At 37.8% G+C, this 509,874-nt stretch overlaps 15 protein-coding genes, 1 long non-coding RNA gene and 1 other non-coding gene across 27 annotated transcripts; 8 read left to right on the top strand and 9 right to left on the bottom strand.

The window, feature by feature from the left end:
* Positions 1 to 31,456: 31,456 nt before the first annotated feature.
* ptk2bb (protein tyrosine kinase 2 beta, b) lies at positions 31,457 to 56,633 on the top strand. 2 transcript variants are annotated; one of them, XM_036581689.1, is made up of 31 exons: positions 31,457 to 31,573; positions 35,196 to 35,430; positions 36,141 to 36,319; positions 36,482 to 36,569; positions 36,674 to 36,753; positions 37,627 to 37,689; positions 37,858 to 37,912; positions 38,061 to 38,201; positions 38,310 to 38,384; positions 39,423 to 39,524; positions 39,614 to 39,731; positions 40,027 to 40,066; positions 40,264 to 40,307; positions 40,436 to 40,483; positions 40,597 to 40,694; positions 41,307 to 41,388; positions 42,625 to 42,725; positions 44,120 to 44,235; positions 44,345 to 44,445; positions 45,388 to 45,477; positions 49,128 to 49,332; positions 50,088 to 50,193; positions 50,276 to 50,335; positions 50,484 to 50,606; positions 52,304 to 52,453; positions 52,920 to 52,955; positions 53,773 to 53,797; positions 54,102 to 54,148; positions 54,251 to 54,385; positions 54,944 to 55,024; positions 55,571 to 56,628. In XM_036581689.1, exons 2-31 carry the CDS (start codon positions 35,245 to 35,247, stop codon positions 55,808 to 55,810), a joined length of 3,015 nt encoding a protein of 1,004 aa, XP_036437582.1. In that variant the 5' UTR covers positions 31,457 to 31,573; positions 35,196 to 35,244; the 3' UTR covers positions 55,811 to 56,628. The 2 variants fall into 2 exon arrangements, with proteins under 2 accessions (XP_036437582.1, XP_036437583.1); XM_036581690.1 differs by lacking the exon at positions 31,457 to 31,573 and having other exon boundaries at positions 35,233 to 35,430; positions 55,571 to 56,633.
* An 819-nt stretch (positions 56,634 to 57,452) lies between these two features.
* On the bottom strand, positions 57,453 to 77,368 carry chrna2b (cholinergic receptor, nicotinic, alpha 2b (neuronal)). The gene is made up of 6 exons (XM_036581688.1): positions 77,299 to 77,368; positions 68,893 to 69,044; positions 65,721 to 65,765; positions 63,530 to 63,639; positions 60,944 to 62,066; positions 57,453 to 58,385 (listed from the first exon to the last, which is right to left on the bottom strand). The coding sequence occupies exons 1-6, from the start codon at positions 77,366 to 77,368 to the stop codon at positions 58,260 to 58,262; spliced, it is 1,626 nt and encodes a 541-aa protein (XP_036437581.1). The 3' UTR covers positions 57,453 to 58,259.
* Positions 77,369 to 78,083: 715 nt separating this feature from the next.
* On the bottom strand, positions 78,084 to 88,816 carry si:ch211-142k18.1. 2 transcript variants are annotated; one of them, XM_036581686.1, is made up of 4 exons: positions 88,550 to 88,816; positions 86,028 to 86,175; positions 81,572 to 82,092; positions 78,084 to 79,638 (listed from the first exon to the last, which is right to left on the bottom strand). In XM_036581686.1, exons 2-4 carry the CDS (start codon positions 86,085 to 86,087, stop codon positions 79,500 to 79,502), a joined length of 720 nt encoding a protein of 239 aa, XP_036437579.1. In that variant the 5' UTR covers positions 86,088 to 86,175; positions 88,550 to 88,816; the 3' UTR covers positions 78,084 to 79,499. The 2 variants fall into 2 exon arrangements, with proteins under 2 accessions (XP_036437579.1, XP_036437580.1); XM_036581687.1 differs by lacking the exon at positions 86,028 to 86,175 and having other exon boundaries at positions 78,094 to 79,638; positions 88,550 to 88,814.
* Positions 88,817 to 183,740: 94,924 nt separating this feature from the next.
* On the top strand, positions 183,741 to 187,419 carry baalcb (BAALC binder of MAP3K1 and KLF4 b). Its single transcript, XM_036582668.1, has 3 exons — positions 183,741 to 183,924; positions 184,750 to 184,940; positions 186,616 to 187,419. Exons 1-3 carry the CDS (start codon positions 183,741 to 183,743, stop codon positions 186,787 to 186,789), a joined length of 549 nt encoding a protein of 182 aa, XP_036438561.1. The 3' UTR covers positions 186,790 to 187,419.
* Positions 187,420 to 189,826: 2,407 nt separating this feature from the next.
* On the bottom strand, positions 189,827 to 200,224 carry nme6 (NME/NM23 nucleoside diphosphate kinase 6). Its single transcript, XM_036581685.1, has 5 exons — positions 199,819 to 200,224; positions 196,312 to 196,414; positions 194,099 to 194,138; positions 192,571 to 192,731; positions 189,827 to 190,672 (listed from the first exon to the last, which is right to left on the bottom strand). The coding sequence occupies exons 1-5, from the start codon at positions 199,909 to 199,911 to the stop codon at positions 190,521 to 190,523; spliced, it is 549 nt and encodes a 182-aa protein (XP_036437578.1). The 5' UTR covers positions 199,912 to 200,224; the 3' UTR covers positions 189,827 to 190,520.
* Positions 200,225 to 208,429: 8,205 nt separating this feature from the next.
* LOC118816158 lies at positions 208,430 to 210,003 on the top strand. The gene is made up of 2 exons (XR_005007849.1): positions 208,430 to 208,742; positions 209,583 to 210,003. It is a non-coding gene; the product is annotated as an uncharacterized LOC118816158 (long non-coding RNA).
* Positions 210,004 to 212,179: 2,176 nt separating this feature from the next.
* On the top strand, positions 212,180 to 221,183 carry eif2b4 (eukaryotic translation initiation factor 2B, subunit 4 delta). The gene is made up of 13 exons (XM_036581679.1): positions 212,180 to 212,293; positions 212,815 to 212,855; positions 213,827 to 214,001; positions 214,686 to 214,886; positions 215,037 to 215,119; positions 218,157 to 218,248; positions 218,448 to 218,562; positions 219,450 to 219,526; positions 219,691 to 219,793; positions 220,023 to 220,150; positions 220,276 to 220,453; positions 220,580 to 220,760; positions 220,881 to 221,183. Exons 1-13 carry the CDS (start codon positions 212,233 to 212,235, stop codon positions 221,078 to 221,080), a joined length of 1,635 nt encoding a protein of 544 aa, XP_036437572.1. The 5' UTR covers positions 212,180 to 212,232; the 3' UTR covers positions 221,081 to 221,183.
* Positions 221,184 to 221,425: 242 nt separating this feature from the next.
* atraid (all-trans retinoic acid-induced differentiation factor) lies at positions 221,426 to 228,057 on the bottom strand. Of its 2 annotated transcripts, XM_036581682.1 has the most exons (7): positions 227,075 to 228,057; positions 226,709 to 226,836; positions 226,551 to 226,619; positions 225,618 to 225,689; positions 225,059 to 225,180; positions 224,864 to 224,964; positions 221,426 to 224,631 (listed from the first exon to the last, which is right to left on the bottom strand). In XM_036581682.1, the coding sequence occupies exons 1-7, from the start codon at positions 227,192 to 227,194 to the stop codon at positions 224,527 to 224,529; spliced, it is 717 nt and encodes a 238-aa protein (XP_036437575.1). In that variant the 5' UTR covers positions 227,195 to 228,057; the 3' UTR covers positions 221,426 to 224,526. The 2 variants fall into 2 exon arrangements, with proteins under 2 accessions (XP_036437575.1, XP_036437576.1); XM_036581683.1 differs by lacking the exon at positions 225,618 to 225,689.
* Positions 228,058 to 228,070: 13 nt separating this feature from the next.
* snx17 (sorting nexin 17) lies at positions 228,071 to 263,057 on the top strand. Of its 2 annotated transcripts, none has more exons than XM_036581680.1 (15): positions 228,071 to 228,832; positions 234,151 to 234,225; positions 236,002 to 236,119; positions 238,316 to 238,380; positions 240,128 to 240,238; positions 246,075 to 246,165; positions 250,695 to 250,782; positions 253,153 to 253,222; positions 254,665 to 254,757; positions 255,500 to 255,703; positions 257,863 to 257,991; positions 259,081 to 259,158; positions 259,672 to 259,749; positions 259,830 to 259,871; positions 260,014 to 263,057. In XM_036581680.1, exons 1-15 carry the CDS (start codon positions 228,773 to 228,775, stop codon positions 260,131 to 260,133), a joined length of 1,422 nt encoding a protein of 473 aa, XP_036437573.1. In that variant the 5' UTR covers positions 228,071 to 228,772; the 3' UTR covers positions 260,134 to 263,057. The 2 variants fall into 2 exon arrangements, with proteins under 2 accessions (XP_036437573.1, XP_036437574.1); XM_036581681.1 differs by having other exon boundaries at positions 228,072 to 228,832; positions 259,675 to 259,749.
* A 1,458-nt stretch (positions 263,058 to 264,515) lies between these two features.
* znf513a (zinc finger protein 513a) lies at positions 264,516 to 286,673 on the bottom strand. Of its 2 annotated transcripts, XM_036581677.1 has the most exons (5): positions 286,386 to 286,673; positions 285,889 to 285,990; positions 285,070 to 285,207; positions 266,619 to 267,323; positions 264,516 to 266,250 (listed from the first exon to the last, which is right to left on the bottom strand). In XM_036581677.1, the coding sequence occupies exons 2-5, from the start codon at positions 285,926 to 285,928 to the stop codon at positions 265,448 to 265,450; spliced, it is 1,686 nt and encodes a 561-aa protein (XP_036437570.1). In that variant the 5' UTR covers positions 285,929 to 285,990; positions 286,386 to 286,673; the 3' UTR covers positions 264,516 to 265,447. The 2 variants fall into 2 exon arrangements, with proteins under 2 accessions (XP_036437570.1, XP_036437571.1); XM_036581678.1 differs by lacking the exons at positions 285,070 to 285,207; positions 285,889 to 285,990; positions 286,386 to 286,673 and adding an exon at positions 267,584 to 267,804.
* A 741-nt stretch (positions 286,674 to 287,414) lies between these two features.
* si:ch211-278j3.3 (E3 ubiquitin-protein ligase RNF19B) lies at positions 287,415 to 316,967 on the top strand. Of its 3 annotated transcripts, none has more exons than XM_036581676.1 (10): positions 287,415 to 287,511; positions 295,326 to 295,738; positions 299,202 to 299,656; positions 302,633 to 302,838; positions 304,580 to 304,727; positions 307,454 to 307,616; positions 308,662 to 308,776; positions 313,279 to 313,410; positions 313,940 to 314,186; positions 315,598 to 316,967. In XM_036581676.1, exons 2-10 carry the CDS (start codon positions 295,583 to 295,585, stop codon positions 315,791 to 315,793), a joined length of 1,818 nt encoding a protein of 605 aa, XP_036437569.1. In that variant the 5' UTR covers positions 287,415 to 287,511; positions 295,326 to 295,582; the 3' UTR covers positions 315,794 to 316,967. The 3 variants fall into 3 exon arrangements, with proteins under 3 accessions (XP_036437569.1, XP_036437567.1, XP_036437568.1); XM_036581674.1 differs by having other exon boundaries at positions 313,919 to 314,186; XM_036581675.1 differs by lacking the exon at positions 287,415 to 287,511 and adding an exon at positions 287,551 to 287,953 and having other exon boundaries at positions 313,919 to 314,186; positions 315,598 to 315,799.
* A 3,509-nt stretch (positions 316,968 to 320,476) lies between these two features.
* si:dkey-71h2.2 (low density lipoprotein receptor adapter protein 1) lies at positions 320,477 to 384,590 on the top strand. Of its 4 annotated transcripts, none has more exons than XM_036581671.1 (10): positions 320,477 to 320,879; positions 349,123 to 349,265; positions 355,094 to 355,206; positions 368,206 to 368,320; positions 368,781 to 368,853; positions 369,796 to 369,870; positions 370,653 to 370,777; positions 372,964 to 372,998; positions 379,095 to 379,123; positions 380,976 to 384,590. In XM_036581671.1, exons 1-10 carry the CDS (start codon positions 320,795 to 320,797, stop codon positions 381,020 to 381,022), a joined length of 840 nt encoding a protein of 279 aa, XP_036437564.1. In that variant the 5' UTR covers positions 320,477 to 320,794; the 3' UTR covers positions 381,023 to 384,590. The 4 variants fall into 4 exon arrangements, with proteins under 4 accessions (XP_036437564.1, XP_036437562.1, XP_036437565.1 ...); XM_036581672.1 differs by having other exon boundaries at positions 320,479 to 320,879; positions 379,095 to 379,132; XM_036581669.1 differs by lacking the exon at positions 379,095 to 379,123 and having other exon boundaries at positions 320,478 to 320,879.
* A 2,867-nt stretch (positions 384,591 to 387,457) lies between these two features.
* On the bottom strand, positions 387,458 to 424,975 carry fndc4a (fibronectin type III domain containing 4a). The gene is made up of 6 exons (XM_036581668.1): positions 424,184 to 424,975; positions 409,997 to 410,112; positions 404,875 to 405,079; positions 393,737 to 393,826; positions 391,683 to 391,816; positions 387,458 to 389,036 (listed from the first exon to the last, which is right to left on the bottom strand). The coding sequence occupies exons 1-6, from the start codon at positions 424,257 to 424,259 to the stop codon at positions 388,995 to 388,997; spliced, it is 663 nt and encodes a 220-aa protein (XP_036437561.1). The 5' UTR covers positions 424,260 to 424,975; the 3' UTR covers positions 387,458 to 388,994.
* A 22,677-nt stretch (positions 424,976 to 447,652) lies between these two features.
* blk (BLK proto-oncogene, Src family tyrosine kinase) lies at positions 447,653 to 462,558 on the bottom strand. The gene is made up of 15 exons (XM_036581667.1): positions 462,314 to 462,558; positions 461,889 to 462,030; positions 460,725 to 460,823; positions 460,460 to 460,544; positions 460,270 to 460,303; positions 459,767 to 459,860; positions 459,346 to 459,444; positions 459,064 to 459,167; positions 458,316 to 458,465; positions 456,671 to 456,823; positions 455,133 to 455,312; positions 453,613 to 453,689; positions 452,857 to 453,007; positions 450,350 to 450,481; positions 447,653 to 449,218 (listed from the first exon to the last, which is right to left on the bottom strand). The coding sequence occupies exons 4-15, from the start codon at positions 460,541 to 460,543 to the stop codon at positions 449,016 to 449,018; spliced, it is 1,461 nt and encodes a 486-aa protein (XP_036437560.1). The 5' UTR covers position 460,544; positions 460,725 to 460,823; positions 461,889 to 462,030; positions 462,314 to 462,558; the 3' UTR covers positions 447,653 to 449,015.
* A 14,782-nt stretch (positions 462,559 to 477,340) lies between these two features.
* Positions 477,341 to 478,576, top strand: LOC118816102 (endochitinase A-like). Its single transcript, XM_036582612.1, has 2 exons — positions 477,341 to 477,347; positions 477,651 to 478,576. Exons 1-2 carry the CDS (start codon positions 477,341 to 477,343, stop codon positions 478,535 to 478,537), a joined length of 894 nt encoding a protein of 297 aa, XP_036438505.1. The 3' UTR covers positions 478,538 to 478,576.
* Positions 478,545 to 493,810, bottom strand: LOC118816101 (retinitis pigmentosa 1-like 1 protein). Its single transcript, XM_036582611.1, is given in 13 exon segments — positions 478,545 to 478,583; positions 478,681 to 480,771; positions 480,773 to 481,117; positions 481,119 to 482,325; positions 483,229 to 483,281; positions 485,280 to 485,396; positions 486,561 to 486,726; positions 486,934 to 487,036; positions 487,412 to 487,604; positions 487,698 to 487,875; positions 488,090 to 488,480; positions 488,859 to 489,024; positions 493,322 to 493,810. Coding segments are annotated over 13 exon segments (5,538 nt in total).
* A 9,058-nt stretch (positions 493,811 to 502,868) lies between these two features.
* On the bottom strand, positions 502,869 to 502,951 carry trnal-cag. The gene has a single exon. It is a non-coding gene; the product is annotated as a tRNA-Leu (tRNA).
* Between the last annotated feature and the right edge of the window lie 6,923 nt (positions 502,952 to 509,874).

Below are 509,874 nucleotides of genomic sequence, written 5' to 3'. Positions count from 1 at the left end.
TGTTTTTGAGAAAGATACTAAGAAAAAGTCTGTCAGATTCATGACGTGCTCTTAAACCACAGAATCATTTGCACCTTTGTGCTCTTGAGATTCTGTTCTCACCTAAGAACAAACCCCAAATAAGAAAACAGTTATGAACATCAGAATTTTCATAAAAACTGCATAAGTGGGTTTTAAGAAGACATTTCTTCTTAAAAATGGTTCGTGAGTGATGCCCATTGTTGGTTCACTCATTGGATGAGTGAGTGGGTTTAGGATGATCTTGGCAGGCCAAACCAAACGACTTCAAAGGCCAACTTTGCTCCATGAGCCCAACTTTGGTCCATAGCATAAGTCCCGCATCTCCCTACCCATTTTACTCTGACAGGCTGTACCCAGTTGCCTAGTTTCGATCATTAACAGTGGCTTCCTTGAAAGATGGTCGTGGAGAAGAGGGGCTAGTGGACAATGCAGTTTTAAATTTTAATATACTGTTTGACGTTTGATGTTTCAATATCTATTGAAATCATTCCACCCTAACTCATAGTTCACTGGTTTTCTTCTTCAGTTAAAGCAGCTTCTGTAAAATATGAACCATTTCCTTTGATCCAATATATTAAGAGTGATTCAATATTATTCAATAGTATTCTGTAAGAAAGACTGTAATGTATTAAAAGTTTTATGATAGGATTTCTGAGGCATGAAAACAGAATCATAGAAAAATTACTTCAGAAATGAAGTTTATTTCAACAAAGATATTTCAAAAGGAGAATGTTCTACATAGGCTTGTATGGACACAGGCTATTCTTAGAGTATAACAAACTTTTATACTAATGAGTCAGAGATAACAAGGGATTCCTTTGATATTTGGCTATTAAATGTGATTTCTGACCAATGCAAATGATTCAGTAATATTTTGCAGTTGCAGATGCAGTTGCATTGTGAGGAATTATAATCAGTGCATTGGGAAAGCAAATTAATCGTCACTCCAATGACAAAAGTACACTTAGATCCGCTGTTTCTTGCGATATTGCTATGATTCTAAAATACAACATATTGTTATTTCTTTTCATTCTCCATTGTATGTTGGTTTATAGATACCTGCTTATTGTAACATTTCTTCTGAAATCAAGGTTATTAGTAGGAAGTTTGCTTCCGATTTGCTACAGCAAAGGCTTTTACTCTTCTAGGAAGGCTTCACTGTAGATGTTGGAACATTGCTGTGAGGATTTGACTGCATTCAGCCACAAGAGCATAAGTGAGATCAAGTTCTGTATCATGAATGCCACTCCAACTCATCCCAAAGGTATTTAATGGAGCTCTATTACTCCAGAGACCATAGTTATACTGCTCCACAGCCCAATGCTGAGGCTCTTGTTACCCCTTTAACCAACACTTGCCAAATGGACATGGTGTTTTTAGGCTCATGTGCGGCTGCACCACAGCATCCAATTCTATTGGCAGTGCTTTTCTATGGAGATTATACAAGCTGTTTCTGACATTCCTCTGTCAGCACTGGGTGCACCTTAAAGTAGCAGAATTCACTAATTAGAAGATATGTTTGGATACCTCAGGACATATAGTGTACAGTAGAGAATGCTGATACCTACAGCATCCCTCATCAGCTGCCTGTCAGAGAATACATTCATGCGTTGGTGCTCATTTCCATTTGGGAGATGCTGGCTAAGCAGAGTTCCAGCACTGTGAGCTGCTCTTCTGGGACAGAACACAACTAATGATGACAGTTTAAGATCTCCCTGAGTGACACGCCCCATCTTGGCTGTGTGGGAAGATGGGGAAGTGAAAGTTGGAGTTCTGCACTTTCAATAAACTGATACTCTGCCTTAGTTGGGTGAATGTGAATGGAGCTGTTGCTCTGACGTTACAAGTAATTCATTTTTGCAATTTTTATAATGTTTGTCTTCGCTGGTAATCCCAGTGCACTTTGTATGCTCAAACTAGTTTAGATGAAATACTTTATGAAGGAAATGCTTACTCCAGCTCTCTACAGTTTACTTTTTTGTCTCCAGGTTCATGCCTAAGGACAAACTATAACCCACAAAAGAGAAAGTTCTGCTCTAAATATGTGCCTTCTGAACACGCATTCAAATGGTCTGCGCCCTGAACACATGGAGAGCAGTGGTTCCAGGTACAAGATCATCATTTATTCTATCTAGGACAAAAAGATCATGCAGGCAGGAAAGACAGTGTTTGAGTAATCACAGTGTGGACAAGAACTGCAATCTGCCACATTACCACAGAGCTGCTCCATAGCAATTATTTCTGATAGGGCCACTGTGTATCCATGGTTACAGTAGCTGAAGCCCATTCTACCAGCTCTGATCCACCTGAGACACAAAACCTTGTGAGAAGAGAACGAAGCACCCTGGAAAGCCAGCTGTGTCTGGTAGACAAGATTTCAAAACCCCAGTAAATTTCATCAGCTCAAATTCCAAGATATAACATGTTGGACAAGAGAAGAACTGACTGTGCAGATCAATTAACAGTCTCTAGTTTTCTTCAGTGAAGTCAGTACACCTATATTAAAGTATTTATATGTTTAAACTTTCTAAGCTCTCAAAATTAAATTAAAACGCTCAAAATTAAAGGTTCCAAAAAGGTTCTTTGAAGTGATGCTGTAGAAGAAGCACTTTTGGCTCCCTAAAGAACTTTTCAAAGGATGGTTCACTAAAGAACTGTTTTTGAAATTCAGAAATGCAAGGGTGAAGAACCTTTTTACAGATGGTTTAAAGCAAGGGTGCACAGCTCTGGTTCTGGAGAGCCAGTGTCCAGCACAGTTTGGTGATTTACCTGCTCCAACACACCTGATTACACTTATCTGTTATTTGCCAGGTTAAGTGGGTGCATTTAAGTAGGGAAACCTCCAAACTGTGCTGGACACCTGCCCTGCAGGCACCCCTGGTTTAAAGGATCCCTTTTTGTGTTCTGTTTTCTTTTATTTTTCCCCCTTGAAGTCCACTAATAACATTTGTGTAGTTTAATGTATCAAAAATGATCATAATTCATTTTTACATGACCATTTTCCACCTTCTCTTTATATTTTAATATTAAACAGACTGCTTATTTTACTGTATTTTACTATCTTTAAGAATCACTATTTTAAAAATCATTTTTAAATTACTGTAAATTACTATTTGCAGTAATGTACCATAATAACAGTCCAAACAAGATTACTGTGACATAGCTGTATTCTGTTGTACACTTACAGTAATAAGCTGTAATTAAAATACAGTAATCTCCTGTATTTTTATAAAACAACTGTAAAGTAATGCAACTCAGTACACTGTAAATATAATAGTGTAATTTCATAATATCGTAATATTATTGTATTATATATATATATATATATATGTAGGATGTCATGAAAAGCAGCACATGCACATGAAAAGAAAAAAAAGACACTAAGGGTCCTTTAAAAAGCATTGTAAATGTTCTATATCAAGTTTTTTTTTAAATATAAAAACTACACTTTTATACAAGTTTTTTATATGTCGCTGCTGTTGGAACAAAACCTTGTATCTCCATTTTTGTTGATTTTCAGTTTACAAGGTTTATTCTGTATGCATATGCTGGTTTTCATGACATCACAAAAAATAAGTCCCTTAAAAAACATTGTAAAGGTTCTATATCAAGTTTGTTTGTTTTTATCTCAGAACTACATTCAAGCAAACAACCACTTATCTTTATCTTTAATAATGTTCCTGATGAAGCTTGTGTGGAATGTTCATATTTTTTGCCATTCCACCTAAAGATATTCTGAGAATGAAAGCCTAAAATGGGGCTGTAGACCTAGATGAGGACTGTGTTCTGCCCATGGCATTTAAATCTGAAAAATACTGCAGTGTATGTGGCTTCCAATAATCTGGACCTGCTGAAGGTTCTATGTTAGTGGGTTAATGAAAAGTAATGGCCTGGAAAGGAGGAATTAAGAAGATACTTAATGGACAGTGAGACAACACTTAAATCCACATTTATCATTTGAAGCATTTGCCTGAAAGCAAAAGCACATACAGTAACAATGACTGGAAACACAGTATTAGAAGGCGACCTACATAGGTACTTCATAAAACATGCATAATGTATTTAGATTAGGTCAGTATTCCCAAAATGACCTGAGATGTTTTAACTATTGACATCATATGTCATTGGAACTAAAGCCATCTGTCATCATTTTCCTTAGCTAGATCATTGTCTTAATTAACATTACTTGGGAATGATACTTCATAATAGTGATATAATTCATCACTGTTGGCAAAAATGTTTTAACTCTATTTTTGTTCTTTTTCTTTTTTTGGCAGAATTTGAAAAGTCCAGTTATTCTTTACGGTGTGTTAAAACTTCATGATGAACGGACCAATAAAAATGCTCCAAAATCACTTGGAAATAAATCTTGTTACATTACGTTTCATTACAAGTTAAGAATATGTCTCCCTCTCCTTTAAAGTTACCATTTTGGAGATACAAGCTTTTGTTCTGACAGCTGCAAAATTAATGTCAGTGAAACCTGCTTCTTAAAACTTAAATATTAGTTAATCTTGCAAATACTGACATAAGCTGTATATAAATACCCAAGTATTGTTTTTTTTTACATGCATTTCTCAATGCTTATGCATGTGCCCTAAAATCCCAGGTAGGTAGCCTTCAAAAAAGTGCTACCCAGTGATCTTAGTAAGCTGAATGAAGAGCTGCAAGATACAAGCGTCCTTCCTTTTAATCCTTAAAGAATCTCTTTACTTTTGTAGTTTCATGCATTAATTTAAAAGATGTAAATCTCTTTCTGCTCTTCATTACCTTTGGTCTTTTTTAGTCTAATTAAGATTTTCAGTATGTTGCAGTAAGTACTGTACTGGCCATTTACAGGCATTAGTTTTGCTGTTTTTTGAGCTTATTCCAAAAAGTAATAAAGCAAAATGAGCTGAGTGTAATTATGCTTGCACTGTTGCCAGTAATACTGTGTGTGTTTACTGAGAATGTGCACCACTACACACACAGTGTACTACACACTACACACACATGGCCAGAATTTACACCCTTCAGTTTAAGACTGTTTCGTATCTGCTGGTGTGTTGATGTATTCTCAGTAAAAAGAAACAAAGTATTAACATGCTCTCTAAGTACTCAGTATACCAGTTATTCAAAAATAATGTCTTGAACAGCCTTGGTCAGATAGGTTAGCTTTCAGGTATTTCAAATCTAGTGAAATGTTTCCTAAATGTGTCCTATTGAGTTCAGATTTCTCTTTTCCCTCCAGCATTCAGTAACGAGAGTTGAATGCATTTACACTTTTCTGCAATAATGACCACAATACATCCTTGAATACTTTAGGTGATGCACAAGGCCTGGATTTCAAAATTACTCTTTAATCTTTGTATCATGGTAATGCATTAACAATACAGTCATGCCCAGGGGTCAGTCAGTGGCCTAAGTGAGGTTTAATGTACTGGTTTTATGATTTGAAAGGTTAATTTTACAAGATGTAACTTATGAAACTATTTGAATAATAATAATAATAATAATAATAATAATAATAATAATAGTAATAATAATAATAATAAGAAGAAGAAGAAGAAGAAGAAGAAGAAGAAGAAGAGATGAGAGATGAGACAAAAACATTCCTCCCACCCTTTAGGGAAAATCAAATTCATATACCTGAACTGAATGAATATTTTGACTGTCTGAAACAGAACTTGTTAGAAAGGTAGTCTGTTTTGGAACATATGCCAATTGTTCACGTTAGCTGAAGGCTTCTTTTGCACTTGGCCAGGCATCTTACCAAAGCTTTTGGATGGTGCATAATTCCTGCTCAGTAAACCGACTCTTTCTTCCTTCAGGCTTGTTACAAAGCTCACAACCACTGACAACCGCCAAACTGATTTAATATTCTGAAGATAGACCAGTCGACAGCTTCTTTGAACAGACTTTGTCCTTAGTTTGTCCTGAGTCTGTTAACCTCCCTACCGAATTCAGCACACTAGAGTGAAAGCATGGAAACACAATACTCCCATTTGCCATTGCCTTCTTTTCTCTCCACTTGTCCTCTCCACCATCCTTCTCCCCACCTCAGCTCTTCCACAGATGGATACCCAGCATCCTCGGCTGTCAGAGGTGATGCCAGTCTTGAGTATGGCCATCAAGACTCATCCTTGACTCAAAGTGACACTGCCATAACAGTGTATGTGTGTGTGTGTCTTGAGCGGCAGCACAGACTAGTTTTTGTTCAGGAATGATGGCGCATTGAAACTGTTTTGACATTTAATCAGTATAAACAGCACACACTGTCACTGCCCTTCCACTTGCCATGCTACAGCCTAGTTGCCATGGTTGAAGAGACGGGCTATACGTGCAGAATGATACATAGGTCTTTCAGAACAGAAAATAAGAATACACCCTTTTAGCTGCACTCAAGGCAGGTATACAGTCTATTATTGTGTGCTATGAAAATGCTAAAATTAGTGGTATTAGAATGCATGCTTGCAGTCAGTCAATTAGTGTTTCAGTGTCCAAATGCAGCCTACAGCAAACTTCTGACAGACAGTTTAGACCAAAACCAGTGGAGAACCCTCAGGACATTCTAGGTCTTCAGAGAAGGCCATATGATTTCTGTGAAATAATAAAAAAAGATGTCTGTCATTTTACTTCACTGTTATTTAATATAGTCATCATGCTTGTTGTATTTAAACTCTGCAAGTATTGTGGTTACACTTATTTAACTGTTAAGATTTGGTTGGAACATAAATTGTTAAATTCTTGTTAAATTGTTATATTCTTGTTAAAGTCCCATCAAAAAATCATCAGCATTTTCTTTTCTCCACAGTATCTTGGCAGGTACAGCCAAGCAAGCACTCCCAATGGTTATGACTTCAGGCTCTGACCTGAAGGTGTAATGTGTCAGATTAACCACTTACATTATTAAGAATTGACAGTTCCTATAATGTTTTGTGAAACAAATAACGTCACTCTAGGACTTCTGAAAGTCATACATCACTGACTGTTGAGTACGAGTGGTAACCTAACAAAGTTTCAGTCAGATGTTAGAAATGGAAAACGGTGTCAGCAGCCCTATGCCTGGACTTTCTGCTATTAAGATGTGCTAAAACTGCTGTAAGGTAAAATATATGTTAATGTTTATGTTAGAAGCTTTAAATAAAACATGGAATGCTCTTGTCTAGGGGTGCTAGCAGAAATTAGCATAATCCGAACGTTTTTTTTCTCATTTTAACATGTATGTCCAGAATTGAAGGTCTAGTTCTAATAGTCATGGTTCAACACTGACAAAAACAATAATGCAAAAATTGCAACTCATAAAAGAATTCTTTATGTTGTTCGAATTGGTAGCCTTAGAAATCACAACATGACATCTTGACCAGCAGCCAGTTTAATGAGAAAAGCATACAACAAACTTCATCAGAAATTTTGGACCAAAATCTTGAAATGTTACCATTGTATATCTGAAATCAATGAAAGTGTACTATTGGATTATATGCAACTCGCATCAAAAACAAGTGGATAGCACTGATGGATGTCCCAAGCAGAATCTACTTATTTTCCTGCATCATCGCCCAGACATATTTCTTGTTAAGTTGGGCTGAGCATTCACTCTTTTGTTTTATAGTTGTCACTGTAGCCATTGACAACAGTGCATTTAATCTCTTTCCAGAACCCAAATCGGGCCAAATTAAGCCTATCAATCGTAAAACCAGACATGCATTAAAGTTTATTTTATTGAATTGTCTCTATTTTCATACATCAGAATGGGTAGGACAATAAATTCAGGTATAATAGATGTGAATTTTTTACAATTATAGGCCAGTAAAAGATGGCATCGTCTTATACAGTGTAATCACTTTTACTGCACAGCTTGCAACAGGCTTCAGGGACTACAGAACAACTGAGAAGTATTCCCAGTACTGATAGTACTGAGAGTAAAGGCAAGCTTTACCCTGTTCAAATGTATAGGTACTGTCCAGATGACTAAAAACCTTATTTGTGACTTTAAAAGTATAGACGGTATTCCCCCTCAAAGGCTTCTTACAGAGGTTGGTTGTTATCAGTAAACAAACGTTTGAATATATGTTAACAATAAGAAAAAGACTACAAGTGGAAAAACACAGAATCTTTCTAATGACCACAGATATTGTCATTTGGCCCAGCTTAATGTACATCAGAGAAACTGGAATGTACAGATGAATTTGTTCACTGTTTGCCAGAAACTTACTAACCTCAGTGTTTATGCTGGAGGGCAAGACTAAAATGTGTCTGAGCAACAATCCATGGCCTTTAGGCTTTTATGAAGCATTTTTTGCTTTTGGCTAGTACAGTGGTCAAGCAATCACTTCATGCTGCATTACATCTGTCCACAGGCTGAAAAAGACACAGTTTGATGATTTCATTATTGCCACAGTCATACTGCAATGCATACAGATATAGTCATATTGCAAAAGTTTAAACACCCCTGGTCAAAGTATGTTCAAATAGGTTAACACACTCTCTGTGGGGAACAAACTTAAATTTACTCTGGTTTCTGTAAGTTTTAATGAACAATTTCTATTCATTTGCTGAGTTTAACATACTGGGAAAAAAAACCCATAAAATTCAGAAAGGGCCATAAGGTTTGCACAGGCCACATTTTGTTTTATTTTCCCCACAATGTGTTAAATTCAGCAAATAAACAGTAAGTGTGCATTAAAATATGATAAATTGAGTTTGACTTATTTTCACTTTTTGACCACATACACATTTTCTAAGCCGCATATCCTTCTGGGTCAGGGGAAGAGCTGGAGCCTATCCCAGCAGTCATTGGGCAGTAGGCAGGAAACACCCTTGACAGGTCGCCCGTCCCATCACAGGGCAGACAGACATATACATTCACACACACACATCACACCTAGGGCCAATCTAACGTGTCCAGTTGGCCCGACTGCATGTCTTTGAACTGTGGGAAGAAACTGGAGTACCCGGAAGAAACCCACACAGACACGGGGAGAACATGCAAGCTCCACACAGAAACAACGCTGTTCGCCCAGCTGGTAATCGAAACCAGGCCCTTCTTGCTGTGAGGTGACAGCGCTAACCCAGTGCACCCACTTTTTGACCAGGGATGCTCAAACTTCAGCATACGACTGTACAACTGTACACCGCCACCAAAGCACCATCAGATAAACAGAACTTAACCCTTGTGTGGTGTTGATGTTTTTGTTACTCTGTGGTCTGGTGGATTATTGTTTTTTTAAATCATAACCATAACAATTTATGTAAAAATACCAGATGTTTAAAATCACAATCACAAGTCACAAAATCACAAGTGTCCAGCATAGGGTTCTTCTTTAGTAGCTGTAGTCAGTCAGCAGCCTGTCCATGTTGTCCACCTGCACACACAAGAACATATATACAAGCATATACACACACACTAACTGCAGGCCATGTAGGACGAGAACACAGCACCTCCACACTTTTATTCCCTGCGGGTTCACCCCAACACCACATGTGTAATATAAATGTGTAGGGGGTGAACAGTGTGAAGTCATTAAAAATGTGTTATTTTAAATGTCCTTCACAGAAAATGAGCAAAGGCCAATTAATCTGAGGTCGAAATAATAATAAATCCCATCATTTTTTATTTTGGTAAACATGGAAAATGGGTCCCACAGACCCCAACACCACACAAGGGTTAAAATTAACTTAAAGCATTCATGAAAAACCCACAGGTGTTTCTGTTCATCCTTTCACTGTGAGAAGACAACTCAACACTGTGGGTCTGAAAGGATGTGCAGCTGTCAAGAAGCTGTTGCTGAGGAAAGGAAATAGACAAAAGAGTAGAGAATTTGTACTAGAACATCAAAACTGGACATCTGAAATGTGGAATAAGGGTCAATGAACTGATGAGTCTAAATGAAAGTAACAGAAGGCAGTGTGTATGCCACCAAACAATGAAATGTACTTTAAACTATGTCCTCGATCAGTTAAGTATGATGGAGGATCAGTGCAAGTTTGGGAATGCATAATAACATCTGGAGTTTGTGTTTTTATCTTTTCTGGATTGAAAGCATTTATTGTACAGAAATATAATGATGCCAAGCTCACTACTGTGAAGAGCAAGACAATATCAAACAAAGCTACTGGTGTTCTCAGAACAATTAACTGATCACCGCAGAGCCCAGACCTCTTTGGAGGTATATATATATTTGTATATATATATACGCAGTAATTTTCTGTTAAATATATAGATGTTAAATATATGCTTTGCACTCAGTCCCAACAGCATTAGGCACAAATCCACAGCTCACAGCTCCACAGCCCAATACCTTTTTAGAAACACAAAAATATATTCATGGACTCTTCCTCGTTTAGTGTTATGGAAATCTAAAGCCTTTGGGGGTTGTGGTCTGTAGCTATGTGTATTTAGTGCTTTTCCTTTAATGCACAGTTGACCAAATAACCACTGTTCACAGTCATCCTGGCAGCTGAATGTTTTTCACCTGGCTGCTTGACTTAATTGTACCTAATTGGAGGATAAAGTTGTTGCTAAGGACAAACTTTGCAGCTTGACTCTAAGACTTGGAAGGACTTAACTGTCAGGAGTGCAGAGAAGCATGTCTGCTCTTTCAGAAGCCCAACATAAGGGCTCAAAGGGAGAAATACTTTTAAATAGCGTGCTATTATACCTCTATGGGTTGTTCCTGAAATCAGATTTCAGCGCTCTCTCTGTACCAAGGAGATATTGCATTGGGTCCTGATGCTATTTCCAAACTCATGACAGGTGAAGGCAAGACTAATAGGACTGAGAAGCTGATCTGCAGGGACGTATGGACAGTGAGATGGAGGGAGGCTGAACATCTAGACAATATGTGTGCTGGTGAAGCTCGGTGAGTCAAATAGTCTTATACAGTGTATTCTTTCCCTAAGGGCAGCTACAGCCCCTTGCTTTATTACCCTTAGGGCATTAAGGCATACTAACAAGCCCTCTCCCATCACACCCAGAAGCCACTCTCTCTTACTCAGTTTGCAGAGCTGAACCCATTTATGAATTGGTAAAACTATTTTATATAGTATATTCATAGATATTTCTGGAAGATAGGCTTTATACACATTGATGCTGCTGCTGCTGAAGCATTCATGCAGTATGTGCAAACATATTGCATGGCCAAAAGTATATGGACACCTGACCATCGCACCTATTTTGGGCTTGTTGATATAGAGCTGACCTCCCTTTCACAGCTGTAAGAGCCTCCACTCCTCTGAAAAAGCTTGTCACAAGATTATGGAGTGTGTTTGAGGGAATTTGTGCCCATACAGTCAAAAGAGCATTCGTGAGATCAGGCACTGATGAAGACTTGGCTCATAATTGACATTCCAGTTCATCTCCAACATGTTCAGTGGAGTTGAGATCAGGGCTCTGTGCAGGCCACTGGAGGTCCTCCACACCAACCTTGTCAAACTCTGTCTGCTGGAACAGGAAAGGGCTTTCCTGAAGTGTTGCCAAAAAGTTGGAAGTGTAAAATGTCTTTGCATGCTGTAGCATTAACATTACCCTTCACTGGAACTAAGTGTCCAAGCCAAACCCTGAAAAAAATGAAACGATTACGCCCTCTCCACCAAACTTTACTGTTGGCAATATGCAACTCATTAGGTAGCATTTTCCAGGCATCCGTCAAACCCAGATTCGTCCATCAGACTGCCATATGATGAAGCATGGTTCCTCACTCCAGAGAACAGTTTCCACTGCTCCAGAGTCTAATGGCACAGAGCTTTACATGACTTTAGCCAATGCCACACATGATCTTAAGCTTGTGTGCAGCTGCTCGGCCATGGGAACCAATTTCATGAAGCATCAGGCACGCAGTTATTGTGCTGATTTTGCTTCCAGAGGCAGTTTGGAATCCTGTAGTGAGTGGTGCAACAAAGCATATGTGATTTTTATGAACTACATGCTTCAGCATTTGCTGGCCCTGCTTTGTAAATTTGTATGGTCTACTACTTCATAGCTGAGCTGTTCTTTCTCCTAGGTGCTTCCATTTCACAATAATAGCACCTACAGTTGGTCAGGGCAGATCTAGCAGGGCAGAAATTTCACAAATTGACTGGCAAAGGTGGCATCTTATTACAATGCCATATTTAAAGTCACTCAGGTCTTCAGTATGACCCATTCTACTGCCAACATTTGTCTATGGAGTCATGCATAGTCATATGCGTGACTACGACCTTAATTTTATATACCTGTTAGCAATGGGTGTGGCTGAAACACTTGAACTCAATGATTTAGGAGGGATGTCCAAATAATTATTGATGTGAAATGATAAATCATTTCCTACTTTCCTCCAACCTTGAGTTAAATATTCAGTCTATGCAGCATTCTGTGGTTCCTTATAACATTTCTAAAATGATTTGTACCCTACAGCATCATTCATTCATACAATTTGGTAAGCTTTAGATACTGAAGAGACGTTTGCCCTGAAGAAACAAAGCTTAGCTAAACTTAAAAAGCCTCCAAATAGCCCATAAAACAGCTGTGAACAGCTAGTTCTATGAGAGCATACCATCTGTTCCTGACATGTAAAACAACAAGCGTTATTAAAGGCCTTCATGTACTCTGTTGTGTAATTGTTCATCGAGTTGAAAACTTCAAGAGTGCATTATAGGATCACATTTCTCTATGTCTTTAAGTGTAACCATGCACGCTGTGCTTTAGCAGTGTTCAAGTGACTTTGCTTTCAGGACATGAATTCTGAGCTAAATCTTTTACATTCGGGATTATTTGGTAGATGTGTCACTGCGGTTCATTTCTGCTGAAAAAGTCCCTCTGACGCATGAATTTGTTCCCAGATCCACCACCGCAGAGTGCAGAGCTGTCAGAAGGAATCTTTTGCTAGATGTGTGTGTAGTGTACTGTGTATTGAGTGTGCTCATTTGTGTGTGTGTGTCAGCATGAGTGTACTCCACGAGTTTTAGATTTCCTGAAGAGATATTCTCTTTTGCTTATATCATTTTACAGTGTTTTCATATTCTTTTCAGTTTCACATTATTGTTGCAGGTCACATCATAAGATCATAATACTGTAGGAAATAAAGTACATTTTTAGGTTGTAAATACATTCTCAGAAAAAAAGGTAGTAAAATGTCAGTGAAGCAGTACCCCTCTTGTCACTGGGGTGGTACCCTCAAGGGTACATCTCAGTACCTTTAGTCAGGGAACATAATTGTACCATAATCCATTGAAATGATGTTTTCTAAGTTGTATTGACTCCACGTATACCATCTCTTCTTCAGACTTTTTATTTTATTGTTCTGTTTTTAAACATTAGATTATGAAAAGGTACAAATACATACTTTTCACATGGAAAAACTTATTTAAGGTCCACAATTAGACCTTAAAACCACTGTTGTACCTTTGAGGGTACATTTACATTGTTTGTACCTTGATAAATGAATAAGGTACCTGCACAGAACCTTTATTTCTAACAGTGTACCTCCACATCTATTGCCTTCATGAAATATTCGTATGATAATCTTTAAACAGGGCACATTTTACATTTTTCTTTTTTTTCTATTTTGGTCCCCAAGGCCCACCCATGACCTTTATGTGGTTTAAGGTACCAAAAGCAGCTATACTCACTTTTACATACAATTTTTTTCAAGCCTCTCTTTATTTCTTAAAATTAAACAGGTTTTAAACATTTAAAAATGTATATTCATTTATATTTATGTGAGCAGAATTCTTGTGTGGCAATGCTTTACATGACATACTGAGCCAAAGAATTTTAATGAGTGAGACTAAACTGCTGTTGACTGAATAGTTGGATATATGTAAACGTTTTGGCTTTCATGACATCACAATAATGGAGAATTAAATAATTCAAATTATTTTTGCAGCTTAAGTACAGTATTAACTTCTATTAATTTCTATATATTAATGATGTGGTTTGCTTCTATATATTAAGGATGTGTATTTTTTCTTTATTACTTCTTTCTTTTTCTTTACATCCCAGTTTTTGATCAATATGAAACAATTTGCGACTTACTTGTTTTTTAGACCTACGCCACATCACATAAGACCTTAAGATTCACTGTAAAATTCACACACTCAGATGCATCTGTGGCAGCATCAGAATAGTTAAATGAAACTCCTTTTCTGCTGTCTTTGATTTTGCCTGTACTGTAGCTCATGGCGTCACTAAACATAGTTGTAGAGCTGACTAGCTTATGGATCCAAATGGCTACCGAATCAGGCAAAATTAAGAGAAAGTAAATACAACACGAAGTTTCATTTCACCATTCAACTATTAGGCCTGTCTGTCATTAGTGGATTGCTTTAGTAACCTGATGTAAACACTGCCTTACTGAGCTCCAAAATAAAGACATATGTCTATACTAACTGGAATGTATAAATGAATATGCTGTTATCATATATATATATATATGCTATTTTTTTACCTAAATGCTTTTATTCACATACCGAAATATGACACAAATAAGACACACAGACCACTTGTATGCAAAGGGCAGCATGTTTTTGCTAGGTCCTCAAAAAATGGAATTAATTAATTAATTTAAAACATCTTTACAACTTTACAGGAGAAGCAAAAAACATACTTCACCTTTAAGGTAAGTCTATGGAACCAGAATTTTGGGCCATTTCTTTTGGTCTATTTGTCATGAAATTTACACACAGTGTAAAGGGCAACAGGCATTTTCAAATTATATCAAAAACTGAAAATGCCAAAAATTGAGCTATGAGGTAAATATAACAAATATATATAACAGATAACAAAAATCAATGCAAAATCATAATGAATTACAATGAAATTCTCCTTTGACTAAGAGCAGAACTGCATCCCAACTTTTGTGATGATTCTGGAATGTATCAAACCCAAATATAAAGTAAATCTGAAAAAATATCATCAGGTATCTATGGTTGTCAACTATACAAATAAATAAATAAATAAATAAATAAATACATTGCAAGAAAAAACATTTAGGCTGCGCCAACTTCCAGTTCAAATCCGAATATATATATACAGATACTTGTAGCGCTAAAAGATACAGATGCTAGATAACTGATAAGGTTACTGATATAGTGTCACTGCGTTACACTCCTACTATCTAAATGTTTGTAGACACCTTTTCCCCCTATAGAAGTGAGTAATTGGCCCTTTAAAGCTGGACATTATCTAAGTTTCCACTCTTATTAAATGACTTTAAAATTAGTGTGTATTACAGGCACTTTTGAAATATTGCAAACTTACAGTGCCAGTTACCATTAAGGAAAAAATAACCATATTATTGATTGACATTAGTGTTGTAGTCAAGACGAAGGCCGAAGCAAATACAGCAGTGAATACATAGATCTGGGCTTCGCGTGCATGAGAACTGAAAATGAGTAGCTTCTGCTCTGTGCTGTTTGCTCAGGAGTCTTTTCAAATAATGCTTTAAAACCCAACAGCTAGCACCGAATAGATATCTAAACCTGTATAAACTGAGCCAAAACTCCATTCGTGGTTTTATTCTCTTCAGCCTGACATTCTGCTCTCTGTAGCTGACAATAAGGCAATCTGATCACTCAAATTTTAAAACTTAATATTTTGTGTTCATTTGTGTGGGCCGTCAGTTGCAAAGTTTGGTGACCCCTGATGCAGAGAAAGGACTGTTTTATTCTGGTTTTGTTGATATTCAATAATAGTTCAATTTCCAGTTACCTCAAACAGAGGCATTACACTCAGCTGGTCTCACCAACAACTTCTGAGTCCACTTTACCCGAAGATCGAGACAAGACAGAGTCAAAATGAGGTCAAGACCAAGACAAGACCGAGACCAGGCTTGAGTGCTACAACACTAATTGACACAGCAAGTATTATATTTCTGTCTGATCCCAAATGGTCCAAACACAATCAGTTCACCACCACTCAAATGTATGTGCTTTAAGTGACCTCTAACCTGCCACCCTGCCCCCTCGCCTAAAGTGAGTCTTTAACAGCAGTTCCAGGATCACTCTGTAGACAGACCCTCCTATTGTAAGTGGGGGGTGTGTGTGCGTGTTTGGCTGCAGCTAACAGTAGCGGCTGTCTGAGCTCAGGCAGATTGATGAGATCTGACTGTGTGCTTCTCCTCTGTTTACCTGCTTCAGTAAACATGGCTCCATCTTTATAGCTCCATTCACCCAGAGACAGAGAGGGCTACAGCGTTCAGCCCCATTAAATAGACTCATCCCATGAGGCAGAGTTATCTACTGCGGGACAGGAGACACACCAGAGTCAAGCTGACGCATCCAGTAAAATGAAGCCGCATGCCAGTAATGTGTCAGCAGGAATTTGCCATGTATGTACCATATGCTAGCTATTGTAGTTCCCATCAGCTCCATAAGCTGTTCATGTCACTGATTTCAGGAGACTGTGATTTTTAGATAGATTATTTGTCAAAACAGTGGTAAAAATGTTTGAAGAGCTTGGTAAAAGTCCAAATGTCATAGAGCACTGTGCAAAAGTCATAAAACACCCTCCATTTATTTAATTTTCAGTCAAAAGGCCATTGAGTGCAATTAATGCATTTTTCAGCTTTAGTGAAACAAACAGAAAACACACAGAAAATGACATGGAAACTATATATAACATCAGATTTAGTGTATCCACTCTTTGCCTTTACTACGTCTTCACTTCTTTTCAAGCGACTTGCTGTTTTTAAAGAAATCTGCAGGGTTATTTTTCCACACTTTGCTGGTTGCATTTCTGCTTCTCACAATCCAAATCATTTCAAACATATCAATCATTTCAGTGATGTCGAGGTCTGGACTCTGGGGTGGTCGATCCATTGTTCCGTGAACACCAGAGACTTCTTTGTCTGATTTGCAAATATTCTATTTTTTTATTTCTTTTTCTCTTGACAGCTACACATCCTTTCAGACTCCTAGTGCAGAGTTGTCTTCTCACAGTGGAAAGATAGACAGAAACATCTGTGAATTATTTTCAGCTTTGAAGCAAGAATGGAGCTTGATTTTCTCTTATAGATTTCTCTCAGCAGTACTGTTTATCTGATGGTTTTGATATATACATATTATATGAGATTACTTAACAACTCCAGACAAGTGTATGATTATTGAGGCATACAGTTTGCACAATGCTAATTGATGGCCATAAGCTTCCATTTCTTTTTAGCGACATGAGCCTTGTATTTACAGCTTAAAACTGATCTATTTTTGATCAAAATCTGTGTACGTGTGATTTTTCACCAAGCTTTTGAAAAAAGAAAAAGTCAGCAAATTGGCCATTAGCTTCACTCATGCAGCCTACGCTACAAGGCCTTAGAGACAACATATTGGCAATTGACTTTGCTTACATACACCACAAGGCCCCAGAGATAATGTGTGAATTCTGCAGTATTTATTCTGGTTTAACAAGCTCCAAGACGGATGGCCATGCTATCTCCACTTGATGCACTTTTAATGCCACGGAACAATTAACCCACGCTTTCACACCTCATCTCCTTCTAGTCTGATGAAAGTTTGATTTATGCAGTTAGGAGCTGTTAACAAAGGCCTCAATTGACTGTCCTTGCTAAGAGAGATACGTTTCAGTGCGTGTAAGAGATTCTTCAGACTGATGCCACCAAGAAACTGACTTTAAAATAGTGGGAAAGGATAAATTATGCAGGCCAAGCAGTCAGAACTGACGAGCACAGTTGGTAAAGCTAAAACAACGCAAGACTACTGCTGCTCTTGTGTCTGTGAGGTAAACAGGCATGCTGATTCATAGCTAAACACCTCTAGGTTGTAATACACTTTAGGGCGATGCTGAGGAAGTTGTGCAGTTTTTGAGTCAGCAATGTCTTGTCATGCTTTATCCATTTCTATTGTGTAAAGCTGGTCCTAGGGGTAAAACAGTCAGGTCTAGGACTGAGCACAAGCCACAAATTAAATCTGTATTTGGTGCCATGTTTTATTCTCATTTATGTGGTGGTGTGGAGTCTCGTGAGCTGGAGAGCCCGACAGAATGATGTAGCACAAAGCACTGCACAAATGGCTGCAGCCTTGTGATTTGCATTTTCTGCATTTTTATTGCACTGCTAAATTATCCTGTAGAAAGATTTACACAACATACCTTGTTCAGCATCTTGTGTTGTTGTGTGTATAACTGGGCTCTTTAGAGACCTTCAGAATCTCAAAGAAACCAGCAACTTATCTAAATAAAACAAAGAAAGCTCAAAATCCATGATGCTAATCCTAATGGCTTGTCCTTTGTGGCTGCTTCCACAACCATGCCGCATCCAAACCAAAGGCCTTTATTCTTCCATAACCTTTACTTCTTGCTAGCTCTGCAAGGAAACTTGCATGCTGACAGGTTGCCCTGGCAACGGAACACCCAGTGCCAACCAATGATATAGCATTTTTGAAACTTCTCGCTGTAAACTTTCATTTGCCAAGTGAATCAGTGAGGGACCTCGAGCCTGAAGTTCTTCTATTTTAGGATTCTTGGTTGGAAAAAATATGTCATTATTACCGATGGAGGGCAGAAAACACAACCAGGCATTAAATATACAACTGCAATGTATTTTTGACATTCCAACACCAAACTCTGAGAAAATCACACAGCTATATTTAGTTTTGAATGTTGATATATCTAAGAAATTACATAGATATATGTCTACACTTAAAAATATAGGTTCCTAAATGGTTCTTGTCTTTGACATAATGTATGTTATAATGCAGTGCCTTATGTTCAGGTTCTTCTAACTTCAAAACGATTCTTCACACTTGCACATCTCCTTTGCCAAACTTTTTGCATTCCATATTCTACTGAAAGGTTCTTGATATTGCTCCAAAAAGTCTTTTTGGCATCATTATTTTTGAATGTGTAAGGGCACCGAGGTGATTGTGCAAGAGTGATGAAATATTTAGTTGTTAGTTATGTTGTGTATGTTGTGAAATATTTATTTGTCACAACACCTTGGCTTACACATTTAAACAAACCTAAAACATATGGCACTGCACAAAGTCTAAGATCATCCTTCTTTTATTTAATTTCAAAATGGCTGTTAAGTACAAGTTGTTCAAGATATTTTAAGGGGGTTACATATGAGCTAATCTGCTAATAATGAGGTAATAAATAAATAAAAAAAAAAAACAGAGTTTCCAAAGACCTTGTTTTTCTGTCCATCCTTCCACTTAGAGAAGACAACGCAATGCTATGCTGTTACTGAGAAAATAAAATAGACAAAAAAAAAGAAAATGTACAATTAAAACAAAGAAGCTGTTGGTGTTTTTAGAACAATGGACTAAGTCACCTCAATGCTATTAAGTGTATCTGGGATCGTTTGGATTGTGAGATGCAGTAAACGCAGCCAACTTCTAAGACTGAAGCTTGGAAGTGTGAAACGTAAGTCTCTCAAAACCGAGTGGATATCCTACATACTGAAAAATTCAATAGCTGTAATAAAGGCAATAGGTGGACACACTACATACTGAAAAAAAAATATTATACACTACATGGCCAAAAGTATGTGGACCATACCATATACATCACCATATGACCTTCTTGGACATCCCATTCCAAAACCACTGGGATTGATTTGGAGTCCGCAAACTGTTGCCACAAAGTTGGAAATAACTGTCTAAAATGTCTTTGTATGCTGTAGCAATAACATTATTCTTCTCTGGAACTGAAGGGCCCAAACCCTGAAAAACAGCCCCAGACCATTATTCCTCCTCCACCAAACTTCACTGTTTTCACTATGCATTCCTGTAGGGAGCGTTCTCCTGGCATCCATCAAGCCCAGATTCATCCATCAGACTTCCAGATAATGAAGCATGATTCATCACTCCAGAGAACACATTTCCACTGCTACAGAGTCCAGCTGATGCTTGGCATTGTGCATTTTGATCTTAGGCTTGTGTGTAGCTGCTTGGCCATGGAAACCTTTTTCAGGAAGCTACCGACATGATTATCGTGTGCTGATGTTGCTTCTAGAGGCAGTTTGTAACTCTGAAGTAAGTGACGCAACAGAGGATAGACAATTTTTACGCACTACACACTTCAGCACTCAGCAGCCTCGCTCTGTGAGTGTGCGTGGTCTATTGCTTTGTAACTGAAACACTGTTGCTCCTAGACACTTCCATTTTTCAATAACAGCACTTACAGTTGACTGGAGCAGATCTAGCAGGAAACAAATTTCACAAAGTGACCTGTGACAAAGGGGGCATCCTATGACAGTGACACAGTTTAATGTCACTGAGCTCTTCAGTATGGCCCATTCTACTGCCAGTGTTTGTCTATGGAGATGGCATGGACAAGTGCTTGATTTTATTTACCTCTTAGCAATGAGTGTGGCTGAAACACCTGAAATCAATAATTATTTTTATTTACATAGCACCTTTCCAAAGCTCAAGGTTGTGGTCTCTGTCTTTTTCATAGTATTGCACGTTCAGACAGAGTCAATCTGTTTTCTTGGAGCTAAAGATAGTATGAGAGAAAGAGGTGGAGAGAGAGAGAGAGAGAGAGAGAGAGAGAGAGAGAGAGAGAGAGAGAGAGAGAGAGAGAAAGCGAGAGAATGAAAGATATACAACAAATTATCTGGCTGCAGTCTAAACTTACCAAATGCCAAGGCTGCATCAGTCTGAACTACGGCAATTACTATTGTCTACCTTCACTGTGTTCTCCCTGGTGGACAGCTGGTATGCACGTAAACAACCTAATTACATCTTGCCTGTCTACTTCTCAGCACTATTCTAATCTACTAGAATACACCATGCTTAGGAATTCAGTGTTTTTGGCTAGGATGCGCTGCCCTGTATGTTTATCATATCCACTGTTTCTCAAGCTACTCCTGACAGAAATGCTAAGATTGCTAATAATGAGTGAAAGCAAGTAGGATCCAATAACACTGTGCAATTGAGGACAGTAACTGTTGTTAGGATTCTTTTGGAGAAGTATGCATGTTTTCAGCATGATTAGATCTTCTTCGAGTAGTTTATATAATCATATTGTGGCATTCCGCCAAGTGTGGCATGCATAAAAGGACCATAAGAAGAGACTCATGGGAGACATGCACTCTCCTTAAAAAAGGGACTGTTTATGTTGTTGTTTAATGTTGCATACTGCTGTTCTTTAGTTAAAGTGTGTGTATGAGTTTATTGGTCATTCTGTGTGAGTTTTGGTGTTAGAATAGGTTTTAAACATTAGGAGGAAAAGTAGGGCTAGATAGCAGTGTGCGAAATACCCCTTGGTATACAGGGGGTCCCATGTTGGCTGGCTACTCCAGCGCTGACTGGCAGCTAACTCACTCGCCATAGTAGCCTTGATGCTAGCTTCATTGGCAATGAAATGTTTGGTTTAAAAGTTCTTCCGTAAGTGCTCTTTTCTAGTTTGGTGATGTGGTCTTCGACATATTAACTGAGATTTTACACATCTCCTCTTATGTTTTCGGTTTGAGTAATGAATAACAGTTTACCCTTTCCACCACATTCTTGGGAAACTGGGAAAGTTTCAGATTTACAAAGATGCCACAGCATATTGCACATTTTTTCAGAGGTATTTCAGGCATATTTCCAGTTGCTAAGCTATAAAGGAGCAACTCTGTGAACTGATTTGCTACAGCACCACCCTGAGGCAGAGTAGTGCTGATACCCTAATTAGTTAAGAATAACAAAGACAGAAGCTCATCATTCAGGGGGTCCAAGAGGTTAATAAGTTTCCCGGGTCTCCCGGGACCCCCTGTATTTTGCACTTTGGCTAGGAGTGACCTGCCTTTATTTTCAGTTGATTTTCAGTGGCGTCTCTGCCTTGTTTCTTAAATAAAGGGCATTTTCAAGCAGAAATGATGGCATCACATGACTCTTCTTCTGACCGATGCCACAACATTATATTATTTTTACTGCAACCTAGCTATTGAACTAGGAGTGGTCCTTTTATATGTATGACATTTGAACACAGAACCCACAAGCGAACGTCTCACTTCAAATGACCATGACTAAAACTGCAGGACGACGGGAAGACGTGATCAAAGCATGTCACATTTTCCCGGCCACTGAAGAGGGAGTCGTCGCTGGATTAGATTGGATCAATGCTTTTGGCCTCTTTCATTTTTAAACAGGTCAATTCAACTGAAACTTTAATGTGCTTTAATTGGAAAAGCGAGAGAGGGGGGCCAGGCTAGTTCGTAAAAGAGCAATTGCGGCACTTTAACGGCCGCCAGCGCCCACCTCTCAGGGGAAGCAAACAGAGGAACCAGGAAAAGGTCAGGGAGCAGTGCTGAGAGCTGCAGGAGAAACCCTGCTGAGTTTGGGTTGAATGGGAACAGGGATAAAAGAGAGAGAGAGAGAGAAAATAAGTGAATGAGAGGTGGGGTGCTGGGTGATCGGTTTGAATGAGCTCCAAACACTGTCCTGCTGACCGAAAGCCTCCTGTCTGCTCTACTGTCACCAGGAGAAAGGTATAAAGGGCTGGTGGAGAAGAGGACGCGGTGACATGATGAACACAGCAAAGGAGTAAAGGATTAGGAGGAAGGGGTTAAAAAGCAGCAGCAGACATGAGACAGAATATAACTTTGAAAAGAAAATGATACCTTTGAAATGTGAGGCGCTATCAAAGTAAAGTTTAGCCATTAAATGTTACAATAGCTTTTATACAACTTTCATAGATGATAGTTTTGATATCTAATGACATCTAGTGTGGCAAACTGTGACTAGTACTAGGCTGTCAGTTAGCACCATAAATGTCAAAAACAGAGAAAAAAAAACACAGCTACAATAATGCAAAGTTCTGGTAGTCTGTTAGTGCTAAGCTAACAATCATTCAGATTATTTTTTTTTAACCATTTTAGATTAAATACAGACATTTGAAGCTTGAAGACATTTGAAGACATTCCATGTTTTATTTGAGGTGTGTAAAAAATATATTAACTTGTTTTACCTTGTAGCAGTTTTACAGTGACTCTTTCAGTACAGAGCCCTGCAACTGTTTTCCATTTTTAATGGACTGAAACACACTGGTCACACTGGTCCTTGCAGTAATCTTTTTCCTCCAGAAGGCCTAGAGTGATGTTTTTTTCTCACAAACATGGTCCCACCTATTGGAAATCTAAATCTTCTAAATATATTAGTGGTTAATCTGACAGGCCTTCAATTCAACTCCTGAAGGCCTAAACAATGGGAGAGCTCACTTGGTTGTATGTACCTAGATACTATGGAGAAATTAAATCCTGATTGGATAATCTTCTGTTAGCCAGTTCAAGAATTTTACCCTTTTGTTTCCAACCAAAGCAATGAAATAAGAGTTGTAGTATATGATATATATATATATATATATATATATATATATATATATATATATATATATATATATGAAATAATAATGAATTAAAAATTACAGAAAAGTTTTGTTTTTTTTGTTTTTTTTGTCACAGAAAGCGTTAGGCCCTTAAGGTATGTTTAAATAATACATCATAATAATAGATCATACATTATTTTCTTTTACCACTAAAAATAGATTGTTTTCTGTTGCGGTCTCACTCCCTCACTCATCATTTAAGCCACTTATCCTCTTGGGATAAGATAAGATAAGATAAGATAAGATAAGATAAGATAAGATAATCCCTTATTAGTACCACAAACAGGGAAATTCACAGTGCTACAGCAGCAAAAAGATAGCAAGGTACTCAAGAAAAGAAGTAATAAGAGAGAATTAACAAGCAAGTAATTAACCTTATTAATTACCTAATTAGGTTACAATTTGCAGGGGGGGCTAGAGCCCATCCAAGCGCTCACTGGGAAGAAGGCAGGAAACACCTTGGACAGCTAGTCCATCACAGGGCAGACAAACAGACATACACAGTTGCTGTTGTGGTCTCCTTTTTGATGTATTTTTATGGACATATTTTTCTAGAATTTGAAAACACTAGTTGCTATTTATAATGTGTAAACGTTTCAAAATGGACAGACCAATGTCAATGTCAAAGTTTTACATTCCACTGTAAATTAAGAATGCTTTTCTTTTTGCTGTTACTACTTTGGAAATGTGAGGGTTTATTCTGACAGTGACAATATGTTAATTTTTAATGTGAATGAGAGAAATACACAGAACAAAACTGTTTATTCTATGCTTTTACTATTAAACAACAAAATTAGGATTCAGCAAAATGATATTTTGATAATGCATTCATAAAAGCTTCAGTTTTCCCTCCTTGGTACCTACCTAATGTCAGGTAAGATGACTTTGCATAGTGCCAAAACCTGATTATTACAGCGAGAAGTCTTCAGCAGAAATAGCGGAAGAAAGAATTTGTCTGACCTAATTCTGTAAAGTCATGTTATGCTGAAGAAAGCACTGAGTCACTGGGTTTAATTCTGGGCTGCAATGTGCCCTTGGTTTAGAAAGCAGCCCAAGTCTTGATTTTAATTACACACTGTACACTTGGATTAAACATCTCACTTTAATGGCTGTATTGTCGTGGGAAACCATGTTATTCTATGAAACAAAGCCATGGCCTACATTTAGCTCTTAGTTGTGTTCACAATTAGTAATCACTGTCTTTCACAGTCATGAAAACAAGAATGCTTTGTGATTCAAAGCAGAAATAACTTAATTTCTGTCTTTAGGCATTTTCAAGAAAGACTTTGGATGAGATAAATATACACACGTGTCTCTCAATGATTTTCAAATGACCATAATTAAGACAAAATAAGACACTGCAGACAATAGTGTTGTGATTGTTTCTTAAATATAATCCAGTCTTGTGATACTACATTCAGGTTTTCCAGACACAGATTAAGTAATTGTAATAAATTACAGTTTTCAGGTCTTTTATATAGGCATAATACATTGACTGCCCCCAGACATACAGAGCCATTCACTGAATTGACAACTTACTTTGCCTTTAGAAGACACAATAAGAATAATAGCGTATTGTTAGTCAGTGTTTTCCATCAATCATCACTTTTTCACTCAGGTATACCCACTTTCATGCCTGTGTCACTGAACCCTTGATCTCTAAACTCTTTTCTTTTTGATACACAGATGTTAACCATTGCATCGTCATCATACAGATGGACTTCGTTCTAAGAAGATTGCAAGATGCAGTGGAATAACTTCTTAATCCTTATGAACATATACAGACACACGGGTGATTTTAGATGAATACACATGGCTTTATTTACAGTTTTGTTAATACTTGTGTATCTCCTGGAGGGGTGAGGGCTGACCAGAATGCCACACTGGCTAAATCAGAATAGCTACATAACTTTCACACTTTTTTTGCACTGTTAACCAGGCTTGTTTATTTGGGATGCACCGATATGGGAACTGTGGGCCGATGCCGATTTCTATATTTTTCATGCACATATCTGCCAATTCTGATACTGATACAGATATAAATGTAGAAATTGGGACTAAAGCTACTTGGATTAGCACTGCAGAGAAACATACTATTTATTTATATAGAGTTACAAATGCAGTAAAATAAACTAGCTCAGAGTAGCTAAGAGTCATTTAAACATTCTGCTCTTCTGGAGTACAATAAATGCTTTAAATATCGGTTTGAAATATGGATCATATCTAAACATCTGTCCAATGCCAGTAACTCTTTTTAAAGCAAATATCTGCTGACACCAATTTCTAATTATACCCTGATACCTTTCTAGTTATGCCCTCTTTGTAATAAAACATACAGCAGTTCAGCGTTCTTTAAGTACTGACTATATGCTCAATATTGTGACATAATGAGACATAATTTATCATGATGATGATAAATATCATCATTTTGCCCATCCCTACCTATGCTAACACTGGATTTTAATTTGTGGAATGTTCCTCTTTGACGTATTCTACAATTGAATTTACTTCATTCAAATATGTGAATCATTGAATCACTGAATAAAATACATTCTATTGACACAATTTAGCTTTCAGTTTACCTTTTGTCAGTAATGTGTTCATATAATGTATTTTATTCATGTAAAAATGATAAAGGACGGTGCCATAATTCTCATTAACTACCTTGAATACAGTAGACATCATTTGATATATAAATGCAATATATGTCAATGCATTCACTAATTAATGCCATTAATATATGTTTTACTCAGAAGGACAATATAGTAGAATTAAATTAAATGCAAGAGATAGCAGGGCCATTTGTAACACTCATATTAAGTCATATTATGTTATATTAATGCATTGTATTGCAAATAAAAACACATCTCAAAGTAATCAGACTACTGCTGTGGTATTTAGTAGCCTAATGTTACTGACGATTGTTTTTCATGTGTGTGGTAGCCTACTAACCTACTAACTGTTAAATGTCAGACATGATACACTTTTCTGAATCTAGGCGCACTGTAGCCAAAGCAAGAACAAAAACAACTCCTGCTATTTTCTGTGTTCTAATTTTCTAATGTTCAAATGAAAGCAGCTGTGCTTGTGCAGTAATGTGTAGAGACCTATTCATTTTGTTATTGTCAAATAAATCAAACTATGTTTGTAATGTAATGATTTAGGGGGAAAACAGCAATTTTGGGGGGAATGGATCTTGCTGGCAATTGTAACACAGTGTTATAATTGGCCCTGAACTCACAGCCATAATAATCTTCTATACAAGCTGGCAGACGAATTTTCAACTAATAACTGAATGCTATGTTTTAATTCAAAGACACCAAAACTTTGGACAGGAATTTAGTTGCATTGCAATTGCCCCTAGTCTAATCTATACATTGGAATCTAGTAAATGTGTCACTATTAACATTAATGTGAGCATACATGTATCTTTTTCTCAGCCAAACTAATTAATTTAAGGAGCAGCCTTTCTCCTTCTCTTTTTAAGGTTCATAACTCCCACTGTCACACTACTTCTATATACTGAGGTCAGAAGTAGGTTGTATCTCACAGCAGGTAATAAGGTAATATATGTCTTTAACAAAACAGCCTCAGGGGATTGAGAGGAAGTGGGCAAGCTATGGAGAAGACACTGCCAAGCTGTCATATCACCACTATTTTAAGAACATTATGCAAATAATTTCATTACTATTACAGTAGAGTTTCCGATTCACCTTTTCCTGAACCTTAACCCAAGTTTCACCCCATGCTAAAGCAGCATGATGTATATAATCTTTTTCTTTTGTATGTAGGCTTGCAGTCTGTTTTATAATGTATAGATGTGTATGGATGTGTATCTATAAGATGCTGCTTCCCCCATCTGGCGCTGTCTTGCCACTGCAGCTGCTGACGCATGTTAAACAACCAATGAATACTGACATACTGTACTTCTTGGGCAGTTTACAGGAAATTACATCTGACTACGAAAGAGGACCCTAGGTATGTTGTTGTTGTTATTATTATTATTAGTAGTAGTAGTAGTAGTAATAGCAGCAGTGGTAGTAGTACTTTATTAATAGCCCACCAACATCATTACAAGTACTAACAATAATAATAATAATAATAACAAAATGATGATGGTCATTATCAATATTTTAAATGCAGCAAAGTGTTTTTTAAAGAATTTTTTGGCTCTTTGTAAGCTCCACCCTTACTTCATGTCTGAAAAAAATCCACAGGTGTTTCTGTCCATCCTTCCGCTGTTAGAAGACAACCTTATGAGTCCAAAAGGATGTGTTACTGTCAAGAAGCCATTACTGAAAAAAGGAAATAGACAAAAAAAAGAAAATTTGCAAATTAAACTAAGCTGCTAGTGTTTTCTAAGCAATGAACTGACCTCCCCACAGTCCAGACCTCAACATCACTGAATGTGTTTGGGATTACTTGGAAGAGGCAGGAAATACAACCAACTTTTAAGACTGAACTTTGAAGGTGTGAAAAAAATTATAAAAAAAAATAAAGGCAAAAAATAGACACACCAAAATTATTTAAAAAAATGTGACAGGAAATTAAATAAATAATGGGTGGTCTCTGAGTTACACAGTACTGTATGTATGATTATATCGTATGATTATAGTGTGTGTGTGTGTGTGTGTGTGTGTGTGTGTGTGTGTGTGTGTGTGCTTGTGCATGGTAGAACAAATGTAAACAGTGGGCTGAGTGTGTCTGTGAGTGAGTCTCATTAGTCCAGCTGTGTCTAACAGAGGCACGGGGGTTGTGTGTGTGTCAGGTTGTCACTGGTGTAATGTAATCTAATCAAATGATGATGTGGACTAAGTGGCACGGCCCACTCTGTCCAGTCTCCATTAGAGGACAGTAGAGTAGTAATGGCATGCTGTGCCCTGATGGGCGGAGGAGACTGTAATTGGGAATTGTGATGCTACAGGTGTGATCTCCTCCTACAGAGTAGAGTGCGTAATGTGGAGCTGACTCCATTTAAATCTGATTACTGTAAGCAATTAGAGTAACGGTGTGCTGTATTGAGACCAATACATGAATTTTATCATGCTGTATTTGTGTTTGTGTGTGTGTGTGTGTGTGTGTGTGTGTGTGTGTGTGTGTGTGTGTGTGTTCAAGACATGCATGATGCAAGCATCGTGATGCCTCTGTACTTTTGTTAGAGACTCTGCTTTCAGGGCTAAACTAATGAGGTAAATAATGTAAGACTGTGAAATCATTTCATTATTTTATATTTTTAACTGAGGAACATTGCGTCACATTTTGCATGTAATACATGTATGACTCTTGGATGCAACTATTGCACTTAAAAATGCTATTTCCTGTGAATAACATGTCATTCATACAGTTAAATAAATCTTCAGTTCTAATAAGTAATAAACAGATTAAATGGGAAATTTTATCCATTTTTTAATTTTCTACATAATTATATCATTAAGACTAATTAGCCATTAATAACCCTAAAACAGGATATTCTGGAGAAATAACTTGAGGGACTTAAAGGGGAATTCCATCGACTTATGAAAAATATCTACTAACTAAAAAAGTTAACTAAAAGTTAAGATGTAAACAAAGTCATTCAGAGTGGTTTGAGATGAAATGCTCCATTCTAGAGAAAGTTACCAACTTGTTTACAGGGGACGTGACAGAAACCAGACATCAGAGATGTTTAATGCCTCTAAAAGCTCCCTCTAGGAACGTTATTACATGAAATAGTTACATATACACTGTCTGATGTCTTAGACTTCGTTTTAGTCTTAAAAAGGTTTCAGCCTTAAACATATTTTAGAAAGCAAATTATAGTAGAGAGGTACTTGCGGAATGTCTTGGACTTCATGTGTCCAGGTCCCAGTCATTACACAAATACTACGTCTTGATGTCTACAATTCAAATATAGCCATTTTATTTACTATCCACCAGTGAACCTACACATCTTCTGTGTTTTTATGTTGATGATGATAAAATAATGGTAAATAGAAAAAAAAATGTTTTTTTGGGATCCTCAACCAGCAGCAAACACATTTGATTGAAACATGTAGAGAAAGGACTCTTTTAGTCTGTTTGAAGGTGATGTTGATATTCAATAATGACAGAAAAACAGTTCAGTTTCCAGTTACCTCAGATAGAGGTGTCGCACTCAGCTGGTCTTGAGAACAATTTCTGAGCCCTCCTTTTCCTGAGACCAAGACAAGACCAAGTTTAAATGATTATGAGGCCAAGACAGTTAATTTATGGTTCTGAGACCAAGACTGAACTACAGCACTACAGCACTGAGACTGAGAACTACAGCACTATAGCGACCCCAGATCCCCATCACTGTTGGAGAGGTTACTTGAGTTGAATTCACTCCTACAGAGAGTAATTTCATATTAACAGAACTTCCCAAACTAGAGATTTGAATGTAGGCCTATCTGCTTAATCTGTGTCAATTATTCTTCAGTTTACTTCCATATTATTAACAAGCTGCTAGACTGTTAATGGCAGCTGGAACTTACTCAGTGTTAGCAGCTCACACAAAGCTTATTCATGCTTAAACAGACAAGCTGTCAGGAATATGACTAACGTCCACTCAGTAATCTGTGATTGGAAAATCCTGGCTATTGCACAATAACCTTACTTTCTGCTATAACTGATTACTGCTATGGCAGAATCCATATTAGAGCTGAATCTATTAGTGTCAGGGGAGGAAAAGTACAGAAAAACTATACTTTAATATATTATATATAATATAAGTTACAGAAACTGTGTCAAAATCTTACTCAAGTTAATGTAGAAGTACAGAGCCAAAAATATACTTGAGTTAAAGTCAAAATAGTCTACCTTGACAAATATTAAATTACATATATATAATATCAAAGTAAAAAGTCAATATTCAACAGAAAAAAAAGTTTGCAACGTTCAGGTACACTTACTAAACAGTACTGTGCCACATACAAAGATAAATTAGCATAGTTGCGGCAGATTTAATTTACACTGATATAAATTTGTTTGGATGTTGCCCCACTATTAGGGAAAGATACCCCTGTAACTGTTTATGGAAATAGCAATACAAAATTTCTATTTATTTTAGTTTGACAGCAAGCATATATCAGTCCGCTGGCTGGCTGCCGAAACTGGGCCAAAAGCCTTGCCATCAGTGGCTTACTGTCTTCTTGCTATCTAACTTGTTCATGTTTTTTTCAGCATGGTAAATAAAGCAAACAGTAATTGTACATTAAAATGTGCAGAAGTGTGTTTTCTTCAGAGGATGTGTTAACTTACTTTCACTTAGAAGATCAACAAAACATATTTGATGAGAGACACCTGCATTTTTCATAGAGCTGCATGTCAAATCATTTTTAGTCTTTGTATATTATTATTATTATTATTATTATTATTATTATTATTATAAAATAATAATAATAATATTATTATAATATAATAATAATAATTATTATTGTTGTTGTCGTTATTTAAAATACAGAATTACAAATATTAGAATTTAAAATGAAATTAAGGCCTCTATAAATGTAAGTCTTAATTCCTCAATTAAATAAGCTGTGACAAAAGACAATGGTAAAATTGAAACACTCGAAATGTTAATTTTACTAATTAATTATTAGTATATTTGTGACAGTGACAACAATTTCAATAAAGCAATAGCATTTAACACTATGTGAATGCTTTTTGCATTCAGAATTTTTTTAAGACCTAAAACCAAAAAGTCCAATGATGATGTTCCAGTTTCCCCCACTAGATGTCAGTCTTGCCAAACGCTTAATTTGACACATTCATTTAGGCCTAAATTTTAAAGAACTTAAGGTTCTATCTATCTATCTATCTATCTATCTATCTATATCTATCTATCTACACGCAATTAGCTGCTGTTGTTCTTCACAGTCAAAGGTGACAGATTTAAGAAGTGCTGTGTAAAAAAAATGTTGACTTGAATTTTGTTCAATAAAGTGCATTCAGTGCTTATAATTCTACTTTATCATTTTTGCCTTTTAATATTGTGATGGTAAATTACTATAGTTACCAGTTCAGTTGAAACCAGGTCTGAAACTATTTTAAGTCCTACAAATCCATAAATGAGTGTTTGCCAATAGGACCATATTTCTCTTCTCCACCCCATAAAGCTGGAGCAGCTCAGAAACAAGGAACCAGGAAGTACGAAGGGCGGCTGGAGTCAAGGAGTGGCTTACAGCACCTCCATCTACCTGCAGTCCAGAGCAGCTGGGGTGTGGAGCGTCTCAGTGGATATGAACCTGACTGAAGTGGCTACTTTGCAAGGTCAGTGATCGAGCATGCTAATAATAAGCAACAGTTACAACACTGAGCACAACGGTTTTTATGTTTTTATTTTTTAATTGTTATTATTTTTTTTTACAAATATGCGCAACTGAATTCTGCTTCAAACTGCTAAACTCTGAAATGCCCCCACAACGCGAGCTCGTATCGTGGCTGTAAACAAACCTACAAACCGTGCGGAGTGTAGGCGCTTTGTAAATATCCTCTTATAGAAGTGAGTAGAAGTGCATTTACCTGCTTTCTGTAATATTTGGTCGGAGTGCAGGGGGTTCGTGTCTGGACACGTCTGCGCAGGCGAAGTCCTCAGATTGCGCATTCCGCGCGCTCGGTCTGATCATGTTCAGAGCTTCTTCTGGACCCCGCGCCGTTCTTTCTACAGTGACTTCACTGTAATTAACCATTACTTAGCGAGCGTTGGTTTGAATGACACTTTAGAGCAGTTTTAGAACACCTGTTGTTATTAAGCCTGTCTTCTGGCTGGTTAGTAGATCACTGCAGAGTCATTTGGCTCTTTGGAAAACGAGAGAGCCAGATAAAACTGCTGTTTTGCCTGCGTTGAGGCCTTGTTATGATCTATTTATTCAAGGCCTCTGTGCTGGGTGTGCTGAAGGAGATACCTGCCAGCTGCTACAGCTTGATAATGATCTCATTTAGGCTCAGTGTTTCCATAACAGCTCAAGTGCTAGCATGACAGTGTGACATTGTGCTTCTCTTCTTTCTGTATTTCTTTTTTTTTATCTCAGTATTTCCCTCTTGCATAATAAACACTTAAAGCCACAGAGCAGCATATTTCACTCCATATTTGCTTGTTTGTCTTGTTTGGATACTTGTGTCTGTATTTCAATTCTCAGGATTTTCAACATTTCATATAAGTCAGTTTCACATGTCTGTGTAGAACAGTGCAGATGAAGATGTGAGAACTTTAGAACCATGAAAAAGCAATGCCTCAATTCAGAGTCATAATAAAATGTAGGCCTAATTTATCAGTTTTCTTTATATATAGAGAAAATATATCAGGTCCTGTTAAAAAAGACAAGTCCCGATTAGCTGAGCTGCATCACTGTGGTGCTATTTTAAGTTTCACCTAAAGCTGGAGACTCATAGAGCAATAAGGAAATTGCTCATTGTTTCATCATCTCACAGTAGGCAGAAGCTTTAGTCTTCTTGATTGGTGGTTATATAATACTTTTGTGGTTGATATCCAGCTGTTTTGTGGCGTCTTCCCCCTAACCTTACTGTGTCTGTGCCCTCTCACCTGGTGTTCGTGTGTACTTGTAAAAAATGATGACCTCTGGAGGTCAAATCTCACCCACATGTCACCTGCACTGAATTAACCATTTGCACACCTCAAGAAAAGCCAAACTTATGTATTTTTGAAGATCCTTACACACACACACACACACACACACACACACACACCACGTATATATATATATATATATATATATTTATATATATATATATAAAATGCACATACATGTGGATCATTCTACAAAATTGGTCAGTTAGAAACACATTTCAGACCTCTAACTGACTTGAGCTTTAGAGTAAAACCCTTTTGTTGCACTACCCTATGCCTTAATTGTTTATTTTATTAAAATAAAATAAATAAACTTCATGTACTTCAAAACAGTGGGGTCTGTCTGTCTATCTATTTATTTTAAGATCTGAACACTAAAATAGTTTTTACTGTGGTACTGCAGTTTGAGCTAATTCAGTAAAATGGTCCATATATTATGATATATATATCGCTGCTGTCGGAACAAAACCTTGTTTCTCCATTTTTACCATTTTTCAGTTTTTAACATAATTTGAAAATGCCTGTTGCCCTTTACATTGAGTGTATATTTCGTGATGAGTAGACTAAAAGAAATGGCCCAAAATTACTTGGAAAAAAGTCTGGTTCCAGTAACTTACATTGAAAGTAAAGTAGGCTTTTTTCTTTTCCTGTAAAGTTACGAATTTTGAGATACAAGATTTTGTTCCGACAACAGTGATATATATAATGTTATATAACAGAAGTAAAAGAGTAAATTAACTAGGTCCTTAATTTCACATGCAAGCAATTTCACTTATAGATAGATAGATAGATAGATAGATAGACAGATACTTTATTGATCCTGAAGGAAATTTAGCAGCCAGTAGCAGTCACACAACACAGCATTGTTATAATAATAAGGGTGGTATAATATAAAAAGAAGAATATATACAGAAAAACTATCTACAGGCATATATACAACTAGAAATATACAAAAATATGTTATAAGATTATTATATTAGCCATCTAATGTGTAATAATTGAAGATCAACCGTTTGTTTAATTTCAGGACAAAAAAGCCATTAAGTTTGAACAGAAACACCTGGGGATTTTTTCTTTTTTTCAGATCTGAAAAAAATCTCAGAAAAAATTTGAGCTTGATATTCTCAAAGACGGAATGAGCCTTGAGTACTGTTTATCTGATAGAGACTGTTTTAATGTTGGTATGATGTCTTATATCTAATCTCCTCAGAAATTTCTCCTGAAAAAATGAATAACTTCTACTGAGTGGCTGTTTGAACTAGAAATTTAAAAACGATGAAGGGTGGTGACCTTTCACAGAGCTGTAGATGGTGTCAGTTTGAACAGATTCAAAATCAGTCAGTTTAATCAGTCAGTTTAACAGTGAATACTTGAGCTACTACACATTCACTTTTTTCAATCTCATGTGTGGGTTGTATGGCAACATACTATAGTGAGTCATCCAGCACATGTAGCCTCAGTCCTGGTGAGGAATTCACTGCCTCAGGGTAACAAAAACAGCAAGGCGGGACCAGATACGTTTGAAGACACACGCATACACTCCTCGAGCTTCGCAATACTACACTACGCTACATTTCCCAACCTGTGTAAGTCTCACACTGGCACCAAGTAAACATTGACTGTACAAACACTCTCCTTCACAAATCATCTCCTTGGTCAAGACAGGCAGCTCTTGAGGATTGTTTACTGAACTTTAACTTTAGAGCTAGAGTTGTGTCCCATCAAAATATATGTTATAGGATAGATACAACATATGCACACAAATGGTGGGGTCAGAATTTGGTGCCAACAGCACAAATCAGTTGACCCAATCTGCCTCCTGTCAACAGTCCAGGCTGGTGGAGAAGGTATAATGGTGTGGGGTTAGTTTTCTTAGCACACTTTGGGCCCATTAATACCAATCAGTCGCTGCTTGAATGCTACAGCCTATTTGAGTTTTGTTGCTGACCATATGCTACAATTTATCCATCTTCTAATGGCTACTTATTAATGCACCATGTCACAAAGCAGAAGTCGTCTCACTGCTTTCATGAATATGACAGAGTTGGGTGATTTCAGTGGCCTTTCCAGTCACCAAAATCTGCAAGAACTGCGTGATACATCATGTCAACATAGACCAGAATCTCAAATCTCGAATCTCATCTTCTGCCATGAAGAATTTAGGCTGTTTTGAGAGCAAAGGGAGGCCCAACACAGTATAGCGTCTCTAATAAAGTGCTTGGTGAGTGTATCTGCACTGCAAAGGACAACCACACAAAAGCCTGAAAGCAGTTCTTATCAACTTTGACTGAATTTTCTTCACAGGCCCGAGGAAGGTGTGATGGTGTGCTTGTAGCTGTGAGAGGTTTTGACAATGTCAGGTGATACCACCACACTGTCCTGGAAGGTGCCCAGCCCGGGCTCCGATGGACCAAAGAGCCCTGTGTTTTGCTTCTCTGGAGAGGGCGGACCTGTGAAGATCCTCAAAGTCTGCTTCAGCAGCAGCAACCATCTCAAGAACTTCAAACTTGTCAAGTGTGACAGCTCCTGGCAGATAAAGGTGAGAAAGATGAAGTGTATAAGGAACATTACATAAGATCCACTGATACATGTGTGAAATGTAAGATGTAAATTAAGCTTTTTAGAAATGTTACATAATTAGTTTAACCCGTTAAACTGTAGGCTCATTATTCAGTTATTAATCATAAGACTATTATAAGTAACTGTTATAAATTAGTCATTAACTACTGTAAAACTAATGTGTAAATAATTCAGTTACATAAATTATGAAGTCATTCAAATTGTAAGAAGTATCTCCCTCGGCTACTTCCAAACACAAATGTGGTATTGATTAAAAGAATAGAATCCATGCTTTTGACTAAATTTCTTGGCTTGTTTCAGTGAGCTACGAGTGAAATGTAATTAAACCCTTGAACTATTTACTAATTATTCAGACTTATTATTCAATACATATTTTGGTAAATACATCAAAACTAATGTGTAAGGTATGTAGTGGTGAGAGTGAAGAAATTAAGTGTGTGCTACTTGCGGCCCCATGCAGTTTAATATTACAACATGCTTAGTAATAATAATAATAATAATAATAATAATAATAATGCTCTAACATTAATGTACATTTGTCACAGCTTACAAAGTTATGGTATATGTAAAGGAGTTTAATATAGTTTATTCCACTGTAATTTGTATTAAAAATGTATAGTCATCCTAAATTGACACTGACTATTTACTGTTCTAACTGACCATCATCAGGCCATCATCCAGTCCATCTTGATTAGTGGACGTTTGGGCCCTAATGTGCAGAATGCAGACTGCTTTGGGTTGAGGCTCAAACACCTGAAGTCTGAGGAGCACTATTGGCTGCACCCAGACCTGACTATACAAGATGTGGAGCAGCGCTATGAAAGACTTCATGTGGAGGCAGAGTGGAGGTGGGGAATGAAGAATTACTCATATCTATCAATCAGTCATATTGAGAGCATAATATATATTAATACACTAACATATAGAAGAAATATGTTTTACCTTATTATTGCATAATGATGAACTGTATAGTGAGAGAATCTGCTAATACCAACGTCTATATTTTTTAGATACGACTTAAGAATTCGCTACGTACCAGCTAATTACTTGGACAAGTTTAAAGAAGACAGAACGTCACTGTTATATCTGTATCATCAGGTATACTCAGGTCACCCTTATATATTTCTTTTCTAATGCTGATGGTTATAAGTGTCTTTACTTTGGTTTATGTGTTTTATTTGGTTGTGCTTTGCATGGAAAAGGTTCGCTGTGACTACATGCAGCATTATGCTAATAAAGTCAGTGACGGCATGGCGCTGCAGCTGGGCTGTTTGGAGATCAGGTAAGACAAATCATGATTCACTAACCTTTACTGTAGACCAGGGGTTCTTAAACTGGGGGTCGGGACCCCTGTTGGCGACATGGTTTCATAGAGGTTCCAGGAGAGTGGCGCTACAAGACATATATCTTATTAAACTCAGAAAATTATATTGACAAGTATATATAAACTTTGCTGAATGGTTCCATCTACAGGCCATGGAAGACAAGCTACTGTTCATTATGAATTTCTATTGAGTGAGCTCATTACTGAGGAAGGGTCTTAATTGACCACTGATTTTAAAGTATTCTTTCAGCACCAGGCTAAAGATTTGTGGTTTGTGTTAGCTAAGGAGCTAAGGAATGCAGGCCCAGTAAGTGAGTAGACTTAATGTTTGATTATTCTTCGGTAATATTTTTAATGTGTATATTGGTGTGTGTTAGGAGGGAGGATGGGCTGACAAAGAGGGGTGGCGAAGTATTTTAACCAAACAAAAGGGTCACTCGGTGAAAAAGGTTAAGAAATCCTGCTGCAAACCAATAAATACAATATAATATGATACAGTAAGGTTTGTTCATTGGTGTATCCAGGCTAATGACTGTAAAATGTGGAAAAGTCTGGATACACTAATGATACAGTCAAGTTTGCTCATTAGTGTGTCCAGTCTGTTACTAGGGTTAAGAGAAGTCTTTGTAAGAAAAATGTTGCATTTCGTCATCTGGAGTACAGTTTTATGCATTTCAAAGTATTTATTTAACTTGAATAAAACTAGTTAAACTGATTGTCACTACATTTTTTAAGTTTAACTGACTAAACATTTTTACAGTGACATTTTTACATCAAGAACGTGTATTTTTATTTGCTTCATTGTGAAAAGGTGGTGTGTGTTTTGTGCAGGAGGATGTACAAAGACATGGATGCCAAAGGTCTTGAGAAGAAATCCAATTTAGAATTGTTAGAGTAAGTCTTTAATCTTACAGCTATTTTTATTTATGCTGATTACCGAAAGATATCATTAAGGCTCATTAATTATGTATCATGTAACAATTATTTAAGCTGTAAATACATTCCCAAGAATTTCTAAAACAGCTAAAGACCATATTGGGACAATATCATGCTTTCTTCTAGGAAGGAAGTTGGGCTGAACCTTTTCTTTCCACAGAAGCTGATAGACAATAACAAGGTAAGATATCATCTTCATGACCTCCTGATTGTGTGCCCATTATAGATTGGATTAAAACTGATAATTAAATGTGTTATTAGTGTTCAACCACTGAGCTGGATTGAATGGACAGACTTTTTATGCGTTTTTGTGTCTTTTTGCCCCCCAGCCCAAGCAGCTGAGGAAGATGATCCAGCAGACGTTTCAGCAGTATTGCACACTGAAAGAGGAAGACTGCATTATCAAGTTCTTTAAGACCTTTGGTGAATTCATTAACTTTAATGAAGAGGTTTTTCCCTGTGAACTAGTGGTAAGCTCTGAACTGAACTGCACAGCTGGCCATTTTTAATTTTTGAATTTGTGCTTGAGAATTCTGTTTGTAGAGATAATGTAGAGATGCTACTCATTTTCTTAATAGCAAGGCTGGAGTCTAGCAGTGGATTTAGTTATTGGCGCAAGAGGGATTCGCCAGCGCACACAATCAGATTCATCGGTAAGAGCATTTTAGCACGCATGTAAATCGAAAGTGCCTGACATATAGTTACTTTTAGTACTACTTTCTACAAACTGCAATAGAGTTATATAGTTATTTGCCCTAATCAGGAACTGAATCAATAACACAAACTCCACGGAACTATGTGGACCATATCATACCTTAGATCAGTGTTCGTGCAACTACAGGCACTTTCATGTCCCGGCAGTAGGTTTCAGATATATGCTTACATATTTAGCATAATGAATAAATCATAACACATTTTCACAAATAAACGATCAATAAATGTAATGAGCTAATATATTTTAAGATGCATATTTTGGGTGAAAATACCAGATTTATTCATGTCCCTGATCAAGATTTTAGTCTTTAAATGCATAAAAAGTTAATTACATCTGTTGAATTGAAACTGCACTGTATAGATGTTAGCTCAAAACATATTTAAATAAAGATTGTTGTTGATGAGTGATTTTGGCTATTTTGTTCTATAAATATATCCGTCTCACGTATTTATGACCTTACCACGACACTGACCAAACAACCTAAAATAAAGCATTTTTCAAAGCCAAATAAATCTACTTTTGATGAAAACATAAAACAAATGGGAAAACTAGTCTCGATGTTCCTGGATTCACATACACACAAAGTAAATATCATCTTTTCATATTCAATGTTTTCTCAACACTAATATTTTATAACTAATGTTTTTGTGTATTACACTTTTACAACAATTTCATTTTCATGTTAAATTAAAATGTATTAGAACTTGTCTGCCAAATTTAATGTAACAGGCCATACTCTTTGCCATATACTCTTTGGCGTATACTCAAAAACAACAAAAAAAAAAAACTGCGAGCTCTCCTTCTGGCAACATTCTGTAGTGGTGAGGCCATATTACTGTAAAGACATTTTCACTGTTGAGTTTCACTCTTGAATATTGTACGCTTTAATACATGTATTTCAGTTTGAAATGTCTTTTATTATTGCAATTATTCTTGATTAGGGCATTGAATTTGCAAGCTCTTTTTGCTTTTCCAGACAGTCTGTCTGACAGAATTTAAACAGATCCGAAGTATCAAGACCACTGCACAAAGTAATGGCAAAGCGCTGTTGCATGTAGAAATCAAAGGAGCCAAACCGGTGAGCATCACACAGTAGTTCTAAGCTGCTTGTACAATACCACTGTCATCTCTCCTAACAGTCTTATTATGCCTGTTTGCACTCCTCAGCCTCTCTCTGTCAATGTGCCTACTCTGGCAATGGCAGAAAATATGGCCGACTTGATTGATGGCTACTGCCGTTTGGAGAATGGCACAGATTCATCACTGATTTCTTGGCCAAATAAAGGTATGACAGAAGTTACATTTATTTTTTGGACCTCATAATTTACTAATATAATTCACTGATTAGTTTGTCTGATAAGACAAGCATCAGTGATGATCTGCTGTTGGATCTATACAAGCTTTAACCCAAATTAAGTCTTAGAAACCTCTTAAATGTCTCTGGTTTATAGGTACAGTGGCCATTATGCCATGTATCTGTGGTGCTACTGAATGCCTCTATCACTATTTATATAAGAAAGTCAAAAATTAGCAGTTGTAAGAAATAAGTCATGTAAACCGAGACTTAATTGACTGTTTAGGTGCAGAGCTTCGGAACTCTCTTCCTGCAATCCCCTTAGGGTAAGCTGAACTGAATTCTTTCTTCTTTACACATTCTTTTCAGCACATAGTTGTGGTTTGAATTAGACTTGATTTAAGATATGTCTAAAATGGAGTATATTGTAGGGAGAAGATTTGTGCATGCATTGTTCAGATGTGGACACTTTTATTGTTGGTTGTTCTGCTTTTTACTAATTTCTCAGGCTTTCTTTTATTAGACAGCTGTCTGAACCTGTGAAAGACACTGGAAGACACAGCATGAGTGAGTACCTATACAATCTCCTTCTCTGCCTCTCCCCATGACAATGTCAATGTCAAAATTTATTGACCACAAAGATATGTGGTTTCATAACAGCTTCATAATATCAATGTTATTTTTCCGTTTGTCAGACTCTGATATATACTGTGAAATTATGGACGAAAAGCCGCCACCTCCTGGTAAGTGAAGGGATTTATTCTAGTGTGAGTGCCCCAGTCATTTGTTGAAAACTAACCGCTGCAGGATGCTTTACACTTTTAAAGACAGAAGAATTCTCATGTCTTGTGTTTAGCACCAAAATTTGAAATCTCTAGGAAGTCCATCGTCTTGGGCCAGATTTTGGGGGCAGGCTTCTTTGGGGAGGTCTTTGAAGGCGTTTATAAGAAAGAAGTAAGTATTTTACCTGTTCTGTGTCACATAATGTAACTCAAAATAAGAATAACTGTAAACTGTAGAGGCTGCCAGCCTCTACAGTTTACAGTTATTCTTATTTTGAGTTACATTATTGAGATTATTTACAGTATACATAGTTACTTAATAGATTTAATAGAATTACATATTTACATTTGATTTACATTATGTACAGTTACAATGTACAGTTTGAAAAAAGAGAGAAAAGCATGGCAAAAATGTAAGTTATGCTTTGTCTTTCTTCAAAAAGACTACACACAATGATTACTTTTCATAAAATTTAAATCACAGTAATGTGTCCTCTACTACTCAGAAACACAAATATGGTATTGACTGAAATAGAATATGCACAAAGCAGTTGATAGAATTGCTTGGCTTGATTCAATGAGCTACAAGAGAGAAATAACCAAAATGTAAGACATGTTTGAGGCATTTACAGAGGTTTACAGGAGTAATTTTTCAAAATGCAGAATCTTTCTGAAATTTAAAAAATTCATAGATTATTTTTTTTCTAATTATTTTTATCCTATTACAGATTTTGTTAAAGAAAAACGTAACCTTGTTTAACTAGAGGTTGTTTGTCTGAATTAGAATGGGGAGAAGATCAACGTGGCTGTGAAAACCTGCAAAGACTGCTCACCTGATGTCATGGAAAAGTTCATGAGTGAAGCAGGTAACAGAGAGAAGAACGGTAGCAGCATATTAGCCAGATTTGAAGGAAAATAGTGAAAAAATTGCCATGTCTATTCAAAGCCATATGCAGTGGTGTTAGAAAGTTTGTGAGGCCTTTAGAATTCACCTGTGATTAGTTCTTCATCTAAGTCATAACAGTAGATAAATAGAACCCAGTAAAACAAATAACGCAAATAACTATATACTATTTGTTCATTTATTGAACAAAGTGATCCAACATGGAACAGCTTTGTTGGCAAAAGGATGAGATTTTCTATAAATATCAGTTTGGTATAGGGGATAATTAGGGTTAGAAGGTTCAAAGAATTAGATGACAATGAAATGTGATTGTGGGTGACCCTGTCCCGTTTATAAAAGAGTCTTCAACCCTGCCCTGTTTATGAAAGAGTCTTCACTATCAAAGTCTGGTCTTTATCTCACACCTTTGTGAATGCAAACCATTTTCAAATTTGGCCACAGGAAATTTCTGGGGATCTCAGAAAAACAGTTGATGCTCATCAAGCTTGAAGAGGTTACAAAACAATTTCTGAAGAGTTTATACTTTACATCTACTGTTTTGCAGATAAAGTACAAAAAGAGGAAATTCAAGACTGTTGTTGGACAAAAACGTGCGATATCTAAGAGCTGCAGGCCTCTCTTGCACTGACCTACTGACTTTCTTTCACAGAATAGAAGTGCTTATGACTTCACCACCAGGCAAACACTTAGCCAAATAGTATGTATGGAATGATCCTGCTCTCCAGGAAGAACATTGCTGCCTGTTTAAAGTTTCCAAAAGACCACCTGGATGGAAGACTACAAAAAATGTTGTGTGGACTGATAATGCAGAAATAGAACTTACTGGCTTAAATGAGAAATAATATATTTGGCGAAAAACACAAGAACAAAAGAACCTCATCCCTACTGTGAAACATGGTGGTGGCAGTGTCATGGTTTGGGGTTGTTTTGCTGCCATTGGACCAGGACGACTTGTCTTTATTTCATGGTACTATGAATTCTGGATCGCATCAGGAAATTCTACAGAAGAATGTCAGAGCATCTGCCCCTGAACCGAAAAACTGTTTGTATTATTTGTTTTATTGGGTTGTCTTTGTCTGTTATGACTTAGATCTGTTCTGTTGTCTGATCTGATGTCAGCTGTCAACCAGTGCTGACTGCAGAGTCTTTCGGTCTATCCCTAAACATGTGCCATTTCTGCTTCTGCCTGTGCTCCTAGTTATAATGAAAAACCTGGACCACCCTCACATAGTGAGTCTGATTGGAATCATAGAGGAACACCCAGTGTGGATCATTATGGAACTCTACCAGTATGGGGAGGTAAGTGGTAATGTAGAAAAGAAACTAAATAAGCCTACACAAAATGTTTTTTTTGCAATTTTGACCATTAAATGAGAGTTTTATTGAAAAATACGCAAAATCATAAATTAAATTCCACTTGAAATAAGTGTTGCAAGTGCGTTTTGCATTCTTGCTTGCATTTCGAACAAAACCAATGCAATTAAAATACTCAAGAAGCACTACATGCTGATTGTGCAGTTCCATTTTCTATTACAGCTGCAACTGATCTGGAAAACTCAATCAAGAAAGTGGCATGAGAAATGAGTCTATAAACTTTTACACGAGTCATAAAAACAGCCGTGTGGGGGTGGGGAGGTGGATCTGTACAGAGAGAATTGGTAGAATCAGTAAGATTATGACCAACCAAGTTGGAGAAAAACATTGTGAACAGTATGCAGGGGGTGTACAAAATAATGGAAACATCACATATTCATATTCATTGGCCATTTTATCTGATACATATAACACAGAAGTGTACTTTGTAGGTTTATAGTTACAGACTGTAGCACACTCTGTTGCTGGACAATTTGTCAGCCCCCTGTATCCAGTCCATCAATGGAAAAATGTTGCAATGTTTTATGGCATGCAATATTGAGACAAAACAGTCCAAAGTAAATAATAAAAGCATAGCAAGCTTTACATTGATGTAAAGTAGGACTGCACGACCTGAACCAAATAATAATAATACTATTACATTACTTCAAATTGTGATAGTTAAAAGCCCTGCAATGGACTGGCGACCCGTCCAGGGTGTGTCCTGCCTTCTGCCCAATGATTGCTGGGATACGTTCCAGCCCCCCAGTGACCCAGGAGCATAAGCGGCTTAGAAGATGTGTGTGTGTGTGATAGTTATAAACTTTGCTGTATATTAAAAACGCACTGGTGAAGGGAAGATTGGCCTGAAATATTTAGACTAAAATATGGTACTTTTGTTGGATCACATGAAGTGATTCATCTAAACACCCACAGAAACCCTAATCTGTAACTGTGGCTGTTTTTTCATAGAGCTATTTCTTATATGTTACACTAACAGGCCTTTAACAGTAGTCATCCGTTATCATTGGTTAATCTAAGTACCTCTGTCCAATGACGGACTGTTTTCTTTTCTTTTTCTCTATATTCAATATTTTATATGAATTGTAATTAATTGTATTAATATCCTATTCTCTGTTCATATTGCTTTTATTGTATTATTGATTTGCTATCCGGTGTCAACCAGAGGGGGATGGGTTGCGCTTTTGACAGCACCCATTGAAAAATGGCACTATTTAAATAAATCTTGGTTTGATTTTTTTTAAAGTTCTTGTGGGAAAGATCTTTATCTTAATATTTTAGGGACTACATTTTAATATTCTGCATATTTTTACTTTCAGCTCGGGAACTACCTGGCCGAAAACAAGAAAACTTTGACCAATGACAAATTAATCCTGTATAGCTTACAGATTTGCAAAGCTTTGGTCTACTTACAGGGAAAGAACATGGTGCACAGGTATGCACATCAGATGCATTTTATGTCTGTCTGTACTCTGTCTATCTCTGTCTATATGCACATTCAGAATAAATCTGTCTCCATTAAATTCTGTATGTTTGTGCAACAGAGACATCGCGGTGAGAAATGTGCTCGTTGCCACGCCAGAGTGTGTGAAGCTGGGTGACTTTGGCCTGTCCAGATACATTGAGAATGAGGAATATTACAAAGGTGAGCTTCAGCTGTTTCGTAGACATGCAAAGGCAGTAAATGTTCAAAGCCCTGCAGCTATTATATCTTAGTCAGGCAACCACTTGAATATTAACGACAGCAAACTCTATAGGCCATGTGCTGAGGCATCAATAACATGATGGAATAATCATGTTCACTCACTTCTTAGCCCTGCTTCTTATTCTGAACACGCCTTTTCTTTCTTCTGAAGTATTACTCATTACCGGAATAATCAAAAGAGGTTTAATTATGACAAGCGTTCATAAAACCCAGTCTCCCTTTTTGTGCCTGTTTCTGTCTAATATGATTCACATATGAAACTATGAGGGCTCAAAACAGAAAGTATATGATCATGCTAGCTACATATTATTCATATGCAGATTCATTTTGAGTAAAGTAGGTTGCAGTAGAAGTGAAGAAAGTAGGGATGCACTAAAAAAGAAATCCATGGCTGATATCTGATATTTTTCATGTACATATGTTGACATTGATGCCAATACATAAACCTTTATAAAGTGTAGAAATTAGGCTGAATCCGCTTGGATTAGTGCTACAGAGAAATAAAACATTTATTTGTAGATGGTTACAAATGCAGTAAAATAAACAAAATGCAGATATTTAGCACAGTAACTTAGCCTTGTCTAAATGTTCAGCTCTTCCAGGGTATAAAAAATACATCATCAAATATTGGTTTGAAATATTGATTAAATCTACATGTCTGATGCTGATAACAATTTTTTAAACAATTACATATATAACAATTACAAACCAATACTGATATGATTCTAATATCATTGTGCATCCCTTGCAAACTGAAAAATGAAGGATTATGTGCTTTGAACAAGCTTGCTTTCTTAGTAACTATCATTAAAGTGGTAAGAAATGATAAAATTAAGTTTTATTCTGTTACATTTCCATAATCACAGCTATTTAAATTTTCAGCGTCTGTTACTCGATTGCCAATCAAATGGATGGCTCCTGAGTCCATCAACTTCCGCCGCTTCACCACGGCCAGTGACGTGTGGATGTTTGGTGAGTTATCTGAACTTTTTCTCAGTTAGGTGCTCCACTCCTTACAGAGGAACACTGTTATCTAAGTATAAGCTGAAGTATTCAGTGGTTCAGTAGTGTCTTACTATCGCTAATAGGCCAGATAAAGCAGGCATTATTAAGTCTACACTAATTCACCAATCACTGTGTTAGAGCAGAGACATCACTAAACTGACAAAGGCTAGTTCAAAAAAAGTGAGTGTTTTCTGAGGCCCTTTGGTAAAGTGAGTTTTATTTAATAATTTCTAGGATTTAAGCAAGATCTCCTTATCAGCATTATGTTACTGTGATACACACTATGTCATAGACTCAGTGGTTATATGGTACTATGTAATTTGACCCAAAAAGCATCACAACACAACCCAATGTCAGAAAAGTGCCCAAAGTGGCCTTTATGACAGACAACACCTATTGGAACAAGCCCTTAGGAATACTTATATAGGTTCTTGTCAGTTGTCATGCTAAGCTGTAGGTGTAAGTGTCATGTAGCTATACAGTAAAGCAGTACCGGTATGCGTTAACCCTCACCCTCTGGCATCAGCTATTGTGGAACACAATAAGAAGAGCCTGAAGACATCTGAGGGAAAAATAAGGACAGTGAATGCTAATTTATTGAAATGGCCCATCCAATTTAATACTTAGAAAAAGACTTGTTAAAAAGTCAAGGGTAAAGTGATATAGACAGTCTAAAACCAGCACCTTGAAATTAGGAGAAGCGCAGACTAGGCATCCTTCTTTTTAATGCAGACATGCCCTTGAACCTGAGCAGTCAACACATTTGGAAAACACTCATACACTCATGACATATTGACATTATGGACAGTGCTGCTTGTGAGCTTGAAAAACATTAGGCTGGCCTAGCTCAGAGGCCTGCCTCAGAGGGCCTATGCTGTAGGGTTCTCTGAATCATAATCATGGACACTTATCTCTGATGGATTGCTCTATACAGGAGAGCTGCCCTTCCAGGTGCAACATCATCAGATTTGAGAGATGAGTGTAGTAGACAGCAGGGCCATAAACCTATGGCCTTCAGGTCTGTCATAGTGGAGGAGGCTGGAGTGAAGCTTGCAGCTGAACACCTTCTTTTATCATATGTCTACAGTCATGCTGTGTAGATGATGCTCTGCCCTTTAAGCAGATACAACATCCAGCCTTGTACATATTTGTTCAGTAAGTCAGTGCTTTGAGACACTCTAACCTTTCATTCACGTTTTTCATTGGTTAAGTCAGTGATGTGTTGCTGACAATCAGGACAAGCTGTACTAAACCTTTTGGTCCAGGTTTCAGAAAATAAAGAGCAAAAATGATGTACTCTGCCTAGTAAAGCATGCATGTTATGTATGAAACTGACAAATTATTAAGTTAGCATGTGTAAAGCACAAATTATTGGTTTGTTAACTTCTATGAGCTCAAAATGTCTAGTTACCCTGGTTGCTTACTCTTTTTTTTTAGTTTAAAAGCTGCAATTGTTTTAACACTGTAACAGGGCAACTTAAAATTTCACTGCAGCTTTTCTTTTTGTGTTACCTCAACTTGAGGGCACATGAGTTCACCTGACTCAAACGTCTTAATGTAGTCAAAAGTTCATCTAACTCATTTTTTGTACTGAACATTTGAATTTTGACGTGTTTCCTAGTGTGTGAGTTTGTGGCATCGCTCAGGGTCAGGCTTACGACGCTTAGAGAGTTGCACTATGTGGGGTCCTTGGTGTTACATTTTTGAGCCCAAAAATATATATGACACAGTGGGAAAAAAATTGTTGTTTGAACATTAAAAAGAAAGCTTCATGTTTGATATAAATTGAAAGTTTATTGAACATTAGAAAATGTTTTCATAACAGAATGTAAGTGAACTTAACATTTAAGGCCAGACACAAATAAGCTTAATCTAAACTGGAATTAAATTGCAAAACTTAAATAGATGTTTAAATATTGTGTTCCACTGAGGCAGGTTGGGTTGGATTAACTAAAATAAGCATTTTAGCCTAATATTTTTCAAATGATTTATTTAAAAATTCAAGAAGATACAAGATACACAACTTCTTTAACAATTTGATTAAGGCTTTTTCTTATTTTTGGATCCGCCTCTCATTCCTACCTATCAATGCAAAGCACACTCATAGAATCACCCACTGGAGTTAATATAGAGCTTTCTAGCATTCCTAGTCATGATTTCACTTACTAGTTGCTGCTTATTAAGGGTATTGCCTCACTTCATTGTTGTAGATGTAGATGATGAAAATATGGCACTATGTTAACATTGATGGAGTGGAGATCAAAATACTTAATATAGCCAACATCTCAATAAAGCACACTGAGTGCCGATTTGGTTTACAGTATGTTTTGTAGACAACATTTGGTGTTACACAATAAATTGTTTTATTACAGTTCTTTTAGTGAAATGTTTGGATACTAAACTGGAGAGAAGCAAAAAGAATATGAAGCAGCTGGACTCCAAACTCAATTCAGTTCTCCTGCATTTAAACTGTGGTGTTCAGTAATACATAATCCCATCAAAAATGCAAAACATTTGTAGGCATGAAATTAGCCTGTAAAAGATGCTCGATTCTTTAAGCCAATAAACACATTTGGGTCATATCTATTTGCTGCTGCAAGAATAGTTGAGTGTTTTTGCTGTCCTGTTTTCTTTGTAATGAGCTCCCATGACTTTTTCAACTAACCGTCACTACCTGTGTTAGCTAGTTAGCATCGTTATGTGCACAGGAGTGTGATACAGTTTACTAGCATTACATACAGCTCTATGATGGCGGGTCATCCAAAGCATTACTTTACCCGGCTCTCTGAGTAGTAAAGATTTATCTACTATATCCTGTATGTAAAGTCAGCCATTCTAACAGTTCAAAACTTTATACATGTTTTGTTTACATAACTGTTCAAAAGAAATGTCAGTAATTCTGCATCCAACTTCATCTCCTTTGTATGTAGCATGTCTCTATTTTGGAAAAGCACTTGTTGATTCTTGTTTTATCATGTCTACCACATGGCAGCATAGCATGTATTTTTTTTACTAGAACTTAGCAGTACAGGTCAATTACCAGATTTTGCCATGCTTTCTTAGCCATGAAGAAGGAGACTGGGGCAGAGTAATATGGAGTTGGGGAGTGTCTTATAAAATGACTGACAAGAGGTCAGTGTGAACACAGACAAGCCCTCCGGTCCAGAGTTTCTCAGGCACATAATGCAGTTGTGCTGATGCCATTGTCAAAACAATTTTTTTTTTTTTTACCATGTTCTACATATTTTCAAAGTTTTTTGTATGAGCAAGAGAAGAAAAAACAAACAAATTGTCTAATGCATCTTCAACAAAAAATGTCTGAATTTTTACAGTGTAAGTACAAGTACTCTATGCTAAAAACATGCTAATTGGATACTTTTTTCCTTTTAAAATTACACCAGGGAATTGTCTCTTGAAACTAGCCATAAATTACAGGCAGTGTTTTAAATGCATGTTTTTGTGAGACATCCTTCGACAATGGTCGCGATCATAGCAGCTAGTCAGAAACACAGGCTGAAAGAATATTTGCCAATAGAATAACTGAATGTATGTGCATCTGACCCTCACAGTTTGCTCTGTTCAAAATTTCACTGATTTCTTGTATTTTTCCTATACAGCTGTGTGTGTTTGGGAGATCATGAGTCGTGGTCAGCAGCCCTTCTTCTGGCTGGAGAATCGTGATGTGATTAACCAGCTTGAGCAGGGAATCAGGCTGCCAAAGCCAGACCTGTGCCCTCCTGCCTTCTACTCCCTTATGACCCGCTGCTGGAGCTATGACCCCAGCGAGAGACCCAGCTTCACCGAGCTTGTCTGCAAAATCAGGTGAATTACTCTCTCTCTCTCTCTCTCTCTCTCTCTCTCTCTCTCTCTCTCCCCCTCATCCACTCGCTAATAGCCACAGAATGTCTCTCTTAAAAGTGTATTTTTTTATGTCTATGTATAAATGCATCATGATGAAGGTTTATAAAAGGAAGGATTATTTTATTAAAATTTTTGTCCAAAATACAATTTTCTTTTCATATATTTTCAAAAATATGAAAGATTTAATTCCAAAATGCCTTAAAGACCACTTTCAAAAACTTTTTTCCATGATACATTGTTGGGAGTAGACATAATGTATCATGAAAAACTTTCAATGCTGTATTACGATCAATACTACTTTTATAGGAGAAATAAAATGTGTTTTTCATTACTCATCAGCTGCTATTCTTTTCAAAAGCGTTTGCAAAATTGTTACAAATAGACATACAGCATTTTGAAATTAAACTCTTCATATAAAAAAGCTTTCTATATTGTTTTTGTCAGTATTTTGTCAGTGATGTGTACATAGTTTCTCCAGTCATATTTGTGTGGTCGCAAATTTTTAAATGACTCTTAATTGAATCAAATTGAATCAAGCTGGAATCATTTGTGAAAGAATTAGATTTACTTACGGTGAATGTAATTTAATCTTAATGTCAGAAATTGACACCATTTTTTATTTTGCATTACTTCATTTCTTTAGTCAGACTAGTTGTCTTTGTCTTAGTATTGTTTCTGGCAGTAGATGCTGACTAGTGCTTTTTTGAATGATGCAGTGACGTCCAAGAAATGGAAAGAGAGTTGGAGGTGGAGAGGGAGAGAGACAGAATTCGTGCCAAGTTCCCAGAACCCAAGATCAAAATCAGCGAGCCTCCTCCAAAGGTAGCCATAGTCCTTCTTCTGCTGAGTCACTCCCTGTGATTTCTCGCTGCATTAATATCTGTCTGTCTCTTTATGTGTGCAGCCCTCGAGACTGAACTCTGGGCGCTTTGGGAACGCTCTCAGCATTGGCCTTCATATTCAGGTAGTGTGCTCTTCCCTGCATTGCCAGTGGACATTAGCTGAAGTTTAGGCTTTGAGCTTCTTAGGAAATTGAAGAAGGAAATGCTCTGATCTGCATCTGCGTGAATGTGTATTTATCCTCATGCAGTGTTATGTGTCTTCTTCCACAGCTTAATGAAGCATTGTGTGCCAGTTCTCCAGACCTGGCCAGTCCTTGTGATTATCAGTCTCCTATAGACTCCACGAACAGCCTCACAGTTCCTACCATGGCTGCCCGTCGTCTCAGTCTGGGAGTAAGACTATGTCTCACCTTTTTTCCTGATGTTTAGGCTGTAGTTGTACAATCAATCGTCACTGGATTCTTGATATTTTACAACAAAGATTCCCATCCCTGGTCCTGAAGAAGGCTGTCCTGCTTTTTTTTATTGTTTTCCCTGATCTAAGATATTTACAGCACAGACACTCTTGTACAGTCAGGTTTTGACCATTGCTGTCAGGTAGGAAGGGGATGGTCCAGTTTTGGGCTTTGTAGGCAAGCCAAAGCATCAAAATTTTAGATCATATGCAAGCATCTACAGGAAGTCAGTGTTGGTGAACTTTGGATGATCGAAGACAAGTCATGCTACTACATTAGAAATTGGTTGTAAGGGCCCGATACCCCACTGAACAAGCACCTGGGTAGCTTTCCCAGAGATAAAGGGTTGAATCCCTTGGATATTGCAGAGGAGAAACCTGCATGACTGTATCAGAGCCGAGAATGCTAACTGGTCATCCAAGACTAAAACAAGGCTTTGTGCATTTTCACACCAAGGGGTTCATGAAGATGACAAGATCACAGCAAGGACCTGTACTTCCAGGGTTAAATAGCAGCTCTGGCTTGTTAATCCTTAGTGTTATTTCTCCTGTTTTGCTATGTTCAAATGTAATTATGTAATTACATCATTAATTACATAGTTATGTAATGAATTATAATTGATTTTGATTCAGCACCAGTGGTTCCCCATTCTGAATCTGTTTTTAAGTTTTGATTACATGAACATGGCAAAAATATAAAATATGTTTTCTCTTCCTGCAAAACAAGACTACACAGTCATAACCTTTTATAATCTATACTTTTGGCTGTTTTTTCTGTTTAAATGAGCTATGAGTAAGAAATAACTAATATCAAATTACAGCATGCTTTTGTTATAGCTGGCAATAACCATGACTTCTAACCCTCTATTGCACAAACTCATTTTCCTTTTAACATTAACATTTAACATAACATTATACATATTTAAAGACAATGATAGGGTTAACAATAAAGGGAAGAGTTTGGGTAAGTCAATAAAAAGCATGTGCTTGGTCATACTATATCTTAGTGGGCATATTTAAACTTCTTCTTAAACATTCATCATCAATTTTTGTTTTTTTGTTATGAGAATTGCAGAAATATGTTTGTTGCCCAGAAGCAACACTGCGTGACAATGGAATGGATTTAGCCAGTCACACGCCAAGTCTCACCACTTCAGAGAACATGGCTCTATACCATTTCTTCCCATTGTCGCACAAGGTTACCTCAAGGCAACGTATTCTGAAAGGATCCCTGCACACATCATTATTATTATTGTTATTATTATTATTATTATTATTATTATTATTATGTGTTTGAAATGAATAAACAGGTCCGAAAAAATAAATCAAGGACCATTTTGTGCAGAAAAAAAGTGAATTGAATAGCTTTTTTAATTGCTATCATAATGCGTGCAGTAGTGGGTATTAGCTGATTAGTGTGATTGTATTAGAGCAGGAAAAAATATGCAAGGCAGGGGAATTCCAGGACATCACAGCTCTTCAGTAACTGTAAAATGCCTATACACAGTATAACACCACCACACACACCGATGTATATAAACACTGATATTACTTGCATTTTGGAATGTAGTATCCATAAGTGCTGTTCACCAGCAAATATGCAATATTTTTAACTGAACCCCTGTATGTGTGAAAGGAGGGGGAGTTCGTTGTCGGCCCATCTAGCATGGAGGATGCGCAGCGCCTTTGGCAAGCAGAGAAGCAGCGGCTGAAAGAGACCATAGTGAAACAGAAAGAGGAGATGCTGGAGGACCAACACTGGCTGGACAAAGAGGAGAAACTTCTGGTGAGAAGGCAATATTTTACTACTCCTTTACTCTCTAACATACTGAAATGTCTTTACATATTAAAATCACATGCACAGGCTCAAAAAGAAGGTCTGGCTAGGTGTTTAGATCTCAAGTGCAAAATCAACATTATACTGTTGAAGATATGATGACATATTGAAGATATAAGATACAATGACACTTATATCCTCAGAAGACAGGCTTTTCACCAAGTTTTGACTGAGTTCTCTTTGAATACTCTTTCAACATGCTCGCAATCATCAGATTCATCTGCTTAAGGAAGGAGTCCTTTTAATTGCAGTTATACATTTCCACCACAGAGGTCTCAAAAAAATCCCACATCCCCAAATTTTACATATTGTAGCTTTAATGCTTATAATTTGTGTTGAGTTGTGCTACTTTTCTTCAGGAGAGTCTCATGATATGCATTCTTATTGATTTTCATGAGTGTTACTCTTTTTTAAGGACCCCAAGGCTCAGGAGAAGACTGTTGTACAGTTGGTAAGTTGTCTTTAGTCTGTCCATTTTCTGCTGTTATACACTGAGCTGTCAGTTTATTAGGTATACCTTGTAGCTCCTGTTTTGTCAGCTACACCTTCCAAATTTGTGCACTTTGTAGATGTAAAATTACTGTCTGTAGCCCATCTGTTGCTGTAAATTTATCTGCTACCCAGTGGGAAGGGACCACCATGGTACCAACATAGTGGCATGTTATAAATATATATACATATATAACATTATGGGGGAATTATCCAATATTAGCATGATATTAAGTTAAGTGGTGCTGAATAACTGAACTGGCATATTTTTTATTACTGATGATAATTCAGTTAGTCATATTTACTGTGTAGCCCAAATGGTGCATCCATCATCTTGACATTAATTAAAGAGATAATTTGGGTAGCCTGGGACTAGATGTGGTTAAACGTATTTCTGTCTTTCTGCATTCTGGATATGATAAGTAAATGTGTGTTTTGTCAAACACTTCAGCATTTGCAGTGGGGTCCAAAAGTCTGAGACCACATGGAAATTATGTGATTTTTTCTTTTAGACCTGGAAATGCACAAGAATAATTTTTGGAATAAAAAAATAAATAAATAAATAAATAAATAAATAAACAAGGAAAATTAACAAGTAAAATGAAGAAAAGTTCAATATTCTGCATTATTTATAGGTTGCAATTCAAACATTTTCAATAGTAGCCTTTTGACCCCACTGTTTATTTTAAGATAGATACCCAGCTTTGACCATAGTCCTATTGACTTGCATCACTTTATTAAAAATTGTCCTTTCTTGTTTTCTCACTGTCTCCTCTTAGCCACCAGACCCTCCAACTAGTCAGGGTAAGCCTTCTGTTCTGTCCTAGTTGACTCACTAGAGCAGTGTTCTTTGTTGAGTTGCCCAGAGGACAACGTGGCAGCCAATGAATGAAATCCATAACATTAATACCAAAATTGTAAACACTGGAAACATTTCAGTTGTAGCCTGTAGAAAACAGCTAGCTGCATAATTCACATTGAAACCTGAAGATGACAAAATGCAAATATATCCACTAGAGTATTTGGGCTAGTTGCAGTCTATTGTAAAAAAGTGCTTGCTATCCTTTCTTTGACTTGCCTAACTTTGTCTTTTAAAATGCCATTATAGCTGACCCTCAGAAGCCTCCTGCAAAGCCCCCAAGAATTTCAGTGCAGGTAATGAATACACAGATGTACATTTTAAACAGACTTACACACTTCTACATGTTTTTATGACTGCTCAGCATTTTAAATCTGCTGTTGTGCCCTCTCTGTCAGCCTGCCCCGACAGCAGAGTTGGACCGCTCAGAGGACAAGGTGTATCAGTATGTCATGGATCTGGTTAAAGTGATCGTGCAGCTGAAAAACGATGTAAACACACTGCCATCCTCTGAGTACATAACCATAGTCAAGGTAACTCTTCAAGGTTTTAAAACTCCTTAAAATCACAGACTTATTACATTACCACCGCTTATTATTCAGCATGTAGTAAAATTTTGGATCTGGTCCTGGCCATTCAAGGGGTCAATCTAATAGGATTACAGGGTTAAGTGTGCACTGATAAGGTAGATACAGAAAATCTGCTGTACTTGCCAATGTTAGGAAAGACAGAGTGCTAACTTAGCCAGACCTACACTTTGGACAATACAGTTTGTCCAGACACAAACTAGAGACAGAGCTTCATTGTAAGCTAACAGACATGCTGACTCATAAATGTGGCATTCTATATCTGGATAACGTTGAGGGCCAGTTTCCTGGATACTGATTAAGCCTGGTTCTGAAATACATTCCAATCTGTAGAGGTTATTCATTCCGTATCCGTTTTACTCTTGGACACAGATGCCCAGCCGTATCTCTGGAGATGTACACTCCTGCTGAGTTATCCAATATAGTGGTCTTAGTCAGTATTGTAGGCTTGGTCATTTTTTTGTACTGTGGTCTTTCATTTCACATTTTTTCTTTCTTCCTCAGTCCGTTGGATTGTCATTGCGGGATCTGATTCACAGTGTAGATGATATCCTTCCATCTCTGCATGGTTCTGTAAGAACAGAGGTAAAGTCTATACTTAGCCACTGTCTCTCACTTTTGCCTTGGAGACATTTTACCTAGTTTACTTTCCAATTTTCTTGCCCTTATATATTGTGTTCTATGTTCTTATATAATGCACAGTATTTATTATATTTATTCATACATCCTTTTAAACTATCAAAAAGAAGGGATTCCTTTTTTCTTGTATCCATGCCTGGAATGGCATTAGCTTCTTCAGCATTATACAAATGTTTATATTTCTTATTTTACCATTTTTTTCATGCTAGTTAATGTTGGAGTTTATATGTTAATTCCCTTTTGTACCAGCTAATTAAAATATACGCTCATTGAGTGCTTTGTTAGGAACACCTGTACAATGTTGCAATTATACAGTTAGCCAACTATGTGGCAGCAGCACAGTGTATAAAATCATGCAAACACGTTTCCACCATTAACCGTATTCAGGTAGAGCAAGAGAGTGAAGAACTATTCAGCAGCTCATTAGAAGATGACTAGAAGTGAGTCAAAGCATTAATATGAGGGTCTTATGGCATCACTCTCTTTTTTCAGATTGAGGGCACACAGAAGCTGCTGAATAAAGACATGGCAGAGTTGATCAGTAAGATGCGGCTGGCCCAGCAGAACGCCATCACCTCTCTGAAGGAGGACTGCAAGAAGCAGATGCTGGCAGCAGCTCATACTCTGGCCATGGACGCCAAGAACCTGCTGGACGCCGTGGACCAGGCACGGGTGCGTGCCAACCTGGCCAAACCCAAATCTGAGGATGCAGTCTCCACAGATACAAACTAGAGATTGTTTGGTTCATTTTAAGCTAACAAAAATGCTGATTCATAAACTTGGTATTCCACATCTGGATACCTTTGAGAGTCAGTTTCCTGGATACTGATTATGACTGGTCCTGAAGTTATTCATTTGGTATCCATTTTAGTCTTGGACAGAGGTGCCCAGCCGTGCCCCAAAGGTGGACTCTCCTGCAGAATTTAGCTCCAAGAAATCCAGTCAGTGTATAAAGGACTCAAGAAGCATCTTAAAATTAGACTTAGATATGATATTTTAGGGAACTAAACTTTGTAGTTGGGCAGATTTCTTGGAGCAGTGCAGGACTTAATCTACAATACAATGTCTATATGGTGCATTCAAGCATGTTGTAATGTGATCAAAAACCTGCTATAGTAGGTTGCAGTGTAAGGAGTTTTGGGAGTATTTTTAGAATAGTGTCAGCACAGGACCTTACAGTGGCTGTCCAATTTCTACTCTTGTTGGTCTAAATTTGTAAATCAATCGAACATTTCTTGGATAAATTCATAAATCATTTCTAAATTATCAAAAAGAAAGGATTAATTTGTGTTGTATTCATGCATGGAATCGCATGCTTATTTTTAGGAGCTATGAACTTAAGACTTAAATATATGTGTACCTCAGACTCTCACAAATCTCAGTGTTGCTGTGTTCTCAAACACTAAACTAACAGTGTCATTAAAAGGTATTATGTCAAAAGTGAGCGCTGTCTTAGTACCTTAAGCATTACAATTTTTTACCTCCTGCTGTTGGAGTTGAATTAATTTCTGATTTACTTTCTTTGGCAGTGTACCAGATCATCTAGTGAACTCTTCAGTGAACGTGATTTTATAGATAAATTATCCACAAGACTATTCAGACTCATTTCATTTTATTAAAATTTATCAAGGATGTTCTGAACAGACCTCTCTATAAATTTCATGTCCTGTGACAGGATGAAACTAATGGAACCAGTTTTGTCAGCATCTTTGCCTTTCTGAACCCATGAGTATTGATTCCCCAAAGGCCAGTTCTATCTATCCATATCTATCTGTCTGTCTGTCTATCTACACTACAGTACAGCAAAAGTCAGGACCCAGAGATTTATTTAAATTCCAGTCAAAAGGGCCATTAAGTACAAGTTATTCATGTTTCACAAAACATATCTGTGGAGATTAGATATAAAATATTCAACATGCATATAGAAGGTAGAAGTGAAAGAGAAATAAGTGAAAAGGAGGAGTTCTCAAACTGGAGTTTAAAAAATGATTAAAAGACATAGAGAAAATGGAACTTCTAACAACAATGCAAGACCTGGTTGACCACCAAATCTGTCACCATCAGATAAACAGAACTTAAAGCTTTTGTCTTTGAGAGAGAGGAGCAAATCAAGCTACTTCAGATCTGAAAGAACAGACAACTTAGTGCTTTGTGTCTGAAAGGATGTGTAGCTGTCAAGAAGCCATTGCTGAGAAAAGAAAATAGACAGAAATAGGAAAATTTGCAAATTAAAGAAAGAAGCTACTGGTGTTCTGAGAACAATGGACTGACCACCCCAGAGTCCAGAACTCAGTGTCACTGAACGTTTTTGGAATTATTTGGACTTATGAATATAAAATGTAACTGGGATTACTTGGATCACAAGAAGCAGAACATGCAACCAACTTCTAAGACTGAACTTTGGGGGTGTGCAAAATGTGGTTGCAGATTTCTTCAAAAATCTGAAAGCAAGTCTGCTGAATAAAACAGAAGCTGTAGTAACAGGTGTATAATAGGATCGCAACTTAAATGGCTGCTACTTAAACAAAGAAATGATGAGTACAATATTGCCTACATCTTGGTGCAATCATCATATTTAACCCCTTGAAAGGCTAGTTCCTGCCAGTGGGCCCAAAGTTTTATTACAAACTTCTATAACCTAAGAATAGCTCAACCAGTTTGCACTTAAGTCCCTGTAGTTACTGAGTAATAAGCCTTAGTATAAAATAAGCCTGTGATTTCAAGAGGTTCAAAACAAAAGAAATCGATCCTCAGATGCAGGCCAATGTAGGATTATAACTACCCGGCCTACACTTCACTGCTCCCTGAGGTTATGCCAGCACACATCACATCCTCTAAATCTGACTGCCTCAGAACCTGATCCACTGATCCATGAGTGCCAGAGAGAGAGAGACAGAAAGAAAGACACTGAGAGAGAAAGAGACATTACTCACACTTCTTTTTTAAGGTGCCACATTTTATTCAACAGTATTTACTGCAAGGTTGTACATTCAGAGATAAGTTTGCTCTCTGGGCTCGTGCACAGCAGCGACTGTTCACTGCAAGGAATTTCTTACTCTTCAATGGTCTTTTTCTTCTGTTGAAGGAGCACTTTGTTTTGCCATGATTCCTCCACATGTAGCGTTCCTGATGTGTTCTCACAGTGCATTTACGTGTCTATGAGTGTGCGAGTGGCCAAGCTCTAGATCATGCCAGCCAGCCAGGGGGGGAGGAACAGGCCGATGGTGCCCAGTAGGCACACAATGATGAACATCCACAGGAAGATCCGATCTATCACCATGGCAACATACTTCCAGTCCTCTTTAACCTGTTCCAAAAGATCAGGGAGATCAAATTGAGTGGCTGGCTAGACTACAAAAAGTTAGAAAGTCTAAAATTATGAACATTTTAAACTACTAAACTATTATAATAAAAATCAAAGTATGTTCAGCTTGAGATTTTAAGTCAGCCTTCTGCATATAGCTTTTTAAAATTTTCTTAACTTAGTCAAGTTATCCTAACATTCAAGTACTGTTTGTAAGTTAGGTCAACAAAATAAAGTTTAAGTTGAGCTTAATTTGAAAAAGCAGTGACTCCGCAGCCCTTCATGGTCATAAGTCTGAGAGAAAAAAAAACCCTGCAGAAGGTTGACTTTAAATTTCAAGTTGATTTGACAACACAGGCACAAAGCACGCACGGTTTTAAATGAGTGGTCGGGGTGGTCAGTGGCCTCTCATAACAGTTCTGCAAACTATTGACATTCTTTCAAAAAGCTTTCTGTGTCACCTGGGATGCTTTTCCAAAAGAGCTCAGTGTATGCTGAACATTTGTTGACTGGTTTGCATTTTTTTATTTAAAATGTACTACCCCATTTCCAAAAATGTTGGGACGCTGTGCAAAATGTAAATAAAAACAAAATGCAATGATGTGCAATTAATTTAAACTCTATATTCCATTGAAAAGAGTATAAAGACAACAAATCTAATGTTGAAACTGAGAAATTATATTGTTTTTTGAAAAACATATGCCCATTTTGAATTTGATGCCAACAACACATACCAAAAAAGTTAGGACAGGGCAACAAAAGGCTGGTAAAGTTGTGTCACTGCATTAGAAAAAGACATGATTCTCCAATGGAAATCACTGCATGGGCTCAGAAACACTTCTGAAAACCACTGTCTGTGAAAACAGTTCGTCACTGCATCCACAAATGCAAGATAAAATTCTAAAACGCAAAGAAGAAACTACATATAAACATGATCCAGAAATGCTGCCACCTTCTCTGGGCCTGAGCTCATTTAAAATGGACTGAGGGGAAGTGGAAAAGTGTCCTGTGGTCCAACGAATCAACATTTAACATTCTTTTTGGAAATCATGGACACTGGACTCAGCTTGTTATCAGTGCACAGTTCAAAAGCCGGTATTCATGATGGTATAGGGGTGCATTAGTGCACATGGCAGGGGTGATGTGCACATCTGTGAAGGCAACATTAATGCAACGATATATACATGTTTTGTAAACATACGCTGCCATCCAGACAACGTCTTTTTCAGGGAAGGCCTTGCTTATTTCAGCAAGACAGTGTCAAACCACATTCTGCACGTATTACAACAGCATTACTCCATATTAAAAGAGTCCAGGTGCTAAACTGGCCTGCCTGCAGTCCAGACCTGACACCAATGAAAACATTTGCCTACAAAACTACAGCAGTTGGTCTCATCAGTTCCCAAATACATACATAGTGCTGTTAAAAGAAGAGGTGATGAAACACAGTGGTAAACATGCCCCCGTCCCAACTTTTTTGGAACATGTTGTTGGCATCAAATTCAAAATGGGCATATATTTTTCAAAAAGCAATAAAATTCAGTTTCAACATTTCATTTGTTGTCTTTGTAGTATTTTCCTTTAAAAATATGGTTTAAATGACCATTTATGATTTGCATATCATTGCATCCTATTTTTATTTACATTCTACACAGCGTCCCAACTTTTTTGGAAATGGGGTTGTATATTGTAGTAAAGAATCTGTACATCTTATTTTTGTCTTAAAAACAATTTTCCAGCATTTATACTTATAGGAGTGGCTTGATGAAAAGTCTAATTCACACAATTTTTAATTTACCTCAGATGTCGTTGATCAGCCAAAACAAGTCCGGCATGCAAATTTTGCTTCTTTATTTTGGCACTAGACTCTATGTCCAGCTCTTCCAACTACATCCAGCTCTTCCTTGGTTGTGCAGAATTCTCAACGTGGTTTACAAAAGAGTATCTCTCACTATGAACTAAAAAATGAATGAAACTTCCACGTATAGCTGAACACTGCGGGCAATACTATGGAATATGGATGCCACAGATTATGTTCACAATTTCTGTTGTTTCTTTTTATAATAACTGTTAATCTTGTGTTTTTGAATGAAAGGTATTAAGAAATATAAACAATGAAATAATGATTATAAGATAGAATTCGTGCATGCATATAAAAGGGAAATGGCTCTTGCGTGGGGTGGTATAATTTGGCATACCAGTTGTCTACAAATGCTGACCGCTGCGATCAGATACATGGTGAAGTTTTGTTCATCACTATAGTTGCCAGTAAGTGATTCTGTGTTCTAAATCACCATAGGCTCGTCTGCGGGACATGAAGAATGTTTGTTGGCAACATTAGCCTTGTAGCTTCAGATTTAAACCAAAGAACCAAACTTTGGACACCAAATATGTCTTGGCTGACTACATCTGCAGTAAGTGGAAAGTTGTATAAATTAGATTTTTTTCTAGCAATTTCTCAAACTCAATCATCAAAATATCTTTAAAACATTCATTCAGTCAAGTGTGTTCAAGCTTTTGACTGCTATCGCACATCAGCACCCATTCAGCAAAACACTTACACTGAAGTCGGCATCTTCTGCTCTCAAATGGTCTGCTATGTAGTGAACCCCCTCAAGTGCCTGCATGATGCTGGGAGACAGAGGGGACCTCTGGTTGTCTTCAGTGGGCCGCTTGCTGTGGTTTAGTCTAGCTCCTGGATGCCTGGAGTTTGGCAGACATGTCACGCCCCCCTCCTGTCTGGGCAGAGCTCCGTGCTTCTGCAGTGGTGGCGGCGTGGAGCCTGGCGGCCGGGGTGAAGGAGGGCGAAAGGTGAGTGAAAAAGCAGAGGAAAGTGTACCCAGTTCCAGATCTTCATAGCAGCAGGTCCTCGACTCCTCCCTGAACCAGCTGGCTGAAGTGCTCAGGCAGGATGCTCCAGGAGCCCGTGACCTCTGACCTTGCTGCAGGAGCAGCAGCCTCTGCCTACGGCGGCTGTCAGGCGCTGGCCTGCGCATGAAGAGCCAGCGGGGGATGAGCTCCAGGAAGACGGCGTGTACCCAGCGTGGCATCTCATGGGTGCCAGGTGAGCGGTGATGGACGTTCAGCACAAAGACGGTGATGATGATGGAGAGCGTGACAAAGATCATAGTGAAGAGCAAGTACTCGCCAATGAGCGGGATGACCAATGAGGTGGACGGGATGATCTCTGTGATGAGCAGGAGGAAGACAGTCAGTGAGAGAAGCACAGAGATGCAAAGAGTGATCTTCTCGCCACAGTCTGAGGGCAGGTAGAAGACCAGCACGGTCAGGCAGGAGATCAGCAGGCAGGGGATGATGAGGTTGATGGTGTAGAAGAGAGGAAGGCGGCGGATGATGAAGAAGTAGGTGATGTCTGGGTAGATCTCATGGCAGCAATCATACTTCTTGGTGTTGTAGGTGCCTACAGCATTGATGATGGCCCACTCGCCACTCTCCCAGTAGTCCTTTAGGTCCACCGTAGTTTCCAGGCGCTCCAGGTCGATCTTGGCCTTGTCGTATGTCCATGAGCCGAACTTCATCTTGCAGTTCTGCTGGTCGAAGGGGAAGAATGTGACATCGATGCTGCAGGAGCTCTTGTAGATGGCTGGGGGGACCCAGCGCACTTTGCCAGTGTAGAAGAGATGGGCTTTGGTCATGTGAGTCACAGCAAACTCCCCATCAGCACTGAAAAGGGAACACAGCCAAATATGACTTCCCATTTTAAGCTTTAGAAATCACAGTTATCATTGGGCAAAACATGCATGTTGTAATATATTAAACATATAGCTCACTGAAACAAGCTGAGATATTTTGTCAAGCAGGCAGATTCTAATATTTCTATCGATAATTAAAGTGTTTAGAAGCAGAGATGTTTTAAAGTAAAAAACTTTTTTTTATTTTGTAATATTTAACATCAAAAAAGTTGGAATTGCAGACTCCAACTTGTGGATCCCTATGAGTGTAAACTGAATGTAAATGTATTTTTTATGTAAATCATAATTATGTATAGTCCACCTTTTCACTGTCAGAAGACACATTATTGGTCTGAATAAATGTGTAACTGCCAAAAAGCCAATACTGAGAAAAGAAAGGAGGCGGTGTGGAAGAAGTTTGGAGGTGTGGAAAAATATTCCTGCATATTTCTTTGGCAAACTGAAAACAAGTCTCCTGAAAAGAATGAAAGCTTCAATGGCTGTTTTGACTGCAAGTCAAATAAATGAAGAGTGGTCTCTGAAGTTTGCAGTTTTATAATTCCATGAATGTGTAGCAAAAATAATTCTGCATCTCTAAGGGTTAATATTGAAGAGCAAATGAGATATGCCTAAGATTAAATACATAAACACAATCACAACTTCTAATACATTCCTTGCAGTTTGTGTGCTGTTTTATGACCCTGTTTTGAACCACAAGCAATTGCACTTCACCATTTCTTATTCATAAATTAGACATCTTAATGTCACGTATTGTTGATGGTCCCTACTAATGCTTTTGTCTCAGAATTAGACATGACTAATAATTCTGCTGAAGAAATGATGAAGCTCTGTGCTTGTCTTAATGTAGATATACAGACTTGCATGTGGCATAATGACTTTGTTTAATTCAGCACATCATAGCAAAAAACTTCACCTCCAATAATATAATTTTGAGCTAGTTAATGACAATAATTAGGCAGAACTGCAATTACAACAAGCACATAAGTGGCAGCTACAGGGCAAATCATAAAGGATTAATCATCCATCTGGTGCACTCACAGATATAATTAATGCATTTCGGATTTTTTTTCTCCCAAAGACGGGTCCTCCAGTGACAAAAGGGGTACACAAGTTCAAGCGACGCTACACTGCCACTGAAGCTGTAATACCACTGAAGAACAGCAGGTGGTGGTCTTTTGATGTGTTGGGAAAGACTTTGTGTCTGAGAGAGAGTAATAAATGTGGTGTTGTATTACAGCAGTGATAACATAGCAGATAACCTCATCTCACCTCTGGAATGCTCAAGTGGGCCGATTCAGCATTTTGCATGCCCTACACAGCATTTGCAGTCATCATCCATCACCTCAGCCCTGATTTTCTTACAAATAAATGGCTAGATGAAAATATTTTTATGTCGTGAAGTTTTCTGTTTGTGGTTAGTTTAATATTACTCACTTGTTGTACAGCACAATGTCTGGAACCCAAATGAGCTCTGATGGCACCCTGATGGATGTCACATTGTCATAATCAGAAGGCTTCCACCTCAGTTTGTAGTCATTCCATTCCTGGATGAGAAGATCCAAGAGGTTATTACTTTCATCCTCATCCTGAGATCGAGCATTACTGCTTTGATCTTATTGAAGAAGATGAATGTTTGAGTCACTGCATATCATTCTCTCATTGTCATAAACTGTGTAGTCATCATTTTCCACAGGGTAAGCCTATCTGTATGCATATAGGGGAATGCAGGGCACAACCTAACACAAGGTAAAATGGAACAGATTTTTATGTAGATTCAAGTAAATGTGGTGGACACTTTCTTGTACTGTAATTCTGTAGCAACATCATCTGATGCACGTTCCACATTTTGCTTATATTTTATCTTTTTTTCCTTGAGGTTCAGTTATAATGTTGGTGTGACTTATTTAGTAGAAATAGTCATCACTCATTTTTACATGACCATTTTTAAGCCTCTGTTTATACCTCAGAATTAAGAGGGTGATTTTTTACTGTGCTTTTCAGACTGATACATGTAAATGACCTCTGCCCTGATTGGCTGCCCTGCAGTGTGCCTCAGTCAAAAAACAAAACACTGAATTATGTTCACTTAACAGTGTTCATGTCAATCTACCATATTTTTCCAGCAAAATTTACAATTAGCCCCTCAGCTGTTACACCTGTCTATGGGGTAAGTTGTACCATTTACACTCACACTACTTTTGGCTTAATTGTACACAACTATAGGTCCTTACTGTACAACAACAACAACAATAACAATAACAATAACAAGAACAATAACAATAATAATAAACATGTATATAGCACTTTTCATGCCTGTGGCAGCTCAAAGTGCTTTACAGACAGGTGATAAAGCTTAACAGTACTAAAAGAAATTATGAGTTTAATTTAAAATCATATAAGAAAAGGACACAGATTAAATTAAAAGATAAATACCAAGAGATGTAGAGTTTTCATTAAACACTACATTTAAGAGATATGTTTTTTTTTAAATCTTTCTTAAAAGTGAGCTTAACTGTCTAATAAAAGGTGGAATCGAGTTCCACAGGTCAGAATCATAATAACTGAAAGAGGCTTCTCCACGTTTTCTGTATTTTATGGAAGGTGTTTGCAGAAGGCCAGAATCTGCAGATCTAAGATTATGTATTTGAACATAAACAGGTACTTAAGGTTTGGTATATGAAGTTTTAAAAGTGTCTGGAAAAGCACCTGCAGACAGAGAACATTTTACAATAGTTAAAACATCATTTTAAACATAATCATATAAATCAACAGCTCGGCTATTCTTCCGTTCACTGCTATTAAAGAGGACACTGCTTATGTGCAAGACATTGTGCTTTATTAATTAGCTGTAGTTGGCCACAGCCACGTCATACATAAAAGAATTTTGACAAACAATTTGCTCAAAGCTAAGCTACGTCCTGTTTCCCCCTTAGACTCTGCATTAGACTCCCTCAGTACTTCCTAGCCTACATAGAACACAGCCATGATTAGCCTCGCCTTCAGAACCATCCATCCATCCATCATCTAAACCACTTATCCTTCTGGGTCGCAGTGGGGTGCTGGAGCCTATCCCAGCTGTCATTGGGCGGAAGGCAGGATACACCCTGGACAGGTCGCCAGTCCATCGCAGGGCAGACAGACAGACATACACATTCACACACACGCACACCTAGGGGCAATCTAGCATGTCCAATTGGCCTGACTGCATGTCTTTGGACTGTGGGAGGAAACCCACGCAGACACGGGGAGAACATGCAAACTCGACACAGAAATGACCCTGGTCACCCGGCCAGGAATCGAACCCAGGCCCTTCTTGCTGTGAGGCGACAGCACTACCCACTGCGCCGCCGTGCCACCCCCTTCAGAACCAGTATAATATTATTATTAATAATAATATTTTTGGCTAAAAAAAATGTACATGCCTTATGTTCCCCTTCAACACATGGCTTTATCTACACCATAAACCTCATATACCTTAGATTCTCATACTAAACCCTAACTAATGCTAATACTAATTTCACGCTCAACATTTATTCTACAACACAAAACAAACTGAAAAGCAGTGATGGCATTATTTACGAATTTCATCTTCTAAACAAATTAGAAGTCAAAATACTTGACTCGCCTGTTTCAGCCAGACATTGGTTGTCATCATCTGGTTCTTCTCATCCTACAGAGGACAGAAAGTAGACAGAGAGGAAAGGAGAGAGCAGGACAGTATTAGCCAGAATTCTGGTCCTGCTCCAAGAAAATGCTTTTGGTTAGCAGAGGGTTGGAGCTACTTAAAGCGCATCTTCAGCACCATCTTAAGTGTAATATCCTTGATGGACCATCTTCAAGGAACATCTGATTCATCAGGGTTATCAGGTTAAAGGCCTGTTAATGTGGTTTCAGGGGAAGTAGATGTTACTGTCTTTATAAAATTAACATTTCCAGTGTGTCACTGAAGGATTGGGACACTTCAAAGAAGATCTGAACTTTCCTTGCCCTTCGCTTTATCCTTTCTAATTGAATGTGAAAGGAGGCTAAGTGAGAGTACATTTTCAGAACCACAAGGTATTCGGCTTACTGCAGCTGAAGAAGATAAGATCAAAGACTGCTGAGTAGAAATTCATCAGGAGATACACGTCACAGCTTAAAGGGGATACCCACCGATATTTTTAAAATTCTATAAAATAAAATGGCTGAGATGTAAACAATGTCACTCGGTGTGGTTTGGTGTGAAAGGCTCTGTTCTAGAGAAACGTCCTGTATGATAATTATTCACAGAGGTGGTGATAGGAACCAGACGTCTGAAGAGTTTAATGTCTCTGAAAGCTCCCTCATAGAAAGTTATTATATGAAGCTGTTAGATACATGCTGTCTGATGTCTGTGACATTGTTTTATGACAGTTTTGTGATCAGGTTTTGGCTTAAAATGTATTTAATCCACTATTTTAACCCATTCATGTTGAAAGGGTACATGAAGGGTGTTGCAAGGCAAAATAGTCCCCAATGAAAACTTATTTTATCAGATGTATGACTATTTTGCCATCATCAACATTACATGTAAAACTCAGAAGACACATGTAGGCTCACTGGCAGTTTTGGCAATAAATAAAATGGCTATATTTGTGTTGCAGACTTGGTGACCCCTGGATCCCATCACCACCACTATAAAGAAATCAGAGTCTGTAGGTTTCTCTATTATGGACCATTTCACATGCAACCACTTTGAAGAACTCTGTTTACATCTCAAGGATTACATTTTTTTGACGCTTTTGAATAAAAAAAATGATGGTAGATTTTTAGTGTATTAACAAGGTGTAATTCAGATTAAATTAACACATCAGTGTCATTCATAGGTTCCAAAGAGTATAATATGTGAACATACTACAATTTCACAGACTGGAACATCATTGTTTCTGAGTGTAGTAGTAACAGTGTTGCAGAATATTGTCTAATATTACAGTAACAGGTTAAGCAAAAATGCTTTGTATGAAGTATTGAATGCAGAGAAGCATTTAGGAGGAGTTTTTAGCAGGCAAACTTTAATATTTTTTTTGGCTTCAAATGTAACTGAACACCTTTTTGGTATTTGCACATGGAGAGGCTGTTTGTTTACACACATCTAGATTTATTCTTTATTGTTTGTATTACCTAATGCACTACAACTACTATAAACTTCAGAGGGCACTTGCATAAAACATCTTGAGTGAATTTTGGCCTTATATTTTCATTTTTACCTTAACTGAGCTGCATAAAATCTGTTTGTGGAAATGTTTTAGTGAAAAAAGACAAAACCATAAGTTCACAATTTATCACTTACATTTTTGACAGTTGCAGTTTTTACTTTTACTTTAATTTTTTTACATACATATTTAAATTTGTCCCTTAAGCATTTTAACCTAAGTTAAACAATATTGCACTGTACAGTACAGCCCTGATCATCAATGTGACACAGTCCTCTGCATTGTGGCACATCAATGCAAATGATATAGGAAAATTCTGAAGTATGTCATTTGGAAAACATCAATGACAATGACTAATCAATCACTATAGCAAAAAGTTATAACAATTAATTCTAAAGCCAGGGTGTGAAGTCAGTATCAGTGAGGACATTGAGAAACCTAGCTACAGAGGGAGTATTTGACTGTTAGTCAGGTGACTTCTGCACACTGGAGCAGCCTGACTCAGCATGACATACGAGAGGATCAGCATGTAATATGCAGTGGAAAATATTTGTCTGAACACATTCATAGTTACGTTCCAAGAGCATCTTAGGCAGGCACGGGGCCATCAGAACAACAAAATCAAACATTCTTCATCCTGAGTTCCTCACTGTGTCACACACACTAGTGTACAGCCTGTTTGTTGATGACATCGAAAGTAATGCATAACTTACCTTCCTGCCATACTGCCAGTGACAATAAGATATTCAGTATCAAATATAAAACATGGCACGCTTTATAATGAGGGGCATCTTTTGAATGTAGTAGGCATTACCCTTCACAGCTCTTCATGTTTTGTGTCTGTGCATGTTTTGATATTTGCAGAATGGATGAGTTGGGAACCAACCGGTATTAAGCAAGAGTTCTTAGTCAAGTCACCCATAAGGCTGGAGAATATGAGAATATATTATGGTTTGTGTTATAAAATATGTTACAATATGCTTTCCTGAGAATATCATGGATATTGTCAGCACTTTTAAAACACTGAATAACTGTATTTATTGTTAAAAAGACTTGGACCAATTAAGATCCTGTAAACATCAATCAAAGTACAGTAACTACATTAACTGTATCATAATAAGTAGCTGATTTTACCAAGTGTTTGGTCCAGTTCTATCTTAAAACTGCACTATGTAAATATTGGGGATCTTTCTAGTGGAAAAGTGTTATTGTGTGCAACTTGTGGAAGAACATTTTATAACGTTGGGTGCGCTTCAGACCCCTGAGTGGATGATCTGATGATGGCGAGGACATTGAAAGAGAATTCAAAGAGAACAAAACTTGGCAAAGGACTGTCTGAGGATGTTAGTGAATTATCTGCTATTGTCATCATACCTTCATCAGTAGAATGTTGATTTTGCATTTGAGACCTAAACATCAAGTCAGACTTTCTTTTCAAGCTTGTGAAATTAATATGCAAAGGCACATGATGTGCTTCAACAAACTCCCACGGTGTCTGACTTGATACCTCTGACTCAGTAATGCTACTTCTTTCAAGACACTAGTCTTTCTTCTAGTCTGATTTTGCTATTCTCTTCTTAGCTGCTGTTGTTAGTGAGAAAACAATTTAAATGCTGTGATAGTTACCACATCGATGAGCTGGGCAATGGACAAGCCGAATTTAACGATGACGACGTCCGAGGTATTTGGCACAGGCCGGGACCACTTGTTGTAGCCAACAAAAAGCTTTTTGAAGAGTTCGTCCTCTGCATGTGAATGAGTCTTCTCATAACAGGACACTGTCAATGCAAGAAAGATTGAAGAGACATATGCAGTCATATGCAAAAGTTTGTGCACCCCTATTCAAATTCATCAGTTAACACATTCTCTACAGGAAGCACATTTTAATGCACTGTTAGTGATTATTTGCTGAATTTAACATATTGGGAAAACAATTAAATATTAAATGTGCACTGTCAGAAAAAGGGTATTGTACAGGTACATTTTTGCTCATCAAGGTACAAACAACATAAACGTAGGAACAACAATTGTCTTAAGGTTCAATAGAGTATCTTAAATACACTGTGTTTTCAGGGGAAAGGTATGTATTTGTACTTTTTCAAAATCTAATGTTTTAAAACAAATAAAAAAAAATTCTGGCATCAAGGCAAGATTAATCAATTCAACATTAAAGATATAATTGCAAAGAAATATAGTATAATTATGTTCCCTAACTAAAGGTATTAAAGACCTATCCTTGAGGGAACCACCCCAGTGACATAGGGGGAACCACCCCAGTGACAGTTTAGTACCTTTGTTTTTGCCAGTTATAGTGTGTTTAATATGACGTTTTATGTTTTAAGTTAAATTCTGCAAATAAACATAAATTGTGTTTTACATGCATTTTACTAAAAACAGCACAAAATAAGAGATATTTAATATTTTACCTCATCAACTTTGATTTTATTGAATTTTGTAAACATGCACTAATTCCAAACGTGATGCCTGGAACACATTCCAAAAACGTTGGGACAGAGGCAATGCAAGACTAGGGAGTTGACCAAAACATCTATTTTGGAACTTTCCACAGGTAAACAGGTGAAAGTTAACAGATTTGTAAACCACTGCTGTTTCCATTTACTTTTTTTTTACTGTCCCAACTTTTTTAGAATTGAGTTTGTAATTTTAGACTATTTCTTTAAGTCTATCTGTGCTCATACAACGTAAATATTTGCATAATGCAAACATTTGTGAATGTTTAATAATGTAAAGGGCAGCTGGCATTTTAAATTTGTGTGAAAACAGCAGCTAAAATGGTGATACAAGATTTCATAAGGTTATAAGAGGCTCCACAAACCCTAAAAACCTTCCTTTTATCTGGAATAAGAATTTAAAGTCTGAATTACATGCTTTATGTACTTGCTATATGAACATTTCGCACAGACATGCATTGCTGATATCGCAGACACAGGTGGTTAGATCAGCAGTGTGGAGCCTTTGGAATCACACAGAGCAACATGAAGTCAGCTTCAGCTTAACAGATTAATGTCACATGCACATGTCACACTCACCTCATCCTTCAATTAAATGATAAGGGATACTCATTTTCTCTGCAAGCAATGCCCGTAATGTTCAGGCATGATAAAGTATGTGACATGATTCCACTGGTTTTATATGAAGGATTGAGCCCAGTATCAGCAGGGTGATATTTCACCCCATGGAATGGGTATTCTGTCTCTAAGCTTGAGTGGAATAGCTTAATTTAATTTAATATATGGGAGCAAAAGTTCATTGAGATGTTCAGGACATGCTCCATATCTGTATTATTTGCATGTTATAAATATAGGCAACATGTAAAATTCCAGAGAACCTCTACATCTGAGCATTACTCTAATCATTCCCAATTACACATGTCATTGCCTTAAGCTAGTCAGCTATCTGTTTACAAAAGTTGCCTTGAAATGACTCTTACTACATTTTGTTTTACTTTTTATCATAACTCCTTGAAACAAGCAAAAAAACTGTGTCAAAAGTGCAGAGTTTAAGCTTTTCATCAATACCACACTTCTATTGGTAAGTAAAGGACATCATATTTTACTCTGATTGGAATTTGATGAAAAGTTGTTGTTGCGCGTATAGTCTTGTTTTGTGATAATAAAGATATCCTTTGCATTTTTGACATCTTTTTGTCACTGTTTGACATTAAAATGAAGAGCAAAAAAGTGTACAGTGCAGATTCAAATGTATCAATAAAAATCGTAAATCAAATGTTGATGTAATCAATTAGTGGTGATGCACAGTGATATCAGAATAATATTAGTATCAGCAGATTTTGCCTAAAGAATCACATAAGCATCAGACAAAAGTTTACATTTCAGAGACATTTAAAACTGATATTTAATTGTATTTCATTTACTTTAGAAGAGCAGAATGTTTAGGCAATGTTGTCTGCAAAAAATGTCGGTAACACTTTATTTGGAGTGGTCCTTTGTAGATGATTAATAAACTCTTAACAGATTATCAGTAACACATCAACAACATATCAGTGAAGTAGCAGTAATGAAACATCTGGGTACATTGAAGTAAATATTATGTACATGTCCTGTTGATACATTACTTACATTAAGTAGATGTATTCTTAATATGTCACTTTGAACAAACAAAACCCTAACCCAACCTTACCCAAAACCTAACCCTAACCCTGCCCCTAATCCTAATCCTAACCTTAACCTCAACCCAAAACCTAATCCTAACCCTCATATGTTTTTGACGTTACTGAGAGTCAGTTGAGTGTTTGCTTCATCTAAAAGGAACCACTCAAAATAAAGTGTCACCAAAATGTCTGCATTTTATTCATTTGCATCTGTAACCCTGCAAAAAACAAACATTGTATTTCTCTGTAACTGTAATCAAAGAGTATTTAATCTCAGTTTTTTCCTTTGTGACCATTGTATGCAAAAGTTGAAAGAGCCCAGTCAAAATACAAGTTTTGTTATTTTTTTAAGTGAAGATAAGTTAACACATCCTCTACAGTGAACACACTTAAATAGAGCATTTTTCTACAATTTTTAGAACACAGTTTCTATTTAGTAGCTGAGTTTAACATGTTGGGAAAAAAAGATACAACATAAAGTCTAAAATGTACTATTCAGCAATTAACAGTAATTGGACATTAAAGTGTGCAGAGGTGTGTTCTCTGTAGAGGATGTGTTCACTTCAAATCAACAAAATGTCCAGGGGCACCCAAACTTTTGCATACAACTGTATCTGCAGATATCGACATCGGCAGATATGTACAATAATTTCGGTTTCAGCAATGGCCCACAATTTCCTTATCAGTGCATCACTATTAATTATAGAACAAAGAATGTATTGATATAGCTTTGTAATTACTTATCAACATTTAATTAATGTAAACTAAATGTATAACAAAACAACTATAAATGTAGTGCCAATACCTCTGTAATTAGGTAATTACATATTTAAAATAATTATGTAATGTTAATTAAATGTATAGCAAAGAAAGTCAATGATAACTCTAAACTTCTATGAGTTAGTGCCTTCATCTTTAAAGGGGGTTCCATGCTTTGTGATTCTTATGTAGGCTACCTGTGCACCTGCAACATCTGCCCTGCCTTTAGGGCTGACCTCCTTAACTTAGAAGGAAGCTGTCTACCAGCATGCTGGCCAAATTCAGACATCAGCTCTGAGCCCTGTGGACCACGGCTGCCTGCAGGACGAGAAACCTGACCACCTGGGTCCTGGCATGGCAGGAGGGACTCTGGAGGAGTGTAGTGATTTACTGGCTCTGGCACTGCGCTCCCTGGGGACTGACCAGCTACTCGATGACATCTCTATTACTGCACACTAAATCAATCTCTGGCTTAAGAGCAGTATGTCATTAATGAAGTCAGTCTTACTGCACTGCGGGAAGTATCAGGAAAGCCTAGAGTTGTGGCCCTAAGGGATTTTTGTGAACATACAGGTGATCCCAAGATGAGTGACTGTCCAAAGTTCTGTGACAAAGAGGACTGGCAGTTCATGCTGGATGTTTATGTAAAACAATACAAAATACAGCAAATATTTAAATAATATTAAAACTAACAACCCTGCTGATAGTAAGTGTGCTTTTCTTCCCACATGTCATTTGTATGCAGAGCGCTAAAGAGCGTGAGGTCCTAATTAAGTGTGTGAACCATGCTTTAGTTCTGCATGTTTTCCAGACCAGAAAGAAACCTGCAGGTCATGTATAGGGACTCACAGAGCCTTCCCATGGGCTACATCAAAGCCCCACATCCACAACACCCGAGACATGACAGTACCCTGAATACTTTTGTCTCTTTCACAGCTCAGTAAAAGCTCTCCAGCAGACACCAAATGAACAAGTTATTTCAGCCAAAGTAGGGCATTGTTGAAATACCCATAGTCGGTCTCCTTTAGGGTGAGGTACCATGAGCCATTAAATAATGAGGACACTTTAATCAATTCATGTTTATTCCAATTTTAGCTGCTTATTAGTCCATTCATTCTAAAGGAGTGAAAGAAGTGATGTAAATAGGTTCATTCAATTCCAAAAGCCATTTTAGTTCATTGGGAAAAGTTCATTGTTACAGGGATATGTGAGTCCCATGACACCTATATAACAAGTTGTCCCATTTCTGTCCCATTTTACCATAGCACCCTGTCCAATGTCTGCCCTATTTTACTATACAACATACTGTCCCATTTCTGTTTCATTTTACTGCAACATACTGTGCCATTTGACAGCCTGACACACTGTCTGTAATGACCACCATAAACGCTGTCCCTTGTGGACACTCAACACACTGTCATGATTATTTAATATACTGTCCCATATGACCATCTAATATATTGTCCTTTATGACCACATAAGGTTCGTTAAATACACTGTCCAATTTGCCTGCCTAATACACTGTGCCTTATGAATACCTAATGACCATCAAATACACTGTCCTATATGACCACCTAATACATTGTACCTTATAAAAACCTTGTGACCATCAAATACATTGTCCTATATAACCACCTAATACACTGTACTTTATAAACACCTAATGACCATCAAATACAATGTCCCTTATGACCACAGATTGACCATCAGATACACTGTCCCATATGACTACCTAATACATTGTCCCTTATGACCACACAATGACCATCAAATACACTGGTCCTTATGATCACATATTGACCATCAAATACACTGTCCCATATGACTACCTAATACATTGTCCCTTATGACCACATAATGACCATCAAATACACTGGTCCTTATGACCACATATTGACCATCAAATACACTGTCCCATATGACTACCTAATACATTGTCCCTTATGACTGCATAATGACCATCAAATACACTATCCCTTATGACCACCTAATACACTGTCCCTTATGACCACTTAATGACCATCAAATACACTATCCCTTATGACCACCTAATACACTGTCCCTTATGACCACATATTGACCATCAAATACACTGTCCCATATGACCACCTAATACATTATCCCTTTTGGCCACCTAATACACTGTCCTTTATGACCAGCTAATACTCTGTCTAGGGGTGGGAATCTTTAGGCACCTCACGATTCGATTACGATTCAGAGAGCTGCGATGCGATTATGAAACGATTATCGATGCATCTCGATGCATCCTTTTTTCTATACGGGATTTCTATTTTCCTACTGTCTGAGGACTTGGTAGTTTTAAAGCAGAGTATTTGTAATGATTCATAATGAATTTACGTCCAATATCTTTTATTAATAAATCAAATGGAAGTGATGTGGCAATTGAAGTAGAAGACTCTCATTCACTGCTATTGTTTGGAGCACATGAGACGCTGCTGCCACTCATCTGCGATAAAATGCGCAGTTACGGTGAAATAAGATCCTGTGGCCGTGGACGTCCACGCAGCACAAGTTACAGGTATTCTACCCGTTTTCTTTAGTGATTTTATAACTTCGGTTTTGGTCTCGTTGTAGAGACAGGGAGGGGGGGCGATCGCTGTGTCACTAAAATATCCCTGAGACGGGACGTGTGCAACGTAGCGGGAAAGCCCTGTTTCGCAACGACTAAGAACTGCAGGTCACATAGCAACGAAGCGTTATTCGCATTTATAAGCACTGCAGTTGATTCCTGGCAAGTTAAATCTGCAACTATAGACTGTCGAACACTAAACAGTTGCGAAGCTGGAGTCGCTTCTCTTTCGAATTTTCCCGTTCCACCTTAAATGGTGCCGCATTTACATTCGGCGCCTCAGGCAGAATTTAAGGTGGAACGGGAAAATTCGAACATGAAGCTGGAGAATAAGAAGCGACTTAAGCGTCGGAAAACAGTCGAACGCTGAGAGACTTTTTACGAGAAACTGCTCTAGTTTTGAGGAAAAGTTCCTTGAGGGAAAGGGGAGGAAAGCGGCTATAGCTAAAGCTGCATTTTCATTTATATTGTTTAGTCTATACTAGGACATTAACACATACTGAGACATACTGGACATAAATGTTGTGGCTCCCAAGGTGGTTTGACTTTGTTGAAAGGACAAAATGGCTCTTCTTATCATTTGGGTTGTGACTCCTGACCTGACCTGGCTTTAACGCAGAGGGAGCCGGTCGGATTTCTCGCTCATCCAGTTGTGTTTTTGTTATGTGCCGCCACAGACTGTCCGGGCGCTGCACTTACCCACTTCCAAGTTCCGCCCTTTGCGTTCCGTCAACATTACGTTATAAATTAAATATTTAGAAAATCGATTTTTGGCGTTTGTGAATCGATTCAGAATCGTTCGCGTCCGCATCGCGATGCATCTAAGAATCGATTTTTTTCCCGCACCCCTAACTCTGTCCTTTATGACCAACTAATATTCTGTCCCCTATGACCACATAATGACCATTAAATACACTGTCCCTTATGACCAACCAATACACTGTCCCCTATGATGACATAATGACCATCAAATACACTGTCCCTTGTGACTACGTAATGACTACTTCATATACTGTTCCTTTTGACCACCTAATACACTGTCCTTTATGACCAACTAATACTCTGTCCCCTGTGACCACATAATGACCATCAAATACACTGTCCCTTGTGACTACGTAATGACTGCTACATATACTGTCCCACATGATCACCTAATACACTGTCTCTTTTGACCACCTAATACACTGCCCCTTATGAATACCTTATGACCATAAAATACACTGTCCCTTATTACCACCTAATACATTTTATCATATGAATACCTAATGACCATCAATTACATTGTCACATATCACTACCTAATACATCGTAACTTATGAATGCCTAATGATCATCAAGTACACCATCCTATACGACCACCTAAAACAGTGTACCTTATGACCTCATAATGATCATTAAATACACTGTCCCATGCCCTGTCCCATATTGTCAATCCTCATTCTGTGGCTAACGTCTGCTGGAATGTAAAGTAGTAGAGGCAGAAAGTAGTAAAGTATGTGAAGTTGTAAAGGTCCTATATCTTGGAAAACCAATTTCCCTTCACTGACAAAAAACTTGGTGTTGTAAACATAAACAATATACAAGTTTGAACTAAAGAAACTAAAGTGCAAAAAACATGCATTCATTGCTCTTGTAATATCATTTTTGATATATTTACACATTTGCTTTTCAGTTTACAGCAGTTTAATTTGTCTGTTCCCAAGGTTATAAGGGGTGTTTCAGCCCAGATGACTTTTGGAATGAAGCCAATCAGAACATGGATCATTTACATATTGTCACTGTTGCACAAAAACCTTGTGCATTGTCCACTTTTGTCATTTTTTACTTTTTTTGCATGACTGTAAAACTCCAGTTACTTGTACTGCATTAAAATGATCATACCAATAGAAATAGTGAAATAACTTGGAAAAAATCTTTTCACATTAAGACCCGTTATAAGTTAAGAATGTATTTTCCTCCTACTGTAACATTATCATTCTGGAGATATGACATTTTGCTCCAACAGTGACAATATTTTAGTATATAAGAATACAAGAAAGTGTTGACATGGGCCCTTTAAAGACCTGTGGATCTCACTATAGTCTGTCTGTATGAGTTTCAGTCAAATAGTAAAGCCAGGACCCAAAAACTGACTGTAATCTGTAAGAAAGTAGCCTAAACCAAGTAGTCTGACCAGAAATGTTACATTTCATTTTCACATTTTTAATATATTTCGATAATATATGCCAATATTATAGCATATATACTCCCTATCTTTTGAACATAACCACATCAAATATATGAATAAAGGACGTACAGTATTAATAGGCTATGAATATGAATAAGGGTCATAAAGAATATGACATTGGGAATACGTTAAATAAGTATTAGCAGTTTTGGCACATATCATACTCTTCTGTCTGTGCATTTAACCTGAAGATAACAACTAAAATACCAACAGCAGAATGCATAGAGGCTTATAAGTAACACTGTTACTAACTAAACTGTTCATATTTAAGGCAAAGTGAGCAGGAAACAAACAGCGTGAAGAGCAGAGAGTGAGTAACCGTACCGCACTTCCAGAGGATGATGAAGAGCAGAGCGCTCCTCACCCTCAGCGGGCTCTTCCCCGCGCGCTCCATCCCGTGTGCTGCTTCAGCTGTCCGAGGCTGAAATCAGCTGAGCCAGTCCTGCTCCATCCCGCCTGCGCTCCGTCCTCAGCCCTGCACGCGCCTTGCGGAGCGCGCGTGGAGAACCTGCTGTAGCCAGACTAACGCGTGCATTGTGGAGCTTTGGGCAGTCAAACACAGTCTGATCGCACCCAGCAACCTGACACAGCTGCTGATGCTTGTTTAATAAATGCACGTGAGCATCCTTCTGAGTCTGGAAGCACGCGCGCGTTTCAGTTAGCACGCACCGTGAAAGTCCTCGCGTGCTCTTCTGCCCATACTCGCCTCGCTCTCCTCTGTCTGCGCGTAAAGACGCACCGCAGCCTCTGAGCACCTGTTCGCTGGAAGACTGAAGAAGACCTGCTTAGCGGAACTGATGCAGCTGCTTTACAGTTTAGAAGTTTAACACTGAAGCTGCTCCGTGTTCACGCGCCTGTTTTCAGGACGAAGCTCTCCCACCTGCGTGCCTACGCTGCGCTCTCGCGCTAGTGTCTCTCAGCCTCCTGTCTTTTCCATCTGCCCATCCGGAGTGAGGTCAGGAAATGGAGGAGTGGCCAGGACTCGGGGGCCAAAGGAGTTCCCCACTGCCACTGGGTGGAATACCAGAGCTATTATTGAGATAATTTAATGAGATTGCTAAAAAAAAAATAATAATAATAATAAAATAAAAAAATCAATGAACAAAAAATAAAGTAATAAAAATAAATCTCAAAAATGTGTTGTTGTTTCACATTATTATTATTATTATTATTATTATTATTATTATTATTATTATTAAATTTTAGTAGTAGTATCTATGTTTTTCATTCCTTCTTTATTTATTTATTTATTGTTGGTCGGGGAGGAGGGATAAATTACGAACCTCATAAAATAAAATTTATATACATGGCCTTTCTCTTGGCCTGCTATTGCCAGATACCACCGCCAGGGGGCAGGCCAACTGAACTAATATTTGCAAAAATATACCAAAAATATTATTGAATGTTTCAGCTTGAAATTTTAGAACTTTCCCTTTCCCCTGAACTATTGTGACACTGTATGTGATAAGAGGCTACAGTCAGAGAGTTCTGGGTTACATCATCTTCATCATACACTGTGCTTTATGCCTGATCTCAATGCAATAATGTGCAAAGTCATGGTAAAAACAAGCACATTTAAAACTATTTTTAACTTCGTAATTATTGTGCATTCATCGGGAGTATTCATAATTAGTTCATTTGAAAAAGTCTGTAGAAACGGAACTGATTAAATTAGTACTTTATTCATATTCTTCATGAGCTAAATCCCATCCAAAAGCAAGTGAGATTGCCCTGCAAGACATCCGCTTATTAAGACATGCACATACCACAAAAGGCTCATTCCCAGCTGCCCAGCATAACTCATAAATTACACATTGTTCGTTTATAACTCTGTTATGGTTAATAAAAAAAGAATTAAACAATGCTCATTTGCTAATGATGGGCCTCCTTTCAGTTTTGGCCTCCAGGCGAGGCTCCGTTTATTTTTCTATGACATCAAGGCCATTTCCCTTTTCCCTCTCATAAAATGTATGTGTCTGTGCTGAGTGAGGGGCCCTAGCTGTCTGCTCTCCATCTGCACCCTAGCACCAAGACAGCCAGACCAGAACATTGAGCTATCTGTCTGAAATTGGAGAGAAAATGTGCTAAGTGTTACTCTTCTGACAAGAGTTTTCAAACAAAAATGCACGAGAATTCACAAATGCAATACTTGGACAAAAACTAGTGCTTTTAACATAGTGTAAAAATATGCACAGTATTCTCAATATTGCACAGTACTTAAATTAAATTGCCTCTTCATGCCCTTTGTGTCTGAACAAGTACACTCTTCAAAATAAAAGTTCTAAGATGTTCCTGATTTGAATATACAGTTGTAAAAACTTTTAATTGGAATAGAACTTTTACTTTGGAGGTTCTTTTAACTTTAAAAAAACATTCTACACACTCACACATCTGATAGGTTCCATGAAAGGTTCTTCAAGGAACCAGCCCTGGTATCTTTATTTTTAAGAATGTGTGGGGACTTTAAAATAACAGTGATGACTGATTTTTATCCTCTGAAATGGCAGTCCTCCCGTTATATGCTTTCAGTTGGGAGCACTCATGCTCCTTCTGAGCTGCTCCGTTAGCTCCGTGTGCAGGGTCCGTGAGGAAATCTCCAGCCGGCTGGCGATGTCTGCCGTGGCTCGCAGCATCCGTTCAAAGGCAAGAGACTCTTCTTTGATTCTTGGAGACAGACACAAAGAAGAGAAGCAGAATCAGAGTGAGAGAAAAAAATGAAAGGAAAGGAGGGGGTTTGGGCAGAGGGGACCCAAAACAGCTCTGAGCAGCCCTCAATTCAGGGGCCTGCAAGGGGCAAAAAATCCACATTCCTTCCTACTGTCTATGCTGATGATGGAAAACCCAGAGGCCAGACACAATTTGCTGTGGTTGGTGTGCCGCTTTCTGCTACTCGCTTTGTATTTATAGGTCTGTATTTTGCATTTAGTTATTTGTAATTACACACTTCAGTTCCAAAAAATTGAGCATGTGAAATGCAAACAGAAACAGAAAGCAGTGATTTGTAAATCCACTTTAACTTGTATTTAGAAAGACAAGATTTTTAATGATTTCATCTTATCATATTAATTGTAAATATATGCTCATTTAGAAATTCATGCTTGGAACATGTTCCAAAAAAAGTTTTGACGGGAGCCATTCAAGGCTAAGAATGTTGTGAAATGTTCAAAAACATCTTAAACAGGTGGTGCAATCATACTAGGGTATAAAAGGAGCATTCCGGAAAGACCTCATGACAGATCAAGACTGGTCTAAATAAATAAAGGCAGTAAATAATCAGTTTAAAAACAAGGTTTCTCAACAAGCTTTTGCGAGAACATTAGATATTTTACCCTCTACAGTGCATAATGTCATCATAAGATTCAGGGAACTCATAGAAAATAAAGGCATAAAGGGCAAAGCCAGAAAACACAATCGAATGCCTGTGATCTTCGATCCCTCAGACTGCACTGTATTAAAAAAACTGCTGCTCTTTTGTTGTACCACAAAGGTTTGAGAAAACTCTGATAAACCATTATTTACAAACACCATTCATTGCTGCATCCACAAATGCAAGTTAAGACTGCACGCTATGCACAGCAGAAGCCATATGTCAACAACATCCAGAGATGATACTGACATCTCTGGGCTCAAGCTCTTCTGAAATGGACAGTGATGCACAGTGGAAATGTGTACTGTGGACTGAAGTCAACTTTTCAGACTGTTAATGAAAATAATGGACACTGTGTTGTTTAGGCAAAGAAGAAAATGGGCCATCTATGTTAAAAAGTAAAGTTCAGAAGTCAGGGTCTGTCGTGAGACGGGGTGTTTGTGTCCATGGCATGCGTAACTTTCACATTTGTGAAGGCACATATGGGGTCACATATGCTAGAAAACATCTTTTTCTCATTCCAATATGACACCAAGCCACATTTGGCACATTACATCATGTCTGCATGATCAGAGAGTGTGGGTGCTAGACTGGCCTGCCTGCAGTCCAGTCAGTTCTCCCAATAAAAATGTGGGGTGCATTATGAAACGCTAGTACAACAAAGGCCTGTATGGTTGCACAGCTAAAGATGAAAGTATAATGGAAAAATTCCACTTTCAAAATTGGATCAGTTGGTATCTTTAGGCCCCAAAATGATTAAGTACTGTTAAAAGGAAATATGATGTAACATATAGATAAACAAGCTCCTGTTCCAATGTTTTGGGATGTGTTGCCAGCATCTATTTTGGAATAATTTGGAATTTAACACAAATAAATAAATAAATAAATAAATAAAAATTACTAAACATTTCTTTGTTTGTTTGGTTTTTTTTTTGTTAGCATTTCACACACTGTACCAACTTGTTTGAAATTAATGTTGGTATAATGAACTTTCATGCATGCTGTGTAACTGAAATCAGCCCTTTTCTTCTATAACCATACACTCACATCCCTGTGCCTCCTCTACCATCTCACACCAGAAACTTTTTACCTAACAAATTGTTTATGGCTGTATTATATTATGCGACTTTTTCTGCTGGGCTCAGAGCTCTCTTTTGGGAATTCAAGGGTTATCAAGGCTTTAACCATCTAGATCGTGACTGGGAGTGTATTACAGTTACACCTACTTACTTCTGAATTCCAGCCAGAGCTTGTAAGATGTCTCCCTCCAGCTGGTTCTCCAACTCATCTGCTGCTTTCTCCACCACTCCCTCACAGCTAACATGATCCTCCTTTATTCCAGCAATGTTCTCTTGGATAATCTCCTGATAGCGCTGGGTCCCCAACTCTGCTCCGACAAACTGGACCAGATTCTCCACCACTGCCTGGTTCCCATGCTGCAGAGCCTTCAGATAAGCCACTTCGTCCCTGTACGCCCGTAATCGCCTGGACATAGCCTGGCTGGTGTGGAAGTTGACAGAGCAGCCATCTACTTCGATCTCTGGAATGGCCTGAAAAAGCGGCTTGGTCCAGTCAGGCCTGACCGGATCATCCCTGATTGCATGTGGAATAGGAATGGACGCATTGGTGAACATGACCTCTGGCATGCTGCCTGATCCCCAGTCCCCTTCCTCACCGCTCTGACAGTGGGCTGACATCAGTGAGGCTATGAATAGTAATGTACCCAAAGTCCAGTGCTGCCTCATGTTGGCCTAGGAAAGAGAATAGGTTTACCGTGAGTGACCTTTCTAACCTGTTTTGAAAGAGTGCTGAATGAAACCCCAAGAGATGAGAGATGCAAGGCCCTATTCAAGCTTATCAAAGCTGGCCAGCGCCTTCTCCAAATAACCAAAGTGCTATTGCCAAGACCTGACCTCATCTGAGACTGAAGGAATAAACACAAACTCTCAACAAATTACGTTTGGCCTGTGGGTCCACAGAGACCATTCAGTCTCTCTATTTGCCCTGAACAAAGCACAGAGTCGACAACATCCAAACAGTAAGCTTGTCAGAAGCACAATATCCATATAATTAAGGATATAAAATCAAATTAACCAAAGCACCACATTCCCCACCACAGTTATCCATGAAAGCATCACTTTTATTTTAACAGTTGCAGCTCTTCATCATTCTGTCAATGGTAATGAGCATCATGGTGCTGTCGGCACTATCACCTAGTGTCATTTCTGCCTGTCAACACCTGTCTGTTCGATATCTGTGGCTGACCTCTCCCAGCTAATGGTCAAACGAAGGAGCGACTTTGTCTAATTATGCTGTTCTTGGAATAAGTTTCAAGAAGAATGATGTTTTCTAAGAAAAGAAAATATAGCAGCCCACCCAACTGTACAGTACCAACATAACTGTAACGTGAGAGGTCAGAAGATAGACACAAGTTCATCTGAGACAGAAGGAATGAACACAGACCCTCAAAGAATCGCATTTGGCCTGAGACCATTCAGATTCTAAATTTGCCCTGAACAAAGCAAATTGTATGTCCAAACTGTGAGCTTGTCAAAAGCACCATATCGTCACTGTTGGAACAAAATCTTTGTATCTTCATTTTTGTTGTTTTTTATATAGTTTGAACACACCAGCAGCCTTTTATATTGTGTCAAAATTTCATGATGAACGGACCAATAGATTAGAACCAAATCTTGTTACACTTACTTTCATTGTAATTTAAGATGTTTAAATGTTTTTTTCTTTGTCTTGTAAAGTTACTTTTTTTTAGAGATATAAGGTTTTATAAGGACAGTGACAATATACATGTAATTTTGGGTATAAAACTGAATTAGTTGGTAGCACTACATTCCCTACCACATTTACTAGCCATCTATGAAAGCATCCCACCACAATTACTGCACCAATTACTGCTCTCAGCCATTCCATCAATCATAACGAGTGTCAAGGTGCTGTCAGTACTATCAGCTAGTGTCATTCCTGCCTGTCAACAGCTGTCTGTCTAATCTGTGTTTGACCTCTCACCATGCAGCCCTGTGCTAGTGGCCCACTAGTCAAAAAAAAAGGGAGCGACTTACTGTTAGCTCTTTGCTTTTCTTGGAAGAAGTCAAAACTTTCTACGAGAAGAAAACACCCCAGCCAATCGTATTCACACCAAGGCATTTTTACAAGCTTTTCTGGAGCACATGGAGTTTTTGCAGCTGGCATGTGCGCTGAGCACATTTGTATATACGAAGCTGAGGTGTTGTTCATGGGAAGCCTTCAGGAAAAAGGAAATGTTTATGTAGTCCTGCGTATGGATGGATTCAGAAGAGACTGCAATGACAGCATGAGGAACAGATAACTCCTGTTGATCTCTTTGAGAAAAGGTCCATTTCCTTGGTATTACAAGGTGAATCAGGGGGACAGAGGCATCAGGATTTAAGGGTGATGCTTAAAGCTCCTGAGAATCCTGTACACAAAGCCATTATCCGTGTTCTTCCCTCAGATTAGATTTCTTTTCTGCGGTGACATTAAGCAGCCGATGCCAGTAGGAGGATCTTTCAAAATTTGATAATTACATGTCAGTTTGTGCAAGATGCCACAGTAGATATAACTACATATGCCAACTGTGATTAATCCTTTGACATTTATGTTTGATTTATAAAGCAAATGCAGCTTTTGCTGATTTATAGCAAGCACCTCCAATCATAATGTCTTACTGACGCAGCGTACAGCCATGCGGAGCAACAGCACCACCTCATTAAGCCGCTCCTCACAGTCATTTCATCTCCTATATCCCTTCACTTCACACTCTCCTCCATGAGTGTACTGTCTGCTCCAGAGCACCTCACCACTCATCAGTATACACGAGTCGGTCTGAAATGCGATAGCTGTCTGTGAGTGCTCAGCAGCTCTTTCCCACCGCTGGTGCATTTTTCGAGTTTTGTGGTAAAGTCAGCTGGCTCTTTAGAGGAAAAAATGCTGCCTGTTCAAGTTCTCTCCTGTGTTTGTAGTCACAGTCTTAGCCCTAGCCTCATTTGGTCTTAGCCTCTGTCCTCATAAAGGTATAACTTGTTTAAAGCGATGGTTAGGTGAAAATCTTATAGGATTTACTCAATTTTCCCCTTACTCCAAATGTAGTCAATCAACCATGGCCTGTCTCATGAAGCAATTTCAACAGACACAGGGTTCCTGAAGTTTCAGCTTGACAAAACCTAACAAATGGAACGGGAGTTAACTAATTTTACAAAGATGGTTAACAAGTTTCTCATTCAGACACACACTTAATATCCACATGCACACGAAAGTGTGATATTTATGACAAACAGGCAATCGTATGTTACATGAGGAGGAATCAAGCTTTTTTTTTTCAAAGAAGGAAAAAGAGGTCTATGTATATATGTAGAAAGGTAAAGCATTCATATCAGTAAAAAGCAACAGTGCCAATGTTAGTGCTTAGTGGAGTAATAACTACTTTATGTTCTTAATATGCACGTAGCGTAATTTGCTTCTTCTGATAAAAAGCAACATTCTTTATGTGACTGATGGCCCAGACATCACAAAGGGGAAAAAAGGTCGCCATAGGGGTCCATCTCTGTCAGTCACTGATTGGTCAGGAGTTTGGCCTGATTGTTCCAAGGACTGTCTACTGCTGCACTCAAGTGGTGTCGGAAACTGAGAAATGCCATTTTTCCCACCTGTAAATTGCACTTGAAAAGCAGCAAAGTCATATTTAGAACTGGTGAACTTGGGATTCCAGATGATACACGACTTTACAACTTGATGTATTATGCAACCTTTCACATTTTTACAAGTTGAAAACGGTAAACTTGCAGTGAATGTGAAAAAAATATATAAATGATCTGCTTCTATTAGATCTATGTGCTTTTCAATACAGCAAAGAAAAAGCAGGATATATTTGCTTTTTTTCCCTGCAGTGGACGTATCTAGGTACAAGAATTTGAACAGAGAACTAATCAATCATCTGGTATGTACAATCTCTGCATCTGAATGTAGCATCCAAAATTCCGAACTGAACCTGTATAAGTTAGCTGTCCAGTATAAGTTGCCATTTCAATGTATCCCAGTAAAAGGCTTAAAGTTAGCTGGTTAAGCCATAAATTCTGCTTTGTGAGACAGACCTCTGGTGTATAAAATGTCTTTGATTTTGTACTGGAGCTACAAGGTCAATGTAGCTAACAAGTAATGGAAGCTTATAGCACACAATTATTAAATTTTATTAGAACAGTATGTTATACAATGTAAAAACCACATGAGCAAGTTGTTTTGAGACTTTGAGACTTCACAACTCAATGTGGTTTTGAAGATGATTTAGGCATGCAGTTTGCACAATGCTAGCTGCTGTGGTAGAAGCTTGCATTAGCTATGTTAGACTTATAGCTTTGGCACAAATTTAAAGAAGCAAAACCTCAGACACCAAACATGCCTTTTGACTTAATTTGGGGTAACAATAAAAAAAGGTAAAGCAGATTTTTTTTACTTTTACTTTTTGTTGCAGGGGGATCTGATATGTGCGTTGGCTCCCATGCATATTATGAGACAGTTTTCGGTTTTAAAGCCCTGACCCAGTGCTGTACTTGCACATAAAAAACTTTAGAGTTGCCTGCTTTGCCTGTCATCTCTGTTTCTGATTAGAGGGACGAGTGACCTCATACGGGTTATTGAGGCTGTAGTAAACACAAACCTTTGAACTTCCACCATGCGCCACTCGCCCGTCCTGCCACCAGGGCAATTTGTTGCTCATGCTTGTTGATTGATGGTTGCACTGTGGTAGACAGATGATATCAGCAGGCCAGCAGACTGCCTCAGCCTGTAATGAGCTTCTTTTCTGACTGCAAAGATGAGAGCTGTGATTTATTTCTCATTTAGTCAGAGCTAAATAACGAAGAGTGTTGTGGAAACATTCCAATACTTTTTCTTACTGAAATTGGAAACTTTAGGAAGCATCTTAATGAGAAATCCAAATACAGAGTCACGAGAAGTGCATTAAAATGCAATAGTGGAAGCTGTAATTAAGGGGATGTATTCTGTCAGTAAATAGTTCCAGATTGCACTGAAAAAAGTGAAAGTGATACAAATGTGTTCATCATTTCTACATGAATAAAACATGTTACTGCAACACAGTTTTGCCATTCAGATGACTACTTTTGGTAATAACTGTCTTGATACTTATCGTTCATGTAGACATTACGTACACATTTGAATTAAGTAATTTCAATGCATTTTTATGTTCTGTGGAGCTTGAAAGAAGAAAAACAGCATTCAGCATTGACTTCTTGGATTCAGTTGGTATGTTACACATCATCAAAAACACACAGAACTTGGACTTGCTCAGCATGTTGCATATCTTCCAAACCCACATAAAGTGAGCGGAACACATACAGACTGCTCATGTAAGCTGATCAGCATTTTGAAATGAACAATGGCCAAAATGTCTTGATTTCATTAGCCTTTCTTTCTCAGGGCTACACTGCAAATCTCTTTGCCAGGACAGAGATCATAATGTTTAACAATGGAGAAAAATAATTAAGCCATTTGGCCAATTAAATTCCTTAATTGGGGGCACAAAAGAGCAGCCAATGTTTCTGACCTTTAAATTTCCTTTGGCTATATTGCTTTGTGATGTCTAATGAATGCATTGTGCCATTTGATGTAATTAATACCATACCAGTTCAAAGTAGATAAAAAAGTCTTTTTGTCTGATAATACAGCTATCTGGGCTTCCATACAAACGAAAGGCCACTATTAACCTCACTTATTAGCAGGAAGGTTGTACCACATGTTGGTCCACAATGAAAATAACTAGAACACTAAAGAGAACAGCAGCTGCCTGCTACACACTGAGTGCCAAGAATACAGTCATTCTTTGACAAGTGGCACTCTCCTACTTAATGCAGGGTAAAAATAGTACTTTTTCTTTGTTTTGCTCAGCAGCTAGAACACCAACTTCTTTCCCAGAGGAAGCCATTATAATTTTGGCCCCTTTTCTCCAGTGAGCCTTTTAGGTGTGCAGGCCTCAGCAGGTGATGCAATGTCTTGCATCTTATACACCTTATAGCTGTTATAGCAACTCAACCTCTGGCTATGTAACCTGAGGGACCAGGTCTAGGTCTAAAAGGTGGTCACAACTCAGCAACTGTGGGTGAAAACAAGATTTAGGTTTGCTGTAAAGCAAACTTTCAGACTGCCTGTGTTGATAAAAATAAGTTCAGAGACTACCCTTAGTTTATTTAATTTCCAGTCAAAATGGCTGCAGTAAAGTACAAATAATAATTTTTTTAGTGTCAGCAAAAAACAGAAACTTATGTTTAACAGGAAATTAAACAGTAACTCAACAAAATAATATAAAGTTTTTTGTTTGCTTTTTTTATGTAGCTTCCATTCTTTTTGATAAATGTGCTTTCATTTTTCAACGTAATCTGCTGGTATTTAATTCCACACCTTCAATTTTCAGTCTTATAAGTTGGTTATACTTTCTGCTTCTCACAATCCGTGTAATCTCAAACACATTCAGTGATTTTCGAGGTCAGGAGTGGTCAGTCCATTCTTCTGAGAACAACAGCAGCTTCTTTGATTGGCAAATTCTCTTCTTTTGTGTTTCTTTTTCTCAGTAAGGGCTTCTTGACAGCTACACATCCTTTCAGACTCATAGTGTTGAGTTGTCTTCTCACAGTGGAAAGAAGGACAGAAACACCTGTGATTTTTTTCAGATCTGAAGCAACAGTGGAGCTTGATTTTCTCCTCTCTCTCAAAGATTTTAGTGCTGTTTACCTGGTGGTGGTCTGCCAGGTCTTGCGTGGTTGTTAGGAGTCCCGTTTTCTTTATATTTTTGAACCATTTTTTGAACTCTAGTTTTGGAAACAGCTTTTTCACTTACTTTCCTTTTTAATTAACAACTTGTACTTAATAGCTATTTTTGAGTGAAAATGAAATGTCTCTGACTGGTTTCTGACTGACTTAATGTGTATTTGATGTATTTTTTTATTCATTTAATGTTGATTTAATAGGTATAGATAGATCAGCATACAAAATTACAAAGAATAGTCTGATGCCATATATCACAACATTTACAGCTATATGCTAATTTGCAATGATTCTCTTGTTGCAATAATTCTTCTTTTTTTTACATGCCAATCTAGTAAATTCAGTCTTTCTCCCATAGAGACCCACAGGGCAAAACAAGCACAAAAGTTTGAAAGAACTCACCCAAATCCTTCAGCTTCTAAGACAAGGTAAAGCGTCCCGTGTGGTCCAAATTTTTACAAGCTCAAATCCTCAAGTTGCCATTCAAAGGCTGAGAGGTAGAGCACAAACAGTCAGTGCTTCTCCAACTCCATTGCTCTTGCTCCAACAGGGAAGTGTGTGAGGTTGGCTGGGGAAAAGTCTGTGCCTCTGTCTGTTAACTACTGGAAGGGGTGGGAGTGTTTTGAAAAAGAGCAGCAACTCAAAGATTTCTTTCTTTTGCGGTTGAGAGAGTTGAAGAGAGAGAAAAAGCAGGAAAGGGGAGAGAGAGAGAGAGACAGAGAAAGAGAGAGAGAGCAGGGAAGTAGAGGGGGATAATCTAGTTCACATCTGTGCTTTGCTTTCTGATGAAGAATTAGAGTTAGTGGACCAAGGGAAAAAGCCTCTTTATGACCCTTCCGGAGTTTTACTCAGCCACTGATTTTAATAGCATATTAAACTAGTGCCAGTGAATCTGAAACGCTACAAATTAGGTCATCAAACGCAATGAAACCAAGAACCAAATGGTTCTTCAGGAAAACAATTACAGCCAGCATTGTGTGAATATGTGTGTATGGGGAGCTGTAGCGGTGAGACTACGCCTAAGGGATATTCTGTTGGGAGTCTTTCTCTCGACTCATACGCTTTGCAAACAGCTGGAGCTAAAATACTCATGGATGTTTTCAGAAAACCCAACAAGCATGATAAACAACTACAAACATACCACATGAAGTTCTATGCCTTGGACTGTTTAAACTATTAGACCATATATATATATATATATATATATATATATATATATATATATATATATATATATATATATATAAATAAATATAACAGGACACTAGCAGGACTTGCTATAAAAACAATCTGGAGAAAATATGTTTAAAAGGGTGACACAACAAATATGTCAGTAAGTGTTGTATTTGAGACCCTCAGAGACGAGGCATTGAGACACATATTATAGTGTATTACACATTCTATACTATATGTCCAAAAGTATCTGGACATCTCTAATAATTTGTGAATTCAGCTACTTTAAGATGAACCCATTGCTGACACAGGCATACAACTGATTACACAGCTTGTAAAATCTCCAAAGAAAAGCACTGCCAGTGGAATGGGAAGCTATAGTCACTATACCCAATGATAAACATCAGCTGGAGGGGTATAAAGCCCCTCAGTATTGGACTGTTGAGCACAGCAACTGTGTTTTCTGGAGTGATGGAGTTCTTACTAGTGCCCTTGTGGCTGAATACAATGAAATCCTCACAGCAATGTTCCAACATCCAGTGTAAAACCTTCACAGAAGAGTGGAACAAACTCCCTACTAATACTCTTGATTTCAGAAGAAACATTGGATAAGCAGGAACTTTTGGACATACAGTGTATGTAAAGTGCAGTGTGCAGTGGCCAGAATGAGTTTTCATCCTAGCTTTAGCAGAGCTTTCGAAGTATACGCAAGTCTCATTGGTTCTAAGCTACAGCGCCATCTACTGGACAGAGACTCCACTAGGCCCTTTTAACACCCCTCTTGCTAAAAAGTAGTCAGTTTAGGAGGCCTCTACGTAAGCCTGGCATGGAATAAGCACTTCTACATCATATTGAGACCACCCAACATAGCCTGAGCCTGATTCTTTTGCTCTTTGGTCTCATTCAGAGACTCTGTGGTATAATTCCTCTTTATCACCTCAAAGAATGCTGATATTCAGCTACTTAAGGCAAATGCCAAGGTCTAGAGGTTGGATGTAATCTGACATTTGTCAGACTACATTAGAAGCAATTTTCCTTCAACATATTTAGATTCTTGGCATGAAAATTTTCTTCCATGGGTTTCTTCCAACTCAAGACCCTAAAGTGCCAGATCCATTTTCTTTGAGGTGATAAAGTGGAATTATTGCCAGATCAGATCCAGTCATAAAATAACCCCCAAGGATTTAATAGGCTGTGCCATTTCTGTACATGCGTTTGATTGTAAAGCTTAATGTATAGATCACATGCAAGTTGTTCTGTATAAATTTGTATGGTGCAGCTTATGTAGGGTTGCTGTAAATTTCAGTCATATCTGATGCATACATGAAGTATCAGTTCACAGATGAGATATATTCATAAATGATTGATTTAAGATACAGAGGTGGAATGTGTGCAGGGTCTTCAGGCTCTTAGTAATAAATGTCATACATATTACTATTATGCACTTTTAAAATGTCAGCCATTCTCCTTGAGAGAGAAAGGAATCCTCTAACATGAAAATAAGCAAATTATTCATGGATCATTTTTAAAAGATCTTCCAGTCTGGAATGCAAAACAGTTTCTCACTTTTGTGGATTATTATTATTTTTTTTTTGGCAGTGAATAGTTACATACATATTACATACATCAATAAATGTTCTAATTGTATACATTATTCTGTCTCTCAATATGACATCATAGTTGGATTGTATTTGCAGTTTTCTGTAGAAAAACAGAAAGATACTGGTAAATTTTCTTGATTTATTTATGAAATACATCCTCATATTTTCCAAAATTCAGAAAATTCACACATTAATGGCTAGAAACATTTCATTTATTTTTGTTTTTAGTCATTTAGCTCCATTCACTCCATTCATTAAGGACTCACTAACGGGTGCCCTATAGTATTTTGAAGTCATGATTCTGGTATAATGGGAGAAATAAGGAGTAGCCAGACTCCTCTTTAACTGGCTTTCTTGACACCTCTGGCTTTTAAATCTCAGGCTTTACAAGGTGACTTGCAGCAGCGCACAGACACCATAGTGTAGTGTGTTTTTTCTCCTGAATGATGCTGCTTTCAATTTTAACAAAAAAATCTAACATAGTGCAGCTTTAAAGAACCATCCATTGAAAGGTTCTTCAGGGAGCCACTTTGAGTGGTTCTTCTAGGCCAGAATTCCAAAGAAGCTTTTTTTCCCCCCTTTATTTGTAAAAGTGTAAGGGCGAGCTTCAGGATGTAAGACTTTGATCAGGGTTATGTGTATGAATGAACGAAGTCCTTTAATGTCTGGAGTAGCTTTCCCTGAGTACAAATGAGGTTTGGAGTCCAGTCTGAGATGATGCCACAATGACCCCTCAAAGTCCTTTGGCTTCTCTTTCTCTCTCTCTTTCTTATTATTTCTTATTTGACCAATCAATCTTTTGATGTGCACAAGGCCAAATGACCTCAAGATGTGAACTGCTTAAAAATTGGGTTTTTGTTCAGGCTTTTGAGGTCATACACTGTGCTGTATTCTCTTATTCCTTTTAACCATTTTATTCAGCCTCCGCTTGTTCGTGTCAGCACTTATGTGTGTTAAAAGACTACAAACGTAACAGTGGATGTTAAAGGGAGCTATTTGGTCTAATGTAGACGAAGATCACACACTAATTATTTCTGCTTTTGCTGCCTCTGGAGCCAAATGACGGTCAAAGACCTTCATACTTAGGTCGAGTTAAAGACAGCCTTTGATCTTATGCTGAGGTACACACAGCAGAAGTACATTTGTTAGTCATGCTGAGAGGCTACTGTTCACTCACATCATTCCATTAATGAAGCTAAGCTTGCTTAAGGTGCCAAATGTGAGAGAAGTGTGAAAGAATTCAGTCACATGAAAGATGGAAAGAGATTGCATGTATCGAGGGGCGCAAAAGTGCAATATTTCTCATGTTCATGTTTATAACTCAATGGAAACAGCAGTTGTTTGGCTCAGTTGATGCTCAGTCTTCATTATTGGGGTAATTACTTGATAAAAGATATGCAGAGCACATCATTTAGTAAATTGTTGACCTCTCGAGAACCTTGCCTTTTTTTTTGCTTTCAAATTTGTTTTTGGTCTAATGAATGTATACTCTTTTGGAAGGAATGGCAACCCAGCTAATGCTTCTAAATATGATTGTGATAGTGACAATGAGGGCACACTTGATTTTTTGGGACTGATCCAGTCCTCTAATAGTCAGGGCTTGATTTGAAGGGGATGCAGGGGGAATGCCATATTACTCACCAAAATGACAAAAGTCAGCCCCCCTCGTAAAACTGCCTTTACTACTTTGCCACACATTTCATTATAACTACTACAGGTATTTTAATTTCATCCATATTTGAGATTTACAAACTAAGTTGCCCTTGATGTTTGAAATGTACCATCAAAAAAAAGAGAACACACAAAAATGTACACTAAGTCATTGCTAGATTGTCACAAGCTGTTTATATTCATAGTCAGCTGCGTAACTACAAAAAGATGGTATTAAAAACAGTCTGATTACTGCAATTAGACTCTCAGGCAGTTGATTCACAGTATAAGACATACTTAGAAATGCATCTGAAAATGTTTTTATCCTCTTCTAAAAAGTCAAAGCATTCTCTGGTTAAAAATTCTCTGGCATCAGCTGGTCATTTAGTGGGGCAATGCCCCACTAACCGTCATGGTCTACTAAACTCACTATTTTCAACATGCCTCCATACATTGTACATTTTGTACATTGCCAGCAGGCAAGATCATCAACGAACAAAGTAAAAGTAAATTTTGTGCATATTGCTGCACCGATATAACAGACTACTTCAATCAACACAGGGGTTTTGCATGCATCACTTTACATTGGGTTCATTTTAATGCTGGTAAAATTCTCTACAGTTTGATGAGTCACACACCTACCTTCCTATTTGTAAAACTGAAGTTGAATCCAAGATGACGGCATACAAGATGGCCACCATGTTGGTGACAAGACCTAACAGGTTTCCCCCCTCCCCCACAGCTTGTGTCTAAAATTGGATCACCGACTGCCAAACCGTTTTCATTTTAATAGGGTTGCCTTACTTTTGAGACATGCTGTAGTGTGAAGATAAATCAGCTGACAGATATACTAAATGGGTTGACTTTTGGTGATTTGCTGTAAATGTGTCTCTCCTGTTGATTCTGCTGATTCTTTCCTGAATGTGTGGCTCCTTTGGACAGATCTACCACACTTTTCTTGCCCTGTATGTTCCTTGCCTGCTTTTTTTATTATGTGTAAGAGAACCTCTTGAACGCAAGCCCCTCCCTCCTCCTGCTCAGCCTCTCTGTAGTTTTCAGATACCCTAATCATGATTTAGATCTGAGGGATATTCCACAAAGCAGGGTTGCTTAGTTTAGCTAGATAACTTAAGCCCAAAGTCAAGCCTGTTCAATAAGAAAAGAGCAGAGGGACATTCCCACTGGACAGTCCTCATCTTTGGGCTTAAGTTATCTGGCTAACTGAGGAATCCTGCTTTATGGAATACCACCCCTGGTGTCAGGCCTAAGTAAGTATACCAACAGATTATAACCACCACCCTGCCACCCCCTCATAAAAACTTTTACAATTAAACCACTGCTTATTGTGTACAAGACACTGTTAATGACTGGACTATGGATTTTCTGACTAAGCTACCGTTTGCTTCACAGTTATAAACTGATCCGTCCTTAGGGCCGCTTAGGTTCATAAGCCACTTACTGTCTTCCTGCCATGAATGATCTGAATTCAATTTAAAAACTCTCACTGGCAAATTTAATTTTAGATTTACTCACAATTTGCCTTAAAGGAATACAGCAAACAATGGAACATGGATGACATAAACCAGATGTCTGTGATAAAATTAAATAGTGTTTTGTCCCCCAGGATGCAGAGAGCATAACCAGCATCATCATCAATGAACTAACCAAACAAAACCACACATCAGCATTCAGATCACACAGTTCCCAAAACCCTTCAAGGCCATACAGAGAGAAGAGAGCATGTCCTTCAAGCGCTTGACAGTCATCTGAAATGAAAGGGATTTTCACGCTCGGCTTGGAAGTCACCGGTGACATGTAAGTAAGGGATAATGTAGAATGCAATGCTGCACCTCGACAGGGCGATTAGAATGCAGATGGGTGTTAATCACACTGGAGGGAGGGAGTTATTTTGCAATAGTAACACGTTTGCAGGTTTTAGCTGGCTGACTTAATCAAGAGACCCACATTCTCTACTGAGAGAACAACATTGTTTGCCACATTTTAACAAATGGTTCAATAATAATGAAAGATCTATTTGGCTCCAGTTCTTGTACTAATTGGTCATTATCAGAACTTTAAGCAATATAAATTACACTGTGAACAATCCAACTTATTTAATTGTTAAACAAACAAAGAATTGGAAAAACTTTGGTTTGAATTTTCAGTTAATTTCACTTGCTCCAATATAAACTGCGTTGTTATTAGGAAAACAAAAAATACTAGTTAGGAAAAAATTAAATTTCACATATAAATTCAGGGAAAGGTCATTGTTTAGCTGTTTCCCCCGCGGTCAGCGACAGTGGTATTCTTAACTAACTAAAGATGCAGCACTGGTCTACCTCAGGGTGGCGCTGTAGCTGGTTCAGTTGGTTCTTCATAGCCTAGTAACTGTAACTGTGCCTGGGACACCTCTGAAAAGGTTTACAATATACCACAGCATACTTGTTAATCTGAAAACTTGCCCAATTTCCCAGGAATTTGGTGGAAAGAGTGAATTGTTATTTCTCAAACCAAAGACGAAAGAGGAGATGTGTAAAATCTCAATCAGTGTGTGGAAGACCACGTTACCAAACTAGAGAAGAGCATTTTCAGTAGAAGAATTGTTATACCAAACCTGTTATTGCGACTGAAACTAGCATTAGTGCCACCATGGCAAGTGAGTTAGCAGCCAGCCAACACTGGAGTAGCCAGCCAAAATGGGACCCTCTATATACCAGGGGGTATTTCGCACACAGAGGTGCAACCAGCACAGCTGAAACTTTTGCATATATGACGGTAATTTAATATACAAAGCTATATAAAGCTGTGTAAAAGTCTGGCCAGGTCAAAAACCTGAACAGACTCAAATCAAAAAGCTGTTCAAACAGTTACTAAATTATTGACAAACAAAATTATTTTTATACTGTATAGGACTGATGTAATAGCTCAAAACAGTTGTTTTAATTAACATAAATGTTTGTTCCATCATCCTTCTGAACGTTTTACTTATTTTTTGCACTTTGGAATGATATGCTTTTGGCTTGGTTCACTAAACAGCGCAAGCAGGATAATAACGACCTTGGTGGTCTAACTGAAATTTAGTTTCTTCATGTGTTCGGTTGCAGTCTGTTCTGATCTCCCATTGCTCATAGTACTGTGGCCATCCAACACTGATTGGTCTCTCAAGGCTCAATTATAAACAGACAGCTAGCCCCCGGGCAGCACATAGACTCACCTTGGCAGCAGAAAAAAAACGCCATGGGTCAGCATTGTTCCGTGCGCACGTATGGGTGTCGTCCCCCTGGCTATCAAAGTCAAAGGGCGAAAAAGTCAGCATCCTCTCCCCTTGTGCTTAGGTCAGTTAACAGAGGATGTGGACAGCAAACTACAGTCTAACAGCACACCTGATTTAAACAGACTACACTGTGTTCAAAGGTGTATTATATGAAATAACTATTGCTGATCAAACATTACTTCACTACAGGGCTAACACAATTTACCAATCGTCAGTTGATGGATATGCTAGAACACCAATATCTTTGTTATGTAGTGTCTTAAAAACAACTAACAAGCATGGAATTGTGGTCTGACCCAGCTGGAAGCTTGATGAGGTTGCTGATTTAAAGGAAGAGCACAACAAATCATGACATTAGAATCTAAAAGCAAACAGTTGGCCACTTAACTGGAGGCTAATAAGACTTGAGAGCTAATTGGAAGCATGCTAATCGTCTCCCACTCCATTGCACATGGTGCTAAAAACTGAAAACGGTTCATAAAACTGGAGAGATTGAATGGGCTGATTGGCTGCTATTTCACATTTTCATTGCTTCTCTATTCCATCTATTAAGCTTTTATCACTCTTCTTCTTCTTCTGATTCTCTCTCTCCCTCTCTATCTCTCTCTGTTTTCTTATGACTTTGTTCTCATGAAAGTCAGTCTGGTAGTCCTGTACCTCCACGTCTAAAATGGGTCAGATGTTATCTGCCTGTTCTATTTTCTTTAGATGCCTATGCTGCAAGTAAAACTTCAGATAGGGACGATAACTAGGATACATTTTTTGTGAGATTCATTTTGCTGAACAGTGACCAACTTGATGTAATGAGTAAACAAAGTATGAAATATGAGTATTACACCAACTGTCAGTTTCTAATTTCCTTTATGTTGTTTGTAACGGAACAGAACCAAAATCAAAATGAGGCTTACTTATAAAGGGTCGCAATACGCGTAGTAGAGAGACAGGCAGTGGTCAAATCCAAAAAGGCAAAAATACAGAAAAAGACAAACATAACAAACAATATCAGGCAAATAGATCCAAAAGGGCAAAGGCAAAAAGGCAAAGTCAAGCAGTCCAAAAACACAGCCAGGAAACAGAGACAGCACTACATAGAAAGAAACACTCAGCAACTCTAAAGAGAAAACAACACCTCACAAAGATCCTACCCTAAAGCCCGGGCTTATATACTAAACTAAACCTAGTCATATGACATACATCACAGGTGATACAAGTTAGTATTTAGGTAAACTGGAGCGTTGATTGGTGGATTGTGGAAGTTCATGGGTCATGTGACCTCCCAGAGAGTTCTGGGAAAAGGAGTCTTTATCAATGTCAGAGCCAGGAGGATGTGTGACATTGTTAAATTCATTGATATCTTGTTTACTTGCCCATTATTTTCATACTACTACTACTACTGATACTACTGCTATTGCTACAACTACTACTTCTACTACTTCTACTACTACTATTAATAATAATAATAGCATTATTTTTAGAACACTTTTTAGCTCAAAGTAGACAGGTGATAAAGTTTAACATTAGAAGATATTAGAGTTGAGTGATTTCTCCTATTATAGTTGCTGTGCTGTAACACCAATACAGGATCAAAGTAAATAAATAAATGAAAATTGAGTATATGAATTTTAAATCAAGCGAAGCAATGGCATAGAACAAATAAAAAAAAATAAAAACGGAGGTGAAAATTTAATTAAATGCTAAATTATGGATACATTTTCAATTGTTTCTAAAACATGTTCACTGAGCTTGACTGTCTAATAAAAGGTTGGATCGAGTTCCACAGTTTAGAATTCTAGTAACAGAAAGAGGTCTCTCCACATTTTCTGTAGTTTATGGAAACTGTTTGCAGAATCTGCAGATCTAAGATCACATGCTGGAACATAAACAGATATTCTTGAGGTACGCAGGAGCTTTAAGGTCATTTAGAGCTTCTAACATTAGTAAAAGAACTTCTACTCTAAAAGATACGGGGCAGCCAGTGCAGTTCTGTTAAACACGAATGATATGAGCTCACTTTTTTTTGTTGTTGTTTTTAGGATCCTTACTGCTGCATTTTTGCTGAGTTGTAGAGGCTGTATTGTTTTCTGAGGAGGCCCAGTAAAAAGAGCATTACAGTAATCAGCTCTGCTTGTAACAAATGCATAAACAAGGTTCTCTGCATCACTCAGAGACAGAAGAGACTGAACTCTAGCAAGACTTCTCAAATGATAAAAAACCACTGCAGTGACTGTGAGACAAAACAGAGCTCAGAAACTGCAATTATATTCCTTTTCCTTTCATTTGTTAATTCTTACATTAGCGGCTGTTACTGTTCCATAAACTGTTTAATTTTATTTAATTAGTTACTGAACCATTTACCCATTCACTTTCAGCTGAAATGCATGTTGGAGCCTAAATCAACTGATAGTTTCACATTGGTTTTAATGTTAATGACTTTGTTTTAATTTATACCGTAGTGTGGTTTACGTTTACTTCTCTGTCTCTGTGCTTTTCTCTTTTCCTCTCTTACTTCTTGAATGTCATTGATTACTGATAAACCACATTAAAATATGAGAAATAACATACGGTAATCTACCTGTTGCATGTTTGAATTACTTTACATGACACTGTGTTATAAACAGGCTACTTAACAGTGAACTTTCTCATATTTGTAGCAACCTTATGAGTAGGTAGAAAAATATAACAACTCCTGATTTGATTGCTAAAATAGCCAACCACAGAGCTTGTGGCCTATAGTTGGGCTATAGCATGCTAATTTAGCAATGTTAGCCATGTTACAAGTAGTCTAAATAATAACACATATTTCTATCATAGCTGTGTCATATCTAAGCCTTTAGTATGTGTACTGAATACTTGTATGTTGTTTTGTATTGTTTGTGTTTTGATGATTTCCTGCTGGCCGAGGAGTTTGCCATCATATCAGCCATAGACAGTGGCCGAGAGTGACTTTCTCATAGCTCAGAGGCTGCCTGGACAAGCCATTTGAGCGATAGTACACCGCAGCTACATGGGTTCCTGGGATGGCTGCTTGACTGACCCTACGCAGATATGAGGTTGCCTGGACCAGTGGTGTTAGGCTGCACGAGCAACATTACACCCTAGCTACAAAGCAGCTTGAGCAGGCCGCTTAAGCACTGCTTACCCACTCACAGCTGAGGACTTTTTCTGGGCTATGAGGCTTCCTACGCCCCCTGTGTGATGCTGTACCATTACTGGGGGCTTTCCCTTGCAGCCAAGGATGTCTTTAAAGCCAGGTAAGTGACCCTATACTGTGATCTGAGAAAGGGTTTGAGAAAGGTGCTATACAATTTTTTTAAATATACGTATTATTATTATTATTATTATTATTATTATTATTATTATTGTCAAATACTCTAGGTAATATCTCATTCTAAGATAAACATGGTGTAATAATTAAGTCTATGGGCATCTACAGCTGTTCTGAGGTCAGCTCACCAGTCGTGTCACTGCTGATTGGGTCACAAGCTTTCCTGCATGTAGGCTACCGTATTATTAAGACGTTGCTGTTTGCACATTGAATCTCTTGATATTATCTGAAATAAAACTTTCCATAACCACAGAGGCCCCGAGTACTACTAGTCTCTGTCCGCATGCTAGTTACGGCCATGAATACAATACATCAAAGTGGATATGATTTCTGAAACAACTGAATAGTTTGATAATCTTGTCATTCACGTAAACTTAAATGAACAGCAGCGTTTGTCTTTGACTTTTTTGATCTATGTCTAAAGCCAGAGATGATATAAGATGGAAGAGGAACCAATTAGCTGGTATTATATGGAGCCAATCCACTAAATGCACTCTGAGCTCTGATATCTGCCTTACTAAATGACTAATTGTTCTGAAAAGCATTTCTGACAGCATGTGAGCTGTATAATTCATTTTATGAAGCAGCTGCATATGAAAGGGCCACTGGCTGGTGAGGAAAAGAAATGAAACTCCTCATCCAGTCAATGATTTATCTCTTTTCATAGCGCAGAGAGGGAAGATGTGTTCTGTATTTCATGTGGTGAGAACAGTGAGGTATACGTTATTATAGTGGTTACACACTGTCAGTCTTCTCCTCAAGGTTAACGATCCACAGTAAAACAATCTCCAAAGATTGGAAACATTTTATGGAACACTATAGGAACTTCATAGGAACGATATACCTAATTGAATACACAATATATCATTTCAAACTGACGGCGGGCTCAGCGTTACAGCACATATGAATGTGGCAAAGCTGACTTCAACATATGCTGACACTATTGATTGTCTTTCCATGTGAAAAATAGAAAAAAAACAAACACATCATTGATATCACCATTAATTTAATCAGTACATTAAATCCAATAAAGTTACACCTCTTTTAAACTCCAAGAGTGAAAGGCAAGTGAAGACTGCTTTATTAATGTCTTACGAGAAATGTCAAGGCAACTGTTTAGCAGCATTGATTTCTGAAGCACAGGACTGTGGAAATGCCCTCCTGTGTAGCTCTTCAACCATAACAGAATGCCTTTGTGGTTCTGTCTCAGCAGGCTTCAGCTAACATAAGAGCATTTAAAAACCCAGTGGGGCATCTGCACTCCCAGAGCCACAGATGCATAAATTCCCACCACACTGCTGCCTGAACAATTTCAGTCAGAGAAATGAAACTTCAATTTTCTTCAGCATTACGAAAAAATCTTTACGCATGGTTTCTGGGTATATATATGGGTATATATATCTATATACAGAGTACAGTGTATGTTTTAGGCAACTGAAAAAACTAGATGTAAAAAACTATTTGATTGGGAAATAAGATAATAATATTACAACACCAACAATATTAATACAATAAGTAGTGACTGAATGAGTGTCAACGTATTTGTTTAACCATCCCCATCATTTAATACCTGGTTAGGCTTATCAATACTTCATTATGTTCATTAATAATGCTGCTGATGGAATGTAACAAATACATGCGATGGCTGGGGGCTTGGAAATAAACATTGTTTCTCAAACTAGCTCACATAAAAAAAAAATCTTGTTACATTTTACTGTATTTATATGTATTTATATTTGTTCTAATGATACAGTGAATTTACCAGCAAAATTACACTTATTGCCAAGACAGATGGTTTAGTGTGTGTGTACCTTTACATTGTCAGTGTGAAAAATTTGTTTACATGTCATAATGACCAAGAAATAGTGCAGTATCATAAATACTTCTCCTTCATTGTCATATCAAAACTTTATATTGCTTTAAGATTTCAAAATTCTAAAAATTCTTGTTTAGTTTCACATTTCAATAACAGAAATCCTAGATTTTCAATCTCATCTCAGACTTTTGGACCTCACTGCATATAATCCAGTGAAGGGTAAAATGTAACACAGATTTCTATGCAGTTATGTAGTTAAACTGTCTGACTTATATTTGTTGAGATTGCATTAGTACAATATATAGTATTTAAATTTAGGTGAACCATATAATATTTAGTTATAACATAGATGTTATTTTATTGTGCTCCAGCTCCCCCTACAACTCAGAAGGATAAGCGGCTTTGAAAATGTGTGTGTGGTGTGTGTATGTTATTGTGTTATCATAGTGCATGTTACCCTGTTCGTCAGTGGTCAGAAACCCCACAGGAACACCACAGAACAGGTATTACTTGGGTGGTGGATCATTCTCAGCACTGCAGTAACACTGACGTGGTGACGGCATGTCAAAGTTTGTTGCGCTGGTATGAGTGGATCAAACACAGCAGTGCTGCTTTTGGGTTTTTTCAAACACCTCAGTGTCACTGCTGTGTGGTCCACCAACCAAAAACATCCAGCAAACAGTATCCTGTGACCACTGATTAAGGACTTAAGGATGACCAACACAAAATGTGCAGAAACAGATGAGATACTGTTTCTGATTTTACATCTACAAGGTGGAACAAAGTAGGTGTGTCTAATAGAGTGGACAATGAGTGATCTATATATATGCAGTTCAATATTTTTTCTCAGGTCTTACGTCTGTGTTTCTGTTATAAACCCTTGAGTTGACAGCCACTGAATAACTTTAACAGGAACAATGTCCAGACACTCTCTTCAGTACCCTTGGGATCTGTGGTCTTGCTCACTGTCTTGTCGACTGTTATTAGAGTGCACTTGCTCTTAATGGTGTCAAGGACTGAGCAGAACAATGCTACCTTCTGGTGCATCTCAGGTTACTGCACCTGCGTACAAAACTAGCTGATGGTAGAGAGATGTTGTGTCAAAAGCCCATCTCCTATGAACATATCATGTTTAAAGCCGAATAGATATGATCATATGGGCACTTATTATATATCCTTATGTATTGGAACAGGATTTATCTTTGATGGCAGGTTAGTTCAGCTGTAGACTGAGGGAGCACATATTACATAACATCTACACTTCACTATCTTGAAGAATATTTACTTCCCATATAACGTTTGTTTTTTGTTTGTTTTCTTTTTTCCTAAAATTTCAGTTTTGAATATTGATTGTTCATTAATTCCAATAAGATTAAAGAAACTGGGCATATTTACATTATAAATGTCAGTGATGTGTGCTGTTAACTTGTCACAGAGGAGGGATGTGGGAAGAGTCCTTGTTTATGAGTATAAGCTACGAATACTTGATAGTGATGCTAAAAAATATCATAAATGATTTTGCAATCTAAAATAATTTTCATGCTTAACTCTAATGCATGTGTACTCTACCATTTGGAGTAAACTCAAGATATTGTATAATACTGCAGAGATATTCAATTTCAGTCCTGGAGGGTCCTGTTAAGCCCATGTGGTGATTTCCTTGCTCAAACACACCCACTAAATTTTGTAATTAACCAAAGAGTTAAATCAGTTTGTTTGTGCACCATGCTTTACTGGATATCAGCCCTCAGGGAAAGAAGTGAATATTCCTCGTTACAACCCAGTCTAGGGTCAGGCTGTAACAGAAAGGTGTGGTGCGGAATGTATGCTTTGTGAATGTGTGTGTAGTGTGTAATAATGAGACGAAAACAACAAATGGTTCTTAACAGCAAATTCAAAGTGTAATAAGCTGTACAGTGCAATCACCAGTTTGTCTTCTGGTTTGGCCAAGGCCAAAACAACACACAGAATCCACACTAACTCCAAGACAGATACTAACTAGCCTTAACATAAACAATGGAAAAAACAAAAGATAAACAGCTTACCTAACTCCCTGACTGACACAAAACACAGACAAAATCCAAAACCCAAACCAAAATAGCAGACACCAAACCCTACACCTGGTGAAGCTGTTACAAAATGTACAAATAGGGAATCTATATACAAAATATGCAACAAGCTAACAGGTTTAAATAGGCTAGATTAAGTCAATGTCAAAACAAAGCAGTCAAAAGGCCCAACAGAGAAAAATCACACAGGCAAACAAACAAGCAAAAGGAATCAAGTGAGCAAAAGCTGTTGCTGGAGCCGAGGAGGAGGCCTCTTTTGTTATTCACGCCTGATGACACCATAACCTGAACTTAACTGGAGCACAGACTGGAGTATGGATTGGAGACAGTGGTGATGAGTTGATAACAAGGAGTGGATCATGGAATGAGGCAGCAATTGGAAAAAGGGTTAAATTCTTAAAACGTCAAAAGGAAAACTGTCCATTTTTCCCCCATGGTATCTAGGTAGAAATCATGTTTTGATTTCCAATAGGTGGGACCATTTTTGTGAGGAAAAAACTTCACTGTAGGTGTTCTGGAAGTCCTTGATACATCACTGACTTTGAAAACAAGCCTAACCAGTAGGTTTATAAAACAGCAGCCGTATGCCAGGTCTTGTCCTGAAAGAGTCACTGTAAAACTGCTACAAGGTAAAACTTGTATTTTACACGCTTCAAATGTCCATGTTATAATGTAGAAGGGCCAACAGTGTCCATGTACACCGGTGATAACTTAGTGTTAACATACTATTAGAAACCCTATAGAGGCACTAACAGAGATTAGCATTCACAACAGTCACAGTTTGCCTCTGATGCATGCACGCAATACTGCCAACTTTTGTCGTTGTGAATGTAACAAAGTTTGTCGCAGCAGAACTCAGTCTGGAGTGGGTGATGGATCTTGGTGGTTGAAGTTAATGAGTGGCATTTGGGTGAGGACAGAACCCCTCTCAGCCCCCACTTTGTGAGATTGCTAGGCTAATGGCTCAAAGAGGAGGCACTGTGCCTTGGACAGACTCGAGCTCCATTAGGCTGATTGCTGGCCCAGCATTTATGCTGGCAAATGCTCCACATTGCCTTCTCAGTCAGGAAAACTGAAAATTGACCTCACTCTTTGTACCAGTACTGAGATACCATTTGTAGGAATAGGGCTATTTTTATCAGGTTTATCTTCTGGATTCATTCTTTGCCCAATATTACTCAGCATAGATTTGTCTACACTGCATTTTTTTTCTTCCTCTGTTAAGAGGAACTGCTTACCAGTGACTCTGCTTACCTCTGACTTCTTTGAGCATTCAGGATCTTACCTTTAGTGGCCAAATCTCAGAGCATCAAAATAAGCCTAGCAAGAGCAGAGCCAAACTATTCATTCAGAGAAAATTTGTACAATGCAATATAGCAGAAACTCCACTTTGCTTGTATCGATTCTCTAAGTCCCCTGACAAGGTGACTTACATTGAATTGTTTGTTATTTTATTATTCTGCAAAACAAGAACCTCTCCTAAGACCAGCTGTGATAAATCTGACATTTGTCATCAAGTCAAGTCAGTGTTTCATCATCTTTGGTGGACACCAAGCTATAAAGTTCCTTAGATGTTCCTCCAGAGAGGCTAAATGATATGATGGAGCACAAACAAGAATTTATCATTGAGCTCCACGTTCTTCAAATCTGTATTGACTCAGTTTAAAACTGATAAATGGCAAGGATCACCACTTTTTTAACATCAGAGATAGAGAAAGGCAAGCACTGAGAGCTTTAGGCCAATCTGCCAGGCTCAGATATAGATGACATGTATTACTTATGCAAATGGACGAATATGGCAGTTTGTTTGTGAGTGGTGTTTGCACCCTGCTGAGAAAACAGTCACAGTGGTCCCGATCACATCATAAATGTAATGAGTTCAGTTTTCAAGAGGCTGCTCATTTAGGGCAATTAAAGCAATTGCTTTCTGTCTTAAATCTAATCGATTTCTAGCACTACCTGCACATATGAAGCAGCAGTTGAGGACATTTAGACATGTTGCTCTGTGAATAGTTTTGTTGGCTCAGGTCAAGGTTTGAGTGCTTTGCCAGCTGAGAGCCAGAAGCCTCAGGAAATGTTTAACTGTGCCTCGTCCAGTGCCAGAGGCAGCTCAAGGTCTGCTAGTCTATTCTGTTCCTACATTGTACAAAAGGCAAACAGCATGTCATTTAGCTTAGCAACATTAGCTTTTCCAGACAACTTCTAATATATTTGAACATGAATATCATGTTTTAAAGTCTATTAGTTATATACACTATAGAAAGTACATTCCAAAAATTTTGAAGATGAAAAGAAGATATTTACTTTGCTTTTCAGTTAATACCTGTAAATACCAGAGGTATCTAGCTTAGACTTATATGATGTTTTCTATTGATACGTTAGCAGATCTGCCAGGTACAGCACAGTTATGGTGTGTCAAGAGCAGCAAAATGGCATATGTCTTGGCCCTGGGCTTTTATTTTATCATTCTATTGGCTAAGGTGAGGTATTTGAGCACTTCTGTTAATCCGTCCTCATCACCACAAGCTATATGCTGTAGCTTTTTATTGCCTTTGCCAGGAAGATCATTGAAAGCCAACATGATGTAATTTATGTCTTTCATGAGTACATTTCCTGCCTATGTCTTCACATGAATTTTATAACTCTAGATTAATTTTGCGTGTCTTCCTCAATAAGTAAGAGCACCTGCCCCTGCGTCATGTTCTACACGAGCTTAAGAAATACTTATCATACTTTCAAGGACAGTTTCATCACTTTTTAAGTTTTCCTCTTCATTTTTTAATCATTTAAGTACAGATATGGACAAGGTTTTCATGGAAGATCCATCTCCATTTCTGTCCAGGAAACTGTAAAAATCATTAATGAATTATAACGAGTGTGTCACCAAAGGCATAAATCTGCATGAAGCCACTATAACTCCACGTGTCCTTTTTAAGTGGCTGAAGAATGGCATGAGAGAGTGGCCTTGGGCGCTTAGCGTTACGCTAACTTAAGCCCTGATTCACAGTCATTCCTTTTACTGGCCCTGACAAACCTTAAGCAGAGTCCTTTGAGAATCAGCTATTCACTGAAAGTAATGGTCTGGCTCTGTGTCAGTGCACTGGGAATGCCCTTATAATGTCCACCTCAGCCATAATGGCATTTATACATTGCAATTTCTTCAAATTAAGTTTGTCAACAGCGCAGTTTGCGAAGTAGAATCTTTTTCTGTGGTTTAATTCTGTGAATAAAGGCAAACTTAAGGCAGCTTACTCTAAAGGCAGTTCCCTCTAAAAGAAAAAAAGAAATAGAAAACAGTTGCTCCATTGTGTCTGATTAATCAGACAGTATCTGGGGAATGTTTTCTGCCCTAATGTGAAAAATGGCTCTATTAGACACTAATTAAGTCCAGATTTAGGTGATGGAGCTGGGTGGCAGAGTGAAGAATTGCTCCTGCCTTACAGGCGCACAGGAGGCGTAAAAAAATAATGCTGTCAGGAATTGAGGCGGGTTGATAGGTGACAGGCCAATGTGATGATGGAAATCCTCTGGCAGGAAAGCGGTGGGAGGATACAGAGGTGGCAAGTAAGAGCTGTCAGGAAACAAATGTCAACATAACATCATCTGAGTGACAAACTGGAAAACTGCAGCTTTCACTGCCAGATTGTTTTGAATGTGAAGTCATCATTATCAAATCATCTCCTCTCTTGTGCCTACACTGTTCAAAATAAAGGTGTCAAAAAGGGTTATTTGGAGTGATGCCAAGGAGAAACCACTAATAGTTCCCTAAAGAACCAGTGAATGGTTTGTTAAGCAGGCTTTTTTAAATAAGATGGGAAACGGTTATATGTTCAAGCCAAGAACTATTCAAGGATCTTTTTGAAGGTGCCAGCCTAGTAAAGCCATAATTATTTGCTACTTGCCAATTCAGATACTGTAGCTTTGCAAATCATTCATAACCTATGAGTTTTGTAGCAAGGACAAAACCCTTCTCTAGAAATGTAGAGGAGCGTGGCAAACAACCTAAAGCAGGGCACAAATTAACACAGATTTTTATGTTCTTAAAGAAGGTCAAGCAGTGTGTGCTTCTGGCCACATTCCTAGCCACGGCCTCCCACGAAAATTCAGAGCGATTCACCATGTTAAAGAGATCTGTGTCAAAGAGCATTTTCAGGCCGTGTAAGTAATTTTTTCAACACAGTTTTTTTTGGTTACTGAGCTGTTTATGTAAATCACAAAATCCAACCTTATATTACTTTATTCACTACTGTGTGGCCTACAACACAGCACTGTTCTGAAGAAGATGACAAACTTACAGCAAACATTAGTTAGGCTTAAGATTAGCATCTGTACTGCAGGTCTAGTTGTAACACACCGTTACAACTACCACCTTTAGTAAACAAAGACTGATAAAGTAAATTCTGTCTTTTTGTTCCAAGTGTTTACACAGATTTAAAGATTGGAAACAGTGATTTTCTTCTACTTTATTAGTATCCAAGGTTAGTTGTTTAGTTTTAGGTAAGTATATTAATGAAATTGACATTTACAGTTGTTAAAGTTGTAGTTGTTCAACATGTTCCAAAAGGCAATGGTCACATTTTACTGATGTGTGATGGTTTTTTATTTGCTGTCCTACACTGGACAAAAAATAAATTTGTCATTGTTTGATAACAGTGTCATGTTAGTTTTCATATATAATTTGATGTGTGTGTGTGTGTGTATCTATAAGTTGAGATGCCTGTCTGTACTATGGATAGATAATATACAATGCAATATGGTTGAAAAATTTGTTTCTTACAACCTGTAATCATATTGAATTAACTTTGTTTGCACTAATTCATCAGATTTTTCAAGCAAGTGTTACAACTAACCCTCTATTTGTTACAATTAACCCCACCCATTGGGTAAGCTGTAACATTGCACTTCCTGTACATAAGCTGTAGGTGCTACAAACAAGTTCAAGCGTTTGTTTGTTGTGTTGAGAGTTTGTTGTGTTGAGAGATGCATGTGTTGCTTAAATAAAAATATGATTACTCCAACTTGCATATTTTTAAAATTGTTCAACAAAAAACAAAATGGGTCAGATTGTGCCCCGTTCTCCCCTATTAAATTGTATTTTTCAGACTCAGGACATCTTTAATTCCATTGTGGCATCCAGGTGTGACCTGTTCCCTCATTATGTCATAACAAATGAAGGAGATAAGAAGTCTGGGGTTGAAGTCTTGAATATGCATTTGGTCGTTGTTCATAACTGTTGTAGAGAGCTGTAACTCTCAATATGAGGTTCAAAGAGGTTTTGATGCAAGTGAAGGGGGCCATCATTAGGCTAAAAAGTAAAACAAACCAATCAGAGAGAAAGCAGAAACTTCAGGAGTGGCCAAATCAAGAATTTGGTACATACTGAAAAAAGAAGGCATGCACTAGTGAGCTCAGCAACACCAAAATACCATGGAAGACAACTATTATATGTATTATAATTATGTTAGTTTGTCCAATTACTTTTAAGTCTGTGAAATTGGAGGGACTATATAAAAATGGCTGTAATTCCTAAACAGTTAATGCAGTATTTTTGTTAAACCCCTTGAATTAAAGCTGAATGTTTAGACTTCAGTCACATCTTAACTGCCTCATTTCAAACCCATTATGTTTTGGGGCACTGTCCAAATACTTATGGATCTGACTGTATAGTCATTTTTTTTCAAAAATTAGCATTAAACCAACAATTGTCTTCTGAGCTTTTATATGTAATGTTATTCATGTAAAAATAAAGAAATAAATGAAAGAGGTAAAATAGTGGTAATACTTTAAAAAGTGTTTTCTTTGCGGACTATTTTGCTTTACAACATCTTGCATGTACCTCACCATGAGTGTATTAAACATTTCAGGTGAAAAGCTTATCCCAAAACTATTGTGAAGCAATGTCAGACATCAAGCAGCATTTTCATAAGCATTTCAGGTAATAACTTTCTGTAACGGGAGCTTTTTGAGACATGAAGTGCTTCAGACGTCTGGTTCCTACTATCACTACTGTGAATTATTCTGGCTTCATGCGTTTCTCTAGAATTAAGCATTTCAAACCAACCTGAATGACTTTGTTTCGTCTTAATGGCTGAATTATGCCTTTTGAAAAATATGTGAAATTCTCTGTTTATCTGATAGTTACAGTTTTGGTGGTCTACCAGACCTTGTATGGTTGTTGGAGTCCTATGTTGTCTATATCCTTTGATCATATTTGAGCTCCAGTTTTGAATCTCTGTCAGATGCTGAAGGACTACATAGAGGTCAAGTAACACAAATTATCCTAAAGAAATCATAATAAGAACAATTTGTGCATATAATTCTGTCATATGTGTTGCCTTATAAGCTTACTGGCAGCCCTGTAGTGTGAGACATTTAATCAGCTTGCTGTGTTTTGTCACGGAGGTTGTATTATTAAGCTAGATAGACGTATTGCACTTCCCTCTATATCGAACTGAACAAAGACATATCTGAGCTGAAGTTATGGTCCATTGCAGCTGTAGTTCATTCCATTTTCATTTGTAAGTATATTCGAATACATCATTTGTATTGTTTCTTTTACACAAACATCAATACAAAGTCATCAAGCCAAACCCAGCTGCAGACACTTTTAGTACTGCTTTATGACTAATCAAGTGATACATGCATATGCACTCAGCACCTCTCGCCCTCATATATCTCATAAAAGTCTATGGTGGAGAAATATGGGTGATGAAGCATGCAACGACCAGATATTCACTTCCCGTGACCAACTTGCTGATGAGCAAGTTAAAAAAGATAATAAGGGAGCCCAACCTAGAGGTCCACATATAACAAACACTGATGCTGAAGCTGAGGACGTGATGACTATCCACAGAATTCATCACCAAATGAAGACATTAGGCAAATACATGCAGTTTGGCCATAAACAAACAAATAAATAAATATATAAATAAATAAATAAGAAAAAAAAAATAAAGTAGCATAAAAGCAAGTCCAGCCTCAAGCAAAGTAAATGGAGAAGCGCAAGTTTCTCATTAGCTGGGAGCACTGGCTGTGCTGAAGCAATGGAAATAATCATGATCGAAAAAGATTCAATTTAATTATAAATAAGATAATATTGCTCTCTGTCCTTCATATCTCATAGGCTATTTTACAGCAACGGCTTTCACTACTGCACCAATCATGAACTGAAATATTTTAGTTGGAAGCAAGCGTCAAATTCTCATTAACTTTTCAATTATTCTCTTCCTAAATACTGTATTCAATTTGCAAGTGGCAAAATGTAAGAATGCAGATTAAGAAAGACAGTTTTGTTGACAGTCAGAGGCAAAAGTTTTTCAAATCTGAAAGTTTCCGTTTTTGACCCAGTTGACTCAGTAGTGCAGTTGTGCAGCCTTTATTAATAACTTTATTAGTAACTTTGACCCTGTCAATCATTTTTCACATTTTTGGATTAAGTGCATCTGTGATACACCTACATTCATAAAATTTTACATTTTCATTACTTATTCTGAAGGAATGTCATTTTTAGCAAATGTCAAATACCTATATGGAAGAAAGATGTATGTACATATATTTGCTCATATTAAACATATATGTTCAATATATGTGAAATGGATTATATTTTAAAATATAAATGCTAAATATATTTAACTGTACCAGTTTTGAATATTTAAATGTGTCAATTTCAAAAAAATTAAATGTGTAGTTTATACAATATGTATTTATGTGAAATTATGTAATTTTTAGTATTTCCATATATGTCAAACATGTATCACATATCACCAGAGTAGTTTTATACCTATATATAAACTCAAAAACTGTTACAATATGCAAAGGTTCATCCTCTACAAAGAACACACTTAAATATGACATTTTTCTACAAATTAGGCCACATTTTATTTCATTATATTGATATATTTACTTTTTTGTCAATATAATAAATTTAAAGGCTAATATATTTGCCAAAAAGATTTAGTAAATGTTAATCTTATTTTTACTTAGAAAAACAAAAAAGTATTGGTGCTGTCCAAACAAAACCATGCATTTTATATTTTTCACTTTTTACTTTTCTACATTTTTCGAGTGTCCTTTACATTGTGTGAAATTTTCATGATGAATGAACCAACAGAAATGTAACACAATTGCTTGGAATAAAATCTCTTTACATTTACTTACACTGAAAGTGTAGAACATATGCTCTGTCCTGTAAAGTTACTATTTTGAAGATACTTTTTTTTTCACATTTGAAGAAACCCCTTTTTAATGTCAGTAAAATGTCAGTAAATTTAGTATTGTGGCGTCTCTTCATCCAGTACAGCATCTCTCTCTCTCTCCTGTGGATCACGATTTATTTTAGTAGACTTTACCACTAATGAGGCCTTCCTGTAGACTAGTGTCTTTATGCTGGACAGCCAGTTAGGGAGGCGTTCCTGTCAGAGAGACCATCTATCTTGCCTGTGTATGTCCAACATCCTATTGTTACAGGATTGTTCCAGACTAGACTTAGAAACCTGAAACAGATAGAACCAGTCACAATCTGTCAAATGGACAAATGTGCTTTGGTCATGTTTGAAGGACATCACTTTTTACCCAATGCTTTTAATCTCATGAAATAGTACAGCTGGTTGGCACAAACACTGATTGCGGCATTCGCATCAATATCTACAATCAAGATGTTGTCTACCCATCCAAGGTGACCCTGAGTCCATCCTTACACACACTGGGGGCTTGATTATGACAAAGTGGGTCATAGGCGACCCTTTGTTCCAGCTTTGGTGTCCTGGTAATTCCTCCTCATTTACACTTCGAAAGTGTTCAGAAGGAAAGCACAAGACAGCATTCCAATTTAGCATCTATCTCAGCAGTTGGCACCAGCCTTATTTAGCCTGTTTGGTGGCTGTCCAAGGTTTTATTTACTGTAGCAAACAGAGTGTTTTTGTCCCCTGGAGATTCAAATCTAAAGTGTGGCTAACTTCAGACACTAGCCACCGAATCTTAACCCACACCAGCGGCTCTCTGTCTTCATTAGTGACATTAAAAAGCCGGCCTACGATTGATATTCAGAAAATGAGCCTGACTGTCTGTACTCTGCTGGAAGTATTTATTGCATGAGGCCGTCTGTAAGAGTTTGGTGGAATGAGCTGCCAGCATAGGCACGCCATCATCTGCTAAAGGCATAAGGGCTGGAGGAAGTGGCTATAAATCACCATAGACCTGCGTGTCGTAAATTCTTTGATTTAAGGAAAAAGAAAATAAGATGAGCAGCCAAGGCTGTTTATCAGGCCCAGGCTGTATGTCATATATGACATGCCTTTTATATCTCTCATTCTATTTATAGCAACTCATATTCAGTGCCCAAGCCATGCCTCAACTATGTTTTCTGAATTGTCATAAAGAAGAGTGGTCAGCCACATTATCTGACCATATGTAATTTAACTCCTTAGACCCCTAGCTAGTTTAATAGGAGTTACCACATAAATTGTAGTAGTTGCTAAGTTCTAGGATCATTAACTAATTTGCTAGTTCAGACCATAACTTCATCATATGGTCATAGAATAAGCAGAGACTGTAGATTAATGTTGGAGGGTAGAATTTGGATGGAGTTCTGGGCAGTTTCTGCTTTAAGCTAGAAGACCGGACCCCTCTTGATGAACAGAGATGGGACAGACTGATTGAAGATATCAGTTCTTGGCTAAACTCTTAAAATAATGCACTTGCTAGGCTACATGGGTGACGTTTCAACCCTCAGTTTTGTGACCTTAATCAGATTAATAACAAAACTGATAATGGAAAATGTCTCAGATAAGCATATGTAGCTTAGCCATCTCTGACGGGTCTATATCAGGTGGTAAATGATGAAATCCTGTGTGTTTGCCAAGTCAGCAACATACAAGCTAAGCGAATCAGAGCTATGAACGTAGCCGTAAAACTTTACCATTCAGAAACATCCTGCTGCATCCTGGTCAGTGCTTGGCCCTTCACAACGGTCTCTTTGTGTACTCTGACTGCCATTAAAACATACAAAGCCACAGCACACTGGACATGTTGTGCAGCATCGAAAACTCCAAAACCTTTTGATGTGCACCAGCACAGACACTGAGCACTGTTCAATTTCTCAGCACCCCACTCAGCATTTTGCCATTTCTACATTAAATTAAAGCCATATTGATTAGATCATGCGTAGCTTGAAATTTACACAGAGGAAGGCAATCTTTCAGACAAAGGAACAAATGCTAATGGTCTGTTATTTCAGCTAATGTTACTAGCCTAGTCTTATTTTTAACCTTGTACCCTTTAGCTCGGAAACAGCGGGTTTGTGAACAGGTAGTCAACTGATTTCAAGCATCATAATGCTATACGATCTCACAATGCTGTGCTCCACTGCAATCATTTTTGAACTATACACAGTAGTGCAATAATGGAGTTGACCAATGAGAGTGTTCACATTTAAATATAGTCAGCACCCCCAAAAACGAGCCTTTTTTCTACAGATGAGAAAATTCTAGGTTAACACACACCATATAAACGCTGAATTAAAATGCTTTACAGATGTCTTTCAAATGGCCCAAGAAAGTACATTAAACAGAAAAAAAAGTAAAATATGCATCCTTTAAATAATCTTGTTTTGGATATAGAGCTCTACTAAGAATCTTTAACTAGTATAGAATCTTTGCATTACATGGTGGTTCTACATTTTAAGAAGGTTCTTCACGTTTCCACATCTCATTTACAAAAATGGCTCTTTAATAAAACATTCACTGAAAGGTTCTCTCAATGTGGCCATTTAAAGACTTTGCAAATAAAAACATTTAAAGTGCTATTTTCAGTGACTAGGCCCAGGCTTGATCATATCTTCAGACAACCAGACAGATTATGTGGTCATGGATGTGTAGAATTTGTAAGAGGAAATCATTTCCAGATGGAAAGTAAAGAGGCCCAGCAGAACGGCTTTGATCATGTTTTTAGGAAAATACTCTTTTTATCTTTGTATATTTGTATATGCATCAGAGAAAACAAAGAGCTGACTGAATATATCTCAGCTTTCTGCATTTTCTGTGTCTTTTTTGTGGGTAGTCATTTTTGCAAGTTGATTTGGTTTTTGCACTTTAAACTGTATTTATGTAGATGCATGCAAAGTTTGAATAACCTTAGTCAAAGAACATTTTGTTGATTTTCTAAGTGAAATGAAGTTCACATCCTCTACAGAGATCAAATATAAAAATTGCATTGTTGCATATGCAACTTTTGCATATGACTGTATGTATCTATTGGATGACAAGAATGTGACTATAATACCACCATGTTGTGTTCATGCACTGAAGAAGGTCTTGTGTGACTGAAATGTTTGCACCATCTTCTGTATTATTTTTCTCTATTAAAGATCTCAGCTGTATTTAGTAAGGCGTGGTAAGTAACATCACTGCCCTCTATGCAGCAGACTAGGGTTTGATTCCCTGCCTGGGCAGCACACCTCACTATAATAATAAGAGTTCTTGGGCAACACTTCTAGCGCTGCAATCACCTACCTTTGTAACATAATTAAGTGTAAGCCACTCTGAACAAGAGCGTCTGCCGAAGGCGTTTCAGTTTAATCTTGCTTAAATTATTTTTAAGTTTTTTTAAATTAGTGTATGGGCCTTTAAATCCAGATCACGCTAAATCACACTTTTGGCACTTTTATTTAAGAGTGTGTTATCAGAGCATTATGTTTTTCAAGTCATTAGGTTTGCAGGGGCTTGTTCGTCCTCTGCTCGCTGCCAGGGGTCCAGACTCTGAGACAGCTGTGATTTCAATTTGAGCTAATTGGGAATTTTTAAATAGATGCAGGGCACAGCAGTATTGATTAACACATGTTTCATCTCAGGGCAGATCGCAGTCAGGAAGTCAGCTGATAGCATGACAGGTATCAGCCCTCTGCTCTGGAGCTTGTTCAGCGCTTTTTTACTGTTTAATCAAGCACTCAGGTTGAGGTGAGATGTTCGCTGTCAGATAGTCTACAGACTAGAGGAAATAGAGTTCACCCAGATAAAGTTCTCCACACACAGTTTCATGGGCAACACTTTATAATACTGTTTTCTAGTTAACTGATATCTATGCAGGGACTAAGAGCTAATACATGATGCTGTTTTAACTTAAAGGAGAATTCCACCACAATTTCTGCATATTTCAGTAGTTTGATGTGAAGTAGCTCATTGTGGGCAAACTTACTGACTCGAATGTCTTTGCAGTGGTGGTGATAGGAACCAGAGGTGCCAATGTTTACCATCCTAAAGTCTTATTATTGTTTTTAATACCAGCTGATGCTTTCCTTTTGTTCCCAAATACAGGCCAACTAAACACTGCAACACATTTAAAAAGTGCTTCATCAAAGCTTTTAGCTTCTGAACCTGAACATTTGGATTTACAGCATTAAGGTTTTTCTTAGGATTCAGCCTATGGCCTGAGCACAATGTTGATCATTATGCTAGAAGAATTCTCTTTTTTTCCTGTTTGTCACACCACTATTGCTTTTCAGGAGGCACTATTGAGTTACTGTTCCTGTTAGTTGTAAACAAGTTAACATCAGAAAAAAACGTTTTAATGATTTCCTATTACGCCGACAGGTTAGTTTAGACAATGTGGCTGAGATATGACTGACCTTTATATCAGTGTAATTAGGGCGACTATAAATTAATGGGTAAGCCATACAACAGGATGACTAATGGAGTCTGGTCACTCCCACTCTCTGCCTTTCCATTTAGTATATGGCACTGACTGGAACTACTCTGACACAAATTAAAAGGGAAGTAACAAGTAATGTGTCCCACTTTCTATGTATATATATATAGCACTGTGCCAAAGTCAAAAGCCACCCTTCATTTAGTTAACTTTCAGTAAAAACAGACATTAAGCACAAGCTGTTCATTTTCCCAGTTCTGAGGACATAAGATATAAGATAATCCACTCTCCATCATTTGCATAAAGAAGGGGAAATGGAAGGAAAACATTAAAAGTTATGGAGAAAATGGGACAACAACCAGCAAGACTGAGCAGGCCATCAAAACCTTCAGATTAGCCGTACTTACAGCTTAGGCAAAAGAAAACATTGCAAATCAGACAAAGAAGCTTCTGGTGTTCTCAGAACAATCAGAGGCCAGATATCAACATGACTGAATGTGTTTTGTATTACTTGGATTGTAGCAGAAAATGCAACCAACTTCTAAGACCCTTTAGAAGCAAATCCCTTTAGAACAAAAAAAAAGTACTGAAAGCAAGTCCCCAGAAAAGAATTGAAGCTGCAAAAAGGTAAAAGGAGGACACATTTAATATTCAATATTTTGAGATTATATGTAGTTGTTGAGGATCCTGTGTAATGTTCTGTTAAATATATGTTTTCTGTTTTTCCTGAAACTGAGAAATCAGCAAATTGTGCCTAATGGCCATTTTGAAATTCAATAAATGAAGGGTGGTTTCTGACTTTTGATCAGTCTGCATAGACAGAGAAATCAGCAAAGCTTTTTATAAGTCTATTTATAAGTAAAGATAATAATATAATAATAACAATAATTTTTATTTATATAGCACTTTTCATGCCAGTGGCAGCTCAAAGTACTTTACAGACAGGTGATAAAACATAGTTATACAAGAAATCTTGAGTATTTATTTATTATCAGAAAATAATGAAACAGATCAAATTAGAAGATAAATACCACAACACGTAGACTTTTAATTAAATGCTAAGTTTACATTTACATTTACATTTACATCATTTAGCAGACGCTCTTATCCAGAGCGACTTACAAAAAGTGCTTTGTCTATCCAGAGAAAGAATCTTCGCTAGCTACCAATAGGTTAGAGAGAAAGTCAGTCCTAAGCTCAGATACTGGTAGAATCAGAAGGTCATTGACACCTAGTGAAAAAGGGACAGAGTTAAACACAGAACAGTGCAATACAATAAAATACATAAGTGCTGTACAATACATTACAATCAATACTTAATTTAGTGCTCATTTAAGTGCTGAATAAACAGGTGTGTCTTCAGTCTGCGTTTGAAGATAGCGAGAGACTCTGCTGTATGGACAGCCAGTGGGAGTTCGTTCCACCACCTGGGTGCCAGCACAGAGAACAGTCTAGATGCTTGCCTTCCACGCGCCTTGAAGGATGGCAGGTCAAGCCGAGCTGTACTCGAAGCTCGAAGGGCTCGTGGTACAGTTCGAGATTTGACCGTTGCCATCAAGTAGGGAGGGGCTAAGTTAAAGAGATATGTATTTAGATGCTTCTTAAAAGTGAGCACTGAGCTTGACTGTCTAATAAAAGGTGGAATTGAGTTCCACAGTTTAGAAGCATAATAACTGAAAGAGGCCTCTCCATGTTTTTTTGGGGTTTTTTTTGTATTTTACAGAGGGTATTTGTAGAAGGCCACTATCTGCAGATCTTAGATCAGAGCAGGTGCTTTAAGGTCATTTTGAGCTTTAAAAACTAGTAGCAGAACCTTAAAATCTATCTTGAACGATACAGGTAGCCAGTGCAGTTCTTTTAAAACAGGAGTGATCTCTCTTTTTTGCTTTTGTTAGGATGTGTGCTGCCGCATTTTGTATGAGTTGTAAGGGATGTAAAGTTTTCTTAGGAAGTCCAGTAAAAAGAGCATTACAAGATGACTTGTTTAGCAGATTAAAATGACCAAAGTCAACATTATTGTTAATATTGCTGATGAACTGAGCTTTGTGGTTAATGTTATCAGAAGATATGTTTCATTTATCAAACATCCTGATATCTGAAGGTCAATGTGAGCCAGTTTACAGTGAAACATGGGCCATTTCATTCCACTGATTGTGAGAAAACTTACGCTGAAGGGAATAAATGGATAACATGTATAAAATATTGGTTTACAGACCCTGTCAACAAGTCTCATTTTTTTGACCTGTGGTATTGATGTGTGAATGTTATTATTATGAATGAGCTTACACAGTCTGCTGTGTATAAGGTGTATGGTGAGTGTATGGTGAACGATGACTTTCTGTTAGTCATCCTGCTTATCAACATAGAGCCAAAATATGCCGAATCAATAACTTCAGTGGAGAAACTGATATGAGATGTAGGGCATGTTTCTGTGATGTGCTCTCCCTGCATATATTATTCCTGTGTTCGTGTTAAGAATATCATTAATCTTTTTGGCCAGTTGTTCTCCAAAAAAGAGGTCTATGCTGTCATTTCACTCTCTGTGTGAGCAATCTGAGCACTGATATGGACTATGTGCAGCGTTAGCATCCATCACTGTTGAGCATGACACAGGCAGAGACCATTCATATTCCCAGTTGCCTTTTCAAGCTATTCGCACTGAATCTAATTTAATAAATAGACAGCAAGGCAGCTGTAACCTTGCCAAAGGGAAAGAACAGTGTTATTAACCTGGGCAGCAGCTTCTTTAGATCTGTCCCCGGCAATCAAAAGAGATATGGGCCTTTTTATTCTGATCATACAATTCGAAATTGTGAAAGAGAAAAGAGGCAGGAATCAAACCATACTTGTTAGCACAATCACAGACCTTCTCTACATTCCTTTGAACTAAGAATTGAGAGGGTCTGTTGTGTTATCACTGATATATTAGCACATTTGTACTTGTTTTGTTAAAGTGAGAAGCATACAAGAATTTCACTGCAGTGATGTCAAAGACAAATCTGAACACATCCTAATTTCTATTTACAAATGTTTTATACCATTGCAATGTTTACTCAAAGGCTTCTTTGGAGAGATGCCATAGAAGACCCACTTCAGTGTATGGTTCCTTAAAGAACCACTTTTGTAAATAAGATGTGTGATTGTGAAGAGCCTTGAAAACCCTTTCAAATATGGTAAAGTTTATAAACAAATTAGATTTTCTTTTCCTAAAACCATACAATCAAGCCAAGAACAATGTTTTAAGAGTGTATATTGCAAATTATGCCTGCAGTCGAACAATTTAATAGAGAATCTCTCTCTGGCCTTGAAGGCACAATGCAGTTTATGCCTGTTCCTTTAAGTGAAGAAGTTCATGGTCAAACTTCATCACATGATTCTAACAAACAGAGCATATAGGAAAAGCATATGATTCTCTGAAAGCTCTCATATCTGCAGACCATGCTTCACTTATACACAACAAGGACGCAAAGGTTTATATCAGTTAACTATTTTTGTAATAATGTGCATATTTTATATGACTCTTAATTCTTGAAATAAACAATTTGGAAGATGCCAATATTAGAGAACAAGACAGAACTTAGCTTCAGCTAGTCAGTTCCACTAGATAGCTCATTTATTACAATCTCAAATCCTTGTTTATGGATACATAATGCACATTTTTAAAGTGTCTTATCAGCTAATTAACCATTTTTGTCTGCAAATGTTTTTGTTAGGGAAAGTTATATTTTTGTACCTATTTATTCCCCTTAATTTAGTCATGGAGAATGCTCACCCACTAGCTAGGTGTCCCCCATCAGACATTCCTAACAAGCTGGGAGGGTGAGGGCCAGCACATGCTTCATCTGAGACACCTAAAGCCAGCAACTGCATATTTTCAAACTTCTTCACTGGACAGCTCAACATGCTTGGAGAGAACACTTACTGCCAATTCTGTTACATCAGCTGCGGGTTGACAGATCTTACTATAAATATACAGAACAGGCACAAATCCGTCATTGTCGAATGAGAGGGAGCAGAAAATGCCTAAATATATTTATTTATTTATAAAAAACAATTAAGGATTTAGATCTTAGATATTTACAAGGATTATGTAATGATTTATTAAGTCATTAATTGAGATTGTAATAAGCTAAATATACATGGTGAGCAGTCAGATCACATTAATTTGAAGTAAATGTATCCCAAAGTTTAAAAAATCATGTATGTAAAAAAGCATGTAACTTTAAGAATTGTTATTACAGAAACATATCATTTCTGCACTTAATAAAACTTTTTTGTGTTAAAGAGGAATATTATAATTGAATATGTGTACAACTGTTCAAAGCTGTGTTTTGAGTTATGCTCAAAATTGCTTTTTGAAGCAGACATAATACATATCAGCTAATGAGAACTAAGCTCATATATCTAATATCAGTCTTTAAGGTATAGAAACAAACACAGCTTGTTTTATCTATGGGATAAAAAAGATGTGGGAAAATGGTCATAGGAAAATGAATTATGACCATTTTTGGTACATAAAACCACAGCAATTTTATAGGTGGACCTCAAGAAAAGTGTAAGACATGGGCCCTTTAAAATAATAGAACTTTGACATAGTAAATATCGAATAAGTATATTTGGGGGTCTGTGAATGAGGCATAGTACTTGGTGGGATTTCCTTGTCAAAAAAAGGTTCAGTAGTTTTGTTATGTTCAGGGTAGTCCAGGAAAACCACATATTTTGCCATGTGTTGTGATTTTCCCATCACTGATCTCAGTCAGCAATCAGTAATGACCTCACCCTCATGTATCTCAAGCAACCATGCCACTCTTAAAGAAAAAGAGAGCAATCAGACTTCTGAGGAGCCTCATCATCATTGCCTTTTATTGATTTTGTCCTTTCGTCTTTTTTTTCATCTTCTTCTTCGTTCCTCTAGATTGCTGCACATGCACTGCACTCTTGTTAATTGAGCCCTGTTCTGCGGTTAGGCTGGAGCACCATGCCAAGTTATTTTGACCCCACACTTTCTCTGAGTCCATAGGGAAATGTGCAGAGTTTCTAATTTGATGAAAGCGAGGGCGTTTTTGGAGAGCCGAGAGCTTAGTCAACACCTGCTGATGGGCTCTAGATGTGTCCGTGGGCACTTAGGAGAAGGGATGCACTTGATTGGGAAGAAACCTGGTGCAACATGTTCAGTCCAAAGTGTTTTTTATTGAGTAGCGATCTTAATCAAGAAATCAAAATCAGCAGGTTGTCAGGGGCCATGCTGGAACCAAAAGTGTCTAAGAAGCCATTTAGAAAAACCTTCATTTACATTCATAAAAGCAGGGAATTATATTCTGTACACGGTGCTAAAACTGATGGTGAAATGTTCAGAAAAAATGAGGTCTCTGGGGTCAAGGGCCATGTTATCAAGATGATCATTACACATGCAATATGCATGTACATACTCAAGTAGGCCCTCCAGCATCTGTGCCGGAAAACGAGCAGAAATTGCCTGCATGTACTGAAGAGGTGGATCAAATGAGTCAGTTGATGAGAGTCTTGTTTAGAATCATGCACAATACATTTCAGGACAATGCAAATAGCAGAATTTCATGTCATCTAAACGTTATTCTGATTGTTAATTACCAGTTGATTGCTGGTCTGCAACCAATGTGCTAATGTTTTGCATGTCGTTTCACATATGAAACACTCAAGAACAATAATGAGTCATTCTGAAAGAGCTTGCTATACTGCATTACACTGAATCCTGAAGGCTTGTAGCTGTATTTGAGAGCTTCAAATACACTCTGATTACTTTTCATCTGAGACAGGATCCTAAAGCATGTCCTAGCATTGTAATTTTCTGCACAGAAGCTGAACATTTGCTGACCATCTGTAGAAAATTGGGAATTATACCTGCTAATGACTGTCTGCATCATCCATTGTGCCATAAATGTCTAAGCAGTGAGTTTCTGAAGAATGCCGTCAGCTCCTCTGCTGAATGTTTCTGCTGTTGTAACTGTATAATACTTCATTGCAAGTATATTTTTAAGTTGTAGTGACTGTACACATCCTGTCCTGACTCCAGACTTTTTATTTTATTGTTCTGTAAACATTAGGTTATGAAAAGGTACAAATATGTACCTTTCCTATGGGAAAAACTTTAAGATCTTAAAACCATTCTTTTACCTTCAAAGGTATATTTACATTATATGCCTCTTGATGAGTCAAATATGTACCTGCACTGTTTTTATAATGTCTAAAAAGCTGTGTATTACAAACAAGATATAATATCCAGAATGCTTCATTTATTATGTACAACAACTAAGGTTAGGTTACTTATTTTTCAGCATCAGGAAAAAAAGCAGAAAGCATACTTAACAGAAAATTACACAGAAGCCTCAAACACTTTAAATTTAATATACCCACACTTCTTGTTTTTCTTTTTTATTTTCTTTTTCAAGAGACTTGCTTTCAGTTTTTTCAAAGAAATCTGTTGGGGTATTTTTCCATACCTTCAAAGTTCAGTCTTAGAAGTTGGTTGCATTTCTTACAATCCAAGTAATTCCAATTACAAATTCAGACAAATTCAGATTTCAGACAGTTTCAGTGTTCCTGTGCAATTCTTCTTCTTCTTCTTCTTCTTCTTCTTCTTCTTCTTCTTCTTCTTTTGTCTATTTCTTTTCAGTAAGGCCTTCTTGACAGCTACACATCCTTTCAGACTCATAGTGTTGAGTTGTCTTCTCACAGTGGTGGACAGAAACATCTGTGGATTTTTCAGATCTGAAGCAAGAGTGGAGCTTGATTTTCTCTCAAATCTGACAGCTTTAAGTGCTGTTTATCTGAGGGTGTCAGTTTTGGTGGTCTGTCAGGTCTTGCATGGTTATTAATAGTCTCATTTTCTCTCTATCATCTCTATAACTCCAGAACTCCAGTTTTGGAAACTTTTATTTTTGCTTATTTTCCCTTGATTTTCTCCCTCTTTATGCAAGTGGATTATCATAAATCTAATCTCCAAAGAAATATATCCTAAAATGAACTTAAAATTGTACTTTATGGTTTTTTTCACTGGAAATTGAACAAATGAAGGGTGGTCTCTGACTTTTGCCCAGTACTGATAATAACTGATAATAATAAAAAAGTTTGTGTCTATGAAGTTATCACTGTTATAAGTTATTGTTATAAATTATTATAACAAGCGATTGAAATGTCAGATGTATCATAATGGCATATAAATAATATAATAATATAGAGACTCTGTCTACACAGGACGTCCAGCTTCATTTCACTCTGAAAACTGCCTCTGGTCAGTGTTAGCCAGACGGTGGAATACAGAGAGGCAATGTGACTCATAAACGTATGGGGAGTGTGGAGGAGTTCCAGGAATGAGAATAAATAAACATATTCAAGGTGACAACCAGGTGTCATCTCACTGAGTGCGGCGGGCGTGCACGGAATGAATTGTAGAGAGGAACAAATGAGATTGGTGGTGAAAAAAGGGCAGGATCTGTGATTGGATGACAGATGAAGATAGCTTGGTGGTTTCCTGTCTGGCTTTTGGGGTGTGATGGATGGCAAAACCGAGTGTCACCTGGGATTGCCTTTTTCTCCACCCGCACCCCCCCTCCTCTCACTTTCCTCTCTTTCATTTTCTCTCTCGCTCACACTTCACTCTCTCTCCCTTTCTGCTTTCTTTCTTTCTGACTCTGTAACACACAAAATCGAGCCCAGTCTCTCTCCTTCTATTGCCTCGTGCTTCTTTTCTCGCTTCATTGTATTTCACTGTGCAGGTCAGATGAAAATAAAGAGATTATTATCTGAGCAATGAAGTGAGAAGATGTTTTTGTCTGGAACAATTCTGCTTCCCTTTGACACCAAATCATATGAACTAAGTTCGAAGCATGAACTCTATCTGGTACTGTTACGCATTTCGTCTGTACGCCTATTAAAGTTTGAAACTGAGAATCATACAGTGTGTTATTGGAGCACTTTTTCAAAGTTGAAAAACATTAAAATTCTCAAATGAATGCTAATGACAGTCATTTAAGCTCATCAACAAAACATTGAGATGACATGTAGAACTCTGCAATTTAACTAAATGGGAATGCATTCAACTAGTAGACTGATTTATAATTGCATATCATGTTTGGCTGAATTTAAAGTTTATGTCTGGCTGTGGTAAATGATTTTCATCTTTTTTACCAATCATTAAGGTCAATGTGAAATCAAAATTTACCTTTCCATCTTGTTAATTTATGCCTATCAGAATGTGTGAATCAAAATGAATTTTGCTTGCCTGTTTGATTGATTCAGTTTTTAGCTACAGTAAAATAAAATTAACCAAAGATAACATGTCCTTACAGTCTTTATAGTGTGTTCACTCAGTGGCCATCTTGATAATGCCCTTGGGCAGTTATTTGAGGTCATACAAGACCACACTCCAATCTCTTTGAATAAGGAAAGACTTACAAACTCCAAACTGAGAGCCAAATTAACATTTCAAAAACATATTTGCAAACTTCTTTGTAAAAGTTTGCAAAAAGTGCACATATATTTTCTGGTGTTTGGCTCACAAATGCACAAAAGTGTGTTTTTTCAGTTTGTTCTGGCTACTGCACATGCATATATCTCTCTTTACCAACAAGATGATTGTCTATTTTTATTGAAGCCTGCGACTTTCTTATAACATAGCTATGTTGAGCATTATGAATCATTTATTGTCCACCAGTGAACTGTCTGTTCCTTTATAATGTCTCTGAAATGCTCAGAGTATGAAAAGAAAATGAGTCTAAGTGAAAAATGTATGGAGTGAAAGGGTTCATTTTCTTGAAAATGTAATTGAATAAACATGTAATTATTAAGTTTCAATACTAAAGTACAAATCTTTCAAAATATTACTTAAAGCTTCACTATGTAAGATTTTTATTTAGTTTAAAAAAAAAAACGCACTAAAACATGAGAGTCGCCCTGTAAAGCCTAAATTTGACAGTTCACTTCTCAAGTGCAAAATCAACATTATACTAAAGAAGATATAATGACAACAGTCAACAGGAAGACGAGGAAGACACGTCCTTCACTAGGTGCTCTTTCAGCGCACTCGCAGTCATGAGGTCAGTGGTCTCCAACTCTGGTCCTAGAAAGTTACCTTCCTGCAAAGCCTTTTGCAACCACAATTTGCAACCACAATTACCATACCTGCTCCAGCTAATCAACCTCTTCCCAGGTCCCTGATTGGCTGGATCAGATGGATTAGAGCTTAGTAAGGGGACAGCTTTTTGGATACAGATTAGAACTAAACTCTTTAGGAAGGTAGGAGACCACTGCTTCAGATTCATCTGATCTAGGAATTGTTCTAAAGCACAACGGATATTACTAAATGTTCTTCCACAAGTTGCGTGCAATTACTTATCTCCACCAGAGAGGTCTCCAAATCCCCAAAACTTACATAGTGTAGTTTTAAGTATAGTATTGAAGTACAATCACTTAAAGATTTTCAACCCCAATGTAAACTTTGTGGATATTGTTTCCTAGAAATATTACACCAAATTATTATTATTTTGGAATGATACTTAGGAAGCGTATGATTAATTTAATAACCTAAAAAGAACTAAAAATGAAAAAGGTTTTCTCATTCAAATCCCTTTACAATAACCTTCAGTTATCAGTAAAGGTACAGTTTGGATAAGGTGAGCTTCACTGCAAGCTATATACATCTCTTATGATATAATTCATCCCTTAGAAGGAGTAATGAAAGTATCAATATTTTATATCAATTATGAGAAAATGAACCAAGGTGTCGAGAGTTTCTTGTAAATGGTCTACAAATAGTACTGCTACTGACTGTTTTAAATTAGCCATTGATTCAAAAGTTATTAAAGAAAATAACGTGTAACCATGATATCTCTGCAGGCATTGTACTACAATGCAGGTATTGTAAGAACTTTGAGAATCGTGTAGTGTGGTGAAAAAGAAAGTAATTATTTCACATAAATCCTAATTACAGGATTTAAAAAGATTTTTGTACAGACAATATAAACAAGCTTAATCAAATGATATCAGTAAATGGGTCTGTGTGACAGGCACATCAAGAATATTTGTTCCTCTAGAGCGAGAGATTCACTTTTTAAGTAATTATCCAAAGAAAAGAGGGATGCAAACCTTGGTGCGTGAAATGTCAAACTGGTGTGCGTTGAAGTCATCAAACTGTAAAGTGTTATCTTACAGCAACAGCTGTCGCTCTTTGGCATATGAGTCATGTCTTTGTTTCTTCTGTCATTAATTACTTAAGCTTGTTACGAAAATGGATGCTTTTGGAATGGCTTTAACATTGAACTTTGCATAGAGTTTTAGAAACTGCAGTCAATAAACAATCGGAAGGGCAAAGAAGGCTTGACCTCTGCAGTGGTGGGGCAAGTCAAACAGTGCCTGCATTTTAAAGGGATAAATGAATGGATCATTTACATGCTAATGCAACATTGATATGGTATTTAGATTGGGTATGGTATTCAGCTTGCCAGCGCACATATACCATATTAGTTCACGTACGCTGCAAACCCTTTCCATTACAAAGAGGATAAATATTTAAACATCTCATATGCCAAGGGTTCCCATGGCTGCATACTACTCTACTGCTTTATAGCCTCTTCAGGGACGTGTCTGCAACAGCTCTTCCTGACACAATGTGTGGAAAAAAATAGGCTATGACCTTAGTGGGGATTGGAAGAGCATTTCAGGACTAATGCCAGCTTCTGCCTCTTCTTAAGCTGAGAGGCCTGGCTTTAATTGCTGGATCTGAGAACACCAAGCAAAGGAGAATGTCCCCATTTAGGATAAAAATGAAGATATTCTACCTTGGGAAAAGTCCAGACAGTCCTGTTTACTATTCACCATCATTCAATACAGTTCTGGACTGATTATATAAACACTGATTCCATTTAAGCAGCCTTCAGGGTCATAGATTTATTAGATCTCATGGAACTGGAAATAAGCAACGAAGGACATAAATTGAAGGAAGACGAGGAAAAACTGAGCAGTACTGTATTCAAGCCAAGGTTTCAATACATTTGAGAATTGTAAAAAAGTGGTTGTGGTTATGGATGAACAGCACAGCATTTAGAAAATAGGATAAAGCTTCAATATTTTAGAACTGGGCACTGCACACCCACGTCAGAATGAAGTTTCCTCGGGAGCCATGTGGAGCATCACTGATCTATTTGTTCAGGTAGAGCAGGGCCTGCAAATGGGCTCCATTTAACCTTTATACTTTGCGCTTTGATGTCAGGAACCAAGAACTGAAACTTTTCATCTTCTCCACATCAGATCCTCAGGCCATGCGGTAGTGAAGGTTATTCAGTTTTTACCGTGACAGAAATTACACATGAAGTTGAAGGCGTGCACTTTCTACTTCAAAGTTATAATATTGTAGATATCAGTTGAAATAGCGTCAGAGGTCACTGTGATGATGAGGATGATGACGATTAGTATTATTAAACATGCATGGATCTGATATACTGGATCAATTTTAGCATGATTACTGACCTTATTTAATAGACCGGAAATCAGCCAGACATGACCAGTCCATACCTAATATGGTTTCTTTGTCATGGTCATTATAACAGTTGTAAGAGTGCAATTTTAAAAACCTCCTAGAATAAAAAAAATTCAAAATGTTCATAATTCTAATAAAGACTTTTGGTTTATGGCAGTCTCCCCTATGCCTTAACAAAGCACAGGTATCAGATGATTGGTACTAGGTATCAGTTGATACCCAGTTGAGTGCAGATAAAGAAAATGTTAAGTCAGTTAATGCCCACCTATGATTAATTATCATTATTATTATTATTATTATTATTATCTTATAAAAGATACTGTCTCTTATTGAGTCACTGACTGATTGAGTGACTAATTGATACCCACTGTTGAAATGTGCATGTACAAGCATTGCCTGAGACAAACAGTAAGTCAATTAACTGAAGCAACATCATTGCCTGCATACTGATACCCGAAATATGGGGCTAATATACAAACAATGAAAGAAAGCAGAAAACACATCCATCGAAACACGTCATAGGTCTTACAAATCCAGAAAAAGCTCTGCAGGTACAGTAGCACAGGAGTGAGTACTAAATGTTTATTTGAGCTCAGGCTGTGTCTGAAATTCTCACCATGCAGCATAAGCAGTATCATTTAGGAATGTTTCACTCTTCCACATGAGTCATCAAGCACTAGTACAGGATCAGTAAGTGCCCCAGAAATAAACTGGAATAGTATTTTGTCAATCAGTAGTTTTAGAATTATCATTTTGTAAAAGTTCACCAGTATAATATCAGCTTGATCAAAAGCTGCAATGCTGAAGCTATTGGCCTGTATGGCAGCTGCTAGAAAATGACACATTTTTACCACTCTTAAGGGAAAATGGTCAATTTTGATGCGACATCAAAATTAGCAAACAGTAGTAATTTGTGTGAGTATGTGTGAGTAGAAATCATCTTAGAGTCTGTTATTATGCTAATAACAATTTGCTAAATTAGACCTAGCTAATTTAGACCTAGCTAAAATCTGACTAAATGAGTCTGGATTTATTCATAGCATACCAGTGGATACACCATGTCAGAATTAAGAAACAAAGAATTTAGTCTTTTTTATTTTATACTTAATATACTTAACTGTATCATTTTATTAAATGTGATGATTCTTATTACGGCCCCATTTCCAAAAAAATTGGGATGCTGTGCAAACTGTAAATAAAAACAGAATGCAATCATGTGCAAATCATTTAAACTCTATGTTTAAACATATCAAATGCTGAAACTGTTTCAAAATTTTTGAAAAATATATGCCCTTTTTGAATTTGATGCCAGCAACAGGTTCCAAAAAAGTTGGGATATAGCAACAAAAGACTTGTGTAATGCTAACAAAAACTGGTGGAAAATCTCACAACTATTTAATTTAATTGGCAACAGGTCAGTAACATGATTGGGTATAAAAAGAGCATCCCAGACAGGCTGAGTCTTTCAGAAGTAAAGATGGGGAGGGGCTCACCACTCTGTGAAAGACAGCAAGTAACAATTCAAGAATAATGTTTCTTAATGTAAAATAACAAAGACCTTAAGGATTTCATAATCTACAGCATGTAATATCATTAAAAGATTCAGAGAATCTGGAGAAATCTCTGTATGCAAGGGACAAGGCCAAAAAACAACATTGGCTGGTCATGATCTTCAGGCCCGCAGACGGCACTGCATTAAAAACAGACACGATTTTGAAGTGAAAATCATTGCATGGGCTCAGAAACACTTAAAAAAAACACTGTCTGTGAACACAGTTCGTCACTGCATCCACAAATGCAAGTTAGAAATCTATAACGATAAAAAAAAACATATAAACAGGATCATGAAATGCTGTCACTTTCTCTAGGCCTGAGCTCATTTTAGATGAACTGAGATGAAGTGGAAACATGTCCTGTGGTCCAACGTGATAATATAGGGGTGCGTTAGTGCACATGACATGAGTGACTTGCACATCTGTGAAGGCACCTTAAAGCTGACTATATATAAGGGTTTTCGATTCAACATATGCCGTCATCCAGACAACATCTTTTTCAGGGAAGGCCTTGCTTATTTCAGCAAGACACACAGACCACATTTTGCATGCATTATAACAGCATGGCTATGTAGTAAAAGAGCCTAAACTGGCCTGGCTGCAGTTCAGACCTGTCACCCACTGAAAACATTTGGCGCATTATGAAATGAAAAATAAATCAAAGGAGACCCCAAACCGTTGAGCAGCTGAAATCCTATATGAAACAAAAAACGGGCAAACATTTCACTTTCAAAACTACAGCAATTCGTCTCTTCAGTTCCCAAACGCTTACAGAGTGTTGTTAATAGAAGAGGTGATGCAACATGGTGGTAAACATGTCCCTGTCTCAACTTTTCTAAAACGTATTACAGGCATCAACTTCGAAGTAGGCAAATATTTTTCAAAAAATAATAACATTTCTCAGTTATTATCTCAATATTTGATATGTTGTCTTTGTACTATTTTCACTGAAATATAGGGTTTAAATGATTTGCACATCATTGCATTCTGTTTTTATTTACACAGCATCCCATCTATTTTTGAAATGGGGTTGTAGTGATAACAGCCATGGTAGTAGTAGTGGTTTGTGTGTGGGCATCCACCAGTCACTACAGATAAGTGACCTAACATGTTTCTACCATCCTGTGCAAAATGCAAGGGTAAAACAAAAAAAATTGTTGTTGTTGTTGTTCTTCTTCTTTTATTATTATTATTATTATTTTTTTATCATTACTATAATATTATTATTACCACTATGATATTACTACTATTACTACTACTACAGCCACTATGCACTAAAAATGTACTAAATACAAATCCTCTTGACATTTGCTCAAGGAACTGACATTGACTTGAACTGCAGCTGTTCTGGAGCTTTCTATAAGAAAATGCCATGCATGCAACACGTACATATCACAAACACCACATACCTAATTAAGATCATATCTTAGTTGTTTGGGCTTTGCCCACAGACACAAACGTTAACAGTTCATAGTAATCTCTGCACAAATGCATGTTTGAACATCAAAAGATTATCCTTCTCATGAGCATGTTAAGTTTCCTCCAAGGTGCTTTCTGAAAATGAGACGGAATCTAAATTACTTATTTCAAAGTCACGTCCATGTCCGGCCCTGCAGAGCATGTGTGTACCTCAGAAAACAACACTGGCTGTAGATTCTCTGATGTGAGAACTCCGTGTGTCATCTTTAATAAGGTTGTCTTGTGTGTGGAGCATGTGATATCCTTTCTCAGCATGACACACTGCTCTTGTCACACTCTGTTAGGGCTGGCTGGCACGTCTGCACATAGAGTCTCGCACTGGCTTACATGCACTGACAGCCTGTCCAACTGTGATGCCATTCTGACACATCAGTCATATGCCACATTTGTTTAACTTCAATCCTTCATTTCTTTTCCATTACTCTGTGTCTCTCTCAAAGTGGAAGAAATTATTTATGTAGACATTTCTCATCTCCAGCTGGCTGCCTTATATTGTAAGTTAAAGGGCCAATATTACAGAACTCTCCCCACATCCTCTTTAAAATAATAAAGTATAAAGTAGTGTGTAAATATTGTTGACACTCCAAATGGATTAACCTCTAGTGCATTTTAAATTCACTTTTTTTCTGATGTCACAAAAATCAGCACACTTACATACAGTCATATATAAAAGTTGTGCGCTTTTGGTCAAACTGCATGTTTTGTTGATTTTTTAAGTGAAAATAAGTTAACACATCCCCTATAGAGAACACACTCCTGCACATTTTAATGTACAATTACTGTTTATTTGCTGAATTTCATATATTGGGTAAAAAATAAAACATAAATTGTGGCCTGTGGCTCATTTTTGTGTAATATGTCAAACTCAACAGATAAGCAAAATAGAAATTGTGCAGTAAATCTGTGCAGGAGTGTTTTTGTCTATTTACCTATATGTCCTACAGCAGTTTAGCCCCACCCATTCACACTGAAGTTTGTTTCAGTTCTTGAACTGCTATTTAATTGAGGTACAATACTGGGTACCCAATAAGAACAGAGAATAAGAACTCATTTACATATATCTTAAAAGGCACAGTAACCAAAACAGATCGTTTAATTCAAAGGGATAAAGATAGGTTTGTAAAATATTTATGTAAAAATTAATTGTTACTGTTATGGTTTCATAAACCCACCCAAATATAAGTGGACCTTGAGCGAGAAAAAATAAAAAACAAGAAACATGTAAGACATGGTCCTTTAAATGTATAAGTACATGATGTCTTTGTAATGTGGCACTTCTCAGTTACAACAGTGCAAGCTAAGCTTGTGTACACTGAACAGAGTGCGTGCCCGTGATGGTGGGCTGTTCCATTACGGGTCCAGATGTTCCTTTAACAAGCACCATTTGCCTCAGTAGCACAGAGCGGGTGGTAATTACCATCTGGTGAGGATTATTCTGCAAAGTCACTTTTGAGGAGCAACATACGCTTTAACCATTGCAAACTACTGATGTGTCCACTCACCCAACTGTGCGCTGAGCTGCTCACACAACTGTGAGTGCCTCCATTCAGTTAAACGATGATCGCACACAGTTTGTTTTGATGAGCTTTCGTCTTCTCTGCAAACACCTTCATTTTACATACTTTAAACACTTAGCATGTTACTGCAGTGCAGTGGAGTCTCTCTCCACCAAAACTGAGTTGATTTTACAGATCACAGACTGGTGTAACAGGAGGTGCATTTCATTTTATATTAATGATGTTCACATTTAAATTTTGTTATTAAATCATCTGAATGATTCATAAACATTTGATAAGCATAGCTAAACTATTATCTAAACTTTATCATTCTTATTAAAAAAAGGTTTAGTTTGTGTGTGCAGGCATGACTGTAACATAGCCAGGTTATTTTCTGATTAATATAATTTGCGCATAAATACAAAATACATTAATAAAATACATTACATTAACACAATTATTGTCAAAAGTACTTAAGCTGAAAGATAAAATGGTGGAGAGCTTTTTATAGACATGGAAATGATGTACACATTTGAATCAAGTACATTACGATGCTAAAGTCAGACACTACCCATCATTTATTTTATTTCCAGTCTAAAAGGCCAAATGAAATGGTATATGTATGTGAATGAATGAGTCCATAGAATGAGCAACAGGTGTGTAATGATGGAGGGGTGGAGCCAGGGAGGACCAGGAGCTGGAATGAGCCGTGCGGGTCTCCCAAGAGGGGGGACACAATGTGACAGTCTGTAATTTTTGTTAAATTTGTATTTAATAGTCTCATGTCTCAAATCTCATGCTTGTTGTACTGAATGTTTTAGAGTAATATTTCATTGTTAAGTTTGGTTGGAAATAAATGTATGAAAATCATAAAATACCTAGAAGAAAATTTTATAATTAAGATTTTTCCCTTGATATCTAGGTGGATACAACCAAGCAAGCTCTCCCATTGGTTAGGACTTCAGGAGCTGAACAGAAGGCCTTACATGCCAGATTAACTGCCATTAATCTGGCATGATTAAATTGACAGCAGAATTAACTGAACATATTTGATTTACAAGAGGTGGGACGAATTTCATGAGAATTTCATGTCACTGTAGATATTCTGAAAATTGGACACCAGTCCTCTTGCTGTGCTTTTGTTTCGTCTTGTAGCACCTCCCTCGATCAGCTGCTTTAGAATATGGCACAGCCCTCTCAACAACTTCTTCTCAGCTGCTGCTGATAGCAAGAATGACTTGTAATATTTACCAAATTCCAGGGATGTACAGTTGTACATGTAAACGTGTATCTTGGACTTATATATGAGACAAATAGCTTGAGAAATTCTGACAGGAAATAATGTTTAGTGCTGTGTTTGACAGACCCAGAGAAGCCACTTAATGCTTGTTAGGGTTTGGCTAAGAAAACAATATTGCTGTAAGGTTATCTGTGTTTTAGTCCTGTTCTTACTAATTTGTATAATAAGCATATTTGAGACTTTTGAGTCCAGTTAACTTTTGCCTTATGTTAAAGATGCACTTTGTAAGTTTGGCAAATTTGATGAACTGGCAACTTCCATTTTGAGCCTTCTTTTTGAGTGTGTCTGTGTGACATCAATACATAAAAATGACTCCCGCCAAATCTGACACAACAGCTCTGACCTTTAAATGAATATTTCAGGCTCTACAAGCAGAATCTCAGCACTGCAGGAACACTGTATTTTTGCAGACTGTTTTTGCCCCTGACTCAGTAATGTGAATTCTTTCAATTTTAACAAACAAATCTTACATTTGTGATGAATTTTATGATGAGCAGACCAATAGAAATGGGCTAAAAAAAGAGAAAATCTTGTTATATTAACTTCCATGACGAGTTATGAGTTGATTGAATAATATTATGTTTACACTATATTGTAATATATACTGAAATTTCAATTATACCATGATATAAATTGTTGACCATACCACCCACCACTACTATTGCACCACTATGGACTAACATGACTTTGTTATGTTAGGATGTTAGCTGGGATAGCATTTAACACAGTGCATGTTCTGCACATATGTCACTCAAGGCATCATGTTGTGGATCTCCTGCAGAAAATAGTGTGGCATGAAGCAGGAACAGATAAAATTCCAAGCAATGAACATCTCCTGGCCATCTTTTAGAATCAATCAATAGGTAATTTGAGTAACACATAGGGCAGCGGATCGAACACTTACTGACAGGGGCTCCATAAAAAAAGCCTGCTGTATTGAATCAGTGTCAAGGATGACACAGTGGAAAAGTCCAACAGGGGTTGAGGGAGTTAGCTGTTTCAAACAAAGCACCATTCTAAAACAAGGCCCTGCTTATGAGCGGAGTGAATGGCTTTTATAAGAATTCTCATTAGAAAAGATAATTGATTTATTCACAAAGCAAAACTTCCCAGGCATCAATTACCATTTCACTTACAGATATCATTGTCTCATCATAACAAAGAGTCATAATTTGAGAAAAGCGTCTAATAAGACAAAACAGTGCTGTGATAAGTGTGGTTGACCACTTTTGATGGTGCTGTAGTAGATGAATGGTCTGGAGGCTTCCAATTCATCATACTTAGACATCAGATCTCCATTTCAGTGCTCTGAAGTTTATTGTAGCTATGCACACAAAAATATTTACACTCGCGAGAAAAAGTTTAAAAACCTAAGCTGTATATAAACTACTACATTGGCTGTGAAGCCACACAGACTGTACCAAATCACAAAAGGAACTAACTCCTTAATTGTCCCTCTTCCCTCTTAAACTTGTAGCCCCTTCCACATTAGATCTGGATCATACCACTGTTCAAAATCTAGGGGTGACAAGAAAACAAACAATACACCTATATATTATACATATATTGGCCATTTCTCTCCATACATGTGCACATTCAACATATAAACAATATTGATAAGCTGGCCATATTTAACATCGTGTTTTACAGGTACCTGCAACCTGGATCCCACCTCACCTGGATCCCCAAGTAGATGTTTAGATTTATACCATTTATTGTCTGTCATAATAAAAGTCACCTTAATGTTGATGGAGATAAGAGGTTGACTATAGTTCTGGTGATCATCACAAGTGCCAGTTAGAATTTAATATTGTGTTATTATATTGTAGCATGTTCGATGCTGTTGACAGGTTCATTCTAGGTTGATTGTTCTACGTCATTTATTCACTGGGTTATCGTAAAAGGACTCTCATTGGGAAGGCAGGGCTGGCCTGCTTGACTGTACACATTGTTTATGTATAGACAGGAAGAACTGAGAATCAGTAAGAAGTAATGAAGCTAGAGCAAATTGTTCTGTTCATTCTGCTTCTGTACGCCATGGCTGTGGCCAACAACAGCTGGTTCATAAAGCATCATGATTTGTGCAAAAGCGCCGTCTCCTTTAATAACAGAGAACACATTAATTATATTTATGGCATTTAGCCAACACTCTTATCCACAATGACTCTTAAATGAAATGATATTGTTTGGGCATTAGGCAATAAAGCTGCAATATACGCTACAAAAAAATCACAAAAACAAAATAACTAATTATAAAAAGCTAACTTTTAATACTTCTGCATGAGTACTCAGGTGCTCATTCCCAAAATACTCTTAAAATCAATGACACTTGAAGCATTTTTTTCTGACAGAACAAATACTCCTCCATTTCAATCAATTTTTCAGTCCACACCAGCTGCACTAGATGCACATCTTACATCCGTCAAAATGCGAGTCTACTCTATTTTTCTCATGCATGAGTGAATCATAAACTCCAATCTAAAACTTCATAGCACATTTAATTATATTTAAAATAATAGTTTAGTAAAATGTGTTAAAAGGTTGAATGTGTTTGTGTGGTAGTTGCGGGGCAGCTCCTGCGCTGTACTAACAGTGTGAGGAGGAAACTCTTCTCTGATACAGTTATAAAATTGTGATTGTGTTTTTGTGCATAAAGCATATCTGCTATTTGTGCTATTAAGTTTTAAACCTGCTGCTGCTTTTAAAAACTGTTTAATTAGAAAAGAATATCAGAAAAAAGAGCCCATTTGAGGTGGGTCCGTGACGAAGCTGAGCTTGAGGCAGTGTGGATTGGACGCATAGCCGTAATCGGAAAAAGATTGAAAGGCTATACATACTTGAGATGATTCATCAAACTTGTCTTGCCTCAACTTGTATGCCAACACATTACTTAGCCTTTTTCTTATCATTTGAGAATTTAAAGTGCTCCCTAATGTTTGATTTCTGAGGTGTCTTTGTCTTTTAGCTTTAATAGCCACATGAAAAGTAATCCAGTTTTTTGCACTCTGAGGGAGGCCTGACATGAATTTATGATGCATTCACTTAAACCAGCTATAATTTATTATGAACATGTTTTATATATGAATAAACATCACTAACTGTTCTATCTAAAGGCCAGATGAAATTTATTTAATGCCATGATTTGAGCTTCAGAATATTAAATAGGAAAAAATTAATGCCAACAGGGCAGCACGGTGGCGCAGTGGGTAGCGCTGTCGCCTCACAGCGAGAATGGCATGGGTTTGATTCCCGGCCGGGTGACCAGGGTCACTTCTGTGTCGAGTTTGCATGTTCTCCCCATGTCTGCGTGGGTTTTCTCCAGGTACTCTGGTTTCCTCCCACAATCCAAAGACATGCAGTCAGGTGGATTGGACTTGCTAAATTGCCCCTAGGTGTGAGTGAATGTGTATGTCTGTCTGTCTGTCCTGCGATGGACTGGGGGCCCGTCCGGGGTGTATCCTGCCTTCTGCCCGGTGGCAGCTGGGATAGGCTCCAGCACCCCTACCGCGACCCAGAGTGATAAGCGGTTTAGATGATGTGATGTGATGTGAATGCCAACATAACAAATGAATATTTAAGCACTAAAATTATTTAGGCAAGGTCTACATAAATTCCATCCAGTCAGATCACAAGAGGTATATTAGGATATTTTTGATACATGTGAAATTTTTGGCAAGTTACAGTGTTTTTGCATGCACACATCTCAGTCAAGCAAGATATAGAATGAGTTCAAATTTAAATTGCACAGTGCAATTCATCTTATGCCACTCAAAGTCTGATTACTGATTTATTCCTGCACGCTGCAGCTCTGACTCCACGACCTACACAAAGAGTTCATTTGTGGTGATTCATTTCTGTATCCTTGCCAACACTGTACCCTTTTGGACAGGGTCAAACATGAAGAAGGGGTGCGGTTAGAACAAAGTTGTTCTGGAAGCTATTTTCAGGTTGATTAGAATAGAACTGTCAGGAAAACTGGGTCCTGTCATGGTCTGTAATCCACTTGAGCCTGTGTTTTAGCATTCTGAAACTTCTCTCCAATCCCCCAAGCTGTGCCCTGTCTTTATCTTACACACATCTTGTGTTAGAATGAGTTGCACCCTTGGTGTAATTCTTGGAGAAATTTCAGATGAACAGTAACCCTCAGAAGACGAAAGTTCTTACTTTCATTTTTATATACTATTCTAATGTAGTTGCATTATTATATGTGTAATTACATAGATTTTAATTAAGTACACTTTTATTCATATCTTGTATCAAAAGGTTTGATATGGGCTGTTGAAATTATTTGCAATATACCAACATCTATGTGGCCTGTAGCCATTGCCAATGGATGACAGTAATGTAGACAGCAGCAGGCAAGCAAGTGCCAACAGTTTTTGTGCACATACAAGAGAGGAGCCTCTCAATTTAGATTCGCGGCACCTTTCTCCAGTTTCAGTACAGCAAGTACTGCCTCAGAAAGGACGGGTTAAACTGGACAAATACAGATTCTTGTGTTTCTTGTCAGAAACATGCTAATCACTCTTTTACAGCCTATAAATCACTTCTTTTAAAATAATAACATGGCCAAATATAAGCATACTGCATTAAGTTAGCCTACTGTAACCTTAGCCTACTACTGTCTTTAGACAATTATGTACCCAAACTTTAGATATTTACATGGATTTTGGTAGCCTAAAGCATTTAATTGAGGTAGCAACAAGCTAAATATACACAAAATCATCATTTATGAGGCAGCCTACTTTCTACTGGGAGGTGACTATCCCATTTTTGTTTTAATTTATTTAAAAGCGAAGGTGAAATATTTAGATTTAGATTAATTTAATTTTTACATCAATATCTTAAATAAAAAAGCCTTATTTTAGCCACACCCCTGCATTTCAGTTTTAGTCCATAGGTGGATTTTCAAATGTATTTAATAAATACATTTACATACATTTATTTTTGCAAGGTATGTTTCTACATAAATGTATTTTAAAATCTATTTGGTTAACATGGCAATATATAAAATATATTTTAGTGCTTGAAACGTATTTCAGCATGGATTGCAATGTATTTGAAATGTATTTCTAATATGTAAAAAAATATATTTTCTTTCCACATGGGCAGTGTCACCGCTGGACTGAGAATAGTCTACCAACCAAAAATTACAAGCCAACAGCTTCCTTTGGGCAGCATCTTGCGACCACTGATGAAGGACTGGAGGATGACCAACACAAACGGTGCAGCAACAGACAAGCTATTGTGTCTGACTTTGCATCTACAAGGTGGACCAACAAGGTAGGAGTGTCTAACAGAGTGGACAGTGAGTGGACACTTACAAATGTGGTACGGATCAAAAATTTTGAATCCACACTTTTTGTCAGAATGTCTCTGCTTGTTTGAATAACATATAAGAAATAAATAATATGAAATCACACCATGCTTTTGATATTGCCAGCAATAACTGCAACCTCCAAACACCATACATTATGTAACATAGATATATTCCCCCATATATATTAACAATATGTGGAATTCAGGTCCTTGTGGCTGAGAATGGTGATTTCCATTTAACATTTCCTGTTCAATCTCCTGTTCAGCATGATACTGAATGTAATAATGTTTGCCCCCATTTTCCAATTAATGATTTCCTTTCTCCCACAAGCTTTCTCCCCTCATTCTTCTGTTTGACATTTAGGTAGCATTTGCAAGTATCAGTTCATTCAGGCAGGTTTAGTATGATCTGCCTTTTCTGAGTACACTCTTACCTAACAACGATATTTTCAACTGGTTACACCTCAGCATGGACTCATAATTCAGTAAAAGAGAATTATAAATGTTGGGAAAAAGTGAGTTTCTGCAGAAAATCTTTTTTGTTAGAATTTCTTACAAGATTTATTCACATTTACAAAGTGCATCATTTAATTAATATAACATAAATCACACTTTCCATATAAATGTTTTTCTACAAAAACATGCATTTTTGCCTTTGCCTGTACTCTCGAGAAGAAGCAGTAATACAGAAGTGCAGCTAAGGAGGGAGGGTAAAGACAAGAAATGCAGGAGAATTATGTCACACAAGCTATTTGGAGAACAATAAGGCTGCCTGAAGGTAACATGGAGAGTTGAGTCATCATTCCATCACTCTGCAAAGGTTCGCCCACCTTCGATGTACAAGCAAGGAGATCCCTCGTTCTGGGATTGCTAATACATTTTCCGGGTGAAACAGCCCACTCTCAGTGCACACAAGATTTAGCCTCCCTCGCTCCGAGGTAAGGAACCGACAGCGAGCATGAATTTGTTACAGATACATTATACATTAACTTAAGTCATGTAATTATGATTGTTACAGAGTGTACAGGTCAATGTGTGTATTCCTTTGCATTCTCTAATGCAGGCCAAGACATACTCACTTGTGCTACATTATTTCTTTCATGTTCAGTACCCCCACTTGAACTGACATAAGATAAAAAAAAGGAAAAACCCTGAATAAATGAGTCGAGAAACAACAAGTGCAGATGCTTTCAGGTACCGCATAATACATAAAATAAAGCATAAAATAAAAAGACATTCATATCTTATGATACTCTTTTTTGGATCTTTGGATGTAAATTATAGGAGGACTTTTTATTGTGTGAAAACTACAAGATGAATTAACCAATAGAAATGGTTCAAAATGATCATAAACCTCAATTCTACTGATGTCTTTCTCCTGTAAAGTTACCATTTTGGGGGTAAAAGAGCAAATTCCTTGTATCATTTTTGTCTTTTTTTACTTTCTCACATTACCTGGAAACTCCAGTTACCCTTTATATTGTGTTAAAAGTTCATGATGAACAGACCAACAGAAATGGTCCAAAATTACTCGGAAAATCATCTTGTTACATTATCTTGGAATGTAGGAACGTTCTTCATTCTCCTGTAAAGTTACTATTTTGGAGAAATAAAATTTTATTCTGACAGTGATGATGTAGTATAGTGTTACTTATAAAAAGGCTCAAAATCACCTAAAGAAAATCTATTTATATAATGGGTGAGCATTGGAGTTAGGAACTTTCTTCTTCTTTTGTAAAGTTACTGTTTCGTACATGCAACATGGGGCAGTCGTGGGCTGGAGGTTAGGGAACCAGCCTTGTGACTGGAAGGTAGCTGGTTCGATCCCCTTAGCTGACGGTATGTGACTTTGAGCAAGGCACCTTACCTCCAGCTGCTCCACGTGTGCCGTGGATAGGGCTGCCCACCGCTCTGGGCAAGTGTGCTCACTGCCCCCTAGTGTTCACTAATGTGTATGTGGTGTTTCACTGCACGGATGGGTTAAAATGCGGAGGTCTAATTCCAATGTGTTCAAACACAGTTGGCTAAAAGGTTCAATTCACTATGCAATGGTTTATGAGGAAACCGTCAATGTATACCAAAAAAAAGGTAACACTTGAACTCTGCTACATAATATTGACATAAACGTGATGGCAGATAAATTTGCTGTAACGAGTTTTCCCAATAGATGATATTCAGTAACAGTGTCATGTTACCATTATGATAAAAGCATATAAGTGGGCAAATTTCATTAGTATTGCCTGTGGTGTCATAAGGTCTATTACTAAATGCCTTTTGCATTAAGTGTTCAGTGAGTCTGTGTCCAAGGATTCTGGTTCTCTTTGATTTCATTCCTGCCTTATCCTCATCACTACTGCTCACATTAATTAGTTGAGAAGTGGTGCTAGCTTTGATCTTCCTTTAATAGCCAAAAGACTACAAACACACCAGCTCTGGTGTATGTGACAGCTAACTTGTAATGTTAACAATGTTTCTGACAGGATAAATGCATTTATACAGTATATTTGTGAAAAAAATGTTAAGCAAAATTTAATCTATCAATAGCTGATAATTGTTCCTGATACTGGTTTACTTTGATAAAAGCACATTAGGGTGCATTTTTGCATGCAGAATTATCTGAGGATGTTTGACAACTGACAGTATGTACTTTGGCCACAGCCACTGTCCACTGAAACTAGCGTGGTGGTGAGATATTAGTGCAGAAAAGTTACGGTCAAAGCAGACAAGTGCCCAGCCTGATTGAGGACAGATGATCAAAGAAGGCATTAGCCAGTTTGTCTTCACTGACGGGAAGTCAATGTCTGTGCCCATGAGTGGTGGACTTAGCATAGAGGAGTCTGATATGGCACTCAGGGCCCTCCCTCAACACCCACATTCACTCTGCCTCTAGCCGCACGCTGTCAGGTGTTGCATGAGTTACAGGGTGTGAGGGTTTCTGTGGGACTGTTTAATTAGCCGTGAATTATCGACGCGGTAACTCTAAGACCAAACCTGGAAGGTCCTGGCCTGGCCGGAGTGAATGCGGTGACAGTGTCCTGATGGAGGGGCTGTAAATTTGAGACACAGGCAACGTTGCTGTGGACAGGATGGTCACCTTGGTGCTTCATGGTGTTGACTATATCAGGATACAGCATGTGCCTGGGATTACAATTAGTCACCACAGTAATGTTTTTAGTTGGCTATCCTATGGTTTTTTAGAAGAAGTGTTTATTCCACATTAAATTGCATATAGATATATTAAACTTCCTTCTACACGCCCCCGAGTGACCATTCTACTGGTGGACTTATATTTTTGTACTTTTTATTAAAACAATCAAATAAAATACTGTTTTCCCGTAACTCTGTTATCAGATTAATTGAGACACTGTTGGCTCTGTGTGTGAAATGTTGTGATTCTGTGTTGAGCTGCATGTCAGCAATGAGGGATGAAAGAGGAGGGCTGAGAACCCCCTGCGGTTGAAACAATTCACACCTCTCCACAAATACAGCCACGATGAGGTAAAACAGGCAGCAAAACTGCAGCCTTCTTTATATAAAAAGGTTATAAAAATAGTATTTAAACACAAATATAGATTTAAACACAATAAAAACACTTGCTTAATAAATGTTGACTTGCTTAACTGCAAAGATGAAAATCTAGTTTGCTTCTAGATTTGTAAATATTACAGATTACTGTCAAAATATTTCATAAACATGTCACTGAAGCTGTCATATGCTGTCATGAGTTGTCATAACAGTGTCATGTTGCCATTACCAGTGATTATCATGACAGATGCCTTGATGTTTGATGTCATGACAACTTATGTCACCTGCTGAGTTTAGCTAATTGTATTCTAGTTAGCCGTTTTGACATCAAACATTATGGCAACTGTCATGACAATTACTAGTAATGATAACACAACACTGTTATGTTAATGGACGTAATCTGTCATGACACGCATATACATGCAAGGAACCGTGCAAGAAACATTCATTTACTACATCAAGTTATCTGTCTGCAATTCTGTATAGAGCGCTTCTTTGTTTTACTTCAAAATGTTAAATGTCAAAAGTCAGCAGGCTGTGCTTATTGGTACAGATAAAATCTGTCGCGAAGGTAATGGTTCTTGCAGCTCTCATTGTTGGTATGTCCTCCTGAGAGCAGGACACTTCAGTTCAGCTGACTGTTTTACAGTTTTAATTGGGAGCAGTCATTTGAAAATGTCTAAGGTAAAAATCAAGCTTTCCACAATGTAATAGGCTAATATAAATTTCCAATATAGCACCACTGCATGATTGTACTCTACCAGTAAAGTATCTGTTTCTGTATCTGTTCCTCCTACCCTTTATGGATTTAATGAGCATATGTAAAAAGCAGGCATTGATTGCAGCTGTTTAACACAGGAAGAGCAACAGCATTCTGTCAGAGTCAGAGGCAGGGGACATAAAGTCAAACGGTATCAATAGCAAGGGCATGACCTTTGTAAGAGTACATTAACAAAGCTCTCCATTGTGGAAATGGACTTTTTGGTGCTGAAGCTAGAGCAATGACCTACTGTACATACTGTAGCTCATAAAACCTATCCCACAGCCCATTAAGCTTCTGCCTGGGCTATTTATTATACCATGCAAGCGCATGGATTTATGTCAACAGAAGAAATATGAACACAATTGAGCCCAGGCCTGTTTGCAACTCATTTATCCTTTGTTAAAGAGAGAGCCTGAATGTGGCTGATATGCATGCACACATATACACATATATCACACATCAAAACAAGGTCCACATGCATACATTAGTTTGGTTTCACATGCACACATTGTAGTCCAGTTGCAAGGACGGACCAATGCAGTTCTCATATTTGAATGTAAATGAACACAAAATAGAGCCTTTGATACTATAGCATCTATATTCATAGAGGTTGTATAGGACCTGGAGAGTCATTAGCATTAGTGCCTATTCATTTCAGTAGGATTTGCTTAGTGGCGCAAGTACACCTGGAAATACGCGTCACCACCTTTGTTTCAAGGGGACTCACTTTTGACACCACAATATGAGCAAGTAGTTATAAATGTCATGAATGACCGTGTTAGAAGTGCAGAGTATTGATGTGTTAAGAATGCTGATTGGCTGATAGTCCTATCTTCAACTTAGCTCTCATGACAACAGCCAAGCTCTGTGCTCATGGGTATCACAGTTTTAGTTGGGCTTTACCGAGCCAAATAAATGTACTTTAGTAGTTCAAATCATCTATAGTTTTTCCTCACTCATCCTTCATATTTCAATGTGCCATCACATTTCCTAATACACAATATACCAAGTAACAGGGCGCTAGGGCCTGTATACCCTGCTACTTCTGCTTATTGTGAATAGAGATGTGATGGTCAATCATAATCTGCGGGGAGCCTGCTGCTGCAAAGGGAAAGTAGACAATGTCGTTGTGATAGGATATTGGTTAAATGTTTACTAAGCATTAAAGAAAATAAACAGAGACTGAAACTGATTGTTTAGAAGAAAAAAATATACAAATTAATGTAATTTTGAATGAAAACACTATGTGCTTCAAAAGGCATATATATTACATTTTGCACCACAAATATAAAGCTTAAACAGGTACACATGCACACACAGACACACACACACACACACACACACACACACACAAAGCCATTCTTCACCTTACCGTTTTATCCATTTAAAACTATCATATCAAAAGTTTCATTTACCCTTTCCTTCAACCTTTCTTTTATAAGTGAAGAATACAAGTGAAGTACACTTGTGAGCATGATGCTGCTGCAGCTCTCCTCCACTTCATATCAAACTGCCTCTTACCTCTGAGGGAGTGAGGAATGGGGATTTGTAAAAGAGGGCCTGCAGATTGGTGCTCTAGCTCCCATAAATTCATCATTTCCTCTCAGATAGCCCGAGGGGAAGCAGTGCACAAATCGATATTCACTGTAAATTCAATGTTGCAACATGTTTATCCTTCTCTGTGGGCCAGTAACATCAAATATGGAGGGATGGAGGATAAAATGAACCCAGTAAATATGTCCATATATGAAGTGCTTGAAAGCTGCACTAAAACTTTGTGCAGCATAAGATCAGGACACTCATGTATCAACTGTCTACTTCTAGGAAATGGTGCAGAAAATGAATAAATTGCTCAGTGAAAAATCTGTTTCAATGAATCAAACAGCCAAACAAACAAACCACCAATCAATCAATGTAATATACAATATAAAATATTTACCTATTTACTTATAAAACAAACATACACTTTACCAGCTCAATCTAAAGCATACATTTTATGCTTGTAATGGGGCATTCAAGCCTAACACTAATATCTTGCTGCTGACAGTATCTGGTAGATAGATAAACACTAAAAAATAAACAAGCAGCATTCCAAAGAGCAGCATGAATAGATGGTGTCCATTTCTGTATTATTGTTTTAATATGTATATATTTTAGTACAGCTGGATTGATGTGGCTCATTTGACTCAGTTGAAAAAAGCTGTAAACATTATGTGAATGTAAGTAAGCATACTATCTCAAAACCAGCATAAAAATATATATTACAGTTTTATACAGCTGAAGATTTATGGCTCATTTAAAAGTAACCAGTGTGTGCGATTAGCATAAAAGGAGCTTAAAGCACTGAGATAAGACGTAATTATGAACACTGAAATACAAGTATGTAGATACATAAGTAAATATGTGCCAAAGTGCATAAGGACACTGAAAGCACTGAAATAAAGTGTGTATGAACATTAAGATATAAATATGTTGATATAAATAAAATACTAAGATGGAAAAAAATAATAAAAATGTAGAGAAGTGTGAGAGACACTGTGCTGTGTCCTAATAGTTCTGGCACAGTACAGATGAATCATACAATCTGATGGCAGCAGGTAAGAAAGACCTCTTGTAGCGCTCCTTGCTCAGTGTGGTTCTATCAGTCTGGAACTAAAGGTGCTCTGCTGTTGGATCAGGATCTCATGTAGTGGATGAGAGTCGTTGTCTGTGATGTGCAGTAGCATAGCCAGCATCCATTTCCCCAACTATTTCCAGGGAGTCCAGACTGATCTCAGTGACCTCTCCAGCCTTCCTGATTAGTTTGTTCAGCTTCATAGTATCCCCAGCATTCATGCTGCTGCCCAGCACACTGCCGCAAAGAAGACTGCGATCTCTGACTGATTGGTAGAAAATGCATAGCATCTTCATTGAAGGACCTGAGTCTTCTTAGGAAGTCAAGTCTGCTTTGCCCCTTTCAATTTGTTGTTTAGATACACTCCAAGGTACTTATAGCCAACCACCACATTCACCACCTCTCCCAGGATAGAAACAGGATGTCACCAGGTACCTGGAACTTCAAATACCAATTCCTTTGTCTTGGCCATGTTGAGTTGCAGCTGTTTCTCCTCGACCACTCGACAGAGATGTTGATTACAGGCCTGTACTCAGGTGCCTGTCCATTACCAACACACACCACAACAGCAGAGTCATCTGAGAATTTATGTAGTTGGCATGTCTCTGAGTTGTGCATGAAATCAGATATGTATAGCATGAACAAGAATGGAGACAGCACTGTTCCTTAAGGAGCACAGGTGCTACTCACCACCTGGTCAGCACAAAGTTATGTCCCTCAGCCTCACTGGTTTGACAGAATTCAGAATTTTACATAATTTTCATGAATCAGTATTCTCTCACTACAATACCCAGAATGCTTTTTGCAAATACATCTCCACCATTGGGAATCCCCATGGTGTCAACCACTCCTGACTGCTAGCCTAGCCATCAAGCTATAGGCTAATAAATAAATAAAGCTTGCATTAGTGGAACACTTAACTCATTCACCAAAAAAAATAATGTATATTCACCAACAAAATTGATGCAAGAGGCAGGTTCTCTTTGAAGGCTCACAAGACTTAATGGTAATTCTCCTAAAATTCCTTAGCATTAGACAAAAATGAGATGCAGGAGATATAAAGATGATTGTTATTATCTTGGCTAATCTGAGCACAGTGTGTGACTTCACTGTAATTTCAACCAAAACTCATAAGGAGACATTGAGATTACTGAGCTCTTGTTCTCAGGTGAAATGTCTGAGGGAGAACTTAAAGGTAGCTACCTTGCAAACTTATCTTTTTGTTTCTTGTCATTTCTACCTGTTGGTTGTTGAGACGTTTTTGTCATTTATGTGAGTGTGACGAATCTTTGTACAGTTTAAAGAACCTCCACATTCCAAAAAATTTTTTTACTAGAATTACACATCCAATCTAAAGGCTAATCCAAGCCAACACCATTTAGGAACCTTTATTTTTTAAGAGTGTACTTAAAAAATGACAAGGTCATTTATATACAAAAGGATTAAGCATGCTATTAATCTAAAGTTAACTGCTTGAAATTTCTTTTTTATTGTCCAAGCCCCAAATTGCATGTTTCTGCTTATCATTGTGTATTAAAGTCCCAACAAATCCTATTACAGCGATATTCAGAAGACTTTTTCTGCACAGTATTTAGAATCTGATCTCCTGCCTCACTTCAGCCATGTATCTCCAGGGCAGAATCTGCAATGCCATGCATGCAGGAGATAAAGCTCAACACAATGGCCTTTGCGCTTTGTTATCAGGGGAGCCATTGGAATCTTATGAGTCTAAAACCAGCTTTACAACACCCTGCTGTGGATTTTGAGGAATTGAAAAGTCTTTTTTTTTGGCATAAAAAAATGCAAAACCCCCTGCAGCCTAAGAGTTAGAGCTGTGATATTGAAGCATTGAAAAGTCATGGCTTTGAATCGGCGGTCCCTTCTCCTCAATGGGGATTATGTCACTAAAAAGCTGCCATTGCACTCTGCACGGCCTCCATGTTTTTGCTCGCCGGCCATCTACAGTGACATTCAGAAGTTAGAACAAATCCTAAAGCCATCAGAAACAGGGTTTTTCAAAAGAAACTTCAGTCACACTGAGGCAGCAAACTCCATGATTTCTTTTGGTGTGGCAGTGATTTTCAGCAACCACAGTAATAAACAGTGACCAGAACGTTCAGCTGAAGTAAGAAGTACATAGTGTTCTGATCTGAGCATTTCATTTACACATGCATCATTCTGTTTCTCATATTATCAAAGTTTATCCAGGAGACACATTAATCATTTATCATTAAAACAGAAAAAGGCAGTAGCACACAGTCAGGATGAAAGCTAGAGGGTTATGTTTTGTTGTGGAGTGCATCTTTCAGACCCTTGAGCTGGCGGTTAATTGAACTATGCCAATATTCATCTCCGCATATGAATAATTCATAGATTATGTCTTAGGCCAAAAATAGTAATTGAGAAAAATTTTCTTTGGAACAAAGCAAACAACATTAAAACTTCTTTCAACATTAAACCTTCATTTGATGTTGGTAAGGCAACCAAGTGTTAAACACAGCATTTGATTAATATGCGCTGATTAAAATCTCATTGGCTCTAGTGAATCTGTTGATTGACAGTGCTAGATGAGTCGTTGTGCCTGTCTTTATCCCTCATGACATGATTAAAATTCCATGAACTTTAATTACATGTTCAAGTTAGTGTCAAATGAATTCTGGGAGAAAATCATTCCGGCTTCTGATTGCTAACATTGAAACTGAATGTCATTGACTATCCAGATGTAGCAGGGAAAAGACCAACATCAGTGCAAACAGTTATTTCCACAAACAAATTTAGTCCTTCCCTTGGTATGTTCTCTAAATATTGCCCCTCTGAATCCACTTGGTGTGTGCAGCTTTGGCCAGATTTATTCTTTAGAACAGGAGACCAGATTTCTGTTCAGCTGATTTAGGCTGGTCACTTACCAACGATGCATAATTGAGAGGAAGTTTTTTGGTGGCTTTTCGAGTGGTGTTTTATAGAAGCCCTCCATCGAGCTCATTTTATTATGCTTTTTCATCAGTATATTATTGGGAAAATAAATTATGCAAGCATGATTCTTGTTATTCACCACACAGCAATTTGCCGGATTTATGATTACTCTGGGGATGGTGACTTGTTTGATTACTGTAATTCACTCCACTGGCTGCCTAGTTATTGCATTTCAATCATGATACAGCCCAGCATAGCGGTCCAGTGCTGTAAGGGCAGAAGACATGTCTGCAGAATATAACCAACCTGTTTGCCTGACCTTCTTAGACTAATGGCCTCCGGTCGTAGGCTTTGCATGGTCGCCCCGGTGATGATGGTGGTCATGGCCCCATTCACCAGCTGTTGTCACTCAGACAGTGTGCAAGCTGTGGCTTTTTGGACGGAGGGAATGAGAAGGACATGGAAGGGCCAACCTTGCTCTGGGCTGTTTGTGTGCTCACCGTTGCTAAGTGAACATAGAGGTCTGAGGAGCCAGCTGGCAAACCTGGGCCTAGTTTCACAAAGTCATCTTCATTATGCTAATCCTAGCCAATGAAATGTCATAAGCATCAATTGGTAATAATAATGCATTTTCCTTCCGTACTGCGACATTTTACCATGATGACGATTTAAACATAGTATCATGAAGAGTCCCTGAGCCAGCTGAGTGTTTTTTCCCAGTGATAGATTGGTGTGTTTAACTCATTCAAAACTGCTGCCAGAGGAGTCACATTGTGTGCTTGTTCATGTTGGCCACAGTGAAACATTTTGTTACTGTGTTTCTATCACTATATAAAATTTATACTTCTGTAATTTTTGGATGCGCTGTGATTTTTTTTGAGAACGCTCAGGCATCAGCTTATCATAGATCTGCATTACCTGAATGCTGATTTGTCTCACCTGTTTTCAACTCTGTTTAAACTGTTTGGTTTGCTTTGTTTCTTCATGAAGTATTACCCCAGATATCTGAGGATACCAAACGTTTCTTTCTTCTGTTTATTCTGTGTTAACCTGTTTTTTCCTGACTACGTTCCTGCCTTTGCCCTTTTGCTTAGTTTGCTATTTTTGTGATTGTTGTTTTTTTTTACTTGGGTTGTACTTTGACTACTCTCTGGATACCTCTACTGGTTTTTGATCACTGTTTTTGGTTTTGATCTTGGCCTGTTTTGTTACAAGTCTAGATTGCCTCCTTTTCATTAAAGCCTCAAAATTTTTACCCGCAAGTAGTGTGTAACATGTTGCTGTTCATGCGTTTACTTCTTCAAAAAGTTTGTGAAACAAGCAAAATTAAAATCTATAAATTTTCTGCTTTGTTGGATCATTTTCTTTACTTATCAAATAAACAGAACAACAGCACTGAGAAATTGTGTCTTTTAAATAAAATGATAGATTATGTTTCATTTGACCACATCAGCTAATATCAGCTGCCATCTAATAAACAGGGATCAAACTGTAGGGGTCTAGGGGGACCTCCCATAGGAGAGGTGAAATTGAACTTGGGGGTCCTGTATATTTCCTTGAATAAAATTTTCTGAAAATTGGGCAAGAGCTGACCATTTTCTTTTTGTAATTTGTGGGATGCAATTCTTATGGGACCCACCACACCTGCCTGCTGACAACAAAATCATTTATATTACCCAAGTAAGATATATTTTTAGTCAATTAATTGAGAAAAAGAACATTAGACCTGCTTGCCATATCTTCTTGTCAGCTTCTAAAAGCCAGCATGCACCAGACTGCCACACAGCATCATGTAGCTGATAGAGCACTAAGCGCAGATATACCAAGTAGAAATCACACAATAATAATACAACACAGTAATAAGAAAATGCTCAGAGGTATGCTTCAGCTTGCAGAGAAATTAAGCAGTGCTGCTCTGAGCACCATCGTGCAATGGCTTTGAATTTTTGAATGTGGTGCATCAGGTGTGCAGTGGCTTTAAGTGTAAAAATCATTTGTTTTGATCTGGATATGAAATTAAGAGACTCCTTGTGAATACTTGTGAAAAAACTACAGGGATAAGCCTCACAAAAATATATCATGACAACAGTGTACAATGATAAACCCGGCACCTCATAGTCAGACTCCCCAAAGACCTCAACTGTGTTATATACATTTTCAATCTAAAAGTAATCTCATATAGCCTTGCGTGGTTAAAACTAACTTGAAACTTTAATTTTGTTGGTACTTTTGTCCATTTTTAGTTAATAGTATGTAAAACAATATCGAAAAACACATAAACAAGTCTTTTTGACATTACATAACAGCTTGATACAGTTCAAGGCAAGTAAGTGCAGTGTGCACAATGCCAACTGGTGACTATAAGCTTCCTTTACTGGTTAGCCACATTGGTGTCAGATCACTAGTGAGAAACTAAAGAACTAAACATTAGATACCTATTATGTGTTGGCTGATGGACTAAGTTTGAGAGAAAAATTGTTGTAAAATTAGATTTTTGGCCAAACCATCACTTTCCAAGTCTGAATGGAAATTTTCTCTAAATTAATCATGTCAGGGTTCAGTGCCACTGATTTTGCCTTGATGATTCTTCCAAACCTCTCCATCTGCATTACTCTAGTAATCAATTTCATTGATCCAGTGGACTGTTAAGATAGGTAGAGCCTTGCATCATTTATCAGACTATGACCAATTCAGCCTGATTAACCTCAGAAAGAGCGATACATGTTGAGATGAATTGCATAGGCAACAGTTAGTGGCACTGGCAGCTCTACTGCAGGCTCTGGTATTACAGCAATGGTTGATGAAGAATGGATGCATATGAAAATAGCAAATTGAACATCGATGATATCTACATTCCAGGTTGTGTAAACAGGAAGCAGACATCTCCTGTGGTAATTGCTCTTGCTGGTGAGTAATAAAAACTTTTCCAAACAAGTAGGTCTGAGGTGTGTTTGCCAATGTCACGGTGACATCAACCCTGTTACTCTGTCCATGGCTGTGCTATTTCTGCGCTAATTAATTCCTTGCGTGCAGCTCCAGTAAAGAGGAATCGATCGCCTTTAAGTTAAAAGTGTTTCATTTAAGACCACGAGATACAAAAAATGTTCCACCTCCGGCTGCTTGCTGTTTACACTGACCTGCTGGGGAGGCAGAAAATTAGCTTGCCTCAGGGTGATTAATGACCAGAAGAGTAGCCCTCACTTTGATGTTCAGGTGAGCATGCAAAATGTCACACTGTAGTCTGACCTTAATCCACTGTTAAGAAAGTATCACTTTTTTTTCCAACAAGAAAGGACCCTGTGTTTAACAAGAACTGACAGACTAAAATTTTCAAATAAACAGTGATATTAATATCAGTCAAATACATGGAAGTGGAGTGACTGCATTTGAGTGACTGCATTTGATTTACTTTTTAACTCAAGGGTTAGACTTCATGTCTTACAGCATTTAATTCACAAAACAATTAATTACTTTACATTATTTATACTACTGTGCAAAACATGCTTCATTTGTTTAGTTTCAACTCAAAACAGCCATTTATTTTTCAAAGTCAGAGGAACACAGTTTTTAGTGCATCTGCCTTTTGCCTTTATTACGGTTTCCATTCTTTTTAGGAGAAATCTAAGAGATCTTGTTCCACACCTCCAAAGTTCAGTCTTGGAAGTTGGTTGCATGTTCTGCTTCTCACGATACATGTTACCCAAACACATTCAGTGATCTTGAGGTCTGGACTCTGGGGTGGTCAGTCCATTGTTCTCAGAACACCAGCAGCTTCTTTGTTTGATTTTCAGATTTTCTTTTCTCAGTAACAGCTTCTTGTCAGCTACACATCCTTTCAGACTCATGGTGTTAAGTTGTCTTCTCACAGTGGAAGGATGGGCAGAAACTCTTGTGGATGGTGATGGTTTTGGAGGTCTACCAGGTTTTGTATGGTTGTTAGGAGCCCCATTTTTCTCTGTATCCTTTAATATTTTTGAACTCCAATTTTGAAAACTCCTGTTTTCTCCTAAAATTCCTTAGGAAAAATCACGTTAGACAAAAATCTAGAATTGAGCTCAAGAATAAATTGTTTTAAATTGTCTGTATTATATGTATCTTACATTTATATATTATGTATTTTCTGTCTAATCAGTGTCCAGACTAGGGGTGCGGGAAAAAATCGATTATTAGATGCATCGCGATGCGGATGTGGACGATTCTGAATCGATTAATTCAAATCGATTTTCTAAATATTTAATTTATAGCGTAATGTTGACGGAACGCAAAGGGCGGAACTTGGAAGTGGGAAAGTGCAGCGCCCGGACAGTCTGTGGCGGCACATAACAAAAACACCACTGGATGAGCGAGAAATCCGACCAGCTCCCTCTGCATTAAAGCCAGGTTAGATCAGGAGTCACAACCCAAATGATAAGAAGAGCCATTTTGACCTTTCAACAGAAATCAAACCACCTTGGGAGCCACAACATTTAATGTCCAGTATGTGTTGATGTCCTAGTATACGCTAAACAATATAAACGAAAACGCGGACTTACTCTACTCTGCTTTAAGCTTTAGTTGTAGCCGCTTCCCTCCCATCTCCACCAGGAAACGTTTCCTCAAAAGTTGGATATTTTTTTGTAAAATGTCTTTCAGCTTTCGGCTGTTTTACTGAAGTCGCTTCTCATTCTCCAGCTTCTTGCTGAACGTTCCCGTTCCACCTTAAATTCTGACTGAGGCGCCGAAGGTAAAAGCGGCACCATTTAAGGTGGAACAGGAAAATTAGAAAGAGAAGCGACTTCATCTTCTCAACTTTTTAGTGTTTGACAGTCTCTCGTTGCAGATTTAACGCATCAGGAAACCAGCTAGGTTACGTTGCTTATAAATGCGAATAATCCGTTTGTCTCCAGATGTTCTTCTGTCTTTCTCTTTTCCTTTTTGTTCACTCTAGCCAGGCGAAACCTCGTTGCTAGGTGACCTGCAGTCGCGACCCCCCAACTCTCTACCACGAGACCAAAACCGAAGTTATAAAATCACTAAAGAAAACGGGCAGGACGGCTATAATGTGCTGCGTGGCCATCCATTACCACTGGATCTTATTTCACCGTAACAGCGCTTTTTATCACAGATGAGTGGCTGCGTCTCCAAACAAGAGCAGTGAATGAGAGCCTTCCAGTTCACTTGCCACATCACTTCCATTTGTTTTATTAATAAAAGATATTGGACGTGAATGCATTATGGATCATTACAAATACTTAGCTTTAAAAGTACCAAGTCCTCAGACAGTAAGAAATTAGAAATCATGTATAGAAAAAAAAAGATGCATCAATAATCATTTTATAATCCCATCGCAGCTCTCTGAATCGTAATCGAATCGAATTTTGAGGTGCCTAGAGATTCCCACCCCTAGTCCAGACATACTGTAGTTTTCCACATTAAAGATTAGTGAGCTCTGAAATGAGTCAGGCAAGTTAAAGCTATGCAGAGGCCAAACCCTTCAGTTAATGACCTTTCTATTTAATTATTCCTAAACAGCACCTTAATGATGTGTTTTCAAACTAGATCTCTAATAAACACACTGAGTCACCCTGAATACAGAGTATGATACATGTATCTGCACACTGTTGGCCAGGCGACTCATTCTCGGTCTTAATGGAGCTTGCAGGGCCTGATTGAGTTTTGATTAGATAACACTGATTGTCATTACAGGGCCAGGGATAAAGTAGGGCTTTGACTCGTCACAAGATCTTCTTTAATCAATTTCAAGGAGGGCTTAATCACTGGTCGAATCTTATAAGATGGTGCACTGATTGGCCTTGTTTAACTCCAAGCTGGCCTGGGGATTAAGCCGAGGTAAATAAACAAAAATGGGTATTGTCTTTAGCCATTTCAGTAGGCTGTATTTTAATAACGAATGTTTGAAACATTTGTAAACACAGCCCAATCTGACTTGAATAAAAACTCAGGGAGGGCAAAAGATAGTGAGAGAAGTTGCAGAAGGTCCTGGAACAGAAGGGTAGGGAGCAAATAAGTTTTAATTATAGATCTCTGGTTTTCGCTTTGTTCACGCACCACCACATTCGCAGGCCATCAGTGCACACCAAACCCCTCATTTAATTAACATGGGAGGCTGATATGTGACTATTCAAATTACACTGATTTAGATTGAGAGCATAAGAGAGGAAATTCAAATGTGGAGCTAATGTGTTGTAAAAGAGTGCTGATCGTGAGGAGACTGCCGAGTCAGCAACTCACGAGACAAGCTCGCCTGCTCTGAATAAAGTTTTGAAAGCATCGAAGTCTTAAGATGCTACAGCAACATCTTAGCTTTTTTATCAATAAACTCTGCATAGAGCATTTTGTTCATTTATTTGACTATGAATCACAAAAATTAGTGATCTACTACTAAATCATGATCTGCACCAATACTAATCCTACTAAACAAATCAAATATTGGCCAGACATAATCAGCCCATTCACTGTCATTTGTCACAGTTACTGATAAATAATGATTAATGACTGACCTTCTATTACACCTGAGAAAAATGCTTTAAGTAAATGTTTGATTCACTTTTCTTGCATAAAACCTGCTTACCTGCTTATTAAAAACAAAGAAAAAATTTATAATAATGTCTGCGGGAGTCCTTTTGGGATATGTTGCCTTGAGATGTGAGAGCCCCATGAAATTTTTTAATTCTAAATATTTGCAACCTAATTGAGTAACCAAATAATTTGTTGGCCTGCAAATACTACTAAATACTACTACTAAATGCCAAGCAAGCGCAGAATATATGATATCTGAGTTCAGATATCAGAATCCGTATAAGAAGAGAAAAAGTTCGATTGGTGCATGCCTAATCAAGATGTTTTATAGTTTATTGACAATTATCTTTCTTTTTGGTTAAAGCATTAATCATTTACTTACACAGATCAAAGCTAAGTGATGCAACGTACAGAAAGTGCTTATACAGTACTGAGTGTTTAGACAGTACAAAAGTGTTCTGTTCTCTACTTCTGTTCAGAACTTGCGCCAGATTTTGTTTGTCATTGGTCCAGCAGGTAGTGTTGATTTATGCCCCCTCTGGTTCTCTAGTGTTTTTGAGCCAGAACCGAAAGTGCAGCTCCGTGTCCCAGTGCCAGAGGCTGTCAGCCCCATCAATCTGCCACTATTACCGTGGAAGCTTTCCCCGTCCTGATAATGGATAGTGGTTTGGATAGGTTTCCTTACAGGACTCTAAACACCAAGCATACTGCATGCCACTTAAATATGCTGCATGTTGTTGTCGCCACTGAAATGCTAGCTGTGCACAAGGGGCTAAAGAAGTTCAGTGTCGTTTTCAGTTTACTTTGTGATGAATTTTGTAGAACAGACATTACACGTTCAGAACAGGATGTAATGCATTATTTTATTTTTTCAAGAAATAATGTAGATAGAAAGTATATTTAAACAACCAAAATGGTCTGTCAGTGGCATGAGACAAGTTCATAAAATAAGACTACTTAGGTAAAACATGTCTAGAAATAAGTTGAATAATCTCATAAAATCTCATGAAATCTCATGAAAAATGCCCCAAAGTACCCGGACAGCCCATCTATTATGATGAATTCAACTACTTTAAGGTGCACCCATTACAGACACAGGCACTGAGTTCTCTTTACAAAAGTATTCCAGGTAGAATGGGAAGCTCTGGTCACAACAAATGACTCCAACTCATCCCAAAGGTATTTTTATGGCGTTCCATCACTCCAGAGAACACAGTTCCACTGCTGATGACCGTGTTGGAGTTGGAGTGGCATTTGTGATCCAGAACTAATAAGTACCTGACCTCGCTAATGCTCCTGTGGCTGAATGCAATCAAATCTGGCATCGACCAGAGGAGGTGGGTTCCCTTTTGAGTCTTGGTTCCTCTCAAAGTTCCTTCCTCTTGTTGTTAGGGAATTTTTCCTTGCCAGTGTCGCCATTGGCGATGCTCATGGGGACTTAGACCTGGATTTTTTTCTGTAAAGCTGCTTTGTGACAACGCCTGTTGTAAAAAGTTCTATATAAATAAACTTTCACTTAACTTGAAATCTCACAGCAATGTTCATCTAGTGTAAAGCCTTCCTAGAAAAGTTGAGAAGCAAAGAAGAGACAAACTCTATAATATTCTTTTAGAAACAATAAAAAAAGTTAGATGAGCAGGTATCTACAAACCTTTTGGACAAGTGTATTAGCTGTATTTACTAAAGTTACCGTTTACTGAAGTGTGCCTCTGTGTAAGCATGCATTACAGTACAAAGAAAAGTGAGTTCTTGCATTCAAGACATTGGCTAGGTCTTTAAAATCCTCATCCTGTAGAAAAGCCTCCTCCACACTTTCTTTTAGATGATCACTCTCTCCTGATTCTTATGCTGGAAATCTCACCAACTGCAATGAACATCCTACTACATGCATGATTTACCCCTGATATAGCGCTGATCATTTTTATCATAAAGGTCATTTTTTATTCATGAAAGATCATCAGCATGAGGGAGCAGTCAGAGGACCATCAAAGCGGGACAAATATAATGTCAGTCTCAAAAGATTTACTGTCATATCCAATGTGTCTAGTATGTTTAAATTTAATAGGGGAATTCCACAGAATTTCCAAACTTTCTGCATAACTAAATGAGTCATCCAGAATGGTTTGATGTGACATTCTCTGTTCTAGCCAAACTTACAGAGTTAGAATTGTTCACAGTGGTGGTGAATGAAACCAGACATCTGAAGTGTTCAATGCCTCCAAAAGCTCCCTCACAGAGTTATAACATGTTATTTACCCCTATTTTAACATTATCAGCATATAAAACTCAGAAGACATGTGTAAGGTCACTGGTGGTTTGAGATAGCAAAATAAAATGCCTATTTTTGTGTTGTAGACAAGTTTCACATTAAACTACTCTTAATGACTTTGTTTATATCTCAACAATTGAATAAGGCAGAATTTTTTAAAAAATAGGTGAAATTCCCCTTTAAGTTAAAAATCCATTAAACATTGACTCAGCAGTCTATTAAACATTGTTCCGAATATATTCTCACACCACTGTAAGCGTCTATATGTTGACCTGTATGGTAACGGGGTGATGGAATAAATAAAAGGAGTGTAATCTGTTGAAAGGTCAATGATTTCATAATGTTTTAAATGAATGTGTTGTGTATGTAATTACTCAAAGAGAATAATTAGGACTATGTAGGGGAAAAGCCAAGTCAGTATTTGTTCACTATAAGAAGTGTAGTGTAATTTTCTGTACAATATTATGAGAAGTCTTTCTCTAATCATGAGTATATATTGATGAGATAAAAGCATACATCAAATAGAGTAAGTGATATCATGCAAAAAAAAATTGAGACAATGCTTAAATGGAACAAAAACATTTGTAATCACGTTCACAGTAAGACTTTATTATAGTTCACTGTATCATATTCAGACTTTGACACATTATTGTCTAAAATACAAGGCCATTAGCCTGATTAGACAATGGCTTGGTAAAGTCTGAGGGAAAATAATGGTTAAAAAGTATTGATCATCTAATTTGTATCCCTGAAAAGTGCAGACCTAGTAAATGTGGCTAATCAGCTATTTTAATGCTACATAATCATATTTCACTGAATTTATCATTTTGGATTAATTTTAGCATCTTCTCTTATCTTTAAATTCAGCACATTATTACTATGTACAGCTACTCTGAAAATCTATGTACAGTACTGCACAAAAATCAGAGACCATTCATTTCACCAAATCAGAGACCTTTCATTTCACTTCCAGTCAAAACAGGCATTATGTATAATGTATTTTTCATTAGTATAAGATCCTCCTTTTCAAAGGAAAGTCAAAAGAAAACAAATAAAAAATCAGGGGTCTCCAAAACTGGAGTTCAAAAAGTTATTTAAAAATACAGAGAAAATTTAACTCTTAATAACCATAAGACCTGGTAGACCACCAGATCTCAGACCTCTGAGATCTGAAAAGAGATCCACTCAACACTATGGGTTTGAAAGGATGTGTAGCTGTGAAGAAGCTGTTACTGAGAAAAGGAATTAAAAAAGAAGAAAAAGCAAACTTGCAAATCAAACAAAGAAGCTGCAGGTGTTCTCAGAACAATGATCTGACCACTCCAGATTTCAGACCTCAATATCATTGAATGTGTTTGGGATTATTTGGATTGTGAGAAGCAGAAAATGCAAGCAAACCTCCCTGAGATAAACTAGCTGATAACTGATGGCCATGGTATTTGCTGTTGTCAGCATCTTGTGAAATTGTTGTTTTAGCTATGAAAAGGGACAGACTCAGTATGCTGGACTGAGATATGAGCTACATTGGGTATTTTGATCTCATGTCAATGTCATATTGTTATCAACTCTATCTAAATAATGATATAAACTACCTCATCACTATAGGGTGAAGTCATGACAGTCCTTAGTATTCCTGGTGAACTCTAGATTAAATCAGGTGGGTACCATCGATTCTACGGACATGCTTTGTGTTGATTAGCAGGAATGGGAGGCGGATCCAAAGAATAAAATAATTTTCCAGTGTTGTTGTAGTTCACCTTGTTTTTTAGCAAACCCAAAAGTGGTTCCCCCATGGAATTTCTCTAAAAAAAAACTTTGTGGACCCTTTATTTTTAAGAGAGAACACGACTGAAGACTCCCTCTGAGGTCACCCTATGTTTCAGTTCCGTGCTTGAAAGACACCCTGTTTCCCGAACCCTTTTTAGATCTTTTTGCTGTTGTGAGTGGTTTCTCTATGGAAATGAGGAAGAATGAGCTCAGATTCACAGAGAAAAGGTCAAGAGTTAGAATCTCACCATTATTATAGTTCATTGAGATTATATTGAGCTTGCTTTATGCTTGTAAATCTGAGAAGGATTAAATTAATGAAATGCAGTCCTGCAGACTATTTAAATGTTGAGGTTTTATACTTGGCATGGCAGCATGAGCATGTCATAAAAAATCAGACTACTATCTTTTTATTGTTCATAGCTTATTATGTTTTCTTTCATTGCTGGAAATCCTTTCTCAAGCAAGATTTACTCTCTTTTGATTAAACAACTGTCTTTCAGGATGTTATCTGAAGAAAGCTCAAGAACAATATTGCTTGTGCTGTCTGGCCATTTTGCAGTTGTGTCTACACTGAATGCAAATTAGTCACCTACTATATTCATAAATAGGCAAGGCTAGGTCTAGGCCATAAGCTGGAACCAATGATATCATTCTAAATATACTTAGATAGAATGTTGAAGGCATTTCATATCCTTAGGTCACTTAGGTGGTTTAATTTCAAAGTTTTCTAACCCTTTCGCTTAAGCTTTGAGGTGGGAGTGATGACTGTATTGATGTCTGTGGGTGTCAATCTGAAAGTGTAGCTTTTTCAATAAAAATATGAAGAGCTCATGTAGATTAATAGAAACTTATTGTGGCATGTAATGTTTAATTAAAGTTTGAAAGTTTATTTTAACAACAAAAAAATCTGATTTCTTGGTGTAAATTGGACCTCAAGATTGTCAGAGTCAAGTTTGTATTTGTGTATCTGTGAGTGGATTCAGTTCTTCCAAAGTCTCTATGATGTCAGATGTCTGCAGGAGTGAGAGTCGAGCATTTGATCTGATCTGACCTTGTGGTCACATAAACAGAAGAAAGAGCATGTTTCAGAGCTTTCATTTCTATACTTACACATGCATGATGAAATAAAATGACCATCTTTTGTAAGACTAAATATGATGTAACCCTTTTAAAGGGACTGAAAAAGGGCACTATACTCTTTACACAGATGGGTCATCTGATGGCACGGACTGAACGTATCTCTAATGCCACCAAGTGGTACAAAAGGTCTGGTCAGTCATATTGCTGTCATCCTGCTGTTTCTGAGCCTCTCACGTCTCTACCTTAGAAGTGTGACATACTGATTTGGGTTCATTGTCATTTTTGGATTTTCATACTTATACAAAGATAATTCTAAAATTACATTTACTCTTGCTCTGAAGAGGGGCATATTATGCTGATATATGGACACAAAGTACAACCCCTTTTCCAAAAAAGTTGGGAGCCTCTGCAAAGTGTAAATAAAAACAAAATGCAATGATGTGCAAATCATTTAAACCCTATATTTCAGTGAAAATAGTACAAAGACAACATATCAATTGTTGAAACTGAGAAAATGTATTGTTTTTTGAAAAATATATGCACCTTTTGAATTTGATGCCAAAAACACGTTCCAAAAAAGTTGGGACGGGGGCAACAAAAGGCCAGTAAAGATGTGTAATGCTAAAAAAAGACTGGGTATTAAAAAGCATCCCAGAGAGGCTGAGTCTTTCAGAAGTATATATGAGGAGGGGTTCACCACTCTGTGAAACGCTGTATGCTTTTCATCATCTACGGTACATAATAGCATTAAAAGATTCAGAGAATCTGGAGAAATCTGTGTATGCAAGGGACAAGGCCAAAAAACAGTATTTGCTGGCTGTGATCTTTGGACCTTCAGACAGAACTGCATTAAAAAAGACATGATTCTACAGTGGAAATCAGTACATGGGCTCAGGGACACTTCTGAATACCACTGTCTGTGAAAACCGTTTGTCGATGCATCCACAAATGCATGTTAAAACTCTAAAATGCAAAGAGGAAACCACATACAAAAAGGACCCAAGAATGCTGCCACCTTCTCTGGGCCCGAGCTCATTTAAAATGGACTGAGGGAATGTGGAAAAGTGTCCTGTGGCCTGACGAATCAACATTTGAAATTCTTTTTGGAAATCATGGACACTGTCTCCTTCGGGCTAAAGACCACTCAGCTTGTTATCAGCGCACAGTCCAAAAGCTAGTATTCATGATGGTATAGGGGTGTATTAGTGCACATGGCACGGGTGACACGCACATCTGCGAAGGCACCATTAATGCTGAATGATATATACATGTTGTGGCAACATATGCTGCCATCCAAATAACATTCTGCATGTATTACAGCAGTATTGCTCTGTATTAAAAGGGTCTGGGTGCTAAACTGGCCTGCCTGCAGTCCAGACCTTTCACCACTGAAAACATTTGGAGCATTATGAAATGAAAAATACAACAAAAAAGACTCAGAACTGTTCAGCAGCTGAAATCCTATATCAGGTAAGAATAGGAAAACATTTCACTTTCAAAACCACAGCAGTTGGTCTCTTCAGTTCCCAAACACTTACAGATTACTGTTAAAAGAAGAGGTGATAAACACAGTGGTAAACATGCCCCCGTCCCAACTTTTTTGGAACATGTTGTTGGCATCAAATTCAAAGTGGTCATATATTTTTCAAAAGACAATAAAAATTCTCAGTTTGAACATTTGATATGTCGTCTTTCTAGTATTTTCCTTTAAAAATATGGTATACATGATTTTCATATTATTGCAATCTATTTACATTCTGCACAGCGTCCCAACTTTTTTGGAAATGGGGTTGTAAGAATACCTAGAAAGTGTCATACTGTTTAAAAAGAACTAACATCTGAGAAAAGTTTTCAAAGTTTATGCACTTATATTAAGGGCTGCATACATAACACTGTTTATTTCGGTACAAGAATAAACAAAAAGAAATGAAACATAAAATCCCATTCAGTCTCTTGAAGTGGCCGAGATCAGATGACAGAATTAATCTGCTAATCGTAAAGGCACCAGGTGCTTGGATAGCTGATAAGATTTCTATCTGTGACAGGATTGTGACCCTGTGAACTACTCTGCTAATGCTCCAGTGATTTTCAATATATAAACAAATATACCACTGGCCTCAGCTTCCCTCAGTTCTAATCAAGTCTCAAGACTTCTTTTGGAAATCTTCCTCTTCATTTGGCTCCCCTCTATCCACCTTATTCCTGTGCTCCATCATGCTTTGAGTTATGGATAGAACTTCCTGAAAAGTATAAACTATATATATGTTCAATATGGTAAATGCCAAGAATATCTTAACACTAGAAATGTAGCAATAATAAAAATGTTAATCTTTATTGCTGGGATGCTTGAATGCTTTTGTGCCAGTGTTTGTAACTGATCTATCATCAGAAACCTGAACCTGCATAAGAGAAATGCTTTAATCAGAGGACTCTATTTATGGCCTATGCAAATTATTTATGCTAATAAACTAATGTAATTTACACTTTGTAATGTTGTTCACAGGCATTAAACCATAAAGCAATACTATTACACAATATTTAACATAGAAATCTGTTCATTTGCTTTTTTATTTTTTTTTAAAACCAGAGCATAATGCTCCTCATATGGTATGTTAGCATCAAGCTAGCAGAGTTAGCTCAGTATTATGTTGGCTTTTGATGTCAGCTCTTGCTGTAATAAAGACATTTTAAGTGTGTAACAGGCATGCAAATAACACATTCTTTACTTTGTATGTCTCTGTTTTTAAGTAACTCTTTATTTGATGGCTTGAACTCAAAGTCTTATATTATTGGAGCATTAGCCTGTTAGCTTTCTGCTAACCTGCTCAGCCAACTCAAAGGCAAAGGCAAAACCGATACAGTTACAGAAAATATAAGGTGTAAACCAGTTAAAGTCTGTAGGCAGAAACCTGTGATGCTATGTTGTCAGTTCTCAATTTGGTTGGATTTCATGGGCACGGATTTCAACAACAACAGCCTTTTAAAGCAGTGATGATGAAGCCGCATTCAGGGCACTTTCTTGAGAGATTTATGCTCGTAACATTTCTGTTCTTGCCACACTTTTAGTTTTACTCAGCTGTAGTGAGAAATGCAAACTGCATGTTGTCCCAAAGGTGTCTCAGAAACACTTAATGAGTCATAAAAAGATAATGAATGACACTTCTATTCCCCAACTGGATATTTCAGCCACAATCCTGAAATACAGCAGTCACATGAAAAATTAGATGGATATCTTCTGTAAAACACCATCACCATAATTACCAGCTGATTTTCACAACAAATCATCTGTATCAGTCTCTCTTCATCCTGCTCTTGGGGACCCACTCTCCCATACAGTTTTAACTATTCCCTACCTCAGCACACCTGATCCAGCTCATCAGTTTATTATCCAGCCCTTCGTGAGTTGGATCAGGTGTGTTGGGTAGGGAATACTTGAAACCATGCAGGATAGTGGGCCCCCAGGACCAGGAATAAGAAACACTGATCTACATAAATTAATTTGTGAAAACTGGGCATTTATAGTCATATAGTCTGTTTATTGGAGTAGATTTTCAAAGGACAAAGCCAATAACACTGGCCTTAGTATGGAACCCTGTGGTATTTTGTTAGTGATGTTTAAGATCTGTGACTAAAAGCCTTAAGGTGATTTGAGTTCTGTCAGATAGATGTCTCTGAGACAAGGAGTATATGCCATTTCAATATATGATTCACTTAACTACATAATGCTGATTCAGTAAGATCCATAAAGACATAAAGACCGTAAATCAGAGGGTCCTGGTCTCATCTACAAAACGCTGAGGTATGCCAGTGAGATGATTGGCAAAGTCTGTTTCAAGTATTCTATCACTCAGTTCAGCATTCTTTCTGCACTTAGGACTGCAGGGGCAAAGTACTGCAGGGTTTTGTGGTCTGTCAAGCGCAACCTAGACCTATAAATCTCTGACACTTTTAACGTGACCCAAACTCTAGACCTGGAATGAAATAGGAGAGGAGGTCCACCAGTACTCACATACTCCTAGTGGGCATTAGATCATCTCACTCTGTCAGTTCCCTGATGAGTCTGCACATCAAGTCAGTCCAGGGTCATTTGCCTGTCATCTTTGACCGACTCACCAGCTGACTGGAAAAGCCTTTGTGTTGTGATGCATCATTGTTCTCTCTTTCTCCCTCTCTTTCCTCACACTTTCCTCTATCCCTTCCCAGATTTTCTGCATGAGTTATGCCAAACACTATAATGTACACTAACACGTTAATGTAGCACTGTATGAGGTTTGAAGCTCCATTTGAGAGGAAAAATGAGCTTTGCGCCGTAGTTACTAGAGCACTGGTGGAATGCTGCTCTTGTCGTTTTGCCTGTCTGTTTTAGTTTGACCCAACATTTATCATCAATGGAACTCGGAGAACATATTGTCACCAGCTCCGTAAAACACTGCAACAACTCAGCATTTAACACCTTCTCTTCATCACTTGCACTCTTTCCAACCCTTAGAATTTTTTTGCTTTTACTGCAATACAAATTGATTTTGTCAGGTACTGATTGTCAGCAAAATAGTACGTACTGGATTGGGTGCAGAAGAAAGTTTAGATTGTTCCCCAGAGCAGCTAAGGGTCTGTCATGCAAGGCATAAAGATGCAGATATTCTTTATTATGTGCATAATTCTAAGCACAGTATTGGTGATATAGCAGTTTCATGTAAAGCTGCACTATATAAGATATTTTTGTTAAAAGTGTGCAACTGAAAGTAGCAGCATTACTCAGTCAGGAGCAAAAAAAACATGCTAAACTATGGCATCCGTACACTGCTAGTGCTACAAGTCATCCTGTCAAGTCTGAAAAGATTTAAAAGTAAGAGGCGAGAGTTTTCAGACCACATCTTACATCTTTACATATTAACACCACATGCAGATGCTCAAAAAGAAGGCCTCTTTAGGCCTCAAATGGATATACAACATTATACTAATGAATATATATGATAATAGTAGATAATTTACTTACATCCATAGAAGTTCTAACTGAGTTCTATTTGAATACTCTTTCAGTAAACCCATAATCCTTGGATTCATCCACTCAGGAACAGTCTGAAGCACATTATCACTCACATTTTCTGAAAGTGCTTATCCTTCTGGGTCACGGGTGTATATATATATATATATATATATATATATATACCACAGATCCTCTACCAGCCCACCCATTCTGGAGCTGGAGCATCCAATGTAAGTTGAATCACTTTCATCGGATACTGTGCACATATTGTTCAATGCTCAACATTCAGAATACAGCAAACTTTGCCTCTATTACTCAAATCAATACTTATTTACTTATTTCCTTTATTTTTTTAAGTATGTACAGTCATATGACCAGAGGAGGATGGGTTCCCCTTTTGAGTCTTGGTTCCTCTCAAGGTTTCTTCCTCTTGCTCTTAGGGAGTTTTTCCTTGCCACTGTCACTATTGGCTTTCTCATGGGGGCTTGGACCCAGATTTTTCTGTAAAGCTGCTTTGTGGAAACACATGTTGTAAAAAGTGCTATATAAATAACTTTGCTTGCAAACTTTGCTTGATATGCAAAATGTTTTGCTTATTATATTTGCTTATAAGTGAACACATTGTCTACAGGAAATACTTAAATATGGCATTTTTTTCTGCAAGATACATTGGGAAAAAAACAAACACAAAATATGCCTTTTGCTCAGGCAACATTGTATGTTTTATTTTTTTTCCCAATATGTTAACCCTTACAGGGCCAGTGCCCAAAATTTTATTTGATAGATAGACAGACAGACAGACAGACAGACAGACAGACTTTATTAATCCCAGAGGGAAAATTGTGTATTACAGCAGCACAAAGTACAGTACAGAGCAAAACAAGAGCAAAAGTGTAGCCATATGCTATAATACAGATGCATAAATAGAAGAAGAAGTCAAGATATATAAGAAAATACGCTAAACAACCATAAAATAAAATGTGCAGTACAAAAATAAATAAGTAATATTGCATAAATCTAATGCAGGGGACAATGCAGTGGTGCATGTCACATCGAGTAAATTAACCAGGTGACTAAATACTGTCAATTATAAATGGTAATAGTTGTGCAATACACCCGGGTGTATAAACAAAAAGTGCAATATCTAATATTTATGGACATATACACAAAGTAGCAGTGCAATACGCAATATCTACAGATGTATAACCAAAATGGCAGTGCATAGTAATGAGTAGAGAGATATAATGTCCAGTTGGTGCTCGGTGAACCTGTCCTGTCAGTGGCTCAGTGTACAATAATGTCCTGACACAGTGACAAGGCGTTGTACAGCGTGATCACTGTTGGTACAAATTATATCCTATATCGTTCCGTACCAGGAGATTGTTTGTACTTGCTCAATTCTATAACCTAAGAATAGGTCAATCAGTTTGCATTGAAGTCCATGTAGCTACTGAATAATAAGCTTTAGTATGTAATAAGTCTGGAATTACGAGAGGTTAAATTCAGCAAAAATGCAGTATTTGTGTGTTAAAATGTGCAGGAGTGTGTTCTCTGTAGAGGATGTGTCGTTTGACCAGGGGTGCCCACACTTTTCCATAAGACTGTATATATGTATGCATATTTGTTTAAAGTATTATATAACATTCAGAGACAGTTTGAAGCAATGAAACTACCGCCCAACCCTAGCTAGAGGTTAAATTATGATGGCTTTGGGATGATTTCCCAGACTCAGAGCCGTTTCATGGGCTAAAACGGATTCAAGGAAATGTGGAATTGTCACTGACTGTGAAATTTTATTTTAGATTCCAAGATAAAGAGGTGTATTTTCTGCAGAGATGTATTTTGTTTCAGGCCTACAATTCTGAGCAAGCACCAAGGACTTCTGAGTTAACTAAGGGGCCACACATCCAGGCACTTAGATAATTCATAATGGTCCTTGAATGAATTTTAGAGATGAATGCACCAGCATATAAAGCCCCTCCACTATACAAAAAACTCTGAGTAAAAAACATCACAATACCTGTGGTGAGAAAATTAATTGCAGAATGAGGATTTTGCAGCTTCTCTCTCAGAGCAGCAGGTGTGTTTTGCCTGCAGGACATGATATTGGCATTGTATGGAGCTTTCAAGATAGGACCACATCATTATTCATCCTCTCAGAGAGCAAAGAATTAATTGCAAATAGGATTGGATGGGGCCACTTGTGAGGGACTCTCCTTGAAATTTAAGTCATGCATATTACATGAAAATGTGAAAAAGAAAAAGACTGAAAACTGATATTCTTTCATCTACGTTCTTCCTTGTTATCTGGTGTGACCTTTTTTATACTGTTATACATCCAAACAATAAAATGAAACACAAAATCATCACTAACCTCCTTCGTCACTAACCGTTGCCCTTAAATGTGAGTCTTCATAATTGTTTCAATTTTGAATTTGAATATTTGTCTTTTTAGCTTCAGTAAACCCTTATTTATTAAACCCAAATATTTCTGATGCCGTGTTATGAAAGATGGCAAATAATTGAAGAATTGAGAAACTTAGCAGTATTAACAGGGGTAGGTGGGCATTTAAAAAGAATATGGGTCAGTTTCCCAGAACTTTAGCAAGCCTAAGACTAGACTAAAATGGATTTCCAATGGAGTTTCATCACTGGAACTTTTATTTAATTCATGACTAGGCTTGATTCCATGTCTTAGAAACCAGCCCTAAGTTGCATAAAAAATCTGTTGTTCTAGATGGAATAGATCAGTGGAAACCACTTTAAGTACAATGTCTGAACATCCGCAGTCATCCATAAAGCTTTCAACATAGTTTTCTGAAAAGTGTTTTAGATCACACATCTGAGAGTTTACCATAGTTACATCAATGCCTCTATACAAGGCAGCCTTATGGATCAAACTTGTTTCATACCACTAGGGAAAAAGCTTTTGATTGCTTGTTTTTTTATATATATATATGTATAGAAAATTATATTTTAATTTAATGCTGTCTTTTTCAAATGGTAAACTTTTGAACAGTGCTACCTATTCAAGTCACATTTATGCTCATAGCGTGTGCCAGCTCCTGAGTTTAGCAGAGATTTATGTTGGCCTGGTAGCTGCTCCCAAGGCAAAGAGTAGAGGCGTCCAAACTGGCAGTGCCACTCTGCTAAGTTATTCCAATACATGGCTAAGAAATGTAGCAGTGAAAGTGCACAAATTCTACATATCAATCTATGAGTTTATCAAAGGTCTATGAGTCTTTGAAGGTCTTCTGTTTTTGCTAGAAGTTTCAGAGGCACTGATTTATGAATCAGTGTTATTTTGTTCTTTTGTTTCAAAACCTGCATTCATAAGACACCACATTGTTCTTTTTGTTCTGAGAGACTTTGCCTCTCTAAAACTATCCTGAGGAATTGGATGAGTGCTAATACCCAGACTTCCCTTGCATTCTTGTTCAATAAGCCACCACTAATGCTCATTCTGGACCAGTTCCTGGCTCTGAGAGGATTACTGTGTACTGTGTTTTGCAGGATAAAGCAGCACAAAACAAAGTGAAAAAGTGGATTTTATGCTCGTCGTACACAACTCGAGCAACTATGAAAAGAAATTTGAAACAGCCAGCTGAAATCCATATTCTTCATCCAGTCAAAAAAAAAGGAAATGACATAAACCTATCCGGTCTTATTTATTATGCTAATATAAACGAGCTCTTTGGGGTTAAAGCAGGTTTTTAACGTCTGGCTCTTTTATTCTTTCAGAGCCTTAGTCAGCAAATGGGGTCAGCATTTTTACCAAAGCTTCCTACATTTCATTTACTGCAATAAAAAAATCCAGTCCTTTCCAAAATGAGGTCCATCAAAATGTAATGGATTTCATTGATTCTCTGTTCTCAATTAGAGTTCTTCACTCAGAAGGACATAGATCCACATCATCCAGGATTGATATACAGCCTAAAAACCTGAGAAAGCCTCATGTGAGGCTAATTCTCAGAATCTCTGCATGCTGTAAAAGGTTTGACTCCTTTCTTTACCGGAAACGGCAGATATTAGCAACAGTGCAATGTTTTAACATCTATAAAGTCTGTCATTTTTAAAAAGTTTCTTTGCTGACAATGACATAAAGAGTGACAAGGGGGAAAGTTGGTTGAAGGTTGGTTGAAAGTCGAAGTGTTTACCCAGCATCTATGCTAATGGCATTAGGATGTTAAGGACTTTCCAATGTTTTACTTTTTTATGAATAATTTACTTTCATTCTATGCCTTGGATGACATGGTTTCACTCCCAAAGTCACTCAATATCACCATATCATTTAAAATGAAAAACTTTACTTTTCTTTTTCCCATGATTTTCAGGAAACTGGATGATGCAACTTTTTGTTAAACATGTGAGATGTTTTGTGAAGGTGAAAGAGTTCAAGTAAGAGAGCTGCATGAATGCAATGAGACACTAAAATGTACATTTTTCATAAACTTTAATGGATGACTCATGAAAAGGGATGTTGTCAGAGTGAGATGTTAAACAGATTCACACATTAATGCAATAATAATATGATTTTTAAAGTATTTTAATGATTATATTTCTAAGTATACACTGTAAATAATAATGTATATGGGCTACTAAAAAAATAATTATTATTATTATAAATATTTTACACCAGTTCAAACCTCAAAAACACTTCCAATCAATTTTGGCCCTGTTTTCGCTTTTTACAGTGTGGTCATGGTGGACTGGAACAGGCAAAAGTGCTGTTTTCTAAGTGTTGTAGGTAGTTTTATTGAGTTTTTCTGTTAAAGTTATTTGTCTGAAAATGCACGTAGGTTGTTGTGAAGGATGCTTAGTGTATTGCTGATGGCAGAACAAATCTTGGTTTCTCTATTTTTTCCCTTTTTTAGCTGCTGTTTACATTGTGTCACAATTTCATGACAAACACAGCAATAGAAATGGTCAAAAATGACTTAGAACAAAATTTCATACCATTAACAAACACTGAAAGCTGGAATCACACATCTATTATTACCACAGAAACAGAACATGTCTTTTCTCCCTTGAAATAAGAGTTTGATTTAGGATATAAACACTGTTAAAGTTCCAAAACACACCAGTCACTCCACAGTCCATACAATCCATACATGAAAACTATGCTGCAAAAACAGCCCATTTTGAAGTTTCTATTTTTGTGATGTCATGGAAAAGAACCATTTACAAATATCTACTTATACAGTAGTTTATCTCTGCTCATTCATACTAAAGTTATAAGGAGCATTTCAGCCTGGGCTGCTTTTTGAATGAGGCACAGCACGGGACAGCCAGTCAGAACAGAGGTCAGTTACACATATCAGTATTAAACGCACAGTAACAAAAACAGCCTGTTGAATTCTATAGCATTCACAGAGGTTGGAAAATGGTCATGTAAAATGTATTCTGACTGCTTTTTACATGAAGCCATACACATCTCAATGAAAAAGATCAAGTACAAGAAAAAACGTAGGATATAGATCCTTGAAAATGTTATACTGACAAACGTCTAGCTTCTAGATGGGTGTTACTTGCTTTGCAATGTACTTTTCTCAACTAGCAGCTCCCACTGCAAAACTAAACAATCAAACTTGGGTGATAAATCAATCTTGGCAGGTCAACTACATTTGAATTTTAATCAGAATATCTCTCTCAACTAATACTGTTACTGAATGCGTTTGTATTATAACACTAACTTCATGTGTTTGTTCCTGTACACAGAACTGAGAAAGTTTTACTCTGTATGAAATGCAGTATCACTGTTGCTTTCGTAACTGTGTACGTGTGTTCACACTTAAGTGGGCTCCGGGCCTCTGGGCTGCTTTGGTCTGGCTGATGGTGTGCAGGGGCTGTGTCAGGTTTGGCTGAGATTGATGAGGTGGGCTTAGCCTCCAGCATCGTGCCGAGTGGGCTTGGCTCAGCTTGGCGGAATTAAAGGAGTGGAGCGGTGTATCTCTGGAGACAGGCCTGATGGGAATCTCACCGGACCTCAGGCAGAGAGCCTCCTGTCACCTTGACAACACACACGGTGCAGTGTGTCGGTAGGTACACTCACTGCTGGTGCATTCCTGTTGAAATAGTTAAAGGATTCTTCCTAGCTTTGTTCAGCTGAAACAAAAAGCGCTAGTCTGGGTCTGCTCCACAAGTTGCATGCACCTATGAGGAGAAGAAGCTTGGTAGATCCTTCCTGTTGCTCAGTGGTATATAAAAAATAGCAATATCTGAATATTTTTCATAGTAATCATAACATCATGCTATCAGTTGGTATTTAAGTTTGCATTAAGTTAATGAACCCATGCTTCCTGAGTACTGCTACTTTGAAATGAAAGAATATCTTACAAACATGACGTAGCTTGTTTTGATTGGACTAATTCTTCTAAAATTACAACAAAGGAAACCTTACAAAGTATTGTAAATGTTAGCCAGAAAAAAAGCACAGCCACAGAAAGGAGGCTTACTGTATATTTAGTTTCTGTATATATTTTACACTGTCCTTTCAAAACAGTCTGACAGAGGGGAGAGCGGCGTAGAACATGTTTTGTTTTTTAATAAACAATAAACAACCAACGTACAATTAACCCCATAGGTGGGGTTAATTGTAACAGACAGAGAGGCCAGTTGTAATGTTGCCAGAAAACTCTGGTAAAATGATGCAAACACAATTAATTCAATATAAAGTTCCATGTTGTGTGAACTAAAAAAATTTCCAACCATAGGGCTTTAAAGCATCCACGTAAATAGGATTTGCAAAAAAACGACTGTGTCAATCACGTGATACATTTGTTTTTGACTACAAAAAGAAAAGGAAATAAGTACAGTAAAATTGAAATATATTATTTACATGACACCTGTAGTATGCTGTAGCAGTGTCTGTAGGACTGTTTAATCTATGCATCTCATAACGTCTGAAAATATGACTGTTTTGACTTTGTATGGGAGGACATGGAGCTTTACTTTGTTTACTTTGTTGAAACATTGTGTTAAAACTAACCCCTGCCATGCACAGGCCGTACTTTAGTTCTTTAACCTAGCTCTCACTGTGAATGCATATTACAGTGCTATATTACCAACACCAAGAAGGTGATTAGAAGAACATAGGATGAATTCTTACACACACAACACAGTAATTAAAAAAAAGAAATATTTTTCCCATTGTTGTCAAATTTTACTGATGACGTTACTGTTAGAATAGATGAGCAAAAGCAGGTTCTGCTTGAACCTGATTAACTCATAAAAACCCATGTTATGTTTATGCAGTGTTAGGTTGTGCCCCCTGCTCCCTTACCGAGCAAATTACATGCATTGCAGTTAACTGTCAGTGACACTGCTATTTATGAGACATTACGTAATGGATATTCTCTCCACACCGTAAGTCCATTCCGCCACTGGACATTGTTGCTCAGTAAAAAGGACGTCCAAACAAGTACCTATACAGAAACATTTATGACTTCTTTTGATCAGGTTTAACATTATAAATTTGTCATTCATTGGAGGCATTGGTGCCAGCGTGAAAATGAAGTGAAATAAAAAAAAATCCAGAAGAATAAACTCTGAAAAAAAGAGAGAAACTGAGAAGTTCTGTGCGTAATCAATACAAGCTGTAAAGGAAGCTTCAGTAAAGATGGCTTTGAAATGAATATTCATTGACTTAAAAGGATCCGATGGTTGTGTGATCTTTCCTGCATACTAATGCCATTAATTGTGGGACAAATGGAGGAGATGAACAATTCTAATTTTAAAACAGAAGCTGTACTGCCCCCCTCTGGAGAGAAAGGTAAGATGAAGCATCATTTTTAAAAAGCATTTTTTTGCAGTGCACAAGCTTCTAGTGATTCCACACAACGTAAGTCTGATAGGAGACGTTGTACTGTGCGAAAGTCCATCTGAGAAAATATGTACAGCCATTTATCTGGAAAGTAAGTGTTCATTGAGTGTTCACTGAAACTGAAATAAATACAAATAAACAATATTTAGATTTTATGTCTGTCACTGAAACAGACATAGGTATATATTTATATATACATATACACACACACATATATATATATATATATATATATATATATATATATATATATATATATGTATGAATACGTTGTGATTTTTTGTGATTTAATGTCTGTCACTGTGGTTTTTTTTTGGTATACATTTATCGTCCAATACCTACTTCAGCTAATCAGTCCTTCATTCAGGTGCTGCTGATGTAATTGAGCAAACACAGAGAAGTCACGGGCTAAATGTGTTCTTCTAACTGTATTCTTCTAACCAATGTATCAATAATTAAAAAAAAAAAAGATATCAATAAAAATAATAAAAAGAGTTCTTGTTAGTATTTATAGTATTTATGTTTTGTTTTTATAACATTTATTCCAATGTTATATAGCATTTTTACTTGCATAAACATACTTACTGCCATGATAAATCATTTTAAACAATGTTTATGGAACACTTTTGCACAGTAGTGTGGATCTTCACTGTTGTCACTGCACTGAAATAGTGTGTCAATTACCTACAGTGCATTTTCTCTTGCTCTCTAATCAGGTTTATTTGCTGAAAGACTGTCTTTTTTCATTGCCTTATCTAAGCTTGGAGCTCTGGCCTGCTGGATGGAGCTCCATTAATTCACAGCACTACACAGCAAGCTAAAGTCCAGCCATTACTTCCACTGACAAGTTGCACGTAAACACTGCAGTTCGATTACTGGTGCTTCAGAATTACTGTAAGTGAAAAGGTTCCCATTTAGGGAAAGTGAAATCCTTTTTCACTGCCTGAGAAATATATGATGAGACCGCGTAAGGCTGTTCTTTATTCTGTAATTCCTGCAAAGCAGTGAGACTGTTGACAGTGCAAATTGATGGCTTATGAGAAGACTGAGGTGGGTTGCATTTTATTATTTGACAAGCTAGTAATGGAAGGAAACAGTGCCAGCACTTGAAAGGTATGTTTGTACTCTTGTCAAGGAAGATATCTGGAGTAATCACGGAGGACCACCTCGTATATTATGCCAAATTATAGGCCTTCAGAGATTTAAAAATTATTCTGAATTTGATTATATGCCAAAGCCAAGCCTTCATGTTTTTGCATGTTGCTCATAGATTAATACAAATTGATGTTCTCAGCTCATAGAGTTATGCTATCATGAAAGTTTTCCTGAATTAAAACACCACATTAGAATACGATAGTACTGTGCATTGAGCATATCTAGATAAATACACAATAATGATCACTTCCTATGAATATTACACAGGTAATACATTATAAAATTGTTTATATGCTTCTAAACATAATACTTATTTAATTTACACTTTCTGTTCTATAAGGTAACTAATTATGGACAGTTTTATTGGCAATATTGGATTATCCTACTTACTAGAAGGTGTTTTACATGGCTTACAACAACTTGTAAATGCATTTGTAATATATTAAATAGAACACAGAGCACCAAACCACCCACAATACATATGACTGACTGTTGTGCTGAGTCACTTAAACACAGGTGTGCATTAGTCATCAGTTCCATATATTCCAGGAGGAGGAAATCAACCAGTTTGGCCACTAGTGCTACCTGTCAGCTGACTGAGAGGATTTCATACATTATGGATACACAATTCATGCTGCTGTACTGTAGGACTCAAATTGAATTTCGCATTTAAAACAAGTTTGCGTGGCACTCATGTTTTGTGGACAGTCCAACCTAGAAGACATTTGATTATAGTAGTCAGGATTAGCTGAATGTGACTATGAAGAATGGTTAGAGTCCATCTTTCTGCAGGTCCATGGTCCATCTGCGTAGTGGAAATCAGCTCAGACACATTATATTGCCAAAAGTATTCATTCGTCTGTGTTCACACGCATATGAACTTGAGTGACATCCCATTCTTAATTCATAGGGTTTAATATGATGTCGGCCCACCCTTTGCAGCTATAACAGCTTCAACTCCTCTGGGAAGGCTTTCCACAAGGTTTAGGAGTGTGTTTATGGGAATTTTTGACTATTCTTCCAGAAGCGCATTTGTGAGGTCAGACACTGATGTTGGACGAGAAGGCCTGGGTCGCAGTCTCCACTCTAATTCATCCCAAAGGTGTTCTATCGGGTTGAGGTCAGGACTCTGTGCAGGCCAGTCAAGTTCTTCCACACCAAACTCACTCATCCATGTCTTTATGGATCTTGCTTTGTGCACTGGGGCTCAGTCATGTTGGAACAGGAAGGGGCCGTCCCCAGACTGTTCCCACAAAGTTAGGAGCATGAAATTGTCCAAAATCTCTTGGTCTGCTGAAGCATTAAGAGTTCCTTTCACTGGAACTAAGGGGCCGAGCCCAACTCCTGAAAAACAACCCCACACCATAATCCCCCCTCCACCAAACTTTACACTTGGCACAATGCAGTCAGACAAGTACCGTTCTCCTTGCAACCGCCAAACCCAGACTTGTCCATCGGATTGCCAGACAGAGAAGCGTGATTCGTCACTCCAGAGAACATGTCTCCACTGCTCTAGAGTCCAGTGGCGGCGCTTCACACCACTGCATTTGCATTGCGCTTGGTGATGTAAGGCTTGGATGCAGCTGCTAATCTGAAGGCCACATGAAGTTTGGAGGTCTGTAGCGATTGACTCTGCAGAAAGTTGGCGACCTCTGCGCACTATGCGCCTCAGCATCCGATGACCCTGCTCTGTCATTTTATGAGGCCTACCACTTAGTGGCTGAGTTGCTGTCGTTCCCAGTTGCTTCCACTTTGTTATAATACCACTGACAGCTGACTGTGGAATATTTAGTAGCGAGGAAATTTCACGACTGGACTTGTTGCACAGGTGGCATCCTATTACGGTACCATGCTGGAATTCACTGAGCTCCTGAGAGCGACCCATTCTTTCACAAATGTTTGTAGAAGCAGTCTGCATGCCTAGGTGCTTGGTTTTATACACCTGTGACCATGGAAGTGATTGGAACACCTCAATTCAATGATTTGGATGGGTGGGTGAATACTTTTGGCAATATAGTGTATTTTTAATTGATATGATAAAATCTTTCCCCCATGATCTTTTTTATCAGATTAACCAGGACAGTTCAGGCCTCTCTCCAAAAACAGCCAAGCTACCAGCACAACAGCAGCATTCCTCATATCAAAAACAATGCCACAATAAAAACACAAAAATGCATTTAAAAACAATAAAAACACTTTAGAAATGCTGACTTGTTTGCTCACCTATGAAGACAAAAATCCAGTTCACTCCCAGTTTTGAAAATCATACACATATTTCACAATATTAAAAAAATAAAATGCATAGCTCAACTGAGGGTCCTCCTCTGAAACAGACGGGAATTTCATTTTATGTTTACCGCAACCAAATGTGGTGCAGAAAAAATAATTTAAATAGCTCCTATAAGAATTTATATTTAAAGATCTTGCTTGGGACATAGAATCCCTCACACAATATCAACAAGACCAAAATGTGGGCTTTTTAAAGCCATTTAGTTTTGAATATGTTATTTTGCAAACAATGCAAACAAATTCAAAACAATCAACACTTTATCGCCTCATTCACTTTAACTTCTCATTCATGAACTATAAGTGCATTAATAATTATTCATATGACCATGTTTGTTGCATTCATTACATTGTTTAGGCTTTTACAGTGTTAGATAGAACTTGATGCATGAGCAAAAGCTCATGTTACTATGAGCTCTTTGAAGTGTGTAAAATATCAGGTGCCGGGATAAAGATGTTTGGTTGAGTAAAAAATATCAAAGTATATTATATCAAAATATAATATTTCATGATGCTTTAAAACATTGCAAAGAACTGCAGGAACAATAAATACGACTAGAGCTGATACACTAACATTTAAACTATAAGTTTGTGGACCGGAACCTCACATCCATCTCTAATTAGAAGTGTCCACATACTTTTGGCCATGCTGTGAATAGTGTTATACTCTCTCCAAACATTAACTCTCATAGCCATTCGGATGTTTACCAAGCAAAATTTCTAGGTAAACTAGATCATTTAACCCCTTTCTGCAGGCCTCCTAGTGGCCATTCCACAGGCAGGGAATGGAATGGAAATTGACTTGTCAGATATTTTTATTAATGTAATAAAATAAAAATGTTTATCAAATGTGTGATTAAAATGTAATAAAAATATTTTTTACAATTTTCTAATGTAATAAATATATTAAATTGCTGAACTGATAGACATCCAAAACAGGCTGAAATAGCATTTTAAGTTTGCGTAAGTGGGGAATATTCACTAAAGATGTCACTGTTGACTTTTCTATTAATTTTTTCATTTATTTATTTAGTCATGACTGGCTGAACACTGTAACAAATAAAAAGGACAGTCAATTATCTTCATAAAAATAATGTTTAATAAAGTTTAAAAATAAGAAAAAGGAAGTGCACACAAGCAAACCACATGGGGACAACGTCATCGAGGACCAAATTTAGACAAAAGAAGCCTTTCCTATGCTTAGTAGGAGAAAAGAAAGAAATAAACCCACCAACAGATGCCAACCTTCAGGTTGCAAGTCATGCCTTTGATGAGGCTCCCAGACCCACCCACTGTACCTGCCTGACTGACAGCAAAGACATGTTGCTGTTTGTTTGTTTGTTTGTCTGCTTGTTTGTTAGTGATTTGGTCAACTGAGAAGTCCTGCTTTATTAGATAATCCCAGCCTTTTAAACATGACTTTACAAAGTACTGCCTTTGTGTAAAAGAAACTTTTTAAAACTCTCTGAGTTGTGAGCATGACAAGGCGTCTCTTCGTTTGGCTGTGGTAACGCTAAGCACAAAGTTAATTCAGATTTGGCTGAGCTCTAGCTTGTTTTTGTGGTATAGAGACTCTGACTCACTTGCTTAGTCTTTGTCAATGCAATACAATATGAATGAATTCCAAGTTCATTTTATTTTTTTTACATCACCCAACCAACAAAGCTCTCTCTCAGTGACAAACAGAGCAACCATTCAAAAACACATAAGAAGCCTTCATCATAATTGTTTTTGATAGAGTGCATTTCTGGACTTCGCTCGTCTGCTTGCCAATTATGGTCTGAATGAAAATTGCCTTTAGAGATGGCACTTAACCATATACAGCATTGCTTTTAGGAAAATAAAGGCTTACAGACTAAATCTGTGTAGCAATAAACTCAATACCTGAGTTTGATGCACTAAATCTAAAGGTATTAAAATCTTTTTCTTTTTGACATTTTCTAGCCTTGGGTGGCTCTGAAGAACAGCTGAAAAACTATACACTCATTTACAGATACAGTTTACAAAGATCTGTTTGCCACTTTATGCAAGTAAATAAGCCTGATATTTGCAGACATTTGAGAAGATTTATAACTTAAATATGACTGTATCTTTAAAATGAGCTCAATATGAACAATCACAGTAAGCCTATGTTATGTTCAAGATCTGTTTCCAGAGCATTTTTAGGACATTAATAGATGCTAAAATCTGTGCCATGGTGTGGTTTTACCAAGTGGCAAGGCAGTACTATTATTCATCATGCTAACACAGTGGCCCAGTACTGGACTCTTTTGCCTTGTCCTGTCCACACCGTGTCACTGATGCTAAAGTTTGATTCATCTACAGCATCCCTACTGCATTTTACTGATGGTCATCCACAACCTAGCTGAAACAGATGTTCATCATATTATAACCTTAGTTGTTTCTCCAATCTAATGCTGCATACAAAAGCTGTTTTTCTGCTAATGTCCCTCCCTTCTGAAGAACCTTCAGCCTGCCAAATGTACAAACCAGGTGCATAGGATACAATGAAAACGCATGATGAAACAGCTGGACAGCACAGATTATTGGCATCTAGCACATCAAATCCACCTAGACATAAACACAAGACCAGCCTGTTCAAAAACACTGTTAGCCCATAATTCAACAAATAACTCTGAATATGTGAAATGTCAAAAAATAATAATAATGGAAGTCTAATGAAAATATATACAGCATCAATAAACTTCCCAGACTGGTAATGTGAAAACACTCTATCGATTATAAATCCCCTTTGGGGATACTCATCAAAACTGGTTAGGTCCTATTAAACCATGAATTCTGTCCTTTTAGCATTTCATTTTCCACTCGAATGGGTTTAAAATTGCCGCCTCATTATGTTGGCCATGTTTACTAAACACTTGAATCTTTCAATTGGAAAAATCTGGCCAGTTATTTTGAAGCAATGTTTAATTGTGCCTAACAATGGCCACTCAAATGGTCAAGGGCCTTTACTGAGCCAGTACTTTGGCTGCTGATTGGGGATGTTTTGGAATCTACAGTTGTTGTTTTGTTTTTGTTTTTTTTGTTTTTTTTTCTGAGAGTGAAGTCATTGGCACCCCTAGAAATTCTTCTGAACAAAATTTTACTGAAATGTGATCCCATCTATATTTAACCTTTTTAGGCCCACGTGAGTAAAACATACTGAGTGCTTGGTATGAGGCACCTGAGTTAAACATACTGAGTGGTCAGTGTGAGGCCCACCTAAGTAAAATATACTGTGTGTTCAAATGAGGCCCACCTGAGTAAGACATTCTGAGTGTTCAGTATGAGGCCCACCTGAGTAAAACATTCTGAGTGTTCAGGAACTCATAGGCAGTCATCCATGTCTTCCTGTTTCACTGGAGTTAAAATTTGAGGTGACATAAAGGTCAAATTCCCTTCATTCATCAACATGAAGAAGATTAGAGACTACACAAATGAGCTGTCTGATAATGCCCATACCCACTGTTAGGTCAATAATTAAAAAGTTTTAAACAATCAGAGCTGTAATGAACCTGCCCAGAAGAGGACACAAGCGTATTTTGACTCCACTCAGTGAGGAGGATGGTTAGAGAGGCCAAAATTTCTCCATGAATCACAGTTGGAGATTTGCAGATGATGGTGGGATTCAGGGGTCACCAAGCCTCTGTGCCAACAAAGTATTCAAAAGCCTGTTGGAACAAAGCCTTCTTACAACTGACTGCAAATGTAAGCACTTGGAGATCGCTAGACACTACTAGACCTTTCACCAGAACTGGGTTCTAAGGTCAGAGGAGACAAAAATATAGCTCTTTATTTATCTTTTTTGGTTAATTTAACACAAGTTTTTTGTAATGTTTTATGATTTTACATTTCTCAAATGCACACACAGGCCTCTGTTATTTTCTGGTTACAAAAAGTAACAATATATTCATTCTGAAAATGTCATTATTTTTACACTTACAGCTTTAGGGGTCTCTGGCACTCCAAAAAGTAAGGTAAAGCAAGGCTCTAAAGCAACAGTACATTAGGGGGTTAAATAAATGTTATTTGTACAAATTGGCATTCCACCGATTTTTCAAAGTTCTGCAAAATTCATTCTATAAGATGTAAAAAAGTCAGAGTGGTTTGATGTAAATTGCTGTTTTGGAGAAACTTACTGAGTCAGAATTGTTCACAGTGGTGGCGATAGGAACCAGATGTCCAAAGAGTTCAATGGTCAGGTTTTTACACTAAATGGCAACAAATTTGCTGCCTGATGGCTGAGGCATTGTTTTATGATAGGACTGAGAGAAAGATTTGATTTGAAAATATATTTTTTAAATTCTGTTTAGGGTAAAGAGGTACCTACAGGGTGGTGTGAGGCAAAATAGACCCCAAAGAAAACTTTTGTTTTCACGTGACTTTTTTAATTAATATCAACATTACATAAAAAGCTCAGAGGACACATAAAGGTTCATTGATTGTTTTGAATAGTAAATAAAATGGCTGGATTTGCATTGTAGACTTCGCAACCCATAGTTCTGATCACCACCACTGAGCCCAAAAGTTTCTCTGCAACAAATTATTTCACATCACACCACTCTGAATGACTTTGTTTACATCTCTACCTCTGAATTATTTGGAAATTCTGAAAAATCATTGAAATGTAATTTAAGTGTTTCATGAAAAAATAACTCTGCTTGTTCAACGTTAGGCCTAAATGCAAGGTGAGGCAAACTACCTTGAAAAAAAAGTGATGGCTAAATATGGAATACACTGCCCTAAACGTGTTTAATAATGTATTCAGTTACAATACAGAAAAAAACTAATGTATTCAGAATACATTCAGAATACATTTACCATGCGTCTTTGTAAGGCAGATGGGAAAAAGATATATATTTTTTCCATTCTGTTCCTTGCTGTTACTGGTTGGCATTTTTCTTCATGTTTTTCATCTTGTTAATGCATTTCAATAAAAACTCCGATCATTTAAAATTAAACTTGTAACTTTTCTCTCTCTCTCACCACCTCATCCAGTCTACTGCTGCTCCCACATTCCCCCGAGCAGAAGTACAGTACAAACATATCATTTGCAAACATGTCCAGTACTGAGAAAATTACTAGTATGATCATTTCTTTAAAGGAGCTCAGTAACACTAAGATTAATGACTGATTCATTACACTGATTTATCATTTACACAGAGCTCAGCAACCCTGAGATTAATGCCTGGCTCATCACAATGATTTATCAGTCTACTCAGGCTTTAGCAGGAACAAGCATGCATGCTACATTTGTGCACTGATTCTAAAATAGTTCATAAACAAGCATTGATAGTGTTTCTTTTTCATAGAGTATATTATAGTGACCCTATACTGGCTAATGCTGGCCTCTAGAGGTGTTTATTATCGGGGAGTGGATTTAGTTAGTGTGGGTTGGTGGTCACAGTGAGGGTGAAGCCTGTGGTTAGTGACTTAGTGTTTAATAGAGTGTGCTCATATGGGTGTTTCACTGCATGGATGGGTTAAATGCGGAGGTCAAGTTCCCCTGTGCGCAAGGACAATTGGTCAATGGTTTTAAATTGTTTTTAAAACCATTTTTTTTTATTTAGTGCTAAACATTCTTAGTATTCTGCTAAAATGTAAAAAGCAACTGTATTTTGAATACAGTCTTTACAAAATGTATCTAGAAGTGAATACAAATACTCAATTTCTGTATTCTGAATACATTCCCAATACTTGTATTCCTTGTAGGGGTGCATTGCTTACAAGGCACTGTATGTCTGTCAAAGAGACAGAGAGAGAGAGAGAGAGAGAGAGAGAGAGGCTTCCCCGCGCACTGACTGAAGGGGGAGTGTCAGCCTCCGTGCTGCTGCTGGGCTGCTGTTCATTCTCACCGCTGTGATTCAGGATTAAAGCAGCAAAACAAGCGAAAAGGCCCACAAATCACAGTGAGTAGTCATTTAAAAGCGCTACGCGTTTTCCATCCCGTGACATTCCAGGGTTAATGTTAAATCCGGTTGATTTACCGCTGGAATATCAGCGTCCCGAGGTGTCGACACCCTGAACAGATCGGCTTTACTGAGTGGATCATTCGGCCGCGTATGAATTATTGTTCGACTCGGACGTGCAGAAAACAAACACTCGCTCCTTCTTCACGGTGATGTTATGTGGATGTGATGCCGGATTCTGACTGTGGCGCTTAGCTGATCTCCAGTTCACTGTATTACAGACAGCTCTGATTATCAATGGGGGATGATTAAATGATTAATAGGCTGTAAATGTCTCGAGCTCATTAAACTGAATTTGGAGATCTCAGTGCTGCTCTCAACTCTGAATGGCTGCTTTGAACGCAGACCTGCTCTTTGGACAGCATAGGGACATTTTCTGTTGTTTCACAGTGAATAATAAGGAGTATATAGTCTGAAGATACATCGTGTTTAGTTTATGCCATTCTCTCTCCAAAATTCATTTCGATGTTTTGTCATAGCTCTAAATATGTGTCCTGATGGAATCTTCTGTTTATACTTAAAGAGGAATTCCAACGATTTTTCAAACATTTCTATAAAATTAGACAGTAGAGATGTAAACAAAATAATTCAGGGATGGTTTGGTGTGAAATGCTTCATTCTATAGAAACTTGCCTGTTTAGGATTGTTCACAATGATGGTGATGGGAACCAGACGTCCAAGTGTTTAATGCCTCTAAAGCTTCCTCACAAAAAGCTAGGGGTGGGCAATATGACAATATTTTATCATTATTGTGATAAATTACATCACAATATGCTTTTCTGAGCATATCGTGGATATCATCAGTACTTAAAGAACACTGGCCAACTTCGTATGTCATTACAAAGAAAGCATAATTAGGCCTGTATAATTAGATTGAGTGCAGTGCAACATGTGAAACATTGAATAAAAATCATTATATTCATAGTTTGTGTTGCAATTTTTAAAAAGCAACATTGCTGGTTCTTTTTATGTCTGTTCTAACTAGTCAAACTAAAAGAAATATCACTGTACATATTATGTATCGTGCAAATGTTTTCAATTATTGTGAATATGAATATGTTGCCTGATGCCTGAGATATTTTTTACAATAGTTTTTACAATAGAGATCAGGTTTTGCCCTAAGACTAAAACTAAAAAACCCAAAGAAAACTTGGTCATTTTGGATAGTAAATGAAATGGCTATATTTGCATTGTAGACATTGCGACCCCTGTTTCCAATCACCACCATTGCAAAGAAATTTGAGTCAGCAAGTTAAAATGTACCATTTCATATTAAACCATTCTGAACCACTTTGTTTACATCTCAATGATTGAAGTATCCCGAAATTTTGCAAGATCAGTTGAATTCCCATTTAACATAGAAGGCTTTTACATCACTGTTGACATTGAGTAAAGCCACTGTAAGTGTATCTAACACTGCTTTGTATCTTCCACAGAAATATGCTTCAGTGTTTCCGTTGACATGCCCATGTGATCAATGGACAGCTGCAAATCAGGAATGTTGAAGCCCAACAGTGTCTCAGACCAAAAAGGGTTAAAGACAGGACTTAAAAATGAATGAGACCTTAAACAAGAAGCTGATATATGAATACAGATGATGCTGCTGTTCAAAGCAAGGAGTTTTCCTAGAACATCTTGATATCAAGATAAAATAAGAATACAACAATGCAGAGTCCAGCCCACTGAGCGCCACTGCTAGCATTCTCTGAGGAACCATGGGTTGTGGAGGTTCTAGGACGGATGCTTTGGAACCACGTTACTTGGAAAGCTGGACAAAAGAGACGGAATCCACATGGCTGACCAGCACAGATGCAGACATACCCCTGTCCTCGATCCACAGCATTCCCTCAGAGAACTCCTCAGAGGTTGGCTTTGCATCTGAGAAAATGGCCAATCCTGGTGAGAAAAGCTTGGAAATCTTAGAAAACATCTGTAGGCTATTTGGCTTATGCCCATTTTTGACAAACACATGGCATGAGTTGGCATGTAAATAATTCTGCAGCACATCATGGCCCTCTGTTTGTAGTCTGTAGGCCTTGATATATTGACCACCTCCTACATTTTCACCAAAATAGTGCAGTGCCATGACAGTGGAGAGTGCCAAGATACCAGTATTGGTGAGCAAGTGATTCCACTAGGCTTCTGTTGCCATGGAGATGGCTTCATCCCTACTGCAGCTCACTACATGAGGATGGTCTACACAATAAGAGCTCCTTATCTTCAAAACCAGAATAATTACTGTGACAAGGCAAACACAATGAATGAAATACTTGAATGGTAACAGGCCCAGATGAAATGCGTGAACAACTTACAAGGAAAGGATGGGGAAGCCTTGATGCTGAGCAGTGCAAAGTAAAATATCTGCCTAGTTCATTTCTAACATTCACTTTTATTCTTCACCATTACTTTCCAGGCTAATGGATTTCACTAAATAGGCATGTAGATGTCAGTATTACAGCTTTGGCTTTATCTTTATGTAATACATAACAAAGCATAGTCTACCACAAAAGCTTAAAGTACAGCTTACTGTATTTTTAGAGTATGTGAATCATCCACCTCCTATCTGACTAGTGTGTACAGCTTAACTAAAGCTCAAAGTTATAACCATTCAGTTGCCTTTACAAAACAGATAGATCTTTGGTAGATCTTGGCTCTAACACTCACCAAGTGTATGAGCAGCCATCCTTACTTTTATCTTTTGTTCACCTCTATCTGCACTGACAGATATCTTTGACGACGGCCTGCCAGCTCCTGCTCAGGCCTATCTGAAGGTGTGTTCTGCCATGTCCGAGGCTGGTCTCAATGATGTCAAAGCTGGTGGTCCTCCTTCAGAATTAACCTCCCAAGACCAAGAAGGATTGTCCTCTCCTGGCACCACAGTGCAGAGGAGAAGTGTCTTATGCACTGAGGAGATTGTAAGAATCTTCACTTTGCACATTCCAGTCAAAAAGTAGCAACATCATATTTAATATTTATTTGATGCAAATGTCCTGCTCATCCAGTGTTTCTTCTGAAATCAAGGGTTTTATTAGAGAGTTTGCACCCCTTTGCTGCAGTCATAGCCTCTACTCTTCTGAGAAGGCTTTACACTAAGTGTTGGAACATTGCTGTGAGGATTTGATTGCATTCAGTCTTAAGAGCATTAGTGAGGTCAGTTACTGATGTTGAGTGATTAGTTCTGGATCACAAATGTCACTCTGACTCATCCCAAAGGTACTGGATGGTGTGTCGGCACCTCCCACCCACCCCATTTTCACTATTCTACTGCCCAAGGCTGGGGGGTCTTTATATGCTTGGCAGTGGACATGGTGACCTGTGGCTCAGAAACATCCTGTTCTTTTGGCAATGCTTTTCTAAGGAGATGAAACAGGCTGTGTGTGCACAATTGATCACCTGTGTCTGCAATGGGTACAAAGTAACCCACTTAAAGTAACTGAACTCACTAATTAGAAAGTGTGTCTAGATACTTTTAGACGTATGGTGTATTACATTAACACAATTGCTGCCAAAAGTAAGCTAAATGAAAGACGAAACTGTGTTGAAACAATATAATTTGTGTGGAAATGAACCATTTGGATCAAGTAAATTCAGTGCATCCCTTTCTAAATATACAGTGTGCTTTCTGAATATTCATTTATAAGGAGGGCCCAGAATCTATATACTGATTCTATATGCTGTACAAAAGTCAGAGACCACCCTTTATTTATTTAATTTTCAGTCAAAATGACCATTAAGTACAAGATACTCATATTTCAGCATAAAAGAAATAAACACTAGTAACACATTAAACAAAAAATGCACAGAAGTCTCAAAAACTAAATATCATATCATATTTTTCAGTATTTAATATGTCCACTTTTTGCCTTTATTACAGCTTCCATTCTTTTCAGGAGACTTGCTTTCAGTTTTTCAAAGAAATATGCAGGGATATTTTTCAGTACCTCCAAAGTTTAGTCTTAGAAGTTGGTTGTATTTTCTGCATCTCACAATCCAAGTATTCTGAAACTCATTCAGTGATGTTGAGATCTGGACTCTGGGTGGTCAGTCTATTGTTTTGGTATCAGGCAGCCAGCAGCTTTTTGTTTGATCTGTGAATTTTTTTTCTATTTTCTTTTCTCAGTAACATCTTCTTGACAGCTACACATCCTTTCAGACTCATAGTGTTAAGTTGTCTCCTCACACTGGAAGGATGGACAGAAACAGCTGTGAGTTTTGGTGGTCCACCAGGTCTTGCATGGTTATTAAAGCCCTCTTTTCTTTATAATTTTATCATTACTTTTTGGAAACTCCTGTTTTTTCACTTATTTTCCTTTGACTTTCCCCTTCCTTACACAAGCAGATTATTTTATATCTAATCTCAGATATACTGCCTGAAAAATGTGTGGGCTGTACTTCATGGCGTTTTGACTGGAAATATACTAAATGAAGGGTGATCTCTGACTTGCACATACTGCACTAGAGTACATAAAATAAGTGGTGACTTCAAAAGTCTTTGATGGTACATGAACAAGAACATATTCTGTCTCGGAAAGGACTGAAAAAGTTCTTCTATGGATTCCAATGTTTGTCTTTCTTTGTTCTCACTCTTAGACCAAGTGGCAAGACAACCGAATGTCTACCAAGCAGGTAACCATCACTGTAACTCAGAGCATTCGTCAAGTGGACAAGAGTGGAAAGATCAAGGAGAAGTCTCACACCACCTGCGAGGTCATGAAACCTCGGGATAGCTTGAAGGAAGCTGCAGTAGACTCTGTTCTGAAATGAGAACGATAACCGAGACAGCAGTTCATGTGGGCTGACATCTGTAGGTCTTCTGCCTTGTGAAAACTGTGATGAACAATAGGCACCATGGACCAAAGAAGAACAGAAGGCAGGTCTGAACTCAATTCTAAGGAAGTACATCAGGCCTGTGATTGGCAATGTAGTCTCAACTGAGAGACTTTATTAGAAAACTTTACATTTTGGTGGTCAGAAGGTTTATCTTGTAATTCACATTTTCGCTAATTTACACCAATTTATGTGTGCTTTTATGCATCCTTATACATTGCTACTTCTTTACTGTAACAGTGGTAGCTGACTCTGATTTAAAATAGTTTGATAAGGATGTTGTAAATGCCACCGTTTTATAAAGGTTTACAAAACAGGGTACATATGGGACAATCAAAAGAATATACCTGAAGACCTCTAAATCCACTTCAAATTTATGATGCATACATTTGCAAAAAGGAATGGTTTGACAAAAAATCTCATTTACATAATTTTCCCCTTACCCCAGTTGTAGTCGATTAGTCAAGACTTGTTTGTTGGAAGTTTAATTATTTACTTCTGCACTGAAGCAACAAGGGTAATATAAAAGAAGCCAAAAATGATTTTGGGCAACAGACATCTATTACCTTTTAGCTACATTAGCCTCCAGAGCAAAATGAAAAAAGAAGCATTAGAAACCAAACAGGTCTTGGCTGATCAACTACATTCAGGAAAGGGGGAAATTGTGTAAATTTATTTATTTTTTTAACTGCATCATTATTTTAACTGACGAACACATTTTGCACCTGAAGTTTAGTACTGCGCTAAAGTCAGAAACTTTCATGTATTTAATTTCCAGTCAAAACTTACTCATTTTTTAGCATTAGAAAAGAGTGAACATTTAACAGAAAATTAAACAGAAGCCTCCAGAGTTAAATATCATTTAGTGCGTTCACTCATTCTCTTTATTACAGCTTTATTCTCTTGCTTTCAATTTTTCAAAGGAATATACGGGGATACTGTTCCACAGCTCCAAAGTTCAGTCTTAGTAGTTGGTTGCTTGTTCTGCTTCTTACAATCCAAGTAATTCCAAACAAATAATGTTGAGGTCTGGACTTTGGGGTGGTCAGTCCTTTGTTCTGAGAACACCAGCAGCTTCTTTGGTTGATTTGCAAGCTATTTCCTTTTCTCAGTAATGGCTTTTTGACAGCTACACATCCTTTCAGACTCAGACTCAGGCTTCTCACAGTGGAAGGATGGACAGAGAGAAACACCTGTGGATTTTTTCAGATCTTAAGTAAGAGTGGAGCTTGATTTTCTCCTCTCTCTCAAAGATGAAAGCGTTAAGTACTGTTTATCTGATGGTGACAGTTTTGGTGGTCTACCAGGTCTTACATCATTCTTAGGAAATCCCAGTCTTTTAATTATATTTTGAACTCTAAGTTTGGAGAAAAACTCCTGTTTTTTCAGTTATTTTACTTCGAGTTTCCCCTTCTTTATGCAAGTGAACTTCATCTAATCTCCTGAACAATGAATAACTTGTACTTAATAACCGTTTTGACCGGAAATTATATAAATGAAGGGTGATGACTTTTATGCAGCACTGTATGTGGGTGTATCCTCTTAAACTAGAGTACCTCTTGATGTTTTGACAATGTTTTCACTTTTGCCAAAAGGGCAAAAGCTATCTTAATGAGGGATGTATGAATCAAACCAAAACAACAACAGTGACTATTCATGACTTCTGTCAGAACATTATAGCACCATGCTGTGCTCACTTCATTCATAAATGCTGTTAAACAGAAATTCTATTTTTTAACTTAATGTTCAATGCTTAAGTTTTCTAAGTTGAAATTTTTGTTTTAAATGTTGTGTTAATGAGATCCAAAGGTTTGTGTTGTGTGTTCTCAGTAGTCCTTTTTGCTGTGTTTATTACAGATGAGATCATGTGCTTTGACCAGCTCAGAGTGAAAAGATGTTTGTCTAAAAGCCTTAAAACAAGTTATCTAGCCTCCCATAAATCCGGCATGCGTCTGTCAGTAACTTGCTGATTGTGTATGAAGTGACCTAATATTCAATGCTACAAATGGAACCATCTATAGAATACGGTCTATCTTTTACAATGATTTCATGTCAGAACTTTACAGTTGGTCAAAGAAGGTGTTTCTGTCTATTCAAATGAATTTATGTGTTAAGTAAAACAAATTAAACAAGTCTAATTTGTCCAATAAAAAAGAAACTGAATCAGATTCCACCTCATGAGTCTCCAATTGTGCTGTTTTCAGCAAACAGCATCTCTCATATTATGACTATCTGACAGTGAATACACAAGCTGATTCTAATAATGAAGCAGCGGTTTGTTTAAGTTCATCTTGTTGCATAAGAAAGAGTATAATAAAACTAAAGGATTAAAGGGATTCATAGTTTCATTACAAGAGATTAAACGCATTTAAAAAGACCAATTAAAATGCAATACAGTGTGTATTTATTACACGGTACTTTAAAACTGAACACAAACAAGTCTAATTTGTCCAATAAAAAAGAAACTGAATCAGATTCCACCTCATGAGTCTCCAATTGTTAAAATGAAATTGTATTGTTTAAATGAAAATGGTCAGAATAGAGATTTTTGATGGGTTAAAAACACAACTGTATATACAAAGGCAAGGGACACTGACTCTCTTACTCATCAAAAAGGCAGATGAATAAATAAATAGAAAGAGGGCAGTCTTCAATGATGTACAATCTACTCTGCACCTCTACTCTTCCTACCATATGGAAACAAGCAGAGGTTTGAGCATGCTTGCAGTGCGTGAAATCAAGTGCCACCAGCACCTCATTTAAATAACATTTACATGAAGCACACCCTAATTCATGTAGATGCTTTGATAGGGAGCCAATAAAACGACAGCATTCAGCAGCTCGAAGGGACAATGGCTATGCTCGTAGGTGGAGTTAGAGGTGGAGCAGTGAGTGCACTGCTCTCCTTACTGACCAAAGTTTATAGTGTAAAAATTACAGGAACTGGAAAGAATGAATGTAAAATAAATAAAACTAGATGATAAAATAATCTGATTATTTTCCTAAAATAACAAACAAAATATTTGCAATTTTTTTTATAGCCGTGCATATAAAATAAGTGCATCCATTTTTGTACTGGATTATAGTGCACAAATCAGTAGTATTTTTGTTATTTTCTATTTTATTTTCCCTTTTATTGGTATTACGGATGAAATGATTATGGTTTGGTCAGTTAACTAGTTGTTAAAGTATTACACCCAAATTTACTCAAACTCATAACAGACGTGAGTTTAATCGCACAGATACACCAAAGATAACATGGATAAAATCGAAAAACTTTCAGTAAAATTTGTATGCGCTTATTGCACAATCAGATTCGATCATATGCAACATTGATGAATAAGGGCCAGTGTTTAACTGCCCGTTTAATGACTGTGCTGTTTTGTTTAGAATGCATAACAGAAAACTCCACTGGACCATTATGATCATTAAGTTCTTTTCCACACTGATTCTGGTTTAGCTAAGAACAAGGTGTTCTGGACAATCAGTGAAGACGACAAATGACACACCACATCTAAAAATGTAATAGCAAAAGTGTGTGAGTGCTCACATGAATCCGAGATGACGGCACAGCAATGTGACAAACAGTAACACATTAACGGGGAACAAGAAAAGCACTTGGGTCTTTATGGCCATTCGTTCAGTCTTTGGTCAAGGCAGCGGGATAGTCAAGTATGTTTTAGTGGGTTATGGATTTGTCTCTGCTGATCATACTCCATATGCCCCGCCCTTAAGCATGGCTCCTCTTTCTCCAGCCACTGCTCGATGCTGAATTCCGGAAAGAAGAAGGCAATCTCTCTCTGGGCTGACTCCTCTGAATCTGTCGGAGCACAAGTCATCTTTAATTAGCCAAGCTGAAAAGCAGAGAGACGAGCAAAAGTAGTGCTGCTGTCAGCATTACTCACAGGCAACAGATTACAAGAAACACAGTCAATATCTTTAAACAAATAAATAAACAATCCCATGGCCATGTCTAATCTGCGCAAACTTGCATTTTGCAGCCTGTGAGAGGGTTGCCTATCCTATTAACACCCGTGTGCAAGAAATTGTTCAGTGAACAGTGTATAAACTGCAGACTATTGGTCCTTTGGAAAATCAATTCGTAGCTTGTTGAAAAAAGCAAGAACACAGACCACTGCTGCCTCATCGTACTCAATATTTGAGAAGGCCTGGGGGGAGGCTTTATGTTTTCAGCAAACAGCATCTCTCATATTATGACTATCTGACAGTGAATACACAAGCTGATTCTAATAATGAAGCAGCAGTTTGTTTAAGTTCATCTTGTTGCATAAGAAAGAGTATAATAAAACTAAAGGATTAAAGGGATTCATAGTTTCATTACAAGAGATTAAACGCATTTAAAAAGACCAATTAAAATGCAATACAGTGTGTATTTATTACACGGTACTTTAAAACTGAACACATACTGACACATCGTTGCTTTGTCTGCCCTCTCTAATCTAAGTCTGTCTGCATGTTCAATGAAAAGTGCCAAATGAAATGTGTATAAATGCTCCTATAGTTGTGCACAAAAGTTTGAACGCCCCACTCAAATTCCATGCTTTGTTGATTTTCTAAGTAAAAGTAAGTTAACACACACTTCTGCACAGTTTAATGCACAATTACAGCTTATAATAAATTTAACATGGGAAAAAAAACAAAATACATCTGGTGCAAAAGTTATGGCATATTTTATGTTTTGTTTTTTTTTTCTAAATGATAAAAGCAAATAAAATTTGCACTAAATTTGCAGACAAAGGTGTTCTCTGTTGAGAATGTGTTCACGTATTTTCACTTAGAAAATTAACAAAGTATGTAATTTGACTGGGGGGATAACTTTTGCATACAACTGTATGTGAATTTATTCATCTATGTCCATCAGAAAATGTGAACAACTAGCAATTACAACCAGGTTTACAAACAGAAACTCAAAATGATCCCAATCACTAACTGAAAGGCGAGTAAATTTATTCAAACATTGGTGGGACAAACATTTGTGTTCTCTTCCTTTATGTGGGTATTTAGTTAGTATCTAGTATTTTAGTTGGGTAAGGATGTTGTTGTGTGTCTGTTCTTTTGTATGACAGCTTGAAGTCTTCTAGGCAAGAAATTGTTCTTGCAGGTGTTCAACACTTTCTGTTTCTTTCATTTTTCCACACTTCATTTTTGGATTTTCAATGCACCTGCAATCTTTTTCACACGCATTTTTTTTTATAACCAAGAGACAATATCCTCAAATTTAAGGTTAATTCAACTCAACACTGAAGTTTTCTAAAGTAGCATTCTCTTTAGAATGTTAATGAGATTTTGAGAAAGGTGTGTTGGATGGTGGTTTTTCAGGAGCAGCACTGCACGATATAGTTGGAACATGACGTGTACAGTTGGATTAGTGTCCCACATTTTTTGAAGTAAAGTAAAATGGGGCATTAAGTGAAACTTTTCTAGTTCACTACTGTTTAGTTGGACCTATAACTAACTATAGAGCTGAAATAATGGACTTTTGAATATGGTGAAGCACAATTTCCATAATACATTAATACATTTATTCCAAGGTGTCCAAGATTATAGATATTTTCGACTCACAGACGGGTCAAACCAGCATATCCGTCAGTACATTTCACATGCAGCACTTACACTGTGTCCAGATATTTGCTGATTTTGATCTGTCATGCTGCTTTGTCACGTCTTAAGTTTGTCTGTTTGTTTGTTTGGAAATACCTGAACCGTGAGTGGTGTTCCTGGTGTCAGTGAGCCCATATTGGGCCCGAATGGTGCTTGGTGAGGTGTATCGCGCCCGATACACTTTTGTTGGACCCATCAACTCCCGCCAGCGGGCAATAGCATCCTCTCTGGCCAGGATATAAGCTCTCATTGGACCGCTGTAGTGGAAACAAGGTATGTACAATCTTAACCCTGAAATGTAGACTGTAACAACGCATTACCAGTAAAAAGGTAGATCTAGATGTCAAGTCTTTGAATAAAAACACAAACAAGTCTGCAACTCTAAAGCATAACTCCTCATGTATGTGTCTATTTAATTTAAGCAGTAAACACATGACTGAATGGGAAAAGCCAAGAGCATAACCTTGCAAAGCAGCACAAAACAAACTAGAGTTTAGGTACTAGGCGATACTCTACAAGTATAAAGTAATAGTCATACCAAATATTAGCAATATTTTCAGCAATATATTTGTCATACAATCTATTTTGTATCCGTGATGCAAAACAGTGGTGTAAATCTCATGGTATCCATGTTTATAAATCATTTGTCTATAAAGCATTTGTATGTAGAGATAGGATCTTAAAATGATCATAAGACAGTGTATGTTATGTTATCAACAGGCAGCATCCGTACATTGTGCACACATTCAAATAGTTAAAAAGATTTAAAATCAATGAGGTATTTTTTTTTTTAACAGCCTACCATCAACATTAGTCATACCCTGGACTCAACAAGCAGGCTATTCCATTCATACACTACAGAATATCTAAAAGATCTTTTACCAGTCATCGTATTAAATGTAAGATCAACAATATTGTGTTTTGTATTGCAAATGTGTATTTAATGAAGTCATTACATGTCATAGCAGCACATGATTAAATCAATCTTATGCAAATGTTGAGAAGAATATTACTTTTTATTCCTTTCTGGAAAAGTGGTTTCTTTTGGTTAATGTTGATAACTTCAGGTTTATTAGGTTCATTAACGTTATTAATGCAAACTCCATCTAATATCTGGTACAGTAATCATCTGATACTGTGATACAGTGACACATTCAGTAAATACTGTGATACTGAATTTTATCAGTTTGGTCCAGCAAGTCCCATTAGGTGGTGTCCTGATATTCCATCTTTGTTTTCGCAGGCAACAAGACATCCAAAGGACTGGCTGCCATGGTAACACGGCTTTCGCAAGCTAAACTAGACTGAAAGCAAGCCCCATTAGCAAAGACTATTTTGGCTCCCCACCAGAAAGCAGAGATTAGTTTCAATCTTATATTCCAAAAAAAAAAATAAAAAAACATCTCACAATATACACTCACATTTTCTCATGTTCTTAATAATCCACATGCTTAGTGAGTAGTTCATTTATTTTTGCACAGAATATACAAACCAAAGAAGACACCAGTTTCATAACCCTGCTGCCCGACACTGCCCTCCCTGAAGTGGAATATTCCGTAGACCGCACTGTGGGTGAGGAGCTGGTGAGAAATAAGATCATAATTAGACGATGGTTCACACTTACCTCGACATGAATTCAACTAGTCGCTGGTAGAAGAACCGTCCTACAAAAGACAAACAGGTTAGTGAAAGGTTGCAGGTAGGTGAGCGGTTAGCCTGCCAGTATGACCTGACATGGGGAGCAAGGCAGCAACAAATTTGTACTTCAAAGAGATGCAGCACAGCTTCTCCTAGAGGCGAATATCTTCCAAAGCTGGTGATTCAATATCAGGTTGGATCTAGAGTCTGTTGAACTGTGCTGATATGACTCAGCTGCTGATCCAAAACCATAGATTACACAAATGGCTGTCTCTTCTTCAATCTGTTATAACTAATGACAGTTACTGTCAATCAATTCTCCAAGGAACAAACAGATGCTCACGGAAGGCAGTAAACAGTGTGAGTGACACTGATGTCACTTTGTAGTCATGAGGAGCGTTTTGTTGTCATTCTTATCAACACATGAATCTGAATAATATAGGCTGGTAAGCCATCTGGACATGACAGCTAATACAGACACATAGGGCTATATACAGTATATCATCTATATCGGTATACCATGACATTGCAATACTATCATATTGTTTTCACGTTGTAGCAATATTTTTAGCAATATATTTGATAGTTAACGCATGAAATAAAGTCTGTACCTAGCGCTGTCCCTGTAGCCAAGAGGTTTGTTTTTTGATTTTTTTATTTGGGCTTTACTCTTGGTCTAGTGTATGTATCCATTTACTGGGTGCTTTTGTTTGTTTTGAAAGAACAGTTAAAATTGATTCCTTCTGGGCATGTGCTTTCTGTCCGGTGAACATTTGTAATACTGTGCAAGATTCTTTTTTGTGTCATTTTCGAAAAAGAAAACAGAACAAAACTGTCAACAAGCTGCTGTATTGAATTTGTAAGACGATCCTAAAGAGAAATTCCACCTTTTTTAATTTTCTGCATAATTTAATGGTTAAAATGCGAGCAAAGTCAATGAAAGTGGTTTATCGTGAAATGCTCCATGAAATTTAGTCAGAATTGTTCACAGATAGGAACAATAGGAACCACACATCTGAACACTTCAATGCCTCTAAAAGCTCCATCACAGAAAGTTACTATATGAAATGGTTGAGAATACGCTGCCTGATGCCTGAGACATTGTTTTACAATAGTTTTGAGATTTTCCCCTAAAACATTTGTTTTTAATCTAATCATGGCGGAAAGCAACATGCGAAGTGTTGTAGGGCAAAACAGTCTCCTAAGAAAACATATTTTTTCAGATTTACTACTATTTTTCCATTATCTCAGAAGACACATGTAGGTTCACTGGTGGTTTTGGATAATCAATAAAATGGCTATTCGTCATTAGTACTCAGTAGCCCAGATTCCTGCCACTGCCACTTTCAGCACAACCAAATTAAACAGAATTAGCCAGAACCGAACAGAACACAATTCAGCAAACAGTATTAATGTATAATACTTTACAGGTTACTATTTGTGGTGTAGGGAATTGCCAATTTTAAAGCACATCCGATACAATGCTTGGGGCATCCTTGCTTTGCTTTTTTCTTTATTTTGAAGAACTGTTGTTTTAAAGTAATAGAACGCTCAAGGTCATGTGTTATTGTGAACGGTAACACGGCTGTGATTATCTACAGTGTTCACCTTCAGCTCATGCCTGCCACTGAATGTGATTATGCACAATAACACACTCCCCCTCGTTCTATTGCTTAAATATCATGATACTGGATTTTATCAATATCGCTCAGCCCTACTGACACATAGCAAAAATGGTTAGTATTAGTGTTCTGGTGAAAACATTCAAAAACACGCCAGCAATCATTTCAGGTTTTCTTGTTACTCTCAGTAAAATCCTAACTGTGATTTGGACATGATGATCTTCTTCCAGTGGTAAAACAAACAAACACCAATAGCTTTTCTCATGCCACACTGAACAGACTAATTTCATTTTTATTTGTCAGAAACATTCTGCTGATGTGGTTGCTGGAGATCTAGTTTGATTATATTTGTGGATATATTTGTGGATTTGTGGCGTCTCATCAACATGTCCATCAGTGAATACCAATAATCAATAAAATGAAATTAAATATGTTAAAAATAATATAAATTATTAGAATACAATATGTATTGAATACAGTTAAGCAGGACACTATTTAACATTTACATATTTACATTGTGAAAATGTGATGTATGTGAAATGCATGTTGTCCACAGTCTATGAGAGTAAAGACGTACCTTCATGTTCTGCATAAAACCTCTCAGAATCACTTCTTCTCCACATCAAGTCTTTCTTTCTGACAATGAAGAAGTTGTTCTCTAGAATTTTCTGATGAAGAGCCTTAAATATAAAACAGAGAAGGATTCATAATGTTTTAATCCATGTTGAAATGTTTTAACATTCAAATTCAATTCTTATTAGTCAAAGTAACAAAATGAAAATGTTTAAATTCTCTATCAAACTAATTATTAAGGCGGTGCAAGCATGGCACGATTTCACTGTTTAAATTTAAGAAAGAGATTTAATTTAATTTAATATCATATAATCAATCAATTAAATATTTATAATCTTAAGGTTTAACCATTTTCAGGGTATTTCAAACTGCATAGAAAGCCTAAAAATTATATGTACAACAAAACAGGCCCACTTTAAATCTACGGATATCAGAACTGTCTCAGTTAGGCTGGTCCTGCTCATTTCCATCTGCATCCACCTGCACAGATCAAAGGCTGCTGGCTAGAGCAACACAGTCCAAACGCTCCACTAAACTTTGATAATTAAAGACACTTTTATCTCTTTGAAGCTGCACACTGCGGAAATGAAATGGGGGAGGCTGAGATGAGTGTTAATAGCCTTCCTTCATGTTCATGGAAATAGCCTAGAGACAGCTTCACAAGTTTTCAGTACATGATTGTCTGCTACAAGATAAAGACATATGTGGAGCTCCAAGTGCCGAAACTACGCAGACAAGCTTCTCGAATATAGTAATAGGTGTAAAAAAGCAAACTTTTAATATATGCTGAATTAATATGCTATGAACCATTTCTGACCATTCCAATATTCTCTTTGACACTATTTCCCTTTTGTTATAAAGAACAAAGGTATATCCATGGCATTCTCTATCATATTGAAAGCCTTTTACTGTAGCATGGCAATGAACAGAAAAGCTCCCAGTGTGTTCCAGTGTGAGACCTCATTAAGGAGGGTGATGAAGGCTCATGCTGAAACGCGTTGAGAGATTGTGTGTCCATAGGCATGAAGGCTTTTTAACTTAATGGAGAGCACCATGTACATTCACTTGTTCTTAAGCTTTTGAACCCCTCTCCATTATTTTATGTGTGCATTTATTTCCCTACCAATAGTGCTCAGTATATTTGTACTTTTTTGAAGATCACTTCTGCTTTTATTCTATTACAGTATAACAAATGACTGGTACAGCTGTCCCGGACAACTGAGCACACTGTTCTTACAGACATACTGTGGAAAATATGAACTGTGTGCATGTATTTTCTTCTTTGTTAGTAGAAAATGTAGATGTAGTATGTAGAAAAAGCAGACAATTTCCATGTACAGTTTATAGGAGACGAAACAAAATACGTTCCAATTGATTGTACTCGGTCTGCCTACCCTTCATTTTACTACTCTGTGTAGAGTCTGTTTCCATGGAATCGTGCAGCACATTTTTAAAAGCCAATCAGAAAGTGATGTATACATAATCATATCCAAATAACCAGCAAACAGGCTGCAGGTTAGCTTGCCAGCTGAAACAGTTATCCATCTTTTCTAGTAGTACCCATATTTTAAAAGACTGTGCAAAGACATATCTAGATTTGTTGTTGATCAGTTGTGTGAAGATTTCTGCCTGTTGCAGAAGGATGCAGTGCTTGGGTTCCTTGATTATGACAAAAACAGACAACAGCAGTATTACTTAAAGGTGTTTTGCCTCCTTACTCAAAATGTTATACTAGCAGGAAGTATGTGATTACCTTTATACTTCTGCTTCAGTCCAACATTTATTAGGCACTGCAGAGTGAATAAAATGACCTCTAAATTTTTCATTTTCTTGTACACTGCCCCCTAACCTCTGACTAGGAATTACACTTTATTTGATGTGATCTTAAAGGTTACAGATAATACTAATTGACCACAGTGAATTATAATTCATTATAGAATCAGAATCTAATTCTTATCTTGCATATTCATGACCTGTGAAATTAACTGACCCTCACACACTTCACACACTCCACATCGCTCTACATGAGTAACGCTATAGCCCCTATGAGATTTACAAATGCTCAGTTTTTGGATGCATGAGTGAAAATAGTCACTCTCTGCATTCTATTCCAAATAACGAAATCAAATCAAAATGGCTCAATTTTCTTTCTGACGTTGAAGTGAAGTGATTTATTGCCTACTCATTTGAAAACCAGGCTCAACACAGCTCCAGATATGCCAGATGACTCAAGCTGAAAGGAACAGCTTTCCCAACACTTACTGGAGTTAGTGTGGATGATAAGATGGTAAATCTTTATTTTTAAATAACAGTCATTGTTTTCATTCAATGGTTTATTCAATAAGGTAGCTAGCAATGAGAATTTAGTGTGATGCGCAGGCTAACGTTAACTAGCTAATGTTGTCTAATTTAGCTTGCTAACATTAACGTTAACATTACCTACCTGCCTTCAAATGTTTTGCATCTAAGATGCAATACAGCTATAAATGTATTTTTATAATGTTATGTGATATGATACACTGACATTTTTGAAACTGACAATAGTCATTGAGTTTCCCCTGTTTAGTTCTATCTCGTTATAGTTAAAGCCTAACAGACAAGTCTTGGTCAATGGTGGAATCTATACCATGACCCCAAAAAAATGCTAATCTAATTCTCTGGGTAAATTAAAGTGATTAATATGTAAGAAATGTACGTTCTTAAGCTCTTAAAATATGAAGTGTGGCGTCCTCTAATTTAACCAGAGAATTTGATTAGCCTCAGTTTAATCAGGGCGTGGATTCTTGGCCATTGACCGAGACCATCTGACACAGAGGCTGTGAATCAATCCGCTGGGGTCCACACCCACAAAACAGAATGTAAAAGGTGACAGAGAAAAAAAAAGAACATACAAAACACTCCTTTTGGGGAAATTTTTAAAAGCAACTTAAATATAAATTATGAAATAAATTAAGTGCTGTTTCTAGCTAAATTTCACATTCATAAATTAAAATATTCAAACTCTAAACCTTCATATTAACGCTCTTGATATTGTTTCATAAGAAGTGTAAATATTTTCTTATTTATGCTTTTTGTTTAATTATATTTTTGATTAAAAGCCCCTGGCTGTTCGACCGTTTTTTTACTTGTATTACTCTACGAAGTTTACATTATAACTAATTAGAACTGATAAGGCGGCCAATCACAGAGAGAGAGAGAGAGAGAGAGAGAGAGAGAGAGAGAGAGAGAGAGAGAGAGAGAGAGAGAGAGAGAGAGAAAGAGAGAGAAGGTGTTCAGTGCAGTAAACTCAGGCTTTTTTGCACCCACATGCAGTAAAAGCAGGCTGTCTTTGCTCAAGACGTGAAAAACTGACATCGTCTGATCAGCTGTTTAAAGAGGTACAAACACTTTTTTGCAAAAACAAAGCACGCGCGATGCTCACATCCTTCTTTTTCGCTCTCTCTCTCTCTTCACACACATGAGGTTACGGCCGCATCGTATATTAATTTTACGGCCTTTTCTCTCGCCTCACCTCCAGAATGAGAGGATGAGCAACAGCGTCCGGTTTGATGACCGCAAGGGTGAGCTGCAGCACCCTCGCGCACCTCAGCGTGCTCAGAATCATCAGCGGCGCTGGAGACCAAACAGCCGGGAATACGACTCCTCGCTCCCCCTGTATCTAAACTAAACTAACGCGTTATACTTCTGACTTCAGGCTTATATCCAGCCACTGTTCGGCGCTGTTATTAATACGTAAGATAGCTATCATTTCGCACTGCCAAAGACCACCGGATACATTTTAAACCCTCCAAATGCTGCGAATGAGGCGGTAGAAGGCTTTTAGATTAAACTGAGAAATAAAGTTTCGCTCGGTTTATTCAGCGCTTAACAGCGTGAGGCTTCAGGTCTGTATGGGCGCCGCCATCTTGCTATTTCGAAAACAAGCGGATTGGTCCAATCAGAGTTGAGAGTTTCAGAATCGCTCCCACAGTCCTCTGCTGCTGTTCTCCTGCTCCTGCTCTGCTACTGCTGCCCTCCTGTTCTTTTACTGTTAAAGGAACAGGCTAGAGCAGGGGTGCCCAAACATTTCAGGGGCCTAATTTCATTTTTGCAGTCTTTGTGGTGGGCTGAGGGCCAAAAAGATAAAACAGTTTACAAATAAAGAAGACAGGGAGGTTTCAAATTGAGTGCTTTTTATTATAACATTACCCTTTATTTTTTAATAAAGTAATTAAAACATACAATTTTAAATTAAGAAAATAAGAATTTAAAATGGTTTGTTAGATCTTTGGTTATTTTATATTTTACATACATATGTCATCTAAACCGCTTATCCTTCTGGGTCGCGGTGGGGTGCTGGAGCCTATCCCAGCTGTCATTGGGCAGAAGGCGGGATACACCCTGGACAGGTCGCCAATCCATCACAGGGCAATCTTTGGTTATATACTGTGTAAATTGTATTTGTTGTCTCACTGGGTGAGGGGGTGAGGTTAGGGTAAATCAAGCGTCTAGTCTATGGTTTTCCCCAAGAACAAGACTTCCCCAGTTTTCCAAGGTTTTTTGTTTGTTTGTTTTTTTAAACGTGTATTAAAAAAAAAACAATAGGCGTATGAATGCCAATAAGTCTTTTTAAATAATATTTTAGCCTGTTTCTGTTCTGTCACTAGTCCAATGTTCTTTTTGTCTTTCTTTTTTATCTTTTATTTTCTTTTTATTTTTATGCATCTAAAGTAAGATTTGGTATGAAAAATGACCTCCATGGAGCTCTGAGGACATGTTTTCATTTTGTAGTTGGCAGTATACCCAAATAAGGAACTGGAGGTCTAAGCGTTTTTTGTTTGTTTGTTTGTTTTTACACCCATTCAAAAACAAAAATATTCAAAAGCCAATACATTTTGTTCTATATACACTTTTCCAATGAATATCCAATATAACTGGATCCTCTAAATTTTGAAATTACTGTCAACTTCACCAAAATACACCTCACAAACCAGCTAGTCTCATCAAGTGTTGTAGTATAAGTGATTTCATCAGTAGTGGCCCGTATTTTCAGTAGCTGGTGTTATTATATAATGGTGTTCATGTTTAGTAGTAAACTTAATTTATTAATAAGTGACGTCAATTCAATGCGCGTGGGTGTTTGCTGTTTGCATGTAGCAATATTTGTAACACTTACTGAATGACCTCATAATCCAGAGGGTCTCAGTGATATTCTGGGGGGAATATGTGACACAAAACATTTTGGGTTTGTAAGGTTTTTAATACAGGTTGCAATAGTTTAGAGCCAGTGTTCTCTGTTCGTTCATTACTTGTGCATATCACTGATTACAAAAGTTCTGTGGAGCAAGCTTTGGGTTCAAAATGGTCTTGTACAACAGAAGGCAGCAAGCTTAAAAACAGTTCATCTACATCCCATCTTACGTTATCATGAATGAGAATTTTAACATAATCTCTGAACATTTTTGGCATAATATTTTTATTTACAATAGCTTTAGCTTGATAGCTGGCAGTACTGGCTTCAGTTTCCTGTGTTCCTCTGCCTGAGAGGGAGCAAATGGAAATTGGGTACATATAGAAACACAACATTCAAACAAGCACAAAGCAGCACAATAGTAAAGAGTGAGTTATACTATTTCACTATTACCATTTCAGGCTCTTTAACATTTTTTTGTGCTATGTAATTTAGGAGCGCACACAAACATTAAAAAAATGGAAAATGTATCATTATTTATTTTTAGTAGCATGTTTGAGCCTTTGATTATTCTTGATGATTCATGTAAAAATGACTTTTTTCATGAAAATGTTTCACAGAAACAGGAGGATATTTATACTTTTACCTTAATTTATAGATTTTTTCTTTCTTGAGTGACTTGACATTTGTAGAGACAGATAAAGAAAGACAACAGGCTTCACCCAGTTACCTTAGTTCACGTGATCTCAGACATGTGACCTTAACTCCACAGCTGTCGCCTCGTCTCAGGAGAGCTACACTATGAGCTACCAAAGAGCGAGAGCGCTGGAAAAATTAAAGCATTTGGTTCCAGTTTTAGAAGTCTTTAATAAAGGAGAAAATGTCCCATTACAAATATGTTTAATTGAATATGCTGTGAATTTATTAGTGTAATTAATGTAGAGTATATACAGTCATATGCAAACGTTTGGGCACCCCTGGTCAAATGACATGTTTTGTTGCATACCGTGTATTGCGGAATGTAACATTTTAGGGAAAAACACATAAAAGTTTTGACATATTTAATGTTTTTTATTTTTTTCCCAATATGTTGAACTATATGTCCTTATACTAATAGAAATTCTGCACTAAAATTGCAGAAAAATGCAACGTTTAAGTGTGTTCTCTGTAGAGGATATGTACACTTATTTTCGTTCTGAAAATCAGCAAATAATAATTTATTATTTAGTAATTTGACAAGAGATGTTCAAACGTCTGCATTCAACTGTCATACATGTCGCAGTATTTTTGTGTAGTCTTGTCTGGTGCCTGTTTACATAATGTCCACATGCACATAATGTATTACATCATATATATATATATATATATATATATATATATATATATGTATGTATTTAACATATTGGGGAAAAAAAATAAAACATAAAACATGGCCTAAATAGTTGCACATTTTATATTTTTTTTATTTTGTTTTTTTCCAGTATAATAAACTCAGCAAGTAAAGAGAAACTGTGCAGTAAAATTGACAGAAAATGCTTTATTTAAGTTTCCTCCCTGTAGAGGATGTGTCAACTTATTTTCACTTGGAAAATAAATAAAAATGTAATCTGACCAGGGGTGTTTAACTTTTGCATACAACTGTATGTTTATTGTTATTAAAAGATTTGCCATGTTTTTTCATTTGTCAGTTTTCCATGAATTTGCCCATTTTAACCCAGTGAACCCAGTTACCTCTGCATGCCCCTGAACTCGCTGGTCACACATTCATTCTGGGGGCACTGCAGCCTTTACAACGCTGCTGCTGACACCAACTGAAGCCACACACATCCCATTTTGTCACCCTGTGCATTTCATGTCGAAGAGGAGGTGACAGGTTGTCTAAGGTCAGAAGGGCGTTTCCTGTCATATTACCATTTGGTAGGCTGCAGTTCAGCTCTGTTAGCAGCAGTTACTGTTTTCTGTTGATGCAGATCAAGTGTGAAGTGCTTATGTATGAATGTATTAAATACAATGTATTTAATAACATGTAAATGACTGCTGCTTGTAAATAATGTTTGGCAAGCAAACTGTTATTTGGAGAAATGAATTCTATTATGTTTAAATATGTGCATTTACTAAAAGATTTTGTTACTCACTTCAGTGCCCTGCTGTCATCATTTTCTTTCTTTTCATGTCTGTGTTTTTCTCATGGGACAAAATTCTGCCTCTCCGTCACTGACACCTGTTTTAACTTTTACAAGCCTAAATACAGGTCTCCTTTGACCTTTTCTATTCTGATCCCTCCTGGTGTGGGCCTGGACTCAGAGACAGCTGTGTCAAGCTCAGGCCGAGCAACTGCTATCCCCAAGGAAGGAGATCACCTTTAACTCTGAAGTAACTGGTGGCCCAGCAACAGGTCCATATTTGATGTTAGACAAGACCGGATGCAGTAATGAGGTTATCGGATGTACGCTCTTAAAAATAAAGGTTACTAAATGGTTCTTGGCGTAGGTGTACAGTTGGAGAAACCATAACACTCAGCCGTACCATATCACTTAGCTAATGCTCTGTTGTGATGAGAAACCTCTGCTAAAAGAAGTCTAAAAAAAAACAAAAACAAATTTAGGATTTACAAGCATAGAACTTGCATGAAAACAGTTACTTTGAAAGTGGCAATAAACTACATTTTACTTGCATTTCATTTTTAATTGCCTGAGGTCCTCTGTTTGTGTACAAAAACAGCCATAATTCAGTTTTCCATGACCATATTCCAACCTTGCCTTTTCAAAGTCTCTCAAACATGTTTCTTTTCATTGTTTTCTGTGAAGCAATGCGCTCTTTCAGCCAGCGCAATGCACTTTGCACTCCAAAACCTTGCGGTTAAGTTGAAACACCATCAATGTTTGTGATAAAAGCACCATATGTCATCCATAGCTGACCAGTCAACATGGGGAATAACTTCTTAAGTGACTCATCCAACATGGCAGACATCTAGTTTTGGCTGTATTTCAAAACAATGAATTGTATTCTGACTTTTTTCTTTTATTCGTGTTTTTGTTACAGAAATATTATTCACATTTCTATTATTTCTATTATTCACATTTCTATTATTATCGTATTTGTCAGTATCAAATAGTTCTGTTTCTTTCACATTCTCTTAAATCACATTAACCCACACGTAAAGAGTACATCCTGCCTCCCATTTGAATGCTCCCTTACTGTGTCTTTAGCCTTGATGTATGTAAATTTGGGTTTGGTTCAAAAACTTGGTGTAGCTGGTGTAGAGTCTTTATATTGTGTGTACATAACAATTTTTGACAGTGTACTGATTCTGTGTTATTGTTTCTATAATATAAAACTTTATCAGTTAAAACTCAGCTTTGCCCTGCTCACTCAGCCAGATTAGTTCAGTTGGTCACTTCAGTTGAGAGCTTTTACATATTTGTTACAATCAATTATGAATTAATATGCTCTCGGTTTGTTCTTGAGTACGTGAACCATTCAGGTTATTTAGAGATGTCAGTATGTTTCAGTTCTTCTGGCTTTTTAAGATTAATTGCCAACCAGCATATTAGTGTTTGGAAAACCCCAGTTTAAATTACACTATGTACAGTCATATGCAAAGATTTACGCACCCCTGGCCAATTACATGTTTTGTTGATTTTCTAAGCGAAAATAAGTTAATAACACCTCTACTGAGAACAACACACTTTGATATGGTATTTAGTGCAACATTTATATTTATTTTCTGAGTTTAACATACTGGAAAAAATAAAACATAAATTATAAAGTGTGCCAAATCTGTTGCACAGGCCACAGACCAAGTTTTAGTTTTTTACAATGTGTTAAATTCAGCAAATAAGCAGTAATTGTGCATTAAACGGTGTCCTCTGTAATGGATGTGTTAACGTTCACTTAGAAAATTAATAAAATATGTAATTAGACCAGGGACACTCAAACTTTTGCATACGATGAGGTATAAATGGTTTGTGTCTTTAAGCAGAATAAAGGTCCATTCACCTGCTGTAAAAACATCAGTCAGCTGTTAGATGGGAGGCCCCCAAGACAATGCTGAGAATAGGAATGGCTTAAAGCGTTAGCTTAACTGTACAGTTCAGCTCAGATGGGAAGTCAGTGAGGCCCATATTGACATCTGTGTTTCAGGAACAGATCTGGACTTTACATATGCCATCAAAACTGAGACCAGTACACTTTGGGCTGTGCCATCTCAGGGGAAATCACATCACCCTTCTGCCACGAGTGAGAGAGAGAGAGAGAGAGAGCGATGACCTCTGAGAATTCAGAGGGATGCTGGCTGACAAATTCGTGTGACACAGAGGAACAAAGTTATTAGCGCGCTGGGGCCCAGTCTGTGTGGCTGGTTTAAAAATAAACCCACTCACCCAATCTGGCACTGACGTGCCTCGTCGACACTGGCATGGGTTTTCTTTCCCTTTTTTTCTTCCTCTGTTGAGCCCGGGGAACAATTGTTGCCCATTGTTTCCTTAATGCCTTAACCACACATTCACACGAGTGTTTTACAGCTTCCATGTGTTGAGCCATGTGGATGTCTTTCTTTCTTTTTTTCACCTCAAATGAACGTTGAGTAATCTACTGTATTTAACCCATGAAAATAAATCATGTTTCAACAATTGACTTCCCTCATTTTCAGTAGTTTATGATTCAACCAGCATGATAAGATGCTTTGCTAATACAGTATTAGCTCTTCAAAAGCATGCCAAGTAATAGATATACAGAGTCTCCTGCTGAAATATCATATTTTTCATCTAAGTAGGTTAATGGAAACTTTTCATTTGCGGGTATCACATGAAAGACCACAGGAAATAAATAAGATAGGTTGAGTAAGCTTGTCATCCCTGCTGAGGTGAAATGGGCCTGGGATGCTGTTAGTTGCTATTTACGGGAGCTATACACTGTTAAAATAGTGCAGGACATTGGGTTTCAGAGTAAGCCTCTGCTATAGCCATGGCTTTCTGTGAATGGGGCCGGGGCTCCTGTTGCTCGGGTTTATTTTAGAACACAGGTGCTGACTTCAGGGTACTGCCATGCTTGTCGCAGGGGAAAATATACCCACTGGCTAGCTCTCCTGTTTCTCCTCTAGAGCTGAGCTCGTACAACACCAAGTTACAAGGACGAGCAGCAAACTGGGACTTGTTACGAGGCATTGAACAGCCCAATAACATTAAGTGAGGCAAAACAGCTAGACTTGATGAATCACGTCATGAAATGACATTGCTAACCATAATTTCAATGATGGTTGAATGTATCTTATAATGGCCAGCACAAGAATTTAAGGCAATACAACTATATTATACTAAAAGAGTTTTGAAAGGAAAAAAACACACAGCATCAGACTTCCTAATAAAGGTTTTAAAAGTCCAAAGTGTACAAGGTGATTTAAATGTCAGGAACCAGCCAAGACTTAGCTTGTTAGACAGCAGCTTTCAAGATGGCGCAGGGGCTAAAGCAACTTATGTCATACTCCGCAAAAGTCTGAGACCACCCTTCATTTATTAAATTTTTATTTAAAACAGACTTTTAGTACAAGCTATTCATTTTTCAGCATTAGGAAAAAATAGAAAACATATATTTGACAGAAAATTACACAGATGCCTCGACAACTAAATATAATATCATATCTTTTATTACTTAATGCATTCATCTTTCGTCTTTATTACAGCTTCCTATCTTTTCAGGTGGCTTGTTTTTCCAATAAATCTGCAGAGATTTTTTTCCACACCTCCAAAGTTACCAACCCTCTAGACATTGGTTGCATTTTCTGCTTCTCATAATTTAAGTAATGCCAAACACATTCAATGATGTCGAGGTCTGGGCTCTGGCACGGTCAGTCCATTATTTTGAGAAGACCAGCAGTCCCTTGATCTAATTAAATAGTAGCAATGATGAGAACAACATTAAGCATCTTCCAGTTATTTGGGTAGTCCCTGACTTCTGAATCACCCTATATGACATTCTGTATGACAAATCTTTTTAGCCTTGAAGCTAAAGCATTATGGCTTACCTGAGACTATAGAAAGCTTTCAGCTGTACATTTACTGTACAGTTGTTTCCTGGGTGTTGCCTTAGCCTCCTTCACTTTTTTCTCTTTTTCAGAAAGAGCCATTGAAATTCAGCGTAAAAAGGGGAGCGGCGGGTGTAGGGTGTCTCGGGCCGAGTGTGAACAGCTGAGAGGTGTGATTTCACAGGCTCCCTCTGCCCTGTCACGGCCCTGATTGGGCTGGACAGCAGGCACAGGAGAGGCCCAGGCTTCTAAAGGACACCAACAGGTGGGAGGCCGCTGTGGCGGAGGGGAGGAGGGGGCAGCACGAGGGAGCTGGAGCGATAGAAAAGGCCGGGAGTGCGAGGCCATGTCTAGGCAGAATCCACAAGCCGGGCTCAGAGAAGGATGGGCAGGACGCAGCAGGAGAGGGAGGGAGTGAGGGAGGTGTGGAGAGGACCATAATTTATTTAGTAGCCGTTTGTGGTTTGTAGCCTTTAGGAAGAGGTGGTAAACAGGTTTTGGGGGTTTTTGATCTGGCACTTATTCAAAGAATAATCACTTGGCTCTTGAAGGTAGGCCTATTTCTTCTCCAGTTTCAGATGCCAGTTTCCAGGCAATTTGTGGCAAAAAAGGTCAGTTCAAATAGCTACAGTCCTCTACATAAGGGTAGACCAAGAGAAGCTACATTATAAAAAGAATTCTACTAAAAAGGGAGAAGTTATGCTTGAGGATTGGATGGCATCATTCACTTTAACCACAGCAAGAAATGAATCAGTTCTGGATTTGGCGGTATTGCTTGAATTGTCCCTTTATTCTATAATGAACTCAACAAATGCAGGATATGGCACATTTGGCAGGAGCCTTCCATGAAAAAAGGTGCACTGGGAGGAAGCAGAGGTAGGAATGCGTCACCCAGTTCTCACTGAAAGTGTCACTGCTTGCCTTTGATCTGCTATAGGCTTTATCAATTGGCTATTTTCCACACCTTGGTGAGGTAAAAGGCAGAGGTACAGTTCGAGAACGTCATAGGAGCCAACTCTTTGCTACAGAGGGTGGGCCAGATCCAGCAGCCTGACCCACGAAACTTAAGGCGAAAGAAGGGATGGGATACATTTTGTCCTGGAACTCAGAGTAGAAAGGGTCCTCTCCTGCTAAGTAATCCTGGCATACCCCTCTAGCCCGTATTTTGCCTGTGCCAGCTCCATGGCACTGCTGATGGTGACCACGACACTGAGATGTCCGAAGACACTGACATCCTACACAGGTAATCTCCAGTTTCTGTTAGCATTTGGCTTTATGTTATGAATGATTTCTAGACACTTATACTTTTAACTATATTTAACTAGCCTATTTCACTTGGCCTATTTTGCTTTATATAGATACTTTGCATGAATTTCCTCTCAGACATTGTCTACAGTGGCATATGAAAGGACACTTTGTCTGTGACGCTGCGAGGGAAATCCAGTTGTTGCCCCCTGTGAAGACATGCTTCCTTATATCCCCATATGAATAACCCAGTTATGGAATGTAAGGAAGTGTGTGGTTTCGGGGGGACTTTACCGCCAGGCTAAGCAGCTTTACTTTCAGGGCCTACTGTTGTGATATTAATTATACAAGTATATTTATATAATTTGTCATTCTATTTTAGGCATAGGACTATTTATAACCGTTTTGACTGATATGCAAATCTACTTGTATTATTGTACAGCGAGAAAATAGGTGTAAAGCTCATTTAGGTGTAATGTGCCTCATACAGTGGGCAACAAAAGAGGTGCTAATGCTGTTGTTTATGTGGTCCGGTTGGCCATAGGCACGCGCCCGGGGCTTCCACACCCTGATCCCGTCTCACTAAGATAGCCAGAACAGACTGATAGAGCACAGCTGTCCAGCTCCATACTGATCTGTCAGCCTTAACAGGGGTTTCCTACATGTCCCACATGGAGTACATGCTACTTTAAACTCTATGAGACAAGAGATTCAGCTCATCAGGCTCACAGAGTGATTTAAAATGTGCCCTGACTTAGTGAAGTATTTGCTTGATTGATTTGTACCAGCCTCTCATATTTTAACGAATGTATTTTTTGTCATCTCTCTCTTCCAACAGGTAAGTGTCAAGAGTCATTAGAGAGCAACAAAGGCCTATTAGTTGGAAATATCAGCTATTCTTTCTCCTTCTGCCATTCCATCTCTTATAATGAAACAACACACCTTGCTGTGGCTGGTCAAATGGAACCAAGTCAGGTGTTTCTGTGAGGTTTGGTCCCCTTCAACCAGCTACTGCGCTGTGAATTCAGCAAGCAACTCCAGCTAAGCGAGAATCAGCCATTTCAGTTTTTGTACTGGCTATATTAACCATGCTATGTGTACGCCGCTGGTATATGTGTCATTTAAGAAGAATATATTTGAAAGTACTGTCTATTTATATAAAGGTGAGAGGAGTGTATTTTCATATAGTATATATAGTTTATTTGAACATTGTTATTGTGTGCATAATTATCAATGAATAAAAATGATCTTTGTCATTATGAAAGTCTTTTGAGTCTTAAATTCCATATGATAGATGAACAAAAAGAAAGTCATTAAACCATATAAAAAATCATTAAACCATATAAAAACAAATTCTAACTGTTGGCCCTTTAGTTAAGCTTTTGCTATTGAAGTAGATTATCCCATTGATGTCCATATGTGAGATTTTAAATTCCCTGTGGTCCATATGTTCTCTGAGTCTGTTTGAGCACCAATCTGAAGAAAGTTTTGAAACTGAGGTATACTATATGGCTATATTTTATCACTAAATATATTAAATTAAATTCTTTTGACCACATGGGAATATGTTTTGACACAGTAGCAATCCAAATTTGAAAAAATGAAAAATTACATGTAGTGAAATAATTCAAATGAGTGCTTTATGATTTTCATCCAATGTATAATTATACAAAATTTCACTATAGACCCAGCAGAACAGGTTCTGTGGCATTTTTCCTTATACTACTGCTTATACTAAAGTTCTAAATCGTGTGATGTGACCTACTGCATCCCCCTGAACACTTCTGAAGGCATTCCTTCTGTAGTGCAGCTCAAAGGTATGGAGCTTCTTTATAAAAAATAATACATGGCCACAACTTACTAATGCATGGGAATAAGATCCTAAGGCATTGGAATGACTTAATTATTTTGTTCGGACACCTTACTAAGGTATGGCCACACACACATTAGGATCCTGTGGCATGTTATTTTTATTAAAAAAAGGGATGTCACCAGCAGGGATCCATACAAAGGACCTCCAAAATAAACACAATATTAATTAACAAATCTCATCCTGTTCTGTTTGCCAGACATCTACACAGGAAAGCATGAAAGTACTCAGTTTGGTTTTCACAGGCTGTGTGAACTGTGTTCCCATAAGTGCAATGGGACATTATTCCACATGTTTTGGGAATTCAAGATTCAAAATTGTGACAAAACAACATTTACATCTATATTCGGTAGCGATCTGTAGGTGAATAAGTTCACAGTAAACAGTGAACAAACTGATAAATAAAGTCAAGACATTATAAACAAGTCAATACAGATGTCTGCTGGAAATCTGGGATGGGCAATACGATTATTTATATATTTAATTTTTTGATCTGATACCTGGTAATACTGAGGTTACTATACAAATACTAATACAGATACTTTTGTGAAAAAAGGTAAATGGACATCAATGTATATTTGAAATCTAATTAAAATAACCTAATTAATCTAATTGGCAATAAATAAAATGCTGCATAAACTGGCTGTTCAATGTAATGAAGTAATCCTCCATAAAATCACAACCGGCTACATTTTTGTTAAGCAGTAATCTAAATCTCTTTTTTAAACTCAGTGTGTCTTTGAAAGATAGAAAGAGATTCAGATTAATGCTTAAAGAAAATTTGGCCTATTGTATTGTTATTTTTCATGTTGATTATCAAAAGTAACGTATAATATCATGATTAGATATTATTTACTCATCACAAGTGGTAGCCAATAGGTTTTACTATATATTACACAAAGCATGTCCACACTTAACAGATAGTAGAGGGGGCTTAGTGTATTGCTAGGTATCTGTGTTTAACCTCTTCAACTCCTTGAGACCGCCGGTGGTTCCAAAACGCACTTCGTCATTTTCTTTGTAACTTTCATATTTCATAAGCTACATTCAAAAAGTGGGTGTCATATGAGAGCTGTAACTGTCTTCTTTCCAGTCAAATAGATGGGTAATGTAATTTTAAAGCCTTATAGTAGAAGAAGCTGAATTCACAATTTTTTTTGTCTACTTTTTTCCACAAATCTGAGCTATAAACTATAAACAGATGGCATCTCTTCAGTGATCTGCTCTGTAAAAATTATTTTTAAAAAAATAATACAAAGAGCGTCTAAGATTTTTGGCTTTCAGCAGTAAATTGTAAGCATATAGCAATATGTCATAAAACACATTCTGTTAATTTGAGGGGAACTTTTACAAAAAATAAATAAAATAAAAATTTACATTTATTCCATTTAGTTACTGAATAATTTGCCTTACGATTTGGTCATGTAAATTCAGATGGACAAACCAAAATATACTCTGGAGAATAATGAAAAGAGGTTCGTTAATAATATAACCTTAAAACCTGAAGTAAAAGAAGTGACAGAGGGTCGTGTAGTGTCCTATTCCCGCCGCTGGAGGCAGTGCTTCTTCTCAGCAGTTCTCTTCAGGGTCCCCAACGTAATGTCCACCAACTCGAAACATGGCAGATTCAGAGGGAAGAGAGGAGTCTAAACAGACTGGCAGCATCAACCATGCTGCAGGTAAACCAGTGCAGTGGGGTTCTCTTTGTATGTGAAGTTAGTCAAACTGAACAGCGGTATAATCAGTCTTTGAAAGTGTTTTGGACTCTGAGAGGAGAGAACGCGGCTTCAGTAGCTAGGCTAGCTAACGGCGGTCTCGCTAAGTTAGCTGTGAGTGGTGGAAGAGTGACACAGCTGGCTACTGCTACCTTCAGAGGAGAATTGCATCATGCACTGCATCTGTATTTTCAGACAATCACTCTGAGTTATCCCCTGGAAATTTTGTAACGTCAATAGGTATCCATATTAAATGAAATAGAGAGTGTTTTTTCTGTTACTGTGAAAATGAGAGCTAGCTAAGTTAGCTGGTTTGCTAACTCATAACAAGTTAACCACCTTAACATTTTTGGCAGCTGGTTGGTTTCGTTTTAGTTGTGTCAGATAACCTTGTAATGCCTTGCAATGTTTTAGTCAAACTGAAAGGCCACATTACAGTAGTTTGGCCAAAATAGTGACCATTAAAGTCTGTTATTCTGCCACAGATGAAGGAGATGGGAAATTGCACGAGATTGCGCGAGCGAAGGTGAGTTGCATTGACGCTGCATGATGGCGTGTTCACCGTGTGTGGGTAGTTATATGTGTTGGTGATAAAGCTGAATATTGATGAAATGTAATATTATGATATTTTACAAATAAATCACTCTGTCTATTCAAATGAAGTTATTTGCGTTAGAATTAATAATAATAATTAATAATAAAGTCAATGAGCCCATTCTTCCTGGCAAAAAAATACCTAAAACATGGCTAAATTAATGTCTTACTAACCTGATATGGCTTATTTATTTGGGATGTTTTTAAAATGACACCAAATTGAACACTGAACAGTAATGTAAAGTTTAAAGGCAGAAAGCACATTTGCAGAAAGGAAACTTAATATTTCTTTATCTTTGAATGGGTTTTAACCTGTTCTTTTTCAACAGTCTGAAGCACTCCATAAGTGACATGCATTGCAGTTAACTGTCAGGTCCTAGATACCATGAGTAAAGTACACAAAATAGAATTAAAGATCTTGGCTGTTTTATGGGTATTATATCATGGGTTATCTATAAAATGTATTGCTTTAAATATAAAACTAAAACATAGAAAGCAATCATAGTGTGTTAATGTCCATTATGGATAGGTACATTTAGAGGGTTCTTTGCATTGTAAATTGGTTCTTCAGATTGACTGAGAAAGTGCTGTAGATGGTTCTATATAAAACCTTTTTGAAAATGGATCTATATGGCACCAAAAAGAGTTCTATTGTTACAAGCTTGACATCGTACCTATAGCAGAACCCTTTTTAAAACCGTTGTATATTGAACCATCTACAGTACATTCTCCATCAAGCTGAAGTACCCTTTTACGATGCAAAGAACGCTTTAACCATGCAAAGTGTTCATGGTTCTCTATTTTTAACCATTTTCTTTAGTAAAGAACTCTCAAAGAACCATCTATTTTAAGAGTGTATATGTGCTGTAGTGGCTGACATTCTCTCGACTTTGTCATCTACAGAATGAAGGTAGGGAGCTGACAAAAGAAGAGAAGCAACGTCTAAGGAAAGAGAAGAAACAGCAGAAAAAGGGAAAAAAAGATGACAAGGGTCCAACAGAAAAAGGGACGGATAAGGAAAAGAAGGCTGCTCCTTCAACTGCCTCTCAACCAGTTACACAAAGTTCAGCACAGAAAGGTAAGATAAAGCCATTTTGCTGGATAAATTCAGAAGTGCTCTTAATTAACCCCACATTACTTCAGTATCAGGCTTTTGTTAAAGGTTTTTAAAACCTTTTGTTAGCTTAATTCACAGTTTTAGCATTAACGACAATAGTTTTAATGAATGCACATTCTTATCGGTAAATAATTGCTTTAAAAAAGGACATGTAAATTAGACCAAAATTAAAAAAAGATATATGATGATGTATTTATAAGAGAACATTTACGCTTCAGCGCTAAAATGTCTGTATTTAATTTTATTGCATTTGTAACCCATTAGAAATAAAATTTACATTTCTCTGTAATGTAAATCCAGGTTGATTTAGTCCCTATTTCTATGCTTTTTAAATATTTATGGTATGGCTTTGGCAGTAGAATATTGGATTTCGGCATTGGCTTGTGATTCCCATATTGGTGCGTCCCTAATAGCTTTGGTGCCTAGAACTTTAGTGTTATCTCTTTTTGGTTGATTCTTTTATTTCATTCAGTGTATCCTGATCAATTTTCTATTTTCCTCAGAAAAATCATAGCCATTTTGTTATGTTTGTATTATTTGTGTAAGTCCTGGAATCTGTTCTAGTATGCATCACAGATTCTCTGGTTCATCCGTTTTCTCATCTTGTATATTGATGCACTCCTGTGATTGGTTTTGGTCTTATAGCCCAATCAGCGGCTCCTGTGTCTGCCAGTGTGCCTGAGTCCACTGCACCTACCGATAAGCCAACTAAAAGCAAAGCAGAGCTAAAGGCAGAGCGGCGGGCACGCCAAGAAGCAGACCGTGCATCAAAACAGACCAAAAAGGAACCAGGCTCACAACCAGCCTCTAGCAAGTCGAAAGCTCCACCGAATGAGCTCCAACCAGGTAATATAACCAGTTACTATTAGATGTAAAGTCCTATAGCAGGTCATATAATGTTATACATTCAGAATTAGTGATTTGACTGATTCAGGAAAATGTTAACTGACTGAGGTGTCTGGATATATCTTATGGCTGGTGCGTATCTTTGATCAGCGGTGAAACGATTACCGGAACATATCCAAGTTGATGATCCTGCTGTGGTGAGAAAGCTGGCCAAGAAGCTGGAGAGACAACAGGTTAGAAAGTTTAATACGTATGTATTTTGCTTCCTTGTCATATTTACTGTGTGATATTTATAACCCCATTTCCAAAAGAGTTGGGACGCTGTGCAAAATGTAAATAAAAATGGAATGCAATGATGTGCAAATCATTTAATCCTTATGTTCAATTTAACAACAAGTTAATAACATGATTGGGTTTAAAGATAGCATCTCAGAAAGACTCAGAGTCAGACATAAAGATGGGGAGGGGTTCACCACTCTGTAAAAGAGAGCAAATAGTGTAACAATTCAAAAATAACATTTCTCAATGTAAAATAGCAAAGAACTTGGAGATTTTATCATCTATGATACATAATATCATTAAAAGATTCAGAGAATCCGGAGAAATCTCTGTGTGCAAGGGACAAGGCCGAAAACCAGATCTTTGGGCCCTCAGGTGGCACTGCATTTAAAACAGACATGATTCTGAGGTGAAAATCACTGCATGGGGTCAGGAACACTTCTGAAAACTATCGTCTGTAAACACAGGTCATTGCTGCTTACACAAATGCAAGGTAAAATTCTTCCATGCAAAGAAGGAACTGTACGTAAACAGGATCCAGAAACAGTGCTGCCTTTTCTGGGACCAAGCTCATTTAAGATGGACCCCAAACTGTTGATCAGCAAAAGCCTATATCAATCAAGAATGGGAAAACATTTCACTTACAAAACTACAGAAATTGGTCTCCTCAGTTCCCAAATGCTTACAGAGTGTTGTTAGAGGTGATGCAACACAGTGGTAAACATGCCCCTATCCCAGCTATTTTTTGAAGCGTGTTGCTGGCATCAAATTGAAAATGGGCATATATTTTTCAAAAAACAATAAAATTTTTCAGTTTCAACATTTGATATGTTATCTTTGTTCTATTTTCAATTCAATATAGGGTTTAAATGATTTTCACATCATTATATTCTGCTTTCGTTTACATTTTGTACAGTGTCCCAGCTTTTTTGGAAATGTTTTCTCTATTCATTTACTTCCCACTTTACCATCCCAAATGTTCCTGAAGATATTTCAGCATACTTACTTCAGATGCTTTACTTCCCATTTCTTTCAGAAGTCAGGGCAAGGAACCAGTATAAATATGTCTCGAGTCAAGGTCTGGGTCTACACTGTGTCTGCAGTGGAGGTTTTTGTTTGATGTGTATTTTATTTATTTATTTATTTATTTATTTATTATTATTATTATTTTTTTTTCCCTTATCCCTGTGCAGAGACAGATGGGATTACATGTGTGACGTGTACATTGTGTGTTTTATGTAGTTTAGTTGGGATCTGTTTTGATTTTGTGTTATGTAACAAACATTGGTGTTTCTTCTTAACTGTTGTGGTTTTTCCACTAGGCAGTGTGGCGAAACACAGTACAGTTACATAATTTGAACCCAGAATTGTTTGTATTCCTGTGTTCTTCTCCCATCATACAACAGAACTGTGAAAGTAGGTGGGATTTTCTGGAAGTTGTGAGGCAGTCACATAATTTCTCAATTGACACTAATATTAACACAAACAACAGTAGCAAAAATGGATAAGCTTCAAGCTCTGAATTCACAGATGAGCGATTTCAGCTCGCTAGTGGTTTTAGAAATGGTAGTCATCTGACTTGAGTGATGATTCTGTGGTGATCACGTTTGACCACTGAGTGGTCTGTGCTATTTCAGACTCCACCCATACAGTACTGTGCAAAAGCCATAAACCACCCTATTTACTTTCCATTCAAAGTGGCCATTAAATACAAGTTATCAGTATAATTAAGTTCTTATTGATATGACATTGAAAGAATTAGTATATGTTTAACAGAAAATTACACAAAAGCTTCCATTCATAAATTCAAATGTGACAGTATGTAAGTTGACCCCTCTTTATCCTCTTAACTCTTCCGTCCTTCAAATCTTTAAACCAACAAGTTGCGGCTGTGGAGATGTGATTTGAGATAATCCACTTGCATAAGGACAGGCAAAGTACAAGGAAAATAACAAAGTAAAAGTTAAAAAAAATATATTAAAAGATATAGAAAAAATGGGATTCCTAACAACTGTGTAAGACCTGGTAGACCACCAAAACTGTCACTGTCAGATAAACAGTACTTAAAGCTTTCATCTTTGAGAGAGAGGAGAAAATCAGGCTCCACTCTTACTTCAGATCTGAAAAAATCTACAGGTTTTTCTGTCCATCCTTCCACTGAGAGAAGACAGTTCAGTGCTATGAGTCATAATGGAAGTGTAGCTGTGAATACGTCATTACTGAGAGAAGAAAATAGACAGAAAGACCTTTCACACTAAAAACACCAAAGCCAGACATCTGAGATGTAATGTATAGTTTTATGGTCTGATGAATCTAAATTTGTATGTTCTACCACTAAACTTTGGAGGTTTTAACTGAAAACGAGAGCAAGCCTGCCGAAAAGAGTGGAAGCTGTAATTACGGGTGGACAAACTAGACAGCATAAATTTTGATATTAAAGTTGGCTGTTGAGGCTTTGGAGTAAATTTCTGTTAAATATATTTTCTGCTTTTTTCCTAAAGATAAAAATTAGGAAGTTGTACTTAATGCACATTTTGACTGGAGATGAAAGAAATAAAGGGTGGTTTCATTGCACTGTACAGTACATCTTGGTTCAGTATATTTGGTAGAAGGGTAACCAAATAATCACTGACACTCAAGTATGGTATGAGTCACTTGGTATTGGAAATGACAACAAAATGTTTCATTACAGAATTGTAACTGTACCATACTGTACCACACTCCCTGGTGGGAAAAATGGCATTCTGCATCTAGAGGGCTAGGTGGTCATCATTTGCTTGTTCTGTTCATTTCGTCATGTACAATGCATCCAACATGTTTATTTTTGGCCACTGTACATCATCTTGGTCTTTACAAATATCTTATTAGACAGTAGAGGCATTATTCTGTTGCAGCGTCAGCTCTGACCTTCAAGACAAAAGAATACCCCTGCCCAGTAACAGCCAGTTGCTGCAGTCATCCACAGTCACTGTTTTTATTTTATTCTTACAGATCCCACTGAGGTCAGACTATGGCTACAAAGTCAGCTTGTTCTCGCACCTGCACCAGTACAGTCGCAAAGCCCCCCTTACTCAGCAAATCAGGTACTGCACAACTATAAGGAAAATGTATTTCTAAATAATTTGTGGACTTACTTGCTATCATGTCAGTGGTGGGGTTTCTGGGAGATGACCCATGTTACTATATTAGAAAAAGTAATACCTAATTTACAGTATTGTCTAATGACAATTGTTTGTTTGTTGCACTTTTGAGTAATAAACTGTCCTTTTTTTTTTTTTTAAGCATCCCTGCCACAGTTATCCACCCCTCTATAGTGCGCTTGGGTCTACAGTACTCGCAGGGTATTGTAGCCGGTTCCAATGCTCGGTCTGTGGCCTTGCTGCATGCCTTTAAACAGGTACACCACTATTTATATTTTTGCAGATGAGAGGAAAAATGTAATTATTTTTGGTCAAATATTGGAAACACAGCTGATAAATGCAACCCATAAATGTAACCCATGGTTACAGTTTTGGTTATCAACAGTCCCCCACATAAACTGGAGATTCATTTCTTCATATACACTAAATGGACAAAAGTATCGGGACACACCCCTTAATCATTTAATTTAGGTGTTCCTTTCAGTCCCGTTGTTTCCAGCACCTAGCCATGTAGTTTGCCTTTATAAATATTTGTGAAAGAACATGTCTTTCTAAAGGGCTCAGTTAATTTGAGCATGGTACTGTAATAGGTTGCCACCATTGTACAGTTTGCAAAATTTCTATCCTCCTAGATATTCCACAATCAACTGTAAGTGGTATTATTGAAAAGTGAAAGCGTTTAGGAACCACAGCAACTCGGCCACGAAGTGTCAGACCACGTAAAGTTACAGAACGGGTCGCGAAGTGCTGACGAGCAATAGTTCCCAATGCTCTGCTGACTCAAAAAAACTGTTCCAAACCTCCTCTGGCATTAACTTCATCACTAAAACTGTGTGCCGGGAGCTGTTATAGTTGCAGAGGGGGGACCAACTACATATTAATGGATTTATGGATTTACAATGGGATGTAATAAAAGCTCCTGTAGATGTAATGTCCCAATACTTTTGTCCATATAATGTAGATCAGAGTGCCACTGCTATATCAAAAAAGTAGGTGACTCCTAAGGTTTTACGTAATGACTCTTCTTAATGACTTGCCTGGTTTAATAAAGGTTAAATTAAAAAAATAAATAAATATACTTACCTACTGATTTAACACATCTTGTAAATTACCTCTTTATCTTTTAATTATGTTACTATTGCAGGTCATTCAAGACTACAGCACTCCTCCAAATGAGGAGTTGCCGAGGGACCTAGTAAACAAACTGAAGCCCTACATCAGGTTAGTTTTGTTTTTAATGTCAGCATGTCCAGTACATGTTAACATTGGTAGTATTCAATGTGACTCTAAACTGTTTAGTGTTGTATAAACTGATTTATGAATTATGTAAATTTAGATGATCACAGTGCATTTAACAAATGCTTGCATTGTATATGTTTTTGCAGTTTTCTCAATCAGTGTCGCCCCCTGTCAGCAAGCATGGGTAATGCAATCAAGTACATCAAAAAAGAGATCTCTAATATTCCCAGTCAGTGCAAAGAAGAAGAGGTGAGAAGCATTAATGTGTTGGATCTACATAGACTAATACATTAATCTGGAGGGCGAATAATAGAAGTCATCTGAAAAACAGCAATTCTATTAGAGATTTTCTACTTTTTGCACAAAGTATTTAACCATACAAAGTACCCTGACTGAAATATACATGTGCTAACAAAAGTATATCTTGCCTGTAATATTTAACATTATTTAAGCTGTGCTCTGTTGTCTTTGTCCACAGGCTAAGAAGAAACTGTTGTTATGTATTGACAACTATGTAAATGAGAAGATCACATTAGCTGCGAAAGCCATCTCTAAATGTGCGATTGATAAGATTAGCGATGGTGATGTAATTCTAGTATATGGATGGTAAGAGAATTTAATAGCATTGCATGAGTCTTTTGTGTTTCTTCCCAGTTTCAAATTTGTGAAAATGTTTTGTAAACCTTTAATAATATTTACCTAAAACATTGTTTATGGTGAATGTTTTTCAGCTCTTCACTTGTCAATCACATCCTGTGTGATGCCTTTGAGAAGCAGAGGAAGTTCAGAGTCATTGTGGTGGACAGTCGACCCAGGCTGGAGGGCAGGGAAGCACTAAGGCGTTTAGTGAAGAGGGGCATTCGTTGTACCTATGTGCTTATATCTGCCGTGTCCTACATTCTGCCTGAGGTAACTTATTGGAGTATAGGTCATGAGGTTCTTTCATATAAACATGATAGACTTTTATTGCTGATGTTCCAAGCGCATGTAGGCTAAGTATAGTGACACACAGCAATTATAATTACACTCTCCTAGGTATCCAAGGTGTTCCTCGGAGCCCATGCGCTGCTGGCCAATGGATATGTTATGTCACGAGTGGGAACGTCTCAAATTGCCCTGGTAGCCAAGGCCTACAACGTGCCTGTGTTGGTCTGCTGTGAGACCTACAAGTTCTGTGAACGAGTACAGACTGACTCCTTCGTATCCAACGAACTTGGTAATTATGATAGAGTGCACTCTTTATTTAATGCCTTGAGTATAAGTTAATAATACATTATAATTGTCATCATCTGAGCATTTGAGGATCAGGACATCACACTAAAATTTATTCCCACAGATGACCCTGATGACCTAATCGTTACTCGGGAGGGAAAGACGCAGTTGGCGGACTGGCAGAGCGTGAAGTCCCTGGGTTTGCTGAATTTGGTGTATGATGTAACACCTCCAGACTTTGTGGACCTGGTGATCACAGAGCTAGGCATGATCCCCTGTACTTCTGTGCCTGTAGTGCTACGAGTGAAGAACGTGGATCAGTAAAGAAGGTTTATCACTTGCTTCTGTGCACCCACATGCCTACATACAGTGGGCTTTTGGCAAAAAATAAACTTGTATCTAAAATGGCACATGCTTTTTAATCAAAGCTGTTTTGTGTTTTTTTTTCACCTCCTGAAGCACGTAGTAGAGTCTGTTTTTTGCTTTTTCTGAAAATGTGTGAAGATGAATGAGAGAACATAGTGCTTGTTAGCTAATTAAAGGGAAATTCAACTAATTTTGAATTGCATAACCTTGCATAAATAAATCATTGAGTGGTTTGATATGAAATGAGCCATTCTAGCAAGATTTGTTCACAGTGGGAATGATTGGAACCAGACATCCAAACCATTTAACGCTTTATTAACAACTTTATTAATGCAATTTTTGAGATTACGCTTTCTCCCAAAACATGTTTTAAAACACATTAAGATACATGTAGGATGTATGAAGGTAAAATAGTCCCTGAAGAAAATTTCCCTTTTTAGATTTTACCATTATCCACATAACATCTACAAACTCAGAAGACACTTGTAGGTTTACTGGTTGTTTTGAATTGTAAATTACTTCTTGTAAATATTTATTCACTAGTAAATATTTGTGTTGTAGACCTTGCAACCCCCTTACTACTATCATCACCACTGTAAAGAAATTAGAACTGGTACATTACTATGCATCATTTCACACCAACACCGAATGATTCTATTTATACAACAACAACAACTGAATTATGCAGAAAATTTGAAAAGTTTGTGGATTTAATAATGCAATTAGCGGGATATTTCTTAGTGCAGGAAGTTCGAAGGCATTAACTTAAAGCCTGTGATTTTAATTAAAGCATGTTATAATGCAGTCTGAGTTTCAGAGGTGTACATGTGGAATATATAGTTCTAAATTGGGCCAAAACATTAACATTTAAGTCACAGTTCAAAAATGTCACATACAGTGCTGGAAAATTATTTGTTTCCTTCCCAATTTGCATATTTGTGACATGCTTCAGATCATCAAACTTCTTTTCATATTAGACAAAGATTCCCCAAGCAAATACAAGTGTTTGTTTTAAATGATTTCATTTATTGAAGGAAAAATGCTGTTTGACCCTACGTGAAAAGGTAATCTTAGCTACTAAATCATCCAGTTAATCAAACTCAGTTGACTGTTGGGTTCGATTTCACTAGACACACCCAGGCATGGTTACTGACAGACCTGTTGAATCTAAACATCACTTAAATAGAACCTGTCTGGCAATATGAAGCAGCTAGAAGGTCTCTAAAAGCAGCACATGATGCCACATTCTAAAGAGATTCACATACAGCTGTGAAACAGTTGTTGAAACCTGCCAGTCTGGAAAAGGTTACAAAGCCATTGCTAAGGCTCTGGGACTCCAGCGAACCACAGTGAGAGCCATTATCCACAAATGAAGAACACTTGGAACAGTGATGAACCTTCCCAGGAGTGGCTGGCCTACCAAAATTTCACCTCAAGCACATCAACAACTCATCATAAAAGAACCCAGACAAACATCTGCAGGCTTCACTTGCCTCGGTTAAGGTCAATGTACGTGATTCCACAATAAGAATGACACTGGGCAAAAATGGCATCCAAGGCACAAACCACCACTGACCAAATAAAACAAAAAGGCTTGTCTTGTGTTTGCCAAAAACAGCTAGATGACCTCCAAGATTTTGGGATAATATTCTGTGGACTGAGGAGTCAAAGGTGGAACATCTTGGAAGACATGGGTCCCGTTACATCTGGCATAAAGCTAACACGGCATTCCACCATAAGAACATCACATCAGCAGTCAAACGTGGTGGTAGTGTGATGGTCAAGGGCTGCTTTGCTTCTACAGGACCTGGACAACTTGTGATAATTGATGGAACCCTGAATTCTGCTCTCTATCAGAAAATCCTGAAGAAAAATGCCTGCCATCAGTTCATGACACAATCTAGTCCACCCCTGAATGGCTCAAAAAAAAAATTAAAAATAAGGTTTTGGAGTGGCTGAGTTAAAAGTCGTGACTTGAATCTCATTGAGATGCTGCGGCAAGACCTTAAATGGGCAGCTCATGCTTGAAAACCCTCCAATGTGGCTGAATTTAAACAATTCCGCAAAGAAGAGTGCGCCCAAATTCCTCCACAGCAATGTAAAAGACCTATCACAAATTATTGCAAACGTCTGATTGCAGTTGTTACTGCCAAGGGTGGCACAACCAGTTATTAGGTTTAAGGGGCAATTACTTTTTTCACATGACTGACACAGATTTTGAGTAAATCTTTATTTTCAATAAATGGAATGATTATTTAAAAGCTGCATTTAGTGTTTACTCATTTTGTATTTATATTAAAATAGCTGGATCTAAAACATTTAAATGTGACAAATTAGCATAATCAAGAGAAATTGGGTGAGGGGCAAAAACTTTTTCGTAGCACTGTACATGTCAAAGTAAATGTCACTAAGATTTGTTTTCACACCTTGAATAAAATATTTATTTACAATGAATTGGATCCAATCTAAGTTACAAGGAAATCTGAAAGAAAAACAATCGTTATATAATTCTTAACATTTATTTCAAGACATTGTTCAATAGGTTTTAGCCTTTATACTTATGTTCATTGCAGTGTTTTACAGTGAAAAGCCATAACTGCTGAGGCCAAATATTTGTCAGCTGCATACCACACACACTATTTACACTATGAAGAGTCCTGTGTTTTTTTTTTGTCATTCATTATTTCCCTTTATTTACCGTTTACTATTTTTTTTTGCTTGGTCTATATCTACTGTCTGTGCAAAATTCTCAAACAGTCTGATGCAAATTTTAAAATAATACTCAAACACTGGGCATCCAGTGACTGTCAGGGAACTGTAAACATATTTGGCAATAACAGAACAGGTTCTCAAATCACATATATAGGTTTTTGTATAACAAGTACCATATAAACGTAGACATATGTATTGTCTACAACTCGTCAAAAAAAAAACCCTGAAAAATAACAAATGTAATAAAAAAGTGACCTTTTTTCCATTGTGTGCAAAATAAAAACAAAGTAACTGTACAGTCTGGTATTAAACCCTTGGACAATACTGCAGTGCTACAATGATTTCGTAGATCTGTTCTGTTGCGATACAAAAGCATAACCAAACAGTAGCTGCTTCTCAGTGTGTTCATCAACACAATACCTGGGAAGGTCATGTAACCTGCATGTCACTGATAAAAGATTTTTCTGTGACATTCAACAGCATCTGAATGATGCATCATTGAGCTTCCCAGCCTGATTCTTTGCTCAGTGCAAAAGAAAATAGAAAAATGTAAATCTTAAGCACCCTTGCCAATGCAAGAAAAGAAAACTTCAAAATAGTAAACTTTGCATTCAATGCATTTTGCCATAAAATAATCATTTGTGTTTTGTTCAGTGTTGTCTACCACTTTTTGTCAGTTAGGAAGCCAGAGCTCAGATGCCTTTGGCTTTTCTTCTTTGGGTGACCCATAATAACGCAGAAAGGACAACTGTGGACCCACCCAGTATTGCCATGACTTCCAGCATAGGAAACTGGCCCTGCAATTCAGCAAAGACAACGAGTGAACATAGGGTGTACTACAGTTCATATCTTCTCAAGGCTCTTCAAGGCTTTTCTCTAGCCTTGGCAAAGTTCACCACCAATTTTTAACTGCAGATAAATGTCATTGCTGCTTTAATAAAATGTTCTTTTCTAGCTTAGAACATCCAGTACCGCATTAGTATCAGTACTGTTCCTAAGCTAACGGACCACCCTGAATGGAGTTCTTACCTCTCTTAAGCATTTATACCCATGGAAGGTATGGGCACAGCTGCACTCAAAGAATCCTGGTCCATAAGGCTTGCAGAAAGAGTTCTCAGGGCAATCCCAGGCTACAGAGATAATGGTGAGCAAAACAGTTTCGCAAAAATCATGGGTAAAAACATAATGTGCTAAAATTAAAGTGCTCAATGGAATGTGACTTACACATCTGTCCTGTCCCATTGCAAGCATTCCTCTGTCCTTCACAGGTTCGAGTGTCCCTTTTAACCATCACTTTGTCCCATGATGTGTTGCCCCCTGGACACTCCAGCTTTATGGGCAGTATACTGAATGAAAGGTAATGTTGAAACAACATACATCTATTAAGATGCTATTACAACTTTATAAGAGTCAACTAATTTGTGAAGCTGGGAAAAATGAAGACTCTTGAGATGTGTCCAGAAGGATGAACAGAGCTGTAGATGATTATATAATTACTGAGAAATCTGTATAACATTGAAAATGAAATTATAATAAAAAGTAAGATTCAGAATATCGTATATTTGAAAACTGGTGATCAAATCTTGAGGCAGATAAATTATTAAGAAATTACTGTACATTACTGAAAATACCTTCCTGCGTCTAGCTTATGGCATTTCAATGTACGCTGTTTTAAGATAGTACTAAATGAAATATTTAATTAGACAAGTGATTTTCCAAACTTTTGAATGGTAATGTACTTAGTTAATGTCCTGAAATTTAACTACATTGATGCGTTACTTACAGATGAGTCAGACGATTAAAACCTTGAAATAAAAAATCACTCAGATTGGAAATAGGGTTGCTGGAAAGATCTCTGAAATGAACACAACAGAGATTAGGCAACGAGTCTTATGATATATACACCCAATGCTGAAACAACTCGGCAGGAGAAAACTCTAAAGTGCTGTGCAAAAGTCAGAGACCACCCATTAAGTGCAACTTATTCAGGAAATATATCTGAAAAGCATATATATAAAACAACAAGGAAGGGCAAATTCAAAGGAAGATAAGAAAGAGAAAAAACTGGAGTACAAAAAAATGATTAAAAGGTGTAGAGGAAATGGTGCCTCTACAACCATGCAAGACCTGGTAGTCCACCAAAAAGGTTACCATCAGATAAGCAGTACTTGGGGCTTTCAATTTTGAGACACAGGAGAAAATCAAGCCAAAACATTAAGTTACTGTCCATCCTTCCACTGTGAGAAGACAACTCAACACTATGAGTTTGAAAGGATGTGCAGCTGTTATGAAGCCGTTACTGAGAAAAGGACAGACAAAAAATAAATAAATAAAAGAAATCAAACAAAGAAGCTGCTGGTGTTCTCAGATCAATGGACTGACCACCCCAGAGTCCAGACCTTAGCATCACTGAATGTGTTTGGGATTACTTGGATCATGAGAAGCAGATCATGCAACCAACTTCTAGGACTTAATTTTGGAGGAGTAAAAAGATCCCAGCAGATTTATTTGAATAGCTGAGAGAAAGAAAAGAATGGAAGCCGTAATAAAGGCAAAGACACTTTAAAATACTGAACTTTTGATTTTGTGTGTTTTTCTGTTAAGTATGTTTTCTTGTTATTTTCTGCTACTGACAAATGAATAACTAAGTGGTCTCGGGCCTTTACACAGTACTATACGCCTAGAATGTCTCTGCAGTAGCTTCTTTATTACTCACATCATAACCGCTGCAGATGCTTCATAGAGGTCCTCTATATGACTCAGAGAACAATTTGATAGATCCAACCTGAAAGTACAACGAATCTAACATGTAAACATCAAAGTTTCTAAATTGTCATATGTCTAAAAGAAGAAGCTGATGTTGTGTATTCCTACCCAAAAATGTTGTTCTCCTCACTGCTGTTATTCCTAAAGCAGCATCGGCCCTCTATCCGGCCTGCTGTGAGGCAGAGATTCCACACAGCACTGCCAGTCTGCACCGCTCTTCCGCACATGTAACATAACTACATAAACAGAAAAACATTAGTCTTCTACAACAGCCACAGCTTTTGTACGTTTATGATAAATATGAGTCAGGAGCTTCAGCGGAAATGGGCTTTTCTCATAGCTCTAGACCACAAACGTAACTGTAAAGCAGTGACAGTAGAAACTGACAGTTACAGCGCTGGAGCTGAGCGTTGTTTACACTGCATTTATAGGGAAATTCTGCTCCTCATCAAAAACCGAAATAAGTTCACATACCTCTTGTAATCGTACATGAGAATCGATGTGCTGGGAACGGACGTGTACACTGGAAAAAATGAATAAAACATAAAATAAACACAGAGCGGACAGTGTGAAAATGCTGATCCCAGCAGGCATCTTCCTCTACTCACGTGACCTAGTGGTGCACCACGTGACCGCCAGCGTTCAAGCTCACATTCATGACGGTCCATCCAGCGCTACGATTTCGCATTTCTGGTTTCTCCCGTCAGAAAAGTTGCAGTTTTGCACTCATTCAGATCACTCGCTTCTTTGATTTTTTTAATTAAAGTAAGCATCGACAAACCACTGCCACTATAAAATAAACCACGAAACTGGTCCTATATCAGCGATATAAGGCATTCAGCAATTTGTTTAGATCGTGAAACTCCAACTAAACAAGAGAAGGGTTGAATATAAAATTGCATTTTATTCCAGTTTTATTCCTGACCCGTACTGAAGGCTGAAATGAACGTGGGGGTTCCCACTGACTGAAGACCACTGAGCAAGGGACAAACAGGAAGGACTGGGTGGTTTGAGATGTTTTAGTGAGCCTTGCTGGTGTTTTCCCGCTATTTTAAATAAACGTCCGTGTAATTGTAGCATTTAACTACTAATAACAACACAGAAATCGGTAGCCTCATTTAATTATGGCAAATTACCATCACTCGCTTCCGCCCCGGCTCAACTTAGATCTCCTTAATGAAATGCATGTTAATTTGCCCTGCAGACTCCTCGGTAAACACCACTAAAGCACAGAGGTGGGACAAGACTGCGCTGAAGTAAAACGGGTCCTTTTATTGTTTAAGTAACATTGCTGTTTGGTTTGCTCAAGTTGGTGCTGCAATTAAATGCTATGCAACCCGTGTCATGTTTAGTCTGGATGTCTGAAATAAACGTTTTGACGCAATCGCACGTGAAAAGACTCCCCCACCTTTCGCATTGGTTTGAACCAAGAGACTGTTGCAATGCCTCGAGAACCAGTGGACACACACTGAATACGTTAAATCGACCTTTGGTGGAGAGTAGATCTCATATCTTAGCCTATCAGCTAATGTGTTTCATCTTTTCTTACTGAGTTAAGGAGATCGCGTAGGTGGGCTACGTTTTGGATGGACAAGCGACAGAAGATGTCTTGATTTGTTTTCGCTTCCTCACTCGTTTGTACCAGTGCAGACTGAGACAGAGCGGTTTGCAGACTGCACGTTTCCATGCAGAGCAATTTAGCTAAAAGTTTATTAGCCTTCGGTTTACATCGGAGCGTCTTCCAGTGCTGATCTCCGGAGTCTGACGAACCGTCTGAGGAGCTGAGTGGATAGATTTGGCCAGACAGGCTGATAAATTGCCAACAATGAAGGTGGAATTACCTCCAATTGCAACATGGCTGCTGCTGCTGCTGCTCAGACGTTGTATGGGAGAAGTTTAGCTCCTGACGTGAAATAAGTTTTTTTCTGAATTCACCTCGTCGACGAAGGTGAAGACAAATCTGAGAGAATTTCTTAGGTTCGGATTTTAAAAGGCCAGACTGAGCAGTGAAACGGGGGCGAGGAGGACTCGGATGAGCTGGCGGTAGAAAAAGAAGAAGACGGGACTCTGTGTGGATTTACTTCTCAGTCACTTTGAACGTTTGGAAAATATCCATATCTGATCCATAAATCCGTCATATATCTCCGTAGTTAAGTTTTCGCTGAGAAGAAAATGCACTTCTCCATTCCTGAGACGGAGGTTCGCTCCGGTGAAAACGGATCTACCTATGTGGTGAGTGCCACACTAAACTGCGTCTCCTGCTAACTTTGGGAGTGAATGTTTGTGATTCATTGCTCGGGGCATTGTCAGATTTGTCAGATGGCCAAAACCTACATTGCGCTTGAACGCAGTCAACATTTTACGTAGAGCTGGCGTATTTGGCTCCTACGGCTTCTTGGCACAGCTGTTGTCCATGGCAACAGTTATTGTTTTACCTATTATTTGTTGTATCCCACTTTGCAGTAACCTCCTGTTGGCAATGAGGGTCAGAAGGATCGAAGCCTTTAACATGTTAAATCAGAGTTGACATATAATTTCAACAGCACGAGAATCAAAACGCCCAAAACATCGCGGATGTCTTGCTGGTTAAGTTTGATCTCATTGGACATGGCGATCCGTTTATGCCTTATTACGATCCAGGAACATACACTGGCGTTTTCATTCACGTGGACTGATCATGATCACTGCAGTCCACTGTCAGGGTCATGGTGTGCTGGGGTGTCCCTTGGGTCACAGTTTCTGAAAGTAGGCTGTCATCTTCCCTTGTGGTGGATGTGAAAAAACTGCATGATGCTAAAATGCGGGGGGACTAATTCACTACCCTTTTCTTACTGTCTTAACCCTATAGCAGTATAATGTGCTAATATGGCCACCATAAATCAAGAATCAGCTGTTTAACACCTTTGTCTAGACTGCATGACACCTCCATTCAACAATGACAAGGCTGCACCACAAGCAAAGCTATGGGTCACTCCAGTCACCCCAAAACTATGGTACTGTCTGGCTGAGGACCGTTATGCTGCAGTTACTTAGAAGAAAGTTTAGATAGTCTGAATGCCTCATTGGAAGTGTTATGTCTGCAGTAAGACTGTCTAGTAAGGGGGCTTCGTGCTTGACAAATAACAGTCAAAATATGAATCAGGCTGCACCATCAATTCAAACTTGAAGTGTACAGTGAGTAGCTTTTAGCCTTCCTGAAGCAGATCAGCAGAGCTTGGTAAAACCTTACATGTTATAAAGCGACATAGGAGCTCAATGGTTTGTGTAAAGTTGTTGGTTCTACAGTCCACAGAAGGAAACTCGTTCATTCTTGCTATTGAGATCATCGTAAATCACTCTGGAATAGAGAGGTCTTTCAAGGCCACATGGGGAGGGGAAATGTGCCTGAGACCAGATGTGTGGATGTTAACTGAAAGCCAGCAGTGTCTCTGTAATCACGCTGCTTCTGCTGTTGTGGCGCTCTGTTGTTTTTGAAATGTAGAGCGAGGGTTAGGGTATGTAGAGAATGCTGTCAGTTTATACGTTCCTTTTTTTCCTTCTAATTCGCCCCAGACATGGTTCATCCAGGTGCAACATGTGTGGAATGTGGAACAGCAAGACAGCCAAATTTTTTTCTCTCTCTCTGCCTCTCTCTCGGTGTCTTAGCATTCATCCAAGTCTGGAGATATTTTTCTCCTCTGAGCTTTGTTTTTCTCCTTACACTTTCCTTTCTGAACGTTCGTATTGTGGTGGTAAAAGCACTCATTTGAAGAGCGCGTTTGTGTGTCTGTACTGAGCTGTACTGTAAAGTTGGATTTAGAGGGATTGTCTCTGGTGTACCTTGGAACCACTCGGCTCACGGAATGTGCACACTTTGCAGTGGAGCCACCGTGAAAAAAGAAAATAGAGTTTGCAGTCTAAAGGACAGACTTCCTGTGCAGGCGAAAAGCTTTCTTTATGATGGTCACACTTCCTGGATACTTGAGGGCACACTTTTCCTTCCTTTTCTAGTGTAAATACTGTAGCATAAGGTTGGTTTTGTGAAGAGACAAGTCAGGACATTGCAGTTTCTTGGCTTAACTTTTTGCCGTAATGACACTTATTTCTCGATGTTTTTAATGGTTGAGTCAAATAAATGCAGTCAGGGGAAACAAGTATTCACTTTTTGTTTTTGTTGTTTAGCATTTTTTCAGTGCATATGTCCACTTCACCTTTACACACATTATGTGATGTGAAAAAGTATCAGTTCACAAGAATAAACAAATGTTTAAAAAGACTAAATTGATGGGGAGAGAAAAAGTATTCAGACACTAGAATAGATGTCAAAGAATATATGAAGGTTTCATAAAATAGGTTAAGTTCTAGATATTAATACTACAAAAAAACCTGTTCTGGTGTTATAAAAGATGTTGCCACTGTTTGATTCCAAGCAAGAAGTAGCGATCATGGTGAAGATGAAGGAACTACCTGAAGCTTTCAGGGCCAACATTATTAAGCAATATTCAAATGGAAAATGCCACAGAGCCACAGCAAAGATCTTAAACCTTCTTGTCAGAGCAATTGTTTCTGTAACATGCAAGTGGAAAGTTCATAGAACCGCAACAGTTGTTCCATGGAGAGGTGTACCAAGATGCAAGATTTCACAACATCCTTTCAGATCAATTATAAGGGTAGGTAAGAAAGAAACCAGCAGTCACTCGAAAAGAGTTGCAGGACGTTCTGAAAGCAGCATGAACAACAGTTACGGTTTCACCCCACACAAAACTCCTCTGCTAAAAAAAAGAAGCGCAGAGATGCACATCTAAAATTTGCATACAAGCATTTAGACAAATCAGAGCTGTTTTGGAACCATGGAAAAAAAAATCAGTGCATGTTTGGAGAAAGAAGGGTTGCGGATATGACCTTTAGAACACCATACGCAGAGTGTAGAGGTGTGAGCATCAACACATGACAACAGGCTTCTTTTCTGCAAGCAGTTCTAGGGCATTACACGTCACCGAAGGAAGCATGAATGGAGCGCTTTATCAGGACATATTAAATAACAAAAACAAAGATGCTTATTTTCCCCTCTCTGTAAATGGTGGAGCAGAAAACTACATATAACATGAAAAATACAACTTAATGTAGATGCTGCTATTCATTAATTTATTCTTCTATTCATTTAATATAAAAGATCAGTGTAAATCAGAGCTGTCCAGTCTTAACCTGCAGTCACATCTGCCCTTTGTGGATTTCATTCCAATCAAGCATTAGCACACCTGACGCACCTGGTTTATTCACCTGGTCTCAGTCAAACACTTGATTATGTGTGTCCAGCTTTGTTGAAATGAAAACCTGCAGACACACTAGCCCTTTGCGGATAACACTGGACACCCTTGGTGTAAGGTCTAAGTCTGCACTCATATTGTTATGCTGTCTTGAATGCCATCCCTGTGTTGTTTCAGATAGTTATTTTCATGAGATAAGCCCTATTTTAAGTGTTAATAAATGTTTGCCAGTGAAGTGTGCTTTTCCACAGTGCATAACCTTGTGTTAGTGTAAAAAGTTTAGGCTCTTTCTGCAGCCGCAGTTTTTGCTGTGCACTTAATAGAAGTTAAACTCCTTAATGTATTATGGCTTATCAGAAAAACTGGCCTGCATTAAGATGACACAGCAGTTGTTTCTACTGAACAGTTTAGGTAAGCAAAAAGCAGCGAGAGCGGTCAAACAGGAAGTTCACGGTGCAAGCACACACGCCTCTTTTAAAACGCATTGTTAACATTTGAATATTTTAATTGGGTCAGCTGATATTTTGAACATTCATGTTCCATCATTTTTGCCTGTTACGCAGAATCATTGTTGTGAAATTGCCCCATTCTCTTTTTTGTTTGGATGTGCTTTTGCGGTGGTCTCTAGGAGGAAGTTAAAGGTCAACTGCATTTGTTGTTGTTTCTCTGTGGAGGGCCCAGTGATGAGCCAGTCAAGCAATTTTGGATCAAAAACCCTTAGAAAAGAATATTCCCCCCCTTTCTAATCGAAGGATGATTTTGGCTGTCGTACAGGACCTTCACGTTGACCACAAATGTTAATGTTTTAGAGTAAAAGCACAAACCCAAAAGCCCAACAAAAAAAAAAAAAAAAATCCTCCAGCCCCTCTAGCCCCTGTTATAACCAACAGCAGCGTGGAGGAGGCCGAGCCTAAACACGATTACTGCACATTCTTATTGGCGTGGGTGCCATGTAAGCAGCATGGAGCCGTGTTTCTTACTGAGGTTACAGTGAAACCAGTGTCGACGTTAAGGCCCACGTTAGGCAGAGGATATGGTTAGAGGCCTATTTTCATGGTTAATTTAGTTTTTTGGCCTGCTTGTAGGAAATGTCAGTGCATTTTGACTCATTGCTTTGTAACCATGATTTCAGAAGACATGTTCAGTGCTGTTGTCTTTCTATGTTTTATTGAAGCTTTCTTTCATTGCAGTGGCTGTGATTATTAGCATTGATAAAACACTTTTAAGCTTACTACCATTTTGCTACCCTCGGTTTTAGTAGGAATGCACTGATATGGGGATTGTGGGCTAATGCCACAATGTACTTATCTGCCGATACTGATTAGTAAACGTTTATGATAGCATAAATTAATAAAGGCATTTTAGTACAGAAAGTGTCATTTAAACCAATCAGTTCAATATATTGTTCAATTCTAAACATCTGTCCAAAGCCAAACATTGTTTCGAAAAGGGCCTTGTCATGGAAAACCGATGTTGAAGCAATATATCTACAAGTTTCAAAATGCACCATTTGCTGCCCAGTCCATACGGTCCATATGTGAAAACTGGGATGTTTCTCAAGAACAAATTTAAGAAAAAACTTAGGATGATATCGGTTATTGAGGCCCATTGTTTGTGTTTGGTTTCTGTTTACATGTATCCACCTATTCAGCCTACACTAAAACCTTCATACTGAAGTTGTAAGCAGTGTTTCAGCTCTAAGTGCTTTTTGAATGAGACATTTATTCTGAGGGATAAAGAAAGGCAAATTAGAGAAAAATTTGTAGGTTTATGTTTTTGGTACATAAACCTACAAATGTTATAAAAGGACCTACATAAAATAATTAGGATATGGGCCTTTTAACAATTATCTGCCATTACCAATATGATTGTGAGATCATTGTGCATTCCCAAACTTTTTAACTAATATTGGAAAGTTTGCCACTACATTATCAATTATCACATAGTAATTCTGGAATTGGCTCAGAAACCTGATTCAGAGATTATTGTGATGCTGTAACCATATAATCCTTTGACATGTCACGTCCTGTTTCTGCAATGGATTAGGTTAATTGCTCTTTTCAATTATGCATGTAATGTTAAATGTGTAGCAGAAAGAAAGGGCAAGTGGCTGCTGATAGAAGTCCTTTGAGCTCTGTTGCAGTGGTTGGTTTGATGCCCGTCATCTTCTGTTACTCCTGTAGTTTAGACTGCAGCGTTTGAACAGACCATCAGTCTGTGTGTTTGAAACCCACCTCTCTGCAGTGCATTTCAGGTTTTGTTTCCTGAATCTGATTTCATCTCTCTTTCTCCTGTCTTTTTCAGGCCTACAACATCCATGTCAATGGCGTGCTGCACTGCCGGGTACGCTACAGCCAGTTATTAGGCCTGCATGAACAGGTGAGCACTTTGAAGCCTTTTTATTAATGAATCTGTGAATGAAGTATCATGTTATGTTATCAGGGTTTCTGCAGATACTTAAAATGTAAGGTATAAATAGTTTTTTTTTATTTTTTTTTATCTAAAATCATAAACTGTCTGAAAATGTCTTACTATTTCCTTTTAGATGTCTGAAGTCAGTGTTGAAATGTTTTTTTGTGTGTATAAAAATTAATTCAGGATAGTCCTTCAGCCAAAAATGTCAAGTTGTCAGGTCCTATTGTCAGAAACTGACCATTATTGAAGGGCTCTAGGGTTTTATAACTGATAATGAAGTCAAACACACTGAAAAGACTAGGAAAAGAGCGTTTAGTAATAACTGTGAAAAGAGCTAATGACCGTGGCGTTAATCATGCATGTATCTCAAAATGTATATCCGTTTTTTAATTTTCAACCAAATTTGCTTGTATAGTATAGACATTAAAGAGATGTTCTGGACCACAATAGTATTTATTATGGTATTTGTCTTGTTCTGTAGTATTTGTCTTATATAGGATTGCATGTCTCAGCCCATTCATCTGGTAGAATTCATAATTTTGTGTCTGTTTTTTTTGTATTTTTGACTGTTAGCATAGTCATTAATAGTACAGCCTAATATATACAGACGTGATGTTCCGCTTCTTAGCGGTACTGTTATCTGACTTCCTTCTGCATTACCCTGCTTTTCTGGGGGGGGGGTATTCTACCACCCCTCCCTTGAGTATCTGTCCCAGAGCAGTTGTAGTTTTTCAAAAGTTCTTCCCACCTTCAAGAAACATCATCAAAATGTCTTAGTCTTTAAACCAAAAAATCCTTCTTTAGAAATGACTGCACCAGTGTTTCTCTAATGCATGTCGTATTTGAGTTTACAAACTTTTTGTTGTGTAGTAGAAATTACTTTATTGTTTTGTTGGTTCCAAAAATTTATTAAAAAGCATTGAATAAGATTAAAACAATATTAGAGCTATAGAGCCCAGTCATGACTGCAAAGTGACTAGTTAAAAAATGCTAGTAATGCCTTTTGTCTTTTGACAGCATTTCATTGTAAATATCATCCTGAAAACTTTAGTGATTCTGTTGGCAAAGCCTTGTTTTCTGGTCTGGCAGCTGCTGTTGCTAGGTAACCAGGCACAGGAGGCCTACTGAGATCAGACGCTCTGGCTAAAGGTGTTGCCATGGTGTAGAGATGCAGCCAACTCACTCTGATTGGTCCCAAATCCACTTACCTCCACCAGATTAGGGGAGCTAACAGTCCCCCATGTGAAGATGTATTGAATACCAATTGCTGACGTTACAATATGTGAATACCAAGAGTTCCCAATAGGTGACTTAACTCACATTAACATAACACATTGAGATCTGTAATATTCTACATGACATTGTGTTGAAGTGCAATGAGTGATAAAAATATGTTAATTTGGGGACCCAGCTAGAGCCATTACTAACACAGTTGTCTGCTGAAATTCAGAGCTTTTGGTTTTGGTGATTTATGAGTCTCATTCCTGAGAGATTCCCTGCTAAAGGGGAAAAAAAGAATATTGCACTGTGCAAAAGGGGCAGCGCGGTCAGACTGAATTCCAGCTTTATCCCCTGCAAAATTGGAAGCCATGGTTACAAGCTGCAATTTTTCTGTGACTGCTTCCTGTGACTTGTTATGGTTTGTTACAGCTTGAGATGGGTAAATGAATGTGTTTGTTCTTTTTGTACAAGCTACATGCATATTGAAACCCTGTGCTGTTTTTCCTTGCTTTTGAACAGATAAAGAAAGAATATGGGAACAACGTAGTGCCCACCTTCCCCCCAAAGAAGATTTTTACCCTAACACCAGCCGAGGTGGAGCAGCGAAGAGAGCAACTGGAAAAGTACATGCAGGCTGGTGCGTAGGACATCAGGGCTCTGCTACATGATATTGTTACGTGTGTTAGGAAGAAAATGAATTCTGTGCAAATACAAAAAAATCTCACATAAGCAAGGGACTTTGTGAAGTGTACTAAGCTTTGACAAAATATCTGATCACATATATATATATATATATATATATATATATATATATATATATATATATATATATATATATATATATATATGTGTATATGTATATGTGTATGTGATCAGATGTTTTGTCAAAGCTTAGTACCTATGGGAATTGTAGTTACTGATTTTGTATTTTGTAATTCATGAACTGTTTCCCTACTGCCCAAATCATCTCCTCAGTGTAGTCATGCGAGCCTCAATGCAGGTTAAGTTCTAGTGTTTATGGTAGCTGCAGTCCATCAGGTAATTTGAATACTTATGAACTAATTTAAATGTTTGTAAGGGCCTTTGCTATACAAAATATACAACAGTTATCTATTTTGCAGGCAGTGATTTGGGTTTTTACTGATTACCTGCCAGAAAAAAAGGGTCACATAAACCTGTCTGTCAATCCAAAGGCTGGTTGACTTTTTGCTGTGGTTACTGCCCTTTCTGGATTTAGCCTATATATGTTTTAGCCCTAACTATGTAATACCTGCTGGTGTGGGTTCAGACATAGATTTTGTTGCTTTTAGTAATATGCAGAATACTATGAGTGTTCATAGTGCCCCCCACCCCTTGTAGGGAATTGAATTATTGTGGGGGAAATAAATTCTGTATATTTCACAAAATAAACATCAGAATTCTAAACTTTTCCACGCTGATTCTGTTCCACTGATTGGGATTATTATTTTTTAGAAGTATTTTGTTTTTGCGGTTTTTATTTCAGGACTGCAGTGTTTTCATTTGTGCTACAACTCCTACAACTTTGGTGGCACCATTGCTACATGCTAAGAAATATATGTGCAGCCCTGGATTTCTGCTTTTTTTGTGCTTTTTCCTTAACCTCTGGATCCCCTGAGATCAAAATGTTCTTTAGACTCATTCTCTCCAGGAGGTTTTGAAAGGTCAGCTGTTTTTGAAGATCACCTCACATGAACCCAGCTGTCCCTGTGACACGTAGTAGGGGCAGACTGACTCTGCCAGGCTAGGGCTGGGCACAGAAAAAGCTTCTAAAGGTGTGAGTCATGCTAAGCCATCACCTCCAGGCAGGATGAGGTTTGATGTCTTTACTTGCACATGAGCAAAGAAGCCACAGCCACTCTGACACCATCTACTATACAGAGGAGCATTTGGTTTAAATTTGCACAGTGATTCATCTCTACTGTCACATACGTGCTTTGACCCAATTAATTCATCGCTTTAAAGCAGCTTGGGACTGGATGTAACCTAGAGTTGGTTTTAATGGGTCAGGGGTTACGTTAGCTGCATACAGAGGAAAGAAGTGTCACTTGGACTGGCAGCACCATGAGCCGTTTGTTCAAATCCATTCCAGTTCTGGCACATTCCGCCAAACAAGCTAAGCCTTGTTGAGCGTATTTGCTCATAGTCTGGGAGCACACAGGCTGTTCTTGGCTGGCTGTTCTCACAGTTACATCATGGTTTAACATGGTTATGGAAAATTAACCGCCTCAAACACACAATCTGTTCACAGTGAATAAATTGTTTGTTTATGTAAACGTGGTGTGGGCTTTTGGAGGGGGGTGCTGATAGCCAACGTGCAATAATGAGAATGTCAATAAACATTCAAGTTTATCCAGCCATCCTACTTCCAGCCCCCTTTTTTCCTTTATTCTTCACAAAAGGCCTTTCACTTATGATGATGGACAGACAAGTCCATTGAGAGAAGCACCATGAACGTCATTACTCAGAGGAATATTACAAAGCTTTAATTAGAAAATACTGAACTGAAATCAGCACAGCATTACATGGTTCGTGTTGGCTTGCTTAATTTGTCATTTATTTATATTTTAAACTTGCTTGACTACAGGAAATGATTCACAAGCATGCATAGCAAGGCTGACCTGCAAATCATTTATTTAAGAAGGACCTTCATGCAAATCATTCTGCTAATTGTTTTGTAAATAGCTTTGTGGACGTTTTAGCTCCAGGCTCAACTTGTTAATGAATGTCATCAAACGTGTGACTCGTGTGGTTTTAAATGTTACAGTACTCCTGACATAATTTGACATGTTCTGTTGTCTCCCCCTCCCTACAGTGCGTCAGGATCCCCTGCTGGGTACGAGTGAGATGTTCAACAGCTTTTTGAGAAAAGCTCAACAGGTACGAGTTGCTGTTGACTGCTGTTTGGAGCTGTATGTATGCCGCTTGTATAAAATGAGAGCTTTGTTGGTGGGGCATCTTGAATATCCTCTGTTCTAGTGTTTTCCTCTGTAACTGCAGCACCTCAGTGTTTGTGTGAGTTTGCCTGTATACTGCCCACCAAATATTTGGGGGGAAATAGGTGTAAAGAAAATGTTTGTAATAAATGAGTGTGTTTGCTTTTTTCAGTTGAAATAACATAGATATTGAGTGCTGTTTAAATTCTTCTATAAAACTGCAAAACTGGAAGAGCAACTGACAGATGCAAGCTTGAGAATAATAACAATAACAGACTCATTCCTTTGTTGGGAAGTCAGCCTTACAGAATTTCTTGCTTTTTAAATAATTGAGTTTGATGTAGTATATAAACATTTCTTAGATTCAAAACATACTGTCCACTCTCCAGTCCGTATAGTCCAAACATGGAACCTAAGCTGCAAAATAGTCCATTTAGAATTCATTGTTTAAGTGATTATCACAAATACCAACACCTTTACACATATCTGCATATTCCGCCTATAGCAGTTTAGCTCCACTCATTCATGCTGAAGCTAAAAGGAGTGCTTTTTGAAAGAAGTTCTTTTTGAAAGAAGCACCTTTTAAAAAAAATATTCTAAGGGATAAAGAGCAGCCAGAAAACAGTCATGTAAAATAAACTGTGGATGTTTTTGACACACAAACCACATAAATGGCATAAGTGGACATAAGTACAAAAAATACAGTGCACAGTCAGTGCATAAATACAGTGTATAGGCCCTTTAAATCATTTTTCCGACCAAAGATTTTCAGTAAGCTGTCAGTTTATTATTTAGGGAAAACCTGCTCTTCGCCAAAGGAGACATTTTGATGAACGTAAAGCTAAATGTTGCGAAAGATCCCCAAAGCATTAGGAAAATGCTCTTGTATATTAGAAAAAACACTTGAAAAATGAAAAGTAACAATGAAAATTAAACATTATTCTGAAAATATGGACAAAGTGTCCCTGAAATGTTGATGGGCAGTGTAGGCCTTGGGTGTGGTGTCGTTTTTTTTCCAGGTTTCTTTTAGATCGCCCAGGCCCTAATGGTCTGCTTCTCACTGACAGCAGGTCGGGGTCTCATTGTGTAGTCAGATCCTGCTTTCCCTGTGGCTTCTCATCACAGGCAGAGCCACAGGAGCAGAATGAGAGATTAGTCAGGCTTTTCTTTGTCATTTCATCTTGTCTGCAAAGATCAGTGGCTGCTCTAAGACCCCCTGCCTGTGCGGGAGTGGAATAGAAAGATGATAAATTAGCAGAGCACCAAGGAGTAGATGGTAAACCGCATAGCATCAGTTGGAAAAGCTTGTCATGTCATTTCTAGTGGCTTCAAGCTTCTTTCCGTGCACTCTAGCGTTTGCTGCACTGATGGTTATTACTGCTTGTACCCTGCGACCATAGGTGAGATTCTCTTATATACTCGTAGATGATATCTCCATGTAATGTCTTGGGAGAAGCCAGCCTCAGAATATACACAAAGCTGAATCTTTGACTGGCTTTGCTTTGGCTCCATTTGATCTTCTGTGCAAATACGTGTTTCTCGGTTGGATGATGTCTCCTTAATGCTGATTCGTTATCTGCGAGAGGAACTGAGTGGGAACAGTTTAAGGTCATGTTGTTCAGCACATATTGAACCCAGTCTTTCCAGAAGGAACGTGTTGTTCTGACGGCTGCTGTTTGTCGTTATTGCAGGAGACACAACAAATCCCTACTGAAGAGGTCCAGCTGGAAGTCCACCTGTCCAATGGCCAGAAAGTTAAAGTCAATATCCTGACTTCAGACCAGACGGAAGATGTGCTTGAGGTAAAGATGCTGTGTGACCAAATCATTATGTTCAGAATCAAATCCCCTTGTGCTCCGTTTTAGTTGTTGTTGCGCCATTGTAGCCAACAAGCTTGCCAACTGGAAAAAAAGACATTGAGGTTTTTTCCTACAAGCTACTTTTTCCATGCAGTTTTATTGGGAAGCATCCAGGAAGCCTCCTGAGACGGAGCGCTGGTGTCTTGTGATCTGGCATGTGTGAATTTTTAACTGATTAAGGTTGTACACCCATCTTTAAAGTGATAGTCTGACCAGATATCAGATTTAGTCTATTTTCCCACTTACTCCAAACTAGAGGACTGCAAAGACATGGAATAGAAACCTGAACCCAACCCATACCCACAACTTTGAGACCCAACCCGTCCAGACCCGACCGGTGCTGCTAAATTTGAGACCTAAACCCAACCTAAATTCGCATACACATACTAAAAGAGAGATTATCACAGACATGGTTTTAGCACTTGAGCTGATCAAGGGACAATATCATACTGCGATAAACTGGTATGGAGACGAAGTTTAAGCTTTGAACTTTAAAAGATGGTGGTGGGACTGAGGTCCAGCTTATGTGTATCAGACCATGATGTCTTCCTCTCATCGCTTCCTTAGTACATGAGAAGTACATTTTTCTGCCATAATTTTAAAGCAATTAAAACACAAGCATCAGCTGAAAACTCGTCTCACTCTGACTGGACCTTATTTGATGCTAGCTGTCATGGTAATATTTATGTGGTTCTCTATGCATGTGCATCAGTTTGGATCTGATTACTTCTAGTGTGCATGTAGACGGAGATTTTCATCAGATTGTTGAGTATCACATTGGCAAAAATCTTTGCATGAGAACACAGCCACTGAGCAAGTTTTGTGTCCAAAGTTTGCTTCTGTGGTTTTGCACAGTGATAAGTGATACATTGACAAAAGTACAGACAATTCTCAGGCCTTGAAGGGTCTATATCCTACACTTGTGTTTTATTTTTCCCTTTCGGTCCACTTATAATGTAATGTACCAACCTGTCTTTATCCCTTAGAATAAAACAGGCTGATTTGATTGCTATATCTTTAAAATTGATACATGCAAGTGAGCCCTCTTCTGATTGGCTGTCCTACTGCACTTCGGAGTGAATGGCATGTTTTTAAACTTTAGCAGTGTTTACAAACTACATCAAACTTTTTTACTTAAAAAAGGAAGGAAAATGCCATTTCCAAGATGGGCTTCTTAAAAAAACAGTTTGTACAGGGCTCCCGAGTGGTACAACCATCCAAGTGTTGGCCCTATCATCAGGGGATCGTGTTAGCCATCTGTGTCCAGGAGTTCGAAAGAGCACAATTGGTCTTGCTCTCACTGGGTGGGTAGGATGGCCCTCCCTCTGCCCCCATCACTTGGTGCAAGGCTAGCCAGCACAAGCGTCTGTTAGCTTAGCTGACGTAACAGAACTGGCAGTTGGAACTTTCGTCCGAGTGTGTTCAGCTGTCCAATGTCATTGCATTAGCAGCAGTTTAAAAAGATGTGGTGGCGCTTCACGGGACTCGGAGGAAGCTTATGTTAGCTTTCACCCTCCTAGTGCTGGTGGTATCATGTGATTGGGGGAGTCTTAGCTAGAGGGTTGAATTGGATGCGAGTAAATTGGGGAGAAAATTGAACCCCACAACAGCCTGTTTCTACCACAGGTTTCATCTATGGGACAAACTTGTGTTCTTATTTAGACATTCCTTGTGTAAAACACATTGGCAATTCTATTACTTAATGACATGACATGGTTTGAGGCACGTTTGTGATGATTTAAACCCATGATACTGCCTATAAGCTCCCATCCCTGCTTAGCTACATTAGCCCTGTTGATTTGATGCAAAAAAGAAAAGAAAATTTGTGTAAATTTCATGTAACAGATTCCGGGAGGTCAGAGCATAGTGATACTGTGTAATTAGTGGCCTGCTTATCATCATGGAAGTATGCTTATCACTGAGAGCCTGAGATTCCTGTTAGGCGTTGAGTAGGACGAGCGAGATTAGTTTCTGCTAGCTTCATGTTTTTAGACTGGAGCTTGTTGGTTTCTGTTCCAGTTTAAATTCAAATGAAAAACCTGAGCCCAGCTGACCAGTCTCTGGAGGAAATGCATTATACCTGTCTGGCTGTGGTCCAGCATGCTCTTCCACTTTTTTGTTTGGCCAAGGTTATAGAGAACGCTGCAGGTGCGCAATTCTCTGTGTTGCTCATTTTTAAATCATTTCTCAGTGTGGGAGCACAGTCTCTGTTTCCTGAACATACCGATGGAATTTCCTTCCCATTACAGACCCCTTTTTCTATCACAAAAGAATAGTCATGGAATGGTGAATCTGGGGCGGGGTGGGTGTGGGGGAAGGTTCATGTGGGGACTTTTTTCTAAAATGCCCTGCATGTACCGCTCTGCCATAAATTGATTAGGCCAAAACCTTCCCAAAACTACTGAGGGAAAAAAAAAACAGCAGAGATCAGGCAGGGGATACGTGACTTTCACATTGTAACGTTCCATGAGCTGCTTTTAGAGGCATTAAATACTTTTTTTTTTTATCAGCACTGCTATGAACGGTTCCAACTCTGTGTATTTGTCTAGAATGGAGCATTTCACAGCAAACAACTCTAAATGAATTCATTTACATCTGAACCTTTCAACAGAACTGTAGAAAAATCAGTGAATTTCCCCTTGAAGATGGTCATCTAAAAGTACTATGCTCAAATTTAGTCTATGAATCTATGCACTAAAAGTAATGCACAGTATTATTAGTATACAAAATCATACAAAATTGCATTCAACTCTCATCAAAAAAAAATATCTCTGACTTCGAATCACTTGATAAATGGGCAAAATTAGACAATTTAAATTAAAATAATTGTCATATAATATTGGGCTACATGTGGCTGCTGTAATCGATTCTTTGAAAGTTAAATTTGTTATAGAATCAAATTAGATGACATTCCTTTTTTTCTTGAAATCCAGTCCATTTTTGACTCATTGGCCTGAATCAGGCCATTGCACATCTCTACCAAAGTGTATGTCCTGCAGTGATCCATGTTTGTCTCTTCTATGGGAGAATATTGTTTATTCAGGAGGGTCCTGGAGGATATTCAGTAGAGCTATAACATGCCTGCAGCAAACTGAGTCAGCAGCAACCTGTTCTTGTTTTCCAGTCTAAGTTGGAAGATTCCAGTTAATGTTTCAAGTCAGCAAACAGAATGGAATGACAAAGCAAAGCCTGACCAATCGGTCATTCTACTCTTGCGGCACTATAATAAAGTGCTCTCAGCATCAATTATGTAATTTAAAGCAACTGGGCATCATTTGATGTCAGAATTGTATTTGTATGACAGTGGCTTTTAGTTTGCCTCTGTTCCTAACAATCCTAAGTGTAATGGAAAATAATTTGCTGTTGTTTGCTCACTCTCACAGAAGTTGGCCAACAAAAGGGCGGTTTGAACTCGGACGGTTCGGACGTGTTTGACCTTGTGCCAGAATGTCTGTGATGCATTGCAGAGCTCCTGAGTTTATTATGCACAGCCTAGAGCCTTCCCCATCGTGTTTTCACCATGGCCCACGTGGCCCTGTGCTACTGAGTCACCGCCAGTTGAGTCCTGCTCAGTGCTTCATTAAAGTACACTTGACCCTGGAGAGTCGCACAGCACACTCAAGCCCTCCAGCGCGAAAATACCGCCAGGCAGAAACTGGCCTTTAGCACCTGGTGATGCACAGCCAAATGACGAGCATGCTGATGAGTAACCTGATCATGAGTTCCATTTGATTATAATGTATAATAGTTAACAGAGAATCCTGCTGTTTGACCTGTATGGAGTGGTGGATTTTTTTTTTTTTTCTAGTGTTCGAATTATACTCTGGCTTTCAAGAGGTGGGGTCTTTTCAAAACGTGCCCAGATATGGACTGTCAGAATGTATGAACATGCATAGCCTCACATTGTAATAATGCTTTGTGTTGTTGTGTGTATTTGAAATTGACAGTGCAGTTAGGGATGGGGGGTGGTTCAAGCTTTTGCTGTGTATTGTAGTTTTAGCTCTGGAAAACAGCATCGCTAATGATAACGTAATTGATCTTGCTTTATTTTGTTGCAGGCACTGAAACTAAGATACTGACCAAATAATACATTACAATCTCTCTGTTCGACAAATTCCTCTGTGCACTCATACATTGGCCAACTTGCACCTCATAAGATGAGTCCACTCAGAACAGCCAATCATGTAGAAGACAACAATCACACAATCATGTGAAGGTCTGCAGATCCCTTCAGAGGTCAAACAATACAAAACCTACAATATAAAGGCTACAATATGAGATTGCTCCACAACCATAATGCATAAATTAGTAGCTGTATTGGATGACTACATCTAATATTGGACTATCATGAGTAGAGGTTCGAGAATGGTTAACCAAACATGTTGACATACATAAAATCAAAGCAAATAAATGCTAACCGACCAGAAAAATTACTCTTTATATCAATTTTTCACGTGTGCCTAAAACCTTTGCCCCTGGACTGTGCAGAAAATTACACAAAAACTTCAACAAATGATATTTTATTTTTTTCAGTATTTAGTGTGTCTAACCTTCACCTTTATTACAGCTTTCATTCTTTTCAGGAGACTTGCTTTTTTCCAAAACAAATCTGCTGGGATATTTTTCCAGACCTCCAGAGTTCAGTTGCATTTTGTGTGTGTGTGTGTGTGTGTGTGTGTGTGTGTGTGTGTGTGTGTTTTTAATTCATTTTTAGTATGTTTTTGGATGGGCAGAAGTAGATTTTCAGATTTTCCGAGTTAGAAATATTTTAATACATTTTTGAACTCAAGTTTTTTAACTTATTTTGCTTTGACTCTCTCCCTCCTTATGCATCTTATATCTAATCTCCTCAGAAATATCTCCTGAAAAAAAAGAACAACTTGTACTTAGTAGCTGTTTTGACTGGAAATTAAATAAATCAGATTTGGGCTCTGACTTACACAGCACTGTACAAGTGCTTCTAGTAGAAACACTTGAACTCTGAGCCCTGCACACACAGATGTATTTGTTCTTGAAATTCAAAGGAAACAACCAAAGCTTAACCAATAACAAACAATAAAATATGTACCAACTATCACACCCATAGAAGTATGAGGAAAAGCTAAAATCTCCCCATCTTTATGCAGATAAACCCACAGGACAGACAGAAACTAGCTCTCACAGGGGAACTTGAGTTTTATTTGATTTCTTTTTTTCCACATAAAGCATTGAGTAGAAGCAAGAGTAGAAATATATTATTATAACAATAAAAGGTTAATAAATGGGGCTATCAGTATCCACGACCCCCACAAACTCCAGATTTTATTGTCTTTTAGAGATCTCAAGCCTTTTTCAGAGGAGCTGAGCTCCCCCTGGCTCCCCCGCAATTCGAACGCTGATTTTACCCTCCCTTTAATTCACTCCGACAGGCCATTTGTGTAGTGGAACAACGCTCATGTGGAAACAGACTTATGCAATTTTCAGACTAAATCAGTGCAACGAAAGCATGGTGGTGCTGCCAGCATCTGAACCTTTCCAGAATTTTCATGCTTTTCTGTGTTATTTTGAAAGGCGTGTTCAGTTATATGGTTATACAAGGCCTCTCTCTCCATGGGACGTCTGTGGAAATCCAGAAAAATGCAGGTTGTCATGATACTGATCCAAATTTCTTCAGCATTCATCTTGGTACATTGAAATGTTCCGTTGGTGTTTTGTTATAAGATTCATTGAAGATGAGAAATGAGTTACACATCAGTTCACCTTACAACAATAACAATAATAATGACTCTTCTCTGTACAGGCAGTTGCAACGAAACTAGACTTGCCTGAAGATTTGGTGGGCTATTTTAGCCTCTTCCTAGTTCAGGAAGGACTGGAGGGAGGCTGCACATGTAAGTATACAGCTTTCATTTGCTGATTTGGCAAAATTTCTGCATCAGCAGTTTCTAGCCTGTCTTATTTACAGTAGATCATAGCACATATTTTAGTGATATTAGAATTTAAAATGCTGTCAGTAATATCAGTGTGTTGAAAGTATGATTTTATTATTGTGAGGGGGTGGTGTGTTGAAACTTCTTACCCGATTAACTTTGCCTTTATATGCTGAAACACTTGATCCTCTTAACAAAGGAGAGATTTGAACCAAAGCCACCTTTTCAGACCATTCAGAGTTTGAAACACTGCAGCTATTTATTCTCTAAAAGGAGAACAAGTTCAAGTGGGAGAGTTGTTGTAAGTCTTTGTTATTATGACATGAACAACTGTGCCATAGCCTGATTAGTTCAACAACCTCTCAGTAATAATCAAGGCACTTATTTTGTCCTTTTTAGGAAAAATTGTGAGGACAAAGCGATTAGGTCTTGTTGAACCGTTAGTTATGCCTGGGTGCATTGATCCCTGGTTGCCAGAGAACCTTCTGGAATAGGTGCCACCACAGCAATATTCAAATGTGTGTTGTATTGACCGACCAGATCTATTGTCCTTGGCTTGGTCCTACATTAAAAACACCAACATAAGTAAAACATTCTCAGTCTGATGCATTAACCTTTTTCCATTGTGTTTGATTTCTGTATTTGCACTGTGCACTTTCCTTGATGGAGACTAATGCCTATGAGTACATTTACAGTCCTGTGCAAAAGTCAGAGACCACCCTTTGTTTATTTAATTTAATTTCAAGTTATTAATTTTGCAGGAGATATTTCTATGGTGATTTGATATGAGATACTCAACTTGCAAATGGAATGGTTCAAGGAAAATAATAGGAGTTTCCAAGACTTCAGTATTAATAAATTAAGATATGGAGAAAATGAGACTCCTAACTATCATACATAACCTGGTAGACCATCAACACTGTCCCTGACAAATAAACAGTACTTAAAGCTTACATCTTTGAGAGAAAGGAGAAAATCAAGCTCCACTTTTGCTTCAGACTTGGAAAAAATCCACAGGTGTTTCTGTCCTTCTACTGTGAGAAGACAACTCAACACTATGAGTCTGAAAGGATGTGTAGCTGTCATAAAGCCAATACTGAGAAAAGAAAACAGATAAAAAGGAAGAAAATTTGCAAATTAAACAAAGAAGGTGCTGGTGTTCTCAGAATAATGGACTGACCTCCCCAGAATCCAGACCTCAACATCACTGAATGTGTTTGGGATTACGTGGATCATGAGAAGCAGAAAATGCAACCAACTTCTTAGACTGAACTTTGGAGGTGTGGCAAAATATCCCTGCAGATTTCTTTGAAAAACTGAAAGTAAGCCTTCCGCAAAGAATAGAAGCTGTAATACAATTAAAAAAGGAAAACTGAAATACTGAAAAGTGTATTATTATATTTCTTTTTTTCCTTGACACTGAAAAATTAAGAATTTGTACTTTAATGGCTGTTTTGACTGGAAATTAAATAAATGAAGGGGGGTCTTAGACTTGTGCACAGTACTATATAATCTTCCTAAAGTCTCACAAACTAGAATAGATACATTGTTCTAGTATATTTTAGGGCTGTCACTATCAAATAGAGTAACTTACCAGTTAATAGAGACCATTGATGGAGCAGTGGAGGAATGGTGTTTTTAAAAAGACCAAACATGAAAATATGGACTTTAAAATATGGAATTTTTTTTTGGTTCCTTTTCTTTCAAAATAAATGTGGGTTGGTTAGGTTCACATGCATTCTGCATCATCGGTTCTTGATGAAAGATGAATAAATTTATGTAATTTCTGTCCTGTAGTTTTCACTCTGCATTTCTTGTGTTTTGCTAGCAACGCATAGATATTTATGCTCACAGAGAGATATTGTTTAACTGTTGCTTATGTTTGCATTTTGTTTTTCCATGAACTTGTTAAAGGCTTGACACACAAGTCTGATTTCACTCTCAAACTGGCAGTGTCTCCTCTTTCATTCTCTGCAGATGTCTATCTGTCTGTCTCTCTGTTGTGGCTTTTGTTTGTAACTCTGTGTCTTAAGCGAAGTCAGCTTTCTGTTTCTTACTGCTGTTAATATCAGTCTGCAAATATTCCTCTTATGACTGTTGGCCATTTTGCTGCTTTTGGATGGTGTCTCCACCATGTGGAGTTGAGGATGCCTTCTCTTTCCCTGGGGAACTCGCTCCACTTCTTCACTTCCTTTGCATTTCCTTCTCTCACTCCCCTCTGCTCCATTTTTCTCCCGCCGTGCTGGTTGCCAAACCCTTCTTTGGAAGCAGGATAAGATTCTGTCAGACGTGATAAAAACCTTGCTTTATGGGGACTCTCTATAGGCCCAAAGCAGCCGAAGAGCTGTGCCTGGTGTCACAGTGATCATTGGCAGTTGTATGTGGACTGAAAGATAGTTGAGGGGGTGGGGATATAACAGCCTCCATGTACAATGAATGGTTTGGCAGAGTGTTGGGGGAGTGAAAATAAGAAGTTAATGCCAACATGTTCGGCAGCCAATCAGTAAACAAACTGGTACTGAAACAGATAGCATGTGCAGGAAATGAAAACTTATTTCTAGTACTGAAAGAACAGATTTACGGTGAGATTACAGTGGGCTTGTATTTAATGCTGTGTGGTACAGGAGTACAGCAGTATTGATTTTCACTTAGCAGTAATAATGGATAACAATAAAGAGGTGAACTGCACTGTAAGTAATCACAGTGCTTCAGACTGCTTTTAAAGAACAGATACAAATACCTAAACAAAGTAGTAAGTTTCCATTCTGGAACTCTGGTATGTGTCTGGTTAATGTTTGCAATACTGTGCTGTACTTTGGTGTAATATTAAGAGAAGCAAAACTTAACAGTCCAATAAAACCCGTGTCAGGTTTGTAAGATACAGCAGAGAGTACCAGTACTAAAGAAGTGTGGATTCATTAACTTTAACTTTACTAATGCGAACTTTAAGCTTAGCTCATCAGTTTTGGAAGAAGTTAGCTGAAGCTAGCTGTTTTGACACTCAGCAGACAAATAAATACGACTGCTCCCTTTAGTGTTCTCTTCAAAGCTTGCTCTCAAAACATGGGTTGCCAAGGCTGGATCTCTTGAATGCTATAATCTATACAAATGATGCCACAAGCAAACACTGACACAGCTTATCAGCTGATCATATTATGTATTTAGCTCACTACCTGTAAGTCTAGACTACAGCTTCCCACTATATGTTGTGGTGCAGTGTGATTGAAACGCTAATGAATGAGCCTTCTTGTCCTGATTGGTTAGATGCTGTTGGTCCACTTCATTTGTTTTTAATACCATTTACAAAGCCTGTGAATAGGAGTACAGCTGTAAGCAAAAGTTTAAGCAGCCCTGGTCAAAACTTTTTTTTTAAGTAAAAGTTAGTTAAAACATCCTCCAGAAAGAACAAACTTAAATATTTTTTTTAACTTAAATAATTTCAGTGCACTTTTCTCTTTTTGCTAAGTATAACATATTAGAAAAAAACACAAAATATAAAATGTGCCATTACTTTTGCACAGGCAAGTTTTTTTTTATCACATTCAGCAAATAAAAAAAGAATTGTATAATAAATTGTATACAAGTGTGTTCTCTGTATGCAATGTGTTAACATTATTTTCACTTAGAAATTCAACAAAACATGTAATTTGACCACAGACAGCAACATTTTTTGCATACAACTGTATCACCAAATATTACAAATTGTTCTGACATTAAAAAATAAAGAACTGTGATCCCACCTTTTAAGTATTGTCATTATGATATTGTGATACTGAAAGCACTGTTGACTAGTTAAAGTATTCACTAGATTTTTATATGAAAACCACAGTTTGAAGCATCACAAGAGCTGCAGTTTTAATCATGTCTTATATTATTCAACATTGTCTTTAGTTTTAAGTGGGGAAATTTGACCTAATAATGTAGAGTTTGTAAACTGGCCGTTTACAGTGCTGCATTACATACAGCGTTTAAGCCTCAGTTTCAAAAACATGGATAGTGCAAATAAAAGGCTTGGAGTTTAATTCATAGAAAATAATTGCATTTAAATCACAGTTGCAAAATTGATCAGAAACATCACAATCAGATATTTACCTCAAATTGTTCTGCTTTACCATTTACAGAAAAAATACTTTAAAAGCACTTAGGGTAGGGTGTCGTTCAGCAGATTTGTATCTTTCGATTTAGAAACTCACAGTGCCTTTTCAGTTCTCTATCCCCCAGCTGCCATCTTCCTCCTCTTCTCCTCGTCTCTGGAGAAAAGAAAACACTTTTTAAACAGCTGCGGCATCTACCCGCTCCCTCCCTTGTGTCCTCGGCCTGCCAACAGATAGACATGTTATTGTGCCCTCCTGGGCTTTGGCCAGATGGATTTTCCTCATCTCTCTTTGCGTGTTGTTCTTGTTTTCATTCGAGCGTCCTTGAAGGTACTCCTACGCTCACTCCTCTTCTGTCTGTCTCTTGTCTCCATGTTGTCTCCCATGGTGCTGCAGTCGTGAGGAAGCTGCAGGAGTTCGAGCTGCCCTATGTGTCAGTCACCAGCTTGCGCAATCCAGACTATCACATCGTCCTCCGGAAAAGGTACGCCACAACATCACTGTGTAAAAGTAGGTCATCACTACAATATAGAGGTGGGGGATATGACAATATGATGTTACTATTGTTATTATCACAATAAATTATATCACAGTGTATTCTTCTGAGTGTATCTTGTGTATTGTCACTACTTGACACACTGTTTCATTAAAAAGAGACTTCGTAATAGAATAGCTGTCTAAGATTGTTCTGTTGTGGATAGATGGTAAGTTTAAATCCAGGAGAACATAAATGACTCTGTTATGATTATCTGAATGTACACTACTGTACAGTAGTCAGAGACCCTTTCATTTTTGAAGACCACCGTTTCAGCTAGTACAAGCTATTTGTTTCAGTGTCAGAAAAAAGTGGAAAACTTATTTAACAGAAAATTACACAAAAGACTCAGCAACTAAATAGTATATTTTTCAGTGTTTAATGTGCCCAACACATTACTGTTTCAGACCTTCAAAGTTCAGTCCTAGAAGTTGGTTGTATTTTATTCTTCTCACAATGTAAATAATCCAAACACATTCAGTGATGTTGAGGTCTGGACTCTGGGGTGGTGAGTCCATCAGTTATTGGTGGTCTACGAGGTCTTATTAGGAGTCCCATTTTCAATTGTTTTCTTTTGCCTTTCACCTTCCATATGCAAGTGGATTGTTTTATATCTCTAATCTCAGAACAAATACACTGAAAAAGAAAAACTTGTGCTGGTTATTTTGACTGAAAATTAAATAAATAAATAAAATAAATAGTGTTCTCTGACTTTTGCACAGTGTGGTGTGTAAAATATAAAAACTGCTTATGTATTATGTGTTTTGAACTAAAAACAAAATGTTATGTCACCATACTTGAAGACGATATACATTTTGTCCTACTGCTCACCTTATTTGAGTTTAGCTTCAGAACATTAGATTTTCCTTTTCCAAATGCATAGTGAATATTGCAGCCTTTCTTTTTACAAGGTGCCCTGTTTAGCTTTACTGTAATCTGCACTTTATTATGTAGCATCTTAAAGCCAGTGTATGAATTTACTTAGCAGCATCATCAGCCCAGCCTGGTTTGTGAGGCTTTCTTTAGCTCTCAGTGGGGCTCTTTTTGAATCTGTGCATTTGAAACTCCAAAGGCTCTTGATTTGGTGTTTGGGGAGTGTGAGGCTCCATTCCTTCTGAAACTTAAAACTGTATCAGCATAGAAGAACATAGTTGAAACGAGATATACTTCAAGGTCTGGAACTTGTTTCTCGTTCTTCGCCCTAGTAATCCATCCTTGCAGAGTTGATAAATATTGATATTAGCTTAATTATTGATACTCTGGTATGTTGTGTATTTTGGCCAGCTTGATCCGATTTGTGAAATAATTGTGCTGAAACATTTTCTCTCCGTATTTCACAATACTCTCTTACCTCCTTCGTCCACACACACACACACACACACACACACACACACACACACACACACACACACACACACACTCCCTTTCTCAACACACCACAAACTCCTAAAAGAGGCACACAGGACGACTGCATGTGGACTTTCCTCCTGTCTGACCCTGTTAAAGAGCCCCAGTCCTCCTGACCTACTTTTTCCACAGAGTGTAGAAAGCAAGCGTTCAGCCAGCAGCATGACTCAAGTGGGGTGTTTATATATACATATCTCAGGAATGGAATCGAAGTCACAGTTACGGAGATCATAGTAACAGAGGGATGAGAAAGAGGAGATAGGAATATAAAACTTTGACAGAGAAACGGCCAAAACATGGTTACAGTGGAAAGATTTTTTTTTTTTATTACAAAAATGTGCATGCCTCCCCATCAGTTACAGCGTAGTCTCCAAGAAGAACAATATTCTTGTTATATTGTTAAAATGTGGGGAAAAAGTTGATTACAGAGTCTCAAGTGACAGCTGGAAATCCACTTCCCTTACAACTTGAGTGTTTTCATTTCTTTGTACGGTACAGTTCATCACTGTCGGAACAAAACCTTGTATCTCCTTAACTTTTACTGGAAGTCAGTGAAACAATATGTAATTTTAAAACATTCCTGTTGGTCCATTCATTAAGAATTTCTCACACGGTCTAAAGGACAGCTGGTATTTTCAAATTATGAAAAAATGACAGAATACAAGGTTTAGTTCCAACAGATGTGAAAACACCTTTTATTCTCTTGGCCCTGTAATTTTGAAATACTGTTTTTTGCTTTTATAAGTCCCTGTTTGTTTTAACAAGAGTGCTTCAGAGATTTATATTTCTGGGGGAGTAAATACCCAAAGGCCATGAATACAGTAAAGTTTACATTGCGGTACATGAAAATAATGTTTCAAAACCATTTAGCATGACTAAACCACTTTGCTTTGTTTTCTTATTCCATTGTAGCTACTGGGACTCCGCATATGACAGTGATGTTATGGAGAACAGGGTGGGCCTTAATTTGTTATATGCTCAGGTAAGCCCTTTTTGTACCGTGAAAACTGTACAAAAAAGTGTAGAAAAATAAAATAATAAAGCCAACTTACTGTTCTTTTTGTTATTCTTCTTTTTCATCCCTTTCTTTCTTTCATTCATTCATTCATTTATTTATTTATTTATTTAAGAACAGCAAAATATTTGTTTAGAACTGTGAACATTTGCAGAATCATAGAGCCTATATGGGAATACTGCAGTACTTTCGGGACCAAACTAACGTACGGTTTTCGTACAGTGGTTTGTGTTTTTTCAACCACTTGGGGTACCATAGCAACACTTAACAACCACCTAGGATTTCATAGCAGCAACTTAATCAAGTCAGCTTAAAGTTAACTTTCCCCTTTTAGTTCTTTTTATTGACTTGAAGCTAAAAGTTTGTTTGTCTCTCGAGAGGAACCCGGTGTCTTATAATGTATTATACAAATTGGTGACATTAGGAAAAACCATGTTTCTCATAAATTAGTGGAGAAACATAACGAGTGCAGATGCTTCCAAACAGGAGTACTGCATGATGCAGTTAAGCAATTAATATTCTACTATAGTTTGTGGCATGTAACAAAAATGCTGAGCAGGCCCAGCTGACCTTGATTTTGGATCAAGATTGCAAGAAAAAAAGGTTTAAGTGACTTTGAAAGAAGTTCCCGGTTGTGGCATGGAGGACTGGAGCTTCACAAAGACTGCTTCAGTGTTCCAGCAGTAACAGTGACTGAAGTGACAGATCTGTGACAAAGACTTCAGCAAATAGAGTTCGACATTTGAAGCTGTTCTGGCAGCTCATGGTGGCTTTACACCTTACTAAGACGTCTCATGTATATAGAAGACACACACATTTTCTAAAATAGTTATAGCTTCTGCTTGGTTTTAAAACTGGCCCTGTTCATTTTCTGTAGATGGCAAATTATTCATATTTCTAAGTGATGTTGAGGTTTTAGTGCACCAGCCTGAAATATTACTGTTGTGACTAATTGTGTCAGAGGCTGAGCCCCAGAACATCTGATGTTAAGTTAGGTGCTGTTTTCCCTTTTGCTCACAATTAAATGATTTGTTTTTGCCTTCATACACACAAAAACAGTAACTCTAGAGTGAAACCCATAAACTGGCCAACATTCATTTTAAATTCATCCATCATTAGGAGCTGTATGAATTATTGAAAAGAAGAAATTGTCTTTAGCGCTCATTAGTTTGTCAGAATATGGTGTCAGGAAAATAAGTGATGATCTTTTGAAGCTTCATTCAAGCTCAGAAATCATCTTTGTGCCATAGTGACAAATGTACATGTACATTACTCTATTTAGATCTACAGATTATTAGATTATAGATTAGTAGATTTGAGAAAATGTGTAATCTCTGTAGGAGGGTGTACATGGCCCCTTTACAGTATTGTTTAGACAAAGTGAGGTAAAGCTTTTCTTCTCTTTTCAGACGGTGTCTGACATTGAGCGGGGCTGGATTCTCGTGAACAAAGACCAGCACAGACAGCTGAAATCCCTGCAGGAAAAGGGCTCAAAGAAAGAGGTGAGAAAGAATCTCCTGAGCACAGACGCTTCTGATCTCATGAGTATCTGCAGTCCATCTTTAAGCATTGTGTTCAAACAAACACTGCTCTTTGTCTCATCGGGTTTAAATGACTTAATAATTTGTATTATGTTTGATATCGTTATTTATTGACGTTATTATTATTATTATTGTTGTTGTTGTTGTTGTTGTTATTTTTTAATCACTTGGCATAGAAATGCGGCCTGTGTCTAGATGTTCTCTGTATACGCATTTAAAAGGCAAGTGCAGCGGTGAACATGACATGTATTCAGATCTAGATGTCCTGATCCAGAGGTATGCAATGCGTAAATGTGTAAATGCAGTGTGGCCAGCTTGGCTAAATTTGGCAACACTTGAAATGATTGCTATTTCTCTCATTGAACAAGCTAGTTTTAGGTGTTTGCAAGTGTATACAGGTGTAGGCTTATAAACGCAAAAGCTCAAAAGCAATTTGCCATCTAAAAAGGACAGTGCACAGTTCTCTCTCTTTTAAACCATATTTTTTTCCATACGTGCTGGAGTCGTGGTTGCTAAGCAAACCATACATAACTCACTGTCTCTTCTTTCTCTTCTTTGTGGCTTAAAATGCCTGGAAAGCTGAAAGGGCTCATAGCACCCTAGTGCTGAAAGGGCTCATATATAGTCACATACATGTACAATCATGCTAACATTTTGGATGTTAAGTGTCTTTAATTGTTTTGTCCATGTCTCATGCTTATAGTTCATCAGATTGGCCCAGACCCTGAAGTACTTTGGCTATATCAAGTTTGATCCCTGCATCACAGACTTCCCAGAAAAGGGATGTCACGTCATCGTCAGCGCCGGCAACAATGAGCTCAACTTTCATGTCAAACTGCCCAATAACCAGATGAAGGAGGGCAGCTTCAAAGTTACACGCATGAGGTGCTGGCGGGTCACGTCTTCTGTAAGTGTAATTAGAGAATTGTGTAATAATAATGTTATTTAAAGTAATTCTGAAACTGTTTACATCTTTGATCATGCATAATTCATCATCTACTATTTACATCTTTATTATGTCATATATTTCACCCTCCCCTGTTACCACCCCCACCTGTTATTAAGGGCAAATGCTCAGCTTCCCCAAAGAGCCTCCCTAATATTGTTTCACTCAGAAATATATTGCTGTATGAAAGGAAAATGCATTATGATGCCCTATTCACATTGACTTCAAGGGCCCATATCTTACAAAAACAAAATTTCCTCACTTATTAAAATAAAGAGTTTGATGATGTATGGAAATTTTGTTAAAGTTTCAAAGCATACCGTTCACTCGCCAGTCCATATATGAAAACTAAGTTTCATAAACGAGGCACAATCCAGGCCAGCCAATCAGAACAGATCTGATTTACATATCAGTCTTAAAGGCACAGTAACAAAAACAGCCTGTTTAATTCTAAGGGATAAAGAGAAGTTAGATTAATTATGACTGTTTTTGTTACATAAAACCATAAGCACACCTCAAAGAAAAAGGTAAAACACATGCACAAAAATGAGGATATGGGCTCTTTAACAGCTCTGCACTCTTTAAAAATAAAGGTGCCAAATACGGTACTTTGGAGTCATGCCATAAAAGAACCACTTTTGGTTCCCTTTTCAATGGTTTCAAGAATCTTCTTAAAGTTTACGGGATCTCCACAAAATGTAAAGCTTCTATTCAAATAAACTGTTCTACCTAGAACCATACATCCAATCCAAGAACCATAAACAAACCTTTATTTTTAAGAGTATTTACAGAGTATTTTCAGCTCTTGCTTCACCTTGTTGAGGGTTTCTAGAGCAAGCTGTGTGGGTTAGGATGGAAAAAGTTAATTGCTGCAGCTATGTTGTTACAATCAGTGTCAAATTTGTTTGACTGAGCTTCGTTAAATGTGATGCAAGCCCTGGGTAATCCATATTTAGTAATGTTTAAAACGTTTGCTCCATGATGAGGAAAAACAACAGTGAAGCAGACAGAATAGCTTGGGAGTGACTCAAAGCTGCAAGACAACTTCCTGATGATTTCCTTCAACATTTTTCTGCAGTCATAGCAAATGCATGACTCTGTCTTTAGGCGTCTCCGGTGTAAATATGTCTCTTCCGCAAACGGGGTCTGGGTAACGTGGGTGTCTGCCACAGTAGGCACGGGCCAACTGTGACTGGCTAAAGAATCTCATTAAAGAGAGTGAGCTTAAACGGTCCTCCAACAGCCATCAGTGCCAGCCACTCATCTGTCTTAGCCTTGGCTTTCATCCATCTGCTTTTAGAAATGCGGTGACTGCTGTGCTGTTTTCATCAGAACGCCTCTGCCTCTCTACTTCACTGTAGTCACAGGATATTAGTACCGCACTGTGGATAACATTACTCATCTTGCAATGCTGAATTTTTTTTTTTTTCCCCTCCCCACTTAAGCACGTTACAGATTGCTTTGGAGGCATTTCAGTCTGGATGGTACTTGGTACCATGTAAGCAAATGTTTTTTCTCTTTACAGATCCAGGCCTTAAAAGTTGAACCACAGCTGCTATTCATCTTGCTCAATACTTAGGGAAATCATTTTCAGACAAAGAACTAAATAAAACTCTCCTACACTGATAGCTGGCTCTCTTATCACCCTTGGGTTTCCAGAAGAGGATGTGGAAACACTGTATATTCAAATCCAAACATGTTTGTGTGCTCAGGCCTTCCATTAGCAGAGAGGATGTTGTCTCTGTTCCAGGAGGCAGCAACTTCAGCTGAGGCATGGCCACTGTGGCTCTGAAAGAGCAGAGTTAAGTTGCTAATGAGCTCCAAAGAGATATGATATCTCTGTAATAAGACCTGCAGAGTTTAGCTTAGAAGCTTAAAATACAGAGGAAAGAATAATGTAGCTCTTTTCCTCTTGTGCTGTTAAATGCAGTCCTAATGAGATATAACCTTGGACACCATTGGAGATAATGAGCAAAGTGACGTTAGGGATACGGCTAATAATTGGGAACTAATTCGAATTTGATGATGTGAAGGGATGAAGAAATGATCATGATACAAATAATCAGAAGAATGATTATGATGATGATGATGATGATGATGGTTATGTTTCCATTGTGTAGCAAGTCCCAGTGGCCAATGGCACAGCGAACCCCTGCAGCTCCAGCAAGTGTGAGGTCAAACTGGAACTGGCCTTCGAATATCTGATGAGCAAAGACCGTCTGCAGTGGGTCACCATCACAAGTCCACAGGTCAGCGCAACGTCCACAGAACTTCATCCACTTTGGAATTTGTCTGAAATGTTTCATTCTTTTTTTTTTTTTCTTTCTTTTTTTTGTTTTATTTTTTATTTTTCTTGTTTGTTAATACCTCACACTGAGAAAAACCTACAAGAAAGACAAATTACACTCCAGAGGTGGGCAGTATCACAAAAATATAACATTGAACATTTCTTGAAGTATCACAATGTAAATGAGATCTAACAATATTTATTTTTTCAGATATCTGATCAGTTGGAAGAGAGAAAAAGGAACCAGTAGTGCTATTTAAAAAAATACCCCAAAAAAACAAAACTGTGAATACAGTTATTTTTTATTTAGTATTATGCATACTTTGTTGCACTAAATCCAGTTAAACAGAACTAATTTTCCTCTCTTTATGATGAAACAGACAGTTGGTCAGTGGTCTACAAGTACTGATGATATGTTCAAAAAACAGATTTGTTTGTATTGTGATAAGTTTTTGGTTTGGACATAGTTATTTAAACTTTAAAAAACATTCTTTACACTTGCATGTCATTTACAAAAATGAGATTTTGTAAATGAGGGTCATTTCTTAACTCTTTACTCCATGGTATTGCCATATGGCAACAATAAATTTGTGTTTCTGTATTCTTAAAAGATTTAAAAGAAATTGGCTATGCTCCTGTTCTTTTTTTTTTTTCATGCCTTGATTAATATGGCTAGCATATTAGTTTACTTCTGCTGTATGCTTTATAGAGTGTGTTGTCACATGCTGTTGCCATTTTGCAACAATACACAAAGTATCCAGAAAAATACATATATTTCTTTCAAATTTTTAAATATTTTTATTCATTGACATTTCTAAAAATCATAATAGTTTTGCATGCGTTTCATAATTTGTGCAGTAAAGCCATCAACCGAAAAAGGTTCTTTTAAAGTGGTTTTAATTAGTCAATTTAAAACTATTAAATTGTAGACTGTAGTGCTACTCCAAAGAACCTTTTTTGGTGCCTTTATTTTTAAGAGTATAATATCTACACAGATGGCTCCTGGAGGTCTGGCTGAGTGTCTCTAAACTGCTACGGTTGATTTTTCCAGGCAATCATGATGAGCATCTGTCTCCAGTCGATGGTAGATGAACTGATGGTGAAGAAGTCTGGGGGAAGCATTAAGAAAGTCAGTTTCTCTGTTTTATTCTTAACTGCCAAATGTCTGTTGAATTCCTTCAGTTTGGTTAGTGTGCATGTAGGTATGTGTGCACATGTGTAAATGTGAACACTCAAATCATAATAGTCTCATGAGCTGAAATGTCTAATTCATTACGTTTGCTTCAATTGACACTTGCATATTCTTGAGAACTCGCTTGATTTATCTGTATTTCTAAGCAGACTTTATCAGCTAGCACAAGAAGCTGTCTCAGTCTGTATCAGGCAGAAAGCCCAGGTCTCTTTAGGATGCCCTGCACAACTCGCTGTGTGTGCAGCAGGGATTTCGCACACTCTCAAATGTGTGGATTTGCCTCAGAGCTCAGCACTGAGTAAACATTTCCCTGTTTATCCAGAGACTTCACTGTTATTACGCTGTAGTGTCACTGGAGAGTAGGTTCCGTCTTGAGCGTGGTTACACATGTCTGTGAAGTCTGTTCTCTACACCCTCTCAGATTCTAATATTAATACTGTATGTGTTCAGCAGATGCAGAAGAAGCGTCTCAACGGCTCCATCCATCGATCGGACAGTCAGCAAGCTGTGAAGTCTCCTCCGTTACTGGTAAGGAACAAGTTTAATTGCAGCATGCTTTTTCACTGTGAAGCTGAGCAGTTTTAAGTGTTTATTTTTTATATGTCTAGGACTCTCCTGATCCGAATCGAGAACAAGTAGTCAAACTCTCGGTGAGTTCCAGCCCAGTTTTTCATTTCCCATAATACACCATATATGGGCCCACTAACCTTTTCTCATTTCTTTTTCTTCTTTCTCACTTCTTTCTCTCTGATTATATTTTTTTGTAATTCCTCTAATCTTTGTGTTTATCAGACCAAGCTGAGTTCCGTTTCCCTGAGGGGGATCAGTGCCTCCAACTCGGCTAATGATATCAGTGGCAATGATTTCCATGGAAACTATGCCTTCGAGGGGATTGGAGATGATGACCTGTGATGCTCCTCTTAGACTGAACCACAGGAGAGCTGAGCCAAGCCTATTTTAGCAGAGGGGGGCACACGGTTCTGCAAGATTCCAACCCCACTGAGCACTCTTTTGCCATAAGGTCTAATACAGCATTACTCTAAAAGTCCAAAGCACACATGCACATAGGGGCTGAATGATACTGGGTGGTAAATCACATTGTGATATTTTAGCTTTTTGCAATAAATATTGCGATATTTGGGGGAAAAAAGTCAAATAATGACCATTATACACTAAAGCAGTGGAAGGGGCGCATTTAGAAGGAGAAATAAGGCATATGTTTAATATCTGGTTAGAACTGCTTGATGTGGACGAAAATACCCTGTTGCAGTTGTAGTATGCCTTCCACAATATTGAAAACACATTAGGGAACCCCTTTGATGCGCAGTCGTTAAGAATTGACCTGCTTTATCTCTGACCAAGATTATTTATCATCACTGTCAAAAAAAACTTTAAAAAAAATTCTGTGTCTAAAATGGTAACTTTACAGGAAAAGACAAAAACGTTCTTAACTCTCAGTGTAAGTTAAGTAACAAAAAGTTGAAGTAATTTCAGATCATTTACGTTGGTCCATTCGTCAAAGTGAAGGATAGCTGCCATGCGCAAATGTTGAAAAATAAAAAACGGAGATATGGTTTTGATATGACAGCAACGTTATTTTGTTGAATCATGTTGAATGAATGCCTTGATTCCTCAAAACACCCAAACAACATCTGCGATTGATCAGGAGGCTCACAGCTCACAAAAACATTCTGGGAGGGGTTAGAGGCTCATTTGCGTATTGCACCCTTCTGCAGTATAAGTATTGCAGAGGCTGATGTGATGATAACATTATGAAGAGTAAGGAACAACATGTTGTGCATCCCTAATATTCACCACAAACAAGTAAGGATCCTACATATTATCAGTTACCACATGGCTCTGACATAAGCACAGGTCTTTGATTTGTTCAGAGAACAGTACACAAACTACATTCAGTTAGCAAACCACGGTTTAAACAAGAATACATGTTCAAAACCTCTTGCTCGTAGGCATATCCTGTTTGGGACGGTGACATCCTTTAAGCATTCACAGGGGTTTGCATAATTAAGTTGGGGCTAGTTTATTGCATCCAAGACAGAGAGAGACATATTTATTGGCTGTGATGAAGGTTGCTGCTTATGTTAGCCTCCATTGAACAGTACTTCCTTATTAGAGACTCAAAGCTGTGCTTTCTCATCCCGTTTCTGTTACCGAATGGTTAGGTATTACATGAATTCCATGCCATCTTATCTCAAGCTGATGACTGCAGTGAAAGCTTTCTGTAGGTCTGAACACTGATTTGATCAGGTACAAACATGTTAACATTAGCTGGTTAAAATTATGACCATGGCCTCATGAATGCAGTGACCATTATAATGTGTTTTATTGTAAAACTAGGAAGAGCATAACCAGGTAAAAGTTCAGGGGAAACTGCTGCCTTCATTACTTCCGGTGTGCTAGTTCTTGCCAATCATGTCATTGTTGTTATCTAACAATGCCTTCAGAACCTTTTGTTGTCTCTTCAGCAGCATCATTTTCGATGTGCTGAACAGAAGTCTCAGTACAGGTTCTAAATGTAAACTTACTCATCCTACTCAGATCATGAATCATGCAAAACATAGTCCTAGAGTGGCCTGCTTTTTCCCTTTGCCTTACAATAACTCAGCCGCCTTACATTTTAGGATCTGCTCGTCAGTTTGAATCAAAATCCAGCATTTGGAACCAATTGGCTTTGAGCCGTTTCAGTGTTAGGTCCTAGCCAATGAAAGCTCTGGCAAGAAATCTTGCAGAATTTAGTGGAGTTCTGTTAGTGCGTTTGGCAGAACTGCTTGCACATGCTGAACCCATGATTTTGCACAGTATTAACAAGGACAGATGGCATGACTGATATTTATTGATATATTAACCATAGAAAACATTCTTGAACATGTAGAAGTAGTTTGGAATATCTGTCGTTTGATTCTTCTTCCTGTTTTATTTTTCCAGCCAATACTTTGTGAAAGGTTTCTCATAAATGCCAAAATTATAGTTTACTAAAGCATTTTGCACAAAAAAAGAAAACATTTAAAATCATGGTTATGTCACTTTTATAAATGTACATGCAATTAAGAAAAAGTATTCAAAACATTTTACTAATATGTATTACTGTTAGTATATTATAATCAGATACATTAGATCAAATATAATCTAAGCTGTGTTTAAAAAAAAAAATTAGACTAACATCTATCATTGTTTACAGAATTGTAGAAAATTTAAAGTAGAAATTTGAAAGAGAGAAGTGTTTACAGATTCCACGTCTGAATTTCAGTGATTGTCTTTCACTCATGCATTTTATTTTTTGAGAACATCATGCTTTTTTAATATCCATTTTGTATTTTATCAAATACTTCATGGCAATCATCTCAGAGAACTGTGTGAAAATGGTGCTTGGAAAATGGCTATTTTGAAATTTCATGCTAGCAAAGTTGTCAATCTGAGCAAGATGGCCATATTTCCCATTTTGTGATGGCCTTCATTCCAGAGACACAGTCTCCAATGTGATTCCTGCTTAACCAGATACCGTGAACAGGACTGATTGTGTTCAGGTGTTGGAGAAAATGATCAACATTTGTCTCACCTGTCTGAGACGTAATGAAAGAAGAGCACGTTCTCATGTTGGTCAAAGGGTTTCTGATCATTTTATTAATGTGTGTATTATATGATTGCTGACTTCAGTTTGCTCACCAGCATATCTAGAAGAGAAAGAAGGGTTCATGCTATGTACTCAATGCTAGAGTATCACATAAAGCCTATAAATGTGCTTTTATCTTCATCACCATGTTAAATTTAGGAACAATGAAAAGTCCTGGATTTCAATAAATTTAGGTGCCAAATAATTTAAATGTGGTGATGTGTTTATTTTATTTATTTATCTATTTATATTATACATTTGAGTGTGTTGGGAAACTGACAGCAGTGACTAAAGGATTGCCTTCTTGCTGTGATTGGAAGGTGTTCAGAGGTAAGATTCCTGTTGAATCTTAGGGTTTGATATAATTCTTTACTGCCCGTTAAAGATGTTTACTCCTGTAAACATTTTTAATGGGCAAATATTACAAGGCTGCTGTATTTCTCGAAGAAAATCAATATAAAAACATCAATTCTAAAACAGCTGGGACTGCATGTGAAAAATGCAAATAAAACAAAATTGTAAATGCACTTTTACATGTATTTAAATGAAAACAGTACAAGACAAAATATTTACCTTATCTCTTTTTTGCAAATACACATTCTAAATATACAGCCTTGCTTGGGTGTAAAGGAATCTGGGAAAGCCCTAATAGATTGAGTAAAAATGGGTCAAGGCTCACCACTCAGCCAAAAAATGTGTGCAAATAATTCAACAGTTTAAAAATAATTTGTTTCCTAGAAAGTGAAAACATTTTATTTATTTCACCTTTTGCAGTGCATCATATTAGCAGATTCAGGAGGTTTGGAGAAATGTGCATAAAGGGCAAGGCCATAAATGACGACTAACTTTTAATATTTTGGATGGTACAGCCAAAGAAGGAAAGGACCACTCAGACTGTTACATGCATAGCATACGAGAGCCATGGTATTAGGTTGTCTTAGTGCCCATAGCATGAGTAACTTGCATATTTGTGAAGGTTATTAATGCTGAACGAAATATAAACACAATTTGGAGCAACATATTGCTGCTGTCAGACGAAAACCTCATATCTCCAAAATGGTAACTTTACAGGAGAGAAAAAAATCTACTTTACTTTTAATGTAAGTCAGTGGAACGAGAATTTTTTCCAAGTCATTTTGGATCATTTCGTTTGGTCCATTCTTCATGAAATGTACACCCAATGTAAAGAGCAACAGGCATTTTCAAATTATGTCAAAAACTGAAAAACGACAAAAATGGCGATACAAGGTTTTCTTCCAACAGCAGTGATGTGCTCCCTTCCAGACAATGTCTTTTTCAGGGACGTACATGTGGAATTTAACAGGACAATGCCAAGCCACATTCTGCATGTTACAACAGCATGGCTGCATAATCAGACAGATTGCAGTCCAGGATAAATCTGAAAGCAGAGATTTTCAAACTGATTTATTACCATGTCACACTGTCCCAACTTTTTTTAAAATTGAGGTTTGTAATATATAAATATGGTAATATTTTAATATTCTTACTATATCGTCTTGCCTCAAAAATACTGCCATTGTATTAGTAAACAAAACATACACATTCTGGCACAGCTGTTTAGACAGCTGCTGATCTCTTCATTAGCATGTGCATGTCCAAGCCTCTAGTCTATCACATGATCCAAAACATCTTCACACCCCAGTGTCACCACAAAGTGTTTTATTCCAGAATATTTAAGGCAATTATGAAACCACTGCATAATTACAAGAAAACACTCAAGCACCACACACTGAAGAGAATCCATCTCAATATTGGATAATTTTGGCAACCTGAAAGTTATAAACTGCATATAGAATTTATGGTCCATTTTCTGTAACTTAATGCCACTGGTGGCAAATACATGCCAAACATTCTTTGAAAAAACATCAACAACAACAAAAAATATTACATACAAAAATAAAAACTTTACATTAAGCATGACAGTCTAATGTTTACTATGCATCATTTTGCTTCAAGTAACATCAGACTAAACAATGGGCTATATCACAATTAAGACATACAAACAAAAAGCAACACTATTCCCAGCAATTTCTCCTTAAATGAAAGCTGCAGTGTTCATGACTCAGTTAATACTGACATCAACAGTAAACACATTATTTGTAAAGGGGTGTTGTGCAGGTTTAAAAACGTTATTTAGACAGCAAAGGCCTCAGAGAAACCAAAGAAGGTTTACAGTTAGACTGTTCTATAGGCAGCGGTGGAGAGCAATGGTGAATAGGCATGCAAGGTAAACACTGAAGGATGAATTGCATTTCATCAAGGTAGCAGTATATAATGTCTGTTTGGCACTGACAAATGAATCAAGGGCACTCCGAGCAGACCTCTAGGAGGTCTTTAATCACAATCCAATCCTTCTCAAAGGCATTTAAACGTTCTACTCATCTTAAAACTTGTGCACAAATCTGTGTAGCAGCTTGGATGTTTAAGAAACATGAAAAATAATGACAGAAAAAAAAGAATAGCCGACTAAGCTTATGCTGGTACAATAACACCTCTCCATCATCTGCTATCTGCAGTACAATCTCAATTTCAAATCTTTCTCGTCATACCATAGTCATTTCTCCTGTTGCCAAGCTACACCTCCTCGTCATCCTCCCCCTCTTCCTCGTTCTCAGGCAGCTGCACCTTCACCCAGCCATCTGTGGCCAGCCCGTGCTTCTTTTGGTGCCGTTTGTAATTGTCCCAATGGCCCGTGGTGTAGCCACATTCCTGGCACTTGTGAGGTTTCTCGCCGGTGTGGCGCAGCATGTGGCGCTTTAGGTTCATGCTCTGGTTGCAGCTGTAGTTGCAAACGGCACACTGGAAAGGCTTAGCCCCCGAGTGCACCCGCTGGTGCCTCTTGAGATTTGCCAGGTTCCCACAGGCATAATCGCATAGGTGACACTTGTAGGGCTTTTCGCCTGTGTGCACACGGTGGTGGCGCTTGAGGTTGTCGAAGTGGGCAGATGCGTAGTCACACTGGGGGCACTTGTAGGGCTTCTCTCCGCTGTGGGTCTTCATGTGCCTGGCCAGGTGGTTAGGGTAGTGTGTGAGGAAGGGGCAGGCGGCGCAGGTGTACACTTTGTCCCCCCGTTCGCTAGCAGTGCCTGGTGTATCTTTCGTGAGCATCTCCAGAGTGCACTTTGCGCAGATCTGCGCAGAGGAGCCATCCTCGTCATCCAGGGCCAGGCCACACAGCCGGCAGGTGAAGGGAAAGAGCAATGGGGGTAGAGCTGCGGCCTGCGTTCTGGCCTGCCCTTGCTCCAGTGACCGGGGAGAGGACTGCTGCTCTGGCTTTAGGCCTGCAAACGCTTGGAGATACCTGCTGTCGCCTCCAACATTCAAACTTGCTTCTGATCGCATAGCTTCTGACCTCATAGCTCCTGACCTCACAGGTCCTGACAAAGATAAATAAAATTTACTATGTGGTAAACTATGTGCAAGCACCACACTCACTGGATTTGAAAAAGCCTGAAAGAATTCATAAAACCTCCTTAAATGTGACTCTACAACTTCTTTTCTGTTACGATTACGGAGAGCAACCGTTCAATGGCATTTCCACCTGGACACTCTTACAAACCAGCATGGTTAACTATTCTTGTTTAATGCAGCAGAACAGGCTAAATGAGGTAGATATTCAGTCACTTTTAGGATACCCCTTTAGATGCATGTCCTGATTTAGCAGCACAGCAACCAGACAAAAAAAAAAACGCAACTTGGTGAGGTCATGGTAACTCTTCGGACCGACAATAAAAAAGGGACTTACCTTCATTTGAGGCACTGGGAACATCTTGTCGTTTCTGGCCCACAACAGGACGTCGGAGGCTTTGGCCACTCGCTGGTCGCTGCATAGTCTGAGCAGGATTTGTGACCGTATGCATACGCTGGTGTCTTTTCAGGTTCCCCAGGGAACTGCAGGCAAATGTGCAGTGCTCACATTTGTAGGGTTTCTCCCCGGTGTGGATACGCAAGTGCCTCTGTAGGTTCACCAGCTGAGCAGAGGCATAAGAACACAGCGGACACCTGTACGGCTTCTCACCATTATGAACCTTCATGTGCCTCTTGACGTGATTTGTGTAGCGTGAGGAGAAGCCACATAGCATGCATGAGTGGAGCTTCAGGGACCCGTCCTCGCTCCCCATTCTCTCTGTGCCAATCCCTGCAGGTTGTGAGCCAGAGCCTGAGCCCGAGCAGAGTCCCCGCTGTGCCCTGTCTACCACGCCACTCATGTTCCCTTTGCAGCAGCGCAGGCAGTACGGCCCGACCAGGTCCATGCCCGGTCCCAGAGGCTCATCCAGGAGCTGAGTGCAACCCCTACAGGAGAGGTATGGGGGGAAGTTGGGCTCAGACGTCCCCTCTTCATGCTCATTCTCGACAGCACGGAGGTCATCTGCGTCACTCTCCATGCTGAGACGACTGAAGGAGGAGCTCTCTTCGTCTCCCAGTTGGAAGCTAGGCAGACTGATATCAGCTGCACATGGTAAGGTCAAAAACACACAACAGGACATTAACTTAGACTGTGCAGCTGTGCAAAAAAAATAATAGACAAAAGAATACAACCCAAAGTTTTCTTTTCCATAAATGTAAATCTTAACTGTTGTCTTAGTCCTATGCAATAAGTCGCCCTCCAAAAAAGGGGGCTTTGCATGTTTTCACACACCTCTGACAACTGTCAAACATCAGCATAAAAGAGCACGATTTTTTTAAAGAACATTTGGTTTTTATACTCACGCAGTTAAAAAATTTAAAAGATGCCTCAGTATCCTTACAAGAAACAAAGGAAAAAGTACATTGTGATGAAGAAACAGAAAAAGCTTCAGCATTTTCGCATACTGTCTGTCTAAGAAAGGGATCTCTCTTGTGCAGCCCTCTCCTCACACATGGAAGAACCGAGTGTGCGACTGAAGCCTGAGCTGGCCTTTATATTGGGCTTTTCAGAAACCCTCAGTGGATGATTACCCAGCCTAATGATAATGATGATGACTATAATGGCTCTGCTGATGATGATGAGGGGGTGGTGATGATGATGATGATGATGATGATGATGATAAAGACACCAAGAGGAGATGATGATGATGATGATGATGATGGTGATGATGATGGTGATGATGATGATGATGAATAAATGCTTTCCTGTAATGGTGTCCTTGATGATGATGGCTGTCTTGATGACCCTTATAATGGTGGCACATTGCTTTTTTTCCCCATGATTTGCTATTTTCAGATTGTGTGCTCTGACAGAATGCTACAGCCAGAGATATTTCTAGAATGCTGAGCTCCATCTTTCAGCTGTGCATGAAAAGAACACTCCCCCCTACAGACAATGCTATCTGAACTCGAACTTTAAATGCCCATATTTGTATTATAAACAAACAGGGCAAAGAAGAAAAAAGCATTTAATGCAAGCAGCAAATTCAGTCTGTAAGATGTGACATTAGCTATTAGGATCATGGTCATAATATCACAATACCACAAATGACACTGCTTAGGTCATTTAATACAAATATTGGAATAGACTTTCATCCACAAGTCACATCATCTTTGGCCCAAGTATATCATTTTATGTTAGGCTTGGCATTAAGAAAAATTTAGATTGATTCATAATAATAATAATCATAATATTAAGATGTAGGTGTCAAATGGAGGCTGAACAGCTGGCTACATAAATATTTTAAAATCGTTATATTTATGGTATAACAGAATTTCAACTATAAGAATTTTTTTTTACCTTTCATTCATTCTTTTTTTATACCTCTCTAATGTTTAGCAAACTGTTGCAATCTATTACAAGAACACTAAAATAGCTATTGTATAGAGATTTGCTGGAGTAGACAGGGAGTGTTTTTCTGTTGAACTTATATTATATTGGATATCATGATTCTATAGAGGCGTAGTTGATTATAATGCCTGTGTAACCCACATTTATAGAACACTTCTTTTCATTTGTCTGCAGATTGACATGAGTGTGGGACAGTTTTGCTTTCTTGGCTCTTCAAGATTGGATTTCAGTGTTAACTAAATAATTTTCTTTCTGTGAAATTTTTACAATGTGCTTTACGAAGTAGGTATACAGAGATTCTATGGGTTTCTTAGTAATAATGTGGTAGACTACACCACTGCTCTGGTGAAAATGCAAAAATCTCGTCTCACAGGGCCAACTGTGCTCTCCTAATGAGAACCTTGATAAACCAAAAGTTTGTTGAACTTTTGGTGATGGATTGTGGCAAAATCTGCCGTGAACAGGGCTATGCATGCTCCAAAGGCCCCATTGCCCCTCACTTTGAGCTCTGCCTTCGTGAAGGTGATGGATTAGTTTAGATTAGTTTGTTCCCAACCTACTATGTTTATGGTCTCACCCACATTTAGCCCACAATTTATTATGTTTGTCCAAAGATGTTCTCATTCCAGATCACATCTGGCCCCATGAGACTACGACAAGAAAAATAACCTGAGCAGTATCTTCCATGTTCGACAAGCATTGTACAAAAATACACTCCTGCAACTATTTTCTGAAATCTGAAATTACTATTCTGGCTATGCAAAAACACAAAACACACTTGCGTGGTATTTTCACTCACTAAACAAATTTAAAAAACTAAATTGCTAAATGAAATCGTCACACAATCTAGACGTCACTGTATTTCCCGGTAATGTATGAGCTTTTGTTCACACATGAGTTGTCTCAGTAATTACTTCAATACTGTACTAAGTCTCATGCAGATAAATTGTTGGGTCAGCTTAACTGGGATTTCCACTCCAGGTCACGTTCACATTTAACCTCTTCATGTTTAATTACCGGTAAATACTCAAGTAAAAGTCCATTTGTGAAAGAGGCTAAAAAACACCAACTAAACCTGGCAATTAACTAGTCTGGGTCAAATAATCAGGATACTTCAGTGTTTGTTCATTATGTTAGTGTTAGTTTCCTTCCTTCAGAAGGTACTACACCAGCCTTGACTGGACTTAATGGTAAACAACGGACATGTAAGTAGTATGAACAGCAGACAGATAAGTGCTTTTAATGATATGGACAATGCCTCCTCACTTTCTACCATTCCTTTCTTTTTCTGCAGTAATACTAAAGCTGAAGGGAGAAATATGCCTAAACTGGTCATTAAAGACAGTACAAATAATTCCCACAATACTAAACACAAAAAAGATGTCACCATTAGACTCATCAAATCCTGTGTAATTAGGAAATTAAAGAAAAACGTACGGTCAGAACACCAATTGAATTGAATTCCTGTATTCCTGTAATTGAATTCCTGTAACCTTCCAAAATACCACTCCCTGCCCCCCCACCCCCAATATGTAGAGTATTAAGCAGAAAACTGAACCTTGCTTTATTCAATAAAAAGTCACTAAATAACAAAACACTTCTGATTCGAGATCTTACTAAAGAGCACAAGCTTTTATGTTTGTAACAGAAACATAGCTAAATGAAAATGGCACAGCAAACGTACTTGAAGCTGAAGCTTGCTTGAATCCTGAAAACTACAGACTTATGAATACAGTAAGACAGAGAAAGTGAGGAGGAGGAGTGGCAAGTAGTTACAATAGTGACTAACTGCAAATATACCACTGTTGGTGAATTTACGTCTTGTGATCAAGCTTCTTGCGATTAGCACTTCTGTGTTGTAAATTGTAATATTTAGACCTCCCAAGCGAAACAGTACAATCCAGTTTCCGAAAAAAGTTGGGATGCTGCATAATGTGAATAAAAACAGGACGCAAATGATGTGCAGATTATTTAAACCCTATATTTAATTGAAAAATAAAAACTGAAAAATTGAATATTGAAATTCTGGAATTTTGTTTTTGATATGTTCATTTTCAATTAAATGCCAGCAACACATTTCAAAAGAAGTTGGGACGGGAGCATGTTTACCACTGTGCTTCATCAGCTCTTCTTTTAACAACACTCTGTAAGCGTTTGGACACTGAGGAGACCAGCTGCTGTAGTTTTGAAAGTGAAATGTTTGCCCATTCTTGCTTGGTGTAGGATTTCTGCTGCTCAACAGTCTGGGGTCTCCTTTGTCATGTTTTTCATTTCATAATGTGCCAAATTCTTACAAAGAGGACAGGTCTGGACTGTAGGCAGGCCAGTTTAGCACCTGGACTCTTTTACTACAGAGTCATGCTGTTGTAATACATGCAGTATGTGGTTTGGCATTGTCTTGCTGAAATAACCAAGGCCTTCCCTGAAAGACATCATCTGGATAGCAGTATATATCGTTTAGCGTTAATGATGCCTTCCTAGATGTGCAAGTCATGCATGCCATGTGCCCTAATGCACCCCTATACCATCATGAAGACTAGCTTTTGAAGCATGAACCTAGAGGATGCACCATCCATTATTTCCAAAAAGAATTTAAATGTTGATTTGTTGCACCACAGGACACTTTTTCACTTCACCTCAGTCCTTAAATGAGCTTGGACCAGAAGGGGAGGCATTTCCGGATCCTGTTACTATATGGTTTCTTATTTCTGGATCCTGTTAATAAATGGTTTCTTATTTGCATGATAGAGTTTTAACTCTGTGGCTGGAGCAATGAACTGTGTTCGCAGTGGTTTTCAGGCATCTCCCTGAACCCATGCAGTGATTTCTACTAAAGAATCGTGTCTGTTGTTAATGCAGTGCCGTATGAGGGCCCAAAGATCATGGCCAGCCAATATTGGTTCTTTTCCGCCTTGACCCTTGCATACAGAGATTTCTCCAGATTTTCTGAATCTTTTAATGATATTGTGACTGTATATGATGTTTTTTGCTATTTTATGTGGAGAAACGTTATTCTTGAATTGTTGCACTATTTGTCTGTGCAGTCTTTCACAGAGTGGTGAACCATCTTATGTTTTCATATCAGACTATTTCTGTATATTGTTTAAAGTCAAAATAGATGTAAGAAAGAAAGTGCCTGAAAAAAAAAACCTACTTTGACAATTGAGTAGTTAAAAAACATTTGTAATAGTGCAATGTAATGACCTGGCCTCTGATCTAAATGCTAGATTAAAAGAAACTCTTCACATTTTCACACTAGTCAAATGGAATAAAAATTAGTGTAAAAATCTGTGAATGAATAAGGAAATGCGCCAGCTTAAGAGAAACTGACATAAATCAGAGCACTTATGGAGGAAAACTAAACTACAGGTATGTTATGATATGTAATTATCAATTCACAAGAGGCCTCTTTCAGTTATTTAATTCGATCTGGGTCATTGTGTCATATCATTTTAAATTAACTTAATGTTCTCTATTACTGTTAAGCTTTATCACATGTCTGTAAAGCACTTTGAGCTGTTACTTGTATGAAAAGTGATCTATTTTATTATTATTATGATCATTATTATTATTTAGTATTTAAAAGCTTTGTCTTTTGTTAACGCTACAATTTCTCAGTGTCACCCTGTTTCTTTGAGCTACTGAGGCAAGATATGTAAGTAAAAGTCATTAAAATGGCAAAGTTTCATAAAGAGAAACATTTATCTGTTTGGCAATAGCTTTGACAGTTAACCAACACAGGTGAAGAAGCTAAGGGCATGCTCAGAGCTGACAGAGCCAGTGATGGCAGTCTAGATAAGTGGCATAGCTGATTCATATATGACAAATTTAGTATAAAAATTAAAAAAAGTCCCCTCAATCCTGACAGAGATTTATATTCACCTACTGAGGTTGTTTCACTCACAATGGAATTTGAACCTGGAGCACTAAGTTAGCAAACTTGGCTATCCATTCAGTAAAACTAGCTTAACTGACTATGAAAACACATCCCTAAAGAAAGATTTGAAGAGATTTAACAATATTTTAAACAGTATCATCGCTGCTATCTCGGTAAACAAAAATCGAGTCAGAAATCTTCTCAATCAGCATCTTAGGGATGTCCATTGTAAAAAGAGATGAATATGGCCATAAATAGATGTCTAAATCTAAAGACATCATAAATGTCTAAAACTATTTATTACAAACTGAAAACTGAACTATATAGATAAAAAAATTAACAAACATTTAAATTGAAGTCGGATGCGATGTAAATATTATTGTTTTTGAGGGTGGTAAAACAAGTATTCAAGTAGTTGTTTGGAAACACCAACGGCAAACAACATTTTTCTTTTGGGCCTGAGATTGTGATGTCAATCTGTAAAGTCCTATGACAGGCTGATAAACTCCCATCAAATCCCGTCTGACAGCTCTGACTTTTAGAGCTGACTTGCAGCAGTACAAGGACACCATGCATTAGCGTATTTCATTTCACTTTATTTATGTATTTTTTTAACGTCTTATGTTGTGCTAGAACATTGTGGCTGGGGTGCTACAGGAATTAAGAGCCTGTGACAAGGCATGTGGCCAATTAGGTGAGAGCACTGCTATGCATAAGCAAGAAAATCTGGTCTACTACAGTGCACTCATTTGTTATCGTATGCTAGAACACTGTGCAATCCTAGTTGTAAGTAAAATGTCAACTTAATTTGAAGGTTAACAATGCAGGCCAACATTGACTTTGTAAAGCATCAATGCAATCAACACTAACCTTCATTAATACAAGTGATCTGTCCAATAGTACATATATTATGTCTTAATACCTTCTTTTGTTGTCAATTCATGCTTTCTGCTTCCCCATTTTGCTCTATTTATAGTCCACACCCCAATCTATTACCAAACGGAAGGCATTTAGTCACAGACTCCCATGGAAGAAAGAGCTTAGGCTTAGTCTGGTACCTCTACTATCATCTACAATGGTGTGAAAAAGTGTTTGCCCCCTTACTGATTTCTTATTCTTTTGCATGTTTGTCACACTTAAATGTTTCAGATCACCAAACAAATTTAAATATTAGACAAAGATAACACAAGTAAACACAAAATGCAGTTTATAAATGAAGATCTTTATTATTAAGGGAAAAAGAAATCCAAACCTACAGGCCCCTGTGTGAAAAAGTGATTGCCCCTAAACCTAATAACTGGTTGGGCCACCCTTAGCAGCAACAACTGCAATCAAGCATTTGCGATAACTGGCAATGAGTCTTTTACAGCGCTGTGGAGGAATTTTGGCCCACTCATCTTTGCAGAATTGTTGTAATTCAGCCACAGTGGAGGGTTTCTGAGCATGAACCGTCTTTTTAGAGCTAGTATTACCTGTCTGAACGACTGGCGACCTGTTGCCCTGACCTCCATCGTAAGCAAATGCTTTGAGAGGCTGGTCAGAGATATCATCTGTTCCTCACTGCCTGCCACCCTGGACCCACTGCAATTTGCATATAGGCGGAATAGATCCACCGACGATGCAATCGCCCTGACCCTGCACACTGCCCTCTCCCACCTGGAAAAGAAGGACACGTATGTGAGAATGCTGTTTGTAGACTACAGTTCAGCATTCAACACAATCGTTCCTTCGAGGCTCGACTGCAAGCTCCGGGATCTGGGTCTGAACAGCACACTGTGCAGCTGGATCCTGAACTTCCTGACGGACCGACGGCAGGTGGTAAGGATGGGAAGTATCACATCCTCCTCTTTGACCCTCAACATCGGAGCCCCCCAGGGTTGTGTGCTCAGCCCGCTCCTGTACTCCCTGTACACCCATGACTGCACTGCTAGACACAGCTCCAACGTCATCATAAAGTTTGCTGACGACACAACAGTTGTGGGCCTGATCTCCAACAACGATGAATCGGCCTACAGAGAGGAGGTTAAAATCCTGGAAAACTGGTGCCAGGAGAATAACCTCTCTCTAAACGTCAGTAAGACCAAGGAGCTGATCGTGGACTTCAGGAAGCAGGAGACAGTACACCCATCGATTTCCATCAATGGGACTGCGGTAGAGAGGGTCAGCAGCTTTAAGTTTCTCGGTGTTCACATCAGCGAGGACCTGACATGGGCAGTGCACACCTCACAGGTGGTGAAGAAGGCCCACCAGCGCCTCTACTTCCTCAGAAGGCTGAGGAGGTTTGGCCTGAACCCCAGCATCCTTAAGACCTTCTACACCTGCACTGTGGAAAGCATCCTGACGGGCAGCATCACCACCTGGTACGGGAACTGTACTGTTCGTGAGAGGAAATCTCTGCAGAGGGTGGTGCGGACAGCACAGTCCATCACCGGGGTTCAGCTCCCTAACCTATTGGATTTATACACCAGTCGCTGCCTGAGGAAATCCAGAAGGATTATGAAGGACCCCTCCCATCCTAGTCACTGTCTGTTCTCTCAGCTGCCGAGTGGTAGGAGGCTCAGAAGCTTAAAAGCCAGAACCAGTCGGCTCAAAGACAGCTTCTTCCCCCATGCAACCAGGCTATTGAACAGCCAGTAATCACTGCTCTGCCCAGCCCAACCCTTCCCATTACACGTACGTGCACCCACTGTACTCCCGCACTTTACTTGCATAGCTGGACTTTGAATACCTATCCAAAGACAATACTCTCCCCCTGCGCTTCCACTTAACTTCCTGTACCTTGCACTTTACTAAATACTCTGCCACCTACTGTACCATCTTCTACCTCCACACCTAGTGTGATTATTTGCACATCTACATAGCATTGTAATATCCATTACTATATATAGTATATAGTTGATTACACTCACTCTACATTCCCAGTGCAATATTATATGTCTCGGTGCAATATTATTATTTTTAAGTTATTGTGTAAGATTATATGTATATATTTTAGTTAAATTGGTTTTATCTATTCTTCTATCCTATCTATAGTTTTGTTTATCTATGTGTAAATACTGTTCTCTGCATAATTTGTGGAACTCGCACTCAAGTTTTTCACTCACCTGTGTCCCTGTACTCTTGTGATGTGACAATAAATCTGATTTGATTTTTTGATTTTTTTGATTTTTTAAGGTCATGCCACAGCATCTCAATCGGATTCAGGTCAGGACTTTGACTAGGTCACTCCAAAGTCTTAAATTTGTTTTTCTTAAGCCATTCAGAGGTGGACTTGCTGATGTGTTTTGGATCATTGTCCTGCTGCAGAACCTAAGTGCGCTTCAGCTTGAGGTCACGAACAGATGGCCGGACATTCTCCTTCAGGATTTTTTGGTAGACAGCAGAATTCATGGTTCCATTTACCACAGCAAGTCTTCCAGGTCCTGAAGCAGCAAAACAGCCCCAGACCATCACACTACCACCACCATATTTTACTGTAGGTATGATGTTCCTTTTCTGAAATGCTGTGTTACTTCTACGCCAGATGTAATGGGACATACACCTTCCAAAAAGTTCAACTTTTGTCTCGTCAGTCCACAGAGCATTCTCCCAAAAGTCTTGGGGATGATCAAGATGTTTTCTGGCAAAACTGAGACGATCCTTTATGTTCTTTTTGCTCAGCAGTGGTTTTCGTCTTGGAACTCTGCCATAAAGGCCATTTTTGCCCAGTCTCTTTCTTATGGTGGAGTCATGAACACTGACCTTAACTGAGGCAAGTGAGGCCTGCAGTTCTTTGGATGTTGTTGTGGGGTCTTTTGTGACCTCTTGGATGAGTCGTTGCTGTGCTCTTGGGGTAATTTTGGTCGGCCAGCCACTCCTGGGAACGTTCACCACTGTTCCATGTTTTTGTCATTTGTGGATAATGGCTCTCACTGTGGTTTGCTGGAGTCCCAAAGCTTTAGAAATGGCTTTATAACCTTTTCCAGACTGATCTCAATGACTTTGTTTCTCATTTGTTCCTGAATTTCTTTGGATCGCAGCATGATGTCTAGCTTTTGAGGATCTTTTGGTCTACTTCACTTTGTCAGGCAGGCCCTATTTAAGTGATTTCTTGATTGAGAACGGGTGTGGCAGTAATCAGGCCTGGGTGTGGCTAGGGAAATTGAACTCAGCTTTCCAAAGATGTAATAAACCACAGTTAATTTATGTTTTAACAGGGAGTGGCCTAGTCAAAGTCCTGACCTGAATCCGATTGAGATGCTGCGGCTAGAGATGAAACGGTTACCGGTTTCACGGTAAACCGCGGTAAAATTAATGACGGTTAGTAGTACCGTTTGAACTTTAAAGTATCGTTAAAACCGCGGTCCATTACCGCGATGTGAAAAACTCTTCTAAGAAGACCAAGTCTGACGTTTGGTCATGTTTTGGGTTTTATAAGGATGCAGAAGGAAAGTTAATTGAAGATGACCACCCTGTCTGCAGAACATGCCAAAAGAAAATAGCGGCGAAAGGGGGCAACACATCAAACTTTACGAGTCATTTCGCGACCACCACCTGCTACTTTTTAGAGAATGCAAGGTTCACTTTAACGTAGAAGTCTGTGGAGACTTCGAAATAGAAGAAATGTCACGGTTTGTGTGGTTTAACCTATGTTTATGGTTCGTTAATCATATAAAATGAAGCTTTTAGCGTCAAAAAAAAAGAAAAACAATCGGTGAATCAACTGTGAATCGAAACTAAAGCTTTTAACACATTTCTGTGGAGCAGAGTCTCCAAAATGAGCTCTGAGTTAACAGTCACACGAGCTCTGGAACGAGACGCTGCAGAGGTTCAATCTGCGCAGCTCCCCTTTTTCATCTCGCTTGCAGTGTTTACTGTCTGAGAATAACACTGTCTCAAATCACTCAGTGTCCCCTACGTAGAGCGCTACTGTTCAAACAAACACGATCATCATTAACAAGCAGTTGAGTTTTAAATAGGGAATTTGTAACCTGTTGTTAATGTTGATTATAGATGACTTAGTCGAACGTTTCTTGCACTCTTTGGGTGAAGGATTTGCTATTTCATGATCCACGAAGTGCACTACATAGGGAAGATAGTGTGCTTTGAGACGGGACCTCACGCGAGTAAACGCTGCGTGCTGCTTTTAGGAAAAGCAGAGTTTCAGAGATTAAACTTCAGGAGTGTTTCTGCCGCAGCTCAGATGCATGTTAATTTTAAGTTATGTTTTAGTTGTAAAATGCTTTCAGAGAAGCAGCTCCACAGGTGAAGACACGCTGTGTGAGTTCTACACTGTCTGCAGCTCACAGCGCGATAATCGTGATAATTTTGGTCATGATAATCGTGATATGAAATTTTAATATCGTTTCATCTCTAGCTGCGGCATGACTCTAAAAAGGCGGTTCATGCTCAGAAACCCTCCACTGTGGCTGAATTACAACAATTCTGCAAAGATGAGTGGGCCAAAATTCCTCCATAGCGCTGTAAAAGACTCATTGCCAGTTATCGCAAACACTCGATTGCAGTTGTTGCTGCTAAGGGTGGCCCAACCAGTTATTAGGTTTAGGGGGCAATCACTTTTTCACACAGGGCCCTGTAGGTTTGGATTTCTTTTTCCCTTAATAATAAAGACCTTCATTTATAAACTTCATTTCATTTATTCACATCATTGTATATCAAGTAGCAGCAACACAGGACGATAGCAGCGGTGGACAATCACAACAGCAAAGATATCCATTCAACTGTGTGGAAGAAGGCAGTGGTTAAAAACTACATGGACAGGCACAACAGAATGATTGTCGAGATAAAACAAGATATTCTAGAGAAACAGTCGTAATCGACGTGATGGCTCTCGAGCGGCTATATTGCTAAATAAGGGGTGTGACAATCCATTATGACATTGTGATACTACAATGTAAAACTGAGACAGTGTGTATTGTTAAGATGTGACAATGCCTGGTGGAGAACTGTTAATTATGTAATGCAGCTGCACTGTTTAAACACCAAAGATTTTAAACGATGTGTATGGAGGACCAGATTTGCCAAATTGAAAAATAAATAAAATTAAAAAATAAATGGCTCAGTAAATTAATCAATAAATAAAAAAACTAAAGTATATATTGCTTATTGTGATTGTAATTATACACATTTCCTTTTTCTGCAGTTCTATATTTCTCAATTTATTTATTTCTGTATTATTTATTTTGTTTTATTAATGCCATTTTTATATTTTTTCCATATCTATATTTTTTAACAATTGTTCGCTTTATTCTTTGATTCATGTATTCATTTATTTATTTTTTCATCAATTCATTTATTTATTTTTTCATTAATTCATTTATTTCTGTATTTCTTCGTTCATATGATAATGAGGGGGCATGTTTTTCACTTTCAGGCTTAGCAATCAAGACCAGGAGAAGAAGAGCTGATTAAACTGCTCTTTCACCAACTTCATAAAGAACTACACGGACAGACAAACCTGCCGATAAATAACTCTTGATGGCTTCCACAGGCCATATGTGAGAAGGGCGTCCGAATGTCTGAGTGATCTGAATTTTGCAGGAAAAGACGCTGAACCACCTCCTCCAAAGCTCTGAACACTACGGGTCAACCTCTGTATCAGCAGAGGCAGCAAAATGGATCAAACTGTCCCCACAGCCTCCAACGGAAGAGTCAATAATCCAGACCTGCATTTTCAGCCAGATCAGCCAAGACTCTCTGATCTCTGACTGTCTGCTGCTGTAAGAAGCCATTATTGTACTGTCTTGTCCTTAGATACCGCTGAGAGAGCAAGACATGTACAATCGATCTACAGAGTCTGACATCGATCAACCAATAGGAATATTAAGACGCTGTGACATCATTGACTGACAGCCCCTTTATTAGCATAAGGACAAGGAAATAGAGAAATAAATAAATAAAGAAATTAATAGTTATGGAAATAAATTAATAAATTAATAGAAAAACAGAAAAAAATGTTAATAAAGAAACATAAATAACATAAAAAATAAATACAAAAATTTGTGAGAAGGGTAAATTACTAAACAGATAAATAAATGCAGACATATTAATTTATGTAAGATTAATTATTAATATATTAATTGTTATGTATATTTATTTTTAGATTCATCATCATTATTCTTTGCAGTTCTACTTCATATATTAATTTACATAATTTATTTAAGTCATTTATTTTTTATTTTATTTATTTTTCATTTTGGCAAATCTGGTCCTCCATAGATGTGCACCAATCAACAACTCACTCCAGCACTCCTTCTGCCTCCCTTATCAAATATAAGGTATTTTGTCATGTATGATGTGGCAGGAAATAATACAAATACCCTGCTCTACTCACAGTGACTCAAGTTGACAAATATGGATCACTTACATACAGACTAGCAATGAAAGTGCAGCTTTAGAACCCTGTCCTATTCTCAAAGGACTGTGAGGGAAACAACTCAATAGTTTTGACTGCCTGAGTAAGCCCTTGCAAGCATCTATTTGCCAGCTTGGGTTCTCGTACTGCTAGTTGTCTGAATAGCACTCTTACACTGATTTACCAGCTTGGGCTGCCCTGCTTCTGTTTCATGAGTAGTAGCCATGCTGCTGGGCACACCTGAACTCTTAAAGCCAATAAGAATAGAAACTGAATGAAACACAAGGGTCTCTGAGATAGCTTTTGCTCTGCAACAAATAGGGGTAAAATGAGAGGTGAAACATGATATCATTGCATGATTATTACATGATTATAGTAGTCCTTTTTCTTATTTCATTTTTTTTGTGAGAATATCAAATTGTGAACCCAGTAATATGAACTGAATCAAATTGTGGGCTGAATGTATTGTTACACCCATATTGGTTAATGTCATTTTTCTCTGAATGTCTACTGGATAGCACTTTTGCTGTAACATATTGAGGATCCAGACTTTGCCAAGGTTATCGTTATGGCGCTATCCTCTAATCTTCAGGGCCTTGACTACAGTTACTCCGCCACCCTAGCAGAAAATAATCACTATCCTCCAAAAAGCAGTAGGTAACACATTTAGTCACGCGCTGCAGTACTATGCTCAGCGTTCTCTAGCTCCTTACACCTCAGTCTATTAGCAGAAACCAATGGCTAACTTGCCCCTAGACCTCCCTTGACACTAATGTCTTATTTATAGCTGCTACAGATTAGCCTTCATTATTACTTACCTCTGTCTCACTTTGTTGTGCCACTACTGAGAATATGCTCTCAGTCTCTTTTCTTTCACTATGTCTAGTGAAGCCACTACACCTTGATGAGTCCTATTAATTGGCCCTGGACAATTCGTCTCTTCCTTCTTTTTTGCACATAGTATAGTGGCTACAGTACTTAAAACCATGGTGTAAATGAGCTGTTTTAGCCTGGAAGGCGTGCCTCTTTGGATGCCCATTTGGCAACGTCTGCTCTCTCAGAGGAGGCCATTTGCTTCAGCTTGTTAGTACTTCCTTCATTATGGGATTTGGAGTCAGTTGCTAAAGAACTCCTTGATGCCTTCTTAAGTAAATAGGCTATATCGTCTAAAACTGTGGTGTTACAGCTCCCACAGGACTGCAGAATAAAATTTTGCTAGTTTTTGTTTATATCACAATCACTGCAAGCATAATAGCCCTTCTTTCAGCATTGTGATATCATGCCTCACTGTACACATTCAGTGCATCATACATAGTTTTGTTTAGCTAAAAAAACACAAAATATTCATTTCTATTTTTGAACTGTCAAAATATATTTTCGAGGCAGCCTGATTTTGTGGTTGGGGGGGCTAATATGGAGTTAATTTTGTGTCAAAAACTTCAAATAAAATAAAATCCACAAACAATATGTTCAGAATTAAGTATCATAATGTCCGAAATACGTTACAAATACAAACAATGAGTTAAACCAACCTTATTTTTTGACAAAGATTGCTGATAATTTTCATATACTGGTCATTTTGCCAGTTTTTGCTTTAATTTTTCTTCAGTTTGCCGATTTTGCAGATACATTTTTTGCTTTTGAAATCTTTTGCATTGGACTTCATTTCGAGGGAAATAACATAGCACTAGCACAAACACAGCAAAGACTGGAAAATACCTCTGACTACTGCCAGCTACGAGTTACTGCTGCCGTGAGACAGTTTATAGACAGTCATGTTTAATCACTACAGAAGGGAACAATCTTGACATGTCATGGTTGGCCATTGCGTTCTGGGGGTTATGAAGGCTGTTATGTCAGCTTTTCTGGTTTCTTCCATGTAAGTCACTGAAAATGGCTTTTTATTTTAACTCACCGGTTTACAGAATTATGTCTTCACATTAATAATAAATAATAACTCAGTTTAGTTCCGTAGTCCTAGATGACACTGTTAGCGCTAGCAGCTGTACAGCTTCTTTCAACAACTAAGTTCATGTTCTTCATTGTCCAAAATAAAAGTTATTTCCTTTTAAACATGGCAGCACAAGACTGTGCTTCATGGAGTGGGTGTGGCTATGTGTCCCAAGTCCGGTCACTCCAAAGCAGTTGCCTAATCTTCTAAAATCCTGCCAACTGTGAAATTGTGCCAAAAGTCAGAGGCAAAAGAAAGATTCCAAATACTCCAAATACAAATCAACAAAATAGTAACATAGAAAAAAACATAAATAAATAAAAACTGGAAAAATGAATAATACATAAATGTTAAAATAAGTAGTATCTTATCTTTTTCAAAACGACTGATAAACGATTTAACTCTCATTATTCGTATTTGCAACATATCTTGGACAATCTGATACTTAACATTTTGCTTGTGGATTTTATTTTATTTGAAACTTTAGGCACAAAATGATCTCCATACCCTATGTCCTCCAACACCAGTACACTTGGACACACCCATTCAGCAATGGGTGCAACCTCTGGCACAAACAAGAAGCCATCCATAGCTCCAGGCCAAAGTTCTTGGAGCTTCCCTTTCACATTTTTGCTCCTCAAACCACAATCAATTAACTGAAGGTGTGGTCTATATTAACAAAAAATATTATTTCAGTAAGAAAATATGCATGAAGGGCTTTTTAATCATGCCAATGTCCTTATGTAATCCTCACCACAACTCATTAAGAATCAGTCACTGACCACCATTTCAAACAATAACTTTAGAAATGACAATTTATGAGAGTAAGCAACTAGAGTTATTTTCCCCCGACTTCTTATGTATTTATTTATTTTTCTGCCTAAATGTCTGAGGCTGACCATGTGGTGGCATAATAGTGCAAACCTCTTACACTTTGTTCAGTAATTCCTAAACTGTGAAACATGTAACTGTTTATGTTCTCTTATATGAGAATGGTACAGTTCTTATATAACTGCAAGTGAAATGTTGTCAGAATCTTACCAAATAGATCTTTTGAATCCTTGGTAACCTGATCACGAACAGGTTATGCAGATATAATGAGTAACTGAAGTAACACAGAAATGTTTGAATTTTGACCAAGTGCTGGTGTGTAGCCCATTTATCAGAACCCATTAATCAGGTGCTTAGTAATTATGGGACGCAAGCAAGGGACCTCATTCAATCCAAGAAAGCATGCAAATTTTAATGAAACGTGCAAAACAGAAATAACCCACAAATGATCTGTCTAATAAAGCTTAAAAAGGGTCCATATGTTACACTCAAGATATATGAACCTTACTAACCACAAAACATATGAATCAATCAGCTGTCACCAAATCTTATACATGGCATGCTCCTGGCATCACCCTGAATCAGAGTGTAACCACAATCTTTGTGCAGTAAGTTCTAACATTAAAAGAATCATTTACAAAATAATCATCAAGTTTTTTTCAATCCAGTACAAAATTTCCAGTATAAACTGAAAGTTTAACTGAATTATTACCATCAGCCAATCAGAATGCACATGCCTTTATAGAGGCTTGGCAATGGTCAACCATCAACAAACCATACCTGTGCTATCATTCTAATAAAAATTAGAAAACGTTGATGAGCTTTCAGCCTCATCCCATAGCATAGATTTATTTCCCATTTGCAAAACCGTTACTGTACTGTACATTACCGAAAAAGGACAAAGGAAATTCAGTCTAACTGTTTAAAAAACTAAACTGACGGAGGAATAAATTGTACAGACACCACAAATGATTAACATTAGTACTTTGTTGCAAAGCTGTTGTTGGTAGTTACAACTTTGAGATGTCTGTAGTAAGAAGTAATTAGCTTTTTCCAGCACTGTGGTTCAATTTTGGCCCATTCCTCCTAGAAAACTGTCATTTCTCCAAGATTAAAATCCTCCAAGCACTTTCACCTTCTTTTTCAGAAACCAGTCTTGAGTTATTCTGGCTGTATGTTTGAGGTCATCTTGTTGAAACATCCATCTTCTGCCCAGATTCAGTTTCTTGGCTGATAAATTCTCCTCAACAACTACTGTTACCAAGGCAAAAAAGTGCAATAAATTAGAGGTTAAGAGTATTTTGCCAGCACTCCGTGCTGTTTATTGGAGTGTTGTCACTCCCCAGTTTCTGTTTTCATTACCCAACACCTTTGCTGGCCTGCTAGCCACGCTAGTGTTATTCCTCACTATTCCTAATTCTATTCCTATTCCTGACTAATAAACAGCCACACGTTCAGCTGAGTCTCCTCATTATTCACCACTTTCGCTGCAATATTTTATCTGACGAGTTTACATCAACATTACACACAAAGGTAATAAGAGGGGACAGTGAGGATCGTGTCTGCAATATCTGGGATTTTAGAAAAAAGAAAACATCTCAAAAGTCAAATCACCATTTTGCAACATAAATAAATGTAATGACATTATGCTGGTAGTGAACTATCCTGTCTGTAACAGTTGACTAAAATTGACAGTTACATCAGAGGTTAGGCAGTCACTACTGTGATTATCTTGAAGTTAAGATTAAGGAAATTTTGTGTAGTATTTAGGAAATTCTGTGTAGTTAGGATGTTTCTGTAGTACTGTTTGCATATCCGAAGTTGGGATAAGATTATGAAATTAAGAACTGTTGTTCTGTAACAGCTACTGTACTAAATTCAGTCCTAACTGAAGTTGTCATGGTGACTAAACAGATAGGATTTCAGAGTTAAGATGTTTCTGTAATACAGGCCCAGATTTGTGTAAATGCTTGTGTGTAAAATTTTAGATGCTGTCTGTGTGCTTCTTTTTTGCAGAGTAATTCTGTGTGGTGTGTAGCTATGGAGAGAATTGTGATGCAGACTGCTGGCTTCTTTCTTACCTTCTTTACCATTTATCAGAGAGTGTGAAATCTTGCGTGGCCCACCTGTCCCATTAGTTGTGATTTTAATGACCTTACCACTTGCATGTCATCAAACTAACTGTACTGGCAGGGTTATTTAACATCTTTGCTAGGGGTATTTTTCCATTTGCTTGTTTTATAAAGTGTCTGATTGCTTGTTTTACCTCACTCTAAACCCACAGCTCATCAGAACATGTTGGAGAATTGGCTCCCTATCGGGGTAATGCCTGACTGAATCCATGGAGTAAACCAACTAGTGTTTATTTTTGTTTTAGCAACAAAAAACGAGAATTATCTATGCTCGAACCTTTCTCAACACTCACCTGAAAACTTCTCCAGGCCTATGATCTTGCTGTCATTATCAGGATCTGAGAAGTCGAGGTCTTGGCCCAGAAGAAAGTCACCGTCAAAGGTAAGGTTTGCTGTAGTGTTGTTAATGCCTATGCCATCTTTAGAATCCACTGAAAAGCAGCAAAGAAGGATTTACAGGCTTGTATGGATGTTTATAAAGCCACACAACATCAAGCTAACCTAATGAAAGTTGCTGTTAAGAAACTCTGCACTAATGACAAGAAGAACTGTTTGGGCCTAATTGCAGACCTTGAACGATTATGAAAATAAGCCTCTGAATATCAATGGTTTCATTACACTGGTTTGTTTTTCTGTTGCTGACATTTTGCTGCCATCTACTGGACATAGTATCAGGAGTCAATACAAAGCGTAAAGAAAACCAAGAAATTTTCCAGATGCACCTGATTAAACATCAGGCGTTCACAACGAGGCAGCCTACTGTTTCCAATGGAATGCAAATACAAGAGTGATGATATTTATTTGTATATTCTATAGCACTCGTTCTTTTTCATACCACGTTTTTATAAAAAAATATGGGAATTACATTTCTGTGGCAGCTACTATAGAGTCATTGCATGTAAAAAAGCTGTACCCAGTAAAATACGATTTGTGGAGGTACAAATGAGAGGACTCTGAGCAAATAGTGCAAAATTACATTGGAAACAGGACCAAATTAACTACATTAATATCGCAAAGCCTTGCTATGACAGGACACTGAGGTAGCTAAAATCTTTTTTAAACCAGCTCTTCTATTATGAACTATATGTTTAAACCAACATTAAATTGCTTACACTTTACAGGTTGTGGATTCTGCTGTTTTCTTCTTGGCATCTTCCAGTCAGCCTTTCTTGATTTGTAGCCTCTACCACAAGCCCTCCAACCATCAGCTCATTCTGCGAAACAAAAACGGTAAACGTTTTAGTTTAGCTTCAGTGAAGGTGAGCAACCCAGACCCTTTAGACACTGCGCCTTTCCACAAGCACAGTTAACACAGTAATCATTAAGTTATCTCAACACTCGGTGTCACACTGCTAGCCATCAAGCTAAAAATGTCACATCTCACAATTCAAAACCAACAGCAGTGCAAGCTAAACATCATCGCTTCCTCTCTGCAAGGTTTAAATCGTATTCTGCATATTATAAACAGCACGTTTGCGACACAAAGCTGTCCTGTCGCAACGCAGCAAACTGACAGTCGAAAAGCTCATTTCTGTTGTGATATAGCAAAGCAGCCAAGCTGGGCAGCCTCCTACATCATCAGGCTAACAGGATTTCATCAATATTGTACCTCCTGTTTGTGTCCTGGCCATTAAAGAGCACTTCTTCTGTGACTAAAGAGAGCCGTTTTAGAGTAAGCGAATGTTAGCTGTCCGCCATTCCGTATCGTGTCGGGCATGAAGAAAGGCAATTAATGCTCTTTTTTTCACAACTTAATTGATTTCCAGATTGCCATTGTATACATTTTCTTCCGCTATTTTACGTGTATCCGTTTCCCGGACTTACGTACATACGTATTTGTAGTTCGTGGTGTTGGGAGTTGTAGTCGTCTTACGTTTGTCGACATTTTGCCAAACCGCTTTTAAAGCACTTCAAAATACATAATATGGGAAAATACTAGGTCACAAATGCCGACTGCACTTCATACAAAAGATGAAAAACAAATATTTTACGGGGAAAATTTGGAGAAAGGAGAAATTGTTGTTGATGAAAATACCATTAATTAAATTATTTGATTTAACAATTCTACATATTATGGTTATAATAAAGATTATTATTATTATTATTATTATTATTATTATTATTATTATTAATAATAATAATAATAATAATAATAATCTGTTAATGTGTTATGATAAATACGGTATTTGACATTATGTATGTATATATATATATATATATATATACATATATATATATATATATATATATATATATATATATATATATATTAAATATGGAATTTGTGTGTGTGTGCGCGAGCGTGTGTGTATGTATATTTGTATATTTAAATATGTATATGTTGGTATTTTATGTATAAAACACGAACATTAGGAATGTCCTTACGTCCTAAGCACTTTTAAAGAGCCCACAGTAGTGATGCCCTTCAATGAGTAGAAGAGGCTTCGCTCTGCTGCAGTTCTCTGCAGCAGGTCACTCCTGGCCCAGTGCTGTATTGTGGGTTAAACAGCAGAGGGAAGGGGATTCTCTGAGGTTAACGGGGATCCTCCGCCTCAACGTCACATGCAGCGTTTTTCGGCCCACGGCAGCGCGCGCTCTTCTCTCCGCTTCACGGCCAAATGTGTTTTACAGCAGTGGGCGGGTCGGCGCGGGCGCGAGCCTGTGCGTGCTGGGCTTTCAGTGGGAGGAGCTAACTGACGGTGCTGAGCAGCAATAAGATAACGCCGTGAGCGGAGGTAAGGGACACATTTCTGCTTTATTTTCCCTTCTCTTTTAGCCACTATTTCCTGATTATAATCACAGCGGTGTGGTCCGTAGGCTGTCAGTGAGCAGATGAAGTGCTCGAGTTTATCGAGACTGAGCGGCAGGATGTAGCGTAATAACCTTGCCACTCCCTGCAGTGCTGTGATGCCTGGGCAGACCCTCTGATTAATTATTAAAAATGATGTTCTGCGCTGCTTTTCAGCTGAATGTCGGCATTCGAGTGTAATTAATTGTATTTCCTAGCTTTCATAGCCGTGCGCTGTTTTCCCTCGGTCGGAGTGGAAGCGGTGATCTGCGATTCGTGGCAGTAGATGATGGTCAGTCAGTGCTGATTAGAGCAGCCTGTGCTGGAATAAAGGACAGAACTCCAGTGATTTACTGATGCGCCTCTGAAAGCAGTGCGGGAATGGGGAGGTGTGTCCACTGAAAGCTTCTGTCCTGATCTGATGCTGTCTGAGCGGCTTGTTTGCCCCTCATCCTCCAATGTAGCCTGTTGGTGTGGCTTGTAAGCCTGGTGTAATGAGTCAGCCACTAAAACACTGACTGTAAGCTTTGCACTTGCAGGTTGTTGTATTTTTGAAATGCCAAAGTGTGTTTTAGGCTTAGACTCAGTGTTTCGTATTCTGCCAATGTACACTATGCAGCCCTGCTTCTTTCTTTTCATTTAGTAATTTTTACTGAGAAACCATTAATGCTCATTTTCTCTAGGCTAATGTTGTGTCTCATCCTTTGTTTGGGATTATGAGGAAAAAAAATGTTGGCCTACATAGTTCAATGCATGCAAAGTGCATCTACAGTAAAAGGCAAACTTTTTAGTTAGATGTTTTCTCCAGAGCCCCTCACATCCACAGAAACAGACAGAGAGAGAGAAAGAGAGAGAGAGAGAGAGACAGACAGGGTCTTTCTTTTCCAATCTCATTTCATATTTTTTTCTCTCTCATCTATGGCTTGTTTGTTAATCTGTGCTTTTGGAATTTCTCCTTGTTTATTATTGGCCCTTTGGGCTCATAACAGTATTTGCTTTTGTGCATGAAGCACGATTCATTTCGAGAGCACTGCTTGTGGACCGCATTACGTGGCCTGGGAAAAATGTTTCTTTTTTAATCAGCTTTTTGCTGAGGCAGAGAGCGAGCAGTTAGGCAAGTCAGAGGTAAGACGGAGGGGCCTCGGGCCTTGAGCTGATTATGCAATGCTGCCTGAGTGGGCTGATGTTGGTATTTGTCCTGAGACAAAAACTGTTGATAGCTGTAATATCTCCTAATTACCCTGTAAACATTTCAAAATGACCTCTTTGTTCTCTTAAGTACTATGTACAGTGCAGCTGTGAAAGTTTGAAAATGCACAGTGGCCTCAAACTTGAATAAATAGAACAGTTTCAGCTTTTTAGAAAAATGCTCTGCACTTCTTTTTACATGGTCTCTTAAAAAAGAGGTTAAAAGTCAGAAGTCACGCTACATTTAGTAAATTTCTATTCAAAACGGCCATTAAGTATGAGTTATTGATTTTCCAGCATCAGGCAAAAAAGCAGAAAACATATATTTAGCAAGACATTGCGCAGAAGCCTCAACAATAAATATAATATCACATTTTCAGTATTTAGTTTGTCCATGCTTTCCCTTTATTACCGCTTCCATTCTTTTCAGGAGACAGGAAATCTGCAGGGATGTTTTTACACCAGAGTTCAGTCTTAGAAGTTGGTTGCATTTTCATTAGTGCAAAAACCCTTACTTCATATTTTCAGTTTCCCTTTTTTCTCAATAAGGGCTTCATGGCAGCTACACATTCTTTCAGACCCATAGCGTTTTTTTTTTTCAGATCTGAAGTGAACATGGAGCTGATTTTCTCTTTCTTTATATATTTTAATCACTTTTTGAACTCCAGTTTCAACTCAATGAACTATGTGGATGCTTATTTAGTGTGAATGCCACGTTTGCCTCCACGATGTTATGATGGTGAATTTTTATATTTAATATTGCATCAGCTATTATTATTATTATTATTATTATTATTATTATTATTATCCTGTATAATCTATAATCTCAACAGTAGACAACCTGTTGAGTATAGTTCTTTAAGCAATCTCACAAAAATGGTTCTATCTAGCACCAAAGTGGTTCTGCTATTGTTTTAGAACCTTTTTTAAATTTAATTCTTTTAAATATACTATTTAGAATGCTTTTTGTTTAGTGTAGAGAATCTACCAGAAAAGCAGTGTGAAACATGTTTTTAATTCCCACATCCATCTCTGCAACAGTTGCTTTGAGCTATAATGGATGCCTGTTGCTAAGAGGGGAAGTCCCAAACGACCGACGTCTGTTATTCACTGAACCCCAGCCTGTTGCTAATACAATAGGGGTTCTGGATACAATCCAAATCATTCCTAAAAACTTTTTAAGCCTAGATGCTTTCTTGGGGTTCTTTCTAGCCTGATACATGACTAAAAATCAACAAAGCAATGATACCGTTAAAAGTTGTGGTTAGCTGCGATAGCACTGCAGTGATGATTTGCCTCAAATGTGTAATCAGCGTCCTAAAGATCAAATTATGTTCATGGTACACCAAAAGAAATAAGATTAGATGTAAGAGATCTGCAGGCTATAACGTCTCTGTCCTCCTGTTTATTGCGTCCCTGAGTCAGGCGTGCAGTGCTTCTAATGAAAATAAATGGCTTAATAGTGTCCACTTTGATTAGGCTTTAGAGAACGTTTAAGCCCTAATACAACCTTTGTAAAGGCATCTATGTGACATCTGAACAGGTTTCCTTAAGTGGAACAGCCGTAAAACCCCTAAATGGTTCTTCCTGAGTATTTTCTTAGCCTCTAACACTTCTGTTAATGTGTTTGTAGGCAATCCAACAGAAGAGTTCTTGGTAGGTCATTTCCTTGCAGTAAAATGCAATCTTTGATTACCTTGTGTTCTGCAGTGTTCTGCACATTCAGTGCTTCAGCATATGGAGTGTAATGATACATATATTTTCAGGTTTGATATGATTTTGGATTCTAAGGTCAAGATTCAACTTGGTTTGTTACAGTTTGTTTATTAAGATTCTACAGATCTCTAATTATATTCTACACAGACTGGGTTGACTTAGAAAAAATACTAATTTGAATTCAAATGAAACAAAAGATCACAAAGTAGGATGTCCTTGTGCAAAAGAAGTGATCTTATGAAACAGTGCAACTGAGCTGTAAACAATAAAAATCCTGAACTGCCTAAAACCTTCTATAGCATGCTTCAATTTTTAACCCCCCAAAAATGAAAATTAACATTTAAACAAATAAACAATTAAAGTAAGTGCAGTGACTCTGACATTAAGCATTAACTATAATGTGTTACTGTTAGAGGTGCACCAATATGGGAATTGTGGGCTCATGCTGAAATCTGATATTATTCAACTGCCAATACCAATACATAATCATTTATACAAAGTTAGCATTATAGATAAATGTAACATTTATTTCTGTGGGGTTACAATTGCATTAAAATAATTTAAAATGCAGATATTTAAGTGCAGGAACTCAGTATCACCTAAATATTCAGCCCTTTTGGAGTACAATCAATACACCATCAAATATTGGTTTAAAATATCACAATGTCTGTTGCAAATAATTTTTTAAAGCAATTATATGCTGATACTTCAGGGGTGGTTATTATGACAATATTCTATCCATATAATGATCAATTTCATTTTCATGATAACCTACTTTTCTGAAGATTTTGTGGATATCACAGTACATAAAAAAAATGCTTAACAACTGCATATTTCATTACAAAGAGAGCACAATTTGTCCTGTTTAACTGTATTTAGTGCAGTGCAGAAAGTTTGAATAAAAATCACTGTATCACTGAGTTTTTTGATAGCATTTTTTAAAAATGGTGCCACTAATGCATTGTGTCTGTGTTACAATACTTTGATAAGCTTTGTGCATTGTGAGAATGTCTTTAGATATCAATATATATATTTTTGCCTTATCGCCTGACCCTATGATGCCGATATGATTCTGATATCTTTTGGCTACGTTCACATTACAAGCCTCATGATGTACTGAATGTCATAGGTTTCTGACATTATAGCTTCCGATTTTTTGCTCAGATCTGATCTTTCTAACTTGATGGTTCACATTTGTGTATTTAAGTGACTCACATCCTGAGATGACCCGTGTGCACACATCCTAATCAATAATGTCACAAACCTTGTGCATCATGAACAGCAAACAAACTAAACAGTGGAACAAGCTGTTCCAGCTTCAGGTTCGGTGCTGCTGCCACGTTAACCCTAAATGATGGCCTATGCGCTGTAAAAAAACAAAAAAAAACAAAAACAAAAACTATAAATTCTGATATGAATTCCTTAAGGTCATGTGGCCATGATTCAGACATGTATTCGATCTAGGAGGACATGTGAAAGTGCAATCAGATTTGTGTGTACACACCGCTCTGAAAAAATCAGATCTGCGTCTGACCCTCTTTCACCTTCATCTCGCTCTATTCATAAACTGCTGAGATACATGTGACGTTATTGATTAGGATGTGTGCATGCGGGTCATCTCAGGATGCAGGTTCACTCGCATTACTGACAGATTTGAGTCACTACATGGATGTGAACCCTCAAGTTAGAAAGATCGGACGTGGGCAAAAACTTGAGTGATAAGGCTTGTAATGTGAACTTAGCCAAATTGGCTCAGAACTAATTTGAGAAGAAAAGATTTACATCTCCATAAATTAACTATAAAAAACATTATTATATAAAATTATATAAAAATTATAAAAAAACATTTCCATAAAATATCTCAGTACATCTTAAATGTACTTAATATATCTAATATTTCTCGTTATGAGACTGTTGTAAAAATATTTTTTTCTAGACATTTTTAGTTGTTTTATGTAATTTTATCTAGTAAAAGTGTCGTATTCTATTGCCATAACATTTTACTTGTTTTGAGAAATAACGAAGATAATTTTGCTTATTTAAAGATGTAATGCTTAAAACAAGTAAAATGATCTACCAGTGAAATTAGACAGTTTCATGAGATAAAATAACTCAAAGCTAGTAGAAAATGTTTAGTAATAACTTAAATAATAAGTTAAGTAATCTTACCATATACTTACAACAATCTCACAATGAGAGATATTTGATATATTAACTACATTTAAATTGTTTTCACTTGCTGAGATGATTTTTTGCAGTGCACATCAAGGAAAAAAATCAGATTTGTGTGACGTCTGCAATGTTACTGTTTCAGTTTTTCTACATTATGTGGTTTCCATGGAAGACGGCGAATGAGAGCCCCTCAGAAGAGTCTGAAGAGTGTGTCAGTGATACAGTATTATTTCTAAAGCAGCATTTTGAACAGATGTTTTTTCAGATTTTTTGATACTGTATCAAAATCGTTATTCAACATATGTATTTTAGAAGCAAGTGAATGTGACGTTCATAAGTGGGTAATGTTTTCAGCTCTTTTAACACACTTATCTTTGTGTATTGTTTAATATAGTTGGTACAGCTTGTATACGGAAATGAATATAAGTGCAGCAGGAAGATTCAAGTATATTCATGGATTCAAGTTCAGACTCAGGTCAAAGCACAGTGTGGGGGATTTTCATCAATTATAAGATATATGTAGTCTCTTTATAAGAGTTCATCCATTACTTATTTTATTCAGCTGTTTAGGTTCCTGTTGATTTGAAAGCACAGCCCTTATGAGGAAAGCCCTAAAGAGGAAATTCTGAGCAATATGATCAGATCAAAAAAGCATGTAGAATATTGAAGATGCACTTAAACTTTATCTCCCACAAGGATTTCCACAAATCCCCAGGATGCCTTTCTCTGGCTTACCATTAGGCAGCTAAATGATGCAATGTCTGCCTGCAGCTTCTGTCTCCATTTCTAGCTCTGGCCCTCACCGGGAGTCTTTCCTTCAGAGGAGGATGTTAACAAAGGAAGGAAAATAGAGGGCCCCTCAGTAATGTTCCCTTTATGGAAAAAGAATTTGCACCGGTCAGTGTAACCTCTGGTTTTATTAGCATTTCCCAAATATACACCGTGTATTAATAGGAATGGAATTGTACACGTTCTAACAAGAACACGGTTCAGTTTCTCGTAAGCACGTCTGCAGGTGTTGGAAAGGTGTTTGCCTGGTGTATTCGCCTGTGTTCTCTGTTCTCTATAACAGGCTGTTCCAGTCAGCTTGAGTAAACATGGCTGTGGCTAGTCCACTAAGCTGCTGTGCTTTCAACATGGATGATTCCTGGTGTTCTTTGCTGACAGTGTCCTCCCGGCCCACTGCCCACATAAAATGTGGCGCACGCTCATCCGTTCCCACTGTTCTTTGTACACTGTTCAGCGTCCAACTTCTTGATTTTACATCGTCCTTTGTGTCCTCTGTGCTCTGGTCACACACGCCTTTCTAAAGACTACTTACTGTCAAAAGCCAGAGTTTTGTTTTTTTTTCAGCATTACTTGACACAGCTGTCTTTAAGTCAATATGTGAGGTTAGGTGTCATTAAGTGATTCTGATGTCCTCTGAAGGTAATACATTCAATAAATATTAAACTCAGCAATCAAAATGATCCTGTAAAGATTCTTGAAATGTTCAACATGTGAAAGACTCTAAATGAGAGTGCAGGGTTTAGTGTGGCAGGCAAAATCTGCTCTTTTCAGACAAATTAGCCTGTTATTAGGCGGTGACTTTCAAGGGCTTGTTATCTGACTTTGTCCGTATGAGGCTGTGATTTTTGCCTCAGTTGAGCCTTCAAGCATGTAATTACAGAGACCACGGCTCTGCCACTGCGGGCAAGGGCTCAGTGCACTAATGTATTGAACCAAACAAGCTGTATATGCGACTTATGCAGCTTGTTTGTTTGCTCTAGACCCGGGTACCATCCTTAAAGTTCAATGCTTATTAAGAGAAACAGGGTGTAAAACATGAAGGACTTAGTGCTGTTGTACTCAAGCCTAGTCTCGGACCCTTTTTTTTATTGTGTCAGACTTGCTAGTATTTGTTCATGGGCTTAAATAGACTTGACTCAGCCATTGGACCTGACAAATTTAGACCCTGCTATTGACCAAGAACAAGTAACATTTAAAAAAATATCATATTTTTTTTAACTGTCACCACCTGTACTGCCTTGCACTCAAGCAACTCAAAACCAAATCATTGTGTCTGTTTGTGTTTTATTTAGCCAGCTGGATCAGAAAACAGCCGCATTTGTGTTTGTGTTTTTGAAAAGTTATTGTTATATGCAAAGTTTTGATTTGCGGAAAAAAAGTCATTTACGTTTTTGCCATAATTGTGTCAGTTTCTGACGTGAAAACAATCAAAAACTGTTGATACAAAATGTAATGTAATTAATTACATTACTACTTAATAAGTGTAATTACATAATTGTATTAAACAGTAAATCCTAATTCAAGGAATAACCCTAAAAGTCTAAGTATTAAGTATGGTCTCTAAAGTGAAATTGGGCTCAATTGTTAAGGTCTAGATCTTGGTCTCTGCTACATTTAGACTTGGTCTTGGCTCAATCTCGACCAGCCTTGGGCTTGACAAAGGTTATCTTGACTATAGCCCTAGAAAAACTACAAAAATTGCATTCTTCTTTACTAGGTCTTACTTCGGTGTAATATTTTGAACATTAATATTGGTAAACTTGTTTTTAACCTTATCAATTCATAAACAAGTCTTTGAGCTACACTCAATCAAGTAGTGGCATTTTACTAGCCTAATTGCTGGTTGCTGATCCTACCTGGACATTGTTTTCACATTATGTTATTTTTTTCTTTCAGGGTGGCTGAAAGTGATGGTTACTTTTTAATTACTGAGAACAGAAGATTAAGAAAAAGAAAATCACTGTATATTTATTAGAGGAGTGATCATGACCTCCAGCGGGGAACCTTCTAGCGGACGTTTTTCTTGCCCTTTCCCAATGTCTACACTACTGCATCCCACCGACGAACCATAAGCGTCCTGCACTCAAACGCTTGCACGCTGAAAGGACCTGATTTGCTCATGCTGGTTTGGCTGGACTGTTGTACTTCCTACCATGAAGAGGCCCAAGCAACAGTCTCAGCCCTTTAGCTTCCTCAGCTTCTTCAGCCGCAAGCCCAAATCAGACCCCAAGAATGAGAAACCCGCCACTCCGAGCCGAGATGAGGTGGCCATTACGTTAACTCCTAATGAGCCAGAGCATGGAGAGCAAGTAAGAAAGAGATGCACTTTAACCCTTTAATGCCTAAGCAGAATGTAGCTATTTTTGCCTTATAATCTACTCTGCTCCTTTTTATAATGTACTTTCTCAGTGCTGCTCTCATGTAGAATGTAAACATGTTTTAACTAAGCTGAAAATTTGATTTTTATTTTGTTTGTATCATAAACTACCATTCTGAGCAAACAAACATATAGAGGTGTACTTATTTAAGTCACCTTTTATTACTATTCTGATCAAACAAATCAACAAAAAGCTTTTAACTATTTGAATTCCATGCACATTCAGCTATGTGAATATGCACACACACTCACTCAGATACTATCACAGTGAAAAAAGGCATGATCACACTTCTTTTATACAGTGATAGAAAACATGGTAGCATGCTGATCCATTTTACTCTGCTGAGCGTGCTTGCTGTGGATATGCACAGGACTCAACCACTCTGGGGGCAGTTTTTTTATGAGTTTAAGAGGAGTTTCTGATAGGGATGCACCGATATGGGAATTGTGGGCTGATGCCGATATCCAGTATCAATACATACTCTATTTGGTCAAAAGTATGTGGACTCTCCTCCTAATTATTGAGTTTGGGTGTTTTAGTCACACCCTTTTCTAACTGTTGCATAAAATCAAGTCAAGTGCATAGACATAGACCAACAGTCTATTTGGCGTGGGTCATAATGGACGAGCTCTGTGACTATAAACATGGCACTATCATAGGATGCACCTTGCCACCAATTGGTTTGTGAAATGTCTGCCTTGCTAGATCAGCCCTTGTCAACTGTCAGTGCTATTATTGTGAAATAGAAATATCTGTGATGTTGAAAACAATAGTTGAGCCATGAAATGATAGACCACGTAAACTCACAGAGTGGGGCCGCATCGGCTGGAGTCATATAAAGCCACCGGACACCGGAAATGTGTTTTCTGGAGTGATTAATCATACTTCACTATCTGGCAGTCTGGGGAACACACCAGGGTTTGGTGGATGCCAGGAGAATGCTACCTGTCGGTATGCATAGTGCCAACAGTGAAGTGTGGTGGAGCAGGGATGATGGTCTGGGGCTGTTTTTCAGGGTTTGGGCTTGACCTCTTAGTTTCAATGAAGTGTAATGTATATGCGACAGCATACAAATTCATTTTAGACAATTACACATAATACATTACCAACATTGTGGCAACAGGTGGGGGAAGGCCCTTGCCTGTTCCAGCATTACTGTACCCTTGTGCACAAAGTGAATTCCTTAAAGACATGGTTTGATGAATTTCGTGTGGAGGAACTCAGAGAACTCAGGCCTACAGAGAGCCCTGACTTCAATCCCAGTGAGCACCTTTGGGACGAATTGGAACATTAGTTGTGAGCCAAACCTTCTCGTCTAACATCAGTGCCTAACCTCACAAATGTTCTTTTAACTGAAAGGGCACAAATACCCACAGACACACTCCAAAATCTTGTGGAAAGCCTTCCCAGAAAAGCAGAGGGTGTTGTAGTGTCAATGGGGGGTTTGTGGGGGCAAGGTCAGCTCCACATCAATGCCAGTCGATTTTCTATGGGCTGCCTAACAAGCTCATATTGCTGTGATGGTCATTTGTATACATACTTTTAGCCATATAGTATGAATAGTGTATATGCCAATGCCAGTGCAGATGGTGATACATTAACATGTTTAAAATGTAGAAACTGGGACTAAATCTACCTGGATTAGTCTTACAGAGAAATACAACATTTATTTCTATATGGTTACAAAAGCAGAATTATGAATAAAATGTACATATTTTAGCACAGTAGCCCACCATCAATTGAAGATTCTGCTCTTCTCGAATACAAAAAATACGTCAAATATTACAAAAATACATCAAATAATATGTCTCGTATGTGTAATAGAAAAGAATGGAGTATGTGATCAACAGGCTGCAAGGGTCTGTAAGAACATACCATATTTATCACTGTTGCTAGGTAGGCCATCCTATTCTGCCCTCCCTCCCCTCACTCTGATATTTTATTTAATTAGTATTATTGTGAGTGTCTTCTTGCTGTTGCCAGGAAACAGAGTGGTTTAGCCCTACATTTTACCCCTTCCAGATGAATGCACATGCACCCATGCAGAGGCTCTAGTGGTAGAGTTGATCTATGACTTTGGTTACATTGTTATATGACAAAACATAGCAAGTTTGCACATACAGGAGCCTCTTCATCATTCAAAACACTGTTTGTGACTGTAAATAAAGGGACTGTATCTTGCAAAAACTTTCAGTTCAGTTCACTTCAATTCAAATTTATTTAAAAAGGGCATTTTTTCAATGGATGTTATCACAAAGCAGCTTAACAGAAATGCAGGTTTAAGCCCTGGAAGAGCAAACTGAGGGCAACAGTGGCAAGGAAAAACACCTTTATGAGCTTGAGAAAGTAACCTTGAAAGAATTCAGAACTAAAACCCCACCAGTTGCATCAGATAACTAAATCACAATAACAGTGAGAGGTAGAAGAAATCTGAATTTGAAAAAAAGAATGCATGCTGAATTCATTATGACTGTGATGTCATAACCATGAACATGTTTACGTATCATTACCTATTCAGCATGGAGAAATTTAGCTTGCTAATTCTTATTGAAGTGATGAGACGTTTTGTTACTGAAGATTATAGCCAAGCCTATAGCGGAGATATTGCAGTGACGGATGTGGGGAAAATAATTAAACATGCTTTTCCTGGCTAAAAAAATGTATCTGAAAGGTATCAGGAATGGCTGAAATAAATTTTTTCTGACATTCCTGAGGATTTCAAAAGAGCTCAGTTGCAAATATCAGTCTTAAAGGGCCTATATCCTACATTTTTCTTGCGTTTTATATTTTCCACTTAAGGTCCACTTGTAACATTTATGTGAGTTTATGTACCAAAAATGATGATAATTCCTTTTTGCATGACCAACATGACCATTTTCCATCCTTTATGTATCCCTTAGAATTGAACAGGCTGTTTTGTTACTGTGTCTTTAACACTAATATATGTAAATGATGTCTGTTCTGATTGGCCACCCTGTATTTTCACTCATACAAAAAGCAATCTGGGCTGATACTCCTTATAATTTCAGCATGAATGGGTGGGGCTTGACTGCTGTAGACAGATGGGTGGATAGATGTAAATGTGTTGGGTGGTTTTTGTGACATCACAGAATCCATGGATTCAAAATGGGCTGACGTTCCGTATATATATAGACTGTGTGCACTGTGGAACTGTATGTTTCGAAACTTGCGACCTTTATATAGTATAAAAAAAAAAACAATAGCTGAAAATTCAGTTTTCCGTGAAATGGATAACAAAAAAGCTTACTTAATACTAAGAGATGAAGAGAGGTTGCAGAAAAGCTTTGTAAAAATGAGTTTTATTGTTTATATTATTGTTCTGGTATTATATGTGTACAAGAAATTATCCCTCTAATGTATTTTTTCACTCTAGGATCCAAACCTCGGTGAGAGAGATGGTGGAGGAGATAGTGGTGAAGGAGGTTTGGTGAAGGGCGAAGCAGCCGGGGGCGAGCAGCAAGCAGCAGAGTGCGGCAGCAGCGGCTCCACAGGGGTCCTGTCTCTGTCTTCATCCAGCCAGGAGCAGCTGCTAGAGCACTTGGTGGAGTGTCCCCTGTGCCTGCTGAGCCAGCCCCGCGGTCACTTCCCCCGCCTGTCCTCCTGCCCACACCGTGCCTGTGCCGACTGCTTGCGACAGTACCTGCGCATCGAGATCTCAGAGAGCCGCGTTGGCATCGCCTGCCCGCAGTGCCCTGAGGCGCTGGCCCCGCCGGACGTCCGTGCCATCCTGGACGACGGCGCCCTGCTGGAGCGCTTTGAGGAGTTCCAGCTGCGCCGCTTCCTGGCTGCTGACCCCGACACGCGCTGGTGCCCAGCGCCGGACTGCAGGTTAATGCAATAACACGGTTTATGACTGACAAATCACCGTGGCCAAGCCTGTTTAGATGTTATTAGTTAATTATTTCACACACCAGGGTTCATTTCAGCTTGGCCAGTGAGAAAGAACGTTAAACAATGTTAGTACGTACAAAAAACGCATACATTACCATTCAAAAGTTAATTGAAATTGATTGTTGTATTAATAGATTTTGGGGGTGTTCACATAAGGCCTTTTTAAACATGAGGTGCGCCATGTCTCTTGCTTATGAGCTGGGCAAGGTTTTTTGGGGGTGGGTTAACACATTTGACTGACATAAGTAAATACAAGACATGATCTGAGAGAATGCTAGATGGAGGTGAGCAATAAACACTTTGAAATTGATAATAAATGGAAAATAATAATAATAAATAGAATAATAAATAGAAAACTCTTCTTGAAATCTTTGTGCTGAGTGTTGTACAGCTCTGGATACACTGGCTTTTCCTCTGTGTTAAATAAGTGACTAGACAGAAGGCACCTTTGATATTGATTAGTCATCTAGGATGATGAAAGGAGTTCTTTGCTGGCTCTCACTGGAAAAGTTGACCGCTTTTCAACCTAAGCTTAGTCCCAAATGGCACACATTCCAGTCCACATCTGTGCATGCAACCGGCATGTATTGTTTTGCCAATCAAAAGGATGCTCACTTGAGCCCTCAGTGTGCCCTTAATGTGGCCTTCAGAGAGGACCGCAACGATGCTGACTTAGTAGCGGCCTATTACCCAAGATTTCTTGAGATAGATACTCCGACGGTCAGAGTGGACAGTTTTGTTTACAGCTGTCTGATCAACAGGGTGGAGAGGGAGACATTCAAATATGTCAAAATGCATTTATTTATTAACGTAGCTTATCATTAAGCTGAATTATGCTTGTAATCTGAATACAGCCACTGTAGATAAGCATATTAGCTCATTAAAAAAATGAGGACAACTGATAGCTGCATGCAGCACATACAAAGCTTGCATGTCGAATGAGTCTGTCCCATATGCACACGTTTAAACCAAGCACTCTTGAGGTTTCTTGCCCTATAGGGCTGCACATTGTTGATGTCACCAAGGTGTAGACTTTGTAGGCTTTGAGGGCTGCAGCTGAGCTTTAGACTGCATTCACATGGAATTTTTGATGTCTGCCAAAAAACATTGATAAGTTACTGGATTGTTGTGGGTGTGTTTGTGAGTGGAGATCGATGTTAGCAGGAAACTCAAGTAAACGTTAAACAACCAGACTTGTAAATTTTAATCGAACTGGTCACCGTTATACTGAACCTGAAAGCTGGACTTTACAGCTCTGAATGTGAGCTGACAGGCAGTCATTTATGTCTCCTCTGTTTTGTTCAAAATCAGCGTAACTTACTAAAGCCCCACCCCAAACCACCTCTTGTTAGCGAACACCTTAGTACGTTAGGGTACGCTCCGTAATGGTTTAACTCTGGTAAACTGAACTTTATTTAATGGACAGTGACGCATAGTTTTTGCAGATTGTTCTGTGTTGGTACCTGTTGTCAGTAAACGCCTTGTCTTTGTTGAACTCCATGGCAAAATATGCGTTTTGATGGATATCAAAGAGTCCTTGTGATCATGACTTTAAACATGTGGTACAAAGATGTGTTGCGCAGGCTAAAGGAGTGCTTCTCAGTCATGGTGCGTGTTACTCCATAAACAACAATAAAAAGAAGCACCCCCTATTTCAGTGTTTCAAATATTTTGGGAGCAGCAAGAAGTTAATAAACGTAAATAATATGTTCTATATACTTATTTAAGCTATCTGCCTTAAAATACGATCACTATTTTAAAAGTCAAAGCATTCTGGATATTAATTTTATTTGAACGTAATTCCAAATACTGTAAACCCTTTTCAGTCATTATGGAATCATCTACAGCTCTGTTTGTCTTCCTTGACACATTTAAAATCTCCTCATTTTTCTTTTCAGCTTTTTTGCTATTTCTCTTCCTACTAATTATCTGAAATCTGTAAAGTTATACAGAGTTAGCATTTAAGAACCTACATTAGTATTATTTAAAATTTTGACGCTGGACTTTTGAACAATAGTGTAATATATTAGAATAATATAGCAGAAAAAAGTCTTTTGCCATTATAAGTTTCAGCTGGCTGCATGCTGTATCACAGGGCCTGGGTGATAGAGTGCGTTCCTCATCGTTGCATTATTCATGGCTCGAGAGGCCAGTGTTGGATTTCTTTACAGCAACAGAAGCAGTTTAGTGCTGGGAAGCTGTGGCTGACCGGTGAGATGATTGTTTTCTCCAGCCAACAGTGCAGGATTAGGTGTCTCCTACACTCGCTCTCTTCTGCTTCCCCCCTCATTCAAGAAGATCAGAGTTGAATCAAGCATCTGAAAAAAACCCTGCTTTGAGTTTAGATTCTCAGATTCTCTGTACTAGTGACGCACTGAAATGAAAATTCTTGGCTGGGCCACAAACTAACATTGAAAACCAAGGATTAAAAAAAAATAATAATAATTTTTTTAACCATTAAATAATTTACTTTTATTTGCTTTTTATTTATATTACAAAGTTAGAGAAGGCAGAGAATTGCCTACAGTGACTTCCTAGCACTGTTTGAACACATCAGCGATGACTGGTGAAGGACTGCAAACAAAACAGTGTCTTTTTTAACCGCTACTTTGAATTCTTATTGCCAGTGAACTGATTTGTAATGTTGTAGGCTTATTTAGCCTTTAAAGGAATCTTAAAAAATGAAAACACCACCACTTTTTCAGACAAAACTGAAGTCAATTTTTTGACCAAAAATTGAAAGGGTCAAATTTTCAGAGGTTTCAAATCATCTTTGGCAAATAGCCCTAACATTTTGTCTTGTGCAGTACAGTGCAGCTATATATCTTTCTAGTCAACACACTAGTTTTCATGCTAAATGTAGATAAGGCTGATACAGAGTGCCCATGTGTAAAAGCTGTATTGTTTGTGTAGTTATGCAGTGATAGCCTACGGCTGTGCGGAGTGTCCTAAGCTGAGCTGTGGCCGAGAGGGCTGTGACACTGAGTTCTGCTACCACTGCCGTCAGCTCTGGCACCCTGACCAGACCTGTGACCAGGCCAGGCGGCAGCGTGCCCGTCACACCTCGGGGGCAAATGACGCATCCACACTGTACGTCTTCAGCGAGGAGCCTGGCGGAGGTATGGCAGAAAGTACCGCATCTCTCGACAGTCTTCTTTACTGGCTATGAGTACAATGGTTTTTTGGATAATTGACCATTTGCAAAATTGACAAGTCCCACCTCTCTCAGTTATCAAGCCACCTGATGTATCTGTAGCACTAACTCTAACATACTTAAGGAAAAGGTAGAAGCACACAGTTAGGAGTACATTTAAAACACTTTCTATTCAGAAATAAACTGGCTTTACACGATGTTCAGTGCAGACATGCATGTTTGAACTGATAAAACGTGTGTTGGCCAATTTAAAGCGAGCAAAAATTGCATTCTGGAAACCATGTTTACATTAAATAAACCAGAGAAATTGTTTAGTCACTTGATGTTAAAGAGGCTGTTTTTCATGTCTAATAAGGAGAAGAATTTAGTGACAGGAGCTACACCTTGAGTGAAGCTAATGCTAAAGCTAACACTTGAGCTTGTCAGAGCAATGTTGGTTGCTGAGGAGGACTTATCTTTTACATCAAGTCTTTCAGTAAAGTTTCAGGGAACAATACAAAGAACAGCAAATGTTCGATTGAATTAATCTTTACACATTGTTTTAGTCACAAATATGAGCTCTGTACAGTCTTAGTTAATCTGGCTGATTTATTAAGCTACCTGTTAGCAAAGAAAAAAAGGCTGATCTCCTTTGATATATATTGATATATTTATCATTTGCGATCCTATAAAATTATTTTAGCAAATACAGTAACACAGATACTTTTTCAGCTTCAGGGAAAAAACAAAAACAAAAACTTCCTGGAGATCAGGTTAGCATGTTTTGAGGCATTATACATTCCTCAGTAACACCTTTCCACCAATTCCTATAGTAATTCTACTCCTACTAATTTACTGCCAGTGTCTTACCGAAGGCTTGTCCTGAGAGGTTCTTCCTTTGCCTGATTGAGGAAAGAACCAGAGCCAGTTTAAGGGGAGCCTGGCCACTTCCTATTTCTCCCGTTATATCAAAAACATGACTTCAAAATGCCAGAGCGTGCTCTCAAGCAATTCCTAAATGAATGAGTGTTAATGAAGCAAAATGGCTAAAAACAAAAAGTTAAAACCATTTCTAACCACGTGTCCAGGACCTTCCTTTTTATTTTAGAAAGTAGAAGAATGTATTTCACTTACTGTGTTACTGTGTGAACAGGTTTTGGGCAGGACAGCGCTTGCATTACTGCTAGTGCATGCCGATTGGTTAAAGAGCGGAGCAGCTCATTGGCTGAGTGAGTCAGTTCATGCTCACTGACATTATGAATGTACATGAGGCTCCATTATAAAGTCCTATAAGTTCAGAAGTGCTCAAAAATATAACAGCAGCGTTCAAATGTTTTATGCTGGTCTGTGTTCAGAAAACGAACTCCATTCAGGAATGAATTCTATTAACCCATTCATTTTGGACTCATTCAGAGGGCCCTCTAGCATCTGACAAACCCACACATTACTGAGTGGCAGTGCTCCTCTCGACAGATTCTCTAGAAAGAACATTTTCAGTCAATTGTCATAATTTTTGCAAATGGTCAATTGGTCTAAATCTTCTTTGTGGTGCATGCAGTTTTTCAGATGAACAGAAACATATTATGATATAACAGAGTGTCACATAACGATAACATATCTTCATATTCTTCTAGTAAGCCTACAGAAACGCAATTGCGCTTAATCTAGGCTGTTAGGGTTTTTGCCCTTGCGACCCAGAGTGATTATGGCTGCTGTGTGTGCTGCAGATGCGGAGGAGATTAAAGCATGTCCGCGTTGTGGTGCCTATATCATGAAGACCAATGATGGCAGCTGCAATAGGATGAACTGCACGGTGTGTGCGTGTCAGTTCTGCTGGCTGTGTATGCAGGAGATCACAGACGTGCACTACCTCAGGTACCAGCACACGTACACATACATATTGAATTCTCCAGTTACTTCAAGAGACACATGCTGTCATTGTTGTTAACTCAGCAGAACAGCTACATGTGTAACCTGAGTTCATATGCTGCTAATAGCACCTTTACTTTGTATGTTAATAGACACCTGCTCATCCAACATGTTTTATTAAAGAGTTTTTTCTGGGAAAGCTTTACACTAGATGTTGTAATGTTGCTGTGAGGATTTGATTATAGTGAGCCATAAGTGAGGTCACACATTAGCGAGGTCACGTACTGATCACAATATTCACTCCAACTCAACCTAAAGGTATTGGATGGAGCTCCATCACTCAAGGAAATGTAGTTCCACTGCTCCACAGCAGAGTGATGGGAGGCTTTATACCCCTCTAGCTGATGCTTGGCGTTGTACATGGTGATCTTAGGTCATGTGTGGCTGCTCCAGAGCATTCCATTCCTTTGGCAATGCTTTTTTATGGAGAGGGGGTGCAAGACAGAAGATGCATAAGTTCATGAAATTTCTTTAAAATCGGCAAATCTACTTGTTAGGATACAAGCCCAGTCCAAATCCAATGAAAAATCATTCCTCACATGAACCTACTGGACCTACTGAACCAACTAGGCCAAAAAGATACAGAGTTTTGGCCCAGTTGGGCTTAGGTCCAGTTGCAGACACTCAAAGATTATCCTTATAGAATAGAGTGTAGCATGTTTAATCTTTTAGGACTTAAACCATTTTTTAGTTTATCTATTTTGATTTTGGTTTTTGGTTCTATTTTGCATTTTGGATACCCCAAAACATTTCTACAGGGAACTGGCCTGAGCCTTGGCTCTTTACATGACCAGTCAACGCCCCTGTCTCTGGGTGGGTAGGATCGCCTCTCTCTCTGGGTTGGTAAGATGGTCCTACCTCTTCCCCATCACTCAGCATGATGCTAGCCAATATGGGCATCTTTTAGCTAACATAACAGTTTTGGTAGTAAATGTCGTCCTAAAAGCGTGTTCAGCTGTCCAATGACACCAATTTAGCTGCAGTGCAAAAAAGAGACCTCATTAGCGAGTAGGAATTAGCCATGATTAAACAGACTAGATTAAAAAGCAGAAACACTGTCTTTAAAGGGTTAAAGGCTGGTTGGAAAAGCAGTGATTCCATGCTTTGCTGCTGGACTATCACTGCACTGAAGTTGAGGGCATTATTGATTTTTCCGCTCTTGGGCACCAGCCAGCGCAGACTTTCATCAATTAATCAACGAAATCTCTTCATATTTCCATGCCTGTGCAAGCCAACCCTGCAGGAGTTGCTTGAAAGCTGATTAGCTAAATTTCTTACTTTCCTGCAAATTAAAACCTGATTTTATTTTTGGTGGATTACAAGTTGTATATTAATCTGTAAGATTTATTTAGAAGAGCTAAAAGTAGATTTTTGGTTCCATAAGGCTAAATTGAGTCAGCTTTTTTTGAATGTGGTGTTTTCTTTTACTCGCTATGATGAGTTGGCAGTGAAAGACGATCACAGTGTGTGTGTTTGTGTGTGTGCTAAAATGGTGAATGTCTGGCTCTGTTCTCTTTCACGTCTCGTGCTGACGTGTGTCCCCTCCTCTCCTTGTCCGAGTGCTTCTGTGCAAACAAGGACAACGTGAAGCTCTCCTCACCAACATTTTTATTTTCAATTTGACTCTGTTTTTCTCTCTAACTCTGCTCTGCTCTTGAGCATTGACTACATCCAATATTAAGCTCAAATGTCGCTCGTAGTGCAGTGTTTTGTCGCAGCACTCCATAGTGATCTCAGCTATTTGGCCATCCGAGCAACAGAATGAAGCAAAAAGAGACATTAACTGCAAGGATCATAATTCAGAAAGGCAGGCATTGGCATGAGGCTAACCGAGGATGAGATCATAGAATATTGATCAGTGTGTGTGTGTGTAAGAGGTTATAAAATAGCTGATTGGCTGAACTATAAACCCCCAATCATACAGCCCTTCCCCCACTTGCACACTGTCCTTAACTTTAACTGTGGATTGATTAAATGGTTGTAAACAAATGGGCATATTTGTCCAGTTGAGTCATCACTGCAGAGGTCAGTTCAGGGGTTCCAGTCACTTGTTAGAGAAGTAGAAGAAATTCCATAAAATAAACATCCTTTTTCCTGTTAAATCTAAACAATTCTTCATTGGAAGACAATAATAAAAGCTTAAAATACACAGCTTAAACTGTTTACCAGCTGGATGACAGTCCATCATAGACAGACTGTCTATGATCTCATTGACACAGTGTCTATGACACTGATCATTAATGTATGTTAACATTTCCTGTAGTTTCTGAATCAAGAAGTGAGAAGTATTAAAAAATAATTATTTATATTATAAACCATAGTAAAAAGCTTTTATTTATATTCAGATTTATTTCAGTCAAAAAGAAGTGGTCAAGCAGTTGCACATGAATAAGATTTGTTACATCAGCATAGCCATGATGAAACAGCACACAAATGCTGAGGAAACATATCCCTAACTGAGTATATTTTTCATACAATAAGACTAAATTTGATTCCCGAGGATAACACTTAAAGTACTACAGAAGATTCTATGAAAATATATTGGTTATTGTAAGTTTTCCTTATTTTAACTACTTCTCAGAGTACCTCTTAATAAGCTTGCAGGTGAACCCAAAACAATTACCAGCTAATTTATATTTTCTTCTCTTGTCCTTTCTCTGTATTTTCTCTAGTCCCTCAGGCTGCACTTTTTGGGGAAAGAAGCCGTGGTCACAGACGCGGAAGGTCCTGTGGCAGGTGGGCATGCTGCTGGGGGCTCCAGTAGTGATCTCACTCATTGCAGGCATCGCCATACCAGTCATCATTGTGGGCATCCCAATTTACATGGGCCGCAAGGTAAAGAGACTTCAGCTATGTTGCCATTACTCAACGCTGCATCAACACTGGCCTTGTGGTGAAATAGGTCTACAAGCATTTAATAGCTCTGAGTAGACCATAGAGACAAGGTCATGCCAAGGGTTGACCACATCCGCTATATTAAGAGCGCTGCTAAATACATTAATGTAAATTTATGCAGAGGGGTCAGCCCTCATGTCCTCCACCATTTAGCAGGGCTACCTGTAACAGGGAGGAGTCCATATTCCCAAGGAAATAGAAGCCCGATTTGGAAGAAGTAGCTCAGCTGTTTGTTTGTGAATATCGGAATCTTGCTGAGTAGATTCTACATCCAGGAATATAAAACAGATTTTTCCAGGAATCTGATTGGCTTAGCTGCGTTCAGCACTACTGTATAATACCTGATATACACACACATAATTTAACTGCACACATCAACTGAATTATGTGTTAATGCATCAATTTATTAAAAACCATTGTGCTGTCTTTGAGCGTTATGTTGTTTGGTAACAACAGCCTGCACTGTAAAAACTGTAAAATTTACAGTAATTTACCAGCAGCTTAGTTGCCAGTAAATATACAGTGTAGGACTTTATGGCATTTAACAATAATTTTACAAGAATACAATTACTGTATTAAAACCACAATATTCCATCAAATCACAGCATTCAAATATCTACAGTCATTCTGGACACTGTTATTGTTATTGTTTGTACTGAAAATATTTACATTATTGAAAATATTCATTAAAGCAGTTGTTTACAGTGTACTGTTAACTGACTGCATTAGTGGATTAATTGTTCATTGTGTTTATTGAACATAATTATTTATTGAACATTGATGCATTAAAATATTGTATTATGTCACTGTTTTATAAAAGTAATAAGCCATTCACGGCCAGCCATTTTGCTTTACTTCACATGAAGTGCCAACACCCTTAACCACTGTAAAATCACTACATAACATGGCCTCAAGCAGCTTGTTGCTTTATTAAAACCTTACTTCTCTCATTATTCTTGTTTGTATCTGTTACTGTCTTTCTCAGGTCCACAGTCGCTGTAAGAAAAACAATATCTCAGGAAGTAAACATTACTTGACAGTGGCCAGCGGGGTCATGACATCAGTGTTTGTCTCTCCAGTCATAGCAGCCACTACTGTGGGTAAGACACACATCCTTCCATTTCACTGTTTTTCAGTACATTGTAAGCCTATAATATTTTGCTGTACCGATATTTACATGCCCGTATTTATTTGTTATATTTGGTAAGAATTGTTCTTCCTCATTTCTATGACAGTGAAATGCACCATGTTATAATGGTCTATGCACTATGAAATTATCCATGGGTGAGTGGTAATGTTCTGGAAAGCTCTGGGTACTGCCCTTGGCCAGGAGCCTGTATTTAACGAAGCTGGCCTAAGGCAGGTGAAAAGTGCTGAGTAAGGGTTCAGTGTAATGGTGTCCATCCAAAGGAAGACTTCAGCACTAGATCACTCTCACGACAGAGCACTGCCTCCTGCTAGGAGCCTCCATCTGGGAGAAATGCACTGTATATACACACACTAGTAAATTATGCACACATGCACAAACACATATGCATAGTAAGGGTATACAGTATAACGGAGGGCATTATTTGATGATAAGTTAAAAATGGAACTACAGACCTCAAAAAAAAAAGAACTTGGGGCAGTATGTTAAATGCTAATTAAAACAGAAAGCAGTGATTAGTAAATTCTGTTTAACCTGTATTACATTTAAAACAATACAAAAACATTTTTTGATATCTAAAATTATAAAATGTGTTATTTTTTCATAAATGTGGCTTGTTGTTGTCATGTTCTTAATAAGCATGGATGTCCCTGAAAAAGACATTATCTACAAAGTAGCATACGTTGCTCCAAAATGTGTTTATGTATTTCAGCGGTAATAGAACACAAGTTACCCATGCCATGCCCCCAGACCATGACAGACCCTGGTATTTTAACTCTACAGTGGTAACAATATAAGTGCTCCTTTTGTACTTTGAGGACACAACATCCATTATTTGCCTTAACAGTCTGAATGTTTGCCTTATCAGGCCACAACACGTTTCCGTTGTGCTTCAGACCATTTCAGATAAGTTTTAGCTCAAGGAAGTCAGTAGTGTTTGTGGGTGTTGTTGACTTATGGCTTAAATTGTACAAATGCAATTTAAGACTGTTCATAGTACAGCCTTAAATTGCATTTGTAGATGCAGTGACAAACTATGTTTATTGATAACAGTTTGACAAAGTATTATCAAGACCATTTGGTAGTCCACATCACAGAAGTGTGCCTGTTATTAATGCAGTGCCATTAAGCATGACTGCATGACCTGTTTAAGATGTTTTTTCTTAGATTGCTCCTCTCCCAACTTTTTTGGAACGTGTTACAGACATCAAGTGTAGAATGAACATATATTTACAAAAAAAACAACAACTTATAAGGTAAAATATTAAATATCTTGTCTTTGTACTGTTTTCGATTAAATGCAGGTCAAGGTAGATTAGATTTACACACATCACTGCTTTCTGTTTTTATTTGCATTTCACATGCTGTCTTTTTGGAATTGAGGTCTGTGCTATCAGTCCAGTATTAGAATTACAGCTAGTAATTATCATTAACTTGTGATTTGTTTGCAACAAATGTTCAGGAAAGGTACCACAATAAAACACATAGACGAATTTCAAGGTCGTCCATCTAACTAGTCATTTGAAAACTCATCATTCCAGTCATCTATACAGCTGGCATCTTTATAGGATTTTTAGGGAAAAGTTATAGTAAACAGTTGTTTTAAAATACAAAAAAGTAAAATTGCTGCTTATATGTACCGATATCAGTTACAAAAAGGCTTTAACTATCAGTTATTATTACTGGCCAGTGTGTCATACACACCAATGCACGTACAGGCACTTCTTGCTGTTGACATAGTGGTGGCACATGTGCAAGTGTCTGCTTCTTTGCACTCAGATGGAGAATAGGCTCTGTGTAGCCTCTCACATACAGCAGGCAGTAAGTCTTGTTTTCATTTTCCCTCACGCACTGAATAACTGTTCCCCCACCACCCTCCCACCCACCCACTTTGATGAGTCATGTGTCCTCAGTATTAGCACTGCAGTAAGGGCTCTGGTGGCCAGTGTCAGAGCAATCTTCGTAGCATGGCCCCCTCCCCACTACCACCTCAAGCGCTCTTGCTCTCTCTCCTTGCCTGTGAATAGCCCCGTCTGTTCTCAACACTGACCTGGCCTCAGCAGAGCAACAGAGGGGCCCTGTCCCCCGAGTACAGCTCTGCCCCGGAACGGCCGCAACAATGCTACTCTGTTCTGGCCTGCACCCTCTAGAACGATGGGCCTTTGTTTCCTGGGCTGTGTGGTCCACGTCCCCTGTCTCTACTAGCCAGCATTATGCCTGTCTGTGTTTATGCCGTTAAGTGGAATTATTGCTCCACATTTTCTCTGTCAGCATCATAAAAAATAAGGATTCTGGCCCTTAGTCATTAAAGTTGCATAAAGCACTAGAAAATATGAAATCTTGGCAAGAGAAAACATCTTAAATTTAGTCTAATACAGTACTGGGCAAAAGTCAGTGATCACCCTTACAAGTACAAGTTATTTATTTTTCAGTGTCAGAAAGAATCATCTATCAAACAGAAAATTACACAGAAGCCTTGACAACTAAATATCATTTCTAATGTTTCAGTATTTAGTGTGTCCACTATTTGCCTTTATTACAGCTTCCATTCTTTTCAGGACACTCACTTTCAGTTGTTCAAACAAATCTGCAGGGACATTTTTCCACAAAGTTCAGTTTTAGCTGCTATGCTTGCATTTTCTGCTTGTCTCAATCCAAGTAATATTGAACACATTGAGGTCTGGGCTCTGGGGTGGTCAGTCCATTGTTCTGAGCAGCGTCTTTGCTTGATTTGCAAATTTTCTTCTGTTTTGTCGACTTAGTTTTTCTCAACACATCCTCACACAGCTACACATCCACTTAGATAGTATTGAGTTTTCTTCTCACAGTGGAAAGATGTACTCTAGATTTTTTCAGATCTGATGCAAGACTGGAGCTTGATTATCTCCTCTCTCTCAAATATGAAAACTTTAGGTACAGTTTATCTGATGGCAACAGTTTTGGTGGTCTAAGAGGTCTTGCATGTTAGTTAGGAGTCCCATTTTCTTTATGACTTTGGTCATTTTTTTAAACTTAACACTCCTGTTTTTTTTTATTTTGCTTTGGTTTTCCCCTTCCTTATGCAACTGGATTACCTTATATCTAATCTCAGCAAAATCTCCTGAAAAATGAATAACTGTCCGTTTTGACTTGAAATTAAATAGACAAGGGGTGGTCTCTGACTTTTGCATAATACTGTATATCTGATGTTTCTCATTGTGAGGTTGTTGTAAGAATATGATAAGATCATTCAAGCTGTGGCTAGATTTCCAAAAAATGATTTTGTCTCATGAACCTATTATCAAATTTTACCAGATATTTTTGCTTGCTTCAAGAAATAATGATTGAACAAGCAAAAAATCTGGCAGTTTTGTGAGAAAATTCCACAAGATAAACAACTCCACAATGTCTAGATTGAAACTAGAACAAAATATTGAACAATCTTATCACATTCTTACAACAGTCTCTAACTGATTCACCAGATTCAGATTGTATAACCCTGAAACAGTGCTTTGAGCACAGTGGTGAAATCAGTGTCAGCAGTGCAGAAAAAGGCACCTGCACGCTAGAGCTTGATTAATATTTGTTTTGGGGCTGTCAATTGATTAAAATAATTAATAGCAAATAATCATACACAAACTACATTTGTGTAGTTAGTAACAATTAAGTCTTATTTGCCCAAATTTGACCCTAAATAATGTTTTTTTCATTTAAAAATGTTTTGTTAGTTGTATAAGCAGACAAAATAGGCTTCGTCAGAATGTATTTATTACATTTAATAGTTTAATAGCATTATTTTCATTGTGTGAATGCAGTGAGCCTGAACATGAAAATCATAGGATGAACACACCACTGATGCTGAAATCAAACTTCAGAATTGATGTACTTCGATAACAATCAATAACTATAGCTGGTTTCATCAAGAAAGTCATCGATGGAACTTGTTATTCAAAAGCAATATTTGAACAAGAGTCAACAACAGCATGCAAGCAGCTGAGCTTCACATTGCTCTACTGCTGTGGATGGTTTGAGGGGTCCAACTAAGAAAATTTTTTGGCTTTAAAAATGAGTGATTTCAATAATTTATTCTGTTGATGTGTTAACACATTAACTTTTACAGCACTAATCTACTTGCAAATTCACTTGCACACCCAATTTAGCATATTTATGTCCCGATTCCTGCAAGTGTTGCAATAGTGAGCCAATAAAACAATTAAGCAGGCAAATGAGCCAGTCGTGACAATTCCACATTCAAGCAGAACACTGAGGTCTTCCTGGGCTGCTAAATCTGCTACTCAAGTGCTGTTTATACTTGCTGCTCTTCATAAGTGCAAAATTCAGATTCACATTTATAAATTACATGTTAACAGTATTTAAACTGTGTACTCAATTATTATCATTTATACTTTCTATGAGCTAATGTTATCCTTTCTTGTTCTTACCTATGATGATTCAGGCTTCTCTCTGTCTTTTCAGCGGTCGGAGTGCCTCTGATGTTGACATATGTTTACGGTGTGGTTCCTATGTCTCTGTGTCGGAACGGCTGGTGCAGGCCTCAGGCCGAACCCCCTGAAACACGCAAGATCCAGCTGGAGGACCTGGCCACTTGTGAGTCCTCCACCACAAGAATGACATCTGTGACCAGAGTGCCTTTTTTGGACATGATATTTTCAGAAGTACCTCATTTTGTGTGAGACAAATATGCCAAAAATGAATTCTGTAGCAGAGCACAGCTTGCGCCACTGCAGTAATGCATAAAACATATATAAAGTGTAGGTTAAAATGTATATTGTTATATTAGTGAACTGCAAGTCCTGTAAGGGCTTATCATAACTGCCCTTGTATCTTAAGATTGGTAATTTGGAGAAAGAAATAAAGTTCTTAATATCGGTTAATGTCATGCAGTGTAAAAATCTGAAGGCTTTTTCTTGTTTACACTTTGCTTGTGTAGGACAATGTGTTTTAAAATGATCTGAAAAACAATACAAGTTTATTATTAACTTAATGCCGACAACATTATTTATGCTGCATCAGTAACTCAGTTTGAAAAATCACATGATATTGTTTAATCACAGTTCGACCTTCTGATCTGATGAAGTTTCAACTTCTCTTGAAGATCTTTTGTTTTCTCATGTAGTCAGTGATCACTGGACTGGAGAGCCCAAGCCAGCTCTGAACGATGCCTCTGTCCAGGAAGTGAGTGTTAGCGTGGAAGAAGTGGCAGCGTTCCCGAGTACCAGCGCTGTCCTGTCGCAACCTGAGGACTCCTCTGATCCACCTGATGATGGACAGGCGGACAGCGCTGAGCAGGATGACCAGTCGGATGATGTTGATGCAGTTGAGCAGGGTGCCTTCAGCGGCACACAGACTACTTTTGCCTTGAGGTGAATCCTAAATCATCAGATATCGGGACTGATTAACAAGGCTGGACTTCTCAGTAAGAGCGTCCGGTTATAAAGACCTCTACTTCTTCTTCTATTGGATGTTTGGCTTAAATTAACGGACAAACTGAGAAATCCTGCTTTGTGAAATATGTGCATCATCTCTAAAGACCTGAGTGAAATACACTCTTAAAAATAAAGATGCCCACAAAGAGTTGTTTGGAGTGAGACATAGAAGAACCACTTTTGTTTCCCTAAAGAACCTTTCAGTGGAGTGCTCTAAACATTAAAGAACAACACTTTTGTTCTTTAATGTTTAAAGGAACACTCTGTATTGCAAAGGTTCTGTATCAGTTAAAAAGTATTTCCTAAAACCAAATTTCCAGGCCAAGAACTGTTAAGAAACTTTATTTATTTATTTCCATTCACATCACACTGTCCTAATTCATTTCTAAAATGCAGTACAGTTTCAACCCTTAGAAGTAACACTTATAACAAAACTACACTATATGGACAAAAGTATTGAGACACCTACACATTACACCTATAGGCATTCATAGGGAGTTGGTCCCCCCTTTGCACTATTACAGCTTCTGCTCTTCTAGGAAGCTTTCTACAAGATTTTGGAGTGTGTCTGTGGGAATTTTTGTCCATTCATCCAGAAGAGCATTTGTGAGGTCAGACACTGATGTTGGATGAGAGGGCCTGACTTACAATCGCCGTTCTAGTTCATCCCAAAGGTGTTTAATGGGATTGAGGTCAGGGCTCTGTGCGGACCAGTCAAGTTCTTCCACACCAAACTCACCCAACCATGCCTGTATGGACCTTACTTTGTGCACTGGGGCTCAGTCATGCTGGAACAGAATAGCGCTTTCCCCAAACTTTTATCACGAAGTTGGAAGCAAACAATTGTCCAAATGATCTTGGTATGCCAAAGCATTAAGATTTCCCTTCATTGGAACTAAGGGGCCCAGACCAACCTCTGAAAAACAACCCCATAGCATTATTCCCCCTCCACCAAACCGTAATGTTGACCCAGACTCGTCCATCAGTCTGCTTGTGGACTTGTTCACTTTTTTCCTATCTCAAAGATGAATGTTTTAAGTACTGCTTGTCTGATGATGACAGTTTTGGTGGTCTTGCACAGTTGTTAGAAGTCCTATTTGAAACTATTTGATATTTGACATTATACTTTGTGTTGGAAGCTTTTGTGTATTTTACTGGTTAAATATATGTTTTCTGCTTTTTTCTGACACTGAAAAAATGAATAACTTGTACTTTATGGCCATATTGACAGGAAATTGAATACACTAAAGGGTGACAATAACTACATTTAAAAACTAGCAAAACAATGATGATTCTAGAGATCTATAGATTAAAGAAATACGCTGGTATTGCTTTTTTTCGGATGCAGGGAGGGGACCAACATTGAGGTGCGGGTGGAGATCGAGGCTCAGCCGCGGAGAGGCCGTCAGCCCAGCCTCAGCAGCGTCCTCTCTAGCAGGAGCCTGTCAGCAGAATCCCTGCATCACTCGCACGAACCTCTCTGTGCCTCACAACAGCTAAAGAGCGGAGACCCCCCGCCACTCACTGAGACGGACAACGTCTGAGCCACAGCCAGGCCACACCCGCTTCCACCGCCCACTGCACCGCCCACCAGCCGCTTCTAGCCTCTGCCTCCTAATGCAGAGTCAGCGACATGGAGACGAATGGAGTGAGAGAGCAGGAGAATGAGAGAGACACCAAGAGAGAAAGAGTTTAGAATAAGGAAAGAGGGCATGGAGACGAATGTCCAGGGCAGCTGCCCAAAAAATGCCACGAAGAGGATTACTGACTATAATAGTGTCTAAAATGACAGAGAGCATGTTTGTCAACTAGTCCCATGGGTGTTAGCTCTTCTTTTTTTACACTGTGTTGCAGTGAAGAGGTTGCCTACCCGGATGGTGTTCTGTTTAATTTATTTGTTTAGCCCTTCTTATAGCTACAATATATACCCTTGTACTTAGCAGCTATTTGATTTCACCCCCCCCTCGAATAACAATAAATTGAAGAAACGACCGCATGATTTCTTCTGCAAGGTTCTGTGGCCTAATTTGATTTGCAACCGTACACTGCCACGGTGTGGAATCCAATGCTTCCTTGGCTGGAGATTATAGTGCTTCAGGCTACAGTGCAACAGGGTATCTAGGGCTTTCCCTTATGGTGTTCATTCACTTGAATTATGCAAGTTTTTACATAACACCAGGCCACGTCCCATTTTAAGTGAGAAGCAGTGGAAACAATGGGATAGATTTAGCCCTCATTCATACTTCTCTACTGCTGTAATCTCTTAAAACAAAGCTCCCTGTGTGTAGCAATTAGCTAATAAGCCCTGTAACTTTATCAACGCAGTTAAAAAGAACTTGGCCAAAATGTTTATGATCCGTAACTGTATTCTCCTCAGTGTGTAAGACCACAAATGGCTGACTGATATTTATTTCAACATGCATTGTTTTATGATGTTTCTAGTGGGCCACCACTTCTCAAATGACTGATTGAACCAAGGAACTAGGTTCAACTTAGATAACAGAACTACGTGGGCTCTTGTTTACACGGTGAGATTGATATCTATACAGTTGTATGCAAATGTTTGGGCACCAAATTACATGTTTTGTTAATTTTCTAAATGAAAATGCAGCAAACTATGTAAGGAAATGAAACAAATTCTGTAAATGTTACTCCTCAGCTACTTTGTATTTGACTTAAAAAATACAAAACTAATACTAAAGCTATGATCCCGGCCAAAGGGAGTGTTAGAATATACTGAATTTGTACATTAGTACAAATTCAGTATATTCTAACACTCCCTTTGGCCGGGATCATAGCTTTTGGAAACCTTGTGTTTCTTGACTGACTGTGTCACAATTGCTTCTAGAATTTGCTGATATTTAGTGGGATCAATTCTTCCTTGTAGTCATGCAGTATTTTCTGTGCCACTTGCTGCCACCCAGAACCAAAGCAAATTAGATGCACCCCTATACTTAACAGTTTGCAAGGTGTTCTTTTCATCAAATGCTGCTGCTTTTTTTTTTTCTCCAAACACTTCTTTAGTGATTGTGGCCCTAGAGTTCCATTTTATTTCAGTTCACAGCACTGTCCAAAATGCCTCTGACATATCTAGATGTTTTTCTGCATACTTCAGATATTGACTTATGATGAGGTTGCAGGTGAGGTTTCCTTTTAATACCTTTACAGTGCAGATCATGTTTGTTCGAGCAACACTGCTTGGTATAACAGAACTTCACCACTCCTATATCAGCTTAACCGTCCTGCAGGTCCTTTGCTGTCATATGGGGGGGGGGTTGCTTTTCAGAACTGCACATGAGCAGTTCTATGTGAGAGTTTTGTCTGTTTTCTGATCTTCCACAGCCTTTACTTGCCTTCACTTTCACAGCCTTCACTTGCCTTCACTTTCACAGTTCCTTGCCTTCACTTCCATAGTTCCCCTTCCACTTCAAAAAACAACATGTAATTTGACCAGGGGTGGCAAAACTTTTGCATACAACTGTATACCATTAGCTTGGTGTGCTGTAGACTGTACAGGAGTAGATATCATGTTTGCCCAGCTGTTCTTAGTACATGAGGAACCACTTCTAAATGTCCATCCCTGAAGAGGAAGAAGAGAGCCATGGTAATATGGACGATAAATCTGTTTTCAACTGCTGGAGTATAACAGTCCCTCAATTCACACCCACAGCATATAGAGGCATGGAGGCTCTTTACAGAAAACACCCAGGTCTGCTCTTTGTGAGTCAGCACTAAAGGAAAACCTCACTTCGGCATGTCAAATGAAGCCTCTGCTTTCCTGAAAAAAGCCAATTGATAAAATCCCCTGAATTTGATGTTTGAAAGAAATCACTAGATGTGGGTTGGTACCCATGGATCCAAAGTTATCGAAATGTGCAATGTAGGCTTGGAAAAATGGCGCATAAATAAACATTCTGAAAGATGAGCCTTGTTCTTGGCAAGTATGAGTTTTTCTAGTCTGATTTAATATATTTCTTTATTGTCTTATTAGAAAACTACTGCCATAATAAACATGTCAAGCTTTACCTGAGTGTATATTGTGCCTATTAGATTACATATCTGAGCTTGGTCACGCTGCCATGCTGTTTCTCAGTGCTGTAGTAACTGTATAGCACACAAAGAGGGAGCTATAGGACAGGCTTTGAATTGTATGAGGCAGAACTGCAAGGACACTGGCACACTACATTGCTTCTACAGAGCAATGTTGAATGTTGTCGTAGTAAATAACTAGGTTTCTGAAGTAATTAATAAATAAATGAAAATACACTTACAATCCTCAGTCTTAAAACAACAAAGCGTCTGACCTGACATGGCATTTTTTAAGAACAAGAAAGGATGTGATTGAGGACACATTGCCCTAAAAATGTAAGTCATTCTAAAGAGATTATTGTGCTTTGCCCTTTTTGTAAATTGTGGAGTCATAACCCAGCTACTTTGCTACTTTTGGGAATGCAGTCATTTGAAAGAACATAGCTTGATATCAGAGGCTTAGCTTTAAAAATATGTTTGTGCTTGTAACTTTACACTTCTTTCAAAGAAGATCACTAAATGTAGGTGCATAACTAAAAAAAATAGTTGACTGAGGTTTTTATAATAGGCTAGCCTTTATGATTAAAAAAGCATTTGTTTGTACAATCTAGACTCCAGCCTGTAGAATCAGAACCTTGCTATACAGTTACTACAAGAACACAGTCATATAGGAGATTTTAGTTTGATAGCAGTTAGGGTAAGCAAGGATAGCCTGCAAACAAAACATATAAGTTTCATGAAAACTTAATACATTAATTAAAAAAAGACTTTAGGACACCTGCTATATACCACCAGGCTAGTAAAACTCTAGCTATTTATACTACATGAATACAGTCCTTTAAAGGTTTTAGTTGGACACCAACTGGGGTATCTGCAGATGACTATATAGCCTACATGTGAAAAACAACTTTATACACCTTTCAGAATAGACTTCAGGGTGCTATTTGGCTGTTGTAGACATCTTTTTTGTTCTGAAATAAATGCCAAATAAATGTTTCCCATGGCTTTATACTATGCCTTTATACTAAGCCTGTATCAGCTTAATGATTAATGTTTTTATCTTGTATTTTACTATTACAGATGTTGGAACACTGCTGTGAGGACTTGATTACACGCAGCCTCAAGAGCTTTAGTGAGGTGCTGTACTGATGTTGGATGATTAGTTCTGGATCACAAATGCCACTTCAACTCATCCCAAAAGTATTGGACAATGCTCCATCACCCCAGAGAGCACAGATCCACTGCTCGATGGCCCAATGCTGTGGGGCTTTATACCCCTCTAGCTGACACGTGCCATTGGTCATGGTGACCTTAGGCTCATGCAGCTTCTCCAGAACATCATATTCTACTGGCTTTGCTTTTCTATGTAGATTATACAGGCTATCTCTGTGCAACTGAGCACCCGTGTCAGCAATGGGTGCACCGTAAAATAACTAAATTCAGTAATCAGAGGGATGTCTGGATACTTTTGGACAGTGTACTTTGCCAATACAGGAATGCAGTCATCTGAAAGATCCCAGTTTGATAACAGTTGGAGTATGTGAGCCTATATAGCCTACACATATTTCCATCAAGTGGAAGCACGTATGACGTGGAAGCCTGTATAAAGAAAATAAAATGGGCCCTAAGATGGAGCCATCTTAAAAATCTTGCCATCTGAAGAGCGAATGTGTGATCTTTAAGGTAAGAGGAAAACCAGACAGAAGCTTCCCCATGAATACCCACACCACGATTTAGACAATCCAAGAGAATTTTATGGTCAGTTGTATCGAATGCAGCAGTAAGATTAAGCATAACGTCACTGTTCATAGAAAAACATTTTTATTTTTCTACACCATTTGAAAACAGCAGCTGCCCTTTACACTGTGTAAAAATATCATGATAATTGAACAAATAGAAATGCTTTAAAATCACTTGGAATAAAATCCCTGTACATTAACTTACATTAAAAGCTAAGACCGTTTTTGCCCTCTCCTGTAAAGTTACTTTTTGGGAGTTACTAGTTTTTCTGGGGACAGTGACGATAATTAAAATGACAGTCACCAGAGTCAAGTGAAAGTAGTAAATCATTTATACACATACACATATATAGAAACATTTAAATAAATAAATAAATAAATAAATAAAAAAGTTAAGCCTTTTACATCTTTTCAAGGCTTTAGGGCTCAATCTTGCAACCGTAGGCTTCTGATGTGGTCTATTTTGATGATTAGCCTAATGACTACACACAGGACTCTCTCCCTCCGCAGTCCCCGCATTTTGATGTTAGATGAGGATGTAGGCGTGGCCAGCGCGAGCGCGCACCTTCTCTTCTGCACAGTGCGCGTGGAGAGGAAAGGAAAGGGTTAACGGCGCTTTTCTCTCACGGACGACCCTAAAGCGTGCTGTGTAGCGTTGCTCCCCTGTTCTCTATCGCTCTATCCTCTCTTCCTTCACAGGCTGCTCCTGCGCTCCCAGCCCGAGGAGGAGGAGGAGGAGGTGGAGGACTCCACCTGGCAGGCGAACACCTTCACGGCATGGATGCGTTAAAATCCGCCGGCAGGGCCATCATCAAAAGTCCGGGAGTTCCGCGGCACACATGGGGAACCTCCAAGCACGAAAGTGAGTAGTGATCAGTGCTGAGGCGGCTGTGTGAGTGACCACGCGGTGAGTCCAGCACGTCTGACATGATAACGCTGATGAGGCGATTAGCACACGTTACCTGTGAACGGCTGAACTTCTAATCCCTCCAATAGACAATAGCATATGTGTTTATTTACACGCAATGCTGTAAAACGATCTGTAGATGGATGTTTTCCGATGGATATGAATGTCGTTCTGTTCGCAGAGATTATCAGCAGTCCACTACTGGCTTTGTTTCTGAGTCAAAGGGGAACTCCGCCGCTTTTTCAAAATTCCACATTACATTAAGTCATTCAGAGTAGTTTGATGTGAAATGTTCCGTTCTAAAGAAACATGCAGTCAGAAATGTCCACAGTGGTGGTGATAGGAACCAGGCGTCTGAAGAGTTTAATGCCTCACAGAAAGTTATTACATAAAAATGGTTAGATATATATTCTGGTGCATTATTTTAAAGTTTTGTGTTAAAGTTTTGGCCTAAAATGTATTTTATTTAATCCGTTCATGGTGGAGGGGTACATGCAAAGTATTGTAAGACAAAAAAGACCCCAAAGAAAACTTTTTTTTTTTCTCAGATTTATGACTACCATGATCAACATTACATATAAACACTCACAAGACACACTGGTGAATTTGGATAGTAATTAAAGTGGCTATTTTTGTTGTAGACATCATAACCTCTGGTTCCTGTCACCACCGTTGTGTAAATCAGAGTTTGAGAGTTTCTCTACAATGAACCACTTCATATTTAACCACTCATGAATGACTCTGTTTACATCTCAAGGACTAAATTATTCAGACATTTTGAAAAATTGGTGGAATTCCCCTTTAAGTATTTAATATACAAATGATACAATAATATTTTCAGCATAACAACCTGAGTGAAAAGCAGAATCTTTGAAATGTTTGAATTCCAGAATTTTGTGGTATTTGGTATGTTCCCCTTTTGCTTTTTAGTTAGTTGGCATGGACACCAGAGGTTTGTGCAAAATCCACATGAGAGTTGTCTGAACATGGGATTTAATGCAAGGGATGAGACTCAAAACAACAACAAAGGCCTTAATATAGTCTGTGTCACAAATTTGCTTACATTTGAATAGTGACCCAAAAATAGTGCAGAATCCTGTATATTTCTTCTTCCTTTTACTGGTCATAACTTTGTTTGTTTTAAAATTTTCAGAATTCTAAAACTTTATTTTCAGGTTTAAATGAAAATGAACTCCCAAATTTTCTGTCTTAGACTTTTGAACTTGTATATACAACCATAAGGTCAAAATAAAAGTACAGTCTTTATTAATGTCTTATACACGCACAGAATCACACATTTTTGCCCTCAGGCCATTCAATGCCTGATGGCTGATTTAGCTGGGTCTGTGTGTCTGTGTGTAAGTGGTCCTGTCAGCCGTTGGTTTGTTGGGGGAAGAGAGTGAGCTCAGTCTCTTTATGAAAGTGCCCGTGTCACATGTGGAGTGACAGGCAGTGAGGACTTTGTGGCAGACTGTAGCCTGCGGTCCAACACACTGTCACTCTGATGTGTGAAACGGCAGCTACGAGAGTCGTTCTTGGGGGAAAAAACCATCCCAGCCTCACACTCGAACGTATCACAAAAACGCTATGCTAATTCTGCAGTTAGAGCTCGGCAAAACGCCTTTTTGACTGACACTTTAGAAATTAGCCAAATTAATTATTAAATTCAAGTGTGTGTGACAGTGTAATTTGATATGCTCTCATTGGATTAAATTTTAATGATTTCCCAACGTTTGCCCGTCTCTCAAGCAATACATTACATTTATGAGGCAGAGCTAACAGGCTGGGGTCAAACAGTCTGGGTTTAATTGCTGCGGGTTAGTGGTTACAGAGCTGGACTGGTAGCTTCTTAATTGCTCATTAGCCTGCTGCCATTCTTTTTCATGGCTCATTCAGCAGTTCTGTTAGCTCCTAAAGGCATGCTTGTTGCATTTTAACATCAAGCACCCAGTATCAGCGATAGGGATGATGATACCCATGACTGATACCACAAAGCAATTTCAGATGTGAATGCATGCTGCAGTGTACAAATGCCAGTAGACAGAACTTAACAAGTTGGCGATGTAGGTTGACAAGCAGCAGTAAAAATGCTCATGGCAAAATCTGTAACGCCAGTATTTCATTGAAAGGCAGTAGTAGTGGATGATATACCAGTTGGAGTTCTTCCTAAGTTATTGGTTTCACCAGTATGTCAAAAATGCACTGGATAATGCAACAAACAGCATAAAACATGCTAAAGTGAGGCGCTTACTTCAAAGCGTGAGTCACTTCTTTCAGTGAACACTCATCTGCCGCTGTGTAGTCAGTTACAGTCTGAGGTAATATTACTTCACATTGTTATTGAGGGAGTCAAAGTTGAAGAGATATGACGGTAACGGCCAGTCTTTTGAAGTGATGATAGCCTCTAGCCGTGGTTCGGCCTTTAGCTGTGGTATAGCCTTTAGCATAGCAGCCCGCTAGCTGGGCCTGTGTGTCCACTAACCCCACCTGCAGTGCACCTCCATCATTCAGCTGTATCTTGCAGCAGCAGAGTCTCTTGATTGTTGGCTATGAAAGAACATATTTGTGCGATTAGCATGAATAACTCAATTGTAAGGCCAACACCAGCAGTATAGTGGCATGTAGCTCTAGTTTTTTGTGCTATTGTGTGCCCTTATGTACTCCACTGGCACAGTGGTATAGCAAACACTGTGCTGTCAGCCCTTCCACTGTATGAATGTGTGTAAGTCTGTTTCACTGACTAGTGGTCTGCAGCACATCCAGGAGCGCAGTGTACCTGTGAACTGTGTACTAATTGCCTGGCAAAGACCTCTAGTACAGCTTCTGTTCAACCAGTATAGAATTTTATCAAGGAAGCTTATAGACATATAGTAGCTCTCCTGAAATAACAATAGTGAAAGATAGTTGTTTATTTGCATCATCTCCAAATTGTCAGTCTTGACAGCAGACTGATCAAACGCGGCCCTGTCCATGTCAATCAGCAGAGCTGTGTGTGATTTGCAGTCAGCTCACAACAGAGACCCAGAGGATGCTGAGGGAATAGTGTGAAAACCTGAATTTAATAGCTAAATAATATTGCCTCTATTTGCATAGAATCCATGAATATTCATGGTGTGAAGCCTTTCCAGCCATGGCTTTGATGCAGCACTGAGAGATGGCTGTAATTTTCCCCCCACAGAAAAAATAAATGCGGCTAGTGGTTATCTATTCTCTCTCCTCTCAAATGTGTGAATTCAAAGCAGTGGAGTCCAATGCCATATTTCCATTTCTGATGCCAAGAGCGAATGTGAAAGCTAAGCACATCCTGGTGGAGTTCCTGGTGGCCATCATCTGTCGAGGTCACTGCGTTGGCGTGAGCAGGAAAGCTGGGGCATGTGCCCACAGAGAGGGGCTTCTGTCCCATCTGATTGTGTCATGGAAATGCAAGTGACTGTTCCAAAGGTCAGTTTGATTGCTAAGAGCAGTAGGACACCCTCCCCCATTTTCTACAGCTCTGCTTGTGCTGAGGCTATCTTTTCTTGGTGTGTTGCACCATATGTAGGTTACACAGTTAGGGGATGCCAGTTTGTTCCACATTGATAATGTTCACTGACTGGACATTTTATTAGAATCACCAACATAGTGGATTTCGCCTTGCTGGTGTATAGTAAGGAACTGTAATGCTTACTGTGATGCCCAAGAGTGGAAAATATGTCTTAGTGGTGTCAAAATTAACTAGGGCTGGGCAGTTTGACAATATATATCATTATCATAAATTATGTCACAATACAATAAAGTATCCTTGTCTGAAAATATCATGAAGATCGTCAGTACTTGTAGAACACTGACCAACTGCATGTTTCATTATAAAGAGAGCAAAATAAGTCCTGTTTAATTGGTCTTAGTGCAACACAGTATGTGAAATACTGAATAAAAATCATTGCATTTACAGTTTTTGATAGCATTTTTAAAAGGTTGTTCTTTTTTTAAAACTGGTTGTTTTTTCTCAGTTCCACTTGAGATATCAGATATCTGAACAAAATAAATATTGTGACATATCGTGTATCATGAAAATTTCTTAAAGCATTACAATATTTATTCCAAATCGCCCACCTCTAAAATTAATGTTGAGGCTATGACGTTATGACTATAATTTACATAGAAAAGCACTTCCAGCAGAATGTGACACTCTGGAGCAGCCACACATAAGCCTAAGGTCACCGTGACCAGTCCCAGCCATCAGCTAGACGGGTATAAAGCCCCCAGCATTGGACTGTGGGCATTCTCTGGAGTGATGTAGCTCCATCCCGGTATCTTTGGGGTGAGTTAAAGTTCCAGTGTTCCAATTTTTCAGTGCATTTCTATCTTAAAATCAGTGGTTACTGTGCTAAAGAGAGACAAAACCCCATATTAATACCCTTGATTTCAGAAAAAACATTGGATTTCTGCTGTAGTGTTGCCTGACATTCAGTATAATTCTAGTGTAAGTGTTCTTGTTATCCTCACTCTCCCCTGTTGTACACAGCAGGCTGCATACATGTGGCATTTATTCAGTGCTTCCCTGCTTAATACACAGTGCCAGTCCCTTTCAGCTAATGGGTGCAGCAATTTCAGTGCATTTCTATGTAAAGGAAACAATGTATCTATGGAGTCCAGGATGAACTGTTCAGGGTAGTATGTGGGTGAGTCTGTCAGGTGTCCACTTAAAAGCTTCTGAAGAACGAGATGCTGACGCCAGAACTGTCCTCTGTGACTCTTTTCCAATTAACGAGAGTAGATAAGACTCCCACTCACACACACATACTGGCTGGGAATACTGCACTGCAACACACACTCACACATGGTGGAGTGTACCGCAACATTATTATTATTACTGTCATTTTTTCTGACACATACAACCATATTGATAGTGTTTCTGCAGAATAATCCTTTCATCTGTTTGGGTCTTCAGATTTCTGTATGGCTGGTTTATGATACCCCTGATTGTATCCATCCATCTTCTTGCTGGTCATCCTCTTTCTCTTTTACCTTCAACTCTATCAGGCTTGATTTGTTTGAGGGTCTGTGTACTGCAGGATATATGCCTTCAGATGACTGGCCAGCCACAGCTATGCACAATTAAAAGACACCCAGGGAATTTTTGGCAATATCCACCATATAATTTACAGTCATTCTCACTTGTTTGTATTGTGCTGCCCAGAAACATATTTCGACTAATGTTACCTCTCTATATCAGTTAGTTACGTAGTTCTGCTTCATTGTCACTGCAGCTCATTTGAATGTGACTTCAGCCCTGCTGACCCAGAGGCACAGAGCAGAGCGAGTCAGAAATAGTCAGAGACCCTCTGCCCTGCTGCTTAATTAAGCACTGAGGGAGGGTGGGAGGGAGGGAGGGAGCGAGGGAGAGAGAGAGACACACACAAACACAAAGACAGAGAGAGAGAGAGAGACAGAGAGACAGAAAGAGAGAACTGCAGAAAAAGGACAGATAGATTGAGGGAGAGAGACACAGAGAGAGAGAAGGAGAGAGAGATACAGAAAGGGAAATGACAGATAGAGGGAGAGAAATACAGAGGGAAAGAGAGAGAGAACCGCAGAGAAAAGGGACAGAGAGAGAGACTGAGGGAGAGATATACAGAGAGAAGGAGAGAGAGATACAGAGAGAGGACTGCTGAGAAAAAAGGACAGAGAGAGAAATACAGAGAGAAGACAGAAGGAGAGAGATACAAAGAGAAAGACAGAGCAAGACACAGAAGAAGAGAGATGAAGATAGAGAAGGAGACAGATACAGAGAGAGAAGGAGAAAGAGAACAATATAAAGAAAAATACAGCGAGATAGAGAGAGAGGGGGACAAGAGAACTGCAGAGAAAAAAGGACAGAGTGAGGGAAAGAAGTACAGAGAGAAGACAGAGAAGGAAAGTGATGTAGACAGAGCGGTAGCGTGAGGAGAGACAGAAAAGGAGGAGAGATAGAGAGAAACAAATGGAGAGACAGAAGGACAGAGAGGCAGAAGAAGAGAGAATCAGACAGAAGACAGAGAGAGAAAAAAGAAAGAGAGAGAGGACAGAAGAAGAAGGAGAGAGGAAAAAGAAACAGGGAATAGGTGAGGGAGAAAAAGAAAGGAGAGAGAAAAAACAAAGGAAGAGGGAGAGAAAGAGAAACAAGGAGAGAGAGAGTGAAGGAGAGGTGTAAAATTAGAGAGACAAAGAGAAGAGAGAGAAAGAAAATTGCACAAGAGAAGCAGAGAAAGAAATACAGTGAGAGAAGGAGAAAAAAATAAAAAGAGGCTGATTAATACAGTGAAAGGTTGAGAATGAGAGAGAGAATAGCAGAGATGTAGAGAGACAAGGCAGATAGAAACCGAGAAAGCAGAGGAAAAGAGACAAAGACAGCGAGCAAGAGACAGTGAGGGTGAGTATAGAGAGGAAGAGAGAGAGTTTTTAGGCAGACTGTAGTGCAGGGCTGTCACAGAGGCAGCAGCTGAGTTGATGGTAATCACACTAATCATGACTGCGAGTCACTGATGCTCAGTTCTCTGTCTGAAGAGTGATACAGCACTGAAGACAGGGGACATGTGATCACTCGCTGTGCATCTCTTCCCCTCTGTCTCTCTCTCTCTCTCTCGGTTTCAGGTAGTCTCTCCCTTATGCTAGCCAGGATACCTGCTGTTGTTCATTTGTATTCATCTTACATTGTGTTGAAGCTGAAAATGTTTGGGAAGAATCTGAAGTGCCCCTTTGCCACCACTCATACAGTAGCTGCAAACGTATTTAAAGGGCCCATATTATGGAAAACATTTTTTTGCAATAAGAGTTTGATGTAGTAGTTTCTAAACACAACTTGGGGAGGGCGTTATGTGTTTATACTGTTCATATAAACTATGCTGCAAAAAGAACCTATTTTGAATTGCTTAAATTTGTCATGTCACAAAAACCAACACGTTTACGTCAGCATTTTCAGCCTACAGCAACCACCACCCTTTACATTGAAGTTCTAAGCAATGTTGCAGTGCAGACTGTTTCAGAATGAGGAACAGAAGTAACAACACATTAATTAATTATCATAATGATTGTTAAGATAGAGAATTGTGGCGAGTAATGGTGCCTTTTAATGTGATTTTGCTGTGTTACTGTATAATAAAGCCCTTTCATTCAAAGTGTTCGGTGTGCAGTAGCAACACCACAAGTTTGTGTATACAGTCACTATCACTCTGCGGCTAAGACTGATGTTAGCTAATTTTACATTGGCTTTATCTGTGGTTGTGGCAGCCAGTGCTAAATTGGAAATGAAAGTTGTTTTAAATGTACCTGATCTGAGCATCTGTAATACATTTTTCCCTCAGGTTTCCCGTTCAGAGAGCAACTGGAAGAGGCGCTAATCGCAATATATTAGGTTCTGTTTTGAGAGCATAGTATATTTGCCTGATGGATAAATAGGTTACTTAATATTTCTGTCTTTCCTGCTGAAAAAACCCGTAAAAATCATGAAGTGGGTTAACATTTCTGTTGGTTTCTGATGGTTTGTAATATGTTTTGGCTTTTATAATAGGTTGATATCACAATGTAAAGGATCCTAATGGTTTAACAGATGACCAATGGCTGATCCTAAATGCACTTCTTAAAGAAGTAAGCCACAGTAGTTTACTTCTTTAACATTAGTCCTATGGCCCACTAGCTAATATCCAGTGCCCTTTCAGGTAATTAAATCATTGGGGAATTTAAAGTTTATTGTTAAAATATCAATTTGTGTTCTTATGGTAGGCATCAAAAAAGAAAGAACCACTTCCGACTTAAGAGGCAGAGACTGACAGAATTCTGCTCTTTTCACTTCTATGCTTAGATAAGGTTGTTATTTTTTCTCCTAAAGCTGTTTCTCTACTGTGCCCCCAAGTATGTAGCTTTTTTAAAGGAATAATTCAGGGAAAACTCTAATTCACACAGTTTTCCACATACCCAAGGTCTAACTGGTCAGCCAAGACGTGTTCTGTGTTCAAATTTTGCTTCTTTAGAGTAGTGCTGGAGCTATGAGGCTGACGTTGCTAACACTAGAACAAGATAGTGCCAAATCTTTCCCGTAAATACACCCACAAACCATCTATCAAACCGCTCAAACAACATCTCGGACTTCATGAATGTCACCCAGACGTGTCAATGTGGTTTAGAGGAAAGTGCCACTTATTGTGAACTACAAAAACGAAAAAACATCACTGCGTAGCTCAACGCTGCAGGCAGCTATTTTCCCTTTTGCATGCAGATTTGTCATGCAGGCGTATGGACTCTAGATTACATTTGAGGATTCTGTTAGTTCCTTTTTCAACATATACCTTCAGTTTGAAAATTTAAGATTAAACAGTAATTTATAGAAAAAAAAAACAACAGAATTCATGAACGTAGCTTTAGCATCCGTATGCCTGTGTGATGTGCACGTGAGGGAGAGTCAGAATTCAGCACATTTTATAACATCCAGAAAATCATGCTGTGCTAAACCACACTGACAAGTCTGTGCCACCTAATCTAAGTCCTGGGTGTGGTTTGAAGAGGTTTAGCGATGTTTTAGGGATGCATTTATGGAACAAATTTGTTATTTGACTGTTTGTTAGCAATGCTAGCTATGTAGCTCCAGCAGAATTTGGACACCAAATGTGTCTTGGCTGATGGAATACATCTGCAGTAAGTGTTTTTTTTTTTTTGGCCAAACTATTCCTTTAAGGTTCCCAGAACTTGTTAAAATGGGGATGTGTCCAAACCTGGTGATGTGTTGCTCTTTATACATTTACAGCTCAGTCATTATTAATTATTCATAATCATTAATGTCTGTCAGGCTGATTTGCATTCATAGTCTGTGCTGCTCAGTTGGAAAAGGATTCTCACTGAATAAGTCAAACACTATAACTGCATTCACTTGGACGTGTTTAGCGTCCCTGTATCTGCTGTTGCTGTGCTGTGTGTGTTACAGCCCCGAGCTCAGTGTCTGACAGCGTCTTCTGCTGTTCTGTCATCTAAAAACAACAACAAAGAAAAAAAACGCTGAAAACTGAGATTGAAAAGCACAATTCTGCCATTTCTTTGAGAGACTCCCCTTTCCTCACTGTGTTTGTCACGATATTTTTATCTCTCAAAGGCACGACTTGTTCTGTTTGGTATATTCCTCCAAATCTCTCTCTCTCACGCTCTCTCTCTCTTTCACACTCACTCTCTCTCTCTCTTTCTCTCTCTCTCTCTCTCTCTCTCTCTCCTCTCTCCTCTCTCTCTCTCTCTCTCTCTCTCTCTCTCTTTAATTCAGTTCAGTGCGGTATAGCTTTGTTGGCATACAATATTTCCAAAGTCTAACAGCAACAATAATAACAGCCATAATAATAATAATAAGAACAACAAACAATAATGGCAGCAATAATATCATCAACAACTACAATGACAGCAAAAATAACAACAACAATAATGACAGCAATAAAAACGTGACAACAATAATTACAACAAAAACAACAGCAGCAACAATACTGATGGTAATGATAACAACAATAACAACAATAATGACAGCAAAAATAACAACAGCAATAATGACAGCAATAATAACAATAATGACAGCAATAATAACAACAATAATGACAGCAATAATAACAGCAATAATGACAGCAATAATAACAATAATGACAGCAATAATAACAACAATAATGACAGCATAATCAACAATAATGCAGCATATAACAATAATGACAGCAATAATAACAACAATAATGACAGCAATAATAACAACAATAATGACAGCAATAATAACAATAATGACAGCAATAATGACAACAATAATGACAGCAATAATAACAACAATAATGACAGCAATAATAACAATAATGACAGCAATAATACAACAATAATGACAGCAATAATAACAACAATAATGACAGCAATAATAACAATAATGACAGCAATAATAACAACAATAATGACAGCAATAATAACAACAATAATGACAGCAAAAATAACAACAGCAATAATGACAGCAATAATAACAATAATGACAGCAATAATAACAACAGCAATAATAACAATAATAACAACAACAATAATGACAGCAATAATAACAACGACAACAAAAACAACAGCAGCAACAATACTGACAGTAATGATAACAATTACAACAATTAACACAGTTATGATGTCTTTAATTCTCTTTCTCTATCTCTCTCTCTCTCACTCTCTCTCTCACACTATATCTCTGTTACCTTTTTCTCTCTCTCCCCCATTTCTATCTCTCTCAGTACCTCTCTTTCAGTTTCTTTCCTCTTCTTCCTCTATCTCTCTTTTTTCTTTCCTCGCTTCCTCTCCCTCTCTCTTTCTGTCTGTTTTCCTCTGTCTCTTTACTTTTGTTCAGTATAGCTTTATTGGCAAACACTATTGCCAATGTCTAACAGCAACACTGACAGCAATAATAATAACAACAACATTAATGGGAGCAATAATAATGATTATAATTACAATTATAATCATAGTCTCTCTCTCTCTCTCTCTCTCCCTCTCTCTCTCTCTCTCTCTCTCTCTCTCTCTTACCTGTGTCTCTCTTTGTCTGTTTTTTCTCTCCAGTGTCTGAGTGTGTGGGGGCTCCCTGCAGCATATCCCCTGCAGGTAGTGAATAATAGAGAAAAGGATTTTGGAGAGTGGAGACAATGACAGAAGGATGAGCGTATCTACCACACTGTAAATAAGACATGCTCATCCCCCTTGCAGAGCTACATTAACACAGGAAGAGAGTGGACCTGAATTTGGTCCTGGGACAGCTTGCTGAGGACAGATACCATGTTAGCATCTCTACATTAAATAGCGTTTAACAGCACTTTATTTACAGCAGTCTCACTCTCTATTAATAAATGCTTAAACACAAGCATCAAATCGTCGTCATCACTTTGTTTTAAAGTGTACAGTACCTAAACATTTAATATTTAATAATCATTCCTGACCAGCTTTGTCTGAGCCAGACACCCTCTCCACTCCCAAGTGTCTTTTATTTGATTTAACTCTTTATTGGTTTGACTCTTCTTTTGATATGATTATGCTGTGCACTGCTGTAATTGGCCCCGTCTGATATTGTATTGATTCCGCCATCAGGGAGAAGACTGAGTTAGAGAGAAAGTGCTTTGGGAGTTTATTAAGCCGTACCACTTATGTGAAGATGACCTTTAGCTGGTTCAGTGAACAGTGAAAGGACCTTCCTGAGAGGTGTTTTGCAGTATCTTCGTGGCTCTGTCTTCCTCAGTCTCCCTGATGATGAAAAGACATCAAAAGAGAAATCAAATTCATACAAATAGCCCCTTACCTCAAATGTAGTTGATTAGCCAAGACATGTTTGGTGTCTGAAGTTTGCTACTTTAGTTTTTTTTAGATTAATGAGACTTATGAAGTTAACAAATAATGGAAGCTTACAGCCAGCCAGAGGCAGATCTAGATTTTACCAGGGGTAGAAGGGAGATTTGGCAGGGTAGCAATGTGAACGTGGGGCTGATGGTGTGGAGAGAGGCCAGACAGTTGTTCTGCCAATCACATTAGTGAAACAACTCTCCACTTAAAGGCGCAAACACCTGCCCCACAGTGAGGTGGAAGCCAGTGACGTGGCGGAAATTTTAGGGTGGCATCTAGGGTGGCCAGTCAGATTTCAGGGTACACAGTGACTACTCTGCCCACCCCTGCAGCTAGTTAGCATTGTGCAATCGATATTCTTAAATGATCACATGCTTCAAACAGTAATCTCAATTAGACGTGCATATGTGGTATCAGACAATGTTCTCTATATATGGACAAAGGTACAGAAAGAATTAAAGATGGTCAAACGTTGAAAGACATTTTACAAGAAAATATTCCACTTTTGTGGAAAAGTTTCCTGCCGGAGATGCCAGAAAAGCAGCTATAGCTGAGCTAAAGCTCAAAGCAAAGTATGTTTGTGCTTTCGTTCATATTATATTTTTTAGCCTATGCTAGTACATTAGCACATACAGAGACATATTTACAACCAAGATGGTAAAATGCACATAAAATGTTGTGGCTCCCAAGATGGTTTGATTTTTATTGAAAAGAAAAAATGTCTCTTCTTCACATTTGGGTTGTCGACCCACATCTGGGTTGTCTAAACAGTGAATACTGACAATTTAATATTATATTTAGTAATTCATGATGCTAGACAATTAATAACTTTATGGCTGTTTGTACTGGAACTTCAATAAATGCAGGGTAATCTCTCACTTTGGCACATCACTGTACATTAGTTTTGCATTGGATCTAAATGACTAAAGAAGCAAACTTCAGGCCCAAAACATACCTGGGCTGATCAACTGCATTTGAGGGTAAAATAGTGTAAATTAGATTTTTGGCCATATCACTTTAAATCATAATCTGTACTCTTTAAGAGAGAGAGTATTTAATTCAGAGGTATTAATTATTCTGTTTGTCGAATGTCAGAACTGTCTCCCTTTTCTCTCTCACACACATAAAACACACAAACACGCAGGCACACTGTCAGTGTCTCTCACCCTCAGCAGTCAGATCTAACAGCATTCAGAAAGTGAAGTCATATGGAGTCAAGTTAATTATGCGATTCTGAATGAAAAATTCACACTTCAGCTGCTTTGTTCAAAGGGAGGAGAAATCTGTAACTTCCAACCCCTCCTCTCTTCATGTCCTGGACAGCTGTCAGAAAAATATGATGCCAACCCCTCTACCCCCCTTTTTCCCCCCTTCATCCTGATTTCTCTCCCAGCCTCTGGCTCTCAGCTATGAAGACCCCCTCTCCCTTTGAAGCTGCACCCCTATTGCTACATCAGCCTTTTCCCTTTCACTTTTCTCTCCTTCATTTTAAGCACTGGCTCTCCTCCGTGAAGGAGACGGTGCTGCACCTCTTTCTGATTTTCACCTTTCCCCTGTTTTTTTTCTTTCTCACTCCCTTTATTCTTCCACTCTGTTTTTATCAGGAGAAGCTTTTATCATACTCGGGAAGAGGTGAAGCTCAAACGGTTCGCTTCTACCATCAAAGGCTCCGTGCTGAGGGGGGATAGGCAGAAGAGTGAATTAAAAAAAACAGATTTGGCTCGTGACTGACACGCCCTGCCTCTCTCATAATGAGGCCGTTTGTGAGTGTGCAAAATAAGCACATTCATATTTTAGCACAAATTAAATAAATGCATGAATGCTGAATAATCTGAATAATTAATGAACACTGCATGTTTATGGTTCTCATAAACTGGGGCATGTCAAACCAGCTGTCATGCGTGAGATTCTGTGGAAGTTTTTTTTTTTCCTTTTTCGCTGAAAGCGTTTAGATCTGAAGCGGTCTCGGAGGAGTGTGTTTTCTTGGAAGTGTTTTGTTAATCTTTTGTTTCTTTTGTAGATCTTTCCTGATGAATAGATGTGCCTTTTGTAATGAGCGTATACCTGAGGATTGTCTCTGTAATCGATGAAACACAAAACTTTCAAGCCACACAGTCTTGCTTTATTCAACAGCAGCAGACATCAGCATGGCATCCTGCCCAGGCTCTACAGGTTAGGACTACAGGTTTTTTTTGTAAAGACACACTCCATTGCACAGATACTGTTACAGTTATAACCTCATACCTCCAAAAGTAGCTTGATAGTGTTCTTAAAGGAGCGATAAGAGATGTTTATGAGCAAAAAAAAAAGAAATGCTATATATAAAAGCGACTTATTGCCTTTCTTTCATGGTGCAAGTCAGATATTATTTTTGTTTCTGAGATCGAGTCGATTAGATTTTTGACATTTTGTGTTGTTTCTACAAAACTTCAATTATATACTATATATTTTCGTGCTTTGTAGATGAAATATTAACAGACGTTTTCAGTTTTTTAGTGCCTTCTATGTGAGACTTTTAAGACGCTAAGCCCTAAAAAAAAATCAAGAAATTATGAATGACTTTCGAAACAAGGACACATGGGTGCCATTCATGCAAAGTACTGCTCTTATAAAGCATCAAAAGCAGTGAGACAACTGACAGTGCCCCCATGTGGAGAATTTTCAGCCTGCTAAACGTAAGTGAGTGAGTTATTCAGTTAGCTTTCTCACCTTTCTGCACCCACATGCCTAGTTTTATCATAGATTTTGGTTTCCATGAAAAATGGCAAATGAGAGACCCCCAGAAGACAGATGGGTTTATCTACAATACAGTTTACGAGTGCCACCTCCACACAAGCACTTAAAATAAACCAGAGACTTTAAAACATGAGCAGACTAACATGCAGAGACTAATCAAGGATTTGTTCTAACATCACTTAAGGCCTTTTGAGCTTGTCTGTATCCTGCAGTGGAGCTGCTGAGTTGAAGGGGTGCATGGAGTGTGTGTGTGTGTGTGGACTGCTGTGTTAAGCTTTCTGATGCTGTTAGAATGCTCCCTCTCCCACGGCAGTGTTTTTTCACAGCTTAGACCTTTAACCTGAGCCATTACTGAGAGCGTGTAATGTGTAGGGGGACCCAGTGCGGAACCACCCACAAACCCACCAATCAGCAACAGCAGCATTAGTGCTGTATCCCCATGGGAGGCCTCTGATGCTGCAGACACCAGCTGAGCCCATCCCACACACATGAGCAGATAACAGGGCTGGCCACATAAGTTGGTCCCTGCCTAGATGATATAGAAGCAATGCAGTAGAAAACAGTAGGTAATGTGTGGATGCTCAAAAGGCAGGTTGATAATTAACTGAGATGTTAACTTTAAACTTTAAAAACTTTAAAAAGTTCCTAAATGATTCTTAGCCTGGACATATACTATTTAAGTGTTTTACTTAAATAAACCAGAAATATGCTGCAAAATGGTGCTTTCTGGGGGATACAGGTTGGATGTTGGATTTTACAGTAATTAAGTATTATACATTTATAATACAGTGTGTGTACTGTAAATAAATGGTAAATCACTGTGTTTTGTTTAAGTGTGAGTCTTGGAGAAACCTTTACGTGCTATACAACTTTATGTGGAGGTTCTTGAAACTCTCAAAAGTTCTTTATACTCACATATCTCACTTACAAATGTGGTCAAAGAACATTAAAAGGTTCTTCAGGGAAACAAAAGTGGATTTTCCATGGCATCACTCTAAATAACCCTTTTTGGCACCTTTATTTTTAATAGTGTGCCTTTTATCCTTGCCTGTGTTCTGTAAAATGAGTTGAGCTTTTTACTTAGTGAACTCAGTGGTGCAGGTCACTTTGCACCAGTAAGCATTTAGAGAAATAGCAGTGTTGGAAGACAGGAGGGCTTTTAGTGGCTTGCTCTCAGAATCAGAATTTCATGAAAGTCAAAATGGCTAGGCCCTAAAATTATATTTAATTCAACCAAAGCAACAGTGCTTACATCATCCTTCACTGCAGGTCAGGAATAGGTCAGTCTCTTGACCTGCTTCATTCAATTTCTGTCGCTGCACATTTTTACCTCTTGTTATCTGGACTGTGGAAGACACAGGCTGCACCCTCCTCTTATTTAGCATGACTGCTGCTAGAAAGAGAGACCTTGAATGTGGATGATAAATGCCCTGGAATATGACCTTTGCATGTAGCTAATAGGGGTCTTTTCTGTCACCTGCAGCCTTATCAACAGTACAGGCTGCTGAGGAAGCAACTCTGGGAAAGTGTAGAGCTGGACACTCAATGTATTCTCATATGTAAAACAAGAGAAAAAATATAATGTAATGCAACTTTATGCTGGGATTTCTCTGCAACTATCAGTGTATGCTGTGGTATGGTATTTATTTTGTGATTAAGTGTAATCTAATTTCTATTTGCTTCATCTGTAGCGTACAGCTGCTTGCCACAAACAGCAAAGGATACATTTCCTCATACTTAATAAAAGATTAGAAAACCTGATTAGAAACTACAACCAATATAAGATTTTTAAGATGATACCGATTGCGATATTTGATATTTAAAAATCTGATATATCCGATATATCTGTAGGTATTCTTTTTTCTTCCGAAATATATAAAATAATTTCCATATCATTTGTTATGTGTAGTTATGTAAGGGTCCTCACCAAGACTTTGTGCAGTTTAAAAAACACTTGCAACTTGGGGATTTCACAGTGTAGCGTTATGAACACAAATAAACATCTGTCATATTATCGTTTAACTGATTAAATTTAATGATTATGTTCAGCTCACTTTTATTTTCATGTCCCCTCTGGTTAAATAATTTCCAATGCATTGACTGTAACTAAAGACGTGCAAGTTGCAGGTATATTTACCACTGCATCATTTAGGCAGCAAGCTGAGGTTGACTTCCTATTCACCTGCTTCTTGTTTGAATTTTTCTGTTCCACCTTAAATGGTGCAGCAGTTACATTCTGGCTCCTGAAGCACAGCAAAAGCAGGCATGGCTGACATGCATGTTGCCAGGCTTATTTAGGCTAAGAAGAGAAGTGATTATTTAAGTAATGTGTTTCACGTGACAATTAACAACTTACTATGAACACAGATGATTTCTGCTCAACTCTGCTTGAGCAGCTGATTGTTGTGATTTGTGGTGTTTCAAACACGTGTGTTGCCAACAGAGAAGTTGCAGAGTGCCCTCTGATGAACAAGCAATGCAGCGACAACACTCATATCACAGTTGAAGGAGCTGTCTTCCGACTATCCATTTCTTTTTTAATTGTCATTTATCAGCCGTTATAAATGCCGGTACTGATTTATCTGCAACTAATATCAGCACACCGATTTATCGGTCGGGCTCTACTACAAACAGACTTAGAATAGAAGCCAATGGACAGGTGCTTGATTATGAGTGTGTTTTGAGTCAACAGGGATTTCTATTCTTTTGCTAAATACAGCAAAATCATTGTCCATGGTAATTGACTGTATGCTACAGAAGATGTCTATAGAGATTACATCGAAAATTCCTTTATGCTTCTTTCCCAAGAGAAAGAAGTGAAGAGTGCTTATTTGTTTATCTGCTGTGGTGATCAACCCTGTTGTTCATTAAAGGATTCATTGTAGTGTTTTATCCCAGTCTGGCTCGCTAACTAGAACTGTAATCAATACCTGCACTGGAAACAGTGGAAGGCCGATTCACTGTGGCTTGTGATACAACAGCCTGAAATCATGCTTTGAGTGATAAATTGTTCCTAGCAGAATATCACACTGAATACTTCAAACCATTGCGTAGCTGTTACCCAGAGAATTTACTGTTTGTGAGTTGTTTTGACTCTCTGTCCTGGTTTCGAGAGTCTCTAAACAGCAGTAATAGCTATAAACAGCAGCAACAGTGCCTGATAGTCACAAATGCTCATAATTCTCAAAAATCTCAAAACTCTGATTGATGCTCCTTCTGGTGCATTGAGACTTACACATTTTCAGAAAGCAGCAACCTAAGTACAAAGAAAGTACAAAGTACACATTCATTTCAAAAATCTTCTGCTCACTTACAAAAATCTGTCATCTAGTGTTCTATGTATTATTATTATTATTATTATTATTATTATTATTATAGCACAGAAAGCTACAAATTTACATTTAGTTAAACTATTCAAGGTAGGGATGCACCAAAATATGGCTATGAAAATGAGAAACAGTGATGAAAAATGCTCTTTGTTCCCTTTGCTCTCCTGTGCTGGTCAGCGCAGATGCATTTAAACAATTTGGGCAGCAGAGATCAACAGTAAAAAAAAATATTGGCTGTATAGAAGTACTTCACAATATAGAAATACTTCACACATTAGACAAGTTATTTGTAATCACTGTTCATGTTGAGTATCAAGAGAGAGATTATGAAGCTCAAGAAGTTTTCCAGATTTGATTTAATACAACTTAAAAAAAAACACATCTTGCTCGATACACAGAATACAGCAAAACAACTGAGGCATAAAAAAAGGCCCTGTGAGCATGCCGACAGCATCTGTAGCCACAGTTCTTGAAGAAAATCCAAAAATAACAGTGCAAAAGTGCAAAGTATAACTAAAAAACTGAATTTATTGCCTTGAATGACCAACCAGGTTGTTTTGTCTGTTGAAACTTATTGTGCATTGTGAAAATGTCCTGAAATATCATTATCTAAAATATTTGCCATACTGCCCACCAATATTACAAAACTCTTCAAAAGTTAAGTAAATCAAATGAACTTTCTTGGCTTCATTCAGCATGTTGTAAAACAGGCATGTCAAACTGGGGACCTTCCAGGCCAAAGTGTCGCAGAGATTAGTATTTACCCTCATCTAACACTCTGAATTCAGTTCATGAAGGCCTTGCTAATTAGCTGATAAGCTGGATCAGGTGGGTTTAATGAGGCAGTGTGCTGAAATCTGCAGTGTTTTGGCCCATGAGGACTGAAGCCTGACACGTGTTGTAAAGGGTAGATTTACAGTGAACCAAGGATGTTTAATATAGCTGAACATTTATCACAGTGTTTAGTACAAATACACAATAGCTTATACTTTATGCTGTTTGTTTCTAGGAGAACATTGTGTGTGATAGAATGAAACTCTTCACCTGTATGTTTTTGATATAGTAATGAGTGCCAGAAGGTTTAATTGTTTATTCCAGTATGCATTATGTATAGAATGAAAAGGGACTGAACTTTTAAGTGTTGGCAAAATGACAATATCATTATCATGACACAGTTTGTGCTTTTCTGAGCATAATGTGAATATTCGGCAGTACATAAAGAAAAACTTAAATAAAAATGCATGTTTTTAACAAAAGGAGAATAATTAGGCCTGGATCTAGTGCTTTGTATATGAAAATCGTTGTACTTACAGGTTTTGATAACATTTTTAACTACTGATGAATTTTGTCACCTTTGCTTGCGGTACATCTTGCAACAATATCATAAACAATAAATTGTATTTTGTCTAATTACATAACATAGACGGAGTAGGCTTTGATTTCTCATGGTTAGCAACAGACAGCAGCATTTACAAGTCTAATGATTCTTGGGGAAATATTGGACCTAATGATGATCCAGGATTTCATGGTATCTCACATCTAGCATAGGCTATTGATGATTCTGTCCAGCAGTCGTCTAAAAGCCAGTCTGATCCCCTTTCACCATCGTGAGGCCATAACGATAAGCTATTTTGCTATGGAGGCCCATGGCTCAATTTCATGGTGATTATGCTCTGAAGCAGAAACCAGTGTGTTTGAGCTAAAACTGTTTAATAAATCTTTGCCAAAGAAGCCTATTTGTTATTGGCTGCTCTATAACATTTGCACCTATTGTTTGATTCATTTTGTTGATCACAACTTTAATAATATAAAGTGGAACAGTGAAAAGCTGATGGATATATTTGTTGTTGATGGACCAGCTTCCTTCATCAGCTGCTTATACACTGAGCATCGGTGAAGATTCATTAGATCTTAAGGATGTGTGACAGCAATATCAGAAAAGTTGTTGGAGAACTTTCAGTATGTTATGTCAGTCACGTCAGTGAAGCCGCTCAGTGCGCATTAGATTCACTTGGTTGGCAAATCAAGCAGAAAGTCATTAATTCATTCAGGTTTTTGAGGAAATTCCCTCCATAACCCTGAGGCAAGAGATGTTGTCTCTCTCCCAGTCATGAGATAAGTCTCTTTTTTCATCTGTTCATTAATTTCATTTGCACAGTCATGCTTATGGCTGATAACCTTCGTCATAATTACAGGCCTCATGCAGATATGAGTGGGCTAAAAAGTGAAAGGAATTAATTGGAATTTGAAATGAATGAGGGATTATTTTCAAAATAAATTCCAGCCTGAGCTGCTGTCTTTCCCTCTAGCGTAATATTTGAATCTTGAGATGAAATTGTGTTCCGTCTCTGGAATGGCTTGGCTGACAGTCGTATAGATACAAGTTCTAACTCAAAGAGCGCTGGGAGATGGGATCTCCGATAGAGTGAACGACTCAAAGATCGCTTTAGTTTGGATAAGAAAGGGTGAAATCCAATCTGTTCTCCTTCAGAAGCTGTGGCTCAGCCACTGTGACTGCTTTTCAGGGATGCATGCTTCTGTGGTGTTTGTCTAAGCTGCCATGGCTCACCAGGACCCCCACTGTCAGGCAGAAAATGAGAAAATTGATGTATTGGGGGAAAGATAAAACATAGACTCTTTCTTTTAGGATGCTTTTTCTCTATAAGTTTTGAAACCTTTTCTCCATTTTAACCATTAGCGGCTGGTTAATGGTTTCCATAATACAAAAATGAGAAACATTATTTTTTTCCAATGAATCTACACTAGATAGCTTGGATACTGAACCGTCAATTACAAGCACTTACAGAAATGAAAATGAGGCTGTAGGCTACAGTAAGCAAACAAAAAGTCCATTATCTGATGATAACAGTATGCAAGTCAATGCAATCTGCTGTGTTATGTTGTACATGCAGTGTATTGTCCCATTATCAAGAGCAAAATGTATGTGTCTATGTCATATTCCTGCATATCTACCTTTAAATGCTTGTTTTCCATTTGGCCAACATAATAAAACAGAACCTCCCCCACTGAGGAACTGTCAACTCTTTCATATAATTACATTTGTTGCTAGGCAACGGAATGCAGTCCCAGACACTTCTGTAGTCTCCCCTCATAGGCTGCATCCTGTTGTCCCAAGCAGAGTAGATAGAGTAAAAGATGGGGCTTTTTAACACAATTTTCTGGTAGTTTCTTTCTCAGGTTGTCCCAACTTGACGGACCCAACATATATATCGATTAGCTTGTTTTATCAGGTGATAGGTCCCATGAACTTTTATTGGGCACATTCTGCCTGATAGAACATCAGCAATTAGTGGTTCATTTTATATTGCAACAAATCTTTAATTTAAAGAAAACCATCAAAAAATACAAAATACAAAAAATGACCCCCCTCCCAGTGCTACAATAAGCGTGCTTTTCGGTTGTGAATTCATTGTCAATGAAAATGCAGTGGAGAGCAGGGGCCACGCTAGGCCAGTTTTAAGGGGCTATAGCCCCTCCTAGATATTATTGATATTAATGAGGCCTCATTCACCAATGTCTCCCTAAGATTTTTCTTAAATTTGTTTTTGTGAAAGGTCCTAAGAAAAAGTCCACATCAGATTCATGATGTGTTCTTAAACCACAGAACTGTTTGTACCTTTGTGCTCTTGAGTGTGTGTAGATTCTGCTCTTACCTAAGAACAAATCCCAAATAAGAAAACACTGGTGAATGAGGCCCAATGATCCTTGAGTTATTGTGAAACTGAGTTTAATAAACAGGCAAGGAGAAGGAGAGAAAGAAGCTGAAGGAGACTGACAGAGCTGAAGAAGCAGGTCTGATAAAGGTTAGTGATCAAGAAAAAAACAAGTTTGTTGTTCAAGCTTTCAGTCAAAATTGCAGAATTTGTAGAAATGTTATTCCCTTAATATATCTTCATTTGTGAGACTAAATAAAAGAAAAATGAGAAAATATATATATTATTGTCACTATGTCACTATGACCATGCCACCTTGGCTATTTAACATGTAAGTGCAATTACAGAACAAAATCACACTATCTGGTTGCACAAACTGAGATTGTACCAATCCTTAATCTGTGTATTTGAATAACATATTTAGGATGTGCAGAAAGGAGAGAGCACTGCTTGACTTTAATACCCCTGTTTGATCTGTGATGTGTGTAGTTGGAAAGATGTAGTGTTTAAATTATGAAAGATCAATGCTTAATACACTACAGACAAACAGATCTTCTATGTGACAATTTGACCAAACAGCCATTTTTTGATAAGGTTCCCAAAGTTCACAATAAACACACATTTTCATCTCCTGGGGCAGCATGCCCCCAGAATCTCTTAATAAACCTTTAACCCCCTATCCATAAATCTCTATAGATGCCCCTGGTGGAGAACATGCTAGCCAGCAATGTGGAGCGATAGGAGAAGCGTTTTTACTGCATCGGGTGATGAAAACTAACATTAGCACCTCAAATTAGAGATCTAATACAGACACTTAGGAATGAGGTATCAACAGTTCTGCCTCTGATTACTACTGAGAAATCACTGCCACTTTGGCAGGAAAGGATCATTTGACTGACTTAAAAGAAGACTATCCATAAACTGCTGCTATGTGACATGCAGGCAGATCATTTTGCTCTTTAGATGTGTAGCTGCTGTGTGTTCCAGATGACTCGCTACCATTTAGCTTTAGAAACAAGAGTTTACTTCCTGTTAGACTGACAAAAACTGTACTGAAGTATGTGGTTTCATAAAATGGGTGAAAGTGGGAACCAGTTATTCAAATTGCTTTTTTGTTTTTCAGTAACAGTTTAACACATTTTATCAGATATTCATGGCAGCCCTAATTGGTATTGATCACAGAGTTTGCATATATAATAATATGAAACAGTATCACCTGGTATTAGTGGATGTCAGAAATTTTAGCCCCCTAAAATCAGTTACAATCAAAATGTTCATATCGGTCTGTCCCTAAACTTCTCTTTGACACTATCTGGCACAGACCCAAAATGTCACCAACACTTGACCCTGATTGGAGGCCTGATGGCTTTGAGACAGTTACCCAAGAGGCCACATCCACTGACTTGTTTGGCTAGAGTGTGATTGAGTCTGGATTTCTTGCAAGGCTAAATGAAATCAGTTCTTTCTCTCCGCCCCCTGCCCTCCCTTCTCCACTCTATTATGGTTTCCTCTTGTCCTATTTTCTGTCAAGGTAATGTCCTAGATTCTACTCAAGACTCATTATTTTGAGAATCTAAAAGCCAGTGGATAGATGAGAAGCCCTTAGTTCACTTGTCAGGTTGTGGTTTATATTATGATATATATATATATATATATATATATATATACATATATATACATATATATATATATGTATATATAATGTGTATATATATATATATATATATATATATATATATATATATATTTAAATGCCTATGTAAACATTGCTCTGTTGCAATTTCTATGCCATATGTGTTTTGAAAACAATCTTTTTTCAGAAGAGATGCATTGAAATCTGTATTTTGTTGGTAAACAACTGCCTCATACGCATGTGTAAATCTAAATGTATGTTTTAATTACATTTCTCAGCATGAATGAAACATCGTTAAGCATCTGTGATGGAACACGCTGGAATACTGCTGTTGGTTTTTGTGTGTAAATGAGGCCATTCAGCATGTACTGTACATACAGCAGCTGTTGGTATCTGCAGTACTCACCCAGTGTCACCTAGCTTCAGGCTTCTACAGTCCTAGTTATTAGTAGGCTGCAAGTGGAGTGCTAGCTATGAGAAACTCAACTGGTAGAGCTTAAATGGGCCATATCCTACATTTTCTTTGTAGTTCATTATATTTTTTCACCATAATGTTGGAAGAGAGGGCTAAAAAGTATACCTATCAATAATACACACACTATATCATCACATTTTAGAGCCCCTTCCCAGCGACAGCAATAAAAGAATGGAATGAGCTGTCCAGCTAGCTACTAGTCACACTTTTTTAATGTTTAAAATGTTTAAATGTTGATGTGTACCATTACCTAAAGACTGTAGCAAGCTAACACAACAATCACAGTATATTTCACGGTAGCATTGCACATTTTATTAAATGCAACATGAGATTTTACGGTCTCCTCCTTTGGGTGATTGATGCTGTGACATGAGGTAATGTGACTGCAAGTTTTTTTCAAAAAAGTTACAGGGCAAAAACTGCCTTCAAAACAAATGTACACACATAGACAGATGCAATATTTATTTAGGTTTACAACAACATTATATTTTAAGTTAACAAGCTAAACTGTAGAGCTTAGTCTAGTTGCAGTAAATGCAGTGTTTTATCCTGGCTGCAAGCTGTGAGAGTCTGTTTTACATTTACAAAAACAGTGTTGCTTCTGGTGGAGATATCAGAAACAAAATTGTAAAGTTCTTTGTAATTGTAGAATTCTTTATTCTACAGTATTTATTCTAAGTATTTTACAGTGTCTCCACATGTCTCAGCAAATCACATTTTAAGAACTGGACCTACTAGGGACTGACTGTAGACTGTGGGAAGGCAGAGCTGGATGTTATGGGTTTTAAACAGTTAGCCCAAAAGGAACACAAATCTAGGGTGACATATAATATCACTAAATGTTATATGTCACAACATACACTGTATTTAAACTGTATTTGCCTCAGAATCACAGAAAGCTTGTGTGAACATAATGCTTTGGCCCTAATTTACCAGGTCATTTTTGTATTGTAGCCCTTTTGGTAGTGCTATAGTTCTTGGGTCCACAGAAGTCTAAAAAAATCAGCTGAAAATGATGTGGACAGCCAAAATTAAACCTTATTTTAATGTCTTTTATTTATTTGAAAGAGAGAGAGGGCTCATTTATACTAGCTGCCTTTGGGTATATATGAATGATCTCTGTTGGAATTGGCTGTCCTGTATTGTGCCTCATTTAAAAAGCAGTACAGGATGAAACACTCTTTATAACTTCTGTGCGAATAGGCAGAGCTGAGCTGCTAAAGGCTGAATAGGTGGACATGTGTAACTGTTGGTTTAGGTAACATCACAGCAAATAAAAAAATAGCTATTTTGCAGCTTTCTATAAATGAACCATGTGTACTGGGAAGTGTATGGTACATTTTGAAACATTAGTAATGTGTTCATTATATGTCTCTTTTATTAAAAAAAAACAAGGAAAATTTAGTTTTCCTTCATTTGGGCCAGTTTTAAATACTCATATCACCAAAAAGGCTAATTTGCAATAACTTTTAAACATAGGGTTCCTTTTAGTGATATTACTATTTGTGCTTCTAAACATTATCATTGATTTAGGCCCTAGTCTTGCAAATTTCTCCACCATAACAGCATCAGCTTGAGAAAGTGCACCATAGCATTTGTCTAATGCAGACACAAATGTGGTTACAGTATCTGCGCTCCTGGTAATCTTGTTTCACGTTTCAGCAAATTAGATCACCCTATCGCGCACACACACACACACATGCACCAACACAGACATCAAATTACACTGTTAAAAAAATGCTGCCCCCCCCACCAGACTCCTAATGCTGTCTACAGCAACCTCCTGTTGTTATAAACCTGCTCAAATGCGATTACTGTCATTTCTATCTGTCACTTTCATTGGCCTCACTCCTTCACTAACTCAGCGTAGGGTTTTGAAGCGAAGCAAATGCCATTCGCTTCCAGGAGTAATCTGAGCAAAGACCCGGAGCATCAACACTGATCTGTTCAATAATTCATTTGTGAAGTCTGGTCTAGGTGTGATAGTGTCCCCTGAGTTTGGGGGGGGACATGCCTTTGCTGGGACAAAGTATTTTCTTGGCTCAGATTTTCCATTTGTCAGCAGTTTGGTTTTGGGTTCTAGCGCAGCCTGTGTGCAGTTATGGTCACTAGGATGTGTAATTGGCTAAAGATATTAGGCCATTTCTCTTAGTCCTCTCAGGAACACAGCACTTTACTTTTAGAATGAGCCATCACAGCTGGTTGTGGTCTGTGTGTCTACATTAAAAGTGTTTTTTCTGCTTGTTAAATACACGTTTTGGCGTGGATGATAAATTCGCACCCACAGAGAAGAGAAGCAATGCGAGGCCTGTTCTTCGTGCTCCAAACAGCTGGTGCAGAATGGGAGGGCCAGATGGCCAAGAACACAGCTCTGTCAGAGCAACACTCTTGGTACTAACGTGTTGGATGAAGTATCTTTTCTCACTGGCAGACACTGTGGCTATTAAGAAAGACTGCCATCTGTAATGTGTGTATTTAAGGGAGTATTGCCTCAACAGCAAAAGTAGGGTCATTAGGTATTCATAAGCATAAGCAATATCCTCAAAAGAGTGTCTTTGAAGTTGTGCTGGAAGGTACTAAAAATATGTTATCACGATTTTTTTTCCAAATATGTAATAGATATGTATCAGGTGTTTAAAAGGGCTGTAATGATATATGTGTTCAGATTTAGAATGTTCAGTATGAGGTCAAGATTTCATTCAATTTTTATGTGTCACAAAAGTCTTAATTCTATTGGGCTCTAATTACATACCACACATTATTTCAAAATAAAAGCTTGCAAAGTGGTATGTCTTTGTGCAAAACAGTGATCTTATAAAACTGAGTCATAAACAATGCAAGAATAGATAGGATGCAAACAGATGCCTTGTTTTGATCACAGACATTGGCTCCATGAAATGAGAGCCTTGAGGCATATTGGTGATACTGTTTAAAATTGTGATATACTGTTTTAAACTACAGCTTTTTTTCAGTTATTTCGAAACTGTTTTGAAATCATTGCACCATTTATGTTCAGGCTTCCATTATTGAAGCTGATGAATGTATACATCCTGAGAACTAGTATGCCAAAAGAATGTCTTACATACCTAACATAGCTCATTTTCCTTCTCCTGATATCACCAAAGTGAACATTTACACAGTATTGTAAACATCATCCAGAAACCTTGATTTCCGGAAAGGTTCTTCCAAGAATGCATGGTGTGTAATGCAGAATTCCACTGATTTCTCTAATTCTCTGCGCAATTCAAAGATAGACATAAACAAAGTCATTCAGGGTGGTTAGTTATGAAATAGTACATTATAGAGAGGCTTAGCCAGTCAGATTTCTTTACAGTGGGGTTGATAGGAACCAGGAGTTGTGATGTCACGCCCATTTTATTTACTTTATATTTCCATTATATGAAAATACAATGTACCAGTGAATGTATGCATGTCTTTTGAGTTTTTATAGGTAATGTTGATAATGATAAAATAATGGTGAATCTGAAAAAAATGAAATTTTCTTTGAGAACTATTTTGTCTTACAATGCCCCACATGTACACTATATGGACAAAAGTATGTGAACACCTATACATTGCACGCATATGAGCCTCAAAGTTGGAAGCATATGTCTGCCTAAAATGTCTTTTTTATTCTGTAACATTAACATTACCCTTCGCTGGAACTAAGGGGCCTAGCAAAACCCTGAAGAACAGCTCCAGACCATTATCTCTCCTACAGGCAGCGTTACAGTAGGCAGCGTTCTCCAGGCATCCAGGCATTTGTCCATCACACTGCCAGATAGTGAAGCACAATTCATCATGCTAGAGAACACCAGCTAGCTTTACACCACTCCAGCACATGCTTGGCATTGCGCATAGTGATCTTAGGCTTGTGTGCAGCTGCTCGGCCATGGAGACCCCTCTCATGAAGCTTCCAATGAACAGTTTTGTCTGTTGATGTTGCTTCCAGAGGCAGCTTGAAACTCTATAGTAAGTCATGCAACAAAAGATAGGGGGTCAGCGCTTCAACACTGTGCAGCCCTGCTTTGTGAATTTTCATGGTCTATTAATTTAGTGGTTGAGATGTTGTTGCTTTTAGACACTTCAGTTTCACATTAATAACACTTACAGTAGGACTAGGGCGGAGCTAGCAGGACTTGTGGAAAAGGTGCCATGTTTAAAGTCGCTATGCTCTTCAGTATTACTCATTCTACAACCAGTGTTTGTCTATGGAGATTGCAGGGCTATATGCTTGAGTTTTTCCACCTGTTAGCAGCATGTGGCTGAAACACTTGAACTCAGTAATTAGGAGGGGTGTCCACATACTTTTGGCCATATAATGTACCTTTCCACTACGAATAGATAAAACAGTTCAAACATTTCAAAACTATCAAACAGTATCTCAGGCTTCATGCGGTGCATTCATGCACATTTCATGTTATGTATAAGCCCTTCTGGAGGTCTTGGAACAAAGCAAATTATGTACATCTGCACTTACTTAAAAACATACAGCACAGTCATACAGTCAGTGAGGGATGTAGAGATTATCCTAATGAGATTGGTTATAACATCTCAACAGTACTCAGACACTTCAACTACAATGTCTTGCAACTCAATATATAGATTCCTGTATTGACTAATAACAGCAGTGACTGTGTTTCCTTCAGTTACCTATCAGTCCATTGTCCTGAATCAGAATCCAGCTTTGCTGTCCTTTAGACTTTTGTCCTGTTCCCAAATGGAATATGGATCTATTTAAAGCTTGCTGTGTGGCACACATTTTACAATCACTTGCTGCAAAGAACATGCAAGCATGGAGAATTTTAATGTTCAGTGTCTGCTTCCTGCTCTTAAATGGACCATAATATTTACATTATGCTTTGTTATCTGTGTTTTATGTCATCAGAGATGTTGATTTTGAGACACTAATCAATAATACTGCTTGAAAAAGAGCCCTTGATGTTTTGTGCTGGAAGAGCTCCACAAACTAGAGTGACTGCTTGCATCTAAAAAGCATCTACTGTTTTTTTCTTTCTTTCAGAGCTTCCAGAGAACTGGACGGACACTAAGGAAACCCTTCTAGAGGGGATGGTGTTTAATGTGAAGTACCTGGGCATGACGCTGGTGGGCCAGCCTAAAGGAGAGGACATGGCGGCTGCTGCCATCAGGAGGATTGTCACTACGGTCAGTTATCAGTTATGTGTCACAGGGCACAGTGGGTCATTAGAATTTGAATGAATCATATTTGTATGTATGGTACCAGTTGGGTGCTAGTTTATAAAATGCCTCCCGCTGGAGCACTTGTCAGCGCTGTCAAGCAATTTTAAATTGTTTTCCCCTGAAGTCCACTTATAATGCTTGTGTGGTTTTACACACTAAAACCAGTCATACTTCATTTTTTATTTACATTTTTGAATCATTTAGATAGAAATGCAGTCGTACATCAAACAACACAATGTTTATTCATTTTCCCCTTATTTCAATCCAATAACAACATTCATCACAACAACGTGAAAGGGCAATTACACCACTGACTAAACAGGCAGTCACGAGTAAAAGTACTATGTCAGGGTGAAATCACAACTATGATTCATTCAAAATAGACAGTTTTGCAGTTTAATTGCCATATATGGACGGTCTGGACTGGGTGGACAGTACATGTTCATAATGTTTACATAATACAATGAGATCTTTTATTACATTATTTATTATTTTATTATTCATAATTATTTATTATTATTAGAGTTTTGTTGCTAAGCTTTAGGGCATGCTCACACTTGACAGGTTTGATTTGTTCAAACAAACCCTGATTCGATTGTTTGTTAACATGGTTCATTAGAACAAGTGAAAACGCTGCTGAACGCTGCATGCAAGCAGCTGAGGAGGTCGCTCTTGGTCCACTTCCAAATAGATTCTGGTGTGATTTACATTCTAACAGTATTTGTTGTGCAATTAACTGCTTTTGTCTCTATGGTACTTTTTTGCTGCTAGTTAATTGGTGTAGCTTCCCCAACACCTGGTAACAGATCTGACATAAATCACCCAGAAGGAAACATACACTGATGAACCAAAGTATAATGATATATAACTGCCTAATGTGCAGTCAGTCCTCTGTGGTTCAGAGCTGTTTTGATGGCCTGCATGGACTCAAGACCTGGAAAGGTGCCCTGTGGTATCTGGCACCAAGACGTTAGCAGCAGTTCCTTAAGTCCTGTAAGTTGTGAGGTGGAGCTGCTGCTAATTGGAGTTGTTCCAGCACATTCAACAGATCCTTGATTGGGTTGAGATCTGCTGAATTTGGAGGCCAAGGCAACACCTTGAACTCTTCATCATGTTCCTCACATCATTCTTGAATAATGTATGCAGTTATGAAAGGTGCATTTTTTTGCTGAAAGAGGCCACTGCCATCGGGGACTACCAATGCCCTGAAGGGGTGTACTTGGACCTGTTTAGGTAGGTGGCACATGTCAGATTGACGTCCACCTGAAAGCCTGGACCTAGGATTTCCCAGCAGAATATTGTCCAGAACATCACATCCTCCACCAGCTTATCTTCTTCCCTCAGTGCATCCTGGTGCTTTCATTTCCCAGGTAAATGGCATACATGTACTTAGCCATCCTTGTGATGTAAAGAAAATGGGACTCTTCAGATCAGGCAAATTGTTCCATTGCTCCAAGGTTCAGTTCTGGTGCTTCCATGCCCATTAAAACCACTTTTGTGGGGTTGCCCTTGTGCGTCAATGAGCCTTGGGCACCCAACACCCTGTCGTCGGTTCATGGTTTGTCCTTCCTTGGACCACTGTCAGCAGGTGCTGACCGGGAGCACCCATAAGCCTTACCATTTCAGAGATGCTCCAAACCCAACAATTGCTTGGTCTTTGTCAAAGTCACTCAGGTCTTTATGCCTGGCCATTTCTCTCGCATCCATCATGTCTACTATGAGAACTGACTGTTTGCTTACCGTTTAATATATCCAAGACCTTCACATGGGCTGTTGTTATGAGATAATGAATGTAATTCACTTAATCTTTGAATGGCCGTAATGTTTTGGCTCATTGGTGTAATAATACTGACTGTATGCACCAAATGAACAAGCAAAACCTGTATTTCCTTTCCCTCAGTATTTTCACTGATAGGAATATGTATATGGAATAATTTACTTAATCAGTATGCCATTGTTCTCCTGAAGGTCAATTAAGTCACCAGAAAACACTCAGATTTGGTTCCATAAATCTCAGTAGGATACTAAAAGACTGAAACACAATGTATTGTTCAGAGAGCGTGCATTGCTGTGGTTCCACTCCACATGCTGTGTGTCAGTGTCCACATACAGACACACAGACACATGGATACACGGAGCTACACACGTGCCCACTCTTGCTGCTCAGCATGTGAGAACAGCAAAGCTGTAAAAGAGCCTAATAGCACAAGATGCACTTCTAAATTAGCACCAGGACACAACTTGCCAACCTGGGATTACTTGCATTGATCTGCTTTAAAAAGAAAAAAAGAAGCCATCAATTGTCTCTCTATTCCTTTGGAAACTGAGCGACTTAAATTTTATTACAAGGGATACTTGTTTATTTCTGAAGTTGAGGTTACCCCATTCCTAAACACAAAGCTTATTCTCAGAGGGAGTCGAGACGACAGTAGAATGCGCGACAGCAGCAGATTTGTTTTCTCCTTGTGGCACAGCAGAACGTATATGACAGGGAAAGTTTTACTCCAAACAAACTGAAGCTGGCAGATTCTGTGAGCTGGAGATTAGACGCTAGCTTCAGCCTTCATCTCTCTCAACTTTTTTTCCTATACACGCTGACTACTGTCTCTGGGGCACTCACAGACCCTCCAGTTATGGTCTGCCTGATATTCTTGTTTCTTTTTGTCCTTGAAAAGAACCTCCCCCCCCACCCTCCTCTGCTTTTGAACAAAACCATATCCCCCCTCTCTCCTCTCCTATTGGAATTGTTTCATTATCCACTCTGCAGTAGTGTTCTAACTAAGGCCTGCCCAATAGAGCTGTATGCAAAAGTTTGGGCCGCCCTGGTCAAATGATATGTTTTGTTGAAAATAAGTTAACACATCCTCTGCAATTCTCTGGAAGCCATTCCTGGCCAGGAGTCCAAGAGAGCACAATTGGCCTCGCTCTCTCTGGGTGGGTACGATGGCCCTAGCTCTCCCCCAGTCACTAAGCATGATGCCAGCCAGAGCGGGTGTCTGTCAGCTGACGTAACAGAACTGGCAGTTAGTGTTCTCCTCCAAGCGTGTTCAGCTGTCCAATAATGTGGCATCAGCAGCAGTTTGAAAAAATGCGGTGGCGCTTCATGTGACTTGGAAGAAGAAGAAGCTTGTGCTAGCCTTCACCCTCCTGGTGACCATTTGCAGCCCTTTTATGGACTTCATGTATCCCCACAATGATGGGATATTCCAGCAGGATAATGCATCATGCCGTTGGGCCCAAGTTGTCCGGATTTGGTTTGAGGAGCATTCTGGTTGGTTCCAACGAATAGTGTAGCCTTCATGTTTGCCCGACGTGAGCCCAATTGAGCATTTATGGGATGTGGTTGAGAGGTCCATTCGCACCCGAGATCCTACACCTACAAATACCACAGAGCTGTGGGTGGCTATCCAGACGACATGGCTCAACATCCCTCCAGACGTCTTCCGTCCACTTGTGGAATTGATGCCATGTCAAGTTGCTGCACTTCACCAGGCTAGAGGGGAACCTACACAATACTAGTTCCTGTCCCATGATTTTTGGCACATCAGTGTGTGTGTGTGTGTATATTCCCAATATTTTAAACTTATCAAATAAATAGAAAATATGCACTAAAATTCATAAAATTTGAAAAGAACATATTTAAGTTTGTTCCCTGCAGAGCATGAACAATCAACAACCTGTGTAATTTGCCTGGGTTCAAACTTTTGCATACCACTGTGTTAATATCTGCCCAGTATTGACACATCATTGGTATCAGTGAAAATTTCACAGGTAGTAATAACTGGCGACTTTTTTTATTGTATCAAAAGACTCATGCAATGTGAAAAACAATTCAGTTGTGAAGATTTAATAGTTTCATGCTCATATTCCAGTCCATACAGAGACTGAAAAGCTTACTATCACCATCCCTTCTGTTACAGCAGTTTAGGCTGAACTGGTACATATTAATGTTAAATATTATCATGGTTAAAATGGTAACAAAAACATGTTTATCTAAATGTAACTTTGCATGAGGATAACATAACACAAAAATCTATGAAGAGAACTGATGTAAATCAGTCATTTAATCAAGCATTAAAGCACTGTTTAACTGCCATTATTGGAATGTATTTAATTTTTGACAATGTTAAGTTATATTGTATATATTGTATAAATTTTTAGCTCCCTAAAATCAATATTGGAAGCAGATTTTCATATCGGTTATATACATTACCTATCAAAAATTTTAGAACACCTAATTTTTCAGCAGTTTCATGACTCAGTGTACTCTTGGAGAATTTAAGATAAATAAGAACTCATGGAATTGTTTTAACAAAATTTTGTCTACATTTTTGCTACATTTTGTAAATAAGACTAACATTAATAACAGACATATATATATATATAACAGACAAACATACTCAAGGCGTTCTTTCTATATTGGAAATAAAATATTGTTCTGAAAGTTTATACCGACACTGTTGCAGATGTTTGACAGTTGGTGTCACGCACACTGAGGAACCATCCTTTCACACACTTGACACTGTCTTAAAACCCTGCGTGATGAACCAAAGATTTCAAATAAGGTCTTCTTCTAGTCCTCAGGAGTTCACTGCCGGTGCTGCACAGCCCAGGAAAGCCAATTTTTCTTATTGTGCCATCTTAGCAATGGCTTTCTAACAGCCACTCAACCTGTCAGTAATCCTGCAGCTCGAAGGCTTTTTTTCACAGTTGAAACTGAGACTTGCCTACTTTGACCAGTGATAAGCTGTGCTTGAAGGTGTTGTTCTGTGAGCTGCCTAAGATGCAAGCTTAGTTTCCTCCATTTACCAGGAACTTTTTGATGATGTGGGAAACTGGACTCATAGACACTCTGGCTTTCTTTGCAATTTCGCTAAAGGAAAGACCTACACTTCTAAGAGTTATCATGGTCTGTCTGTTTTCCTTTGTTAATTGCCTTTTTCTTGCCATTACGATAGCAATATCCTACATCCTGCAGTGCAATATAGTCTACATACTTCTCTAGTAACACTGTTCCAACGCTGCTTTTACACAGACAGAGGGTTTGTAAGTAATCAAAAGTTGGGACATCTGTAAGCATTGTTTGCATCAACTTCCGTTCATCTTTCTATTGCTGCTGAACAGTTGTAGGTTGTTAACCAATGACTTGTTCCCTGAAAAATGCTTTTTTTATAACTCTGAAACTTTCAGTTTTTTTTAACCTCTGCTTAAATGGCTTTAAAAACTGAAAATGCTCTAAAATATTTGACCAGTATATGTATATATGTGTATATGTACATATGTGTATATATGTATTGATAGATATGTCAGTCAGAATTCATTTCTACTTGACCTTTTTCCAATCTGTCTTTAAAACTTTCACATTAAACAGGCAATTTTTGTTACTGTGCCCTGAAGACTGATGTATACACATAATCTCTGTTCTGATTAGTTGCCCTGTATTTTGCCTCATTCAAAAAGAAATTCAAGCTGTAACACTGCTTTATAACTTCAACAAGGACAGGCAGAACTAGGCTGAATAGGTAGATATATGCAATGCTCTGGGTTTTGGACATCACAAAAATAGAGAAATCATGGGCTGTTTTTTGCAGCTTACGTACCATGTAGATTGTATGGACTGGGCAGTGAATGGTACGTTTTATAACAATGTTTACATAACATACAAAAGTTTTTCATTTAAAAAGGGAGGAAAATGTTTTCCATTACATGGCCCTTTCAGGGATGAATGAGATTATACTCTTATCATTTGATTTAATGGATTTTGAAGTTTATGCTTTTTGTGACTTTGACAGGCTCGTGCCAGTGCAAAGAAGTTTCGGAAGGTGACCCTCACTGTCTCTCCTAAAGGCATCATCATTACAGACACAGAAACCAGCGACCTCATCGAGAATGTGTCTATTTACAGGTACTAAAGTACAGTTATGCTGAGTCACATAATTATTAAGAAAAAACAAATAACAGTATGAAGCCACAGACAAATACAGCCAATGGCGGTATGTTTTGCTGTTTATATGTACTGTACTGTAATTGTAGCTGTGAATGGTTGCAATTATAAAGGTGATCTGATTGAGACACTGTCTAAACTCTTGTTCTTTCCCACTGAAGCTAGGATTACTCTTCTTAAGACGTTCTATGCAGTAACTACTTTGCATTAATTAGTAACTACTATGAAACTAATATGTAAGTTATGTAGTCAGAAAGTGAGGAACAAAGCTGTGAACCCACAAACAGACCCTTATGGTTTATGGGATTAATCCCTTAAGTGCTTGAGCAACTGTTTTATAGCGTTTATCAGAATTCTACTGCAGGTTGAATGTTTTTTGTTCAGCAAACTCAAGAGTCTCAGAAATCACATCACAACTCTCAAATCTCTAATTAATCTTTTTCGTGCACTTCATATTTGCTTCAGATACACTGACACCACCAATTACTGTTTAAGTTGTAAGTTTATTCACCAACAGGGATTTTGTGATTGTCGTGTGTCTATTTCCTGGATGTGAGGCTCATCTGGGATGTAAGTGCTTTTACTGTGTAAAACAGAACAGTGTTGCTGAAGAGAGAGTGTGCTTGTTCCATGCTCCTCTGTGGGAGGTGGATGATTGTTAAGTCAGGATGCAATGAAGAAAGGTGTGTGGGTGTGGGTGGGTGGATGGGAGGGTTTGGGGGATATGGAGTGGAGAGGGGGTCTCTGGGTCTCTGGCTGGCCTCATGCTGATGTTTGCTTATCAGCAGCAGCAGAACCACAGTCATCAGAATCATGAATGCCTTTCATCCTCCCCCCTTAGGAGTTACCTCCCTTCTGTTCCTCTCTCTCTCTTTCTCTTTCTTTATCTCTCTCTCTCTTTATACCTCTCCTATCGCTTCTCATTCTGTCCTGTTCCTTCTCTCTCTCTGTAACTCATTCTTGTTCTCTGAATATACCTCTCTCTTGCTCTCTGTCTCCATTTTTCTTGCTCTTTGTCTCTCTCCCTCCTCTATATTTCTCTCTTTCTCTGTTTGTCTCTATCTATCTATCTATCTATCTATCTATCTATCTATCTATCGCTGCTGTTGAAAGAAAACCTTGTATCTCCGTTTTTTCCATTTTTCAGTTTTTGACATAATTTGAAAATACCTGTTGTCCTTTACATTGTGTGTAAATTTCATGATAAATGGACCAAAAGAAATGCACCCAGATTACTTTGAAAAATGTTTGATTCCACTGACTTATATATATATATATATATACACAGATCAGGCGTAACATTATGACCACCTCCTTGTTTCTTCGCTCATTGTCCATTTTATCAGCAGACTGTAGCCCATCTGTTTCTCTGCATACTTTGTCAGCCCCCTTTTACCCTGTTCTTCAGTGGTCAGGACCCCCATGGACCCTCACAGAGCAGGTACTATTTGGGTGGTGGATCATTCTCAGCACTGCAGTAACACTGATGTGGTGGTGGTGTGTTAGTGTGTGTTGCGCTGGTACGAGTGGATCAGACACAGCAGTGCTGCTGGAGTTTTTAAGTAACAATAAAAGACAACTAAATGTGAAGTGTATTCCTATTCATATGTTTGCTTGTCCAAAAAAATCATCTTGTAACACCATCAAAATAAAAATGGATACATTTTCATCTTCATTCATTACGTATTGAAATAAATGTCACAACAACAGTGAGAAATTGTATTATTAAAGGAGAGGAAATGATTAAAAAGCAAAAATAGCCAATATATTTGTTAACCACACCTTTGCAGAACTAACACACTGTGGCCCAGACACCTCACAGAACAGTGGGCTCCAGCTTGTGTTGTTTGGCATTATATGAGTGTGGAGGACCACAGTTAGAAATGAACTCCAGTGGTGTTTCTAGGTTTTTTTTGTTCTCTTTTGCTCGCGGCTCAGGTGGATCATGTCCTGACGGAACATCACACACCCTGGAGGAGTGGGTTTCTCTGCTGGATGTGGACAGCGCAGGCTTTGATCACAGAGGCTCAGCTAGACTTGAAAGAGTTTTTGAAAATAAATGTATTGTAGCCAAGAGGAGAGCATATCACAGTTCAGCTCATTCTAAGCTATTTTACTCATAGGTTGGTTAGAGAGTAATGATGCATGGTGTAGAATAAATAAATACCAAAATAAATAAATGAGATGTAAAGAAGTTGTAAATAAGACTAATTGCACATATATACAAAACTCAAAAGTCAGAGACCTCCTTTAATTTATGTAAATGGCTATTAAGTACAAGTTATTAATTTTACAGAAGATATTTCTGAGAAGATTGATATAAGATGATCCACTTGCATAAGCAGGTTATGTTATTATCAATGGAAACTTAAAGACAAATCAAGATTTTCCAAAACTGGGGTCCAGAAAATGATTAGAAGTTATAGAGAAAATAGGACTCCTAACAACCATACAAGACATGGTAGGCCACCAAAACTGTCACTATAAGATAAACAGTACACTCTCAGAAAATAGCCACTAAACCCTTACAGTGGTGGTACTGTCAATGGGTATGTTTTCAGTACCTTTAGTTAGGTAACATAACTGTACCATATCTGATTGCAGTTATATTTCTCATTTGCATTGACACCACAACCCTGTCTTGACTCCAGGCCATATGTTTTATTTTTCTGTTTTTTTTTCTGACAAGGTTACGAAAAGATACAAATATGCCTCTTTCCCCTGGGAAACTGAATGTAGTGCAACTTTAAAACATATTTAAGGTACACCATTGGACGCTAAGACCATTTTTTGTACACGTACATTGTTCATACCTTCATGAACAAAAATGTATTTGTACAGTCCCGTTTACTTCTTCTCACAGTGCACTTAAAACTTTCACCTTTGAGAGATCAAAGCTTGAGAAGAGAAAATCAAACTCCACTGTTTCTTCAGATCTGAAAAAAAAATCCATAAGTGCTTCTCACTGTGTATGACTCAACGCTGAAAATATGTGTAGCTGTCAAGAGGCTGAGAAAAGGCGATCAACAAAAAAGAACAAAATTTGCAGATCAAACAAAGGAGCTGTCGGTGTGCTCAGAACAATGGACTGACCATCCGGAGTCCAGAACTTTACATCATTGCATGTGTTTGGGATTTGGGATCATAAAAGGAGAAAAAGGCCTCCAACTTCTAAGACTGAACTTTGGAGGTGTAGAAAAATATCCCTGCAAATTTCTTTGAAGAACTGAAAGCAAGTCTCCTGAAAAGAATGGAAGCTGTAATAAAGGTGAAGAGTGGACACATTAAACACTGAAAATTTGATATTATATTTAATTGTTGAGGCTTCTCTGTAATTAAATAACATAGTTAATCACCATTTTGACAGAAAATTTATAAGGACTAGTATGTTGAGGAATTTTGAATAAAATAATCGTCAGTTAGTGTAAAACAAATGAAAATGTAAACAAAGAAAGGATGAAAAATATATGTGCCTGCTGATGATGATAAATCACCTCCACTAGGAAATCTTTCAGTAAAATCCAGCCAGCACTTTCATACATGCTTTTACATGGACAGTATGAACTGTTATTAAGATTTTGCAATCGTTTGCCATTTTACTGATCAAAAAATGGCTAAGTGGTTTTCTGGAATGGAACCTGACCAAACCAGCCAGTCTGCTAGAATCTCAGAAAAAGACTGTCAGTGGAGCAGTACCCCTCTCAGTACCTTTAGTCAGGGAACATAATTGTACCATAATCCATTGAAATTACATTTTCTAAGTTGTGTTGATTCCACAAACCCCGTCTCGACTCCAGGCTTTTTGTTTTATTATTCTGTTTTAAAACATTGGGTTATGAAAAGGTACAAATACGTATGTAACTTATTTAAGGTACACAGTTGGACCTTAAAACCACTTTGTACCCCATTTACATTGTTTGTACATTGAGGAATGAAAAATGTACCTGCACAGAACCTTTATTTCTAACAGTGTAACTGCTGTAAAGAATGTCAGGCAAAGAAATTGCGAGTGCACTTTGTAGTTTAGTTGAAGCTTATAGTGAGAATTAATGCATGCGCTGCTGCAGTCAGTGAATGAGCTGATAGGAGAGAGAAAAGGAATCTCGGCTTTCTTTTATCTAAACTGCAGAAGCAGCTTGGCTCTAATGATATGTATGGCTTTCCTCATGCCTGTTTATGCCCCCAAGCCCTACCCTCCTTCTCCAGTGGTGTTTACAAACAGAGGAAAAGCTAACAATGTGTCTTCTATTTTTAGTGGATATGATTTAAGAGATGTAATCAGCGTCTGCCTTGAGTCTGAGTGAGCTGTCAGTCGTCTTACTGTCAGTTACGCTTCAGACAGCTGTAATCTGAGTAATCACAGACTTTTGCTTTGTTTGTTTATGCCAGTCACTTTCATTTACATATTCAGTGCTCATTTTTGCATTGTGCATACAGTCAATTTTACTATATGTTTTACAATGCAATTTGCATATATGTAGTATTTTATAGGGTGTTTTTTTGTATTTTGTTTTCCTAAATCCCTAATCCTGCTCAGTGATTTGTGTAATGAGATTCAGCACGCTTCTGTATTAACTCTGTGGGATTTCACAGAAAGGTTAAAGCTCATTTTGGCATTACTCCTACTGTGACAGTGTGAATTGCCATACTAATGCACTCTGCACAAAAAAGAAAGCCTACTGTGTGTGAGGGAGAATGCAAACTGTGGTAGTGTCACACTTCACCCACATAATGTGTTTAAGCCTCTACTAAAGCCTGATACATATATTTTTTTTTATCAGAAGCGACCTTTTATTTATTATTTTTCATTTAGGAATACTCCCTAAGTGCAGAAACCTGTCAGAATGCAGCAGAATTATTTTCCCACATCTCCAGCTCGTTGGCTCGTAGTCCTGTGTCTTTAGTCCAGAGGGAATTAACCCAGTTCTTCAGGGTTTCTGCCCAGGCTGAGGTTCACTGGTGCAAATGGCTCTATTTACATTTACTCTTTGTGACATTTCTACTTCAAATCTCAGATGCATTTGTGATGCAGCTGAAATTTAACAAGCATGTACCTCCCTGCCTGAAGGCTGCGAATACACAGTGCTTGCACCCCAGTGGAACTTCACACTGCAGAAGAAGAATGCTCAGCTCAGCAGCAAGGCCAATAAACTGTAATAACGTTTTCCATCTGACCTGGATTCTCTTTACATCTGCCTGGTGAATCCCATAACTATGCCTGCACTGTCTATGTTAAACATAATGTAAAAATATTCCTTCAGTTCCAGTCCGGTAGGGGCGTGTTTAGCATATTTTTAGTGATTTCGCTGCTCAGACACACCCACTAAACCTGGCAATTAACAGATAAGTATGACTGAGCAAGGAAATGTCCAAACTGTGCAGGACACTGGCCTTCCGGAACTGAAGAACCTGGCCTTAGAATTAAACCAGGCTGATTTTGTTACTGTGCCTTTAATAACCATGCAATACTGTATATAAGTCGGAGACCACCCTTTTATTTATTATCACTGCAAGTCAAATTCAAGTGGTTCATTTTTCAACATCAAGGAAAAACTCAATAGCTAAATATAACACCATTTTTAAATTATTTACTTTGTCCACTTTTTGCCTTTATTACAACTTACATTTGTTTCAGGAGACTTGCTCTCAGTTTAATCAAAGAAATTTGCAGGGGAATTTTTCCACACCTCTTAAGTTCAGTCTTAGAAGTTGGTTTCACTTTCATTTTCTCAGGTAATCCCAAATACATTAGTGATGTTGAGGTCTGGGCTCTGGGGTGGTCAGTCCACTTTTCTAAAAACATCAGCAGCTTCCTTTGTCCATGTTCTTTTCTTAGTGAGGACATATTGACAGCTACCATTCCTTTCAGACTCACAGTGTTGAGTTGTCCTCTCACAGTAGAAGGATGGACAGAAACACCTGTATATTTTTCAAGGCTGAAGCAAACGCGGAGCTTGCTTTTTCTCCTCTCTCTCAAAGATCAAAGGTTTAGGTACTATTTATCTGGTGGTGTTACAGTTTTGTTGCTCTACCAGGTCTTGCTTGGTTGTTAGGAGTCCCATTTTCTGTGTATGCTTTAATAATTTTTTGAACACAGTTTTGGAGACTTCTGTTTTTTCACTTATTTTCTTTTGACATTCCTTTTTCTTATGCAGGTGGCTTATTTATATCTTATCTCTTCAGAAATATCTCCTGAAAAATAAATGAATTGTACTTAATGACTGTTTGACTGGAAATTAAATAAATACTGGTCTTTGACTTTTGCACAATACTGTATATGTAAATGACCCTTGTTTTAATTGGTAGTCCTGTATTGTGCCTCATTTGAAAAGTAGTCCAGGATGAAACACTCTTTATAACTTCAGTGTGAGTGAGTGGAGCTAATGTACTGTAGGATGAATAGGTGAATAGATCTAAATCCATTTTTGAAAACACCACAAACACAGTTATTTCTGAACAGGCTTCTTCTGCAGTTTAGCTTCCATATATGAACTGTACTGACTGGGGCCTGAATGGTAGGCTTCGAAACATTAAGTGTTTACATAGTAGAGATGGCAGTATGGTGATATTTTATCAAACCATGGTTAATTATAAAACAATACACCATGATATGCTTTTGTAAACATATTACAGATGTCATCGGTAAATATAGAATACTGTCCAAATGCATGTTTCATTACAAAGATAGCATAACTGGTCCTGTTTACTCTGTTTTAGTGTAGTACAGTATGTGAAATGCTGTATAGAAATCATTGTTATCTGTACATCGTAGTGCATTACATCTGTTCTAACTTAGAAGAATCTCAACAACAGACAAATTAAATAATATGACACATTTTGTGTATCATGAAGATGTGAAAATGACTTAATGTCATAATATTGAATTGTTGCCTTTTTTCACTGCTATTATATAATACATCAAATTCTTTTATTTAAAAAATAAAAATAAAAAAACAAGCTTTGGATTTGCACAGATAAAAGTGTAGAAATCCAGGTAAAGTTTAAGTTCCTCTTTCTTCTCATTAGTTAATTTATTGCAGTGTTTGGTGTTCCACTCTCTTTTTCTGTTTACTGTTCATAATTAGGTTTGGGATGCACCAATAATAAAAATAAACAGTAAGTTATCACACACAGTATAAATGAATGAGAGAGAGAAGGAAAGAATATGAGAGAGAGAGAGAGAGAGAGAGAGAGAGAAGCAAAGAGTGTCTTGGGTATTGATATTTAGGTCGTGTATCAGGAATAGTACAGCTACAGTTGTATGTAGAGTGAGATCTTAGCCCTGCATCTATAAAACGTCCTGCCTGATAGAGCTAATTATTTCACAAAGCCTTTTGAAGTGGAGGCTTACAACTCCAGCCTTTTCCCAGCTGAATGGGTTGTAGCGTAAATATCCACTAACCTCCGACAGCTGCCTGTAGTGCTGCTTGTGTTTTTCACCTTGATCTTATGATGTCCAGTTCAGCTCCTCTACCTGTGAGTTAAAATTCCTTTTGAAGAGCACTTCTAGGACTTAACACAACTTTACTGGTTTAACTGCACATTGATATTGTACAATTGAAGGATGCAAACATAGATTAACCGAGTTACTTAAAATAAATCACTAAATACTGAATCACTGAATCGTCCCTATATTCTGCTTAAACGGTTATATTCACACTGACCAATTAACCAAGTTAGAGACTGTAACCTATCTGTTGCCATGTATGGTTAATGTAAGCCATCCTCTAGCCTTTAATCTGTGGTCACTTTGACCAAAGAGCCACTACTGGCTGACCATTTCTGGGTGGTGGACTTGGTAGTGGAAATGGCAGGTTTTACTTGGGAAGTCATCCTTTTTTAGGCAGAGGGGAGACGGGGGGAGATTTATCATACTTCATGATAAATGTGTGAATCTAGTGAATTTCCTGCACTCAAAATAATATATCAGGTTTTTCTGCTAAAGTCTAGAGCTGTTGACTGCTGTTTCTTAAAAGCTTAGTTTTTCTTCATATCAGGGTCTCTGACCTTTAGTGCTAAAGCTGAAGAACAAAAACAAATTCTAGCAACTTTTGATTTATTATTCCAAATACATCAGTGTAATCGCTAAGTGAATGTTCTTAAACCTATTTATTTTTGTAACACAGAGAATGAAAGAGTAAAAAAGGTTATTAAAAACAGTCTGGAAAACAGAACATATATAAAAACTCTTTATAAACTTAGAGGTAGAACCGTTTTCTAAAAGTTAAATATACAGTAACATGTATAAACATCTCCTAAAGGCTAATGGAGCTTTCAGTGCAACTGACACAGAAGGATTTCATCAAGGCAGAGTACAAGGACTCAAAACCGCAAACATCAGGCAAAGTCAACATTATTTTAACAACACTATCGTGATAATATATGATGTGATCTGTTAAGCCAGAAGGTAGAAAAATGTCTAGTGCCCAGTCAGTCACGTTTTCATATATTTGCCGCTTTGTGACAACACCTGTTGTAAAAAGCGCTATATAAATAAAAAAAATGTTTAAATATCTAACGTTCACCTGACAGTATGCTTTTTAGCTTGACATGAATTATTACTTTTCTTTCTGGCCACATTGGCCAATGTGCTAATTTATCGTGGACATTTTATAAAAGCTCATAAAATTAGTTCACATTCAAATTTTCAACAAATATATGAATCATCAAAAAAATGTATTATGGTGCCCCACCACTGGATCGCGCTACAGTGGGAGAGACTTTCTTTGTAAATAAGCCGTTGTTATTAGCATAATGAGGTGCTGTTGTGTGGCTTGTGCTTTACTGTGTCGGGAAGTGGGGTAGTAGTGCCTGTGTGGCCGCCTACCAGAAAGTGAAGAGGTACGGTTAGAAGTGACCTACCTACCTGCCTTCTGGCAGTGTCAGTTAGCACTGAGCAGCGGTTCTTTTTGCTGCCTGTTCAGTGAAAAAGCATTTGCCTTTAAAGCGCTACATTTCCATATTTTACATCAACACAACAGTATTAATTACACAAAGATGACTCAACATTCAAATGATACCACTCAGATCTGCGGACACTAGAAAGCGAACAAACACTTCTGTTATCAGTTGTAAAGTTTCTTATTTTGCTTTTGCTGTGCCTTCTGAAACATAAGCTGGTCTAGGGCACTGCTTCATCCAGACCTTTACTTCTGGAATGGTGTTCCAATGTGTTACAGAACATAACAAGATTTAAATTCAAATCATTACTAAAGGACTCTGTAAAACAGCAATATATGATGTAAAAATATCTTGCATATCTTCTGCAAGGCTTCAGATGACCATGTTACAAACTCTAAATGTCCTTGCCCAGACACCAAAAATTAAAACTTGATATATTTTTTTTTTTAAGCGAGAGAGGGCTTAGCCCCAGGAGCCCATTTATACCTTAGCCTGGTTCTCAGTGTTTTTGGGTCAAGGATCTTGACATTACATTTCATTTTAGCATAAATGAATTACATCAGGAAGATTCGTTTTTAAGACTAGAGATAAGAGACGTGTCAAAATCAGCTTCAGCTTGTAATCCGGTGCTCTGTTACAGCTGCACATTTCTTATTTGGATTTAATGCACAAATCTATTTTCAGTGACTCCCCTCATGTCTGCTTCTACAGAGTAATCCTCCGCTCTGTATGGCTACTCGATATGCTTGAATGAGTGGAATCAATACTACTTCCTCTCTGCATGCTTTAAGATGACAAACCCAATATTTCAGAGCAGAGAGTGGCCTCCCACCAGTCGTACTGGTTTTGTTTGGATTGTATTTTCAGTATTTCATGGTCGCCAGCTGGAATTTCATTATTTATAAGCAGTCTAGTCTTGATTCTATCCACCATGAGTTGTGCAGTGATGTCTAGGTCTAGTACAGTTTTACACTGGAACTAAGTAAAGCTGTTGGATTGATAATGTATGACACAGGAGGCAAAAGAAGATGTGATTCAAAGTAGTGAATCTCACTTTATAATGACTTTTGTAATGCACGATTACTGGAACAAAATAATAACTTGTACACAATACAAGGACTGGTTTCAGTTCATTGGAGTGAAATGTCTGTAACTGGAAAATAACTTTTATTACAATGAAATGAAACCCCCTGACCCCTTGTTTAGACTGTCCAAAGCAGACCTGCTTTTTGTCCACTGGACATTGTTTTATTTCACTTTACACTACACCTTTCAAAGGATGGCTCTTTGAGGGTTCTTTAGTGAAGAAAATGGTTTTATATAAAACCATGAAACCTCAAAGAACCCTTGGCATGTTTAAAGAGTTCTTTGCATTGTGAAAGTTCTTCAGATTGATGGAGAATGCACTGTATGTGGTGCTATATAGCACTGTTTTAAAAAGGGTTCTTTATAGCACCAAAAAGGGTTCTTCTATTGTTACAATGTTAAGCTTGTTACAATAGAAGAACCCTTTTTGGTGCTATATAGAACCCTTTTCAAAACGGTTCTACATAAAACCATCTATAGTCCATTTTCCAACAACTTGAAAAAATGCCTTACGATGCAAAGAACCCTTTAATCATGCAAAGGGTTCTATATAGAACCATATTCTTTACTAAAGAACCCCTGAAGAACCATTTTTTAAGTATGTATATAAGAAAAGTCTTTGATTTGACCAGCAGTAACCTTACACTCAATCAGGGAATATTGGAGGCTGTTCACTGTTTGGTTCCATCTCTAATGGATTTGCTTTTTCTCAACTTTAATTAGTGTTTAATTAGAATCAGAATCATGCCTTATTGACCAAGTATGTCAGCACACACAGTGAATTTGTCTTCAGTTACACAGCAGTTCACATCATGTATCATGTCCATTTTAGGAACTCTGGGTCTAAGCTGGTTTCTTTGTGAGAAAAATGAACAGTATTTTTAAAAATCATTGTACCTTTTGGTAAACAGAAATGTTCCAGAAATGTTTCTGTTTACCAAAAAATGTTTTGCCATACATACGTTTTGCCTCTGAATGTTGCGGGATTGTCTGAGGTCATTAATGAGCCAAAATGCTAATATTACAATACAAGGTAACTGCTGCACATTGAGCTGACATAATAAGCTTGGTAACCTCTCCAAAATACTCCACACAAACCAGCAAGCTTTGTCAAATTAGGCAGTTAAGGTGCTTCTATAGTCTCCTACAGTTAGCAATAGTAGCCTATATTCTATGTGCTATGCAGTATGTGAGACCTATTGGAAACAGATATGAAAAGTTTTACTGTATTCCTACGTAAGCTCGCCAACATAACAATTCTAAATTACTTGAAAGTGATCCCTAACAGTGACGTTTACTATACAGGTCTGTAAACATTACATTTATGTTATTAGCAGACACTTTTATCTATTTCCTTTTTTTGGTTATGACATTAAGATTAGTGTTTATGTCTGAATGGGAAAAAAATACCAGACAGGAAAGTTAGCTTGTTTGTGTGTTTGTTTGCATGCCTGAAATCTACAGACATTCACACATACATGTGTTCATAAAAAAATGTGCAGTGTTTGTGTAAAGTGATATGGAGCCCCTGTGATTTTTTTTTTTAAGGGATGCAGTGTAAGTTTTTTTTTTTACTTGGTAAAAATCTTGGTGCACCAGATACTATCAGATGAGCACCCAATGCTATTAAGTGTGCACCAGATACTATCAGGTGAGTACCAAAAAGTATGTGGTGAGCACTAGATACCATTAGGTGAGCACTAGATACTATGTGGTGAGCACATGATACTATCAAGTTAGCACTAGATACTATCAGGTTAGCACTAAATATTATGTGATGAGCACTAGATACTATCAGGTGTGCATTAATTACTATCAAGTGAGCACCTGATACTAAAAAGTGAGCACAAAATATTATGTGGTGAGCACTAGATACTATCAGGTTAGCACTAAATATTATGTGGTGAGCACTAGGTACTATCAAATGAGCACTAGATACTATGTGGTGAGCACCAAATACTATCAAGTGAGCACCAGATACTATCAGATGAGCACTATCTTACACTCATGTGAGCATCTTTTTTTATTTTTTTGGGAGTGTTGTGTTTGGTGGCAGAGCTGCACGAGACTGAGCCAGGTGCTGACTCTGTGATAGCTGTCTTAGACTGAACCTCTTGAGACTGGTAGAACATGGTTCTGGAAGCACATCCTCTGCTGGGTTTTCTTTGCAGTGGAGTTAGTGTTCATATTTTACTTCATGCTATTGGTGATCTTTAGAACTTGAAGGGATAGGAGTCACTTTTTGTTGAAGATGATGAGGACTGGCAGAAGTAAGGGGGACCTCCTGAAGTTCACTGTCATCTCCACTATTTTGACTCTGATCAGCTCCAGGCTGTTGTGACTGCTTTCAAAGGACCAGCTGTTTGACTAGTGACCATTGACTGTAGAGTCATCTGGAAACTAATGCATTTTAACACAGTGGTCTGTGGTCATTAGGTTACAGTGAAAAGAACAATGGGGAGAGCGCACATCCCTGGGTGGTGACAGCATTAATTGTGTTAGGATGATGCTAAACAATAAATAGACAATAAATACGGAAAAACTAGAGGCACAGAAGTGTACTGGTGCATAGAAGTGTGTATATGTGTCCGTGCGAAATGTGCAAAATATGCTGAGCAGTTTAGAGATATATTTCAGTAAACAGTGGTATGAATGTCATATGAAGTCAGACAGTAGTTCAGCATAACATAAGCTGATGTCTTAGAACAAGATCCTTGCAGGAGTCCTTGAATGCTCAAAGTTTTGAAGGATAAAGTAAAGTTCCATGTTTATCCACTAACCTGTTAGCCAAACGTGCAAAGTACAGTGAGTGGTTGCAATGACCTTTAGATATGCTAACACCAGTCTCTCAATGGATTTAATGATTACAGAGGTCAAGGCAGTGTACACCTACACAGCTGCTTCACATTTACTATTTTTATGATGCTGAAGGCAGATTGCCCACTGAATAAACACTGCTGATTTTCTCTGCAGAATATCCTACTGCACAGCTGATAAAACTCAGGATAAGGTGTTCGCCTACGTCTCACAGAGTCAGTTCAATGAAACCCTGGAGTGCCATGCCTTCCTCTGCCAAAAGAAGAAAATTGTGAGTTTGTGTCTTAGATAATGAATTGATTTCTGACAGTTTTGTCTTAATTGTCTTCAATCTTTGCGCCTGTATTTTGTTCTTTGTGTATGTATGACTGTGTATTTTATGTAGTCCTGTCACAATCAGTTAAACTAGATTACTCAGTAAAGTTTTTTTTTAATGCTTTGTAGTTTATTGGTTTGTAATTGTTCAGTTAAGTCTAATTTTATTGTTTGGCCTTTAAAAAACTATGACAGCCCTCATTGTATATTAAATCTGTAGATTATTCCCTTTGCCAGCATTTCTAGAGCTATGGGGGCAGTGGTCTTTTGAGCACGTAGCTCCATCTGGTGTCTGTCACTGTCCACTACAGTTTCTGTCCTGTGTAGTATGTGATGTCTGGTGCAGTGTCCTCATGCTGTCTAGTGTCAGCACCCTGCGGAGAAGCTGCCAGCTCAGCTTGTTATGTCCTCTGCAGGCCCAGGCAGTCACCCTGACAGTGGCACAGGCGTTTAAGGTGGCTCTGGACCTCTGGGAGATTGCCCAAGAAGGTGAGGACTGGACATTTGGTGTTTTAATGTCATGGTCCCCTGCTAAATTAACTCATGCCAGTAAAAATAGTACTTAGTATTTAATATATCATCACTGTCATAACAAATATTTGGATCTCCAATAGTAACTTTGCAGAAGAAGATAAACACGTTCTGAACTTTTAACGCTGGCAGGTCCAGGCTTTCATTCCTCTCTGATATTACCTTAAGAATAACTCATTTTAATTTGTTTTCCATGCTGTTACTGAATTACAAGAAGTAGGAATGTACTAATGCTTGGGAATTCTAGGGGGTTGATGCATGTTAATGTAAGAAGAATATTTCATTTCTATTCATTTATCTATTTGTCTTGAAATGTTTATACAGTGTAAAGGGCAGATGGCAATTTTAAATATGTAAAAAAAAAACCAACAACAATAAAAATTAAGTCAAAATTGGAGCTCTGATGTTTTGATGTGACAGTGACCATATCCATTACCTGTTACTTATTCATATCCATGACCTATTCAGTATGATCTCTATGTTACATACAGTCATATGCAAAAGTTTCAACACCACTGGTCAAATGACACATTTTGTTGATTTTCTAAGTGATTCCATCCTTTACAGGGTAACATTTTCTGATATTCTAGTGCAGAGTTTCTATTTATTCGCTGAGTTTAACATATTGACTAAAACATAATTTGTAATATTCAACATTTTATAATGTATTTTTTTTCCAGTATGTTAAGTCTAGCCAATGAACAGTAAACATGCATTAAGATGTGCAAAAGTGTGTTCTCTGTAGAGGGTGAGTTTACTTATTTGCACTTAGAAAATCACCATAACATGTCATGTGGGGATGTCACCAAGGATGCCAAAACTTTTGCATATGACTAAATGTCTCTCATAAACAGTACTTACTTTAGGATAATGTGTTTCAAATGGTTTTTCTCTCTTTAGACAAAAGTAAGAAGGCTCACACATGTTGTTCAAGCAGTGACCCTCAGGTGGAACCCAAACCTCACTGTGACTCAGGTACCAATAAATGGCCATAGTACCAGTGAATGTGGTAAACCTTTCTCCGCTATTACTGCATTACGCTTTTCCTTTTTGTTGTTTCAAATTATTTGTTATTCCGTTTGTGACATTAGTATAGTCTGCTTTGAAACCCAGTCAACAGCTTATCTACAATATTTGTCGAAAAATTTGAAGACGCCTGCTTATCCAACGTTTTCTTCTAAAATCAATCAAGTTTCTCCCCACTGTTGCTGCAGTAACAGCATCTACTCTTCTGGGAAGGCTTTGCTCTAGATTTTGGAACACTGCTATGAAGATTTGATTGTATTCAGCCACACAAAAGCATTAAGCTACAGATGTTGCATAATTAGTTCTGAATCACAAACGCCAGTCCAGCTCATCCCAGAGGTGCTTAGATGGTGCTCCATCACTCCAGAGAACACAGCTCCATTGCTCCACGGCCAAATTGGGGAGGCTTTGTACTGTTCTAGTTAATGCTTGGCATTGGACATGGTGACTTTTGGTTCCAGTGCAGCTGCTCCAGAGCATTCCATTCTATTGGCAACCAACATAATGACAATGTACAAACTGTTTGTGTGCAATTGACTGCCGTCAGTGGCTGCAATGCAATGGATGCAGCCTCAAAGTAGTTGAATTTACTGATTAGAAGGCCTGTCTGGATACTCTTGGGCATATAGTGTATGACATGTAGTATGTCTGACAAATGTTCTGTTGAAGGTGAAGTGTTGGATTGAATGAGCAGTGTTATTTAATAGAGTTGTTTTGTATGTGTGTAATAGAGGCTGAGAAAGCCCAGGCTCTGATGGAACACAAGTTGAGGAAGCCCTGCCTCTCCACTTCCATCCATTCACCATCTCCACGCAATAATCCTGCCCGGAGACGGCCAATCAAACACGACTCCTGGGTATGATGGCACCTTGCACTCATTCAAAAGACCTGATGTTTTAGGAAATTCATAGGTTATTTTAGGGCATGATGCAGCTAATAAAGTTACATCTGCTTGCATTTTACTATATGCAAGATCAGAAAAAGCCAGGATTAGAAACTACCAATTTTTGCTCCAAACACACAATCAGTCTACCATTTCAGTTTTATTTTGGCTGATCTGTGTTGCAATTTTATGCTGTAAATAACGTGAGCAGGTAAGTGCAGTTGAGCTGTATTTGAGTGCTGCTGCTACACCTGTACCAAAACTCATAGCATAATTAGGCATGACTCATTGTGCTAATAGTCAGCAGCTCCTTATCTTTGATGAAGTTCTTTATTTGATTTATATTATTTATATTTGCACTCTATTTTTCCTTTAGGACTTCCTTTAAGACCTAAATGACAGTTTGGCCCATTAAAGAGCAAATAATGTTATTTATATTGTGACTTTGGCAAATAAAAGTACTGTGCATGTGTTAGTGGGTTTCACTCATTATTCCCAACAATTTTGTGGACATTTAACACACACAGTGTGAGCTTTGGTTTATAAAAGGCAAATAAAAATCAGCCAATAAAATGCTCCTAAAAGTGGCCTAAAAAAGTTAATCCTTTTACCTACTTTTCATAGCGCTTAAATTTTGCAAGTTTTGAAAGTGGTTCCACAGCATTCTCTAGAGCGAGATTTCCCAGTTTAGTGACCCTCTTCTAACGATATTTCTTGAAGGTCGGAGGAGCTTTTGAAACCACAAAGGCTTCGGGGGGATATTTCAGGGCAGACTTCTATTATTATTCTCCACCTAATTTATGATTATTATCATATATATAATGTTACTGTCAAGAAGCCAAATATCAAACTGATCAGGCTGAGGGAGGCAATACTGCGCCACAAAATGTTACATAGCATGGAATGCCCCTTTAACAGAGTGGTCATTCTATTTTAATAACATTTCACTGTTAATGTTACTTTAACATGTCTGCTAAATCAGTGGGTAGCAGGGTTATTATAGGTTTGACACATTAAATAGTTTTTATTTTGATTAGATTTATTTTGGTTTTGCAGTGCAGTTTAGTTTCAGTCAGTTTGTTTTGCACTATTCGTTTTAGTTCAGTTGTACAAAAATAGCTTTAGTTTAGTTTTTATTTCATTTCAGTTATAGTTTTTTTAGATTTTAGTATTATGATGAACACTATGATAGTAGGTCTTCGATAAGAGCAGAATAAAATTAACATAACATAAACTCTCATTTCTACTGAGCCCCTAAAGAGTTTTTGTGAACATTTGAAATGTCATTGTGTTGCATTCTCTTGCAATATTTTTGCATTCCCTGGTCATTTTTTTGCATTCCTTTGAATTTGCAAGGGAATCAAAAATTATTGTGTATTGTGAGGGAATGCAAACTAAAGTTCAAAACTAAACTAACATTTTTTCCTAAATGATTCGGTTTAATTTTAGTTACTTTTGCAGTTGACATTATAATTTTGATTTAGTTTTCATGTATTGAAAAAGTGTCATTTTTATTTTTATCTCAGTTAATGAGTACTTTTTTCACCGCTAGTTTTCATTTTAGTAATAGTTTCAGTTAACTGAAATAACCCTGATGAGTAGGTTGTTGGCATGTTAACTGGAGTAAATAGCATGTTGCCTCCACTAGGTGGACTTCACTCTCTATCTAATTCTTTTAATGCAAAATGTGTTTCAGCCACTAGGTGGCGATCTGTGCTTTTCAGGTCAAGAAGGGCAAAGTGTTCTCTGTCTCTAAAACCTCACTGTAATCACTCACCAGGGAGTCTTTTATTTAAGATTACATTCATCAGTTACTCAGGCTGCACTCTCTGATAGACTCTCCTCTCGTTAATTGAATTTCTTTATGGTGATTGAATTCCCTTCACTGTGCAGGCAGGTTCTGAAACCTGTTTACTGTACGTGCAGCCTGCACTACTCCAGATCAAGCACATATTACAGATAAAGCACAAGGAAATCCAATACAAGCTTAATCCTCGGTCCATGTAAAAATGAGCCATTCTTTTGTTGGGTGAGTGTGAAGTGGGCCAGGAGTAGAGCATCTGATTCAGATGTTTTACAAGGCTTTCAAATGTAAAGTTGGTAATTCCTTGCAAAATTCTGGATGTGCTTTAGATTTCTTTCTTGTATTTACCTTTCAGGATGTGGAAGATGGCCTCGATGATGCATTTTCAAGGTATGTTGCATTTCCATGCATTAATGAATGTGTTTCTCAGTATGTTTATCTGCCTTTATGATCCATTGATTGGGTAGACAGGGCAATCAAGCTATGTTACATGAAGGTAGACATGTATTCACTGCACTGCAATAGAAAAGTCAGGGTGTTTTTTAAGAAAGCACAGTGACTGTAGAGGTTTTTAAATTGATAACATGTTTTTAAGGATTATGATGACCTTTATATTCCTTTTATTTGCACATACAAAAGAGGGAGAGTGCATGCAGAGATTAGTTCACTTGGACTCATACTGTGTTGAAAGGATTTTGCAGTAGACTGCAAAGAATAATCCCAAGCCCGCTTATTATTGAGCTCTGCAGGGTGAAAGCAAGATTACACATTTTAGGCACAGAGCATTTCAAATGAGGAACAACAAAGCTAGTTTTACAAATACATGCTGCACTGTTGTGATATTCAGAATATGCAATGCAAAGTGCATGAGCTGCTTAGAGCCGGAGTTCTTCTTTCCCCTCAGGGAGACTGATATGACGCGGGATCTTGTATAATGAGACGCAGAGGCAATTATTTTCCTGCTTATTAGCAAAAGAGTGATGAGGCACATTGTTTTATTTTCTCCCTCAAGTGAGTTTGATGAGCAAACAAGGCCATTTGAAAAGCATTTAGCTTCATATAATAAGCTAATGTGTTCTTGCACCTTCAGGTGCAATGCTATTTCACCATAAAGCAGAGAGAGAGAGAGAAATGGATTGGTCACACTGTAGGAATGCTGAAAGGCATTACTGACCACAGATTTTGTTTGAAGTATCTTGGAGAATCACACTCATCTCAGTGGTGATTATCAGTCGCTCTGAATGCAGAAGGACTCATGCAAAAGGTTTGATGGTAGTTTTTTAATCGGTTTTTGCAAGTGTTAAATTTTGCATGTTTAAAAAGCGTTTTCGGTTTTATGAAGACTTTATATACTTAGATGCATTAAGCTTCTTCTGAGTAGTTAGGACCTAAAAGTAAGTGTAAGCAAATAGAAATTGTCATATCCCAGTATTTTACATGTTTCTTCTCTAATGCTGAATGTTAATTACTGAATGTGTGTAGCTCAGCTGGCAACATAGCAAAGCCTCATCTGTAATCTGTCAACTGTAAACAGGGTGCCAATATTTCCAACCAAGCTGTACCTCAGTTTACTATGAATTTTTTCCTATGAATGTATGTATTACATTATTTCATAGGAAAAATTTTATGGCTGTAGACCTACCTGTAGTAAACTGATATATATATATATATATATATACACATATGGTGGTGTGACCATCCAACCATATACGCAGATAAAGTAAACTGTTTAAAAAGTTAATTTAGAAAAACATAATTTAGTAATTTTGAAATTCTGAATGAAAGAGTTGATTTTAGGTTTGAAATCCTTAAAATCATGTTCCAAAATAGGGGAGCTTTAAAAGTATTCAATGGATTTCAAAACCTCAGTAAATTCTGATTTCCATAAATGTCATGCAGCACAACCACCAATAAAAGACTTTTATTCTGACATGCTTTTAAGACAGTGTAGCCAGTGTATTGCTTCATAAAGAAGACTCCAAGTGACTTCAGTGTCAGGTGATCCCAGGAATACCATGAAAATGTGTATTTATTTGAACAAACAAAACAAGTGTAACCTTGACTTCAAGGACAAAAGTCTATATGGCAAAGTACAACTAGTACACTAACTAGTAAACTAGTACAAAGACTAGTTTATACACATTTTCAGTAATGGCAAATAACTTATATATCATAGAATAAAACAAAAATATCCCATTTTAAATTAATGTGTAGTTGTGCCACCTGACATTTTCTGAATGGTAAAATTGATGATCTGTTCAAAAATGAACATATTGTCAAAAAAACACAACAACAAAAAACACATTTTAAAAAATTGTTTACAGGAGAAGGAAAGAACATTCTTCACATTCAGTGTCAGTTAATGTAAATAGATTTTATTCCAAACGATTTTGGAGCATTTCTATTGGTCCATCCACCCTGAAATTTTCACACAATGTAAAAGACAGCTGCCATGCTAAAATTATGCAGAAAATTAAAAATTGCAAAAAAATAAAGGTACTTTTTTAAACATATATCAATGTATCAAATAGATTTGTGCAGACAGAAAAATACATATCTTGTCCTTCTTAATACTAAATAATCATTTTTACTTCTAAAATTTTTAAAACAGAATTTTTTACTCTTATTTGTCATTGATCATTTTACATAGATATATTACATCTTCCTAATGAGAGACAAAAATGAAGACCTGATTGATGCTGCTGTGAAATGTTATATAAAAATTAAAATACAGAGTATACTTGAGGCAATATTATGGCTTTATTATTTCCAAAACCCACTTGCAATATCCAGTTTTACCTCACAATGTTATATACGGCTGCACTGCCCTGTTCATCTTGGAAGAAAGTCTAAACCCTCCAAAGTGCAGAGTATAAAAAAGTAGGGCTAGTATATCTCTTATAAATGAATAGAACATAGCCTGTGGCTCTTAAAGATGACGATCAATCACAGAGCCTCCAGGGTGAAGAAGTGCACCACTTATTTGTTTTCTTTCTGTTTTAAGGATAAATTGATCAGTGTCGCTTGTTTGTAGTACAAAAGAAATCAGCCAGTTTGATGAAATCTGATTCAGACATATTCCACTTGTTTATGAAGATTGTATGATATGATACAGATGCATGATGTTAATTACTTAATAGTGTGAAACACTCCAAATTACCCCACTCCACGTATGAAGCTGCTGAATTATCATAACAAAACAACAGCTGGCTTTAAAGCATTGAAAAGAATGTGACTTTCTGAATGCAATAATTTAATTATGAGAAATCCCCTGAATGGTTCCATGAGACTTCATTAAGGTTCATTATATTATCAACAGCTATAGGAACACAGTGAAGAATCAGTACAGTGTCTCACGTCATAGTTTGGATCCCTGCATGGTGGAGGGATTTTAATGTATTTGCCAATGTGTTGAATAAGACACTACTGTTGTGATGGATAAGAGCTCTGGGTTTGGGGTCAGAGTTTGAGAACCCCTCAGGGCCAGGCTTAGGCTCTATGGAAGGTTTCTAGCCCACAAGGACAAGAACCCAGAATTGCTTTCTCTTACCAATATGCATAATCCTATGACATGGAATGAGAAACCGTGGTTTGTGAAGAAAGACTCAGTGATTATACCAGTCTACATTAAAGGATTTGAGTTCTTTCTCAAATCGAGTCCACTTTTTGGATCATGTAAATTTTATGCTCCCGTAGAAACTTCAATGGCTTAAGAAGTTTTTATTCCAGCTGTCCTCTCTGCTTTAGAAGAGAGGGTTCAAAAGTAGTGCCACTGTTCCTTTTTAATCATCCTCCACCATTTTAACAATACTGCCTTTTAGCGTTAATAGGAGATGACAGGTGTCACATTATGAATCATGTGTCTCATGAGATAAACTGCATTAGGTAACACTTTATATTATTCAGCTCTTTCAGGCCAGACATGCTTACGATAGGCATGGAGTGATATTTCACTCAGCACTCGGAGAGGGCAGGACAACATTCAATAATTCACTCTCATCTAAAAAGGGATGTGCTCATTGCGACTAAATATTAGCCTTCTTTGAACCACACAACATTTAGAATTAAAGGTGGGTTTATATTCTTTTAAATCTTTGATCATTTACTGTTTAACTGAGCCGAGGCAAATTTAGGCAGCTTTAGAGTCTAGAAATCCAAAAATAATCAGTAATACTTTTAGGCTTTTGTGTCAGTAAATTCTAGGCCTGGACAATACAACTACATCTTCAGCCCTGTTTTTGCTGGATTACTTTTACCTGGGAGGGGTGCTGTAATTTGAGTGATTACTGACAAAATACATGATTTTAATCTAGGATGAATCAACCATGTCTGTAGTTTTTACAAGTTTACCAATAATATTTTAGAGAAACTTACTTTATATAATTTGTCAAACTTAGAGCTTCCCAAGTAATAGCAGTCCTGTTCCAATCAACCTCACAGTAATGTAATAACAAATCCTAGTAATAGACATCGGCACCTGTGACCAGGAGACGGGGACAAACCACTGAAATGGAGCTTGCATTGGAAACAGTTCCTTTATCTTCAGATTTAAAACAGGGCTGCTATAATATACATCATTTTTCATGATGGGCTAATTAGATGGAGAATGAAAATTAAGGTGCTTTCAGGACAGAAATTGCTCTCACAAGGCAGAGCAATTTCTGTCCTGTTGGATAACATCTGTTAAGTTGAGTGAGCCCACTTATCTAGCCTAAGGCTATTCCACCTGGTATTAACTGGAAGTTTGCTTTTCTTATTTGTTTGGATCTGTCTAATTCTAATCTTAATGCTAAAGTGAATGTCCAAGCTATGATGTTCTTTTCCGGGTTATCTGGGATAATTAGGGGAAATTACACAGATACTCTATTCTGTACAAACTGGCCATTTGAATCCCTTACAAATTACATAATTGGACCCCCTCTGGCAAAACTAATCCAGTTTGAATAGGGTTTAAGTATTAGTCCCTGATTCCTGGTTCATTGTTCATTCGTTCTTATTCATTAGAAGCAGTATTTATCTCTGGCAATAACAAAGAAAGTTCTAATTTGAAATTAATTATTTCTAACTGATGGTTCATTGTGAACAACAGGGCTAATTCTGTTTAAAGTGTGGTGTCCATAAGACATTCTATTATGATGTGATTTTGATAAAAAGCTATTGTTGTGCATACTGTCTTTTTTTCACAGAAGGGAAAAAAATCCTTTATGTGTTTGAGATTTGGGTAACACTTCAGTGTAGGGACACATTGTAATGCCCTTGTAATACACTTATTAAGCCTTAACAAGACAGTAGCTGGTACTTTGGTGCTCATCACTACTTTATTCATCATTTTCCAAAGCACTTTTATTTGTGTGTTATATATCATAATGCTGTGAATAACCATTAGCTGAATATAGGCTCCATATGAAATGTGCCCATTAATAAACTGTGTAATCAAGTTAGTTTCATTATTGGCTTAATATGTGATTTACTAGCTTTTGGCTTGATAAGACTTAAATACGGCATAATAATGAACACCTAAAATGTTGAGCAAAAGATTAAGATGCGTACAACAAAAGAAGTGTGCTCTGGACAATGGTTATTTCATGCTAGTTATTGCTTATAAAGTATTAATGGGCAGCTAGTTAACTACCCTCCACCAGTACGTGATTTGTTTACATCCAAACCTTTAGCAAAAAAAAATCAAAACAAGTTGGAAAAACTGAAAAATGTCAATAAAATGGAAAAAAAAATGTGGAGGATCAGACTTGAACCCGCAAATATAGAATGTAAATTGAATGTAAGTGTAATTCCATACACTTAACTGGCGTAGTAGTATAGCATTTACAATAATAATATAGTATTCACAAAGTAATATAGCAATTACGATAATAACTCTGCACTAGGGTTAATGTCAGTCTTGGCATGTCATAAACAGAGATGCATACAAAGATTGACAGGCTGGGCACACTGAGCCTTATCCAGCATCCTCTTGAGCAAATATTACAGAAGCTCTGTTCATATAAATGATCAGAGCAATGAATCATGTTCGCTCCTGCCCACGCTAGCAGTCGACACTGGTGTCATGCCAATGCATTAATGTGAGTTCGTCCAGCAGGTAGAAATCAGCTCTGGTCTTGACAGCGGGGGCCATCCGTTATTACAGTAATGTAATGAGGAAAGTGCCCATGACTCACTGAAGTAAATCACTTCGAATGAGATGAATCCAAGTAGTTATCTCCCATTCATTTTAGCACAAAGCAGCATGCAGACAGCTGTCTCAAACACAGAAGAAAATCTTTTAGCGCTGCTGTCAGTAAAGCCTCCCAAATCACTTGAAGATACAGTGCTTAGGTTTGCACAAAGTTCGGCGGATTTTAAAGGTTAGTCTTCAAAGAGAGCGAGTTTGTGGAGAGGTTTTACGCTAGGCTGCACTTTGATATGATGTTTTAATTATGACTTAATGTCTGCATGTGTCAAACTGTATCTTTGTTACCTGTCATGCAGCAATATGGAGGTGGAGGAGATGGACACAGGTAAGTGAGGTGAGAGAAAAAGAACTCATCTTCTCTCTACTGCATAATACATCAGTGCTGTGATGTGCTGTTCCTTTAGTGCATTATTAGAAACACCCAATAAACTTTCATTAGAGGAGTCATATCCTACATTTTTCTTGCATTTTAATATTTGTCATTTTTGTAGGTTTATGTATTAAAAACAGCCATCATTTATTTGTACATAAATGCCTGTTCATTTCAAACCTGTTATTCTTTAATAAGCTCCTGTTAAGCATTCGCCACATCTCCTGTTTGTAATATTAGTAGTAAAGCTCTGACATGGGCAGAACACTGCTTTCCCATCAGAAGTCATTTAGCGATGCTTTTGATGTTGCTAATGCATGTGATCATGTTGCTTCTACAAACAGTTTTGCCAGACTGCACACAAGCTGGGAGTATTTGTGTCAGTTGGCTTGGTCTCTCTTGGTTTTCATCAACATTGTACTATATGATTTTGTCATGAATGATCCAATAGAATTTGTCCAAGGTTACTTGGAATAAAGTCTTGTCACATAAACATACATCAAAGTTGGGCTTCCGAGTGGTACAACTGTCTGAGCATTGGTCTTATAATTGGGAGATTACAAGCTTGATCCCAGATCACACCACTGCCATCCATGGCAGTGAGTTTAAGAGATATTTGCTCTTGTTCTCTCTGGGAGGTTGGAATGACCTGCCCACTGTCCTGTTGCTAAGCATGATGCCCACTGATGCAGGTGCCTGTTAGCTCACATAACAGAAGTTAATGTTCACCTCCAGGTGTCCAGTTTGAGCTGTACAGTGAAGTTGTGTTAGTGACAATATGAAAGCAGCTGCATGTGTTTTAGAGGAAGCGTGTGCTAGCCTTCACCCTCCCAGCTGGTAACATTACATGATGGGGAGAACTAATTAGTGGGTGGCAATTGGCAATGACCAAAAACTGGGGAGAAGAAAACATACATTAAAGTTAATATTTCTTTGGTCTGCTATGAAGTTACCATTTCAGAGATACAAGGCTTTGGCCTCAAGCACAGCTTAGTGGTGTAATGCCAACATATGTCCAACTAAAATAATATAATAACCCAAGATCATCAGATTTCAGTTGTTTTTGTTTTTTTTAGATGGACAGAAATGAATTACTCTGCGCTAATGTGAATGATGCACATTAGTGCATTTGAAAGGCATTTGAAATCAACTGCACAGAGCTATTTTCAAACCCACTTTGGTGCATGGCCAGTGCCAAAGCTCCCTAAAATACCTGTCACTCCCACACACACCGTGATTTTGTGCCTGTTTTTGTGCCATGATCATAACATGAACATAGGATTGTTTGTTAGTTTCAGATGGTGGAGGACAAAATCAGTGGGATGACTTGGAGAGAAATCAAAATCACACAATTTCCTGTTTACCCCAGATGTAGTTGGGCAGCAATGCAGATGTATATAAGTAGAATCAACAGATGTGACAAATGTAATCCAGTGACCATGCGTGATGTGTGTGCACACAGAAGGGATTCTGCAGGGGAGGCAGAATTTGGCATAACACTTATAAAATAGCTTTCTATAGCATTCAGCTACAATTAATTTTTATAGCTCATAGTAAGTTGTAGGATGCAGCTGGATGCAGTTTGAGTGAGTTGAGAGAAGTTTTGGGGATGTATGTGCAGAAAAGATTTGGGTGACTTCTAGTGCATTGTAGCTTGAGTGCTAATCTAAACTAAACTAAACTAAATTTGGACACCAAATATGTCTTGGCTGATCAACTACACCTGGGTTAAGTAGAAAACTGTAACTGAAGTATTCCTTTAACACAATCACTGTGTCTTTAACTTATTTTCTTTTCTCTGAGTCAGACTGGCGGAGTCCCGCTCCAGAACGGTGTCTGAGGATGCAGCTGTGAGCCCACTGGAAGAGGACCTTGTTTCTCTCAGCAGTGAAGAGTCCGCTTAAACACACATACACACACTCTTACACAGACTCTCCAGCCTGTCAAGAACCCTCATCCAACACTACAATACTCAGCACTTCACTCAAAGTACTCTTCAAACACACTTCTGGAGTGCAGAGGAGAACACTGCCCTTTATCTCTGACTTGAAAGGTGTAGAAGATGCATCATTCACTATAAACAAAAAAGTACCAAACAAATGGCAGCAACAAAAGAGCCCCTTACATGTCTTCTTTTTTCTTCCTGCAGTCAAAGCCTAGCCATCTATCTGTGTTCTCCCATCTCGAGCCTAGATCTGCTCTGCAGCACTCGACATCAAAGTACTTTTTTGGTTCTTACATTTCCAATAATCTCTTAAGACCCTGGGGCTGGTGTTGTACTGCTAAATGTCCTTTTTGATAAGCCCATATTGATTCAAAAGAAAATTGCACAGGTCTTATCAAAACACAAAGATGAACAGACTGCAGAGCTCTGAGCTCACACATCTTGAAAGTAAAGATCTTTTTTTTGGTGGTCAAGTAAAACTGGACCATATTGTAGGTCTGTATGCAGTTGTATTTATATAAACCCTTAAATTCTGTAAAATTTACAAATTTACTGTTGCATTTCTAACAACTTTTATATTTTGTGGTAATTTTAATTAGCTTCCAAAAACACTGCATATTGTCACTGTCCAAAAAAACCCAAGTATCTCCAAAATGTTTATTGCTTCCAATGTAAGTTAATGTAAAGAGATTTTATTCCAAGCATTTCTGTTGGTCCATTCATCATTAAAATGTGCTCGAATAAAGATCGACAGAAATGGAGACGTGTTTTTTTGGACAGCAATTATACAAAATCTGTGATTGCTGATTATCCACCAAGTTTACTGGCAAAACTTATTGTTCCTATGTGAGAACAGTAATAGAATACAGTCAGAGATGTCACAGTGCTCAGATGGCTGTAAAATGCTCGTTGTACCCGTAAATACTGAAAAACAGCACCAGCCTTAGTGATAAGGTTAATAACACTGTGTCAAGAGTTCTGTCCGTTTTCCATCTCTGGAACTTAAACCTCATGGTGGTGACACAGACTTATTTATCAGGCTAACAGGGTAACTGGTAACTGCACAATGTCGCAGGGGAACAACACAGAAGACACAAAGGTTGCTCCTTTGGCAGTAAAGCAATGGCAAAGTCTCAGGTGTGGCAGACCAGAGTGATTCCTAAAGAAAACGTTAAGAAAGGACTTGTCATCTGTGTGTTCATAACTGTTATTTGTAAATTGTTTGTATGTGTAATTACGATGAATAGCAGCAGGGTTTTATAGTACTAGTTTGTTCATTTGAATTTTGCAGTGTCTGCTTGCCCTAAAGCTGAGCCCTATATACAGTTTTGCAAAATCTGATTGCTTGCTTTACTGAGGTTGGAACATGTACAATATAAGCACTCTCCATTGCAATAAATCTATGTTTTAGTAGTTTTACATATTTCAGAATAGGGATCCACGAATCCCACCTTTTCTCTCCTGATAGTGATTCTGATACCTGAACAGTGGGTAACAGGAAAAACCTATGACAAAGCTACTAACAAAGTAGGGCTGGCCCGAATGATTTGAATACTCAAGTATTTATTACGTTACGTACCTCAACACTCATATGACTCATCTTTTTGACTCAGCGACAAAATGTGTAACTCAAACTACAGTTCATCATAAAAAGCCTTTAGATTAGAACAATAAAATAAATACATTAAATTTGGCTAGTTGAATGCATCATAAATTCCCTGTCAACTCACCTCAGAATGCAGCAAACTGCACCCCTTTCAACGTGGCCATTGAAGATAAAAAGAGCGAAGGTGCCTGATAAATCACGTGTGGAGCACACAGCCTCTGAATTAGCTCCATCACCTATCTACCTCAGGCAGGGAATATAAGCTCTCATTTCTCCTTTACTTTTTTTTTTTTACAGCAGGTATAGAACTTGTCAGCACAAAGAGCAAATCTATTTGTTGCGACAAAATCACAATCACTAGTTTTACTGCTGCTGTTATCAGAGAACAGAAGCCTCCACACATAAGATCCACCCTAAGATCGTCTTATTTTAGAAAAGTATTATTTTATTGTTACACAAATAAAACAGTAGGCCAAAAACATACGGAATGCACAAACATGAACGCAAATGCTTTTAGGCTATACAAACACGATTTAGTTGTTGTGTGCTAAAATGTGTCAAGATGCAATTCGTAATGTAACATAAGCACAAGCTGCATTCTGAACATTCGTGCGTTTGCAAAGCATTGGCAAGGCATTGTCATTTGTGTTCATATATTTGTACGGAGTATGTTTCTGGCCATAGACTCCATGTGTTTAAAAAAATGGATAGGTTGAAAGTTCTTGAATTTTGATGGATGTTAGATGCGTGTCTAGCGCAGCAGATGTGGACAGAAAAACTGATTAAAATGGAAGTGTGGCTATTCCTAAACTTTAAATACTATTCTTTGTAAGGGTGATTTTGAAAATGAACATTTAAATACTGGTTTGGAAACACCAATGAGTATTCAAAGTCTGTAAAATTCAGGCCAGCCCTATTACTGAGTAATGCACTATTACTAATTTTTGATGACCATAACTATTAAACTGTATCTCGACCTGTTTAAAAAGTCAGTAACCGATACTGATGTTAATACTGACCCAGTATGTCGGTAGATGAAGGGCATTCTTTTCCATTTCCACAAGAAAGCAATAGGTGCAAAATCCATCTGCTGGCCACACAGTGAAAGCTCTTCATTTCTCCCTGTCTCTCTGTCCTCTCTTTAAGTCCAAGGTCAATCCAGAATGAAAAATCAATATATTCAAATTTCTTCATTTTCTTCTGTAGGTGCAAAAGTTCATGCAGGAGGTTCCACTTCTCGCTTACTTCTTCTTTTTTGCAATATGTTGATAGATCTAGATGTGAGTCCTACTTGAAGCTTGTATGAAAGACCAAATTTATGTCTTTTTTCTTTGGCAGTTTTATTGTATTGTTTTTACAAAGTTATTTGAATCTTTTTTATATGTCTAACATACATATACATTTGTGATTATACTTGTCCCCCCTTTAGATTAATTATGTTGAATATGCTCTTAATGTCTCTGTTATTTGTTTTTTTATTGTCAGCTATGTTAACTTATTAATATTAAGAGATTGGTTTTCTACCAGCTTGTCAAAGATATACATCATGTCAGAGTAACATTACACAAGTAATAAATGTTTATATATATGTACAGAATATAAAGTAATTAATTTGTGATGTAAGCTCTCTGCTTGGAGAAGCTGGAATGATTCCTTATATCTTTTCATTTCTCATCTTATTGATATGTGTTTTCATTTTTCCTATAAGATATTGTGGAACATTGCTAAGGATGGTGCTTATTTTAAAATATCTATGCAAAGTTTAAATTTCTACAAATGTAATAATGATTGCCTAACCATCAGTGATCTATTGTATAGGGAGCTTAATCTGGTGTACAGTAAGAAAACAATAAATGAAACCACTGACATTTTATGGGAAAAAAAGTTTTTCAACAAGACGTTCAGAAAGAAAGCCAAGGTGCAATTTTCAGTCACATAAAACACAGTGAGGACTCATACTTCTTGTTTTCTGTTGTGAGCTCTTGAACTTGCTCCCAGATGGCTGCAGTGATAATTGGTGGGGAGATTTATAGCCGTGTCAGGCTGTGTGATCACTGTTGACGCATGTTGGTCACCTACAGCGTCCCTCTGAGTCGGAGTGCTAAATCGATTCAACAGGGAATTCTCCCACTGTGCGAGGCTCTTCTGGTAGTTACAGCACTTTTCATTTGATTACAGCTCAGTTGGGAGAACATGCCCTTAGTGTTTTGTTGCTGGCATTCTAGATGACAAGATTGGCTTGAAAGTGTATTCGCCTTTTTAATGAATTCCCACAGCATGTTTTTGTTATTATGTGAAGACAAAACAAGAGTAAAAAAACAAATGGCCATTATTAATTGACTATGGTTGTGACAGTGATCACCTCATTAATGGAATGGAGTTAATTCTCAGTGGTCTCTCCGTTTCTGCACTGGTAGCTTTGGCTGGGTTTTTAACTATTTATCACATCAGTGCCATGTAACACTTTTGATTCTGTATCCAGAATTCAGTTTGACGAGGGATACGATGGAAGCGGCATAACAAAAAAGAACAAAAACCATCCCCTTCTAAAATGATCATCCCCCCAACTCTTTTTAAAAAGTTGGTTCTTCAAAGGTTCCTTAGTAAAGACATTGGTTCTATATAGAACCAGGAACACTCAAAGAGCTTTTGAGCATTCTTGACATGGTGAAATGGTTCTTTAGATTGATGGAGATTGTGTTCTATGTGGTTCTATGTACAACCTTTTTCAAAATGGCTCTATATAGTTTACATAGTTTATCTATTGTCAAAAGCTTGACATCGTAACAATAGCAGACCCCTTTCTGGTGCTATGTAGAACCCCTTTCAAAAGAGTTTTATATAGAACTGTGTACATTACATTTTACATCAATCTGAAGAACGATTTCACCACGCAGAGAAGCATTTAAGCATGCAAAGCGTTGTTTGATTAAGTTCTAAATATAGAGTTCTTAAATAAAGTGCTTATGTCTTGCCTATTGTTATTTACTCTGCATAATTCTGACAGCATCCTGACAGATATCTGACTGACTGAACAGACAGTCTCTGCAATCAGTGCAGATGCATGCAATCATGTGACAGGGGGAGCAAATCAACCCAAATCAGGACACGTGACAAATTAAAGGAAAGAGAAAAACTTGAATGAGTAGGCCCCTGAAGCTGTGTGTCATTCTGTAGTGAGTGTAATGTCCATATTATGAACTCCAGGTCTAAGCAGTTTATCTTTCTCTCTATGAGTGTTTAAAAATTGCAGCAGTCATGCTCTGTGCTAAACAAAGATGTTCCAACGTTGATATGCTTTGTCCTGTGTACATTTCCACCCAGAATGTCACCAGATCTTCTGAGTTACAAGAGAATATTGCTTCATCCACAAGCTACATGCAGAGCTAATACTCCTGTGCATTGAAGTGATGTCATGTAATAGTGCGTTTTACAACAGTTAAAATCCTACATCCTCTGTAGCATGTAAAATTGCTGAAAAGCCCCAGTTGAGCTTGATTTAGTAACTTTGAAAGACGGTTCATTACTGAAGCATGGATGGCAAGAGCTTCACTTACAAAAGACTGCTGAGCTCTTTAGTACTTCAACAGCAACAGTGGCTACAATGAAATCTATAATAAATAGGGTTGAAATTGTGGTTAGAGGTGCACATTTAATGATGGCGATGTTCATCCATCCAGTGTGTTATGTAAGGAAAAACAGAAGAGCAGCTGTTCCGCAGGTGATTCAGAATGTCAATGCAGTACAAGATCAGACCATGTCAGCAAGAACATTTTGTCCTCAACTACAGAGAGAGGGATACTATAGTAGAGCTGCAGTGCACAAGCCTTTCATTACAAAGACAAATTCCCATTTGAGAGGTCAGTGGTGCAAAGTTCAGAGACACTGTTCTACTGAGATTTGGAAAAAAGTCAGATGAGTGATCCCTCACTGTATTTTCCACAGTCGGGCGAATGCATGTGTAGATAAAAGTACAGGCCTGAACACTTGATCCCTACAGTGGTGGGGTATGGTGGGTCTGTGGAGGGCATTTTGCTGGCATGGTTTGCATTTACTCATCTCCTTAGAGGGAAGAATCACTACAAATCAATACTGATTGATCACCTTCGTCCTATGATGGAAAATTTTTACCCTAACATGAGTGATGTCTTACAGGATGGCAATGTCCCCTCCACAGAGCAAGAGGCAACCCAGTTGAATCCCTATGGGAGATTTTGGACTGGCATATCAGACAGCTCTCTTCAGCACCATCATCAAAACACCAAATGAGGGAATATCATTTGGAAGAGTGGCGTTCTATCCCTCCAGTACAGATCCAGAGAGTTTAGAATTTATGCCAAGGCACACTGAAGATTTACTGGCAACACATTACTAAGATGGTTTTTGGTAGCTTTTCCTTTTAATTTGTCACCCATCTATACATCAATTTCTCAAATATGAGAAAGGAGCCAGCATTTGTCACAAAGGATGTTTTGTTTCGGTACATTACACCGTTAAACTATGCTATTTTGTATTCTGTCATTAGCTTAAAAATATGTTTTACATGGTAAGTTGATTACCTAATGTGTCGTGTAATTGATATTTAAGTGTAAAAGTTTGAGTTCTTAACAGAATATGTGTGTTTCTACAGAATGTGTGCACTTTACTTTCTTCAGAAAACTTCCAAAAATCTTAAAAAAAACAAACAACTTTTCAGGATATATGGCATGACATTCATGTAACAGAGGCACTGTTGGGATCCACATAATAAGTCACATCATTCATGAATCTTTATTGTCATAGAATAGAATAGAACAGAACAGAACAGAATAGAAGATACCAAAATCTACTCAGTTGAATTTTCCCGCAAGGCATGAAAATGTACAGAGCAACAAATATAAAACCAATTTCAATAGTATTCTGAATGTACATGCAATGTGTCATTTTTGGTTTCATCATCTTGGTAACATGGTCTGAATTATAGGGAGGTCTCTAAAACGGTCTCTAAAAGATTTATGCGGGTGCGTTTTAAATGATAGAGGAGGTATGGCTATTTACACAGTTCATTAATTATTTAGCGTTATTTATCATACTGTCATCAAACTGGGCCTAATTTCCAAAAGCACTGTAGTGTTTAAATGACTTTACTGCTAGAGAATGTGTTCAAAATCACTGAGAAAGCAGATGTATATTTATTTTATTGCTAAGAAAGAATGCCAATGGAAAAAATGTTGACTTTCTATAGTTACCTTTTGAAGTAACAAAGGCTACTTTTTGTGTTTTCTTATGTACAATTAATGAGTTTGCGAGCATTTAATATTATTAGACAGTATATACAAGTCTATGACTAGCATGCATCCTAACCGATATTTCTTTGATTGTTCTTCTATTCAACTGTAGTCATAATCTCAAAACACTATAACGTTTACATAGATAGTTCTATCAATATAATTCAAGGTTATAAGGATTCTGTTGGACATACAAAACTACACATTTCTACAGATTTCTGAGAACAGCTTGGACATGTTTTTTTGTGTTCCAGACTGCCGAACAAACTCCATACATGTGTAACCCAGCAAGCTCTTCTGGCTGTAGCCATTTCAGATCGTATATTCATTGTTTATCCATTCCAGCAGTGATGTGCCTTTCTGTACTGTTCCTTTCTATGTCATAAGTCTCTACAAGAGAAAACTCATTATATGTACATGTGCTAAGTCCTTGAGCGTGTTATGTTCCATTGCTGAACAGAAATCTCCCATCACTGTAGGGCTCTGCTTTGCCCATGATGGCCTCGACTGCCTATTCGGAATCCGAATCTTCTGCCGGAGAGCAGGCCTGGCTCCACTCAGCAGGTTCACCTTGCTCTCCGACTCTGACAGGTGCATGCACTTAAAATAAACAACTTGAAACAGGTGTAAAAACCCTGCTGAAGTTCTACAGAAGCATATCAAAAATACAATGTAATCATCTAGTCTCATGAGCACAATGGAAATGGCATATTGCAACAAATCAACACTGATTCCAATGAGAACGGGCTGTCATAATACAGCAGTACCTTTTCACTTTATGCACAATTGCCCTACAAGATTAGATTGCTTCTGGCATGTTTTGTATGTGGGGTGTGTTCATGGCTGATGGGTTGGACTTTCTGGTAAATCAGCTTCAGTGGCAGCCAATATAGCGGTTTAGCTAATGGTCTGTTCCACATGGGATTCCTCTACGGTGGAGAGAGTTTAAAACAATGTAGCATCGTTTCGAAAGCATGGAGGGCAGATCTGGAGTCCTCGTTCGTCCCTTTAGACCTCGATGATGTTGATAGATGGCACGGACTGATGAAACTGCAGCAGACAGGAGAAATAAAAAAAACAGAAAAATGTGACTCTCCTCAAAGGGGCCAATTTCATTAAGCTCTGCTATCATTTGTGCGGATGTCAGGGAGAGGATGGCCCCCTGGGCTTCAACACAACACTGATGGATGTCTCAGAGAGCTTATGCTATACTGCAGCTTTGGACGCTCATAATAAAGAAATTAGACTGGCAAATGAGGCATATGGAAAGCCTATGCATCTATACAATTGAATAAACTTTGAGATATAGCTAAAAGGGTATGGGTGTCATTACATTGCTCTAACAGCGTGCATGGTCTGATAATGACTTCATCATGGGACTAAAGGAGCACATCGCCCCCTGAAGTGCAATAAACATTAATGGCATGCATGGAGGTTAAAAATGCATCAGGAACATTTTCCAGAAGAGGAGGGTCCAGTTCTCGGCATCTAAGAAGATGGAAGCAGATGAGAGAAACGAGAGAAAGATCAAAGACCTTTATTGTGATTTGCTGCTTCTCCCGACTAGATGGTCTATTTAAAAAGTAGGTCAGTAGCTTTGGTATCTTTTGCAATTTTTAAGCCAAGACATTTGCAATGCTAAAGTTGCCGTGCTCTCTTGTTACGAGATGGGAGCAAGCCCTCTACCTCTCTAAGGGTAAAGAATAAAATGAGGCAAATTCTGTGCTTTAACAGATGCAGGGTGCTTTGTTGAATATTGCCTGCCATCCGTTATTGTTGTTTGCAAGATTAACTGGTGCTTGCTTTTGACAGATTGAACTGTTTGTTTTCTTTCTCAGCCTTTTTGACGTGCACCAACGGTGCCCTTCACTGTGTGTTCATCTTCATTGCTTGCTTCTTGCAAAAGTAAATAGCCAAATATGAAAATAAATAAATAAATGAGTAGATTTCATCAATCAGGTGCATTGGCAGGTCCCAGTCAGAGCGCCTTTGAGAAAAGTGAAGGGAATCGATTGCAATAAAAGCTTCTCTCTCTCTCTTTCCCTCCACAGGTATGGAAATGGATTCTGTCATTTTCCTCTTCCTGTGCACTCTCTAAATGCTCCTCCTCCTTTGTTTGCCATCAAATAGATTTCAGATTTTCAGCGCTCTCTATTCTGCTGTTTTGGCTGCAATGGAAGATGATAAAGTTGATTTGAATTCCTGGCCAAGAAAAGCACTAACCCAACAGCTTGTGCAGGTTTATGTGCAATTCACAAAACTGTATATGTCTGAGTGGTGTAAAATATGAGTCAGTAGAAACTTCACACAAAGAAAAAAACTCAAAATAGCATCTTAAATGTGGAAGAAAGTCTGGAAATGGACTTTTTGTTTCCTAAAAATGACTGTTTTTGGTGCATTTTCACACCTCAAACATGGCCTTTCCATTCATGGATCAATCATATAATTGATAATAAACCAAAAAATGCTTAAATCTAGTGCATTTCCTGCATTAAAAAATAATAGGGCATTTCAAGAGCTGAAAGCTGTACTGTTTTTAAGAAGCTTAACTTTATGTGAGATCAACCTTAACTGAAAGAACAAAAACACTCAAATTCTGCAGAACAATAGTACTTCTGACTGTTGCAAACAAATTTAGATTTCTAGTCATGCTGGACATTTTCATTCTGGACCTTAGGTTCATTAATGCTTTTATTAAACACCAGGGATCCCCCCACACAAAACAGTATATTTGCAACTTAAACCTCCTTAATCTTACTTACATACTTACTATGTAGTGCAAATACATTTATTATGAACAGCATGGAAAATGGAATAAAATCGGGCTCTTTGACTGTTAAAATCACTAAATCATCATTCATTCATAAACTAAGAGGTGTGGACATTTTCTAAAAACTAAACAAACAATGCCACAGAAAGCTTTAAAACAGAGTAAAACGACTATACATGATTTCGCTATGAAAACAGTTACCTAGCTTTTTCGAGATCTCAGCCGGAGCACTGTTTCAACTGGACTTTTAGGACTAATGTAGCATGGTGTGAGTGTCCAGATGGGGAATCAAATCAGTCTGCTGAATGGGGGGTGTGTATAAGGACTGTTGTTGTTGTTGGGATGTAATTTCTTGTTAGCCACTGTGTTTTAGAACATTGATTTCAATGAATCTGAAGAATGTGTGGCGTACAGGACTGCTAAAAACAGACTGCAGGTGTGTCCAATTTCAATTGCATTAGGATCCCATTCCCACGCCTTAGTACGTAGCAGCCACCCATTATTTTTATTAAGAAAGCATGTCACCTGCGGAGCTCTGTACGAAACAGGCAAATATTTTGATTTTACAAGAACAATAACTAATCCTGGAAGATTATGTTTATATTTATGCTTATCCAGAGTAATTAACAGTTTAATCATGTTATAAAAGTAGATAAATGTAGCGTTATAAGTCTAGCCCAAGGACTTATTTATACAGCATGGTGTGAGTGTCCAGGTGGGGAATCAAACCCCAGTCTGCTGCACAGAGGGCAGGTATTACTACCCTACACCATGAAGGCTAAGGACTGTTGTTGTTGTTTTTGGGATGTTATTTCTTGTGAGCTAGTCTGTTTCAGAACATTGATTTCAGTAAATCTGAAGGATGGTGTATAGGGTCTATAAAACAGACTGCAGTATTTTTCATGTCCGTGTTAAATGGGCTCTACCTTGCTCCTGAGAAGTCCTCCACTGTGGTGCTCTGGGGTGCTCCTCTCAGAAGATGGCTTGACCTTCTCCTTGCTGTTACTGTTATCGTTGTCCTTGATGATGTCATATTGCCGGCAGAAGAGGGCGATGACCGCTATGAAGAGAAAACAATGTGTCACAGATAGTCATAAAGAGAGACAGAGCTTCAATCATGATCTCAATAAGGCTCATTTTCTTTGAGGTCAGCGCATGGACAGATTGTCATTGACATAACAGGCCTCACTCAGTTTCCTTCCTGGTAAAGTAAATAATTCAGAATTGTAGTTAGGGAAATTTGAGACAGATGCAAACAGCAATGCAATGGAAATATGATGCAATTAGCTGCCATATGTAAATTTGTACGGGTATGACCTCATGGTCTCAAAGACAAAGTCAGTCAGGAAAATGGGTATGAGATAAAATGTTTTACAATGGCATCCATGATTATGAAGTAGAAACATTAAGGGTAAATAATGGGAGATCAGCGAGATTAGTCTCTAAATTGGCTTTTATATACTGGCATGTCCACTAAATGCTGATGTAAGGCACATTGGGCATGTGTTACAAGCTTTAGTAATAGAAATGTCCCTCAAGATGAAATATTACATGCATTTGTTTCAACTTGATCAGTAACATTTCAAAAGAGGCCCTTCAGTTTTGTGGAACATTAATAATGTATCATAATGTTGCTATCAAAACAAAACAACAACAACTAAAACAAAATCTCCAAAATGGTAACTTTGCAGAAGAAGGCAAATGTGCTTTTAATGTACTTAAGGTAATGGAGATATTTGTAAAATTTACATGTATGTCTCATAGTAGAATGTAGAATTCTAGAGCTGTATTACAGAAACTTCCTATCTTTAGCCCTAAATTAAGATCTGACAAGGTCAAGATATATATATATATATATATATATATATATATATATATATATATATTTTCTTCCCACAAATTTGTATTACAGGAGAACTTCTTATGTTAATTTAGGAATAATTTTAGAAGTTACCGTAAGTTATCTATAGGTTAAGATATCCTACACTACTCAATTGTTAATTAATTAATAATTAATTGCTTTCTCTGCCACCAACCAACTAACAATACAGTAAATATGTAATCAAAATGTCATTGCAAAAGTTAACTAGTTAAATGGCTACTGCTGTAAAAAAGAAAAAAACTAAAAAGCAAATACAGAATGATCAATTTAAAGTTTGAAAAAGTTTATTGTAAAAGAATACAGGAAAAAAACAATATTATCACTGTTTTTCTGCTCCCCAGTTTCAGATTTTATTTTCCAAGGCTTTAGCCGGCATCCGAGCAGCGCTAAGGTTATTCCTGCTAATAAACAGCCATATGTTCAACTCTGTCTCCTCATTGTTCATCTCCATTACTGCAATAACAAATTTGGTAAGTTTGGTAAGTCTTCAACATAAACACAGACAGGTAATAAGAGATAATTAGGGAGAATGTGTCAGTATACACAAATAAAATGCAATTATGCTAGTTAAAATAGATCTCATCTGAACTCTTCATAATGAATAAGCAGATAAAATTTCAGAGTTATGATGTTCTGTAATATGGCCCAAGGCCCTGTTCATTCTCCTCATGTTTTTTTGTGTTATGGATGTCCAGGTATGACTGTGATGGAATGCAAGACTATCTTTACAAATGAGGAACCCTTGTTTTTGCATGACCTTTTCAGTATTCAACAGTCAGTGGGTGTAGTGGATGAGGGTAATGCCAATTCATATTTAATACTCATATATACTTAAAGACATCGCTTACAATGGTGCTCTGAGGGGTACTTACCTCAGGTGATTTCTATCCTCAGGGAAACCATTCGGAAAATTAGTAATCCACTTAGAGATGTCTCTTGTCATGATTAATAATTGATGGGATAATTGCAGTGCTGGTACCATGGGTATTTTTAAAAAGGTGACTTTAAAGCTAAATGCTAGTTGGAGCTATAATGAATAACCAATAATCATAAGCAATTTGAGAAAGAATTACATCTGGCCTCACTTTAGACCCCTACCTGCCCACATGAGGAGCACAATCACAATGATGATCATCTCTCCTGTTTGCAGGTTTCTGGACTTGTCCAGGCCTTGAACAGTTGGGTCATCTGTAAATACAAAGGCAGGTTTTAACTGAGAAAGTTGAGGTCTTTCTCTATGGCCTCCTTTTTTAAGTAGGAGTTTTAATAGGAGTTCTTCTACTAAAGTGTTTTTTAGGCCAATGTTTTAAAGCACTGGAAATTAAGAACAATATGCAAGAAAAGATACAACCACAAACTTCTTGATTTCAAAAAGAGATTTATGCATGATTAAAGCATGCCCTCAGCATACGGGCTGATACTAATGGTGATTAATTCCACTCTGGATCAGCCTTTAGCATGTAATGCAGCACTGGTCGATTCAGCCAGTATCCTCATTCCCTCCAATCAACCAGAGTCTGGAGGAAGTGCATGCCTAACCAGCCATCCATCTAAATCATTAATCCTGTGTTAAAGGGATTGACTTTGGCTTCATTTCCTCTTCCTACCATCTTTTAACCTGTGTGGAATCGGTCCAGAGCACCACTCTTCCCAATTGATCTTCTTTAGTGAATAAAGGCGATGTGGGCTCGTATACTCCGGCTGTCATAAATGAGAAAAGGAAAGGCGATGCTGGATGAGGAGTGGGGGATTCTGCCCGAGCAATTATGGAGAAGGGTCATTTGTATCACCCTCGTTCTCCAATTACGAGAGAGCGGTATTGAGACACGCTCTCGCTTTGCGCCGATAAAGAGTCAGAATGAGCGACAGCCAAGCCAATCCCTCTCATCGCTCGCCCCGATGAATATTTATGACACTGAATGCTGAGATTTCTCGCTTGCCTTTGGAAACGAAGGCATAAATGAATGAACTGGATTGAGTAGCTTTCTCTGCTCCAGTGTTTTAAATGGTAAAAGATGTTCAATGCTCTGCTGCTGTTTGTCTCCTGAGATAAGGAGGCCACAGTATGTGGGAGGCCATGCTTTTTCTCTTTTTTGTTGTCATGGTGATGCTCCTCAGCCAATTAGTGAGTTCCCTTTTGGTATTTAGATGATGCAAGGGTATGCCAGACAACATAATTCAGCCTTGCTACATATTGGCACATTTTCAGAGTCAAGCATCTGTTCATTACTTCCACTAGACCATGGTCTGTGCGAAGGATGCTGTCATACACATGCACACATCTGGGCTCCGGCAGAGAACAATAAAAAATATACAAACAAACTGAGAGCAGAAACAAAAGTGAATGTCATGGCAGCGACTGACAAAACACTTAAATGACATCGTCATCACTGCAATGGCACGGGGCCATTACACGACGCTGCACTAAGTCTCTGCTCTTGCAGTTTTTCACCAGTGCCTCTCATGCAGGCACATTTGAAATGGATCAAGGAAGAATAACAATGAGTCCAGTGTCGCCACAGGCAGATATTTACATTAACAGTCACGACAGTGCATCGGCTCAGGTGATGAGAAGGATTTTTTTCTTCACGAGGGCCTGCATTGTTTGTTGCACTAGCCAGAGCAGTTTCTTTTCTTGTAGACACGATTTCCAAAGGCAGGCTTCAGCATTCCTTTGAAGCATCACAGTAATTGTATCTAAGGGGAATCGTCTTGACTCGAGCCCAACACTAAATATAAGTGCTGCTGGTAGGGCAGAACACTGCAGAGGCGCGCAGGGAGAGGTGAGGCTGTCTGCAGTCAGAGAGTCAGACTGCTAACTGCTTTGACATGCTTCATTGTTCATTATCTTTTAAACACTGAGCATTTGCTTCTGGGATCTTTGGATGAAGGGTTATAAAGCAGTGTTTTAACACAGCGTGCTCCGGAACTCCAGAATTCTCTCTCCTATTTTCACCTTTATTTAACTGCAACAAATACTGCTAAAAATAAATTTGTGGTAGAACTGCTTTGCATAATTCTCTTGACAAAGTAAAAGGTCCATATCTGACATTTTTTCTTGCTTTTTACTATCTTCCTCAAGGTCTACTCACGATGATGATGCGGGTTTATGTAACAAAAACAGTCATGATTTGTTTTACATAACCATTTTCCAACTTCACCTTTATTAACCACTATTTAAACAGTAACATTTTGAGTTTGTCACTGTGCTTTTAAGACTGATAGAGTGATACATATTGATGCTGTCAATATTTCAAGTGATTCTGGAGCATTTCTGTTGGTCTATTCATTATGAATTTCTTACAATAAATGTTATAGTATATTTATAGTTTATATGTACATAAAGGGCCTCTTTTCTGATTGGCTGCCATGTGCTGTGCTTCATTTTAAAAACAGTCCAAGCTGAAACAATTCTTAAAACTTCATTGCGCATTGTTGGAAGTTAAACTGCTGTTTGCTGAAAGGTTGTACACTCTCATTCTAGTTTCAGTTTTAAACTGCAGTTTTCAAAAATATAAAACCAATTTTGTTGCAAAAACTTGTGTAAATGTTTTAAATTGATGCTTATATGCTAAAGATTTCAAACAATTTGTATAAGGCTGAAAAAATTAAGAACATTTTCATGTTGAACAGAACTGTAGATGATACAACTCTGTTGAGGTAACTGAGAATGCACATAGCCTCAAGAATGAACTTTGGTTTTCCCATCTGAATTTACATGCCCAAGTCATAAGGCAAATTATTCAGTAACTGTATGAAATAAATGTAAATTTTTGTTTTTTTTTTGTAAAAGCTCCACTCAAATGAACAGAAAATGTGTTTCATGATCATAAAAATAATGCTATATGCTTACAATTTACTGCTGAAAGCTAAAAATCTTAGATGCTCTTTGTATTATTTTATAAAAATAATTTTTACAGAGTATATCACTGAAGAGACACCATCTGAGATCCAGTTTATAGCTCAGATTTGTGGAAAAATGGGTCAACGTTCAGTAGAAAAAAAGTTGTAAATTCAGCTTCTTTTATTATAAAGTTTTAAAATTACATTACCCATCTATTTGACTGGAAAGAAGACAGTTACAGCATAAATGAAGCAGAATGAAGCTTATAAAATATGAAAGTTGTTAAGTAAAGAATATGACAAAGTGCATTTTGGAACCACCAGTGGTCTCAAGGAGTTAAGAAGTTTGAAAATGCGTCCAACTGAAAGAGCAAATCAGAGAGTAATTCTCGCTGATCAAATATACTTTACATTGTGAATAAACCACTAGTTCACATTTTGCTGTCTGTCTTCAATGTACACTGTAAGTTATTATTGAATAACAGTTAAAATGACAAGTAATAACAAACGCCTAGCTTGAAAATGAGCCACTTCTGCTGCTAAGTTTCTGATGCAGACTTTTTCTTAAGACCTTTCTCAAGTACAAATTGAAAATATTTAGGAAGATATTAGTGAATGAGGCCCAATGATCATAAAATGTGCCTCATTCACCAACCATTCTTAAGAAGAAATTTCTTATTGAAACCCACTTTCGCAGTTTTCATGAAGATTCTGACATTCACCAGTGTTTTCTTATTTGGGGTTTGTTCTCAGGTCAGAACAGAATCTACACACACTCAAGAGCACAAAGGTGCGAACAGTTCTGTGGTTTAAGAAAATGTCATGATCCAACATGTTCCAACATAGACTTTTTCTGAGGACCTTTCTCAAGAACACATTTCACAACAAACTTGAAAAGAATGAGGACCAACGTTCTTAAACGCAATTCTCATAAACACCCCAAGAAGTTCTCAAGTATTCTCTTAAGAAAGTCTTATTCATTTTCTTAAGAAAGTCTTAATTGCAGGTTGTTTGTCCTGTAAATCATAAATATTATTTTACATTTTACAGATTGTGCCTGCAAAGCACAGCAAAAGGAAAAAAAAATCAAACCAAACATTTAAAATATCTGTCAAGCTTGACCTAGAAGATTGTAAGGGAAACAGCCAGGCATTTACTCTGTCTAATTTTATAGTCTAAGACAAGTTTGGGACTGTTATAAGGTTTAGAAAATATTTAAGTATTTCTTAAGTATAAATATTTCTCAAGTATGTAGTTAAGAATAAAAGCACATTTAAGAAGATTTTCTTTCTCAAGACACTGTGTTTCCATATTTGGACAATTACTGCTTCACCATTACCACTAATGTTTTTTTAACAATTAAAACCACCTAGAATAAACAGTATCGGAGGTAATAATACTACTGTCTTAACATGAACCTCTTGAACTCATCTCAACTCCAAGATGATCTCCAAAAGAAACATTAACTCTAAATGACATGAAAACAGTACTCTATGGCATTCAAAATACAGTGCAAACAAATATTACAATGAACTAATAACATTCTAGAAGGTTTATGGGGCAAATGAGGACCGTCAACCACTCTGCCATGAATGTGTTTATTCTACAGCTGCTGGATGTTTGTTATATATTCACACCTTTCCAAATGGAATCACTGGTTTGTATCTTACAATACCTTTTACATTTACTAGACGGGGTTTTATCATTATATGAAAGAACTTAATATAGCTTGGAAAGCAACAGTGTACTATTCCAAAGTGACATAAATTAGGGGGTGTTTTCAGTGTTTTATTCTTATTTTATTTCTCTGCTAGTCCTGATAAGACAGCATCTTCCTATAACTTCTTTTCTCTCTTGGCTTTTAAAATACAACAAATACAAGCAAAGGCAGAGAAATATAATTCCCTGAATCTGAATGGTGATGTGACTCATTTTTATAGGATCAATGATGTTGTGTTAGGGATGCATCCTCCTTATTGATTCCCAAACTAATTGAAATGCCTATGGATGCGCAACAAATCAATGGATCTTGAATGAGTGTGGTTGGCTGTAATCGAGGCTCTTAAATGAGCTGTGTGAAGGCTCAGCAGCTGCAACAAAAGGCTTTTTTGAAAAGCATCATCATTTGAAATCCCAAAGCACACATAAAAGGGACTCGTGTGCGACTTCATTATACCTCACTATGCTCGTTACTGAGTCACAGCATTGTGGAGGCTGTGGTTGAGTAATCACATTGTTGAAGGCTGATTCAATTCACTTCTAACAGTAAGTTACCAGTGTGATAATAGACAGTTTGTGACTCCCATGCAGATGATTTGTTTGGCATTTTCTCATGGATTAAATCAATGAAGATTTAAAAATGCGTCTTGGTTTTGGTTCAGTGTAAATATATAGCGGACAGAGAAGAAAAGACAGTGTAGCATCCCTCCCGCAGCATGTCTGAATAATGTGTCTTCTTCAACAATAGCACTGACAGAATGTGAGTGGTTGTGTTTGTGTGTGTGTAAGAGAGAGAAAGAAGAAGACAGAAAAAAATATGAACAAGAACATCTCACTAGTTCAATGTATTTCAGAGAGTTTGAGTACTGAGGGACTATATATCAGCCGCTATAAAGAGTTGAGAAATAAAAAGCTAACCAAGACTGAGCTGATGTCTTTCTGTCTATGGAAGAGACTCTGTCCTTTTAGTTAGAAGGAAAGAAAGAAAGAAACAAACCGACACTTCCCCATACTGTAAGACATTCAATTAAATTCAATACTGTAAAATATTGTAAAAATCAAATATCTACAGTACTGTGAAAAAGTCAGAGACCACCTTTCATTATTTTATTTCTAGTCAATTGACATTAAGTAGGGTTATTGATTTTTCGGGAGACATTTCTGAAGACTTTAGATATAAGATGATTGTATAAGTAAGTGGAAAGCCAAAGGAAAACAAATTAAAAAATAAAAAACAGAAGCTCCAAAAATTCATTAAAATATACATAGAAAATGTGACTCTTAACAACCATACAAGACCTGGCAGACCACCAACACTGTCACAACCAGATAAACAGTACTTAAAGATTTCATAATGAAAGACGGGAGAAAATTAAACTCCACTTTTGCTTCAGATCTGAAAAGTAAATCATGCGTTTCTGTCCATTCTTCCACTGCGATGGCTCAACGCTATGAGTCTGAAAGGATATGTAGCTGTCAAGAGGCCGTGACTGAGAAAAGCAAACAAAAAAGAAAATCATTTGCAACTCAAACAATAAGCTGCTGGTGTTTTCAGAACAATGGGCTGACCACCACAGAGTCTAGACCTCAACATCACTGAATGAGTTTGGGATTATTTGGATTGTCAGAAGCAGAAAATGCAAACTTTGGAGGTGTGGAAAAATAGTAAATAGTAAATCTCATGAAAACAATGGAAGCTGTGATAAAAGCAAAGTGTGGACACAACAAATAAAACTCTGGTTTGGAACTCTTGACACACAACGCAGTTTGACCAGTCAAATCGGATTCCCTGTGGGTTTTTACTTCCTTACTTTATATATTTATTTATTTTAGCCATTTGGTGTGCAGCGCTTCTTTATGTCAGAAAGTACAACAAGAAAATCATATTTTTGCCTGTCCTGCCCTAGTCAGCATATCCATACCTGCATTATTACAACCAGTGTAGATAGGTGACTAACTATGACCACAGTCTGACCATACAAATAGGATGTGGTCACTCAATCTAAAAATCAGGTTTAAGAAACAAATCCGATTTGCCCTCCTGTGTGAACAAAGCTAGAAAAGACTTATTAAATCTCAACAGTTAGGAAGAATTGTCTTACCATCTTACAATCGTGTCTCTGTTAAGGCCTTAATATATTATGCTTCTATCTGAGATTTGGTGCATCAAAGCCTTGACATTCTAGCCTGCAAAAAATGTAAGGCAATGCAATATATGTACATTTATAGTTTAACACGGTCTGCAGTGGCACTTAAAATTAATATTGTCAGAATCCTGGGATGTTCATGGGATGTTTTTTCAAAACACAGTCTAGAAAGTTAAAAAAGCACCAAATGACATCGCATTTGACCATATTAAACTTTAAAAATTAATATGAAAAACTTTTTAACATTAAGTATGAAATGAGGCCCAGACCTTTTGTCCTTGTTGAACTATATCCAGCTGAATTAAAACATGGCCTTATGCAAAGGCTTATAGCTCTACTGAGAGCTGCCTGTAAAGTGCTCTGAAAGCATTTAACACCTAGAGAGTGAAAGAGAGTGAAGAGCAACCCTGTCTATAAAAGAGCTCTGGAAATGGAATTTAATTGAAGCGCACTGACACTCAGAGCCCTGATTCTCAGAGGAATTTGATTTCTGTGTGCTTCTTTATTAAATACTGCCCTGAGTCAGCAAGCATTAAAACAAGATTAAATGGTTGATCTCTATCTTGTGAGGTCTATATGTCTGCCTAAGCATTTTTACTTGGATATGAATTCCTTTCATTTTTAACTTATTTCCCAAATTAATGCTTACTGAGTGTTGGGGCTGAGCTGCAGCAAACATTAGTAGTTTTGTTATTCTTTGGCTTAGTTGCAACTTGTCTACCTAGCTGCTTTTGTTCTCAGGATATTTTAATGTGCTTCTTCCGAGACACATTAAGCCAGCTATTGCAACAAAACTGGGCAGCTCAGTGTGCTTGGAGGAGAGTGCTAACTGCCAAATCTGTCAGCTAAGAGATGCTCATGTGGGCTAGCACTGCGCTGAGTGATGTGGAAAGGGACGTCAATCTTACCCACTTGGTTTCCTTCAATTATGGCAGGTAAAACCTTATTTTCTCTGGTGGGCCTTCCATTATTAAAATAACCAGAGAAATTCACTATTTTTTTACTCTTTTTAGTAAACTTAGTAGAACATGGCTATTTTAGTGTCTACTACACACATAAAAAGATGGTTCTTCAAGGGTTGTTTAATAAAATCAATGGTACTATTTAGAACCATGAATTCTATATAGAACCATTAATGCTTAAATGTTTTTTGCATGGTGAAATCGTTCTTCAGATTAATGGAGAATGTGTTCTCTTTTCAGGCAGTCAGATTTGTTGGCCCTTTTAGCTCCCAAACATCTCTTCATTCAGCAGCATGTTTATTTATTTATTTTTTTGTTTCTAAAATTTGCCAAGTTAGTAAGATTATCCATCATTTATTTTTAAATGAAACCTTCTGCAATTTGCAAAACACATGAATTTTACATGTGAATAAACACACTTTTTTACACACTTCTCATATATTTCAAAAGTTTATCAGGTGAAAAAAAAACGTGTGATCGCATGTGTTTAGTTGTACTGTCTTTACTTAACTTGTGCTGTGTTTACTTGTGCTCTCTGTCTCAGGGTAAGGTGGACCAGTTGAGTGCTTTGCCTCTGTCTGAGTTAATTGGAAACTAATAATAAAAACTATAATTTTTGAACATCAGCATCACCTTCCAGCAGAATAAAACAGCCCTTTCTTTACAAGTAAAATCTGTTTTCTGCTGGTCGAGGATTTTGTGACCCTTTCCATGGCGGCTTAACTGGGTATCATTTGTACGTCAATGTTCATTCAAACATCCCTTAAAGGCAGATCAGAATGTTATTATTATTATTTTTATTATTATTATGTTTTTATTTAATAATAAAAAGGGACAAATGTTGTTTGGTTCAACCATCATTTGCTACTAATTATGAAACACACACACACACACACACACACACACTCACACACACATTATCTAAGCCACTTATCCTTCTGGGTCATGGGTGCTGGAGCTAATCCCAGTGGGCATTGGGTGGAAGGCAGGAAACACCCTGGACAGGTCACCAGTCCATCACAGTATTTTGAAATATAATATGATTAATATTAATTAATTACAAATTTCCAGTCATGACTCAGTCTTGACTTAGTCTTGACTACAGCACTAGTGTCCACTGTTTGTACTCCATGCTTAAATGGATAAGATGGATCTGTGTTCTTTTGTGAATACTCCTCAGATCAGCAGCGTGATCTGTTCAGACTGATATAGGCCACATTAAAAAGATACGACCAAACAACAAAATCAGGTTTGCATGGTAAATCAGATTTGACACACTTTTACCTTCAGCCCGAATGCAGCCTTCAACAACTGTGCCGCGTAATCTGTATATGGTCTTAAGGAAATTGTTCCATATAAACAATGCACAGAAAGCAGAAGGGTTTGCAGTTTGTTCATTAGAAATAAAACACATTTTGTTAACTGATTTACGACTGTTATAAAAATATAATGAACAATATAAAAAGAACCTTTCTTTTTCTGTTTCTTTGTGCTTTCACACACCACAGCAAGTCTGCTTTTCTAAATAAAATACTGCCTACACAGAAAACACTTCTGATAATGTGCTCAGCTGTCTCGGCCTGTCACATAGAGATGCGTTCATCAGCATAGCTACTTTGTGAATATGAAATGGATTCCACTGAGTGAAGGAAAACTGATCAGAAACTGCGGCACAAGCAGACATGCACCTGCGGTCAAATATGACTGCATCAAAAATGAACCATTTATGGAAAGAAAGAGCTACAAATGTAGGAAGGTTCCTTCTCAATCTGAAAACATGGTGTATACTGTGCCCGATTATTAATGGCAATAGTTGATTAGCTGAGTGTTTTATAGGCTTGTTTTATATTCATAAATAAAATTCTTGTGCCCAAACAAGCATGCAGTGTCTGTCAACCTCAGTTCAGTGATTCAGTGAAGCAGTCGCCAGGGAAATACACAAAGTGATCGAAGGGTGATTCACTAGAATACAAACACACTAGGTCATTCTATTTGGTTTCAGAAGCCCAGTAGCCACGGCTTAGAGTTTGCACTATTTAAAACATACTTTTGACACGCTGATTCATCAGACTATTTAATTAAGCTTGTAGCGCTTCACTTCATTGATTCCTTTTTGAAGTCAGTGCAAATGACTTCTGTGAGAGACTTCAGCTTCAGAATGAATATATGTAATGATCAACAGAGCTTTTGATTCAACTCTTGAAGGGGTTGATAATTAGCTGATAAGCAGAATCAGCTGTGTTAGAGCAGGGGAAAATGAAAATGTGTAGGTTCCCAGGACTGAGCTGAAAATCTAAAGGTTAATAACCAGCTAACAGACATTTTTCAGCATTTACTCAGTGAAATTCAGTGTTTGAGTATTATTTGACTTCTGGTTTCCTTGAATTATGTTTGCCTTGCATGTGAAACATGTTTATATTCCACAAGTATGCCATGAAATAATAATCATGAAGAAGACAGACATGAATATAAATTATTAGAAATTAGTCTCAGGAGAAAACATCAAAAGTAGATATATTAGGGGTTCTTCATGGGTATGATTTGAACCACTGGAATGTTTAAATGGTTCTTTGCAATAATGCTCCATAATGAAGGGCTGTTGTATATGGTTCTTTAAAGGACCATGTAAAAAAGGGGTTTACATAACTGTGTAAAAGTCAGAGACCATCCATCATTTACTTGTTCCAGTCAAAACAGCAAAAACATATGTTTAATAGAAAACAACTCAACAGCTAAATATAATACCAAATATTTCAGTATTCAGTGTGTCCACTCTTTGTCTTTATTACAGCTTCCATTCTTGTCAGGAGACTTTGCTTTCAGTTTTGCAAAGATATCTGCAGGGATATTTTTCCACACCTCCAAAATTCAGTCTTAGAAGTTGGTTGCATTTTCTGCTTCTCACAATCCAAGTAATCTCAAACACACTGCTAGTCAGTCTATTGTTCTGAGAACACCAGCAGCTTCTTTATTTGATTTGCAAATTGTTGTTGTCCAAAGAAAACCATGTATCTCCATTTTTGTAAATTTTTTGTTTTCTACATCATTTCAACACACCAGTTGTCCTTTATGTGCAAAAATGTCATGCTGCATGGACCAATAGAAATGCTCTAAAATCACTTGGAACAAAATCTTTTTACATTGACATGCATTGAAAGGTAAGAGTGTTTTGCCTTCTCCTGTAAAGTTACTATTTTAGAGATACTTGTTTTTCATTGGACAGCAACAAAATGTTCTTCTTTTTTGTATATTTCCTTTTCCCAGTAAGGGCTTCTTGACAGCTACACATCCTTTCAGACACATTGTGTTGAGTTGTCTTCTCACAGTGGAAGGATGGACAGTAACACAGTGAGAGTTTTGGTGATCTAACAGATCTTGCATAGTTGTTAGGAGTCCTACTTTCTCTTTATCGTTTACTATTTTTTATGTTGTGAAAACTTTTACTTCCCCCGAATTCTTTATGTAGGAGGAATATTTTATAGCTAACCATCTCAGAAACATCTCGTGAAAAATGAATTTGAGCTTAGTGGCTATTTTGAACCTTTTTGGGAAGACTGTACTGTACCTTGGTTGGAGCTATTGGAAGGGAAGCGGTCAGACTTCTTGAGAGTTCTGAAGTGGACAAGATTGCTGGCCTGGCTCTCTCCATACAAGCCAATAGACTGGACCTGGACTATGTAGTCTGTCTCCTCCTCCAGGTCCCAAAGCACACAGGCCCTGCTAGTGGTGTTGACCTCTCGGATAAACCGCTGCATGTGGCCATCCTGCCTCTGAAACAGCAGTAAACGCAGAGGCCCTTAATCAGCGTTTTTCTATCTTGCTTTACTGTTAGTTCTAATCATGTAGAAACCACCTTTTTTATCTCGTTACCAAGATCGGAACACCTCACTCTATTAGGAGAAAAAACTTTAGGCTTCCTGCCAGCTTGGCTGAAGGTTTTACATTTACTGAGATTGAATCTGGTAAGCTAAAGTACCCACGGGTGTCAGCTATTCTCCACCCCCTTCACTTTTGTTGAGAAATGCTTGGAAAAAGGAAAGGTTACTGCGGCTATTAGAGTTTAGGACTGAGCAGGTCTTGCATACTTATTCTTTTAAGATTTACTGCCTGCAACACATAATGGCACTTAAAAGCATTTTTTTCTGCTTAATGCACTATAATTGCATGTTTAGAGCCTCCAAAGAAAGTTATCTTTAAAGCCTAATGTACACAATGGAGCTTTTTCACTTCAGCATTGCATTTAACTAAATGCCTCACATTTGTGGATACAGCACAGTTCTCTAAATGGGTCCGAGACACTTCAGTCTACATCCTACACCCTGAGGCAGCCAGTAGGTGTGGAGGAGTGTGATGGAGGTTCTCATTAAGTTCTTCAGTAATGAATAATACATTGATCCAAAAACACAGCTCACAAAGCTATTACTGGAGCTAGAGACAGCCTGTTGCATAACATGATGTACAGTTATATCTGTGATTGGTTGGATGTGAAATGCATTCTGTCACTTAGAGAGAATGAATAGTGCTTGAACAATGCATTGGGCTATGTAAGCATCTATGATAATCTTTAAAATAAAGCAGTGACAGGTTTACAGACCATGCCAAACATTTCTATGTCCCAGAACATTCCACCATATTTCAAACACCAAAGAGCACAAACACAGAAATCAGTCAATCATAATCCGTCAGCGATGTATATAAATGAATAAATAATAAAAAAGTGTCATGTAGGTTTCAGATATATGTCGGCCAAGCGACATACTGCAGAATACTTTTTAGTGTCATTCTTTATACTTCATGTACTTCAGAATACTAGAACATTCTGCATGACTGATAATCTGCTTATATGGAGAACTGTTCCCTGTCTGTGAAGTAGTAATGGGCAATATATTGTACGAATTTGCACATGAATTCAGATGTTTATTTATTTATGCTACATGTCCAAAAGTGTCCAGCCAGCTCTTCCAATTAGTAAATCCAGCTACTTTAAGCTGCACCCATTGCTGACACAGATACTCAACTGCCAGGGTTGGGATAGCTACTGAAAAATGTTGAGGCTGAATGTTGCTGAAGTTTAACAAAGGACCCTGAATGTCATGTCTGTACAGATCTTGCTGAAATGTTTAAATTGGAGCAGTTTTCTTTCAACAGCTGACAATGCTTTGCACAAAATTGTTTGGTTTGTATCTGGTTATTTTTGTTGATTTCTGTTAGGAAAAACCTGGAATGATTGACTTCTCCTTTACTTAATTTACATTTTTGTTGGATATCACCCTTTTGGTTGTGTAAGTACTTTCCCAAAATTTGTAGCCAGCTACAATTTAGCTACTTTTCCAGAAAAAGTAGTGGCTACTTTTTAGTTACTTTTTGAAAAGTAGTGTGCTACTTTTTAGCTACTTTCAAAGCGTGACTGTCAGAATGTTTGTGAATCTCCACCTGACACACCAAACAAGCCTGATACTGTGAACAAGACACTGCATTTAATCATGTGCCAGAAAGAAATATACAATTGAAAAGCTGCAAATATACAAAAAGATCACCAAAAAGTAAGCTTAAGTGTAACCAACATTCAAACTTAGACAACCAAAAGTATGATATCCAACAAAAATGTAGATTAAGTAAAGGCAAAGTCAATCATTCCAGGTTTTTCCTAACAAAAATCAACAAAAATAACTGGATACAAACCAAACAATTTTGTGCAAAGCACTGTCAACTGTTGAAAGAAAACTGCTCCAATTTAAACATTTCAGCAAGATCTGTACAGACATGACATTCAGAGTCCTTTGTTAAACTTCAACAACACTTCAGCCTCAAAATTTTTATCAGTGACCCTGGCTCTGCGGAGTACTATTAGTAATAGTCTATTACGAAAATGTTTCTTCCACTTTAGCTAAGGCAGTGGTCAGCAACACGCAGCTCTTTCACTGCCCTGTTACGGCTCCACAGCAGAACTAGATTTTTAAGTAAAATAACAATCATCCTTTGCAGTAAAATAAAGCTCTGCTGATCATTCTAACACAGTTTTAACAATAAATGGTCTTAAACGCTGGAATTAACGTAGAACTGCTAACAGGGCCGTAACTAGGATCAGAATTTTTGTGAGGTCAATTTTGCAGAAATGTTACTTACATCTGATTGTGATTAAAATAACTACCAAATTTGAGTATTACAGCAACAATAAGTTTCTCCCTTTGTTTTTTTTTATTCAATCACTGCTCCTTTTTTACCCATCTATAACTGTTATGCACCTTTTTCTTTCATTTGTTCCTTCTTCATCCCTCTGTTCTTCCATAAACTGCTATTAATGTTCCATAAACTTATTTGACTTCAATTGCCCTGTTTAGGTTTAATTAATCATTTCACTAATTAATCATTTAACTAAGTTTATTTTCAGCTAAAAAATACATTAAACCTAAATCATTTCATTTCATTTACCTCTCTCTATCTTTGCTTGTCTCTTTTGCATCTCTGTTTAATGTATCTACATTAACAGATGTTATAAAAAGGCTGTCTGTACCAAAGGCCAGCTAAAGGGAAAGGCAGTTACTCATATAGTTATTGAGACAAAATATAGTCTAATGTACCTGCTGATTTCTTAATGTTTGCTACATGATACTATACCTTCAATATGCTGGTTAACAGTGAGCTTTCTCATGTTGCTTGTAGTATGCTATGAGTAGGTAACACAATATAACTTTAATTTCACATCTAATCTCTAATATAGCCTACTATGGAGCCTGTAGCCGAAACTGAGCAATTACTGGAGCTCGACTAAAGCATGCTGATTTGGCTAGCCACATTACGAGCAGTCCAAGCAAAAAAAAAAAATGAAATATAGGGTTTTCATTTTACAATCTTGATGTGTTAATTGTGCTCATAAACTCTCAGCTAGCTGCATTTTTGCCATAGTGATGTTATGTGTTAGCTTATAGCATGTGTGCTGCATACCTGAACATCTCAAGAAGTCAAAGTTACTCTGGTTCTCTGGGCTGTGTAGCGTCTCGTACAGAGAGAAACAGAGCAGGCAGTTCAGTCTATGGCCGAGCCACAGCTGTACTGAGTTCAGCTGAGAACCTCTCACTGCTCGCTGTGTAGTTTCAACGCTTTTTGAATCTCATAAAACCCTGAGAAACTTCTGAGGAGCTCGGAGTCCTAACGCTAGGTACGAACATCACGGGCGCTGATTACTCAAGTAATTGCGGACAGCAACATTCAATAAGCGGTGATAGGAGGGTTGAGAAAATAACGCGGAGCTTGGCAGATTTTGACTGGCCATAATTCAGTGACAGCGCTCACAGAGAACTAATCGAATTTCATCTAAAAAAATGAGGCATAGTATTCTGTCCCCAGATTTAAGACGAACATCAATCATTTGGAGACGAATGGACTTATTTGCATTTATAATCACTCCAGCTGGTTTCCGGATACGTTCAATCTGCAACTAGAAACTGTCCAACACTAAGTCGTGAAGTCAGCTTCTCGTTCGAATTGTCCCGTTCCACCTTAAATGGCGCAGCAGTAACGTACATTCTGGCGCCTCATGCACCATTTAAGGGGGAACGGGACAATTCGCACAAGAAGCTGGTAAATGAAAATCGGACTTAAGCATTTTAAAGTTTCCTGACTGATGTGTGAGAGGAGCGGCTACAGCTGAGCTAAAGCTTAAAGCAGAGCAAAGTAAGTCTGCGTGTTCGTTTATATTATGTTTTTTAGCCTATACTAGCACATCAGCACACACTGAGACTTATTTACAGCCAAGATGGTAAAACGGATATAAAATGCTTCGTTTGACGACCCCCTACTAGGAAGGGGTGATCAGCGCGTGACCGTTTGCTCGAGCTGTTTGCGGCTCAGTCAGGATTGCACAATCGCCACCAGGCCAGATAACGACCATGTTCTGTGGTTCAGATTTTGCGCGGATTGCCTGAAACTTGTAGCGAAATTGTAGCGAAAATGATCGCTATAGCTACGCGAAAATTTGTAGGCGCTACAGCTATTAGCTACATTTCATAAAACTGTAGCGGCTACAACTATTAGCTACAAAAATTTGTAGCTAACTACAAAAAGTATCGCGCTGCTTAGCTACTCCCCCATCCCTGTCAACTGCACACAGACAGCTTTTATAATCTGCACAGAAAAGCAATAACAAGGAATGGGAAACTCTGGAGCAGCCACACATGAGCTTAAGGTCAGCTTTATGCCTTAGAGGGGTATAAAGACCCCAGCATAAGATTGTGGAGCAGTGAAACTGTGTCCTCTGAAGTGATGAAGCACCATCCAATACCTTTGGGATGAGTTGGATTGGAGTTTGTGATCCAGCACTAATTATCCAACATCATTGATGCTCTTGTGGCTGAATGCAATTCAAATCTTCACCTCAATATTCTAACATCTAGTGTAAAGCCTTCTCAAAAGAGTAGAGGCTGTTACTGAAGCAAAAGCAGGACAAACTCCCTATTTATACCCTCGATTTCAGAAGAAATATCGGAAGAGCAGGTGTCTACAAACTTTTGGACATAAAGTACATGAGAGTCAAATCTCATGTTCTCTGACTTCACTGGATTCATTCTCATTCATATTATTTTGAGCAATAATAGATATTATGTGTCTTGTTCAAAACCAGGCAAACAAAAACAAGGAAATAATGAACATCCCCCCAGGTTCTGCTGAAGATGAGTTATAGTCCTTACCTGTTGCAGGATCGAGAAGCCAATGATGATATCACCTTCTGGAACCTCCCAGTACACTGTTGCTGAGTCGGCTCTCAGGTTCATGACTGACACATTTACTGGGGCAGGGGGGCGGTCTAGGAAACAGAAGATAGGACCTTAGAGATTTCTGATCATTCCTTTTAAGTCATCATGAAACTTAATTTCATACAGTATCCAATTTGTAGGAATGTACCGTTTTACACTTTAACTGAAGGCGACCTACAAATAGACTTAATGCGTAACACATGCATAGACATTGAATAACATATTTATACAGCAATACTTTTTAATAGTATTTATGATATGCTTAATCACATGCCCTTAATCACAAGATAACATGTTTTATGAAGTAAATGACATGATATTGATAGAAGGAGCGAAACATGTGTTCCATTTACTACACTGTTATAAAGGATTGTTCCCAGGTAATGTAAAAATGGCCATATGTCATTTTTATAAATGATTTTGATGCCCTTGAACTTAGGTGATCATTTTCATACATATTTTCCTATTTGTGTGAATATAAATCATCAAAAGTAAAAGCAGTGTGTGTAAATACAGTTATGTTTTATTATTTAAATGAACAATTTCTGTTAAGGAGATCAGCTGCAGAGGTGAAAAACAGAATTAGTTGTTCATGTCTGTAGCTGCAAAGATCTCCTTAAATGAAACTGGACTTTTGTGCTTTAATTCATCTAGAAATATATAGAATTTACATTTTGTGTTATTAACTAGGCCTTAAAAGTTGTATTATTTGGGAATAATACTGCACAATAGTGTTATAAATGCAACAAATGTCCCAAATCACTTTAAACAAGGCCCCTATGTCAGTACAGTTTAATTTACCTCATAAGGCATCTTCTGTCATCTTGCAAATACTGTCATAACGTGCTGATGAATACTCAAGTGTTGCCTAATGATTATGTTGTTCAATGCTTACGCATGTGTTATGATGTCCCTATTAAGGTCACCTTCATATCAAATGTTACCAGATATTTGATGCCATCCATTCTGTTTGGGTATGGCACTATCTATAAATTCATAATTCATCACATCAAATCAGCAGCTTTAGCAGCAGCAAAGCTGAGTGGCTGCCAATGCCTAGAAAAAGTAGGCTATGGACGACCCTACAGCAATAAAAGACGTAATGAATAAACAGAAGTTGCCTGCCATATTAAGCTTGTCTGGCTTGTTACTATTTTCAGTATGTCTTGTTACTGTATTAAATGAAGAAACAATGCAAATTCCTGGAGGGGACAATAAACTATTTAATTGGCAGGGCCTTCTCAGTTTACAGTTACAGATCAATATTTAAAGGCTGAAAATATCCTCCTGACTGCAGGATGTGGTTTATTAATCCATTATTTCCATAACAAAGTAACATGTCAAGACTTCTATTAGATGAATTTCATTAGCGTCACGGACAAGCCATTACAATCCCTTGGAAAACAACAGGCATCCATAAGCTTGAAATATGTTGCAGTGCATTCATTTTTTATTTGTTTTCCTTCCCCAAAATATTTGGGGCCTTTGCCAAGAATGCTATCCAATCTGGCTGAGTGGCTTTGGAACGTAAAACATCCACGCGCTGCTATGTTCCGCCCTCCACTCGCACCACCACCACCATTCGATGAGCTGTCAGAGGTCAAAGAGCTTCTTTTAAATGCAATTTCAGTTAAACACCCCAAGATGTGTTACGGGACGTTAATCTCTGTTTCCCTTACAGCGAAACACTTCACTGCTTAAATAGAGGCTACAGTTTTTTTGATGGAGGTCTCAAGCATAAGCCTGCATATTTCTGCCTCCCTAATGGTGCTCTGTGCAAAGCCACGGCTTAAGTTCTGAGAGTGCTAAAGGTAAGAGACAGAGGCAAAATCAATTTTAAAACCTGTTACCCAAGGTTCAAGTGCATTTGTCTGTTCACATGAGTGTAAACGTCAGTCTTTGTTAAATGCTCTCGCTTTTTCGCTGCTGTTTTGCTCTCTGCTCGTTGAAAGGGTGGTTTGTTAGTATGCCATGGAAAGAGATAAGGAGAATATGGAATTCTGGATGTTCATAAATTTTGGATAGAAATATATATTTTTTGGACTGGAATTCAATCAAAACTTATCAGCCTGGATAAACTCAATAAACAATACAGAAGAAATTGAAAAGAAATGAGATTCAGGAGGAATGCACTCTCCACTGCTGCATTTTGGTTGGATTGCTTTCTGTGATAGAGCTTGATTGAATCCCGGGCACTGTGTCCTATGTTTTGTCTTTTTCTTTTTCTGTTTTCTCTCTTCTTTTTTTCCCTCTGCCGCTGGGTGCTCTATCATGATTTAGCAGGCAATAGACAAGCTAATTAGTCTCACAAAAGGCAAACTCCAAGGCAGGGAGCACACAGTGACAGATTCAATACCAGGGAGCATGCCTCTATTGCCAGGGCCAGGGAGAAAATAGAAAGTTGGTGAACTGGCCTGAACCATGTGTTTTAGCACTGGCATTTTTCAACAGCTCCTTCAAGCAGTGCACTAATGGACTTGTGTTTGTGTGGGTGACGGCAAAAAGGACAGAGCTGATTCTATTCCCCTGTGCAATCTGATTAGCTTGTGTCAACAAATGCGACTCTACTCTGCTGAATTATGTAACGGCTTGTTCTCAGATATATTTTGCTCATTATGCAATGATTTGAAACACAGAGGTCTGCACTTATTGTGTTTAGTGGAACTGCCAGCCTAAAGTGTGGTCATTTCCCAAGATAAACAAACAAGGAATATATGCAATGCAGACAGGATCCTAGTTCTGGTTAGTGTAGTTGCAAAGAAAGCTGCTGTTTTGTCTTTGACTCTTTTCCCTCATTTTACCAGCACTAAGAAGATTAACAGGAAAAAAAATGCTGCTGATCACCAGAATCAGATTAATTTGAAGGGACTTTCACCAATCTTCAAAATTTGGTCCAAAACGTAATTTGAAATCCATTCGCAGTGGAGAGTTACAGGCAGGGTGTTGTAAGGCAAAATAGTTCCCAAAGATTTTTTTTAAGTTGTACTGCTATTTTTGTTGTCAACAATGCATATAAAAGCTCAGAAGACCAGTGTAGGCTCAATTTGGATAAAATAAGTTAAATAAATAAAATGGCTATATTGTGACTCCTGGTTACTATCACCACCACTGTAAATTATTCAGTAGTCTCTAAGTTTCTGTGAAATCAACAATTTCACCTATGAATGATTTAATTCACATAATGAGTGTATTATGTAGACACAATCAGTGGAATTCCCCTTTATGCCTTTTTATTTCTCTTAATAGCAGTTAAGAATTAAAGAAGACTTAATTTTGCAAAAAGTCACACCTGAGATGATAATTTCAGCAGCACATGATTAACAGTGGAGATTTTAGTCTTTTATACATCTAGACAATTTTTGATTTGTGTGTCTCAAGAGATGCTATTGAGATTATCATGTTCCCCCAGGGTATTTTTAGTTTTTTGACTTCCATTAATGAAACAAGACAAATTAAGACAAAAGGTAGTTTTAAAACTTTTAAATACACTTGTATGACACTTTTAAGTATTGTATCATCAAACTTTTAAAAAGGTGTCACATGCAAGCACAAATGATCCTTTAAAGCAAAGGTGGGAAATACAAGTCCAGCACAGTTTGGTGATTTTCCTGATCTAGCACAAAAACTAAACCTGGTAATTTGCTGATAAGTTGAATTTAGGTGTGCTTGAGCAGGAACAACAACAAACTGTGCAGAAATCCAGCTCTCCAGGACCAGAGTTCCCTATCCCTGCTTTTCAGCAGTCCCATAGAAGAACCGCTTTTGGTTCCCTGAATAACCTGTCAATAGATGAAACCTTCCTCCGGGTACTCTGGTTTTCTCTCACAGTCCAAAGACATGCAGTTAGGCCGATTGGATATGCTAAATTGCCCCTGGGTGTGAGTGTGTGTGTCAATGTATATGTCTGTCTGGGATAGGCTCCGGCTACCCAGAGGGATAAGTGGCTTAGAAAGTGTGTGTGTGTGTGTGTGTGTGTGTGTTGTTTTTGTAGATGAGATGTGTGAATGTGAATAACCTTCAGAACCTAATGTTTAAAGAACTTCTACACAATGTGAAGATTCTATACTAATTAAAGATTTTTCTAAGAATTGCACCTCAAGCTAAATAACATTTGGTAAGCTTTGCTTTTCAGAGTCTATTTTGCTCACTGATCCAAAGATTTCTGGTCATTTATCAGGGAATATGAAATGAGATGGGTGAGAAAGGGCTTGAGATGTTGAAACGTGCTCTGTTTTGTTTGGGAGATTTAAGGAGCTCTAAAGGGGATTTCATCTTGGTTTGTGCTTTCCTGACCCAAATTCCACAACTCTGCAGTGTAATCTAGAGGAACCACCCTTAGTATCAGACCGCTAATCAATGCCTGATAATGGTACCAAGGGAGGTCAAGTGTGAGACAGTCAGTTGTCAATATCCCCTTTCAATCTATCATTATATACTGCAGGAAACAAGGTCAATTACACAGGAGTCCTGGCTACGCCTGTTGGTAACGGCTGTGTAAATTGGATGTAGAAAAAGGCTGACTGAATGAACTGGCTCGGCTCCACGGGTAATCATTAATGGGGATGCAAGGGACAGTTGTCATGTTGGTGGAGACCAACTGTGACATCAGAGCGTCCACGGGTCACATGAATAGCACCATCTGTTTTAATGAGGCAGAAAGTATGTGAGTATGTGTGTTAGAGAGGGTTGTAGGGAGGGCATGCTGCAGCCACAGTGATGGATATCTCAGTTCATTACAGGTCAAAAAAGAGGCAACGTGGAATTCACTGACCTCTAGTGCAATGTATCCCCAGCCATCACGGATAATTGCAGTTGGACATATATATTAGACATAGCTGAACACTATATGTGTGTCATGCCATCCACACAGGCCCAGCATCGTTGGCTTCCTCATCACTGGCACCTGCTTCCAATCATCAGTCAGCACATACACTCTGGACTCCCTTTTGCTAGTCTGGGAGGTCTCGCCAGGGTGTTTTCTGCTTGGACAGTCTAAACATTTGAATATCTGTTTTGCTTTTCCATTATTACAATTTAATATTTTTCCTAAGATTTTGGTCTTTCCTTTATTGGCGGTTGTTTATCACTCCTTCATTTCTGTTTTAATGTTATTACTGTTTTTTAACATCATCACATCATTTTGGAACCAAATGCACCCCCTGTTTACTATGGATGTTAAATTACATTTTGAACATTAGAATAATTTTAGACACAGTATAAACTGATGCATCTTTAATCATTAAAACTATTTTCTTGTTTGTGTCTACACTCCATAGCCTGGCTCTTCATGCACAGCTTACTGGGTGTTTGTCTTGCATTTGGTCATCTTGTCATTATTTATGATTTTGGATTGCCTACCTTGTAGCACCTGGCACTAACATTGACCTTAACCTCAACCCAAAACCCATTTCTAACGATAACCTCAGTCCTAAATCTAACCCTACCACTGTTGATAATCAGGGTTAGATTTCACCAGATTTCACTAGATAGTTCTATTTAGTTAATATTTAAACATCTGTAGATAATCTATTGGGGGCTGTCCCCCAAGTGGAAACTTTTCCAACTGTACTATTTTTGCATCTCTAGATTACTTGTGAGGCATCAGTGATATAGTGATTTAACAAGTGTCACCTTCTATAATTTACTATAATCAGACTTGGCTAGTAATGGAATACATGCAGCAGCATTACATAATCAATATACAAAAATAATAGTAATGTATTCTGTTACTGTTACAGACAAAAAAGAGAGCAATCAGATTACGGATACATTATAAAAAAGGTGAATACTGGTGAATACTGAAACCACTGTTACATGGCACCCCTTGTGATTTTCTTTTCTTTGGTCATCCACATGATCTAAACTTTGTAGCTCTTGTTTAGCTGACTATCCCAGTTGCGATAACAGTCATTTCTCTATGGAGTCTGCAATGTTATGTTAGTATATTCTGGTACTGATTACCTTTTTAAAAGGTAATTTTTGGATTACTTTTTTCTATTTATGTTTGATGCAAAACAGTGGAGAAGGTGGTGCCTTATGCTTGCTAATAGCAGTGTACATTCATACAATGCAGCTGTGGCCTAAATGCAGATATCTGAAGCTTGTAGGACATTCTTAGTAGCATATTATTTACTTTGAATGTTTTACAGCTATACTGTGAATCCTTGAGAAAATATCACAATTTACAGCCTACCTTTACCAAAGATGCCCTTTTTCTTTTCTTTTAATGATACCACAAAAAACCTACTTGAGTGCTAACAGCTCTCCTTTGCCATTAGGTGTTTTAGTTTAATATGATTTAACATAATAGAATGTTATCTTGCACAAGCACAATTTACACTGTACAGATTTGTCATTCTTATGTTTGAAATATTTCCATATCATAGCTTTCCAAAAAAAACAAACATTTATCTCCCTTTTTGTCAAATTTTATTTTTCAACATCATTTAAACATGGCAGCTGTCCTTAGTGTGTGAATACTTCATTATGAATAGACCAATAGAAATGTTCCAAAATCACTTCAAATAAAACCTTTTTACATTAACTTACAGTTACCTTATTAATATTTTTGCTTTCCCCTGTAAAATCATTTTGAATCATTTTTAAGTTGTCATTTTCCACCTTCTTTGCTTTTCTACAACACACACAAAAGTAAACAGATTATATTAACGTAAATTAGTAATCCTTTGGATTCTATTTTCAAAAGGGAGTCTGTACCAGAATACATATTTCAACAACCCTGCCAACATTGACTTTAATTCTATAATCTATTTAATAACCTAGTACATGTGGCACATTGCAAGACATCAGACTCGTAACCATCTTTATCAACATGGCTATCCATATCACTTTAATCCTGTATCAACTTCACAAGAATATAAACGTCTGAGTCACATTTGTCAGTTCTTTCCTCATGCATGAGTAGTTTAGGCCACCAAGCATTGGTCCTTGGGCTTCTTATATCTCACAACGTCAGTACCTATCTATCTGGCTTAGGCATGACATTTACCTCGCTCAGCGCACATTTATCCACAAGATAGCTCATTGTTCTCTAAGTAATAGGGGTTACAAGTGCCTATAGAGGGCTTGCAGCAAGCAGAGAATAAACCATGATGCATGGCTGGGCATAAACTCTGTGCTGATGCAGGAAATGATTGTTTGGATAGAAGTGGACATGACTTATAGTCAGTCCTCTTAGTACCAGCCATTTAGAGCAGTGCTAAGCAAAGGCTGATTGGATAGATAGAGGGCATAATTTCAGCTTGTTTGAGATTGGGGACACGGGAATTCATGATGCTGCTCTTAGCAAGCCCTTACTGATGCTATCTATGGCATTTGTAAAGATCGTTTAGCTTTAACTGTGCGCTGTTTCAGATTAAAGTCTGTAAACACTTTAGAATGCTGAGCAAAGCTTATATTAAGTTCTCTGCTATCAATGAAAGAGTGATAATGCATTTATAGTGTCAGCAACAACTAACTCCAAAGATAATAAATCCTATTTATGATAAGAAATTTCATTACATCTATTCTCTCAGTTGCCAGACTTTTCTTCTACATACTGTTTTTAAGAGTCTGGTTATTATAGCCACAACATCTCAACCAAGTGAGTCAGGCGTAGTCAAATCTCTTACGTAACACACCAACAAAAGAACACAGGTCACCCCGGGTAAGTCACTGAGTGTACAGTAAAAAGCAAGAAGCCACACGGGGCATAGTCATCCTGTCAGGCTGAATCGTAGGATACGGGCTTGTTGCAGCACATTAGCTGCTCTTCAGGAAGCGTCCTGAGTGCCTAGGCAGGCGCATTCCCAGAGGTAGCTCGGAAGGGCCTTGAACTCATGCAGCGTTTTGGCCGCCCTTTGCGCAAAGAAGCAGAAGGAACATGCTGGTCGTATGTATTCTGAAGAAAGTGTTCACAATCATGTCTTCTTCATGTTGTACTCAGTGGAATGACATCCTTGTCTATTCTGCTAAAAATATACAAGCGCTCATGCAAGCTTGCTTGACTTCAACTGCGCTTTGTTACAGACCTGCTACAAAGCACTGCTGTGTGATGATGTAAACTGATGTACATCTCAGCAATGTTGCAATTAGAGGCAGAAGTCAGAGGGAGATGGAATCAATGAATGTGCATTGCAGTTTGTGCTTGCTACTGCAATACAGTGCTGAGCTTGCATGGCACCCATCAGCATGACGTCTTTCACACCAAACAAGCCTCCATTTCAGTACTGTTTTTAACATGCCCTTGCCAACTTCTCTTTACCACTCCAAAGTGTGTAGCACCTATGTTACATAAATGTCCTACCGCAGGACAAGAGGAGGAGGGGACAATGAGGAGCGATTTTTTTTCAAGAGGAACGCACTTGCCCTCAGATAGGCTAGCTTCAGTGAGGTAATTAGGCCTGCGCATGATGCAAGATTTTCTGGTGTGAAGGGTAAAAAAGTGGGTGCTCACTGAAAAGAGAACCAAACCAGTCCATAATGATTTTTGGTCAGTTAAGCTGACATAAAATGGTGTTGGGGCCTCCCTTAAGGGGAGATGTTGAGGCCAATCCGATGACAGTATTTTACAAATGTTAATGAAATTTAGGGCCAGTCTTTCTCTGGTTCCTCTTTCACAGTGCAGTAGTCAAACTTCCTCTAGCCACTTTGCAGGGTATTCTGGGAGGGCGTTAACGCTGAGCCCCCTTCAATTGTCTCTGTTGGGTTTTGGATTTTCAGTGGATTCATACTGTTCTCATCTTGCCAGGACGTAAGCTTTACACACAGATGGAGCTCCAGACTGTTTCATTACCGCAGAGCTTCGGAAGCTGCAATTATCCCTCGAGGGCAGACCAACACTGTCCCCTGAAGCCAAGTGTAACTATTGCACCAGTGTTCCTCATGCCCTTGGACAGCCAAGGACCATAATTATTTCTGTTTCTTTTCAATGATATACATTATATGAATGTTAGTGTGTTAAGAAAAGAACAGATTTCACAAAAGGACATACATATCAAGCTTCACATCCATGACATAACTGAAGCAGATGGTAATATTTCAGTGACTTTGAGGCTTCACATAAGAGTCTAGAATCTGACTGTTTATGATATTAATCAAATACAAGATGAACTGGAATGGAGTGCTGTGCAAGAGAAATGCATGGTTAACAAATCAGTGCTTTTGACCTTGAGAGCAACGTCTTACTTACACGTGTACTAGACATGATTATTCCTCATGGTTTTTTCAATATAAATGTCCACGGAATAATATGCTTATGGTACAGTGCACACATACATTAACGTGTTCATAAACATATGCCATCCTTATGTGATAATCAGTGGAATGACAGTCACTGTCTGTTAACCATCTGCTAAAAATATATAAGCTATTAGCTTAGCTTTAATTTCGTTACAAACCTACTGCAAAACACTACTGCAAAGTAACATGGCATATAACATATAACATAGCATAAAACATACTCTATATTTTTATTGCACATTTATTTTATTTCCAAAATTGGAGTTCAAAAAATGATTAAAAGAAATTGAGAGAAATGGGACACCTAACAGCCATGCAAGACCTGGCAGACCACCAAAAGTGTCACCATCAGATAAACAGTACCTAAAACTTTCATCTTTGAGAGAAGAGAAAAACAAGCTGCACTCCACAGGTACTTCTCTCTCTCCTTCTACTGTAAACAGACAACTCAATGCTATGAGTCTGAAAGGATGGGTAAGGCACAATAAATACTCAACTATGTGATATTATATTAAGTTGTCTGGGTTTCGTTGTAATTTTATGTAAAGTGTTTTATGCTTATTTTCCTGATGCAACCAATTGCCATTTTGACAGGAAATCAAAAGAATGGTGCTGTCTGACATTTGCACAGTACTGTAGAACCTTTGTGGAGGTTGTTTAAAAAGGCTCTCCACACTTCCATGTGATTTAAAAACATATTTCTCTAAAGAATCATCCACTAAAAGTTCCTAAGGGAACCAAAAGTGGTGTTTTGGTGATACCACTCCAAAGGACCCTTTTTGGCACCTTTATTTCTAAAAGCATAAGTGGGGATAGAAAAGTCTAGACTCTTAAAAATAAAGGTTTTTAAATGATTTTTGGCTTGGTTGTTTGGTTCTAGGAAACAGTTTCAATGCTAATTTGACCCAAACTTCTTCCTGCTTTCATTTGAGGCACCCAAAATTTGAGACTGGACTAATTCTTTAACTAATTGATCTCTCTACCAGCTATTTGTCAATCATAAAGCCTCCAAAATATTTTTTTAATTGGATGTTCTGTTCCAGGACAACATTTAATATCATGTTGAAGTTCTTCACATTCTCATCCCATTTACAAAGATGGTTCATCTATTGAAATGTTGTTTACGGAACTAAAAGTGGGTTATCTATGGCATGGCTCCAAAGAGCCCTTTGTGGTTACATTTGGCACCACTCCTTTTAAGCTTTCTGAGTAAAGCACCCAAGGTGGAGGAATGAAACTGACTGTGGCTCTGACCACTGAATCCAGCTGGGTAATTATCAATAAGGGTTATGCAAAAATGCCACAGATCAAATTAACAAGTGAGAATGTCACTAAATATTCAGCTGTGTTATAGTATTAGAATTACAGTACAGTCATATGATGTGCCAATAGGGTTTCCTCAGTGATGCCACAGAAGAACCACTTTTGGTCCCCTAAAGAGCATTTCAATTGATTATTTTATACTCCAGTATTTTTAACTTAATTGCTGTCTGCTGCATCTGTAGCATATAGTCACTTACCACAGACAAGAAGTTAGACACATTTTCCTGTACTTAGTAAAAGAACTTAAAATCTATTGACTCAGTCTATTGTCTTGTGACACACTAACTACATAAACCATTGGGCAGCATGTTTAGAGTCAATGGATTTTCTGGGAAAATCATAAATTTTATTGTCTGTGGTAGAGACCATTTGCTACTGATGCACCATACACATAAAGGTTGAAAAACATTGGAGTGTGTCTTTAAAGAATTAGCCACTGAAAGTATTTTTATGGAACCAAAGGTGCTCTTTTTCAGCATCACTTCAAAGACCCCTTTTGGCATCTTTATTTTTAAAAGCACAACATAATACAGTTTATTGTAACATTTTCCTAAGACAGAGGGTTACATCTAATGCAATGTTATGAATATAACATGATGCACACACCCCTTTGGGCTACATGTGTGCTTTCCCTGGGACACAATATTCCCTCATAGTATCATGCACCACTGAACAAATATAAATCCATCTCAGTGATGAGTGACCTCTGGTGCAGTCTGACTCATAAGGCCGGTGTGTGCGTGTGTCTGCTCTATCAGCGGTGTGTGAATGTCTCCAGAAGGGACCCAGATGAAACCAGGTGCCAAGCTGAGGTTAATGCAATCAGTGACCATGCTCATCTGTGCATCTGTCATGCCACCACCCCTCCCCCGTCCCCTCTCAGAACATTCTGTCAGAGAATTTTACTTTTCTCCCAGATCAAAATGACAGAGAGAGTTATAAAGCAGCATTTTTTTCAGACAGAGAGAATCGTTGGTGTAGCAAATCCACAATTCTTTCAACCATTCCAGTCCTAAAGAACATGAATCAGTGATGCATTTAGGATACACTATATGTCCAAAAGTTTGTAGACACCTGCTAATCTAACATTTCTTCTGAAATCAAGTACGCTTGTTCCCCCTTTGCTGCAGTAGTAGCTTCTACTCCTCTTACACTTCACTCTTAAAAAAGATGGTGCTTCAAGAGTTCTTCAGTAAAGAAAATGGTTCTCAATAGAACCATGAACACTTAAGCAACCCTTTGCCTGATTAAAAGGTTCTTTCCATCATGAAATGGTTCTTTGGATTAATAGCAAATGTGCATGAATGTGCTATGTATGGTTCTATGTAGAAGCTTTTTGAAAAGTGTTCTTCTATGTTGTTACAAGCTTGCCACAATAACAATAGAAAAACCATTTTGAGTACTATATAGAACCATTTTTAATAAAAGTATTATATAGAACCATCTACGGCACATTCTTCATCAATCTGAGGAACGCTTGCATGATGCAAAGAACTCATAAAATAAGACAAAGGGTTCTTTAAGTCTTCATGCTTCTATATAGAACAACTTTCTTTACTAAAGAACCCTAAAAGTGCTGTCTTTTTTAAGACTGTAGGGTAGCTAAACATTGCTTTGAGGATTCGCAAGAGCTTTAGTGCGGTCAGGTACCGATGTTGGATGATAAAGATGATGAAGTTCTAAAGCCAACTCACCCCAAAGGTACTAGATGGTGCTCCGTCACTGTACTGCCCCATTTCAATTACCCATTTTGCTGATGCTTTTATTAAGAGCAACTTACACTTTAATCATGTTTCAGATGTAGGGGAATGTAGCATTGGGGGTCTTGGCCAAGGACAATTACAGGTGCAGCATGGTGTGCTTGTCAGGGCAGAGAATGGAACCACTGTCTGCCATTTGGAGCATTTATCGCCCACTATTGTATACCAATGTCAAGTCAGCTCTTGGCAGTAAGCATGGTGACCTAAGACTCCAGAGCACCCTGTGCTTTTCTTTGAAGATAATATAAGCTTTATGTTTTCAATTAGTAGGGGTGTCTGGATACTTCTGGACATATATTGTACTGTGTACTGGCAGCATTTTTGAGGGGAGTTTGCAGATGCCCACTTGTAGGAAGGCATTAATTAGCGCAGTTTCTCTATAGAACTTAATTACATTTTCTAACGCGAAGCCCAAACACTGGCACTCCAGTTGGAGCCAGATTCACTCTAACAACCACGTGCACGGCAGGGATGAGTAATAGCTCTTGCACATTTCTCGCATTCTACCTCGGGAGGTTATTAGATTTTAATGCTTACATATTCTGACATGCATTCTGTTTCTCTCAGCCGTTCTTGGCGGGTTTTTCCAGGAGCAGATTAAAGATGCACTCGTGCCCTGCTTGCAGAATAAAGCGCGTGCGACTTTGACTTCGGGGAGCGCGAGGACTTCAAACAGGTTACACGGAGATGGAGCGAACGGAGCGCGCGATCGCTGCCGTATCAAAGCTTCAAATCCCCGATGACTTTCTGAGAGCGAGACGAGGAAGGAGCAAGGAACTTCTGCTTATTAATAATATGTGGATAGCAGTGACTAGAGAAATCTAACTGGAGCATTGGCAGGTGCCACACTGTCAGTGTGCTGCCAGTGAGGGGGAAATGATGGCTTTTGTGTATTAAAAAAATAATAAAATAATAATACCAATACCAATACCAATCATTGTCTTTCTGTTTATATACATATATATGTGTGTGTGTGTGTGTGTGTGTGTGTGTGTGTGTGTGTGTGTGTGTGTGTAAACAGACAATGAACGCCCAATAACCCATGACAGTAACATATTATTATTAGTATTATTTATTATTATTATTATTACATAAATGCCATCACTTTCCCCTGTCAATGCTCTCACATGTGTACATATATATATATATATTATATATATATATTAGTATGTATATATATATATATATATATATATATATACACACACACACACACACTGGCCTGTTTTCACATAAAATCTGACGCTATGACTCAGTAGTCAGAAATAGTTCTGTCTATTTAAGTTAATAAATCAAATAAATCCTACCCCAGCGATGCGCAATCGCCTAAGGCTACACGCTGTTTACAGCTTACATCCTAGTACTGTGACTTGTAGGCTACTACTAAAGCCTATAATCGCACATCACCATTAGACTGCAAAGAACAATCACAGTACAGCTTTCGTGTCAAGACAGCCCACGATCTAATTAGACCGGCGCTCCATTGTAAAATACTCGAATTCCTCTAGGTTTGAAATGACGATCAGCAGTAATATTCAGTAGTATAAGGTATTCAGAGCAGGTCTCACTCCCCAACAGGTCTAATGAAAGCCTGAAAGCACAGAAACCACCCACAGAGAGCGACCATTCCAACGTCCATTGAAGCTCTCAGCTGACGACTCCGGATCACGTTTCAACAAGGCTACAATCACGTGAAGCCAAACGGCTGAATTCCTCTATAGACGCTAATCAGTGAATGAAAAACGCTAAAGCGTGCTGTGGAAATCGCTCACATTCGAGAGAAATGTGTGGAACTTACTTGCTCCAACCAGAAACATGTCAGTGCCAAAGAGCAACAGTGCGACTGAGTTAAGGAGAAGAAAGAGGCGAGCCATGTCTTGCTTGTGGTACTGTTTCGTCTCGTAAACGTAAAAGAATCCAAATCGCTTCAGGTAACCTTCATCCGTCCGTCCGTTCCATTTACAGCACGAGAGGACTGAGGAAGTTAACACAGCGCAGCCGTCGACGTTTAAAGAAAGTCACTTAACTTTAGATATTTGGCCAAAGAGGTCATCCTCACGGACACTTTCTGAGCACGTCCAGACGCATCCGTGTCCTGTCATCTGTCTCAAGTGTCTTGATTAAATCCCCTCATCAGGTCTTTGAATCTCTAGGTGAAATCTTCAGCTCAGCCCGGTTGTAAGCCTCGCAGGCGTTGGAGGTTCCCCTTCGACATCTCACTCGGAATGGCAGCGTCGTGTTCAGTTCGGTGTGAGAGTTTCTCTTGTCTCCTCACTGGGCTGAGAACCTGTGTCCGAAAGACAGGAGGACGTTCCTGTTGTGACTCCTCAGCAGCTCAGGCGCAGCTTCAGCACCGCGGTCAGCGCCACAGTGGGCTGAGCTTGAACGCGCGGCTGGGAGCGAACGCGGATCCTAATTAATGGATGTAATTCGCCGTTTACAAGGTAGCGCTCCGGAATTTGGTCTTCAAACACCACCGCGGCTCCGGCACTTAGCAATTGGCACAAAACCGAAGCACGCGTTTTAAAATACTTAGGAGATGAATTACACTGGCCCCCGCTGGCCAGCGTCACTGCCCGCTCCTGTCACTCCTAACGCGATCTTGGCAGCGACGCAGGAGCCTCAAATATTCAGTCAGTCAGTCCGTCAGTCAGTCAGTCAGTCAGTCAGTCGCAGAGCAGATGGAAGCGGTTCAAGGTGAAAGACTGACGATTTGATTTGACCTCATCTTTAAAACCTTTAAATGCTTTTCAAAGTTTTTCACCTGTTCACCACGAAGCCCACAACTGAAAAAATATGATTCAAATGTGTCAAACATTTGCATAAAAAATGTAACATTAACATACAGTGCTGTGCAAAAGTCAGAGACCAACCATCTTTTATTTAATTTCCAGTCAAAATGGCCATCAAGCACAAACTATTCCCTTCTCAGCCTCAGGAAAAAAGTAGAAAACATATGTAACAGAAACTTCAACTGGAGCCTCAGCAACTACATATAATTAGTTTTTCTGTGTTTAGTGTGTCCACACTTTGCCTTTATTACAGCTTCCATTCTTTTCAGGAGACTTACTTTCAGTTTTTCAAAGAAATCTGCAGGGACATTTTTCCACACCTCTGAAGTTCAGTCTTAGAAGTTGGTTGCATTTTCTGCTTCTCACGATCTAATCCCAAACACATTCAATGATGTTGCGGTCTGGACTTTGGGGTGGCCAGTCCATTGTTCTGAGGACATCTTTGTTCTTCTTATATGCAGATTTTCTCAGTGAGGACTTCTTGACAGCTACATATCCTTTCAGACCCATAATATTGAGATGTCTTCTCACAGTGGAAGGAAGGACAGAAACACATGGATTTTTTCAGATTTGAAGCAACAGTGGAGCTTGATTTTCTCCTCTCTCTCAAAGATGAACGTTTTAGGTACTGTTTATCTGATGGGGACAGTGTTGATGGTCTACCAGGTCTTACACGATTGTCAGGAGTCTCATTTTCTTCTTTCTTCATCTTTTAATAATTCTTTCAAACTACAGGTTTCATAAACAAATTTTTTTCTTCAGCATTTCCCTTCCTTGCATAAGTGGATTATCTTATATATATATACCAAGTGTCAGACTCTGACACTCCAGGATGTGGACTTCTTAGTATATTTCATGAAGACAAACTGTGATGATGTAACACATTTTATTAAAGTGCAACCATTTAATATATTTGAATAATGTAAATTCAAAGTGTTTTTTTTTTCTCAGTGCAGCAAACATGACCTCAATTATGACGAAATGAAGACGTCAAATGTCCCTTGAAAACGTCAGGCAGTAAGAGTTATCAGGCATGCCTTTAGTAGATCAGAGAGAACTGCAGCAGTTCAACTGATGCACCTCCTAAAATGTGCTGGTCTTTCAGCCTCAGTCAGCCACAAACATTTTTTTAATCCTCACATTACATGCAACAAAATTACACAATGAACAAGCAAGCTCTTCCAGTTGTGTGCAAAAGCTTGAATACCCCCTTTCAAAGTATGTTTCATTGAATTTCTAATGTAAACAAACATAGCATATCCTCTACAGGGAACTTACATATGGCATTCTCTACAAATTTACTTGCTGACATCTAAAATTTGCAGAGGCCACATTTTATTTTGTTTTTCCCCAATATGTTAAATCCATTAAATAAACAGTAAGTGTGTGTTTAACTGCACAGAAGAGTGTATATGTGCAGTTACTTTCACTTAAATCAACTAAATAAGTCATGCCATAAAAATTTTAAAACTCTATGACTATTTGCAGACTCCAGCCGACCCCGTTATAGACTGTAAATCCATGTATTTGGGGTTTAAACACTTTTTGGTAACTTTTTAAAACATGTCACACTGTTTAGTTAAAGTGTTCTTTTATTTGATAGCACGTTGGGGAAAGCGTGACTGTAACATCAAATAAACGTCAGTATTAAAGAAGAATATAGATTTTCAAAAATAATTACATTAAATTTAGAATTTTTTTTCTGATTTACAACTATTTAACAAAGATCAACATTACACAGAAAACTCAGAAGACATGTCCAGGTTTACTGATCTTTATAGACAATAAATAAAATAGCTATATCTTCATTGCACTGAAACACCTGGTGTTTTACTCACCTCTGTAAAGATATCCAAGTCTGTAAGTTTCTCTAAAATGCACCTTTGAATCAAAACACTTTGAATAACTTTGTTTACATCTCATCAATTTTAATATGCAGAAATTTGACGAAATGGTGGAATTCTCCTTTAAGGGGTTAAATCAGAACATCTGGATTTATAGTGTATTGAGTGCTTGTATGGTAAGCAGTTTAGACATGCAACCCCCTATTAAATTACAACATACTATACTTGAGAGATGGTTTGCTGTCTTGATTTAAGTTCACGTACAAGACCTCTACATTGTAAAGCAAGTAATTCAGCCTATGCACAAGAGAATATATCAAGGTTGTTTAAAGCATTTTCCTGCTGCTCATGGGCTCGGTTCCACTTCATAGAATGCGACACATGGACACATTTGGTGACACAGCTTGTTGGTGCAGAAGTCCTTCCATACCCTCTGGCCTCCCAGGGAGAGGAAAAGGAGTTTAATCAGAGTGTGTTAAGCATGAAATAGCAGGGTATGCAAGCGTGATTCAGCACTTTCCTGAAAAATTTACAGAAAAAAATCCACACAGATTTGTTGTTTAGCCAGCTTGCTTTGTTATGACGCAGCGTTTTGGGATTTATGAGAGAAGAATGAACTCATAATTTTGAATGAGCTCACAACTGCATTCCCAGTAGATGCTGTGTACTACATTATTTTGTTGTTTTCACCACCTGAGTGTCTCAAAGGGCTCAAAAATTAACTGGGTTAAATTGAGAGAACATGTACTGTGCTGGAGTAGGGTGCTCCTAGAACTGGAGTAGAAAAAAAACTCAAACAGACAATATTTATTTAATATCATTATCAAGGGAAGAGTTGTTTAAGTTCTCATCATTTCAAGACTGAAGACGTCAAATGTCCTTGAAAACGTCAGGCAGTAAGAGTTATCAGGCATGCCTTTAGTAGATCAGAGAGAACTGCAGCAGTTCAACTGATGCACCTCCTAAAATGTGCTGGTCTTTCAGCCTCAGTCAGCCACAAACATTTTTTTAATCCTCACATTACATGCAACAAAATTACACAATGAACAAGCAAGCTCTTCCAGTTGTGTGCAAAAGCTTGAATACCCCCTTTCAAAGTATGTTTCATTGAATTTCTAATGTAAACAAACATAGCATATCCTCTACAGGGAACTTACATATGGCATTCTCTACAAATTTCTATTTACTTGCTGACATCTAAAATTTGCAGAGGCCACATTTAATTTGTTTTTCCCCAATATGTTAAATCCATTAAATAAACAGTAAGTGTGTGTTTAACTGCACAGAAGAGTGTATATGTGCAGTTACTTTCACGTAAACCAACTAAATAAGTCATGTAAGTGGGGCACCCAAATTTTTGTATATGACTATATGTATCACATCTAATATATATACACTATATGTATATACATCTAAAGGCTTCTACACAAAAACATGAAATGATCAGACCAGTTCTAGTTGTTTTATGGTCTTGGTTTTATATATAAGCACTCTAGAAAATAAATAATGAAATATAGCTAGAAAGCTGGGCAGAGGGCAGGTTTTAGTGTAAATCACATCTAAAAGTTTGAACAGCAAGCTTTTTAAATATTGCACTCTTTGCAGTTTCATCTCAATGTTGTGTCAACCTCTTTTCTTCTGCTGTGCTTCCATTTAGCAATTTTATACCCTGGAATGCATCACGCAAATTGGGCTCATTGTGAACCATGCTGTTAAAGTCATCATTCTTGGCAAGTATTTCAGATGAACTGGAAATGGGTCTTGTTCACATGCTTCCATGGGAAAAGTACAGCTACCAAGTGAATACATGCTGATTATTGTGAATTAATATATTACAAGGTCCAATCACATATAGTTTTTTTACTTTTGAAAACATTGTCACACTGTTTAGTTAAGGTATTCTTGTATTTGACAGCACATTGGGGAAAGCCTGACTGTGACATCAATTTCACATGAGGAACTCCATTGATTTTACTTTTCTAATGTGAAGTGCTCCATTCTAGAGAAACTTAGAGAAAGAACTGTTTGCAGAAGTGGTGACAGGAACCAGGCGTCCAAAGTTTTTAATGTCTCTTGAAGCTACCTCACATAAAGTTATTAAATGAAATGGTTAAAAATATGCTGCCTGAAGCCTGAGCCATTGTTTTATCATAGCTTTGCAATAAGGTTTTGGCCTCAAGTGTTTTTAAAATGTGCTTATGGTGCAGGGATACATGCAGAGCATTGTAAAGCAAAGTAGTAGTCAAAGTAATTACACATAAAAACTTTTTTTTTTTTGAGTTTTACAAGTGAATACATTTCATTTCAACCATTAAGTTGAACCTAAATCTCTTTCTTTACCAAATTCCAAAAAGGAATCTATGATCCTCAAAGCTTTGTTCCAGCTCAAGTCTACACCTGGCTCTTACATGCTTATGAATTAAAATTCTTAAAAATGGGCAACGGAAAACCTTTTGTTGGTACATAACCTTTAAATAACTACCCATTTCAATTCCAGTTTTAACAAGGCTGTGTCTATTTTGCCTTGCCATTTGAAAAAAAAGGTATTTTGTAAGTATATTTTTCATTCATCAAGGTAAAACAATATAAATATACAATCAAAGGTACAGCAACTGTCCAACTGTGTACCTTAAAAAAGTTTATATTAACATATTTGTACCTTTTCACAATCCAATGTTTTAAAACAGAACAGTAAAATGAAGAGGCTGGGGACAGGACAAGGCATGTGAAGTCAATACAACTTAAAAACATATTGCAACAGAATATGTTACAGTTATGTTCCCTAACTAATGGTACTTAAAATGTACCCTTGAGGGTATCACCCCAGTGACAGTTTGGTACCTTTTTTGCTAGGAGTGCACAACACTATCTTGAGGCTGTTCAATTACTTCATTAGCTCAAGTGAAGTTTATTAGATGAGCCCTTGGTGGGGTGAGGGGTCAAATGTCAACTTCAGTGGCAGAACTTGCTCAGAAATCATTGAAATCTGATGCATTTTTTAAATTTCAAACTGAAAAATGGCAGCCAAAACTGTTTATGAGCCATAGCAACAAAATACTTCAAAATACATTATATTACTCAAACAATAACATGTGTTTGCCTGCTGATACAACTTCATTACTTTACTGTGCTAGCTCACTAGTAGGTCTGAAAGATTAGTCATTTTTATATTGAAATAACAATGTGAAAGAGTGCAATTTTTAAATCATAAGCGAAGCAGTTTTAATTATAACTCTTGTTATCAACAACACTATCACATGTTTTAAGTATGGAAAATTAACCTAATAACATGGAGCTTGTGAACTGCCTGTTGAAGAGTTGCCCATGTGGATGTACAACAGGCTGTAACTATAATAATCTCAAGCCAGAAAAAGTGGATATTCTGGTCTTCTTGGCCAAAATAACAGGCCTGGACATTAATTTATTGAAAAATAATGGCAATTTAAATTGCAGTCAAAATGTAGGTCAGAAAATGTGCAATTAGATATTTTGCACATACATGCAGATACAAATTGTTTAGCCCTACCTGCTAGTTTGCAAGCTACAAGGCTACAGAACTAGTAACAACAACAAAAAAGGCAATAAACAGCACTTTTAAAGCCAAGCTTATGACCAAACAATGCAATTATTCACAACATGTTTGCGTGTTACGTTCAAACCTTTCAGAAAAATATTCTGCACTGCAAAGTTTGCATGGCTAGCTGGTTAGCTCACTGAGGCTAACCTAGTGCAATCTGACTGAATTATTAATTCCTCATGCCGAAGTTGGTGAGGTCATGTTAAAAGAGTACTGAAACAGGGCTAATATGGAGATTCTTTAAACTTTAAAAAGATTATTCACACTCATTCATCTGATTTATAACGATGTTTCTTTAAAGTACTGAAATGTTCTTTAGGGTAGTGGTTCTTTAACTGGCCCCCAGACTATCCAGATATTTGTTCAAACCTAACTTGCAACACATAAGGATAGAACAAAAATATGGACCGTTCTGAGAAACACTGCTTTAGGGGAGCAAGAGCGGTCGTCCTGGGGTATTGCCCCAAAGAACCCTTTTGACACCTATATTTGTATAGATGTGTTTTCGATTTTTATGTGATCACGTACCTCTGAAGACCCTGTTTAGTTAGCTTGAACCTTGCTTGAGAATTAGGTGGGTTTATTTTCAGGAGCAGGTTTGAGGAGCCCTAGTTAGTGTAAACAAAGCTGCAATAAAGAGGATGCCTAGTCTTGTTTATTTCTGGAAATATTCTAATAACAAGCACGTGCAGATATTGATTTTACTGCAACAAGCCACAAAATTATTCCAATTATTTCACATCGATAGCAAGAAAGTAACTGTGGTCAATTTCATGATGAGAGAAGACTCTCAAGGTCAAAGAAACATGAATATTTATGCAGTGAACACTATTCCCATAGATTGATGTTGGACACACAGACTACTGGCAGTGCTTTGACAGTGATGAGGAGTGCCTTTTAACTTGACTGGCTGTTGGTGGAGGTCAAAGGCCAAGCCTTGAAACATTTACACTAGACAGAAAGCAAAGGGCTTTGGGGAAATATGAGCTTCACTATTTGAAGTGATGACTTCATTCATCCATGATATGGCCTTATGTAACATTACCAGCTGACTTTTTTTCTGGTTTGTGATCCTGCACTAAAATGTAATTCAACATGGTTAAACAATATGTCTGAATATCTGTATCAACCTCTTTAAAATATAAAGCCATGACATTCAGTGCTGCACGCTTGTTGTCTTCTGTGCTTAGCCTTCAAAAGAAAATTCAACAAGCACCATGACAGTGTAATCTAACACTTCCTTTAAATTTCATAAAACATCTTCACATAACACAAAACATCAATAGTATTGTCTGCAAGTACCAAGATCTTTGTAAAACTCACAATAATGTCCTTTATTTTCAACCAAAACAGTCTCTTATGTTTAGTTGTTATGTTCTTGCATGAATGTGTAATATTTATACTCTTAATATTTCAAAGGGGTCCTTGGTTCTTGGAATGAAAATTTTATAAACTGTCATTGGTATAGAACTTTTACATTATGAAAAGGTTCTTCACAGTCTTACTCTTTAGGGAACAAAAAGTAGTTTTTCCATGGCATCGCTCCAAAAAACTCTCTCTGGCACCTTTATTTTGAAGAGTGTAGAAGCCCTCTGTGAAGCTCACTTGCTGTGGATTGGGAGAGATTGTCAGGCACAGTGAATTTGACAAAAAAAAAAAAAACAATCCTACAAACTAGTGATAGGCATTATAATTTTAAACATATCTACAGTGGAGAATAGAACTGAAAGCGGAGCGAGCAACGTCTGAGTAAATGATTTTGAATGGCAAAAATAAGACTCAAATTAGAAGAATGACTTAAGTTAGATGAATAAATTATAGTGTTCATGTTTGACTTGACATGTATGCCATACTATCCAGTGGTGTCTTCATAGCATAAGAGTTAAAAAGGAATAAAAACATCTGCCCTTTTTGTTTAATGATGATATAATGTTAATTTGTTATCCAGGTAGTCCCAGAAATTTGCTCTTCCTTAATAAATTTTCTTTACTAAGTCCAAGAAACGCCCTCACAGCCACCTGGGACATCCAAACGAACACTTAGCAACTACCTAGCAACCACCTAGCAATACCCTGGCAACCACCTGGTATACCATATCAGCCCTTAATAGATTTGGGTGGGAAGTACACCACAGGGCTAGCCCACAGATACCCTGACACAAGGCCAGTGTGGGTCACTCCAGACTGGACCAACATCACAGAGCCCATTGTGGGACATTAATAGATTTGGGAGGACAGTATATCACTGGGCCAGCCCCCAAATAACCTAACACAGGCTGACTATGGGTCACTCCACACTGGGCTCACATCTGTGAATCCACTGTTGGGCCTTAATGGATTTGGGTGGGGGCAGTACACCACTGGGTTAACCTACAGATAACCCTACACAGGTCAACTGTGGGTCACTCCACACTTGGCCCACATAATTTTCTCCTTACTGGTTTCGGGTGGTCAGTACACTATTGGGCTAGCCCACATCAGTAACCCGCTGTGGGCCCTTATTGGATTTGAGTGGACAGTACACTGTCGGGCAAGCCCACATATAGCCTAACACAGGCCCATTGTGGGTCACTCCACAGCGGGCCCACATGATTTAGCCTATGGTGGGCCCTTAATGGATATGAATGGGCAGTACACAGTGGCTAGCACACAGACAATCCAACATACCAACATCATTTCAATATTATTATGACGAGTTGAGCCTGTTTTTTTCGTATGTCAACATTATTTCAGTTTTTCTATGACATTAAGGTATCAACTTGTCCTTGGTATATTAAAGTAATTTGAATGTTGCTAAAACAGTTTTAAAAACAGTAGTAAAATAGTGAAAGAAAATAGAAAACAATTTGTTTAATAAAAGCTAAAAGACAAGATTATGGATTTAAACCCTATAGAAAATACTTGTCCTCACATTAAACACAAACTTGGCAATGTTTTTTCAGCTATTTGAAGCCATCAATGCAGAGTGGAACTATATTGACTCCTCTTCCTGTAAAAGTCTCTCTGTAAGTTTACCCACAAGACATTAAGAAATCAAAGAGAAAAACTATCCCATACACTTTATTTGTTTATTTCATTTTTGCTAATTTACCTAATTTATTTGAGGAAATTAAAAAACTGTGAGCTAATTTTCATAGAACAATTAGCCCTTCATTTGTGTCTGTCCCTTTAAGAACCTCTGGTATGCTGTAAATTAATAAATAAATAATTTGTTGTAGCTGCTCAGTGAGCTAACCGCTAACCTGTGGAGAGAGAAGCTGTGGGAAGAAGAGAGTAAGAGTAACACTATAATGAAGGAGCTGAATTAAGTTTTTATTCTAGCTAAATGTTGTCCCTGTAATGATTTAAAGAAGCAATCGGCAACTGGAGAAGACTTTCACAAGCTAAAAGGAAGACAGTTTGGTGAGTTTAAACTCTTTCTATGGCTAGCCTCGTTAGATTTAGTTAGCTAGCTAATGTACCTATGCTAGTTAGCTGACTGACAATTGAAGAATTCGGTTCTTTAACTGAACAAAAAGTAAAGTATGACTTTAGCTATTCTTATATTCACTGCCTATTTTCACTTTTCACTTACTGCTTCTTATATTTGCAGCTAAGTTACTTATTTGAATTTTCTTTTCCATCTTAAATAGTGCAGCAGATTTATTCTGGCACATGAACAGGCACCATAATATAAATGCTGCATTATTTAAGGTGGAAGGGAAAAGTCACAGTCACTCCCGGTTGAACAAATTAATTCCATAATCTGATCTCTTACATCCACTCAAAATCCAACCCCTGTCAGAAAATTAAAAAATAAAAAAAAAAAATAAAAAAATATCGTGGCTTACATACTTTTACATACATGTGCCTTTGACAAGCTGGCTGCAAAAACCAGACGTTTTTTGCAGCCATGAAGGTAGGCTGCTTATTTTTCTGTTTCTGGATATTAATAATAATATTTTTTTAATTATTTTTAATTAATAATAACAACAGCAATAATAAAAATATAAAATTTTATGGATCAGCTTAAAGTCATTGTCAGAGGTTTAATTAAGAGTCTGTATAATTTTACATTGGCACTGTTATTATTTGAAAAAATGAAACCTTGGTAAGCCTTATCTTTGGACACTTCCAGCTTTGGATCCTGATTATGGTTTATAAGTAACTTGAATTTTTTTTAAGTTGATATTTAGGATGCTGTCTGAATAAAGATTTTTAATAAAAAAATTTTGTTTGAAATCATGTTTATACTGTGAAATTCAACAGTTAATATTTAGAACAGATATTATGTCTTAACATTACAATGTTGAGGCAATGTTTATATATATTGTTAGAGTGTTGGCATCACTGCACCCAAACCCACACTTGGCCCATTGTGAATTGCTTGCATATAATGTGAAAAGGTAAGCACATGTGGGCCTCAGTGTTGGCAGGCCATCCCAGCAATGAGCTAAAAATTTGGCCATGAATTTTGGGGCCCCAGTCAATCGGTAAACTGGAGCACATGCAGGCCCCCTATGTTAGGGCCCCTATGTCAGTGGCCCTCATATGAGGGCTTAATGTGGGCTGCCACCATAGTTATCCGAAGTGGGACCCCAGTCAGATGTGACACTGGGGGCACATACGGGGTTTAAAGTGGGCTTCCCATAGTGGGCCCCCAATCTGTTGTGAAACCGTGTGGGGCCCTGTGTTAGGGCCCCATGCCCTCACCAAGTCTGTATATAAGGGCTTACAGTGGGATTCCTGTGGTTCGCCCAGTTTTAAAAAACATGCTGCTGCTGCTTCTCACACCAAGACCTGTAAGACTAGCTTCTTCACTGTGTGTCAAGCTAGGTGGCACAAGGGTGTGCATGCTAGAAATGATGTTGTCAGGTTGTGCACCTCCAAATTTTTGTAACTGACCATGTGCGCAGCACTTCATTTAAATGAATGAATTTGAAGGTAGAGCTGCTGAGTAGGTTCACCTCTACAAGCACTTGTATGATAGCTCTGTCATACCGTATCATAGAGAAAACTGCAGCAATGGAAGCGCTACTATAAACGCGAATGTGTTCACTTTCAGATTCAGTACGCCATCTGTGGAGTCTTTACTGCAAAAGTAACTCAGCCTTCACAGTGCTTGGTCTACAATATCCATCTAATCATGATGTGCATGCATGCACAACATGTATGTGTTATGTGTTACAGAATAGAATAGAATAGAATAGAATAGAATTCAGAACCATTAGTCAACTCACTAAACCAGTGTCTTCAAATGAAACTGATGGATGTGTTTGCATGTGAGAATATGGAATACAGGAGGATCCAAAACAAAATCTGTAAGCTCTGAATGTATTGTTTCCTCTTGGAATAGCTGTCTAGCTGCTGGGCAGTTACTGATAAAATTCAGTTTTATGATATTTTCTGACATATAACAGTATCACGCTATCAGGTGATATTAAAGTTTAACCTTTTAAGCAAGGGAGTTAAATATAAACCATGAAGGACTGCATACCATGAGTAAAGTGTACAAATTTAAATGGTCCTTGTCTATGTAAAGGTAAAATGGTATGCTAAAATAGAAAATGGTACATCAGCTGTGCTAAACGTTTGTCATTGAAATTTCATTTTGTGTCATGGAATTCCACCGTTTAAAAATTGTATGAACCCTGATTCTTCCTCTCCGCTGACAATCTTACACATCTACACTTTTCAATACCTGCTTTAAATGGCTTTTTGCCAACAAGCTAATCCCAGAACTGCAAACAAAAATACCTACATAACCACCTTTAGACTCATTCTGCTTGTTCTTTCAATAAACCTTCTCAACTTTATTTAATTTCAGGCATGGTCTATACATCAACTGCTTTGACACTGAACAGGAACTTAACGTAAAATCCTTTTACACAGTTTAGAAATCCACTCATGTGATGCTCATATGTGGATGTCATATTCAACTGAAATGCTCAAGACCCACTGGTGGGTCCAAACTTATATAAATCAGGTATAACTCAGATGGTTTGCATTATTTTCCATTATTAATAAGCCTTGAGGCTACTGGATGTACCGTGTTGCGCAGCCATCTAAATATCCAAAACAATTTCAATATTCAACAAAATTCATATTCCAGCACTGCTCAGTTTCCCTGAGCACCACTTTTTTGCCTTTTTTTCAGTAGGTGTCTTGAATTTTACACTGAGAACAGCGGTCTTAAAGATGAACAGGGGCCATCATTTGGGTCCATTATTTTTAGCTTGAAAACGAGTTTTTTGGAGAGCTAGTTAGCTGATACCAAACACTATAAATTCATTAAATGATATTAAAAGTTTTACTCCAATAAATCTCTATGAGTGCAAAATAAGCTTGAGTTTGTTGTTTGTCAGTGCTTCCATTGCAACTCAGTAGGATGCTGGGCTAAGTACTCAATGACCTTTAGGACTACATTTACATCATTTGGCAGAGGCTCTTCTCCAGAGCAACTTGTGGTTTTAATCATGTTATAAAGTCTGTTGGTATAGCGTGGTGTGCATGCCCGGGGGGGAATCAAAAGCTGCAACCCAACACACTGTACCAAGCCGGGTGTAACAAGCTTGGAATTTTAAGAAGTTAGCCCCTTTAAACTGCGTCTCAGTGTACTTTCCTGCAGTTTTACGAATTTCAGAGCTTTTTGAAAATCTTGGTATAGTTTAAGCTTATGTTCAGAAAAGCTAGGTCCAAATAGACTCATGCATTTTTAAAGGAACTCTAAGGGCTGGATGGAAGAACACAGAATGGTGGGGAATTCTTTTGTTGTTTTTGGGTGGGCTTATAATGTGGCAGTAACACTGCAAATTAAAAAATGCAACTTGGCAGTGAACTGTGATCTAATACTTTCTGCATTATTGCTTCATGTCTTAAAAGGCTCAGTAAAAATGCCTCTCTGCCAATGAACTGCCAAAGAGGCAAGGTTCCCTTGGTTTAAGCTGCAAGTGAAAACTGGCACTAAGTCAGAAGAATTCTGGCTTCACTGGAAAAAACTCAATTAGCAAACCTTTTTAAAAATCCATTTTTATATAAAAAGAATAATCACATAATAAAAGCATATATCTATACACTTGGGAAGGAATATTGAATTCAGTCTTCTCCAACCAGCAGTTTTTATTCTCATTTGGCATTCATCTCGAGTTCTCCATGGTGACGGCAACCCAGAGGGTGTGGGTGGTGTTGGTTTTGAGGAGTGGGGGGGGGTTTGTGAGGGGGTCTGAGCAGGCCCTTCCAGGGGGAATGGAGTGATTGTGAGAAGAATATTTTGGTCTTTAATCTGTGGAGCATAAGTGAATGAAGTGTTGAGACGAAAGCTATCATGCAAATAGAATCTTTAAGCGAAAGGGGCCATCTATATTTTCTTATTTGCTTCATATGGCAGCTTGTGATTTTATTGGTTATGAGACGGTCTGTGTGAGGTGATCATAAAAAAAATATTGTTTGCAATAATTCAGAAGTGCTTTTACTTGTAGAAATGACCCATCTGCTCATCTACACTGCCTGAATGTTCTACTCTTCATTCAGCTTCAATTCATTTGAGCTTTAGATTCTGTGAATAAAGTCTCTGAGAGCTCTGTTGCACTCAGTGGCAAAAGGCTGTGCTGCGGATGAGTAATCCAGGACATGATTCAAACTGAACAAGGCCAGTACTTTCTGTTTATCAAAAGAGGCTGAATGTAAAAGATATTAAAATTACAGCTGGTTTGGTGGAAGTTGTTTTTCATATAGAGCTCCTATACTCTGATTGTGAGTACTGGGAATGCAAAACTTACTGGTCCTTTTAAATCCAGATTAAAAACACAATTTGTTCAGACTAGCATACTATTTAGCATACTTGGTCTTGTTCTTCTTGTCTGTAATTGTGCTTTTACAAAATTTATCTTCCCAATCATCTTAAGATGTTGTAAGAAAGCTGCAATTCTTCTTCTTCTTCTTCTTCTTCTTATTATTATTATTATTATTCTTATTGTTATTGTTATTATAGATGTACTGGACCTGCAAGCCTCATATGGTGGTCCCTAAAAAGTATGTAGATTCTTTAAAGGGGAATTCCACAGATTTTTGCATAATTTGTTCACAACTCAACAGACAAGATGTAAACAAAATCATTCAGAGTGGTTTGATGTAAAATGGTTCACTGAGAAACGTCTTTACAGTTGTGGTGAATCAGGGGTCAAGATGTCTACAACATAAACAGAGATGTACATATAAACATTTTATTTACTATCCAAGTGACCTTACACGTGTCTTCTGAGGTTTTATCTGTAGCCTAATGCTGATAATGGAAAATCAGCTATAAATCTGAAAAAATAGGTTTCCTCTGGGGACTATTTCCCTTACAAGGTCCTGCATATACCTCTCCACCAGGCATTAGGTAGTGCATACATAATCATTTTTGTGTAATAACTTTCAGTGAGGGGGCTTTCAGAGGCTTTGAATGCTTGGGGCATTTGGTTCCTATCACCACCACTGCGGCAGTTCTAACTTGGTATGTTTCTCTAGCATGCACCATTTCACACCAGATCATTGTGAATAGCTCTGTTTATAACCATTTAATTATGCAGAAATTAATGGAATTCTCATTTAACCATTTAACTGTACTATAGCTCTTTAAGTTACCGGTAACACTTTATTTGGATGGTCCACTGTAGATTCTTTGTAAATGTTCAGTATATATTTAAGTAACATTCAACTGAATAGTCATTAAATGCCACTGAACGTGAAGTTGAATGTAACTTAGATGGTTCACTATAGATGCTTTGTAAATGCTCAGTCTGCCTTTCAATAACATTCAACTTAATACCCATTAAATTCAACTGAACTTGAAGTTCAGTGTGAAAGAGTTTATTAAATCTATCCCTAACCCTAAACCTAACCCTAACCTTAACCTCAAGGCAAAACCTACATCTACTCCTAACCCTAACCCTAACCATAATGTTGTTGATAATCACCAGAAAGTCTGTTAATGGTTTAAGTAGCTGTAGAGTATCTATACGGGACCATCCAAATAAAGTGTGACCAAGTTACCTAAAGGTAAATAAACATGAAATGAAATTTGTTTCAGAGGAAAGCACTTTTAGCACAACATCACATTAATGGTACTCTTTTTGATAAACTATAGTATCAGAGATTAATGGATTGAGAGAACTTTGTTCATTGTTGGGATCACAAACTCAGAAAAGTATTTTGGAGGCAAACCTGCAGAAGTCTGAAAGAAATTGCTAAGAAACAATAGCAACCTGCCTTTTGAAAGAATATTTTGCAAAAAGGAAATGAAAAAGTCTTGTAGTGATGCATTTCAAATAAATCTCACTTTTTTTTCCTATTACAATGAGTTTATTACATTTTTAAGTCTAGCACAAATGTCCAGATGTTTGTGTGTCCAAAATCACTGATGTAATATTAAGAAAATGTATGGTTGGCTTGTGTAATTCTCTTATTGATAATAAAACCCATTTAGAGCATGACATCTGGCAAACAGAAGATGAGTAGTTTTGGGATGCACAAAATGGGGCAGGGATGCAGAGATGAAATGAAAATGCATGGTTTCCTGCAGCACTAATGTATACTCATTTTAGCCTGGGGAGACGAGGGGTAGATGGATGGCAGCAACCACAATGGAATGGGTGTGGGTCATGTTGTATGCTAAAAGCTGTGATTTCTCTGCAGGCGGAAGCAGGGGAACATGAAGGGCTGATTATGCCTTGACCTTTCCCAACATGTCAAAGCTCTATCTCTAATGGCCAGTTAGTCAGGCGCACTCTCTGGGGGAACTTTCGGATGACTTATTTACAGTAACGCTGGACTGGCGAAGCATGAAATTTAGATAAGCAGTCAAAAAAGCTTAAAGCTGCCGTTGTTATAAAAATACTTACATGCAAGCTTTATAAATGTTGGATGATTTTACTGATAACGCACAGTCATCTGAAAAACGCCACGTAGTCTCCTCTCAAAATCATTCATTTCTGCATCTAAAGAAGAGGAAGCATGCTGAGGCCTATGTATCATGTTATTTGGAGCATATAATGGCAGTTGAATTAGAGGGGCAGTCTACAGATTTTCTTTACCAAGGAAACGAGCAGTGCTTACAATGTTTATAATAGTCCTTCCTGGTTTGACACCTAGCTTTCATCCTGAAACAATATTCAACTTCTGTCCTTATGCTTTACTGCCCTCTGCTGGACAAGTGTAGTGTTGAGAACAAATTACTTAACCGCTACAGTCATGTGCAAACACCTCCAGTCAGGGGTGTCACTAGAGCCTCATAGGGGGGGCCAAGCTTGTACTATGGGTGTTTGGGGATATAGTTCACAGGGAGATTTTTTAATGGCCCCAAAATATTCATCATGAACCTTTAGAGTGGGAACAGCCAGAAAATTTAGTAGTTTGTATTAAACACAGAGCTAATATTAAACACTATATCCATCAACTTACAAGGGCACAAATCAAGCAAAGGTACTGAGGTCAAGCAAAGCTCTCTCCTCTCTTTTAGATCAGTTCAGTCTCAGTTGGTGCTATCAGAAAGAGTGTGAATTTGCTCTGTAGGCATGTTTAATTAGCTATGTGACAGAATTTTATGGTCATAGTGACAAATACTATGTTTTCTCAGTTGAGTTTAATCTATAAATGTGTGACCCTTGTGTGACTTATCTTTGCACCTTTTGCTGTCAAGTATGTACGCCTCTTTTTAACTGCAAATGGACAAAAAGGCTATTCTGGGCATTCTAGGCTATGTTTAATTAGCTATGTGACAGACTTTTATGGTCATAGTGACAAATATAATGTTTTCTCAGTGGAGTTTAATTCAGTATTCGTTTTAATTGAAAGTTTAACTTTCCCTCACTTTCTTTTTCCTCCATCAGATCTGCTCCTTCAGTCCTGTTATCTTCCTTCAGCTTCTTTCTCTCCCTCTCTTTCTGTGTTTAGTAATGCATTATTTTAATGAAACTCAGATTTACAAGAACTCAAGGAAATGATGACAGAACAATCACTTTCTTTTAACTGGTAAAAATTCTCATCTGACTGGCCGCCTCTTAATTTCCACCTACAGGTTGAGGAGTATAAAATGCACTATGCAACCTTTTCACTAACATTACTGCTGTAAACAACATTATATGGCAAATACTGGTGTTACTGTTTTGCAATACAGAACAGAAATATATAAACAAGGAATATAAAGAGCTGTCAGTAATGTTATTTCCGTCTCACTTGTTCATTCTCACTATGAAGTTAACTAGTTGGCTTGTCAGCTAGGTAGCTAATGTAAGCGTTAGTCTAACCCCTTTTTTTCTCCTCAGGTGAAACCAAAGTTAGCTATTATCAACCGTAATTATACACAAATCCATTTTGCAAGTGGGTATAATCGCAACTACTTATTGTTTCACTCTGTATATTATAGATGTTTAATAAAGTCTAAGGGTTATTTTCGTTAGCTTATAGCCAAACTCCTGGCTTCAGCTTCAGCCGTTGCTCACCGACGTTACTCTGCGGAGTGGTTAGGACCAGAGACCCTCCAAGAGGTCGGTTATTGATACATGAGGTGTTCTTTAAGCACACCGATGTTCAAACTGTCTATGAATGCGGTGTGAAACATTTTGTGTCTCTCTCAGCACGACATGCTATCGTCTTTTAGTGAGAAGATGTCTGTACCCTATCTGGCAGTTCAGACATGCTAAGCTATAGACATGTAATCTATAAACGTGTGACCCTTGTGTGACATATCTTTGCACCTTTTGCTGTCAAGCACGTACGCCTCTTTTTAACCACAAATGGGCAAAAAGGCAATTCTGGGTTACAGTAAACAGAGAAGTCTTCTTTGAAGTCTTTGCGTCGTCTGTTTTGACACACACTCCCCGGAGCTCTGAGGGCGAGAACAAACAGGTTCAGTGAGGTGACGGTGGGAATAGAAAGAGACAGGTAGAATTCCTAACAGTTATGACTGTCTTACAATTTACAAGCTCTAATATGATTGGCATACCACTTGCAAGCTATGATATGGCTGGCTTACAATTTACGTTGTCTGATGTGATTGGCCGAGCCCTTTTTCACTTTATGTTAGTAAATCTCTGGTAGCTCAACAGCTATTGTGATAGAGAATAAACTATACATTATTTGAACTAGTAATATACATTATTTAGGAAGGTACACCGGGGGGCAGGGGGTGTTAAAATCCTCCTAAAACTGGCCTAGCTATGCCCATGCAGGTCAAATAACATGTTTTTGTTTTGTTTTTGTAACACTTCCTCTACAGAGAACACACTATGGCATTTTTTCCTTAAATTGTAGTGAACAATGTTTTATATTTTTTAACAGACTGGAAAAATGTAAAATGGCAGATTCCAATATGCTAGATTCAGCAAATAAACAGTAATAGAGCATTAAAATGATGTGGAGGTGTGTTCTTTGTAGAGGTCATCTGACTAGAAGATGTCATTCTGAAAGTTTCTGAATAACTTATGAAGATGTGAACAAAGTTTGATGTGAAATGGTGCACTGTAAAGGAACTTACTGAGTCAGAATTGATTACAGTGGTGGTGATTTAAGACATAGCGTCCTCAGTCCCGAGGCTTGACACTTTAAAAACACTGTTTTGTTATGAAACATGCTTTTTGCTGCATACTCAACAACATAATATGTGAATATTTTATTGTTTGTTTGTTTACTAGGAAACATAGTATTCTGTGTCCAATTTACTGGACATTTGGACTTAAACATATGAAATGCAAGAGTTTTTGAAAAATTTACATTTATTATCACCAACGTAATAAGACATAAAGCAAGCACTCCACTTTTTCTGTGTTTACTGTATGTATAGTAGCATAAAATAGTTTCTGAACCTTTGGAACTACCTAGACATTCACATGAATGGGTCCTAAAATATTTATTTTCATGATACTTTTGTCTCATAATAATATGCTGATTTACATTACTATATCTAAAATCAGCAAATGGATTAAACAATTGAGGGCACTGATGAAAAAAAAAAGTCTGCAAACATTACACAAGCTTTGTTATACATTATGTAAATTTATAATAGATTTACACTTATTATATACATTTTATATCCTAGCCCAGTGTTGTAGACAGAAATAACATTCCAGGAAATGTTGATTTTTTTTGTTTGAGTCTGTTATCCTGATGATAATAAATATGTTCATTTTTCAAAATCTTGTACATTTTATATACAGAATTTCATTGGCCATTATACTGGACAGTGAAATCCATTGAAATCACTAAAAATATTATACCCAAATTCATAGAACATCTTCTGCTGTCACTCCTAAATCAACAAAAGATTCCACTTAAAACACAAAAAACTTGAATGATTAATTTTTGTAATGCTTGAGTCTATTAAATTAATCAAAGTATAATTTACTACACTGAGTCCAAATGTCCGGATTACTGGACAATAATATTTTTTAACATTTATGAATGTAGAAATGAATATCTACTATTTCCTTTTTCACCTTTTATAAGAGTGACCTTCTAGAAGGACACACATACAAAATCATTTCTGAAATAAATATAGAATAATTCTTAAACAGTGTTTCATTTAGACTTGAAGGCGATGAGTGTCTATCTCAACAGCTGCCATATTTGTTTTTGTTTATGATAAGATAAAAAGGAAAACATTCTAATAAATGACCAACAAACAGAAAGACTGAGTTCTGTAGAAACATATAAATGTGAGTGGTGACAGAGGCCTACCTGGTTCTATAGAGCTACAATACCTGGGAAAATTTGTAAGAGGAGTTATAACCAACACCCAAAAATGATTTTATGAATTGGACATGAATACATTACCTGATGCGTGAGACATTATTTTAGTATGGTTTTGAGATAAGCTTTTGGCCTAAAACATTTTTTTTAATATACTTTTTTTTTCATTTATGGTGGAGAGGTACATGCCGGGGGTTGTAAGGCAAAATAGTCCCCAAAGAAAATGTATTTTCAGATTTATCAATATTTCATCATCACTATTACATATAAAAACTCAGAAGACACATGTAGGCCCACAAATTGTTTTGGAAAGTAAATAAAATGGTTGTATTTGGGTTTACACATCACCATCCTATCACCACCACTATAGGAAAATCATGTAAATAGGTAAGTTGTTAAATTTCTCTACAATGCACTATTTCACAACAAACCACTCTAGATGACTTTGTTTACATCTCAACAACTGAATTATGCAGAATTATGCAGAAAGTCTTATTATGCAGTGATGCATGAATTATTTGGTTGCTACTATGAAACTAATGTATTATTTAGTTATGAAAGTGAGGAATTGAAGTGGTCCCACATACAGGCCATTAGGGTTTAAGGAGTTAAAGATTGGCTTCAAAATTCTGCATCCACTTACTTTTCTTCAGAAGGAATAATGAATAATGGATACTTTAGTCTGGATGGAATGCAATGCAAATGAGGGTTTCTTGAACTTTTTGGGAAAATCATACCCGGATGCTTAAATCAAAGCACTGGTCATTGTATATATTTCAGAGAAGATGCTTCCCTGTAATCATTATAATTGGGTGAGATTTTACAGATAAGCAATGTGTGAGGATGCATTAGAATAATTGGCCTGGGGAACATACAGCGTATATCAGCTCAGTAATCAGAGAGCTGGCACATGCAGTAGGTTTACTGAGTGCACTCACCCCTCTATTCATCTTATCCGGGAGAACATCGAGGAACACACATACACACACACACAAATAAACAAATACGCACATACGCTAAAGTGGTGATGCATTTATCTGTGCCTGGTTTAATCTTACTTCAGTCAGGAAGCGTTGCTGTGCAAAGCTGAGGCCCAACATTTTCCTTACTGACAAAAGTAGATTAAGTGGCATCATTAACAAGTATGACAGTGGAATGCACTCAGGGTAATAATTCATTAGAGCTGGGCTTTGGCCCGACTGGTGGGGAAATTAATTTGTCTACTTGTCCAAACACTGCCTGAAATGTTTGAAACCACAGATACAGCTGGCTTAAAAGAATGGATACAAAAATATATGAATTGGAATACATTGCTTAGTTACACAAACACTCATACTGTGATTAACATCTTTATAAGCAAGTACTGCACCCTCATAAATGCGTATATCCTTCAAACATCATTTCTAGGCCCTGATCATCCAATGGGTTTTGTGGGCGAGTGTCCAGGGGCCCAAGCCACTAGGGTGCCCCCATGAGCAAAATTTAAACAGCTTTCTAGACTCTTACATAGATATAGGCTGTATTCGAAATGGCATATTGTTCTGTATACTATTTTTACTACGTTATTTACACAGTAAGTTACTTAAATAGATAAAATGCATTGTGAAAGCATTCTTCAGACTGTTGGAGAGTGTATTTTATATGGTTCTAAATTGAGCCTTTTTGAAAAGGGTTCTATATAGCACCAAAAAACGTTCTTCTATTGTAACAATGTCAAGCCTGTAACAGTAGAAAAACCCTTTTTGGTGCTATATAACCCTTTTCAAAAAGATTCTATATAGAACCATATATAGCACATTCTCCATCAATTTTAAGAACGCTTTCATGATGCAAAGAACCCTTTAATTATGCAAAGAGTTCTTGGAGTACTCATGGTTCTATATAGAACCATTTTCTTTACTAAAGAACCCTTGATAAACCATCTTTTTTGAGAGTGTACTTACCACTTTTGGGCGGAATCAGAGCATGAGCAGTGTGTGGTAGGCTATTTTGAACACAGCCTGTATACCGCAAGCCCCAGCCTAAGCAGCTTAGTAGCTTAGTAGGAAAAAAAAAAATCATGCAGCTCAGGTAGGGGCCCGCCAACCATTTGCACCCAGGGGGCTATAACTATGACCTGGGCCTGATCATTACAACACAGTGCAGACATTTCAACATTGTGAGCATTCTTGGAAACATTCTCTTAAATGTACCTCAACTTCTGTTTAAGGCTGTTTGGAATTCCATGCTGGGCAGCTCTTATCGTTGATGAGCGAGTGTGCTCTCTCACAGTGGTATGAGAGGAATGCTTACTCATTGCTTCCTGTTTCGGCTGAGCAGGAAACCTCTGGACTGGCTCTTGGGTGTTGGTGTCATTTTTGCTCGCTTATCTGCAAACATGTTTCAGCCTCATGGGGAACTCTGAGGGAGAGAGAGAAGGGAGGGGCGCTGTAGGTGTGCCTTGAGCGCTAATTTGACCGACATTTCTTCCTGCCTTTATGGCTACCCAGAAATCCAAGACTAGACTAATTCTGTTTCATAATGATCTCTCATCCAGCTAGACATTCTTAAACATAAAGGTTTCAAACTGGTTCTTGGCTTAGACTGGAAAAAACATCACTTTGTATAGAACTTTTACATTTCTATTGTTTTTTTTTTAGACTTTAAAAAGGTTGTTCACAATTTCACTTACAAAAATGGCTCATAAAAGATAGAAAGATTCTTTAGAAAGCTAAAAGTGGTTTCTCTATGATGTCGCTCCTAAGAACTCTTTCTGGCACCTTTACTTTTTAGGTGAATAAAGTGTTAAAGATATTCAGTCAGTAAGTTTGGTATACCAGGCGCCCCTGGTAAAATGACGTTCTGTTGATTTTCTAAGTTACAGTAACACATCCTCTACAGAGAACACACTTCTGCACATTTTTAGGCACAATTACTGTCTACTTGCTGAATTTAACATATTGGGGAAAAAATAAAACACAAAATGTGGCTTGTGCAAAAGTTATGGCGCATTTTATGTTTATTTTTTTCGATATATTAACCTCAGCACATAACCTACTTGTTCTCTATAAAGAAAGTGCTAAATAATTTTCACTTGGAAAATCAACAAAATTTGCCCAGTGCTCAAACTTTTGCATACGACTATAGCTGCATTCTTGTAAACATACATGGAAATGTCAGAGTCATTTTCCAAGATACAATAGATGTCGAAGCTACATTACAAATTCCCAGAAAATTGGCTCTGTTGTGGGTTCTATTTTCGAACCTGGTGTTAGTGATTATTTAATGTATAAATATAAATATATAAAATATAATTTAGTGAAAAAAAAAAAATTTTAATCAACAAAACACATAACAAATATTTTTTGGGAAATGAAATATACAAATTCTCAGGTTTCAGTTATAACAAAGATAAAAAACCGAATATGATCTTAATTTTACACCAGGTCCCTCTTTTTCATCCTTGCTGTAGCATCATTGATAATTGGGGTCTCCTCCTTTTATCTGCACTGCTACACATGGTACTGGATCAGAGGTTCTTGAAGGGGAAAAAGTCAGTGCTTTGATTGGTCATGCTATCAGGTTATTAATGAAAGGGACTGAACCCTTTTCTGGAGGGTGCCAAGAGTTGTGCAGTTACGCAGGTCAGATACACACATTAAATATCAGCCAATAGGTAGATGCCATAAATGATTTGGTCACTCAAGGCTGTATTTCATGCGCTAAAAGAAAAAGAAGGCGCTTCAACCAACTTTAGGCAAAAAAATCCTATTAGGAAAAAAGGTGTAAACACTCACTCCACCACATGGCAGTATGTGAAATGTCATGAGATTTAATGATTTTTTTTATATTATTATGTGGTAGAGGGTGTTGCACCTTTTCTCTTAAAGGGACTTACACTTATGTTTTCAATTAGCCTGTAGAATTAAGTCTTCGAGATATAAACAAGGTCAGACTATTTTGATGTGAAACGCTCCATTCTAGAGTCAGAATTGTTCACAGTGGTGGTGATAGGAACCAGACGTCTGAAACATGTACTGCCTTTAAAACCTACATCACAGAAAGTTATTACACAAAATACAAATGCAAAAATGTTGCACAAGGTCTAAGACATCCATTGCACAGCACTCAAGGAAAACTGACTTACCACTGTTTTACCATTGTCAATTACATATAAACACATACATATCAATTACATAAGACACTTATTTGTTTACTGGTCACTTTGGATAGTAAAGAAATGGTTATAGTTGCATTGCAGATGTGACGTCTGGTTCTTATCACCACCTTTGTAAAGAAATCTGAGTTGGTAAGTTTCTCTACAATAAACCGTTTCACATCAAACCATTTAAAATGAATTACTTTACATCTCAACATTTGAATTATGCAGAAATTTGGAAACATTTGCAAATTCCCCTTTAATGATTTGTGCTGTACATTGCTAAATTTGCAATGTAATTGCTTATTAGCTTAAATGTACCACAAGTCACCACAACTACATTCATCCAAGACGTGGTCAGTGGTTTTCCATAGAAATTCAGGGATGAACAGCAATTAGTTGAGGAGTGGTCATAAAATCCATGAATGGGTCCAGTTACAGGGAGTATTTTCCCCATTTGCACCTTACAACTGTCATGTGTTGTGTCCATATATCGTTTTACTTCACTGTCCACTACCCCTCATATCCTTACGTATGTCCATCCATTCAGTAGTCTGTTTTTGGGGTATGTGAAGCCTAAGGCTGCATTTCGTACTGGCCCTCGGTAGCAATGTAGAAGTCATTAAGTGTGTCCTGCAGATACTCAAATGTGGGTCTTTCCTCTGGTTTCTCTCTCCAGCACGTCAGCATGATGTCATACAGCTCATCAGGGCAGTCATCCGGACATGGCATCCTGTACATCCTGTCCAGGTGACGGATCACTTCCGGATTCGTCATGCCTGTAGCAAAACATAGGTGGGTTATGTGGGAAGTTGAAAGCTTAGGCAAGCTGTTCCAGGTTGTGGGTAGTAGGTATATGGACCATTCTACCAACTTGGTTCAAATAGGTTTAAAGTGTTGAAAACATGTTTTGGACTTTTAAATGACTTGAACTTTAGACTCAATTCCTGGTCTAAAATGTAGAGGTGTAGCTAAAGTAAGGCTCTGCCTATTGACTACAGCTCTCTGTGTTTCGGTAGTGAAGTGAGACTTCAGTTTCTTTGAAACAATGTCATAGAAGTAACACACATGGTTTCTCAAAGAACCTTTAAAAACAGAGCCTTTTGCCAATGTGATGAGGATGTAAAACAGTGGGTTCCAATGGCTTCTACTATATATGTATTTCCAATCAGTGGGTTTTCAGTTCAAGTACAAGGGATAGCATTGAAATCCTTGGCCATGCTAATTGAATACGCTAAAAAATCGTATAGAAAGATGAGGTTGAAAAACGTTGAAGTATTACTTTAAATCCCAAAAACTTCAGTGGTTCTAGCACGTTATTGCTCCAAAGAATCCTTCTTCATCTTTAAGTTATTTTTAAAAGTGTATGACAAGGGAAGTCTTTTGTGGGCCATTTTATCTCAGCATGGCCATCTGTGCGGGGAATTACAGCAGTCACATTTTACACACAGCCAAAAAAACATTGTCTTAATTAATCTCATAACAAAGTTTTGGGGAAAATATATTTCATTTTTTTGCAATTAATTAGCATAATTATATGAATTACAGAACTAGTTTATTCCCATTCTGCTAGCAGAGTGGCCATTAGGGGGCCTGCAGAAAGAGGTTAAAGTAAACAGTAATTTCTAGTAATATCAAGACTATCAAGCTCATCACAAAAAGGCTTAGTATTTAGCTAATGATTTACTAAAACATGGTACCAGCATATTTTGTTTTTTATGATTTTCTTCATAACTTCCTTTCCAGTTCGATCTCTTTATTTACTGCCCATATATTTGTGAGACTTTTGCATTGTGTATCATATTTTTGTGGGCTTGGGTTATTGAAAATGAATTATAAACAAAATCTATTTATTTAGGTTTTTTTAACTTATTTTTTTTTTATTCTTATTGTGAGGCATTCAGTTTTACCTGGATATGGTACTCTTCCATATGTCACAATCTCTGTCAGGAGAACACCAAAGGACCACACATCTGACTTGATGCTGAAGGTGCCGAAATTGATGGCTTCAGGGGCTGTCCACTTAATTGGGAATTTTGCACCTAATCAAAATGAAAACCCAAAAAAAAGCACATGACATAAAGGAATGATTGTGTACTTGCATGTAAAAGACTGCGATTACATTTTACATGAAAAATATGAAGGCTTATGTTCTAAAATTGCACAATTGCATAGCACAACTTTGGTGTGATGACAGTGATAATACTGAAGATAAGTGATATGGCTTTACAGGAACGACATGTCCATGAAGCATTTACGTCATATTCAAATTCAACAGCACAGTAACATGCATTAAAAATTCAGAAATAAGTAACAAACATATAATGTAAGGAATTGAAAGTGCTCAGTGCTGAGTGACCTGTGGTGATGATGTGATGAGCATTGTTTGATTAACTCTTGGTCGTAAAGATCATCCTGAAAAATTCAGAAAATTTGGTAAAGCTTCATGTATTAACTTTGTGTAGTTCATGTAAAGTCATCACTATTAAAAATATAAAATACATGTTTTAGAGCCTCTTGAATAATCAATATGATCAAGAGTTAATATTTTTGTATCAATCGTGATTTTTGAACAGTATTATGGAAGCAATAAAGAAGCATGTTTTTCCCTGACAATAAAGTCATAATCATATAAGGAAGTTTACACTAAGCACAACTGAGTGTGTTTTCAATCCATTACACTATATACTTGTTACTTAAAACAGAACTAACAGGTCTCAAATGCAAAATCAACATTATACTGATGAGATACAATGACAGCAGCAGATAATTCTCTTACATCCTCGGAAGACATGTCCTTCAACAAGTTTTGACGAGCTCTTTTTGAATACTCTTTCAACTCCTTTGCAATCATCAGATTCATCCATGCGTGGGGGTCCACAGCACAAGTGATGTTACAAAATGTTCTTTCGCACGTTACATATAATTGAACATTTCCATCAGGGGGATGGAAATCCCCAAATCTTACACAGTGCAGCTGTAGTGAATATATTTTATGAATGTTTCAAAATGATTACGTAATTACAGTAGAGCATTACTGCACTGTTCATGTAAATGATATGTGTGCTTCATGTACATGTAGATAATGTAAAAAGTTACCCAATATTTCAAATATGACTTTTTTTTTAACTTTCGAAACTATAACAACTAACAGTCAACAATTCACCATATATGTAGAATATATCACCATATATAACAGTATGTAAATTCTGTTAATGGTTTGTTTTTTCTAAATCACACCCAGAGTTACAGCAATCAGAAATAAGCATCACTATTGGACATGCCCACCACATTTGCGAGCTGTCAGGAGAAACAGTAACACTTTGTACAAAACACTGATATATTTACATAACACGAAAAACAATTCTGAGATAAGAAATTAAATATGCGTACAATTGCCTGGGTTTAGTTAGTGCTCATATTAATAGAGGTTAACTGTTTCTCACTAATGTAAATCAGTATTCTCTCTATTTTAATTTGATATATGGTAGTTTTAAGTGTCTATGCTAAAAGAAGAACTAGCAATGTCATTTATCCCATTGTTTGACCCATGACTAGATGGATGGCAAAACATCCTTTCAAAGTGGTACATTCCAACATGCTTCTTTCTGAATAGTTACAAACAAACCCCAAAGAAAACACACCCTAAAATGTGCTTAGAGCTATTTATGTATTAAAGATGATTTTTTGTTATTTGAAATTTTTACATTTTATTTTAACTTACATTACATTTTAAGAAGACAAAGTTAAATTTACTAAATAAAAAAAAATAAGCGTGATTCTTTAATATAGATTAATAAAGGTAAAAAAAAGTGCACAACATGAATGATGTTCAGCCTTCATTTGCTGCTTTTGAGTTATCCTAATGCACAACAGAGAATGAAAACAGCCCTTTTGGATAGTAAATAAACTGTCTACATTTACATTGTACAGATCGCGACACCTGGTTCCTATCACCACCACTGTAAAGAAATCTGAGCCTGTAAGTTTCTTCTCAATTAACCATTTCACATCAAACCACTATGAATGATTTTGTTTACATCTCAACTATTGAATTATGCAGAAATTGTAAAAAAAAAGAATAGAATTCACCTTTAACCCACCTGCATAGTGGGTAGGCTTTACATCAATGAAACTTTATGTGTTTGACATCAGCTTTCTCATTTTGTAAGTGGAACATTTACTTACTACTCTCATTTGAAACAGAAAATATGGGTATATCTTATATCAAAGTTGAAAAAATACAGCGCAAACAACCACTGAGTTGCAGAGGCTGAGACACAGTGTTACTACCCTCAGTGGTCTCCGCTATATGGAAGCATTTTAACAGCGGTGTAACATAGAATTAACATGCAACTAACCATGATGTTTTTATATTTAAAAAAGCAATGCTATGCAGGACATATAAGCTCCATACCTTCTTGTGCAGTGTACTCAGACTCTATAATCCTGGCCAGGCCAAAGTCAGCTATCTTACAGTGCAGTGTTTCTGACACCAGTATATTGGCAGCACGAAGGTCTCTATGAATGTAGTTCTTCCTCTCTATGTAGGCCATGCCCTCTGCAATCTGCCACAGAGAGGAATAAACAAAACACAGTTGTACACAAATGCGCATACAAACATAGTCTATCAGATTAAAACATTTTAACTTTTAAACACAATATTTCTGAAAAGGAAGGAGGTTTATAGTATATTTGCACTTGCTACACTAATTCTACAACAAAATGTAAAACTGCTATAATTATACACGTCCCTAATAATTTTCTTTTTTCAGTCATCACAGTGCACATATTAGTGTTTAAACAGGACATTGCCACTCAAGCAACATTAGGGAGTGCATGCCGTCTCGGGGGAGGGGGTTAGATGGAAAAAGTGACATCACTTCCTGTCCGGAAGTTAATAATCAAGTTGTGGAGAAGTTGAGAGAGGCTGATGCTCACAGCCTGACCGCAAACTGCGAACAGCATTGACTTTTTTCCGCTACCTTTGTCACACAACTTTATGATAGACACTCTCTCTCAAAATAGTACATTCATAGAGGATGTCTAAATATTCCATCTGATAGACTGTGACAAAAAAATATCTTTCCATATTATACAACACATCAGACTGGAAACTTATAAAAATGTGGCTCATACATACTTCAAGGATGAACAGCAAGGCTGCACTTACTTGAGCTGCCATGTCTATTAACTTGGGCAGCTTTAATTTCCTGCCATCATCGGTTTTCAGAAAGTCTAATAAACTCCCTGAAAGGAAACCAGTAAAAATGAATCAGTGACAGGCAATGCTCTGAATGGGCATCATTCAATCTACCCTTCCTAAGCCAGCTATGTTGCTTCCATGTTATCCTTAAGTCCTTAAACTGTGAAAAATAATTTGATGTATTAATTAAGTAAGTAAACTGGTTGCCTTAAAATTCACTGAACTTCAAAAGATAAGTTAATAGAATGTAAAGCACTGATTATAGTTTTAACTTACTTTTAGAAGTTAACTTTAAGGCAGCCAGTTGACTAACTTTTTAAAGCTAAAACATTAAATCAAATGCTTGACTAATGGTCAAGCATTTGCGTAAAAAATATATATATATAATTTTCTTTATTATGAGTCATGCTTTAATCTGTATAAATCCCTCCATAATTAGGAGAGAAAGGAGTTGGTAGTGGGACAGTGTTCATTTCTGAGTCAGTAGGGGTTAACTCCTATAAAAACATAACAAAAATGATTGCCTTCTTGACCACCATTGATTAATTTTGTCAAGACCTCTAAACATTACAATCTGATGCTGACAATATTGACAATATATTCATTTTATTTTGCAATCTGCTATATTTTGTTGAGTTATTTAAAAGCCAGTGCTAAGTAATGCTAGCAAGCTAGCTAACATGAAGAAATTAAAGAGCTGTGGCCTGATGTGGTTGGGGTTGGTTGGCACATTGATTTTGTAGTTGGTTGGCACATATTTCAGTCTGATCAGAGGGCTATAGCCACAAACATATACTTTTTTATCTCAAAAGCTGCGCACATACTACACTCATACTATTATGCATACTATTACCTGTATCACTGTTTATATTAAATTAGCATGAAATTAGAAAGTGGTTCTGATAATAAATGAGTCTCAAGATTGAAACACCCTAATTTTAACGTATTTATGTATTAAAGATGATTTTTCTTTTGGTTATTTGTAAATATTGAACTTTTAACTTGCATTACATTTTAACAAGACAATGTTTAGATCACTAAATAGAAAAAAAGAATCATGATTGTTCAATATAGGTAAATAGCGGTAAAAACGTGAATTATGTTCAGCCTTCATTTGCCACTTTTGAGTTATCCTAATGCACAGCAGAGAATGAAAACTGTGCCAACCAACCCCCACTCTTTACTACTTATTATTTTTGTATATTGCTGCTGTCCTAACAAAACCATTTACCTCATAAATGGTGACTTTACAAGAGAAGGCAAACACATTCCTAACTTTTAATGAATGTTAATGTAAAAGAATTTTAGTTCAAATAATTTTTAACCATTCCATTCGTCGAGAAATGTCCACACAAAATAAAAATGAATGAAGACACATGGTATTGATATGACAGCATCGATATGTGTGTATATAATGGAAATTACAGGCAAATCGCATTCAAAATGTACTTTTCAGAACGTCAAGTGATGACGGAAATCATACTCACCATTTGCCATGAACTCTGTGACTATGAGGATGGGCTGTTTGGTGACTACAGCGTGAAGTTTCACTAGTCTCTCATGCTGAAGCTTCTTCATAAGGTTAGCCTCCTGCAGGAAGGCCTCTGGCTCCATGCTGCCCTCTTTTAAAGTCTTAATGGCCACCTTTTGGTTGTTTTTATAGTAGCCTAGGAAAACAGGAAAAATATGAGCACACAGAACGGGCTACATAGTGCAGGAGGGCCTAAAGCTCCATAGTGCAGTCAAGCACACTTAATATGATGACAAAATCATGTAGAAAAAGTGATAAGCTGATAAACTGGCCAAACATGCTATAATAGTTGGCCTACGCCTAGCAATGGTGGAAGGAAAGTTTTTCACGTGATGCTTGTGATTCTACATACACACTTCATTTGATTTTGGTAATCACCACAGCTTCTAGTCTGGATCTATCAATAATCGTCAAAAATTCCCACAGCCACGACAGTTTTGCTTGTGTAGAAAAATAAGATACAAAAAGCCTTTTTTTCAAGTGGTCTAAAATTAACTGCTCTACATCTGCTTGAGTGAAGTTTGCTAGGAATTATTTTTAGTATTTCCCCTGCTGATTAGTTGCATTTTTAGCTCAGTGGTTAGGCTGCTGAGTTATTCTAGCATGACATTTTGAGACAGACATTGATTGTGGTCCTTTCTTAAAACAAATATTTTAAAAGTTGATAGCTAATACTGTGATGCTAAACAGACACAGTCTTTACAGTTAGATTGAAGATCAGTTTGCATAGAGATCTTTTAGCTAAGCTTTTGAGGCACTTGAACCTCAGAATACCATGGTATTATGAACCATGACACATAGTGAGAAGTCAGAGCATGAGTGATGCCAAGCCTCACCACCATCACCCACAGTACAGTTGCAGTATTTAGTCACAAGAAATGATTAGGTTTTCTGGTAAGATGCTATATACTATAACCCCTGACTAATCTGCTTTAAAGGCAGATTCAGTCAGTTGAGAAAGAGTTTTGAAATTTTTAGCATACGTTTTGTTTTGGTAAAGCATCCATGCACTGACTCTAATTCATGAGTTCAGTTAATTTAAGGTGCACCCACTGCTGACACAGGTGTTCAACTGCACACATACACACAGCTCCACAGAAAAGCAGTGCCAATAGAATGGGACACTCTGGTGCAGCTGCATCTGCTAGAATGGTATAAAACCCCTGGCTCTGGTCTGTAGAGCAGTGGAACTGTTCTTTAGAGTGATGGAGAACCATCCAACACCTTTTGGCTGAGCTGGCCTTTGTGATCCAGAACATCCAACATCAGTACCTGACCTCACTATTGCTCTTGTGGGTTGAAAGCAATCAAACCCTCACAGCAATGTTCCAACTTCAAGTGTAAACCCTTCTAAAAAAAGTGGAGGCTGCTGCTGCAGCAAAAGGGGAACAATTCCCTAATTAATATCCTTGTTTTTCAGGATAAACACTGCGTAAGAAGGTGTCTACAAACTTTAAGATACATATCAGTCTGGTAATGCCATATGAGTCTTACCCATCCAGACTTCTCCAAACTGCCCAGCACCCAGTCTCTTCACCATCTTTAGCGTTTCCCTAGGGATCTCCCACTCATCCTGAGCCCAGGGCCGTTGAGGAGCAACAGTCCTACAGGGGCTTCCCAGCCTCTGACAGAGACCATCAGCTGATCCTACAAACACGTACAGGTAAAGAGAACATAAATCTGTGGAAACTTTTCAAAAGGCTATGATTAAATTTCCACCTGCTGCTCAGAGTATTTCTGATAATTAAGAAATCAAGTCCTCATAATTCTTTGTAGGTGGGATCACCCTTAGGTTAAATATTAAATAAATATTTGTTTGATGATCAAGGTCTCTCTTATGTAACGGAAAGGTTTATTTGGGGCAAGATTCCATATAACACAAAGTACAGTGAATGCACCACACATAACTCTTAGAGGCCTAAATGTTGAAAGTCTGATACGATGAGCAGAAACAGGAAGATGGCCATACAGGGAGAACATAGCGACTTGTTGACAGATCTATAAAAAACACTCATCTACCACTTGGTCTAGGCATGATGTGATGAGCTGGGGCTAGTGCTGGCCTGTTTATCTGGTGGTTTAAACTAAGAGAGAGCGCTTAGAGACACCACAGGAAGTGCACACCGCAGCTGTGAGGTGAGGGCCCCATGCTCAGGAGATTAAATGAGAAGCCAAACTGTTGCTCAGCTGATCAAGTTTAACGGAAGAGAAATTTAGTTTGCTATTGCAGATCTAACTGTTCCAACTAACTGTTCAGAATTCAGGATATGATCACTATGATCAGTTTAACTAGACTTTTTTTTCGACTGTATAAGGATGTGCAGAATCAAAACACAAGATATTTGCTTAGAGAACTGCTTATAAGAAAAGGTTTGGAAAATGAAAAAAAAATATATATATATATTTAGCAGCAGAACAGCATAATATTCAGGGGGGACCTTGAGGGCTTTCTAAGCCTTCAAAGAAGGCCTAATGCATCGATAAAAAATATGTATATATATTAAAATTAACAAATCTTTATTTAATATCATCAATAGGCTTGTTGTATTTAAAGTATTGTAGTTGCACTCTTTTTTCATTGTTTCGTTTTGAAAACAAAATGGTTAAATTCTTGAAATGGACAATGGAAAATAATCCAATCAGGATTTAATTTCTCTGTGGTATCAAGGTAGATACAGACAAGCTAGCTCGCCATTGGATAGGCCTTCAGGAGCTGAATAGAAACCAACTTTGTGAAAAAAAAAATCAATCTAGACCTTCTGGAAGTCCTAGATACATCACTGACTATGAGTATGAGAGCTTCAAATTAAACATGGAATGTCTTTTACAAACTTCAAATGTCTGTGTTTAATCTAGTAGTGCCAAAAAATATTCATGTAAATTGCTGTTAGCCTAATGCTAACAATGTTTCAATCAAAGTATTTTTGTGTGTGTTGAATAAAACTAGTTCAAATGCTTGTTACCACATGAAATTTTTTTAAGGTTAAACTGACAAACCATTTTTACAGTGTGGTTTGCCGCTGTACACTCTTAAAAATAATAGTGTTCCTAGAACGGCCTATTTAAGAACCTTTGCTTTTAAAGTGCATTTTTGACAACAATTAAACATCTTTTGCGTGACAGATTTCATTTTACTCACTTGAGTAGTACTGCACCAGTTCCTGCAGGGAGGGGAAAGTCAGAGAGGGAGAGATATAATAGCCGCCTTTGTCCAGGGCACGAATCTTATAGTGCTTGACCACGTCACCTTGCTCTCCAGCAGTGTCTCTTACGGATAGGGAGAAAGCACCTGTGGGCAAGAGCTCTTTTAGGAAGCTTCATCACGTGCTGAGCATTGTACATTTACAGTGGCATCAGTTTTGTAGTGAATTGACTGAAAACATTTAGTCATCTGTTTATTTAATTGAGCAGCATATTTGTGTTGCATAACAGATTTTCCCTACTAACTATTTGTTCAGAGTTTCACTTTAACCCCTTAAATGGCCAGGGCCCACCAGCAGGCCTAATGTTTTATTACACACATTAAACAGGTCTTATAACCTAAGAACAGCTCAACAAGTTTGCACTGTAGTCCATGTAGTTAATGAATAATAAGCTTTAGTATGTAGTAAGCCTGAGATTTTTAAGGGGCTAATAATCAAGGCCAAATTGAAGCATGGTGGTGCTTTGAAACAATGTGTTAAAAATGAACACATAAGCTGAGGACGGTCTACATCAGCTTAAAAGTTTTCTTTAAAAAGCAGTCTTTTTATAGAACCATGTGTCAGTGTGATTCGGCAACACAAACTGGTACTGTAGCTTTCGGAGGCCTAGCTGTTAAAGTATCTGTCTACAATGACATCATACCACGTACAATTGACTGTTGATAGCAAAAGAGCAGTACTCACCCGGGGTCGTCTCACTCTCTCTGACAAGGAATGCACCAATTTTGTTCCCTGGAGCCAGAAGAAGACGCTCCGTCTCCCTGCGACTCAAATCCTTGAAGAACCATCTGAACACCAGAGTAAAAGAAACCAACTTGGCAAACTTGCATTTCTTATATAAGATGATATTGAAAAAAATGTTTCAACTTATGGTCCACACTCTTATCTTGGACAATCAGGATGGCTATATATGTAAAAATTATTTGGTCAGGACGTGAATAATTTTAAGAGAAAGCAGCAGCTTACTTCTCCACTTCCAGGGTGTGAGCTCGGGCCACATATGTACATGGTATGTATCCCTCATCTCCAGTGAGGAGAGATTTAGCCAGCCACCAGTCCCCATTTCTTACATGCGATAAGAAGTTACAGTTAGTCACGTTTGGAGTGGTATTGTATACATTATTTTTTCATTGATCAAAACCACTTTCCAGAGACTGTAAAGACAAAAGGAGTTTTTCGGAGCAACAATAGAGCTTTTTTTTTTTAAGATACCAGCCTTAACCCTCTTAAAAGATACATTCTGTTATTTTACTCCAGTACCCTGGCTTATTATTCAGTTATTAAACATAAGATTTAACAAGTAATTACAGGGCTTAAAGGTTTAAGGAGTCATAACTACATATATTAGGCCTACAAATGCAGCAGGTCTTCTATCTGAGATACTCACTCCTGAATGATCTTGAGTTTCTCTCCTTTCTTAAATGGAAGGTCGCTATCATTGGTTGGTTTGAAGTCATGTTGAGCGATGACAATATCTTCGTCTAAAAATAAAACCAAGCAGAAGCGAAGATGAACACATTTGTTTTTTCATCTTTTCGCAACCAACATCAATTGCATGTAATGCACAGTGACATATTAATATACTAACATGCAAAATAACGACGTTACACAATGTGACTGACATAAGCAATGCTTTCAAACACCTCCAAATTAGAACAAGCCTCTACAGACTCCAGGCCTCCAGGCCAAAATGGACCTAACAGTGATATAATGACCATAATGCAGTTCATGTGACTCAGCTGCTGCCTGGCATTACTAAAAAGGGTCCTTTGAATGGTGAGGGTTTGTAGCGCCAAACATTGTGATCACACTCCAAAATAACATTTACATTTACACTGACAAAAATCATCACTAGCATTTACTTCTCGGAAACACTCTGAAAGATATTACCGTAGTCCGCGCCGCGCTGTCTTTGTTGTCTTGGCTGAAAATAAATGTGGAAAGAGCAACTTTTTAAAATTCATTTGGTTTTTAAGCAGGCAAGGCGAGTGATTAATGAACAGAATACATGCACTGCAAGCAAAAACTCACCATGATATAATGAATTTAATATTTTGAAGTAGTAACTAGGAGTACGTACGTAAGATTTGTTGGTGGCTGCTGAATTATTATTTATATGTCCTTTTTCTTTGTCGTTCTTATGACCACTGCAAGTACAGCCCATTCTTGAAGGACAGAGAGAAAAATGAACATTTCCTCTATAAATTACATCACTTTCAAAATCCTCCAGAAGCTATGGTTATTTGAAGTAATTATCAGTTAACGTATTCATCACTGATACTATTATATGCTGACCTAGGCTTACTATTCTACATGCAGTATATTATACTGAAGATTAACTGTACCTGTCAGTCCACGATCTTTAATGCATAAATGTCAGTCTCCACTACTGGCAGAACTCAGCTCTGTACTCCATATGAGCATCTCCACTTGCATAATGAGGGCTAAACAAGAGAACAAGCACCAGTCAGACTAAAAACTGCTCACAGTGGAACACAAACCAACCAAAGACCAGAGCGTAGATCAGAATAGATCAGAAAGTTATGCAAGTTTAACCAATGACATGTAAAGACTTTTTTCATAGCCTATGACTTTACAGGAAGGACCACAGAGGAAGTGGATAAAGTCTAATCAAAAATTGCATTTGACCCAGGTTTCAGTGTGCAATTTCTAGCCTGAAACATGCCAATGGCGTGATAAAAACCAGTCAACGCAAAAATATATGGCCATTATTGATAGTGCGCCCTGAAGTACTATTCAGTTACAAGCAAAAAGCAAAAGAAAAAAAAAACATACATACACATAAACTGTACCAATAATTAAAAGGAAACAACAGTAATTGCTAGAAAATGTATTTTGTATTAGCTCTATAATGCTCCTTCACACATATGGTGAAATAAAAATGTGTTATGGAAGTACAGAATCCAGGCCTTTGTGTAGAATGACATTTGGACAAGAAAATCTCAAATAAAACTACTACTTATTATATGATTCATTTGAAATTCAAGTTAAGATCTACTTTGGATGCTTCTGAAATGAATTATGTAACACTGACACAATTTTCTTTGTTTACATACCATAACTGAATGACTATAAGAAATCTCAAAGCTTCTAATGTTTTTGACATTTGGCCTTTGACAAAACATTAGAAACGTCTATTAACATCTAAAAATGCACTCAGATGATCAAATACCGGTGTATTGTCACTGTCCAAAAGACAAAAAAACAAAAACAAATGTATCTCCATTTATTTTTCTAAATCATTTAAAAGTGGTAGCCATCCTTTCATGTAGTTTTTGTAATGAATGGACCAACAAAATTACTTGAAATAAAATCTCTTTACTTTAACATACATTCAAAGTTAACACTGTTTCTGCCTTCTCCTACAAAGCTACCGTTTTGGAGATCCTTGTTTTTGTTTTTTTTGGACAGTAATGACATTATATTAGGTTCTCATTTCAGTACACCCATTCTAGTAAAAAATAAACAATATTCAATCTCCTACTTACATCTTCTGTGTTTGCTGTAATCCAGTATTTTAGTGCCAGCAGGTGAACTTCTCAAGACTTTCCCCTCTCTCGCGCTTTCTCTATCTGTTTCTCACTTGCTCACACACAAACTCTCAGAAGCAGCTGAGGCCCAGTGCGTGCCCTGGGAGACCACATTAGTAGAAATAGATAAATACAGAGCAGTTGTTGTGTTTATTTAGTCTGCTTATCCCCTCCCTTTCCTCTTTGCCACAGCTCAATTCACAAACTCTGCTGCATCTTCACATAGAACAAGTCAGATGAAAATACAGAACATATAATTAAACTTAACTGTACAACTAAACATTATGTTTAATTCTAACACGGTAAACAATGATTTCAACATATTTTACCCATAGCAAATTGCTAGTGTAATCACAGGGGTTTGGTTAAAGTTTATCTCTCACACATCTCTTGAATTTCTTCAGGGAATTCTTCTCCTGGATCCTCTTCTCCAAGCATTACGAAGCATAATTGCTTTACTTTGCATGGTAAACGCACTTGATGTGCTCTGATATCCTCTCAAACTCTTATGTTCATAAATTGTAGCTGGAAAATACATAAACTGATCACAAGCTGTAGCTCACTGTATGGACTTTTGTGAGAGAGGTGACAATGAAGGTAAGCAGTTAAAAGTGAGACCACCTCAGCTGCTCTGAAACCTTGCTCTAATACAGGATGTTGTTTACTAGCCACATTACTTCTGAGTTCATGTATTTCCTGCTTTGACCGTTGTGGGTTTTGTTCAGTTACAGTAAATATGCTGACATATTTCACTCTTAAATGGCCATATTCACTTAATTTTAACATAATTCAATTGAAAAGATACATCTTTAAAGAACAGCAATTAAACATGTGTGCCCCCATGACACTTTATGACTTCCAGTGTAGCTTTAGAAGGGGAGTAATGCAACTGCATTATCTCTATCTTCATCTGTATCTGTTTAGTGCTCAGAATATCTGCATGTATTTGGCTTTGGACCAGAGATGGGGCGTGGTATAAACTATAAGTAGATGTGCTCCATTTTATATACAGTTATATGCAAAATGACAATGTAAAATGACATATATATATATATATATATATATATATGTATATATAGCACATGCACTTTATTGGTTACAGTAGTTCACAATTTCTGTAGTACTTCACATTTGCACTATAGTTGTATTCTGCCATTATTTCAGCTGAAACAAGATCCTCACACGTGTAATACACATGTGTACACCTTAAAATTTCATTAGGGGATACCTCAGTGATACCATATGTAAATATGTACCTATATCTGAGCATACATTTGTTTACCTATAGTATTATTTAAGGTTAAGTCAATCTATAAAAAGCAAACGACTTCCTGAAGGGTTCATCTCAGGACTTTTGTTGCCAAAGTGGCAAGATCTAATTATGGGTTAGTACCCATGCGCCAAACCCAAGGCCCGAGAGCCAGATTAGGCCTGCAACATGATGCTATCTGGCCCGCAAAATTATTTTCATTTTCTAATATTAATTGATATTAATATTAGCCTGTTCGCAATGCACTGCACCACAATCCCCAGCATACACTGCAACATGTGTATATGTGTGTATATGTATATATATCTCAAATCAAATAAAAACATAGGTGTTCTCTAGCCCATATATTTGTTGAGAGTTTTTGAAAAGTTTTCTGTGTTTTTATGTCAGCCTTAAAATCTAACAACATTTCCTATTGATTGAAGTTGAATCCTAATGATCATTTGATTATTAATCTGTTCAGAAAACATAACACTTTAATTTGATGTATAAAACAACTTCATTCATTAGAACATCCTGAACTTCTACAGTTTAAAACCCTCCCACAACCCCCTTCACAAGAGGAGGAGTGTGTTCTGTGTAGAGCAGCAGCATTGTTGGGAAGTCACAGTTTTCAGTTAACCTGACATTCTACACTAAGTTGCAAGTTTATTAGGCACACCCCCCACCTTCCATCATATATGATGGTTTGGGAAATGTTTTACTGGCACACATTGGGACCCCTTATACCCACTGAAGAACATTCTGAAAAGCACAGTAAATCTAAAAGCTGGTTCCTACCTAGTTCATTACTCCATGGCTAGTCTGTCCACACTTGGATGGACACTTCTTCCACGTTAATGCACCATGTCACAAGGCAAGTATTGTCACTGAATGGCTCCAGAGTATGACAGCAATACTTCTTCAGGTGCCTGCAAGACAGCATAACATCCAATTTGCAGCAAATGCACAAACTATTCCACATGATACAACACCTGTGGACAACACAGCATTTTTCGAATCCATATCTAGGTGAATTCTTGCGGTTCTGTAGACAAAAGGAGGCACATGCTGCTAGATAGGTGCACCTAATAAACTGGCAACTCAGAAGGTTCATTAAACCAGTGAATGAAACACATTTCTTTCAGAAATTAGCTCACTTGAGCTAGCAATCTAGCCATTATTGTACTAATTTATAGGCCACATACACAAACATTAGCTAGGTTGCTAGCTCAAGTAAGCTAATTTCTGAAAGCTACTTGAGCTAGCAACCTAGATAATATTTGTGTATGTGGCCTATAAATTAGCACAACATTAAACAACAAAACAGTGAACTTATTAAAAACTTTAATAATAAATTTCTGCTAAATCAACGTAACCTATTTTGTGAATTTCTGGCCAGTTTGTATAAAACCAATGGATAAATAAGTCTTTAGGCCTAGGTAGCAATACAGAGAAAAGGACTGACAAGACAGAGGTAGTACACAAGCAGAGCAAGCAGAGTTTGCCTAGTCTCTTGTGGTCTTTTGTGTTGTGGCACGAGTCTAAAGAGCAAACAAGTCGCAAGTTGTTATCCACAGATCAAAACTTTCAGACCAGCTTGTGGACCATATATCTGGAACTGTATCTGAATCTGTTTGGAACACATTATCTGTTTATTCCAGACAACGTATTCGCATTCATAACCTCTCCACACTTTAATCAGCACTTCGTACTGTGCCACTTTGCAAAACACACCCTGTGGTCTGTTTTATTACATTGTAGGGTGGATTCTGTATTTGATCTTTCCATTGTACAGCGTGGAGTAGTGACTAAATATTGATACAAATATTCCCCCACCTTCTTCTCACTCGAAGTGGGTGCTGAGCATGGGTTCTCTTCGATCACAGAAATTCTTTTAACACTTTCTAATGTACATGTACAGAAATGGCCACTAGAGGGTAGCAAAGCTCACAAATGATATCATACACAGCTTCATCACACCACTCCCATATTTAATTGCACATACATTTTTGAAGAAATATAGTAGAAAGTAGAAAAGATTTACTTTACAGAAAATTGAACATAAACCACAGCAACTAATTAAAGTGTACATTTTTACAGTATTCAGTATGTCCACGCTTTGCCTTTATTACAGCTTCCATTCTTTTCAGGAGACCTGCTTTCAGATTTCCAAAAAATCTGCTATTTTTCCACACTTCCAAAGTTCAGTCTTAGAAGCTGGTTGCATTTTCTGATTTTCACAGTCCAAGTAATCTCAAACACATTCAGTGATGTTGAGGTCTGGACCCTGGGGGATGCCAGGTCCATTGTTCTGAGAACATCAGCAGCTTCTTTGTCTATGTTCTTTTCTCAGTAACAATTTCTTGACAGCTACACATCCTTTCAGACTCATAGTGCTGTGTTGTCTTCTCACAGTGGAAGGATGGACAGAAACATCTGTGGAGATTTGAATCAAGAGTGGAGCTTGATTTTGTTCTTTCTCTCAAAGATAAAAGCTTTAAATACTGTTTATGGTGACAATTCAACCAGGTCTTTCATGGTTGTTAGGAGTTTTTTTCTAGAAATTTTAATAACTTTTTAAATTTCAGTTTTGGAAACTCCTGTTTTTTCACTTACTTTTCTTTGACTTTCCCCTTCCATATGCATGTGGATTATCATGTATGCAACGTCCTCTGAAATATCTCTTGAAAAAATAAATAACTGAGAAATGTTATTATTTTTTGAAAAATAGATGTCCATTTTATATTTTGAATTTGATGCCAGTAACACATTTCAAAAAAAATTGGGACGGGGCAAAAAAAGACTAATAAAAAAGACCTGGTGGAACATCTCACAACTAAATAGATTAATTGGCAACAGGTCAACATGAGTGGGTATGAAGAGAGCATACCAGAGAGGCTTTTAGAAGTAAAACTGGGGAGGGATTCACCACTCTGTGAAACACTGCATGGGCAAGTAATGTTTCTCTATGTAAAATAACTTGAAGAACTTGAAGAAGGATTTCATTGTCTACGGTCCAGAAACGCCACCACCTTCTCTGGGCCTGAGCCCATTTAAGATGTTCCGTGGCGAAGTGGAAAAGTGTCCTCTGGTCTGACAAATCAAAATTTGCAATTCCTTTTGGAAATCATGTGCGCCGCGTCCTCCGGGCTGAAGAGGAGAGAGACCACCCTGCTTGTTATTAGCTTACAGTTTAAAAGCCAGCAATCGTGATGGTATGGGGATGCATTAGTACACATAGCATGGGTGACTTGCACATCTGTGAAGGCACCATTAACGCTGAACAATATCTACAGGTATTGGACCAACATATGTTGCCATCCAGACAACGTCTTCTTCAGGGAAGGCCTTGCTTATTTTAGCAAGACGATATCAAACCATATTCTGCATGTATTACTACAGCATGACCTCATAGGAAAAAGGTGTGTGCTAAACTGGCCTGCCTGCAGTCCAGACCGGCCATCCATTGAAAACATCTGGTGCATTATGAAACAAAAAATATGAGAAAGGAGACCACAAACTGTTGAGCAGCTGAAATCATATATCAATCAAAAATGGGAAAATATTTAATTTTAAAAAACTATAGGAATTGGTCTTCTTAGTTCCCAAACACTTACAGAGTGTTGTTAAAAGAAGAGTTGATGCAACAGAAAGGTAAACATGCCCCTGTCCCAATTATTTTGAAGCGTGTTGCTGGCATCAAATTCAAAATGAGCATATATTTTAAAAAAAAACAATTAAATTTCAAAATGTAAGATGAAGTCTTTGTACTATTTTCAATTATTCTAAGCTTTAAATGATTTGCTCATCATTTCATTCTGTTCGTATTTACATTTTGCATCATGTCCTAACTTTTTGGAAACAGGGTTGTATTTATTTATATTTTGTATTTATATTTGTTTTTCCATTTTCAGTGTTGAGTAATGTCCAGCACAGGGATGACAAACAAAATACAAAAAAAAGAAGGCCCCAAAAAATTAAACACACACTGTGATTCCAATGTCCTGGTCAGTCACCTATGATGTGAAATCATTCATGTTGCTGTATTTCATGCTCACACATTTGAGGGATTCCATGACTAACAAAGGAAAGGAAACACACTCAGCATCAAACAATTCAAACAATGAGTCTCTGATTAATGTTTTCATCCTAAACAAATGTCCTTGTATTTTCCTTCAAATCAGGAAGACATCTATCAGATTAATATGAAAACTAACATGAACAATATCATATCAAGGAGGAACAATAAATCTTACAACACTGCAAAGTTGTTTCCTACGTGTTTTGTTTCCTATGGGAATTTTTTTTTATTGCATGTTCACACATAGAAGTAGCATGACTTTGTGGCCAGGCTACTGGGGGTTTGGGGTAGACCACCTGTGTTTGTGATGTTCAGAAAGAGGGGCCCCTCTGACAGCATCTGCTGCAGGTGTGTGATGAGAACTCTGTTGAGGGTGTCCTGGTTATGTATTCATTCTTTCTCACCCTGCTTTTCCCAGGGTCTGCGGATACTGCGTCCCCACAAGCCAGGTCCCCAGACGCTGCATCCTGTCCCCCAGTATAACCTGAATAGCACTGGGAAAGAAAGAGGAGCAAGAGAAAGAGAAAAGAAGAGAAAGCCTCCGCCCATGTTGTCAACCATGTGCTAACACAGCAAAATTTGTCCTTCTGCTCCCTTCCATTGTGTGTGTGTGTGTGTGTGTGTGTGTCCGTGCATGCATATATGTGAGTGAAACATCTGTAACATCTGTTTCAAAGTGTGCAGGCCAAGCTGGCAAATCATGACCCCGAATCTGGGATTGGATTATTGACCAGGCTGTTGGGGCCAGTGGCCTCTGATTGCCAGGGGCCTCAGAGTAAAAGGTTTGAGGTGGGTCAAATCCTGAGGACAATTCAATGCAGATGCGAACATTAGAAAATCAAGTAGCGCTTGAATACAGTTATAGGCAAAGATGGAAATTATTTTCTGCAAATTTTAGTTCACAATTTCTTTTTTTATTCATTTACTTATTTTAATGTTACATATAACATATTGGAAAAAAATAAAACATAATATGTACCATAACTTTTGCACAGGCCACGTTTTATGTTTCCAATATGTTAAATAATGCAAGTAAACCATAATTGTGGATTAACATGTGCAGAAGTTCTCTGTAAAGGATATGTTAACTTATTCTTACTTAGAACATCAACAAAACATGTAATTTGACCAGGGATGCCCATATACAAATGACGAAATGAATAAACAAAATGCATAAGTATTACCTGCTTTCAGGCCCATTTCCTGGTGTCAATTATTCTTGACTCATGACTCAAAGGATATTTTTGCTGCCATTTAAATGGGATTTTAGCATTTACTTTTCTATGTGTGTGAGGCTACTTCTTTTTTACAACACAATTTGATCTGGCTTGAAAGAAAAAGACAAAAAATGCTATGATGTAGACATAATAGGATATCGCACATTAAAACTAATTTTGTTAAATTTCATAACTTTTTTCATAATAAATAATTGTTTAATTACAGGAGGCCTCCAAAGATGCTGTATCATCCTTTAATATGACTAATTTATATTGACTTACTGAATGGGTCCATTGGCATAACCTTTTAAGGAACAATAAGGAAAAGCACGGTAAAAGTGAAGCAGAGCTTTCTCAGCCACATCACCTTCCCATACTCACGCACCTAGTGTAAACTGTGCCAATCACCTTCCATCTGAGGACAAAGGGAGAGAAACCCCATTCACAACCGTCCAGGGTGCTTCCTAAATGGAAAGAGGGGGGCTGAAGTTGTATAGTGTGAGAGCATTTTCACTCTTCCTCTCACCGTGTGGGAAAACTCCTCTGACCGTCTCACACATCAAACCGGACAGGGGCTCTCTCATTCATTCTCTCTTTATTATACGAGACGATGGACAAATCAACTCAGCAATAAACTAGACAATGCATTTGAGAGTCAGTTGTTTAGATGTGGCTGCTGGGACAACCTCACACGTTGCGCTTCCTCTATGGAATCAGTCTTTGTCCAGAGCTGATGGCTTGAAAAGACATGGCCTTGGCATTGGGCCTATATCATAAAGAATGAAGGTCATGCCATGCCAGCTTTGATGCTATAATATATCATTGCTTTAATTTGTGAATGATGCTGTCTTTAAATATGATTATATAAAGGAAAACAACTCTATGGCAAGGTAGAGTAGTAAAATGTATTTAACCCCTTAAAATGCTTTTTGTTCAGGTTTTTATTTTATGCTGAAATTTGCATGAAACTAAATTCTAGCCTAGCATTTAAGGTGTTATTTGTCATATTATGCTGTAGTGCAGCACAGCATATTCAGAATTCACTATTTTGTGCCCTTTAGCAAGGTGTTTTCGTCCATCAGCGTTTTCTCACTACAATATCCAGCATGCATTACGCAAGTACGTACAACCACTGGGAACCACATGACACTGATAAATCTACTAAGGTACCACTTACGTAGACGGATAAATACAGACGTGATATTTGGCTTCCTAACACTACCGTTACCTGTCTAGATTCGGGGTAAGTAAGTAAGTGAATAAATAAATAAGAAACAAGTCCGTCTTCGAATATCCGCCCTGAAATGCTTGTAGTTTCTCCTCCAAACTTCGAGATACACGATGAGGGATGTTTCCTAGACTTTACACTGGAAAATCTCACTCTAGGGACTAAAGGCATCACTGTCGAGGATGTTTATTAGTTATTTATTTATTTATTTTAAATAATTATTTTCGCCAGAGGGTCCCTTTAAAGAACAATTTAAACTTGTTTGAAACTCACCTCGACCAGTGCTTCTCAGCTCCTCGAACTTCATGAAACAGCCTATCAAGAAACTCATAATGTACCACGTGATCACATCAAACCAATGGTCTCTTGGGAGTGTTGCTTGTTTGCTACCAGTTAGCTTAATTAGCTAGCTAGCTAGCTAACCAGCTAAAGTTTGTGACGGCTCTTGAAAGGGCAGCCTCTTTTTTTCTCGTCTCTAAATATCAAAACACACAAAGATGCAAATTTAAGTAAATAACGTTTTGCAAACGTTTTTTTGTGTAGCCAGAACGATACAATATGTGAAAAATACTTACTTAGTTGACGCTACTACTCTAGCTAACGTAGCTAACAAGTGGAAAAATCGATTGTGTAGCGTGCGACTTTATTCTTCAATAGCTTTGCATAACACTAGTAAGACTTTATTATTCAGTAACTACTATGAATTATTCATTAATTACAATGAATCTGATGAACCCATTAAGTTATGAGAGAGGAATTGCAGCGTGGCAACAATTCGGCAGTATAATGGTTTTAACTGTGGAAAAAGGTCCAAGCTTCAGATGTGTCAAACCATTGCGCATGAATAAAGTATAACCATTGTCTTTCAGTTTGCCTCTTTTGGTAAGAATTTATGTAGCACACTTTATGTATAACAGTTTGACGCAATTCAATTTGAGGCACAATTTTATCATTTCTGGTGATAAAGCATTCACTGAGACAAAATGGCCCAAAACACAGCACACTAAGCAACTGCACTGCGTGGCACTTGTGTCTGACATCCACCTGTGCGATGCATTAAGCTTTTAGCAGGAAATTCTGGCAGCGAGGGTCACATGTCTCTCCTCCCTATCAACAGGCTGGCACACTTGTTTGTTTGAAACATCTGGAGGCATGGGAGCGTGGGGTTGCAGGGGAGCAGTTCTGTGCAGCTGGCTGCTGGCACCGCACTTGAAGGTAAACAGGGAAAATGGGGAAAGCCCCCTGTGTTATCCACCGGAATAGAGCTCCACGTCTCCCAGCGCTGAGGGTGGAAATAGCTCCTCGTCAGCAAAGCAGGTGTTTCCTCCTGCATTTCTTCTTATTTGTCTACATTTCCAGGCAAGTTTGGGCAACCATGGATACCAGGTTTCAGTTCCAAACACTTTGGTCTTAACAACACTCACTTTTGTTTAGTTCACAATTTGTAGAGGTTCCGCACTTCTGAGATGTCAGCATAAATACAACCTAGATACTAGAAATGGGACTTGTTCATGCCCATGCTTTTTTCTCTCTCCTTGAGGACATAGTGTTCTGTGAGGTTAGTTTATGTGAAAGCTGTGTCTAATATGACTGTTTTCTTGTGAAAAGGGTTTTTGCAGCCAGCGAGTGAATTAGCAGTTTGAATCTTCTCTTAATTCATAAACTACAAGGGCCTGTATAGCCCACTAGTTAATGGATCTGCAGCCCTGCGGTGCTCTGGTGACTGTTTCCAAAAAAGTGACTGACACGCCTCTCAGCCAGTCACAGCTGTCTCTAAGAACTACTTCCTTTGTCAAGCAAAGGAAAAACACAGCCACTGTGAGAATAACTGTGTGCAGTAAATTAGTCAGAATTATTAGGATTAAGAGATGGTTAAAATGTGTTACTGAGTAATGTGTAATTTAATCACACATTGTCATTATCATTTGAGTGGTAGTAGTGTTTTATTTCATTAAATTAGTGCGATTACAAACATATAAAGAAAAAGATCAAGTTATTGTTAAAGGCCTTCTGTAAAAGAGAACAAACCTGAGCATCTAACATTGCATAACTCTTAGCTCCAGCATTAGCTCTAACTTTGTTTTAGCTCATAGAGGAAGGAAAGGGGTAGCTTCCATCACTCAGACCTCCTTCTTATTAGACCTGCTATTTTTACAGCCAGTGGCCAGAATCCTTTCTTGGCCTACATTAACTTTGTCCATTCTCAAGCACGTATGTTCACACTGAATATAACTTCAAATGTACTCCTATTTGTGCTTCAAAATTTTCCGTTAATGATCTTTTTAGACTGTGAGCACTCTAAAGTGATATAAATGCTACCAGGTGGCCCGAGCTGACAGGTTGACGTAGCAACAGTGATTAAGAGAGGCAGTTCTTCACAGGACTGTGCAAACGGTCAGTTAAAAGTGCACATGAGGATCATGAGGCTGTATAATGTCCTATTTCTCATTCTAGAATTCAGAGGGGTGCTTACAAGTTCTCTATGTGAGCCTTTAATGTGGATAATCGTTCTTTAGGTCTGCACAGTGTTGGTGTCATGAAAATGTGGACTTGAAGAAGGACTGTAGGGCATAAGACCTTTTTTGGGACAAGCCTTATGTAGGCCCACAGTTCAATTCTTAATTTTCTTAATTCTCATAACTACATTGTTTATTTACACTTTGGCATGTGAAGATTGTATGCTTTTGGCATGCACAAGCGTCCAGAACTTGACTTTTTTCTCAACATTCTCAGGCCTTTTCTCATTTATACTGATGCTCATGAATTTGTATGCTGTAAATCAGATATAAAAGTTTATCAAAGGAGATCTTAACATTTTTTCTTAAAAATTTTATCCAAGGTTAAGCTATTATAATAACATTAGTGACTATAACAGGGAATATGCTGTGGAATTGTGACATTGCAAATCGAGTGCATTTTGATGTCTTTGAAATTAGCATTCTTACATTGTTTTATGGCTGTAATTGTTCAGACATTACTATTATACGTAAGACATTTGTAGTAGCTGCTAGAGCAATGGCTTCCTATGAGAACTATAATAATTGAGATTATTTTAAATTTCTTAATCTACAATGGCCTACCACCATGAGATAACCACTTATTCATGGCTTACTTAAGGAAAAAAGAAAATCTTGCAGTAGATGGAAAATATATACCAATTATTCCATGCCGAGTGGAAAATTCTTTACCTGTTAGTATGATTTTACCCAGTGTGATCTATCTTATTATCACTAACTTTCTCTGCATGTACTCTGTAGGCATTCTGCAGTGTGTTATGTGAGTCACTCCAGCTCTTTCTCCAAGTGTGGCACTCGGTCGATGGGAGTGACACCAATTATTTATGTCACATCCCCTCTGGAAGCAGTGGATGGAAACTCACAAAGAGAGGACTATCCATCAAGCTTGTCCAGTGGGGCTGCACACCTCTGACTCCAGCACAGCATAGGTAGGGAATGAAGTCTCCTAGGACATTTTCAAATACCCAGCCACACACTTACCTTGTCAAAGGCAGACGTTAATTAAAACCTCCAAAATATACATAGGCATAGCCTATATGGCACTGCTTCGGATAAATGGATGTAAATGGCAATGCAAGGGAAAGGAGGAGGAGGAGGAGTTAGAATTAATCAGAAGCTGCCATGAAATGTAGGCTACAGATGTTAATAATTGCATGTTATAGCGTACATCAATATCATTTAACAAAGCATAACTGCCTGGTATGTGGTTAAATTCAAATGAAGTCTTATTTGAAATGGACCTTGACAGGTCTTGTAGATTCTTCTATGGTGGAATAAGTTAGATGAGGGACCCCTCTATAAAATGCTCTTCAGACTATCCATTACTGCAGCAGACTCCCGATGTCCTTACAGTGCTGGGTGCCCTGAGTAATTGCAGTTGTCAGGGTATTGAATCCTTGGGCTCTGCCCCTATTCAATGAACTGACCGGTCTGTTAAAGCGACCAAGTTAGGGAACAAAAACAAAAATGCTTGAGGTGTCGCGATGGCTGGGAATTGACTCTTAACTAGGGGGACTCTGGCTGATGGATGAGGTGGAGCAAATTATTAATAGTTTGCTGATTTTTCTCCTTCAATATTTTTGGGGAGCATTTTTTATTTTGTCACAGATGTCACACTATGATCTATCGACGGTTTAGAAATAAACCATGCTCTCTTAAAATAATTACCTCCGTATTTAAAACTTATGAAGGATGCAATGTCAGAAAAATCATGGCCTGCATGACATGAACTGACATGGTACACGCTTCAGGCTGCCAAAATGAAGCGGCACAATAAAAGTACTGGTGCTCATGTGACAAGACTTGAAAATGCATTAATTCTAGGAGTGTAACAATACGAGGTATCCTATTTCATTGTTCAATACAACCCTCACAATTCAGTATGCACATATAGAACCCAATGTTTTGATAATACCTTTTGTTCTTGTCAGTAATGTAATAAAGTATCACATATGGTCAAACTGAAAATGTAACAAATTCTCAATAATGCAATAAGATGTTAGATTTTCAGTAAAAGTCTTATTACGTTATCTGTTAAGGCATTGTGTCACATTATTGGGCAAGTTATTACATTATTGGGTTTTGTTATATTTTTGCCCTTGTTTATGTCATTTAATATCTGCTCATTATTACGTTATTGGGAAATTCTTACATTATTGGGTTCTGCGCGTTCTGGCAGATTTTCAGGTACTTATTTTTGCTGTATCAGAAAATGTATTGAAACACCAGCATATCAAACCAAATTATGAATTCTGTGAATCATTACACCCCTAAATAATTCATATTACAGTGTACTGTAAGTAGGACAGGGGTAGGGCATTAACGGTACACTCATATACTCTGAATTAGCCTTAGAACAGTATTTGCTCAAAAAGGTGCTAAATATTTGGTAGGAATGTACTCTTTTTAGATAAATGTGTATTTGAAAAGAATATAGGTTATTCAGAGCACAAAGAGGTTACACAGCAAACTTGTCATGGAATTTGAGCAAGTTTCATTGTTTATGAAAACCTCTTTGTATCCCAGGTTGTGCAGTCTCTACTGAACTCAGTTTACTGCCTTGACCACTGATTGATTAGAGATATGAGAGAGAGAGTTTAGCAGATATAAGTGGTCCAAATGGTCCAACTGGTTCAAAGTTAAATGCTAAAATCTTTTGACATTAACTTACATTGGAAGTTTTTTCCTTGTAAAAATGCAAAAATGACAGTTTTGAAGATTCAAGATTTGGTTCTGACAACAGCAGAATTGTCTTTGTTTATGTGAAACAACAGATACCTTAAGATAATTAGAAGACTAACTTTTTGTTTGTTATGTTTGTGATGTAATTGCATCTAGGGTCATTATTTTTTTTATGTCAAAACAAAGCAAACTGTCAATACAACAAATACTTGTCAATATGGGTTATTTTATTGAGAATAACAGTACATTAAAGTCAGAAATGGTAGTCATCCAGTACAGTACTGGTACAGTACAATAATCTTGATCCAAGGGGGCAAAACTTAGACATACAGACTTAATTGCCAGAGTAGCAACCACAAATGTTAATTTACTTTTAATATAATGTGCATGATGCAAACAAATTACAGCAAAGTGAATACATATTTGTGATGTCACTTTGTCTTTCTTCATTTCTCAGTATTATATATTTCCTCATATTTGACTTGCAGTTAATGTGCAATATGTTATCTTTTTTAGGATAAGGTCATGGATGAAGTTGAAATACCTTGCACTGGTGCATGTGGCAAAGCATCTAAGGCATATTTTCCTATGAATTAAAGGCTTCCAAAGTGGGATTTGGTATTGTACAAGCTCCTCATTCTTTAGCAAAATTGAGGGAATCATTGTAGTATTATAGCACTACAATTTACAATATGATGATGACCAACTTGTCATGTGATACCAGCTTACTATTAGTTTAACGCACATTTTAAGTGTATTTAAAATACACTTACTATAAATGTAAGTATTATTGTAATCTGTGTTAATTCTGGAGGGGTGTTTTTCTCTTTAATTTTTTTTTTTACTTATTTTCATACTTTGTAACACTACAAAATTAAATTAAACAAAATTATGATTAATAATGTGTCTTAAAGACAAGTGTGTATAACGTATGTTGTGATATACACACACACATATATATATATATATATATATATATATATATAAAATACTAAGGACGGTCAAAGTGTGGAATATCATGATTCAACATACAGTATAATGATGAAGGAGAATAATTCAGCTAATTAGAAGTAATTTTCCCTTCTACTGTTACATGCTCAGACACATAAATTCACACGTATGACACAAAGTACATTACTGCACTATTCCTCTTAAGGGACTGTCATTGTTTTTTGTGATTACTGGTATATAGAGTACATTAGCTGTTGCAGAATATTATACATCATCCTCCCATTGTCTAAACATGATAATATACAAAGGCTAAGGCTCCAGTACAGTATAATATTTTAAGAATACCTTATTGCAGCTCAATACAAAAAAAAAAAACTGTATGTATGTGTGATTATCTATTTGTAATTTAACAAGGAAAAAGTTTTATTTCACATAGGTGTTTTCAAGTTTTAGTTATTCCCTTTAACAACATAGGTTGTGCTGTGCAGAAGTGCATGTGCCATTGCAATAATATGAATAAATATTAATAAAGTGCATAATATAGAGTATACAGTGTTTGGTAACTAAAACCAGCATTTACCACTGTTATTTAAAAAAGTTATTCAATGCTTTTCAGTTTGCTTTTTTTTTAGCAGCTTTCTTAGGGGTGGCAGCGTGCCTGCCTAACTCTACAGACTCTGTGTCACTTTTTTCTTGTGTGTCTTTGCTGTCTTCCTCTGACGTAATAGTGGGATACATGCAGTTGCTTTTCACAGTGAGGTGATCTGAACTTTCCTTACTTCTCGTCTCCTCATCCAAAACTTCTTCCATTGACCCAGGCTGCGATTCTATGGATGACTTTGTCATTTGCCGTGCCAAGCTATCCTTAGCTGATTCTTCACCACAGTTAGTACCTTTTATTAGTCCTTCTTGTTTTGATGTTTCCTCGTTCTCCTCATCTTCAGCAGCATCCTCTGCAATATCTGATAGTTTTGCATGGCTTTCAGTCTCTTTCTTTTCCACAGGACTGTGTGCGGTAGCTTGCTTCCTCTCTATAGTGACAGAATCATCTTCATCATCATTTTCAGCAATGTCATACTTGCAGTGACCGTCTGTTTCTGAATCTTCAACATCAGCCTCAGCTCCATCTTCAGAGCCTGTGGATATTTTGACTATAGCATCAAATGATGCCATTGTTGTTTCATCAGTTTGGTCATCTTCCTGCACTGACCAAACTGGAGGCTGCACAGCAGAAATCTTCACCTCTTCCCTTTCTTCATCTGTATTGACATCTGGTTCGGTTTCATCCTCAGCTTCATCTCCCCCTTCAGCCGATTCACCAACATTTACTAAATGGCCATTTAAATAATCTCTCATATCATCTTTTTCTGATGTCCCAGAGTGCTCCTTGTCTTGACTATCACTCATCAACTCTGAGCTTTCTTCTGCTTTTGTGTTATCTGTGTGCTCTTCTTTACTTTCTTCAACACTTGCTTGTTCATCAATGCTGTGTACAACAACATCACCCTCATTTTTAAGTGGTGCATCATCATCAGCTTCATCATCTGCTTTTAATTCAGTTACTTCATCATGACCATCAGTGTTTTCAATACTAGAATTAACAACAGGATCATCTGTTTGATGTTGATCCTTACCTGCTATCTCAGCCTCCTTTCTCGCTTCTTCCTCTCCTTCAGCAGTGTCACTTTTATCCATTTCTCCATTGTCTGTTCCCTCCACTTCACCAGCTTTCTCTTCGTTTTCTAAACTTTCATCATCAGTTGTCCCTTCAGATGTTTGTATTTCTGTTTTAGCTATTTCTCCATCTTCTGCTGTTTCATCTTCAGAAGTCTTTTCACGTGTGGCTGTTCCTTCATCAGCTGTCTCTTCATCTTCTGCTGTTCGATCATCAGCTGTCCCTCCATCTTCTGCTGTTCCATCATCAGCTGTCCCTCCATCTTCTGCTGTTCCATCATCAGCTGTCTCTTCATCTTCTGCTGTTCCATCATCAGCTGTCCCTCCATCTTCTGCTGTTCCATCATCAGCTGTCCCTCCGTCTTCTGCTGTTCCATCAGCTGTCTCTCCATCTTCTGCTGTTCCATCATCAGCTGTCCCTCCATCTTCTGCTGTTCCATCATCAGCTGTCTCTTCATCTTCTGCTGTTTCATCATCAGCTGTCTCTCCATCTTCTGCTGTTCCATCATCAGCTGCCTCCCCACCTTCTGCTGTTCCATCATCAGCTGTCTCTCCACCTTCTGCTGTTCCATCATCAGCTGCCTCCCCACCTTCTGCTGTTCCATCGTCAGCTGTCTCTCCATCTTCTCCTGTTCCATCATCAGCTGTCTCTCCATCTTCTGCTGTTCCATCATCAGCTGTCCCTCCATCTTCTGCTGTCCCATCATCAGCTGCCCCTCCATCTTCTGCTGTCCCATCATCAGCTGCCCCTCCATCTTCTGCTGTTGCATCATCAGCTGTCTCTCCATCTTCTCCTGTTCCATCATCAGCTGCCTCTCCATCTTCTCCTGTTGCATCATCAGCTGCCCCTCCATCTTCTCCTGTTGCATCATCAGCTGTCTCTCCATCTTCTTCTGTTGCATCATCAGCTGTCTCTCCATCTTCTCCTGTTGCATCCTCAGCTGTCTCTTCATCTTCTGCTGTTGCATCGTCAGCTGTCTCTCCATCTTCTGCTGTTCCATCATGAGCTGTGTCTACATCTTTTGAGGTTTCAGCTTCATTTCTCTCTTCCTCTGCCATATCATTGCCACCCATTTCTTCATCTTCTGCTTCTTCATGGCCTGTCTCTCCATCTTCTGTTGTTTCAGCTTCTTCTCTCTCTTCCTCTGCCTTTTCATTGCCAGCTGTTTCTTCATCTTCTGCTTCTTCATGACCTGTCTCGTCATCTGCTGTTCCATCATCAGCTGCTTCTCCATCTTCTGCTGTCTCTCCATCCTGTCCAATTTCAGCTCCTGAAGCCTCTTCATCTTCAACTGTTCCTTCGTCAGCTGTGTCTCTATGTTCTGCTGTTTTAGCTTCCCCTGTCTCTTCATTTTCTGTTGCTTCATCATTGCCTGTCTCTTTGTCTGCTATTCTGTCATCTGTGATTTCTCCATCTTCTGCTGTCTCTTCATCCTCTTCTGTTCCATTATTATCATTCTTTTCATCTCCTCCTGTTTCATCAGCCCTCCCTCCATCTTCTGCTATATCAGCTTTAGAAGTCTCTCCATCCTGTGCTGTTTCATCATCATCTGTCTCATCATCTTCTGGTATTTCCTCCCCATCTTCTGCTCTTTCCTCTTTAGCTACTTCTCCATCAGATGTCTCTCTGTCTTCTGGTGTTTCTTCATCAGTTGTCTCTCCATCCTCTACTCTTCTGACTTCAGCTAATTCATCATCTTCTGCTGTTTCATTATCAGCTGTCTCTTCATCCATACTTGTTCCATCATCAGTAGTCTCACTGTCTACTGTCATTTTATTAGTTCTCTCTCCGTTTTCTGCTATTTCAGCTTTAGGTGCCTCTTCACCTTCTGCTGTTTCATCATTAGTTGTCTCTCTGTCTTCTTGTGTTTTATCATCAGCTGTCTCCTCAAAAAGTATATCTTCAGCTGTTTCTTCCTCTTCTGCTGTTTCAGCTTTATCTGTCTGTGTGTCTTCTGCTGTTTGATCAGTCATTTCTTCCTCTTCTGCTGTTTCTAATTTAGTTGTCTCTCCATCATTAACTATCTCTCCATCTTTTGTTATTTCAGTGAACTCTGCAGCAGATTCATCTTCAGTTGCTTCTCCATCTTCTGCAGTTTCACTAATCTTTTCCTCATCCACTATTCCATCCTCAACTGTTTCCTCTCCTGTTGTTTCCTCCTCAGTGGTATCTTTTCCTTCAACTGACTCATCTCCATCTGTTTCTTCACAATGTGTAATATCCTGTTTCTTTGGCTCTAGGGTGTCCTCTTCTTCCCCTGTTCCTTCTTTCAGAAACTCTTTTTCCTCTGCCACTTCATACTCAGCTTCCTCTTCATCATCTGCTATTTCAGCATTGGTGGTTTCTACAGTACCAATTTCAGCTGCTGTTTCCCCATCCTCTTCTGCTGCCAAATCTCCTTCAGGTGTCTCATTTTTCTCCAAAGTTTCAGCATCCGTATGCTCATCTGTTATCTGATCAGGTGTTTCACTTTCTTTTGTAGGTTGAAATTCAGCACTTTTTGGTTCTGAAGTCTCATCTTCTCCGATTTCAGCTTTGTCTGCTTCTTCACTCTCTTTGTCTTCCCCTCTAGCCATATTTGCTTCAATTTCTTCTGCAAGTTCAGTGTCTGGGGGCTGCACTTCTCCCTCTGCATCACCTTCCTCAGACCCATTTCCTTTTATCAATTCATCAACTTCCTCTACATCTTCTGCTACTTCAGCTTCATCAGCCTCCACTGTTTCCTCACCTTCTAGGCCCCCTTCAGCGATTTCCTCTTCTGCTACTGTGTCAACCTTGGCTGTCTCCACATTTTCAACTTCAGCTGTCTCACCCCGCTCTGCTGTTTCTTCATCAGGAGTATCAAGCTCTCTTAGAAATTCTTGCTTATCAGTCTTACTTTCAACAGAGGTTTCTGCTTCAACTGTGCATTTATCAATTTCTGTTTCACATTCAGTTGCTTCTTCATTTATGTCTAGTTTTTCAGTTTCAGTGTCCACTACTTCGTGTGACTCTGCACAATCAGTGATCGCATCTTCTGTGTTTAGCTCCTCATTTCCAGTCCCCTCAATAATATTTTCTTTGTTACTTGCGGGAGCTTCTCTTTTCAGCTGCAGAATTTTTCTTAAATCAAATTCCATCATCGCTGGAGCAGAATTTAAGGCCTCCGTAGGTAGCACAGGCTTTGATGCCATTTTCTTTTTCATGCATGTGTCACATGGGCAGTATTCATCATCACTGCGCTGATCACTGAAAATCAGTCCCTGTCGCTGTATAATCATCATCACTTTTGGTTGCTGGATCTATGGACTGGTTGAGCATTACTTTCAGACGCCTGCGCCTTTGTTCTGTTTGAATAGTTGACTCACGTGACATGGCTTCTTTTGGTGGTTTAGGTTTTCCTGCACGACCCTGAATTTTCCTGAGTTCTCTGTCTATGCTTGATTGTATCCTCTTATGGACTTCGTCCCTTAATTCACATATCATGACATCAAGCTGCTCATTGTCATCTAAGTTCCAGCGTACTTTGAATTCAGCCATTGCATTGACATAATGTGTCATGAACTGCTTTTCTAGTTTATTCAGCAGATTTAACACCCAGACAGGGATCAGGATCTTGAGAAACTCTTTTTGTTAATGGAGCCCTCTGCACTGACGGAGGGGTGCCCGAACTTGTTTCTTCTTGATGCTCATTTCCAGCACTCTTGTTTGATGAAGGGGGTGTTTCAAGTGGCTCTCCTGGACTATCGTTGCTCCGTATTGTATCATCTGAGGTTGGAATGTTACCATCTTTAATTCTTTCTTCCACAGCACCCTCTGCCTCAGTCTCAGGGGTCCACTGGACTCGACTTGCAATGTCTGGGGTTGCTGGATCAGAATTTGTTTCTACCACCTCTAAAGCCTCTTCTTTTTCTATTTCATCAACCTCTTGTACCTTTGTCAGTGTTTCAGGGCCCTCACCTTCTGTATTGGTTTGGGATTTCTGAGCCTGGGTGCTATCATTTACACTGCTCTTTCCAGAGCCAGTTGAGCCACTGCTTACGTCTACCCCTGAGGATGACTTGGCCTTCAGTTCATCATCCCCAGACTGCTGATCACTGGATTTACTTTTCTGTGTCACTGTCATCCTGTCCGATGGGTCACAGAGCCAAAGGGACTGAAGCATGTTCATGAGGTCCTTGTATTTTTCAGCTTTACCATTTACATCATTGGGATCGAAATCAATTAACTGGAGATTTACGAGGCAGTCTAAAAGTCCTCTTGCTGAGGTGCTGAGTTTTTGTCCGTATACAGTAGATACCTCTGGTAAACTGTTGCATCTGTCAAGTTTGGGACTCAGTAAAATTCTCATAACCTGGACAGAAGAATGAAAACTTTTTGGGACGTCATCTTTTTCAGGACAAGATTGGTTCTTTTTCAGGTCTTTGTCAGTCATTTTTTTCACCTCCTCTTCTTTGTCATTATTATCCATTTCTTTAGTTGCCATTTGAGCTTCCTTCTCAATTTGAGGCTCAAGCACAGCCACTTCAACATCTCCTTCACTTTCATTCTCTTTTTCATTTTGTGTTGGCTCTCCTAATCTGTTTAGTGTCTCTAGTTCTTTACAGTTTTCATGGAATTCATCCCCAACCTCATATAAAGCACTGTCCAGTGGAATTTTATTCAGCCATTCATTCACTACCTCAGTTGGAGAAGTGTTGGGTAAGTTAGATGGAACCAACTCAGAGATCTCATCATCTGCCTTCTGTTGTGAAGAGCTGCCTTTTCTGTTTCTGCATTTACTGCTTTTTTCACTTGTTTTGTCACTGACATCCCTGCCATAATCAGTAACATCCAGAGGGCCATTACAGGTCCTATCAGATACATTTGTCCTATCAGATACATCTGCTGTATTCAGGTTGTTGGAATTTTCATTTAATAGATCTGGAGCTGAAACAGACTGAGACAACACACTATCATTAGACCCCCCAAGGAGAATGACAGGCTTTTTGGATCTGTTTGGAGATTTTGATGGGCTGGGACTGAGTCGGTTCTCTGAGGTTGCATACAGGTCTGCTGAGCGAGGCCTTGATGGCTCTTTCTCATCTTCTTTAGTGGATCTGTTGCTTGAATTATTTGTTCTTTTTGCTTGTACGTTTGCATTGTCACTTTTGGAATTACTCATAATCTTTTGTCCTTTTACTTCCAAATGAGATGATGCATTGGACATATTACTTTTTGGCCTGTCGGTCTTAATGTCTTTGGAGTGAGAAACACTGGAGACCTTACTGGATGACCGTTCCTCTCTAGTTGGGTATTTCTGTTCCACTGAACTATTAGTGTTAATGTGGCTGTCAGATTTACTTTCCATAGCATTATTTGTTACAGATGTATTGCTTGTCACCTTACTATGAGAGCATTTAGACTTCTTGGATTTGTTTGAGACATTTGTCCCTGCTGACACTGAACTTTGAGGTCTCTCATCTGGTTTTAGGTCTCTCAAATCAGTTTGCGTACCCTGCCGATTTGCAGGGTGGTCACTTTCTGATTTCACAGGTGGAACAGAGGTGGTTGATACCACTGATGCACTATGTTCCTCTTCAATATTATCAGCATCATATTCTTCTACAATTCCAATAGAAACTGAAGCACTTGCTGGAGTTAAATCTATTTCAGAAGTGCTGCCGACTGAACTGGTTTTAGACTTTGCAGATTTTTTAGACAGAGCACTGGCAGACCTCTCCTCACTGTCAGCTTTATATGCAGATGTTTCTGTTGCAGGCTTTGGTTTCTTTGAGCCACCACAGACACATTTAACAGAGCTTGATGCCTTTGAATGGTCTGACAAAGCACTTTTCACTCTCTTGTCACCGATTTCTGTGTTTTCAGGGTTATTGCCATTTTCCTTCTCTTCTTCAACTTTGGACTTTTTTGACTTTGTGGAGATACTTGACTTAGCAGAGAGCTCACTTGTAGCTCGATTTAACTCCTCCTCCATCTGAATACCGCCCTCAGCCTGAATCTTTGGTGCTCCAGGTTTTTTAGACTTTGCAGAAGAGTTAGATTTGGCAGATGCAGGACTTACTGATCTTTCTACTTGCAGCTCATCTTCATTTTTGTTTTTAAATATTGCAGAAGTGTTTGAATGAATTGATAGGACACTAGGGTTCCTGTCATCATTATTCTCTTTTTGTGCAGGTTTATCAGCTGTCTTCTGTGAATTTTGTGATTTTTTAGATTTTACAGATCCCTTTGACAGGACACTAGCAGATCTCTGATTCAAATCTTCAGATTCAGTGGTCTGCTCAATAGCCAAAGCTGGACTCTTTGATATAGATGATCTGGAGGACACATTAGATTTAGGAGACATGGGACTTGGTGCTCTTTTTTCTGTCTTCATCTTCTCTTTAGTCTCTTCAGATAAAGCAGGGACAATGTTTGCAGAATTGTCTGTTTGGATGGAAATATTCGATTTTTCATGTTTGGTAGAGGTGCCAGATTTAATTGAAAGAGTACTTGGAGCTCTTTCCTCTAAGTGCTCTTCCTGTTTTGACCTACTTGGTGTGACTGAACTGTTAGATTTAGCAGACATTGCACTTGGAGATCTCTCAACTGTTTCCTCATCTTTTGCTTTAAAACTTGTGTCTGAACCTCTAGACATCTTAGATCTTCTAGAGGTATCTGATTTTGCTGACAGTACACTTGGAGTTCTCGTTGCAGTCTGATCTATATCTGCAGAATCCTTGGGCACAATTTCTGAAGATTCAGACATTTTAGATTTTGCGGATATGTTTGATTTGAGTGACGCTGCACTTGAAGCTCTTTTGCTCTTTCCTTCATCCTCTTCCTCAGGATCCTCAGGCCCAGTTTCTGAAAATTTTGAGTTTTTAGTTCTTGCAGAAGCATTAGATCTTGATGACAAAGAACATGGAGACATTGCACTTGCACCCTTGTCCTCTTTTCCTTCTTCATCTATGTTTTCAGTTTTCTGAAGTGCTTCTACTGAAACTTTTGAAATCTTAGATTTTGTAGAAACATACGATTTAGCTGATGTTGTGCTTTGAGATCTCTCTTCTGTATCACTCTCTCTCTCTACAGGCTCACAAATCACTGTATCTGAAATCTTTGACTTGTTAGATGTAGTTGAAACAATGGATTTACAAGACATGGCACTCAGTGCCCTTTCTCCCTTATCTTCATCAGCAAGTTCTTGTCCAGGAGCCTCTGATGCTTTTGACATTATAGATCTTGCAGAAGCATTGGTTCTTACTGACAGTACACTGTGTGATCTTTCATCGGTATGACATGTTGCATCCACATTTTCACACTGTGCATCAGAAACTGTTGATTTCTTAGATTTCACAGAGGTATTGGACTTCACAGACACAACACTTGCTGCTCTCTCTTCAGGATGCTCATTTACCTCTGCTGCTGAATCAGTTTTTGCTTCTACAGCTTTGGATTTTTCAGATTTTTCACAAACACTGGATTTGGCAGACATTGCACTTGAGGGTTTTCCCACCTTTTCCCTTTTATTTGTTTTCCCAGTTTTTGTAGCAGCACTTTGTGAAACAGTTGGCTTAGATGGTACCAATGTGTTTGATTTAGCTGATGTTGTACTTTGATCTCTCCCCTCTGTGTGATGTTCTACGTCTGTAGGCTCACAAGTTGAAACTTTTGAACTGTTAGATCTTATTGAAACATCGGACTTAGAAGACAAACCACTTGGTGCTCTTTTCCCTTCGCCTTCATCTACATGTTCAGGTTCTTCTGAAGCAAGATCTGATACTTTTGATTTGTTAGACTTCACAGATACATGAGATTTTGTTGACAAAGCACTTGTCACTCTCTCCTCCTTCTCTTCATCACTTTGATTTGATTTTTCAGACATAGCACTTGAATCTTTCTGTTCTGCAAAAACAGTTTCATTTGTTTCAACAATAGAAATGTTGGACTTTTTAGACCTTCCTGAAATGTTGGATTTAGCTGACATTGCACTTGCTGCACGTTGCTCTGTTTTTTCATCTGTGTCAGCATCACCAGCATCATCCTGTGCTAATTCCGAGACCTTAGACTGCACTGATCTTTCAGAGACATTGGATTTTGATGTCATAGCACTTGGAGACCGTTCCTCTGCATCTTTACATTCATTGTTCATGATTTCCGAAACTTTTGGTTTTGTGGATTTTTCTGAAGTGTATGATTTAACCGACAGTGTACTGGGGGGTCGTTCTTCGGTTTGACTCTCTAATCCTGCACGTTCTTCATTGGTCAAAACAGAAATTTTTGACTTTTTGGATTTTGTAGAAACATTAGATATAGAAGACATTGCACTTTTAGATCGTTCTGCAGCTTCTTCATCAGCAATATCAGCAACATATTCTGATATTCTTGACTTGTTTGTTTTTGTAGAGGTGTTTGATTTTGTAGACATAGCACTGGGAGCTCGTTCTTCAGATTTGTCTTCAAAGTCTGCTGAATCATCCGCTGCAGTCTCTGGACTTTTAGTCTTCTTAGATCTTTCAGATGCATGCGATTTAGAAGACAGAACACTAGAAGGTCTGTCTTGCAATTTCTCTGTCTTTTCCTCAGTATTTTTACAATTTGAGACTGTCATTTTGTATTTCTCTGATCTTGAAGTTGCGGCTGACTTAGAAGACCTAGCACTTGATGCTCTTTTCTCTAAATCTTCCTCCATTTCATCTGCTTCTTCAGGGGCTATTGATGAAACTTTAGATTTATTTGACCTTGCAGATGCATTTGACTTGATAGACCTTGCACTTGGAGCTCGTTCCTCTAACGCCTCTCCTCCTGCTTCATCGTCTGAAAGAATGTTTGGTGTTCTAGAATGTTCCTCTGAATCTTCACAAGTCACTGCAGGAACCGCTTCTGAAATGTTGGAAATATTTGATCTCACAGAGGTATTTGATTTAACAGACATGGCACTCGGTACTCGCTCCTCTAACCCTCTGTCTCCTGTTTCCACAGTGTCTGCAGCTGTTCCCTGTGATATCTTTGATTTTTTTGACGTTGCCGATACATTGGACTTGGTTGACGTAGTGCTTGGTACCCTTTCTTGTGTCTCCATCATTTGAGGTTTTACAGAAGATACTTCTGAAAAATTAGATTTCTTTGATTGTGCAGAGACATTAGACTTGACAGACATTTTGCTAGGAGATCTGTCCTCAATTTGGTTATTCTCTTCTTTCAAATCAGAAGACTCTGGTTCTGATATTCTAGATGAATTGGATCGAGCAGATACTGTTGACATTGCACTTGGAACTCTCTCTGCTATTTGGTCTTCTACCTCAACAAATTCATTAGCTGCCACTTCTGAAACTCTTGACCGTCTTGATTTTGTAGAAGTGTTAGACATGGCACTTTGGGTTCTTTCCTCTATCTGTAGTTCAGCTTCCTTTGTTTCATTAGGTGGTACTTCTGACAGTTTGGACTGTCTTGATCTTGCCGAGATGTTTGAATTAGATGACATGGCACTTGTTGTTCTCTCCTCAGGGTTGTCTTTGACATCAGTGTGCTCCTCTTCAACTACAACATTAACATTGGATTTACTTGATTTTCCAGAGGCATTTGATCTGGTTGACATGGCACTTGATGATCGTTCCTTTTGATCTGTCTCTGCAGGTCCTGCTGTATCATCTCCAATATCATTATCTGGTTTTGATATAATTGACGTTGAGCTTAGAGCTCTCTCTTCATCTTGGATATCAGTTTCATTTAGGACATTTTCCTCTGGTCGATCGTGTGCCTTTGTTATATTGCTTTCGGGTGCCTGTTTTTCTACAAGCACGACCACATCTTTCGATTTCTGATATTGTCTGGATCTTGATTTCACTGAGCAACCTGAAACTTTACTTGGTGGCCTAGGTGATAATTGATGTTTTGGAGACATAGGTGACTTACAGGATGTGACAGAATGTGGGCTTAAAGCCACATCTCTGGTTTCTTCATCATCATCTTGATTGTTACTCTGGGATGCTCTTGAGTTACTTGGAGGGAGATCTGTTTCCTCTTCATCCTGATCCTCCTTAAGGGATGCCAAAACTTGTGAGGAATTGCTTTCAACAGATAAAGGTCTCTCTTCTTCCTGGGTGATCTCTGTAATTTGGACACTCGCATAATCTTTTTGTAAATCTTTAGAAGGAACAGTGGATGTACTGTCAGGTTTTTTCTCATCATTGATTAATACCTGACTATTCTCAACTTTTTCATATTTCTCTTCAGTGTAAGCCTTCTTCACTGAACATGCTTCACTGCGACTGCAGCAACGACTGATGGTACAGTATTCAACTGTGGTTTCACCTTCCTCCCCAACAGTCTGCTGAATGCAAGTTGCTTTTTCTAATACTTGCTCTGTGTATTCCTCACTAGACATAGTATGCGCACTGTCAACCGATGCCTTTTTGCAGACTATTTTGTGTGAGGATGCGCTCGAACTGGATGATCTGATGTGTTGCACAGGTCCTTGTTCACCAAGGACTGGATTTTTCCAAATATCATACTCTTGGCAGTAAGTACAACAGTGCTGGCAGTGAGGCTCCTCCAAATGCTTTTGGTGAAGTTTGGCATTATCAGCATCACCAGCAGAAAAGGGACTCTGCCTCAGAGCAACTCTCACTGTTGCTGTGTTGGAGGTAGTAGGCATCATTGTATCCCATGAAGGATTCATTAACCATGCCTGATGACTTCTTAATCTCTGTGGACCAGTGCAGTGTCTCATCATTTAGCAGTCGAAATCGCACTTTCATCTCCATTGACAAGCTACCATCCTTATTGACAAGAACTCGCTTTTCAATGTCATCATCCATCACACTTTCTCTTGCTTGAGAATAAGAACTCGTTTGCCTTGGTGGAACAGAGTTAAGAATGTGTGGAAATGACTTTTCTGATGACATGCTGAGTCGGGCTGACTTGTCATTAGAGTTTGATCTTGGATGGATGATGCTTTTCTTGGTTTCAAGTCCAAAGTTGACTATAAATGTGACACACAAACAAGAACATAAATATAAGTCATTATGTGATTTGCTTTGTGATTCTATAGCTCTAGGAATTATTAAAGATTAAGGAATCTGGTTCTTAGTCTTAATAGCAACTATCAGTGTTTATCAGCTATTATGTGTAGCATGTCATATATATCTGTGGACGACCGTGGGAAATTTTAGAGGTTTTGGTAAGTAGGTGAGAAGAGCTGAGTATGAACCAAGCAGTTCCCTAATCTACTCAAAGGCATTCTACAAACATGTTGCTGGAATTCTATTTAATGGTAAATATTAATGGAATAAGGGTGGCTATTTTTAACAAAAAAATCCAGAATTTAGAAATAAAAAAATCAATAGCATACCACTTTTACATCCTTGTTCCTCATTGCAGGCACTGGAGCGTGACTTTAAGACAAGCTTTGGAAGTTTATCATCAGAATTTTTCCGGAAACTGTTCAACAGCAGTGGGTGGAAAGGTTCACGGCCCACACAAACCAAGATACTGGGGCACTGTAGGAGACTCTGAATGCTGTCAATCTGAAACAAAGTACAGAATATTGGATGTTATAAAAACTTACTGTTAGATATGTAAGACTGATGAATTCACACCAATTTTTTTTAGTGTTAATGCTGCAAAGAAAAGGAGAGAAAGTTGAACTCTTCTGAGGAAGTACAGTGTTCTGGATTAAAGCCATACAAATTGAAAGGTCAATGGTGTCAGGAAGTGCAAGCATCTGTGCAATTAATTTTCCCACACTGACTATAAATGCTTTAAACAGAAGTCTAAAATCATTGGTGATATTTATATCAGTATACTGATATGAAAAATTAGCATGGCATATATTGTTAGCATATCAGCGTAGATTTGGAAGTAGTATTTAAAAATACCCATTATACATAAAGTAAAGCAATATAACTGCATGTCACTTTTCTGATGTGCGCATCAGTTTGTATACTCATAGATTAAATATAATGTATAAATATACCTCTGTATAACTCCCTATGAGACATAGCAGACAGTTACAAAAACTGTTACATCTTCACTGTGATGTTCTGCTGATCCACTGAGACTAATATGTTCAATAAGCAACTTTTCACAGGAACAAAATAGTCTGTAAGGTTTGTATTGTATATGTTTTTAAATAATATAAAACAATAATATGATGAAATAATGGCTGACATGCATTCTGGTTCCACACTATGTCTTGGAGGAGGTTAATAAGGGTGATTAAGTTAAGAACTGTTCCATCCCTTAACATCACCTGAAACATTCTGACACTTTCTGCGTAGTTACCCATCACAAGCAACATGCTCAAGGAAGGATCAGGAGTGAAAATTTGCAGACTACAGTAAAAGCAGCAAATCAAAAAGCCTCTTACTATATTATGTACCTAACTCAAAATATTAAAACAAATCTTAAGTCCTAAATTAATTTTCTCCAGCCATACATTACAAGTAGCACCAAAAAACAGAGACTTTTTGCATGCTATTGGCAACATGCATGATTCCATGTAATGCAGAGCACCACTTGTCACAATGCGTGCAGGTTTGGAGGCCTTAAAGGTGTAACATAAAAGTACAGAAATATCAGAAATAACATTTCACTCTTTAATACAGTGCCTGACTAATGTCAAATATGCTTGCATTGCAATTCTTTAAAACTTTTCTTTTTCTAGAAGTTTCAAGGTTATTAATGGGAACTGTTAAAGATATGAGTCTAAGCATCTCCAACTATGCGTTTTCAAGCCATTGACCTGTTTCTGTTGGTTCAAAATAGCTCTGATTTGAGTAAGATTAATAGTTATTCCCAGGGTGCTGGAACATCACTACAATGTAAAAGTACCGGTGAAGGAATATCCTGATTGCTTCCTACTAGAACAATGTAGGAGGAAGTCACTCAAAGAGATAGTAGGGTTGATGAAACATACAGCAAACGAAACAAACCAAAGTGACACATAGAGGGGAACCCTCAGGTCCTTCTAGGCCTTCAAAGCTGGCCTAATGATTTCTGGGAACTTGAAATTTACATGTCTGTCATTTTTAGTTCATTTTTAATTAATAGATTCGTCATGCTTCTATTTAAACTCAGTAGTACTACAAAAAAGCGAGTTTTGTAGTACCACTCGTATTTCGTTCAGTTTTGGCTGGAAACAAAAATGGTAAAATCTTGAAACAAGCTATAAAAGGATTTTTTTCTCCATGGTATTTTGGTGGATACAGCCATGGTTAAGATCTCAGGAGCTGAACTGCCTTACACATCAGATCATTAGATTAGCTGCCAAGATTGTTAGGAAGTGGCAGAGGAATCAAATCAACCAATCATGTTCTGATTTTCAAGTGGTGGAACATATTTTAAAAGAAAATGTCACTGACTGCAAATATGGGTGATGGCCTAACAAGGTCCCAGTTAGTTGTTAAAGATGGAAAACAGTGACAGCACCTCTGTGCCAGGGCTCTTTACTGAGTCACTGTAAAACAGCAATATACAAGGTAGAATATATGTTAATGTTTGTTATAAGCTTCAAATAAAACATGGAATTTCTTTTGCAATCTTGAATAACTGTTTAATCTTGAACAGCCAAAATATGTGCATGTGGACCACCGTCAGCAGAAATGTCTTCTTTGAAAAGTGTATCAGACTGAATTGTATATGATGTAAATATGCCATTTTTCACAAAATTTTACTCTTACATTTAAAGTACTGTTTACAATTTATGTTCTTCGTATACCTTAACCATCTGAATAGCACTGCAACTCACTGTGATATTTTGATCAGGAAGGTTAAAAATACAAAACATATAAAACATAATTAATAACAAATGCAAGTAGTAGATAATATATTACTACATGAACCTGGTTATATAACCTAAAATATTAGCACTATTGAACAACAGAGTAGTGACAACACTGTATCTCGGACACTGCATGTTTTGCTGACTGTTCCACTTGATTCTGTTGTATCTCTTGTTCTTTTAGAAGTTCAACTTTTTAACTGCTGACAACAAAGTCTTAGCTCTAACCCTTGTAGGACGTGCTGCAGTACTGTCCTTATGGCATTCCCAGTGGCATCTCTGTATCAGTCAGGTCCCCATGGAGGGGTGTGTGCTGCCTTACAGCATGTTTTCTCTGGAAAGTACATGCCTGTGGCAGAGCTAAAAGGATGTGCCTGCTCCAGACCCACAGAGGCCAGCAGTGCTAAGCAAAACGAACAAGGCCTGGTCAGTTTAGTTCTGATGAGCAGGAAAGGCCTGGATCAGCTCCAGACATGCACAAAGCCAAGAAACCTTGCCCACTTAAAGGGAAAGCAGTTTTTCCTACATCCCCCTCACTAACAGAGTGGTCGTCTCTATTAACTCACATTATTATTGTGTGTGAGTATTTGAATTGGCAACCACTTGTCTTTATTTTCTGGTTTCTTGATAAATTTCACTTACTTTTACAACTTTTACAACAGTGCTCAGCCCCAATAAGACTATTTATTTTATTAGAACTTCATATAAAAAAGTTTCAGTTTGTGTGCAGTAATTCTTTATTTTCCTTTAAATACTGGGGAATGATAATATCAAGATATTAAGATAACAGAGAAATCCAAGACATTAGTGAACAACCACCGCACATACATATGCTAATTTTTGTGTCACATTCTAAGATGTATACTCACAAATTGCTCATAATGTTGCAGTTCAAAATAATAAACAAAATCAGTTAACGGTAAAAATGTGCACAAAATGTTTTTTCCAGATTTCACCACAAGGGGCCTCCGTATTACAATGGGATGCCTTTTATCTCAGTCCTGTTTAGATGTCTGTGTGAAATAACTGTTTATTGTCTACTGTAGACCCCAAAATGTGATTTAAAGAAAAACAAATGTCTAACTCAACTTCAAACGATAAAAACCTCTTCTGTTTTTTGTCTAATAGATGTTACTGTTGGCTTTTTTTCTGAAATAGTGAGGAAACTGTCATGTAACTAACAGCTTTCCGTTCAAGGCTGACAGAACCCAAAATGCTTTTCTGCTTGCTACAGTTGTATAGAGTGGTTATCTGAGTTACTGTAGCCTTTCTGTTAGCTCGAACCAGTCTGGCCATTCTCTGTTGATGTCTGTCATCAACAAGACATTTCTGTCCATAAAACTGCCGCTCAGTGGATGGTTTTATTTATTGCATCATTCTGAGTTAACTCTAGAGAGTATATTGAGTGTATTTGCTTATGACGTTAACATATTGAGAAATAATTAAATTATAAAAATAACTATAAAATGTGCCATAACTTTTGCCCAGGCAATATATTGTTTTATTTTCTTGCAATATGTTAAATTCATAAAATCAACAAAATTGAGCATTAAATTGTGCAGAAGTGTGTCTATAGAGAATGTGTACTTATTCGGGAAACATAATTTGACCAGGGGCACCCAAACTTTTGCTTACAGCTGCAGCTATACTTATTTTTATCAAATTGTTTTGTTATGTACATTCTGTACAAATACAAAACAGATATCACCTCACATGGAAAATGAGCATCACTCACCATAATTTGAAAAGTGCTGTGCTGTAATAATCACATTATCCTTTGTGGGAATAGAGGAACTTACTTAAGTATGAATACATTTGCTTCTCGATCTCACATTGCAGATGATGCTACATATTTAGTCTGAACACAGTCTAACTCTGACCTCTCTCTCTCTCTCTCTCTCTGCCTCTCTCTCTCTCTGACTCTTTGATTGTGTCTGAGGTTTAACTGTTAAAGTAAAAAATTGTTATTAAGGGATTAAGATTACCAGAGGACTATATCACAGCAAAGAAAAACAAAACTGGATAAACTGCTGCTGTTTTACCTTGCGGCCTTCCAGTGTGAACAGCTTCCTGATGAGACACTGCATAAGTTCAGATACATCATCCAAAAAGACTCCAAGGCTGCGCACAGTCCTGCGGTGCAGCACAATGGTCTTCTGAATGGATGGGTCACTATTCTTCACAAGCACAATCCTCTTGGAGTGGCTGTGGTGGTGGTGGTGGTGTTCATGTGTTGTACCCTCAGCAGGCTCTCCATCTGGTCTTGCGGGCCTCCTTGGTGAATGGTGGTGGGTTTGAGGCTGGTACCATGGAGTAGACTGAGTCCCTGAGGCCTCTGAGGTCGTCGGCTTGGCCTGCTGGTGGTCTGCACACAGGTAGCATCCACGATCTTCCAGCGGCTCCAAGCGTGTCGAGCTATGAGAGCTTTTCTGAGGTGCAGCAAAGCGATGCCCAACAGAAAAAGAGGGCTTCTGAGGGTAGTTGTCCACAATGGCATCAAAGCACTGAAAGCTGCGTTTATGAGAGGCCATTTTGCCTAGTGGCCAGTGTCAGCCCAGAAGCAGAAAGGAATCACATCAAAACAGGGAGATTTAGAGTTACTTTCCTCCCGCACACCTTGGCAGTCCAGTTGCTCACTCTCTTCTTCATTCTGTGCTGAAAAACAGAATAGCACAATGAGCAAGGAGCTGTGATAACAGATTGTTGTAAATGATTGTGTGTTGGCTGTGAGGCAATTTTTGTGTCTAACGATTTCTGATGTCTCCTCCTCTGTGGAATAGTGAATGAATACAACTGATAATGCAAGCAGAAGAATAATGAAATAGAGATGCCTCTGTATATACCACCATAGTCTTTCTGTGCTTTGTGAAACTCAAGAAAGCATCAGAATTTAATTTTTCAAATGGAAACTGTAGTTAACAGTGGTGGACAAAGTACACAAATCCAGTACTGGAGTGAAAGTAGAGACACCTTTAGTAAAATATTATTCAAGTAAAAGTGCTCTATTTATATTTTTACTTGAATTAAAGTATAAAAATACTCATAAATAAAACATACTCAGCATGTTACAGAAAGTAGTAAAGTAGGATACTTTACTGTGAAATGTACAGAAGTGAAAACAAATACTTGAAAAAAGTACTGAAGTAATGAAGTACATGCACTATTTTACTCTCCACCACTGATGTTAAAACAGTTGGAAATTCTCTATTCCTTGCAATACAAGAAAGACTAATGAGATTAAACGGTTGGACAGAGTTTCTTTAATCTCTGAATTCTTTCAATTCGAACCTCCTTTTAAAAGGATTAATGTTTCCTAAACGGTCCAGAATATAGCACTCTTAACTTCTATTTGAGGTAATCCAAAGAGAGAAAGTAGAAAACATGTTTAGTGGTTTGTGTATGCGTAACAAAGAGAGAGAGGCTGCCCAACTTACAAAAAAGCTGAAACAGAAAAATATATATTTAAAAATCAAGTATCATTTGCTAAATGTTTAGTAGTCTTACAACACTCACATGAAGGCTATGTGCCAACAACATCTGTGCTGTTGTGAGTTGTTGTGAGAAAATTACTAGAACTGTCCATTTCTTTGAAATAAGGCAATAAAAGATCTGACCATCTAAATCTTTTCTCAGTCCAACACATTTTTAAGATGATAGATGTACTTTCCTAAACCAATGGCCAAAATCCAACAAAAAGTAATACTAAAGCAAATGCCATGTCAAAATAAATTAATTTAGGTCATATGGAAAGAGAGCAGCTTTACTTGACACTTGGTTTTTAAGCTGCAGCCAGTCACCTGCGAACAAGTGTCAAAGACTAAAAGTAACAAGGGATAAAAAGAGCAGACATTGAGCTTTGTCTGACTTAAAGTAAAGAGCTTATCTTCAGCTGCAAGGAAAAAAATGGATGTGAACAGGTAACAGGTTGAAGGTTCAGGAAAAAAAAACAGCTGGTTTAGGTTACAATGGACAGGGAAATTTAAGTCAGCCAAAAAATATCTAGAAAATAAAAATATGTGTATATAAGTTTAACAAACAAATTACATCATTAAAGTCAACAACTGCCAGTGGCTTGACCAACAGGTGGCCTTTAAAATGCTCAGGGGTAAAATGGACAATAAATATTGATATCAAATAGTATTAAATTTGCGTTGTTCTGAAGTGCTTAATGGTGTATTTCACAGGCAATGGCAAGGTTGACTTGGAATGGATTTAATGGTATGCTATTGTAATTAATGTTTATGTACTTTAACAGATTGTTCTCCTGTGCTTGCAGATTACCTATTGCTTGTATTTCCTTTACATTTCCTTAAATAATTTTCTCAGATTTCTACAAGTGCACGTTCAGCCTAGAACAAGTCTATCTCACTGATTTACAGAACACCCTCAAAACATAAACATATAAATTAATGGAAGATGTTGTGATAATGTGCAAACACATAAATTGATGTGCAAATAAATCTGACAGGCTGTACAGTTTTCCTTCTTACCATCCACTGTAGGCAATACTTTTTATGACAGCTTGCAATCATAGAAAATGTAAAAAACATCTGTTCTGCCATAGACACAGCCACAAAAACAGTGACTATGCTAAGTAACCTTCAACCAGAGATTTCCAGATTATCTAATTTTGCCTCCAGGTGGACTCGCAGGGTGAATTGAGGAAACTGAAAAACCACATCCTTTTCTCTGGCAAGGTTGAAGACATCGCATTCACTTCCAATTATCTACAGGCCTGTACTGATTTCTGCTTTTGAAGTGAGCAATGACATGAAGTAGTGTCAACAAAAAACACAACTCGTAAGAAAGCTATTATTTTTCCCAAAACAACAACAGTGATGTCAATGGTCTGTGAGCAGCAAGTTGTATAAGTAACAGATGCTAAACTAAAGTCAGTTGCTGTTTTAAAGCTTTGTGCAGAGCATAGTTCAAAATGGATATACTGAGATTTCTATTATACTGGGTGCTTAGGAAAACATTGGGTCTTAAATGCCAATGAAAGTAGAACACTATTTTTCTCAAGATAAAATTTATGCTTACATTAAGCATACATTTTTATCAGTAGTGACAGAATCTCAATAAGCATGCTTTCCAAAACATACTAAAAATGTTTTTAGAAAAATTCACTGCAGTCTCTACTGTTCCAGGAGACACTTCAGAGAAGAAATAAAAAAGACATCAAATAATTGCTAATTTTATGATATAGGAGTTCACAAATTTGAAATAAACAAAAATCCCAAATAAAATACTCACCATGTCAAGAACCATAGGATTTCAGGTGGTGAAAGAAATCAGAGAAACCATCCATGAAGGTGGAATGGCTCCTCCAGACTGACTCCACATAGAGTGAGTTAGGAGTAAGTAGAGCTGCAGCAAACTGCTAGTTCAAAAGCCCTCCTCCACCTGAGGGCCTGCCTGCTAATCGGGGCCTTGGGAGGCTAAGGATAGACTGAAAAGCCTCACTAATCACCCTGATTGCATCAAAATCTGCTGAGGCTTTACACGCATGACAAGACCTACACCATTGCATAAAGAGGAGACAAACTTAGCATGCAGGTCCTTATAAATGTAGCACTGCAGATCCTGAGACCTCAGGTACTGAGAACCAGTGCCAGACAAACAGAAGTGGTTGTTATTATAAAGCACTGCACTAAATTTACATTATAGCTGTATCTGTATACCTTCTAGTCAAGTTCCACTTTGTTTAAATTATAAATAAGAAATTATAGTATAGTATAACATACAATCATGTAACAATTTAATAACATTTATAATGGGCAATATTTTGTAGTTGACAATATTATCTCTTATTTACATTACATTACATTATTTACAAATACAGAAACACGTACAGATTCCTGCAGGAGCACATGCTGTGCATTCTGTAAGGGATTAGAATGTGAGGTTGATTTGGCACCACAGTACATTAGATTTGAACAGAAACAATGACCATGAGGTTAAAGTTTGGGACAGGAAGTTTGATTCCAGTAATACAGGCTGTTTACATCTCCAACAGGTCAAGGAATCACAGCTGTTTTTTAAACATAATCCCCCTGTTTGAGGGCATCATTAGTAACTGGACAACTAGTTGCTCAGTTGTTGGCCAATTGTGTAATTGCTTTGCAAATTAAAAACAAGATACAGGAGAGCTAACTAAAGCAGCGGAGTTAATACTGTATGGATCAACATCTCAACATGAGCACTAAAATGTATCAATGGCAGCAAAGCAGGCCATCACGGGGCAAAAACTCTTGGCCATAGCCAAAACATTAGGTGTACAAAAATCAATAAGGAAAACTGAGAATTTCTTCACAAATGTTTCATTCATATTTTAAAATTTATTATAAATAGCCATGAGTAAAGAAAACCGGCACTAGCACTAGCAATGCTTTTCGCTTCCTTAAGTTCTTTCCAAAATTGTAGTACTGTAGAACTGTTCAGCAGCCACAAGATACATCCCTATTTCATGTCAGTGAGATTAATTGAGTGACTACATGCAGAGGGAGGATTAATCTCATTTAACAGGTGAGACATTCTTAATCTTTGATTCCTTTATTAATTGGATACTTCCAGTTACAGTTCATACAAACTTATTCACATTATTACTCTCATATTTGAGAAGTAGCCTTAATTCAACATATAAAACAGATTAATTCTCTTTTAAATTAAGCCAATTTCATACAGAAAAACAGAGAATCACATGCAGTGCTTTGCTTCCTACCATTCCTGTCTTTTTCAAATTCAGTTTTGTAGTGTTTTTCCTGCTCTAAAACATGTGATTCCAATCATCAGTTAATTATCAAGTCTGAACTGAATCAGATGCGATGGAGCATCAAAAAATGTGTTGTGCTCCTTCAGGACAACATATGAGGAATGCAGGCTTAAACAATAATATCAATAACTCACTGCTGGGAAACATCTACAGTAGAACAGAGAAGAGGATGCAGAGAAAAGGATGATCAGGGCGATCTTGTTAACTTGATGGGCGGCCCAGATGCTGATAAATGAATTAATGGATCTCTTTTCCAGCAATACTTCTAGTTATACTGACAATAAACCACTGCATTTTTCATGGCTGTTCTAAAGACATAGTCCTGATTTCAAATAGCAACTCAAAGTGTACCATTGTCACCTTCTGATGATGAAGGAAATGTCATGCTTCAAACAGTAAAATAGTGATAGACAGAAAGTGGCAACGTTAGAAGTTGCGTAAACTCTTTTTGGCACAATGTCAAAGTAAAGCAACTGGTCAGCTGAAAGCATGGCATTGTTTCAGTGATGTATTTCACTGCACTCAACCACACAATGTCCACAAGTGTTATAGGCTGTAAAGTAAACGTTATTATTAAGGCAAAAGCCTAATATGAAATAAGAAAATGACAGGTCAAAAAATGCCAAACACTGACTTGCAAATACACCTGAAATATTAGTAGTTCAGGCCTTCCTACTTAAAAAAAAACAGTTTGGATAATTAGTCATGATCAGGCATTGAGGGTCTGTATATGTACATAGTCAAAACAGTAGGAAACAGCTTGTTGTTGCAAACTAGCTCTTTGTAAATACTTCTCAAGGCCAGTAATATGTTGATGATTTTCTTATCAGGCACCTGCAGCTTGCAGGACAATTCCAAACAAACTGATACAATGTCTTTACTGGTAATGGGTAGGAGTGAGAAATGCTTATTCACCAGTGAGACCCCCTTCCTTTGATGAGCCATTACACATACCAAGGGCGAACTCTTGTCCCACCGTCTGTCTGTATGTCCTAAGGAGCTTGGCTAGGAGAAATGAGCTGGTGGATTTATTTTGTTGTGAGTCATGTGTTGCGAGATCCTAGGAGGCCACTCCTGAGTCAGAGGAACTGGAGCAAATATTCTGACAGTCCACAAACTGTCCCCTACTCCACCAGAAAGATAAGCCATTTCCTGATTTCCTTAAAATTCCCGACTTCTCAAATAAAAGAACTGTGGATAATGAACCACACTCTAAATGAAATGCTAAACTAATTCCATAGGTTACTTCCAAACCACTATAGAATTCCTCAAAAAATAAAGAGTGTGAGTAAGGACACATTCACAGACATTCTCAGGCAGGTCACAAACTAGAATAATTCAATTTCCAAGACAACGACACTTTAACTGTGAAGCTATGAAAGGCTTATGTTTTTACTCTTTGCTAAATTGGAGTAAAATGCTTTTTTACGCAGCATATATCTGAACATTTATCAGATGAGTCCTGTCACTACTGCTACAACAAAAACTGGCTAGTATCTGTCCTCTTTTCCTGTTTCTATTGCTTTCAAAGCTCTTTTCAAGCATTGTTGTTCTTCAAGTATACACGGGAATGCATTAATAAAAAACAGACTTATCAAGGATATTGATTGTTTTATGAGGGAAAGTGCTACAGTATAGCAATATGAGCTCTTAAGTTGGAATGGTTTACTGGGCTCCTTCTGTTCAGCCTCTGTGGCCCTGAGAAGCATCACTTTCTCAGCAGGAGACCTAATTCTCTGGCTCACACGTGAATGCTGACACCCAGGCTTAGCCGCTGCTGCCTCCATGGTCGCGTCAAGCCTAATTACTGAGAACCTCCTCGACGAGCTGCAGCTATGTTGGTAATTGTCCTTTCCAGACTTTCCCTCTGTTTTTGAAGGTTGATTTCAAGCACATCACAAATAAACCACACTAATAGAAAATAACACTTAAAGACTAGGTGTGTTAAAATACAACAGAGAGATGTTTTCGATAATTAGCATTTCTGTCTGTGCATTTAAACAATACCACATTTGATACAGTCACCTAGGATTAAAAAAAAACAGGAGCATCCAAATCATGGCTTATTACCATATTATTCTGTCATATCTGTGCCGAGAGTTATACTACAGAGAGGAAAAAGTATAAATGAAAAGTATGAAGATCAGTAGAGGAATGCTGACTTCCAATCTGGGTGGGTAAAATGCATCATGCAAAAATTTTCATCAATGCTGTTTTATCTCCTTATTTGTACCAACTGTTTGTTGTCTGTATTTTGCTGTACAGTCATCTGCAGTACACAGCTAATGTACCCTTAGAGGATTAGCAAAATATGGGTGATGTGAAACCCATATTTGCATTATAATAGCTGCAGTATGTGATTGTTTTTAGTGAAACAGTAGTCATGCTCAATATACTTTACAGGCCTTAATCGTGTGTTTATGTATGTATGTGTGTGAAACCCTAATTAGGACACTTAGGGATGAGATTCTACTTGGCCATAAGCATCCTGTCTCCCACATCTCACAGTGATAAATAATCTTACAGGTTCAAATGCAATGATGGGTGTTAAGAGTAACAGGATTTTATGTGAATGTAGTCTGTTTCCGTAAATTAACACCCATCTGAAAAGCAACAAGGTCTCATGCAAAAGTATGATGATAATGATGACAGAATTATCTATAATTCATCCCAGCTTCACCTGCGACCAGTACACTCCCTTTACTCTGTAACTGATATTAAAATTTTGGGAAACACAGCTGTGTATTACTCATTTTAGTTTACTTCTCACACTGAAAAATGTTTTATCATTCAATTTAAACAGAAGTATTTCATGCTGTAACAAGCAATTTAACTGATTCTACTCAGGTCATATAAAATCAATTAATCGATATACACAAACAAAAAGTGAAGACCAGCTCAAATGAACGAAAGAAATTATTCATCACTCCAAATCTCACTTTAAATCAGTGTTTGCTCTTTCCCATATCTTCACAATGCATTTTCATTACCTTAACCAAACTGAGGAAGGGTGAAGATAAACTGAGGTAAATATGAGTGTAAACCAAGGAAAGTCCTGTCTGTGTGTGTGTGTATTTTAAAAAGAGAGAGAGATGTTCAGTGCGATTTGCAGTTTTTCCCACAAATGCAGTTGATCATCCACGATATGTTTGCTGTCCGAAGTTTCTTTCATTTTAACTAGCAGCTAGATCACTTAACTTGTAACCTAATGGCAGTCTTAGGACGTGTCTCAAAGCGAAGGCTGCAGCCAAGGTAGGAGAGATCTTGCTAGCACTAGTATATGAAGGCTCATCTTTACTGCTCAGTCATGTACATTCAGGACAGCAAGAGCAAACTGTACCAACTCGTCATGGTTTACTGACATAAACAGTTTGTCACATTTCAATCTTACATTTAAAACCATTACATTAAAATTTGAATTTCTTTACAAAAGCTATCACAGAATCTTGCCACTCACAGCTGGATCTGCTTTTTTTTCGAATGCTTTTTGTGACATTTGTGTCAATAAAAGCCTTGAAAAATAAACCATTTGAGTCTTTTCTATTGAGAAATGAGAAATTGATGTTACAAAATCTTGTGTAACAATTGCGTGCAATTACATATTTCCACCAGAGAGGTCTCCAAACCCCCAAATCCTACATAGTCTTGCTTTAACAGAGCTGTCATCCTAAGTGTGATCGAGTGTTAAAGCTATAGCTAGTCAGCCTATCTACACAATATAGACAAAAGTATTGGGACACCCCTCCTAATTATTGAGTTCAGGTGTTTCAGCCACACCCATTGTTAACAGGTGGATAAAATTAAGCACATAGCCCATGTAATCTCCCTAGACACACAGTGGCAGTAGAAGGGGTTGTGCTGAAGAGCTTAGTGACTTTGAACATCACACTGTCATAGGATGCCACTTCTGCCACAAGTCATCTTGCTAAATTCTACCATTGTCACCTTCTGATATGACATGAGAAAATAACTGATGAAAAAATGCCAACCACTAACCTGCAAGAAATGTACATGAAATATTAATAGTATCACCCACATTTCAATCTTACGTTTAAAACCATTAAAGCATCAGACCATTAAAACCATTAGAATGGGATGTTATAAAAGCTCCTGTGTAGGTGTCCCAATACTTTTGTCCATATAGTGTAGCTAAACGTTTTGCTATATTTTTCTTCCAGAACAGTTTCTTTTGTAACATGTAAGGATTCAGTATTTCATTTTCATCATGTTTTAACATGCGGTGTGGAAAGTAACATGCCAATCTCACTTCTTCACTGTTTATTTTTTAAACCACAATTAGTTCCAACTGACGTTCCTGACGGTGTGATTGACTGAGAGGCATATCGCCCAGTGTCACTTTGTTTTATTTGACGCTTGTTACCTTTCAACAGCCACAAGAAGCTTGTAGTCAAATAGCCATTTTTTCTGAATACTATTGAAAATTCACAATTTGATTTAAAATTGAATTAAAGGAATCGTAATGCTGCTAGGCTACCTTTCCTGCTGTCAGAGAATCTGGGGTTTCTCTGTTTACAACTGAACGGAACCCAACGGAAAACTGGCCAGTAAGGAATTGTTTTTTTCTATGGTATCAAAATAGACATAGCTAAGAGAGCTTTCCTGTTGGTTAGAGCACATTAGATTAACCATCAGCCTACTGTTGTCAAGTGTTGGAAAGATGAATGGGAACGTTAAGATTTTGGTTCTGCTCATCGTATGTCTATAAATAACACTATCCTGTTTATTACCTCATGATTAGTGTTCTTACACTGGGTAAATTTATTGTCCCAGTGTCGGTTATAAGGAAAAAGGTTGGCTGTCAGAAGTGGGATTCGAACCCACGCCTCCAGGGGAGACTGCGACCTGAACGCAGCGCCTTAGACCGCTCGGCCATCCTGACTGCTGTGTATGATCGTTGGAAACGTCTGTTGTTAAAGCAGCCTGATTAGGAGCCTGCTGTTAACATGCAACTTTTGTTTACTTGTCATTGACAGGAATAACGTTAGTTAACGTTACCTAAATATGTTCTATTCATAATATTCCAATGACGTCACGCAGTCGCGCTGCCACCACTTCAACACAAATTCAAGTTCATTCGGCGGCGCAGCGGCGGCTTGTTCCGAGATAATAAACCCAATACCGCTCCAGCAAAGACAGTAAAAGAGTTTTATGGGAATATTCAGCTTACAACTCATTTCTAAAGCTTATTTGAGTGTTTTGCTATAATTTTGTTTGATTTGTAACCATGGCGATACGCTAAAACAGCTTAGATTTCCCACTGCGTTACTTCTGTGCGTCCCAAACCAGATACTACCACACTAGACAGTGTGTAAAAACAGTGCAGTACCATTGAAAGTGCACTCATTAGTGTAGTCGGTGAAGTACAGCAGTGTGTCGTTTAAGGTGCAGTATTAGATCAGCCAGAGAGACGCGATCAACAGTGCAGCAGCTCCAGTGTCTGATTAAAGCTCTGCTGTGCTGCTCATAAAACATTTCCAAGCGAAAGTTTGTGTTTCCTGGTTAACGGTACATTTAGGGAGGATGTCTACAGATTTTTCTGTGACATTATGTTGGCTTTCGCCAGCTTCTTTTGCAAAAGTCGCTCTGCTTATAAGGTGCCTAAATTTAAGTGCTGCACCATTTAAGGTGGAATGGAAAATCTGAATAAGAAGTTGGCTAAAACCAGTTAATTGTGTTTATTATTAGGAGCCGTGTTTATTATTTTTATATAGGTGTTTATAGGTTTGTATAAAATCTCACACATTAGAACGGTCTGAACTTAAGAGATATGCAGGCTATGCAGATCCAGTCCACCTATCTAGCTAATCTTAACTGTAGAGTTTTCTAGAAACTGCAGCTAAAGTGTCCACTTATCTTTTAGTCTTTTTTCATTGTCATTCAGGTCTATTTTGCTTGGTCTTCATCCGCCTGCAGGGTTGTATACTTATTGTTCTTTTCCCTCTACAATACCCTGACTCTGATCTGGTAACAGAGAGAGAGGTTAACTAGTTAGAGCTTGTATGCAGGACAGTAATCTGGGTGGTCCGAATGTAGACCAGCAGTGGCAAACAGCAGGATGCCAACCTTATCAAGCCAGTGGACCAATATATGCTTGCTATCTGGGTATGGTTGGCCTTGCTTTGGCAAAGATCCATATATAACCTAAATGATTTTAAAACAAGTTTGAGATGAGTGTTACACTAGCTGCCAAACATCCTGGTGATGTTTTACAGCTAACATTAACAAAGAGCAAGACGCCTGTGTATCATTGTAAATGGGCCGTTATCCCTTATCGCTGCCTTTTAACAAACTCTCACAATTTAAAATTCAAATTGTTTGTTGTAAGTACAAACAATTACATGTTTCCACCAGAGAGGTCTCCAAATCCCCAAATCCTACGCAGTGTTACTTTTAAAGTAATTTCTTATATACCATGTGATTTTCAAAGTTTCAAAGTTTGTTTATCCCAGCTGTAAGAGAAACTGATAAAAGTTACTCTGATCAAAAACGTACTTGAATAATAATGAATCATTCAGTAAGGGACATGTAGAGTACGTCATTTCACTTTCTTAGAGGGAGCACAGCTGCTGAAAGCAAGTAGGTTTCCCAGCCTCATTTTGTCAGATGATTCATGTTTTATACATATATAATGTGTACTGCTGGTAACAGTCATGCAGTGTCAACTTTGCTGCATATATTTAGGAGGATATAGAAATATTTTGTATATTTATAGTTACATACAAGTTTGTTTGACAAATTCATATTAAGACTTTACAACATCTATGGCATGTGCTTCTGTTTTTTCGCCACATGAGGAGCAGTGGCTTTAGTACAGAAAACAGTCAGAAAAACGTTGTTATTTTCTGATTAAATGTGTAAATAAGTATTGTAGAAATAATTAAGATGAATCATTAGCAAATGGAAATGTGATGCTTAAATTATTATATTTGCAAAATTCAAAATACATGTTTTTTGTCATTAGGGGCTATTGTATGTAAACTGTGCAAAAAGTGGGGGTGTCAAGTTTACTTAAGGAGGGATATAATTACAGATTTTCAGGGGTAAATATTGTGAACTAAAGGCTTCTGTATCATCAACTCTGTTACTGTTTGTCAACCTTTACATTCCCTGTGTTATTAACACTATTTTGTTAATAATACCATAATCAACAGAATGTAGAAAGATCAGTCACATATTCCAAAATGAGAAGAAACAGAAAGCAGTAGCTTAGATCCCCAACACAATTGTATTTACATTATTGGAGTAAAAGTGCATATATTTAAATGGCTGGTAATTAATATAAGTAATAAAATAAGTAGAAATTTCTTTGTAACACAGCGTGAAAAGTCTTTTGAAAATACACTCATGACACAAATGCTCCTATAGCAAGAGGTGGTTAAGCAGAGTGTTAGACCAAATACCATTTTTCAGCACCCATTCTGCACTCAGATCCCAATTTACTTACTTTTCCTTCATTTCTTTCTTTCGTTTTCTTTTGTAAATTAGTTAGTAAATAATTTAACAGTAATATTGTAGTGTTATATGCTATTGAAGAAGACATTCTCGCACAAGTTGTGTGATATTAAAGATTGCGTTTGCGTTTGGGAATGTATGTCTGGTCGTGCTGCATTATGGGATCATTCCACAATACTGGCAGGGTTCATTCTTTGTTTACATTCTGCAAATACTCCCATACACTGTAAGGGCTTGAAGAGTTTGCTGTTTTACTGTTTTATTATTGTTTTTTCAGGCTTGTTAAGCATGTTGAATCAAATGAAATGGGAGTGTATATTAACAAACAACTGTATAGTGATAAAACTAACCTTATTGACAGTCTGGATCCACACAAACCACAAAAAAGTGGATTATTATGTTGGCTTTCGCCAGCTTCTTTTGCAAAAGTCGCTCTGCTTATAAGGTGCCTAAATTTAAGTGCTGCACCATTTAAGGTGGAATGGAAAATCTGAATAAGAAGTTGGCTAAAACCAGTTAATTGTGTTTATTATTGGGAGCCGTGTTTATTATTTTTATATAGGTGTTTATAGGTTTGTATAAAATCTCACACATTAGAACGGTCTGAACTTAAGAGATATGCAGGCTATGCAGATCCAGTCCACCTATCTAGCTAATCTTAACTGTAGAGTTTTCTAGAAACTGCAGCTAAAGTGTCCACTTATCTTTTAGTCTTTTTTCATTGTCATTCAGGTCTATTTTGCTTGGTCTTCATCCACCTGCAGGGTTGTATACTTATTGTTCTTTTCCCTCTACAATACCCTGACTCTGATCTGGTAACAGAGAGAGAGGTTAACTAGTTAGAGCTTGTATGCAGGACAGTAATCTGTGTGGTCCGAATGTAGACCAGCAGTGGCAAACAGCAGGATTCCAACCTTATCAAGCCAGTGGACCAATATATGCTTGCTATCTGGGTATGGTTGGCCTTGCTTTGGCAAAGATCCATATATAACCTAAATGATATTAAAACAAGTTTGAGATGAGTGTTACACTAGCTGCCAAACATCCTGGTGATGTTTTACAGCTAACATTAACAAAGAGCAAGACGCCTGTGTATCATTTGTAAATGGGCCGTTATCCCTTATCGCTGCCTTTTAACAAACTCTCACAATTTAAAATTCAAATTGTTTGTTGTAAGTACAAACAATTACATGTTTCCACCAGAGAGGTCTCCAAATCCCCAAATCCTACGCAGTGTTACTTTTAAAGTAATTTCTTATATACCATGTGATTTTCAAAGTTTCAAAGTTTGTTTATCCCAGCTGTAAGAGAAACTGATAAAAGTTACTCTGATCAAAACGTACTTGAATAATAATGAATCATTCAGTAAGGGACATGTAGAGTACGTCATTTCACTTTCTTAGAGGGAGCACAGCTGCTGAAAGCAAGTAGGTTTCCCAGCCTCATTTTGTCAGATGATTCATGTTTTATACATATATAATGTGTAACTGCTGGTAACAGTCATGCAGTGTCAACTTTGCTGCATATATTTAGGAGGATATAGAAATATTTTGTATATTTATAGTTACATACAAGTTTGTTTGACAAATTCATATTAAGACTTTACAACATCTATGGCATGTGCTTCTGTTTTTTCGCCACATGAGGAGCAGTGGCTTTAGTACAGAAAACAGTCAGAAAAACAGTGTTATTTTCTGATTAAATGTGTAAATAAGTATTGTAGAAATAATTAAGATGAATCATTAGCAAATGGAAATGTGATGCTTAAATTATTATATTTGCAAAATTCAAAATACATGTTTTTTGTCATTAGGGGCTATTGTATGTAAAACTGTGCAAAAAGTGGGGGTGTCAAGTTTACTTAAGGAGGGATATAATTACAGATTTTCAGGGGTAAATATTGTGAACTAAAGGCTTCTGTATCATCAACTCTGTTACTGTTGTCAACCTTTACATTCCCTGTGTTATTAACACTATTTTGTTAATAATACCATAATCAACAGAATGTAGAAAGATCAGTCACATATTCCAAAATGAGAAGAAACAGAAAGCAGTAGCTTAGATCCCCAACACAATTGTATTTACATTATTGGAGTAAAAGTGCATATATTTAAATGGCTGGTAATTAATATAAGTAATAAAATAAGTAGAAATTTCTTTGTAACACAGCGTGAAAAGTCTTTTGAAAATACACTCATGACACAAATGCTCCTATAGCAAGAGGTGGTTAAGCAGAGTGTTAGACCAAATACCATTTTTCAGCACCCATTCTGCACTCACATCCCAATTTACTTACTTTTCCTTCATTTCTTTCTTTCGTTTTCTTTTGTAAATTAGTTAGTAAATAATTTAACAGTAATATTGTAGTGTTATATGCTATTGAAGAAGACATTCTCGCACAAGTTGTGTGATATTAAAGACTGCGTTTGCGTTTGGGAATGTATGTCTGGTCGCGCTGCATTATGGGATCATTCCACAATACTGGCAGGGTTCATTCTTTGTTTACATTCTGCAAATACTCCCATACACTGTAAGGGCTTGAAGAGTTTGCTGTTTTACTGTTTTATTACTGTTTTTTCAGGCTTGTTAAGCATGTTGAATCAAATGAAATGGGAGTGTATATTAACAAACAACTGTATAGTGATAAAACTAACCTTATTGACAGTCTGGATCCACACAAACCACAAAAAAGTGGAGTCCAATGATCTGGACATGCTAATGTTCCCTCCTTTTGCATTCACAGACTTTTTCCAAGCTGGTGTGAGGCTGAAGTGCCTGTTCCTTTAAGTAGGTCAGAATTTTCAAGTCACTCGAAGCCCATGTACAGTTTACAAAAGGGTCAGTATCGTGTGCATCAAGTATAATGTGGTGTAAATTTCATACAAATAATATGAAACAATTGTTTTTTGAAGGTTTACTCTGAATAAACACACTATTACAAATATATAGGAATGTTAACCTTTACTTTAAAATACACTTTGTACATTTTAGACAGTGTTATTTGATGTGGAGATGGGGATTTTGACATGTCCAAGGTGCTGCATGGTTAAGCTTAATGACTCCTTTCAGAGGTTATATATTACCTTTATAGTATATATAGTATATATAATGTTTTTTATATTTCTGTATTCTCTTAAAGTATTAAAGAAGTTAATATTTGAAACATTTTGATTGTCCATTTTGCTATTTTCATAAAAATATTAAGCTATTCAAACATTTCTAATTGCTGTCCACCTTGTCATCTTGGGATAACTGCCCATTTGAACATTTCAACATGTCAACCATATGTTCATCAAATGCTAACTTTAACTAAAATACACCCATACAAGCGTTTCTTTATCGTTCTCATGATGTTTTTCTTTTATTTAAATAGTTGTTCCTATTAACTGTTAAACTACTGATGTTAAAAAGCAAATTATTTTTGCAAAGTTTGAAAACAGGTTCATTTTACCTCCTGTCACTCATTACACTGCAACAAGGGCACTTAAATAGTAAGCATGACCAAAACACAGAAACATTCAGTCACTCACTCACACAGCCAAAGCCAATGTATTATTGACACACAGCTAATTGTGTAGTTAAGTAATTACTCAAATGTGAAATGTTCTTGTCCACCCTGTCATATCCTGCTCCAGCCTGTCATGTCTTTGTCCACACCATCATGGTTTATTCAAATAAACCAGTAATTCTTTACAGGTAAATAAACCATTATTACTGATTTATTATACATACCAGTGGGTCAAGTAAGTTAATTCCAGTTTTTGTTCAAAGCTATTTGCTGTTACTTTTATTTGGGGGAAAAAAAGGATGTCTGATGTGGATACAGTGAGGAAAGAAAATCATTTTATAACAAAATCCATCACTCAGAAAGATTTTAAGGGGCCGTAAGAATTATTGCTGCAAAGGGGACATGCTTTATACCTGAAAATGACTCTATTGTTGCTACATTACTTTAGAAGCATACTTTATATATATTGTGTTTGTCCATAACAGGGTGGACACAACTTGTGGTTGCATCATAAGATGTTGCAAAATAAAATAAAAGTTTAAGCTTGACACTTTTGTTTTAGTAGTCTACAGTCTAACAACTATGATGAATATTCAAGGGAATTCATGTAATTTTTTGAAAGTAATGAGGTCTTAAAGGCACAGTTTACTGATAATAATCCAAAAGGTTATTTCACTTAGCCACCAGCAGATTTAACTCAATTAACTTGCTGACATATTTCACTCAGCCACGGTTAGATTTAATATTATTTACTCAGCCACCAGCATATTTAACCACTGAGAATTCATAAGATCTACACACACTATTTCACTGAGTTTTGGGATGTTCCAATGCTCAACTCA

The sequence above is a fragment of the Colossoma macropomum genome, unplaced genomic scaffold (genome assembly GCF_904425465.1).
Source record: "Colossoma macropomum unplaced genomic scaffold, Colossoma_macropomum, whole genome shotgun sequence".
Lineage (NCBI taxonomy): Eukaryota > Metazoa > Chordata > Actinopteri > Characiformes > Serrasalmidae > Colossoma > Colossoma macropomum.
This window is presented reverse-complemented; position numbering and strand designations above follow the sequence as displayed.

What these genes read in the sequence shown, in the direction of transcription:
- nme6 (XM_036581685.1), bottom strand. Translation starts at nt 199,911, where the DNA reads ATGATTCTGAGCACGCTGAGGTGCGCGAGGGTGCTGCAGCTCACCCTT. An exon ending in GTTTTATGCAGAACATGAAG is followed by an intron (nt 194,139 to 196,311) that starts GTACGTCTTTAC and finishes TGTCTTTTGTAG; the next exon opens with GACGGTTCTTCTACCAGCGA. An exon ending in GAACACCACTCACGGTTCAG is followed by an intron (nt 190,673 to 192,570) that starts GTATTTCCAAAC and finishes GTGCTCCGACAG; the next exon opens with ATTCAGAGGAGTCAGCCCAG.
- si:dkey-71h2.2 (XM_036581669.1), top strand. Translation starts at nt 320,795, where the DNA reads ATGGATGCGTTAAAATCCGCCGGCAGGGCCATCATCAAAAGTCCGGGA. An exon ending in TCAGGAGGATTGTCACTACG is followed by an intron (nt 349,266 to 355,093) that starts GTCAGTTATCAG and finishes TGACTTTGACAG; the next exon opens with GCTCGTGCCAGTGCAAAGAA. An exon ending in CTGGGAGATTGCCCAAGAAG is followed by an intron (nt 368,854 to 369,795) that starts GTGAGGACTGGA and finishes TTCTCTCTTTAG; the next exon opens with ACAAAAGTAAGAAGGCTCAC.
- ptk2bb (XM_036581690.1), top strand. Translation starts at nt 35,245, where the DNA reads ATGTCAGGTGATACCACCACACTGTCCTGGAAGGTGCCCAGCCCGGGC. An exon ending in GATTTCTTGGCCAAATAAAG is followed by an intron (nt 39,732 to 40,026) that starts GTATGACAGAAG and finishes TTGACTGTTTAG; the next exon opens with GTGCAGAGCTTCGGAACTCT. An exon ending in TCAGCGAGCCTCCTCCAAAG is followed by an intron (nt 50,194 to 50,275) that starts GTAGCCATAGTC and finishes TTATGTGTGCAG; the next exon opens with CCCTCGAGACTGAACTCTGG.
- chrna2b (XM_036581688.1), bottom strand. Translation starts at nt 77,368, where the DNA reads ATGGAGCGCGCGGGGAAGAGCCCGCTGAGGGTGAGGAGCGCTCTGCTC. An exon ending in TTGCCCAGCTCATCGATGTG is followed by an intron (nt 65,766 to 68,892) that starts GTAACTATCACA and finishes TGTCCTCTGTAG; the next exon opens with GATGAGAAGAACCAGATGAT. An exon ending in GACATTGTGCTGTACAACAA is followed by an intron (nt 62,067 to 63,529) that starts GTGAGTAATATT and finishes TTCCCTTTTCAG; the next exon opens with TGCTGATGGGGAGTTTGCTG.
- atraid (XM_036581682.1), bottom strand. Translation starts at nt 227,194, where the DNA reads ATGCCTGCTGGGATCAGCATTTTCACACTGTCCGCTCTGTGTTTATTT. An exon ending in TTTAATCGTCTGACTCATCT is followed by an intron (nt 225,181 to 225,617) that starts GTAAGTAACGCA and finishes CCTTTCATTCAG; the next exon opens with TATACTGCCCATAAAGCTGG. An exon ending in GGTATAAATGCTTAAGAGAG is followed by an intron (nt 224,632 to 224,863) that starts GTAAGAACTCCA and finishes GCTGAATTGCAG; the next exon opens with GGCCAGTTTCCTATGCTGGA.
- eif2b4 (XM_036581679.1), top strand. Translation starts at nt 212,233, where the DNA reads ATGGCAGATTCAGAGGGAAGAGAGGAGTCTAAACAGACTGGCAGCATC. An exon ending in TGCTGCATGCCTTTAAACAG is followed by an intron (nt 218,563 to 219,449) that starts GTACACCACTAT and finishes TTACTATTGCAG; the next exon opens with GTCATTCAAGACTACAGCAC. An exon ending in AAACTGAAGCCCTACATCAG is followed by an intron (nt 219,527 to 219,690) that starts GTTAGTTTTGTT and finishes ATGTTTTTGCAG; the next exon opens with TTTTCTCAATCAGTGTCGCC.
- snx17 (XM_036581680.1), top strand. Translation starts at nt 228,773, where the DNA reads ATGCACTTCTCCATTCCTGAGACGGAGGTTCGCTCCGGTGAAAACGGA. An exon ending in CACATCGTCCTCCGGAAAAG is followed by an intron (nt 250,783 to 253,152) that starts GTACGCCACAAC and finishes ATTCCATTGTAG; the next exon opens with CTACTGGGACTCCGCATATG. An exon ending in AAAAGGGCTCAAAGAAAGAG is followed by an intron (nt 254,758 to 255,499) that starts GTGAGAAAGAAT and finishes TCATGCTTATAG; the next exon opens with TTCATCAGATTGGCCCAGAC.
- si:ch211-142k18.1 (XM_036581686.1), bottom strand. Translation starts at nt 86,087, where the DNA reads ATGAGCAACAAATTGCCCTGGTGGCAGGACGGGCGAGTGGCGCATGGT. An exon ending in CGCATGGTGGAAGTTCAAAG is followed by an intron (nt 82,093 to 86,027) that starts GTTTGTGTTTAC and finishes TCTCTTTCCTAG; the next exon opens with GCCAACATGAGGCAGCACTG. An exon ending in GCTCTGGCTGGAATTCAGAA is followed by an intron (nt 79,639 to 81,571) that starts GTAAGTAGGTGT and finishes TCTGTCTCCAAG; the next exon opens with AATCAAAGAAGAGTCTCTTG.
- fndc4a (XM_036581668.1), bottom strand. Translation starts at nt 424,259, where the DNA reads ATGGCTCGCCTCTTTCTTCTCCTTAACTCAGTCGCACTGTTGCTCTTT. An exon ending in CATGTTTCTGGTTGGAGCAA is followed by an intron (nt 410,113 to 424,183) that starts GTAAGTTCCACA and finishes TCTGTTTCCTAG; the next exon opens with ACCGCCCCCCTGCCCCAGTA. An exon ending in GCTTCTCGATCCTGCAACAG is followed by an intron (nt 405,080 to 409,996) that starts GTAAGGACTATA and finishes CTGCTGTTTCAG; the next exon opens with AGGCAGGATGGCCACATGCA.
- baalcb (XM_036582668.1), top strand. Translation starts at nt 183,741, where the DNA reads ATGGGTTGTGGAGGTTCTAGGACGGATGCTTTGGAACCACGTTACTTG. An exon ending in TGAGAAAATGGCCAATCCTG is followed by an intron (nt 183,925 to 184,749) that starts GTGAGAAAAGCT and finishes CTGCACTGACAG; the next exon opens with ATATCTTTGACGACGGCCTG. An exon ending in TCTTATGCACTGAGGAGATT is followed by an intron (nt 184,941 to 186,615) that starts GTAAGAATCTTC and finishes TCTCACTCTTAG; the next exon opens with ACCAAGTGGCAAGACAACCG.
- si:ch211-278j3.3 (XM_036581674.1), top strand. Translation starts at nt 295,583, where the DNA reads ATGAAGAGGCCCAAGCAACAGTCTCAGCCCTTTAGCTTCCTCAGCTTC. An exon ending in ACAGACGTGCACTACCTCAG is followed by an intron (nt 304,728 to 307,453) that starts GTACCAGCACAC and finishes TATTTTCTCTAG; the next exon opens with TCCCTCAGGCTGCACTTTTT. An exon ending in CAGACTACTTTTGCCTTGAG is followed by an intron (nt 314,187 to 315,597) that starts GTGAATCCTAAA and finishes TTTCGGATGCAG; the next exon opens with GGAGGGGACCAACATTGAGG.
- blk (XM_036581667.1), bottom strand. Translation starts at nt 460,543, where the DNA reads ATGGGCTGTACTTGCAGTGGTCATAAGAACGACAAAGAAAAAGGACAT. An exon ending in AAACTCAAGATCATTCAGGA is followed by an intron (nt 459,445 to 459,766) that starts GTGAGTATCTCA and finishes ATCGCATGTAAG; the next exon opens with AAATGGGGACTGGTGGCTGG. An exon ending in TGGAAGAGTACCATATCCAG is followed by an intron (nt 449,219 to 450,349) that starts GTAAAACTGAAT and finishes GTTTTGCTACAG; the next exon opens with GCATGACGAATCCGGAAGTG.
- znf513a (XM_036581677.1), bottom strand. Translation starts at nt 285,928, where the DNA reads ATGCCAAGAAGAAAACAGCAGAATCCACAACCTGTAAAGT. An exon ending in GAATCCACAACCTGTAAAGT is followed by an intron (nt 285,208 to 285,888) that starts GTAAGCAATTTA and finishes GCTGCTTTTCAG; the next exon opens with TGGATTCTAAAGATGGCATA. An exon ending in AGGCCTGGAGAAGTTTTCAG is followed by an intron (nt 267,324 to 285,069) that starts GTGAGTGTTGAG and finishes TACCATGTGCAG; the next exon opens with CTGATATCAGTCTGCCTAGC.